The 576,716-nt window shown below is 40.1% G+C and overlaps 3 protein-coding genes across 11 annotated transcripts; 2 read left to right on the top strand and 1 right to left on the bottom strand.

Moving 5' to 3' along the window:
* The first annotated feature begins 59,074 nt into the window (after positions 1-59,074).
* LARP4B (La ribonucleoprotein 4B) lies at positions 59,075-96,748 on the top strand. Its single transcript, XM_062506602.1, has 16 exons — positions 59,075-59,166; positions 71,483-71,630; positions 71,823-71,984; positions 74,038-74,119; positions 74,518-74,654; positions 76,004-76,107; positions 77,768-77,878; positions 78,388-78,441; positions 78,790-78,999; positions 82,110-82,216; positions 82,699-82,953; positions 84,381-84,430; positions 87,450-87,610; positions 91,506-91,627; positions 92,245-92,356; positions 92,923-96,748. Exons 1-16 carry the CDS (start codon positions 59,086-59,088, stop codon positions 93,202-93,204), a joined length of 2,178 nt encoding a protein of 725 aa, XP_062362586.1. The 5' UTR covers positions 59,075-59,085; the 3' UTR covers positions 93,205-96,748.
* A 59,540-nt stretch (positions 96,749-156,288) lies between these two features.
* DIP2C (disco interacting protein 2 homolog C) lies at positions 156,289-461,268 on the top strand. The gene is made up of 39 exons (XM_062493877.1): positions 156,289-156,373; positions 319,620-319,691; positions 322,193-322,360; positions 331,448-331,558; positions 348,833-348,958; positions 349,797-350,006; positions 356,078-356,209; positions 357,683-357,802; positions 358,734-358,931; positions 368,779-368,870; positions 372,651-372,761; positions 382,870-382,993; positions 383,516-383,625; positions 384,966-385,068; positions 385,423-385,487; positions 387,297-387,390; positions 387,508-387,627; positions 388,479-388,593; positions 392,452-392,591; positions 394,228-394,364; positions 396,540-396,748; positions 397,560-397,674; positions 401,909-402,110; positions 404,097-404,206; positions 404,971-405,051; positions 408,796-408,919; positions 410,519-410,640; positions 413,392-413,503; positions 413,594-413,703; positions 416,455-416,585; positions 425,206-425,374; positions 426,311-426,481; positions 433,198-433,227; positions 434,925-434,986; positions 451,473-451,530; positions 452,490-452,564; positions 453,503-453,677; positions 455,465-455,588; positions 460,222-461,268. Exons 1-39 carry the CDS (start codon positions 156,289-156,291, stop codon positions 460,472-460,474), a joined length of 4,866 nt encoding a protein of 1,621 aa, XP_062349861.1. The 3' UTR covers positions 460,475-461,268.
* A 9,597-nt stretch (positions 461,269-470,865) lies between these two features.
* Positions 470,866-576,427, bottom strand: ZMYND11 (zinc finger MYND-type containing 11). 9 transcript variants are annotated; one of them, XM_062506543.1, is made up of 16 exons: positions 576,389-576,427; positions 532,536-532,670; positions 515,244-515,403; positions 502,118-502,162; positions 499,211-499,372; positions 490,230-490,307; positions 489,785-489,877; positions 488,235-488,322; positions 487,068-487,123; positions 486,198-486,275; positions 485,534-485,652; positions 483,498-483,705; positions 481,579-481,647; positions 479,531-479,803; positions 478,293-478,478; positions 470,866-473,667 (listed from the first exon to the last, which is right to left on the bottom strand). In XM_062506543.1, the coding sequence occupies exons 2-16, from the start codon at positions 532,649-532,651 to the stop codon at positions 473,545-473,547; spliced, it is 1,854 nt and encodes a 617-aa protein (XP_062362527.1). In that variant the 5' UTR covers positions 532,652-532,670; positions 576,389-576,427; the 3' UTR covers positions 470,866-473,544. The 9 variants fall into 9 exon arrangements, with proteins under 9 accessions (XP_062362527.1, XP_062362518.1, XP_062362533.1 ...); XM_062506534.1 differs by lacking the exon at positions 576,389-576,427 and having other exon boundaries at positions 532,536-532,972; XM_062506549.1 differs by lacking the exons at positions 502,118-502,162; positions 576,389-576,427 and having other exon boundaries at positions 532,536-532,972.
* Between the last annotated feature and the right edge of the window lie 289 nt (positions 576,428-576,716).

Genomic DNA, 576,716 nt, shown 5'->3' with positions numbered 1-576,716 from the left:
TTGCTCAAGGAGAATGTCTTTGGAGTATTTTTTCTTAGCCATTAAATCAGCAAAACTCCCTGAACCATAAATGTGACATGGTACTGAGCATTTTGGGCTTTCCCTTGCTGTCGCTTCTCCTGTATTTGCATATGACACACAAACACACCATACTGTGAAAAGATGCCCTTTGTATCACAGTGTGACAGAGGAAATTCAAGCCCTTTCCTTACAAGTTTCTGACTGGATCTTTATAAGGTCACCTTGTCTCTGAGCTGATAGAGAGCCTTTCAGCAGTACCTGTATGTCTATACAGTTCTTGAAATAATAGTGAGCTAAATCCAGGAGAGCCTTGATAGCATACTATGATGGTAACTGATTTAATGTGTATAATTTACTACATAATCTTGTATTTGCTATGAATCATTGATACTAAGGCAGTGTCAGAAACACAGATGTTGTGAACTTAAAGGGACCTACATGTTATTTCTCAGGGGTATATTATCACAGCATCATCTGTGAATAATTACTATTTATCATATAATAATTTATCATATTGTCCCTATGCTTGCATACATATATACTTACACACATGTATACCTGTTTCTAATATATACATCTATACATCTATACATCTATACATCTATACATCTATACATCTATACATCTATACATCTATACATCTATACATCTATACATCTATACATATATACATATATACATATATACATATATGATAATGTATATGTCTTATGTAACAAATTACATATTAAAATATACATAGTTTTATAATGAAAAAACATTTGTAGCCTTTAGAATTTATTTCTCACGTTTTGAGAATTACCATTTGATACATGATCTACTGAACTAGTATTGATAATTGAAACTTGTGTCATACCAAGATAGGAAGTTAAAGCTGCAAAGAAATACCTGTAAAAAAACTGAGGTTGTGAGCCATCATTCTATAATACATGATAATACTTAGGAACACTTACACAACACTTTTAATTAAGCACCTAATTAATTAACCTTTGCCACATACTAAATGCTCAAATAATTCTCAAATAATAGCACATATCCAGATAGCCCAACAGGAGATACAACAGAGGGCTCCAGAGACAAGGGGATTGTGGATGGAGCTGTAGGGGATGCAGTGCTCCTGTTTGCCTGTGGTCTGATCCAGAGCATGAGCTCCCACAGACAGCAGTGTGCAGACAGAACAGTAGCTGGTGTTGAGTTACTGCTGTTTTCATTGTGTTAACACCGAGGATCATGAAGGATCCTGTGCATGTGATGCAGAGAACTGATCCTGAGACATCCAGTCACTGGCATTTTGTTGGAAGTGAGACAAGTTACTGATGGAGAGGAGCTCTTCCATGTAGTCTGGAGATGGGTCCCACATACACTACACCATTATCTACATGCTTAATTTTCAGAGTTACACTGCAAAAAGCCACATCTGGCTGGCTAGGAACCAGCTGTACCTGTGGTCAGCATCTGCAAGGACCATGCTTGTACCCACAGCTTCTTTGGCAAGAAGATTTGCCAGCAGCAATATGAAGAAATAGCAGACACATAAAGTACAGACAGCTTTTTACAACTGGGAAGTGCTGTTTTGCATTAAAGATGTTGGAAGCTGTATGCAGCCATGGAAATTCAGAAACCAGCCCTTGGCTGCAGCCAGAAATGCCAGCTTTTGTGACAAACTGCACGTAGTACTTGGGAGACCTTGTTGATACCTCACATGGTCTGCAACCTTTTGCAGTTTGGGCTGCATGCAGCCATTTCCTAATGACAGACATCTGCCATTTCAGACTCTTCACTCACTACGGCAGCTGGAGAGAGAGGGGAGGGAAAGAGAGGACCAGGCAGGTCCTATCCTCCTCCTCCCCACCATCCTTAGAAGCAGACTTGGAAATACTGGCTAAGAGCACATGTCCAACTCATGGGGCAGAAGCACTGGGGTTGGGAGAGGACTCTAAAGCCATGCTTTGGGCCATCCATCAGAAATGATGTAGGTGCAGTCCCTGGGCATGTTCCCTGGCACTGTTCAGTGTACCAGCACAATGTGCCCAACATGTGCAACTCACAGGCCTCGGGAGCTCAGTGCCACAGCCAGGTCCACACATAGTCCAACACATGGTCTGGGCACTGCAGGGTACCTGTCAGTGTGGGCACAGCCAAGGGATTCCTCCTGTCAGCCCAGGCTTGGTGTAAGTGCACAGGTGGAAACCAGGAGACTGATTTGAACTCACAAAATCCTAATGGCTTTGGATATGGTTGCCTGTGACATGCCCTCCTCTGTGTAAGTGGAACTACTGTGCAAGGAAGGCACTGCTGATGGGCTGTGCTGTCCTATGAGCTGGGACACAATGGTGCACTGTACCCATCCCCTCAGAGTTACCAGAGTCCAACTGTGTCCTTCCAGATGCTTCAGTATTTCTTCCTTTACCCCTTCAAGCTAGGGAGCGGCTTTTTTGTGACAGCCAGCACAGAAAGTGCCCCTGAGAAAACCATGCTCTCTTGCTAACCCCAGAGTTCATTTATTTGTCTGCACTCTTCCCTTCCCTCCCCTCCTGGGAAGCTGCTGGGCAGGAATTTCTGTGCCAGCTGCTCCCAAGCTCAGCTTGGCTGGGTCTTGAGCTGCTGCAGGAGCAGGTAAACGCTGCTGGGATAAGAGCTCCTGGCTGTACCCAGGGTTAGGTGCTGGCTGCAGTGTCTGGGGACATAAATATAATAATACTGCCTTAGGAAATTGCAGGCAATCCACCCCCCTGGAGTTGGTGATGGATCAGAGTGCATTCCCAAGGTCTGCAGGGATGCCATCCATCACATGGGCAGCAGCAGTCCCCAAGGCAGCCAGTCATGGGCTGTCCCTAGGGATGATGAGCTCTGCTCTGTAACATGAAAGATGGGCTTTGGAGAGGTACTCTAGCAAACTGTATGTAATTTTATTTTCGTTTAAATGAAGGCCCTTCAGAATTGTGCAAGTGCAGAGGAAACATCTGATGTTAATTCTTTCTTTGTATCATCAAAATTGAGACAGGAAATTAAGCTTTGCTAGCAAATAACTGAAATACAGTCAAGATTATTGTATGTCAAATTACAACTTGCAGTAATCCTTCATCTCCACATTATGAATTCATAAAAGGAACTGCAGCATGTTTTAATTATTAACTACCACATAATGGATTGGGCAATACAATATCCTAGAAGTTGTTTTTTTTTTTTTCATATGGAAGATCACAATTTAAATTCTGCTTATGTCTACAAGTTAAAGCAAATTCTCAAATTTCAGTGTCACTTTTCACTATTCTCTCAACAAAAGCCCAATTAAAATGAATTCCTACAGGAACAATCATGACGGTGTTGATTTTTTCTGTTTTCAAGTGCAAATCAACATATTCCTGTGAAGGGATCTTGCACAATGGGTGCATATTAATGTCAGGAATACCACACCCCTCATCCAGAAAAAAAAAAAAAAGGAATTTTGATTACATCATTCATCTTCCCTGTCAAGTGACCTGCAATGCCTAAATAAATGGATATTTCATAACATGTGTTTGTAATTAGAAACACCTGGAGAAGGAGTACAATATTTTCCAGTCAACAACACTGGATTCTAGACACTTTTTACTTTAAATTCTGTATGTGTTGAATACGTCCCCAGCTCAATTACCTCTAAATGAGATGGACATTGGATGAGTGTGAATATCAGTTAAAGTAAAGTGTTTTTTATAACTTGGTTAGTCTAAAGGAATCTGGAAGTGAATAGAAATGAAGCTGTGCTCTGAGGAGGAGTTTCTGGGCTATAGGTGTGTGCAGATAGGATGAGATCAGCTGTATGGACCATGACACATAGAGTGGAATTCTCTGAACACATACAGCCTGTTCCAGAAGTTCATTTCTTCAACAGAAATTAAATAGTGACAAAACAATCTATGCTGATAACTAGATTAATCTTCAGAAATGTCACATCAGTTCTTCCACAGCAATCTGATGGACCCTTGGGGTTAACCAGCACCATTTGCTTTGTTTTTTGCCCAGTAGAAATAGGTTTTAGTAGGACACTTCCCAGAGCTTCCCTATCCCATGGCCCTGACAAAACCAGCATGGTTAGGTGCTAAATTCTTAAGATTTAGGTAAAACATATATCAAGAGGAACTAAGAGAGCAGTACAAATTATAGAGAAATCCTGGTTTTACTGTGATTTCTCTTCGTCATTTGTGAGGAAGGTGTCTGCATACACTAAACTCTGTATTAGGTCTTCTGAGAACTGACACATCTCAAGGGCACAGGTGTGAATCCCTCCAGTCATTTTCACTGTAGTTTACCAAGAAAGAGTTTTCCTTAATGAATTTTTGCTTGTGAACTTGTTCTGCTCTGATATAGTTAGGGAATTATCCCTCTTAATGCTAATTCCTGAGGTTAAGTTTTAAGAAATTAGAGATTATGCCCAGGATCAATTTTTTGAAAATTGCTTTGGTATTACAGTGTGTTGCCATCTCTTTATTCCTATTCTCTTGTATGTACTATGTTTTAGATGATTTCTGAAACATTAGGACATGCTGTACAGTTTTAAAACTGCTCAAAGGTGTGCTCTGGTGCATAGGCAAGCCACTGGGGCTTTTTATACAGAAAATGTATTTGTTACCTAAACAGTTGAAATCTTACCCCATGCTTTAGAATTTAGCTAGATGGGAAGAGAAACGTCTCTGTGCTCGACCTGAGCTCCTCAGACCTTCTTCAGTATGGTACTGTCATGCTGAGAAGAGCACCACAGTAGGACCTATGCCTGTGTACAATGGAAGATGTGGGATAACAGATTTCTTTCCCCTCCATGTGTCATGAAATCCACCCAGCACACTTTTAGTTCAAACTAGAAACACATCCCAGTCCTTTTCAGTATGTGGAATGTTTTATATTCCCCTTGAAGGGAGCAACAGGGTCTGCAGCTCCCATCACCAGGGTAGGGGTTAAAGGAGGAATGTAATTCCTTTAAAGGAATGTACTCCTTTAAAATATAGTGCTGTCAAAATTTAATAGTAGAACCTAACACTGGGACAAGAGAAAAAATGGCATTGTGGCACTCCTGTGCTCGCTCAGAAGGATTATCTGCTGGGAAGGGCAAAGGGAAAGGGAGGTTCCTTCATGGAACCTTTGCTTGGCATGAAAGTGGGGAACCAGTGGCTGCGTTCCCCTTTGTCCTTTTCCTATGTTACATGCTGCTTCTTTTGATGCTACAGAAGAAGGATAGAAACATTTCACTGCACCTCCACTTCTGTCAGAGAAAAGCCCATCCAGCCTGGCAGCCAGGAGCAATTTCTATAGGAAATACAAATTAGTGCTTTCCTGATAGAAAACATTCAAAGAAAGGAAGATATGCACAGTGCAGGGCTTATTGGTGAAGGCTGATGTGCTTCACAGCACCAGCCACTGCTGCCAAGCTCAGAGAGGAGCAGAATTAATTATAAAGAGTCTTCAGAGAGGTGAGATCCTTGGTAAAAAGAGAGTTTCTCCTCTTCAACCCGACTGAAGCAGCTGGGAGGTGCTTCTCACTGAGAGGAGACACCAGGTTCCCCTGCCCGCACTAAGACCTCTCCTGTCCCGGGTGGAGCTGGGTTCACCAGGAGGAGAGCTCGCTGCAAAGGGAGAGGACTGGGAAAGAACTTCGTTTGTGGGCTTTCACTTTCCCACCTGGGGAGTGAGAGGGGCATTCCATTTTCCCTGAGGTGGTGAAAACCAGAGATCAGAACAATCGGAGTTCCTTTGCTCTTAAATTAAGCATTGTTTTAACGTTAGAGGGAGTGAGAGGCTCTGCTGCATTGCTGCAGGGAGGGGAGGATCTCTGAGCAGAGGAGAAGTGGTGCTTGGTTTGGTCTTGCCGGGTGACCAGACTTTTTGTTAACTGCCTTGGTCTTCCTGTGATGGAAAAGGGTGTTTCTTCTGACAGTGCTCCACAACCTCTTGTCTCTACTTCTGTTTGTTCCACATCCCCCGTGCTGCAGCCCCTTCATGAAGGATGTGCTGATAGCTTGCCTGCCAGATGAGTCCAACAGGGAGTAGCTGCTACAAGGGGTTTTACACAGACAGAAGCGGTGATAACTTCACCAGTTGAATGGTGCAATGGTGCTTGCATGGACTGCTGTTGGCAGCCTGAGCCATACACCACAGACCCTAATACAAAACCTAAATATCTTCACTCTGAGCCCAGTCTGATGGAGTCTATAAAAGTATTTAATCTTTCCAGTTTAGTACAAAATTCAACTTACTTTGCCTTGGCTCCTGATTTATCTTGTAGGGTGATACTAAGAGTAGACAGAACAGCTGTACTTGAGAGAAGCACCATGGCTGAGCTCTGCTGTGTACAAGTGATGTTCCAGTGGTGTTGACAATCACACAAGTCACATCAGCAGCTGCATCCCTGTGTGCCTCCAAGGAACGTCACCTCTCGCATGCCTCAGCAGTAGGCTTCACCCTGCCCTCTGCAGACACTGCCATCAGAAAGGAGCTATTAAAACTCACAAGGTTGGTCAGCAGGAAGGCTCAAAAAGCAAGGCCAAACAATGTGACGTGAAACTTTTGCCATCAACGATTTGAGCAGCTGGATTCCCACAGTGGCTCTGAGTGTTGGAATACTGCAAAGTACTGCAGTTGGGCAAGTCTGTCTCAGTTTACACTCTCATTTCTTTCACTCACTGCCTAGACACAACTGTGACAGAGAAGAAAATTATATGCAGCATGAACCAAAAGTTAGGAGTGAGAAGTAATTACCCCATGGCAGACGGGCAGCCCTCTCTAAGGCTGATCTCCCTCCATTGACACTGTTAAATAAATCATTGCCTCAATTCCTCTCAGCTGTCCTTACCCTGTGGCACTCAGTGTTATGGCCAGAACTTCACCAAGCTGAAATGTTCCCCTAGTTTGAGGGGTTTTGTATTTAAAAGCTGGTTTTTCCATCTTGGTTTGGCACCCAGCAGTGATAAATTCAGAAATGCTTCTGGGAAGGCAGCCAGTACTGTCGAAACCCAAGAAAAATCAATCTTCAACAAAGAAATAAATTAATCTCTGTCACTATCTATCAATATTTGCCTCTGACTTCACACAACAATTATATGAAAAAGGACCATTTGCTTTAAATATGGAGAAGAAGGGAACTACACACAGATACATTTTGAAGAAAAAGAGACCTTTTACAGCACAGAACTATTCCCAACATACTGTATGATCTCCTCATAATGGGCACTGCAGGAACAAACATAAAGTCAGTCTTACAGAAATATAGTACTGTCACCTTCAAAGTCTTTCCACCTATAGAAATAATCTTCTCCTTTTTTTCCTGTGCTGCATTTTATACAAATTTCACACTGACTTTGTAGCCTAGATAAAGGGAAAATATAGCACATGCAACTTATCTAGGACAGCGTCACCAGTGGGGCATTGCTTAGTGAGCTGGCACAGCTGCACTCCCAGAACAGTGTGGATTCACGCTCTGGGAGAACAGATTCAGCCAGGTGTCCATCAGCAACTGCTCAATGTAAAGACACTACCTCTGGCTCAGGAAGTCCCTGAGCTGCACATTGCTGGAGGCTGGGCCACACTATATTCAATTCAGGAAGGCAAAACTGCACATTATCTTGTTCTCACAAGCTCTTCTGGAAATCTGCTATGAAAAGAAGCAGCGTGCAAGGCTGGAGAGAACTTTAGTCCAACCCAGGCTGCCCACGCTCATGTTTCTCACAGAGATGAGGTGTTCCTCACACCTGAAGAGGTGTTCACTCCTGTACCATTCATGGGATGCTGTGCTTTACATATTCCCCCAGCTCCTGAAGGCAACCCTCTTGCTGTTCATATTTGCATGTTTAAATTACATTTACCCCATTAAAATATATATCCAAATTATTTAAAACCTTCTTTCTTTTATGCTATTTGGTTTCATCCCTCACCTGATGGCCAGACTGAGAAAAATACAGGAGAAGATGTGTCACTACATCTATACATTCTTTTTTTTTTTTTATCTTTTTGCTTCACCTGGGCCTTTCTCTCATTTTTGATGGAAGAGGGGTGTCTTGTCTGGGGGTTTTTATTGCAGTTGTTGTTGTTTGGTTTTTTTTTACGTGCTGAAAACTCTGATGTCCTCTGACTTCTCTTGTGTCACTACGCTCCTGAGTTGTGTCTGTCCATGGAGGTGATGAAGTGTTCGGGGTCAAAGGTGCCCATGAATGGATGTTTATTGGGGCTTAACAGAACAGGGCCAACAGGTCTGAGGCCCAAATACGAACTGCATATGAGATGTGCTTCTATAACCCTTACACTGGAGCTACAGATGAACATACAGAGGAAATGGGGAGCACAGATCCTTTTGTTTAACTATAAACCAAATAACTTTTCCTATTCCTGAAACAAATATAAATGCACCACTGGGTGTTTATAAAATTTCTCCCTAGGAACCAGGTATTCCTTTGATACCATTCAACACTTCAGCTGTCAGGAAAGAGAGGGATGAAGAGGGAACTGGTAGAGGTCTCATATCTCACACCTGTAAAGGGTTCTGGCTTGTGTGAATTTCTTCCATACAGAACATCTGACAATACACAGGCTGAGGTAATCCTCATCCCCTTTCTGTATTTTGTGTCACCAGCATTTTCAGTATGATGGATTTCTGTAACACTAGTCAGCTTTACATCCAGGGCTGCTCCCTGTTGCATTGTACAGTCAGGGTGAGAGTGCAGAGCCAGGTACATTACTCCTGTTCCTCCCAGCCTCCTGTTTACTGTACTATCATGGTTAAGTGAGAAGTCTGTATATAAAAATAAATAATTCCTCACTGTCCAAAAATAGGTCAAGAAAACCACTGGGTGTGCATAAGAGAGGCAGCTTTAAAGCACTGACTAAAAGCGATGAGGCTCCAAGTTCATGCGGTTGTAATTCCTGATGCAAGTAATGGTGACAGTAATTATAACTACAGTCCTTCAAACACAGCCAGGTCTCCAGGCTAGCCTGCCAGCACGCTCACTCACTGGGCCTGTTTTCATGCAGAATATTCATTCAAATTTTGCCATGAAAGTGCAGTGTCCTCTGACCTGTCCACACCCCTCCTGAGGCAAACCTCCCCGGGGGGCAGACGCTGGTTCCTCTGTGCTGCAGAGGGGAATTGTTCCGTTCAAAAAATGAATGCTGGGTAGGCTTAGGGAACACAAGCTGGCTCAATTCCTAATCCAGCTGCTTTCCTTTTCTATTGGACTGTATGTGGTACCCCCTGCATCAGCGAGCTTTTCAGCTGTGTTACTGCAGTTCTCCTTCGGGAGGTGGATGCGCAGGGCTGAGTCCCAGCATCACAGACCAGGAGTGCCCCTTGAGAACCCAGCCCCACGCCAGGCACAGCCATCGTCCCGCGGTGCTGGGGGACACTGTGACCGCCGGCCCACGAGCAGCAGAGCCCTCAGGGGGACACGGACAGAGGGGCGCTGCTGATGGACACAGCCTAGGGCTGGGGGAGCCCCTAGCGGGGGGCTCGGAAAGAGAGGGGGGTTGGGGGGGGGGGGGGCACGGAGAGAGAAGGGGCACGAAGAGAGCACCCACTGCCCCGAGAGTCCATCCCCAGCAAACACCCCGAGCCCATCCCCAGCAAACACCCCCAGCCCACCCCCAGCAAACACCCCGAGCCCATCCCCAGCAAACACCCCGAGCCCACCCCCAGAAAACATCCCCAGCCCACCCCCAGCAAACATCCCGAGCCCACCCCCAGCAAACACCCCCAGCCCACCCCCAGCAAACATCCCGAGCCCACCCCCAGCAAACACCCCGAGCCCAACCCCAGCAAACACCCCCAGCCCACCCCCAGCAAACACCCCCAGCCCATCCCCAGCAAACACCCCGAGCCCACCCCCAGCAAACACCCCGAGCCCACCCCCAGCAAACACCCCCAGCCCATCCCCAGCAAACACCCCGAGCCCACCCCCAGCAAACACCCCCAGCCCACCCCCAGCAAACACCCCCAGCCCACCCCCAGCAAACACCCCGAGCCCACCCCCAGCCCATCCCCAGCCACGCGTGCCGAGCCCAGCAGGAGCAGCCGCCAGGCGGAGCCAGTGTGATTTATTTCCGGGCTAATTAAGGCATGAGCTTTCAGGCCACATAATTAGTGTGAAGGGGCTGTAGCAGGAGATGCTATCCCTCTTCTGCCTCCTTTTCCCCACGAGCACCTTGCAGACAGGTTTTGTTTTAGAGCCTGCATTCTCTGGGGCAGCGCTTCCCGAAGCCGGGTGCCTCAGTCCCCGGGACAGGCTCTGCCCGGGGCGCTCTGGAGTGTTTGGCACACGCGGTGATGACCGTGCACGGCCAGTTCAGAGCTAGCGCTGGGGCGTGAATCGAAGCCGCCTAAATGAAGGTGTCTCAGCCTTTTCCTTTTTGTACTCAGAGAAGAACTGCGTGCCTAAATCCAGGGCTTGGCTGAACATCTTTTCTTTCCTATACTCCCAAATAAAATTAGTTTGAATTGTAGTATGTAAGAACAGTATACTGGTTTTTTTGTTTGTTTGTTTGTTTGTTTTTTAACAATTTGAGCATTTTGGAGATGAGCCTTGTCATTTTAAGGGCTACCAAAAACCACCTGAGCAGCAGAATATTAACCACGGGGGCTTGCCTATTTGTAAATTCAGTCAACGGAGTGTTTGGGGTCCAGTCATTCCTCTGTGTCTCCTTTAAACTGGAGAGGGGAATAATGTGTAGCACCAGTGAAGACAATTTCCCTGCCTCCTGCTCATTGCTAGCTAGAATAAAAGTTTTTTCTTGGCTGCAGGAGGATTGTTACAGCAGGGATGGCTCTGGTCCCCCAGCAGTTTGCTCTGAGCCCCGTGCTGATGCACTGCTCCTCTGTTAGCACACATGAGACTTCCACCAGAGATCTCAGCTTTGGAGAATAATCAGCTTTTTAGCAGTTTAATTGTTTTCAGGTTTTGAGCTCATGTGGAAAAACAACTGTGAGTAAGAGCTTGATATAGGCTGAGTTGCATGCAAGTTGGTGGGGTGCCCACAGCTCTGGCCATATGTGGCCTCTGGGCACCAAGGAGTGGCCAGAACTTCCTCATCCTCATCACAGCCTTTAGCACTTCCTGAAACAACATGACTTAGGCATGTGCTTTACAGAGTGAGAGATTGTGTTTATTTTTAAGTATTTCCCTCTAGGAATTTTTTTTATACTTTTTGTTCTCAAAATGTGTTTTATGACACTGGAGTCAGCTGCAGTGATTAAAATGCTGAGGAACAAGAGAATGTATGACTCCATGGGATTATTTTTAGATGCTGTGTTACATTAATTTTTTTTTAAGACAAATATGCCACTTGTGGTTTAAGGAGGCCTAAACTTCAGACAGCTTTAAGCTGGGATACTGTGTTGTTGGGAAGCTCTTCCCCGAGTCTGTTACTGGAAAGTTCTCTTCTGTATGTCTGCTATTGGCTACTCTTAGGAAGGATACCAAAAACCACTAGTGACTATTTACGTGCATTTGTGTATCAAGGAAATAATCCTATAAGGAACCTCCTGAATGACTGGACAGGCTGCTCCCCTAAAGCCTATTTTTATTGCACCCCAGTTCTCTTTAATGACAGTTCTGCATTGGGAAATCACACAGAACCTAAATTCAAAACAGAAGTGACCAGCTACAGATCTCAAATGAGATGGCTTCCAGTAGCTGGAAACCTGGAATGGTCATAACCTGGCTCACCATAAAGGGTGGAGGGCTTGAAGAGCAGAGAAGTCTCTGACCAGAAATCTGCCTAAATCCAGCATTGAATCTTATACAGTTTTCCTGCGTCTTGATTTGTGAGGAGGTGGAAAAAGAAGTTCTGTGATTAAATGCAAGCAGAAGACAGATTTTGCAGAAATAGTGTATTCAGCTCTTGGCTCTGTGTGGTGCCTCAGAGCCCTGGGAGGAAGCAGGACTGGGAGAGAAGCAGGAACAGCCCCTGCCCTGGGCACTGGACACGTCCCTGGGGATGGGGTCAGACTGAGGCCAGACCAGGACATCAGCCCTAACACCTGCAGGCCCTCACTGCTGCTGCTGTGGCTCAGGCTGGCATCCCTCATCTTTTCATAGATGCTGGGATTTTATTAATAAAGTTGGTACATCTACTCTATTTCATAGTGGCAACTAACATTAATATATATGGGTACATGTATATAATTATTTGTATAAATGCAATTAGATGCCTTCTAAATCATAGAGCTGAGTTATCAATACCATATCCCTTAAAAATGCTACTCTGGGGACATGTAGGTAAAGAGCCAGAATCATTCTGTGCAGTGCAAGGCTTATACCCAAAGCTTCACCTTGCACAGTGCCCAGGAGGCAGGGAAACCTGGTGCCTGGAGCTCTATCCTGGCCCAGCCAAGGAGAACCAGCACTGCTGTCTTTGAACGAATGAACAAGATTCCCCTAACTCTCAGCTGGGAGAAACCCTTGCCCTACCCTAATCACACTATCTTAATCATATTGCCCTCTTCACCTTCTCCCATGCTGCAGAGGTTTTGATGAACTAAAGTGGTGTCAAGTGAATAGTAAATTAAATGTTTAGCTTGCTCAGGTTTAAAATATGTTAGTGCTTATTATTTGAAAGCTTTGTGCAGGAATAATCATTATTAAATGAAACATAGTGTGGATTTGGTCTATTGTGCTGAGTTGCAGAAGTAGGTTTGTCCCTCTACAAACAGTGCATCGCTCACTCAGGGTCACTTCCCTGTATTAAAGACACCCTTATGGTACACCTATAGGATAAGAGAGAAATCCTCCTGGCTTTACAGTGAATGGGGAAAGGAGTCTATTAAACTGAGTCATCTTTACAAGCCCTGCTGATGGCCCTGATAGGAATCTCCCCAGAGAAACAGGACAATGCACTTTGAGATGCAGTGACACCATTTGCCCCAGCACCAGGAATACTCCTCTGTGACTGTGGCTACATTGCACAGACTCACAATTTAGGAAGTCCGTGTTGCAGGCTGGTTCTAACACATATTCCCCTGGGAATGCAGGGTGCTCCAGCACAGCTGGCAGCTGGATGCCAGTTTTGGATATCTCTGGCAAACATTCTGGGTGTGGTGGTCTCTGGCCCAAAGCAGCCTATGGTGTGCAGCTGTCAGGATCAGTGCTGGGCTCCACACACTGTCCCAGCAGAGATTTCCAAGATCTGCTTCCTGATGTCTGTGATGTCCAGTCCTTGGCTGGGCTTTGTCAGGCAAAGGCTCAGCAGGTGTCTAGTGCTTGGCTGAGTTCTGCTTTACTCTCTGTTTTCTCTTAGACCACAACTTAAAAACAAAGGCCCTTATTTGGATAATATTTTATTTGTGACCCAAGAAGTTTTGGTGATTGAATATGACCATCAGGGTCTTCCTGATCCCAGCACAGAGGGGACAGCTGTGGGACAGCTGTGTCTTTGACCAAGACACCTCCTTCTATGCTGGTCCATCACTCAGATTCCCTCAGAATTCTCATATTTATGGATATTTTTGCCATTCATCTACCAGCTAATAGAGAAGCCTGGTCTGCCTGGTCTCAACACCCACTGCCTTTGAGAAAGTGATACACATCTTTGAGAGCTCTGCAGCAAAAGTTCTGATATTCTTAAAAGTAGAAAAAAGATGATATAATAATTAAAATACAATAATTTGAAATAGTCCTTTTCAACAAATTAACATTATTTTGCCAATGGAAGATAGTTATCTCAAGTAATTACCCTGCTATCCTAGTGACAGACTGCTGGTGACCTTTATACTGCAAGCGAATTATGCAAATTGGTATTTTCATTAAACATTAAATAACTCCCTTGGGAGGAAAAAATGTTACTTACTGTATATTGGCTATTAAAGTCTAATGATATGATTTACCACAACTTTGTTTTCTACCTCCAAGGGCTCCAGAGGAGAAGGGATTAAATCATGGTTTGGAATTTGAGGCTTAGACATGTGCAGGCAGGCAAATGAAGTAAAAACACAACAGCAAAACAAATACCAGTTACTTCATCCTGTGCTCCAAGTTTATCTTCTCTCTAGCAGAGCATCAATAGGACAGTACAATAAATGCCCCCAATCCCACACTTTGCAGCTCCCTGTGCACCTTGGAACCACCAAGTAGCCTTCCCATTAACACAGCCTACTTCTCCTCATCAATCCATGCTCCAAACCAACTCATTAGCATCCCTCAAACTCAAACCTTGCCTTGTTGTCATGCTTTCAGCCTTTCACGTGAACCACACATGTTCCCAAAGCCAGCCTTGTGTCACTTAGGCTGCATCAGGCCCAGGAACAACAAAATGTGGATAAGTAAAGACTGCAGGAAAATCAAATTCACCTGATGTGATCACAGAAGTGATGGGAATGTTGGAGAGCACAGTTCCTGCACAGTGGAAGTGACAAAAGTTTATTGCATTATGTCCAAAGTCATTAGGAATGAGGCCAGCAAGACAGGCTTTATGAATAAGAATGACTCTGTTTATTTTCAGTGATACAAAATGGCCCTTGGTAACAGCACAAGCTATGTAGAAAATGAAGCCCTTTGTTAGTGGCACAGTAGAAAGGTTTAGTCCTTAAGCATTCCTACTCCCACAGATTTCTACAGCTTAAACGTCTTCTTGGAAACTTCCACCATTGCCTTAAAAGTGATCTCAGTAGGAGTGCACTTTATTAAAGATAACTCAACATCCATTCTAAGAAAAGCAAGAATGTGCAGGCTTCTGGGGAGTGCTATGAACCACACACAGCAAGGGAGGTACATCTTGCAAGAGCTGGCTCACTCCTCTCAGCACCAATCTTGGAATGAGTGGGACTGTACTGCAGTGCTTCATGTGAAAAATCAAAATATTAGCTCCTTATTATTTGGTGTTTTGTGCTGAAGAGAAACCAATGAATACATTTATCTGAAATATCTCTGTTTATACAGTCATGGCCTCATCCAAAATGAGTGAATTGGGGTGCCCGTGTATGTGCAATGTACATTAACACTGGAAAGTTAATTTAAATTTTAAAAAATCATATATTATCAATATAATATTAATATTTAATATTATCATATCAAAGTGTTAACAGTCTGAACAGCAGGTGCCAATGCAACAGTTTTAGAAAGCCTATTCAACAGTTATGCATGTTTATTTTGAAACAGCAAAGTTTGCTGGTCCATTAAACTACAATTAATATGTCCTTTATAAATAAATAACCAAACACACCACGCATTATTTTAATGATTGAACACCTCTCTAGTGGGCTGTAGGAAAATGTAACTTTTAAAAATTCTGTGACAGTTACAGCAACCCACCAATAACAAAGTTTATTTTAAAGGTACCAGGCTGCCAGTCCAGAGGTGCTGTTACGTGCAGCCCCATGGGAAGACAGAGCAAAGCTGAATTCAAGGGAGAAGTACTAAAGCCTTGGTCACAAAGAAGAGTGTTTATATCACAGCAGGATCCAGTCTGCTTAATTTAGGGAAACTCTTGTCGACTGTACATCTCTGAATAATCATTAGCCATTAAGTTAATCTGCATTATCACTTGTTTTCCTTTTAGAGCAAAGGGAAAGGGATAATTGCTCAATGGTGATTAGGAAATTGTGTTAGGAGAAGAAGAAAATTTAATGTTCTGGTTTTTTTATTTCCCCAGGGCAGGTTTCCTCAGGTTTCCCTTAGTCTCACAGAGTGGTCCAGAGACAAGTCAATTGCAGGAGAACTCACCATCACCTTGACATTCAAGTGTCTGTTTGAAGACAAAAACTAATAGAGAAGACAGCATTTTCATTGGGTAATCTGTTGTGATCTCATCTGCATGTGTTGTTTAAATATTCATTGCTAATAAAGCATTAAATCTTATTTTTTTTCCTATGTTGTTCTTGTCTCTGTTAAACAGCTCTTAGTTTACAGTGTTTTGTTCCTCTGATAATGTTTATGTGCTGTAATCAAACTGACTCTCAAAACAAGGATAAATTAAACAGATCCCTGTAAATCTCAGTATATTGAAGTAGTTTGTAAGACAGGATCAAATGATGCATCAGAAACTTGTGTACCTGTCATAAAAAAAAGACAAAATGGAAAACTGAGTTTTTCCACATTTTCATTTTATTCAGAATTAAGTTCGATTTATTACTATTATTATTACTACCACTGTCACTGTTGTTGTTTTTCTTGTTCTTGCTCTTAAAGATACACAGTCAATTTTTTGATTGATTGTATCACTCAAACCTGCAAAAGCTCATTACAGAATAAATATATTCTGGAAAGTATTATTCAGTCTGGAAATGCTAAAAAGTCATTGTGAAATCAAAAAAAAAAAAGTAGTTTCTAGATAAATGTTAATTCATTATATTTTCACATAATGAAATAGTATTTCAAAGAAATAAGATTGCTGTTTCCTAAATAACCTCATTTAAATTCGCTTTCAAGCAAAGCTATATTAATCTTTTGTTGTTATTATGTGTCCAAAATTCTTACTGGAGACAGAAGGTTCCCATCAGTGCTTGGCACTTTGTCACAACACAGAGTTGGTGTAAATTTAAACAGGCAGAGAGGACCTTGGCAGTGGCTGCAGTGTTCTGATAGCACAGCCAAGTTTCAGGTGGTTTGATTTCCAGGGAAACAGGCTGGCTCTAGCTACAGTACTCTCTCCATCTCCAGTGTGTGGAGAACATCTCTATCCTTCCACATCATGTTGTGGGAAGCTGTCTTTGGAACTTTTATTCCAACATCAGGGCAATCGATTGCTCAGATTCAAAACAGAGAATTAATTTTGAATTTAAGTAATACTGACTTACACTTCTATAGCTCAAGCATCTCTCTGGAAACTTCTGACATTATATTAAAAGAAATGTTAATAGGAATATACTTTATTTAAGATATTCCACTGTCTGTACTGAGAAAAGCAAAGCTATTCAGGCTTCTGGGAAGTACTGCATGGAAGCTACAGCAATTGCACTTGTGTAACAATTGATTTAAGTAATTTTAACTTAAGACACCACCTTACTGTCCCTAGGGCTCATCCTTCTGTGCTTGGCCTTGTGACAGACACCCTTTCAGCACTGAGGTCCCTTTGGTGTCTGTGCTAAAACATCAGTGGGAGTGGGATGCAGGCTGTGTCACCCTGTCCTGCCACCGTGGGAACTGCTGAAGGGTGGCATTTCCCTGAAAAGCCGGCAGGTGCGGTACCTACGCCCAGCTCCACTTTGAGTGACAGTAGAAAGAATGAAGCAAAACCCAAACGTGTAAATGAGCTACCATGCCCATGAGCCTGACCTGTGGCCCTGGTTAGACAAGTACAGTTGTTGAACAAATGTAATCTGACAGTAAGGCTTTATCCCAGATCATCATTTGTGCACTGGAGTGCTTGGGTGTTTTTTTTGACCTGGTGCTGGGACTCTGCAAGCTAAAGCTACTACCAACCACAGCCTTGCAAAGAATGATTATTTAAGGTGAACAGGCCACTGAGGATATCCTGACACCTTCTGTGCTGCAGATGAAAAAGCAAAATTGCTTCTGTTCACCCCAGGAGACATCCAGGCCTTGATTCAGTTTCCTGAAGACAAGCATGTCCTGCCATTGGAGATGATCTCTGGACACATGAGATACTCAGAGAATCATAGAACGATAAAGGTTTGAAATGGACCTTAAGGACCATCTAGTCCCAAAGTCACTGCCATGGGCAGAGACACCTCCCACTAGAGCAGGTTGCTCAAGGCCTTATCCAACCCTGCCTTGAACACTGGGGCTGGGACATCCACATCCTACCTGGGCAACCCATTCATTCCATTGTCTAACCACATTTAATATCTAACCTAAATTTCTCCTCTTTCAATTTGTACCCAATACTCCTTGTCCTGTCACTGCAGTTTCTGGTCAAGAGTCCCTCTCCAGCTTCCCAGTAGATGCCCTTTAGATACTGGAAGGTGGCCATGAGGTCTCTACACAGCCTTCTCTTCCCCAGTCTGAACAGCCCCACCTTTGTCAGCCTGTCTTCACAGGGGAGGTGCTCCAATGCTCTTACCAACTCCATGACCCTCCTCTGGATTTATTCCAACAGTTCCATGTCCTTCTGATGTTGGGGACACCAGAACTGTTCACAGTACTCCAGGTGGGATCTCACAATAGCAGAGTAGAAGTGGCAGAATCACCCCCTTCAAAATGACACAGAATCTATAATAGACACAGGTCCTTCTGAAGTGACATCTGAAGAGCAGGTCAGATATGACAGATTATCCCAAAGGGTGTGGATTATATCCACCTGCTTGGCCGGTGGATTGTCAAACAGCCAGTTCACCTGCATCACTCTCTTTTAATTTTGCTGATGAGGGGGCACAATGCTGCTGCCATCATATAAATGTGTGAAGCCATTTAAGATGCTCTGGAATAGCTGCCTTGAGTTACTAATTCAGGTGAGTGTAGGCCTTCTACAGACTGCAGAAATGTTGATTGGAAGACATCTCAAGAGGTCACACAGTCCAGTCTGACCATCCCAAGCCACAACTCATGGCCACTGTCTCCTGTTTCATTAGCTGATACCAGTGAAGCTGAGAGGAAGAGCAATGCATCTCCTCCAGTACCACTTCTCTCTGGAACAATGACATGGCAGCACAACCCCCAGCAGACAGACTGTGAAGTGCTACCTCACTCTTTTGGAACAGAGAGCATTATATGTTGTCTAAACTTTTTTTTATGTGGTAACAGACATTTAGCTGAAGCATAACACATACAACTCTTTAACCTATGCTTAAAAACTGTACCTACAGTAACCATAAACATCATAAACTGCTGCCCTCCCTTCAGCTTTGCCAGAAAGTTTAAGGATTTATTCTGTAATATTTTCCTTCTGTACCTATTACTACCCCCAGGAGACCAATGACATGAACTCCCTATGCTGCTGGAAATCACATAGACTATCACAAAGTCAGTGCTGCACAGCCCTAAGAACATAAAACTGGACACAGAGACCAGGTCAAGATTCATCTGGTGCAGCATTTCACCTCTGATACGTGGCCAAAAGCGGATGCCTAGGGAAAAAATTTGCTGAATGCAGAAAAATAATAAATAGCAGTATTTTCTCAAAACAAACAGTCTGCCATCATCTGTGGCCTGGGCACTCCCTGAGCCAGAAAAGATAATTTTGGATTTCACACTAGCGCATTATTCTCTCTGGACAGTTTACACTTAAATCCATGCACATGTAAATATCTTTGATACAGGCTGGTCTGAGCTGAAGAGTGTGATCTTGCAACTCCCTGCCAAACCACTCCAAGTAATCTCTTGATCATTCCAGATGAACATTGAACCAGGGAGCACACACAGATGTTACAGTTCAAAGCTCTAGGAAAAATGCAATAAGTAGCACACTCTTTGAACCCTGCCTCATATCTACTCAATGTACATTTGCAGATATTGAGGCCAGAATGAATCTGTATATCTGGCTTGCACTACAAAAGATTATTCGATTATTGCCTCCATTATTTGAAGTGTGGAGTCAGCTTGCAGATTAGAACCCTTTAAAACAGATTTTTATATCTGAGCTCAGTACCTAAATGCGTGCCCTAGTAATTTCCAGTGTCACCAGTGCACACTGTCAGGAGTTTGGCAGCTCTTCTGGCTCACTTTGATGGAGAGACTGACCTTTGCGTGGATGACATTGCCACTGCCAGCAACAGGAACCTGGAAAACCAGCCCAATTTTTGGGGTCTTGACCTGCAGGGTGAACTCCGTGTGACTGATACAATCAGCTCCCAGAATGACATCTGAAACTCCCTGAAGTTCATGTGTTTTTATGACTGGGAATTACATCAGCCTGAAGTTTCAAACTCCATGGTTATTAACTTTTGAAAGACTGTTTTCAAAGGGTTAATGAGTCATATCACTAGCTGATAGAAATGCCAATTAACAGGGATCAGCTGTAGAATAATTAGATGCAGAATGTGAGCATAAGGTATGCACAGAAGTTAAAAAACCCAAGAGGATAGTGTAAAACTGCAGCTTCTAGGGAGCTGAATCTCTAGAAACCCTCAGTTAAACTTCCCAGATTTGGAACCCTTTCCTCCACTTACACAACAAATAACAGCTTTCAATATAATTCAGATTACATTATATATTTAAAAATATTTAGGTCCTTAATATGGCATTGAATTTCATTGTACCACAGAATCACTCAACAGAAAGTGATTTAAGTGATTTTAAGTGAATACATCTGGAAAATGCATGTATTTTAGGGGCTGATAACATCTGCAGTCACCTAGCAACATATTTGTGACAGTGACCTGGCAAACTGTTGAATGACATTTTAACTGCTTAGCTACTGTGCTTAATAGGTTTTTCTCATTTCAGTCAGATTTGGTATTAGATTGCACAAATGAGAAAAAAAAAGAATTGGGTATATAAATGTACTGAGAGTGAATATTAGAAAAGGCATTGTGATTTTGGAGAAGTATTCTTGTGGTTCCAAGAAAGCAATGCTGAGAAGTTTTTCACACTTTCCTTTGCCATGTTTGCTTAAACTGTGTTAGGTATGTAGATTATCTGACTTTAAATCTATCAAGAAGACAAGAAATCTATTAAAACATAGACTAGTTTTGAATCTATTTCCTGTGCCTTAGAGAGCAGTATTTATTGCTTGCATTTTAGCTAAATAATATTAGCATCAAGCATATTTGCATGTAACATAATCTGTTAATAGATAACTATTAATATATCTGGATAGAGAGTGTGGCTTTTTGCATGCCTTTATGCTGCATCTCTTTAACCTCTTCATATCACATAATTATAGAGTAAATTAAGTGATGCACTACTCCTGGAAATAGGCACATGAAAAACTCACAAGTTACCATTCCTTCTAAGAATTAGCTATAGCAAGTCTGTGACTTTCATCCCAAACACAGGCAAAAGACCTTTTACTTACATACAACATAATTTTCAGCTTTTCGTGGCCTGTGAGTTTGTTTCTTCATAGCCTCTCTACAGTGAGCTCAGCAGCAGCAGAGATAGAACTTCCATAAGCACATTGTTTCTCTGACCTGCTGACAATACACAGCTTCTAATGCACAGTTTCAGTTCAGCTCACAGGCAGCTGTATCACTGAACACGTATGTCTACCAGCTTACTGGGGAGGGGGGGATTCAGCTCCCCCAGACCAGACACCAGCACTGGTCAGCCAGCATGTGCTTTGAGGTCTACTGCCAGTAGTGATTGAACTTCCATTGACTAGAGTGAGTTCAGACATTTGTGCAGTCTTTAACAAAGGGAAAAGAATAATGAGTGCTGAATAATGCATGAATAATGAATTCGTATCCCTCCCTCGGTCTCTTTTAAGTTTTATCCAACATACAGAAGGCAAATGTCCCTTCCTAGTTAATGTCTTAAGGGATTATTAAACCACAAGTTCCAGGTTGGCTCAACGCACGTTTCAACCTACTGCCTTTTGTGCATGAACATTCCTTCCTTATTGGATAAAACCTCACCCTTGGCAAATTATGTATGGACATGGAGAGACTGCAAAGTGAAAAACTACTCACAGGACCTACTCACTGCTCAGCAGCAGTGAATGTAAAGCAGAGGTGAATAGTTGGATGTTCTAGAAACCATTGTGAGAAATTTGGATGGAAGGATTTGGATTTAAGACAAGTTAAATGAATAGGAGGTAATTCCAGTGGTTAGCATTCTCCTCTAGCAATATAATTGATTCTGTGCCTTTATTTTCTGGACCTAGAAACACCAAATTTTTGTTCACTTTTGTACTTCATGTAGAGAAGGTATAAATGGGGATAATTACACTGAACATGTGCACAGGAATCAGGGCCTTACTAAGGCACTAGGTGAGCATTGAATGGGAGATTACAGCACTCAAAACAGGCAGCACACATTTTGGGTATATTCCAATTAATTGCTGTTACTCTATACTTTATTTCAGAAACCTGCATTCGTGAGTGGAAAAAGGCTGTCCTGAAAGTAGTCACTGCTTAATACCCCTATCATTTCTCTTTATAGCCATCCTGTTGCTGTAATGCCCATAAAATGACCTGAACAATGGTTAGGCAGCTGCTGTCATCTGATTGATCCTCATTAGACTAATTCTAAGTGTCTCACCAGTGTCTTCTACTTCTCTGTCGTCAGCTGGGCAACAGTCTTCTTTTCTCTCTGGAACTTCTTCAGGGCAGGAACTAACTTCTGGGAAAAATACCCTGCCTTGCACAACAAGACCTTGACCTTTGACTAAAATCTCTGGATATTGCAGCTTATTGTCTGAGAACACAGCGAGCCTGGGTATGCCTGGACAAAACCTTCTGGTAAGAAAAGGTAGAAAAGAGGTCCTTCCTATGTGTTTGAAACCAGCCACGGTTAAAACAAACTGTTAAGGATATATGAACATGCTAGATTGTGCTGCTGCTGTTCACTGACATTTTTGGCTGAATTTATCAAAAATACAGGAAATCTTTACCCAATAAACTTAAAATTCACCTAGAAGATAGGCTTATTGTCCTTTTACAAAATGAAGAAATTGATGAGGAGGGTATTCTGGAGAACTCCTCTCCAATTTTGGTGTTTTCTATCCATATATCTTGATCTCTCTAGCAATACCCTTGTCTACTTCCCCCTCCATGCCACCCCCTCCTCCTCCAGCACTGCTCATACACTTTCAGGTGTATATTGACCACAGCAGCTTTCGCCCCTCCACGTACAGAAAACACCATAAGGATTCCTTGGCTTTCTCTTGCAACAACTCAATGGCTTCCAGCATTCCATCCCCTATGGGAGGCCTGGGCTGCAGCTCCTCAGGAGTGCAATATCCCAGTATGATCCTCAAAAGGATGCTGTGGTGTGCTGCTATGAGCAAGGGAATGTGGAGGAGCAGGCAGCTGCACACCAGGTTGTCCACAGGAGCACAACCTGCTTGCACATCAGAGGCTTTGCAGAGTGACAGGTGACATCCTGCAGAGCTGTGACTGGAAGGACACAGTACCAAACAACACCACGGCTAATAGGCACTAATAGTACCTGTAGCACCAGTAGTACTACCTGTAATTCCAGTCACACGTCCCAGCCAGCAGAGCTGAGTGTGGCTGCACTCTGAGCCACCGTGAAGGCATGGCTCCTCCCTCCTGCACTTCTCTGGGGGAACACACACTGCCCTTCCCTCCAATCCTTCCTGCTTCCTTACCAGCAGCATCCCTTCCTTTCTTTAACACACAGGAGGAATCAGAGGAGCCCAAAGTGGTTCTGAGTCAGGATGACTGACGGGTTTGAGTCCCCACATGAGGAAGTGGAGGGGGACAGATGGTGAGAAGTTCCTCCTGACCCCATGGCATCCTGTAGTGTGGCCTCCCATGGTGAAGCCTCCAAGAAATAAACTGTGTCTCAGCAATATGAGATTAGCTGATGAGTGCCAGGGTTTGGCACGGAGAGCTTTCCATCTATGCCCCCAGCCCCAAAAGCTTGCTAGCCTTCACTGTGATTAGTATCCCTATAGTTATAGATACATGAACTATACCTGCAATGGTAGCAGCAACTGTGTGGTGCTACCACATCCAACAAAAAGCAGGATGAGAACAGGCACAGTGACAGTGGAACGATGTCCTGGCTCTTCAGAGTTTGTGCATGACAACACAAAATACATGTACCTCAAATCTGTTCTTGGTTCTGTTCTGCAGAGGATTTTACACACCTGTCTAGGTCTGGAGCAAAATGTGAGCCAAAAATCCCCAAAGAACTAAACATTACCAAACTCTGAGTGTTGTAATCTGAGAGATCCAGATGAATTTGCCCAGCCCAGAAAAACACAAATCCAATCTTTTAAGAATTTTGGATCTGGAGATCGAGTCAGAGCTGTACTTCATGGCTTGGTCTCACCTTTAATATAGAGAAAAAGATTTCAGCCCTTAAAGAAATTCTTTTCTGTCTTGCATGACCGCCTTTCTGATTTCAGGTTTTAGTGATGACTAAAGACATGGTTGTTACTGACTTGACCTCTCCCAGCGGAGGCATCTTCTTACCTACGTGTTTCTTCGGGAGGCAATTATTTCCTTCCAGCTTCTGAGGTTTGCAGTTTTGGAACTAGTGCTTTCTTTCAAGCTCCCACAACCCTCTTAGGAACCTCTCCAGGTAAAAGCAAATATTATCTCAAAGGGGTACTGAGGTTTTTATTACATCCTGACTTCAGTTCTGTAATTCGTTATTTGCTGATCTGCCTGCCATTTCCCTGAGGCATCTGCAGCTCACGTTGAACTTCACTGTTGAAACCTGGATTTCTGAACATTTTGCTTATATCAGAGGAGAGAACTCCTCTGATTTCATCCTGGTAAAGTGGCAGTTTCAGGTTAAAATTAATTTTCTACTTGCCAGCTTTCATAATTTTATTTTCCTGTTACTTCATTTGCAGATTTGTCCCTTTGAGTTGATTTTCATCTCCTTCTGTCAGAGTCAGTTTCACCGGTGAACCTCCAAAATAGTGCCAAAGCCCCACACTCTGTGCAGGCCTCAGAGTGAAGTGCCCTCATCTTCCCGATCAGATCACCCGAAATGGGACTTTGTAAAGGGGAACTGATAAGGACTGGGTCCAGCCTCCCCTTCAATTCTTCTGACAGGTTCTTCTTGCTTTCCCGTCCTTTCCCTTTTTGTCTGTGATAGACACCTGTACAAAAGCCAAGTACAGGGTTTACTTGCCACATGGCTAGCAAGATAGGCAAATTCAGCTTCAATTGTCTCCAAAGACAAAGATACACATAATACACCATGAAAGATATAAATGCTAACTCCATTTAGCAACACCTGGAGAACCTAAGAAGGCTCACTTGAGAAGACAATATTTGCCTAAGGATAGCTCTGTGGCTGCACACAAAGATTTTCTACAGGCTAATGAGCAAAGTTTAAAAATCCCTTTAACACTGTAGGTTTCTGTGTAAGCTACATGCACAATAAGGTCAAACCCCGCTTCCAATTCCACCTCCTCCATACAGGTCCTCTCAAACTGCAAAAGGAAGAGTGTATATTTTGGCTGTTCTAGAAGAATAGTCAAGTGCCACAAAACTTGTATTGCTTGTCTCAGTCCTCATCCACACCAGGAAGGTGGATGCATTTGGTGGTGACCCTTGGCTGGGAGATCTTCCCAGTCAGCGACCAAGGCTGTTCTGAAACATCTTCTACTCTGCTACTATAAGTGAATGGTGATGGAAAATCAGCTGTACCCTACTTTTTTTGCTTGTTGAGTTCACAGCAGCAGTGCTCATGGATGATTTATCTTCTGGAAGTCATTCAAACAGTCCAGCTAGGTCTGCTATCACACGTCTTCACCTGAGAAGCAGAGTAACTCCTCTGGCTTGGAGCCACACTCATACTATTTCTGCTGAACAACCAGGGGCATATGGGATTGCCAGGGCAGCTCAGGGGGAGTGTTCCCAGACTGTGGCACCAGCACTGGGCACGTGTTCCAGAGTGCTGAGCATGCCACAAAACCTAGACTGAGGCAGTGGAAGGGAGCAGGAAATCCTGGGATGCCATTCCTTAAACAGGCATACCCACACCATTCTTCAAAGAGGCTTGAAGGGTTTGCAGCCGCTGCCCAGAAATGGGGCCCAGGGTAGTCAGACCTGCCATCTGCTCCAACTTGCTAGAATGCTATATATGAGCATTTGGAAACCACAAGAGTTTGCTTTTGACTCTACAGGCATCTGCTTCCCTAGAACAGATCAAAACCAGCGGGCATTGCCTGTGCCTCCTCAGAGCAGCCCCATCTGGCACCTGGCTGGGTTTGCTGTCACACCCATGCTCTCCCTCAGGACTGCTCCAGCAGCCACCTCTGCCTGCTTTGGTTTGCCTCCACCTCCTGATAAACCTTGCCTGCCTCTCCCTTGCAGAACCCCAGACATCTGATTTTGTTCCTCCTGTCTAGTCCTTGTCGCCAGCACTGCTGAGTTCTGCCTTTTCCCATACTTGCTGAACAAATAAAAGGGCAGCCTGTCCATGGAGACTATACTGAGCACAGACCTAAAGAATGGTGAGGACCATGGCACACCACAGACACCAACCCTGGCAGGCCCTGACAGACAAGAGAGAAGCTATGCAAGATAATCATTCTGCACCAGCAAGATTCCTTAGCTGCTTTTCCAGATTTTGTAACATTTGGTTGGTTTGGGGTAGACAGTGAAAGTCTGATTTCAAAAGCTGTCTGGATTTCACAGGAAAACACTTTTGACATAAGGTCTTTTGAACCGTGCTTTCACATTTCTATGGCTGCTGTATTGGTAGCAGCAGGAGTTAGCACCAAACTCTAGCCTTGGTTTCAATAAGCCAAATGCTTACTCATGAGTCTGCTTCCAGGCTGGACATGGAAGCAAAATATGACAATGAATGGTAAAAGGTATATATGAAAGCTCTGGAGGCTTCTGGGGGCCTGGATGACAGCAAACAGAGATTCCATTTTTATTAATATTTTTCATTTTTAGCACTTAGGCATAACCTTTTCAAAATGTATAGGTCAGGTCTGTGTCTCAAAGCCAGGAACAGCTTTTCTACTGCTTTTGATGGAATTCAATGCATTAACACTGGTGTATCAATATCTTACAATTTGTATCAGCCATTAGCATTGCTAATAATTTTACAGTGAATGTCATGATCTATAAGAGGATTTTACATTCAACTTACTAGCAGAACATAACACTTTTAAATGATACATGACACTTTCTAGCTGATAAGATCTGAAAAGTGTGAACCCTCAGTACTTTAATGCAGAATACAAATAACAGCCCAAGGGTAATATTTTTGCATTTAACTCCCTAACCCAGTTTTGGCTTATTCTGGAGTTATAAGGTACTGTTTTTCAAAGTTTGTATTTGGCAATACAGCTGATCTTTGTTTTCATCAGTTGTAATAATTATTCCAGCACCAGGAAGTCATCATTCATTAGCTTAGACTTCTTTAGCTTATTTCTACTTTTATTTCATAGATCCCTCATATAAATAGCATTGATGCCATACCAATAATACCCTGAATTTTAGGCATGTCTGCCATTCTCCCCAGAAAAGAAGTGGTTCAAGAAGTCCAGCAATCTTGTCCCCAGCTCCTCTTTTCCTTTTGCAGCTAGAGGCCACTTGCACAGCAGACATCTGCACTAGTTCTTACAGCACCAGGTCATCCTTGTGTACTCGGAGCAAGGCAAGACCCTGGAGGGGTCTGGTCCAGGCTTGGCTATCACAGAGCAGATTAATAATCCCTACTACCAACACTGAAAGAAGAAAGCAAACAAGAAATGCAGCCTGGCAAGGAAGCCCCTTGTGATGCTGCAGTTTTTACACCTATTTATGTACCATCTGTTGGTCAGGGCTGTGCCTGCAATACAGAATACATTTAATTGGAATGGGCCTGGAAAAGCAGTGCGAAGGGACAGTAAAGCAGTGGTGGAGACCGCAGGCATCATGTTTTGCAGGGTGATGCACCAGACACTTGATATCTTGTTGCATTTCTTCATTCATTCATTGCAAGTGGAATTTTTCAGATGCCTTCTCCTCTCTGCCTGCAGTGTGAACCACAGCACTGCTCTGCAGCCATCTACTGAGAGCAGATCTCACCATGGATACCCATTTAAATAGAGAAGTCACAGGACAGTTGCTATTTGTGTGCCTGAATGGAACTCTATTGTGCTTTTTTTTTTTCTCCAGTGAAGCAGAACAAACCCCTCTTCTTCTTTGTTTATATTAAGTGAAAAAACATACTGGTACTGACTTTCAGATAAAAAACTCTTAGTTGTAGTCAGTTCCTTCTCTCTTTAAGAACATCTGGGGATACAGAGACAGTCCATCTGTCCTGCTCCAACACTGACACAAAATACCTGTGATCTTAAATATCCTTCTCATTTCTTGTCTGATTACACCTCATGCTGTAGTCCCTTGCAGTCAAGAACTGTTTCTTTTCTCCATATGCCCATATCTAGAAACACCAATAACTTTCAGGCACCAGCCAAATAGAAGTTTTTGATATCGTGAATGGAAGTTATTTTTTTGTTGTTGAGGTATTGAGTCAAACCTCAAAAGACCTCAGATTTGTCTCAGAGGGCCACTGTAATCCTTGGCATAATAACCTCCCTCTCTGCACTCTGGCTTTCTGTCTCTATTTTTAATTTGTTTTGCCACAGCATCCTTGTCAGACACTAGGGGCTCCTTTTGCTTCTCTTGTACAAACTTGTAAGCAAACAGTAGTTATTGCTGCGGTGAATTCACATACTCAGAAGGAAATGATTTCTGAGGAAAAAAAATTATGGCAAAGGAAAGGGAAAAAAAAAGTGTAATACATTTTCATTAACATCTGAGATGTGTTCTCTGCCCAGCCTGGTGCACGAGCCAGTGGCTGTCCCCGTGAGCTCCCTCTGCCCAGCTGCCTGGTGCTCTGGCAGCACCACACACCCGTGGTGGGAGCCAGCTCGGGCTCCATGCCGTGTACTGGGGCTCTGCCCAGCTCTGCAGGGCCACCACGCTTGCTCAGAGCAAGGCTGAAGTTCACGTTCCCACATGCAACTCCAGCTCCACTTTAAGATCCCTTAAGAAGAGTTTTCACAATGAACTTTCACAATGCTAGCATCGATCAATTTGCAGTGTATTATCTTAAAGGGCACTAGGCAAAGTCTTGTCTTGGGGCACATCTTAAAGAACAATAATATTCCCCTTGCAGGTTAGGAGACTTAGGAGGTGTCCACATGTGGACTGGGTGTCCAGGCTTCTGTTACAGTCAGTGCAGCCCAGAGACCTGCTCACTTCACCCCACAGCAGACATCCTGGCACACCAAGTAGCTGGCTAAACTCAGATGTCTAGTGCCAGCTTTGCCTCTGGTATCCAAGATATTTACACAGAATTGCCAAATATTAAACGTGACCTTTCTCCCTCCCAAGTGGCAGCTGGAAGTCGGGGCCTATTACAGGATATCTCAAATGGTGCTGAATAAATAACTGTGGACAACTGAAGCAGTCAGCAGGATAGCTCTTCAGGTTTCCTGCCTGTGATAGGACTTTGGATCTATGTCATATAGAGACGTTTCATCCTTCCTGAATGTCACAAAAGAAGACAACTGACTTTTTTTTTTTCCTTCCTAAAAGATGGCAAGTATGACTCCAAGATCCAAATCAGCTCCTCCCCAAAGCATCTTTCCTCCCAGAGGACATAATGGGGCTCACCCAGCTCTTTATGACTTTCCATACCTCCCAGCAGCATCCAGCCTGCCTTTAGCTGATGCACTGACATAGTTTTGTGCACTGTTTGAATTAATTCCACTCTAATGTAAGCTGCTGAAAAGGAACAGTGTTTATCCAGGACTCAGCACCTCTCAGACTTTCTTATTACTTATATAGTATTTATACTGCTCAGTGGTGCCAATCAGGGTAAGTATTTATTGCTGCAGGCTGCTTACTGCTCCATATCTGAATACAGCTGCTGCCCTGAAGAACTCGCAATTTAATAATAAAACAAGATGCTGGGAGTTTAAAATGAGAGAAAATTGTTGAGCAGAACAGATAAGAGTGACAAAGTCAGGAAAAGCAATATATTTTTAATTCTACTCTATTTTTTACAGTTACATGCTTTTTGATTAAAATGTATTTTTTTCAGTTAAAAAAACCCCCAAACAACTAACCAAACTACACATGCTTCATTTCAAACTACACATTCTTTTCCCCTTCCTGTTTCTCATTGTAATTTGTATTTCTCAGTAGAAAGACTGGATTTTGCATAATTTGCTATTTCCATTTAATCCTATTTAAGATTGTCTTTCATGTTTATAACTTCCATCTGCTTATATACCATTGGTTCATGTGTCTCTCCCAAGCTTGGTGCTGGATTATCAGCACAGACATACAAGGCCTTTCTTTCCCTAATGGTCTATGAAGCAAGGCAGACCACATTCATCCATTCTGCCTCCACTCCTCTTGGTTGATTTGCCTCCAGGCTGCACCATGTGCCAGCAGGTAAGTTTCCCACTGCTTTCTTGGCAGGACCACCTCTGGATTTCCGGGGACCATCAGTTCTGCTGTGAGTCTCAGGACATTACCCACCATTATCCTATCCATATCATCCTAATGAATTCCAGCTCACCTCTGCCATCCTACTCACTTCACAGAATCCATGGACACACTTTCTCAGATACAAGTTCACTTCCACCATTCATTTAAAAAGACAATTTGTGATATCTCTGCAGGATACCCCCCCCCCCCTCATAACTCAATTTGATAAAAATCAGAAATATATGACTGCAACTTTTACCCACATTTCAGCAGACACCAAAAAGTGCTGCTGCTGTGCCACATGCGGGAGAAGAGGCACTAGAAGTGCAAAAGGCATCACAGGCATCATTAAGCTTTTTTAAACAATCATTGTGTATTGAAAATCAGGGTTTTGCATTAAAAATCAGTACAAACATTTGCACTGTTATCTCCTATTCCGACTCCACAGCTGTATTCTCAGAGTTCTCCTCTCTCTTAATGCAGAAGAGATACAGGAGGTTGGAGGGAAATAATCTTCTTCTGTTCCAAAAAGTGGTTGTTAAGAAAACATCTCTTGGATGCATAAGTCACGCTGCATTTGTCTTATCTGGGCTAAGCTTTGTGTCACCAGGCATTGGCCTGTCCCAGGCAGCCTGGCTGTGATGCAGAGAACTTCCCAATGTACTTGTCCAGTGAACACTGGGCCACCTGCACGTGTCACTGAAGCCACCAGACATGCTCCAGCCCCAGCTCAGAACTGACCTCGCTAGATTAAGGAGAGAAAAACTGTATAAACATGTATTTTTCACTACTGCGTAGTTCTCATGGCGATTATATCCATCTCTAGTAATACCAGAAGGATGAATATTAAGTTTATGTCCAAAACTTGTGTTAGCTGACCATGCCAGTAACAACCATGGCTGCCTGTCACCAGGAGAGAAAACTCTGTTATTTCCCTGACACTGTACTTTACATGCTGTACTTAGCTTAGTGAATCACTCAGCTGGAGCTTGCTATTCAGACTTCCTAATGTACAAACTGCATTCTTCTTTTCCATTTAAAACAGCTTTATATTTTATGTTACACCCAAGGGGAAGTTAGAACTGAGATTGCACAAAAACTCTGCATAAATGATACAGTTTTCATGTGTACCTTAAGGTGCACAGGGATTTCCCCATACTTAGGTAAGTAAGCTCAGTTTAGATGTCTAAAATATGTGTCAGTAGGTCACAATGAGACATCTCTAGTCACTGTTCATGTGGGTTTCCTCCACTCCCTTTACAGGTCATACCACTCCCAAAATCTGGCACACAAGATCCACTCGGTGTGGCCACAGCTCTCAGCTGTACACTCAGCTGTGCTTTCATCTTGTCCTTGTTTCATGGGCAGCAACAACTGTTGGGGCAGCTTGGGTACTCTGGTGCTTCAGCTCCAGACTTAATCCATCCCACCAAGTGCTTGACCTTGCTCAACCTGTGGATGACTTAAAAACCTGCATTTCTCCTTCTGGGTGATTCCATTAATTGGGCGGGAGCTACAAATACTAATCAAACAGCAAACACTCCTTTCTCCCTGATTGGACCCATGTATACAGACTTAGGAGAGAGAAGTAGGGCATGGACTAAAGATAAGACCCATCAATATGATGGAAAAAAACACACAACATCCTAAGAAGGGGAAAATGTCACTGGAAGAAAGATAGCAAGTTTTCAAGCAAACCAGCTGCCTGAAATTAAGTGTTACCATCATAATTTGAAAGTGGAGAGAGTTGGTGTTGATGTCAGCATCACAGGTGAGTCAAGGAAGCACTGGGAAGACAAGAGGAATAAACTCTAACCCCCCTGCCTTCTCAGAGATAGTTGCTTCAGCAGGAGCTCTCTTTGTGTTTTGAAGTAACCAGCAGCCTCAACAAAAGCTCTGTGGTAGATGAAGAAACAGATCAATCAGAAATTTTCATGAAAGCAACAGTAGTTTATACAGGAAAATGCTTCCCCTGAAAAACATCCTGAGGATCAAGGCCCTCTGGTACGGAATATGTTTGAGATGCCAGGATCAGTACTCAAAGCATGAAATGAGAAGAAAGCATTGTGACTACTTGAACAAGATCTAATTGCGTTACCATTCTGAGTATTAGAAAACAACAGGTGTGAAAACTGTCCCTCTTACTGGGATCGTGCTGGCTGAAAACCAGAAATGAATCCTCATGTATTGGAAGAAGTCTCTGCCAGAGGGAAGAGGATTCATAGGGCTGTATTACATAGATCATCTTGACAATTTCTAGGATTCAGCAGCACGGAGTAATTTTTTACAGGCCTCCAAAGACCAGTTGTCTTCTTTGACTGAGGGAAGGAGGTGCAAAGAACAAATCAGACATGACTTTACAGAATATCAGCACCTGATGGTCTTTTCTTGTGGAAATCTTGCTTTGCTCCCTGAGGGCCTGCCTGCTTTTGCAGAGCACAAGAGATACACCAAAAAACCTGATGAGAATGGGTATGTGTTACACTGTATCTGTAAATTATGGGCATAAAATAACTGGAGACAGGACAGCAGAGTTGCTTCAACACAGACAAACTCCCAGTAGCTATGATGCACAGCAATTCCCAAGTATTTACAAGTTCGCCCAGTGAAGACTCAAAGCCACTCTGTCCCTCCACCACAGGTTACAAGGGCAGGGGTCTCCTTAAAGCAGTTCAGAGACAACCAGCTCTTCTCTGTCTGTTTTTTACTCCTTTCCTTAGAATTACACGGAAACTTGGTGTCAGTTTATCAGAGAGCAGATAGAGGCTAGTGGGCATCTCCAAAATGCCCCAAAAAAATTTTATCTTGAGATATATGTGCAGGTATAGGTAAAATTCACCTTAAAATTATTTAATTATTTTAAAGTATTCAAGAATTATCTGAAATTCTCCAGACTGGATGTTATCAATACTCAGTGACTACAGACCTTGTTTTCATATGATTCTTATTTGTAATGCACAAGCTTTTAGTTATTTCATTTATATAGCAGAACACATGAGATCTACAAGAGAATTATCCTTTAAACACTGCAAAATGGGAAGAATGACACCCTTTTTTTGACTTATCTAATAATCACCTTGAGCCCTGCAGTTTCAGAAGCAGTAAGCCCATAATTCAAAAGGATATGTGAAAAGAAACATACCAAGAAGCCCTTCAGTCCTTATTGATGAATACAACAACCAGAGTTTTCCTGCAACCTTTGCTGCTATCCTCCCTAATCACACCCTCTAGGAAAAGTACTTTTTGCATCACTAAGAAAGATAGATGTAACCTCCTAATCCAGCCATAAAATGTAAAACTCTCAGAAGATCCCTTTGGTTTGGTAATGTTTCATTATAAACAGTAGCTTAGCTCAGTTCTCAAAGCTATGTAAAAAAAAAACCAACCAAGGCCAGGAATAGGCATCCTGGGGGACAGGGAAATGAAGAGTCAGGCACTGTATATCCAGTACTTGGGAAAAGGATACATCGTCTCCTTGCTTGCACTGAACAATTTGAAGAAGTGTTGCACCACTACCAGAGACAATTTGCAACTCCACTGTCTTGACATGGCCTGGGAAGTCCTCTCCCAGCTACACCAGCTGCTGGTGGTCTCAAAGGACTAGAGACCACCTGGGAACCACTAGCACTGGAAGGGTTTTTGGCTAGACTCTTTTCTATCCTGAGCCACAGTGACCCTAAAAAGCAATAAGTGTTAAATTACTGCAGCCAACTATACGCTTATCCAGTATTTTGACACAAAAGCATCTCTCAGACCCTACAACTAGACCATAGAAGTTCAAACTATTTTTAAAATAAATAATAGTCATTGTTTTATGGCATTTGAAACACTAAAATGGGCCTGAATTTCATCTATTTACCTGTCTCCATCAAGTTCTTTACTATAAATCTGAAACTTTAGCCACTTCCCTCAACATAACCTGTCTTGCATCCAATACACAGAAGAAATAGCAGCCTGCAGCAGTTTTCTTTTGTGGTGTCAGGATAAATTTATGCCCTCAGCATCCCACTGTTGAGCATATTTTATAGTGAAACAGAGGAAGGAGAAGCTGAGGCTTCCCAGTTGAAGCAACATCACTTGGACCATACAGGCTACACAAGAAATTTGGAGAGGATTTCTATGTCACAGAGAGGTATTTGATGTAGGTTTAAAGAGAAAAAAACATATTTCTTCAAGTAAATTAAAAATTCAGGAGAGTTCTGTGATTTATATTGTCTTCTATGTCAACGCCATTATATTTAGTGCTATGACTGATACTAGACTTAGGAAAAAGTGTTGCTTTAGAATCAATTCTTTGTAATTAATATTTCACTTGGCCTGAATATTAACTTTAAAGAATAGACATTTCTTGAATTCTATGTTTGGTCTTCTTGTGTATAACATTCTGCTATGATGGGAAGGTCATATTAAACAGTCTATCTGATGCTAAATTAACTAACGGACAAACAAAATGTTAATTGCAAGCAAGGAGTATGTTCTCCCTGAAAACTGGAAACAAATATGTTTCTGTAGAGGGTATATGCTTATTTTTCAAGTCTTGAGTATTTAAGTTACTACCTTTCAACATTTTATCCCAGTTCACTGTTATGCCCTATCCAATACATTCCTTCTATAACTCGAAACATTTGATATTCACAGCTTTGCAATTAATTAATAGGGGACATGACAATTTAATGTAATTTTCCTCAGAGGTGTCCAATATAATAGAGAATGAGAGAATTAAAATTGTATCCAAACACACACACATAGACATGATAGAGAAAAACTTAAAATCTTTGAGAATATGAGCAGGAAATACAATTAAAGATGCTCATGTTTGAAATTGAAAGCTTGGGGAATAAAAATTTATGTACATATGATCCCACAGAATCTTAGTATAGTGCTTAAGAGGACAGAAAACAAAATTATAATAGTTTTTCAGAGCATATAGAACTTTTGCACGGGACCTGTTACAACACAGAGCTCAAACCTGTTGCCACCTGTTGATAGGAGATAAATACACTCATACTTCACACAGGAGCTATAATGATATTTAAAAACTGTTGAGAAGCGTTCCGAAACAGTAGTGACAGAATGATGAAAATAGGTACAAAGGCAGAAAAATGCTAACATCCTTATTACTAAGAAAATCTTAGATTCCAAACACCTTAAAAAAATTTACTCAGACAGAAAATGTATAAATTATGTAACTTTTCATTAAGGTTTAATTAGCTTCTATAAAGGGGCCCAAGCTAAAGGAATAAATATGTCACAGATTAATAATAACTAAATCAAATACAGAATATTGCTCAAACCCAGAATGTGCAAGATCTGGTTTCATGTCCTGACTCTGCTACAGACCTGCTACCTGTAGACAGAGTAAGGCATGTGCACCAGTCAGTTTTATGGTAGTGCAAAGTCCATGAAACAGAATGGCCATTTTCAGATTTGTGATTATGCTCAAGTAACAGTAATTATTACTGTTAAACCACCTCCTGAAAGCTTGCAATCAGCTGCTGTTAATGACAATTTTAATATTTATGGGACCATCTACAGCTTAGACTTTTTTTACAGGGTGTTCATGAAACCCCACGTTTAACGATGGCTTGCAACCACACTACAGCCTTATTTTAAAATGGTCTCTCTTTCTTAGAGAAATCACTCACCTGCTGAGTGAGGGATAAGGCCAGAGGGAAAATCTGCTGAGTGTGGGGTTGTTTGAACTGGTTCTACAGCAGCACTTTAGAAGGCTTGATATCAAACAGCAGCTGAACCAAGAAAGACACAAAGTGCACGTGTTCATGTTGTCAACCACGTGTGGGCACTCAGTGATGCTGTCTGGGCATCAGGATTCCACTGCAGTCCAACTGGATTTTGGCACTGGATATAATTAAGAAATTGTCTCATGATAGCATCACCACAGTGTTAAAAACGATTGTTCAACTAGAAAAGAAACAGATCCAAAATTATAACCTGCTTTTATTAAGACTGAATACTCTATATTACACATCTGCACTTAGCTGAGAAAGTGAAGAGTCTGCCATTAAACATCAAACAAAAAATGTTATACTGGAACGTATCTCTGTTTACCTCATCTGAACCTGGATCATTCCGTCAGTTAGAGATGCATGGTGTAACAGGGATCATAAATCTATCTGATCAATAATGGACTTTCATCAGTTTACTTGATAACTAGTTTTCACTTAGCTACAAAGGAAGCCTGAGCATTTCACTAAACTATAGGATAGCACATATCCTATAGGAGCTGAAACTTAGATATGCCTATCTTGTCTAATCTTTTGGCAGGTCATTTTATCTCTCTTAGTTTCCCTTCCCTTTGGAAGGTTTATTTAGTTTCTCATCTCCTCCACGTTGACTGTTGACATGGTCTACTTGGAACAAGGATTGTCTTTGACACAGTCATATATTTCCTTGTGACTTATGAAACACAGTGATGTAGAAATAATACATATTTAAAATACCCCTCATCAAATCCATGCAATAGAGACTGGTTACAGGATTCTATTAAAGTTTTATGACAGGAATAGCCCACGGAGTACCATCATTTAGTACCTTAGGTTTCCAAATACCTCTCTTCCTGCAAAGCTGGGTAATAGCTTCAGGAATTGTAAAATATTACTTGGCTCATAAGGTCTCACAAAATTGCACAGTAGTAAGTGGTTTGTGACTTTTGGCAAGTCTTCCAGATCAGCAATTCTTAAATACTAGTGATTCATGAAGCTTTATCTCATAGATCTGAAGGGTAAAATATGAGAGTGTTTCAAAGGAGTAAAAGAAATAAACATAAAACAACAAAATCCAGAAATGCACAAACAAACAAACTCACAAACAAACAATTAAAAAAAATAAATAAAGGTAGTCCAAACCAGGAGCTTCCTCAAAAAGCAGAGATCTAGTTCTGTATTAGTGGAAGTTTTTATTATACCACCCAAGTGCTTCACAAACTTCAATGAATTAATCCTCTATGCCCTTGTGAGGAAGGAAATATCCATTCTATTATATTGAGAGGAAATCCTAAAGACTGTAAAGCACAAGTGTTTCAGTACATCTAGTGATTTTTGAGGGTTTGATTTTCTGACTGCTCAGTTTTAGGTTTAGCTTCCAGGAATACTGCATTATTTGTTGTTCCTATTTGTACAGAGTCATCTTCTAAAATATACCAAAGACTTTCCCCCTCCCCCCCCCCCCCCGAACTATGAATCCTAATTTAAAAACTTATAGAATCACAGAATGAAAGATTAATCAAGGTTGGAAGAGACCTTCAAGATCATCTAGTCCAGCCATCAACTCAGCACTTCCATAACCATCCCTAAACCATACCCCCAAGTGCCACATCCAAGCACCTCTTGAACACTTCCAAAGACTCCACTGCCTCTGTGGGCAGCTCATTCCAATGCCTGATTACTCTTACAGTGAACTGGTTTTTTTTTTTCTAATATCTCAGTTGAACTTCCCCTGGCACAACTAAAGGTCATTCACTCTCATCCTTTCACTTGAGTTTTGACAGAAGAGACTGACCCTGACCTGGCTACAGCCTTCTGTCAGGGAGTTTTAGACAGCAATGAGGTTCCCCCTGAGACTCCTCTAAAGAATAAAATATAATTTTAAGAATATATCACTAACATACTGAGAAGTAACTTACACAGTCCTTTCTATATCTAATTGACCACAGATCAAGAAAAACACAAGTAGTCTAATTTTGCTTGATTTTTCTGGACTAATGGTCCAGTTATTAATGGACATTGCTCCTTCAGAGGTGCACCCTCTCTCCTGACTGCTGAGTATGAGATGTAGAAGAAACAGGAGTAGTTCTGCTACCACACACAGCATCCATGGTCAATCCGTAACATTTCATTCTTATCTGGGTATACACTCTTCAGCTACCAGGACACCAAGGAAAACATAAAACCTCTTTGATCTCAGCACTGTGCCATTAAAAATTGGAAGAATTTTTAGAGATTAAGTTCTACATTCCCCACAGTGAGAATCAGAAACGGCCCAGTCAAGTAGAAAACACATATTACTTTCCAGAAAAAGTATTTCACCAACTGTTGCATGGGAATACAGGTTGAGGAGACATGAAGACTGCTTGCCTAAAGAGGTAAGGAATTTTGAGGCCCCTCAAGAACAAGGACATAATGGGACTTATGTTTGAGAGTTTAAAATCAGACCTTTCTTTTTTTTTTTTTGTTTTCCCTTTTCTTGACAAGTACTGCAGTCTGCTGAAAAATGGTCTGGCATGAAAAAGCAAAATTATATCGAACTCCTTTATAAAATAATTTAAAAAAAATAGGAATAGCAGTTATTTCCACAGTTTTAGACTCTTAAGCAATTATTTATACAGTGGCTATGGTGACCACCTAATGGATCAATAACACTCCCTGCACTGCTTGAGGCACTGTCTGTCCTTCTGATCACCCTCTCTCAAAGCTGGTTTATTCCTTTTCCTGACCAAGCTCCAGCCCATCCGTCTTACCCTGCTCAGGGCTTTTCCCTCATGACAATTCTGCAAAAGTTAAACAAGTTACTGTGGAAAATATCCCCTTGTTTGCCCAAGAGTGGCACTGAGATACACTTTCCTCAATGATCAGCAAAGTTCTGTGTCCAGTAGGGTCTGAGCTCATTCCAGGCACTGGGATGTTCTTTGTTGCCCCTACTAGCAGGGGATTTTGAAAAATACAGTAATATCAAGAACATTGAAACTGTCACAAAAAACGGTCCAGAGTGTGCTTGGGTGTCCTTAAAATAGGTCTTCTGGTTGCTGTATTGTCTCTGGGGAATTTCTAGCAGACACCTGGAAGGCAGGGATATGAATCTTATCAGTAAGGATTAAAAACTGGATTATCCTATCTGGATTAACTTCTGAGATGCAGATAGGCAGCAATGCATGGTACAGATAAGTATTGACAACTGGTTGTAATGTGATGTAGTTTTGCAACACCTGAAATAGAAGACAAGCTGAGGGCTGGGAGCAGTCCTGGAAGATGATCCTTTCTAGACATTTTTTTAAAGCCTTAAGTCCCAGGAGGAAAACAGAGTTTTTCCTTTTGCCTAATTAACTGTAGTTAAAAATAGATGATGATCTGTACTAAAAAACTAGAACTGTTTAACAAGACCTGCTTGTTCTTTGGTCAAAAAAATGAACTCTTGAATCTTGTGGAGCTCGCTGCAGTTTTATATAACTGAAGATTTACTCTATTCCCCATACGGGGAAGAGCAACAGCATTTGAGGCTGAGAAGTTGGGAGAGTCCTGCAGAGACTTTACATCTGGCAAAAGTCCCTCATGTTCCAAAGAGAACATCCTGTGCTCGCCCCTGGGTGCCTGCCTCTGCATTCCCTTTTCTTCCCATGCACGTTGTTCAATCCAGCCTGACAATCTCCAGCCTAGGAGGAAGCAAGCACCTTAAAACAACATGCACTTGTACTTCCCAGTAGCTTCTTTGCTTGTCAAGCCAAGGCTTGACAGTGGCAGAGATGAGCCATTCTTTGGTGACTGGAATTCACTGTTGGAGGGAAGCACTGTGTGAATCCTGCTTAACAAAACAATTCTGCCTTCCTGCTACAGCCCTTGTCCTCCCAGGATTGTTCCTCAGCCCTTTGCTTCCTCTGCTTCCTCCTCCTCCATGCAATGAATATGGTGAGGCTGGTGAGGCTGGTGAGGCACTGGAACATATTTCCTAGAGAAGCTGTGGATACTCTGTCCTGGAAGCGTTCAAGGCCATGCTAAATGGGGCTTGGAGCAACCTGGACTAGTGGGAGGCGATCAAGCCTATGGCAGGGGGGCTGGAACTCTATGATGTTTAAGGTGCCTTCCAAGCCAAACTATCTGTGATTCTATGAGACAACACTCTCCAGACTTTCATAACTCACATGAAACACAAGGCTCTGTCATTAAACACTTTTCTCCTAAAATTTCCCAATTTTAAGTTTATCACTTCGGTTTGAGCCACAACTGCTCAGTTTTGCTCCACAGGAGCTGCTGTACTAGGAGCTGGGGCACGCTGCGGTAATTTTGCACAAGCACCTGGTCCCTCCCGTTGCTGCCGCGGCAGCGTTCCAGAAGGCGACAACGTGCCCTGTGCCAACACACAGACCTGGACGTGCTCCCACCCCCGCAGCCCTCAGTGAGGCCCCGCTCCATCCCTCTGGCCCGAAGCACCGCCCGGCGCCGCCGCACTGCCCGGGGCCGGCTGGACATTGCCCCCGACACACGCGGAGACAGCGGGACATGAGACACCGCTTCCGAGACCGCAGACGTGACCCGCCCTTCCTTTCCCTTCCTTCCGCCTTCCTTTCCTTCTCCCTCCCCTTTCCTTTCTCTCCCTTCCCCCTACCCTTCCCTTTCCCGTCTCCTTTCCCGCCAGTTCCCGGCGGGGCTACGGCGACTGCGAAGGGACAAAGCGCCTCCGGGAGAAGGAGCGGAGGGGCGGGCGGTGCCGGCCCCACCCCCGCGAGCCCCTTCGCGGCGGGTGACGTCAGGCGCCTCACGCGCCGCTCCGCGCGTCACACGCCGCGCGCGCTCCGGGGCCCCCTCCCCCCTTCCCCGCTCCGCCAATCCACGCGCGGCGGCGCCCGGCCGAGCGGCGCTGGCCAATCCCTTCCGCCGGCGGGGGCGGGACTTCCGCCGGGAGCCGGAAGCGGGTCTCTCATGCGAGCGGGTGGTTGAGTCTCGGCTCGGAGACGTTTCGGGCCCGGAGCCGCCGCCGCCCCCCCGCGCCCCCCCCCGCCCCGCCCGTCCCCGGCGCTGCCGCCGCCCGCACCCCCTCGGCCCCGCCCCGCGCTCCGCTCTCCTCCTCACGGCATCCGGCGGCGAGGCCCCGGCGGCGGCGGCGGCGCGGCGAGAGGCCCCGGCGCCCGCGGGAACCTTACAGGAGTGAAAGGCCCTGCGCCGGCGGACTCCCCCCCCCCTCCCCCGTGCCCGCCCGTGTCCCCCGTGCCGAGCGACGGCCCGAGGGCGGCGGCGGCTGTTGGTGACAGGTGAGTGCGAGGGGCCGCCCGGCCCGCGCCCTCCGGGCGGCGGCGCCCGCCGGGGCCGTTCCGCACCCGCATCTCGGTGCGGGGGGGATGGCGGGGCCGAAGGGGGAGCGACACCCCCCGCTTCGCCGCCCCCTCTCACCGGGGAGGCGGCCGGAGCCGCCATTTTCCCACCCGAGGCGGTTCCCGGGGGAGAGACGGGAGAGAGGAGGAGGATCCCGGCTCGGGGCCGCGGTGGTGGCGGGGGTAGGGCGGGCGAGCCGCCGGGGCCGCTCCCGCACTGCGGCCTCTCCGCCCCGGGCACAGCGGGTGAGCTTTGCCCCCGCGCCGACGGGGCCTTGCGGGAGAGCCGCGTGTGCCGCGGGACGAGCGGGAAGGGGCGAGCGCGGGGGGGACCCTCCTGGAGCCTTCCCGGCTGCGCCGCCGGGGCGGATGGGCGGCTGGGACCCTCCGGAGTAGCAGGCGGTGCCAGCCCCCGGCCCATCGCTCCGCGCACGTCGCTGCCTTTCCACGCGAGCCGTGTTCTGAGCAGGTGAATTGCCGGCGGGCCGGGGGTGCGCCCAGGCTGTACCCGCGGGAGCACACGGGCGCTGCGTTGCCCCCAGGATTTAGTTGTTGGGCCTTCGGTAGCTGTTCCAGCGAAGTTGTTTTCACTCTCGGTTTCAGTTTGTCCAGGTGCTAAAAATTACTACGTAGCTTTGTCCACAGTTTAAACAGATGGTCACTTGCCAAACAGTGTTTGTTGAATGAGATTCCTATGTGGCAGATAAGTATAATTATTTTTATTCTGCAGGTAAAGGAATTGAGGCAAAGTGGTTAAGACTTGCCTGTGGCCACAGAGAGAGAGAGCTGGTTTCAAAACCACTGTTTAAACTTGAGTCACTGTTGGGGTAAAACCATGGGAATTCTGGCTTCCGATTCTGCGTCTTGTCTCTGGCCTAGTTTTGCTGGCCTCTGAATCCTTAGTAAAATTGGAGAAGGAATAAGGACTGCTATTGTAAGATCTGCCTTGTGGTTGAAGTTTCATGTCAAACTTACTGGATTTTACAGATTGGATAAATTCTCAAAAGTCAAAGCATGTTGTATTTTTTTTTTTCTTATAACTTGCTAGGACTTCATAACTCTTGAGTTTTGATTCTGGTCTGATTCAGTTAATTCAAGTTGATTCAACTTTTTATCAGTTGAACTTTCACTTCTCCCTGCTGATTTGTAACCATTTCTTCAAGTCAGTTCTCAAGATAGGAAGCTAATCAGCTTAATCACTCTATCTATTACAACAGCATTAATATTTTTATATTTTTAATTCTTTTGTGGGAAGTGAAAGGGAGGTGAAACCTAGGCTGAGGCCTGAAAATACACATATAAAAAGCAGTATATGTTCTATGTATAATGTCTACAGAAATTTTTTTTCTTCTAGGTGTGTTGTCATTTATGTGTGTATATTCTTTATCTGGAAATCACATTTGCTTCTATGTTTAATTGGTCTTCCATTTTGGGGGAAAAAATAATATTTATTCAAATGGAGGTACATTTGCTTAAATGAATTAACTGAAAACTTTTGATTTCTTGGATGTTCTTTAATAAACAATTGTGTGTAATTGAGTCCTTAAGAACACACAGTGTTCTGGGTTAGATTGAATTGTTTTCCTTGTATTTTTTTCTGGGCTTTTTTTACCCATTTATGCACAAAATCTGTAAGGAGATAAAGGTGTCAGCACAAGTATATGCTGCCTTGGTCACTTTTTGTGGCTTTAGTGCCAATATACACATAGAAAGTACTGATGACTGATACATATTTATAATATATATTGCTTAGATATGGGGCTGTATCTTAAATCTGTTTCGTTATAGAGCAAAGCAAGATCTGGAACTGGAGGCAGTTATGTGGGCTCGGGGATTTTGTTTGGGGGTTTTTGTTTCTTTGAGATGTACAGAAACCATGTAGGCAGTTTCTGATGATGTTTTATTTTGATTAGAGTGTAGTTAAATCTTTGGTTTATTTACTGAAATGCAAAGTCAATACAGTCAAGTTTGTCTAATCTACATGTTCTGTACTGTTCTGTTGCTGCATCTCTTATTAAGTCTCATATCTCACAGCAGCTTTGGCTTTAAATCAGTCGAGAGCTTAATTGGCATGGTAATATAAACTCTTTGTTAAATATTTATTACGTTACCTCACAAAATGCACATGCTAGACACGGAAAAGCCATGTTTGTGACCATAGTGCATGACAAATATAAAGTGACAGTTTAAAGGTAGCAAAAAAGGAGTTGGGAAAAGCAAAGTAATTAGGTGTAGATGTGTTCCATCAGTTAGATTTTTTTTTAAAACTAGGTGGCTTTTAGGACCTCCAGTGCTATTAATGTTTAATTCCATGGTGTCTATATATATTCATCAGGCATTCACATTCTTGTAAATTAACAGGTAAGGCACACAAATAAGCACGTAGAGCACTTGACTTGCCTTTTCTTGTGCTTGTGTTGGAAGGAGCAGGTTTTGCAAAGGCCGCAGCCTTATTGATCTTGAAGAAGAGCACTCCTGCCTTGGAGGTGTGAAGGTGGCTGTAGAGGTAGCTCACAAATGCAGTGTCAGGAGGGCTGTCGCTGGCAGAAAAAGATGAAGCAAGCAAGGAAATGTATTCTGGAATCTGGAGAGTATTAAGCTTTGGGAGTGTGATTTGTGTGTGCGTGTGTGCACACATGTGAGAAACTTACATGGTGTAAGATGTAATGAGTGTGGTTTACGAAGTTCTCTGTTCCTCTAAGCATTTACTAGCAAAATGACATTTTTAGACAGCAGGTTTATCCAACTCTTAAAACAGAACTGTAGAAAATAATCTCAGGCTGCATTTTTTTTCCTGCATGTAATCAGCTAGCAGGAGTGTTGGAAGTCTCGTGCATTTGCATTCAGAATGGGCACACAGGTATGAGTAGGAAGGGCAGGATGTTACAAAACAGGACGTTGTAAGGAAGAAAATTAACCCTCTCCCTGCAGTTTTGAAGGAGGCAGTGGTGTGTGGAGAGTTGTGTAGAAGATGAGAATAAAAGCTACTCTTGTAAAGTCCCTGGAAAGCTGTTTGAGTAATGGTGTTCTGAAAACAAGGCCTGCACATGCTGAAATCAATACCATGATTTTAGTCCATATACAAGATCTAGATGGGTGGATTTCACCATGGAAGCCAGTAATTGAATTAGGGAGGGGAAAGTGATGTAAAACTTAAAAGTAGCACTGTTTCAAAGTTTGTGATCCCTCAAAAAAGAGAAGACGCACATGTGCTCTTCCCCTGAACTTACACTGTGCTTTGTCAAAGGCACCAGTTCTAACTGTATTTGTATTTTCAGACTGATGTGTTGGGAAAGCTCTGTTTTCTTTTCCCGTTTAAGTCCTCTGTGCTAAACTCAAGGCAAGCTAGTGTATCATAAAAATGAAACACAAAAATAGCACTCTTAAGCAACTTCTCTGAATATAAAACTGAGTGATATTTCACCTGGTCGAAAAGTGTTTTGGTACTGTAAATACTGGATAAGTGAAGAAGACTCGTTGCTACTCCAGCAATCTCTTTCTCTTTAAGCATATGACTTTATCTGTCTAATGATAAAAAAGTGCCTACAACCAACAAGTCTGAGAAACTTGTTAGAAACAGGAGACCAGCAGTCGATTTCTGTTCCACCCATTCATCTACTCAAGTTCTCTAAAAGTATTACAAGATAGAAACAATTTCTGTTAATTAGTTCCCAGCTGGTGGTACTTAAATTTTGGTGATGTGATGGAGCCAAGGATTTATGAAAGCATTGGCCTTTCACATCTGTGTGTGTAGCTGTTCCATACCCTTTGTAAAGGGGGGTGCCCCCCCATTTGGAAGCAGGTGCTGCAGACAACAAAGGTACTTTGGAGTGCTTAAATTAGGTGTGACTATAATACAGCATAAATGTGCGATTAGGATAGCTGTGACAGTGTTCACTCTGTGATGTGTGCTGCTGCAGGTATTTTGTGTCTGGGTATGTGTTTCAGGAACAGCAATTAACTCCAAAATTGGAAGTCTGACAGAGGTTACTAATATGTGGCTAGCTGCTTGGCCTAGAACATTGCCGAGAATTGGGGAAGTGCTGCTTTGACACCCTGATGAATCACCAATTTCTTTGAATCTTAATCTTTTCAACGCTCTCGTTTACCATGGAGGGCTGGGCTATGCATATTCTGGATCCTGTCAGTCCAGCTCCTTAATGGGTAGTTGAATGATGTAATACAAAAGGAATCAGTTGTTCATAAGCTGAATGGATTGCCACCTCTGCACTTCCAGCAGCTCTGTTGTTATTCTCATAAGGCTGTTGGCATGTAAGGAGCCGGTCTCCCAGAGAGCATATCCTACAGTAAAGGTTTATTCTGGATTGCCTCTATGTTCACAGATGTATTGAGTTCAGTGTATGTGTATTTAAGGTTCTGGCAGGTATACACAACTTTGAGTTCTGGACTGTTGAACATTAGATGCCTATAGGAATGTACAGGCATCTGTCTGCTGTGGTAGCCTGTGATGAATTGGACACAATTGCTTTATCTGTTAGGGATTCTTCTCTAAAATGCCAATATCACTTTCATTATTGAAAACAGCAATACAGACTTCGGAAAGTACACCTTCAGGTGCTATCAGAATTTCACATGCAATCTGTTCAGGAGTACACTGAGTTTTCAGTGTGAAGAACATACAGTTACTTTATCTAAAGCTTGTGTTGGGCTTTATGGAAGTCTAAATACTGTATCACCTTATTTTGCTTTTAGATTTATTGTTTTTTGCACAAGTAGCTAAATAATATTTTAGGTAAATTCCTCCTCAGCCTCATATTGACCCTTCCCTCCTGACTTCTGGAAGTAAGCAGCAATAGTGAATACTTCATTGGTAATATTCATAAGGTGGACTTCCATCTATTTTGTTAGTGTAATTGCAAACTTGCTTAAAACACTGTAGATTTCTTATTCTTTTAAAAGTGTTTATCAGTGTTTTTCAGCAGATCTAACGTTCTGCAGTCTGTTTTCAAGTAAAGTATTTTACAGGATGCCAGTGATCTGACAGAGAAACCTGAGAAACAAAATATTAGTTAAATGGTAACTACATTGAGGAAAAAAAATAATTTCATAAATCTCATTTGGTAGAAACTTAATGAAAGGTTTGAAAGCTTTACAGTGATGTCTCTTGGCAGCTTTATGGTTTTGTTTTTGGTCACTGTTGGTATCCATATGCGTATTTTCACAGGTTGTGATGCTGTCACAGGTTGCCCCACAACAGAGTCTGACTCTGTTGTTCAAACAAGGAACTGATGAATCAACAGGCCAATGTCCAAAGTAGCTTGCTTTTCCATACCCTAGTGCTGAGGGTTTATGCTCAAATGTTTGGATGTATCCTCCTGGTTTCTGATTCTTGTTTTAGAAATTAAAAAGTAGAGCAAAAGTGAAGAATGTACTGGGGCACAGTTTAAGTACTGAGCTACCTGTATGTGCAGAATTTGCAGTCTTTTCTGGAGTTTCATGCCTATTCAATTTGTTGCTGCTGACGGACAGGGACAGAAAATGGTCATCATGCTGCTGTTTAAAGCAGCAAGGCAAACAATTTGGTCAGAATATCATTGTCTACATTGGCATGTCTCCCAGATCTTGGGTTTGTGTCCCTGCTCACATTTAAAGCTTCTTGTCCAATTCTTCATAATAAATGTCCAAAAAACTATCCTGTAAAGAAGAGAAGGGAAGTTCTTTTTAATGAACATATGTTGCATCTTAGCTTATAGTCTTATTTTTTATGATTGTAATTTTCTTAGTTAATATTGTGTGTTCTAACTGCCTGGATTCAAGCAATCAGTGGAATTTTTAGAAGGGTCTGTTCCCAATTATTTTGACTTGCAAGGAGGGATAATTGTCATTAAATCCAAGCTAAAATATTGTCAGTCCATCCTTTAACTGTGAGTCAAGACCTGAATTACCAGTAGTTTTGATTATGGTGATACTCTAGCAAGGTGGGGTGCCTTAACTATGAACAAATGTGCACCCAGGAGGTGATAGTCTTTCATACAGTGTTTTAAAACTAAACAAGAGTTGCTTCTGGTTTCGGTGAAGCTTGTAATGGAGGATAGTAGCCTTCTAATGAAAGAGGAAGTAATACTAAAGTGACTGGATTATTTGGGTTAAATTCCATTTTTGGCAAAGAGGTTAATGAAATATCATTGACAAATAAACTTTAGCTTCCTTTTCTTTTACAAAACCTTAAAGTTAAATGATGCTTCTTCTGTAAGTAGTTAAATAATTTCACTTATTTCAGTTTAGATGTAGTCCTGAGCATGTTTCAAAACTTAAACTAACATTTTAGGTCAATGAATGCTTTTCAAGTCATCTGAAAAAAAAAACAACAAACAAAACTAAACCCCAGAGCTTGAGGGGGATTCATCCCAGGCTATTTGTTTTACCGGATGACTGTTTATTGAAATAGTCTTTGCATTGTCAAGGTTTGCTGTATACATTCATGTTGGGCCAAAAATTGTCACTGTACCTTTTTGCTTATCACTGCCATTATCAGCATCTTACTTGGTTATATATGCCTCTCACTTGGACTTGATGTAAATATAGATCCTTTTGTCTCTTTGTTTTCTCAGGCCTGTTGTGAGGGAAGATACATTTCAGGAAGACTGTAATGGTTGTCCCATTGGTTTGCATCAAATCTTTTCCAGAATTCTAGTTCTGTGTGCATTTGAATTTGAGGTTCTTGGTGTTAGATTTCTGCTTCCCTGAATTAAGAGTTTATTGTAAGGTCCCAGAATGTCATGATAAAAAACTTGGCAAATTGGCTTTGAAGCTACATGTGTCTTAAATAATAATTCAAAGTACTGGAAATATTAAGGGTCCTGGAAATTCCAAATGCAGCTTTTGACCTCCTCTTGCTTAAGTGCACCACTGATTGCAGACTTGAAATGTCCAATCCAAGTAATAGCAATATTCTAAGATAAGACTATTAAGATCTGTTAAAGAAGGTCAGACTTCTAACTTCACCTTTAGAACTGCACTAAATATTAACCCTATAGCTTCAAGTGTTTTTTTTAATCTTGTCTTTCATCATAAAATACTGTATTTGCTTCTACCAACTTTGGAATTTTTCTGAGGAAGATGATGTTCAAAAAATCCTGCCCAGCAGAGCTGGGTTAGTTGTTTCCTTTACCTTTGCCAAGTGTCCCGCCTGGAGTCACAGGCAGGCTGTGAGTTCCTCAGCCCCCCTCTGGTTAGCAGTGTACTGAAGAATGCGGAAAACTTAGAGCTGGTATTGGTAAATCGTGAGGAGGAACATTCAGTAATTGAAACAAGGAAGTTCGTTGTTCCCAGCATTGCCAAACTGACACTCTTCATGCACAACACTTCACTTGTTCCCTCTAAGTGTTAAACCTCCTGGGACCTCGTCATGTGTTACAGCACTTGAAGATTTGGTGGCTCTTTGACAAACTGGGTAAAGCCAAATAGACCATCAGTTGCTGCCTCTTAGCTTTAAAAACTTGAAGCACCTAATAAAATACTGTAGAACTGGCAGTTGATTTGTTAAACAAACAGAATTTATGAAATGATAAGTCCACTTAGAGCGAGTCTGACATGCTGAGATGCTGGTGAGTGTGTTACCCAGCAAAGTTCTGTATCTTTCTAGCTCTCACTCCAAGTCAGGAGTCAGTTTGTCTTAGACTGAAACTGTCTCTCATAGTGAAAGTGCAACAGTCTCTGTGAACTTCACTGCTCTGTGTGAGCTCTTAGCATGCTTAATTGTTGCTTCCTTCAACAGAGTAATAGGAAAATTAATCTCATACTTCCTTTCAATAACTACTTTAAAGAAAAGCAAACGCCAAAAAAAACCCCTTACCTCATTGGTTATGTGAGAGCAAGCCAGTTATGTGGGGAAGGAAGGGAAACAAAGAAAATACATTCTTATGCAAGATAGTATCTTTGCATAATAATTCCTCATATGTGCATGAATTCAGAGAAGGTATGGTAGGATGAGACAGACTTGGTGTCCAGAGTGCCAGAGTTAACTTATCTGCTGGAAATAAGATGTCTGTCAAAATAAATAGTAGTTTGAATGAAATAGGTTGTAGATTTTCTGATAGTCATGTTAATCTCTTGGTTGGCTATGGGAAAGAGCAATACAGGCCTGTTTTAAGAGTTCAAGAGTTTAGGCTACCATGTAGTGTTCTGTATTGACTATTTAAAAGCAGTACAGGAATAAGCAATATTTTGTGAAATCCAGACATTAGTGCTAACAGGTATTTGTTTCTGCCCTGTCCACTCCAGGAAAAGCTTGAATTTTCTCACCAATTCAGTTTACTGTTGCTAATGGATTGCTCTTCTCCTTTCTGTGTGTAAAGAAGCATTGTGCAGTTTTTGACTCATGTCACTTTAGTGCAAACAAGCAACATGGATGATGATAGTTGATTTAGGTGAGGTTTTGTATTTGATGGTGCTAAAATTTAGAAACGTATTTTTGTGATGCTTTACATAATTTTTCCCCATCATTTAACATTTGCATGAAATTATAATTAATTTCTACATCAGTACATAGTATTTGATATTAAATATTGGTATTACATTAAAAGTCTGGAACAGTCTCCCAGCTAATTTGTTGGTATAAAGATCTCTGAAGTTATTGAGAAGCTTTGACTTTCAGAGAAAATGCAATTAGCTTATCAAAGATCACCCCAAAGCATCTGGAATTAATATTTGTGCAGAAAGTAAACAATTTTAGCAGTTAGATTTTATGCATATTTGTAAAAATACCAAGACTTTTCTTTGTATTGCCTCAGCTGTGACTACTGTTTGCAGATCAGAGTCCTACTGCACTGGACACTGCAAGCATAGGCTGTTGCCTTGTAGCTTAGGCAAGTGTAACAGGTGAATGCAGATGGGTAGGAGTGTTACAAGAAATTAATGTGAGCAGTGGGTTGCTATAATATGTGATGCCTATGCTCTAATGAGAACCTAATCAGTTATTAAAATATATTAATTTAAGAAAAAAATCTTGCAGAAGGAGGGAGCTTCCATCACATCATGCAGTTTCTTTTAACTCAGGCATAAATATAAGGGGGTTTATATACTTAGTCATTATTTAGGCTGGCTGGTTTTAGAAGATTATATGAAAAATTAGTCTGCCTCTGTGGTAAGGCTCATTTAACAAATGTATTCCAAATGTAGTTTGGAAGCAGAGGCAAATGTGAAGTGCTGTGCAGAGTGTGGGGTCCAACTCCAAGCTTGTCAGTCTGTACCTACTTTAAAGTGTTGTTTGCCCTGTATTTTGGCTTCATTAGTTTTCTGATTATTTTAGTGTAGAAGAGCAGTGGCTTGCACTGGCCTGTCCTTTCACTCTTTAGTTCAGTACAGGCAGTGTGCAATCTGCTGGGGTTTCTGTTGTGAAGGTCCTGCAGATATGGTACTGTAACCTTTCTTCTTTTTTTTTTTTTTTTTTTAATTTGTGTTAGGAACTACCTGTAATGCTTTGTAACAGCAACAGCAGAGTGATGTGGACTTAAGCTGTTCAGTTCCACTCAGAACTTAAGGACTTGGTTTGCAGTGCTCTGCTCCTCTGGGTTCCTAGAGCAGGACAGAAGGACTAATGCCACCAGGCATTCAGCCTGAGTCCGCTCTCTTCTGGTGGTCCCAGAAGTAAAATGCATGTGGGGCAACTACTACTGTTTAACTGGAGAAGGGGCTGTTCAAATTTATTCAAATTGTGTTCTTGATGGTGATGTTTTCTGTCCTGCAGAAGTAAAAAGTTGTGCCAGAGCTCAGAGGTGGAAAGTCAAAGGTTCACAAATACAAGGGAGAACAAGTGATGGAGCATTTTAGTGGAAAATCATTATACTTTGAGGTACTTGTCTAATCTACTTAAGTAACAAATGCCTGATCTCTTTCCTGAGAAAAGTTAAAAGACCCTTTTCATTCAATGTGAGATGTTTCCTGCTTTTTGTAGGCCTTGGTAATGAATGTAGAATGTGTGATTCTACATTCAGCATGCCAGGAGAGAAGAAGGTTGTGGAGAACTATGTTCATAATTAATTTAGATTAAGTTAGCATTCCACTTTTCAGAATTGTCATGATTTGGCTGAGCTGCTAGGCAATTTAACTCTGCCATTTGAGGGGTTTCTTCGAAAATGCACAAATCAGAGTCGAGAGATGAATTTTAATTAAGTGTGGTACTTTTGAAATCATCATCTGGTAAATATCTTATCTAACACAATAGTTATAATAAAAATTAAGTATATATATTATGAATAACCTGCAGGGTGTGTGCTGTTAGTCCACTTAGAGTGAGGAAAACAAGCTTGTGGCTTTGTGATGGATGTGCAACATGAAGCAACTCCTGTTAATTAATGAGTTGGGTTTCTTAATGTAATGTGCTTCAGCCTGCAGTCAGGAGAGTGCTGCTTCATACTTGGAAACTGAGAACAAGCCATAAGCAAACTGAAAACTGCTCATGACACAATCACTCTTGTCTTCAAGGCACATGACACTTACCAGGCCTAAAAATTTCCTCCCAGTGGCTTATTCCCGCTTGGTAGGCACGCCTAGTGTTCTTAAATTGTAAGATTTTTGTTAGTGTATATACCATTAAACATATGGTTTATTGTATTACTGAGGAGAATATGATCCACAGGCTTCTAAGTCCACCTCTGGAGTGATGTTTGAGTGCACATCAGATAGTAACTACATGTGAAGCTTCTTGGTGTGCAGGAGAGCTGCAGAAATTCTCTGCGACACCATTGAGTGTAGTGAAATTTTTTCATTTTTGTTAAGCACCTATATTTGAAATGCAGTGCATAAAAGGCTAGATACAAAAATGATAATCATAATTCTGTTTTGGTGGAGGCCATCCTGTTATCTTCTGTGCACTATTGACATCATCTTCTTGTTTGAGATGGTGAATAAGACTGTAACTTTTACCCTCTTCCCATTTTTCTTGCTTTTCACCAAAAGAGTTTTTCGTATGCCTCTGTACAGAGTGCTTATCATTTACCAGTATCAGGTTTCTTTGGTACTTTATCACCTTTGTTTAACTAACTTGTTGCTTGGCATCTTTTGGACAGCTAATTACTGTAATGATCTGGATTTCCAGACTTGCAGAGTAATCAGTTCTAGTGTGCTCTTCATTGCATAGGTTCCTGTGTGAGGGAGAATGCTCAGTAAGTGATGAGAGTTGTAAATTGCTTGGGAAGCCTCACACAGAAATGTTTCATAAATCTTTAAATAAAGAAATGCAGTGAGTGTTCCTCTTAAATAGCAAGATTTACTATTTCAGCTTTTCTTAAAGGGATAATTTTGAGGGATAATTAATAGAATTGCAGAACAATTTTGGAGGCTGTCAACCTTATAAACAACAGAGATTTAAAAAAAACCCCAAAACTTGTGAAGTAGATGCAGCAGCTGCTCTAAATGATTTGTGCTTGTGTTTTCTGTTGAAGGATGTTAAAAAATATACAGCTTTAAGTTTTAGGTTCTTCTGCTTGCTAACACCTGATTGCCTTGTGCATATTGAAGTGTCTGCCAAGTGTTCTGTTGCAGGTTTGCCCCGAGTGCTTATGTCCATGTTCCTCTTCAGGAACCCAGAAGTTGCATTATTCTGGAGAGCACTGGGGCATAAGTAATTTTCTTGGCAGGAAAGAAAACTGAAACGAATCCTATGCTACTTTTCGTGGGGTTTTTGTAATCTAACTTTCCAGCCACCATGCTGGCATGTACACTGGTTGCTTGTACATTTTGAAATCTTCATCTGACAGACTTGCATAAATCTCTGGATCTAAATGCTAAGCTCCAGAGGTGAATTTTCAACCTTTTCCCCAACTGTTCAGCAGTTAAACAAATTGAGAACCTTGTGATGATTTTTACTAGTGCATTCAAGACTTTTGTAGACACATGCTGTGATTAAATATTTATGTCGTGTCAGCTTTTTAATTGCTGTTGTGTAATAGAGATTTTACAACTGATGTAGGCACAGTGATGATTGCAGAGATCACCACAAACAGATAGGCTTTTGGTGTTGTTAGATTTCTCATTTGCAGCTATTTTATCTGCTGTGGTAATGGAACTTCTTCACTGTATATTTTATTTTAAATAATGCCATCCTTTGAAAGCTAGATTGCTTGTCAAAACTGCTCTGTAAAGAAACTGATTTCCTGCTTTGAAGGGAAAGATGGAAACCCCTGAGTTCTGTTACAAGTTTTCTCTGTGAGCATGATACAGTTTGGACGATGTTATTCATCTACAGAATGGTAACATGTGCCCCATGCAGCGGGGTGATAGGTCAGCTCTAACAGCTGAAATCTTCTTTTGAAAGTATTCTCAAACAACACGTGATGAAAATTGGAAGTTTGTATTAGTGCGTATGACTTTCAAGAGGTTAAATTCCAGCCTTTCAGGATTAGGGTTTTTCCAGTTTTTCCTGAAGATGCTGTGTAAGCTTAACCATATATCCTGTGTCTAAGTTGGCACCTTTACTGGGAATGAGCCCATGATTAACTCTTAACATATTACATGTGTTTTGGCTATTCACAACACTGGTAAAACTAATAAAGAAAAGCTAAACTTCGTTTAAACAGGAGCTTATGTATTAAAATTGGAGCGTCTTTCTGGAAAAGGCATCTCTTGTTTCTCGTATAAATGTCTATGTGATGTCTTCAGCAGGTGCTAAAACTTGTCAGAGCTGAGGTCAGTGGTAGCTCTGATTACGTCTGCTGTGGTGTCATGGTCCTCATGGGTACACAAGTGTGTGGTAAATGGTGAAAAACTATATTCTCTCTCATAGTAGAAAGAGGATTTCTGGCTTGCAGCTGGAAGTTTGTTATGAGGTTCAAGTTAAGAAATGCACCTCTGTTTGGAAAACATTTTAAGCTTTCTCATGTTACTGAAGTGTATTTCTGTATTAGCCTTGTGAAAACTTTATCTTAATCTGTGTTTAAAGTTTCTAAAATGCTTGCTAGGAAGAATTCTGCACAAAGCCAAACTCAAATCTATTTTTGTTTGTACTTGCTGGAAAAGCAGTGAAAAGTTCTTTTATTCTAGTGGGGTTTTTTTTTTTGTTGTTTTATGGTGTTTGCAGGGTGAAAGTTAGTTGTCAGCACTTGCATTTGTAAATCTCTTTTTAAGGGCTCATTACTCTGGGCTGAAAGTTGGCAGGCAAGATCTCAGCCCTAGAGCATTGTTTGGGGTTTTGCATGTTTTTAAATAACAGATCTGTGTGACTGATTTGATTGAGAGAACGCATGCTGCTACTCAGACTGTAGTAACTAGACAGTGAAACAGACTGCAGAAAAGCACACTTTGAATATGAATTAGAAAAATTAGAAATGTCTACTAATGAAAGCAGGAGAATTGGGGGCTACCCTCCAGGGAGTTTTTTCGGGAAGTCAGCAAGAGCCGTAGGGCTTTTGCTTGCTGTGTAACAATCAAGGAGATAGATGTCTTTTGCAGACTATTTACAAGGTTGTGGTGCTTGTGGATGCAGTGTTTATAAATACCTTCAGACAGTTGCACATTAATATGCCCATACTAAGATACCTAAACTGGCACTAAAATGCAGTGTAAAGGTTAGTCTGATGTGGGCACCACACTAACCCACACGTGTGGCTTTGGGACGAGAGCAGTCCCAGCTCTGCTTGGCTTGGCACCCAGGCAGAGTGATCATGTGGTTGCATGCACTTACCTGTATAGTCATCCTGTGGGCCGTTGCTGGTGTGTATCTGGCATCTTCTGAAATGGTGGGATTCTAATAACTAGATGGTTTTGAAAACACTCGACAGTAAACAACCATGCTGTCAGCTTTCAAAAACCTAAAACACTAAAACTGCCCAAAGGAACCTCAAACAACAACCAAAAAAACCTCCACCTTAAAAAAAATCAACTCCTCTTCCCCCCCCCCCCCCCGCCCCCAACCCCATATTTGTGAAGGTGGTTGTGGATGTTGCAGAGTGAAACCAATAGACTGAAATACCTTGGTGTTGCTTGACCAGGTGGTCTCAGTTCCTCCTGAAAATATTCTTGTAACTCCTCAGGTTAACCACTCACCAGGTGTCCATAGGGACAGATCTGTACAAGTGAAGGATGACTGCCCCTGTTGCCCTCAAACTAATGAGAAAATGAGTAATAAGGCACTCTTGCCCTTGCTGTTGCAATTACTGGTTTTGCAGATGGAGTAGTGTATTACAGTTTTGGGGAAAGCAAACATGGTTGAATGTTGTGCCATTTCTAAAGAAATCTGTTTTTCCTTTATTTTAAACTTCTCTGTCCTGGCTATTTACAAACCAAGTTTGGACTACTTTTGTTAAGTTCTCAGTAAAATCTAAGCAGTTTCTCTTGGAATAGGTGGTTGTTGAAATAAGTATTTGAATGTCTGTAGTAGAGTCAAGAAGAGAGTTAATTGCTGAACTTGACTTACTAGGATAACCAAAGGGCAAGCCAGAAGGATGCAATGATTTTACTATAAGCATTTGCAGAATTGAAATTATTGTGTGCTTCTAAATCAGTGAAACCTTGGCACAGGTTGCCCAGAGGGGTGGTGGATGCACCATCCCTGGAAACAGGTTGGACTGGACTCTGAGCAGTCTGATTTAGTTGAGGATGTCCCTGCTTCTTGCAGAGGAGTTGGATTAAATGACTTTCAAAAGGCCCTTTTCAACTAAAAAGCTGCTCTGTGATTCTGTGATGAAAACATTGTCATTTGATTATGATAGCTCAGTATTCTGCTGTAGGTAGTGATGTCTCTATCCCAGAAGGGATTGCCAGGTTGCATTTTTCTCTTCAATGTCTCCTGCTTATTGCTGCAACATTTATTTATGCAAAGTTACATTGAATTCCTGACTGGTAAACCATATCTTTTAAACTCATGGACAAATTAACTCTTCAGCTGGATGATAATTTTTATTGCTGCATTAAAATGCTCCATTTTACTTGTCACTAATTCAGCTGATAAACTTTTTCAAACCGTGAATCCATACCTGTGGTTTCTTCAATTACCAGCTATTGACTGTGGTTTGTGTAAATAAGCTTTTACATGAAGATATATATCAATACTAATGAAAAACATGCTAAAACATATCCTATGGAGAGCTTTTAACATTCCATGATTTTTATTGGTTTTCTTTTTCTGAAGTATCACTGCATTTTCTGCAGCCCTTGTATTCTCTGACATGATAGTCATGGGAGTTTGCAGTCATGTAGGTTTTGTTCTCTAGGAGTCCAATAAGTGGCAGCTCTACAGTAGAGAAGGTGGCATTAACTTTCCAGAACAGCCTTGTGTGTGAAGTAATTTTGAAATATCGCACAACCAATGGGATTTTGCAGCTGAGCACTTGACATCCTGCAGACCTGTAGCAGTGGGATGTATTAAGTGAAGAAAATTGCAACAGACGCTCACTCCTTCTGTGTTTGGGATCTTTTATGGCTTGCCCATTTGCAGAAAAACAAAGGCTGGTCATTGTTAAAATCATGGGGTTTGGAAAGCAGGTTTTATTCCCTTCAAACAAATTACTTTATCACTGTTGTTTGGAGTGCCATTTTGATCCTTAGTGATCAAAATTCAACTTAAATATATTTGTAACATATTTATATATAAATATATATTTTATATATTATTTTTATATTTATATCTGTGTTTGACATTGTAATTACTAACAAAAATGTGTTTGCAAGGTGAGTGTTGTCAGTATGGTGTGTATCACAGCAAATCCATGTATCTAATGAGAATGTGATTATTAGTCTGAGTCGTGCAAGCAAAGATACCTAGAGCTTCCATCTAGACTTGGTCTGTGATAAGCATCTTGTATAATCTCATCTGAGGGACTTCTGAAAAGCAGTAGAATGATATGCTGTTCTAATTGCTGGTGGCTTGCCCAATGGATTTGAAGTTGCAATGTGCACATTGTAGTTGTGTGTTGTCAGGTTGTCTGAAAACTTGTCTGTCCTCAGCTGGAATTAATGATTTAATTGAGTATTTTGTTCTTGATGGCCAGTCACTAAGACTTTAAAGGATATATACATAGTGGTACTTGAATTTTTGTTTGACAAGTTCACACGATCACAGCTGTTTCCCTTCCCTTCCTTTAGCCATAGACTTACAAAGTTCTGGTGCTAACACTATGTACCAGAGGATAGAGGGGATTGCAGCATGGCTCTGGACAGGCTGATTCTAGAAGGGAATGGGAATATGTGAGATAAGTAGGTGACAGAATGATGCAAAGAGGTACCTTAACATTGATTTGGGGATTAAAATGCAGAGTAGATAGCACCATTACTGACTGAAACATATTTGTCTTTCTGTAAAGTAGTCTTTAACTTGTGAATCTGAACTAAATTGTATGCCCAAGGTTAGTATGAAAAGCAGTGGAGGTTATATACAGCAAACTTGAAATGAGTAAGGAGTCTTAGGCTCTTTTTAGAAAAAAAAATACAAAATTTTGAAAGGCTAAACACAGTTTCTTTAAAAAACATGAACAGAAGTGGTCTCCAAGAAACTTAGACGCTTTACTCAGTGTTAATGTGCCCACATCTTTCCGTGCAAGGCTTTGAGCAACACAGAGTTTGGCTATTTCATGCTGCTTTTGAAAAATTGCTTTCATCCTGAGGATGATTTTTGGTTATTTTATGAAATACAAACATCCTGAATGAATTCCAGACTTCATTACATTAACCCGTGAGTATATTTGTGTGTATCATTATGTGATTGGTAATGTAATTTTTTAGTTTAATTTTTTTTTTTGTCTGTGCCATTTCTTCCTTAAGTAGTTTCTATTCCAAGCTGAGAGACAGAATGTTAGGAAAAGAAATGTCTGAAAATATGACAGGGACACAGTACATGTGTTTCTTTTGAAAACATATTTTTCATGCTGGCTTTACATCAATAGCACGAGGTGATAAGTAACTGTTCATGAAAAACTGAAATGTTCATCTTCTTGGGGATGTCAGTATATTTGTTTCCTCAACTATATGTAGAAAATATCTTTTGCATAATCCTGTAATACAGGTGCTTAAACCAGTTCATAGCTGAATGTAATAATTTTCTTTTCAAATTCTTTGAAAATTTTGGGATATATTCAGTCAGTTGTATTGGGCATTTGCATTTGTCTACTCCAAAATACAGTGTAAAGGAGATTCCATGGAAGGCCATAATGCCCTAGACTGAAAGAGACACTAATTAACTTTAGTCATAGAGTCAAGGTAGCCCAAAAAGAGCTTATGTTCCTAGAGAATGGGACAATACCATTAACTTCCATGTTCTGGAAATCTTTACATTTTCATTTTAAGGAGATTGCATGTTTGGTGTCACCAACTTCAAGGCAATAAATCTTTCTCATGCATTGTTATAGATGCAGTATGGAATTTCCATATGAATAAAAAGTTAGAAACATTTGACGTCTTTTTAGAAAATAAAAAATTTAAAAGCCTGATTTTCATACCTCACTATATACTTTGAGACTTCATGCTTTAAACTAGCTTTTATTGTTTTTTGAAAACTTTAAAAAAATAACAGTATTAAATAATGGTATCGAATTTCAAAGCAATGTCACTGTCAGATTTTCAACCATATTGAACTTTTTATTTGTTTAATGAAATAAAATAAGATTTTGGGATGATAGAGCAGAAGAACTGGTTGAGCATTGCTAGTCTAGCAGAACTGTCATAACATGCTTCTTAAATTTTGCAAAGATAAAGTGACCATCAGAGTAGTTATAGAAGGGTTAGTTTGTGACTAAATGCTTCTTAATGGGTGGAGTCTGCCGGGTGGTATGAAGAAGTTTGGTTTGAAATGCAGTCTGAATAATTAAGGTGAGAAGCAAACTTTCCCAATGGAATTTCCCTGCCCAGTGCTGCGGCAAGTGTTCATCTGTAATCCCAAGGCAGCCAGTGACTGGGAGCTGAGTGTATCTGCAAGGTGGCTTTATCCTCATTTTATGTTTTCTCTGGATGCATAATCCTGTATTGTGTGCAAGTTCTTTGGACCTTCGGTCTGAATCAGGGTGACGTGTCTGGAGTAGCTGTGGGTTCTCAGGAATTTCAACAACGACTTAGAGAATCTTTTGTCTTCTTATTTCTGCAGCTTACAAAGGTGACCAGTAAAGTTCTCTCTGAGCAGCCAAAAAGCAGACAGCTCATGACTTCTGATCAGGACACTAAAGTTGTGGCTGAACCGCAGGTGCAGCAAGTACAAGAAGTTAAAGACGGTTCCCATCTAGTGAGTATTATAATTGCATGTTCTGCTGGTGTGTTGTACGAAACATTGTGCTTTCACTATGTCTTCATCAAAATTGTAGGTCAGAACATTTTAGAAGACAGTTGGCTGACAGACAGCATTGCAACATTAAACAGCCAGAACAGAGCTGTTGGAGGTGGTTAATTCTCCAGACTGACTAGGAACCTCAACTTTGCTTCAGCCCTGTAGGGGGATTTGCATAAACTGCAAGATATGGCAGTTTGCAGTGTAAGGGACAGGGCTTTTTAGACTATGCAGGAATTGTATCACCAATCTTGAATTAGGTTCTTGTTCACACCTTACCATGTGAGGAGAATGCAGGGAATGCACATTGTATGTATGTGTAATCGGGAAAAAAAAGCACAAACCCATATAAGCAGGAATTGGCAATCTGTAACAGGAATTTTGCTCAGTCAGTTCTGCCAAGCGGCATGTGCTGCTGTTGGTGTGCTGCTGTGCAGGATCCAGTAAGTGGCTGGATGGGATACTTTTGGAAGATCATACATAGTTTGTACTGTATGGATACATGTTGCAGTAGGTGCTACATACACCTTCAAGAAGATTGAAGACTTGATTTTTATTCACATATATTCAAATTTTTGTCTGTGTTAACTGTGTATTGGGAGGAATGTTTCTTCTTGGGACATCTTGAAGAGTTTGGTTTCAGTGTCTGTTCTGCCAGGAACTTTGCTTGTGCTATGCTAAGGAGCAGATATTTCCTGCTTCCAACTTAGCTTGGAGCAAGCACTAAGTAGCATTCTGAAAAACTCATGCTTTTCTAAGGAAGTTGGTGCACTTTTTATTTGTTCCTCTCTGCCCTTTTTAATTCTGAGTTCTCTTCTCTGTTTTGCATCTCTCAGATGTGAATTTTTTACTTACATGACAGTAGAGGAAAAGATTCAGCCTGGTTTTCTGTCATACTTCTGGAAGTTGCACTTTTGAGATTTGCTGGTTCTTTTTTTTTTTTTTTTTTTTTTCCCCCTGTACCCAGGGCATTAGTGCCAGTAAACCAGTGTGTAAACTTGAGTAAGAGCACCTTGCAGATTTGCTTCAAGAGCTTGGAGCTGTCTGTGCATTTCAACAGGTGCATTAGCATTAAAGGCAATTTATTGGTCTTCATATGGATGCTAGTTCTTTTAACTTGGCATACTAGAATTTTTATTTTTTAAAAAAATTGTATTTAAATCTTAATTCCTGTTCTTCCCTACTTATTTGGAGAAAGAGAACATAACCATTTCTTTAAATTTCTGGAGGCCTTACTGTTCTTCTCACAAGAAGAGAAGGCTGATGTCAATTTAGGTATCTTGGAATATATCCCTAGTGCTGTAATGGTAGATTTCAAATAACATGTTCTATTGTGATTAAAGCTTTCCTTTGTCTGAATATTTTATCTGAAAAAGATGAGACCTGTAGCTTATTAGACTTTAAGTTATACCAGTATGATACTCTTACATGCACAGTATCAGAAGGTCATTCTGTTGTATGAGCATAATTACCAATATATTCTGTTAACAGTGGTGTCTTCAAAATGGTGCCTTCTGTAATCCCATGCTTACATGAGTCGATTTTTGCCAGTGCTTCAGGACTTCACTGGCAAGTTTTGGGAACAAGGTTATAGTTGGAGAAAAACTTCATAGAGTGCAGGAAGGAGTTAGCAAACTAAAATCATTAAGACGTATCCATATTTCCATATTATAGTTGGAGAAAAACTTCACGGACTGCAGGAAAGATTAGCAAACTAAAATCATTAAAGCACTTCCGTCTTTCCATAAATGTGATAGGAAGGAGAAAAACTTCTGGAATCCTGACTCTATTGCCTTTAGCAAGTACATACTAAAGGTGTGGAAATCTCCTGCTTTTTCTCGTGTCTTAATTATTTTGAGATCAGAGGGATAGACTGCAAAAAGATGTAAGTGCATGTTGTGCTGATCATTATTTCAGTGTGCATTTGATATGGGTGCCATACTGCCATGGCACCTAGTGAGCTCTCTAGGAGTCTGTTTTTAATAGACTTATAAGAAATGTGCTGAACTGCATACCCAGCTGATTTGGCTGTGCTGTTCCACTGGGATTTCTTAATATAAATAAAACCTTGTCCAAATGCTTTTGTTCAGGAAGAAAGTTATAAAATTTCTGCGGGGAATCTTGAGGCACTTCTGTACATCCTGTTGAAATAAGTATTCAGCTAGTTCTTAATCGGAAGTGGTTATATAAAGTATTTTTGTTTTGTCTTTGAACAATAACTAAATTTTTCTAATTGTAAACTTAGTCATTGTTATTTGGCAAGAACAAAACTGAAGACATTCTACTGTGAGTAATGTTGAATAGGTAATCAGCAGTGACTAAATTAAAGTGAAGATTTTGATGTTGTAATGGAACCCTCCAAAAATCATTTTTAAGGGTTACCGTTTAAAGATACACAGTCCAGTAACGTTTTTCCAAGCCTTCACCTCAGTGAGGGGGACAGACTTTTCTTCTGCATTGAAGTAGCTATGAAACTATGCTATTTAAAGCATAATGTAGATCAATCACAAGTGTAGTATGGTTGATTTCCAACACAACCAATCAGTTTGGCTGATTTTAGTGGTATTTAACAGCAGAATTTTGCACACAAGTAATTTGAAGGAAATTGGTATCTTGAGGATCTTCATGGATTTCTTGTCAGTAGTAGCTTAGACTTATACATTGGAGGTACACAGCTTAGAGAATACTAGCAGATTCTTAACTTCAATGGTTTTCTTAGCTTTGGGAGTTAAATGTGCTATTTTTTCAACTTCTTTAACCTAGAGGTGGGCAGATGTCACTTCAGGTGACATCTGCCAATAGACTATCCTGATAGACAATTGCTCTTTCTGAGAATGCCCTTGTTAGACTGGACTCGGGAAAGTCAGCATTTAAGAAGCAGTTCACTCCATTTTAACTCACTTCTGTGTTTCCTTTTCAATAGTAATTCTTTGCAGCTAGAAATTGGGTTACTCAGAGGGAAGAGGCCAAGGTGCAAATCTCATGGTGGAGGTAGTTTGTGTGTCCTGTCTCTGCCAGACAGGATTTAACTGACCTTTAGTGCTAAAGGTGTGCATAGTCTTTTCCCTTGTTGAGCCTGAACTCTTCCTCTGCCATGCTCGCATTTGAATGTGTGACCTATCAGAGCACTTGTCAAGGATAAAAGAATTTTTATTCTTTGATTAGTCAAATTGAAGACTTGATCTGGAAATTTGAAAGTATCTTTAGATGTGATTTTTGTCATCAAGTAACAATAAGTTCTGTAAATGTGTGTTCCAGTGCAGGATATTACAATGGAGTCATTTAAACTTGCTGTCTGATTGCAATATTAGCATCACCCATTCTTTCCCTAGCTGAATAATTACCAGGTGCTGTCATGGGTTTCTGTTAATGAGAATTCAGATCTGTGTGGTACACTGATTTTTATCAATCCTTACAGGTACTGTGAATACAAATTCAGTCATACTGTTGTTCTAAGCAGGGGCAAAATAACTAGAAATGAATGAAAGATAGCATTTAAATGTACTTTCCAAATTTTTTTTGTTAGTAAGTACTATAAAAGGGTGTCTCAGGCTTATTGCTGCTGGATTATGCTGTTCAGAAATCCTTTTGCAGCACATTCAAGAATAAACCTCAGAATAAAAAGGAACTGAGGAAATCAGGTTTACTAGTTCAATACAGGACCATGTGCCCAGTGAAATTCAGTATACCATATAATCCTCAGATCATTTGACAGTACATAGTATTACATGCAGTATATGCCAATTTGATGTTAAGCAGCAGTTTGTATAATGAGTAGGTGGTGTTTAATAATTCAAGGGATCACAACTAACTTGAAACAAGGAATGGGAGAATTAGACTTTAAACTGAACATGTACAGTATCAGCATCATGAAGGATCAATACTGGTCTGTGTTTGCTGTTTGTCATTGTATTCTAGATTTAGGCCATAAGAAAAGTGAATAGGCCATAAGAATAGCTTTATACAGGTAGATGACTTCTAATGCTCATGTTTAGTTATTTCAGTGTGTGGAACGTGTACTTAAACTCTTAGCAGTCCATTAACCATGATCTGTTGGAGGGACAGTTGGGCAGTTTGACCAGCTGTTTGCAGAAGCCTGAGTAGTGTATTGCAGTGTCTGTTGTGATGCTGCTCTTCTCTGTTCCCTTAACTGGTGATGGGCATGGCATCAGCTGTGGCCTGGGAGTGCAGCATAAGCACTGTTTCTTCACGACTTATTACAATTGCATGACTTTATTATACAAAAAGAATAAAGGAAGTTAGATTTCAGTATGTTGTAAGGACTGTTTTGACCTGTGTTACTGTAACTTTAAATCTAGATTATGTTTTTAAACTTAGGCCTATAAGGCTATATCTGGGATAAACCCTTACTCTTTGGCAAAGAATAGGTACGTGGAGAAATGAAAGATGGGTAAGTATACTCTAGTTAATAAGCATGTTGACTTCTTGCCTTCTGTGTAGGTGTGTGCAGAACATAGAACTAAATACCTATTAAAATAAAGTAATTGTTTAGGTTATGAAAGTGCTGCTTCAGAGCATTTTTGTTTCATGCAGACAGAAAACCTGTTTAGGCTTTGAGTAGATGAGAAATATACCAGAGCTAAAATATGCATGAATAAAGGGAAAAAAAAACAAAACCAAAACAAAATAACAAAATTTACTCTGAAGTCGAGTTGGGCTCTGAAGTAGCAGAGCATGAACTCTGTTAAGTGCTCTTCAAGTCAGTGGCAGTGTTAAGCTTAGCCAGAATGTGCCTTGGGTGATGTAGAATAACAGGAGTGGCATTTTCTGCTTAAATTCATGTTTGCTTTTTTTTTTTTTTTTAAAGTTGTGATCCCACAATAAATTGTATTGAGAAATTTGACTTAATGAATGTGCACTGTAGCTGCTTTAAAATAGAAATTATCCCTGGAACCCTAAGATAAAAAACAAAGGAACAAGTACAAAATGTGCCTGTGTACATGAGAAGGGTATGGGAAAGCTGGAATAAGTTTCTGTTTGCCTGAACTGCTTCACCCCTTTTCTTTCCATTAGTTAATTGGAGAAGTGGTTGTTGAGGCACTGGAAAAGTGGACTTTGCCCTGGTCTGTCTCTTAAAGACACTTAGCTCCTCTCTAGAAAGCACGAGTTAGTAATAGTTAAATCACAAAGGGAAAAATCTTGCTATTTGTTTACCTGATAAGGGAGTTTTCTGAATAGTTGTGAAGTTTTTAAGTAATTACTGTGACTTTAAGTTGACATTAAAAACAGTTAAATTGTTTGCTCATGGCATTTCTTCAAAAAAACTATTATAAGTAACTCCCTCCCCCTTTCCCTGTTCTCAGTTCCAGGGAATGCTGAAGAGAGGAGTGACTTGGCATAGTTTTCAGTCTGGATCTAAGCATGTTGAATAACTTTGTCCCAGGGGAGAATTAAAAAAAATGCAGCAGATGGCAGCAATGATGCATCAGGCTTCCTATCCTTAGGAACTGCAGGCACTTGGAGTCTTCCCGGGCTGGAGAAGGGGCAGGGGGAGGGTGGATTTCCTCTGAGCTTACTTTACAATTTCAAAGCAGACTTGCTGAAGAGGGGATGTACTTTTTACCAATTCAGCAGTCTTTTATGGTCAGAGTTAGTGGGATATTAGTTGCCATAAGGTGCACAAACAATGAATAAATAGCACCGAGTTCAATGTTTGTCTGAAAGACTATTTGAAATAGAGTTTAAGGGTCTGTCTTGTCTCATGCTCTTCCATATTTTCAGTATCTTTTAAGTAACAGAGTAGAGTGACACTGTAGTTGTACACTCTGTACAGCTTGGAAGTATGGGGTCCAAAGCTGAAATAATAGCAATGAATTTGGGAGAAAGTCTGAGTGATGTGAGGTAATGGAAAGGCAAAGAACAGCTCTGTTAGAGCAGAAAAAGATTGCTGGGTATTTTCAGCTTTTTTATTGGGCTTTTATATTTGAAGAAACAGAACCAGTTTATATTAGCAACTACAAGAACTTACGGTAATAGAAGTATTTCAGTATGTAAATGCATAAAAATGGCTTAGTTTTTACAAGGTCAGAAGGAGTTCTGTATATTTACAACAATGAAAACTATACTGAGGACAGACTTTTGGAAGGAATAATGTTCAGTCAAAGAATTTTTTTAATATTTCTGAGTTTTTAGTAAAAAGGATACACAGTTTTATTTCTGAGGGGTCAAGTATAATTAATCCTGTCACAGTACCATGAGGTAGGTAAATTATCTTGAGGCCCCCTTCAGTGCTGTAAGTCACTGAGGAATTATGTTTGGTTTTTTTTTTCATGCAGATAACAAATTTTAAAAAAGGCTTGGAACAGAATTAGCTTCTGATAACGCACAATGACTGCTCAATGGAATACATGAGGTCTTATCTATATTTAGCCTGTTTTTCCTAAAGAAGTAATTGTGGTGTAGGTTCAGCTCTGGGGGAAGGGAGGGGAAGGAGAAAATGGTCCAAAAATGTGTTTCATCTACACATCAGATTCAAACATGTAAAGCCAGAATGTACTTATCCTTATATAGAAGGTGGGAGTTGTACTAAATGTAAAAACAAGTAGTTTCTGGCACACATGGGTATTGTGAAAGATGTCATTTGAATATTTTAAAAATTTGGATGAACAAAACTTTTTAGGAAATTAGACAATAGAAGTTCATAAGACTCAGCAATACTCCTAAACAGACTGTAATCTCATTAGAAGGAGTATTTGGCTTGAATATTACTGAAACATTGCTCAGCAGCTGGGGCCTGGACTTTGAGTGGCAATGACATATGAACCCTTGCATGGTTTTAAAGTGTGCTATTTTTGGCAGTTGGGTGTTGGCTTGTCTCCTCAGTAGCCGTAGAAAGTTAGTGTAAAGAGGAAGGTGATTTGCAATGAGAAGACCCTCTGACACTACTTATTAAACATGGGTTGCTGCTTCAGTAAAGAATTGAGTAACAGCACGAGTGAGGAGAAAACCAGCTTGTTACAAAAATCTGTGGAAGAGGAAGCACCAAAGTCAAGGATAAGTAAAACTTTATCTTCAATTTTTGGAACTGTGGAAAGCCAGGACCTGCATACAGTGGGAAGGACAGTTAACGGGGCAGCTGCGACAGTCGGCATTGAACATGTTTGTAGTGATGATTGCGCGGCATCAGATTCTAAATCTGGCTTTTGGGGTAGAAAAGCAAAATATTCGTCATATAACAGCATGGGGAATACTCCCCATGTCAGCCCTAGGAGGACATATGGCAGACCTTTTAGCTTCTTTAATTCCTTTAGTCACCTTTTGAAAGTCTCTGGTATGTACAGAAATCTTCAGAGAAGTGAAGAAAAGAAAGATAAGATTATTAAAAAAAGAGCACCTAAACCTAATAGTAATGGTCAGCACATGAACAATATAGAAAGTAGTTATAGCAATATTAATAATGAAAGTGTAGCTGCACAAGAGCATTGCTTGTTTGAGCGTATTTCTAATTCACGTGTACCAGATATCATAGACAAAGGCTTACAGAGTGAAATTTCCTTAAATAGAAATTCTCTGGAGGATTATGCAGTTACATGTGACCATTCAAGGCAAAATGAAACAACAGTAAATGTTGAAGACAGCAAGAGTGACAGCTTACAGAAAGTTTCGAGTTCATATAGAGAGATGTCTCCAACATTTTCCTGTCTTGTTGTAGACAACAGTCAAAACGTGAAAGACAAGGAGTTTTACAGCATTTGTGTTGTAGATAGCGAAGATCTGAAAGGGGATGAAGAGGTGCCAGCTACTGTGCATAAAGAGACTGCAGCAAACATAGATAACTCAGCTGTTACTGATGAAGGAATGTGCACTGTGGCACGACCTCTAGACAGAAGGAAGGAATTTCCAATGCAGCAATTGGCACAAGTGGAAGCTAAGTTTAATTCGCAGAAAGAACCATTTGAGTGTAGAAAAGAGGCTAGATCAAACATGGAGAAAAAGGATACAAAGGAATATTGTAGCCTAGACATCCAGTGTTCTTTTGATAACTTACTGACTGACAGGTGTCAGGTGCACAGGTTAAATACTGACAGTACAGTAACAGATGTGTTAAGAGCAAAAGTGCCTGATGAAATCATCCCTGAGAATCAGCCAGAGGAGGTATATACCATGGGTAGTGCTGCCAGCTGGAATGAATCACTGCTTATGGCTTGTGATTCCATAGAGCCTGTGGATGCTGCTGGAGAGGACCAATACAGCCCTAACTCAGAAAAGGTGAAAAACAGTGATTATATTTCCAATATATTCTTAAACACTGGAGTATCTAATTCAGGAAAAACTGAGGGAAGTAATCATTCTGCTGTTGTACCACTTGTGCCACTAACTAGGCATCCCTCAAGTGCTGTGGAGCAAGTAAATACTAAACAGATGGTAGAGAACATGGGGGGTAACTTTAGCTTATCATTAGAGTTACATGAAATGGACAATGTAGAGAACTTTTATGAAGAAGCCTGCTTTCTAGAGCCAGAAAGTGAAGTTAACTCAAATGTGGAAAATAAAACACCTGAAAGGACATTTGTTGATAGCAAAACATTTTCACCAGACTATAGTGAACATCACAGCAGTTTAGAAGAGTCCTTGAAGGAGGGAGAGAAATGCACAGGTATAGTTTTGCAAAGCTGTGAAGCTTTGAACATGCCTGAAAAGCAGCTAAACCTGGTAGAAGGTTCCAAGTTTCAAACTCACATCAAGGGCTGCACTGAAATCAAGGCATCATCTGAAGCTGCAGTCCACAGTGGTGTGGAGGTAGATACCTGTGTAAGTGCAACTGAACTAAAAGGTGACGTGCTTGAGGAAGCTGGTAACTTGAGCAGAACTAGATCAGGAATAAGTGATGTCACTGTGACATCTCATGCACATAATCCAACCACAGATGAAATGTTCCTAAAGGAAAACAGCCTAGAGTGTCACATTTCACAAGAGTCACTAGAGAATGAAGGTAAAGTATGCAAACATTCAAATTCAGATAACAAAACCGGTGTCTCTTCTGTGTCTGTGGAATGTGAGCATATGCAAAAAATAGACATGAACAGCAGACAAGATGAACAACAGGAGGCATGTTCCTTCCACACAGGGGAAAATCAATGGAGTGCAGAGACTGAGTCAGCCAAAATAGCTGGGCACATAGTAGCATCTGTAGAACAGACAAAATTTGAAGGTCAATTAAATGAGTCCATTGATAACAAGGCAGAAAATGTAAAACAGAATCTGGATGCTAACATTGTTCGTTGTGATAAAGGAATCTTCAACTGCAGTAAAGGCTTGGCTGACAGTCAGAGTGCTCCCTCTGACTCCACTGTACCTGCAGCCATGGACAGTTGTGTGTCCAGGAGTATAAAGTTAAAAGATGCCACTAAAAATCTGGAAGATGCCAGTAAATTTTTAAATGAAGACTGTAACTTTTTGCCTTTATTGTGTGAAAATGCTTGTTGTCACGAGCATGACAAACCAGCAGAAGAGCCTGAGTTGTGTGCCGGTCCAGAGCCAGAAGTTGGGAACGCTCCAGTTTCTGTTGGGCCTTTTACTGAAGAAAGATCAGAAACTCATGAAAAAAGTATGTGTGATGTAAATGAATGTAATCTTCAGGATAGTGAAGTAAACCAGTGTGTCAGCATCCACACAAAGGAGAACCTCACTGGTTTGGGTTTATCAGCTGAGAACCTAGAACCTTTTACCAGGGAGGATTTGAAGCAACTGCAAGCCAAGACTACTGAACTGAAAAATACCAGTTACATATTAAATACTCAGATGAATGACTTGACCACCAGCTGGGAACAGATACAGCCAGATCACAAGATTTTCTCAAACAAAGACCTTAGAGTTTGTGTTGACCCAAAGCAGGTAGACAAATATGCTGCTACTCCTTCCTATGAAATACCCAGTGCCTCTCTTGGTGCAGCAGGATTTCAGCAAGGCAGAGAGCAGTGTGTGTTAGGTCTGATGGAAGATGGATCGAATGAGCACAAGGAGTCCTATGACCTGGACAGACAAAATCCCCACGCTGAAATGTGGTCACATTTCATCAATCTCCAGACTGGCAATGCTGATTGGACAAATCAGCTGCTTTCTGACACGGTTCCTTCTGGTAATGGTGAATATCTAGTGGGCTTTTTATGGAATAATGCAGATTCTAATACTGCCATGAAGAATGACAGACTGTGTATAGTTAATGAAAACTTCCAGAATAAACCTGAAAACTTAACACGTGCTCCATATGCAGTGGAAACATATCCATATCAGCTGCTAGCACCAGAATATGCTGGTATGTGGGGATGGCACAATAAAGACGAACTTGTAAGTATTCTGCAGAAGTGATTTGCTCTTAAAGCTGAAGGTAGAAGTTTGACCAAGCCAAGTCAGACTGTGGTTTCATTAGTTAAATAGGTGTTATTTTGTCCTGAACCTGATGACTCCCTTTCCTTTGGAAAACCAAATGCTGTACAGAGTGCAGAAGTCAAAAATTTTGCTGAATATTGATTTTTCTTTTTTTGTTCTGTTTACTTTGTGTGAAAGTTCAGTCATTGGCAAAGTAACTTGATTGCAGATTCTCAGTTCCAGCTGAACTTAAGATAAACAGCATGCAGAAAGGAAGCTTGCTACAAGCCATTCTTAGCGCTCTTTAACTTTGTATATGAAGAAATGTTTGTGGATTTCCTGAAATTCTTGTTTGGTAGCATTTAGGAAATCTTTTTCTCACTTCTGGAGGTGAGGAGTGGCTGCAGGAGAAGTGAGAGGAAAGAGCTAGGCTGGATCTTGACTAGCTGGGCTAAGAAACATGCAGGGCTGTACAGACACAGTCCCGAGGTGCTCTGTGCACCCTGCTCAGGCAGGGAGGTTGGACTGGATGACCTGCAGTGGTCCCCTCCAGCCTTCCCCACTCTGCAGAAGTCAACCTGTAGCAGCTGCTGCTCCTTTTCCTTCCCTGCTGAGCCTCCCTGAAATTGTTCCCCTCATGGGCTGTGTTGGAACAGCTGCTCTGACCTTGCCCAGCACTTGCGGTGTGGGCAGTGGATTGTACTCGAGGCTGTTTGCTGTCTCCCGGGGGAACTTCTTATATTAAAAATGGAAACTGATGGATCTTGCTGTCATCTTTGAATCCTTACTACAGTAGCAAGTAGTTATGTCAAACACTTCTAATTTTTGTAAGTCTTCCTGTCATTCAAGAGATGTGTTTAAGTGAAATTTTTAAAAGGTTTTTATTTATTTTCTGGATATATTTTCTATACACTGTGATAATCAAGTGTTTGAATACATATGTTTAAGAAGATTTAAAGCTTTGTGGGGTTTTGGAGAGCCTGTCTTTAGACACCGTAATGTTCCTAGCATCTGTAAATTCAGAAAGCAAGTTTTTAATAAGCTTTTTTAGTGTGTCTTATAATTAGCAATGTTCTTTCCTAGTGTAATTATATTAAAACACTCGACATATATTCTTGGTATGGAATATTTCAATGCATTTTGCTCAAACATTAGCAAAACAAGTCTCATCTCACTCAAAAAAAGTATCGTAGTAGATGTTTGCACTGCAGAGAGCAATCACTCTGAAACACAGATGTAACCATTTATGTGATGGTTGTATATAGCTATATGTAATCATTAAATGTGTCCATTTCCAATCCAGTTTAAATGAGATTATTTTGAGATGATTTAACTGGATCTGGTTGTTCATCCTTTCTGTCTTAATGCTCTGTTCCTCCTCTAGAAGTAATAGCTGAAGTTGTCATGCACATCTTACTGCTTTCAATTTTTCATAATGTTTCATTAAAACTTACATGTTTATAAAATTTCAGAAAAATCCCTGTATTTTTGTATTTTCTTGATTTTTTATTTTTTTATTTTTTTCTTAGTATTATTTTGCAGGAACAGATACAATAGCAATATAATCAACGTCAAGTAGACATGTACATTAGAGAAGTAGAACTTCCTGAAGTCTAGGCCAAAAACAGGCTAAGAAGTCTGTCAAAGGTGAAGAATGAAATGTTTGTTGTCATTTCCTCTGCTTGGATAGCCTTTTCTGGTGGTTCTTAATCAAGGGAATGAATATTGTGCACCACAGTTCAGTTGTGCTTGTACCTGAAATGACTGTGGAAAGTCAGTTAATATATTCGGGTGTGAAAAAACACGACGGCAAAATCTACATGACAGTAAAATCTGCATGACAGTAAAAATAGACAGTCTGATACTGTTACTTGAAACTGAATGAATTTGTGCGCCAGATGCCTGCTGTGCATACCCAAAATGCATAATTAATTTATTTTTGCAGGAGTCAACCAAGGTTTCTGAGTTAAACCCCAATGCAAAGGTGTGGGGAAATCATATGTTACACTTGGAAGCAAGTGGTGCCACTGATGGTAGCGTGAGCAAAACGTGGGAAGAAATACCTGACCAGCCTCCAGATTCTTGTAAAGAAGGTATGAATATGAGCTTCTGGCTGTTGCTCAAGGGGAAGAAAAGATTCAGTGCAGCACTGTCTCAATTTTAATTTTCTGTTAAAAAAATGTAAATCAAGTATGTAAGCACCTATATTTCAGGTGTAGTTTTAACTATGGTGTTACTGTGATTACAAAGAACTCTTTTGGAGGTGTTTGTGATGTGTGCTGCAGGACTGGATGCCAATGGTGATGGTGACAAAAAGCATCAGAATGCGGTGCTGACAGAGCTGCCGGAGCCATCCCCAGCTGTTCCTGGCTCAGAGCACACGGATATGAACCCTTTGACTCTCGATCATTCCGAGTATGAGTCTATGCATGAAACCACCCAGACAGGTAAGAGACAGCTAAGATGTGCTTGGACTTAGTGTAAAAACAAACTAAACATGTATTTTGAGTTGAACAGTGAGCATCTGAAAAACAAAAAAAGCCCTCCCAGCTATACCTGTTTTCTCATTCAATATATGCATTCTTTAAACAGACCCTAGGAATTCCTGTCTCTTTTGCAGTCGAATTGAGTCATGTTTTGAGACCAGTCTCCTCCTGGTTTAAATCTTACAAGGTGCTGTATAGAATCAAACAAATGTGTGTTTCTAGTTGGGTCAGGTACTGAGGTGAGATGCACATACAGTTTGTGTCTCAAGTACTAATGTTAATGTGGGGACTTTTGTACTTAAAATGCTGAAATAAGCAGCATTTCAGTCTTAACTTCTTCACGTTCTTATTTAATGAACTTCCAGGATTTCTTTTCAGTACAACTGTTGGTAGCTGTAGTCTATACCAGATGGTATGTTTTAAGAAGCTTCTGGAAACTAGCATAGAGATTCACCATGCTTATATTTCATTGAGTGGGACAGAAGGTCTGCAAGATGCATGTAGGATTACTACGTGAACTGAGATGAGGGATGAGAAGGAGAGGAAAATGTGCTGGGTGTTTCTTGAGATTCACAACAAGTCTGTTGTGCTTAGCTGATTTTGTATTTAAAATTACCAGTGTAGTATCCGTAATAGCTGAAATCAAGGCAACTGAAATCAAACATTGGGGCTTCATCTTTGCTTATATTTAAAAAGTGGAAGTTCTCACTGACTCTTCTACTTAAGGGTACTATTGGGGAATATTAAATAATAACTAGCTGGCAAACAGAAAGTTGTATCATTGGTGCTTCACACTCTAGAAGGGGAACAGTATTCTTCAGATTAATGCTGGAACTTGTCAGTGGTCCTTTATGTGCCCAAAATAGTTAACTTTTAACAAGAGTCCAGTAATGTTGTGAAGAGCTGAACAGCACGTCGGGTCTGTTCCACCTGACAAATGGTGACACATGATCCCAAGGCTGAAATCTAATTTTTCGTTTTCTAGTAATTATTTTTAAAAATGCTATAATTTTGATCCTCGCCAGGTTTTGGACAAGAAAGAGAAGTCAGGAAAAGGAAATGGTGGTTAGAGTATGATACATGCATTTCTCAGGGGTTGGCATTCTCTTCATCAGAATAGAACATGTGAAGGACAGCATGATGGGAGAAAATTAGAAGGCTAGGAAGAAGAAAGGCTAAGGGCAGCTGAATAAAAGGATGAAAGTTAGTAAAGGGAGGGATGTAGAGGACAGTAGTTGGTGTGAAATACTTCAAAAAGGCTAATTTACATACCTATATATTTACATGAACAATGTGCTACTGAATGTTTTATAAATATCTAAAGACCAAACAAATCTTCTAATCTTTAAACTCTTCTCCCTCTGACACAATGAGTTTGCCTCCACTGACACTAGTATATTATGTCTAAACTAAAACGAATGTGAAATTAATGTTGTCCACATGATAATTTTTAAACTAACAATTATAAGAAAGAAATTAATTTTACCATCTTAACCAAAAGGCTGTAAATTGATTACATGTCTGTTGTTAGCAGATTGGGTATCTGCTGGTATTCCATAACTATATTTTTGAAAACCTTCTCTGAATTAATGTGTTGGTAATTTAGAGTGAGACCAGAAATACGGAGTGCCTCCATTGCATTGTTCCCATTAGTCAGGGTTTTGTCAGCTAGAAATTGGATACTTTCCTGAGAATGGAGCACAGATCTACAAGCCAGATCACTTCAGTATTTACCTTGAGATGTGCCTGTAGCTGTTCTTCTAAAAGGGCTTCAGATTTTTATGTATTTGGAGAACAGAGGTTAGCAAGTAAAGTCAGACATAGTTTCTCTTTTCTGTCTTAAATAAAAAGCGTTGCTGTGCAGTTTTGTTGGTTGGTAACTAATATGCAATGAACATCTACTGGATTTGAAAATTTGTTTCTAGTTACGTAGTCAGACATATTGGTTTGTTCAAAATAAATATTGTGTAATACAGCAGAGCTACTTTTTAATCTGACGTACTTTAATTATTAGGTGGAAACGAACAGTTGCAGCCAGAAGGTCAGGAAGATTTACGAGAATTACTGAAAAAGACACTGGAATTCTGTTTATCTAGGTATGTATTTATCTAAATGTACCAAACTGGAGGATCACTAACGACTCAGGATGTATGTTAATACATTTCTGAGTGGAAAGGATGAGGATTTGGAAAAAAGTAACACACAAATTTTAGTGTTGTGTTGATAATGCATAAACTAGCAAATATATGGGTTTGAAATGAGAGTAGTTACAAGCAGTGTAGATCAGGAGAATTTTTGTGATCTTTACTGGTTATAATTAAAACTGAATAATTTAAGCCATTTAGCAAACTTTGTTTAAACCAGTGATTTTCATTAATTAGCAAAAATGCTGAAGGAATCTGCCTTCCACTATGTGATGAATTTTTGTCTCAAGTTTATTGGGCAAAGTTAATCTGTGACATTTCCCTATTTTTATTTTTTTTTCTCCCAACAGAGAAAATCTTGCCAGTGACATGTACCTTATATCACAGATGGACAGTGATCAGTATGTGCCAATAATGACAGTAGCAAACCTTGATCATGTCAAGAAACTCAGTACTGATATGGATTTGATTGTCGAAGTGCTGAGATGTAAGTAAAAGTTCCTCAGTGCTAGAAGGCATTTTGGTTATTGGTGTAGAACTATTCATCTGAATTTTTCATCTCTTCTTTCTTATTGTATTGCAGTAAAATGCCATTATTTTTCTGTATGGCATTAAGTAGCCCAAGCACCTTAGACCATCACAGTTATAGGAATGTAGTTTTATCATAGCTACTCTGTATTTCAGCTATTGAATAATGGTCTGCAAATAAGAATTAATGATTTTAAATGGTGGGATGTACATAACCTCACATGACTTAAGTATCATGATGGGTATCTCTAGACTGCTCTGTAAAGACAGGTGGGGAAAAAAGGATGGAGGAGTCTCACTCCGTTAAGGAGAGCCTTGAATGTACAGAAATCAACTGCATTAGTCATGGAAGCTCTACGTGATACCTGTGGGCCAAGACCCGGAGAGTTGTTTCCAAGGGGGAATCTTACAGTTGGCATCTGCTCCTGACCTAAACCAAGACAATAGAGTCAACAGAGCAATATTTGTGTGACTTAAGTGAGCTTCGGGTCAGCCAAACCTAGTTCTTACAGTTGATTTCAATGGCTTAGATATTTTTTGGAAGAACAATACAGCAGCTCATGTCACTCATCAAGTTTCTGGAATGTGCAGAGGACTGTTTCCCCATACGAGTGTTAGATGTGCCGACCAGGAATGAGGCACTGCTGGACTCACTACTCAGAAACTAAGAAAACCTGCTCTGTAATGTCTGTCAGTGCAAGCCTTGGCTGCAGCAGTCACACAGCTGTGGTGTTTGGGGTCGTGCTGAGCACACTGGCTGTTTCTAGAGTTTTAGATTTTGCAAGAGCAAACTTCAGCTTGCTCAGAACACAGCTGGGAGGGATTCTGTGGGAAGTTTCCACGGAGGATAAAGGCACTAACTACACTAGTGCTGGGAGTTCTCTCCTGAAAGCACAAAAACATTTCATCCCCTGTAAAGGTAAGGCAATTCAGTGGATCAAGAGATCCCCTTGGCTTAACTCTGTGCTTCTGAGTCTGCTCAAAACAAGAGAGAGGCCTACCAGAGATGGAGAAGTGGATGAATACCTGGTGAGAGCTAGAAGGGCATTGCCAGGGTGTACAGAGATGCTGTTATAAATGGAAAGGCTCAGCTCATATTGGATTTGGCCAGAGCTACAAGTTTTGTAAAAAACTAGAAGGGGTTCTTCAGGCTTGTGAATGATGAACAGAAACATTGTCTACTTGTTTCTTAATGCTCAAAAATATTTGAGGCTCTGCATTTTAAGTCTGTGTTCACAGCATCTTTCTGTGTGCAAAGCTGCTAGGTTTGCTGACAGTTAAAATGCATTCTTGTCTTTTCTCTCTTAGCGTTGCCTTTAGTTCAGGTGGATGAAAAGGGGGAAAAAGTTCGGCCAAATCAGAATCGCTGTATTGTGATTTTACGTGAAGTACCTGAATCTACTCCCATTGAAGTAAGTGTTTCCCTTGGTCAGTAAAGAACACTTTTCCCTTAGGAATTGGAAGTTAGATTTCAAAAAGCAATTCACATTTTTTACTACACTGTTAGTTTCTAACAGCACTATTTAAACTTAGTTTATTGTGTTTGTTTGGATAAGAAATATTTTTGATAGAAGCATGTTGCTCGTAGGAAGACGGGTAGAACCTGTAGTTCTGCAGAGGGCTGAGAAGTGTTGTCTTTGGTAGAGATAAATAATTTTATTGGACTTTGTCTTACCTATATGCACTTGGTGCTCAGATCCTTGGATAAATAGACAAAGGTGAAAGAAGATAAGTCTTAGACTAGAAAATGCCACTGTTGCACCTTGAAGCTTGTTCAAGTAAAGTAGTTAAAACTTTGTAAATGTTTCCATAATGCTGAGGTGAGAGGTGTCAATAAGTCACTAAGGATCTCCACTGGCTTGTGAAATGAGTGCAAGACTGGAGAACTTCATTCTTTGAAAGATACTCAATGCCACTCTGAAGAAGCAGGGACTACTGACTACTGGAAATACTAGAAAAAATTATGGGGTCATAATTAAACCATCTTGAATTTTCAAAACGGAGGAGAAGGTGCAGATTCTTGATGATGGGTACATATTTTAGTTTCTCGTCTATTTAATTTTGCAAGGAAGAATAAGATTCTGAAAGAGTTGCTCCTCTTAATAACCATCATATGAAAGTCAGAAGTACTTCAGTTTAGAAACTGATAACGAAGTACGTGGCCTTAATAAAAACAGGGACATGAAACAAAATGCTAAAAGGAATTGGAGGGAAGAAGTTGGATATATGCTTAAAAATAGTGGCTACTTCTGGCTTTCCAAATTAAATGTAGCATTTTAAAGACTGCCTAACTTTTAGTATTATAGATTTTTTTTTCTATTTATCTTTTTTGTGTCATCAGTTCATCAGGTTGGATATATTAGCACTGGGTGTTCAGTCTTAAATGCTTGACAACGACAAAGTTCTGTGAGTCTGTTTTCAGAAGAGTTGCTCTCCAGTGAAATGTTTTATACATCGTGTTTAAAATTGTCAGGCTGGAAAAATCTAGACTTAACTAACCAGATTTAATAGCCTATGTTTTCTGGCACAGCAGAGTCAGGTTTTATTTAAGCAGCAAAATTACAAGATGCTGTAAGGCCTCTGAAGTTGTGTTGCCTTTTGATGCTGGTCACCTCAAATCTGTGAAAAAGCAAAAAAAAAAAAAAAAAAGGTGACTGAATTAAAACAAATAAAAAATCTGGGGTCTGTTTTTTCTGTGGAAACTAGCCAGTTATGTTTGAGGTAATGTAAGCCCTGTTTTAGATACATGAATCTGTGGCTCCATGGGTTTGGGGACAGGGGAGAAATAGACCTCTCTCTGCACTTGATGCCAAGTTTAAATGTCTTCTGTGGCCTAAATAGCTCCCAGCTAAGCCTCTCTTGCAGTATGGCCTTAGACATTGATAGTTTGAATTCTTTCCAGAGTCAGAGAGAGCTGACACTACTGCAGGAGTTCTGAACTGCTCCATTGTTTTGTGCTTTCTGTCTTTCTTTCTTAGAGTTGCTAGAGTTTTGCATTTTACATTGATGTTTTCTTCTCTCCATCCTTCTCCCCTCACCTCCCCCACCTCCTTATCAAACCACTTTCCCCAGGAGGTTGAAGCACTTTTCAAAGGAGACAATTTGCCTAAGTTCATCAACTGTGAGTTTGCCTATAATGACAATTGGTTCATCACATTTGAATCGGAAGCTGATGCACAGCAGGTAACGCTGTTTTTTTGAAGCATATTAAAATGTAAAAGTAAATAAGGGTGATATGAGGGTGAACTGACAGGTTGTAAACTGTACTGCAAATGTATAACAACTTAAAAATATCTCAAATTGTAAAAACAATACTGCTTCCCCTTAGGTAGTATCCAGTTTTCAGTAACTATTAAACATAACACTTAAAAGGTTTTTTAATCTTGTTAACATATCCTGGCTTCCTGGCTAAAGCTGTGATTGTTTTTTTTTTTTTTTTTGTACTGAGTGTTGATATTTTGGGTGACAAATTGAAATGCTTCAATCATAACCATTAGAGTCTTGTTTTAATGCTACCGAAGCACTTAATGATAAGTTAAATGTTGCTAAATGCAGATGATGTATGAGAGTTTGCCATACTGGAACATTAGCAGATGCTCCAGAAATTATTGTTAGGCTTAGCTGTCAAAACTTTTAAGCTTCCTTTATTTAAACTATGTTGGACAAATCTAACTATTTTCTTTTTTTTAAAGGCTTACAGATACCTTAGAGAGGAAGTGAAGACTTTCCAAGGAAAACCAATTAAGGTAAATAGAGGTTTATGACACTAGGGATGGGCTGTGTGTGTATGTTCTGTGTTTTGTGGTGCTCACTGTGATTTCTAATATAAATCTAAGTGATCCAATCTAAGCAACTGTTTGACCTGGAAGTGGCTTTATAAATGTAGCACGTACCACTTCACTTTTCCTTTTTGTCATTTCTGGCAGCAGTATATCCAGCCCAGCATCAAGGGAAGCATTCAGCTGCTCCTGCTGTCCTTGAAGGACGAAGCAGTGACTGATAAGTGTCCAGTAAAAGTTGGAGAGCAGCTGGTTTGAACCATTTTGATTTAATTAGATTCTTTATTACAGCAGCCTTTCAAATCTCCTTTGCAGGCAAGGATAAAAGCAAAGGCAATAGCTATAAACACATTTTTGCCAAAGAATGGATATAGACCTCTGGATATGAACCTCTACACGCAGCAGCGCTACACCACATCCTTTTACATACCTCCAGTATACAGTCCCCAGCAGCACTTCCCACTGTACAGCTTAATTGGCCCACAGACCTGGTCAGCCACGCACAGCTACCTTGACCCTTCATTGGTAAGTCTCTTGATTGTGAAACAGCTGTATTCTTTTCAAAGCTGATACTCTTTTCTTATTGGGGTGTAGGAAACATACCTGTCCTGAAGAGGGGAGTTTAGGATTCCGGTTTTTCTTGAGAAATGGTCCTTCAAAATCCTTGTCGTGGAATACAAGACAGATTATTTGAAAATTGTATCTGATCTCAAACTGGAGTGTGATTCTCTTCCTAAACTTTTTAGGTTTTGAGGCAGTTCTTTAGTAAAGACTTGTCAAGATACCAAGTTATCTTGATATTCTAGCAGGAAGTTAGGTTGTAGGTTAACGTGCCGAATTGCCTTGTTTGGCATGTTCTTAAAGCAGAACATTTTCTGTGCAGTAGTAATACCTTTTTTGGTGATGAAAAGTAAAATTGATTTTGCTAATTACAAAAATAACTTCTAAATTGCTTTTTAAATTATTTTCTTAAAGGAGCTGTTGGTTAGGCTTGAAGCTAGGGTGGTAGCAATAAATCCTTAAATATTCTAATGAGACACCTAATGTATCCTGTAATGCTGCTTCCATCTTTGGCATTGTCCCCTTTTACTTTGCCTTTGTTGCCCTACAGATAGATAGACAGGTTTTTTTTTTTGTAATGACCGGGAGGCTCAGGTTTCCTAGCTGGAGCCTCTTTCTCCCCTCTGGAGATGCCTTTTTACTTGTGGCTCAAAGAAATGAGGGGAGCAGTGCTCAAAATTAGAAGTTCTTTTAGATTTTTTTTTTTTTTTTGTTTGGTTTTTTTTTTTTGTTTTTTTTTGGCAGAGGATTAAAGTGTCCTTGAACAAACTTGAGCAAATATCCTCTGTATTGAACCACAGCTAATTAAAAAAGTTGGTGTGCTAAACACTTCACACACGGGGAAGGGAAGAAGGGAACCAGAGTCCTTGCAGGGGGAGGCTTTCGGGGTGGGGGGGGGGGGGTGGGGGGGGGGGGAGAATGAAGAATGTGGAGGAGACAAGGTAACGCAGTGAGCAGTGTTATTCCAGGAGAAAGCTGTCTTGTTAAGCAGCAATGAATGTGAATCTGCCTGTAGATAAACTAAGGCTGACTACTGCACAGTCTTGCTCTGGGATGCTGAAGGATCTGGATGGGAATGGTGTAGATGACATAGATGAATGAGCCACACGTTCAAGCACAGCATACTGTGTATCTAACTTATGTTATCCTGTAACTTTTTGTATCCAAGAAAGCTTAATAGTCCTGTCCTTTGGGGAAGACATGATGAGTTTGCTAGCATTAAAGTTCTAATACTTTGCTTAGTCAAAGCAGGAAATCAACTGTTTGCACTTTGCTTTTCACTGTTTTGCAGTGTATTTTCATTGGTTAGCTGCATTTTATGTATATGACTGTAACGTGATGTTTCTTAATTCTTTTGTAGGAAGAGCTATATTTGAATAGAAATCACTTGAGGAGAACAGGGACCATGAGGAACCATGACACAGCAATTATTTTCATGAGACAGGGTCGCAGTTTGCATGTAGAGACTTGTGTGAAAATACAACAAAGTTTCTCTATTCTGCTTCAACATAAACGCTACTTTCTGTCATCTCTAATTCGAGATTGAATATCCCAGTAGTGTGGGCATATCATTTTAGCTCTGAAACTTGAATATGGCAACACATGTCCTCAGAATTCTAAAACTACCTCATTCTTCATAATGTACTTAATAGTATTTGAGAAAAGATCTAGTTCTCATGTTTAGGGAAGAGAAAAAGCAATTGAAAAGCAAGTATATTTGAACCAGTTCACTGCTGTGGAGATGCTTTTGATATTTTTGCAAAATGGGGGGAAAAAATTCTTTTCTTCCAAAAGGATCACATCATTATAAAGAAAGAAGAGTTGAATGTTGTTAGGGTCCCTAATATGTTCGGTGTCTTCTCATTTTTCAGGTTCTGTGGTTGCTTACTAGCTTTGATGGAATTTTGCAGCATTCATGTTAGAACTCTTAAACCAGAAAGCACTTCAAAGCATTATTTTGATGAAACTTTGTTCTTCAAGGAGCTTTGTTACAGGCCTTTTTTATTGGCCTTGTGGTTTTGGTGGTTTTTTTTTTGGGGGGGGGTGTTGTTTTTTTTTTTGTTTGTTTTTTTGGTTTTTTGTTTTTTTTTTTTGTGAAGCCTGAAGGTAGCATTTGCTGCTAGGTTAGGCCAGCAGTAGTTTGATATGACAGCTTTGGTATTAAATTTTGTTTTCCACTGATTAGTGATTAAACTTGCACAAGAATCCTTTTTCAAGTTTAAATGTACCTTTATAGCAAATGGTCTTAATCCCAGGTGTTTCTCATTGTTTAATAAAATGTAGAAAGAGTCTTGTTCCGCACTGTAGTTATTTTCAGGGAGAGAAGACAAGCAAGCATTTGCTGGTGCTAACACTAACATTTCTTAAATGAAACTCACACGTTTAAATAAAAAAGACAGAAGTGTGCTAGTGAGGTTGGAGAAATTACTTTGAACATGCTTCAGGTTTTAAGGCATCTTGTTACTACAAGACATTGATGCACCTGCCCGAGAAAACGTTTTGCTAATGTAGTTTCTTCAGACAAGAAGAACAGTATTTCACATGTAGAATAATGTGGTAAGATCTGAAAATCATCAGAGTTCCACTTAACATCCACTTATTCTTTAGGCTTTACTTAGATGTCACATGGAAGTAGAATGAGGAACTAAAAAGAAGTTGTTGGTGTTTTTTAGGGAGGAATTCACATACAATTATAAGAGAAATAATTACAGGCCATGTAAATTAGACACTCTGACCAAGAAGTATCTTGGTAACCCAAAGTCATGCGTAGTATGGTGTGAAATAGGAGGAGAGCTATTTACCTTGCAGCCAAGAATTTTGGCTTGATGTTTTTCAGGCCTCTAGAACTATCGTAAGTTGAATATGTGTAGTGACTGACTTCTCAGAAAAACAGAAGCTTGGGGTTTTTTTTTCAGAAATTTTGTAAGTCAGCTCCAAGGCACTAGACAGATGCTCTAGTGCTGTTTGAGACAGTCTTTTGAGTACTGTCCTGCACAGAATGACATAAAACATGGGGTTAAGAATAGTAATACACAGTTTGTTTATAATGATGAGCACGCAATACATTTTTTTAGGTAACACCATTTCCAAATACTGGATTTATCAATGGATTCACATCTCCAACCTTCAAGCCTGCTGCTTCTCCACTCACAACACTCAGACAATATCCTCCCAGGAACAGGCAAGTTCATCTGTCTTTTAACAATACTGTTGTATTATCTGGCACATGGGGTTTTTATCCGCTTCTTTTAGTAACACCAGCTAACTTGAGAGTACTTGTGAAACTGAACCTGGTGCCAAAACTGAGGCCAAAGGACAGATGGTGCTTCTGATGTTAATGGATGTAGTGTTTCAAAATGTAAGTGGTCAGTCTGAAAGCTGAGAACTTGTCTGTTCTATGATTTAGAGTATTCAGCTGAAGTATTCTGAAAGATGACATGTCATCAGCAGGATTATTCACACAATAGAAGTCTAGTTGAAAACAGGGAAAAGGTTAATTTTGATAATTGACATGACCTGTTACAATGAATGTTGATCATTCTTATAAATGAAATAAGTGATAAAGGAATGAAGATCTTGCTTCTTCTCAATTCTGTGAATAGGCTTAGGCCTCAGAAGATCTCTGATAGTGTGCGTATGTTGAAATGACTTTTGAATTTATAGGAATCCTAGCAAGTCACATATACGACATACAATACCCAGTGCAGAAAGGGGACCTGGGCTTCTAGACAGTCCTACAATATTCAACTTTTCTGCTGATCGTTTAATCAATGGCGTCAGGAGTCCACAGACACGGCAGCCGGGACAAAGCAGGACACGGGTGCAGAGCGCTGCCACCAGTTACACCAAGAGGGAAGTGGGAACTGGACGGATGGAACAGACCAGTGTTGACTCGTCCCCTGGATTAGGGAGAGGAAGGTGAGTGTGCTCCCTGGCTGTCCTCTGAACAGCCAAGTACTGCTGCTTCTAAACTACTCTGTTTAGTAGAGGTGTGGTATTGTTACTGTTCTCAATACTGCTTTAAACTCAGACTCTCCTCAAATCTAAAATCTAAAATCTAGGAAAGTACTTCACAGAAAGTGTTAAATACAGAACAAAGGCAAAGCGGACTTGCATGCTTTCTTACAAGATGAAAATCATTATTGGCAACTGATGAGCAGCTTAGATCTGTAAGATCTAATACTCTATCCTTTCTTCATTAGGTGCGAGAAAGTTTTTGTATATTATTTTTCTTAATTGAAGAATTCTTAACTGAGTTCTGTTCTGAATTCCATTGTTCAACATTGTAGATTGTACACGTGAATGTGTATTAGCAGTCCTTGTTCTTAACCTTTTCAGTCGAAGGATCAGAATTTTGACAAAACTGGGTGTAAACAACAGCAAAGATGATGGATTGGTATGGAGGGAGGAAAAACTGCTACAGGAAACGGTTATGTTATTTTAAAAGCAACCAAACAAAAGCCACAACCAACTACCTGGGGAGCTGAAAATTGGCGTATTTATCAATACAGTTGTGATAAGTGCTTCATAAAAGTATTGTGCAGCTTTGATAATGGCCGTATTTATGACTCCAAGTAAATCACATTCTGAGTGACTTACTGAATTGGAAGATAATTCAAATGTTTTGCAGATGATCCTATTTTAGACTTGTATCGTTGCAAAATTAAATGGGTATTTTGTGCAAGGGTTGTAATACTTTTCTAAATCTAATTTACCAAATTGTGTTATAACTAATGGATGAAAGTATGCGTAAGAACTCAGGAAACAAGATCACTTAAACTATAGACTACAAAAATGTATAGGAATAGTCAGTACTTAAAATTATATTTTGATGTTTCAGTGTTGAATGCATTTAGAATAATAAAAGTCAATCTTAGAAAATATATTGAAACTATATTAGAATGCACAGCACATATTACAGTGCTGCTTGGAGGTGCTCTACCTGAAGCAGGGCTGGGGGCAAAAGGCTGAAAATGTTTTGAAGGAGCCTTTCCTGGATTGAAAATAGTTAGTTGTATTTGAGAAGTTACATTGGTATACAAAAATTCCTAACCCTTTTATTTAGATACTGTAATGTTTTGTCTAATCCTTACATGTAATCTCTACTGAGATGCTTTTAACACAGGAATTACTAGTAACCAATGTATTCATGCACTGACTTGCATGAGATCTCTACCTTTATTTTAATGACAGCTTGCTAGGAATTTTTCCCTAAAACATTTCTTAATAACCTGTGTAGAATAAAGATGGACGAAATAGCAATTGGAATTAATTTGTGCTATTTTCATTAACTGCTTTCCATCCATTTATAGGCAAGGTTCTCATATCTGCATTCTTTCCCCTAGGAAAAACTCATATGGCTACCGAAAGAAAAGGGAGGACAAGTTCACAGTGAGTGTTCATGATCTTATTTGTCTCTAATAAAAGTAGGGTAACACGGCAATAGTGTGGATATTACATGGAGTAGGAGGTGATGTAAGTTACTGCAGAAGCAGTTGTACATCACAGTTGATTAAAGACAGCAGCTCATTAGTCACGTGAGTTTAATGCATTTGGGTATCAGAGAAGATTTTCTATTAATGCAGAAGTCAGGGAAAAGTTAAAATTACAGTAGCAAAAATTTTCCATCTCAGTTTGTGTCTGCATGCCAGTGTTCACAGTCAGGAATAGATAAACAGCTGCAGTTCAAAACATTTGGTACTTCATTATCAATCATGGTGACAGTGAAGAACATTTTGTAATTCCTTGTGGCATAATGTGTAGCCATACTTTTTATAAGATATTTGTTATGAAGTGGTCAGTTTATTTTCTTAAATGCCTCTTCAAGTGCCACTTGGTAAGGGTATGCTAACACTATTAAAATATTGTGGTTTTGGGAAACTGAAATTCAAGGTTAGTATCAAAGTAGACGTGATACTCGAAAAGGCTGCACTAGATACAGAGGAGAAAAACCATGTTTTTGTAGGATTTAAGATTTTATGTGATAAAACCAGTCATTTCTTTGCAACTCATTTTTGCCACTATGCCAATATGTGGCATATTCATGATGTTGAACCAGGTTATTTCCTTATTCATGTTACAATTATAAAGTAACACTACTGCATGAGCCATAACACTTGCTTAAAGGTCTGGAATCACTGCATTTATGTGTTTGTGGCTGTTAGGTGGCCTGAGTGAACTTAGATAAAGGAGCAGGAAAGTTTAGCAAGTGATTCCTTCCTTTTGATAGCTTTTAGTTCTCATCAGACTTCCCAGAGGCAGTGAGACTAGATTGCATGTAGGAGTCCCAGTACTTCTTCCTTTTGCCCTTTCACAGCTGCTTGAATTTTTAGAGTGAAGTTTTCCTATTAACTTTTTCCTGTATTTAAAAGAGCAAGGAAGTGGTACAGGTTAGGTATGAGTGACTGGAGTAAAAGGATTACCTTGGGCACCTACCTGAGCAGAGCAGCACTTCTGATGGAGCTGATTGCAAAGATTATTTGAGGTTTGAATGTAAAAGCTGGTAGATATGACTTCTGTGGAGACTGCAGTTCCCTTCTGTCAGCACGAGGCTGTGATTGCAGCCTGTGCAGCCATGTTCCTTCCAGGCTCCACTGGGCCAAGGATCTTTAGTCTGTAGTGTCCAGTGCTGCATCTTGAGCAGAGGTGAGAACTGCTGCACACCCACAACTACCAGGAAGCATACTTGGAAGCAAAAGATGAAAGTTTTACCCCTTCAGACTGTGGAAATAATTGAATCCAGTATCCTATTTCTTCTGTAATGCTGTAGCAGTTAGATAGTGTACACAGGACACCACTAAAACTGGTATATTTGAATGGAGTAATGACTTCTTTAGAAGATTTTTTTTTTAAAGGAGAAATTGTAGAGTTGTGTGCACGGTTGCATGAAAAAGAGCATGAAACTTTTTGATCAGATTGTTTGAGGCTACATACGTAAGCCAGGTGCTGAACCTACGAGAAGTTAACTTGAGAAATTGTATGCAGTTACCTTAAAATTGATTGAAGTTCTCCCTCATCCTGCTAATTTAAGATGTTAATGCCACTCTTAATATTTTGAGGATTTTAGGACTCAACTGTGTAACTTAAAATGTAACATAAAAGCATTTGCTGTTTCAGAACTTCAGTCCTCTTTAAGAAGAGCAAGTGCTATGATTTGAAGAATGACTTTTAAAAATTTGAATTGTTCCTCTTGCAGTTTGAGTTGGATAAGTATAGTCTCTCTCCCTGACCTCTGACAGGTCATCGGACTTCAGTTTTGGAGATTTGCAGTCTCAATTGCTGTGGCATTCTTCCAGGAGATAATGCTGGGTAGCAAATTCCAGTAGCAGTGCTGGGAGTTCCAATTGTTCTTGCCTCTGTATTTTTTCTTTCCCTGCTTCCCTCTTGACACACAGTTCCTTGGACATTACATATAGTTTGTGAAAAGACCTCAAAGGCAGTCTTGCATCTGTTGTTCTTTTTGTTCAGAAACATTGTTCTCACATTCACACCATCTTGACTATATACTTGTATTTTCCTTTTCAAAATAGGAACTGTTTCAAAGATGGCTTTGCATTTGGTATTTTGCAGCAGAGATCATCTCAGCACAGTCAAGAAACAGTTCTTTGAAGAAAAACTTCTTTGTTTACATGATGTAGGTGAAGTTAATTGGTAACTTCAGTTACAGCATATCACAAAGGAGTTTTATTTTTCCTGTGTAAATATAATAGACCTTACAAATCCTTACCAGCAGTTCTCACAAGTAATCTTAAACATTGGTACTTTTAACTCAACTGCTCTCTGTAGTGCAAAATAGTTGCATTTAGCACACAGGTGTTGTTTTTTGCTTAAGACATTGATTTTATTCTTAGATTTAGTTAGAAGGCCTCTGTTTCAAAAATAGTTTTGGCACTTACCTTTCTATTTTTACACAGTGACAATATAGATTAATACTAATTAGATACAAACTGTTATTGTCTGTGCTACATACAAGGCATGCTGTCTTGCCCTTTCTTCATATCTCTGAAAATAAGATTCTTGTTGACTCCTGTCTTTTTATTTAGGTTGTTTCTAACTGTACATAAATGGGCTTTATATTTTCACCATATCACGATACATAAGCCAGACTGTTTTCCTTCCTGAGTCAGTGTGTCTGTGCTCAAGGGAGAATCACAGAGGAAACTTCTTAATATGCCAGTATCCCTAAAGCTGATGCATATACTGTGACATTTAAATAATAATTAAATATTTTAGGGGCAACAGTAGAAAATGAAAGCATCTATTCCTTGGTACTCTGGGTTTTTTGGGAGGTGAGATAAGGGAGCTTTCTCCAGGGGTTTGCTGATACATATCAATTGCAAAATACAGTTTAGAGCTGCATATCTTTTCTGTCATTTAGTGCAGTAACCCCAATATGCTGTTTCTATTCCAGAGAGGCCAAACACAGTCTCCACCACCCCCAAAACCTCCATCTCCCAGCTTTGAATTGGGGTTATCTAGCTTTCCTCCATTACCTGGAGCTGCTGGCAATTTAAAGACTGAAGACCTGTTTGAAAACAGACTGTCCAGTGTGGTAATAGGAACGTCAAAAGAAAGAGTGAGTAGTGGATGCTCGTTTATGTTGGGAAAACAGAGAACTGCATACCTCTTGTTTTCTGATTTGGTGGTTTATATTGTAAAAAACTTGTGGGTTTACATTGTAAGAATGTTCTTTAAAAACAGCTGTCAAATGATGTGCTGCTGCCTTCTTCACTTATATCTTAGAATTTGTTGGGATTCTCTTTGAAATGGTGTGGAATATGGCCACCAGTATAATAAGTAGATGTTAATAGCAGAGATCAGAAAATATGCTCTTTGCTGTTCATAACTGTCTCAGGCTTTTTGATAGACTCAGGTGAAAAATATGTGATACCTTTTTTTCTTCTGCTTGAAAGTAAGACTTTTGAGTTGTACATAAAACACTTTAAAGTGACAGAGACAAACTTCTAAGCACCAAAATAAAGAAACTGCCTACATAATCTCAATACACTAGGCATCATAGCTGGAAGAAAAACTGCTACCAAAACCAGCTGGATCCCAGTGTGTTGTCTTGTCATATTGCTCAGGAAGATAAAAATACACCGGAATAACTTGGCAACCACTGCTTTATAGATGTAGTAGCGATGCTGTTGAAAATAATGTTCAGTAACTTTTCATAGATTTCATTCTTAGAACTGTCTCTGCCATGCCATCTGTGAGTGACAGTATGTTCTCCTCCAGCAAGACTCACATAACTCTCTGCACTGTGGAACACTCTGGGTTATGAAAGTCTGTATTGGCTTTTTTTGATAGCTCAACTTGTATTTTTCTGGCTGTACCACAACTGAAGAAGTTAAGCCCTGGATTAGCAGTACAAAGTGACATGGTGAACCACCACAGTCTCTCGTGTCCTCTCCTGCAATAGGCTGTGTTAGAATCTTTTCTTTGGTGCCCACATGTCAGGGATGGGTAGAGGGTGTTTGCTGATAAAGAAAGTTGGAGGGAGCAGGGCAGTCTGCATCCAAGGCAGCATTTCACTTGTACAGACAAGCCATCTACTCTGTCTCCTGCAAGTGGTGGGAGGGGCAGCTGTGTTCCAGGATTGCATTTAGTGGGGGGGATATACAGTTCAGAGCCATGGTGAGAGCAGTGTTTAACTTACTGTCAGCCAGTACTACAGATTGTAGGCTGTTCTTGGCTAAGATCTGTTAATCTTGAAGTATTTTACCTCTGTTACTTATGAAGTGGTTTTTGACTATTGTATTTCATGTTTTAAATACAATTCCAGCACTTGCTTTTAATGCTGCAGCAGAAAACCTTTTGTTCCCCAATTAGAGATCTGATACTTGCTTTGCACTGTACATATGGTAAAGAACTTAAACTTCTCTCCTCTAGAGGCAGTCTTCACATCAGTCAGGCACTGAGGCTTTAAGATACTTGCAGTGCACTGTCATTATAAAGCATCCTTCAGTTTACCAGTTTCATTTTCCAGGGTACAGGAGTTATTCTGTACCATTGTGTAGAAGAAAGGGGTTATGCTACATTTCCTTGTTGGCATTTAAATAAAGAGTGAGATAACAGCAGCTGGCTCCAAAGAGTGATTTTGTTCTGCTACAAAGCTGTTTGAGCTAACATCAGTCTTGCCAATGTATACAGGCTGCTTTTCACCTTGATCTCAATATTTATTTCATGTCACTTGACGTGGTGTTACAAAGCACTGAAGTAGAGTTACACAGTGCTTCCCTTGTTTTATATAAATGGGCAAGTCCAATGTACGGAAGCTGAGGGGATTAAAGGTCTATAATTTCCAGCAGTTGTTATGCAAGCGTTATATCTTTATGCTCTGCTTAGTGATGCTGTTCTAGATGTAGCTCTGAGGAATAGCAAGTAATAATCATCCCACATTTTGTAACTAGGAAGTGCAGCACTGTCAGATCAAGGCTTGAGTGTTTTGGCAAGGAAAAGCTCTTGCGTGTCTGCTTGACTTAACCATGTACCTGCATTTCTGATGCACTTGGGCCAGAATGCTCAGCAGCTTACAATTTCAAGCCTTTGCACACACTATTACAGTGAATAAAACTATAGAAGTTCTGTTATTTCTAAACATCCAGCTCTTGCAGTCTTTAACTTTAAATCAAACCAGGCTTAGATGTACTGCAGTAATCCATGCTGCCTGATTTTAAAACATCAAATACCATTTTACTTTATAACAGTGACTGTAAGAGTCTTAGGGTTTATGCCCTTTTGAATGGTGGCTTGGCTGGGGGAAAAAGAGGGTTATCTTCTTCCTTCTGAGCTTGTGTTCTCCCATTGCTTCCCCTTCTGCATGCCTGAGTCTCTTCAGGGTGGAGTTTTTAGGATGAGACAGGTCAGAAGCAATACAAGGAACATAGCACCCTTTATCACAAATTGGTTATAAATGGAAAAATACACGTTTTTCAGAATACAAAGTTTTTTGGTTTTTTTTTTATTTTGTGACAATTTAAATTAATGTATGCCCTTTGAACCTCTTTGGCATTTGTCTGGAAGCACAGTATCACTTGGCACTAACAGAATCTTTTGAGGGCTATGGAAAAAGCCTTTTGCTTGGTAGCAAATGATAGTATTGGGATGATGCAGAAGTAGAGCTTTGAAGAAGACAGTTCTTAGCACACAGCACTAGGAGACTTTAGTCTTCATGGGATGCCTGTGGTTATGTGAACGGTTCAAAGCCTACTTTGTCACCAGCATGTGCAGAATTTCCAGGTGGAGAGAAGTCCAGTCACTAGTGGTATTCCCCAGGGCTCAGGTGGCCAGTCTGGTTTAATAACCGCATTGGTCATCTGGACGAGGAGATCAGGGCCACCCTCAGTAAGTTCACAGCCAGCACTGAGTTGATATGGTGGAGGGTGGGAAGGGACAGGTCTGCAGAGGGGTCTGGACAGGCCGGATTGATGGGCTGAGGCCAGTTGTGTGAGGTTCAATGAGGCCAAGTGCCAGGTCACATTGTGACCTGCATTAGGGTCACAACAACTGTAGGCAGTCCTACAGGCTGGGGACAGAGTAGTTGGAAAGTGGCCCTGTAGGAAGGGACCTGGGGATGCTGGTCAACAGCAACTGAACACGAGCCATGTGTGCCCAGGTGGCCAGGAAGGCAAATGACATCCTGGCTTGGATCAGCAATAGTGTCGCCACCAGGGCGATTGTCCCTGTGTAATCAACGCTGGTGAGGCTGTACCTGGAATCCTGTGTCCAGCTCTGGGCCATCGCTACAGGAAGGACAGTGAGGGGCTGGAGCATGTCCAGAGAGAGCAGTAAAGGTGGTGAAGGATCTGGAGCACAAGTTGTGGGGAACAGCTGAGGGAACTGGGGTTGTGTAACCTGGGGAAAAGGAGGCTCAGGGGAGACCTTATCATTCCCTACAACTGTCTGCACAGAGATTGTATCCAGGTAGGGTTGGTCTCTTCTCCCAGGCAACCAGTGACGGGACAAGAGGGAATGGCCTCAAGCTGTGCCAGGGGACGTTTAGGTTGAAAGTCAGGAAAAATGTTTTTTTTTTACTGAAAGGCAAGTTAAGTGTTGGAACACACTGCCCAGAGAAGTGATGGAGTCACCACCTTAGGAAGTATTCAAGAAATGCCCAAACGTGGCACTTAGTGCTATGGTCTAGTTGACAGGGTGGCAATTGATTAAAGGTCTTCTCTAACCTTAATGATTCAAAGTGATTTTGTTACTCAGATATGTCCCAAAGGGACCTGAAGCTTATCACTTCTTTGGAATAACCACAGTGTGTTATTCGTCTTTGTTTCTAAATGAATGTAAAGGAAAAGATAGCATATTCATTACAATATATATATTGGCTCCTTCTGTACCTTCCTGTAGTCAATTTGACAGTATGAATCAAACTGAACTGTTTCCTGGTTGTGCTAATTTTCAGGCAAACCATATTAATTGGATATTTTGATTGTCCTTCTGTGCCTTTTTTCCTCCTTCAGAACATTAATGTGGATGCAAGTACAAACACTATTCCATCAGGAATTCCTCGAGAGCCGTTACCAGTTTCTTCTACATTGCCCAGGACCTTTGAAAGGTCTCCTTCACCACCCCAGCCTACTGAGTAAGCATTTAATTACATGGGTAGAATTATTCTGCTCTGAATCACATTTGCATTTTCTTACATCAGTCAGAACACTGTAAATAGCTATTAAAATCTTAATCAATGAAAGAAGTAATATTCTGTTGTAGTAAAGGCTTTATTTTAATTTCTGAACAATATCATAATAGTGATTCAATCGTAGTAGTCATTTAGCAGAAGAAAATGTAGTGTCGTGGTTTAGTTTCTGTGAGTAGAAGTTCAGTGAATACCTCACTGTTTTGTATTTAGACAGCTTTGAAACACAGCAAGTAAACCCATGGTTCTGTGGGCAGTACTTATGTCCATACCAGAAAAAAAGTGTTTTGGTAACACTTCATTTGGAACCTGCAAATCAAATAGCTGAGTAACTAAATGCTATTAGCACATGACAAAGTACAGGTAGTGTCACATTGCACAAGAATATATTTTTTCTGTTTCTAATAGCATTTTTGAATGCAGTGCTAGTCATAATGTGCTAGGCAAATTATAGGTGTAACTACTTGCAGTCATACTCAAACTTTTTAGACCTATTATTAAACTATTAATCTATCATGAAGTTTCACTTTTCATGAGCCTTGCTTCCTGCTGGATGCTTACAGGGACTCCAAAGTTGTGGAAAAACAGCAGAGAGAGACACAGAGTACAGAAAGACTTTCTTCTTCCACACTGAGTACTGCATGTAAATCGGTACAAGTCAATGGGGCTGCCATAGTAAGTGACCTTATTACTTCACTTTTTCTTAATGATCCAGTTTGCATTTAGCAGAATAATTATTGCTACCCAGTGGTGCCTAATCATGTGAGCCCAGCATCCTAGCATTTGTCCAGCAGCTTCAAATTTGCTTGTTGGGCTTAATGATTACTTGCATGATAGAATTATGCAATTAACAGTGCAAAAGAGATCTCCTTATCTGAATTCTTTTCTTGGTAGTATGCTTGAGGCAGAAGTATTAATAGATATGTTGATATTTAAACCCGAGTATTCATTTTAAACCCGAGTATTCATCGTGTTTCAGGTGGTTTAGAGTTTGAAGGGGAAGTATTTTTCCCTGTGCCAGTACCCCATTTTTCTGGCATACTATTTTGCATTTTACCATTTTACCTTTTCAGTTTTATTGTCTATACAGCTTCTTTAAACTTCATACTCAGGCCCTCATCTGCATATTTAAGTGCAACAGACTTTTGGGACAAGGACTTCAACATTTTTTGTTCATAAAAGTAATTTTCTTTCTCAGGATGCTTTGTTTAACTCTGTCCTGTTTGTTTCTGATTTCCCAGGAACTGCGAAAACCTAGTTATGCGGAAATTTGCCAGAGAACAACTAAGGATCCTCCTGCATTGCAACCCCAGAAAGAACAGAAGCCAAACACTGTAGCATGTGGGAAAGAAGAAAGAAAGCCCACAGAAACAATAGAGAAAAACAGAGAACCTCCTCCTGCAAAGTCACATCCTGGACAACCCAAAGACCAGAGGAGACAGTCAGGACGTAGATCATCCCCTCCAGCCGTTGGCAAACGCTTAAATAAAGAACAGAGTACCCCTCCAAAATCTCCTCAGTGAAAATAACACCTGGGAGGGATTTGAGAAGAGGTCTGTTTCCCACAAATTAAACCCATGTTCCCACTAAGATACCTGAGAATGAGTTGCTGGTTAGGAGCTTGCAGTGATACAAGGCATGTAACAATGCCTGCAAGTTATTTTTCTGTGAAATACTTTTTCCCCTCTTGAACAAACATTCTATTTTTCTGGGTATTTCTGGATAGTTGTTCTAAACCTTACATTTAGATTGGTGCTTTAATTGGAGGTGAAGCTTAGTGTGATTTTTTTTTTTTTTTTCAAGGTGTAAAATATTTGTCTTTAAAAAAATCAACTTTTTATTAAGCCTCTCTGTGGCTGTGTGAGTGCAAGCTCTGTATAGTGAGTTTTTTCTAAACTGTTAAGCAGAAACATGCTGCTGCAATATTTTTAATAAACTGGTCTGCAAGTACATATCTAAAGTGTCCAAAAGACTGATAATGGCAGCTAGTGTGTAGAGTGCAAGAAAGTAGATATACTTTACAAATTAGTATGTGACCTTGGAGATTTTTTTTTATTGGGCTACTGTACTAAGTGTCAGCAAATGAACTTGCACTTTTAGGTTAAATGAGTAGCTGTTTCTAGCATTTTAAAAAACTTAATCTTTTCTGATGTTTTGCACACTCAAAATTAATTCTACAGGGCACCATAGCAGTCCTTCTGAAATATTTCCTTTTTTGACTTACTGCAAGCAAGTAACCATCTTCTCACTCCAGAATAAAACTGATGTTATAATTTGCAAATACAAAGCACATTGTGAATAGAGAGAATCAAGTCTGTGAGCTTCTATGGTGGTGAAGCCTGTTAGTGGATGTTATCAGGAGAAAGCAGAGAAGCCTTCTTGTGATAACCTTAGCTTCCCTGTGCTTGTAAGGGAGTTAACTGAGTCAGCGCTGTATATTCTGGTTACCCCTGTGCTCTTTGTAGACTTTTTTTTTAAAACTCTGCCCCAAGTGCTCTTTGAAAGAGTTCATATCTTAGCCAGCCTTGTGTTGGCATCTTCCTGTAATTACAAGCATTGGCATACAGATTTAAATTTTTCAAGACATGAGATAATGGTGTTTGTTTTGTGTGGTGGAGGAAGAGATCCCTGATATTTACCTCTGGGATGAGGTTTCTCACACTTATTTACTTTAGAAGTGATGCGCTTTCTGAAGGACAAGGATGCACTAAATTAGCAAGTTTCTAATAAAGTTGAATATAAATTATTTTTGTTTTAAAATGCCTAAAACTTTTCTTTAAGTGTTTAAACTGCAGGAAATTCAGACAAAACTCATTCCTGCTGACTATGACAGTACAGTTTATTCCACAAAAATGTTTATTTAAACAACTGATTTTTTTAAAGAATTATTTCCATCCAATATTTAAAGACTTGAATTTTATTTAAACTTGAAAATGACTTTGCCTTAACTTTTGTACAAGACAGTTTAGAGTTAATGAGGTCTGACCCCGTGGAGGGTTAGCATGAATGGCATACAGAATTACTCAGTTACAGTATGTATCTATTGTCACTGGTCTTACTGGGTAAACATACTGTAGTACAGGAGCTAGCAGCAGTTTTTGTAATATACCTTAAAGATCTTAAACAGTTGATCTTTTTCAGATTGTTGAAAAACCTGTAAATGCAAATAGTCAATACTGTATTAAATATGTGCACTTGGAAGTGTGTGCTTTGCTTGTACAGTTGTAAATAATCAGAACATATAAAAAGGTACCCTAAAGAAAAAAATCTGATAAAAATTATTGATATTATAAATGTTGCTGTTGAGCTGGATGTAGATAAACTAAATGTTGTGGTTTGAATATTACTTTAATTTGTTGTTTTTCTTTTTCTTATTTTATTCTGGTGTGTTGAACTGACTCTGCCTCTTCACTGCAAAAGGGAAATGGAATGAAAGTCTTATTTGAAAACCCTCAAATGTTTTCCTAAAGTCCCTTTAAAACCAAACAGTTTAACCAATTAAAAAGTGTTCTGTGATGTAAATAATGAATTTCAGCAGTCAAACTGTAATTTTTAAGTCATTAATAAAAATCAAGTCTAATTGGGGAAAAACTTGACTGCTGCGAAAATATACACTGAAGCTTACTTGTCTGCTTTCAAGAGTATCAATGCATGGTTCATAGAACTGTAAAGTAACTATAGAAGTTGACTCCTGATAAATTTACAAGCATCAGTTGGTAACTAGTTGGCGTTGTAAATCCAGCGTATTGTATGCTGCAGAATTGGTCAAAATAGGGCATGTGGAGTCTGTTGATTTTTCTTGTTTAAAAAGCACACTTTGTGCATGCTGTGGGAGGAGATAGGACCCCAACACCATCACCCAAACTGCTCAATTCCTTCTGTCATTGGATTTTTGTATCCCCTTCTCCTTTCCCCAGCAGCAGTGAAAGCGGTAGCTAGATTTGTGTGTGGTTTAGGCCAGCTGTACGATTCATTTTGTTTGTCTGCTGCAAGTGAAAGGCTTTACCAGCTGCAAACAGTGGCAAGTGGTCCCTTCCAGCAGCTGTGAGTGGCTCGTCCTGGTGCTCAGCTGGTACCTGAGGTGATCTGTTGAGACCAGTGGGATGTGTTGTGCTGTTCTAATGTATTCTGCTGCCATTTGTGATAGGTCAATACACTGTAATTACTGCTTACCCAGCAACAGTCTGTTGCATCAAAAGTTTAAACCTTCCTCTGATGTGGTTTTACAGCTTTTTGTTTTTTTTAAAAGTGAAACGCCAAATTGCTGTGTAATATACAATACAACTTATCCTTACTGTATTTTCCTTTGAGATTTATTTTCCTTCCCCCCCCACACCCCCCACTCAGTGACAAAATGGAGTTTTCAGAGTAGAGTTGTGAAGTTGCATGCAGACTGTTGCTACGATACAGAGAGGAATTAAAACATGGCTTTTAAAATGAAAAACCTCCCAAAAGCAGTATCTGAGCTCAAGGTTCAGGGATACAGTAATTAAAATTGGCATTTTACCCTGTTAGAACTGTATGGTGATGCTTTTCATTTTGAAAACAAGTCAAAATGGGGTCTGAGATCCTTCCAGGAATTTAAAAAAAAAAAAAGGTTTCTTCAAAACGGAATGTAATTTCAGATCAGTCGTCCCCCCACACCCCTTGACACTGTCACTTAGAAATGTGAGCAGTGGCAAATTTTTTTATGTTGCTGCGTTATCCTTCAAAGCCTTGAGCCACTGGCATGGAAAGGCCCTTGTTGGAGCATGGTGCAGTGTATCAGGAGCAACAGCTGGCTGTAATGGTGCACACCTATCTCTGTATCTCCTCCAGCTGCAGGTAGGGGTTTTGTGCTTAGTAACCTATTACACTAATAGCAGCAGACAATCCAAGATTTCTGAGGAGACCTAACAGCTGCCAATTCATGAAATAGATGTGTAATATGGGAGCCTTTTTGAGGGTTTTTGTTTTTGTTCTTCTTCCATTAAGACTGGAATCAAGCTTACATGTAAACTATCAGTAATTTAAGTTTCCTTTTGTGTCATAAAATGTAAGACTGTCTTAATTTGAAAAAAAAAATATGTAGGTTATGAAAAATAAAGATTTAGGCACTGTTGAATTCCTGATTTTTTTAATTAAACATTTATTCAGCAGTATTTTTCATTACCTTTTGTCTTTTGCTCCCATTTTTGGAAATTGTGTATTTCTAATTTTGGGAAAAAAACACCTTTTGCTCTCCTCTTCAACACAGCTCTTGTAACCATCACCTAAGGCTCTGTATCAGCAGCAAGAACCCCTGTGATGTATCTCTGAAGGCTGCAGTATCTTTCTCTATTAGGTAATTATGACTGGTTAACTTTTTTAAAACAAACGCAAAAACTGATGTGTTGTATACTGAAGGTTCTATTCATTATTGGTTTCATCAATTTATTAGACAAGGTATTGGCTTCATCCTAAATATGGATTTTAATGTTTGGGTTGGTGTTTTGGTTGCATGGCACTTGAATCTGGAGATGTCCTGGGATTATTTTTGGTTTTAGAAGTTCTTCTCAAAGTTCTTGCATCTAGGAGAGAAGAGCTGCTGGGATGTTCTCTGTCTGCATAAAATAGTATTTTGGAAATAATTCAAACCCACTCCACCACCCCCCCTTTTTTTTTGTTTGTTTTGTTTTGTTGAGGTTTTTCTCTAATGCAGCTATATGTGACCAATTATAACAGTAGATGTAAACATGGAAATATTAACAATTGCTGTGGTTTATATGCATCTTGGGAAGTATTGCAATATTATTCCTCAGGCTTACAGCTGGTTCTGTAAGCTCCTGGACAGGTTAGGCTGTTAGTGCTCCTATTTCCTCACTACTGTCTGCTTAGCAAAGTAAGTCAAGACAGGAATTCCAGCCTACCCTGGGCCTGTGAGCATCTCCAGGCTGGAAAATTCACTTAACCACTGGGCTTTGGTGATGACCTGGGCTGCAAGTAGTTGAAGGCAACCCAGTTTTCATTTGACCATGGAGTATCCTGTTCTACCCTTGGGACAAAATCTTCTACCACTTAATGTGTAAAAATGCATGGAAATTTGTCAGTAATGTTGCCATAATTCTAATGTGGCTCCAGAGGACCACCCCAGCTCTGGCAGAAATTGGGGATCTATTTGTTTGCCCCAACAAAAGTGGGCAGTGCCCCTTTTGTGCTGATTTTCCTCATTAAAAAGTGATGTTCAGTGATGGCTGCAGCAATGTTCATGCTAAACACATGGTTTTGTGTCCTCTTGGGAATGATGAGAGAGAGTGAATGTAAAAAAAATTGTGCAATTTGAGCATCCCAACGTTATTTATTGTCACAGAAAATTATTAATTATGCTTTCATCCTAAGGCGTCTTTAGAAAATAAGATTTCATTAAGTTTCAAGTTTTCTAATATGCTTTTACTTCACAAACCTGTTGAAACCTCCTGTTCTGGTAGCTGATCTTTTGTGACTGCAACCATTTAAGTCAGGAAAGTGATTGACTTTCAAATTTTGGTGGTGTATAGATGAAAGCAATGTTATGCACTTCATCTCTGCTTTTGAGAGAATAAGCTCTGTAAACAGCCTGGTGCCATCTGGTTATGGTAGCTCGGTTACGGCAGCCTCCACTCATCATGGATGTACATCTTGGGATATATTTTAGTGCCCAATGTAAATTGATAGGTGGGAATTTTCGTTCCTATGGAAGTGGCACATGTAATACAGTTCCTAAGCTGTTGTGCCAAATAAGCACAGAAATGCTGCAAAGAAGCTGGCTGGTCTCAGCCGTGCCATTCATCCTGTTTGTGTGCTCCCTCACATCTGCACACTGGCTGCTCTGAAAAGTACCCAAGAAAGAGGAGGGCTTGGAATAGGTCAGCAGCTTTTGTAGTACCAGCAGTACAGTGGAGGAAGGAACAGGAGTAGAGTTGATGCCCAGAGAAGAGTGGCATGGTGATGGTCCTGGCAGGAACACTGTATTACAATTAGCCAAAGTAAACTGAGTGTTGGTACAATTGGCTTATGAAAAATGGAAGGTAGAAATTTTGGCTTAAATGTTGCCTTGCTCCCTCCAGTGTTCGTGGCTCCAGTCATCAAGCTTGGTCGTTTTTGAGCCTGTTTTCTCAGAATGGAGAGGAGAAAGGGTCTGATTTCTGCTCTAGTGTTTTTGGTTATTATGTACAAGATTTAATTGTGCTAAATCTTAAACCTCTCTTATGATAGACTATTAAAGGTCTTTGTGCACATTGTCACAACTAGTTTGGGAGCAGTTCAGTGTTTTGCAAAATGGAGGGCAAAAGGGGTGGGTATATGCTGGGGAAGGGAGTCAAAAGGTAAAATCACTGCCTAATTTCTCTAAATTCTTGTCAGTTTGACGAGCAAATTGCTCTGTGTGCTTGTGTTACCCACGTAGGGTGTGGAAGCCATCCTGCAGCCTGCTGGCTTCACATCCCATTTGCTGAAGGCAGGCGACATCTGCAGAGCAGTAAATCTACTGTGGCTAAGGGTGCTCTGAAGAAGGAGGGATAAATGGAGGAATTTAGAGTTGTAAAACATGCCAAAGCTGAGCAGACCTAAGAAATCTGCATGGGTGGAATTACTGATGCACAATGAAATGTGTCTAATGCCTTCCAAAAGAAAGTCAATGCACACTTTCCTTGCGGCTTGAGATGTCGGCCCAGGTAGAAGAATGAGTGAGATTCAGCAGGTCCAGCCTCTCACCTCCAAGGCTGGGGTGTTTTCCAGGAACCCACGGTTCATAAATTGTGACTCACACAATAAATCTTTGTTGCTTTTGCTCTTTTGTCTCTGACTGCAGTGTACTTAGCTCAGGTTTAGGGTGTCAGCACAGAATGGAGCCAGCTCTGCATGGCAGTGGCTCACAGCCCCCACAAGCCAGCCCTGTTTGGGGTGGGGGGCAGCTGGTGCCTCTCCTGCAGGAGGGCAGCAGGATGCACTTTGTGATAGGAACAAAGGTGGACAGTTAAATAGGTTCTGTGGGGAGAAGACCTTTTTCCTAAACTGAGCTTCTTGGGATCCATGGTGTATGTGGCTGGCCTGACCTACACAGTTTCTTACTCAAGGATTTTGTTCTTTAGAAATGGGATGTGTAAAATTCATAATTTCCCTCTCTTGTTATATTCTCCTTTTCATCTCTAGTGATTCAGTGCTTTCTATTCTTGGGAGCTGCATTGCTTGTGGTAGATGACAGCTCCCTGCTCCTAAGAATTGCACCTGTTTTCAGAAATACAATAGGCTCATTTTGAACACTTCAGTTTGCTGTAGTTTTATGTTTTGTCTCAGTAAAGCAAATTTGGTACTCAAAGGAGGATTATCTAGGTATGTGTTCAAAACTACAGTGTATATAATAAAGTCAAAAAAGTATGGTCTGTGTTTTAATATTTACAGTTGTTTCTGGGTTTATGGTGTTTGTGTGATATTTCCTCAATTTCTGTGTTTGCTAGAGTCTGTGTCCTTCCTGCATACTGGCAATGTGTCCATCTCCTCTGGGATGACTCGTGCTGGTGCTGAGGGAGGATTCCTGCCTTGAAGCTGTGGCAAATAAGCGTTGGAGAGACTTGTTGATTCAGACAGTGGATGCTGAAGTCACAGATTTGCCGGAGTGATTTTCCTAGTGGATTTTACTGCTTGAACTGCCAAACAAATGCCTTCTTGGTGGCAAAGTCTGTTTCAGATAAACCTTTTTGTTTTACTTTTCATTTGAGCTAGTGATTCCCATGGAGAAACTCAGCCATGCTGGCTGCCATCCTGAATGCTGATCCATGCTTTCATCCCAGCCTAGGAAATCCAAAGGCGGCCACACTGGGTCAGACACATGAAAGTTATGTGCCAGGTTTAATATACATTGAGCTTGAAAATTTTTTTAAAAAGGCAAGATACACTCTGTGGAACTCTTATTTCGTTCTGACACAGAAAAGGAGAGTTCTGGAATGGGAAGGCAAGGAAGTACAGCAGAGCTGGACTTGGCAACACACCTCGTGCAAACAGCACACCTCGTGTTTCACTGTTCAGCCTTAGGTGCTGCTGTCTCTGTGGTTCTGACAGCCAAGGATGCAGCAGACATTAGCATTGATTTGCTGTGAAAAGTCACTGCTTTGTTTCTGCATCAAATTATGTAGAATTGCCTGAAATCAGGTGTACAATCCCCTTTTCCTATAGCTTCAAGTAGTAATTTCTGTTGAGAGTTGCTCTTTAACTGTAAGGGGGTGAGTTGCTGGTTGTCTACCATATTTCTGGCCATGATTTATCAAAGATTGGCTTTATTAGATGTTGTAGAGTTTGTAACCTTCACAAGGCTGGAAAAATGGGCATCAACAGAAATCTTATGAAGTCCAACAGAGGAAAATGCCAAATCTTGCACCTCCTGCTGCAGGAACAACCCCATGCACCATCTTGGGTGCTGAAAACAGCTGGAAAAACAGCTTTGTAAAAAAGGACCTGGGGCCCTGGGTGAGCAACAAGTTGGACATGAGACAGCAATGCCCTTAGTACAGAAGGCCAGTGGCATCCTGGGCAGCCCTCAGAGCATTTCCAGCAGGTCTGGGGGCAATGATCCTTCTCTGCTCAGCACTGGTGAGACCACACCTGGGCTGCTGGATCTAGTACTGGGCTTCCCCTGTCCAAAAAAGTCATGGAAACATTGGAGTGAGTGCAGTGAAGGGCTTTGAAGATGATGATGGGGTTTGGAGCATCTGTCAGACAAGGAGAGTGTGAGAGATGGGACTGTTCATCCTGGAGAAGAGACAGCTCAGAGAGATCTTGTCTGCTTGTAAAAATCCTGAGGGGAGAAGAAAAGGTATTGGACACATATTCTTCTTCTTGACTTGTAAGCATTTAAATGTTGGGTTGTGTTAGGCTGTTGTCTGCTATTACAACATAAAGAGGAAGGGATGTGTATAAAATACCTAGAAATCAAGTTACAGACCACTAGGCAGTGGTTGGGACTCAGCTTACAGATGTACATAAATTGAATTGTCTACTTGGTCCATGGAGATTGGATCAATAGCCAATGGAGCCTGGAGAGCTGTTCATCTGCATCTTGAACAGCTGAATTTTGATTCTCTGTCTTGGATATGCTTGAGTAGCTCTTCAGCTCTGTTGAAATATGAAGGCACACGTTTACACAGCTTGTATAGATACCTGTAGCTCAAAGGTTTGACCTGTGAACTTGATTTCCTATGTGCAAATGGCCAAGTGATGCAATTCTTTATTAATATAAACACGAGTAACATGCTTTTATGACAGTCTTTGTTAGGAAGTGGCTGCCATTCATGGAATGGTTTTCTATTTGCTATTAAATGTTTTCCCATTCAACACAAACCATAGAAACAGAGAGGAGTTCTGGTCTGAAGGGATCTTATGAGGTACAGGGTGCTAATAATGCCAAAGAAGTGGGTTTAATCCCCACTTCAATGGGTCTTTCACTGAGAGTTTGACTTGATGATCCTTGTGGTCCCCTTCCAACCCAGAATATTCCATGATTCTGAGGTCTTTGGTTCAACATCTTGCCCAAAGGAGGATCAGAACTGGTTTCTTAGGGCATTATCCATTTGGGCTTTGAAAGCTTCCAAGGGTGGAGACTGTACAACCTCTCTGGGCAATCTGCTCCAAAGTTTGATTGCCCTTTTGGGGAAGGACTTCCTCCTTACACCCTTTTGCCTCCTCCCTCTTGTTCTCCCTCTGCCCTGCTATAGATCCATGCTCTGTTCCCTAAATGGCTCCCCATAGGTAAGGAGGGTGCTGGAGGTAAGTTTCCCCAAAATAATCCCACCTCAGTGCTGATCAGCAACAGCTCTCTCAGCCTCCCTGCCCAGTGCTCCAGCCCCACACCTTGGTGATCTCCTCTGGACTGGCTCCAATTTGCTGGCTTTATTGGCCCTAAATCGGAGCCAATACTCAAGCTGCAGTCTGTCTTCCAGCAGTTTTCCACACAAAGGAGAATTATTCTAGTTGTCTTCCACCTCTGCATAACTAGAGAATTGAAAAATTTATTAACTCCGCTTCTCCTGAGAGTTTGTGTAACACCTGACAAAGTCTGAAGTAAGACGAAGAGGCTGCTTTTAACCCTGATTACTGCTTCTCTGGGTTGAGTACTTGTTTGTGTTTTTTCTAGTACCCAGTGGCTGCTATTGTGAGACAGTAAATTTTTGAAAGCATGGATTGCTCAGTATAATAGGGAATAAAGCTCTAGAAAAGCCTTCAGAAAATGAATCTGTTGCCTTCCTTTTGTCCCGTAATGCCAGACAGATTATTTGTTGCATTCATTTTGTTTCCACAATGGAAACTACCTTCCCAAGCAGTCTAGTCCAGTGTTGTCATGACCTTATTACTCTTTTCCCTGCCTCTTCCCTTGTCCAACTTCAGCCAACCATCCTGGCTCTTCTCCCTGCTCCTCTGGGGCATGGCGGGGAGACTGAACTAGGAATGAGCAGGGGTAAAAAAAGACACAGTCAAGGAAAAGTTGAATAAAACTGCAGTTCCTCAGAATGAGGAGGGTGAGGTGGGGTTCGGTGCTCTCTACAGTCCTGTGTGCCAGCAGGGCCATGGCCAGCGATGGAGGGAGGCTGCACAGCCTGGCTGGTTGCTCTGGCCAATATAGTGCATTTATTTGGAATGTCTCTCCCAGACAGTGCTGGCTCAAGTGTAATGCTTTTCTGGCATTCAAGTAAGAGGATCATTCCCTGTTGGAATTTTACAATCCACTTTATAAAAATAGCGTTGTAGTTCTGGTTTGCATTGCAGCTGCTATTTAATCTGCTCAAAGAGAAGAAGCAGAGAACTTGTACAACATGATTTATGATGTTGTCAGTGTTTTGGCACTTATTTCAGCTGTATGAGTTATAAAATCAAAGGCCATGTCTCTGCAACCTGAAGAGTGACCCTTGGCCGAAGCTGTATCATAGTAAACTAATGCTTGGAGTGCCTTTTTGACTGTGTCCAAGAATACTTTGTTAGATGGAACAGTTGCTCCCCCAGTGTGTTTCCCAATGCGTTCTTTTTCAAGGACTAGGAAATTGTCCCTGTCTTATAAATACACTTCTAGTGCATTAAACCATTGACAAATGCAGGGTAGCCATTTGTCGTGGTTTAACCCCAGTGATCAACCCAGCCCCATGGAGCCGCTCACTCAGTTCCACAGCAGTGGGATTGAGGAGTGAATCAGGAGGGTAAAGGCTGGAAAACTCTTGGGTCGAGATAAGGACAATATAATAGGGAAAGCAAAAGCTGCACACACAACCAAAGCAAACCAAGGAATTAGTTCAGTGCTTGCCATTGCAGGCAGGTGTTCAGCCATTCCCAGGAGGGCAGGGCTCCATCACTTGCAGTGGTGACCTATGAAGACAAACCCCATCACTCCAAACTTGCTCCCTTTCTCCTTCTACACTTTATATACTGACATGATGTCTCATGGGCTGGAATATCCCTTTGTTCAGTTTGGGTCACCTGTCCTGGCTGTGTTGCCTCCCACCCTCCCAGGCACCCCCAGCCTCCTGCCCACTGTGTCCCTATGAAAAGCAGAGAAGGCCTTGGCTCAGTGTGAGCCCTGCTCTGCAATAACAAAAACATCTCTGTGCTATCAACCCGTGTTCAGCACAAATCCAAAGCACAGCCCAACACTAGCAACTGTGAAGAAAATTAACTCTACCCCAGTTGAAACCAGCACACCATTCTAAACTTACTTGTCTTAAGTGGTTGTCTGATGGCTCAGTTTATCTGAACTTAGATAACTGGATATGGCTCAGCTTCTCTGTTTGAAGCAAATCATCTGGATGCATCTGCTGTTCTGTGCTCCCAGCACTGATCTAGGACTGTGTGAAAGAGGGCTGAGCTACCTCAGTTACAGCATCATGGAATGGATTTTGATTGGGAGGGACTTTAAAGATCATCTTGTTCCAAACCCTTGCCATGGGTAGGAACACCTTTTTCCAGCCCAGGCTGCCCAAAGCCCCATCCAGCCTGATCTTGAACACTTCCAGGGATGGAGCAGACACAACTTCTCTGGGCAGCCTGTTCCAGTAACTCATTACTGCCACAGTAGATGTATGTCCCAGTAACTCCTTACACTCACATTACCCTTCCTAAAGTCTAACCTAGATCTACCCTCTTACAGTTTAAGACTGTTACCCTTATCCTATCACTACACTCCCTGATAAAGAATCCCTCCCCATGTTTCCTGTAGACCCCTTTTAGGTAGTGGAAGGTGCTCTAAGGTCTCCCTAGAGCCTTCTCCAGGTTGAACAGCCCCATCTCTCTCAGCCTGTCTTCACACAGGATGTTGTGTGGGACAGTGTCAAATGCTCTGCATAATCCCAGGCAGATGACATTAGTTGCTCTCCCATTACCCAGCAATACTGTGGGGATATCCACCCACTCCATTTTAGAAGATAATCACATTTTTCAGGCACAATCTGTGCTTAGTGAAGCCCTGTTGACTTACCAGACACCTTATTATTTTCTATGTGCCTTAGCACAATTTCCAGAAGAATCTGCTCCATGATCTTGCCAAGTGAGACTCATTTTCAGTTTTTCCTTTTTAAAAATGGGGTTTTGTTTCCCCTTTTGTGCTCAGTCAGAACTTCCATAGACTGCCATGACTTCTCCAATATGATGAGAGTGGCTCACCCACTTTAACCAACAGTTCCCTCAGGTCCTGTACATGCAGCTCATCCTGTCCGATGGACTTGTGCACCTTCAGGAACCTCCTGGATTTCTTGTACCCTGCTGTGTGGTCCCTCCAGCAAGTGCTGGAGTGGTTGAAGACCCCCATGAGGAGCAGGCTGGTGAGGCTGCTCCTGTCTGTCTGTAGAGGGCCTCATCTGCTTGGTCTTCCTGGTGGAGCAGCCTGTAGCAAGCCTCCCCTATAATGTCACCTGTCCTTCCTTCTCATTAACCCCAAACTACGAGCTCCCCTCCATCCCCAGGCAAAGCTCCAGGCACTCCAACATTGATATTGATAGCAAACACCCCCTCCTCATCTCCCCTGCCTCTCCTTCCTAAAGAGCCTCTATCCTTCCACTTGAACACTGTGGTCACAGGAGCCATCCCTCCACATCTCCATGATGCTGATAACAGCACAGCCCTGCTGGCCTGGGCACATCTTTAACTTGTGATAAGCTTGTATATGACAGAGACAAAGAGCACACATGGGGTTGATTACTGCACGTTGCATTCTGATGACTGAGAGTCTCAGCCCAGAAGTGTGGAGAGAAAGCAGCATCCTTTTAGAGGAGTGTCTTTCAAAATAATTAATACTCAGTGTTGCTAAATCAACTAAGTGTCTCTTACCCATTCTGCTTGTACTTAAATCCATCATTGGAAAAAAGGGGTTTGTCACAGATAGCAGATTGCTGCGCTATTTAGAGTATGTTGGTTCTTAAAATTACTAAAATGTGGTATTAAATACTGAATTATCAGTGTCAATTCACTTTGACCATGAGTAATGTGGTTTTTACTAAGCAAGAAATCTGCAGATAAAGATTTGTAGGATCCTCTTTCTATTTTGCAGTACTTAAGAGGCTGTCCAATTTCACAGATATTCTTGGACAGAAATTTCCCAGCAGCCTGGCACACCAGCCTTCTTCCCATCAGCTTGCAGTAGAGAACTTTACAGGTTGGTTTTTTGTGTTCCTGTCCCTGGGAGGCCCAAGTGAACCACCCACATGATGCTGGTTCCACACAGGGAGATGCTGGAGCTGTTTGTGAAACACTCCACAAAATGACATTTGTCTCACAGAGGTGCCTGCAGTATGTTCTCGTGTGTAGATACCTAAATGAACACCATGAATCACACTGTCTTTTGCTAGAGACTTAGCCTGTGCTGGGGAAGCTTTAGTGATGTTTTAAAAACAAAGCACCAATTCCTTGATTGTTTCAACAAAAACAAAGAAAATAAATACTGCCATGCACATTTTTAATGAGTTTTCATGCCTTAGATTCTCTTGCCCCTTATTCAGTGAGATAACAGGTGGATTAAATCACGCCCCTCAAATCCCACCTTTGGCTCTGTGGTCAAGGTTATACCTGTGCTGCTGGGCTGCAACTTTGGATATTTTCTCCCAGCAGGAGGGAATTCTCCAGGCTAATGTTATTGTTGGTGTTCAGGGCTATAATTAAGCTACAGAGAAGACTTGCGGGGAGATCTGTCTTGAGCCAGTCAGAGCAAGTTGGCAGAGCCAAATAAGAGTCTACTGGTTATGGTGGGAAGAGGAGGCTTCAGTCCTCCCTGCATCTGGCAGTGTTCCTGGAAAGTGGAATTAAAATGGAGATTTGTAGGACACCACACAGAGCTAGGATTGGGCAAATACCCCTCTGTTGTTGTGTACCCCTTGTATGGGAATAGAACATAGCAGGCTTTCACCTAGGTTAAGGTTTTTTAAGTTCTTCAGTCACCTGAGGCTGAGGAATGGTGGCAATGTTTGCAGGCCAGGTGAAATGACAGCTCTTTTGGTGGCAGGGAGAAAGCTGGATCTGTGCTTATGGAGGCTACCCAGGATAGAGTGTCTTTGGGGTAACCTGAGTCAGGGACTGGATGGCCAGGTTGAATCTGCTCCTCCTGTCTTGGTGCTCTTATGGCTTCGCCCAACAGTGTTTGGGCTGACATCAGTGAGAGGTTCCCATCACACAGCTTTGGGTTCATGCCAGGGATGAGTTTCAGCACAGCTCCTGGGTATTTTAGTGCTCCCTGAGGAGACAGGTGTCGATACTCACTGAAAAAAAAAAATATTTAGGAATGTCAACATATTTTATGGGATGGAATTATTTTCTAATTAAACTGTGCAAGCTTAAAGCACTGTGTCTGTGTGTACTTGTGCCTGAATTACTGCTGCTCTCACAGGACTGCAGTCTTCACAAGTCTGGTCATTAAGATTTCCAAACCTTGGCCGCCCTCTCCCTGTGTAGTTATATATTTTCATAGTACAAAAAATAGTTTATTTAGTGTCATTCAAAAAAAAAAAAAAAAGGTGGGAAGGCTGGTTAGGAATAGAGCACAGAATGATGGAGGACTTGCTGTGGGACCTGCTGCCTGGTTGTCTGTGGTATTTATTATGCCACAGATATAGATCATGCTGATTCTTTCTGGCCTTCAGTCTACAAATCTCTGCAGAAACTCCCCTGCCCCATGCTTTCTCAGGCAGATGGTGAGGCAGATGAAGAGCAGAGAGACACCACCTCAGCAGGTGCCTTGTTGGTGCCAGAAATTTCAAAAAGCAAGTTGGAGGAAGGAAAATGTGCAACAGCATGGGCTGAAACTTCCCATTGAGAAGCTGTCTGCTGGAATGACACACAGGAGGGTGACTGGGCAGGAGTGGGGCCTGTGGATCAGTGAATTGACTCTAACTGGAGGAAAATGAGGAAAGGAGGGAGAAGCGTGACCCTGGGATGCAAAGGGCTGGAATGGCCTTTTCCACCTTGAGCACCCTGCTCATCTTGCACTGGCATGGGGAATGGGGAGTTTGCACTTCTTCCCTGTGTTAGATGAAGATAACAAGATCCCTTGAGAATCCCTGTAAACACCGGCACAAAGGACACAAATATCTCAGACAAGAAGGCATCTGAGAACAGCGTTGGTATCTGGGATCCCAGTGATTTTAACAATATCTAACTGAGAAGAAAGGATACTGACAGGTCAGGGAAGAATCAAGGGTACAGGGAGTAGCTTATCAGCTGAGACAGAGGAAAGCCCTCTGTAAATGCTGTAGATCTGGTTTTTCCATGAGTTTGTGAGGCTGGTGGCTTAGAGCTGGTTCTTGAGGTCTGCACAGCAGGAGAGATGATGTCTTGCTCAAGACACCTCCAGCACTTTAAACCCAAGTCCATTAATAAATACCACAGCACTGTACATATTCTGCTGTTTATTGGGGTGAGGAGAGGAGCGACCTTTTTGTGTTCTTTCCCTCTCCCTGGGAGCCTGATGGGCTGTGATAACCCACTCAGTGGGTGCGTGGGCAGCGGGCGATGGCGTCAGAGTGACGAGATGGAAGCGGCTCATTCCACATCCTCAGTGCTAGGACACTAAAAATAAACACGTCTCCCATCGGGAATCTCTGGCTGTGCCTCGGCTCCTCTCGGCTGTTCCTCTCCCTGGCGTGTCTGTCAGTGCTGCTCTGCAGCAGCTGATGCACTGTGATGCCTCTGAAGCATCTGAGTCACCAGGGACCAGGCTGCGGGATGGTTTTGCATGGCAGGGAGCACAGAGGAGCCTTGGAGCTCATGTCATGAGCTCCATGTCATGGGCCTCAGTCATCAGGCCCCACTGCTGGAATTTCAGGGACCAGTGCACCCGCAGCAAATAGCTCCTCTGGGTGCCAAGTTGTGAAGCAGAGATTTGGCTTCATCCCAAATCTCAGCAGGAACCAGGACGGTAGAGTGGGTTCAATTCAACACACCTGGCACAGGTGGGCAGAACTGTGCTGGATGAAGGGAGCAGCAGCTGCTGCAGAGCAGAAGCAGGCAGGCAGCAGAGCTGGCTCGGCTAGGAGGAGGTCACAGGCTGGACCTGACCAAGGATGGTACCAGAGGTGGTGGAATCAGTGGAAGAGGGGAGGCAAATTTAGTGCCACGGGTCATGTCAGGACCCTGCAGTAGTCACCACTCATGGTGTGAGCAAACACAGGCTGTGGCAGCCTGGTCCTGTGGTGCAGCTCAGACTCACAGTGCACTCAAACACCTCACCATGAGCTGTAGCAGCAGAGGGCAGGACATGGGGCTCAGGCACGTCTGGCACACAGCTTGAGACAGAAAGGCTTGTCTGGAGAAGCAACACTTTGACGGGTGACATATTTACACATAGCAAATGTAGGATGGTTCCTGCAAACACAAACATGAGAAGTGAAAGAGAACAAAACATAAAATAAAACCCTGGAGGACCCTGTTGCTGTAAGAAAAACATATCCACCATTATCTCCCTTCCTTTCCTTGCATTTCAAATATGGGTTCAGTGCCTATGGGCACCCACTGGAGCAGACTGGGCTGGGCTGAGCTGGGCTGGGAAGAGGCTGTGCTTGGGCTGTGATGTTTGTGCCACCACTGAGACCAGAAGCTGCTTATAAGTCTGCTCTTGATGAGGTCCTCACCACCCTGCCTGAGGAGTTGTCACTGGCTCTTTATCCATCACCTACACTGTTCCTGCTGCATTTTTCCTCCAGTCCCGAGCTGCAACTCTCCAGCCTGGAGAAGAGAAACCACAGAGGGATCTTCTCTGTGTGTAAAATACATGCTGAGGGAAGTAATGAGACAAGACAGAGCCAGGATCTCCTCAGGGTATCCAGAGAATGATGAAAGGCAATGGACATGAACCAAGACATAGGAAAGTACATTGAAACACAAGAAAAGGCTGGTGAGGAAGGTCAAGCACTGGATCAGGTTCCCTAGAGGTTGTGGAGGCTCCAATCTTGGAGCTCCATCCATCAAAGCTGATAATATGCAGCAATGAGAATCTGCTCTGGCTGATCCTACTTGCACAGAGGGTTGGACTGGATGGCCTCAAGGGGTCCCTGATATTTCCAGCCAGTGTGTGGTTGTGTGGTCCTGCTCCTTCATCCCTTCCCCAGCTCCTGCTGGCCGTGTGACCCGAGGCACAGCTATGCGCTGTTTTCAACAAGCTGTTTCTGGTGCTGTCTTCCTCCCCATGAAGTCTCTGGGACCTTCCCTTATTGAGCAGTGTCAGGAGAGAGGGATGCCTTATCTTCACTAAAGCACAATAAAGTGGCATATTATCTCTGGACTGAGGGAGATTGAGTGGTAGATGAGGGAGAAGGGAGCTTCTCTTCTCGGTTTTAATTGCCTGTGTGACATGAAGGCAAAGCCTGTGGCTTCCATCACTGCTCTCCTGAGCTGCTCTAAGACAGTAACCAGAAGAGTCCTGGATTATTTCTTAAATAAAATGAAAAGGCTTTAACTAGTAGCAGGTCAGAGATTCTAGCATCATTTCAGGCTGAGATGGCATTAGAATATAGCAGCTTAGTGAAGAGAAGGGCATCAGTCTCAGGCTGCTGTGGCACTCCTTTGGCCAGGCAGATTAGTGATGATGGGAACAGGCAGAGCAGGGCTGGGAGCAGTGTGGTCAGCTGTCCTGACTGTGAACCTGGCACAGCCCTGATGGAGATGGAACTCCATCTCATAGGGAAGGAACAGAACACTGACTTATCCCTCAGCATCCTCTAGTGTACTCCTGTAGCTGTTCCTGTTGAAAGCAGCAGCCTGAACCACTTGTGGAATGTTCTTGGGCAGGTGTGAGTGTAAGGAGCCCACACAAGAGTGTGTGAGTGTGTGTGTGGGTGTCTGTGTGTGTCTCTGTGTGTATTGCTCTTTATGGGACTTGGGAATTGTCCAACCATACTGAGAACTATTTCCATAAAGAGGAAAAATTATGTTGGAAAGCTAATTTTCTGTGATCCTACCCTGTTTATTGACATAGGATAAGCATATATGGTGTTACTGCATCACAGGAGTGACTGAAGTAAAGTTAAGTTTCAACCTCTGATAGCCAAAAATGAACCTCAGAAGTTCTCTCCCTCAGCTTTTCTATCCAGGCTTGCCTGTACAAGATGCCTTTTCTACGTCCTCTCTAAGTTTTTTAACCCCTGTGTCACTGCCTTCAGAGAACACCCCCAGTACCTTGTTTGTGCTGTGTTTTCAAGCGATTCTGTGAAATTATGATTTTCACAACCTGAAACTGTAAAAGAAGGCTGGGGCTTCCCACCACTATCTGGAAATGGGAGCAGTGAGCATGTACTGTGCTTACAGCACGCTTTGTGGGGGTTGTAACTTCCCTGAAATGCCCTCCTCTACCAGCCTGCAGCAGCTGCTGCCATGAGACGTTTCCATTTTCCATGATTTCTTCCTACGGAGTCTACTATGTCAGATTTTTCCCTACTGGGAACAGTAGGGAGCAGAAGAAAAAGGAAAGAAAACTAATGTTCTCCTGAAGTCCTGATTTTGATTTTGGAGGAAAGACCACAGCAAACCCTGATTAAGGTGTGGGGTTTGTCCTCTTATATTTTCTCCAGCAGCAATATCATATCCTTGCCTCTTATCTGAAGCTGCATTGCTGTCCTCTTCTGCATCTCTTCAGCTTCAGTTCCTCCTGGATCCTGTTTTTGGCAGGGTACCCTAAAACGGCAGTGGCTTTCCTGGAAAGGTTTCCTTGCAATGCTTGTGCCCTGTATGAGCAGGAATCCTGCTTGTATACAGATGCAAGAAGCTAACTGAACAGACAAACAATCTGAGAGAAGCAGAAATTCAAACCAGTTCTTCTTTCTCTGTGACACTTAGGAGCTCATCACCTTGCAGTGCTTGGAGTTGAGAGGGTAACACTGAAAAATTAATATCAAAGTTTTGAAACATCTTGATTTCAAGGCACAAGATAAATAGATCAGAAACAAGAATAAGCATTTTGAAATTGAAGTTGAGTAGTTAGGCAAAGTGTACATAATCACAACTTGCTTTCTCAAAGGGAGGATGTGGCTTAAAACTTCATTTTGTCAGGCAACAAAACAAGAGGGAAGACTTATTTCTGATTACTTTTCTTAATTGCTTCCTCTGTGACTGTGCAAAGCAGGAAAAGAAGGGGGGGACAACTGCGGGTAATACAGCATTTTCAGGATGTTGTTGGTGCCCCTGGCAACTCCAAGGGAGCCGAAGGCAGTGTCTTTTTGGAGGGGTGAGCAGCTGGTCAGGAACCCCCATCCAGTGTGTTGCCTCAAGGAAGGACATTAGACCTTCTAAACTGCAGTCTGATGGGAGTGTGACACTGCTCCATGGCTCAGAGAGCTCTGCCCGTCCTCCTGTGCACCTCCTGCCATTTGGTGGCCAAGTTGCTCATCCCTGTTAGTCCTCATAAGGCTGGCTTGGCACTGGTCACCTCGGGGCAGCTGATTCCCAGCCTTGCACTCTGGCTTACCAGGATCTCAGCATCATCCTAGGGCTGCATCAGTCAGCCCTGTTGAGCCTGAACAAGTCATTCATCTCCCTTTCACATCATCTCCCATTCCTGTTTGTACCTGGGGTGTCCTGGAGTTCTCCCCTACAGCTGGCAGCTAAAAAAACAGGTGATAGCTCCCCTGTTTTACAGAAGCTGCTGAAATTAAGGCCACTCAAGTGGCCTTAAGTGAATTAAGGCTTTCTCCTTTGTTGAGCAAAATGCTGTCAAGCACAGATGTACACAAAAGCCAGCACTGCCACTGGGAGTGCTCCCCAGCTCAGCTGCCTTTCCCACCACATTTTTGGGAGAGAGCTGCCAGGGTAACAGGTCTGACTCAGCCTGATGAGGTGGTGTTCAGAGGCAGAGATTAAGAGCAAGTGTGAATTAAATGAGGCCTGAAGTGTTCAACAGCAGGCACTTTGTCAGTGTAAACATTTTGTCTCAAAGCTTTGTCAGGTTTTAATCTGACGGAAGCAGCAGCGAGACTGGAGAAGACACACCTGACCTGTCACAACCTGTGGCATGAAGCCATGAGTTCCTGCCTTACCTGTGCATCTGCACTGCTTTTGGCACACCTGGCCCAGTTCAACAGCAGAAGCAATGCCACCATGTCCTATCCCCAGCTCGCCCTCTGCAGTGTCACTTCTGGCTCCTAAAAGGCACCTTAAACCCTGCTGACAGTGGCTCTTGTGGCATCACCTTTCCTGGCATGCTCTACCCAAACCGGCATCAAAGCATAGAGATACAAATAGTGTTTTCTGCCTCCTCTTCTATTCATCCTGTGCATTTCCGGAACGAAATTGCAGGCTCCCTTCCTTACACTAATTTTTTTCTCTCTGGCACTAGAGGGCAGAAGGAAGGATGGTGGAGCCGTGCAACCCTGACGTGTCTCAGCAGCTATCCAAGGGTGCAGAAATAAATCTGGCTTGAAAGGCTTTTTTCTTTGCCCATTACGAGCTTGCTCATCAATAGCTTCATGTTCCAGCCTCTTTACTGCTATTAAAGTTTAATGCTTCGATATTGCCTTTCAGAGGTAACACAAGGCGAGCCCGGCGCGCTCCGGGGCAGGCACCGCGCCGAAGCGGCACCCTGGTCCGCTCCGGACATAAAGCGGGCAGCTGTGGTTTCTGCAATTTGGGAAGCGACTTCGTGTGATGGAGAACTTGCTTCTTCCCTCGTGGCAAGGCTGCCTGCTCGCCCTCAGCATCCCTTGCAAGCCTTGTCCCCCCGCCCAGTGCCTGCTTCTCGGCTCCCCGGCGGGGCAGCGGGGAGGACAGCGGGACGCGCTGGGGGTGGGATGGAGCCACTTTACATTTATATGTGTTGGAAATATAGCCAGGAAACACAGCTCTTAAGAGGCTGGGAGGATTTCTCATTAACCCCCTGAAGACAGGGGGTGCACAGCCCGTGTCCCACGGCTCGCTGCTCCTCTCTGCCGGGGAAGCGCTGTCGGGAAACAGCAGGACCGAGGATCACACCCCGGGGTGTCCCGGCTCCCAGAGAGCCTTTGCCGGGAGCAGAAAGGAGCGTGTGAGCCGGAGGGAGCGGGATGTTCGCTCCTGTCCCTGGGGAAGGAGGAGTCCCCGTGGGAAAGGCACGCTGGGTTTAACGCCGGGTTTGTTTTGGGTGAGGAAAAGCAGAAACCAAGAGGCAGCTCCTCCCGCACCCCCGGCTGCTGCTGTTTGATGGCCGAAGGGTGTGAGGCAGATGGCAGCCGATAGCAACTCCTGTTGAACTATTTCATTTTATTCTTCGCCGGATTTTTGTAACGTCTGTAATTAGCACGCATGATATAAGTAGTTACTCAATCGATAAATAGGACTAAAAATATTCTTCCTTTTTATTTTTCATTCAGTTCATCTCCTTAGCATATCCCTTACCAGGATGAAATTATCTGACATTTGTGGCTAATGGAGAGAAACTAAATTTCTTACGTTCAAATGAAACTGTGCTGAAAAGGGTTTTCACAGTCTGCCACACTTTTTGAGATTAAGAATTTTATTTTGTTTTCTACCCAGGAAAAGGAATCCCTCACATGTTGGCAGTAAAAAGGACACCAAAAGAGCTTGTGGATACTCCACTGGGCAGGACACTTAATTTGTGAAAGACCTGATGCTGAGTTTGTTATCTTCTCATTTTCATCTCCTCTGCACAGTTTTTCAAGAAAAGCTCTGTTTTTTCAAGCAAAATTTTGGTTCAGCATGTCAGCATTTCCTGAATGGAGAGAACAAGTGTCAAATCTCCTGACCACATCCTACCACAGGAGCTCTGAATGCTGAGGGAAGCTGGGACCAAACCCAGCATTGTCTCAGCTCATGCTTCAGCAGCACCTGGGAAGGAGTGATGTCCTGGGTCCCAGCTGTGCTGAAGCTCTGTGCAGACCCACCAAAACATTGGTCATTTCCTGCACTGTATTGCAATATCAGGATGCTGATATTTGCATCCTGGAGCTAATTTAGCAGCTTACTTTTGTTCATGGTCTAATGCATGGTTTTTCATTCCTGGCCTGTACAGGCCATGCTGCTGAGCCTCAGGAGCCACTGCAAAGTTCAGCTCCCTCTCCTGGCCCCAGGGGAGATGAATGGAAGGACAGTACCAAGGAAGAGGTGACTGTTGGACCCAAACTCTTCTTTATATTTGGACAGTTGACACTTCTGCAGCAAGGCCTGATGGCTGAATTGGATTTTGGTTAACTCATGGACTATTGCCTTTCTGAAACAAACCTCAGAAACTGGTTAACAGATGATACACACTCATACACAGGTTTTTGGGCGAACAAGTAATCCCTGGCTCAGATGGGTTTGTAGGGGTTGTTCAGCAAGTAACACACACCTTGATGGCAATTAGGTTTATTTCCCAAATAACATGCAAACCCAAAAATGTTATAAACAGTGAATAAAGAGCAATTGAACAAAGCAGAGCAAAATGTGTGCAAGGTGCACCCAGGCTGCTGTTTCCATGTAATGTCAGCAAACTTTCAGGAGGCTGAACAAATCGTTGAGTGTTTTACCCAGGATAACATTTGTAATGTGTCAGGAATATATGAGCAGGCACAGGAAATGGTCCTTACTCAGGGGGAATGAGACTTAGCACTTCTTCAGTGGAAACAACCAGTTTTAGGCAAGAGGTGTTTGTGTTCAGTGCTGTTGGCCTTAAAGAGCTGCTGAGCACTCTGCTTTGTTCCTTAACAAATGTCTAAAGCTCTCATGGATAGGAAATTTCAGTTTTACCTCGGATACTATTTCTGTATAGAATAAGAGGCACCAACCACTTCAAAATCCCCACAGGGGAACAACTGACAGCATATCTGTCTCATGAGATCATTCTGTGGGAGAAGTGCCCATCCTTCCTAAAATTTCTGGAGTCCAAGCACCACCAGGTCCTCTTAACGCTTGTTAGAATAAACCAAGGTTTGGCTGGCCATAGAATGCTCCATAAAATATTTTAGTTAACAGAACATTTGCACATTTCTGCCCTATCCTTTTCCTTCAGCTGGAAGCTCTTTAGGGCAGAGACTTAATTGCTTCACCCTCACCTGAGGGAACTAATAAAGTGGAAACATGAAGGAGGATGGCACAGGATGCTTTGGTTTGTACTGCCTATGGAACTGGTAACTCCCCAAATTGTTTTGTAGTACAGTCCAAGTGTTTTCCAGGCACCATGCTAAAGGATGAACATAGTCCTGGATAATCAAGGCTTTCTCCAGCCCTGTGTGTTAGCCTAGGGCTCCATCCTAACACAGCTGTGGCATCTCTAGCACAAAAAAGACATCACTGTGGTTTGTAGTGAAGATGTGCACTCAAAACAGCTAGAGGAATGCAACCTGAATAAATAGTATAGGTTTGATGAGGAAAGGGAATAAAAGGAAGCAAAGAGGGTTTCTGTGAACTACCCTCTCACAGGGTGTGATACCACAGCCCTGTTGCTCTGGCCGTTTTTTTTGGAATTGAGGGGAGCTCTTCCAGCATAATTCACAGTGGCACCTGAGGGCACAGAGTGGCTGTTGGCTTGGTAGCAGCTCCCCAGGGCACAGGACATTCCCAACCTGTCCCTCCATCTCTTGCACACCATTGCAGCAGACGGTCACCTCCACGGAGTGGTACTTGCTGCTGCTCCACTTGCCCACTTGGCTCCCAAAGCCTACCTGTTAAAGCCCCTGCTGAAAATACTCAAGTGAAAAAGTGTTTAACCTAAATGAATGGATGAGAGTTTGGGGTGAGCTGCAATCCATGCCATGCCAGCAGTCCCAGTGGTGGCATTGTGCAGAGAGGGGAGGAACTCTCAGCAGCCCAGCCCAGCTTGACCCTGCCACGTCTGACAGCTCGGTCACACTGGCCTTGGGGGTCACTGAGAAACTTTTCCATGTGTGTGTCACCTTCATGGTTACAGAGGCCTAGGGGAATGTTAGGAGAGCAAGGGGGTGCTGGTGGCCCAAAAGGGCTTCTCTGCTCTGTGTGCTTCAGCACCCTTACGTTGGGAGCTCCTTCTGTGCAAGATGGAAAGGGAGGAATATCTGTATCTCTGAGCAACCGTCACTGTTTCTTCTTTTTAAAGCCTAAATATAGACTCCATATGGGCTGTATGCAGTGCAGTCTGACCATACATATGGTGGAGCTTTTCTCTTGGCATTTTTTCAGGCAGCAGTAGACCAATGGTGAGAGGCATCCCAGTGGTGGAGCCTACTCCTGCAACAGTCTTGACAATGAGTGTGTTGGAGAATGGCCTTTCTGTCAGGTCAGGATAATAAAATACACTTTTATTTTATCAACTAGACCTTGCTAATATGACAAATATGACATGATACTTCATTATGCTCTCAGCAGTCTAGAGAGGAGAGGTGCACACAGGAAGGGAAAGCAGGAAGGATTTGTTTCCTGCAGCACCTGGGATAGGTGCAGGGGAGAATATCAAAGCTGGTCCTGCTGCCCAGCAGGACATGTCCAGGCTCACTCAGACAGCCCCAGCCCCTTGCACAACCCAGCAGCACAGCCAGTCCCTTTCCTCTTCTTCTTCACAAGGAGAGAGACAAAGCTGAGGGAGGTCTGGAGCTCAAGGGAGGGGAAGGAGACCCCAAGGTCTGGTTGCAGTGTCTCCTACATGGAGATAAACAAAGGTGATGCTGGTGCTCAGCACCTTTGCCCTGCCCATGCTGCAGTACCACAGCCCTCCAGGCAGCTCCACCCCTTGGATTTGTCCTGTGGAGACTTGTGGCACACAACATCCCTACCTGGCAGAGGGACCACGCTGCTGCTGAGGGCTGTGAAACCCAGTGGGCTGGCCTGTGTCTGGCATGTTTGTCAGTCACAGCCCCTTCTCACCCATTTCTGGGGGTACTCACCCAAAAAAACAGTCATGGTGTGATAGAAGTGCAGGGCTTCCAATGTGGGGAGGTGGAAGTGGGGATTGCAGAGTAACACTCATCTCAGTTTAAAAAGCCAAAAGAGATTTAAAAAGAGATCACTTTAATGTGTTTTTGCTAATGTGGTACTGTTACCAGGGCCTGTATCATTGGTTCTGTCTGGTTACTGAAAATAAACAATTCCCAGCTGGCTGTTACCATTCCCACAACAGTTTTTTTCAACAGCCTTTGGCATCTTCAGACCTGCCGAAATGACTTCTGCAGTGATGGAGAGAAGAAAATTGTTCCGGGGAATCATGGACACCAGACCAGAAGATTTACTTCTGCTTGACTTCTTTTACCTTTTGTTTCTGTGCCTCAGATGTGCAGCCACCACACAGACCTCTGGAAGGGTCCTCTCCAGCCACCACCAAGAATCCAACACCCTAGAGCTTTTCGCGTGTTCCAGGCATGAAAATTGGAGCAAACACTGGGACTGAAGCAGGAAGCTTAGCCTGCAAGCAGTGTTTGCAGGGCTGGTTCTCCCACTGCCATAGTTTGGTTTCTGTTCATTGCACTCCCTGCTCAGCAGGCACAGGGCAGGAGGGGAAAGCTGGTCCTATGGAAAAACCAAGGGCAAACAGGCAAACCACTGGAAAAATGCAAAAATACAAAACACAACCATGGGAGCTTCCTCCTCTGATTATGCATAGCATGGTATGGCATTTTTTAGGGAAATAACCTATTGTGGTTTACATGCACCTGAGACACAACAGCTCCAAGACATAACTTTGCTTTTCCCTGTGTATCTGTAGTAGCTCCCTGTGGTTTTGGATCTCAAAGAGCCTCTTCCAGTGGCAACCACTACCCAGTAAAGAGGAGTTTCTCAGTGGTGGCAGTGTACAAGCAGGATGTTTCCTCGTGTCGCATTTTTGATGTGCATATAAAGGTGCCTGTTCTGGGGACAGCTACCTGCACTCAGCCATTTTCCACTGCTCATTTTCTTTTCCCCTACCTACTGAGCTGTGAATTCCCTCATGCACCAGTGGAGCTACTGCTCATTAAAACTAATCAGCTGAGCAGATGCTGAAGAAAATAATGGGCCAGGAATAAAGGGAACATTGGTCATACACCGCCAAAAATCTCTGCAACAGGCTTTTGTAGTTCACTGAGTTTTCATTCCATTCCAAATCAACATGCAAACCAGCTCCATCAGGAGGAGAACAGTTCAATGAGGAAAGAGAACTTCAAATTATGAAGGATTGATTGCCAAACCCTACAGAGGGGACCCATTACATGAACTATTCCGCACCGAACCAAACTTGCAAGGCAGTAATGGATGTAAGTGCAAGTTGATCTCATCCAACTGCCACAACAGCCATAATTGGCAAAATGAAAGCTCCCTGCCCATGCCCTGAGCATCTCCCTGCGATACGGGAAGCTAAGAAGGATGGTCTCACTTTCAGTAAGTTGATACACGCTGCAGAGAGGAACCAAGCTCAGAAAACGTCCTACATTGAGTTAATATTCGGATATACAAATAACTCAGGGCCAAAATTAGCCTTCAGTTGCATTAGTGCAAATGCAGCACAACATCCCTGGGTGGATGGGATTTTCTGGACTGTAAATGGAGGGAGGATTTGGCTCATGGAAGGCTGTAACAGGAAGAAGGGAGAGTGCATCCCATTATCTGGCTTTGCAGGGGAATTGATAGTGGTTTGTGTATAAATGTGATGCTCCAGATTGGTGAGAGCCCTGCCAGCAGCACAGGTACAGCCTGCAACACGGGAGCCCACTGGGGAGACTGCACAAACACAGCAACAAAAGGTGGGGAGGCAAAGCCATGTTTGCCCAGGATTTGTTCTAAGGATTCCAATTAAAAGTCAACATAAGCACATTTTTAGCATGTCAAACATACCTGCTGTTTTCCTGGCAGGGATGCATGAGGAGCTTCATATTTCATCTGTTTACCTTGGTGACGCTGCCTGGTGCTCTCTCGCATCAGATGCCCAGACAAACACATGTTCACACCTAACATAATTTTCTCTTTTTGCTTTATAATTTTAATTTGCAGTTAAAAAAAAAAAAAGCCAGTGAATTGCTTTAGCATGTGATTCACATTAACAACTTTTTTGAAATGTTGTATTTATGATTAGTATTCGATTTAGATGCAGATCAGGATAAATGTTTGGTAAGGTTTTATTTGAATACAAATATTTTTGGTTACATTTTTATCAAACTAGCTCAAACATCTTCAGGAATTCCTTTCCTCTTTCTCTTTTTTTTTTTTTTTTTTTTTTTTCTTTGCCACTGATTTTTTATTCCTCCTCGATTTTGCTTGCATACTTTTGAAATCATGTTTATAACCAAGAGCACAAATGATTTACCATTAGAGCTCTACAAATGGCAAATTTTCCAGTTTAGGGGCCAAGCTAGAAAATGAAGGGCCTGTGAACTACGTTCATTTGGAGCTGATTTGAAATACAGTATTTCTTCAGGGGGTAATTTTTACCCCCTTTAAGGAGTCAGCTCAGCATCAAATATGAGCACACATTGCATTTTGCAAGGTCATGAATTCATGTCTCCTGATTTTTTTTTTTTTGTTTTGTTTTCTGATACCCCTTCCTGGGCTTTGTTCTCCAAACCTGCACTCCATAGAGGTGAATGCAAGAATGCCTGGAGGGGAGAGGTAACAGCACAGGATAAGGAGGAGTAACTTTCTTGGAAATAGGTTTCCTGGGGGTGTAAATTGGGAGTGAAGCCAGGCTGAGGGATTAAGGTCTGAGTGTCCTCATGCACTTTCTGAGTTCATCCAGATTTCCACACTGGGGATATGTCCTTCTGTAATTAATGGGCCTTAAGCTCAAGTGTGAATAGGAAGCCTGTGAACAACCCTTCCTTGGAGCCAGAATTTTGTAGCCTTGGGACTCAACTCTACTCGGTCTCAGTGTTGCTAAAAGCAAGTTGTTCCTTTTGTGGAACTGCCAAGAGGAAGCACTGGGGACTGTTGGGAGAATTGAGTTCCCAATGCAATCTTAGAGCAAAGAATATAAATACCCAAATTCCCAAAATTTCGCATGCCCTCTCTTTTCTCCTTCTCACTTCTCTCCACATATTCCTCTCTCTGGCTCTTTTGGTTTCCTTCTTTAGCCCATGAGAGCCTTGGTTTACTCCCTCAAGCTCTGTGTCGATGGGGCAGCTCCTTCCCTCCTGTGCAGCCAGCAGAGGGGGTGGTGTGGGCCCCTTTGCTTTTTATATGAGAGGTACAAAGGTCACATAGGAACATCTGTTTCCCAAATAATTATTATTCCCAATGAGGGCTGAATGCACAAGGCCTTTCTGCACATGTGCTGCAGCTCTTAGTGGCCTCCTGGTGGCTTGTGAGGCAGATCACAGCAAGGTCAGATGGCCAGCACATGGGTGGCTGGAAGAAGACAGGATCTCATTCTGATATCCTACAGAAATCATGGGTTGATCCATTTTCTCATCCACAATACCTTGCCCAGGCTTTTCTTCACCGCCCCATTCACTGTCACACTGTCATATCCCACATCGACAGCATTTTTGTTTCTCCTATCTCCTTTTTTCTTTTCTATAAGCCTATTTCTTTCTGTTTACTTCACTTCATCACCCTTACTTGCCTTTACAATTTTTTTTAATGTTTTGCCACCTTTTCTCTGTTTATGTTTTCAGTAGCCTCAATCCTGTGATGGAGGAGAAGGTATAAAAATAACAACAAAATCCCTTATTCTTTTCATTTTTTAGATCAAAGATGACTGAGCAATCAAGGGGGAGAATTCAGGGCAGCCTTTGATGCACATTATTGATGTTGGCTTAGCATGAAAATCTCCTTGTGCTATATTTGGGCCAATTATCAGAGGTCCACACAATTAACCTGAGACACACTAGTCCCATGTGAAGCAATGAAATTTAAGGACTAGGGAGGTTAATTCAAATCTTAGATGTTTCTGTGATTGGAGATTACTTATCCTGTTCTTTTGTATTTGCTGGGAATCTTGTGCTGAAGGTTTTGGTATTGCATTGAAGCTGTGCTTGGCAGCCTGGCTTTCCTGACATCCCTGCCTGCTCCACTGGACTCTGAGCCCTGCAGCTCTGCTGGTTCTGCTTTAGAGGTGCTTTGGCTCTCACACCTTCCAGCTTCCCATGGGAAACATTTCACTGGCATCGAGCTTCTGCAGCAGCCTTCACAGCACCAGATCACCACCTCACCTCCACAGCCTCCTGCTTATGTTGTTTGTGGGGTTGTTTTCTGCCCTTTTTCCTCCTTGTGCACAGTTTCTGATGACCAAGTTTGGGTCAAGTCAAGATGTCACTCTGAGACAGAAAGAGACAGAAGTCTTGGGGACCCACAGTTCTGTCTTCAGTGTGTGCTGAGGTTTTCTGTCTCCAGCCACTCAGAAGCCTCAGTATGATCTGTAGCTATGAATGTAATCCTTCTTCTCCAAGCAGGACTTGAGAAACTGCACCAGTGTCCCATCTGGGGCTCCCCAGGACAAGACAGGGGCAGACTGGAATGGAAAGCTACCAAAAACAGTCAGGGAGACCTCTCTCTCTCTTTTTAATTTTCAGGTCTCAGTGTGTAATTTCATTCAGTAAAGATATCATGGCTCAGATCCACAAAATGATGTATCCAGCTGCCTGGGTCTCTTTGGGATCATCCATTCAGAGCTGCTATGAAAAAAGACCCCTCTGGGACTTGCTTCCTTGGAGCTGGCTGGTGTTTCTACAAGATCAGGTATGTGAACATCTGGAAGATGGCTCCCCCCTCCCTCACATCATCCTTTCCCAGTGCTTCCTTCTCCACAGCTGTGCTCAGAGGCAGGACAGCCAACCTCTTGCCTCTTCCTCACTTTTTCCTTGAGAGCAGAGCTGGTCCCATTCATCCACACTATGGCAGTGGTTCAGGGCTAAAAGCCAGCCTGAGGTGCACCAGCCAGTCTCCAGAGGAATGGTTAGGAGTTACAGCCCAGCAAGAAGGTTTGTCTTGCAGGTGTCCCAAAACTTCTGAAAGAGCACAGACAAGGTCTGGATTGCATCAGAACCAGACCCTCTACACATTCCCTCTCCAGGAACTGCAGAAACTTCTTTTATTGTAGTCTGGCATGGAGCCTGCTGGCACACACAGCCCTTCTCCCTTTTGTGGCCTCTGACAGAGGCAACTGGCAGAGCTTCTACCTACACCTGACAGGTCTACGCTCAGACAGCACTGGGCAGCTGATGTGGTTTCCTATGAGCACCTTCTTGGGAGGTGAAGATTGTTCCTGTAATCAGGTTTCTTCTGATGAAGAAGGAGACATTCCTCTTGCACCCCTGGGCATAATCCCATTTATCAGTTATGGACACACCTTTTGTGGACTGGGAACTCCTTATCTCTTACTCCTTTTTTACAGCCCTAAGTTATGATGAGAGTTTTGTCAGCACTTCTAAGTTTTCTCCTTCTTCCTTATTTGTACAGTCTGTTTTTAACCAGCTGGTGTGATCTTACTCCAGCCTGAAGAGAGCAATTTTTGTTTTAGATGGACTCAGATCACTTTTGAAATGTCAGATATTTGCAGCAATGAATTACATCATGGTGAGTGGCTGCAGTTCAGATTTTAGCTGCACTTGTGGTAATTAATTCACCTCAAACTGAACAGGTTTGCCCTCTGTCTTGGAACAAAAATGCATAAAGAGAAATTTTACCTGTTTGTGCCCTGGCATACGGCAGCCATGGGTTTCCTTAGCCCTTTTTTGTTCATTATATATATTTTTTGTTATATGTTTGACTATATGGACAGACATCCATCAGTTTATTAATCTGCAAAGCACTTTCCATTCACGCTGCGTGGGCTCAACTCTGGAGTGTTTCAGAAGACTGGATGGCTCATTACTTACAGGATCATCAAAGTGGGAGAGAGATAAGGACAAATAGTCCATCCAGCCCCACCTCTGTCAAGAAGTGATTTTCTTTTTCACTTATCACTGGACTGTTGAACCAGTTCAAACCCACCTGCCAGCAGAACTTGTGAAGGGTGAGCAAACAGCAGCCCAGCCAGATGAGGGAGAGCTCAGTCTCTGCCTGGTCTCACACTCTGTGTCAACTCCCTGGCACGTCCAAGCAGGAACATCCAGGGCTGCAGGGAACAGTGGCAAAGCAAACCTGTCCCCCTTGGGGCCATGAGCTCCAGGCCAGGACTCAGACAGTCACAGGAGCTGCCTGAAACATGAGCTTGGTAAATTTGTCACTTCTTATTCTAAGGCAGTTTTGCAGATGAAAAGAAGGCTTGAGTCCCCAAGGCTCTCCATCTGGCACCTTTCATGAGCGCTAAATAATTTAGTAAAGAAAGTCTTCACATGTTCAGTGCTCCCTTCCTATATCTGACACAGCTCAGTCAAAGCCCTGTTGAAAATAGAAATGCCAGAAAATAATGCTTTCTAAACATAGTCTGAACACCAAATATAGTTAGAGTTAACTTCATCTAACCTTTGGTCACTGTTTTTTGTTAATGCCAAATCTACATAGCCTTAAAACCAGACTTACACCTGTTGTAATTGCTTTGTCTTTGTTAATTGCCTATGTTGCACTTTGGATATCTTAGCAGGTACTGTGGAAATGCCTTTCTTTGTGCAAAGTCCTTTATTCTTTGTAAATTCTGCAGTTTTCTTAAGCATGGTTGTTAACTGCTGTTTTCATATGCCAAACAGTTCCATTCCCCCCCACCCCCCCTTGTGTTCTTTCAGTTTTATATAGAGAAAGAACAGCCTCCCTGAGTTTCACATCCTAAATGCTCCAAAACATGGTTGTTTTGTCTGGACAACCAGCATGAGAAGTGTTCAGAGAAACTTGATTTGAAAGCTAGGGGTGCTAAATGCTTGCTGAAAAGAACCCTGAAAACCAGAGAACAAAACATGCCACTGCCCAGGTATTTCAAGCAGGGGATCTATTGCCACCAATGTTTATGAAAGCTTTTATTCTCCTTTTTCTTTGTCTTCTCCAGGCAGAAAGGATCAAAGGAAAAATTATATGACTACTACTTTAAAATACTCCTCAACTTTCCAGTGTGCCTATAACAGTGGTGTCTGGGAACCACTGATGGGATGCCTGATTTTAGGGCCTGCCAAGAGGTGTGAGGCTGCTCTTCCTGGAAGCCAGAGGAGGCTCCATGCTGTGGGAAGAGAGATTACTGAAATGGAAGGATGTGAAGCGGTGCTGAGAGAGGCCCTCCCTGGTGAAGAGGACCTTCTTCCAGATAAAAATGCATTTATATTCAAGGAAAGGATTTGGACAGATTGTATCGTGTGGGAGAAAAGGACACCATTGACTGCAGATGTTCAGAGGAGCCTTGAGGAAAACCATTCTTAATGAGCCACAAGGTGCACTTTTTGAACTTGGAAGAGTTTGTTATTCAAAGTTATCCAAGCTTAATCTGAGTATATTTTCTCCAATCAGAAGCCCTATTCAGCAGGTCCTAACAGCCTGTTGCAGTCCATAGGAGTTGAACACATGCTTCAATGCTTTCAAAGCCATAGATTTCAACTCTTTTTTCCCCCAGTTTCTGTGCTCCTCACAAACTGGTGTGTGCATGCAGTAAAGCAACACCAACCAGTCAGTAGAGCTGTCCTCAGATCACAGCACTCCATGCCCTGCAGCCTCTGCCAACTCAAACCTCACCAAAAGCCACAAGGAAATATTAGGCGACGGATTTTGCTGTGAAAGGCACAGAAAATGGGTCTTCAAAGGCCTGGTGGTGTGTTCAGTCAGCAGCCACTCACTCCCATGTGTCTGGGGAGGGTTCTGGGCTGGGAGAGCCCAGCAGACAGAGAGTGATGGGAGCAGTGGCATCGGCTGAGCTGCATGGGAAAGGCTTCCCGGAGAGGTGACTGACCCAGGGCTGGTGGGAGCAGTCAGCTGGCATCTCATCTGGCCCCACATCCAAATTCTGGCCTTGCCAGCTGCCCTTCTCACAAGTACTATCTTCTCTACAGGAACTGTTCCCATCCACAAGGCAGAAATTTTAAGGAGGTGTCATTTTGTCCCTCTGTCCGTGTATGCATTTCATGGTAGAACTGGTTTATTTACAGCCTGTAGATTTAGCTCTCTAAGAAACCGTTTGTCCAGACCCTTTGATAGGAATGTACTGCATAAGTCCTGCCATGTCCTAGTCGGGGTTAGAAAATTGTATTGTAACCTTGGAGCAGGAGCTGCCTCTTGATTGATCTCACTATCCCACCAGGAGGAGTTGCATTTAGAAACCAAGATCCACATTTGATGCTCTGGCCATCAGAACATGATGTGGGTGAATCAGGCTGCACAGGGAATTAGAGATGTATTTATACAGCTCACAGCTCCACAGGTCAAATTCCCTCTTGGAAGGAGGGAATCCAGCTTTCTGGCACACAGACCATTTCAGAGACATTGCTAGTAATATTGTAGGCTTCCTGGGAGACATGATGTTTTCAGCCCTTCAGAGCTCATCAGAGGACAAGTGGAAAATGATAACTTCTGGAAATGCACCTTTTGGGAGCTAGGAGCAGCAGAGCAGAGAGGTGAAACCCAAGAGCTTATCAGAGCCTTTAGGGAGCCCAGGTAAAAGCTATGGTGTTGAAAGGCTGCTGGAAAGAGAAAGTTCTTGTATATTAGCATAACTGGACATAATTACATCTTTGATCTTGTCCATATTTATGAAATAGTGAATGAGAAACCCTGAAGGAATTCAAGGAAGAAATTGCCTTATTGAACCTTCCCTGTGATCTGAAGACAACTGTAAATCACATTCCTCTGCTGCCAGTACCTCACCAGAAGGGCTGAACTGCCCTCAGTGCTCCCAGCCCCACTAATGTCAGCTCTGCTGGGCCAGTGCTCACCAGGCTACTTTTTGAAAATGACAGGAAAAGCAGAATAATCTGACTACTTGGACTGCATAGGTCTAGTGACACGGGCTAATTTTTTCTTGTTTCTGCATCCCATAATACTAATCCTTGACTGTGATTTACCTAGGGTAACAGACATAGTTCCACTAGCTGTTCTTGCAATTATAGTTGTGACAATTAAGAAAAAACCCCATATCATTCAATTTTTTAAAAATAAGGCCTTTTAATTTTATGCTTATTTTCCTGGGGAGCGGGAAGGGTATGGGCATCTGCTCAGATAACTCTCAATGCAACACAAAATGTTTGTAATCCTGGTGTGTGTTTTGAGAACAGCAGGGGTAGTTTTACTACACAAATAAACAAACAGAGGGATGAATGGAAATTCTATTCAATTGAGAGTCCCTCATTGATAAAATACCTGTCATATACTTCTGCCTGAAGCACACAGCCACACTTGTATAGCAACGTGGCAAGTGGTCCACTAATCATATTCCAAGTAAGCCCTAAAAAGGAAAATTCCTACAATCTTCAGATCTGTAGAGGAGCAGATGGGTGATGGCAAACTCTAAGTGCTTTACTGGCTGTCTGCCTGCCATCCTCTGAACAAGGGCTAATAATAATAATAATGCCACTTAAAAGAGCCGCTGAAAGATTAGATTAGTTTCACTGCTGCAATTTGCAAATAATCCAATATGTGAGTTTACTACATCCTTTGCTATGACCATGGTCAACAAATTCCTGGGTGCAGTATGTTTACCCACTGATAAGGGCTTGTGCTTACCTTTCAGCACGAAGAAATCAATAGAATGGATCTGGGTCCCCGTGAACTCACTGGCAAAATACAAAGGAAGTTTCACCAACACTTTCTTTTTACAACTCCCAGTTTATTCAATCAGGGAGCAGGGAGGAAAGCCTGTCTCCACTCACCTTCTGGCTTTTTCTGAAGCTTTTTAAGCCTTTCTTGACAGGAGTTTGGAGCCTTTCAGAGTTGCACGTGAACTGAGGGAAGCATTGTCTCATCTTGAATTCCTGGGCAGGCATGAGGTAAATCCTGGAGTGACTTGCACAGCTCTGCCCTATCATGCCCAGGGACTATGGGGACCTTCCCTGCAATCATGCTCCAGCCAAGGGGCTTGGGGCTTCATGCTGCCCCTGGCCTGGCCAAAATATTGCAGCCATTCTCATCCCCAACAAAACATCCTGCTCTGAAGGAGGCCAGTGTGGGGCCAGTAAATGCAGCAAATGCAATGAACTCTCTCTTGTCAGACACCAAAGAGGGACAGGGCTACCAAAATTATGTAGCTGGCAAGTAACTCTGGATTTATGGGCTTCAAAATGAGCAAGTTTTATTTCTCTCTTTTCTGTCCTCCTTCATTTCCTACAGGATGAGGTCTGTGAACCTTTATGTCCAGAGCCATGAACAATCACTGCCCACCCTCTCTCTGAGTGTTAATAACCTCAGATTTGGATTTTAGTACTATACAGGGAAGGCCATGTTTTTACATGGAACCATCACCACAGGAGCTACATAAGGAAACAAAATGACCTTGGAATGATATAATATTATGGATTAACCCCAGCTGGCAGTTATTTCCCACACATAACACTCACCAACCCCAGTGGGATGGGGGAGAGAAACAGAGGTGTAAAAGTGAGAAAGCTCCTAAGTTGAGATAAAGGCAGTTTAGCAGGTAAAGCAAAAGTTGCACACACAAGGCAAACAAACCAAGGAATTCACTCATCACTCCCCCTTGCCAGGTAGTTGCTCAGCCATCTCCAGGACAGCAGGGCTCCATCACCTGTAGTGGTGCCTTGGGAAGGCCAACACAGTCACTCCAAGCATCCCCCCTTTTCTCCATCTTCCCTCAGCTGTTACTGCTGAGCATGGTCTCCTACGGTGTGGGACAGCCTGGGGTCAGCTGTCCTGGCTGTGTCTCCTCCCAGACTGTGGGCACCCCCGGACTCCTCACTGGTGGGGCAGTGCAAGAAGCAGAAATGGCCTTGGCTCTACATAAGCCTTGGTCAGCAGTAACTAAAACATCCCGGTGTTGTCAGACTGCTCCCAGCACAAATCCAAAACATAGCCCCACCTTGCTTACTTCCAGGAAAACTTTCTCCAACCCAGCCAAACCCAGCCCTTTTTAATTCCAAATAGGTTCATAAAACATCTGAAGATAAGGAAGATGATGATTGGCATGCAGAAAAATGACCATGGTCCTTGGATCTGTTGGAATCAATCAGTGTGTACACTTGCTCTGTTCCCTGAACCTCCAGGAGTCTAAACAGCCCATCCTGCTCAGTCTGTTAATTTCTTCACTTGTTTTCTTCTCTCCAATCAGCTTTTTAGAAATTATTTCTTCCATTTTAATTGTGAGTAAGCAGGAGCCTTCTCAGCTGCACCCTTACCAGTTCGTGCTCAGACCATTGACTTTCTTGGTGAAAAGACCAGGTTTCCCCATTTGACAGGAGTTAGGTTTCCATATGACTCCTACAATCTCTTGGGCAAGACAGGCAGGCTGTGATGCTCTTGCCACTAGATGATGTTACTAGCAGGCTTTCAATCCTCCTGGTCACCTTACTTTTTGATACTGATGAGATATCTCTGCCAAGCAATCCAAACAACACAGGAAGGATAGATATTTGCTGTACAAGAAACTTCTTATACTAAATGGAAACAAAATAAATCACAAAACCCACCCATAACACTACACTGACCCACATTTTGCAGAGACAGTGGATATTTTTCCCCTGCAGCAAGGACTGCCAGCCCTCCCTAGGGAAGCACATCAGGGCAACACACCTCGCTGCACTCTGGTTTCCACAGCAGACCAGGCTGATGCAGAGGGGACACACACAGCAGCACACAGACACCCAGTGACACCCATACACAAAGCCCAAGGAACCACAGCAATCCCCTGCTGAGCTGGGAACTGATCCCAGCATCACCAAACAGACTGGTGCAGGACTGTGCTATTGTCACTGCTGTCAGTACTAACCCAACTGTTTGGACCATTTAATACTTTGTGTCTCACTGAGAGGTTCTGCACTGCTGGTGTTTGCAGCCAGCCTTTGAAATGTTACAGAAGGAATCCCTGGAGCTATGGAAATGCATTTTCTTTTTCCACAAGATTTCACCTAGATTTTGCTGAGTTATGAATTTTGAAAACAGCAATTTCTCTTCTGTCCTTTCATGTTTCTGCTAAAAAAATTAAGTCGTGTATTTTCAGACTAATTGATCCTGACTGTTTCTGTGCCCCAAAGCAAGTCTACAGAGCAGAGCTGGGGGTGCTGGGAAGGGCAGCTCCAGACCCATGGGTGGGACCTGCTCATCCAGCTAGAGCATGGCTGGAGCCTCAGAGCTGGGAGAGTGAGGGTGAGTTGGGGTGGCCTCAGCTGCCCTGTGTGCCCCTTCCAGGTCTGATAACCAGATCTGGCTGGACAGGCTGTTGTAGAAACATGGGAAGAGACGCTTGGGTTCCTCAGTCCTGCCCTCTCCTCCTGTCTCTGGGTGTGTGACCCCTCGCCCCATCAGCAGCTTTGCACAAGAGCCCCATGGTGTGACCAGACCCAGGCAGAGGTGGTGGCAATGCCCAGCAGTCAGTGTGCCCTCACTAGGAACACTGTATAAATGCACACACAAAAAGACAAGAGCAGACATAAAATAATTCAGTTTTTACCTCTTTTATTTTTTTTTATTACGCAGAAAGTGACACTTAGCAATATATTAAAAGAATTCTATTTAAGCTTCAAAGTCATGCATCAGAAATGAAAGAAGGGGGTGATTAGTGTGCAACCTTAATTCTGTTCCTTATCTGCATTATGCTACAGAATTTAATTGTGGAATCACTTGTGCCTCAGGGACAGTCCAAAATGGGAGTTCAAGAGGCAGAATCAAGACAATTTTAATGCAGCATTAATTTCTCAACATTGCAGTACACAGGTTTTGCATCCTGAGTAGCTTTTTCGAATGTAATTTTAAAATTAAGGAAAAAAGTCTGCGGGAAAAGAAGTACAATTATTTATGAATGGGAAACTGAGATGTGGAAATAAGAAAGCTGTTCACCATCACATAAAAAATGGCAGTGGAGAGGAAAGTAAACCCAGTTTCCCAGTAGAGTTTTCTATTGCAGGAAGCTGACCCATGGTAGAATACTTCTGTGCAACTCTTGTTTAAAATAAGATGATTTATGATTTTTATAAAAAAAAATTATCTATAATGTCTGTTTTTTAAAGTGTTGGAGTATCTTCTGTATTTTAAAAGAAAAAAATATCCATCTCCTAAAGCATGTGTAACAATAACTTGAATAATTAGGAATGTCCTTTCTATATTTTGTATTATCCAGCTTATTGCATTCATTGTCTTTACTGCAAGATGAGTTAAGAAAATGATGGCACTGGGACAAGCTTTTCCTGAAGGCCAACCTTCCCTCCACACTGCCCTCCTGGTCATGGGGGCCCTGTGGGATGTGGAAGGTTTTCTGTGATTCTAGTAAGTGATGCCCAACACCATTTCCCAGAAAAAGTAATTGTTCATTAGTTTTCCATCTCTGCATGTGTGCTTACAGCAAGGAGCCTTGCAGGCATCATCTGACCCTGCTGAGGAAAGAACAAGGTGCTGCAGTGCAGCCCACACCAGGACCCCACAGGTCCCCTGTCTGACCTGGAGATCAAGGGAACAGTGTCCTGAAAGCAGTTGTGGGGTCTGCTTGTCTCAAAAGTCATTCTCAATAGACAAAGGCTTTTGTGGTGGGCTGGGTGACCTTTCTGTGACTAAGGGGCTGCTGTGAAGCTGCTCTGACAGCTGAGCTTTCTTCTTGGCCTCACTCGTGAGGAAGCTTAGTGGTGGAGTCTCAGGTGCTTCAGCAGAAATGTCCTTGTGGCTACATCCCTCTTTGGTCCTTCCTCTGCTCATTCCCAGAATGAAGGCCCCATCCAGGTGCCCTGTGGCCACCACAGCACCTGCAGCCTCCAGGGAAGGACAGCATAGGAAGGCAAAAGAAATGTGCATTTTCATTGTGCCACTACGGAAGGGATCCTAAGAGGCACATTGCCCCCATCACTCTTTCCCCAGCTGTTTCCAGCTCACAGGGGGAGCACAGCTGCTTTTCCCTGCGGCCCTCAGGAGCTTCCCCTCCTTCCCTCCTCCTGCCAAGTGCCCAGTCCTGGTCCCTGTGCACAGCAGCACCCAGGTAACCCTGCCCAGGCCCCACATACCTGTGCACCCTTTGGTGATGACACAGAGCTGGGAGCCAGGACAGGGCTGCCTAAAGGACCTCCCTGTCATTAATCCAACCTCCTCCAGGACCACAGCCCTGTAAATGCATCCAGCTTTCTCTAGGAAATGACTGTGAGCTTTGAGGATTTTGTCCCATCCTGGGATACAGTTATGCAGGCCCTGTTTGTTTGCACAGATTTGTCTGCCATTAGCTTTGTGCTTTGTGCAAAAAGCCAGGAAGCACAGCTGATGGCAGGCGCTGAGGTTCCTGGGCTCCCAGAGAGCCACTGCTCTGTGTTTATGTGAGCTAACGCTGGAAGGGTTAAGACGTGTGTCTGAGCCAGCAGGGATAAATCGAAAAAATCTTTTCTCTTCAGCTTCTCTTCATCTACATATATGGCCTTCAGCTCAGCCTCCCACCAGATTACAAATGCATCCCTGCAGCTCCCTGTGAAAGAGCCAGGGCTTGACTGAATCTCTCAGAATACTTTAGGTACAAGATCATCCTCCCCTGAGCTGGAACTCTGAATAAAACCATCCTGATGACAGGAAAGCATTGCTTAACCAGTGCTTCTTTTTTTTTTATGCATGCCCCAGTTCTGCCATCGGGACACCTGGTGCACACAAAAGCTTTTGTTTACTATGAGGGATTTATGGCACAGCCAGAAATGGAAGGGAATGCCACTTGATGCCTTGAGATCACTTCGCAGCTCCCGTCCCACGCAACCGCCTTGGAAACTGCTTTGTGAAACACTACTTTGTGGCCCCCTTTTGCAGAAAAAAATCCATCTTTCCGAGACTTTCCAGGTCACCCTTGCTTTCTCAGCCTCCTCGACACTGCAGCTGCATTTCCCTCACAGGCACCATTGAGTAACTGCAGAAAACTGGAGACCCTGGTCAGTACTGGTGGATAAAGAAGAGGTGAGGAAGTGTGGAAAGCTGGGAGATCATTCTGTGGAGGTCTCTACAGTGGCTCAGATGTTTTCCTGAAGTCCAGGACAAGCTTACTGAAGTGACTGGGATGTTGGCAGAGGAAGATCAATCCTTTTATTTCCCCCTAAAGTATCTGTGTCTCAATCTTGGAGAGGTCCTGACCATGGCCTTTTCTCCATGGCAGACAATGAGCTAGAGGACTGATGCAACCCCAGTGGGAATAGACACAGACCTCTGAAGTGACCTATATCCATAAAAACTGAATTTTATTTTGCAGCTCATCCCAAAGGGAGTCAAGGGCTTCTTTGCATGGTGAGGATCTGCCATGGGCTCATATCCAGAACAACAAGCTGGACTCACGTACCTCATCACTCCTCATTCCATTGGGATGGATGGATGGATGGATGGATGGATGGATGGATGGATGGATGGATGGATCCCAGCAGTATATCTAACAGGCACATGACAAAGATGAAGGTTCCATGTCACTCTGTTTGACACTGTGGATGAAGTTCTGAGTGTCTCCCTAATAAAGCAGTACCAAAGGCACAGCTAGACTTCCTCATGTCTCTTATGTTGCTCTCTTTCCATGACCAAATGAAAGTCGGCCACTTTGGTCATAAACTCCTGGGAATCTGTGGAAGTCAGCAACAAACTCCAGCCAGTTTGTAGCATTATTAATGAACAGTTAATTATCTTGGATGGGAGAGCATCCCTACAGGACTGCAGCATGGAGACACACCATGCTCTGTAAAAACACACACACAAAAAAAGATAAAACTGTGATATTAAAAAAGAGCTTGTTGTCAGTGAAACAGATGCTAAAATATTACAAATACTCTGACAGACTAAGAAAAGCTACAAGCTGAAAAGGAATCCTGTTTGTTAGAAACAAACTTTGACACATCTTTCTGAGCTGCTTCTTCACCAACTGTCTTGCCCCATCAGTAGGATGTCCAAGTTGGGCTATGGTCTCTTCAAGGATACAGAGCCACCTGTGACACAGACAAAATAATTCCTGCCCAGCACTGAGTCCAGACAGGTACTTTTGCTTTTGCTACAGTGTCCCACACTGACTGCAGCAGGGCATCAGCTCAGCACCAGCCTGGAAACCACCACCTGCACTCATGCTCACCCAGGAGACTGGTGATGCTCCATCTCCAAGACCAAGCCAGGGACATCTCTGCCCTCATCCAGGGGCTGAATCCAACCCTGGGCTATGTCACCCTGTGGCTTATAGTGCAGTGTCTGGGCTGGGGGCTTGAGGTCAGAGGGGATACCCTGAAGCTCAGGAGTATCTTCTTCTGGCCATTTTTACTCGATCCACTGTTTATATTTTCATTATCTCCACGCAGGGTCTGCTGTGGTTTGTATGTGTGAAGCAGCTGTTGAAACATGGTTTGGTCACTTTGCCTATCTTCTGGGCCTGCCTTAAGGCTGGATGTTGTGATGTTTCCATGTTATCTAAATTAGACCCATCCTCATCAGATCCCTACTGCTTCCAAGACAGTACAATGTCATGCCTGCTCCATGCAATCTCCCAGGCATGTGCCACCAGAGAAGTTTTTTTTACTATAGCTTACAAGATCTGGTTCTCACTGCAGTTTACTCCAGGCATGTTTACTATTCTATTTTGTCCCTACCTTGCAGTCTGTATTTAGGACTGGCTTGCAGGACTGATTTCTGGGTGTACCATTGTACATCTGCCTCGACTCTGAGATGCAGGTGTCTGCATTCTTCCCATTGTTCCATTGATAAATCACTAATTCGTTTTACATCAAAATGCCAGGCTGGATTTTGAAAGCCTTACTCACAAACATGACCATCTACTCATATTAATAGGTTTTCTTATGTTATAGGTGTGCTTCCATACCTATTCAATGAATAAAAGAGTATGACCTCTCAGTTGCACTCTTAGGAGGCAGATCTAGCTCTAATTTTGGTTTTACCCATTCCTGATTCTCTCAAGACTTCCAGAAAGTCGCATCTATACTTGATTCTTTCTGACCCTGACTGGAGGCATGTAGAAACACAGGCAAAGAGCTCAGTGCCAAGGTACATTCTTGCCAGTCCACACATAAGGAAAGAGGGAATGTGGCAGGTTGTTGGGCCAATTTGTCCTTTACCTCAGCTACAGGACAGATTTAACCCTTCAGAGTACCATGAAAAGCACAAGATATGCAGCTTGACTCTAATTTGAAGAGAGAACATATTATTTTCTTAGGACTTTCTCAAAGTCTGATCAAGCTGAGAATAACTACAAGGTTAAAAACAGGGGGCAAGGCAATTATGGCTAAATTGCAGTCTCATATTTCTATGGAAGATCAAAGTAACCTATGTACTACAGGAAATACTAATTTCCAGTGCTAAGAAACTAATGTTTCTTAGCATTTCTGCAAATGTTACTCCCTGAGTTTAAACTAGATTTTTCTACAGAAATTATTCTTCCAATATCTTATATTAACATACATATCCATCTCCCATATATACATATTTATAGATATATCTTTACATATATATGTACATTCCAGCTGTATCTGTCTTATCTCCTCTTTTAATATCAATCTTGGTTTATGACCTCAAGTAATTTGTAAGAGGAATACAACTGGTCATTCTGAGCTTCTCAATTTAGTTTTAAGGCCACAAAACAAAATCTTAATACAACTTCTTTAAAGGATTGTAGGATTGTCCAATCATTAAAAAGATGTTACCTTTTTCCAAGGCACATTTTGCTAGCCATGAGAGTCACATGTTGTACCAACATGTATCTCATATTCAGATTTATTAGTGATGGATGTTAAATACATTTGTTCTAGGAATTAAGTTGGAAAGTGGATAGACCAACCTTATTGCATTTCAATTCATAACTCTGACACTGCCTCTCTTTTCTATGTTTGAGCAACATGAACAACTTTGCTTTAATACTTTGTATACAAAACACGTACTGGCATGTCATCATTTTAACAGCAGGGTGGTACAGTGAATGAGGTGAGACAAAAGAAAGAGTCCTTGGTTAGGCTCTAAATAACTGACTAATGCTCAGATTTTATGTCCCCATTTAACTTTCACTGGCTTGAAGTAACTGAGTGGGTCAATTAATCCTCATAACAGAAAGCAATTGCATTGCTGCTCTAATCCAGGCTGCAGAGAAAAAAACATAGTGTTGTTTTCAAAGAAAGCAACTGCTGTACCAAGCCAGGGTCCCGGACAATTTATTTAGTGTCAATTTGTGACAGCCCCCAAGATCTGTGCTGTCATGTCTGTGCATTTAATGTCATGGACCTAGACATAATTGCTTGTCATGAATGCTGCAAAGTCCATTTAAGAATTTATTCCCTTCAGGGGAGAACCAGAGCTGCACCTGTGATCCGTGTGGTAATGGCTGTGTCTGCAGAGACCTAATGCAGGACTTCCTCATCCTGTTTTCCAAGGCCCATCAGATATCAGATATGATATATTCCTATCAACTTAAGCAGCTGATAGATTTGCTCTGATGGCTTGTTGAGGAGAGTGCTCATGTGGTGGACAGGTATTTTATAGTTCATCATCTCTACTGCAAGAATGGTCACATGCATTGTGCACTGAAAACTGTTTATAATCTGCTCTAAAAAAAGATTATTATATACAAATTATTAGATAGCAATTTTCCTCATTAGGCTTCCCACTGTGTTCACTACCATAATATCTGATATCTACATCTAAAACAGGAGGTATGAACACACTGAGTGTAGTGGTGCCTGACTTTTGACAACGAACAGTTTGAGAATGTTTCCTACTCACAGGTAGGAGCTGGGTGACTCTTGGGTACCTAGCGAAGGAAGTAAGGTGAGCTAAAGGTGTTATTTTAATTTGTTTAATAAGGTTATTTTGTGTTTTAGTCCTAGGACCCCTTCAGGAAAAAGTGAGGACCATGTACTACAAAGAGAAGATTGTTATATATGCTTTTTTCTTTTCAAAGAGGAGGTAGTTCTCATTATAGCCAGTAATACAATGAATGGAGCATTCACCCAGGATGTAGGTGATAGGTTAAATTCCTTTCTATTACTGTGGAAATGTCTCACTGATTTCATATATATTACCAGTTCTTCTTTGATCCAGTGAATGTGCACAGTGATCAGATTCTGTGCTCTTTGCAGACTGTCCATTTTCACTGGCTTTTAGGTCTTTCTTCCCATGTAGACTGCATCATATCTTGTCTTTGAAAGTATTAATAATTTCTTTGCCACTACCTTGGCACTGGGAAGTGGCATTAGACTTCAAAATTAATCTGTTCAGGATTAATTTAGACATTGGCTTGTTTCATTTGTGGGTTTTTGTTGTTGTTTTTTAAAATTATTTTTTAAATAAGCCTTTTTTAAACATATATAAGTTTCTCTGTATGAACCTTCATATATGTGGGCCTGTGAATAATACCTCAGCACCATGTAAGTCCCTGAGGTTTGTTTCCCAGCATCTGTCCCTGTTACAGGCAAGAGGAGGTGGCCACCGAACAGCATTAGAGAAAAGAGAGACCAATTCCCATGGCAGCTGCCTGGAGATAGGAAAGGCAGGGCCTGTGGCTGGTGTTTTATCGATTGCAATGCAGACATACACTTTCCTGTGATGCAGTGCCACTCTAGACTGACATGGGAGAGGTTTCCTGACAGCCTCTGAAGGTTTGATGGCCTTGTACCTGCTGAACATCAGCTATCTTACTTTAGTGAGTTTGTAACTGGGTGCAAAACTTAGGGGACTACTTTAGAGGTGAGGATGTAGAAAGCTCATGAAAATAAAAGCAACAACATGGAGGTGAAGGTAGATTTGTTATGAATTCATATCTTTTTCAGAGGCGTCAGACTGACAGTCTCCATGCATGACTGCAGTGTAGCTCCTACACAGGACACAGAACCACTGCAGGTTAAGCACAGGAAACAACATTCCTGCAGGTTAGGCACAGGAAACCATTCCTGCAGGTTAGGCACAGGGAAACATTCCTGCAGGTTAGGCACAGGAATGAGCATTCCTGCAGGTTAGGCACAGGCCCCCTGCCACAGATTCAACACTTTCATTCACATTTCACCTGTGCAGAGTCTTACATCCCATGGCAGGGTCAAGGACTTTTGATTGTTGTGTGAAGCAGCAGGAAACAAAGCTGCTCAGGATTTGCCTTTATAAAATTACCTTTTTTTTTTTTTTCTGTAATTTCAATTGCTTGCTGTCTAATTAGCTAGCACACTTACCAGTGCTCATTCAGATAAAACTCATCTAGAGGAAAGCTGGTGCTTCCAATTCATCATTTGCAACTGTATGAGATTGCAACTGTATCAGATGTCCCCTTATGAATACGACTGACAAAGTTTAATAATTAATGTTTCAAAAAGAAGGAGCTGATGAGGCAAGCAATAGTCATTCCCTTCAGTGAAAAATCAGCCTTTCTGGTATGAGTTAATTCATAATCATCTGCCTTGAATTACAACACAACAAATATTATTTCTTCCAGTCTTCTATGTAGAAATAGGAAAAGAAATAATTAGCCTGTGATGATGAAACTGCAAAGGGTGTCTTTAGTTTTACCATGTAGTCTGCTACACTAGCCACATGTGGAATTCAATATTTTGATTTCAAATGAGAGCACTTACTATATTCCTCATTGTATAAATGATTTTGCAGCCATTGGCAAATAGGATTACATAAAGGCCTGACTCATGGGATGCTGTATTATAAAGGAGAAATTGATGGGAAGCATCCCATGAAAGGCCTCAACATTTCTGCAGATTGAATAAAATTTTCAAGCAATTGCAATCACAAGTTTTGCTAGAATATTTTCCTATGAATAGTGCATAACATACTCCCTTAAAGTAGCATGAAAGGAAAAAAATAGTCTTTTATCCTAAATTGACCCTTAAGCAATGTTTAGCAAAAAAATATTAGGTGGAAGGAAAAATCCAAAATTCTAGGGAAAAAATCTTATCAAACTCCTGAAAAGAAATTATGTGAAGTGTGGTAGACCATAATCTCTGAGACTAGCTCTTTAAAACTATGTATCCCATTCTCATCAGGAGTGGCTCAGAAGAAAAACTTTATGCAAAGCTGATACTGCTATTTGTCAAATCCAAGGTTTCAATGGGAAACATCATTGCTTTTTGAGTACTGTGAAATGAAGAAGAAATGCTATTGTTGGTATTCCTGCTTTGTCTATTATCTTTTATAATGAAGGAATGATATCCTACTCAAATACACTTTAGTTAATCACTGATGAATCAGGAATCCCTCCCATACTCCATCAAAGATTCTTGAACATCTGCAGAATCTAAGCTTCATTTTTAAACAAAATGGTTTCTAATCTCTGTGTCTGAAGAGGAAAAAACTTCAACTTTCAAGTATGAACTGAGTGCAGACTGATGCTATTCTCTGTTATGAGCTGAGATAGTAAATCAATAGCAATATGAAAGATGAAATCCCTCCCCATCTCCCACCTTTCATTTCAGTAGGCTGAAGACACTGAAGATTGTCTCTGAAAGGTGATTTTAGTGTCAATATTGTTATAAATTTATTTTTCTGACAAAGGCTGTGAGGAATGTGGATATAGTACTGAGAGATCCTTCTGGGTCACAGAATTGACCTTCTTGCCATGGCAGCACTACAACATACAGCTGTCTGCAAAAATGAATAGTGCTATTTTTTAATTTAACTTTGTTTTTTGATTAAGGGCTTCGCTGCTTCAGGGTAGCAGGTACTTTCTTCTAAAACCAAGGCCAAGTATATTCAAGACCAGTTTATACCCAATTGAGAGTGTGTCAGCATCACTCTTAAGTGTAAATTGCTCTTCCCCTTTCTTGATGTTAACCTCCCAATGAATTTAGCAGTGATCACACCCCGCTCTCAGCCTTCACTCGCCAGACTAAACAAGTGAAGGTCTGTTAATCTCCATGAAGCTGGCCACCACTACCCTGATCCAGATGGAATTGTGTAGGCTAGTTCAAATAAGATTCACCAGTAATGTTATGTAAGTGGCAATGTTACCCTGGTTTTGTTGGGGAAAGTCTCCTGAGAATCTTTCCTTCTTTTAAAATTCTGGCATGTCTGAGAAGAAGAAACCAATAAGAATTATCCAGACTGATGGGGTTATTTAAAATATGCCTGTAGGCACCCCGTTAACAGAGTGCCAGCTCTGACTGCTGAGACAGAACTGGTGAGGCTGAGGTCCCCAGGCATCTCAGAGCATGCACAGTCTGAAAAGAAAAAGAGGAACAAGGAGCATTAGTTATTATTTCTTAAGTAATTGTTTTTGTAATACATTTTTAAAAGCCTGAATTCTCTTACCATATTAATTTTTCCTGCCCTGGTGGTGGCACTCTTTGCTTCACAAGAGAAACCAGTAAGAAAAGTCACTAGCTGCACAGAGCAAGAAGGAGGCTGGTGCATGAAAGGATCTGGAAAGTTTGGCAGAGGGGAGAGGGAACTGGCAGCAAGAAATCCATCCTGAGTACACCCCTTGTCACAACAGTGCCACTGCAAGGTGCTCCTGTCAGCCCAGCACTCTATATCATCTATCTGAATGGTTGCCTTATGACATGACAATGTCCCCACCATGATAGGAATTTTCAGAAAAGATACATTATAATAAAATGCAAATAGTATATTGTGTCTGAAAATGCCCATAGCTGAGTAGGCAGCATAATGACATTAATTCAAGCTTCTAAACAGTATCACTGCTGCTGGTATTGATCTGACACCCATAGTTGATATTAATGGGCTGTATGCACAGTTTAGTTACTCCCTTCTAAAATATCACCTTGAAATTTTCCACTGCTGATAGCACACAGGGGTGGGTCTCTTTCCAGAACAGGTAATTGAAATGTGGTCAAAGACAAAGAAACGGAAAGCAGCAGAGATGGAGACAGAACATCTATGCAAGAGTGTCTGTAATAAAAGGGGAGAAGAAAGACAGAGGATAAAATGGTACTAAAAGGGCCTGTACTATGGACTGGCTATTTTGTATAGAATGGTCATGTCTCTTGCTGGCCGTCACAGTCACACAGATATTGGAAAATAATTGCCTTTGCTATCAGCTTGGCCAAAGAGAAGTGTGCTGGCCCTCTCACGAAGGTGAGGCTCCAGCAGCAGGGTGTGCTGGCCCTCTCACGAAGGTGAGGCTCCAGCAGCAGGAAAAGAGCCGAGCAGAATTTGTGCCTTGACCCACACAGACCCAAAACTACCAAACGAGATTTTGTTGGTGGGCAGAACCATCACTGAGGGAAGCAAACCCCAGCTGCATTGCTTGGAGCACCCAGCCACCACTAGAGAGAGCACTTCGGATCTTGTCTCAGGCAACACAGAGCTTGCACTCAAGTACCGAGGTGAGAACTTCTACTTGTGATCCAAGCAGAGCTGCTCTGCTAGCGAAGGGTTTCACTCTAACCCACGTGTAAAGCATGGCTTCTGCTGGGCTGGGCTGGGCTGGTGGAGATGCAATTTGACTTCCATTGTGGCCAAGTCCATAAAGACAACTTAGGCTGGATTTAAAAGCACTTCAACAAATCTTCCATCCTTATGAATTCTAGATTAGGCTGAAAACACAAGTTGTGAGGTCTGATCACCAAGTGAGCACTCAGAACCTCTTTCCCAGTGTTTCATATTAGTCCAGGGACAGATAGAAACACCAAGCCTTGATCCTGGGGAAATGAGTGCTGTAAGTCAAGCTTAAGTAAAGAAATATTTCCATTGCAGTATCTTTCCCAGCCTTATGATGAAGTTAATTCACATGCTTGCTTCCCCAGATTTTCCACAGTTACTTTTTCCATACCTTTTTTTTCTGAAAGGATATCTATTTTCCCCAGCTGTGCTAGCTTGAAACTATAATTGCAAAGCTCGTCTTCCAGTGTCTTCCATTCTTCAAGCACCTGCATTCCATAACTATCAATCCTATTGAGGATGACATGGGAAACCAAGGGTTTGCCGTTCCCATAAACCTCCCAGAATGTCTCATAGATACATAGCACTCTGGAAAATTTCCTGATAGCTTGTAATCTTCAAGAATCCCATAGCAAAAAATAATTCATATAACTAGAAATCAGAAAGAACAATGCACCTTATCTGAATGTAATTCCAGTGTCCTCAGGACTAATTGCTTGAAACGTTTGAAAGAAATCTGATGGGGTATAAGAATTGTAGAGTTTTCTCACTGCCCAGGAAACACAGTGCTGCTTTTACTGGGCTTTGCATGTTAATTCTGTGCAATATCACCGACAATACTCAGACACTTCTTGCTGTGTGGGTCTTGCAAGATGGAACCAATGCAAATATAGCTTTGCTGAAAGTGAGCTGGAAAATTGTTTCACATGTTCACTAAGCTACACCCCATGAGGAACATATCAAAATGCATTCAGAAGTGGATGTTATTTCTGTGCATTAAGAACATAAATTACAGTCCAGGTTTCATAAAGACTGAAAAAGATGTATCTACCAGAATGGATAGAGCATAGGTTAAAGACAAGCAATTGACTTTCCCCAGTTTAATGAGTTATCACAGATTACCTGAGCTAGTGACCCTAACCATGTACATGTCCTTCCACTCTGAAAAATGTGAAGTAAAACACTAAGCAGGGCTGATGTACAAGCTGGCAGGATTGATCTTGTTCTCCCTTACCACTGGCCCAGCTGATGCCCACTAGTGTGTCCAACCAGGAGTCACATCCTTCTCTGCAAGGTGGACACACACAGTTTTTCTTGTTCAGGCTCAGGAACACCAGGCACTACCAGCACTCTCAAGTTCCAGCTTTGGGAGACCAAGGAGCACCTGACACTGTTCAGTGAGAGGCTGCCACCCCTGTGCTGGTAGCTCAGTTGCTTTGTTGAGTGGATCTCCAAAGGACTTTAAATGTTGCTTAGATCTGTAGTGGTGCTGAATATAGAATCTTAGTTTGGATTTAGTGGGATCCAGAAGAGCTCAGCATTCATGGAAAACAGTCTGTTAAATCTGTTGGCATTAAAGTTACTCAAAGGTTTTGTTCTTGTACTGATTACCTAAGGTGTTCAGTGAGCATCTTAATGTCAGGGGTAGTAGAAAGTAAAATATTTCTACCTCTGCTTGCACTGAACCAGTCAACCTTTTCATGAAGTGTTAAGGCAAAAGATAATCACAGTCAGGGTACACTGTTCCCAAGTTACACACGCAGCACTGGGTGTCTCATGAACTGTCATCACCTTTTCACTGGACAATACAGTGATTTTTATACTCCAAAGAAAGGTGTGCAACTTGCTAGCTGAATGCTCTTGTGCATTTAGAAATAATCTGGAGTAGCAGCAAGCCCTGATACTGAAGAACACTCCAATTTCAGGGCTTCTTCCCTGACCTTTTTCATATTGCTGAGCATGGTTTGATTTTGTATGAAAAAGTCATATTTAATTACCATTTACATCCACTTTTTGCAAGAAGCATGGCTGAGTACCGAGGAAACTCTGTGTTAAGGTTTATGGTGAGCTCCATTCCATGTTCTCATTTTAACCATTGTGGCATCTCCATTTCCTGACCCTGCACCTCCTATGCTATATCCCAACATGAGCTGCACCGGATATGATTCCATTTACACTCATTAAAGACAGAAATTATCTCACTACCTATCTTAAAGATACTTCTGCATTAAAAATTACATTCTGTCTTTCTGAAGTAAATTCTATTTGAGGCATCTAAGTCTTGAATAATGTACAAATTTATTGGATGCAAAAACAGTGTCAAGTATTATTCTCTGTAGCCTTTTACAACAGGTTTTCACTACAAAATATCTTTGAATATTCATATGAGTACTAGAAAGCCTATTAATGGCTGCAGTTTGTGAACATTTAAAACCAATGAGATGAAAGTCAGATTTGATGGGGATTTGAATACCTGGACTAGTGGAAGGTGTCCCTGCCCATGTGCTAGATCATCTTTAAAGTCTCTTCCAACAACAACAAAAAAAAAAGATACAGGATTTTTCCACACAGCTTTGACTCATGTATCAACCTTTTTTGGCACTGAATATAATCTTCCAACTTTTTTACTAACTTTTTGTAAGTGACCTACAAAGAGAAAAAAACAACCTTAAGCTCCTTTTTTTTCAGTTCAATTTTGTTGGTTTTTTTTAAAATAAACATGACTTCTTGCCTTTATCCCTTTCTGCTCATTTGGCAGAGAAGAAAAAGACACTGGATTGCTGAAGACTTTGTGGAAATGGATGGTGGGCAGAAGAAGGAGACCCCAGTTGCTGTCCCAGAAGGAAGGGCTGTGGGTCAAGTCTGGGTGCACTGAGGTGTAAGGTCTTGCAATGGGCACTGAGGAGGAGCAGGGTTGAACCCCCACTCCTTCAGTAGAGTTCAAAGGAAGTGAAAAGGTGTCTCTTTCTCTTGCCCTCAGGGAAAGCCAAATGTGACAATTCTGATACATATTTACCACAGAAAGACAAAGTAAAAAATCATTGTACATTTTTAATCTTGTATTTGAACAAAAAGGATACAAATCCAAACCAAGCAAAATTCCCAGTAATTGTCTAGTACATCTCTCCACAGCAATGTAACTCCAGTTGAAAGCAGGAGGTATGTATTCTGTCTCCTAAGAAAAACTCAGGCTCTTAATATACTACCAAGTAGAGTTAGAGTTACATATGGATTGTTTTAATGGTTTATTGACATGCTAGTGAACTAAATACTTTGCTTTATTAGTATCATTTAAGTCTGCATTAGAAAAGCCATTATAGAATTTCATTCCTAACAGCAATAATAATAACAATCTAGAATTTTGAAGGAAAGGCAAAACTATCTATCTGTCTATTCCACAATACAACCACATAACCAGTAATGATCCTAAAAGCATACGAAATCCTGAGCTGATCATAGAACTGATAGCAGACTAACTCAAAAGTTTCTAAATGCCACTTTGTTCACAGTGGTAATTTAACCTCTATGTGATATCACTAAAGCAATCAATCATATCTGCATTACATAGATCATTTTTTTCTGATGTAGGCCTTTCCATGAACTTACCCACCACAATTGTATCCCAGCATTATCCCTTTCACAAAAGTGCAAGTAGTTTCCAATAAAAAAAAAAAAAAGTTCAAGAGTGGTTACACTGTAACATAAAAAAGGCTATTTTGTTGAAAAGTATCCATTAAATACAGAAACAGTGACTGATTTTGCAACATCTCTTTTATGCCTTCAAGCATAAAATACATGAAAAGAACTCTTTTTCCTGTGGCATTTAAAAACAAGACAACACACGAGGGTTTTCACTCCCCTTTCTGTAATAGAAATAATCACGAAGGGACACAATTTTGGCTCATCCTTTTAGGTACCTGGAGAAAGCTGAAATAATAGGGCAAGTGGTGAGCCATTCAGATGTCACTGGAAAAGCCAGTCAGGTGTCACTAGCAAAGAATGAGTACCTGCCACTAGGTCTTGGCATTAATGTTATCTGGGAAGGTGAGTAAACAGCAGCTCCTAGGAGCAGAACGGGAGCATTTCACATCCCTTGCTTGCTCTAAGCCCAAGAGGCAGCAGCTCTCTCCTCACCCACCTGTAGCACCTCCTTCAACACCAGTTCTGAGGGACCATCCCTGCAGGCTCTCTCCTGCTTGTCACTTCAGGTTCCTAGAGTATCCAGTTGTCACAGCCCAGGCTGATCCCTCATCCAGGCTGAGCAGAAGGCTTAAAAAAGCACCTGCAGGGACTGATGTGCCCAAAGCTTTGGGTCAGAAAGGAGATTTTCAGAAGCAAAGTCACAAGGAGCATGAAGTCCCCAATTTGGTGGCTGGGGTCCCAGGGCACAAGGCAATGTGAGGAGTGTGGATTGTGAGAGGCAGCAAAGACAGGGACCTCTGACATCAGAACTGAAGGATGAAGCTGGAGATCTGGGAGGTTTGTCCCCAGTGTGTTCAGATACCAAGGTCTTAGCCAAATGAAAACATGATATGAAAGTTATATTAAATTCATGTAAACTGCATTTTCATCCTGAAAATTCATGCAAGCAAGATATCAACTGGCTACTCTAGCTAAAGACATAATAATGTTCTCTTCCCTCCTGTGTGGGAAAAAGTCATATCGGGAGTTTTTTTCCAATGAAATCACAGAAAACATTATATGAAGATCTGGAGTTAGCTCACCTGTGCTGAATCAGCATCACAGCTCAGAGAGGGGTAAAGTCTTGAAAAAACTGTGAATCAAAATCTTTCCTGCAATACAAATGCCTTAATTATTTTTTTTTCTACAGGAACTACATATAAGAAAACCAAGGACAGAAGTTAACTCAATGGGAAGAAGTCTTTCTTACCAATAACAAAAAGTGACAAAGCATCAGTACATTTTACAAACTTTCTATACAAAGAAGATTGAGGAAAAGGAAGTAATTACTTGAAATCTTCCCCTGGGCAGAATTTAATCTGAATAAATTATTTCCATACTGCATGATACTAAGCCTTCCCTATTACAGTCACACCAATTTAACTGGTGTAACCATTCTGACTTTGGATTAATGGCACTTTCACTTCAGCTTGGTTTTGTTTTGTTCCCAACTAATGCAAGCTAACTGATACCAGTTTAATTTGAAACAAAAGTGGTTTAGATAATTTTAAACTAAAACTGCTTAGAAGCAATCTGTAATCTATTCCCATGTGATCTGGAGGCTTCACATCCAAATAAAGATGTTCATACACAGGATTGTACCAAAAATATACAAAGGTTTGAATTTCATCCCATCTATTTTTTCCCCTGCTCATTAGCACCCAGACAAACCCAAGGTCAGGTATTCACTTGCTTCCAGTGGTTTAGAACTTCATACATCTGATAACATTGCAAGGCAAGGCAAGACTCTTCCTCTTGTCTCTGAAGTGATGTAAGAGAGGTTTTAAAGGTCAGTAAACAGATCAGCTAAAAATCAGACCAAGAAACATTAGAAAAAGAGCAAGAAAAGAAAAGGAAGCAAGATCAAGGTGTGTGATTTTAACCTGTTCTTGGGATGCAGGGTTGCCCTGTTTAGGGAATACTAAGCTCTCCTGCTTTCTTCAAAAGGCAAGATTTAAATCCCAGAAAGTGAAAACCTATCCCTCTTAATTGTGGTGAAAGAGCATTTTTGTAAAATCTCAAGGACACTCTTAGAACCAGAAGGAAATACTGGAGATATTTTAATGCATAAGAATTGTCTCAGTTCTTAAGTAAAATTACTTCCCTGCATCACTAAAAAAATCTTCAATGTTAGATAAACATGGTGTCTGTGGAATTCATGGTATTCCCTGGAGAAACACACAAGTGCTATTAAATAAATGGTCCTCACAACACCTGATGATGTAAGTAAATATTATTCTGTTTCTACACAGCTAGATGTTACCCCATTCTCTGGATGAAAAACCCACAAATTAAATTATTTCACTGTTAGCTCCAATGCCTCTGGAGGCCAACAGGCCTTATACAAGTGTCTGTACTTAAAAACATTAAGAAGATGAAGAAAGAAGCAATTTTAAACTTTGGAACTGAAGTTCTTAGCTGTCAGTCCTGACCTGAATTTCCTGGACTATTAAAAACACAAATGTAAAAGGGTGTCACGGAAAGTTGAACAGTATAAAGATGATTAATCTGAGCTGCTGACATGGGGTTGCAGGCCAATGATGCCATGTTTGTGGACTTTCAGTATTTCCTGGTAAGAATAGCTCCCAGGGCCAGAGAGAAGAGGGGGCAGGAAGCATTGTCTACTGTTATTAAAAATGGTCCACTGAGCTCATGCCTTTAAGGAGGCTCAGACAAACAAATAGTCAAACATTAACCTTTTTAACTTACAAAGGAAAGAAAAAAGTCCATGCACGATGAAAATCAGTACTGTGGTGAGCCATGCCCTGTCTGCAGCCCTGGCCCTGCCCAGATGTTTAGTCCCCATCTGCTGCCAGATGTGGCTGCTCACAGTGGTGCTCACCATGGGGTGCATTTGTTCACACATCAAGGACACCAAGCCTTGATTTCTCATCTGAGAACTACATATTAATTAATAGAATCAGAGTAATTTAGCCTAGAAAACCTCTTTGAGTTCACCAAGTCCAACCATAATTCATTAATCTGCTGCGTAAGCAAGGTGAAGACTAAATCAATGACCTAAACATTTGCAGAGAGCACACAGAAATGAAAATAACTGCTGGTTAATCTTGCTTCCAGAACTGAACTCGACTTCCATTTAATTATTTAACAAAATTAACATATATTCACAAGTAAGAAATTCCTCTTCTTTGCCTCCCTGAGGCAGTGATAGATCATGCACCTTAAATAACAAGTGGGGGTGTGATTGGAGTTTTTGCCTGCAGAGCCAGGTTAGTGCAGAATCCTGGGTTTTGCACTCATGAATCACATAAAGAAACGTCATGCAGAGGAGAGAACTTTTGGCCTGTTTCATTAATGGTCATGTAAACAGCAAACATCATTTAAATACTGGCAGGATTTATTTTGCAAATGGACAGTATGAATTTTTTTTCAGGGTAAAGTTTTGAAAGACAATAGGAAAACAGATTTTCCAGAAAAAGTATTTCAATGAAGAAACTTGAATACAGTTCTCTTTTAATATTCTCCAAGTCTCAGCAAGTCCTAAAAGAATTCAGCTCATACAGAAGCTGGAACTGCAAACTTCAGTATAGAGAAATGTTGAAGACATCTGTCAGAACCTCATGGTAATGTTAGAAGGAAGAAGAGATTCCTTTCAAGAGAAAAATAGATGTGAGAGTTTCAGGACAGGATCAAATTAGGCAATTTTCTCAAAAAAAAAAAAAAAAAAAAAAAAAAGAGAAAAATTGGCTTGCCTATGGCAATTACTCAGAGGTGAAGAGCCTGGCCAGAAGGAAACAAAGATCTCTGGGCAGCTGTAAGGAATGAGGGTTGACTTCCCAGAGGGCATCCCTGAGGTTGCACTATGTTTGATGATCAAAATGTGTACTTGCTTTTTAGAAACAAATATCCAGAGCCTGTTGAACCAGCACTGAGGTGCACAGAATAAAAGGTGACAAAGAGCTAAGACTGAGTACTAGTTACTTGGATTTAGCTGAGTTACATTCTTACATGGATTATGATGGTGAAAGTGATGATGATACCAACATTTTCTCAAATGTAAAGTTACTGCCTCAGAAATGCAAAAGCTTTCTAATTCCAGAAAGACAGAAGGAATCAGTTGATGCAGGTAAGTAGTGAAATCAGTAATTGTCATACTGTTAGTGCCATTTGTGCAAAATTGCTAATGATAGATGTCAGACGTAAGGCAGTATGTAATTGGAGCAGATTGTAAAGATAATTATAGCACACTTCTCAGACTACAATTCAAGCTTTCTCTTTTTTTTTTTTTTTTTTTTGTTGCTAAGTAAGAAAAAAATCAAAATAAAAAGGTGATGCCAAGGACATTGTGAAAGCATATGAGAATATTTCCACTGTTGTTTAGAGGGGCAGTATTTTTGCTTCCAAATGTCTCTGATAATTCAGGTTCTACATCTTGTTGACAAGTAAGAAAAAATAAACTCCTCTCAGAGTGTATTTTTTCTGTGACCACTTAATATTTAAGTTACAGAATTACCAAAATTTGGATGTACATCTGCTACTCTGCTGTAGCAAAGAGTAACTTATCATCCTGATTATTATCAAGAAAACATGAAACTCTCTTAGGACTACCCCAAAATATAAAAAATATCCAAAAGTGTTTCACTATTTTTCACTGCAAATGATAGCCTTAATCCTAACTTTGTATGATAATGATCAAACTGAAATGAATTTAATCTATCTCAGGTAGTAGAAATTGGGCAAAATTGTCAATGGTTAAAATATGCTTTTATTTTTGAGAGAGAAATAAGTCTTTTTCCTAATTTTCTGAATAATTTCACATTTCTAAGGATACTTATTGTTGACTGCTGTGAATGCATGAAAATATTAAGGCATGTTCAAATAGGAATTTGTCCATGTCAGTAGAAAGAATATTAAGATGTTTTCCAGTTATTAAAAGTTATATTTATATATTAATTGAACATTAACCTGTTTTAATTTTCATGTTCTTTAGGTAAGGTAAAGATGGTTAGCACTGACAGACATATTAGACAACAGAATATTTTTTATATTGGTTTTACAATGCGCCAACTGTTTTGTATGTCATCTTAAAGCATCAATCTGCCTTTCTGTTGCTAAAAAACATGATATAATGAATTAACTGTAGGGCAAGCTATTAAAAATTGCTACTTCCTTTTTCATCCATGAATGTTTTCCTTAAGAAACTTTATAGAAAAAAAAAAACAAACAAACAGAAAATTGTCCAGGAAATTTGCTCTCCTATACTCAACTTCACATTTCTACTTCAGTAGATTGAAAAATTAACTAAAAAGTTAAAAAAAATTGTTGAAGAAAAGCTGATGACTTTTTAAGAAAACTAGTATCACTGATGCTTCAAACCTTGATGAGAGGGTGAGCAGCTATTATTCCTGTAAGGCCCCAGGTAGGGTGAGAGACCAGTTGTGCATGTGTGTGTTTGGATCTTTTACTGCAATACAGAATATTCTTAGAGAAAATTGGGACATTTCCTATCTCCAGATTCCACTACACTCAACTCCTCTGATCTTGTGAAATATGTTATCAATTCCAACCTCAAACAGAGCTGTGGGGAGGAACTTTATTTTGTGTAAACAGGCTTTGCCAGACTGCAGGAGCCTAATAAACACATCTTATGTGGGACTAACTTTCAAACCAAAGTTAATTTAAACTGTGCCAAGAAAAGCTTTTTATTAGATTTTTGCTTTTAATAAAAAGAACAATGTATTAAAATTATTAAGATGCACAAAATACCATTGTAAAAAATACCTTAAATGTATAGTAATCAAATAGTTCCTTTAAGAACAACAAAAATGCAACACAGAGAGAGAACTATCTAATATATTAAGGGAAAAAAATATTTCCCAAGTTTTCCTTTTCCTTCATTTTTCTGTGCAGCACCTCACATTTAGCCAAGTTCCCTTTTATGCGTCTTAGTTCAAATCCAGTTTCATCAGCATGTGAGCTAATATGCCAAACTATGTGCAGAAAGAGCTCAGGCATGAATTCATGTTCCCTGCTGCCAGCTGCGCTATGAGGCCAGTAAGATCTGGCACAGGGACAGGAGGAGAAAGGAACTTTGCAGTTCCCCCACTACCAGAGTTCATCTGCAGCGTTGTAAAGGAAGAAAATGACTGAGGGTTATGAAGTTTCCCCTCAGCTGTCCAGGATTTGCTGCACACTTTCCTTTACACTGAGGTAGATTGCTCTACCCACAGTATTCATTTGGCTTTCCTGGGATTCGCTTTCATAACCACAGTGAATTAAGAGAGGAATATCTGAATTATTTTGAAGTATTAAGGCAGAGAATCAAATGCCCAAATATGCAGCAATTGACATCTGCCATGTGCCCACAGTAATTAAAGGGATCTCAGGTGTCTAAAAAGCTTGGAGAAATGGAATATGGTACTTGCTTAGGTGGCACAACAGGGAATGGAAATCATGTGTGAGAAAAGCTGAATGGCTTCCCTTCCCCTCCCCTTTCCTTTTCTCTTTGCCTTCCCTTCCCTTCCACATCCCTTCTCCATCCCCTTCCCCAGGACAAAAATTAGAAGGCATGAATGGGATTTAATTTTTAAGCTTGACATTAAATTGGGAGACAACTTGGAAATAATTATAGGACCCTTTGCATGCCATTCATGGGAAACTTGATTCGTTTATCTAATTAATAAATTACTTTTCTGTTTACAGTTGGCATCAGGTAGTTATCCAGACACATCTGTGGTAGATACAGCAAAATAATAATACATTTCATAGTCTGTTTGTGAGACACAAGCAGACAGATGCAAATAGATGGAATGGAAGTGGAGAGGAGAAGTGGAAAGAATAAATTGACTTCAACAGGAAAAAAGAAAAGCAGTACATCTTTGTGTAAGCAATGCCAGACAAGCATGTTCATTCCATCCCACAGTAGGATTATTTCCTACAGCATATTCATGATTGCTTTGTCTACTCTGGTTTTAATGTTTCAAATTATGGGGATTCCACCATTTCCTTTGAGAGCCTCCTCTGCAGTCTAATGCTGCTCATCCCCTGGAAGCTTTCCCTGATACATGTTTCAGCTGCCTTTCTTACTTCCATTACATTATTCAGTTATATCCTTTTCACCCTGCTTTTATCCCCACTTCAACTTCCCTGGTGCTTCCACCTTTCAAATCATCACAGACAGATGTTTGGGCCATCTCTTGCTGTTGATTCACAAACTGAGTAAGCACTTCTGTAATCTCTTCTTTTAACCCAGTCCCTCCAGGCAGCTGATTATTTTGGTTATTTTTCTGTGAATGCCTCCTGCTTTTGACACTCTTTTCTACACTGGCCAAATCCCCTCTCCCCCCCTCTCTCAGACACCAGAGAAGTTGACCTGTTCATTTACAGACACAGCCCTCTTTCTTTTGCTATGGTGTGTAGGAGACGCACACATAATTTTAGGTGCTTTATCAGTGTCTCTATGCAAGAGCTTTTTCCTTTCCCTAAATATTTTTAGTGCCTTGTCCCCTTCCTAAAGTTGAGATGCTGTGAATGTTTTCTAGTATAGACCTGGCTTTGGGCTAAATCCCTGCAAATGGGGATACATCTTTTGCTGTGAGATAGCTAGGAAAAATATTTTTTTACCCAAACAAGCTCAATTCTATGTGGTCCTTCAGAGGTTTCACATGGTCACCAATACCGTAAGATGACCCTCAGTCACCAGTAGGATTTGGCTGCTACACAGGTGCTGTTAAGTAAAAATGCACTTCTTTCTGACCATGCTAATTAATCACTGCATCCAAAATGCAAACAGTATCCTGCTCTTCTTGGTGTCTGGAACTTTCCCTCCTCACAGCCTCTTATCTATAAACCTAAAAGTACCTATGAATAAGGACCAGCTATGTCAAAAGTCCTGACTTGCTTCTTTCCATTGCAATTTCAGTGTTTCATCAAAACTATTGTGCAAATTTGCATGCTAGAGATTTCCTTCCTGGAGTTTGGGCTCTGATACTTTGCGTAAGTAAGAAATGTCTCCTCTTGGGATCAGCCCAGGAGGAACAAATGGCTTTCCAAAGGAGGCTGCCATGGCCCCATGCACATCCCCGTGCTGGGCTCAGCTGTCAGAGCCCCACGTCAAGGCTCCCACAGCACTCACCTCTGCCTGCACCTCACCCCAGCTGATGGGATGGCCCTGCCTGCCCACGGGGACTCTGTAGTCCCCAAGGACCCTCCACAGGAGCCAAGATGCAGGACATCACCCTTTCTGAGTGTTTGCTGAATTCAGCCATTTCCACTTCTGCTGGATGACATCCAACCCCAAGTGATTGCTCTTCCTTCCAAAGCACCCAACAGCTGAAACCCCGGGCTTGTCAGGGAAGAGCCAAGAAAATTCAGTCATGATGATATGAGTGCTCAACCATTTCTCTTTAGGTCCCGTTATATAATTTCATGAACGGAAAAATTTGGAAAATTGTGTAAATACCAGCAGTACAGACTCTGTAATGATCAGGTAACAAGTCAAATAATCATATTGTATCAGCACTGGGGAAATAAAGTTGCAACTCAGAGTTACACATGGGTGAAGGCAGCTGGACCACCACAAAGCCTTCCTTTGCCTCCCTCCATCATACTTGAAAAAGCCACTTCTGCAGAAGGCTGATACTTCCAGCCTATTAAATCCTATATAACAAACAAACAAAAAAAACCCCAATTCTCAGGTAGCCACCCTGGAATATAATTGGATTTAATTGCTTTTCTTTGTTTAGATCTGGACATAATGAACAAGAAAGATCTGGATAATTTTTTGAATGTCTGTATTTGAAAGATGCAATGCTCAACAAAAGGTAAAACTTCTTACTCCTGTGTAGCACAGTGCTGGAGGAGAGGCATTTGTATAGCCCTAAATAATGTGTGTCACCATGCTGCTGAAAACAATGGCCCATCTCGAAGGAGGCTGACCAGGTGGACTTCCTCCTCACTGCATTGAAGAGAAATCCATGAGAGGTTACTAGAAAACAACGTATATGACAATAAAACAAACAGCGGCACCATAAAATTAAGGGACACTTTATGTGCTCAACCCTTGTTTACAGCAGGCAAACTCACCAAAGTATCCCAACCAGTTCTGCTGCTGGTCTGGCTGGAGTGATGCTGGCATGGGCCACGGTTGGGTGTAAACAGCTCTCCAGTCTGGGTCTGGTAACCAGCAAAAAGACGAGAAACCACCAGCCCTGCACACGCTGCAGGAATCACTCCAGTGCTAATGCCTGTGCAGCACAGCTGGTAACATGATGTAATTTGGTTTCCTTCCACAGCGTAATAAAAACCTACTTTGTTTAGTATAGTTGCAGCCTAAGCTTTATCTTTTCAAGAAACTCCTACATAATTTTCTTTCACTGACTAGAACAGTAAGCTGGTAAGTCAAGGCTGGCCTGGCGATTATTATGACTTATCCTTTCTACTAACACTGTCTCCCACAAAAATCTGTTCTACTTTTGGGACTCACAAGGATTTTTGAAACCATAGGTGGTGTGGTGTCTTGCTCCTTTCTTCTTGTGAGAGTTTTAAAAAACCCACTAAATCCAAGCCAAACTACTAACCCCCCAGCAAAAACAAAAAAAAAAAAACAAAACAAAAAAACAAACAAACAAAAGAAAATATGTACAGAGAAAATAAAAATAAAAAGGGAAGATGCTCCTTGTGGAATATATTTGTTGATTTGAAAGGTAGTTTTTATTAAATGTTTCCAAAACATTTCTTCTTTTGTTGGAATGGTGTAAATTAAGAGTTCCCAGTCCTTTTTACCATGTTCCCCAGATACTGGTTCAGGGTCAGTTGGTACATGTGTCAACTTGGTTCTTTTTTGTCATATTAAAATTGCTACCCTTTAATGGCAATGGCACCCATGGTTTAGTGATACACACACACACACCAGAACTGCCATGGCTTGTTTAGGACAGGATAGGATAGGACTGGATGGAATAGAGTAGAGTAGAGTAGAATAGAATAGAGTAGAATAGAATAGAATAGAATAGAATAGAATAGAATAGAATAGAATAGAATAGAATAGAATAGAATAGAATAGCTTTCTCTTGGGAAATACCCCTAAGATCATCGAGTCCTGCTGTTAACCTGACACTGTGCAGTCCTCCATCGGCTGTGTGCAGAGAATAGGAGTAAAATAGGGGTAGTGTGGAAGTTGTTCGGCGGGTGAGGAAGGCAAGGAGGGCACAAGGTGTTGGAGTCGAATCTCTGCCTGCCTCGAGCACATCACTCCTTCCTCGGCAAAACGGGGACCTGCAGCCCCACTCTTGGGAGCTGGCATGACTGAAGGCCAGTGCAGCCCTGCCCGCGCACACCTCGCGGGAGCCTCGCACCCGCATATCCCGCACATCCCCTGGTTCCCGCACACCCCCCCCGTCCCCTCACACTCCCCCCGTCCCCTCACACTCCCCCCGTCCCCTCACACCCCTCACACTCCCCCTGTCCCCTCACACTCCCCCCGTCCCCTCACACCCCCCGTCCCCTCACACTCCCCCCGTCCCCTCACACTCCCCCCGTCCCCTCACACTCCCCCCGTCCCCTCACACCCCTCACACTCCCCCCGTCCCCTCACACTCCCCCCGTCCCCTCACACTCCCCCCGTCCCCTCACACCCCTCACACTCCCCCTGTCCCCTCACACTCCCCCTGTCCCCTCACACCCTCCCCGTCCCCTCACACTCCTCCCGCAGCTCTGGCCCCGGACGCGCGGGGCGGGCGGGGCGGCCCGAGCAGCGCAGGGCGCCCCCTGCGGGCGGCGCTGGCGCGGCGCGGTCACGTGGATGTGACAGCGGCAGTGCCCGGCCAGCCCCAGTCGCGGCAGCGGCACCGCAGCGCCAGCGCCGCCGCCAGCCCGAGCCGGGCGGGGACAGCGGGGCCGCGGCCGGGGCCGGGGCGAGGCCGGGGGGAGCCGCGGGCGGCGGCGGTGCGGGGGGGCGGGCCGGGCGGCGGCGAGGAGCCGACGCCGAGCGATCGCGGGCGGGCGGCGGGAGCGGCCATGGCGGGGCCCCGCTGAAGGAGGCGGCGAAGGAGGAGGAGGAGGAGGAGAGGGGAGGAGAGGAGAAACCTCCGCATTCCCTCCCTCCGCGCCCCGTCCCCCCGCGCGGACCGCCCGCCCGCCTCCCCCTGCATGCCCGGCTGAGACCGCGGGGAGGACTCAGCCACCCGCCGCGGCCCCGCCGCCTTCCCGCGCCCCGCCAGCCGCGGACAAAGGGGGAGAGCGGGCAGCCAGACGAGGGGAGAGCCCGTCCCCGCCGCGCGAGCATGGCGGACCGCAGCCTGGAGAGCGTGTCCCTGCCGCTGGAGGTGCGGGCCCGGCTGGCCGAGCTGGAGCTGGAGCTCTCCGAAGGTAAAGGCGCGGCGGGGCGGGCGGCGCTGGGCGCGGGCGGCGCGGCAGCGGCACGGCACCCCCGGCCCGCTCCCCCATCGCACACCCTCCGCCCTGCGGTGCCGGCCCCGGCCCGATGGCGCCCGGGGGGCTCCCCTGACGGCCCCTGCCGCTGGCGGGGGACCCCGGCTCGGGGGTTTTGTTCTACCTGCGAGCCCCCCGCGCTCCGCCGCGGCGCGGGCGGGGGCGGCAGGGGGGCTCTGGCGGCGGGGCTTGGCCGCGCACGCGGTGGTGCGGGAGCTGGAAAAATCCGTGGGGATGGCTTGGAGGGGGCTCCTGCCCTGCCAGGGAAACGCGGCCGCACGAAAACGTGCCGTGTACCTGCGTGCCAGACCCCGCTGTGGCCGCATCGAGAGACTCCCACGGAGTCCGCGCAGCGTGTGTGTGTCGGCTGCAACAAAACACCCCCCGATAAGGTCGTTGTGGACAATACCAGTCCGGCCACTCAGACGAAACGATATATATTTTTTTTAATTGCGGTATTTTTTTTTTTTTAATGTATAATTGAAAGCTTGCGGTGGCTTCTTGGCGCGGTCGGTTGTGATGCTCTGCCGGTCCCCGGGCTGGGAAGGCGCGCATGCAGCCCCCGAGCTGTTGCCGTGGCAGGGAGGATGAGCAGGAGCCCCAGCCCGCCCTCGGCTCCTCAGCCCGGCTCCCGCTTCCATGTGTGTCAGCGCCGGGGTAGGAGCGACAGGCAGGCGGCGAGGAGTGCCTGTCAGTGTCCTCGCTGATGGGTACTGGGCGACCAGAGTCGCGGAGACGGTTTTAGTGTATCAGATGTAATCGATGTCTCCCGGAGGAAGAGAGTGGGCAGTATTCACATGTACTGATGCTAGCGTTGGCTCTTTCCTGAAACGCAAATCTGCTATTAGGTGCCTCCTCTTCTTCTTTTTTTTTTTTTCTTAAATGCCCCCCAAATACCAGGGTCCACCACCAAGAGGCTACAGTACTTAATAGAAAGGACAAATGACCCATGTGTCCCAAATTAGTTATTGGAAGTGGTCGATATATTGAGCTGTCTGTCTGTCTGTCTTCTTTTTGTAACGGTTTGTAAGGGCTCCAAGCCAGAAAGTAAAATGCGCTGGAGCCGGTTTCATCAGCAGGGAGGAGCTGATGTTGACATTGTATTTTCCTTTTAACGCTTTGAGGGTGAAGAGAATGAGCTACTGAGATTGCTTGTGGCTCTCATTTCTGTGTCTCCCCCTCCCTAATGGTGCCCTGAAAACTTGAAGTAAGAGGAGTTAAATACAGTATTGCCTTTCTGTGATGCACTGCCAATCCATTGGCCCTTGTCGGTGCTAGTGAGGGTGGGAAGAGCTGTTTGTATCATGGTACATGTAACGTTGCTTTGTGCAGAAAATGCTTCTTGGTGTGTGTCACATCATTGTCTACACACCAATGAGATACTAATTAAAACATCTGTTAGTAATGCTTACAAAAAACCTGAAATCAAACTGGCATAGACCTTCAATAAATATGCTAATGCAGTGTTACCAAAGTTGTGATACAGTTTTACGGTGTAGTTTCTGTTGCTGTAAACATAATCCAAGAAAGCTCTGAGGAAGTGGGACACGGTTTGAAATTGGGCATCTGTGTCTGCACTGCCATAACTTCCCTGCAGCTAGATCTGGAATGAGTTTAGGCCACTGACAATATCTTTCTTTATGTGCCACTGGTGTTACACCCAACAGACAGGGTGGCTCGTATGTTCTAACTGTGGCAGCTGAAATGAGGATAAGTTGGAATTGTGAGGCAGGTAAAGAACAGGCAATATCACATTTTCAGTGTCTTCCCCCAGGCTGCTCTTGGTGTGTTCTTAATCAAGTACATGACACTGTTCAGTGCTGGAGTAAATGAAATAATTTACTGCTTAAAGCTCCTACCTTTAGGCATGTTGCAACTCCTGGACTGTTCCCAAAAGTAGTCCCTTACAGAGAGTGGAATCAGTAATTTGTATGGTTTTATTGTACTGTAGAAGTCTGCTTGTACTCTGGCCATGCTACTCCTGAGTGAAATGGTTTTCAAGGCAACTCTGTCTCTTTACATCCTGAACGTGCAGTACCTTATGCTCATGCTTTGCTTGGCCATAATGAGCCGGTCCACTGCCTTTATTCACTGAGATATACTTAATGCAAGTGCATAAATGTTCATGTGATCGAGGTTTTAACATGTGTTCTGCTCATGATATGTTAGGGTGTCTCTGCTGCCTTTGTGAGGCAGGAGACTTTTGCAGGCAATAGGCAGCTGCATACCTTTATGTGTTTGGGTCTCATTGATAACATTGGGAGCAGTGGGACTGCAGTAGTTTTTGCCCCTTTTGAAATTGCTTTCCCAAGTCAGACTTGCTAGGAAGGTGTTTTCTTTTTTCAAGTGCTGCATTTCTGAAACATTGTATTTGTTGTATTGTTTCAGTGTGAGTTTTTATTTCTGAGCTCTGTCTTATAGCTGCTCCCTGTACCCAAGCCACATGGTTCTCTGTGCCAAAACCTGCTATGGCCAGAGCAGCTTTAGGAACAGTTTCTGAAAGAGAGCTGCTGCTTTGTGGGAAAGAGAGGAGCCACCAGCAGGGTTACTGCGTGGTTATTCCTCAGCTGTGAGCTAAAGCTGTCTCCATCCTAGCTCTTGGAAGTGTGATAGCGTGGGTCCTACGCACGCAGTGCATCTCGAAACTGAGCAGGACACAGCTGGTGTCCCTGTGCCCAGACCTGGTTACTGTGCCACTGGCACAGCGGGCACTGTGCAGGTGCTGTCATCAAGTCCTCACTAGTAGTCGTCATTGCAGATTTCAGTCTGGCCGTGGTATTTTCCCCACCCCGGGTAGCCAAATCCTGAGTTCCTTGTTGAGCTGTGCACTCATAGCCTCACTGGCAGCAGAGACGTGGCAGGAGAGCCTCAGGAAGTGTCTGCTGGGCAGATAGCACGTGCTTTATAGACCATAGAACAAAGTGCCTTTTTTTTCTTTCTTTTCTTTTCTTTCCTTTTTTTTTTTTTTTTAGCACTGTGCACTGCTCATTTGTTGAAAGGGAGGAGAAAGGTCGGAAGGCATTTAATGATGTTCAGTGAAGTTTGCCTCTGTTCTTTGTGACAATCATAGCATGTTGATTACCGTGGGCAAGCCGCATGCCTTCTCCTCCCCTCTGCTGTGGTCTGAATGGGCTTTTTTGGTTTAAACATAGCTATTTGAAAGGTACTATGGATGCAAATGGGAATAGCCATTTTAGATTTAGTTAGTTTTGTTAGTTTGACTTGGAAGGTGAAGATCAGCCAGACTCAGAAATGCCCAGCAGGTGCCTCTGGTTGCCTGCCCCTCACAGTGCCAGATGTAGCCTGGCACTCTGAAGTGTTGAGAGTGACATTCACGGTGATGTGGTGGCATGTAGTGCCATAGTCAGCCTAAGGCATCAACAGCACCTTCTTGCTGGTGTTTTCATTTTGGGAAGGGGATATTGCTTCTGTGTTTCTCCAAACACAATGGCTCAACAGCACTTTGAACTTTTTAAATATTGGAAGTTGCGGAATCATCCTTGATTCCAGATATTCTGGAGACATTTGTTATGCTGTGTTTGAGTGAACATGCTTGATGCTGGTATGTTAACACTTGTTCTTTGATGCTCTGGTAGTTTCCCTGAGCTGCTAAGGCTTGCACTGCTCAGAAGTAGCCCTTCTAGGCTGATGCAATCAACATGTCACTCTGCAGTAGCTGTTCTTCAGGGCTGCTTGGGATTTTACAAGGTTTTAGTTTTCTAAGGATGTATAAAATTGTACTGGGTGGAAATAGATGAATCATCCTGTTTTTTAGAATAGCTTGGGGGTTGTTAAATGAAGAACTGATTTAATAAAACCAGGAGTCCTGAAATGTGCTGTCTTATTAAAAAAAAGGGCATTCTACAACCCCTTCATTCCTAAAAATACTTAAAAATTTAAAAAATGCCCCCTCCCCCTTTTCTCATTTTGCCCTTGATTTAAGGTTATACAAGGTTAAATTGCCCTTACAATTATTTAATGAACCAAAATTAATTGGGCAAAGATGCTCTGTATTTCTTCCAGTATTTTATCCAAGTGTCAGATAATATAGCAGAAACACTTCAAGAACCACAGATACCACATGGAAAATGTGAAAACCACCCTGTTCAGGAACTATTTTCCCTGTATTCCATACTATACTTCCAGTCCTCTTCCATTTTAAACATGTGAGGCATAGCAGGTTTCTTTTTTTTGAAAGTCTCAACTTTTCTCCAAAGAGCACTTTCAAGAAAAGTCTCAGCAGATCTTTAATAAGTCATTACTTATTCCCAAAGGCACTGGATGTGCAGTCACCTAATTAATTTGGTCATCTGATTTCGTTGTATTGACTGGCTCAATTATATTTGGTAATATTGCTTGGGTTGATTGAGTCACTTTCTGGCCAGGTTTATTATTTTATTAGGTATAAGTTATGTCTTTTGTTGTCACTTGCTGGGTTGAGACCAGAGATGTGCAGTTAACTCCTCTTGTTATTTTCCCCTAACATTTGCCAGCTGACTTCACTCGCAGAGAGGTTTTAAAGTGTGAAAATTTCAATAACTAGCACACCTCTGTGATTTGGGACACCGAATCATCCTTTTAATTCACTCCTTGAGAGATAGTGCTCTGCCTAGAAAGTGAGTATCACCTGTGCAATGACAGAGTGTTAATACTTTCTGAGTTTAGGTGAGAAATGTACTAAGAAATTCAACACTCACATTTGCTTCTTCTTTTTTGAGCTGTTAGGATGGAGTTGCCTCATGTTTTCAGGTATTTTTTTCTGGTGGAGAAAGGAGTAATTTACTCAAAATACATAAAGCTTAAATTTTCATGTAAGCTACATGGAAAACTAGGGCTTTAAGAAAATATAGTGGATATCATGGAAATTATGGTAAAATCAAGAGCACTGCCAACAAAAGCCTTTCTTTGTAAGATGAAGCTCCTCTCATTAGCTGTTTTGTTTCTCTGATGGTGCTCAAGCTGGAGAGGGACAATAACTTGTTTATTTTAAAAACAAGTTCAATTCATTCATGAGTTAACCATTCATATTTTAAGGCACTGGAATTTAAAGGATTTATTTTTTATTTTCCTCCTTCACTGTGGTATTTGGACTTAAGGGCTTTTAATGGGTGTCAAAAGAATTCTCTGCCACTCCTTCAGCAGAAGTACATGGTAATGCCTTGTAAAACAGACTATGCAAATCTCCGGGATGTTCCCAGAACAGCTGTCCTGAAGGCATGCTGTAAATATACCTTTATTGCCAGCTGATGTCGAGCAGCACTGATGCCCAAGGGTTACACTTAATAGATCATTCAGATGATCTTTACTGTATTACACAACTGGCATACTCCAAACACTTTTCCCAAGGATGTGTGAAAGTTGCCGAGGGGGTGTCAGTTTTATAGGCAAAGCAGGGGCTAAGCAGTGTATTTCTAAGGAGAACACACAGCTGCAAGGAGCTGCCCCATGCAGCTTCAGGGCACTCTGCATGGCTGTGCTGCAGAGAGCAGGAGCCAGCCCTGCTTCCCCTTGCCAGACCTGTGTGCACCCATGGCTGTGAGTCAACCTGCTGCCTTTCCCTGGAAGGGTGTTGACCTGCCTTTGTTAATCCATCAGAAGGGGAATGCAGTCATCCTGATTCCAGCAAACCAAATATCCTTTGGTATTGGAGGAATTCAGGTTTAGCGCACCTCTTTCCTTTGTGGTTAAATTTTCTCGGGGGAAAGTGTTTCCGTGCTGTCTAAAACTAATTTTTGATGTGTGATTTGGATTGGGAATGGCAAGATCACTGTTTCTTTGAAGGGATATCAGCAGATTCCTTGAGGTCTTCCTAGCTCGGAATGAATGCTTGTGGTATGGTACGCAGAATCCTAAATGTGCCATAGCTCTTCTATACTTAAAAATGCATTGACTGCATTTTAATTTTTTAAGAGGCTATTTGTATAACGCGTCAAGCAGGACATATAATTTTTTAAAAATAACTGCTTTAATTCCCCAGCAACTGTCAGACAAGATGAGTCACTGCAGTATAAGAATTCACCACAGCGCATCACAGATTTGACACAAACTCTTAATCCATGTAAAATTATGCATGTATATTCCCCTATCTTCCCAGTGGGTGAGCTTCATTTTTGCCAAACTCATGATGATCCCATTCTGCCTTCTTTCCTCCCCCGCCTCCTTTTTTCCCCCCTTTTCTTCTTGAGAACCTCCTTGCAGTCAGTAGCCCCAGTGAGGGGTCTGGGTGCAGCAGTCTTTTCCTGGCTTGTGAAGAGCCTTCCTTGATTGTTAACCACAGCTCCTGGTTCTCTCCTTCACTGTGGTGGTGCGAGGGCATCTCCAAAACATCATTGCTCTCTGCAGAATTCTGGGCTTTCCTTGTATTACTAGGGTAAACATACGCTAAAAGATGGGAACTGCACTTGGTGCAACACATTGGGGAATTGCTCATTTTAGACCTGTGTAAATAAATTTTTTTTTGTTGTTGTTGTCTTTCCCCCAATAGCCTTAGCTAGGGGCTTCTAGTTGCTAGCCAGTATGATTTATCATTAGGATTAAGTATGACTTCAAAACAGTGTAAAACATACTGGGGACATCATCATATTCTGCAATAAAACAGCAAATATAGGAGTAGAAATACTTGAAGGAATACAGCTTGAGACAGATGCTAAGACAGGGGCCATGGCTTTAGCTGGAGCCTCTTGCCACAGAAGAGGAGGTTTCTGCTTTAAAGCCATGTGAAATCCTTCTGGGGCACCCTGTGCATGGCTCTCAGGGGATGGAGGGAGGTGTGCCCCAGTGCTTCTTGCAGTCCCTTTTTGGAGAACAGAGTTACTTGCTGGTGTCTGGCAGTTTGGTAGGCGCAGTCTATTTCACACATAACCTGCAGTGCTTAGAGCAGCATCAAGCGCCAGGCTGTGGTTAATTGCCACATTATTTTACAACAGAAGTTAATGTTGAAAAGATGTTTAAGTGATTTCTTTTTAAGACTATTGTGTTAAGTGGTTGGATAACTAGAGAAAGGACTTCATGAAGGATCATGGTAACTTGGGAGAGAAGGTGTTTCCTCTGGCTTTTGAAGGAACTGTTTGATTTCCAAAGACTGAACCATACATATGCTGTAATTTAGGATGCTTGAGGAGGTTTTTGCTTTTATGTGTATGGCTGAGTCTGCAGAATGATGGCAGTGGAGGGGACAGGGATTCTTCAGGTGTTGTCTGTGTATGTAAGTAGAAATGGATGTTAGGACTTGTTTGGTCCTGTATCTCTGGATCCAGAGTCCATATCTCCAAACTGTGACATCTGCAGTTTCTTCATTTAAATCTTAGCTTGATCTGTATTTAAGATTAAAATATTAAAAGAAAGATCTTGTAAGTCTGGTCTGGTAAGAGCTGCTCAGAAGCCAGGGAAATTGTTTCTTAATGAATTCTGTGACAAATACTGAAGTATAAGTAATATTTTTTTCCTGGTAGGCTGGTGGTTGACAGTTTGCCTCGACCAGCAAAAATTGAGAGCCTTTTGGCTGGCATAGAGACCCAAACAGTGTTCTGACACTCTTTTTCCTACTGTGTGCATGTCCATGTGTCCGTAAACAGCTTGGCAAAATAGAGAGACCCTGGCAAGTGTCATCAAAGGAAGCAGCCATGGATGATTCCATCTGTGTTGACTCTTCAGGAAGAGTTAAATGGTATTAGCAGGATGGCTGCAGGGGTATTGCATCTATTGGTGCCATTTAGTGAGAAAATAAACCAATCTGCTCTTTGGACTTTTCATATCACATTACAGAGCAGCTCTGGAATTGTATGGAAAATTTCTTTCTGGCAATAGCAAATAATGAAACTTCACCCTTTTTCTTTAGAGGGGATATCCTTAGTCATATTAACTCGTATTTTTCGTTGTTATAATTGCAAGGAGAATGAGCAAAACTTAGAATTTTGTGTGCCATGCCTCTTATCCTTATTGAAAGAAATAGTTAAATCAAGTATTTTTTGATGAATGTGTGAACAAATAAAATTTGACATTGTGGTGCCATGCAAGCAGTTCAAATTTAGTGAAGAATCTTGAAACAAAAATCGTTTGAAATGCTGGACTTCTTTAGCAGATGCCTGAGGATGAACAAAAACCAGTCACCTAGTGAAACAGGAAAATGTAGAAATATCCCTGCTCCTTCCTGAATGATTATAATGGCAAACCCCTTTGTGAATTTGCTGGAAGAGCTCAGTTTCATTTGCCACATCTTTTTAGTCTGAAAAATAAAGAATACTTTCTTTAGTAGATGCTGTAAGTTTTCTGAGTGTTGTGAAATGAAGGGTTAACCTTTTTTAGGAAAAAGTACTGTTGGACTGTGGAGTGATGTTTGTTTCTGAGAGGGAGAACAGGCAGTACTTTTAATTTGCTCTGTGTTGTAATAGAAAAGGTTGATTTGTTATGTTGAGCAACAACAGTGGGACTATCAGCAGATAATTTTTTTATGATGATGAAAAAAAAAATCTTGTGTTTTATGTTTATGAATTTTATGCTGTTAAATTTTGACATATTCCAGTCACAAGGTTCTATCTGTGTCTCTTACAAATGCTGACTTCAGTCTTCTGTGTATCCATGCCACAGGCTTGGGAGAACTGGACAAGCATTTCAGAGATCTGGAAGGGTGACCAAGAGTAGAGGCATGGACACTGGGGATTAAAGCAGTCTTAATAAACATTATTTACCAGGAGAAAGATTGGAGTTTATTTTGGTTATTTTTGTGTTGGGGATGGAGGAATACTTTCCTGTACTGCAAAGCATTAACAGTCAAAAACATGAGAAGATTGAACTCCTAGGAATGGAAATTAGACAAATGGAGGTTGAAGATAAGATGGATAATAGTAATAAAGCTAGATAAACACTGAAGCACTTGCATAGAAGAGAAGACTCTACAGCTTTCTAAAAAAATCTACTCACAAGTATAACTGATGAACGGCTCCTTTCTAAGACACAATAAGAAATTTGTGTGTGTACATAGGTATGTAAACCACTGAAGCCACCCTTGGCCAGAAATATACTGGTTTAAGTGTTTTTGTAGTGGCATTTTAAAAAATGTCTAGTCAAGTATTATTATATATGTTTTCCTGGTAACTCCAAGAGGGACTGCAGCATCTTGGAATTTCAGCTTTAGTATGTTTTCAGTATTTTACTAGAGATGACTTGACATTTACTTGCAGCAGTAATTTGTTTTAAGTCAATATTGAACACTATAAGGATGTGCATACATTACAGTTTGAGAGGGTATCAAAGGCAGCTGCTCTGATAATACTTGCTTAAATACTGGCTACTCATATATTTGCCTGTAGTTCAGGGGACTTCTGTATAAGCAAGAAGTGGCCGAAAATAACATTTTTAAAAGCTTCCTTAATGTTTATTGTACTTCATTTAATCATTGGTTTTTACGTAAAAATGTTGTCCATTGTAATGATTTGGCTAAAAAAGAAGAAAGTGCTTACTTCCTCTGAAGATTAATCCTTCCTGCATCCTATGCCTAAGGCAGCTCTTTGCTCTGATGTTTTTGCTTCAGCCTCAGTGGCTGACTGCAGTAACTTGTGTTTGCTCTTCATTGTGGTAATCGGTGAAAGGTGTGGGAGCAGCAAAAGTGACTCTGTGCCTTTGTGCTGCCATCTGAACATCTGTGAAAACTGTTTTGTTTATTGGGAGTTTCATAAAGCTGGTGTCTTTGACCTCCAGCAGTCACTTCTGGAGCAAGGTGAAACAGAGAACATATTCCTTTGTTTGCAGTGAGAGAATATATTTGTTGTTGCTTAACCCAGACAATGTTTTTCTTCCTGAGCACAAGAATGCTGTGACTAGTGGTAATTCTGAGGAAGATGAGGGCTCCTGGCAAGTCTGAGATTTCTTCCTTGGCTTTGAAGGTCAGCCTCCTGTCTGTATTTTGTTCTGCCGAAGATGATGTGTGGCCGAGCAAGGTGATTTGGGTTACCTTGTAAAAAGTGAGGAAGCTGTGTGTGGGATGCATTCAGCCAGAAATACCCACAGCAGTGTTAAATTTAATTTTTGACTGCTGGACCTTTCAGAGACATTTGGAAACTTGTGGTAACCTAGTCCATAAGAGTTTTCTCTCCATAGGATAGCTTTCAAACAAGTATAGGAAGCCCGGACCCTTTCTCATCAGTGCCAGTTTCTCTCTCCTGAGAGGAATCCCAGCTGGTTCCTAGAACTCTTTGTACTATTGAAGAAATACTCTGGGCTCTTTTCTGTCCTGAAGATCATGCAAAAAACACAGCATCTCTGAAACATGAAGTCCTCTTACTTTGTGATGCTGTTTGTCATTCCTAGGTGGTGATCTGGTTTTGGCTGACCTGCTAAGTGCTTTTCTGTGTATTTTGAGAAGATAATATCACCTGCATACACCTGTCTGCCATACATCATCCAAAATGTGAAGTTGTGCATGTTTCTTCAAATGCACATTGGCTCTTAAGTATTGTGACTGGTTGCTTCAGGTAAATATCAAACAGAATTTCAGATTTGACTTTCTTTGTGAGCCATTCTGGTGCAGGATATATAGAAACACCATCAGGCCTCATCTGCCAGCTTGATCCTTTGTGCCTTCTTCAGACCGAAGCAAATTGAGCATCTAGGACTAGATAAGACTGAAATTGGAAAGAAGAAGCTAACTCTTCTTTAAAGTGAGCTTTTTAACCATGAACATCTTTCTGGTCTGAATTTCACAGGTTTTTTTTTACTGTGTCATAAATCTGCTCTAACTCAGACACCCGAAGAAGTCTCCCCTGAATTTCCCTAGAGTAAAATGTTCTTTTGCTAATGGGGGTCTTATAAAAAGTGATAGTTTGAAAATGGTAGCCAGTAGATGCTATGTAAATGTCTTACTAAATTCTGTATTCATTCTAAATAACCTAAAGGTCTTAATACTTTCACTAAATATATTAGTGAAACAAACTATGTGTCCTTCTTCCTCAAAAATTGGTCACATAGTTGTGTTAGAGTTAAGAGAGGATAAAGCATCTAAGTGGCCACATCTTTCTGAAATACCATGGCACCTGTTCTTCTCCAGGCTCCTTTTCAGAATATTGTAGGACTATTGTCATGGACGGGGTTACCCCCTCCACTGGTTTCTGCATTCCACCCCTGAGCCCAGCAGAGACAATAAAGGAGCCACACCTCATGGAGTACAGTAGGAATTACAATAGAATTGCAATAGGAATTACAGTTGAAAGGTAATTGAAGTCTCCCCAAAATAGCAGTGTGGAAGTACTTTCAATCTAAAAGCTGAAGCTTCATTTTCAGGGGCTTAAATAAGGAGGGAGTATAAATTTTTCCAGAATAAATTCTTGTATTTATTTTTTTCACTCAGAAATGGAGTCCAGTTCACATAAAAATAAATGGCGAAAGTTATACTGGCATCAGGACTGAACTAGGACTGACTGGGTATACTTCCCTTAAAGCTAGATCTGTGAATAGTCAGAAACAGTCTGTGATATTTAAGGGTCTGTGCTAGGGTGTATGACAGAAAGGAACAGATACTTTTTCTTCACTTTGTGTGTAGTTGTTGGTGGTATGAAGAGTATGTTTTGCTTTTGAGACAAAGCATTTATTATATGGAACAATGGGCCATGATGTATTCCTGGTGGAAAGATGGGGACCTCATTCAGGACTGGGAAACCAGTCCATATTTAGAGAAGTTGTTACCCATTTGTTGGAAGGAACTCATTACCAGAAAAGCTCATAAGTGTTTCTGCTCCTTTAATACATGGTTGGTATCACCTGTTTCTGTGTGACAGAAAGCCTTTTACTTTACTTTACTTTTGCTTATATTGCCTTTTACTTTCGTTTTTAGCTTTTCTCACCTGTTTCCTCCCCACTGTTTAATTTCTGACTTCTCTCTAAGGCCATCTGGCCATGGTGTGGCCTGTCACGGTCATTCCACCATCCTTCCTCACCTTCCTTGGTCATCTCTCTTTCTACCTCTACTTAAATAGTAGACTTGGTGCGGGATCATCATGTGGATAATTCATGTGATGCCTTCTTTTGCAATTGCTTCTTTTTTTCACATGTGGAAGATTGCTCTTGAAGCGTGTCAGGGTCAACATGTTGCAAATTGAAATCTTTTATTCTTGAGTTGATTTCAAACAATTTTTTGTCTTGGAGTAACAAACTTGTTAACTGCTGAAACTTAAGTCTGCAGAGACACTAGCTGAGTTTTGTATTCTGTTAGCTATGCTAGATGTTTGCTTTTTTGGTTATTGTTGTTTAGTTCTAGTTTGTCATGTTTGCTTAGAGCTAGATTAGGGTATCCTCCATGTCGTGCGAGGCATTTATGGAAAATGTGCATCTTAAATTTCTTGAAATCTGATCTGAGCTAAATAATGAAATCTATTTCCCATCTAAAAATGCATTTCTCTTAATTATATCCCCATTCAGTGTGGGTGGGGTTTTTTTTCTCTCAATTCACGTGAAACCCACACTAAACAAAAATACAGTTAATAGAACCTAAAATTATAAAGGAACTACTCGCAAAGAGCTGGCAATGCTGTCTACATGATGAAAGTCATTTAAATTGTTCAGGCATAAAGCATGGATTAGAAACTGTATCTTCATCTTTGCATATTTATGAGTACACCTGTTATATAAGCAGTGGAAAGTGCTGAGATTCCTTCAGCCCTCTGCCACTGTATGCAGGGTGAAGAAACACCAAGATCGTTTGTCAGTTTAAGTCTTTTAAATCCAAAGTGGAGCCTTATCTGCCTAATAGCCTAATACCAGAGAAGGATACTGTTTGTGTTCAGCAGGGCTGCATTCATGTGACTGTCAGGGGCTGAATTACTGCTCTCAGTGCTATATAAAGATTCCTGCTCCCACCCTGCCCCTCCCCAGCACTGTCATTTAGCACAATGTGCAGCATGGCTGTAAAATGTTCCTGACATACTGAAGCATGCCTTCTTTCATACTTGTATATGGAAAAGAGGAAATAAAATAAAGGGCCTTCTTCTTGGCTTCTGTTAACTTCCTGGCTGTGGAGAGTTCAGTGCCAGCTGGGACAGAGTCATGTTACTTACACCTATTTTCCAGCACCAGGCCTCTATTGAGGAGAAGAGTTGGATTGTGTGGTTGCTGTATCCTGCACCTCTTCTCTGCTCAGTGCAAGTGCTATGCCCAGTTTAGCCTCTGGTGTTAGCCCACAAAATGCAGCTTCCTGGGGAGCCAAACTTTGAACAACAGGGCTCAGGGTTATACACGATGTGCCATGAAGCTGGATTTTAAAAGTCCTTTTTGTTGTCACCACTGCCTTGTTGCTGTTTGCAGCAAGGTGGGTTTACAAACAAAGAAACAAGAAAACGAAGAAAATCTCGTAGAGTTTGTTTTTTTTTTTCCTTCCCCTGAGTACGTTTCTTTTTGTAGCACTTGGATCAGTTCAACAGTGCTATAAAGTGCAACTTCAGAAATAACTGCATCCTGCTGAGAACAGGGCTCTGAACAGTATGCATGGAGAAAAACATGGGTGCATTGGGAAGGGGTACATGTATAGAAACATCTTATAGAAACATTCAGTTTTTCTGCTGGATAAAATAATTTATATAACTACACTGAGTGTAAGGAAAACATTTTGTTACTGTGAGGCACTATTGCGGCTTGCACAGGGTGATTGTGGACTCCTCAGAAGCTGTCTGGATGTGGTTTTGGAACCTGTTCTGGGTGACCCTGCTTGAGAGGGGGAGTTGGGCAAGGTGATCTCTAGAGGCTCCTTTCATCCTCAACCATTTTGTGATACCCCCCCTAAATTTCCACCCTTTCACTGATCAGTAATTCTGTGCACACTTCCAGCACATTTCTTGTGAATCCCACACTGTATGTGGTTCTTGGAATGGCATGCTTGGCCTCTCATGCAGTGGTTTCATACCTGAGATCTGCTGTAATGCCAAGGTTTAAAATTTTGGATCTAATTATGCCTTGTACACTTTAACGACAGTCAGCAAAAACATGCCATGTGAGAGGTGAAGCACAGTGCATTTACCAGGTATTTGGTTTTGAAACAGTTTCCCTTAAAGTTACTGGTTTTTGTATGCAACACTTGATAATGGCAGTAAATTTGCATCTTATGTAGATGAACTAGAATCCAGGCATGGGTAAGGGTGCTTGTGATGATTTTAATACTGTCATTATGATCATCACTCAGGTATATGACTGTCAATTAAACAATTCCTGTTTTTTTTCTGTATGATGGAAGTATATGCTTGTTTATATCTGTGGCAGAGTATTTCCTTTGGTTCTCTCAGGAGCAGGGAAATGAGCAGAACTGAATGGTTTTGAAAATATTTTTTTTCAATTAACACCGATTTTAGGTATGAAAATACCTTGAATGTTGATGAGATCTTTTATTATTTTTATTGAAATCTGTTTTGAAAGCAGTATGCAGCTGTAATTACACAGTTAAATAGTGCATATTTTTCAAAGTTTCACGTCAGTAATGCAATAACCAGGCCCCCTGGCAGAGCTAGAATTCAGTCACCAATACTTGGGCATTGTAGAACAACCCACAGTAAGCCTTCTTATGAAAGTTATTTGGTGGCTGTGGTCCTCAGATGAATGTTTGGCCTCACCTATTAATACTTTCTCAGCCACCAGGCTTTCTTTTCATCTCTGTATAATGTGAAACTGGACTGTATTTTCTGGGCTATGAGCACAGCTCTCAAATATGGAAGAACTCCCATATCCACATTGTCTTCTGACTGTTCAGTGAGCAGCTGGACATAGCTTTTGTGAGAGAAAGTTATGTAGAGTATGGTCCCAGTTCAGCAAGGCATTTTAGGCATGTGCTTCAATCTCACTGATACTGCCGGTTTAACTTAAACCAAATTGTCACACATGGAGTGAGCATATTTGTCTCCTGCATGGAAAAAAATTGTTGGCATCTTCATTGCTTGCTTAAAAAAGAGAGTCAGTGTTAAATCAGGGGATCAACAGTCTTTCTTTTGGATTACTGAGTAAATGGAAACGGATCTTCAAGCATTTTTTGTTTAAATGATGCTTTAATATAAGTTTAAGATCAGGTCATTAGACGAAGAACAGAACTGACCATACCTGTGTCTCATTTTCTGTGCTTACACAGTGCTTTATTGAATTTGCAACAAAAAGAGAGCAACTCCATGAGAGTGTGTGTCAGCTGAAGAATTCCATCATACAATACACATGGTGGTGAAGGATACATTCAGTAGCTTGCCAGAGGACAGATGTCAATGGACAGCATCCTCCTGTCTGCAGCCAAAAGTGTGCAGTCACCTTAAAATCCCAAGGCAGGTCCTTGCTTTCAAGACAGTAAGGAAACAAGGGAATACAGTGATTGCCCTTCCTCCTGAATACAAGTTGATCTAAGCAGCCCTCTTCTGGAAAATGTTTTGAAGCTGTTTCCCTTTACCTTTTGCTGCAAGGCAAGAATCATGAGGAAGCAAGGAAGAATTGCTCCAGCCTTGCACTTTCTGCTTTTTCTAGCAGAAATTGCCTTTAAAAAGTGGTTCATAGACCAATTAGTGTAATCACCAGCCAAAGACAAAAAAGCTTATTTTCTGCTTTTCAGGGCTTGGTTTGCAGCTCAGGGGTATGAAAAATCTGGATCCAACAGGGTAATTTCCTGAAGACTGTATTCAAGCCATTCTCTTATTGGAAAAAGAGGCAGTTGAGGGATGGGTGAGAAGATACTTTTAATTTCTTCACAGGAGTTTCAAAATATCAAAAGAATGGGAGAGGCAAAGTGATTGATGTCTCTGTCCTTCGGTATTGTATGTCAAAGGCATAAAGTGTTTCTGTTTTAGGAATTTGAGAGTATATTGCTGTGTTCAACACATGAGATAAAAGATTCTGTTCAGGACCATGCAATGCATTTATGACCAGTTTTTTATTTTCATCTTCCTTTTACTATTCATCATGATGTTCTCCTGGTGTACTTGGAATCTGCTGAACTTGGTCTGAAGCCTCATGGTTTTCCCAATGAGTTAGTTTTGCTACATTAAACCATATGAAAATATAGTTGATTCGAAGAGCTTGTTTTTTTTTGTGATGCCAAGCATTTATGGTGGTTTAGTCCTCTGTTACTGTGTTTCATAAGATCTGGGTAACAGAAACTTTTGATTGTTTGTGTAGTAAAAGGAATGGTCTGCAAAGTGAAGTACACAGTTGTTTCTACCCAGTGCTATGGGGTGAGGAGGGTAAGAAGTTACTCTCACTGATAGAATAACTAAAATTTAGACAAAAATGTGGACAAGGACTATATATTCCATTAAAGACTAAATGTGACACATTAAGGAACTTAAGAATTTAGCTGTGGAAACATCTCTTTCGGCAATGATTTATTTTCAGTGATATTTAAGGAAGTAGCTTTTGAAATGTAAAAATCTGTACACAGACGTCATTTTTGCAAGCAGTGTGTGCGTGTATGTAGGCATATTTAAAGATATAAAGGAATATACATTTGTAGAAGGAGGGGAAGGAAAAACCTCACACACTGACTCTTCAAATGAACAAATCTTCCCACTTAAGGGAATGTTATGGGAGGCAGCAGCTCCCTTAGGGATAGGCATGCGCAAGTTACTCGTTCTGAGTCACAGATTTTTCCACAGCTTTGTGGCTCAAATGTGCAAGCCCCTTCCCCACCATGCTCCCAACTCTTTAAATAGCAGCTGAGGTCAAGAAGGACAAGGGACAGATCACTGTCAGTAGGAGGCCTTCTAAATCACACCAGGGTATGTGGGGTTTCTTGATGCTCAGCCTCAGCTGTCTGGTGCAAGAAGATAATTTTAATCCTGTTATATTTATTGCTTCTCAGTAGTGTTTTGGATTTTATACTGACTCACACCCTTTCAAAGGAGTCACCCATTTTTTTGTTAAACAGACTTAGAAGACGTCTTTATTACAGTTGGTTTTGTGTGTGTTTCTGTTCACAGGAAATGAATTACGTGATGCTCTTGCTGATCAATATCTTTTGGCTTGGCACAATTAACCGTTATGACCTTTGGTACCTCAAAATACGCAGCCAATAAAGTAAAACTGTTGTACATATCTTGAGGTTTACTTTAACATGTTGTGCCTTTCCATTTGCAGTGGCTGGCGATCTGTAGGAGCTCTGGCTCTCACTGAACCAAACTGAAGACTGGAGCAGATTCAGACCCTTGCCCAGCCACTTGAGGCAGAGGTGGAGTGGATGCTGCTTCTGAGCCGCTCTTTCCTCTGTCCTGGTGACTGGAAGTGTGTGCTGACCTCCCATCGTGGCAGAAGCAGTGTTGTGCTCTTCTGAGAGCCTCAGCAGGGCAGGCAGCAAAGCTGCAGTGGGTTCCTATCCAACAGCAGCTTTGTTTGCTGATGCCCATGACCTGTTCTCCTGAAACATCTCTAGATGAATACATGCCCTTAAAGTTAAATCTCCAACTAACAAATCAATAAGCACTTTAGAATATAAATAATATATACCAGGAGCTCAAGACATTCAGCAGTGATTATCCCCCATGCCCCCCCCCCTTTTTTTTTCCTGTGATATCTCAAAGATTCATAAGTTGATAGCTATTTTGTTTGAGTTTTTCTTTCAGGTAATTAAGAAATTCAAATGTCTGCTGATTGCACAAACATGAAAAAGTTCTCCTTGTATTTCCTACTTTGGATCTAATGTCTCATGGATGAACTGCAGTTCTTAGATGCCATTCTTTCCTGTGCTAGAGGAAAAACTTTGTTTCCAGATGATAGTTCTCCAGTGGTGATTCATCTTTAGGTTTAGAACAATCTCTTATGTTTGAGAAACTAATACTGTATATGGGTTCTTAAAGAAGTATTAGATTCAGACATGAAGTTATGCATTATTGACAAACCTAGATTGATGCAACATAATATATGGAGGTTGGACGCCATTAGACTTTAGGAAATGGAATTGCTACTCTGGGAGCACTCTGCTAGCACTTAAAGCCAAGAACAAGTGTTACACCTTTCTTTAGAGTCTAATATAAAAAAACCATGGGGCATTTTATTGTGGAGTGTCGTGGGAAAGACTGACTGGCCTGGAAATTGCAGTGTAACATTCAAATAGAAGAAATTTTTATCAGAATAGTGTTATAAAGCTGCACAACTGTGTATTTATTTGCTTATGGAAATGTGTAGGCACAAACATAGTTGCATGGGACATAGTGCTTTTATTATGGGCTTACATCATTGAAACCAATTAGAGCTGAAACACGTGATTTTAGGTGGGCATATACTTGGGGCTTGCATGGTTAAGGATTCTGCTGTCCAGGGATGGACTGCACAACTAGAGCTAGAAGAAGAAAACATCCAAAAAGGCATATAAAAAAATGATGCCTAGATAATCCTAGAAGAGTTCATCTAGTGATATAAGACTACAGGAGACATCTCAGCCATTTCAGGAGACTATACTGTGTTCAGCATTTTTTGTTCCAGTGGAAGTGAAATGAACAAAAAACCTCCTTCTGCTGCTATTTTCAATCTCCACAATCTTTGCAGTATTGATGTGTTATTGAGCTCTTTAGCCTCAAAGACTTTCACATCTGGAATAAATTTGTTCATTTCTTAAAATCATTTAGACAATACTTGATTACAATGCTGTCATTGTACTGTACAGTGCAAGAGGAAGGAATAAGCTTGATGGTCCTTTAAATTATTTTCTTCTACTGGACTACATGTTTCCACTTTTAAAGCTGGATAAATAGTATTCTGTATGTAGCTACAACTTTTTAAAAATGTTCTTTTAATAGGCAGGAACTGCAGTCTTGGAAACACATGTTTCTTCATATTCCCTCCTGCCCTTTTTTTATATCTGGCACAGGCAATGAAGGAAACACAGTAATAGTGTCCAGTGGACAATGGGAAAAAATTCAATGTTGGAACATTTCATCAGTGAAGCAGCAAGCATCTGTTCTTCAGCACCAAGGCTTTGTTTGCCTTCAGACAGGCTGTGTTGTTCAGTGGGATTCCCTCAGGTGGCATTGCCCCAGCCTCTGCACTGTCCCTGTGCTTGTGGTTGGAGCTGAGGATGTGCCTGGTACCCAACTGTGCCAGTGCTTAGCTCTGTACATTGGTTAAAATCGTGATTGACATGCTGGACTGTGAGTGGAAGGACCTGCTAGCACACATTCACTCCTGCCACGTTTGCTGTGGCTTTCGTGGCTGCAGTCAGGGGGAAACAGTGGCAGCTGGATCCCAGCAAGAATGACAGCATGTTTCTGCAATTGAACTTTACCAAAAAAAGATGCAGCAGGGTTGGAAATGTTTGGGTTGGTGCTCCAGGATACTTATTTGACTTTCCCACTCTGTTTCTTGGGGATTTTAAAGCCTGCCTCTAGTGTAAAAATAATTTTTTTCATGTTGGGTATATAATATTGGAAAAAAAAAGGTTGATTTTCAAGGTTTAATTATGGTATTTTATCACATGGTTTTTTCATGGCTCAGAAACATGTAGTGTTTGTAGCTTTTAAATTTTTTTCTGTTAATTAAAAAAAAACAAACTCATCGGAGTTTTGAGCATATTGAACAGGATGATGAAGGACTTGAAGGTAGCCAATGAGATGTCCACATTAGCTAGCTATGAAAAATTAGTATTTGAAAATCACGGATCAGTTTACATAAACAGCATTTGATTTCTGTTGCAGAGCTCAGGCTGGCATTATATGTGCAATATACACCTAAGCAATTCTTTAGACCACTTTCTCCACAATTTCTCACAGTTTCGATTTAATATGATATTTGTTGAGTTCAATCAATCTGTTGCCTTTCCTACACAGAATTAGTGTGCTGTAAAAGTAGCACCTGAAACCCTAAGCTCTCATTTCTCTGGACTGCTCTCAATTTTTCTGATTGAAAATCTCCCAAGGCCAGGGATAGGTCTCAGGTGCTGTGGTTGGGTGGCCCAGCCTGGCTCACATGTGGGTGTCTGAGTCTTCTCTGAGCATTTGGTCATACCCAGCCTGCCTGTGTGAACAGACTGTAATGTGTGCCTGGCATTATCTGGAGCAGTGCTGGCTGTCCTGGCCCAAAATTGTGTCAGTGGGAGCACCAGCTGCCAAACAGAAACGTGGGGCTCTGCCCTGTGCTCTGCCCTGGCCCAGTTCTATTTCTTGGGTATCAGCCACAAAGGAAAACTTTTGGTTCTGGGCAGACAAGTGACAACAGCCTCAAAACTCTTTGCAAAGAAATGCAAGTCAGTGGAAGAATGCAAGCCAGCCTGTGCAATGTCCTACAGCAGCCCCACTTGCCTTGCTCTTTTCCCAAGGAGCAATTAAATAGAGCACTCACATTTCCTAGAAATTACCTATTTAACAGATGGATAAGACACCATAAAATAACCTTGCCTTGAGATATGGAGGTTTCAGGTGTTGACATTCGCACTTCTTTTGAAATAAGAAGAGGGAGCATCACACAAAGGATTGCTGCAGCCTCTGCTGAGTACTGTGTGGTGCCAGTGCAGGCTTTAGGAGCCTGTGGTTGGTGACCTGGCTTGAAGGTGACTGCTTGGCTTCCTTATGAGAAGAGGTTATTAGTGAGAAGCAGGAAGAAGAAAATAGAACTGACAGAAAAATAGTTTCTGAATTGAAAGCATCTGGTTTTAATCAGAGATACTAATAAATACTTTTTCTTAGTTTTAACATCCTGTATTCTGATCAGCTTTTTTTTCCCCATTTTTTTCCCTTGAGCTGATGTCATCACTGGATCCACACCATGCAGTTTCAGAACGATTGCTTTTGATTGCATCATAGTGTTAAAACTTTTCAGTTTTGACCCAGGATGTCTTTCTTAGAACTGTATGCGGATGACCGATTTGAATAAAATCTTGTACAATTTAAGCAATGTAGATTGTAGAGCCAGAAGCAAGTTGGATCAAGCTGTTTGTGACTTCAGTCCTTTTTTAGAATTTCACACTTGTATTGCATGTATTTCCAAAGTCATGGGAATACGGGGGGCATGAGTAGGTATGGAAAAACGCTGATTATAAAGGCTATCTCTTTGTTTAGATTTTTATTTCCTGTTTCCTGTCTTTTCACATCTTTGAAAATACTTGAAATAAGTCCCTTCAGACCATATTGTTGTATACTTACCTCTCAGAGGGTAAAGTTATGGTCAGGGGGAAGGAATTGACTCAGATATGTGACTAAAAAGGTAAGTTTACTATCAAGAAGATATGAAGTCTTATATACAACTGTTTAAAGCAAAATAATAACTAGACTTATCAGTAAATGGCAGTAATGACTGTCATAAAAAGGTACAGTAATTCTGTATTTAAGAATTTTTTTGTTAAAGTATTTTAATCTAAGAAGTAATAATGCTAACATTTGTGGGTATTTAAAATATTTCTTGTCTCATTACACTGATGCATTTCTCAGTCTTAGTGTGTATCCCATCTTAAATGAAGCAATCTCGACCCTCGCTGTGCTTCAGAGTAGCTGGACTCCAGCTACTCGTGTCAAGGAGAATTTTTAGTATCTGAAACTGCTCAGGTTAGCATTTTAATTTTTGCTGTATTTTCACTAAGACTGAAAAGGGACAGGGCAAAGGCAACATTGGAACTCCGGTTATGTCAGGAAATTTGTGAAAGAGGGTATCGGTACTGCTGCATACCATTTCTTCTGTCCCTTGACTGTGACATGATTTAAGGAAATGCTCCATTACGAACGTATGTTAATGTGTAAGAAGGGCAGTATGGCAGTATTTGTAATAAAGGTTGTCCTAAATATGGATGCTTTTTTCTTAATCAAACATTTTAGCAAACATAGTATTTTCTGTCACAGCAAAGTGAAAAACATGCCTGATGTCTATTCTTGTCTTGAATTTCTATGAATTTGCTGTATTAATCTAGCTCCATTTTCTCATGTTGGATCTCTGTGTAGACGACTGGTTTTTTTGGCTCTGTTGCTTCTTCTAAATGGGTGCCACTTAGTGCAACAATGAGCCTAATGGAGTCTAATTCTGTGATCTGCAGTTTTGGGGTTTTATTATTATTAATGTGTGGTTTCAATGTTCTGGATGTTTGTTTTTATGAATTGTTACAGTTTACTTTGTAAGATGATAAATAAAGTTAATCATTAGCCGTGTTCTGGCAAGAATTTGCTTGTGTTTTGGTTTTGCTTGAATGACAGACTAAGCAGCCCCTAAGTACATCCCTGATTTTTTTTTTTTTTTTTTTTTTTTTTTTTTGCTGTTCTAGCTCTAGATGGGTTGGGCTGCCTCTTGTGCATTTTTCTGGTATCATGCCACACCAGTGAATATCCTTGTGCCACATCTACTTGCATGAAATGGCAAAAATTTCTTCCATGTACAAAAATAATGCAACGTTAAAAAATACCTTTGAAGCAGTGGCACTGTTAAGAACAGTGTGTATCCTGATAGTTGTTCAGTGTTTCTCATTAATTCTTAGCTCATCCTGTGTGGATATCATCCTGGAATGAAAATTGTAGGTCTGGCTGTGATGATGGAAATGTAAGTTAGTTAATTTGCCATAAAGACCGTAGAAACAATATGGTCAGATGACACAACCCCAGATCTCATTATTAAATCACTTACATCTTCCAAAGGAATGTTCTTACCACATATTAATTTTCAGTGGACAGCATTCCTTTTTGTGTTTGGAAAAGTGCATTGTGTTGCAGAAAACAGTGTCACACAGTGTCAGGCCAGAAATAGAGATGTATATAAAAAAAAAAATCTTATTCATGTTTTCTGCACTGGTTCTGGACAATATTTTCTTCCTTTGGGTTCTCTGTAAAGATCTGGTGTCACATTTCATATCATCCTTCCTATTTCATTAAATCTTCAAAATCATAATGGTGTTAGAGATGCACCTTCTATGTTGGTATTTTCCCTTCCTGTATAGATTACTGCTTAGGGCATATCCACAGAGTAAATTTAGCTGTGTCCTCTGCTCACAGCCACAGGATTAAATGTTGGTGTTCTAACTGGCATTGTTTTGAGGCAGAAAATATCAAAGATATTCCTGAATTCATTGGAAGAGCATCCTGCCTGCACCCCCAGCACCAATGGGAGAATTTCAGTATCTTCTGCATCTGCTCACTCATGTTTTAACTGCAAAGTTGAAAGGAATGATCCCTAAAATTTGGGATTAGCTGGCATTCTTTGGTGTTTCCTCCAAGTCCTTTTTAGTCAAAGATGATTGACTTGTGGAAAGCGTGAATCTGCTTGTTTATATATATAAAAAAATCATGTTATTAAAAATTTTAACAGCACACACGCCCATTTTATCAGTTTCATCTACAAAAAACAGCCTAGAAGCTTAATGTGATTTGAACAATTTTGGACATAGTGTGGGCTCTGCAAACTGAATATAAAAGGTGCCTAAGGGTTTTGGAGTCACCTGGCTGAGACCAGTCAGGAGGGTCTGATCCCTTGGATGCATGACTGCACCTGTAAGCATGAGCAGGGCTTTGCTGAAGGCATGAGGGTGTCCTGACATCACACCTGGGCCATTTGTCGTGGATTTCACATGGCTGTCCTTGTGAAAACCTGCTGCTGCTGCAGCAGCACTATTGGCCATCCATGGAGGGCAGTTGGATAGAGAGAGCTTGGGACACCTATGGCCATTTGCCATTTTATGTGGAGTGTCAATAAGGTCTTTGGAAATGGTTGGCTGGGGAGTCAGGGATTTTTTTGGGGGTTTTTTTTTATTTTTTTTTTTTTAATTTATTTTTATTTTTAGTTGGAGCTGGGATTGAATGCATGAGAGATGGAATTTCATGCTCGGACTTAGATGTTTATTAATTTGTATCTATGTTACAGTGAATGCTTCAGCACTTCTAGCTAACGAGCTAAAAATGGTGAAATGGTGATGTATCTTTCCTGTTACAAGGTCTTTTAAGGCTTGTCTAATTAAGAACTAACACTTAAATTATTTTTACTTTTGACCGAATGACCAAACACTCATGACCCACAGTGCAGCATTTTCTGTCCAATCACAAAAGTGCCACTTATACCTGTGATGAAGGTGGTGAAGAAGAAAGAAAACCTCCGCCTTAAAACCTCCATCTTGCCCTTTATATATTGCTATATTTTAAAACCCTAAATTCCAAATTATTCACCATGTGACACTACACACTTCTATTCAAACTACACACCAGTGATTCTAGTTCTATCATTCAATTTTGGAAGCCTTCTCCAAGGTCTCAGGTCAAAAGCAGTGTTCTTTTGGGGGTCAGTGCCTGACAGCACAGAAAGTTTAAAACTCCCAGGTTCCAGGTTTCCAACATCTCCCCTTTCCATTAAGTTATTTTGCCCTGCATCCTTTTTCCTCTGAGACAAATCATCCCACCCTCAAAGCAAAGGCTCGTGGCGAGGGGTGACCCATGTGTGACTCCGTGCCTTAGCTACAAAGAGCTGCTACTCTTGGTCCTGCACTGTGCTTTGTGGAGTTGCCTGCTCCCTAAATAACCACTGCAGTTACTCGCAGTCTAGAGATGCAAAAAACCTCTTCACAGTGCAAAGGTAAACTGGCCTACATTGCCAGGAAATTGCTTACAGTGTGAAATGCTATATTTGTGTCACCCAGGCTAGAAGATTTGATGCTTTTTATAAGGTTGCAATCAGTTTTATATGTGTTATTGATTTTAGAAGCCTTCTGTTACTCTGTTGGCTTAAAAAGCTGTTTGACCTTCAGATATTATATCTAGTTCACATTTGTGGGTTTTGTTAGAAGAATTGAGAGGCATGGGGAAATTTTAATTGTATTTTCAAATTATATCTTATTTATACTTTTAATCCAGGTCTGTTGGACACAAATTAACGTTGTACACAAATGGTGGCTTATTGCAAACCACTTCAAAGCAGGTGGAACATCAATGCCTGTTTTCAGTCTTATTCCAAATGTATTATGATCTGATGACTTGAGAGATGGAGACTAAAGGTGATCCAATATTGCAAATACCTTATATCAACAGGAAGCTTAAGAAGATGCTGATTTTGTCCAGTGTGAAACAAAATCAGATGTCAAATTGTCATATTCCTAGATATTATCTCTGGATATGTGAGGAAATGATGTGGTTGCTCTTTTCTTACTCTTTGTATGATAGCTCAATGTGAAGCTTTCAAAATTTGTGCAGTGGAGCCTGACCTATTTTTCTTTCATTATTCTTGTTGGGAGCATCCTTGGTTTTGATAAGTGCAAGGTTCAGTCACAAATAACTTGGAATGATGTAAATATATCCTGTATCCCTTCAGGACAAGATTAATAGACCACATTTTCCCCAGCTGAAACTTCTGAGTGAGTCTTAGCTCAGAAAAAGTCAAGGCAAAGGTTTGATCCTGGGTTTAGTCCCAGTGGTGAGGTGGGTGTCAGCAGAAGGATGGGTGTGATTCCATCCTTGCAGGTTTACTGCTGCTTGCACAGACATTTCTCCCTAGCAGCCTGGGAGCCATATAGGGCTCTGAGTGCACTATAATGTGTACAACACCAGTCTTGCATTTGAACACTAAAGTATGAGTATTCTGAATAGAATATGAGAATTACTAGAATAATGAGTAGAATATGAATGTATTACTGAGTAGAGTATGAGCATTAGAATATGAGTATTACTGAATTGTAACTGAATATTCTGGACAAATGAGTGTTCATTTAACAAAATGTCAATTTCTTTGACACTCGGACACTCAGAGAAAATGCTTACTTGTTTGACTATCAATTTTTAATCAACTAAAACCATCAAAATCACACAAGCATATCAATGTGAGAATATCACTGAGTGGATTATTATTCTAGAGATGCTTTTCATGCTGCCTTATCATACAGACAGAATTATAATGCATTTGTTTGTGATCATGAATACGTTAATAGCACTGGTATGTCTCTCTCTGGTTGCTGATTCTGTATTTTCACTCCAGGTTGAGACTGCAGAGGAGACTTCAGTATTATGAACATTTTACAGATTTCAGTCTCCAAACATCAGTTACACTAAATGTCTGCTACTGAGCATGAAGACAAGGACTTGAATATTTCTATTTCTGTTTTTGTTTGTTTTTTTTTTTCCTTAAAATTAGTAGATCTATAAAAAACTGTCCTTCCCTGGACTGGCTGCCTGTTTGCTGGCATGGCCTTCTCTGTAAGTAGGACTGGATCTGTGTCAGTGGGTAGCTGGTGCCTTGGCTCATAAGTAGCTTAACAACTCCTGAAGAGTGGCTGTTAGTAGGCAGATTGAATGTTGTGAATAAAATAATTCTGAAAGGTACAATAACAGCACTTGCAATATGCAATAGAAGCAGTTAAGCAATATGCCTTTGATATAACTGATGATGTTATTAGTCTTAAAAAGTCTTGATAAGATGATTTTGGAAAGTGCTAAATACATATATAGAAAAATAAAAGCAGAGCAGAACTCTGTAGTACAAGTTCCAGCTGTTCCTTTTTGTTATGACATGCTTTTTGGCCAGATGGAGATTGTGACCTTAATGTTTGTTAGGTAGTACATAACTCCTCTTTTTTTTATGTAAAGTGTGACTAGTTTTTTTAATACCATGGATTTTTAGCAGTAATCATTGAAGTGGTGGTGGGTATGATGTGTGTACATGCTGCATAAATACATATGGTCAATTAATTATGAGTGCAGAATCATTTGTATGGAGAAAGGATATGTTAAGTAAAATAAAAGTAAATTTATAATTAATGTGCTATAAACTTCTGCCTGTTACATGGTCTGTGCAAGGAGGTGTGCAGCTTCTGAATAGTGCTGTAGCTTGGCAGTATTAGCTGTCCACAATTGCAAAAGAAAATGGAAATCCTGTGTTGTTTAGAGTAGTATTTCACATACTGTGTGCCCCAGAAGCATGTGAACAGCACAGCACAATATTGTACAATAAATATGAACAATAAAAATATAATTGGAGCAGAGACCTAATAAAAGAAAACTTGTAAAATAGGCTCTACAGCAGTCTGAAACTGTATCCATATTCAAAAAGGGGGGGGGGGGTGGAGGGTGTGGAAAACTTATTACTGTTGCACAGTGCCGGGCTTAGCTGACCCTGAAGTTGATGTAGGAAGCTCAAGATCTGTTTATAGGGTAGTTTATAGCTTGTACTGCTTTTAAGAGCTTCAGGGGAGAAAAGAGTTAATGTCCTGAACAATTATTTATGGCCTTGCCTTTGTTACTTTCTCATTTCCAGGAAACAAAGCTTTAAACAAAGACAAGCTGTTGAAGGGATGCTCTAGATCCTTGGTAGTAACAAGGCCCTTGCTATTGCTACTTAATGGATTACCTAATTCTAATATTAGAGCATTCTCACTCTCTTCACTTCATTATGGTATGTTGAACTTGACAGAGAGTAATTCATCATTGCTGCAGTGAGGTGTGGAGGGCACCTACAGTCAGAGTGCTGCTGTGCAAGGGCTGCACAAGTACCAGCTCCTGTGCTGGAGGGTCCAGAGCAAACAGGCAGCAGAGGGAACAGAAACTAAAATCAAAGACTGATTTCCTTGCTGAGCTGGTACCCTGTGAGTGCTTGTTGGTTGCCAGATTCTCTGCTGTCCCATCAGCTTGGAGGCTGTCCTCCAGGAGCCACAGATTTGCTCTGCACGATGTGCCTGGCTCTTCCCATCATAGCCTTTTTCACAGGGTTTGGCCAGTGCCGGTAGTGAGCTGACATCCCTCCTTTTCCCATGTTCCTCTTATTTTATGGCCTGCACAGAGCCACTCTGGTGCTGGGAGGGCTCTTCTCAGGAGCAGACCCAGACCACCACTGGGAAGAATGGAGGAACTGCTTAGAAATCTCTCTGGGCATCATCTGGTAAGAAAGCAAATGCTACTTTATATTTACTGCCAGGCTTTAACCTGAAGGGTACTTCTTTCCTACTTCTGACAGTCAAGGTAAGTTTTACCCTTTTCTCCTCACTGATTTTCCCCACTGAAGTTAGATCCTACATGTCTTTCACACGAGCTATTCTGCTTTTGTGTGGTGTTAATTGGAGATCTCCCCCGGGAGATCTGGAAGTATTCTGTGTGAGGCTGGCACATGGAAAATGTGGGCAAACCACTTCCACTTCCATGGCACATGTACATGGTCACTCATCAAAAGGAGGATTCTGCAGTATTGCTTATACTAAAGGATTTTCAGCTTAAAGAACTTAAATGTAATTTTGCTGAGAAAATTGTTCATCACTTTCACAAATAGCTTTTATTGATACAGCTGTTTTTCTTTAAAGAAAGCACTCTCTGTGCCCTTATTTCCATATTAATGGGATCTAAGAATGCCCTTTGTAGCTCTTGGATGCTGCAGGAATGCTGACGTTCTGATAGCAAATAGTCAGACTTGCAGTCATCTTTCCATTTAAGAAGGTGAAAATATCAGGAAATGGTTCCAAAGAAAAATCTCTTCAAGAAAAGAGTTTTTGCCTTCAGGGTTAGACTGTAGTCTTGTGGTGTGCTCTAACTCCAGCTCATTTGTTTCCTCTCCTGTTTTGGATATTTTCCAAAATGAGCTTGATTAGAAGAGATCATGGAAATGCCACACTTGGTTATATTTAAGCCATATAAATACATACAAATACTGTGAGGAAACTTGCTTGGTGTTCAGTCCAATTCTCAGATGCTGGCAGGACTAATGAAGGACTTACCATGAAATCCTTTTCAGTCCTACTTCCTGCTCTCCTAATGCTTGTAATTCTGCAAGCTGCAAGTCTGGGACTGTGGGTGAGACCTTATCCTGTTCCCAAAGCCACATGCAAATCTGTTGATTCTTACGATGTGCTTTGAAGCAGTATCATGTCCTGTCTAGAAGATCTGTTTGTTTTTCAAAAGGTACCCATTCTGTACAAGGAGAGTTTTACCCAGTATTCAGGCAAAGTAAAAGGCCTGTTGGGAAATGTATAGAAATTGTTTTTAACACAGCCCAACTTCTTTTTTCTAATCAGAGCCTGAATTCTTAGAGTGATGCTTTAGGTTAAATCACAATTATTATTATTATTATTACGACAAGAGGAAAATATAGTAGTGATCGCGCTATGTGAAAATGCTGTTAACGGTGTCTTCTTTTCACTTTAAGAGTGATGAAATGTATTTAGTAAATCCCAGCTCCCTTGCTGGAAAGTGACAGCATGACATTCTGGAGACTGTGTTCAGGTATTCTGAGGTCATTTAGCTTCATTTTGTGGGTTGGTTTCAAAATGGGCAAGCACCCTGAAAAAACTGTGTATTGGATATGTGGCTTCATAGTGGGATGTGCTTTTAGAAAGTGGCAATGTGCCTTTTTTTTCATTCTTTTGCTGTAGATGGCAAACAGTGGCTTACTGTTTAGAAACCCATGATACTGTAACTTCAAGTGTGCAGAGGGAATGTAATCTTTTAAAGACTGGAAGTTTTTTTGAACATTTAATGGATTTTTTAAGAGAGAGACCATGGGCTGTGCCTGAAATGTGTTGCTGGAAAATTCTCTCTCTTGAAAACTTTTCCCCACCTTAGCTCCCTGCTCTCCAGAGACATCAGTAGCAAAGCCCCCTGAGGCTCTGCACAGCAACTAAATTTATATTTTCATTTGTTCTCCTTCAGAGTGTCCTTGGGGCTTCAGAAACTTACAGGATGAGAGAAGAGAGATGCATCTGATCCGAAGCGATAATTTGCGTTACATTTTGGGATATAGTTCTGCAAGGTTCCAGCAGAAAAAATCTGCCCAAAGTGGATCTATACTATCGCATCATCCTTATTGAGTGGTAGAGATTAAAATCGAAGATAATATTTGGTTAACACATTTTAAATTTAAACTCAGGTGTGCTAAAAAAAAAAAAAAGAATATAAATCCACCAAAGACAAATTATTAAACTCTAGAGAAAACAAAATTTTTCTCTGTGTTAAAGCACATACAGAATGGCACACTATTTAAGTGCAATGCATTTAGTTTCCATGACGTCTTATCCTAGCAACACATTTCCATGTTTTGTTCTTTTCTATTCTGCCTGCCTTTTGCTGCAGAAGATACAAAATGCAGCGTGTCAGTTGAGGTCTCTGGGTGATACTACTGTAGGAGGATTAGATAATTTTAACAACAAAATATGTAGTTAGGATGGTACTTTCCACTTTGATGTGTAGACTTCTTTAAAGTGAGAGTGCAACAATATTAAATATATTAAATCTTTAAATATTGCAATTTATCCATAGACACGATTTAATTCTAATTTATTTTGAGTATCCACAGAATTTTCACGTGTTTTATTGATTTAGGTGTAAGGTTTCCTGTGGTCTGATGTTGTCAGTCATCTGTGACTTTAGAGAGACATGAGATTTGCACAGCTTCTGAGGGAGGTGAATTTTGGAAGTGGAATTAGAGTTGTATGGTGGCAGCTATGAATTTTTCTGTGTTTTGACATTGTGTGTGCCCACAGGACTTGAAATGAGATGGCATTACCCTTCCAGTCCTTAGTAATTCCAAGTAAGGACTGCAGAAATACATAACTCTACAACAAAAAAGAGGTCAAATACTTGGTGTTTCATAGCCTGGCTGACGAGTTGCTGGGCACTGAAGCCATGCTGTATAACTGGAGTCCTCTGTAGTCCCTTCTTTCTGCTTTTCTGCTGCTGAGACTGCTGATGGTAATGAGTAGGCTCACATGGGATCTGGCATTCCATGAGCTCAATCCAAAGCCTTTGGAAGTCTTTCTGAATCTTTCCACTGATTTCAATGGCACTTGAAACCAGGACCTGTGTTATTACCTGTAATTTGAAAGCAAACTTACTGCCTTGAGGGACATGTTTAATTTAAACAAATAATTTAAATTACCTTGTAGGACAGGGGCCTACTATGTTCAGGCTGTTGAATCAGTAAGTCATGCATTTTCTGTGTAAATAACTGCTCCACACTATGATTCATGGCCCAAGCAATGCTTAGCATTGCAGTTTTGTCTTTAAGCATCATGAATGAGACTGGAGAGGGTATAAAAGCAGCCTCCATACACTGCAGCAAGATATATGAAACCACCAATTTAAAGACTGTCAGCTTCCCCTCTCTTGCAGACACCTTGCTGGGTCGCCTCCATTTCAGTTGAAATTATGTTTGTGGATAAATAAGAGTTGTAATGATTGTAAAGATGATGTGAGGTGAAGCTCAACCCAGTGGAGTTCTCTCTCCCTCTGTTTTGAATCCAGTTTGAATTATTTCATATAACTTCCTCAGGATAAAGCAAATAAAATGAGCTTTTGAAATTCCCACCCAGGTTTGATTGGTCCCATTGCCTGTATGTTGTGGCACAGCAGTGTTCTGTAGCTGCTTTGTATTTAGGATGTGAATGTAACCAGTGAAATTTTAGTTCAGGTTCTGGTCATCCCAGCTCAACCAGAGGGTCCTGGGCTTTGCTTTTTACATCTGGGAACTCTCCAAGTTCAAAGATATGCAGCATCCCAAGTAAAATTCCAACTCTGACATCATATTGTAGTGCCTTAGAGGTGACAGTGTTTTATGTATAAAACAAAACCTGCTAAATTTTATTTACCTTATAAAATGCTCTGTAATGTATTTTGAGATTGCTGTGTAGATTGTGCTATGCAGCAAAGAAGGTTTGTTGACAGTTTGATTAACCTGTACCACTAGATTTCTAGTTCCTTCATTTTCTGTAAGTACATAATACCATACCAGCTAGTTTTAGCTCCAAGAAATACCATTAAATCAATATAGATCAAAATTGAGTTAGAGTATGTAATGGCTTAGTAAGCTGTGAATTTTTCACTAATTCATTTTTTAATAGGAATTCTTTAAAAAAAGACTTTTCATCTCATCCATCATCATATGCACAGAAATAAATGGTTATGTGTTAGTATGAAAAACATGAGTGTGCCTATAGATGATTACAGGCAACCTCACCCCGATACGTCACAGCTGCACTATTACCAAAGAAGAGGAACAGCCTTGCCCTTAATGGTTGCAGCTGTGGCTAATAAAAATAAGTGTGATAAAAGGGGTGGGTTGGTCAGTCAGGGGGCTCTTGGAGGCGGAGGGCCTGGAGAGAGGGGAACCCTGGGGAAGAGGGTGAATGATCCAGAGAGACCCAAAGAAGAATGAAACAAGGAAAAGAGTTGTTACGGTAAAAGATCTGCTGTGGGGTCAGTCTGGATCTGATGGAGTCAGGGCCTGTTGGAGCCTGCAGTCACAGCTGAGCCTGGTGAAAGACTGTTCAGGGTCTGCAGACCAGTACTTGCAGTCCTAGTCCAGCAGGAACTAGCCAGTAGTCACAGTTGGACCCTACAGTAGGAGTTTGCGTGTAGTCAGAGCCAGGATTGCTAAGCTGTGAAGAAGAACAAACTGGGACCCTTGTCATGTTGTTGAATGAGTGTGTGTCTCTTGGCTTGTTCCTGCCCCTAATGAGAGGTCTGCTGCAATATCTCCCTATCCAGATTTCATCTATTTTCATTTTAATAAACAAAATGTGTAAGTTGTCAGGCTTTAAAATCTGGTGTTGAACCATGGCATTTTAATGTAAGTTGTTGGGATAGAGATTTGAGCTCTACATGTCACTGCTAGCAAAGTGCTGAGTGAAACTTGGATGATGAGGAATTCCAGGTGAGAGTGGCCAGTGCTGCCAGATGGAGAATGGTGGTCATGGAAAGAGCCCTGGGAGAGTGGGAGTAGGGAGAGTCCAGCTTTGGGTTGCAGTTTAGTGGTAGACCAGGTTTCTGTAGGGATTCCTGCTGCTTTCTTTTCCCAGGCACTTGCTGGTGTGCCATCCCTGCCTCTCTATGCCAGGGGATTGGTCTGCCTTGAAAACTACAGAGTTGTTGTGTGGCTGGGTCAGTTTTTGATCCAGTCAGCACTGTGGCTTTACAGAATGTGTCAGTGCAGTACTGGTAGAGCAGTGCTGCCTTGGGGAAAATTATACCTTGGGTTTTAGTTTTTATATTTTTCCAGAATCTCTGCTGCTTAGTGTGTGACTCTGAAACTTCATGTTAGGTGTTAGTAAGTTCTCTTCACAGGGAGTCAGACAAAACAATCCCTTCCTACCTAGAGAAACAAGGACAACTGGTACCCAAAAAGCATAAACAATGGTGAGGGAAAGGGGGGGCAAGCCAGGGGGCTGAGACTTCATAGCCTGGGGCTGTGGTTGGATAATTGACCCAAATATGTAGATGAACCAAAACTTATAAAAGAGTGAAGACTTGTGACCAGAATCCATCTTGGATTTTATTTGGGTGTAGCCCTGGCCAAGCTCTTGCACTGCCCAAAGTGTATCCTTTCAAGAAATACTTATTTTATTCCTTGTGCTCTGTCAAGTCTGTTCCAGTTCAGCCTTTCCAGGCATTCGGAGCTGTAGGGATGGGAAAGGTGGGAAGCCTTTGTTAAACCATGGCATGTACAAAGCCAGAAGCTGCTGGTGAAACAGGAGACATGCTAACAGCAAGAGGAAGAAGAAGGGAGGAGAAAATGGGAGTGTGTGAGGAATGCAAGAGAGATGTGAGAAGAGTAGTTGGCATCTGGAGGAGGTAAATGGGCTTGTAGGCTCAGTGTGAGGTTAATACTTGTGGTCAGTTGATAAGTGGTTAATGAAAGACTTTGCTTCATCTCCCATCATGTACTTGTCTGTGTCCTACCTCTAATTGAAATGGAAGTCTGAGAAACACAGAGACATGTTTTGTAGGTGTGAAAGTACCCACAGGAGGTGCAAAGGCATTTTACCTCGCTTTCAGGATGCTTTGTTTTGCTCCTGGAATTAAGAAAAACCCCTACAGCACACAAGTGGACATCGTGGGTTTGGCCTTCAATGGAGTACACATACATTGGTCTGATCTTTACCTTCCAACATGCAGAGGTCTTCTAAAGTAAATATCATCTGTTTCTGAATGCTGTTCCCCTTCTCGTTCGGACCACAGTCTTTTAAAAGGCTGTTTTATTTATCTATCTTTATTTAATATTATTTACAGAAATGTTTATTGATGTAATTTGCAATCTCCAGTTCTGTGTTCTGTTGAATTTTTGCAATATCTTATTACTCCATGGAAGAGCAGAAGGTGAAATAGGCTATGCATTATTTAATGTTCTATGTATCTTAGTGGTTAAGAGTTGTTGAAGTGAACGAGTTAACTCCTGAGACACATTTAGCAGTTGCTTTGTAAGATGGGTGTCACTGAGCACAAGTGCTGATTTCTCCATCCCTTTTTCTACATCCCAAAAGCTGTATTGGGCTTTTGTTTCTCTGGAGATGCATTTCAGTGGGTGTGGAGAGATTTGAATTCATGCACATGCACTTTGTACCACATTCCTGCCTTAATTTAGAACCTCTTGGAGACCAGCTGCAGCCTTACTTTAAAAGAGGAGAGGGTGGGTGGTTAGGGATGGAAGTGTCCTGCAGAGTAGGAACAGTCAGTTACAGTTGTGAATGGAGGTGCTTTTTGTCTTGTCTTGAAACTGTATGGTATGCATCTTAATTTTTTGAATTCAACACTGTTTTGGAAAACTAAAGCTACTGTTTCTATGAAGTTATAGCAAGCAAGAAACCTATAATGAGATAAAATAGTGATATGGGTGCCAATCACAGGATGTATTAGAATTTTACAGCTGTCTTTTAAATTGTTCAGTAGACTTAGAGATGGTTATTAAAATGGCAGATATTAAGTGCAATGTTTGGCTACTGTTTCTTTTAGAACTGGCCTGCCAATATTTAATACAAAGAAACTATTTCTGTAGTGTAGTTATTACAAAGAAACAGAACTTGTAGGATGCACCATTGGTGCACTTTATTTCAGGAAGACAGCAGAGAGTTAAGTGAGATGGGAACTTGCTCATCTTTTGATAACAACCTTTTAGTCAAAACACAGTAAGCATGTAAGGGCAGGGCAGATAGGTCCCTGTATTTGCCATTCTGTTTCTAAACAAGCTTGTCAATTGAGGTAAACCTGAGCCTCATGATTTCACCTCCTGCTTTTACCCTTAGACTTCTCTCCCTGGCTGCCAGCACTGTGTGAAACCATCCTAATTTGTTTAGAACATTGTTGCTGTAGTTTATTTTTTTTTAACCTTCTCCAGTGTTATCTCCTCTCCTGGTGTGACTAACCAGTTCTAAGAAAACAGTGCAAAAATACTTCTCCCAGCAAGAAGGAAATAGAATCAGCTTTAAGTACCAAATTTAAGATTTAGTCCCACAGTGTTGGAATTGATTTTATTGGACAAATCTTCAGGGGCTTTAAACTTCTCCATAGGTGCAGTCTCCTATGGAGCTGGGGAGGCCTCTCCCTCCCTGGGCAGAGCTGTTCTCTGCAGGGGCTGCTGGCTGACCCAGCCAGGGGCTGGAGCTCCTTTTGCCCTCTCTGCTTCCAAAACTCTGCAGTTGTCAACCAGGATCCTGCAACCTTGCCATCTGAAACAGTTGGGTGTCACTGAACACTGCCCTAGTGCCAAGCATATCTTCAGGAAGAGATCAAAATTACAGGTCTCTGCATTTCTCCAGCTAAGGCTGTAATCTGGTAATTAAAAGTGATTTTCCTTTCTTAAGTAATGAGCTTACTTTGCACCTGTCCTCATCCTCAGGCTTGTGGCTTGGGAGAGGGTCCTTGCATGAATAAGGGAAGGTGAAGGCTTCTGAAAATGCAGGAGATAGTTGTGACATGTTTGAGGAAGCCGATTAGCTGTAGTAAGAAGTGACAAGTAGGTTAAAATTACAGGATTTCAGATACACTTGTCAGGTTCCATACTGTGCTTCAGCTGTAAGCTGCAGCAGTGCCTTACCATAACTCAAGAAACTTAATTTGGGTGCCTAAAAACAATGGTGTAGTGTGTCTGCTGTGTAGTATTTAAGTCTGATGCTTCAGAATTGGTGTTCTTGTGAGCATGGCATATGTAAAGCAGTATTTGTTTCTTCTGAAGTAAGATGCCATGAAATGTAATTTTGAAGCTGCCACTTCCCATAAAAATTGATTGGCATTTTGCAGTAGTCAGACTTGAAGGGCCAGATTGTGGCTTCCGTGTGTTAAAGGAGGTGGGGCAGGAGATTAATCCTCTCTGGGTGCCCTACAGAGAGCTAGGCACATTCAGACTGTAATAATGCATTTTTGTTAACCTGGGATTTCATTCACTAGTAAACTCCAATCAGCTCCTGTGGCCAAGATCTTATACCTTGTCTTTCATTTTCTCAGCTTTTCTTTTGACCCTGCCAAGCTTATTTTAAATTCCATCTTTCCTTTATTCCTTTGGTTCCTTTTTAGATAACTTTGGTTTAAGTGATAACTTGGTTATTTGATCTGCTTATTCTTAAATTGTCTTTTGGGCCACTCTTGCCAGGCTTTGTTTTTTTCCTTTGTGGCTCATTGTTCTTTAATTAGAACCACATTTAATTCTTAAGGCTGATGAGTAAATAGGTGCTTTTTTTTCAAGACAAGACCAAGAACAGTATTTGCATTCATGTAACAATTTCCATCCTAATTCCCAAGCTGCAAGCCCTGTGGCTTTGCTGAATTGCAGCCACCTCAGAGGACTGTAGCAGCCAAGTAAAATGAGGCAGGAATCTGTTTTTTTTCCAAAAAGCCCCAAGCTATCTTCTTTGTCCAAGGCAGGCACAGAGGGTATGGATATTTACGGTCTCATCTGAAGGATGCAAATGAGCAGACTGCTATGAGTTAGAGGTAATTAAAACCACATATTGAGATAATCGGCCAATTCAATTCTTGCTTTATCGCAGTCTGTTTTCTAATCTGAGGGATTTGTTTTTCAGTGTTAAATTTTCTATACACTGACCAATACACAGAAAAGGTAGCTGCAGGTAGTCTGTTTGTGCCAGCAGAAAAGAAATGGGTTTGTGAGCATGAATGATTGACATATCAGTGTTTGCAGGGTGCATTTTTGTGGAGCCATGTATGGACAAATGGGGAACACGTGAAAATCTGCTCTCAGATATTTTGTTCCTTGTGGTACACAGAGCAGAGTTGAGCCTGTAGAGTTTTTGGTCACTTGGAAATGCTCAGGGAGAGGATTTTTTGTACCAAAAATTGTAATACCATCTTGTCTTTCTTATGGCCAAGCAAGTAATTTTCAGTGGCTGGTAGTGTTAAGTGTGGTTAAATCCTTGGGAGGTGGGATGGTAGCAACCACCTTTTCCAACAATGGGGCTGTACACAACAGTTCCAGTAATGTGCACATGGCTGTGTCTGTTGTAGTTTAAAACCAATGTTTCTCATGGTTCTTGAGAATATTTTCATAGGCAGTGTAGGGTGGACTGATAATGATTTTCATTGCTGGGAAACTTAGCCGTTTTCCTTTCATTTTTTTCTGAGTTTGTGATGGTGACTGTCCCATCCTTCTGCGCTGTACAAATGTAATGGACTGTGAACTCCTCTTGCTGAAGAAGGGCTTTTGAAGGAGTAGCTCCAGCTTAGGGCTCCCTCTCTAGCCCAAGTCTGGGACCAGGGCTTGGCCACACACTGTCTCCTCTGCAATGGAGCTGCCCCAGCTACCTCTGAGCTGGAGGGGACTTTTTCCATCATGGACAGCAACTGCTGCCAGGATGAGTCCTTAACAGGTTTTTATTGCACTCCTATTTTTGAAGCTCCTTTTATTTCATTTACCCAAATACTGGTCTAAGCTTCATGAATGAAGCCCCTTTTGCTTTATCTGAACTTTAATGAATAGCTGCTTTTAGGAAAGCTGAACCTTAGGTCTGAGAGGAATTAACCCAGAAGCAAGAACAGGAGCAATAATTGATGCCACTGTTAAAGGCTCAGCCTGATGTGGATAGCACTTCAGTATACCTTCTTACCCTCTTCCAGGACTGGGGAAATGAAGTGAGCTAGAACAGTATGATTTCAGTCGTCTGAAAAATGAAAGAATGTGATGGCCACACACAAAGGATTAATCTTTGCTCAGGAAATTTATGAATAACTTGAAAGTAAATTTCTGCCTTCAGTCAAATGGATGAAGGACAGAAGATCAATTTTCCAACTGTATGTGGTTTCTGTCAGATTTAGGACTTCAGGGGTCCTTTATCTTCTCAGTGCTCACTACATTTGGAGGCCCTTCCTTCTACATAGATGTTTGAACCAGAACAGGGCAACAGATGGAACTGATTTTGTTAAATCTTATCTCTATTCATTAATCTCAAATAGTACCATGCCAAAATGTCTGTATAAAAGCAATTATCATAACCTGCCTTTCTAAATCTGTATTCCACAGCTAATATTTTGGCTTCCTTCCCTCTGATGCTGTCACACTCTGGTGCATCCTGTGTTTTTGCCTTGTAAAACTTCATCCCAGAAGAAAACTCTGGAGGGTATTTTGGGTTTTTTTTACACCTTGTAGCAACTTCCCACTCCAATAATGGATTGAATCTATTTAACTGGGTTAATTGGTGTCAGTGAGAAAAGAAATCTGTTCTGGTAAGGGGTTGAGTTACAAACTGAAGTGACCTGTGTTACCTAGAGATTTTAACCTTCAGGTAACATGATACAATATTATTGTATTATTGTAACAGGTCTCCTTAACAAGGAGGGATTTTCTGTGCCTAGGAGGTAGAAAGCCTCAGCTGAGTTTCTGCTGCATGCAGCTCTGGCACCAGCTCCTGGTGTGCAGAATGGGAGTGATACCCATGGAGGAGGGACCTCCCTGGCCTCAGCAGCATTGCCAGGTGTTTGCAATATTGGTGTGATTTGTGCATTGATAAGAGAGGAAGTTTTTTTTATATGAGGATGTTGAATAGGAAATGGGTCAGTGGCTCATTGAATGCATGGGATTATTTTCTCTGAATTGTAGAGCTTAGCTTTCTTCCTAACTCTTCACAAATCTCAGCTTTGATACTTCTTTGTACTGTAAGGAGAAGCCAGACATTTGAATTACTTGTCTTTCTATGATTCCTCTTCTTATTTTTGGACTGAAATTGAATTGCTATTTATTCTTTAGTATTTCCTACAGAGATAACTGATAATATTTAATATTGATTTATTGTCTGACAGGATGAAAGCTCTGGGAGTTGCATTGTAATGCTTAAAAGTATTATTACTAGTGAAGTTGTCCTCAGGGTTGAGTTCCATTTTCCCACCTTGATGCTTTCAAAAAACAAGCAAAGGACACAATGACTTCCATAAAAAGGCTGTTCTCCACACTAAGATGAGTGAGACTGGCACTCTTTTAGCTTCTTGGAAGCTTTCTGTAAGAATTCTCTGCCTTGAGTTTAGGAAGCCCATTGCAATTCACCATTGCCTCATCTTGGTGGCCTTGGGTTTGTGTGTGGTGTCGTGGTGGGTTGTTAATGAAACTTCACATCTTCAGTAAGTTTAAATTACAGAGACTAAGACCTTGGAGGTACTGCCCTGTAGCTTGTTTGGTTATTTCTGATGACTGTGAAAGCATACTGAGTTCATTTAGGCACAGTACCTTTTGTGACTAAACTAAGAGATCAATCATTAAGTAAAAGGTAGATTCCTTAATTATTTCCTCTGTACATTGCATAGTGATGAATTAGCTTACTGTGCCATTCCTTATTGTGTGAGGTGTAGTAGTTAGGAAAATCTAAGTTCATTATTAATGAACAGGCATTGAGGTCATTACCAACTGCTTGTGGGTTCCTGGTTACAGGCTTTCTAAAAGGATAATACAGTTCTGTAAAGGTTACAAGTAAAACTTTCAGGGCTTATTCTGCAAAAAGTCCTTAGCTCAATGAGGTATGAAAATTCCTTCAGTTTGTTATTTTAATTAGTCATTAGTCATTATTTGTCATTAAGTGCATGATACTTTTTCTTGATTTCTTTTGCTGTGGAAAATGCACATGATTTCTACTTAAAAATAACTTGAGTAACAAAATGTTCTGTGTCTTAGGAACTCTCAGCAGATCAAAACAGGCAGAATAAGCTCTTGAATTTCTCTTGAGGTGTTTTGCTGAAACTGCCGTTTCTTTTTGAATATGACATCCTCATGGAATATAGAGCACAAATAGGAATTGCATATTTCATAAAATAATTGTGTTCCTAGAAAGGTTATGTGGATAGAGAGTCTTCATAAACATGTTCTCATTTCTTGCCTGAGCCATAGAATTCCTATAGGAGCAGGGCTTGTTCTGTTTGTAGTTTGTTTCTATTTGCTAGCTCAGTGTTATACTGGAAGTAGCTACTGTTGGCTACTGTTTTCAGATACTGTGGAGGTGTACATTAGGTAATGATTTCATTGGTAAGGTATTAATGATGCTTTCTTAGATAGTAGTGAAATGCTCTAAGAAATGTTTATTCAGGATCACGGTGCAGTAAGAAACTCATTATGGGAATTTTAAATTGAAGCTTTGCCTGTCAGGGTGGGAGGTTTTCTGTCCATAGGTGCTCTCATGTTCATGTCCAGTTGTTCTAAGTGAAGGCAAAGTGCTTCAAGTAATTATGGGCAGTATCAACAGCGTATTTCTTTGTCAAGTTATTAGGAACTGTATCATGAGGGTTACTGTCATGAATCTTTTCGGCTAGCAGAAATCAAAAGCCTGAAAAAGCAGTTTCTGGATCTTATAATCTGAGTGTCTGGATTGGGTGGAACCAAGATGCTTAATTCAGTTGTTGATTTGCCTTCTCTGCAGTGTGGTATGATACTTTCAGTTACTCTAAATCGAACACCAGTCACAAACATTTAAGTACTATTCATTAGTGCTCTTAGAAAACTGATAGTACTAGTCCAAAAATGTGTTGAAATTGTTAGCAGCTATGCTTGCTGCTTGGTAGCAGAAGAGGAATCCCAGACTGCCACTTTGTAGTAAAAACACCCTGATGGAGGCATGGTCATTTCCACTGCTGAAAGAACTGTTGTGGTTCAGGTTCAGATTCCTCTTGCAGTGGCAAGGGCACGCTCACACTCAAATCAGGTTTCTGAGGGATTGGAAGCTCCCTCCTTCAGGCTTCCCTGAGACATCACTTGTTGATGTTATATATGGCTTCTTCCATAAAGTGTAGTAAGGGGATAGTGTTTCATTCTCCTCCCCATTTTATTAGTGTTAGGAGCCAGAACTGGTAGCAGTTCTGAAGGCAAATGGGAAGAGGAAACCTGGCAGTCTTCTTTTTTTTTTTTTTTTTTTGAGTAATATTGATTTTTGTGGAGAATGGGTATTAATGTCTTCACTTTTTTTTTATGAGCCTGGTGATTAATTATATTTCACTGTTTAAGTAATATTTTCCCTGTTCCATGTTTTCTTTCTTTTCAAAAATAAAAAGGCTATATTTTTCTCTTCCTACACCCACATTTGAAGTACATTTTGGCAGGCTATATGAATTTGAAATGTGAAGCAAGTTTTATGAACGGTGTGGCTAGCTAATATCTAAATTGGTTACCTAATGAGGAAAAGCATCAGAAGGCTTTCGTTGAAGGGTCTACTAAAAGAATAGCATCATCCTAAATCTCAGCAATGTCAGCCTAAATTCATCGTACGGTATGTCTGTTCTATGCACTGTCTTGGATTATTTAACTTAACAGATCAGAGGGAAATGTTTTGAGTTTTTGTTTTCATCTCATTTGTTTTCTGTGTGTACTTTACACCGTATTTGGTTTAATTTTATGAATGGCTTGGAAGGGCAGGCCTCATTGATTTCCTGTGGTAATGGAGCTCACAGAGCATCAGGCCCTTGTGGAGCTGTTCCCTGTTGCTGGGGTATCTGTAGTGCTTCCCCAGTGTGGCTCTGCCTCCGTGGGGAACTTTTGGCTGCCTCGTGCTGGGAGGGGAGAAGTTCTGTTCTGGTTCGTGCCCTCCAAGGCATGGCAGGGGACCAGGCTGCAGCGCTGGCAGCTTGCTGTGCTGGGTTCTGCCTTTCCAATGGTGCTGTGCTCTCTGCTGAGATGCCCCGCACACAGTGAAGGGATTAACATGGTGATAATTATGTAGGCTTGTGTCTCAGTGTTTCTCTTGGCTGAGAAGCCTCATCAGTTGCTCCTTCGGAACCAGCTTTATGGTGATTCCTAATATAACACGGAATTTTTTCCTCTGTTAAGTGACAAACTGTACTCACACCAAAATGCTGCCTTCTCACCTCCAAGACTTGAGTACAAGTTCTTGGGAAGCCCAGCACAGGGCTGGAGTCACAGCTTGTTCTTCTCCCCGCTTCATCTTGCATGTGGCAGGGAGAAGACAGCTTCTGCCTTTTGCCACAGAAAGCAAGCAGCTTCCCAAATTTATGGGAATCCAGTACCTTCCCAACTTAGGTGCTATTCTGTAGACTGAATTGCATTATTTCTTTTTAGTATCTTACTTTCTTGTGTAAGTGTGGTGCTTGTGTCTTGAAAGTGATGTTGATTTATCTGTCTGTAGCAAATCCTCTTGTCTCTCCTTCCTCTAGAGTGGTGAACACAGGTTCTAATCTTGTCTAGGAATCTGCTCCTAGAACAGATTCAATCTCCATTTGTTCCTTAAGTACAAACAAATAATTATTTATGTATTTCTCTAAAGCTGGTGGATTCAAGATATTTCCATCCATTGGCTAACATAAAACCTGTTATGAACTTATGATAAATTGTGATGAACAATCTGAAATGTGAGCTCTTCCAAACTATAAGTCTGAATATTGAATATTTCATCTCGTGTTTACCATTAAAAACTTATTTGTAAAAACTCTGGTTGAGACACTTTTAGGCATTTCTAATAGCTGTTCATGTCAGCACTAACATATGCATGTACACTAAATATAGAATGTAAATTACCTGTTCCATGCTGCAATAATTTTTCTAGTTATTGTATTCTTAGAGCTTCTTTTATCCTGGTTTCTAGGCAATCAAGCAGAGCAAAATGGGAATGAGGACCTGGAAGAAAACGTGGCTTTCAATGCTACTTTTTGATACATATATATTTGCTTGTTATTTTTCTGTCTGCAAAGAATCCTACCCTTTTTAGTTCTGTGCCTTTGCATTTCTGGTTCCTGTTTGATCTGAGGAAAAGGGAACAGCCATTTAACAGCAGAGCAGGTTTTAATGGATGACTCAAGCAAAGTGTGTGAGCCCAGAGAAGCCAGTTGCTTCTAAGAAATGCAAATTCCATGTAAAATGGGAAGGAATAGAAATGCACCATTGGAAATGTGCTGTTTTAAAATTAAAATGTGATTAGAGATGGTGTGAAATTGTGTTAACGTTGGCAACTGTGGGTCTGTTCTCAGGAACAGTCACTGCAGCTTGGAGGGCTGAGCGTTTTCAGATGCTGGGTTCCTTGCTCAGGGCTCATTGCTGCACATGGCTGTGGCTTTTGTAGCCAAGTGACTCTTCCAATACTTGTTTCTCCTGCCTTGTATCCTGCACAATCCATTCTTCCTTCACAGTTGTACCCATATGGCTTGCACTGTTGTACCTAACTGGCTCCATACATGGAATTTCTTACGGATGTCCTTGGATTGGTAATGCACTCTAGCAAGTGTGATGGTGTTTGAGGTGTAGGGCTTGGGCAAGACTGCCCTTTTCTGAGTTCTGAGCTGCTTTTCTCTGACCCTGCACTATAGGAGTCTTGTGCTTTTAGCAAATTGGAAGGAGTCCCACTGGAATCAGTGTGGCTGGACGAGCCTGGGACATTGGGGACCATCCACACTTGGATCAAAGGATGTGCGTAGCCAGGTAAACAAAAATCAGCTGTGGTTTAAGTAGAGACAAATACCAGTTTATATCAAGGGTTGGGGTTGCCTACCTGGTTTACTGCTTTTGTTTTCAGGTAGAGATGGAAAATGTTGCAGTGTGCAGTAATCCAACCCCTTGATTCATATGTGTCAAGCAGTTATCAGTTTGATTTTGCTTGTGATGGACTGAATGCCTTTTGCTGAGTGAGTTGCTGATAAGAAACATGTGCTTCTCTCCTGTTCAATATCCTTTAAGTAACCTCTATGCTTGAAGGATATTAGTTTATACTTACTTTTTTCCCTGATCTGAATAAAGGAGAATCTAACTAACATTAGTGTTTCCTTACTGCTCTAATTGTGACCTTCTTTTTGGCACCATATCATAAAATGAATACGTACCCTTTTGTAATGTGTAAACAGCAAGGTTTGTGGCTTTAGTCTTGAAATAAAGATGTCATCTTTGATTCGTGGTGGGTTTTTGTATCTTTTTCATTTTGCATAATTATCCAAGCCTTATAATTAACCTTTTAATTTAGGTGAAATAAGTCACTTAAGTAGGCATATTGTTGCAATCATCTAATGTGTTTATTATATGTAATAATTAAATATTGAAGTTACGAAGTGTCTTTAAATTCTTCTCACTATTTTCTTTTCCTCTGGTGTAAATTATTCTTCTGTTTGCAGGCTGAAAATGTTTGTACTTAATAGCAATGACAAGAAAAACTAAAAATTTTCTCTCTTTATTTCTAACTACTTTTTTCCACTTTTGCAATTTATAGTGGCAGTGGGTATTTTACTAAGTGTAAAAAGTGTTCTGGAAGAGATAATGACTTAGTTCCATAAGAACATTCACACTGTTTCTAATGCTCAGTTTTATGAGTTTGATTTTTTTTTGTTTTTTTGGTGATGAATGGATATGTTTATACAAGGCAACCAAACCTTAATTTGTTGGTAGCATTTGTGTTGTTGCTTCTTGAAGAGCATTCCTTTTAGCTAAAACTTTTCTTATCCACTGTGGCTGTTAATTTCTTAAGTTTTCTTTTCTTGTGTACTTCTAACACTGTTAATGGGGGGGAAAAAAATTAAAAAAACCCCCAGGCACTCCCTGCTACTATCCACTGTACTGGAGGCAGGTAGAAGACAGATGGAGGTTACTGGGGAGTCCCAGTATGCAGCCATTTACTTCCATACAGCTCCAACAGAACACAAGCCTTGCTTATAAATGCTGTTGAACCCTAGTATCTTTAAAACAGTCAAAAAAGCTCTTGCCTGGCCCTTGAGTTGCTGAAAGAGTGCATTGTAAGGTAATTTGCTATAAAGATCTCTTGAAATGATTTCAGTGTATTCACTGTTTGGTCTTTCTAAACCAATCCTATTATCAGGTTGCAAATTTGATGTATGGACAAGGTTATTAGGTTATATAACCTAAATTAGGTTCAGGACTGAATTTTTGTCTTTTCACTGTGTGCTTTAGATGTTCAATCAGTGCTTTATCAATCAAGGTTTTATGAAAATCAAAATTATTGCTTTATTGTTTTCTTTAAAGGTATTAGTTTCAGCACACTACCTGACCAGTCCTCAGCTTGCCACATGACCCCTTAATACTAATTTCCCTTTTAGATGTATCCAGGCAAGTTACCATTCTATATTAACAAATAGCTTTGTTAATTTCTGCTGAATCTGCTGAATAATCTTGTGGAATACAATGGTATTGATCACTAAGAAGGTTAAGTAGTTATTTGTTTCAGACACTTTGAAAAATTATTTGGTCAAGTTAGTGAGACTGAAACTGTAGTACAATTTGTCATCTGAAATGGCAAAAAATCATTCAGAGTTAAAGATGTCACATCCCTGGATGTGTTTTAGGAGATTCTTTTAATCAGTGTCTTCCTGTGGGTCAGCAATGATTTTATTTAACGACAGACTTTAGCTCTTTAAAAAAAATAAAAAAGGTTGCCAATCTGCATTATCCTTTTTGCTTAAAAAAAAGGTGATTCATATTATCCACTCCTAAGATACCTCTTAAGATTTTCTGTGGCTGTGAGAGGAGTTCAGCTGAGAGGAGTCCTTCAGACCGAAACTGCCAAAGCTTGCTCCTTTAATCATATTTCTAGTGCAAGCTACAGACTTAAGCCTATTATTAGCTTGCATATACCCCCCCCCATATATAATTTGGCAACCAACTCCTACAAATTACCCATTATCCATTTCTTTGAAAACTGTGAGCAGTTCTGTATTCAGGCCAGTTTCATGCTTGCTCTTAGTCACTGTCATGGGGCTCCGTGTTAATTTGACTGGAGCTGGCAGATGCAGGGTGTGCTGCTTAATGTGCTCACCAGAACCTCATCAGAGGTTAGTTTGCAAAGAAATAATTCAGGATTTGTTTTCAGAAAAGCAGACTATGGGTTCATGTGTTTTCCTTTCCTTGCATTCATCCAATGGCCAGCTGTACAAGTGTCTCTCCAATTTTAGGGCTGTACTTCTGTTTGGATCTCCAGGTTTAAACCTGAGCCTCCAAGTGGAAATGTCTGACTGAGATTTCAAAACCCACTAAAGAACAGGAGTAAGTTTTTTTTTGTTTTTCCATTATTATGTGCAGCCTATTCTGTCAGAAGTTCGTGTGTGGCATGGGGTGGCTGTTTTATTCAGAAAGTCCTTATCTGACAGAACTGAATGGAGTCTGGGGACAAAGAGTTACTTTCCTCTGTCCAAGGAAAGTGAAGGAGTACTTTCAAGTGTTTCTTCTTTTGTTTTCCTGAATAATGGTATAAAGGTTTCTTTTACAACCCATGGATTGAGTTCAAGGCTGCTCAATAGCATGTCTGGCTCTGGCCTTTCATGTTTTTGAACACAGATCCACAAAGGAAATGGGAAGGGACTAAGGGATGCTTCCTTCTGCAAGTTAGTCCAAACCCAGGAGCTGGATGCTCAGAATTGAGCAGGCTGATGTGAGTGAATCCAGGTCATGAGGCTGGGACAGTGTCATGCTGGGGCAGGTCACAGTGGAAGGGGCTGTAATCGGTGATATTGAAGGGCTACGTCTCCTTCCATGTAAAGCTCTCCTAGAAGATCCCCTCTGGGGTCATGGCTATTCTCTATCAGCAGAGGCTGGCTAACTGTCTGACACCTGAATGACAGCATGGTTCAGACCCTGAGCTACATTATTCTACACAGGGAGCACAAGGTGGGAGCCACTGGATGAGCTTCCTGTTTACACAGCAGACACCAGCTAGAGAATAAGTGGTAAAAAAAGCAGTGAATAGTTCAGTGTGCCAGGGAAGGTTCATTTCTTCAGTTCCCCATGTTGGAGGAAGTATAGGTGTGAACCAAGCTGACTCTACTGGAAGTAGCTGCCCAGTGTGATTGAGCTGCTCAGAGGTAAGAAAAGAGAGTTCAAGGGGATGGCCATCCTTTAGTGAGGGTTGAAAGGTATAAAAGGTCCTGGTAGCCCTTACTCACTGGAAAGGCAAGGATGAAGTCCTGACATTGACATTGGCTGGATCATTGGAAACACTGAACATGTTTTGAGAGTGCTGATGCCACCTGCTTTAAGAGGGAACTTCTGTGTTCCATTCTAAGACAGTGTTGCCATTTATTTCAAGTGCTTGACTGTAATGGCTGAGAAAGCCATTGAAAATTTGTGCCTAACAGAGCAAATAATTGCATAAGGATCAAGCCTGTAATCATTCTGAATAAAAACTGGAACATTTGAACTTGAGAACAGACTTCTGCTTGTAAAATCTCTCCTTACTTAATGATCATTGACATTACCATTGTATTATAAAGACTGTAACATTTCTCTGATAATTTTTCTTCTCTTCCCTGCTGCAGAGGTAATGGGTAGAATCACATAATGTGAAGGAGCAAGAACTGACCAGCAAAAGTCCCTTTTCAACATGGAAAATAATGGTGTCCAGAGGCAGGCTAGGATGATTTCTAGAGATCAGCTTCATTTTTCTGTGGATTTGAGCCAAATCAAGAAAAAGGCTCATTCTGGGTGTCACCATTAGGATTGTAAAGGGAGAATTCTACTGTTTAACCATGAGAATGAATGAAAATTTTATCTTCCCTGATTAAAAGGCTCTGAGCTTCTGATTTTGGTGTTGACTTTTTTTTTTTAAGAAGAACAGCTAGAGTAGATTGGAAGGAAAATTGAAATGTGAAATCATGGCTGATGCATACTCCAGTCTCCACCCCAGGCTTTGCTAAGTAGCAGTTGCTTGCTCACTCTGTAGCAGCTATTATAGTTAGACAGTGCCTTTGGAAATAGCAACATGTTAGATGTAGACTTGCAAAACCTTTGAATGTATTTAGTTGGAGCACAGTAATGAGGTGAGAAAGGATAAACAGTAGTGCAGAGGTACTGCCTGTTTGTTCCAAATATTTGAAGTGTCATAATGAGAAGTCAGCTGGTCTCTTGCAGAGTACTTAACATCCAGTGCACTGTGCTGGTTCCTTTCCCATGCAGCCCCAAACTGTTGTCTTTAGTCCTGGCCTTTGTGTGGGAAGCTGTATCTGTTGAAGCAATTTTGTAAAAAAAAAATCTGTTAAACTGGGTCAGAATTATAATGAAATTTTTATAGTCCATTTACTCCTGATTTATTACTTTGTGAAGCAGAAAGCAACCCAACACATCATGTCCTCGAGAGCTTTGTCATTAAAACCTGAATAAAATGTTAAATTTTGAAGCACTTGAGAATTCTTTCCCCAATTAAATTACTGATCCTAATAGAAGAAATAAAAGCTGTAATAATAACATTAAGGCATTTTGTTGAAGAGGAATCAGTCTATTTTGTTGCGAAATGAACTGCTGGTGCTTTACATTGTGTTTGGGGAGGAGCTGGAGTTGGAATATAGCTTTAAACTGAGTAATGGAATCTTGGCTTCTCTTGGAATGGCTGTCACCAACTATGACACTTGTGTCCCATTTTCATTTTATTGTAAAACTGGCTGTGGATGTAAGATGAATTGTTCAGTTTGACCTCTTTTTTGATCTTTGTCTTTGGGACACTTGGAGAAAACCTGAAAGTAAGACTATAAATTAGAGCGAATCTTGCTAATGAGACCTGGTTAATTACATTCATTTGCATGTCTTCGCTGGTGAGGTGACATTTACTTAAACTCTGAGTTCTCTGCCTGTGTGAAGGCCTTTCATTTTATCTTTTGCATCCAAGGTCACAGCATGGATCACGGGTTGATATTTTTAATAGTTTGTAAAATACTGTATTTTAATTTCTGGTATTATCCTAATTTGTTTTCACTGGCTTTTAAAGGCTTAGTTGACATGCAAAGTAGGGTGACAGTCTCTAGAAATTATTACTGTGTTTTGTTTAATGCAAAGAAGCTCCAGTGTTAGTTTCAGAGTTAGTGAAAATACTTTCTTTTTGGTGCCTTGTTTCTACTGTGTACAAGTCAGCAAATATGCTTTGGACACTTCAAATCAGGTGGAAAGAACACCCCTAGTCTGGAAGAGTGGTGTATCTTATTCAGAAAACCCTATGCCATTAAAGGATCACACTCAATATTGTTGACTCATATGACTTACATGTCATCAATTGTTTTGCAGCCTCAAGGCCATTTTCCACATGGTTGGACAGTCAAATGTTTAAAATGATTTTGGGAAGGGCCAGGAGCTATAAGAGTCATTGGATTCCTTACTATTGTGTTTGAAGTGTTACAAGCAGCAGTTGTCCTGCGCATCTGAGGAATACGGGTAGGTCAGATAATCCAGCTAAGGGCAGGGGCAGTTTTGCAGTTCCTCTGTGACAAGACCTCATTAGCCATACACAGTTCAGCCTTGGTTTAGCCTGCTGGCAAATGTGCCATCTGCTTGCAGAGAGTCTTGGATCCTGCCAGAGCTGTGTTCAAAGACATCCCTTAGATCTGTCCGAGCAGCCGAGCTCCGAGAAGGCGCTCATGGAGGTGGCAGTTGTGATCACAGGGGGCATCACACGGGGATCACCCAGGTGGGAATAAACTCAACAAAAAAGGAAGCAAAACCCACACATAATTGACCTACTCTTGAGTTCTGTGAAGTTATTCCAAGAAAACATATGTACAACATAGTAGCACTCAGGTGAAGTAAGAAAAAAGAGGCTTCAGTTATAGCAAGCACAGTGACTGGCAGAGATTATGGATATGTACACTCATGCCTGGGAGCTGAGACTAGTTGACAATAAATTAGTTTTATGGAGAAATTTCTCCAAGAGCAGATTGTGTAGTGGTTTCCTGAATCTTCACTACAACTTTACAAGTCCCTTTTGTCGGGGTAGAATATTGAACCAAATAGCTGACTAGTCCAATCTGATATTCCAGATCTGACTGAGCCGGATACTGTAGTGTAAATCGTGGTAGCAGAACATTGTGTTTAATGAAAAAGTTTAGGATTCATTTAGGAAGGACATGGAATGAAGCATTTTTATTGCAGATAAGAAAATGCATAAAGCAAAAAAAGTATCATTTAACTGTGTGGAAGAATGAAGTTGAGCATTTGAGATTTTAATGAGTCAGGAGTATGGAGCACAAATACACTGATATTTCTGTTTAGAAATATTTTGCTGCTTTCTTTCTTTGGCTGAAATGCTTTGCCGTATGTGAATTCTAAAAATACCACTCCCGAGTCCTGTTGTCAAAATAGTTTTCCTTTAAAACAGCACATAACAAACTGGCATTTTCACTATCTGAGATTACATGTGTAATTATGTGTTTTAACTATGCAATCTTAATTTATGTTAAGAACTATGACAGGTAGGTTTGCACAGTGCAGTCAGTCTGTCTGCAGAGCTTTCCTTGGCCCTGCTCATCTGCTTTGCCAGTTAATAGAGGCTGCTCCCTATGTGATGGCGCTTCACTTTGAGTAGAGGCGCTCTGTGTAATGTTAGAGACAGAACTAGGAGTGAAGTTGGTAAATTTAGAGCTAGTGATATTATAGGGTGAGGTCATTTTTTGGTTTACTTAGTCATTTCATGTGTGGAAACTTTAGAAACTTTGTGGTGTTGTTGATGGTGGTGGTTTGGGGTGTGTTTGTGGAAGCTTGGTTAACTTCCATCCTCCTATTTGATGCAGAACTGTGGCTCTGTGTTTGTCTTTGGTTTTCCCAACTGCTGACTGATGCCTTGTATACGCTGGAGGGATCAGTGCTGTATTCTGGGTTTGTAGGAGTGAGCTTTGTGACAGCAAGTTATGACCAGAGAGAGAATATTTCGCCCAGTAATTCTCCAGCAGTGAATTTCCTGTAAAAATATCACAGGGATAATTTGTTCTTTACCCATGTGTAAAGAAAAATCTGTCTATATTAAAATATGTATTTATAAGGAAAAAAAGTCCCTCTCTGCTTATGAAAAATTTTTGGTGAGAGACTGTAACCCCCTTTTTATGTTTCAGGTCCAGTTATTTCTTCCTTTCTTTTAGAATTGAGTAATCTGTACTGTCACTCGTAATTCTGCACAACAATGCAGGTCCTGTTTCAATCCTGTTTAGAACAATAAGATATCCAATTTGCTGCTAAATGGCTTGACAGGCTGTTTAGTTCTCCATGAGCTCCGAGTGAGTGTCAGACCTTCCAAGGTTGTATTTGTATGTCAGCTGCAATTTTATAGATACTCTTTACCCCTTTAAGTATATAAAGACATTAGATGGCAAAGAGAAAGTGTTTGTTGGTATTGTCTTCTGGAAAGAAAGGCAATTCAATGTTTACAAAACTTGCATGTCAATAAGACACAATTATTAATGTTTTATTTTTGTGAAGAGAGACTTGAAATTGTTTCAGCTTCAGAATAGAAGAATTGCATCATAAAATCCTGACACTAAATTAGGAAAGGATTATTATGCTGAAGAGAAAGCCCCATTCATTGCTTGGAAATCCTGTCATAGACAGAGGGAGAAAATCTTTACCGTTTGCTGAACGGACTGGAGATTTTGTGCATGATGTATTGCACCATTTTGTGACAGATGCTCATTGTTTAGTGACTTTTATACCTCAGCTAAATTCATACAGCTTGCTTTGTTAACAAAGAGTAATTATTAGAGTTAATATGCCATCAGCCATGCACATTATAGGCTTACTGGATTTGAGAGCTTATTGAACATTTTTAGGAAAACCAAAACCTTTTATTCAAATAGGTGTATTTTCCTTTTTTTTCCACCTACAAAATAAGCAAACAAATGTGAGAATGCAGAAAGCAAAATTGGCAAACTCATTCTTTGAAAAGAAATCAGATTGTTTGTGACTTGTACAACTACTGTCTAACGTTGTGCCTGATGATCATAATTGGTCTTTCAAACAATATATCCAAATTAATTGACATTTCTATCTGGCATTCATCTAAGATGTAAATATGGGCTTTGATTGCAATTCAGATTAGTCTGAAATTTAATATCTGGTTATAATCAGAATTGCTAAAGATGTCTAGCTAATTTAATTGACATAATTGTTATAACATCTCTAATTTTATGTTGATGTCTGAGGTAATGACTGCTGAGTCACCTCTGCTTTGGAAGGCTATTAAAATAAAAATGATCTTGCACAGGACTCAGTTGAAAACATGTAGAAAAAGAGAATTTATATCAGTTTTTCTCTCTTTCAGTAGGTTGCTGGAGGGGAATGAATGAAATCTGGAGGTGTACAGTGGTATACCAGCCCTATCATTCTCTAGTAGAGATCAGCTTGAAAAAGCAAATGGCTCATTTATTGGACTGAATCATTGTTACTTATTTACAGGACCGAAATAGTTTCCTTCACATAAAACAGCCTTCAGCAAGTTCTCTTCAGATAGGAGGATTTATTTATGAAGTCTCTCTGGGATAATGTGGGATGATTCACTGTTTTTGCTACTTGCAAAATGACTCCAGCAGATTAGGAGAATTTAAGCTATTGTAAGTACTGGATAACTTGTTAAAGTAAGCCAAGGACCTAATTCTGCTGGAAGTGCCAAAGGACAGTTAAAAATCTACCTGATGGAGACAACTTGCTGCTGGAGGGTTGTGCTGGTTGGCTGCTGACATCCCTGTGTTGCCACAACCAGTCCAAGCTGCTTGGGTGGGAGTGACTTTCCAGTCCAGAAATTAGGGCACTGCCATTCCTCAGCCTTCTGTCTGATGCAAAAGCTTAAAAATTTTCTTAAGTCGGCTGGAGTAGAGCTGAACATCGGTTTATGAGCTAAAATTATCTTGATTACTTGACCATAGAGATCAGTCTCCTGACTTTGACTTCACCCCATGTCTCCAGCTGAGGACAAATGCGTGATTGTGTGTGGAAGATGAGAAACCAAACAGACTGCTTAATTGAGGATGTGCTGACAGACAGACCCTGCTCCTGATTTGGGGAGGGGAGTGGGGGGGAAGTAGGGGAAGCAATAGGAAGAGAGGAGCTGTTGGTAGGGGCTGTGGCACTGCAGGCTGTGCCTGAGTGCACAAACCAGTGCTCAGGAGGCAGCTATCTGTCTGACAAAAACCTGGGGTATTATTGCTTTCAGTTCTGGGAATGTTTTATGTTTTAACCCTCGAAAGGTGAAGATTCGGTACAAAGGTAGTGATTGCCAAGATTTATTTTATCCATGTTCTGTGTCTGTCTGGATTCCATTTGCAGAAGGTTTTTCATTTCTAGTGGACTACTTGAGTTTAGGCTTTATATGCTGTTCTCAAAATTCAGGTGTTCTCCATCAACATAATGGTTGTCCAACAAACTATCCATCCTGCTACTCTTGGATTTTCAACAAGCTTTTCAAATGTCTGAGAAGATAAAGTTTTTCTTAGAACAGAAATTCTCTCTCTCACTCTATTCGGGTGCCTCTTTTTTTCTCTTCTGATTTTGCAAGTGCCAGCAGATGCTCTCAGATGTGACAAGATCCATTCGCTACCTTGTCAAAGATGTAGCACAAAGGCTGTGCTGCAACAGTGGCTTGGGTCACCTCTGGCCTTGTCAGAGGGGATGGCCACAATGTTTGTGGGCAAACCATGCCACCTTCACGCTTTTGTAGGTGCTATGGAGGGGCAGTATGTCATGTATTATTTGAATATTGTTTTAAAATGGGGAGAATGGATTAATATTCCCCAGGGAACAGCAGTGGTGTCTTCTGATGTCTTCATCTGCTCAGGTCCCTCCCTGAGAGATGAATCTTGTCGTGCTCAGGAGCAGTGTTTTCACAGAGGTAACCATCACTGCTCTGACATCAGATGTCTAATAATAACTGCCTGGCAACTCATCCTCTCTTCTGCTTCACCCACTCTTAGTCACTATACTAGTTTCTGTAGGCTACAAGTAGTAGGCTATTTATCAAAAGTAGTAACTAGTGAAAAATGGTTTTCTTAATCAAGTTTCTCTTGCCAAGAATGTAAAATCAGACCAATTGTAGGAGCTTTGAATCTTGTCCAAGTTATATTACTTGGCAACTCGTGTTACCTCAGCTGCTTCCGTACCTTCCATTCACATTCCAGGTGCTGAGGAGCACTCTTTGAAAATTTGTGGTTATTAAAACTAATGCCTCAAAATTCTCTGTAGGGGAATAAAGGTATTTGGATAGCATCCTCCCCGTGTCCCATCCACATCTGACACTGCATTGCATGGTAGAGTGTCTTAATTTACTCTGAAGGAGAGGGTCAAGGTTATCTCAGAAGAAATCACTCTTTCATACCCCTCTCACCTCAGCATTGCCCGTGGGGTCATGCCTGGAAATGCCAAGGGCAAGCATGAGACTGCTGAAAGCCTTTCTGTAGGCTCAGGGCTTTGTGGTTTTTCTGACCTTGTTGACTTAACAGGTCAGTAGCTGTGCTTATCCCGGTTTTCTAGGTAGGCTCCCTTGTCCCCAGGTTTTTGCAGGTATGTGACATTTCATTTCCTTTTTATAACTTGTCACTGATTGACAAACCCTTTGTATGGTGAAGCTATTCTGTGACAGCAGGGGAGCAGCAAAGCCAAGCACCATTTGCTTCCCACACAGGCTGGAGCTTGTCTGCCTTCAGGGAAGGATGGGGAACTGGGAATGCCCTGGAGAACTGCCTTGAATAGGATCCAGAAATATGAGTTTGTAGCAAAAAAATACCTTACTAATTTATTTTGTTCAATTTGTAGGTCAATATCCTGCTAACAAAAAAAGAAAAAGAATTGTATAGATTGGGAGTTTCCCAGTGGAAGGTTATTTGTGAATAGAAAAGCTTATGCTGCTGTAACTCATTGCTCAGAAGCAAAGACAGTTTTTGATACCACATTGCAACTTTAAGTGGAAGCTGTCTAATGCCCTGGAGATCCCACTATCTTATCTACATAGGTTTGTCAGTGTGCTAATTTATGGGAATGTTCCTCTAACTTTTGCACCATCCTTTTCCTGTATTCATTTTTCTATTTTTGGTATGAGCTCATGTTTTTATGGACTATAACAGGAAAGGGAGTACAAATGGCAAATGTTAAATTTTAGAGTTTTTTCCCCACCAAGTTGGTTTATGCTCTGTGTTTCTGGGCAAACTCCTCAGTTCCTTGTGTGTTTAAACTGAACAGTAGACTTGCTGTTTCCATGAGGATCATAATTTTACTGGTCTTTCTGTTAGGTACATGACATTTTAAAAATAATTGTATTATCAGAGTTATTTCTGGAGTATTTCTCTTTCTGTCAGGGCATTTTGTGCCTTAGTGCAGAGTTATATTTTTTTCTTCCAACTTACCCTTTTTTTCTTCATTCCAGCTGTATTGCTAAAGTGTTTCTGCTCACAAATGAAAAGGAAGATGTTTGATTAAGTAGTCCTAAGAAGATGCCAGTGTTGAGCTTTGAAACAATCTTATACTACTGGAAAAATGCAGATACTTGGCTGAAGCAGGGGAAGAGCAGGGTTGGAGCTAAGGGTTCAGATTAGCCTTTTTTTTTGCCACCTGCCTTCTTTCAGCCACCTTTTGTAGCTCTGAGATTCAGGGCTGGTGTTTGGTGTGGAATGGGTGTGTTTGAGTTCACTGGTTAAGGGAGTGTGGTTTTAAGAAGTGTCTGCACTGAAACAGCTGGAAAACATCTTTCTCAGTCCAGTTTCAAGAAAGAGTAATAGATGTATTTGACAGCATTGATATTTCACCACCACTTGCTGTAAATCATTAAAATTTATGCAAAAAACAGTGCAGGGAAGCACCAGGACATAAATGGGACTTTGAGTATCCATGGAAGAGACAGATGAGAGAAGGGGATGTGCTTGTGGCTGTGTGAACATGCTTGGATAAAGAACCATGATGGAGAATCTGGGTCTGCTGGTCTGAGTGTGTGGAGGGTGCTGAGTTGGTTTATATTTTATTTAATTACTTTTGTGAATGGGGCGGTGTATTTTCATATTGTGTGGCATTGTGGGGCTGAATTATAAATATTTTATTGGAGGAGTAACATACCATGTAGCAGTAATTTCATCTTTGTGTTGAACAGTCTGTCTTCTGGGGGATATTAAAAGTTGTTGCTGGTGTTTGATTATTTTACTTTAATAGATTGTCTGGAGTTTTAAAAATCTTATGAGACCTGCTGTAAGTTTTCTGCCAGAGAGTTTGCTGCTCCCTTCCTCCCCTATAGCCCCAATGCTTTGCAGCTGCTCAGTCTCAGTGGTGAGATGGCAATACAAACTGCAGGGATCAGACAGCTGAGACAGGCACCTAGGACCACTGTCTTTAGTCCAGGATCAGGCAGTGAAGCTTTATTTGTACTTTCTTTGAAGTTTTCTGAATCTTGACTTGTGTCTGTGGCATGAGGAAGGTGGGGCTGACCTGATAGGGAGAATAAAGGAGCTGGAGCCAGGCTCTTCTCATGGTATCCAGTGGTAGGACAAGAGGCAATGGGCACAAACTGAAATATAGGAAATTCTTCTAAAGGACAATAAACAGAGACATCTCCATCCTTAGGGCTATTCAAAACCCAGCTTGTCATAGTCCTGTGCAATTTGCTCTGCTTTGGGTAGAGGATTGTGCTAGGTGGTCCCCAAAACCCCTGCTGACCCCAGTCCTTTGTGATTCAGTGAATTGATAGAAAGAGCAGATGTGGGAGCTAGCAGATGCTGGTACATGTGAATGCAGCATTCACTTAGATCTCTGAGCAAAACAGTTGTAGGTATGTTAGTGTTGGCAGCATAGCTTGGTTACAGGCTATTTATATGGACATCCCTAAAAGTATTCTAATTACTGTCCATTACTTTGAGAGGTGTTCATACAAGCTGGAGAAACTCATCTTAAGTAGGTGTAGGGAAAATTCTTTCCTGTGTTTCAGGATGTGAATCGTCTTGCACTGCCCAAAATTAGGAAGACTCTCCACCCATAGAAATATTCTTGAATCTTTAGCCTTTCTCACCCCTTTGGTTGCCCACATATCACCACACAGGTAAATGTTAACTATTGACAACACAGAGGGGAAAATCGTGCACTGGGACAGCATAAAGTGAAAGTTTTCAGTCCTTTGAGCTGCGGACTCCTTGTTGCTGTTTTCAGTCACAGGAAGAGATGTATTGGATCTGACAAGCCCAGCATGTTCCTGGCCAACACAGATACTGTTAGGAAGGGGTAAGCACAGGGCAGTGCTTCCCTGGTGAATCCCCTGAACTTCCTGCAGTTAGCCAAGCCAGAGGCTTTTGGAGCTGTTAACTTGGTCATCTTGGTCAATAGCAGTGTTGAACTTGCTTCCCCTGAATTTTTTCCATAAAACCATTTATATTTTGACCTCTGCAGTGTAGAGTTTCACAATTTAATGATTTTGTTTGTGTGGAAAGGTCATTCCTTTTGTTTTAGTTTGATTCTTTTTTAACCCACTGAACAGTAATTTCTGTGAATTCCCATGAGTTTTTTGTGTTTACAAGAGAGAGAATAATGATTCCAAAAGTTAGATAAAATATGAAACTGCTAGAGAAAGCATCCTCAGATGGTCCTTTGGCTTCATCCTGTGTAACAGTTCATTCATTCCTGCAAATAATTAGGTGCAATTCCTGTAAAGTCCTGTACGTAGTTCTTAAGGAAAGTGATATTCCAGACAACTGGGCAGCTCCAGCTTTTGCACTGACTTCCTCTCTCTGAAAGTACATTAATATTTGTTGGGTTTTTGCCTTTTAACCACTCTTCAACATTTAGTTGAAGTATCTCAGTCAGTGACAGCATCCAAGAACTAGCACACAGAACGAGTTGTACAGTTTGAGAAACTCAGTACATCTATATCTGAAGGATTCAAGCTTTGTTTGAACAATAGGGGATTAAACTGTTCCCAAATTTCTATGTATTGTTTCTCTCAAGCTTTTTACAGTGACTTTGAGATGTGAGGAGGTGGAGTGAGAAATAAAGGCAGTTACAAAATATCTCAAAGGTTAAAAATTGAAATGTGTATTCGTGGCTATTTCTGTTCTGACTCCAAAATGACTGAAGAAAAAGAGAACAAGTGATGAGGAAATGGCATTTAAGAGCAGACTCATCCAAAAAAGAGTTGAAAATTTTGCAGTTTGCTTTCACTTCTCTGGGATGTGTTTTAATAGAGAATATGGATTCCTGTTCCCTATGCTTTTAACAGTTATTGTATCACTGCACTTTTTACAGAGGTCTTACAAATTTAAGAAGAAAATTGCTGTGTGAAAACTGATGAGATATTTTAGTGTGTCACACCCAGCATATGCTTTAATAGCCAGATACCAGGTGGAGTTCAGCAGCAATGGCAGCAGAAAGGGAATTCATCAGAGTCCTACTGCAACTAGTTTTCAGGCAGATTTTTTTTCTTATATTATAAATATCCGGGGGTTTTTATCATTAAAAAATATCCAGGCTTATATCGAGAAGGGTATTTTGTTGATGAGGGTTTGAGAAAGTTGGAAATCTATTAATGATCTTGACAAAACAAAGAAACCTCATACTTGATGAAATAGCTCTTATACAAAAAGCATCCTAGTTTGTGGTTATCTGATCATAAGCAAATATAACTGTCCTGGTTTTTGGTTTTTGACTTGGGATGGAAAAACTGATGGAAGTCCATGAGAAGAAAGAGCTCTCCCCTTTTCCAGCCTCTTATCATCCTCCCAACCAGAGCCCCCCAAGTATGATTTTGTTTGGGTTAGCTGAGTTTTATTGTTATGTGCTGTTATTGTTATGTTTATCTTACTGGGGAATAGTGGGAAAAAGAAATAGACAGTATTCAAACTGGTTCTTTTGTCTTTTCAAATTCAATTCTACTGTGTAATTTCTTTCAGCTAGCCAGTTTGTTAATGAAGGCTTCAAGTGAGGTTATTTGCAGCTGTGATACAGAGGGGTGTTTAGGGTAGTGTTTTCCTGCATTGATTTGTCTTGAGCTGAGCTTCATATGGTTTGGCTGTTGCACTGTTGCAATGTGCACAGCTTTAGAGATGTTTATGTTGTAATAGGTTCATTATCTGTTGCCACTGGATCTTATTTTTTTAATTTAACACTGCTGCTGCTTTCTCCTAAGGAATAGCCAGTGTTTGTTGCAACTTCTTCCTGTGTAATTAATTGTAGGGTTTTTGTATTGACTCCAGGGAGTCTAAATAGCAAAACAGAAGACTAAAAGGAAAAACATGCTTCATGAGGTGGTTGCCAGATGTGGAATCACACTATTGGGTAATTGTTATTAGGGTAAAAATAGTATAAAAAATGTTGCATCATGTCAGTGTATGCCCAGTCAGGAGTACTCTTATTTGTGGGATAGCTTTGGTTCCTGCTGGTGTATACTATGGAAATATAATAGCTAAATAGTGGAGTTATGTTTTCAATATTGTTTTGAAGCATGGGATTAAGCAGTAAGATTAATTCTGTGTAGGATCAGTTCACAAGATCAACATGAACCAACTGGGTTTTCTAAACCTGATGTTTTTATACATAAGATGGACTTTCAGGATTGTGTATTTTCACAGGCCCTTTGTGATTAGATGTTTAGCTCCTAATTGCACTGCTTTTCCATACAGCTTGCCACTGATACTCTAAAATGTGTCATGAGAAAAGATTTGAGCTAAATATAGTATGTCCCCTTCATTTAAAAATGAAGGCATAGGGACATAAATGTGTAAATGACTACTGTGGTGCAGAGCAGGAGAGTTACTGAATGGCTGCTCTGCCTCCCTCCTCGCTCCCTTTCTGAGCTGTCTTGCTGCCTCTTTGGCTTGTGCACTGTGAGTCACACTGATGTCATTCCCCACGCTGGCAAAGCAAAATTTGGCAGATTTGTGACTCTTTCTATTTTGGGATTTACAGATTTGGGGTTTGGTAGCATTGTGTACATCTGAATACGGGAGTAGCAGTTTTACTGTCGTGTTACGCCCCTTCATATGTCCCACAAGTGATGCCTTTCCCATCAGTAACACCTGAATGATAACATTTTCCTGAAGTTTTCTCTTCCCTTGCCTACTACTCATTAATGTTTTTCATTAGCGGTGATAGAGCTTTATCAGTTAAAAATTGTCCATACAGTGGAGCAGTCCAAAGCCTGGAGGTTGCTGTTCTGGAGGCTCCTGTGTAGTGTGAGAGCCCCAAGCCCTGCTGTGTTTCTCCCTGCAAGGATAATTTCTTTATTGAAATGGTGATGATCCCAATGGAACTGGAGATTTGTTTCAAATACCTTTTCTGCGGAGGTTTGTCATACTATGCTGCTTTTGAAAAGTGAAATTGGACATATTACTAGCTCTGTTGAAAGTGAGAATGCAAGTTGCTGAAGCCTAAAATTACTCACCATGATGAAAAAGACTTTTTATTAAAGGAAAACAGTGCTGTTTCTTTTGTGGTGTGCAAGTTTTAATGACTGATGCATCAGCTCTGAAAAATTCAGTTTCCAGGTCTGCTGGAAAAACTGGCATATTAAAGTTGGCAGAAATGATCCTTGTAGGTCCCTTCCCAATTAACTATCTCATCTCATCCTGTCCTATTCCTCCTCTTTTGTAGTTATAACTAAAGATATTTCAAACTAATTTTTACATTGGACTAACCACATTTTCAACTATCAGTGAGTTGCCATAGTTGTAATTTTTTTTTCCCCCAGAGTGGTAGCAATGTAGTCCATACATGCATGCAAATTCAGTGTAACATTCCTGAAGGAGGAATGTCTCTTCTTTTTCCATCTTGGATTTTATTAAGGTGCTGGGTGTCTGTCAAACTCACTTTTGCTCAAAGTCTAAAATTCCTTGAGCCCTTTGCTTTGCCTTGTGTAAGCCCAACGATAACAGGATCCCTCAGGGTTTAGTGTAGTCACAGCACACAATAAAGTAGACTGTGACTACACCTGAATGTTAATGGCAGCTGTAATAAAACATAGGCATTTCATACTTAATAAAGACCTCTCAATAGTTTGGGTATGTAAATAATTTTGTATATCTGCTATACTAAAATATTGCTGCCTTCTACTTTTTGATCATGTCATAGAAGTCATGAAACAGAAGTAAGAAGCTGCAACCACACGTAATATAACTAAGTAGTTCTTGTATTTTAAAGTCATAACTTTTGGAGGCATAAACAGTTTAGTTTTTTTAATATTCCTTCTTACACACTGGAAATGGAAAAATTCACTGAAGATAATGTGGCTAAAATTATCTAAAGCATGTGGCATGTACTGCAAGAGAAGAGGAGTTAATTAACCAAAATACTTCAACAGGGTCTACATACAGCCTTTAAACTTTCATAATCTCTGAATTTTGGATGCTGTTTGGTGTGTGCCTAATGAATTTTCATTCAGTGGAGGTAAAATTCACTGTGGAAAAGTTTATTGCAGTAATCTTGTAACAAGAACATAACTACAGACAGAACTGATCAGTATTTAAGGAATATGCTCTTGATTCACTGTGTAGGTTGAAAGAATGAGGCTGGATTGGAATGTTAGTCAACAGCTCAGGTAGCAAAATGTATTGATTGCTGCCTCCTTTTTTGGTCTCAGAATTTTGAAATCATGTCTGTTGTAACTCAGATCAATTACAGGAAAATCAGGTAAGATCCCTTGTGATGATTTTAAATCAACCTTGGTATTGCCCCTCAAGTGTCCTATCACTGCTGCACTCTGATGGGGGAACTTGGTCTTGCAAAATTGTGGCCGTTCTTTGTTTGGTTACATTGGTACAGGACCACACATTTACTTGAGATTATTCAAGTGTAGGTGGCTGCAATGAGAATTGAATTCTGTCTTTTGCCAAGTAAAATGCTTGTGTGCGTTGAGATGTAACAGTGTCAAAAGTCTCCTTGTTATCCAAAGTAAATGAAACAGATTTTCTTGTTAAGACCATAAAAGTCAGCATTAGAACCAACATGTTTACTGTGTGATTAAGAAGTTTCTCAACAAAAGTTTTGTTTGTGCTTAATGAAAGGAATTTCACAATGGATTAATAGCATTAAAACTAAGGCTGTGGAAAACAGTTTTAATACCAAAATAATTGTTTAAATAGAGTCTTAATTACAGTGATTAGTGTAGTTCTTATTGAGTGATAATACATTCCAACTCAAAATTTTAACTAGGTTTAAAGTATTACTGTGTAACTACACACAGTAAGGGTTACTTTACTTGAAAACCATGTTTTGTGGTAAGAAAGTAAAAGACTAATTCGATTCATATGTATCTGGTGTTTTTGTTTCATATAAGCTACTTTGAGAATGGGATGCCCAATGAAGTTCAGAGGGGTGTTTCCCTGGCAGTCCAGAACTGAATGAAGAATGACTTTCACTTAACTTTACTTCTGTTTATGACTACTGCTCAGTGTTTCCTGGGTGATCTTGCAGTTTTTATTTCTTCAGGGCAGGATGTTCTCCAGAATAGGAGGCTTTTAGGTGCTTCTTAAAGGGTCAGGTTTTGCATATTTCATGGCAATGGATTAGAGTTTGAGCAACTCTTTCCTTCCATATGCTGCAGACCTGTTGTTAATAAATACTGTGGTAGCTGTGATAAAGACCGAGGTGTCCATTCAGTCACAAGTGCCAGTATGTTCCCAGTGGGGTAACTTGTTGCACTTCATCCTTGCCAGCTTTAAACACTTCTTAAATTTCTTGGCCAGTTGCTCCTGACCTCTATTTTTGTTCTATAATTGCATTTTTTAACGGAGTGGGCCCCATGTAATAAGCATTAAGAATATGTTCACTAGAGTTTAAATAACAATGTTTGGGAGGAAGAACATTGCCTTTTTTCCATGCAACTCATTGGAATAATTTTGTGCATCAGAAAAAAGCCTTGGGCCTAAAAGTGATGGTGTCTTGTGTGGGTTGAGTTCAAGGTTGTAACCAGCAGGCTACAATGATGGCCAGTTTTGGCAGAAATAAGAGATTTAACAGGATTTTTTTTAAGTGTGGTTTGATTTATGTTCTGACTGTAACATGAGAACAGCTATGCAATGATTCTGCTTAAATTTAAACTTGCAAGTATTCCCACTGGCTGAAATGAGACTGCTGATGCTTAAGTGAAATGTAGGCATTGATGCTACATTCCAGAGCTGGAAAACAGTGGAAGATGCTCTCCTGCATTTGCTGTTTCATGCTGGAAAGAGGAGGATGGTCTCAAAAACGTAACCAGAGCACTAACAGCTGCAGTATATTTAATTTTAGAATGAACATAACCATCTTACTCAAGTAATAATATATATTTAAGTTGATTGCAAGAATTTATGACACCAGTGATAACCATTGGACACATCAGATTAAATGCTGCATTTTAGAATGGTGTTTTTGATAATTATTTGTTGTCCTTTGTTTGTAAATATTAATGACATTTCTAGTTATATATATTTAATTCAGAAGTATATATACTTAATCTCTTGTTTTTTTACTTTATGCTGGGCATAAATTGTTTTGGACTCTAGATGTCAGGAGGTAAGCTTGTCCTGCTTCAGTTTCACACCATTTAAAGAAAGAGAATTGGCTTATTGTATTTTGATAAGCTTTTAGAATAATTCAGAATTTGGGAATAACACTTCACACAATGGTTTCAAAAGAAAGCTTGGAAAACCTTGGTTGAGTAAAGTTCAAACATGAAAAAAAGCAGGAGATCTGAAAAGTTATTGATCTTGGCAATACTTTCTCTAAGAACTGAGCTAAACATAATTTGTGATCTGGCAATTAAAAATGGTCAGAGCTCCTCCAGCAGAGGCATGAAAATTGATATTCAGCAGTTCAGTCAGATGGGATGGGAACATGGCTTGGGTGGCTACTCCTTTTCCTGGATAATGCCTGAAGGGAACAGATGAGGCAGCATGGCTCACAGCTTCATGTGCAGCTTTAGGCTGGGTTTCATTAGCTTTCCTTTCTTAGAAAGAATGTCTACAGGCAAGTCAGAAAATACACCCTGAGATATAAGGGTTGCTTTATCCTGATAGATAATTTTAGTAGCAGGACCTAGATATGTCTTTCTCATGGATGTTGTGGTTGTGAGATGAAGAAACACTTAATAACATAAATAGTGATAAAAGCTCTTCATAGAATCCCCAGTATACAGTTGTATTTTATTTAAACACACACAGGAATTGTCATTGTGTATGTTTTTAAGAAAACCTATTTTAATAAGAACTGTATTTGAGAATATTAACACCAAAATTAACCTCCAAATAACCTGGTTGTCATGTAAGACAAATGGCAGCTTATGCCCTAATGTTATTTTTTCAGACCTTTCAACTGTGGGAAAAAGTATCTCCAAAGCCTAATATATATAGTTGCTGATGTGCCTAAAGACTTGCAGTGCATACTGCCTTAGTGTATTAATGTATCTAGTTCAAATTCTCTTTGTGAACTTGCCAAAATGTCAACATTTCTAAATCATTAACAACGGGACAGTCGATTTGCATATTGGCACAGGGTTATGGTCTTGGGCCAGACTGTAGAGCTGAGAAAGCTGGTCTGGTCTCTGTGGCATTGGTAATTGAGATGTTCGAGTTTCACAGATAAGAGCTGTCTGGATCCACACAGTGGAACCTGGAACATTTTTTTGTAAAGAGCAATTTTTACCTCTTTGACTGGAGCAATTAAATCCCTGATTTCACAGTTACAGATAGTTAGCTGTGCCATTTTTGACATCTGTGTTATGTCCATTGTTGCAAGGGGCCCTTGTGTAAGCTTGACTACATCCTTGCTGTGAAATAGGATGGCTTTTTAAAATATTTTTTATTTAAATATAAAGGCAGCTGAGCAGTAGGCCCTGATGCAAGTGATGCAGCCTATTCTCCCTTCCCCTGGACCACCCAAAAAAACCTGCTTTGCCTTGCCAAAGTATCTTCTCCATGGTAGGAAGTTTTAGGATTTCATAGCCGTGCAGGAGAAAATGGTCTGAGTTCTGTCTACTCCTCTTTATATCAGGCTGAGGGCCTGCAAGAGCAGAGGAGATTTGATTCTTCATGTGCTGTTTGCATCCCAGTCATCAGGGATGATGAGGATGGAGGATGTCCTTGCCCAGGGTGAGCCCTCTGTCCCAAAGTCATGTTTCCTCAACCTGCCCTTCCTCCAGGCTGATTCAGTGTTGTTTGTCATGGCACTCAAATCTTGGGTGTTTATAAAGGTTTACTAAACACTTGAAATCTATTTACTATGTGGTAAGACACATTTTTCTTCTTGCCTGGCTTTTACTGCATAGATTAGTGTTTTGCCAGGGGTATTGCAACACTTCATTATTTAAGTGGAGTGTTACTTTATAATGTATTCAAGCCAGTACAAGACCTGTTGTTTCAATGCTGTCAAATCCTGGTGCGCTGTGATGGATGCATTCCTACCCAACAGTAAGAAATATTCCCATTTCCTGAAGCTTTATGTGCAGTCTGGGAATACAAATTTTAAGAAAATGGTCTGCCAGGCCCTTTGAAGCAGAGTAGTATTTGCCACCACCAGTATCAGTGCTTTCCTTAGAGACTTCCAGTTTTACTGGCTACTCCATTGTCATCTTCATTCTCTCCCCCTGGTGTTCTTAGTACATCTTTTATGGTTTTATCTAAACTGTTTGGTAGGAGCATACTGCCATAGATGTGTAGGAGATCTAGTCTTGCTAAGCTACCCTGGGCTTTTTCCTGATCTGGAGATAATAAATGGTGTAGATCCTTTAATTACAGTAGAGTGTAGTTCAAACCACTGCTGTGGAGTGTTGTGGAAGGTAAGAGGCAGGGGCAGTTGTAAGAGTTAGGGGCAGTTGTAAGAGTTTACAATATAAATAGACACAAGAAATGAAAAGCGATACATGAGATGCATTGTTATCTCCCCCAGATACACATAGGTAGGGTCAAAAATAAAATTATATATGTAGTGTGAGCTGCCTTGGTGACATTTGAGGTGAGACAGAAGGAGCCCTGTCATTATACGAATGGTTCTAATTAATTTCTCCTGATGGAGCAGTATAGATGTGCAGGGCTAATTTTAATTTTTGTTTAATACAGGCAGTGTCTGGCCCAATCACTTCAGTTTGTTATACAAAGGTATAGAGAGAAGCAATTTTTTACCCCAAGGATGTTACATTCCAGGGTCAAACAAGTCCTAGTGAGCAGACATTGCAGAGTTGGGAGGCAGTGTAAGGAGTGTGTGTGTATTGTAGTGTTGACAGATCTCATGGCTACACAAGAGTCACTCTCAAACCACAGGAAGCACTTGGCATCTTGCAGGATAAGGCCTCTCCAGGTCATCACTCAAATAATATCCTCTTTATTGTACCCTTGATAAATGTCTTTTGAGTGCAGAAGAAGCACTCAAGAAGCAGCTCTGCTGCTGTTGGTTAGAAATGCAGGTGCTCGGCATCTTTGAATTATTAATTTAGAAGGAATGAAATGCAGAATACCTGTGGTTTTTGTTGAACTGTTCAATTTATCTAACCTGTGTGCATTCTTTCATCTGTTTCTTGAAAATACAAGTGAATATGCTGTATAATGAGTGTCCTGTTGGCTGTTGGAACATTGCAGAAGCATAACTGTGCAAGCTTGTGGAGGGAGTAGTCTCCATATAGGTACACCCAGAAGCACTGCCTGGTGATAGCTAGGGCCTTTATATGAAGCTGTCTCTGTGAGAGCAAGCTGTATCAAGCTTTGGAGGTTACCTGCTTCTTGCTATAGGATCAGCTAGATCACACAGCAATGAAGGCACCACAGTGTGGTTGGTCATGAGCTGGGATTTTCATGCATTCCTGCTACTCGAACAGAAATTTTCAGTCTGACATATTAGAGCTTGTATTGCATGTAGGATTTAATAAAAAGGTGGTATTAAAACAAGATGTTTGTTTTGGCATCTCTTTTCTGTCTGTTTCACTTTTTGAAATGTGAATATAGAACACAAAAGAGATTTCCCATAGAACTGGTTGAGATAACAGCCCTGTGTAGAGCTGAAGGGCTATGCTGACCCTGATGGGTCCTGGCAACTGAGTGGAGAATACTGGTTTATTTTGGTTAATGGCTGCACAGAGGTCTTGGGTGGAATCTCTCTGAGCTGCTGAAGCTGTGAATCATCTTGTGTGAGGTTAGATAACAGTTTGGGTGACTGCCTCTGATCAAATCTTTATAGGGTCCCTACGTAACCAAAGGAAAAGAACGTTTTTTTTCTTGGACAATTCACCTGATCCTTTTTTTTAGTCCTCTGAGGGTCACTTGAATTGTAGCCCAGCAGTATCTGTCTCTAAGCTTTGTCCAGGAGTGGAAACCAGATTAATGAGATGGATTCATTTGACAAAACTGAGACATCAGAGCCAGAGAATCTCACCCTGATATTTGCAGGGTTTCTGATCAGGCCCCAAATGGATTGATTCAGTGACTTTCTATTGCCAAACAATGGAAAAAATGGGACAGGAATTCTGACTAGAACTTCTATTTATTCTACAAACCCAAGTAACCTGATAGGTAGATTTTAGTAAGTTATTTTAAGTACTGTGTATATAACCAGCAAGGTAGAAAAGAAGGATTAAAAAAAACCCCCAAAACATGGCTTTTTGTGCAGGAAAGAATGGATTCCTTTGCTACAGCTGGAGTAGGATTTGTGTGTTATAATCAGAAAAAGTCCTTTTAGTTTGGACTTCAGGGGCATTTAAAAGTTGCTTTATATGTTTTAGCTATGCAACTCCAGTCTGATAGTCTGTGGATAGGTGCATCACAGACACCACCCTGATCCAGGGAGGTACCATAGCTGATTCTCTTGCAAGACCTGCTTAGTAGAAGGGAAAACAAGAAAAGTCAGAGCTTTTTTTCATGGCTGGATTGATCATTTCCAGGTATGCTCTTCTATTCCCAGCTTCTTAACATGTCTAGAAAAGAAATGGAAGGAACTAGCTCATTCCCTGTTCCAAAATTGCTGGGAGATGTTTTGGTCCACATACTTGGAAACGCCCATCCCTCTGGGATACCACTCCAGGAGGGCTATGTTGGATCCTCCCTGCAGGGGTTGATGGCATGAGTGCCATGGATGGGACAGGGACAGCATCACGGTCACCTGGGGAACCTTTCCTGTCACCTCCATTTCAGTCTGCACCCAAAGGTCTGTGACTGGTTACTGATGTTCAGAGGACAGTGTTGGCTTCAGTGCAATTAAAGTTCATTTCACAGCCCTTTCAGTATGCAGGGTTGTATTTTCTTGTAGGAACAGAAGTTTTTTATAAGGTATTTCCATCCTTATATTATGGAAATGTTTTGCGTGTTTCTCAGAAATATATGAAACTTTAAGCACCAAGTTAAGCATCCCAATAGATGCTTGTAAGGATATTCCTGAACACTGCTGAAGCATCTTCACTGCCTGCAGTATCTTGAAGTACCAGTTGCTCTCTAGGTAAGTCATACTGGTACTTTGGTATCATATTTTCTCAAATCTACAGAAGGCATCCTAGTTTCCTGGCATTCAGAATTAAATCTGCCTTGGTTGTCTTCATTTAAACTACATGGCAGGCACCAGCCCACTGCTTAATTTACATTTTCATGTGATATTTAAAAAAGAAACATTTTTCCCTGGATCAAGTTTTCTGTTAGCGTAGAGCTGAATTATTATTTCATTACAGAAATATTTTTATTGACTTGATTGGGACAATTTAGTATCAGTGAAGCACACAGGGTTTGGCTTGTAAGCAGCAGATTTTAGCATGCAATGGAACTTATAAATGCAGATTTATAGATTTTTTTTTTGTCCTTTTGAGCTTTTGACTATGCTAATTTAACTAATGTTGCATCTTGTATTGGTTATAGTGCCTTCAGATTTAATGAACATTTGCATCCTTGGCATTTCAGCTTTGGGAAGCTAAATGCATTTAACTATTGGCAAACTAATTCATTTAAGGGTTATTGGTGTATTTGTTTATCAAGATGTTTTTAAGCCAGTCTTTCAACCATTCACAATTGTTCTCTGAGCTGGCATCCCTTGAGCACAAGAAATCACTGAAGGCCATCTGTATCTCTTCCTGGCTTGAACAGGACTGTTGTACAGTAACTAGATCCTTTTGAAGAGCTTCTGGCCCATCTCCTAAAAAATGGCAAGGACTGAAACAGGGGAAATCAAAACGCCTGAGATGATAATTGGAGCTTTATGAGCACTTGTGAGATTTATGTAAACTCTAGCTGCAGACGGCTGGGCATGGTCAGGTGGGAAAGGAGTAGAATAATATGTTTTGGATGAAGGAATGTTACATAATTCCCTGCAAAAAAAAAAGGGGGGGGGTTGGAATTAGAGATGCTGCAGCACAGTGGATTGTTTATGCCTGAATTGTAGTGGTTGTACACAGTGAAGATATTTTGGACTTGAGCTTGTATTTGTCTTTGTATCTTTGAACTTTCCAACCATGATGTTGATATATCAGTAAAAATGCTAGGCTCAGGATGCTTTTTAAGTTCCAAATTACACTACATTTGCTCTAGATTTGCCCTAGATAAGTCAAACTAAACTATTATAACCAGAGAAGCTTAGGGGGTTGCCTTCAGAAATGAAATAATTGTGACAGCTGATTTTTTTCAAATCAATACTAATTCTGACCAGTTGGAAAAAACCTGTATCGAATGCAACTTAATTATGCAAATTATTCACATATTCAAAAACACATTAAGGGCTTGGTTGAGGAAAAGGTGTATGGGAAATTATAATGTGCTAGCCTGTGGCTTTTAGTGGTTGAAATAATTCATTTTAGGGTTTGTGCTGGTCCTGTTCTGGTTTGAAGGTACTTCTGAGGTCTGGGCTGTTATCAAGAGGAAAGGGACTTGGTGGTTGTGGAATATGTTCTCCTACTGGAAATGATTTTGTCCTTTTGAGTATCTGTGGGAGTTTACCTGTTGTCCGCCCTTTTGGATTTTTGTCAGCTGCAGGAATAGGTGAAAGAAGTGTGTGGGACCTTTATCTGTATCTGTCTTCAGAGAAGAGACTGTGTTGTGTGTCTGCCTTGGCAGTCAATTGGAGACCAGAAACAGGTGGTATTTTTTTCAGCTGGCAAAGACTGGGAATGTGTCATTGAGCTTAGCTGCTGGAGGAGAGAAACACCTTCAGGAACCTGTTCTCTACCTCTCTGCCTTTTGACCCAAATTAGTTTTTTTTGGCCTCAGAGGGAGTTGTGTTTATTTGGCCAGAACAGGGGCCAGACAAGTGCGTCTTGGTCTCAGTAAAAGCAGGAAAGCTGTCACTTCTCAGAATGAACCTGGTCCCAATGGTGTAGGTGCAGGTGATGGGAATGGAGAACACAGTAACCTTTTCAGACAGGTTCTCCAAGCTTTATCTGCTGGAGTGTGATGGTAGGCAGCCTCTTATGAAGAACATTTTTGTTGGTTGTGGTCAAAGGTACTTTTCTTGCATCCCACTGCTGTGACTCATTGGTTGGAATGCTGTTTTAGCCTGTTCTGACTATTTAAAAGGAGCTAATAAAAACTTCTCTAAAACCCCTAGGTTGTCATTTCAGTAGCATAGGTCTTATTTGTTTGATTAATTGAATATATGAAGTAAATGCAAAGCCTGAACAAGTCCAGGAGAGGGGTTTGTTGGTAACAGAGCTGGCAGAGTTTCCCTCAGAGTAAAGTTCTGAGCAGCACTCACGTATCAATGTTTGTTATTTTGTGCTGCTTTGCTCTTGTTTAGACACAGAAGGTCTTGTATCTTGGGACAGGACATGTGCTGATTCTGGCTTGCCATTGCAAAACTCTCGAAATGGCAGTGAACTTGTGGTTTCTGCACCTGTCTTCATGGATTAGTGCCCAGAACCTGTAATTAATGTGAGTCCTTGTGTGTCTAATTTGCCTTGAAAAATTAGACTTTCACCCTGGAATGCACTTGGTGCAACATTCTTTGCCCATGCAGGCCGCAGCACTTGATGGGGTGGGATCAATACACAATGTGAGCTGGTGGCACTGACTCCACACTCAGGTGGAACAGCAGCTCTGGCTCCCTGGGTGCCTTTTTGGTCTGCTTTTGCCTGTGTGTCCTGCACTGGTGGCCTGTCCATTGGGAAATCCCAGGTAGTTGTGTTTGCTCTGTGGTAGGTCTTCATCTCCAGCCATCCCATGTGGCCTTGTGGTGACAGCATGAGGCACAAACAATGTACGGAGTGTGCTTTGGCAGCTGTCCTGAAATCCTTCCTAGAAAGAATGTGAAATTGCTTGTCAAGGAGACAGATGGGATTTGCAGGCTGCTGGGCACAGGTAGTCTGTGGTCTCTCCCTGAGCCAGGTCTGGGCAGTGTCCTGGAGCTGGGGCAGCTCCCCAAAGCTGGCTGGTACTTTGTGGGTATGATCCATGTGCTGTTTCCTGAGAGGCATATTTTAAGCTGGTGTGTCCTAAAAGGCTTCTGAAAAGCACATGCATAGCAGTGTCACTCTGAGTTGCAGTAACCAGCTTTGTCAGCTTCTCCTTGCAGGTGGCTTTGGCTCACATGAGAGGTGATGAATGTGGGAATGGACAGGGAAGGGTTAAGGGATATTGGAGATGTTAAAGAGTTAGAGCCTGACTTCCCAGTGGGTTGCTATCATTGATTACACTGTATAATTGGTATGAATTTATGAATTACTGTGAACTTACTTACCAAATTAAGAAATAATAGGAAGTATGATGCACACAAACCAGAACAAGTTGTCAGGAGAGATGATTGAAAAATACCATATTAGAAAATGCCTAGTTTCAGTCTTGTTCTCTAGTTTTAAACATGGGATTTTCTTTTAGAGCTAAGCAGCAATAGCTATGGAATATTTGACCAGCATCTTTGTCTCTGTGGAGCTAAATGACACTAAATGCCAGCTGAACTCTGATTGTGATTTTATGCTTTCTGGGAAGAGTTGTACTGGGAGACTGCCAGCCCCCAGAGATGGTAGGATTTGTTTTCCAGAACCAGTTTCTGGAAATATTGGTCAAAAAATATATGGCAGGTTGTATGTACTCACAATAATGTTGCAATAGGGGACTCTGTTTTAACAGGATTTTTGCAGTCTTTTTAGGAGAGTTATAGGTCACCATGGCCTCAAGGTAATGAGGTTTTGCTATTGGTTTCTTTTCTAACTACCCTGTACTTATTACAGTCATGTTTTATTTTAACCAGTGATAATTTCAATGCTTGGGTAACTCTGCCAAATCCATTAAGTCCTTGCCCAAAGTGGATCATGAGACTATGTTCATGAAATCACTGAAGTGGAACTACTTCAAAATAGTATACAAGGTGTTTTTCCTGATTTTTCCCAACATATTTTTCTTCATCTCTGTGCTGTGATGTAGACTGCAAAAGTGATATGAATTTAGGCTTTTCTTATATCACCTGGAGCTGCAAAGTAGAGCTTATGTAACAGAGGCGGAATAATTGAAGGAGCAGTACAACTGCTGAGATACGCAGTGCTTGATGTCGTTTGTGATAAATGTGGCTAATTATTTTGTTTTTAGTGGTGAAATTAATATCATCTGTCTGCAGTGTTGATCTAGACAAATGCAGTTATAATGTTTTGTTCAACTCAGACCTTACCATTAGCAGATTTCTTTTACATATTGTTGAAGAGGAAAACCAGCTGCCCTGGTCTGAGATGTAATGGATTCATATTGCAAGTCTAGGTTGGTCACTGATCTGCTCAAGAGTATCTAAATAACCTTAAATTTTTCCTGATCTATTCACACAAATAGTATATTAGATTGCAGAGACGGTGTTGTCACTGAAGTTAAAAAGTTGGCTGAGTGTTAGGATTGTTGGCATGCACCTAATGCCATTCTTATTTAAATTTTCTAATCCAGGGTGATGCACACATGTCCAGACCCCATAGCAGTGACAGAAATGTGCTGCTGTGGGTTGGCAGATCCCTCTTAGGAGGAGGGCTCCGGCAGTGCTTTGGCAGCAGGCTGGGCGTTGTGCGCTCCTCCGCGGCTCCGGGTTGTCATGGGGATGTGTTTTCAGCTGGTGAGCTGAAGCAGAAGGGAGTTGCACTTCAACCACTGAATCACATCTTACAAATGCTGCAACAATATCATATACAGGTTTGGAGACTTCGTAATTTTAGGCAGCTCTTAAGAATAATTTTTTAATTGGGCATGTTGTCTTAATATGAAACCTCAGGATCGCATTTTCCTTCTGGAAGAGGTTGATTACTAGGAAAAATATTGCCTCCACTAGCTCAAATACTTCCAGTTTTGCAGTGCTGATCAATCTTACTCGAACATGCTTTTATTTTCATGATCAAGATGCAAGGTCTTCTGCCTCTCCCTGCTGCTCGTTCCAGCTCAGAAGCTGAAGCTAATCAACAGTGTAGGGACAAAAGACTTAACTCTAAATGGATTCAAAGTGTATCAGCAGTAAACCATCAGAAAGGAAATCTCAAATCCATGAAACCATTGCAGAAGGTGGCCCCCCAGTTCTCGGCTAATTTCCTTTCTTCAGTCTCACTGAAATAATTTCTTCAGTGTTAACTGAATATTCAGTCAAACTGAAAATAAATCTCATTACTGTTTTATTGGAGCAGAAATATTGCTTTCATTTTTTCTATTAGAAGGAGAAACAGGCTTCAAATTTTCCAAAACTAAGGCCAGAACAGTTTCTTGCATATTATGTGTATATCATAACATCCACTTTAATTCCAAATTAAATCAAGAAGACAACTATTTAAAAATGAAACAGTGAAATTTTTATTTTGAATAACTTAAGCCTTTTTGATGACTTCGGAAAGCATCAGAAAATCCATTTAGAAAATAACTCTTGATTACTCTCTGTCAAGTCATCTTTTCCTGTCAGAGAAACAATCTTAACTTGATTTTGCTTTTGTTCTTGTGACCACTAAGCTGATTTCATCTTGCTAACAATATGCCATGTTATTACTGTACCATAAACCAAATTCCTTAAGTATTGATACAGTAACAATATTCAGCTTCCAAGGATTGTCAGAATTTATTTTTATGTTGGATATAGGTATTTGGTAATACAACAAGGTCATTGTTGAAACCATCTAAGACCTACTCCTGAAAAATGCAGTCAGTTAATTTAGCTCTCCATGCCAAGGAAATGTTAGAACAACAACACATGTAAATAATTGCTATAACCCAATCTCTTCTGTTATCTAAGGCAGATTAAATACTTCTTACTAATCTATGTAACAATCCCTTGAAAACGGTATGAAGAATTTTAACAAAATATCAACAGCTTGAGCTCAGATTTAATGACTCCACTGGCATTTGGACTAAAACTGCTGTCTATTGCATTTTAGCTTTGTAGCTGCATTTCAAATCCCCCAGGCAGATGAAGAGTGCGGGGTGTTGAGAATGCTGTGGAGATTCACTTTGCCCCAAACTCCATGAGATGAGAGGTGAGGAGCAGAACCCTGGAGTCGCCTGTGTCATCTTCCCCATCCTTCTGGTGCTGAGGCCACGATTAAGTTGTATTTTTAAACAAGTTTCTTTTCAAAACAAACACAGCTGGAATGGTTCTTTATGACCCTTTTCTGTGTTTGTAAAATTTGTATTTCTGGCTGTTCAAATGTTATAGGAAAAAGGCCAAAATTCCTGTAACTTGTTTTCTGGCAGTATCTTTGTGCTGCTTAGGAACTCTTGTGTTTTCTTGTCACTGCAGAAACCATTAAACACTGGGTTTGGAATAATTCAGTTTACTGTCCTTCTGAAGTAGATACAGGTTTCATGGAGTGGGATTAGAAATCTTAAGAGTAGATGCAATAACTGAAGGTCATATTTGATCTCTCCCTTTTTTCTGGAAATGGATCTGTTCTGGCCCAAATCATCTGAATGCATGGATGCATTGATTGCTCTTGCTGCTTTCTTTTGTGGAGGTTTTAATTTCCTTTGCAAAGTCAGTTTTGCTTGTGTGATACATATAGACAGCTTTTGGACTCTGAGATGAACTGATTAGAAATACATGTTGAAAGTACAGTAGTTTATATGGATTCTGATGATTAAGATGAAGTCACTAGTGTATCAGCCAAGGAGCCAGAATGCAGGAGGAAACTTTGTATGTACTTGAATGTGGAGTAGGGGAACCATTTTTAATTGACAAATTTGCTGCATTCTTGACCAGAGTACTGAATACTGGTGTCGTCACCTGAGATGGAGCACAGAATGTAAGTAGCTTGGAGAAATGTAAAATACATTTTCTTTTCATTCCACAACAATAATACATTCATTGATTTCCATAAGTATAACTTTGCATAAAACTGAAGTGAAATAATAATTTTCTCTTTTGCTTCCTATAATTGCTCATGTTTAACCAAAACTTGGGTATTTGCAAAATGGTGATTTAATGCAGGGAGGAAGTACAGTAGAGATAGTGTTGATAATTTGTAGAAAACTGCTTTGAAATCTACTTTTTCTATGTTGATGGAATGATACTTTTTTACTCCTTTCTCAGTGAACTAAGCAGTGATTGGAAGGAAGTGGGAGAACTGTTCTTTACTACAGATTTTCCCCCTTTTCTCTGGTCTTGTTTTCTGGCCAATTGAAACAAGGTTTTATCAGTGCATGGTACCAATTGGAAACTGCTGAAGCTTTTTATGTCTTGCAAATGTCCTCCCACATCTTTCTTCCCCCGCAAGCATAGAGGAGAATGAGAAAAAAGTGAGCTACGCATTTAGGTAGAGGATGGTTTAACAGCCTTTTTTTTTCTGAATAAAAGCAACATTTATTTCACAGCAAATGGCTTTAGTATCATTTTTGGTCATATTAATAAAACTGTAAAATAATGTGCTCATCATTGAAGCTAGAAGAACCCTACCAGCAGACTGGTTAACAGATCAAGGCAGTCAGCTGACAAGCCACATATGGCAGAAGCTGCTGCATATGAATTGTTAATGCTCTTCACTGAGGAAAATAACCTTCTTCCTGTTGGTATGGAGCCCAACTGGAGTGTGGAAAAATCCATTAACTATATGAAGATTGCAGCGAGTCAGACTTCATATCCTCTCTCAATAGGCTGCTGTGTGAAACAGTGATTTAGAAATATTTTCTACTTTCTATAATATTCCTTGGTATAATTTTGACCCTGATACACCACTAGTTGAAACACCATACTGAAGGCTGGATGCTTATCTGCGTGAGGCAGAACCCGTACCCTGGGTTGTGTCAAGAAAAGTCTTTGCATGACAGCATTTAACTTGCTGTTGCCAGTGCTGAGCAAAGGGGACTTGATCTCTCTTGGCCAAACCCTTTTCCACCTGCTGGCACAATCCAGAAGGGTTTGGGCATCCCTGTCACCATTTAGGGTAGGTCACGGAGAGCAGCCTGGAAGTTCTGTCTTGCAGGCAAGCAAATAATGGTGGCTTAACAATGCTGTTGTTTTAAGATTCTCTGGGGACAGAATTAGAACTGTTTTTAGAGTTGTGATGTGGAGCACCACCCCCCCCCCCCCCCCCCCCCCCCCCTTTAGTAAAATCTGTGGCTTTGCAGGGAAATGTGAATGTGGCCAGCAAGCCTTGTGGATCCCTACAGAGCTTGAAGGAGCAGGGTCTTGAATCTCATGCCTTGCAGAAGCTTTGCTGTAATGAGCTCTTGCCTGGGTGTTTACCCTGGCCCTCTACTGTCTGGAGCAAGAAGTAAAAAGGAAAGATAACAATGGGGAGTCTTCAGTCTGTCTTCCTCTGGCTTTTGAGGCTCTTTCCATGTGTGCCATTGAATGTGTGCATACTGGTGGGAAGCTGTGGGTGAGAAAAATTTCCCTATGCTCTGAGAAAAATGAATTTTACTGTGGGATTGCTAACTTTCTACTGCTGTTAATTTTCTAACTTTCATATTCTGCTACTATCGTTGTCATCATAGTAAAGGGATTGCAGCATGCTTGGCTGTAGGCCTAAAAGCAAGGGGTGTCTTCATTTAAGAGTAAAATGGGGTATGCAAGAACAACTTGCTCTTTGACTGTCAATGCCACTGACTTTACTGTGCCTGAATGTGGAATAAATCAGGAGTTTCTTTTAGCAACCTGTGGAGCTGGGTGTGTGGGATCTGGACAGGCAGGCAGCAGGATGGGCAGCTGGCTGAAATGCCTGACCCAGATCATCTCTCTCTCATGTCACTGGTTCACTAATCTATTATACTTGCCAAAATATTTCAAGTATTGTGAATCTTCTCAGTGAAATTAAATGACAGTGATAAAAGTTTTCCAGGGAGGTTTAAATTCATCATCCTTGAGGACTGCTTCAGTTAAATCTGCCCTTCTGTGATTTTTGGTTGCATTTACAGCAGAACTGTTTTTGGACGAGGGAGGAAAGACTGGCATAAAGGGGCCACAAGTGCCAGCTTTCATTCCAGCTCATCATCATCAGGTACTGGAGGTTTGTTTGAAGAGAAAAACATCACTTGCAAGTTTATCAGTTTAAGAAACTGAGAAAAAAAGTGGAATGCATGAAAATGGTAGACGTTATTTCTAGAGCTGTAGCATCAGCCCCATTTAGTGCATTTCTGAAAACCTTTCTTACATAACACCACTGGGTAAATTCAGCTCTGCAGAATTTGGCCTTCAGTAAATATTTTTAGGTCTATTTATAGTCTGTTAATATGACAGGGTAAAATTTTTACAACAGAAATGCTTTTTTTCCACAGCTTCAAGTATTGTCTGTTTATTTTGGGCAGCAAAGGATTATTTAGCTTGACTTTTGCATCAATTAGGATCTCAGTGCTAATGTGGTGTCAGCAATGGGGGTAATGGTGCTGTGTAAACCAGAAAGATTGAAGCTTTGATGGAGGCTTCAGCCCTGGCAGTCAAAATAAATGATAGTTTTATTTTTATCACTGAGGAGCAATAAACATATCCCTACAACATGGCTGTGAAGTTAATTTTCAGAGGAGATCTGCACTTGCATTAAAGTCTACGGTTATCTGGCAGTAATTGTTTTCCCTGCATGGCTTCTTTTTAGAAGGCCTACGGGCTATTTATGATAAATCTGTTGAAATTTTGTATCCTCCTGCTTTACAGATTGCTCTTGGCCAGGATATATTTTAAGTCCTGCCTGTGGCTGTTACGTAGTTGTGCAGCCTCAGGTGAAAATCAGGGGAGGAACCATGATGCAGAGGTGGAGAGCAGGATTCATCTGCCTTCACTCAGATGCCCAGCTTTGAGTTGTCTTGGTCAGATCTGGTCCCTCTGGCTCTGTTTATAGCCACTGAAGGGAACTAGGCTCCTGCCAAGGGGGACTCACCTGGGGCTTTGAGGGGACACTGACACAGCCCCCAGCACAGTGGGGTTGGCAGCTCCAGTGGGGATGGCCAGCAGCAGCCAGGGTGACCTCGTGGGTACACCAGGACTCCTCTTATTTACATGGGGGATTGCAGAAACAAATTATCATCTGCACCATGTCAGAGGACACTCTTGGCACTGGTGTCTGAGGTTCACATGTTGCCTCTGCCCACCTGTTGGCAGCTCAAGCCTGCCATGATCTTTAATCCCCATTTCCTAGCTTGGATTTGAGAAGGTTGGGAAGGGAACCATGCAAGCATGTATCTGCTTGGACTGCATGCCCCTTTAAGATTGCATGCCCCTTTAGAGCTATGAAAATCATACTTTTGATCTTCTACAGAAGAGGGACCATGTATTTTATCCTTGATCCTTTTACATGCTACAGAGCATGTAAGATAGAATGAACTAGTGAACGCATTGGACCTTTGAAATATTTCTCTGGTTTTATTTTTGTTATGTGGTAACACAGGTATGTGCAATCAAGCTTCCAAGTGTATAATCTCCATAACAGATTGATTTGAGTTGGTCTGCCAAGTTGGAAATTGTTGGAAATTTGTATTAATCATCAAAACTTCAGTGGTTCTCCATGATATTTTTAAATATTTTTGTTTCTTATGTGTCTGATATGACTACTGTTTGTAATGCACCTTCATTGCCTACATAATGCTGAAAACGAGGGGGTTTTGGTGTCAGGATGGAAATTTATGGCTAGTTCAGATAAAATAAAAATCTGTTGCTCACAACTCGTTTTATTCTTTTTGGTGACAGTACTGAAATGTATTTTATAGGGTTTCTGTCTCTAAGGCTTTAATAGAACATCACAAGTTTTTACACTAAATCCTTGATTCTGCAAATAATGGTTAGTACAGGAGTTACTCTAACAGAGCTATGCAAATGGTTTGCTTTGCTTTATTCTTTCTCTACGTGGGGTTCAATTTTTGCAGTGTTACAAGAATCCCCAAAAAAATTTTTTGTTATGTGTATTACAGCATTTCTCCAAATTAGGCGTTTTCTTGTGAATTATTGCCTGAGCCATTAACACAAGACTTGAGGTGAAAGACTGTGCTGAAGCTGATAAAACTGCACAATAACTTGCATATTAGATATTTAAGAAATCTGAATACTGTTCTTCACTGTGGTCCATTTAAGGACACCTTTGACACCAATGTCACCCCAAGTGTGCACAGGACTCCTGAAAGTTTCAGCCCTGAAACTCAGATCTGGAGCAGTGTGAAGTTCTGCATTGCCCTGTGGCAGATCTGTTAGCTTAAGGCTGGTTGAAGGAAGCCACCAAAATTATGTTTTATGTAAATAATGTTAATTAACAAAGATGTGTGGTTCGTTCTTGGTACAGTGGTGTGAATGCAATTTTCTTCACTTATGAGTGTGTTGGGTTGTTACTCTGAGGAGAACTTTTCCACTGTGGCATTTTTGTGTTGAGAGGAGGGATAAAAATCCTGCCCTGTGATCCAAGTAAAACTCGGAGCAGCCATGACATTGTGGATCAGAGCACTACAATACAAGTTTTAGGGCAATGTTTTTCACTAGGTACTCATCTGTTCAGAGGGAAATTCTGTGCGCACTGTCACAGGTCCCTGGTGATGTGTGTCTTGGGCTGAAAAGCAGAGAGGGTTTTGATTTAGGCTTTGCTCTTGAGGCTAATTATTTTCTGTCTTCTGGGTGTTTGTGCTCTGTATTCCACTGTTCCCCTCCAGGCTCTTCACTCCTGCCTATTTTCATGGGATACTGACTCTGTGCCAGGGTGTGTCCAGATCCAAGACATCCTTATTTCTGCTGGACTGTGTGTTGCATACACACACTTGAGGGAAGTATCCCTGGTCCCACTGGAGCTGGTGCAGGGCTGGCACCCAGGCTGTTGGTCTCAGTGAGTCCTGGCTGTGTGAGCTCAGGGATGCCCTCCATGCAAGGTGCAACGTGTTTAATTAACAGCTGTGCTTCGTTATAAAGTTGACTGATTTTTTTTAAACTCACTATAGGACATATGTGGTAACTGTTAATTGCTACACTGACAACTGAAAATACAGGAAACACAGCAGTTGGCTATAATGCTGCTCAGGCATGTTCTTTGCATCCTATTTTAACAGTTATATCTGTTGAAAATAAACATCTATTTGAATGATTAATTTTCTTCAGGCTACATAAAGTGATGTATTTTTGGCTTTTTGTTAAAATGTAATTACTGGTGTTTGAGGAGAAAAGAGTCAGCCACGTCAGACCTATGGCTAAATAATACCTTAAAACTTCCTTTACATGTATAATCTTCTGGCATTGTCATCTCAAGTATGCACTAATTAACCATTGCAGCATCTTAGGGAGTTAAGTTTCTACTTAACATGGTTCTGTAAAATTGTTTTAGTTCCAAACTTTGCTAGTAACAACATCTAGGATCATTAAACGGGAACTATGGGTGAACTTTGAAGTCCATGGAGTGTCTTTGGGATGTTTTTGGATTTGTGTGGGTTTCTTTCACTCTCTAATATTCTTTGCAAGTAGAATTAGATCTGTAACTAAAATGTACTGGTTTTGAGCTTTTGTCATCTTGAGCTGGTGGGCAGCACTGTTGTATCTGGTATCTGCTTAGGTGACAGAAGTATGGTTTGTGAAACCAGGGGAGCTGAGGAGGCTGTCAGGGAGAGGGCTGGGAGAAGTCATTTGCTGCTGTAGAGAGAGCGATTTCTATATTCTGTGCAGAAACAACGTAATGGATCTAAATTTGGGTTCTGTTTTTCCTGTTTTGGAGACTAAAACCCTTTCCTCTCCGTTCCTACTGCTTATCTGGACTCTCAGGGCAGATTCTACAACTGAAGGTGCTGGCTGTCTCATTTGTGTTTATTTGCTGTGGAAGTTTAGTGGAGCGAGTGGGTGCTCCTTGTTTTCCTCAGTGCCAGCTCCTCCTGGTGAGATTAAGTGGGGGAGAATGGGCTGGGCAGAGATTTCCATCAGCAGGGCCCTGGATTTCCTGGTTATTCTGTGACCCACATATGTTGGGCCCCTGTTGTGACATGTGATTTTTCTGCTCTTCGGTGGAAACCGATTGTGCACAAAGCCCCCTTTGAGATGTGAATAGATGAAAGGAGATGAAACAGCTGGTTTGGTTTTATCCTGTTCAGGTCAGATTTTTTGTAGTCATGGCGCAGCATTAATAGTAATAAAACCAGCTGTTGTATACCAGAAAACTTGCCATAAAAGGGACATAATTACAGAGGGGGCCAGTACTGTCATTAACCTGTTATCACTTCAAAGCAGAGATCTTAAGTTTTAAGAAATTATGAATGGCTATGACATTACTATTAAAGTATTTGCATCGATTGCTTTTGTACTTGAAAGGGGGAAGCAGAGATCATCCTTTATCCTGGAGCATCATACAGACATACTTGAATGCATACATAAAAAACCACCTCATGTCACAGGGATAAAGAGTTAATAACTAACATCTAGCTCTCGAGGTTTTAGTAGAAAAAGCAGTCTAGAGCAGTCAAGGATCAGCAAAACCAGGAGGGTGTGAAGTCCATAGTGGAGAGAGAGAAACAGATACCAGGTGAGTGGAAGGAGAAGGGTGTAGGCTGTGGAGTAAAATTAAAACTCCAAGCCAGTGCATTGGCCAGGCCCTTCTGCAGCTCTCCAGCTTGTACCCTTTGGCACCTAGTAGCAAAACCATGAAGGGTCACTGGTACCAATTGTGCTGGGGTCATTTTTTTAATGGAAAGCATAATAAATTCAGCACTTGAGTACAGCACTTACACTGCACACAGGAATCTGGATTCATATGAGCCAATTAGTGGAGACTGATGCAAATCAAGATTTGATTGTAGATATGTTTTAAAGCAATATTAGCTATATTTAGTCTAATCCTCTCCTGCGTTATGTCTGTTCTTCTTTTCTTCTGGGATATGAATAGATGTCCTTCTGGGCAGGGTATTTAGGATAAGGCCTTCAAGTGAAGCCTGGGAATTTTGTATTAAGAGTTACAAAAAGCATATCACTGGTTCTGTGTATTAGATTCATAACCATCTGATTCTTTCAAATATGTCTACCAGTTCTTTGGCTTCACTCTTCCTTGGGAATTCAGTAAGTATCTAAGAGCTCAGGAAGGGATGAATTATACCTGATCTTGTTTATAAATGCACACTGAGATCACCTATAAAGTTTTCTAAGATAGTTGCCCATCTATACATCTCCCAGATAAATTCCTAGTTAAGGAATTAACTTCATTGGACTTTGACTTATTTTCTTTGAAGACCTGAATATGACTTTTAATGTCTTATTTTTCTAGAATTTCTTAGCAATTTTAATTTGCGTCACCAAACATGGAGACAAATCTCTACTTTTAGGTTGGATGAGAAATAAGGTCAGCCAGAAATATGAAGTGATTTTGAGATCCAGCTCTGCTTTCTTTTTTTTTTTTTTTTTTTTTCTGCTTTAGGGGAATTTTGAACTCTGGTTCATATTGTCTGTAATCCCCACCTGCCTTGTGCCAGGTGGTGGCAGAGCTCCTCTAAGAAAGCTGTTGAGCTGCTGTTCCAGTCTGATGTTAGTCAAGTGGAATTGAAAACAATACAATGATTTTAAAAAGGATTTAATCTGTTATCACCTGAAGAACTCCAGAGAAGTATTTGATGTAGTCTTTAAACTTAATGTGCTTGGCCTTGCCAGAGTTTAGTTGGTATTTTAGGTCACAGGGTAGAGCGTCTATTGCAAGAGGTTTTAAGAGTTTTTTTCATATGCAACAAACAAAAAGAAACATAACGACTATTTATTTTATTATTTGTCTGTAATGCATGTGATGATTGCTGTCAAAAACAAGTGCAACATTATTATTTGTAACTTACATCTGTTACCTGACTCATGTGTTAGCTGAATTGATGTTTCCTGGCGATCGTGATTCTTCTGTGATCAGTCCTGCAGCAGCACTGATGCAACCCCCAGGGCCCTGGGGTGTGTGCCTTGGACAGGAGGAACCTGCTGGGCTCAGGCGGGGAACAAAGTGCACAGGGCCAAGGGGCCTTTTCTGCCAAAATGTGGGAAGTGCCTTCCCCGTATTGATCAAGCAGACTTGAGATTGTTAATTATCTGTAAATGATGCAAAGCAGGATATTAGCTGAAGGTATGGCTGTTTTAAAGGTAGCTGCAGTGCCAGCTGCTGTTTCAGGTTATTGGCTTCCTACATCTGCTCATAGACATCTCAAGTTATAACTGGAAAAACTTCTTTACTTGTAGGTGGGTAATATGAGCTGTGTAGCTACATAATGGTCACAGGGGTGTGTGTGGGAAGGTGTACGTGTGTTTATGGATATAAAGTAAATATTTATGCTAGCAACACCAACTCAGTTTCCAGTAGAACAGAGAAAGCTCACTGGCATTTTGTATTGACTGTGAAACTGCTATGGAAAGATTTTAATTTATTGCATATGACCTATTAGCCCTAAATGCAAACTGGCCAACTTATGACATACCTAGGGAGGGAAAAGGGAAGGGCAAGCACAGATAAGTTTCTTGGACTCCAGGAGTGAAGAAACAGGATCTTTCACCAGCTGGGGCAGGGCTGTGTTACAAAATTGGATGCAAGGAGTCCCAACAATGGTCAGGAGTGAAAGTGTAGAAGTTAATCTACACTGTTCAATTTGCTACTCTGAAAATTTAAGTCATGTTTTCAATCTTTTTTTTTTTTTTTTTCCTGAGGCTTTCCCCTATTTACTTGTTTTTATCTCCCTCTTCCATTAATCCTTGCTGAGTCTAAATTCTTTTAATTCTTTTAATATCAGGACAACAAAAAAGTAAACTTAGCTGTCCCTGAATGTATTCTTTTTTTAAATCATATTATTTCTTCCTCCTGCACAACCATTAATGTGTATCCCTTTTGGTGAGTGAATGTTTTATTCAATCCATAGTGCTAAAGAGCTGGTCTACCCTCTAGAGGGATTTAAACAAAGTGATTTAAATACTTTTTTCTTTTTTAAGAAGACAGTCTTCAAAGAAAACAACGGCAGTGACATAGAGCAAGATTAAAACCCCATGAGGCTATTCTTGTCAACTTTAATATTCAAAAGTCAGAATATTTAATGTTTTCTGCTCCGTGGGAATTCTTTTCTGCTAGATAGCTTTCTGCCAAATTTTTCAGGGTGTCCTGGTTTCAGCTGTGATAGAGTTAATTTTTTTCCTAGTAGCTAGTACAGTGCTGTGTTTGGGATGTAGGATGAGAATAATGTTGATAATACAGTGATGTTTTAGTTGTTGCTGAGCAGTGTTTACACAGTGCCAAGGTCTTCTCTGCCTCTCACCCCACCAGCCAGGAGTCTGGGAATGTTCAAGAGGCTGAGAGGGGACACAGCTGGGACAGCTGACTCCAACTGACCATTTGGAGTCATGTTCAGTGTAAAAATTAGGGAGAAAGTCAGCCAAGGTCTGCACTTGGCACCTGGCTGGGCATCAGTCAGTGGATGGTGAACAATTGCATTTTGCATCTCCTGTTTTGTGTATTTGGTGATTATTAGTACTACTACTTCAATTCCTGACCTTTTAAACTGTCTTTATCTCAACCCACAGATTTTCCTTTTTTTTTTTCCTAGCTCCTTCCCCTGTCCCACTGGAAGGAGGAGCAAATCATAGAGGCTTGGTGATGCTTAGGTACCTGCCTGGTAAAAACCACAGCAGTCTATCCAAAATACTAAACATTTAAACTGCCATTAGAAGAGTGATCTGTGAGGACACATTGGTAATGCTGCGGGATCAGTGGCCTGTATCCACTCTCATTAATAAAAATCCTTCAAAGTTTGCACATTTTTACTTTCATCAGACAATGACTTCACTTTCTTTGTTTTACGGGATCATCAGCAAGGCACACAAGCAAGACCTTGTTCATCTGGTCTTTTATTCCATTGCATATCTGAATCTTTGAATGTTTGCAACTGAGCGGTGATTTGAAGTCTGGTTTGATGGAGAAGATAGTGTAGCTTTCAAGAGGTCAGGCTGCAGAAAGCAGGAAAACTGTTTATTAGCTTCTTGGGAGAATGCACACAATGGGCATCTGATCTGATGAAAGCAAAGCTACGTGAGTGTTACCCTAAAGAAAGCAATGGCAGTATTTTGTGTCCTTAGATCTGACCACATTTGCTGGGCACTGCTACATTAAACAGAAGGCTCGTCCCTTAGAGTTCACTGTTCTTCTGCAATCTGTTGATTCTTCTAACTAATGGTGGAAAGTTGGATGGGTAACACCAGTAAAGACTTTTTTTTTTTTAAGCATCAACCACATTCTTGGTTTTCTTGGATCCCTAACACAGAGAAAAGACTGATCTCCACCTTAGCAACAATTACCTATATCCCTTTGTGGCTTAATTGCAAAAGGGAAGCAGGAAGACTTGTGTTCTTGGGCACCAAGTGTGTGCTGCACATTCCTGCTGACGTCTCTGTTGTCTGGGGTGATCATGTTACCTTGACAACCAAGAACATCCCTGTTTTCGGGGCTGGTCCCTGAATCTCTTTGTGTTGTACAAACATCACTATTTTTTGTTAGAGGTGCATCAATTTTTCTTCCACACTCTGCAAGTTGGACATCTACAAACTATCCCAGCAGAACAAGAAAGAGATCTCCTTCTAGGAAGATTGATGACAGAGTGCCTCACCAAATGTGTATCCCATTTGCTTGCCAGATCCTGACTCCTTTGTACTTTCCTCCAAAGCAGTTTCCTATATTGCAGCCTTCCTTTAGTTCTGCAGAATGTAGTGATCCCAATTAAAGTCAGTTCCTGTTTTCTTTCTTCCATGTTAAATCTTTTGTGTTTTGTTAATTTTGGTCAGTCTTATGGTGTCACATGGCTGAAGCAATGAGCAGAGTGAGCTGTTTATTCTCTTGAAGCAGTCAAAAATAATAGAAACTAGAACCAGGGGGGAAATAATTTAACATTTCAAATCCTTAAGGAAATCACAGGCCTTTCTAAATGTAATAAGTACGTAAATTTTCTACAGGAACTATGCATTTGAAAACATCCCTGCAGACATCAGTCCAGATTTGATTTTTTCCTGAATCTTTTTTCCTAGTGCAGAATAAGAAGTTTAATTACCTAGTAAAGTATTTCTTTCATGTAACAGATCACTTTAGTTTTTGAGAAAGCTATACTGCAGGCCAGTGTCTCAAGAGCCATGCATTCAGTTTCCTACTTTAACAGCTATTGATTTATTATCAAAATAGAGCATTTTGATCAATGTGATTTCTTGGTTGCTCATTTCTACAAATTAAACATAAGATTGTGAAAGTTTGTGAGTTAAAGAAATGCCCAATATGTGACAAAAATCTGAATACTGCTTCTTTGAACATGGCATTCCTTACTCAGGGCCGTTTAAATACTTCTAGCTGAAATGTGCATCATCTATGAAAAATTTGTCCTGTCTCCAGATGCCCAAGTGCCAACCCTATAAATTGAATGTCAGGCCATGTTTTTTGTGGCTCACACATTCCAGCCAGGAATAGCAGCTTTGCAACTGGCATTTAACTAACCAGTCTAATGGTGTATGACCCAGAAACAATCTAGTTCCTGCATTCAGTTTCTGTTGGATTTTGCATTGCAAAGAGCTGCAAATGAGGAGAAAAGTAATTTTAATTTCTAAAGCAGCCAGAGCTGATCTGTGTGTCACATGTAGAGCATGTCTATTAAGAAAAGGTGGTTTTCTCATGTCTGCTTTGCTGAGCATCAGCACACTGTTTAGACCATGAGACTGGTTTTCTGTGGCTAACCTTCATGAATAAAGTGTGACTTTGCTAACTGTGAATTTAAAAATAGTTCAGTTTTCCTTCCCCCCAGAATATGTTAAAATGATTCCTTCTATTTTTCTTACATGTAACTGCTAGTCAGAAGATGTTCAGATGTCAGCAGTCATCTCACTTCTTACATGGATCTAAAATGTCACCAGAGCTGCCACCATTTGTCTTTGAAGTTCTCTATCTTATGCACGATGTGGTAACTCCTCATTTTGAGAATCAGGCCTTTGGCTACTACTTGCTGTGCAACTAGGGCTTGTGTTGCTGAGATCCTTGGGTTGGTACACTGCAATGGATGCAGAACTGATGGTAATAAATAATAGTAATAGAAAGTGGGGTTTGTTGAGGTTTCTGGTCCTTAGGTCGAAGCCTTTTCACTTGGGATTGCAGAAAGGAACTTGACTGCTGATGTTCTTAGGAAATGGGGTTTGGATTGACATAGAGAGATTGTCCAGCCTGTTCCCTACTCTTCGTCTGGAATCAGCTGCACAATATCTCATTTAGGTGATTTACAAAACTATTACCTGGGCACTAAATGGGGCACAGATGAAACATTCTGGACCTCTGTCATTCCTTAAGTAACTCCAGACTGCTTTAGGAGGTACTGAGATAATGTGTAGTGCCCTGAGCTGATTGCCAGGTTTCACCTGAGGTCTAGCAAAGCTGAGCAGTGTGGAAGGAGTATTCAATAGTTTTCAGGCTAAACACCTGCTTGTATTTCCAAAATGTGGTAATTGGCTGTTGTGCAGTTGCATGGAGTTACTGTGTGTCCTGCAGTTTTTTGTGTCTGTGGTGTTGTTCCTTCTCACACTGAACCATTGAGAAAACAAATAGGCTAGTATTGGCTAAAATATCACAAAATTTAGGTAAGCTCTTTAAGTCCATTGAATTTCCTGTTTGCTGTAAACAGATTATTGGAGATGTCATTCAGAATATTTTTTTTTCCAGCAGAAACACCTTGCTTTAAGAAGTTTTCATGTGGGGTCAGGTACATTGATTTTTTTTTTTCACTGGTCATGAAAACCTAGAAAAAATGGAATATAAATCTGAATTTGAACTTTATGGATATTTATCATATTTTTCTGCTATTACTCCTTTGTCTTCCCCCCTTTCCTCCCCTTCATTTTGTCTGTGAAACATGTAATATTAAGTAATTTTTTCTTATATGACAGAGGCACTTAAGTCCCAGTAAATTTGCTGGGCTTTGCACAGGGCTGTTTATTCTTATTGACATGAACAGGAAATGCACTTGTGTGTTTTAGGAGATTAGATCTGTCTTTTTTTTATGACAGCTCTCCATCATGTTTTATTCATCATAAATAAATGAGACTACTGCTGTTAGTTATAATTATTTTAAGATTTACTTGTGCATTTCAATAGATGGAGTAGTCAACAACATGGGGAAGATTTTTTTCCTTTTCAACAGAAAGAACATGGAAATATGGTACTTTTTTTTTATTCAGGATGACATATCACACCAAAGCTAGTGACAGGTGGGCAGAAATTAAATACAGCTTGGCCTCAGAACTGTCTACTTCCTTGAATTTGCAATTATATGATAATGTTAGTTCCTAGCTTTATAGGTTTTAATGCCTTAATGATTTTAAATCTAGAACTGAAGGGGAAAAAAAACCCTTTATATTATTTTATTTCAGAGTTATGTGAAGTCTGATGTGGTCTGGATCTTACTGTGGTTATTGCAGACTAACAGTACCCTACCAGGTCACTATGCTGAGTGTCCTGGAGCTTTGGTCATCACGCTTCAAATATGAAACTGAAGTTATGGTTGCCTCATCTTTGTTCCACCACGTGAAATACTAAAAAAATAGCCTGAATGCAATGTGATTTATGAGTTCTGTGGGTGCTGGAGGCAGTAAAGGAATGGAGATCAAGATATAAGGCCAATTGTTTGTGAACAGAACTTTTATTTCAGTACAGATGCTAGAGAGTCAAGGCTTCTTTCTTGACTTCACCCCGTTTTACTGTACAAAAATTTACATTAGCAATTCAGAAATTGCTGCTTTCTTTTCTTGGGAGCTGGTGTGCTGTGTGATGGTGGGTGATCTGGGAAGAAGAAAAGAGGAGAGTGATAGCTTTAAAATCTCCAGTGACACCAAATGCTAAATTTGAAATCTCTGTTTCTAAGTACAGTCCTTCTGCTAAAGGCTAGGAAATACAGGAAGGTGGTTTCATTTTTTCCCCCAGCCTTAAAAGCATCAAGTTTTACTTTGATAATTGAACCTCCCTGCATTCCTTTACAAGGAAACAATTGTGCTATTATTAGCACGATTAGCTGAAAAAGGCAAATATGTGGGAGTTCGGTTCCTGGTTCTGTTCCGTTTTCTTTTTTTTCCTATGACTGTACCTTCACCAGCCGCAGGCTTTTGCATATATTCATCTGTGTAGGCACAGCATAGGCAGGCTTCTGTGGAAACTAGTTCTTAAATGCTCTACAGTGAACTGTGCAGCAATAATATTAAAGATTCAATTTATTAAAGTAGTGTGACAGTTTCGTTGTGCATTTTTGGCAATTTCTGAAGTAGTGCATTTGCTACTTATTTTGGATAGGCTATGGCAAATCTTACACCCAGAGACTTGTACTTTGTTGTAGGAAATCAGCAGGACCCTTGGGGAGGAGGAATTGGTACTTGAGATTTCCTGGTGGAGGTGGGTTACTCAGAGGGAATCAGGGCTCTTGGATGTAAACAGTTGTGTTTTCCTATCAGTGCAGTTGTACTGTGCAAATTGACTTAGGCACAGCCTTTGCTGTGCATTTCATCAGGATTCAGGGGCAGCTTCAGTCTGAGCCCTACAGCAGCAGGTTTTCTGGAGGATGGAGCACACTCTCCTGAAAGCCTGATGCCTCACTGTACCAAAACAATGACAATGTGGTTGTCATCAAAGCCAGCAGCAATACAGCTTTGTAAGCATTGCTTTGCATGCAGTATTTCTTTTTAACTTCTGGGATAAATTTGCTCCTAATGTGTGATAAAAGTACTGAGTTGAAGGTATCCAGCAGTAACAGTTCGTACTTGTGTTGCAGTTTTTGTGTCCAAACTGTCCAGAAAAGCTTCCAGTGATCCTTTCTGCTTGATGGAGCACAACAAAGCTGATTGCTGCTGACCATGATTTTTTTTAGGAATCTTGGGCTATATTTTGTCTTTGTGACGGTTTCTCTACATGTTTCTTTGTTTATTGAGAAGTGCTGGCTACCCAGTCCGTTCCAGCTGTCCCCAAATCCCAAGGGAGTGTCCAGCAGCTGTGAGCAGCTGGAACAACTTGTTCTTGGGCCAGCCCTTTGCTTGGCGGTGCCTCGCTCTTGCACATCCTGGCCATGGTGGAGCGGGGCTGAGGTGGCTGAGGCAGGTACCCCTGTAATCCAAGGAATTGCTGGGCTGTGGCCTTGCTGTCTGTGCTATTGGGCAGGGCTGAAGACCAACCATATCTGAGGATTTTCCTATTTTCCCGAATTTATTGGCACCTGGGAAGCAGTTCCCTTGGGACCCACTGTATCCTTTTGTGTTGTTTTTTTTTTTCCTGCCAAATTGTACATTAAATACGTAAGTACTGATGTGGGTAGTAGAGAACAGAGCATGTAGATGCATATGTCAGACATATTTTCTTACTATTTTTGGCAGTATGTTTTCTCTGCCTGAAATAACATTTTGTATAGCTATGTCTCCATTGCTGCCAATCAAGCTTCTTTTCTATTCATAGAGTCTTAGATTTTAAAGCTGGAAAGCAACCTTAGATCCTCTAGTCTGTTCTCTTGTGTGAGACTGGTCATGGTATTTCATCCAGTTATTTCTAATTTAGTTAAAATGTAACTATTCAAAATGCCTCTGGTTCCGTTTAAAGAATTTTAGGTAGTCTTTCTGCTTCCCTCTTTATTGCTTTCTTCTCTTTCACATTCCAAAGGGTTTGTCTTCTGGTTGATATTTTTGCTTTTTTATGTCACATCCTTTTTGTCTCATTGTGGTTTCTCATTTAATATTAATGTCCTTCTCATTTTGTATACACTCTCCAATGAGGTTTTTTATGGATCAGGAGAAAGGTTTTATCTTTGTTCCCTGAAAAAACTCCCAACTGCTAATGTTGCTGCTCCCAGTAGTTAATAGCTGCTTGGCTGAAATACATGACTGTATCTCTGCTTGATCACCTAATTGTGCTAGAAGTATACTAAGGAGTTGGTATTTAGGGCACGTAGTAAATGTTACCTCGAGATCCCAGGTACAAAAAAAAAAAAAACCCTAAATGGGCAGTTCACTTGTCCAAGCCCTGTTATGAGACTCTGCAGACAGGGACTGCTGAGTTAGTCATTCTGCCCTCCTGGAAAAACAAATACACACAAAAACAGCTGCCAGGTGGGGTTGTGCATGTGAATGCTGCTTGTGGTCCTGTCCCCAGACATGCTGCATGATGATTCTGTGGGGTACCAATGTTCAGACACAATTTTTTGAGCTGTATATGCTATACGTATGTTATTGCAGGAATTCAGTGTCAGGTATCAGGTATTTTCTGTGTGTGGTACTTCCATCTGCCTCTGAGGGTAATGAGATACTGCTATGGGATAAGATTTCTCCCGATTTTTGTTGTAAGCACAGCACTGACAGACACTTGTGGGCTGTACTCCTACTTAGCTGGGTGTGTTCAGATGCTTTTCAACCGCTCTCAGAAACACCAGTCTTTGAATAAAGTGTATTTCCCATTCCCTGCTTTGTGTAAGATGACCCAGCACTTAGGAACGTTCCTTGGTAGTTGGGCTTTGGCTGGAAATGCCTTGGAGCCATTTTCACTGGTGTGATGGTCCAGGCAGGCACGGGATCAGCTGGCAGCCAAGAGGAGCCTCTGGAGAGCCAGGTCAGTCAGTGTCAGCAGCCTGACATTTGGGTGTTCAGTTTTATAAAGACTTTCCCCCAGAAGGAGTCTGTGGGACTCGACACATATGTCTGCCTGTAGATGAATGCACTCTGTTGTTGGCTGTGTGCTCTGGACCCTCGTGATCAGTATCATGTGAAAATACAGATTATAACTGATAGGAGGAGGCAGCCCAGAGCTGCAGTCTGGATGTTGCTGGAGTTCAGCAGCATCTGCTATAAAATTGGGGTAATTTGGCAAGAAACACATCTTGGTTGTCCTTCTTCAAGACAGGAGACCTTAGGCATGTGAATAACCCTGTCTGGACTGAAATGTTAGAAATTTTGGCCAAGGTTTTGTTTCAATGCCACATTTTGTATAGAGATTGTACAAATAGTTTTCTGTTACCAGGGAGTATAATAAGTACTACTGAACAGCTGCTGGAAACTTTGGGCTGTTTTAGTGGCTGTTCTCTCTCTCTTTCTAAACATGGACTATCAGTTTCAGTCTGGACTGGAACCTGTGACCAGGTGGTGGAATGCTCTGTGTCTGATAAACTGCTCCCCTGCATCATTCAATCACCTGTGGAAGTGTCCTTCAGTGTGACAAACATTTGCAGCTTAGAAAACAGAACATTCAACTTCAGTTATTTTCCGAGTTTTGCTAGGAATGGGAGTGGGATACCCAGGAAACTAATCCAAATGGATATTAAGGGCACTGACTTCTTATTCTAATATTACCCAAGTGGGTACAAAAAGCATGTCAGTACATTGCTGTGTCTGTAATTATGTAACACTATTTAGCTGATGTGCCTTTTTTTTTAAGTACTGGTCTTTTGACAACTGTTTCATTCTCCATTTTCAGCTTGGGGTGTTGGTAACTACAGTGGTAAAGCTGAAGTTCTTGCTTCTTGTAAATTTGTTATACAGGCTTAAAAATTATATATTAAGTTGTTTTAGAAGTACATTTTTTCTGTGTAATCAACCATTGCGTGGCTTATTTCACTTAGGACGTATTGAAAAGTTTAATTCCCATATTGTTCTTTTGTCCTGATTCTCAGCTTCAAACCTGGTGCTGAATCTCACAAATTTCCTTGCACTGGGTCACAGCTGTCACAAGCTGCTGTGCCCCTTTGGAATGACTGACTGGCATCTGCAGTGTGCAGCCAGGACTTTACTCTCTCAGACAATGTGAGACTCCAGATCCAGGACTAAGTTTAGTCTTAGTGGCCATAATGGTCAAAATAGCGCTGTCTCAATAAGGTTGTCAGGGGTCAACACAGTTTTTGAATATAGCTAAATTCCACACTAAGCTTTCAAGAATAGTTAACTGTGAAGTTTTGGAAGATTTTTCCTAATACCCAGCCAGCCTGGTAAATGGTGAGATTGCATCTGAGTCCATTATAACCAGAATAAAATTACTTTTACATTAAAACTTCTGAAAATGTGACTCACATATATAGCTAACAGTTCAAAACCACAAGAGAAATAATCCAATTTGATTTTTTTAAAACCTTCATAATTTGGTGAGCTAAATTTAAGATTTTGGGTGCTAACTTGTTATTTCTAGATTCTAAAAATGTCAAACCCTCAGGCTGATAATTTTACTGTTCCTCTGTGTGAGCTCATTCAAGAACAAACGTGTTTCTAGTGTATGCTGAAAGATACTTGAGCTATTTTAATACTGAATGCAGCTCAATATCAATGAAATGTCATAATGTTTTAATAAGGTTATTTTAGTTTAGTTTATGGTGAATTTTCATAGGAAATTTATTGTGTGAAAGGCAGCAAGAGATAGCTCCAATCCCTCAGTTGTTTCATACCAAATTTGTCTGTGAGTTTGCTTTAAATAAGTTGAATCTCTGTGTATCAGTGGTGTCTGTGTTTCAAATACTCTATCATTTACATTTCCAGGTTTTTAAACTTTGGACTTCTTAATCCAAACCTTTCTTCTTAAAGCCTGTTCTGCAAAGGCTTTAAGCCTAATAGAAAAATTTGTTTTAGCTATCATTTATCACTTCAAAGCCTTTGGGGGGAAAAAATGTCACACTGCTTCCTTGCCAAGTACAGTAGTTTCATTGACGAGGAAAAACTCCCTTGGGATGGTTATGAAATATATTTATTACTCTTAGAATGAACTTTTAAATGTTTCAGAGAGCTGCTGACAGGATTAAGTGTATTTCTTAGATACCTTGCCATCGCCTGAAAAATACAGCATTCTCTGAGACCTTCCCAAATGATAAAGATCTGTCAGATCTTGAGAGATCCATCACAGCAGAGGACTGGGCTTTTTTGCATCCCCAGTTTGTGGTCATACACGAGGGAAGAGTTGGTGGCTGCGTTCTTATGGGTGGTCACCAGTCTTATGTGATCATTGTTGGTAGTCACTGAAATCTGCAGCACCAGCTTTCCACTGATGCATGAGTGAGAGAGGGAGTAGGGAGGTGTACCTTGCCCCGCATAGCTAATACACATCTCAGCACTGGGGTTATAAATAAAATAATAGAAATTGATGTGCAGCATCAGGCTTGTCTTTGCTCTAACATCCATTCTGCCCTATCAGGTAGGCAGTGTTTGGCATGGCAGCACTGCTGGGATTGCTTCCACAAGGGAGCATCTTTCAGCTCCCTATTTTCAGGGTGGGTTTAAATTAATTTTGCATGCTTCCACATTCATAATGCATCTGTTTCCTTGTAAAATTGAGCTTCAGCTTTAGTCTCAGGCAGGGAACTCTACTGCAGTTTGCCATTTCTTTTAACTACGCCTGCCCTGAGATGCAGCCCAGCCAGGGAGACCAAGAAGTTCTTGCTGTATTAAAAAAAAAAAAAAATCTTAATTTCTTCTGGTCATGTGCTAAATGGTCTCTGTTTTGGCGCAGCTCAGGCCCCTGTGTTGGAGTGATACCATGCTCTCTGTGGTCTGAGCCATAGCTCAATGGAGGGCAATAAAAAATGAGGGTTTTCTTCTTTCTAAGAAAGGCAGATGAATTTGTTTAACCCAAGGCATCATTGGCAGTGTGGCACAAACTTACAGGACACACTGTGTTAATCTATCTTTTCCTTAGGTATTTGTCTTCTGCTTCTAGTAGCCACAGCATACAGTGGCTGGAGATTTCCACTGAACCCTTTTGCAGTTGAGTCTGTCTCCTGAGGATCCACACGTTGGTAGTAGAGAAGGGTATTCCATGGCACTGCTGCTCTCCTTGCTGCGCTGCATTTCATCTGCCATCACACTCACATCTCCCTGGGCATTGATGCTGGGGAGAAGTACAGAACAGTCATCTGCAGCTCCCTTTGTGCGCTTCCTTTTCTTGAAAGGGCTCTGTGAAACCTAGCTGAAAGGCATCTATCAAAGAAAATAAATACTTCTAAGTGACTTCTGAGCATATAATTAACCTATGTAATATTATGACTGTATTAACGATGCCTGCTCCTTTCAATTATTTGTGGTAATCACTGGTTTCTTTCATTTTTTTAAAAATATGTTTCCTAGAATAACTCTCAACCTGACTGGAATCTCTGATGGTTGTTGCATTGCAAATAACCCTAAAATACTGGGTAGGTCTGATCTAACAGAGGGCATTGGAGAGCAGGCACATGGCTGTGTCTCTGCTGTGAGAGTTTTCAAAGGATTTGTGGTTCCTCCAGACTTTTCAAGTGATTATACTGTCCCACTCTTATGAATGGGGTGCAAAGGCTTCTGGCAGGGAGGAGGGGTTTGCTTCCTCAATTAAGTACGTTTTCAAAGAAAAATTATATTTCCTTGTCATATGAAAGAAAGTAATGTGTACACAAATGCTAGCCATTAGCTGGGAAATGGCTCAGGCTCAAAAGTTCTGGCTGGAAACCATTAGGAAGAAAAACGTTCTCCACCATCAATTAATGCATTGTTTTTCTTTTCCTTTCATGTTACTAAGCAGGCCAAGAGATAAGGGACCAGCTGTAATCCATCTTGTCAGATGCTTTAAGTCACTCCGTGTTATACTGGTCATCTGGGAAAAAACCCTCAATTTCCCTGTTTGGTTTTTAAATCACATTTTTCAAATTATTGTTGCTTTTCCCTAATGTTCTTGTATTCTGCATGTACTGATTGAGTGTTCTGATCCAAAAGTATATAACACTGTGCTGCCTTTTGTTAATGTGTTTTTGGTTTGATACTTAAAACCAACAATGTAGATTCTGGTAATTAATTGTCCTCTGTTTTGAGAGCTGCATCTTCATCACTGGCTGTAATTGCAGAGGATGGGATTCACAGGGACAATTTGATTCACAGGGGCACACACCGTGTTGCTTTTGCTGCCTCCAGCAGAAGGGCTGAACAAAGGCTTTGGGAAACAATAAGACTTGGCAGTAGCACCTTCAAGTTTTGCATCCCATCTGTCATAGCCCAGAATACCTCGGTGCCTGTCCTGCAGCCTGAGTCTGCCCAGGTATACCACTGGCAATACTGAGCTGGCCAGCTGAAGTGCTGGTTGTTTCCTGACTGTCTGTAGTACCACTGGTGGTGCTCAGGTCCAAAGGAAGGGCTGAATGTGGACTGTGCAGCTTTATCAGCTCTACCAGAGATTCCTGTGTGTGTGTGGCTTCCTCCTCTGTCCTTCACTCCAGCTGCTAAGGAATGTGATGGCAGAAGTTAGTGTTAAAACTAGTCTTAGTGGAAGCTTCCCTGTTGTCAGCTTTTGCAGACACCTCTGACCAAAGGGGATGTGTGACAGACCAAGGAGTGAAACAGGGTTGAATCCTCTGAGCTCCAGTAATGTGAAGTATTGGCTGGTGAGGATAATAATGCCCTCAGATCACTTGTTCTACCCTCTTAGCATTTCTGTTCTATTGAAGCTATGGAATCAAATGCAATAGCTCTTGTCTGATATCTCCCATGTATGGAAAAGTTATTTTTGGGTGCCAGACGAGATCTGGGTTTGTCAGTTTAAGAGTTACAGTATAGGCAGTTTTGAATGCCTTTGCTGAAGTGCTGTCCCCAGCTTAGTGCAGCTGTAGAAGCCACTAGTATCTAGAGCTTGTGTTCTGAACTCAAAGTCCATTTAAAATAATGGTTTATTTCAATGTCACTCAGATTTGTATGCTAACTAACACAAATAGAGCACGTTCCCCAGACTTAAACTCCCTGGGTTTTTTATGCCACCCAGCTGATGACAGATGTTTCTGCCTGGACCACATGAGATCCCTCACCAGTGTTACAGTGCATTGTCTGTGGCAATGCTGACAGCATCCACAGGCAGATGAGAACTAACTTTGTGGGGACCACGTACCACAGAGCTGGTTGTGCTGTCCAAGGGCTGCACATGGGACTAGTGAAGCAGCTGGAGCTCCAAGGCTGCACACCCTGCTTGGTGCTGAGATTTGTCTGTACATGGAAAGGCTGTGGCTGCCCTGGCAGTGGGGCCAGCCTCAGGCAGCACTGCTGAGCCTCACGTCCAGCCTTGGTCACATCCCAGCTGATAGATAGATGGCCAGAGACTGGCCTGGGAGAACCCTGCTTGGTCTGGGGCCAGGGGCCATCTCCCACCGTGGGAGCGCAGATCGTCAGATTCCCTCTCCCAGGAACATTGCCTGGCACTGCTTAATGTGCTGGGATAGATGGAGCCTGTGATCCTCCAAGAGTGATTTTATTAATATGAATCTTATGTAGGAGGACAGCTCTCATTTATGAAATAGGTTCAGTCTTGTGTGGGAAGCTGAGGAGAGGAGGAAGATGAGAAGAGTGATTTAACCCCTTGATTGCTGACAAGCTTTCTTGATTTAAAGCGGAGGTTGAATAAGCTATTGCTATGTAACATCAGGGGAAGTTTGCATAGGTAATGCATTGGCTGGGACACGAAGCTCTGTTCTGCCTCTGTAGCAGGTGTTCAGCAGTTTGTCTGCTATTTTGTAGTGTGGAAATAAATGCACTTTGTCCTTCTGTCTGACCATAGTTTTTCAACCAAAATTTTAATTTTTCAAGTTGAAAATAATTCTTCTGCATCAAAGGCGCTTTTATTTTTATTTGTTTGACTTTATTTTCCACAGATGTAGGGTGGGTGCAGAACACAACCTGTTGTTGTGTTGTGGTTTAGACAAAGATACCTCCGTGTTTCTCCAGCACTGAAATTGTCATGTATAACTCTGAAAGTGGAAAAATATTATAGACTTTTTATGTGATTGATAGTTGAAAAAGATTGAGACAAACTCTACCTAGCACCACTGCCTGGCAACTTGGGATCAGATTCATGATCCACTTGCTTTAGTTGGATTTTATGCTCTCAATTTTTAAGAATAAGTTTAATAAAAAACCTGTTCTGTTTGCTTTTGGACACATGGTTGGGTATCTAAGAACAAACAAAGAATCAAGAGCACACTTAATAGTCTTGTTCCCATCTGCAAAGTATTTTAGCTATTGCCGTGTTGCATTTCAGTCTAAACAATTACATAACTTTATTAATAATCTACAGACTTGCTTGACAGTTCTGACACTATAAAATAATGGAATAATGCTGTTTATTGTTGGGCTTTGAAGGGGTGAGCTGTGTCTCATATTTATTTGTGTGTGTGTTTATATATGTAGTTTGCTGAATGCCTTCATTCCTCTTCCTATCCCTCTTCACTGACTGTACAAATTATATCTAAGGTTGTATAATCCTCTTCTTGTGGTGAACCCATTTTAGTATGTTCCTCTCTGTCTTCTATCACCTTCAATTGTCTGAAACAGGAGACCACAGCCAGTGTGTGTTTCTATCCCACACACTCCAGGGATGAGATGTGGGCAAGGAATCTTCCTCATTCTGTACAGAAGTGGGATGACTTCTTAGCAGATGCAGTTAATACTGCTATTCATTTTAATTCTGTTTCAGAACAAATATAGTGAGTTTTAATCTGTGGCTGGCAGGTTTCTTCTTTTGTAAAACACATCTTCTGAGGCTATTTACATGAGATTTTTTTCTTTTTTTTTTTTTTCCCCTCTCATCATCTATTTTTGGCTACAATCTGGAGGAAAAAAAAATCCCCATCAAATAGATAATACCTCCCACAACAGCTTTCCAGGGCTAAATTAAAGAAGAGAAAAATAGAAAGCTCTACAGAGCTGAAAACCATCAAAACAAGACAGTCCTGGAAGTTTAGTTTCCTGCCTTGGAGGATACTTTCTTTGCATTTTGCAGTTGTGCCTTTCTTGTACTACTCCTTTGCAGTGTTTGCTAAAGATTTCTTAATATGTGACTGTGGGGCTAGAAGGAGTACTTGATAGTACCTCCAAACAACTTTGTTAAGCTGGCAATGTTAAATGGATTTGTGGGTGTAGGTTTTTGTGGTTTTCTGTTTTTGTTTTAAACTAGAAAAGGGAAAAAATTTAAACAGATATTTAATTCAGAAAATAATATATATCTAGGAGAGATTGTAGTTAAATTACTTTTCATATGGTAGAGAAGAATGTGCCAGATTATTTTATATTTCACAGAAAACATTGATGTAACAATGTTATGTATTTTATCTCAAATTTCTGCCAGATAGGTGCCAAAATATTATATAAAAACAACTTAAGAAGTATCCTTCCAGTATTAAAAAGCAAAAGCTACCTTCGATGTTTTCATGTGAATGTTCCAAAACATATTTAGTGCTGTTAATTTATGCTCTGAGAAAAATAAAGTCTTTTTGTTCAGTTTACATGTGTGAAGGCTAACAATAATCCTTACCAATTCATGACATTGGCCATTTTGAGGGGAAGTTGCAGATCCTGAGCAATACATTAGTAATCAGTGTAAAGAAAATTTCTGTTCTTGTCCGATATGTCAGTGAAAAGATTTCCCAGTTTTGCAGACCTTGCAAATTTGGTGTGTTTTAACTGGGAGAATGCCAACCCACCTGTCTCTTGGGCATCCCCACATCACAGATTCTGAACAGGGTGATTTTGAGATTGATTATCCATTTTTGAAGTGAGTTAGAAAAAAAGTGTGCAAGTTAGAAATATGAGCAAAGCATTCCTCTGAAAATCAGAGGAATAAAAGGAATTACTTTGCCAGAATTAGCTCTTTCCAAATTCATCTTGAAACCACTGGGTTGAGCCTGAAATGTTTTCTCCTGAGAAGACAAAGTCATTTTGTTTGTCTCATCTGTAGTGTTAAAAATCAGTTTTAGGCATTAGCGTGGAGCAAATTTCCGTGGAGAGATTTCTGTGGAGAAGAGGAAATCACTGTGGTTGATTGTGGTGGTGCTGGCACAGGCTGACTCTGGAGCAGCCAGTGGATGTGGAAGGTTTTCTGCTGGCATGTGAAGCTGCTCTGCAGCAGCCTTAGGCCCCACAGTAATGACTTTCACAAGTAATGGTAAGAGCACGTTTTGTGATCCAGTTTCTTTCATGGATGTGTTATGAAATAGTCTCCAAGTAGTAGCACTGCATTTTTGGCATACTGGCATCATTTTGAAGTGGTATGGTAGGTACATTACCCATAACAGAACAGTCTGTAAAGCCTATATGTGAATCTGTTAAGCAGAGTGGGATTCTCTTGAAAATCTTACTTACAAACCTGAGATAAAATAGAGAACTTCATTTGAGATAAACAGCAATGTTAGTATTTTCTGCTGTTCACATAGATGCTAAATGGAGGCTGTTGGATTCAGAGTTACTTCAAGGAGTAATTTTTTAAAAAAAGGATGGTTTAAAAAAAGTTATTGGATGAGGTCAGAAAACAAGCAAGTTCTTGCTAATGATTTACAGTGGAAGGAACCATGAGAGATCCAAGTAATTTCTTTCAAATCAGCTTTCAGTGGAGAGATAATGGTGATAAGAGTGTGATATAATGAGTGTTACAGTATGATGGGAGAGTTTGTCTGGCCACGGGAATGGAGTGGTGCTGCCTTTATATTTGGGAGCATTATTTGCTGCAGGATGCTGGGGCAGGTCAGGCGGCACTGCAAAGTGCAAAAACATGAAAAAGAGCTTCAGGAACATGATGAAAATATTCCACTTGAATCTTTCAATGTTGTTTGAGTAAAGGTAACTCCTGTATGAGAGCTGAAGCCTTTCAGGCTGACCAACTGCTCTGTGCCTGCAACAAAAAGTCCTGGATGTTTATTCCAAGGCAGTGGGGTGGTTATTAAATTTGTACTGCTCAGTAGGGCAATTCCATGCTTTTGGTAGTTTTGTGATACTGTTTTTTCTGAATTCAGGTATTTTCAGATGGGAAGTTACATTTTTTTTTTTTAGATTCATGTGTACTGCATGGGTCAGGGTTGGTGGAGAGGCTGATTTTTGTATTTTTATTTTTTTTTCTCTCCCAAATAGAAGAAATACAGAATGATATTATTAAAAAGAAAAAAAAAAAGGTATTCACTTACTCTTAAAGCCTAAGGGGAAAAAGAAAATCAAATGTTTTGGGAACTGGCAAGACTCATTTCAACAATAGCTCCCTTTGTCTTGCTTTCATATATGATGTTTGTGCTTTTTTTTTCCCCCCCCTCCGTGGAGCATAGTTCCCTTTCCTCCTTTGTATACGGATTTCTCTGGTAATTACGAGAGCTTGTCTGTTTGAATTTGTCACATTTTTGGCAGCCAGTGTTCATGTGCAGGCACTGTTTCTGTAAAGGAATGGTGCACATGAAGCACAGGGAGGGAACTAGGACTCTTGCTTCTGAGGAAGCTTCTAATCCCAAATAGAGCAGGACAGGCATCCCCATCAGCTTGTGGACACTGCTCCTGTATCCATGAATTGCTGTGTTACTCTTGTATTTCCTCTTGAATGTAAATGAGACTGTATACAAATAACAGATGCTTACTGTTCCAGCTATCAAACCCCATTCTTCAAAAGCATCCTCCTGCAAACCTTTCCCATCACTTCACCCCAGGCTTTGTTCATGTGTTAAAACTGATTTATAACAGAAGCAAAACACACATACACAGACATGCACACCCCACATTAAAAATATAAAGGGGAAATAGCAACTGCTCAGGCTGCCAAGAGAGCCCTTTGCAGAGATGTGCTGCAGTGGGTGCCTGTCTGCTCTCTGACTGCTGGGCATCACCAGGGAGAGAGGGAGGGGGAGACTCCTTGCTCTCCCACAGGTACCTCATTAGAGCTTCAATCTCCAGCCCAGGGCAGAGCATTCACATCTCTGTGTGAAGTCTGGACAGACTTCTCCTAGTGAGGCATCCCAGGATGCAGTGTGTGAAGGGCAGGGGTACCTCTGCTATAGCTCACTTAATCTTTCTCCTCCTTCAGTTTCAATTCAGTTTTGGAATTAATTAAAAAAAAAAAGTCATCCTGCATTTCCCAGCAGCTTTCTGTCAGGGTGAGAGGAATGAGCTGAATTACAAGTGTAGTAGCTTGTTGTTCAGACTATATAACCCTTCGTTCTGCTCTGGTTATGAAGCAAATAGCCCTGCAGGTATGGGAGCAGTTTGGGATAGTTTGATTATTTTTTCTTTTTCAAAAGCCATTTTCCTCCATGTCTTACTATGATCTGATATGCCAAACTACTCTCGGTCTCCTTAGAAAAAGAGTTGGAGCTATACTTAAAAAAAAAGTTACTTTTCAATTTAGTGTTATTTATTAATTTCATACAAAATTCTGCTGTCTCAGGATATTGGTTGTATTGTTTTTGCCAATTGGAATACATGCCTAGACAACAGGAATTTCTAAAAAGGTAGGAGAACAAAATTATATACCACGGGTTTTGAGCGAATTGCATTTCATTTTTGAACTACCTGCTACTGCATTCATCCTGTTAATTTTTGTCACATGAAGGTTTGCAAACTGTTTCTTTCCCAGGGAAATGTTGTTCAGTGAAGCTGAGTTTGGCTGCCCATTAAGCGAAACCAATCTGCTGACAACTGCTAATGGCTACAAACAGCTCAGGCAGTAGTTATTAAGGTTGGAGTGATCTGAAACTTGTCTTCTGATAATAATTTAGAAACAGATAGTAGCTTTTATTTTTTTGTTCTTAGCATTTCTAATTGCTAACTGTTCAGAAAGCAGAGTGAGTTGGGCTTAGAAAATGTAAACATGGGTTATGTGCAGCCACATTTTGTTACATGAAGTTAGAAACGTAGAAGGTGTTGATTTCAAAGCAAACTAAGTGGTTGTCAAATTATAATGAGATGTCCAAAGTGTCATTGTAGTTAAAGAAATTGGTTTGGTAAATGTTGTGTTCTTCCTTAGGGAAGGAAAAAGAGGCATTTTATGGCTTTTAATAATTTTTAAGGGTGTTGTGTTAAGTAGAGATAGGGGGAATAAAATTAATGGAAATACCAGTTGTGGCAGAGCTTTCTTTCATTTTGGCTACACCAAGATTTCCATTGTAACAGCTTCCAGGGTGAAATCTGCCTCCAGAGCTCTTCAGGCTGTTTCTGAAATAACAAGGTGGAATTTCTTCTTACCCATTAAAACCCTGCTTTTTACACATATAAGTAACCTGTAACAGGGTCTTACCTTTTAAAAAACTTTCTGTAAAAGCATACCCTAATTTCTGTGACATTTTTTAAGCCTCTCAAGAGGTACCTTTCTGGGAGGGAGTACTCAGGCTGCTCAAAGCAGCTGTTGGGATGGTGTGGAGGAAGAAGGAGGTGAGGATGAGAGGGAAAGGACAGTTGGAATCTGCCAGGAGAAAAGGACTCGGACAAGACACAGGACTGTGCCTGCTACCAGGTCTCAACTTTGCTTCGGCTCATGGGAAGCTGTGGATGAATATAAGGAGTTAAACCTGGGAAAAATCCCAGCGTGAAGTTTCCTGGCCCCTTTCCTTCAGCTCTCTGTAAGACACAGCCTTGCTGAGTTGCTTTTCTGGCCCCTGAATGAGCCAAGGGGAGCTGGCACCCTGTCAAGCTCCAGTCCCTTCCTCTGCTTGGCAGAAGTCACCTTCGTGCCTGGATTATGAAAATGCATCTTTAGTGCAACAGTTAGAGGGGGGAAATTCCAGGCGAGGTTTGGGACAGTGCTGCTAGCTGTAATATCAATCAGCTTACATTGGGAAACCATTCATGAGAATGGTGCTAGTTTTTTGGGAAATACTGCAAAGCAGCTGCACACCTTCTAGTGAAAATAGGTGCCATGAGTCTTTTTTTAACCCTGCCTCCATTAGGGTTTCAGTGCAGGAGAGTTTTCTGCATCAGATGAGCACAAGCACTGAATCTGGGGGTAAAGCATCGATCCTGTATCAAATTAATGTGGGGAACTTTTAGAAACAGCATACTGCAGTCAACTCTTGACTTTCCTAGCTGGCCTTGCAGACATGAAATGCTTTGTATCAAATTAAAAACAACGCTCCCTTGAAGAGCATGGGTAACATCTGATTCCTTACATACCTTGTTTCCCTGGGCTGGAGCCTGTCAGAGCTCCAAGGTCACACGGCCATCTTCCCTCTTAGAAATCCCTGCTAACTATTTAACCTTGATCTTCACTTTGCAGTGTTCTGTGAGCGTGTGACTGGTGATGGAATAACTTAGCATGCTGTATCTGTAGTCATCACTGCAACTGGCAACGAGGGGATGTGGTTATTTATAAAGCCCTAGGCCATCACACAGTTTTAATAGACATTCACTTCCACATTTGTTTCCATTCAGATACTAAAAATATTAATCTCAGCTGCAATATAAACTGATTTTTTTTGATGGCGATAAGAAAAGTTGACACTCAGAAATGCTTTTAATTATTTAGGAGATTGAATTGTGTTTTCTGCATAGGTGCAAGCTCTAATTAGTTTCCTCTTACTATTTATTTTATGGTACTTTTTCCCTAAAATGATAAAAGATCATTAGACTAAAATGTTGCCATTGTGAGGAGGAAAGCATACAAATTTTTATTACTTTTCCAAGTTGATTTCTGTGCACAGTATAGTGAAAGCCACGTGAGGCATATCCTTAATTTGCTGATTTTTTAGTGTTTGCAACATTAGGCTTGAATTACACTGCATTGTATCACTTTGAGTGTTTTTTTGTTTACTTTATGAAGGGGGTTTAAATTGTACTCAGAGTGTGTTTTGTGAAGTTCTGCCTTCCTAGAATGTCGGCTCCTTTGGCTTTATTATCTCCATTTTCTTTCTATGTCTCCAGGAGTAATTTCATGTAAAATAAATTTGTTGTATAAAATGTGTGTGCTGCAGTGCACTATAGCTGAGCTTCTTTTCCTCTGAGTGTAGGAGGCAGGTGCTGAAGGAAGCAGGAGTGATGCAGTGAACTTCAGACAGGTGCTCTGTAGGAAACCTGAAACGTTGGAAAAGTGCTGGAAGCAGGTGACACATGCCTGTGTGCCTTTGCAGTAGTCAAGGTACACTGATAGCTCTTGGGGGGGAAAATGAGGGAAAATTTACAGTGACAGTAGTACTCCAGTAGTGTGGAATGCATGACATGCTGCCCTTTGGATAACTTCTTACACATTGTTCTAGTTTATAGGCTCTCCCTTTGCTAAGTAGTTTGTTTTTGAGATGTAACTGAGCATCTGCAGCCCTCCTTCAGGAGGAGGTCTGTGTCTGTGTATGGACACAATAATTAAAATAATAAAAATCAGACCTTTGCTATTTAGATGGAAAGGGTCAAATGCAGCAAATGGTTCTGAATGGATATTCAGTGAATTGACATTTTTAATTGAAGTTTTTAACCTAGTTTCAGCTAGTCTTCTGAAGAGGCTGGAATGCCAGAGGGACTTTAGACTTGCAGGTGAAGCCCTAGTTTTACTGCATTTTTCCTATAGGACCGAGGATGCCACCATTTCTGGAAACAGCAGTTGATTAAATATCCAGATGATTTTTTTCCTGTGATTTTATGTCTCTTTGTACCATATGGTGGAAACATTTCTTGAAAGAATGACAGAGTTGGTGGAGTAAAAAGAAATGCTCCAACATATCCATCCAAAATCCATGTCTGCCTTGGCACTGCATGACAGAAATAGGATGTTCAAATTCTTCTTTCTTTCCAAGAAGCTATTAATGTTGAACATCCTAGCCAGAGAGGCTCACCTGGTGTTTCACATCCTGCTGGGCTTTCATCTTTGCTGCTCATTCCTAATCTCCAATTTATATGAAGGAAGACACTGGAAGAGGCTGAAGCTGAACAGTGCATCTGAGTGTTGCTCCTGCATCATCCTCACTTTATCCTCAGCAAATCTGCAGTAGACTAAACCTGGACAAAATGAATCTATCCAGAGGAGTACCAGTATAAAAGGATAAAATGTGACCAGTGAAGAGCTCACTAGAGCCCCTTACTAGCCAAAATCCCTTTTTAAATGTAGTATTTTCCAGTCTATCCACCCACTGTGCATCTTTGTATGTGTACATAATGGAAAGCAATTAATTATCAGTGGAAATCCAAATAGCTCTTTAGTGACTGAAATTTCAAGTACATCTTGTGGCAGACATGAGCCATGGGTCTGTTGAGAAAGACTGAACTTGGCCATCCTCTTTGTAATGGATTGTGGTGCAATAGAAATAGTTGATGCAGCTTCCCAGTCCTGGAGACTACCCTGCTGGTGTGCTGTTCATAACTGAAATTAAAGATTGTGTGTCTGGGACAGAAAGGAAGTTCATTCCATCTTTTCAGATCATGAGGAGGTTCAAGGGAACAGCTGACCTGGTATATTTTCATTTTTGCAGGGCTGCAAAGTAAGTTTAAACTATTAAAATTTTTCTTTACTGGTGGTTACTAAGGCAGAAAGAGAATCTCATTCAGCTTTCAGTGGCTATTGCTTCAGGAACCTGTGATTGGAAGAAGGAGGTTTTTTCCAGCAGTTAGCATTTGAGTGGTTGGCATGACAGGTGAATTTAGCTATCTAGTGCTAGATGAACCTTGAAATACTTTTTGGTGCTGTGACCTGTGTGAATGTGGTATTTGTGTGTGGACACCCTCTATGTCAATATTCTCTTGGTTTTGGCTATGTGTCACAAGGATGAGCTGGATGCATTACAGAAATGCATCTGTCCAGGTTTTGTTAAAATGAAGGATTGCTGAGCTGTTTCTATGCCATGTGCCTTTCATTTACTCAGTAGTTCATCTTCCTTTCTCTTATTCTAAAGCTTTCAACCCTTGCTCAGGTCCTGCCAGCTTCTATTTAGAAAAAAGGAGGAAGTTTGTAGTACGTGGGTTATTTTCAATGTTAACCTAGCCCAAACACAAGCCAGGAATTCTAACTGGGCACTGAGGACTTCCTCAGAGGTAGCTGGGAATATTGAATGGCCATAACATGCAGCTTGATGTTCATAAGGGTGGCAAGAGAGGAAGAAGAGTAAAACTCACAAGCCAGACATTTTTCTAGGAAGGAAGTGATAGAAAGTGGCCCCATGGCCCAGCAGACCCAGTCTCATCATTCCTCACTGACACCAGGATGGCTCTGCCTCTCCATCCATTCCCATCTGGCCCAGCTGCCAAGGCTGGATGTTTATCCATTGCACCCAGGACAGAGAAGGGACTTCATTTCTGTGCCACGAGCATGGCAACGAAGGACTAGACAGCAGATCCAGTGTTTTCAGACCAAACCCTTTCAAGCAAATCAAAACTGGGTGCAGGAGAAGAATGGGAGGGGTTGAAGGTCTGGTGGAAGTCCTCCAGCAGCCAGCCAGTGTCCCAGCTGGAGACCTTATTTTATTTCTCCCTCCTCCATGGGAAGACCATTGAAAGGGTCCTCCTTAAAACTCTGCTGGTTCACCTGTGCTCTGCAATATCACACTATAAATACATGGTTTAACAAGTAAACAGAATTTTAAGCAGATTATACAGACAGTTGGAAAACACACAAAAAAGCTCAAAGCCTCAAAATAGCTGTTTTCAATTTTCACTGCTTGAATAGAGTTTCAGAAGGATTTAACCTTTGTTCTTTGATCATGGCACAAAAGAATATATACATGCAAACGAGGTGGCTGAGGTAATGATTATATGCAAAGATGCTGCTAAGTATATAATTAAAAACTGCCCTGTAAGACACCCCCAAATTTTATATCCTAATTTTATTTTAGACTGCCATTTAGAGGAGGGATGAATTCACCTCTCCCACGCACTCTTTGCACCTGTTTCATATAATGGGCAGATTCAAAATTCATCTTTTTAAGAAGTCTGATCTATATTATTCAGATGAATATTATGCAGTATTTGTTAACCTAAATTTTGCCCCCATCAAATACTTCAGTCTAGACTAATTGGCTGCAGTACTTAGCATTTAAGTTATCAAGGAATAGGGTCTGTGAAAATTGATCTCCCAATGTTTGATACTAATTCTTTGTTTTCTGTTTCTTCACTGAGAAAATTGCAGCAATTGTTCTGCAAAGCTTGAAGGAAATAAGTGTAGACTTACAGCCACATGAATGTCAGGAAGAGATTTCTGTTTTAGAACACGGTTATTTTATGTGATGGGATGCTGAAATCAGGAATTCTGTAACCTTGGAATCATACAGTATCACATTGTAATGCACACAACATAAAATTATAATGTGATGAAGAATGTAAAGGTAATATTGATGAACCAAGGCGATTCTACACTAGTCATTGTAGTTTGTCCTGTCACTAATATTTTCGTACTCCTACTTGTAACTTCTCTGGGTTTTCTTCCCAAACATGACTTGATGTCTCTTCACATTTATATGAATGTGAATATACAGAATAGGGCCTTGATACCAGCAGAAACGGCTGCAGCAGTGCAAAGACTAATAGTAGAGATGAGCTGCAGCAGCCAGGTTTTCTACTGTGATAGGTGGGAAATTTACATTTGCTGGGTTTTTCTTAATTCACAAGTTGCTGCATTGTTTTGAAATAACTTTCCCTATGAAACATCTTTTTCTTACAGAATCTGACCAACAGAAAGCACTTCAGTGTCTAAGATCCTGCAGAAATCCATTGTAGCTCTTCCCAGGCAGGAGCATTTTTCAGAGCTGTTAGCAATAGCACTTGCAGCTTGTGTGTTCCTGTCTTCTCCATCTCATATACCCATTTTAAGGAAAGGGAGATAGGGTTGAGGAGCACCAGATACATGTATTGATCCTCAGTGTCTAAGATTGTCTAGATACCAGTGTGCTTCTGTGACCCTTGCCGTAGTTGCATAGGTTGCAGTGATGAATGCATCTAAACAAAATGGGTATTTCCACTGATAAACTCAGAGAGAGGAACAAAACAACCTTGTAGATGTGGTGTTTAACAGGTACTCTACATGCTGTAGTTAGAGCAGATTTCCAGTGAGGTCAGATCTGAGCAATGAACTTGTATTTGAGAAGGGGATACCTCCGAAGATTTTGGAAACTTTATCAGAAAAGCAAAGGGGCCAGCCCATGACCTAGGAGTTGCAGAAGAGGAAGAGAAGCTGTTGCACTGTGTGCAGTTGCCCGATATGTGATGTCAATTATTGCTCTTCACGTGGAAATACCATCAAGCAGCTGTGCTTCTGCACTAGGAACTGTTTGCTATAAATCCCAGTTTTATTTGTAGCCCTTTATGGCTGTGGAAATGCTTCCCTTTCTCAGTTCAATACTTCTAGTGCTCTGTGCCATAAGTTATGTACTTGCATTTCATTAATGCTGCTGGCAGTTCATCTCATTGGAAGGGCTGCAGTCCATCATCAGATTCTGGTCATGAAGCTTTCATGCTCCTTGCTTGCTCTATTCTCATCTGGCACAAGGTGCTGTGCCTGCAGTGCAATGTTGGCATTGGGCTGCCCCATAATAATGAATTATTTGTCACTGGGTCACTTGAAGTAACAGGCTGCCTTCCTGCCTGGCACTGCCTTTGAAGGAGCATGGTCTCTGCAAGGAGCCAGCTCTGTGCTGTCCCATGGCTTTTGAAGACAGTGGGGAGACAGTGGGGGGGGTATGAGGACCAGCCAGGCACTGGACAAGGAGGCTGGAGCCCAAGTGGGGCATCTCAGCACGGGGCCCCCGAGGCTCTGGTGCCCTGTCACGTACACGGCGTGTGGCTCAGCCTTTGTGGGCTCTGAAGGAGCAGCCAGCTGCAGGAGAAGCTTTACTGTGTGAATACAGAAAATAGAAGGCAAAGGAGTGTGGGTGTTTCATGCACTGGGTAGCTGTAATTACAGATTTGGATTTCTGGCAGCATTGAATGCACTGGAGGAGCCAGGGCCAGATGGGCAGAGCCTCCTGGTGCCTACCAGGAGCTGTTTAAATGCATTTTCCTAGTATCAATCACCAGTTTGTGCAGCTTGATTGTGGTTTGTTTTTTTGTTTTGTGGGTTTTTTTGGTTTTTTTTATGTGTGTTTTGGTTTTTTGTTTTTAATTCTAAATAACAGCAAACAAACAGCAACCTCACATGCCTCACAGAGTATCTCTTTATTGCTGTTAAAACTGTGGCACATGAACAGAAATTGGAATGACTCTCTAATTTATCTGAAAGGACCTCTGTGTATTTCTTGGAGTAAGACAAGGTGTCTTCCTTTATAAACTTCTCAGCTGTCTCCTTAGATGAACTACTTTTCTGTACCATGTCAGAGTCTTGCAAATAATAATGTAATTACTGTTATAATGAAGTTCAGGTAACAGGTGATGGAGAAATGCTGTTCTTCACAGCTAGAAAGCAAGATTGAAAGGGCAGGTGATGTGATTGCTTAAGATTGTGCAGGATGTTCATACAGGAGGAGAGTTTTGAACTAACTGATGATAGTACCAGCCATTTCAAAATGAGGTGCAAGAATAAGGCTTAATCCCACCCATTCTCAAGGAAAACTTTGTCTTCAGTTTCAGATGCACTAAGAATGGCCTTCATTTAATTAGATTTGCTTGTTGCAGCTAAGCTTTGGGCATGTGCTATGGAAGGTAAACCAAGGTCATATAGACCACCAACCACTATATTCTGCTTTCTGCCACACCACACCATGTCCTCAAGTGTGGCTGAACTCATGAATTCAATGCAACAAATCCTGTACTCATGTATGGGTATTTATGTACACAGAAATACAGCTTTAATCACATTTTTTAACTAGAGCAGAAAAAGTAATTTTTAGAACATGTTATTTGTAGGGTTTATGGAAGACAGTATTGCTCTTTTTTGTCATTACTGAAGACCATTTGTTTTTTTACACATCAATGACTATAACAGGACTGACTGATGTTTTTGGCAAAATTCTCAATGAGCCCCAAGCAAATTAGTTATTTCCTCTTCTTGACTATTACAAACTGTTGCTCACTGCCATTGAACAGTTACTGTGGATCAGTGGGTAACAGAAGAATCAAGCTGGTCTGGATGGAGTATCTTCCTTGATGGAGGCTGTCTCTTTATTTACCTGTTATGTTGGCAGCCTTCCTAATCTTGCCTGGAGTGCAACCTTATGGCAGAGGATCAGCAGCTTCAGCAGGTGGAGGCTGGGCCCTGTGCCTTTTCCTTCTTTGGTTTGCTTCCTGTTCTCCAGTGATGGTGTGATAATATCACGTCTCTCTCTTCCCTATCTCCCCTCTCCTTTTATATCAATAATCTTTAAGGGGTGGAGAAAACTTTGAAGTTCTGGCTTTGGCATACACAAGAAGTTAAAAAACACAGGAGGAGGAACATGAGCATGGTACATCAATCTCATAACCTGGAGGCTGAAGCCAAGATCATTAATGCTGATGATAGCAGTATTGCAGCACATAAAGTAACTGATGATTTAGGCAAATTGAAAAAATTAAGTTTCTCAATAAAAGTGTGTAAATCCTCATTCAGCTTTGGCCTTACTGCCTGTGCTTCTGCTCCTGACGGGGTGGCCAAGATAAACAGAGCTATGCTGTTATGAGAATGACCCGTTTGTGGCTGGAAGATTTGGCAACAGCATTATGATTCAATTTGCATCTAGGAATTACTGTGAACATCTAATTAATAGATTTCAGGCCAATTTAGTGTTCAGAAATAGTATATGAACAAATTATTGCTATTGTTTTCCTTTGCTGCCTGCCACTTGTAATTCTTTTCTGCATGTTTTCATACATGGTGGAAATCCTGAGAATAACTCAGGAATAAATCATTACACCAACAGCGTTCCATAGGATGATTAATCATTATGGTTCAGAGAGACTGGCTGTATGGTCATTACCATAAATGGCAGGTTTTATTTCTCTTTTCTTGATCTGATGGTTGTTCTGCAACATCTTATGGTCCATGGTTAGATAAAACTTAGCCATCAGTTGAACTGCTTTGCTCAGATATTTGAATAGAGTACTTTTTGATGCAAACAGACTGAAGAATCAAAAGAGAAATTTCTGTGTTCTGTGAAAGATTTTACTTTGTAATATCTTGAGCAATCAGTATCAAACTCACTGTTTTCTGAATGTTCATAGAGGTGCCTTCTTACCTGATGGAGATGTGTAGTCTGAAATATCATTAATTGATGTAGTGAAGCTGACAGCATTAAAACATCAGGACTCCATTTAACCTTCTGTGGCATTCCCACTATAGTCTTGTTTGAGACTGGCACAATATTCTGAAAATGTTTTCAAAAATGCCGTAGAGAGGGAAATAATTTCCATAAGCCTGCTGTCTACACTTTGATACAGCTGCGTGCAGCCATCCCTCCCTGCCACAGGGGCATACAGCTGACTTGTGTTCCCCACTTTGGTTCAACAGAACCCTCAGGGTTTTTTTGGCAAAGCTGCTTCCTCACCAGTCTGTCCCCACTCCAGATATTTCTGTAGGGTTATTCTGTACAGGATGCAGGACTTTATACTTTCACGCTGAGCTTCAGGAGGCTCCTGACAGACCATCCCTCAAGCATATTGACCAGCTACATGGTCCCACCCACAGCCCTGCCGAGACACTGTCTGTCCCACTGTTCAGGTGATTGATGAAGACATCCAGCAGTGTTGTCCCCATTGTCAGTCCTTCACACACTGCCAGGAACTGGTCACTAGTTGGATTTTACCACTGGCCACCATCCTTTGATGGTGAATGCAGTCAGTTTTCTACCCACAATGGTCATTTCTCTACTTGCTGTCTCACCAGTTCGGCCATGTGACTTAAAGAAGTCCATGTCTCAAATACAGGAGTCTCAATTCTCTGCCCTTCTCCTACACCACAATCTCCTCCAAACAGTAAGAAAGGTTCATGAGAAAGAGAACTCTAGAGAAATAGTTATTTTTCTAGTCCTGCTATGTGCTTGATGAGGATAGATGCTGTCTGCTTGAGAGTCAGGTCTAGGGTCTTCATCACCTCTGCAGCTCAGACATTTGGACACACACCTTCCCAGTTTGCTTTCCTTCTTGGGTGGATTCTGATATACATGTTCTCTAGCAAATAGAGATTATTTTGGCAGTAATTTAATCAGCAGACCTGATTTGTCACCAATTCCTCTTTGAGTTTATGGGTCCCTCCTATTAAATACAAGGACAGGGCTCCTGTTGCCATTGCTCCTTCCTTTTAGCAGCTGTTCCCAGGGCTGAGGCTCAGCACTAGTCTCCTTTGCCAAAATCAATGGGCAGTGTCTAAAAGGAGGTGTGATTGCCTAACTCCGGGCGGGGAAGAGCTTTGAGACCAACACCTTCGTCAGCACGTTTAACATTTTGTGCTGGGGTGATGATCATATGACTATTTTGTGCAGCATATATGAATTGCAGGTACTGAAAAAGAAGTTTTGGCTGGAGAGAATTTAAGAAAAAAAGTAATGCAAATGTTTGGTTAGTTATCCCTTTACATTTTATTTCTTCTAGTCACTTTGGCTGTTCTCCGCTTTCTTTCCATTTTTCTCTCCGTTACTTCTGCCATCAGGTTGTACTCCTGATGTTAGGAACTGGGAGTGTGTTTTTAAATGCAGATTATTCTGTTAATGTCTGGGTGAAAGGGTTGCAGCATGGTATGTGAACTATGGAGATAGTCCAAGGACAGGTATTTGCATTTCTTGTTAATAGTCTCCTCAAAACCTAATTTGGGATATAACGAAAACTGATGGAGTCATGTTAGACTGCAGATAAGGGCTTCCTGCAGCCATTCCAGTCAGTTCTAGCAAAATGAAAATGATGTTGCAGTTAATGATATCAAATAGTTTTTGCTTACTATGGTAGCTAGGAGCTCTGTGGCACAGCTCAAGTTTATAATAGAGCAAGAAGCTCTATGGAATGTTAACAGTCAGAAACAGATTCCTCTGGACACTTGGACATGCCTGCATTTACCCTAATTGTGTTTCATGCCTCAAGTAACTCACTCCCTGGGTGTGTCACTTGGGCATTTAACTGAAAAGTTCAAGGAGAGACACCTGATACTTTTTTTTAAGATATAAAATGAAGTATGTTAAACTTAAGCATCAAATGCTGAAATAGTGAAAATCCTTTAATGCATACATTTAGATTGTCAACTTAACAGCAAATAATTTACAGGAAAATTAAAGCTGAATTGGCATGAAGAGCTTTTAGTTTCACATTCCATTTACAAAGTGTTTACTTGAAGGAAAAGGAAAGAATGAGGGGGAAGAAGGTGTATTTTTTAAAAGACAACATATTTGAATGCAGAGGAATGTAGACAACTGCAGAGCAGGCTGTAAATTAGACTGATGTGGCTGCTTTTCCCTCAGATGGACCTGGAACACTTGTCCATGTAGCTGAGGTGGTTTCCCCATAAGAGTACACAAGTGATAGCTCAAGCACATGATTTAGGGTGAAAGAAGCTCTGTTTGGGAGGACTGTCATAAATAATTTTCATTAGTACCTATACACTTGGGCCATTTCTATATGTATTGTAGGACACACAAGTATGTTAAGCATTTAAAAAAAATACTTTTGACATCGAATATCTGGGTTTAGATACGCTCCCATTTCAATGCAAACAAGCAAAGCTCATGAAAAATCCCATGCATGCTTTGTCCTTAAATCTAAGCACTGTTCTTGAGTCAAATAAGTACAGTTTCCTTGGTGATCATCCTGTGTCAAGCACTGAAAATTTAACTTTTTGTTAATCCTTTTCTATTTTAAAGAAGATATCCTTAGCAAGAATCAACAGAGCTTGCCAAAGGCATGTTATTAAATAATGGGTGGTCCAAGTGTAGGTTTCTGGGTTAGGGTATCCAAAATTTTTGCTTAAGCAGGCACTTTTTGTACTTATTAAATTTGCTTACAGATATTATAAATTACTAGAAATTACATGTTCCCATTTTATTATGAAAAAAGGAAAATTTCCATATACTGGTCTGTGATGCTGTATCTGATTTTTAAAGTTAGGAATGTGCAGATATTTGCATATACATAAAAAGTGAAAATGGAGGAGCAAACAATTCATATATCTATATGTAATTTCTAAAAATCATGTCTTTAGTGATTAGGAAGCTTTACTCCTTATATAATTGCTACTTAAGGATTCTGAATTCTGTTTTATATGCAAGTAAACTTGAGTCCTCAGCTATTCATGTGTGAATTTATTCTCTTTATACTCCAGGACCACCATAGTAAAATTAATAAAAACTCTTAGTGCTGTGTATATGCTCCAGTGAAACTGGATGGATGCTCTAGGCAAGTTCTTGATCTAAGACAGAGAGTACCAAGTTGAGTTTAGATCCAGGCAGAGGCCAAGGTATTGGTTGTTGGGTGAAAATATATTTTATTTTGCCAAGGAAGTGACTGTGACACTGTGGTGTCTGAAATCCTTCAGTATAAATCCAATAATGTTAGTCTTATAAGGTACTACTTTAGTGCAGATACTCTTTACTCCTTTCACTGTATTGTTTCTTCTTCTCCCTTGCAAAAATAATTTGCCAGAAATGGAGTTAATGAGGCTGTTGCTAGTGACATGTACATGGAGACCACAACGAGCAAGAAAGGTACATGAAAATGGGAAGTGGGATAGAAGTAAGTTTTTTCCCAGATGTGACAAGACATGCTATGTGGACTGAAGGGTTCACACTCTACAGGGAGGTGATGAGAAGCAGCAGAGAAGAGGAAAAGATGCAAAATTCATGTTGTATGTTCATCCACATAAGCACAAATTCACACCTTCATGGGGTGACTCAAGGTGTGGACTCTGAAGATCAGGTGCAATCAGAATTTGTTTTTAAAATACTTTCCCTTAAGAACAAGAAATGTGGAGTGAGATTTAGTCAGAGAAGAACAGGTGGAAAGTCCAAGGACCAGAGGTAGTAGAGCTGATGGCAAAGGCTGGGACAGGTTGTCTCTGTTGTCTCCAGGGAAGCTGGAGCTCCCTGCTAGAGTGCCAGGGAGGGGGCAGAGCTGGGGTCAGTTTTGCTGTGCAGACAAGCCTGGAGAGCTGAGCAGGCCAGGAGAGCCTTTCCTTGTGCTCTGTCCACAGAATTTCTTATCTTCATCATCTTCACAACTGGGGAACCCATCTGAAACAGTGATTGAAATATGGGGCCGCCTTATATCAATGTCACATCAAAACACAGTATCAGGAGGAATCAGAGCTGATCTGATTTTGTCATCACACCAGTACTGGGATGCTTGCCAAACTGGAGTAGAAATGCAGTCATGTTCATGTTCTGATATGCTAAAAACAGATATATTTTCAATGGACTTGAGGAATCTGCAGGATAGTCTTCTTAGCCCAAAGAAATGTGATTCCATAAATTTAGTCTGAAGGTGGGTGACTGTGTTGTATTGTGGTCCTGTTGGATTGTGGAGGGGGAATATGCAGAGATCAGGTCTTCTGATTTTTTTTCCTCTTTCTCTGCCATGCTGGACATGTGGCTGCTGTGTCCCAAAGTAACACAGTTTAAATTTTGTGAAACTCCTACTAGGATATGACATGTAATTAAGTCACTGTCTTTACATAAGCTCTGTCAGTCATTAACGGAAACATACTTAAGTGTAACAGGATTTCTTTTGTTAAGTATTCTTTTTATATATGTGGTATCGCAAAGATGGTAAAAACTGCTGGAGATTTTCCCCATCCTGCTCTTTTAGTCATCTCCCTCAGATTGCCTGTAGCACAGAACTTCTTTTGCGCTTTCTTTTTTCTATCAGCCAAACATAATTCAGCTTTTAACAGTCTTGGAGTCAGAGTAGCTCCTCTTCCCTATTTCCTGTCTGTTTACCAAGTCATCACATGGCAGCAACTCTGGCATCAATTGTCAGATTTGGAGGAGCAAGTTTATTTTAATGTTTCTTTGAAGCTCACCAGTGGAGGTGAGAGCAGCCCTGAGGTCAGAGCCAGCTCTCTGCACACATGGTTGGATGTCTGTGTAGCTCTTGGCTGTAGAAGGGAGGCTGGTGGCTCCCACCTTGCTAGCAGATTCCTTTGGAAGTGCTCCCTGTGAGGATACTTTCCTAGGAACTCCTGGCAGAAAGGTGATCTGTGTGTGTGGCACAGGGGACGTGTGGTGCTTTGCACACCCTGCTGTAGGTAAAGCTCTTCTGTAATCACCTCTTAATTATATTACTTTTAGCTCCTGGCATGTTTTCTTGGAGCCTCTAGCCAGAATTTGATGCTCACTTTCCTATACCCATCTGATAAATGGAGACATAGATTTTTTTGTTAGAGAGATTGGCTGATTTCCTTCAGTCATCTCCTGCTGCAATTACCCATTTCTTAATGATAAGAAATGCTTCACTGGTTGGCAATCTGATACAAGGCTGTACTTATGAACTAGCAAAAATGTGCTTCCTTAATATTCATGATCTTTAAAAAAAAATCTTCTCCTAGTTAAAAAAAAAAGTGAAATATTGGCAGGATTGAGCAAAAGTTGTTCCAAAAAGCATTGCCCTGGGGAATCTGAAGGAGCTCTGTACGGAGAGCTACTTTCCTTCTTCTGTCTCCAGTGGTGGCATTCAGAAGTGCATAATTTAGGACATGAATATTTTCCTTAGATGTATATGTCATAAAATGATGGTGGCTCTAGCTGAATTCTTAACTTTCTGCCATGGCTTCCAAGATCAGAATACAACACCTCATATAATTTGAGACTTTACAAGTTCCCATATATCATGGTGGTGTGTCCGGATAAAATGTGCAGATGGACATGCAAGCAAATAGAGCAGTAGATTAATTGCTCGGGGTTTTCTTTATGGTGTCATCCACAATTCCTTAAGGCTGTTGTGCATTTACCACAGCTCTTGCCAAAAGTGCTCTCCACCTGCACTGATGGAGCACCAGTTCCTGTTGGCCAAAGGGAAGTGGTGACCTTGCTGCCTTTCCCAGGCAGAGCCCTCCTGACTGCAGGTCTCACAGGCTTTGTGCAACAGAGCTGCCTGAAGATGATTACAGGTCACCTCACCAGTATTAACCCTGCACTTTTCACACCTCCAGCAGCATGGATAATGCATGCCACCATAAATTTGCATCTCCAAGTCATATCTTTAAGGAATACTCTAGCTGAGGCCAAGAGAATGAATCTACCTCTATGGCCAGGGACTGTGACAGCCAGGAAAGCCTCCTTGTCATAATGGGCAAAATTTAGTTCCTTTCATCACTGGAAAACCACCTATGTTCTGTTTTTCTCAAGTCATATGTCCCCAAATTTATAATGCAGATCAAGAACGCAGCCTCAGCCTGTCCTTGCAATACCTGGTTATTCTGTGGAGCTTGCAAAAAACAGACAAACTTGGGTTGTGGGGCTGACTTATTTTTTTGTGGACACACTGATCACAACCCCCATTCCCTGTTGCAGGGGAGACCATGGAGAATTCAGGAGAGAAATTAGGCATGGGAAGAAGGGAGGGATGTAGGGAAGGTGTTTCAAAGTTTGGTTTGATCACTTATTGCCCTGCTCTCACTTGGGTATAAATTGAACTAATTTGTCCAAGGCAAGTCTGTTTTGCCTGTGGTAGTAACTGGTGAGTGATCTCTCCCAGTCCTTATCTTCACCCATGAGCTTTTCTTTGTATTATCTGAGGAGGGGAGAGGTCAAGAGAGGCTTTGATGGGCACCTGACATTCAGCCATGGTTAACCCATCATTATAAAATCCCCCAGCACTTATTTTTATTTATATATATATATATATTCCCTGTGAAGTAGGAACTAAATATTGCAGTTCTGTAGAAACACTGAAATGAAAAATTGATCTTTGTTTACTAGTTTTTTAATTTAATGTTTCCCTGGAATAAAATAATCTTTCCAGTTTTAGAAACAGATAAGAAAAGTGGTGCTCACCTTTCTGTGTTGGTATTGCTGATGGTCAATCTGAATTTTGCTATGAAAGTGTTTGATTTCTTATCTGAACAGCATCTGCAGTGACACACCTCAATTCAGAATATTAAATTTCCCTGGGCTGGAGACAGGTTGAGTTATTACTCTGAAAAATGCTTTAAAGGAAAATAAACCACTTTGGAAGCACTCTGCCTCTTTCTAGTAAGGAGCTGCCAATGGACTTGGAAGGGGCTTTGCACCCTCAGTGCAGTCAGGGAGCTGGGATGGGGTGAATGGGAGATCATTGCTCAGCTTTCCTTTTCAGCACCATTGCATTCCCAGGGAGAACAGATGGCATAAAGTGTTTCTTCAGTGGTGCTGTGATGCAGGAATATGAAAAAATACCTCTTCTAAAACATGGTGCAAGAGAGCAGGGAACTTCAGACTGTTAACCTTCATCCCATCTTGCTTAACTTAGAGATGTGGATTTATTCATAAGCATGTTAAATATAACTAAAATCATGTGCAGTGTTGTGAAAACCCGAACAGAGTATAGTAATACAAAAAAAGGTAATATATTTGTGCATGTTAAAAAAAAATGGATCAGTACACAATTAAGAACAAATACTGTGCCACAAAAATATTTGTTTTAACCAGATGGTCTTAAGTAATGCAGTCAGAGCTGTGGTCACAGTACATTAGTTTTGTTTCCATAGTAACACTAGTTTGGCAGACTGAGTTATTTAGATCTGCACTGCAGTGTTCATAGCAGTCTAATCCTCATATACATGCTTTTATTGAAATTGAAAATGATACTTAGGTGATCATGAACACTTAAATGGGTGCAGACATCATGAGGAGTCAAATTTCCTCAAAGCAAGAATGTCCACATGTAGAAATGGTGTTTATTGTGTAATGCTGGTGTTAATTTTGTACTACATATAGTATGACTAGAAACATACAACTGTAAATTTAAATATAAGCACTGGGCTGCCTTTTGGGCTGGTGAGTGTGCTGGAGTTAGCTCTTGAGTGGTAAGGGACAAAGCTTAGCTCCAACTTTTCTGTTCCTGTTGAGGAGCTGAATTGTGCAGTCACTTCCAAGATTTTTCTGTGGAAGGAATCTAATTCAGATAGAGTAAATTAAATTATTTGATATGATAATTTGTATGCTTACAGAATATGCCTCAAATAATTAAGAACAACGGGGATTTGTGAGATTTGGACTCAAACAGTTTTGCCAGATGGCAACAGCCAGAATTGTAACACACTGTTTATTGGAGAAACAGGAACAGGTACCACAGGACTTTGGGACACAGAGTGGACATCCAGGTCCACCTGCAGTTGGCAATACCAACCTATAGCACAACAGGACTACTTAACTGTATCTTTTCTGAGCTGGTCAAAGTTTGCACATTTTCAGACATCTAGGAAAATGTTATTTCCTTGAAGCATAGATAGCAAGATGATGGATTTTCTCTACACTGCCACCAAAAGTGACCTTGGCTGTCCAAGATGCTCCAAACCAGCAATTTTCCTTTTGTCCCTTGGCACTCCAGCAGCACCCTAATTACAGAAGGCCTTGAGGCATTCAGAAGTAGGAAAGGATTCAGAATTGGTTTAACAAGTTTTGATAAAGGCAAATAATCTAGTTAAAAACAAATGTGCTCTCCTTTTCAACCACAAGTAAAGAAATTAAACAACTTTATCTGAGTTCTTACTGATCATTAAAAATAAGAGAAAGATGTTATCTTGGGGCAATTTTGCTGTGTTTGAAGTACACAAACAGCAAAATTCTTATTTATAGCATTAGTGTGTTGAGAAGTTATAAAAATGAGAATGTATTTTACTACATAAAATTGTGTGCCTGTGGTACTTTCTTCAGGGTCACTGGCTTGCTTTTCATGGAAATTATTAATGTCGTATTCATTCATATTATTGGTGTTAATTATAAGTTTTTTTAAAAGTTGTTTAAGGAAAAAGAAGGGTTGTACACACTTGATGTGTAATTTCCCCTGCCAGAGCAGAGATGCTGGGCACATTTCAAGTTGAGACCCCTGGACTGGGTGTCATGGGCCCCGTGGAAGGAGAGTCACCTGGTTTGTATGAACCGAGTTTTCCATTAATCTTTGGGAATGCCTCTAACACTGAGATTCTGGACAGACAAAGGACTTGTGTGAGGAAGGGTCAGGAGTGTTTATTTCTGTCAGGTCAAATCTGTTGTAAACAGAAAAATGTTTGTTTTTTTTTTTCCATCCATTTTCATTGTTTTCCATAAAATTAGTGTTGTCTTGTAAACTTCAGCCTGGTGGCTGACCTTTCATTTTGCGTTTTGAAAGCTGATTCTTGGACTTGGTATTGCAAAAATATGTAGCTGTGTTATATCTGTGAACAGCATCCCGTAATATAAAAAGTACTTTTAAGTAAAAGGAAGTAAAGATGCAATAAAAGAAAGCATATATAACAATTTTAATACTGTTAATACCCACACGATGCTTGCATGTTGCAGCATGCACAGAAAATACCATGACACTTTGGAGTCACATTGAGTATGTAAGGAGTGATGAGTTTAAATCATGAACATCCTTGGAAATGACACAAATAAAAATATTTTTATTTCCATTAGAAGAAACACCTGAGAATTCAGTGACTGAAGGAGGTTAGGGGAAATTATTTTGAACTGCTTGTTATGGGCTTTTTGCTTTGCTTTTGATGTAACATTCAGTAGAGTTTACAGAAATAGCTTGGCTCACAAATAATTTATGTCCCATTGATCTTCTAGATCATCCTGAACTAAGAAAAAATGTTTGTGGTCAATTTTTCTGCTCCCCATATGGTTTCATTGTTGGGTGGGGTGGTGTTTGGTTTTTTGTTTGTTTGGATTTATTTGTTTGGGGTTTTTTTGTTTGTTAGTTAGTTTTGGTTTTTTTTTTTTTTTTTTTTTTTTTTTGTTTGGTTGTTTTTTTGCTAAAAAAATTGTGTAGCAGTGGAAGAGAAGAAATTTGGTTTTCATTTCTGAGTGGGAAGTATAAGCTAAGGAATGCCTTTTCAGGGCACTAATTATTAGTAACAGATTTTGAAGGAGAACTGCTTTAAGGGGGTGTGTTGGGGCTCTGCTGGCTGTACACCCTCCCTGCCAGGCAGCTGCAGGTGTTCTGTGACACACAGCAGTGAAGTGGCTACCCTGCACTCAGGTACACTTGCCTGACATTTGACCAGCTCAGGGCAGCAGACTCAGCCAGCCCACCTCCATCTTCAAAAGATCTTGGTAGAAGTGCACCAAGTGTTTTGCAATTTTGAGCCCTTAAGCAGATTTCATATTTATTCTGGGTAAAAAGCAATGTAAGAAGTTTCCACATTCTGAAGGATTGCTTTAGAAACTTGATTAGTGCTGGGAGAAGGTGTGATTATATTTTATTGGTGTAGTGTTTGAAAGTATGACAGCAAAATAAAATCTTAATGAACAATTTGAAGTAGAATTTTTTGCTTCAATAGGATCTTTCATTGAAAAATAATTCAGTAAAATGTATTAAATGAAAATACATAATAACAAAGCCAAAACCAGTTTCCTATAAAGTGAGTACATACCTGACTATGCTATTTTCTCCTAAATTGCTAAATCCTATTACAAACTTTCATTTATGTGCTCCAAGTTAGGAAAAAAGCAAAACAAAAAAACCCAAACAACAAACAAACAAACTTTTATGGGATTTAGAAAGCACAAAATGACCTGAAAATAGGTATGCACAACCTGATAGCACACAGCCATTACACAACCAGCTCCCCAGTGTGCTCTGATCCAATTTTACCCACATTCCAGTTGCACTGAGGTGTTGATATCACCTTTAAATCTTGGTGTTTAGTTTCAGTGTGTTCTGGTGAAATATGTTTTAATCAGGGAAGTGAAGACCGTGTGAATTTTGATTTGTTGCCTGCTCAGGAAGGAAAGGACTGGATCCTACAGGAGGTTAAGCTGGAATCACGCGGGTTTTGTGATTGATGGCATTTCATTCCTGATCCAGTGCTAGAGCAGCAATCATGAGCTCTGATTTAGACTGTACTTACCTCCTCCACCAACAGACATCTGTGTCTTTTGAACTTGCGGGAATAAATTTACACAGGAATGAACAGGATCTACAGGAGTTTAGGCCGTGCCAAGGTGAAAAGCAGAACTTTAAACTGAGCTGTTTCTTAGGCAAGATGGATTCACCACAGCTAAGCCAGCCAAAGAATGAGACCGCCACGTGATGTTTGGCACATGCATTAGCTTCCAACACCTTTAAATATACTGACTTACCCTGTCGAACCATGTGAGGTGTCACAGTGCCACACGTACATACCAGCCATAGCATCATGCAGTGCAGGAGCATTTTCTGTGGGGTCTTGATATCTGCTATCTTTTTGGCTGGCAGATACACTCAGACTCACTTGACAGCAATTAGCTGAAACAGTGAGAACTGGTAAATGCATCAAAATAGTTCATAACATTTTGTCATTTTAAAGCATCTTCCTGCTATATTTTTAGGAAGAGAGGAGCAAGTTGTGACAGTCATTTAAGCCTTCCTTGTTGCTCAGAAATACCAATGACCCGAGTAACGTGATGGTTTAATTAAACAATGAGATGGGAGGTGGAGCCAATACCTCGAAGCATTTGAGCACGACTAATTTTAAGCATGTGAATGTTGTGCTTGTGCCTGGCTGTTGTTGAATTGGAATGGCAGGCTGTCAAACTGATAACTGCAGCTACCAGGGTCAGCTGAGGGCTTAAGCCTGAGCTTAAGCATCTTCCCCTGCTGGTGCCAGTGGTGGAGCAGGAATACTGTCCTGGAGCATTATGGCCTCTGTCAGGGTGGCTCTCTTGCAGTTCATGTGTGCTTTTCTAAAGCACTGCAGATTTAACTCTTCACTTGGTCGTCTTCAGCACTTAGTGTTTTTCTGGTATTGTTATTTTAAGCTGCAGCCGATTTCCTGTTCATGGAATGTAAGCACATCCCATTTTGCAGATATATTAGAAAACCTTGAAAATCTGTCTTATTTTTAATTCCAAATATCTTTTTTTTCTTTTTTTAGCTGAACTCTGTACAGAGATTTGTCTTTTTTTTTAGCTAATTATTAGTAGTATTAAGTTGCTTCCAGGAGGAAAAGGTGCACTCTTAAGTGGGTCAGGGGAGCAACTGAATGATGGTGTTTTTGTACAGAAATGAGGAGAGTTAAGGCTGGGAGTGCTCTGAAGGAAGGCAGGTGTTTCCTGGGGTGGACAGATGTGTGCTGCCTGCAGAGGTTGCTCACCATGATGATCTGCTCACTTAATTTACTGCACACATCCAGCTGAGAAATTGACTCAGCTCAGGTTGTCTTTCCTAAAGAGTAGAGGTCTTTTTCTACATTTAAATGTACAAAACCTGTTAATGTGCAATAGTGGAACATAATTATCTATGAGAATGAGTCTCTTCCCACCCAAGAGAGCCTCAGTCACTTCTGTAAATTAGTTGTGAGAGTGGAGATAACTCACTTGAATGCACAAAGTGTAACTGCTGGAGGTTTCTGGAAGATGGGAGTGTATAAAAGATAATTGCTGTAATATGACTTTGGCTGATTTTATTTTCTTTCAGAACTCAGGTTACAACTTAGAGCTTTGTTTTCAAAGTCATTGGCCAAGTGTTGTGTTCTTGATATATTTGGTATTTGTAGTAATGTAATTTTTGCTTGAATTATTTAAAATCTGTCTGCTCAATGAATATACAATGACTAAAAAATCGTACAAACTCAAGTTATGATGATGCTGGACAAAGTTTTCTCTTAAGTTTTCTTAAATTTTTCTACCTTGTTGCCCTACTTAGAAAAAGAGTCACTTTTTTCCTAAAAAAAAAAATTAAAAATCTCCTAAGTTATTGATGTTATCTTGGTGATGCAAGAATGGAAAAATAGAATGATACTTAGACAAAATCTGTGTACTTTAAAAAGCATAGAAAACATGGCAAATTCTTAAGGCAAGTTTCTCTCTCAAGGAAGTTTTTGAACTTTATTTCTATGCTCTATACCAGTTAGGACTATCATCTGTGTTTGTGGAATGGGAGAAATCTGAACTACAGACAATATCTGCAAAATAGAGCTTTGCAGTTGGCTTAGTTAATGTGTTTTTTAAGTAGAGACTGCAGATGGAAGAATACAGTATTGCAGGCCAGATGTGGCTGAATCTGTATGTATGACTGACTGTCAGTGGATCACTTACATGGATTTCAGTATATTGATAATTAAGCAAGAGTGTTTAGACCATTCCTGTTATGGGAGAGGTTTCTCCAGCTATGCCGAGAAGTTAAAATGCACCACAGCTGAAGAAATGCAGAAGTTTTCACTTGGAATCTCCTTGGCTGGAAGTCCATGGTGTGCAAATTTGTGCCAAGCCTTTCTGAAGTGGGCTGGGCTGGCTGCTGGACCCAGAGAGATGAGCAGTGGGGGTTTGAAAATCATACCATATTTTGGGAATCTCTTTACCTGGTGTTATGAAAAATAATACTCCATAAAGAGCCTGTGGAGAAGTGGTCCTTTTTAATTATCCCATTTTTAATGTTTTATATGAAAATTTTAAATACATTTAACTTTTCAACGTTTCATGTCAGATTTTTAAATAATTACTACATTGAGCTAAAGATGAATTTTTAACCTCTTTTCTTCAGAAGCAAAGAACATGCAAATTTACATTTACTTTCTGGCCCAGTGCCGACATATCTCTTTTGTTTCCATGAAGGAAAATAGAAAGGTTTGATTAAAACCTTGCTAAATAATTAAATGTCTGTATTTTTTTTTCTTGTAGACATTGTTCCATTTTGGTGGTATTCGTTGTAAGGCAGTGTAAAATTTTAATAAATCTCTCAAATGAACCCCCAGACAGTTTTCATGATTTTTATACTACATTAGCAATTATGGAAATGCACTGCAAAAAAATAAATGGGTGTTATTTGCAAGCATTTAATTGTGTAGATTAATAATTTAGCATGAAGGGCAAATAAGGGTCTATATTCTTTCTGCTGGAGAAGTCTGGCACATATTTTTTATTATTTATTTTTCTATCAGTGATTTCATTTGGAGTAATGAATGATGTGTCTTCTACTTGGATCTTAAACTGAGCACTTTCTGAACAAATTTATTAATACACAGCCCTGCTTAGCACTACTACTCAACATCTTTAAAAATCCAGGTCTGAGCACTCTGCAGTAAACTCTCATGAGTTTAAGGACATTTTAAGCTACGTGATGTGTAAAGCTTGTAGAATAACTTGTATTTAATGGGGCATTCAGGAAGCATGGGGGATTAAGGCTACTTTCATGCAGAGGGAACTGGAAAAAAAATGTGAAAACCATGAGGGAAAGGGTTGTGGAGCATTGTGTAATTGCTTGGGGTGGAAGTTGACTCTCCTGAGCTAAAATTAACTAGATCTTTTTTAATGTTTGCTTTACACATGGTTACCCCATTGAATAGCTGTAGGATGGTTTTTGCTGGTGAAAAAGCCACAACCAATATAGTTGTGTTTCCTGTGTTTAGCGCTTGCAGGCAGCAGTGCTTCAGGCTCAGTTTTTAATTTCCATCACTACATGGTGCTGGGGGTCATTTCAGGGCCCCCTCTCCTGCTTCTGCCTTCACTGGCACAGAATCGTGATTGTATTTGTTTGGGTTTTTTTTCCTCTCTTCTACCTTTTTTCCACCTCATACAAAGCTGCTGAAGGACTACGTAATTTCTGTAGGTTTGTGTGCAGTGTGTCAGATCCTTCACCCCTTTTGCTGCAGACACGAGCCTTGTGAGGAGCCTCTAGGTTTTATATATATGGATTTAACTGGGTCTGAAGTGGAGAAAAACCCTTTTAACTTCCCAGTCCCCTTTTAAGGGAACAGCTCAAAACTGACTTACCTTAAGTGAAAATGAAGCCCAGGCATGCATCCTGTGACTTTGAAGGAAGCTGGGAAACTATTCACTCAGGAGAGAGCAAATGCTGATGCTCCTCAGGGTGAGCTCTTGCAAGGGCAGTGGCTAACATATGGAAACAAAGTGTGAGTGAACAGCTACAGAAAATGTATTGATCTGTCAATGCATACAAATCTCTCCTCTATATTGACTTCTGGGGCGTTGTGCAAAAATACCTGAGCATGATTATGTAATCACCAAGGGTATCCAGGTATGGTTAGCTGATGCAGGTAGATAGAACAAGCTGTTCTTCATGGTACAAAAGAATTTGTGCACAGACAAAACAATGATTTGATAATGCGGGAGCAAGTGCTTGCTAAATCAAAGTAGTTTTATTTTATGTAGAAATGCTTCCATGCTAACATTAAAGCATGATTTCCATTTCTAGTTACAACATTTCTGTTTTAAAATACATTAGTATGATAGAATCCTTCAATTTGAGGTTTAGTTTTGTTTTTATGGGTTTTGGGTGTTTGTTTTGTTTTTTTTTTTGTTTTTTTTTAAGAAAATTGTTGAATTTTCTATCAGTTAATTTAAACTTATTGGTAGGGGGGGAGGGTTGGGAGATATCTTCTGGGGTAATGTAATGGCATATACTAAGCCAAAATATTTGCAGGGATCCAAGAAGATTTTTCACCTGGAGGTCTTTCATTAGAAAAGTATTGTTTTGAGGATTTCTGCCTTTAAATGCCACTGCTCTTTGACACTTTTTCTTCCTTTTTTTTCTTCCTTTTTTCTTTTTTTTTTTTTTATTTTTGATGGTGCTGGTAAGAAAAGCAGGACTGTGCTGCCTTTTAAACTTCCCTTTCATCTGTGCCTGCTGTCTCCTACGTCACACGGGAGTTCTTTGTGTGGCTGGGTTGGACGTGGCAGGAGCACGCACTGTGCCAGAATTGGGGACAGGCAGGTGGGTGTGAAGGCTCCTCTGGTAGCCTCCAGACTGTCATACACTCCTCCAAACAAATCAGGCCATCACCTGATGCAAAACAGCTCCTATAATTTATCTAAAAATCGACATTTAAGGCTTTGGTGGGGGGCATGGGGGGGGTTGTAGTGTTTATTATCCCACTGGGAAGGATTGTACTTGACAATTGGCTGGGAAGTCCTTGGTGGTCAGCAAAGCTGTGGGGAAAGGGTTTGATTTTTTTGCAGCTTTTTTTGCAGCTTGGGTAGTGTATAGTGACTGTGAGAAAGCCTCCAGAGGCTGCCTGGTGTGGCTGCTCTGCTATTTATGGACAGGCAAGCTGCAAGTGGGAGCTGCAGCTCTAATTCAGCTGAATGCTGCCAGTCCTTCTCAACGTTATTGGGGTTTTCTGGTTGATTTGTTTGTTTTCCTTGTTGTTTTTTTCCCCCAAGCTTTAGCCCTTAGCTATCCATTTAATTTTTTGTTGTTGTTGTTTTTTTGGTTTTTTTTTTCCTCACACATCATGCTGTTGACTGCAGCAGTGTCAGTATAGCCCTGGTGAGGCCAGAGCAGCACCAGCCTGTTGAAGCAGAGGAGGAATGTAAAACTCCTGGTAATAAAAATAGCCTGCTTTGTATTTTACATGTAAACTAAACTTTGCTATTGGTATGGGACTTTGCCAGGTATGCATTCTTTCTGCTTTGTGACCTCTGTAGGACTAATGCAAATAGCAGTTGACTTGAGATAATTTCATGTTATTTAGCTTGTTAATTTATGTCAGTCAAAAGACAGGAGGACTTTTCTGACAGCAATGAATTTGTTTCTGGTATTGATTTACTGGTAGTGACATGGAAGAATGAGGAATGACATCTAGTATGGCTGTGTCAAAAATTATTATCTTAATATCACAGGGGTCAAATTTTAATAGCAGCTGCCATACTGCTTCCCTGAATAGGGAATACTCTCCAAAGTGTGGAAAAAATACATGGTATTACAGAATGATAACTGCTGGGAAAGGCCTTTTTTTATACTCCAGCAGGCCTGCTTCTCCCTGGATCAGTTGAGGTCACTATGTACCACTCAGAAGAGGGCATTTTCTGGTTCCAGCAGAATTGCTGGATTCTAGACATGCCTTCAAGCCATCTGGCCACATCTCATTGCATTTGAAGAATGCTGCTGGGCACATTTAACTCAGTCCCCATGCCAGGCTGGGGGATGTCCATCCCTCCTGGGCATGGACACTGCCCTACTGCAGGATTCAGTGTTTCCTCAGAAGGATGTAACTGGCTTCCAGTTTATATACATATTTTGCTGCCTGTAATCCTTTTATTGGAAATTGTTTTTCATTTCTTATGTATACCTGGCTTTCTTTTTGAAGATAGTGAATTTTCAGCATTGGTTGATAGCATTTTGAAGAAATATGGCTATGGTGTATTCTGTAAAACTTTTTGCATATATTTAAAGAAAAACCCCATGAAAGTCTTCTCTGCCACAGATTTTATTATACAATGGGAACTTTGCATGTGTACTTGCTTGTGGAATGAAGATCCTTGCAGCTGAGAGGTCTGTGCAAGGCCCATTAGCAGGTCCCAGGAGTTCTTTTATTATTATATGGTAGATGTTTACCATTGCTAGTATTGGATGAAACAACTTCTCACTTCACAATATTGTCGTTGATTGTTTCTTTTCTTTTGTCTTAACGCTTCCTTTTATTTTGCTTAATCTTTTAATCCTTCGGCCTCCTTCCATTTCAGAAAATACACTGTTGTATGTAAAACTGTTGTGGTTTTTTAGGAAAAAAATGCACAAATAAAAAAAAAAAGTCTTTCTGACCTAAAGTTACATAAAGAAAAATGAAGAGTTTTGTGTTGCTTTGCATGTATATGTGACTTTTGCATGGACATCTGTAGAGAAGCAGCTTCCTGAAATTAGAGTCTGTTACATTCTTCAGTATATATGTTTTAGTTGCATAAAAGTTATGCATTCCTACAAGCTTTTTGGCTTTCTTTATATTCTGTAGCTCTAGAAATTAAAAATATATGTTTCACTGTGAGTGATCTGATTGTGTTACTTTTTTTTGGCTTTCGTATGACCTTTTACATAAATGGTGTGATTAAAAAGTTAAAATTATTGGTACTTGGATATAGCATTCTTTTAGTAATGCATTTTAATATTTTTGTGTTTTCTTTAGGTCTGTTAATTCTGCCACTGTAGTTTGTCAGAAGTTGCACTAGTGGACTTAAGCAGACACCTTTACATTTATGCATTGCATTCCATTAGGAAGAGTGAGTGCATGAGAGGGTTTTTTTTTCAAGGTTTTCCAAGGAAATGGGGATTTACTACCAGTAGAGGAGCACAACAAACACTTGCCAGATAAGACCAAATTGGGGAGGAAAGTTTGGTGCATAATATAATGCCACTAGAAACTGTTTACATTTTGAGAAAGAAAACTATATATATAGATGATTTTACAGAATGAAATCACATGGTATTTCTACATGCAATGTAGCAGCATGAATCCAAAAATCCTAACTATTAGATGATGAAGCATGCCCAAAATTATGGCATTTTTGGCTATAACTCCTTTCCTCAACTTTATTTCTCATTCTATGTTTGGCAGATATTCCTGTGCTATGATTGGTAAATTCAAACAATTTATTTCATTTAACTTCAGCTGCTAAGTTCACTCCTAGTCAGTGGATGTGGATGGAATTATCCCTGGAGATTCCTGTTTTATAAACCTATTTTAGGATTCAGTGAATCACCAGCTGAAAGTGCCTGTCTCTTCTTGCTGATTCTAGAGGAAGCATCAATCATTACTGCAGAACAAATGTCAAGCATATATATGGCTAAAATTAAGTGTCATGAATCCAATGTCAGGACCCAATTAAAAAACTCCACATCTTCATTTCTAAACTGCCCAGAGCACCTCCCCCAGCTCCTTCCATCAGTGGAGCTCTGCCTTTTTTCCCTTTTCATGGACACCTCACCAGGCATTTATACTCATTCTTTAGAGTGTTTGTGGTCCACATAACCATAAAATGATACTAACATGGCATTGCTTACTGCTTTCTATGTTGCTTTCATGTTTATAGGCAAACTTTACCTTCCGGAGTTCCATAAAAGAATTTGCTTGGTTCATTCACATTTAATATAACTACTTGCTTTCAATGGCAAGGTATTTATTTTGGTAAGATTTTAGTTTTTGTGGTACCATGTCATCTAATTTTTGACATTGTAAAGGACTGAAAGGAACTCTTGAAAGGAGTTGCTATGACTTACAAAGACTTTCCCTTTTTTTTTTTTTTTTTTGTTAGATGACTGCTTAAATGCATTTAATAGTTTTGTGAGCACTACATCTTTTTCTTCTTCTCTGTTGGCTGCTTTTCATTTCCAACACAGATATTTCTCATTCTGCCAGATACCAAAGGTCTAATTGCCCACAGTGGATTGCAGCAAGAGCTTGCAAAGAAAGGATCATGCAGACAAACCAATATTAAAGTTCAACCATTTACTACCACTGGGCAAATATCTTCTGTTTGGTCCCTGCTGCTGTACTGCATTAAATAAAAAGTAATAGGCTACAGAATAGCCTTCAAGTCTTGCTGCTGTCCAGACAATGCATCATAGTTTGGGGCCCTAACCATATAAAACCCAATTTTGCTCTCTGATTGCATATTCTGAAACCATTAAATGAAACGTGTGTAAAGAAAACAAGATCCTTTTAATCTTAATCACAATTTATTTATTTTAATTTTCTACTTATATATTGTACCAGATTATCATGATTGAAAAAAACACAGAATTTAAAAAATGACCAAGTCTTGTTAGAATTGCATCTCTGACACCTCCCTCCTGAGAAATGCAGTTATTTGATTGCTTTGTGCTTGACTGCAGCTTTCTGCATCTCCCACAGCAGAACTCTTTACAGAATAAATAATGTAAGAGAGAAAAACAAAGTGGCACACTAGGACATATAATTCTAGGCAGTGATGTTGCGAAGCAGCATTGGGGTTGAATCAAAATGATTATTTGTATTTTCAAAGTACCTGCTGGTTTCCTCTGCCAGGAGTGTGACAGGGGCAGGCAGGGCTGGGGTGGCTCTGTCCCTGTACTGAGCATTCAGCAGTGAAACCCCCAGTGTTCCCTGAGCTGTAAAGTGCCCAGCACGGGGCTTTCAGGCAGCAGCTGCCTGCAGGAGCCTGACTGGGTACCAGGAAAGCTAAAAGCTCTCTGAGGTGGGAGTGAAGACTTTGGACATGCATAAAATAGCTTGATTCAGGTTTAAAATATACAATTTCATAATGGGCTGTGAATGACTTTGATACCAGATCTATAAAGAGTTTGAGACACATTTGAAATTTTGTTTTTCTGAAATAACCCCAGGGTAAGCCAGAATGGATTGGGTTTTATTGCTGCGCTGTGATGGGAGGTGTTGTGAGTGAGGACTGGTACAGGGTGGCTGGGAGTAGTCCCTTGAGGTGACTGGGAATGGTCTGATCACATGTGTGGCAGTGGACAGGTTAAATCCCTTTGGCTGCTACCAGCATCTGCTGGCAAGGAAAGGAGTTTTCCAAAGTTTTGCATAACGGGGCCATTGAACAAGTATGTTCTGAAGTTGTCCATGCAGAAAAGCTTTCTGCTTTAGCATGTCTGTCTTTTCAAAGAGAAAATGAAAGTAGGGTGAAGCCTGCAAGGTTAAACACCTACATGGTGAAGTGAATCATTAGCATTTCAATTTAAAACTGAATGTTTCTGCTTTCCAGAGATTGTGGGGTTTATTGTACCAACATCTGGCTTTTGTCTGTATGTCCAAAATAATGATGTGTTTATTTTCACTGCTTAATGCTTTCATCTCCCAGCTGATAACCTCTTTATCCTCATCCTCTTGGGTCATTAGGTATTGCTGGGTTACTCTTTTTGCTGGACTTTTTTTTTTAGTACTAAGAGAAGCTTGTATTTTACTTTTTTTTTTTAATCAGACTTCACAAATAGTTGAAGTGTAATTGTTGCATATTAGCAGATGACTGCCTTTAAATGTGTAAGCCTACAACAACATGGTTAGGTTGAATTAAAGAAATCCACCAGATAAAATATAGGACTGGCCATGGCCTGGCTGCTACTGGGACATGGTTTTTCTTCCCTCTGCAGGCATGTGCATCATCTCTTCGGAGAATACAGAATCAATCCATTGATGAGGACACCAGCCTGCCTTGCCAACCCCTCAGCCTTTGTGGAAACTTACTGGAAAGAAGGGTCTTACTTTAATGTCCCACATAAAAGAGTCTGGGGTATTCCTGCTGCTTGTCCTGTGCCTGCATCTGTAACTGCCCTGTAGCCAGCTGGCTCTAGTCCCATCAGATCATCCTGGCCATGGTGGCTCCTGACTCTTCTGGCTTTCTAATTCCAAACAGGCAAAGAAAAATTTAACAGAAGTAAATATTTAACGTTTTTGATGGTACTGTGCTATTTTGCATCAGCTACAAGTTATATGTAGAGGTACCAATGCCAGGACTGACTGAAAAATAGAAAAGGGTTAAATGAATTTGGAAAACCTATGTTACATAGACATTTGGGAAAAAAAAAGCTAAGAATATTACTATTATTGGCCATATAATGTCTATAATAAGAGAATAATATCAATAGAAAATGCATGATGGAAAGAAACTGTTTTCAAAAGGAGACAGAGTGAACAATATTAGCTTTTTCAGGAAAAAATACCATGCTGTCCCAGCAGATAAAGCCACCCTCCAGGAAATAGCAATGGAAAGAATGCGAGGGATGGTTTTTGGCATTTCAGAGTCCAGTATCTAAAGGCTACAGCGTGACAGGGAGACCTGTCTGATGACTGCTGGGTTTCTGCCACTAGAAGGGGTATTATGTGTTTCAGGCAGGCATAGCTGATAATTTACCAACATGAAAATGTAGCAATGTATCCAGTGTTTAATGCTAGAAGAGCCCAGGCACTATTCTGCATTAACAGTGATGAAATGGGACTTAGCTGTAATATTTTGCTTGTATTTCTTTCACTGAGCTGTGGAAGCTATTTCTGTAGCTTTAGTTATTGATGTCACTTTTCAGCTGCTGTAATGGCTTTCACGGTGGGGTGATGGCACAAAGGATGCACTCTTTGCATAAGTGCAGAGGCCATGGAGGGAATGTGGCAGGGACAGGGAGCAGGGAGAGCTCTCATTGATTTCCTCTCACAGGCTGCATGCAGCACTGAGCCCCTGGAGAAACCTGTAAAGCTGCATCTACATAATATATATCATATATATATATATATATATATATATATATATATATATATCAATCATATACTGGCTTTGGTGTCCCAGTGTGGGGCAGACACAATCCAGGAGTGCTTGCAAAAGGGAAAGTGTTTGTTGCTCCTCCTCCTCCTCTTCCTCCCTTCCCACTTGCAGGCAACCCTGCTGCCCACTCTCCTGTTAAATTGCAGCAATGAAAAGACAAATATGAAAAATAAAAGCCCTTTGCAAATGGCTTTGTACTTTTCAAAATTGTGTGTGCTAGGGGAGAAAAAAAGTGTTTAAAAGTGAGTGTTAAGCTTTAAATGGAGGCTGGTGGTGGAAAGTTTGGAGCTTGAGCAGCAGCAGGGAGATGCCTCCTGTGTGTCTGCCTTCTCTGGACCCTGCTCCAAACCTCCCACCCTCATCCCTCCTGTGTGTCTGCCTTCTCTGGACCCTGCTCCAGAGCCCCCACCATCATCCAGGAGAGCTCCAGTGGCCAGGTAGACATTCCCTGTCTGGAGGATGAGGCCCCCACTGGAGTATATTCACACCAGTCTGAGGGAGGAAGAACAAATCTCCAGCTGAACTCCTGCAGGCTTCTCTGCCTATTAAATCTTAGGGAATGCAGCCTGATGGCTTTTAAATGTGAAGGTCTTTCCTTTGGAGTTGCCAGAGGCAGTCATTGCATACCTCATACTTCCATGGAGCACCTTTGTGATGGCTGGGAACCAGCTGAGCTTGTCTCCACATGGGGAAATGTGACAGCCTCACACCCTGGTGTGGGTCAGAGCATGGCCCTGCTGAAATATCAAGCTGTATAAGATTTTTTAAAAAGTGGGGATTTCTTTTTTTTTTTTTCCCTCCCAAATAAACATTTCTTAGGTTTTCTGGTTTTAACTGAAAATAAAGGGTTTTGTTTTTGCTTTCCCCAGCTTGCAGAACACTCTGACCAGCTCTAGAATTTACACTAGATTGAGTAACACCAGAGTCTTGCTGAATTGGACCAAAACAAAAGTGGCAGCTGTGAAGCACTGCTTGGTGTGAATTTGAAGCATAAGGATAAGCATAAAGGGTTCTTCAGTGACACCTATACTATATTTAAAGAGTTTCCTGTGCAAGTTTGCTGCTTTTAAAACTGCTTTAAAACACGAAGGGCTCCAATTTTAAATACCAGTGTACCAGTCATACATGGTGCTACGTGAAAATTTATTTTTATTTTCAAGTTTGGTTGGAAACTGGGTGGTGAAAGCAATGTGTGATGTATAATAAGCCTGTAGTTTTTCAAGTAAGCAAAGAGCTTGAAGTGGGATTGACTTTGGGGGGATATAGGGCAGGAGACTCCCTAAGCACAACCTGTGTGCAGAAATCCTCAGCCTGCAAGTGTTTGCTTTGGCTGTGGAGAGTTGTCACAGCCTCTGGATCTACCCCCAGTTAACATTACCAGCTTTCAACAAGGAGCACGTGGTGCTTCTCTCCATGTTACCTTCCATAAAACATGTTTCCTAGCCTTGAGGAAGGTGCTTTTTCTTGCTTTCAAACCTCCTGAATGAGGGGCAGCCTTTTAATTACACATACACTCCCTTTTATATTCACCCTAATGCCTTTAGTAATAACATGTACTTTTTAATAGCTGTGTTTTAATGGATTTTCTACTGTTGTAACCCCCATCTCTTCTGTGAGGGAAGGTATCTGTGCTGTGCCAAAGCTGGTGCAGGTGCTGGAGTAGCACAGGGAAAAAAGTGTGAAGAGTCCCTTCACCCATCTGACTTCCTTCCTAAGAGGACATTTCCTCTAAAACACATATTAAGAATGGTTACTTTGTTTGTACTATGTGAGGTGTAGGAGGAGACAGGGTAGTGTCACAGAGGTAATGAGGCCAAGATCTGCTTTGACTTAGTGTTCCTCATTCCTGAAGTTTCTGTAGGATTTTTTTGAATTAGACTTGAAGGAGAAAGTTTTAAACAGACCAAAAAGGTTAAAAAGCTTCCAGGAAAGTGATGAACAAGGGAGTAGAATAAGTATTTTGTAGACTTCTCTTATGATCTATCTGTTGCATGGATACTTCTGGCTGTGGAGTACTGCCATGATGGCCTCTGTGGTTCTTTCAGCCCTGTGTTTTTTCCTTTCTTATAAAAAGGAAGACTTAATATAGTAACTACATTGTAATTTCTTATAATTAATGTATTTTTGAATGGGCACAGAATTTGGAGCACAGCTATCTTTGTGGTCAGTAGGAAGAGAAATGTTGAATTTCACAAGCTGTGCTTGGTAGCAGAAAGAATAAATTCAATCATTATGTTACCGTAAATAGAAATTTTAAGAATACACTCCTTTGCTTATTTACAGACCTAGGCAGACATAAATTGAGCAGTGCTGTGCAACACACAAAGTCAATATAATAAACATGCACACAAAAAGTGGTCTGAAAAGAAGAATAGAAAATTGAAAAAAAGTGATACATGTGCAAATACAAGAGCATTGTCCTGCTGCAATGAAGTATTGTCATACACAGTGAAGAAATATATTGCAACCACTTTCCCAACGATCTTCTTTCCTAACCAATCTAAAGACATATATGCAGCTGCCAACTTGATGAAATAAAAATTTGTAATGCTTTTATATTGTTACTCCAAGGAAAAGCTTTTTACTGCTGTTTGGGGAAGAGAGGGCAATAAGTTCTGAGCCACCATTTTAATAATTTTATTTTTCAGTTTAGAAAGCTGTAGATAAATTTTACAGTGTTGCTATCTAAAAAATGCAGACTTGAGCTTTTGACTGTCACTGGTAAAGCAGTAGAGTGAAAAGAACAAAGAAGATCAAAGAGAAATGAGAGAGTTTATTTCAAAGACATCCATAAAAATAGTGGGGTTTTAAAATTTTATTAACAATGACCTGAATTAAGCGTTACTAATTTGGGTCCCAATCTTGAAAATAATTTCATGCATGTTTAACCTCAATCATGTTTGTTGTCAGCTAATTACCTCTGTTTACAAACTAAGCGGAGAATGTTTGCAAAATGAGCACAATAGAAAAATTGATAAAAACCATAGATATGTTAATGTGAAAAATCAGGCAGCCATACAAAGTATGAATATTATTTCACCTTTTAGCACTTGGAAATTCAAGAGATGTTAATTCAATTTTCAGCTACTGTTGAGTTTGATGAAACCTCTTTTTCACCTGAAGGAATAAACTAAAAATAACCAAACAACACAACTGAAAGTTGATGGAAGAATACTGAACTTAAATGAACATTGCAGTAAATGACTGAGATGAAGTAGATTTTTGGCTTAAGATCAAATATTGTTTGGTTTGGCAAGAGTTTTACTGGTGCTTGGCTTATTACTGGCTATTTGAATATGTATTATGTTAAAGTATTGAAAATAAATGAAGTACTACACACAAAAAGATTAACTATCACCATGACAATTAACTGCTATAAAGAATACTTAGGAATGTCCACTAAATCACAGCAATATCATTTAAAATCCAAGGCAGAAATCTTAAGCTGTGACCTATATGATAATATTTCGTTAAATCACTTACACAAGTAAAATTTTAAAACTGCAACACTAGATAACCCAGGTGAAAGATAAGACCAAAGATGGTGATTCTCTTCCATGCATTACCTTCTTGGTAATGGAGAACAGATTTTTTTCTGGGGTGGGGTGTGTACTGTGTGTAAATGCTATAAAGCAAAACAACAAGTGAAGAACAGAGGCGCTGTACTTTTTGCCTTTGAATGATTGACTTCTGTGGAAGTTATGCATGTTAAACTGGAGATGCAAGCACATAATATGTGTCAAGGTCACTGCTTGGTGGCACTGCTGGCACTGCTACATGCCTGTGACAAATGCCTGCCTGGGTTTGTATTCTTTCCAAATTCCTAACCTGCAAGTTAACTTATTTTCTATTGGTTTACTTGGTGGGCAAGAGCTGTATTGATGGGAGGATCTTTCACCTGGAAGCAAGTTGGAGATGCTGTTTTAGGTAGACTGTGGTGCAGGTTGTGTCACATACCAGGTGGTTCACAAGGACTTCTGAGCAGAGCCAGCTGAAGAGGTGAACAGCCTTTACCTGGTAATTAAGCTTTTCCAATGCATATATGCTCATCTACTTTGTTTCTTCCTGGAACGAAATAAACACAAATTTAAGTTCTCTCAAATTTGAAGTTTTTGTGTTATTTCAGCACAGAATCCAGACATAGCAAAGTTTGAATAAATCAGGTTTGGGCTTATCAGAAAAGAACCAAAAACCCTTGGTTAGCCTCAGCTCAGTTTTGAGTCCATTAGTGTCAATCCAAATGATGTAAGAGAGGTTTTGGTTGTTGTTGATAAGAATTCCCATGAGTTTTAATTCTGCTGAATTAACGTCTGGTGTATGTGTGAGCAGAATCAAAGCAATCACCTGTTCTTGCTGCATTGCCCCTTCTTTGATGGACTTGTCCCTTAGGTCTCGGACTTTTCCCTGCCTCTGTTACCTCTCAAATGGGGAAAGCAAATCCAGCTCTTCCAGGAGAAATATAAACAAATACAAGATATGCAAATATAATTTATTTGGTGTACAAATGGCAGTCTTGGAGTGTTCTTTCTAGTGAAAAGAACAGGGAAAAGCCAAGCGGCAGAAAAGTCAGAAATTGTGTGTTGATTCCCTAGGTCCTCTTTTAGCTCCTGAAGAAGCTGGGACTTCTCCAACATGACCTTGGGTTTGGGTTATTGGGTTTCAGTGCCCACGGTGTTCTTTATCATCTCCTTTTCCAATGAGCATGGCATTTCTGAAAGTGGGGGATTTTTTCTGAGGACGATTTTGGAGGAGAAGATGCTGCTAAGTTTTTCCTACTCTTCTCCTCGCCTGGGCTCTGAACAACACCGCAGGGAGGCAGCTGCGATCCTCATTCACTTCACTGTGCAACTCCTTCCATGCTTGTGTCTGCACTTTTATTCCATGGTGCAACTCCCAAAAGCTGCAGCTGGGAGGGACCAGCGCTGGCCAAATCCCACCAGTGACATCAGACACCCACGGTGTGACTGGGAGCTGGCGTTTGCCTTGTTTTCCCCATGCCCTCAGCAAGGGCAGCCGACCTGGACACCAAGCGAGTTGACTGGGCTTCTGTTTGGGAAAGGTCGTGTTAACAATGGGCGCACTGGGGCTCTGCCTCATGTGACAGCCTGGGAGAAACCTGTGCTGGGTCACAGGGAGCCTCAGTTTTGGGGCAATGAAGGAGGCTTTGTTTCCAAGCAGAAGCTGTTGTTTGTTCAGCCTGTGGCTCGGGGTTGCTCCTTGTGTGTGATGGAGGGAGCTTTGTGCTCCTGCTGGGCTCTTTGCATTCCCTGGCAGTCATGCCTTCAGCTACACATGGGCTCTGGAGAAAGGACCATCCTTCCTGGTCGCAAAAACTTCAAATTACACCTCGCCTTTGCTGAAGAGGGGCCATTGTGTTCCGAGCTGGCAAATCACCCAATTCAAATAAGCTTTAATTTCTCATAGGACCCTATTGTTACCCCGTGGTAAAAGTTTCGGTGGGAAATTTCCATAATAATGGTGCAAATTTATACTAAATTCTTTCTGGGACTGCCTCTTGCTGTAGCTGTCTGGCCATCTCCTGCTGTGTGGTGCTTGGGCTCCTTTGGTCCTCCCTGGCCTGATGGTGGGATTATTTTGTGTTATATCTGTGTTGGTGTGTGCTGGTCTTCCCCCAGTTCATGGGGTAGAAGTGGGAGGGCTGCACTGGAGGATGGGGAGCAAATTTTGTGTACATGTTCAATACCCTGGCACAAAACAGGTATACCCTGAGCCTTGGGTAGTGCTGAGCAGAACCTGGTGCCTTGTCCCAGGTGCCTGGTGCAAGTGAGCCGTGTCATCCCAGCCATCCCTGCCACTGTGCCAGAGCTGTCAGCTGGCACTGACAGCCCCGTGCTGCAGCCTGTGCCCCAGTCTCACCCTGGAATCTGCTGTTCCACAGCCACTGCCCTCTGCAGCACAGGCAGCGCGCTAAACTTCTTATTTAATTTAAATTATTCCCGGCGGAACAGGCACATGGGCACGCTCCAGCAGGTGGCACAGGCAGGTGGCAGGGTTTGCCTGGCTACTGGGAGACCACTGGGGCAGGACCTCGGTGGTCGCTGTGGGGAAGGGGACCCAGAGATGCTCCCAGCTCAGTGCTTCAGGGGGGGAAAGTAAAATTGTACTTTTGAACATCCGTTGAGGCAAACTTCACCCCTTAGGTATGTAAACGCATGCACACCATGCAGGCTTATTTTTTCATTTCAGTGTGCACTGGTTGAATCTTTCTCGCTGCAAAAAATTTCTGGCCTTCGTTTTGATTCCATGGTCCTCTCTGTCTGCAAAAGGTGCCGGCAGGGATACAGTTCTTCACCATGTAAAATTGCATCAGGTGTTGCCATTTTAACACTTTATGGCAGTGACTTGTAAGAAGGGTTAATGACTATCTGAAATATTTTTGCAGGTTTTTCCTGTTGTATTTTTTTGATTTAGGTTACAATCTTATATTTCTCTTTGATTATTGTTGTTAGATACTTTTCTGTCTAATAGATAAAGGATCATTTTTATTGCATTGCAATGGAAAGGCAGAAATTCCATGGGCAAAATAATGTTTCTGAGACAACTCTAATCTGTAAGCTTCTGTTTTAGTCTTGCACAGGAATGAGGGAGGTCAGTTTCTGAAGTGTCACGTAGCTTCATGTTTCTGAAACCATTGACTCAAGAAAGTTTATTTAAAACATTTATTTTTATTACTTAACCAAATGTCTTTCAATGATAACTTCCCATTCTTTTTGATTCAGAGATGCAGAGAAAGGGTGTGAAACCTTTACGTGGCTTCACCTTTTGTTTCTTGGTAGATGTTAGTTGTGAGACATTTTGGAAATACTTTACTGTTTTGTTTCTGAAGTGCAGGCTGGAAATCATGCTTCAATGTCTGAAAAACTCAGGCTCTCCTTTTTAAACATTCTAGAAAAATCTTTTGTAATGTTTTATAGATTTATTTTGCCTGCATAAAAATTTAAATGCTCCTGGCTATAACCTTGTTCCTGCTTTCTGGCATATTTTCGTTAAAATCTTAAATCCGGCGCAGCCTGGAAAATCACTAATTTCTTTACCAGGAAAACCCAGGACTGTGCTTTTAGGTTTCTGTCTTTATTTTACAAAATCAAAATCTCTGTAACTTGGCCATAGTTGTAGTTTTCATTTCACTTTAGTTGTCCTCCCCCTCTGTGATTTGTATTTTATGATTTCAAGTAAAACGTAGAAGAGGTTGGCAAACAGAATCAAACAAAGCTGTATATTCTAAAAATATTAGAAATCCTCTTTTTTAATAGTTCTACCCTCAGCAGCTCAGAGAGTGGGCACTGGCACAGGCAGCCAGATGCAGAGATACTTGAACTCCTGCTCCATAAGCAGGAATAGAGTACATTTGCATGGGGATGTGAAGGCTTGTGGATCTCCTGGAGATGAAAAAGCCATGCCAGTGGATTGTGTAAAGCAGCAAGGGGAGAATTCATGTCAAAGCTGTATTCCTTGCAGATTTCCAAATGCTTGCTTGAGATAATAGTATCTTCCTCAGCATTGCCTGTTCAACCCCCATTATAAATTCTTACCAATTTTCTGAATTACTTGGTTTTAGCAGCATGCTTGCCTTCATTATACATGGGACTACCCTTGCCAGCCATCCTGTGTGTGAGCATTTCAAAGGCAGTGTGGGACCTATCCTGAGCCCTCCTGCAGCCCAGCATGGAGGAGAGAGTTAACTGTATTTAGTTACCTTTATTCCTTCTTTATGTTCCAATCTTCTGACAAGTCCCTTGGGGTATTTCCCTTCAGAGTGGTCATTCTCCCTGTCCCACAGGTGTGCTTTCAGAGGCACTGCCTGGGATGGAAACTGCTTCTGCAGACTTCAAAGGGTCTTTTAGAAGTCTCTTGAAAGTTAACCACTTGGTCTCTTTTACAATAGACTTAAAATTCTTTATGATACGCTCACATGGTTTTGGTTTTTATTTTTATTTTAGTGGTAGGAGACACAGGCATGGACAAGTAAACATCTAATGGTAGTAAAACCTGCAGATAATTAAACTTCTATTATTGTCCTATCAGTCTATTTATGCAGAGGTGATTAAAGTGTTAAAAACTCCCATTACATTAAAGCCTTTGATTGTCCTCACAGCTTTGGTCATGCATGAAGAATGCAATCGCCTCCATTTCATGCTGATGAAGTCTTCACATCAGCCTGTGTTTTATGTATATGCAAATCCCTACAATCAAGCCAATTATAGATGAGCTGCACATTCCACATCCTTTGAGGGGGGGTGACCTGTCACAGCCACCACACTGATACAGGCTGAAGCTGTCATGTGCTTTAGTGACTGGGAGAGTCACATGGGAAATGTTGTTTTTTAATTGAAAACTCATTTCTCTGAATTAGAACTGCAGTTCAAAAGGTTTCTCGTGCTTACTGGTGCATGTGTCTCACCTTCACAAGTCTTTGTTTCGTGGATTAAATTGACTTCTTTCGGTTGATGATTGCATAGAAAATATTTTTTCCTGGAATATCTATTTTTTAATTGAAAACTTAAAATAAGTAGGTCACACACAGCTTAGTGTTTAGAATGCTTTTATATATATATATATATATATATATATATATATATATATATATTTAAAAATACACTAAATAATTTAGTTGTGAGGTAAGATGAAACACAAGATGTCAGGGGGAAAAAAATCTCATTACCTGCAGTGTCATCTGTGGAAGCTTTGAATTGCTTGTCTTTTAAATTACTATCTTGCATCTTCAAGAATATGTTCATATACAGAATGAAAATACCTGCTAGTTTAGATTGCAGATAGTGTGTGATTAATACATACTTTAGTTTATATTCTCCTTCATTTGCTAGAGATACCCATGCTAGTGCTTTGCATGCATAAACAAAAATCACACAAATGGAGCAGGAATTCCTGTGCCCAACTCGTATGATTTGTCTACTTGCTTAATGAACCAACTGGTCCCAAAATGACATGTATAGCAAATGTCCCTTCAACTCTCCACTTCTTGGATGACTGAAAGTTTGTATTACATTATCTCCAAGGCGAAGGGAGAAATTATTTGTTCATGGAGAAAACAGACTGCTGTTTGTTCCTGCTCCTTAAACTGTCCGGGCAGTTTGACACCAGTGTCCTCATAGCCACCTGACTTTCTTCTCACCATTGACCTCACACATGCTGACTGATAAGGAGACATGATGGAAGAGGCCTGAGGTGACAACCTTCTTTTGCATTCCAGGCAGTAGCTGAGATGGAATTAGCAGTGATTCAGCTGGGATCTGCTGGGGGCTGCAGGCTTCTTGATGAGACTCTCTGGTCCATGGCAGTTGATCTTTATCCATTGCAAGGAGAATAGGAGCCAGTGCTGACAGCAGCTTCTGCACTGTGCCCATGGCTGGGAGCAGATTTGGTAGAGGAGAGAAGCCAGGAGATCTGAGGATTCTACCACAAGAGCTGTAGTGCCTTGCTGAAATCATCTCAGCAGCACACCTGTGGATGGATGATGAGGGAAAAAAACAGCACAAGCTGGGTATAAGGTTCTTCTGCCCTTCATAGAGCCTTCTAATTTTTGCAAGTGAGAGGCATAAGTTGTTTCATGTTTGAACCTCCTTTTTCTGTGATTCCTTACTGTTGCCCTGCAGAGCGTGATGGAGCAGTCATTTCCATATGGGAGTGATGTGCCATGTAGAAAAGTACTACTTTATTCAGTTTCTTTTAAATCTGCTGCTTAATAGGTATCTTGGGGTATCTATTTCTTCTGTTTTATTAAATGGGAAACCATTGTATCACTATGTATCTGCTATTTATGATTATATGGAAATCTATTCTGTCTCCTGGAGGGAATGTGTTTTCATAGACTTTCAATATACAGATTTGTTCACCCTCACTGTCTGCCTGATACATCTTCTTTAAGGTGAGGCGACTCACACTAAGTGTACTGCAGGATGGGGTTCACCATGAATTTAAATGATGATGTAGGTTTGAGGTTCTCCAATCTCTACTAATGATTGCTGCTATCTGTTTGCTTTTGGCCTCTGGTTATTTTCAATTATATTTCACAGGCTTAATCCCAATAACTCACACATTTTTTATCTCCTTGAATTGCTGTAAGTATGTTATTGCATAAAAGAGATGAGCAAGGATGATTTTTCCTGTTATTTTAATATTCTGTTGTCTGACTGTGTTGTTTACCACAGCTCAGTATTTAACATTACTCTCTATGGAGGAGATGATTGAATGCAACCTCTTGGGACAGGTCCTTTCTTCTTCTCTTCAGAGAAGATGTGAATATCGCAAATGTATTTGCTCCTATGGATTTTCCTGGACAAAAACATGAGTGAGCTGGTAATGATATGCAACTAACCTTGCCAGGACTACAGAAAAGCATTTTCAGATATTAATCAAAATTATTATATAGATCATAAAGGTAATCAGAGAGCTGGAGGAATTGTCAGCCTTTGTACTTAAAAGAAATGTGCAGTCTCATTCCAGCCAAAGTGAACAGGTGTTTTTGAGCTGCCTTTTTCACACATAGAGAATAAGCTGTTTGTGTAGCCTGCTGACCTATGAAAGCAAGAAAAAGAGAATGCAGAATCTATTTAATAATCAGAAGGGAAGAAAAACATAATGTTCTTAAAGATTTTCTACTTTTTAAAGAGGATAGCTTGATATTATGGATAATACACAGCCTGGAGATCTGCATTCAGTTCTCACTGCTGCCATGGAGTGCCTACCTGACTTCTGGCAAGTCGCACTTATTTTATTTCCCCATGTACTAAAATAAGTATAACAAGAGGATATGGTGCCATGATGCTGTTGGTAATTGCTATATTACATAAAAACATTTGCATTGAGATATTGCTATTGTCTTACACAGGATAACAATGCAAATGATCCTGCACAGTGGCTTCAAACTGAAGGAGACAAGGGCTACTGCATATCTTATCTGAATTAGATGTGGGTAGATGGATGTGTGGAACCTGTAAATTCCATGGCTCTTGCAATATTGGGTGGTATGTGATTTGAGAAACCGTTTTATCTAAGTTGCATCCCCATGCCAAATAGCAGGACTTATATATACATGCAGATGGAAAACAGGTGAAATACTTTCTGTGTTAGTTGCTTTAGGAAGTCAAAATCTCAGATGCTGTTACTTTGTAAAGTTGTCCTTCTGTAGTATTGCTTTCTGAAATTAATCTTTATCTATAATTACTTGTAGTGTAGTTCTCTCCTTTAAGGAATCATGTATTTTGGTTTTTTTGTTGTTGTTGTTGTTTTTGTTTGTTTTGTTTTGTTTTGTTTTTTGTTTACTTTTCCTCTTCTTTCTTTGGAGCACAAAAATGAAAGATACATATAAAGCCATTTAGTTGACCTGCCATCAACTTGCCTGTGGCTGGGTGCTAGAGAGGTGAGTTTGGGGATAAATCTCCTTCCTTGATTTTCTTATTATGAGATAAAGTTGTGATGAGTAACATGTCAAAGTCCTCTGCACCAATGACCAAGGATTTCTTATATGGGTTTGTGAAATACGTGGAAATGTCTGTTCACTATTCAGTGTTTCATTTACTTTATTTTATGACTAGTAAATGCATCCATCTTAAATCCTGACTGTAACGTGAACAAAACACTTCTATTGTTAGTAAATGTGGGAAGGGAGGTTAGAGCAGTTCCCTTGTGTCATATTGTGGTAAAACTCAGAGTATAAATCTCAATATTCACTCTAGAACTGCAACTAGAATGCAGTAGTAATTTCTGTTTTTTAGAAAGAATAACATAAAATTCTATAGAGAGATTTACACAGGAAAACTCATTCACATCACAAAATTAAGTCAAATTTTCCAAGCATATTAGCATTTATTTCTGTGAGAGCAAATTACAGATGCAAGTAACTACACAACAGTACTCAGAAAGCTGAGCTTTTAAAGGCTTTTTTTTTTTTTTTTGAGTCCATACTGGGATTGCTGCTTGCAAGAAACAGAGGCAGTGGCTGAAAGAGGAAGTGTAATACTAAATTAGGTTTGTATAAATGAGAACACAGGCAGCCTGTGTGTTGTCTGATGTAGCCCTGCTTTGCAACCTTGAATTTTCATGAACAATAGAGGAAAAGTGTTGTTTGCTGAGGTTCACAGATCTGCAATCCATCTCCTCCACTCTTCTGAGCTCTCTACCCATGGAGCTCTTTTTTTCTCAGCCACAACCAAAGACTTCATCCTGCGTCTTGATCCTTGTGTTGTGTGCTTAAGAAGGGAGCAGCAGCGGAGTTGTGCTCTTAATGTCTTTTAGAGACCTTGTTGCTGTCTACAACTTGTGGTGTGGGGAAGAGGAGGAGCAGGCACTGATCTCAGCTCTGTGAGGACAGTGACAGGACTTCAAGGGAATGGCCTGAAGCTGAGTCAGGAGAGGTTTATTTTGGATATCAGGAAAAGGTTCTTCCCCCAGGGAGGGGCTGGGAACAAGATCAGGCTGCCCAGGGCAGTGGTCACAGCACCAACCTGACAGAGTTAACAAGTTAGGACAATGCTCTCAGGCACAGGGTGTGACTCCTGGGATTTCCTGTGCAGGGCTGTGAGTTGGATTTCATGATCCTTGTGGGTCCTTTCCCATTTAGGGAACTCTGTGATTCTGTGGTTGCCTCTCTCAGCAGGGCCTAGGGTACAGCAGGAGTAGGCTGAAGGTTGTCTGTCTGTAGCTGAAAGAGGACAAGTTGAGGCCAAAAGGAGGAGCTGTAGATAGCCCAAGTGCCATTTGGGTGCCAAGGTTATATCTGTGTTCTCCATGTCTCTCTTCCCTCCCTGTTCTAGAATACAAGGTAATTTTGTTCGATTTTTAAGTTTACTATGGCTCTATATTTTAGGCTTGCTCAATGTCTTGACAATTGTACCAGAGACTTCCCATTATTGTTTTACTTATTTCCAGTTATTATAAGTATTGTATTAATTGATTATGTATTCATATACTTATTTCTTATTTAAAATAAATATATAATGGATATATGTTCTATTATTCTGTTATTTTCTACTCATTTCAGCTAGCTAGTGCATCCCATAGCTTTGTAGGAGTCTGCATCCCAAGCTTTACCAGAATCTGTTAGTCCTGTGTTGGTAGCCAGATAAGTAGCTTGCTTACCTGAGAATCTCTCTAGATTTACCGGTGAGGTTTGCTGGAGACTGTGTAAACACTCTTGGTGGGAGCAGTACCTGCTGAGTCCATTGCTGAAGATCCACCAGTGTGTTAGCAATGTCCTGCATTTACTGTGTGAGGAGAGAGAACTGTCAGGGTTCCTGCTTCAGGAGGGAGATCAAGGTGTGAAAATGTCACAAGGCGCTTGGGTTGCTGAGGTGCAGCCTCGTGTGGAAACCTTGTGGTTGAAATAAGTGCCTGCCTGCAGGTTTGGGAGTGGAAATCCTCTGTAAACCATAGTAATAACATCTCTGGGACCCATGGAGGCTCCATCAGTAACATACCACACTCTTAAATGAAAGCAAGCAGTGCCATTTTCTATAGGACAAAGAGATAAGGTCAAGAAGAGAGGACTCTCGAGTTGTGGGTGGTATAGTCTTGAAAAAAGTACATTGAATTGACCCTGATGGGAAAGAGAATTCATAAAATGATAATGTTTTGGAGGAGGAAAGGCAGTAGTGAGCTTCAGACAGATCTGTGATACTCTTTGGCAAACAAAATTGCTGAAGTGAATTTCAGGGATGCACCTGTGGGTTTTACATAAGTAAGTCAAGGCCTGTGTCCCACTCTGTAATCTTCAGTTGTACTGTTAAATACTTTGGCTACATTTGAGCAGTGATTTCCCTTGGGAAATAAAGGATACTTTGTGTATCTCCTTCTGGTCATGAATAGCAAGCATCCTTAATATCTTACATCTTTTCCTGGCTGGTGTCCTCCTGGTCTCCTATGAAAGAAAATAAATAAGCCCCTTGATATGTTGTGAGAAAGGAAAGAGAGCAAGCACTGCTGCAGCACATCTGATATTCACTACATGTGTGAGCAGAAGGGAACTGTGGCCCTGGTGTACCTGGACAAAACATGGGCTTGTTTTCTCTGAGGCCATGGCAAAGGTCATTCATCTGTCACATAGAAAAACAGTTGTGATTGCTCTCCAGTGACTTCATTGATACGGTTAAAATGAATCCAACCACCTTTTTGATTAGGTGAGCAAAAGACAAATAAGCAGATCTGCTTTTTCTCCCTGTAATTTCTTCATACATATGTATGCAGAGTGTAACTTCTGAAATAAGCCATTATGCAGTGCCTGACTTTGCAAAAACTTGTGATTTTTAAAGGAGCTGTTTGACATAGAGCTTGCAGAGGTTAAAGAGTAAAAATATATACACAGCCTGATGTATACATCTCGGGGCAAGTGTTTTTTTCATGGTGGAGATATAAATGCTTGTTATTACACATTATTTATATACTTACTTAGAAGCTGCAGAGAAAAGTGCTTTATTTTTTAAAAGATTTGGAACAGAATCCTCACAAGAAACAAGTAGACAGGGGATTCTTTCTTTTATTAGTCTTCTTTCTAACCTGGAGGAAGCAAAAATATGTCTTTGTCTTCATAATCCCTTCAACCCTTTTACTCTCCTGGGTTTAATATTCTCAAACGAGGTAGGCTTAGATTGATGTAGATGTTCAAACCTTTCTGCTTCAATCCAGAGAGCATTCTGGGGTAGCATAATTGTGATTGGAAAGAACCAGAGAAGCTGTGCTATCCTGAAAAATTGTGGTTTTTTTTTTTTACATCAGTAAGTAACTAGGCAGCCAAGTAAAAAAGAGTGGAAATACAAAGTAGAAAAAAAAAATTCCAACAGAAAAACTCAGTCCTAATGATGACATAATGATTGATGGTACTGAAATTGCAAGCATTATAGGAAAGCTTTTAGCAATATAGAAATAAATGATGCATACAATTTTTTTGTTACTGTTTTGATGTATGAAGTCCTCCAAACATGTTCTGTGTGTGATATATGGGTTTTTATTTTCCTTTTAAACCTCTGACCTTGGACCACCTTACTATAAAAGCCGATCTGTCAATTTTCCTCAGTTTAACATAGCTAATCTCCATGTTTGGAGCTGATAAGAGGTTGTAAAACTGGCTATGGGTTAAAGGTGTGTATTCAGAGTTTTCAGGATAGAAACAGCTGGGTTAGAAGAGCAGTGTGAACATGGGTGTCAGTTGCTGGGGTACGTGGGCAGCGCTGCACAGGATTGGCAACCCCCAGGCTGGAGCATGGTCCAAGTGTTTCTTCCTTGACTACCCACTGCCTTGCCTTACCCACAGGAGAACTAGCCTGTGACTGTGGTAGTGGAGTGAGAATGATGAACAGCATGGAAAAAAAAAGGGTATCTAAAAAGTCTTGAAAATCTGGAATTAATTATCTTGCAAGGAGGAACTGACTAAAGTGTGTCAAATAATGAATGCTGCAGAGAAGGTATGTCATGTACTTTTCGTGGCAGAGGGTAGGGGGATATTTAAATAACTTAAAACTTGGCAAATTCACACTAAGTGTAATTACATTGTGGAATTAATTCCTCATTGAAACTCGCTGAGGCCAAGACTTCAGCAATATTCAAAACAGGGTTCCAGTTTTCCTAGGGAGGCAAAAGGTGCTCTGAGCTGTGGCAGTGGTGTTTGCAATGTTGTGCTCTGAGGTTGAGGTGAATCTCTAATAGCTTTTGATATAATAACACTGTGAAGAGAAAGAAGGTAGATTCTTGACATCTTCTCTTTGAAACTTTTTGCCTCACTATGCCCTCTAAGTAGCTGTATGGGCAGAGACACATGAAAGACCATTGGAAGGGAGCCAGTGTGACTGTTCCTCCATTTTTGACACTGGATGGGATCCAGTGTGATCATTCCTGTGTTGCTTACACTTTTCCATCCATGAAGATTAATGTCTTCAGACATTCAAAGCATGACATTATTAGAGAAGTGGCAGAAGCCTTAGTTTCCTTCAGGAAGACACAGAGATAGTGCATCTTTCCACCTTAAATGTACAGGTTTTCAGATACCACTCACTATTTTGATTATATAACTGTGGTGGGGATCATCTTTTAGTTAAAGAAAGCATCTGATTCTGGTTATGCTGTCCTTGTTTGAATTGTAAAAATGAAGATTGCAGTGAAAACTGAGATGTTCAGATGGGGAGGTTGTCTTTGCAGTACTACCATGATAAGAAGTCATACAGTAGTGATTACATCAAATGGAAATAGTGATGAGTTCCTGTGGGCAGATAGTAAAACTTCCAAACTGTGTGCAGTGGGGAGCAGCTGCAAGGTCTGGTGTCAGCCTGGGCCTTGGAATGCTTTAGCTGGACTCAGCTGATCCAGGAGGATGTTAGGATGAGGAACACCTGAGATTGAGGATTATTAATAAATATAAATTTAGAAGACTTTATAAACCTTGTGAACATTAAACAGTGAGGGGGTGATTAAACAAGTTTGCAATGCAGCTTCAAGATTTGCAAGTCTGAGTGAGGCTGGCCAGTGCTCAGGTAGTGTGTGGACACCTCTGAAGCAGAGCTGAGCAGCTGATTATTTGCAAGGCAGAAAAGAATGTAGATAAGAATGAAGATCAATGAAAATGGGATTCTTGCAGCATCAGAGTCCACTGAAAAGAAGAGAGGAATGAGGAAAATATCAAGTCTGGGTAAGAAATAAGCAGAAGAAAATTAAGGTGTGGTTTGTGCCTAGTGTTTCAGGTTTATCAAATCACCTGCTCCAGCAGCTGCTCTGAACGATGCATTGCTCTGCCCATGTGGATTACAGTCAGAGGTCTGTTTGGATGTGTGGATCTGCTTGTGTAGGACAGCGAGCAGTGGTGTACCTTCAGCAGATACTTCACCTGTGGTTTTGTCAGGCTTTAGTGGACAGTTGTCCACCCATGTGGGGCACTCAGGTCAGCAGCATCTGTGGGTCAAACAGGTGCCTGAGGACACAACTGCAGGACTGAGGATCTTGGATCCTCAAGGCCAAAGGCTGGTAGCTGGTGTTTCTGATCACGTGCATTTCTGTCCAAAGCAATCTAGGTGGATGTGCTATCTGAATTATGCTGAAAATGCAGTGTTTTCTGTATATTTGTGTAAATCCTACCTTAATTCTTGATTTCTTAGTTTCTTAAAAGATGACTATCTTCCCAGGCTCTGCTAGTGCTATTTCCCAGCTAGGACTTAATAACAGATTATTAAATCAAGTCTCTTGTTGGTTTTCTGCATGCTAAGTAATTTTTATTGGCACTTCTAAAGTATAGCTGTATTATATGTGCAAAAGCGCATGGAGTGCTGGTTTTTGTAAGGTGTGTTATTGGTGTTCCTCAGGCTGGCATGTTTGCCAGTTTACCTATGGATCCACAAAATAAATAAGCCACGAGGGGAATTCCTGCAAACCAGTGAATTAACAAACATCTGTGATAATAATGAGCTACTTTTCACCGTGTTACAATTGGAGAACAAGAGCAGAAGAGCATATTTTGACACATTGATACAAGCGTGCATTCATGGGCTTTCTCAAAAACTTCTAAACCACCAACCCCTTCTGTGAAAGCCAAACTCAAGTGATGAAACTTGTCATCATGGGAAATAGCCTTTGCAAACTCCTGCTGTTAGAAAAGCACTGCTGGTTTTGGCTTCTAGCACAGGTGAAAATGAGCTCTCCTCAGTAAAATTTTGCTTGCTTTTATTTTTGTAAGTACAGCTATGATTTAATTCCAACTTCTTTTGAAAAGAAGTTCTTGAAAAGAACTCTATATTGCAGGAAAGAATGTAACAACGATATGAAATTAGTGGCTTCTTTTGGGTTGAAATACTTTATTATTTTTTGAAATCTGAAGGAAAAGGCTACAGAAATCACAGAATAACCTCATTAACGTATGAAAGAGATCATGAAATCAGAACTGAGGCAAAAGGAAAATGTTTGCACATCTGGCTTACCACAGCAAATTTCCATATCTTGATCAGGAGAAGTTGTAAGCTGAAAATGGATAAAAAGAAGGATGGGAGTATGAAGATCTGATTTTCCAGCTGCATGGAAGTGTATGCCCTGGACCTAGCAGAGGCTTGCAGATTTCCAAGTATTTCACAGGCTCTAGAGGGTAATAATTCCGGGGAGAACAGCTGCTTTGTGCCAACATCAGTATGAGCTGTCACATTAGGTCTGTAATAATGTTACAGACCTTTAGGAGCCTTCAGAGGTGAACAACAGCAGGGAAAAAAATGGAATTGTCAAGTGTTGTGAAACCTGTGGGGAACAGGGGCATCGATTGTGTCTTGAGGTAATTGAAGGTATGCAACTGTTTTTCCTTTCAAGTTGTTTTGGAGGCTTAAGAGAGTAGGATCTGAGTCAGCCTTTGGGTAATGGGAGTCCTTGAGTCAAAGAATGCATATTTCCAGGGCTTCATAAACACTTAGCCCACATAACAGGAGAACAGTGAGGTGCTTTTGGGCTTTTCTGTTCCTTTAGTAACATGCTAGGAATTGCGTTGAGTAATCAAATGATGTTAATTCATCTTGCTGTTTGAGGTCCTTGTGGAACAGAGTGGGAAAATGACATGAATGCATTTTAGGTTATTTCTTTTAAAAGTGGAATTTCAGTACTCTGGTTCGTGCAGAAATTACCCTAGTGACAGTTTACAAATGTAGGGTTTTTTTGCATAGAAAAGATGAAGTGATCTGGGTGCTTTATTAACATGAATTGCAGTTCATGTATTGCAAAAGGCCTTAAAGTAGCTGCATGTTTTGTCATATCTGGCTGTTGGATCAAATAGACTGTCAACAAAATGTATTTTAACATATCAGCCTAAATTGCATTTGCAGGCTATAAAATAAGGATTAATTCTTCCGATTTCTTGAGACCACAGACAGATTTCATTTTTTCTACATCACCAGGGTAGGTAGATCATTTTGCTCTGCATACATTTTCCTTAGTTTTCAGGCCCAGATTTGCTTAAAAATCTGAGCTGGGTTTTCTTTGAACTGCATATTAATAGAAATGAGTGTTTATTTTTTTCATGTTAGCAGAAAAATAAATATTTCCAGGAACTGTACAGTTTGGGAAACCTTTGTCTTTTAAGAAACAGTTTGTGTAGTGGTTATTATATATTAATAACAGTGGAAGAAAAATTTGCTGAAATAGGCAACTAGATAATATCAGCCCTGGAATGCTAAAAGCAAAAATTAAAGACAGGGAGGTAAATTTAAACTTGATAAAACACAACCTGAGTTATCTTTGATAAGATAGGTTTTACAAAACTGGGTGATCTCTTCCTTTTTTGTGGTAGTTCACTTTTATTAGACAAATAAATCTACCAAGGAGCCAGGAAAGCCAGTGGTATAGGATTAAATGGAAAATAATTATTTCAACTTGAAAAGATCGAGATCAGTGAAAAAATTCCCCCAGAATGGTGAAGAGGATGCCCTAGCAGTTAGGATTTTTTTCAAAAAAATGAGTGCAGCTGAATTTAGTTCCAGATGAGACTCAATTCTTTCTGAGAGCGTTTGACAAAGTCTTCTGCAGTACATGGGACTCAGCAACCAGAAGTTGCCATGTAGTTGTCTGACACCTTTTATGACCTCCTGATGGATAAGGTTGGTAAAATGGGAGGTCAGTTTTTCCTCAAGTGAAAGTGAACAATGAGGTTTGTGAATAAAACCATAGTCCTCCTCTCCATGCTGCTTCTTCAGGGAAGGCATTGCTTCCAGGTTGCTCTGTTCACCCCCCAAGCAGCCCCTGTGGTCTGTGTCACCAGTCAGCAGCTCACCACTGGCCTTCAGTGGGACAGACTAAAATGCAGATGGTCTGCTTTGGGGCTGGTGCTTCACATGCTAAACTGAAGGACTGAGGCACAAAATTATGAACAAATTTTCTTAGAAAGATGGTGCCAGTATTTATGTACTATGGTATTACAGCTCAGAAATTCCCGAGTGTGGTATTTTCTGTGTCCAGCAGTAATATCAGAGTTACTTTTCAACTGTGTGAGAGGTAAAACAAGAGCAACACAATTTTGCACCTGCTTAGCATTATTTGGACTGTGGAATGTGCATCAGAGGATGTTGATTAGATTAATAAAATGTACCTGAATGCAACCTCTGCTGTGTCTAAGTTGTAAGTGCTCTTCTGCTTATTGAAACTGTGTTCCCAGGTGAAATAACACAAGGGTCCATTGCAACCATCATAGCAAGAACCTAACTGAAAATGTAGAAAGAAGTGTGGGCTTTTCTAAATTTATGTGACTTACTCCATGCTTTGGACCATGTCCAGCCTGTCTCACAAAAATAAAACTGGAGAAGATGCCTTCATGTATAAGGGCATGTGTAAAAGCACATAAAACTCCTTTTGTCTTCCAGATTTGAAAGAACATTTTGCCTCTTAGGTAAATCCATCAATGGCCATCTTTCAGTTCTAAGAGGGGAACTCTAAATGAGGTAGTTTTATTTTGCACAGAATAGTTAAAAATCTGCTGAGACAGAGAGGATTTGAGTAACTATTCAATGTTATTGCTAGAGTGCTCACCACTCAGAGCAAAGGTGTTCACTGTGATCTGCTATTCTTGCTTAGCAGGATGTTTGATTATGTGTCTGAGGAGGTTGTTCCCTTTTGGACGCTTTTAATGTGATTGTGTTTCTATACTTGTGGGGGCCTTTTTGGAAGGAAGCAATTTATTCTACTCTTGTTGGAAAGCTTGAAAAAAGCTGGAGTTACTGGGGACTAGAATGAAGGCAGCAGGGGTATGGGTTAGGTTGTTTAGAGAATTGCTTATCAGAACATGGAAATGTTCTGAGGTTTCCTTAAGCATTGCATTGTTCACATGAATTACCCTTAGAGTGTAGGAGAGGATTGGTTCTCAACTCTTGGGAGTAGAATAGCAGATGATGGATTTATCAGGCTTTTATGAACAGCATTTGTGATCCTTGACTGCTTGCAACGAGTTTGTGATAGTACAGGAAAGAACTTATTTACTGAATTTAGTAAATGAAACACCATAATTTCAGGAATAGGAATGTGAATATTGCCATGGAAAGATGTTTATATTATCTTCATAAATATTTTTTTTAAATTCAAAGCCGTGTGTATCACGTAGTGAAACATGGTGCACAAAAATTGTAGACCAGATTAGTGAGCTCAGTGATCTCCCAAGTGATACATTCTTAAAGACATTATGGTCACTCAGCATAGTTGTCATGGTAATTCCAGTCACTGTTCACAACTACTTAAAACTCCTCAATATTCTTCCACAACCATTAGTGGTCTTCAAATGGTTTAAAATGGGAGTAATCCTGCTTCAGCTTTCCCATGGTAGTTAAGATATCTGTGCTTTTTTCTTTTTGCATCCAGCTGTCAAAGTACGTGGAAATTTACATTTGCATGAAGAGGTTTTTTTGGTTTTTTTTCCCCAGAAGAGGTTCTATTTTTGCAAAAACTGTGGGAAGAGATTTGGACATTTTGGCATTCTAATACTACTAAAATATCTATTTTTAAAATCAACATAATGTCTTTAACCCACATTAGGGTAAAATAACATTATTTTAGATATTGTAGATAGAATCAGTTCTATTATTGACTAGCATAACTAATACCAACTACAAAAGCTTCATGGTGAACCCAAGTCAATAGGGAGAATGCTGCAATACATCAGGTAAAAGCAGTTATTTTATTTTATTTGCAGCTCATGAAAACAGGAGTTACAGATTTCTGTTCTGAATTGGAATTTGGGATGAGATCTGCATACTGTGATGCATCAATGTACTGGGAGCAAAATTATGAATGAAGTATTTAGAAATCTGTTCATTTTTGGACGATTTATATTCCCTACCAAGAAGATTGACCCATTTGAACTTTTTTTGGTTCAGCTTAGTAATGCCAAAAGTACTGAAAAAATGGTTAAAAGCACAAGGTTGCAAGCAAGAGAATTATTTTCATAGGCTACTTCCTAGAGAAGTGGCAAAAATCAGAAATTTCACTATTAATGAATTTTACCATTCTACTTAGATATTGCAGGTTTTTCCTTGTGGAAAGCCTTGAACATTTTTTTTCTACCCAGAGGAGCAAATATGCACACAGACTTGTTTGGATATGTATTCTCAATTTTATTTCATACATCTATTATATGTTCCTCCTTTAGGATTCCTCCTCCTCCTTCTCCTGCTGTATTTTTTTTTCCAAGGCGTTTTCAGGGCTGTGACAAAATCAGGACACAAATTTGCAGTAGGCAGCGCAGCATTTATGGAAATGTCTGATTTGCTCAGAACTGTAAATTCTAAATAATGATAAGTGGAATTACTGCTGTAATTATCTTTCTGTGGGGAACATTTCTAACTTGAAATATAAAGCCTGCCTATTAAATAACATTTATCAGGAATGTTTCCTTAGGCATAGATTTCAGAATTGTATTTTATTTTTATCTTGAGCAAGATCTGACTCTGCACCGTTTGCTAGATACAGGGAGAATAACTAGTACAGGCAAATGCTTCATAGGCAACAGGAAAGCCAGTAGAGAGATGAAAGATGAGCTTCCAGCAGCTGCAAAAAGGATATACACTTCAAGGGTGCCCTATAAGCCTTATAAAGCAATAAAGGAAGGAAAACAACATTATGAAGGGTCCTAACAGTCATAAAATTCCAAAAATGGCAAGGATTGCTTTCATTATATAAAGTGTTCGTTAAAGCTTTAAATAATGAAATAAACCCTTGACACTGAGAATGGAAACCTTCACTGTTCCACCAGCCTCTGTTTACTTTACAATAATCCAGGCCATAAAAGTAGTGCCACACAAATTCCCTGTTCTGGGGGAGCTCCAGGATGCCCGAGGACCACACAGTTCCCTGGCTTCCGAGGCGCGGGGTCTCAGCAGCTTGCCCAGCTCCTGGCCCGGTGCCACCCCCCTGGCAGACACAACTGCTCCCCAGCCCAGCCAGCCCCAAGAAAGTCTGAGTCACAAAATCCCTGGGATTGTTTTAATTGGCTTCAATTAGGTGTTTTGGGGTTCCTTTCAGGGGGGTTTCCCGCTTTCCTATCCCCCCCAGCTTTTTTTTTTTTTTTCCTTTCTTTTGAAGTCCAGGAGTATTTCAGGTATTGGAAAAATGTGCTGAAGATTTTGGGATCACAAAGTAAGTGGGGAAACTCATTAAGGAGTCCTCTGGGATTCAAGGAGAAGATAGTAAAAAATGGCTTCCATACAAAAATATTTGCTGCTCACATACTTCTTTAAAACAGTTGAATTTGAATTAAAACTAAGAGCTTAGCAGGTTATTCAGCAGATACTTAATTTCTCTGTCTAAAGAATGGGAAGGAAGTATTTATTTTGCATAGGAATACTTTCCAAAGTCAGAAGACCTCGAATCTCTTATTTCAACCCTGTTAAAATACTTTACCTTCTCTGTTAATAACATAATCTATTTAAATATTTTCTCCTGAATTAGAACCCTCTTTAGGAAACATTATAAGCTTCACATTGTAAGTATACATGGAGGACTTTTCCTAATCTTTTACTGAAATTCAGCCATTTTCTGCTTTGCTTGCAATAAACAGGAACAAAATGTACTCTTGGGGGAAAAAGGCAATTCAGATATAGGTGGTAAAATTGTCACCTTAAAAAAAAAAAAAATGAAACATTTAAGCTACAGCATAATCTCCTTAAAGGCACTTGAGCAGTTCTGTAATTTATGGCACTGGTTGCAGTAGAAGTGTGGGATCCCATTAATTTTTCTGCCCACTGCCATCGTTTGCCATTTGTTTCTTCATCCTAGTTCTGAGCAGTTTTCTAAAAGCTGCTGTGGTTAAACGTCACATTTAAAAGACATTGGAAAAGAAAATTACTCCTGATATATATTTTTGTGTTCTTGCACATGCTACGTGATATATTTGTGGAGTTCTGGTATCTCTGTACTTGCCCCCTCCAAAATGAAATCTTTTGTCTCTTAGCATATTTTTGGGAGACCAGACAGGGAGACTGTCTGCATCATGAGTGGGAGAAGTAAATGACTCACAGTTCTCTTTATGAAGAGCTTTGTTTCATTCAAATCCCTCTTGCCAAGATGCTGACACTGAATTTGAGTCATCAGCAATAAACAAGTCGTACAGAAAATTGAATCTTTAGAGGGCAGAAAATCATGGGCAAAGGAAAGACACTCACCGGCAAGCTCTCTGTTAGTCTGTGCTTGAGAGGAATTATTGATTGCATTATTTCCAGTGGTAGATTTTTCCATAAGTGCCTTAAATTTCCAGCCTGAAATTGCATTTTGAAAACATGTATGTGTAGTGAAAACAGCAGCATTGGTTAGGCTTCGAGATCACAGGGTATAAAATTGAGTTTTTACTGCACTAAACAAGGTGATTTTGGTCCCTGGTTTTGTCATGAGTTTTTTACCGATGCTGTGTCATGAAAGGCTGAGATCAGTAAGAATTTTTGGCATCTTCCAGGAAAAAAGAAGTATGTGGTGAAATTTGGCTTGTATTGGATTTTGCTATTTCTTTTTTACAATAATTTTGAATAAATGTACTTCATATATCATGGTAGAAGTTCTTCAGGACTGCACATGTTTGTTTTCAGAAGTGATAACAGATCAGCTAATAGGTATTTCAGTTGAAAATGCAACTTTTGTACTAGATCAACTCTAAGAATTTTACTTCAGTGAAAGCAGCACAGCTCCTTACTTTTCTGTAGTACCACTGTTTCTAACCACTCTCAGCTTTGAAAGTGTAAATGCTTTGAAGAAGGGTGGAAATGCACAGATATTTTCATGTGGAACTATTTTCACATTTAATAACCTTCCCTTCAACAAAGCACTTAGAAGTCAATAATTTGCTGATTACATAATGTGCCTTTTCATTTTTTGGTTTAAGGTGTGATTCAGTGTAGGACATGACATACAAATGGATGGAACTGACTCATGGAGAGGCCCAGAAAGGAGATAGGATAATGGGAATGACTTCAACATTTGCAGGCATTTCTTGCTCCTCAAAGTGTCTTGCCCAAGGTGGAGCATCCCCAGGTACTCTCTACTACCTGGAGTTCCTTTCTTGCTCGTGAAGGGTTTGTGCTGTAGTTACGTTGCTCTGACCCATCTGTCCCATCTTTAGACAATTGTCTCTGTAAGGAGGTAGAAATCCAGCACTTTGGAAGGAAGGAGGAAAACACAGTAAATTTTCAAAGAAAACACAGGGTCTAATGCAAACAGTAACAGTTGTGATGAGCATAGTCGAATGAACTTACACTCCGGCGCGGCTTTGCTAAATATAGCTACAGAAGGCTCGTTGTCTGCGGGCGCTGGTGTCGGAGAGCATTGCCATCTGCAGCTGGGGAAGTGGCAGAAACAGGGACACAAATCACAAATAAAAGAGATGGCAGTGGGATTACAGACTGCCAGAGCCCTGGTCCTGTACTCAGCTCAACTGGGCAACCTTCCTCCTTGGAGGGGTGGATGGTCTTTTGTTCATGCTGTCATCTTCATTGCAAACATGGTATTTTCACTCTTGTGCCTGGAGAGACTCTCTGAGATTTATTTCAATAGAAATGAACTTGTTTTGGTGAAAGAGGGTCAGTGTGCTGCATGCCTGTTGTTCAGCAGCCCTTGGACAGCAATTTTAAACATGGAAAAAAGCAGGGTAGCATTTGCTCACTGTTGGTGCATTCATGTCTCTCAGGCTTGTGCTTTGCTCTCCCCTGCTGACCTCAGGCACAGGACACCCCAGGGAATGCACCTGTGGCTCCCATGGTGGACACCTGTCAGATCACCAGTGGTGGTGAGGAAGAAAAGAGCAGCGTGTCCAGGGGATAAAAGCCTGGAGAGTGCTGTTCAAACCGGAGGCTGAGATCCTTGGGTGCAGTGAAGTGAATGCAGCCTGGGAGGCAGAGAGTGAGAAAGAGAGCAGGGGCTGGGGACCAACTGAGGGATGAAGCTGAGAAGTAGCAGAGCTGAACAGAGTGCTTGGGAGCAGAGCCAAGGCCAGGGGATGGGGTGAGAGCCACATCAGAAGACAAGCAGGCAGAGCAGAGGCCTGCAGGGAGCTGCTAAATGGAGATGCCACCTTTCAGCTGCGTGGCATTATGTGATGGTGTCTTGTCCCACAGACACCCATCCTCAGAGTGCCCTGCAGCCATGCGCTCCTTCTGCTCCTGCACGTCCTCGGTGCTGGAATCTTATCATCTGTTCATCCAGGGCCTGGCCTTTTCCTTAAACCCAATTCCAGCCTTGTGCCTTGTGTAAGGAGATCTAAATTTACAGAGGCTTTGGAGAGTGGTTAGAAAACCCAACACATTCTGTCTGCTCAAAGAACTTTGTGGGTGGGACCCTTTCCCTCCTTGAGTCTTTTCAAGAAGAAGAGTTAGTTAAAAACAGAAAGGTACCATAAATCCTTTCTTCCCAGGGCAAGAAAGTATAGATCCTGTTATCCTGTTGATACTCTCAAAAAGCTAAGACTAAATGCAGCATTGTACTGCGGAAGAACATGAGCTAGGTGGACCTAACTGGAAAGGGATGCTCCTCAGATGATAGATGTAAAATGATCACATTTATTTGCAAAGGAAGGAAGGACATAATCCAGAGGTCTTAGTATTGTGTTGAGAAAACTGAGTGAATGGTGATTTATGATAAGAACAGAGTTTTAGCTCACCTAACCTTTGGTGAGCTGTGCTTAGTACATCTTTAGAGCTTATGCAATGGGTTCAACTTAGCTTTGAAATGTACATATGTTGTACAGTTTTACATATGTTGTAATAATATTTTAATTGTTAATGAGCTATTGTTTATAATCTAATGCCAATCTACCTGAAAAAACACAAATGAATATAGATAGTATTAATCCTGATAAATAAAGCATTGTACTTCCCCGGAGTATGTGATACACTTGACTTCCTTCCACCTCAAAATGGTGAGAGAGATACTACAATGAAAATTATAGTTTTATAATATAAAAATTTATATTTTGCTTTTGCATGTGTTTTACAATTGGTGACTTTGGAAATGATGGACATGATTATAGAAATTTTGGTGATAATTCCAAAATTAATTTGCTGTTTGCTCCTGGAAACGGAAATATTTTCATAATAAATTGTCTCAAAAATTTATTTTATTGATTTTTTTGGTGGAGTCAGTGGTCTGGGGAAGAAGTCACTATTATTTCTGCTCAGAGTAATTCTTTAATGGTGAACTTCAAAAGAGTCTGTATACCAGTTTGAAGAAAAGATTATTACTGGCAAGAGATAACACTTGTTTTCTATCTTTCCCACTTTGGTATCAAAGAAATAACTGGTTCCTGTAATTTTGTTCCATTAAGACAATATAGGTTTATAAACTAGTGGAAGAAATGTTAAGGCAAGAATGGGTGCAGGTTGCATGAGCCATGTCTGGAATGTATAGCTTGAGGTATTGATTTGCATGTGTTTGTACTACCATGTGAGTGGAAGAGTAATCAATAGTCAAGCACCTGTTGTTAATAGTTTCATATCTAAAATGGCATTGCCAGCTTGCACATACCACAGAGGAGCTGTGGTTTTCCATAGGGTACCTCTGTTCTTCTAAAAGAGCAATAGTAAAATAAGAAAGCAAAATTTTTGCTCAGGCTGCGTCTGGAATGTATGAGACTTTGGTGTTGTTGAGCACAGGAAGTCAATAGTAATTGGTTTAGGAACAGTTTGAAAGAAAAATTTGTTCACATTTTATAATTTTCAAATAAAAAACCCCACATTTTTTCATTAAAACATTTTAATGAAGTGGTATCTATTGTTACTGTCTGGTTTGTGAGAAGCCAATGATTCCTGTGGAGAGGGAGCTTGTTTCACTAGCTTGAACATATGCCAGAAGTGTTCAAAATGAGAAGAAATGTGCTTGAAAAGTCAGTGAGTTTGAACTTTAAAGGCTTAGGACCTCTTGCCAAGTCTGCCACTTCTTCCCTCCGTAAATATGGGAATGTTATCATTTGAAGTGCTCCAGTCTCACTCTCCTCATTTAAAAAGGGAGATATTTTAGCTGACTTCTTTTGTAGAGCAGTTTGAGATATGGTAGTGAAGAGTATAGGTGTTATTTTAGGGACTGTTTTTGAAGCAGGGATGAGAGGTTGGCTCAGGACACTGGCAGAGAGGTTTGGAGAATTTTGCCTCCTTATTGCTTATTGGAACCATTCCCAAGGAAAGGTATTTCAGCAAGGCGCAGCAATTAAAGATGTTTTTATGTAGTTATTGATTTCAGACCAGCAGACACTGGTGCTAATTTAGCAACCATTTGCCAGAGCAGCTGGGATTGAAATCAGTGTGTTGTTCCCTTGGCAAACCTTAGCAACCTTAGGTAAAGGTTGAGCACAGGGATGGAAGAGCACAACCAGGCTCACGTTGCCATGTCCAGCTGGACACTACAATCAAATCTCTTCTTTTTGTGGTTTATACCTTCCTAAGCCCTCAACCTTTACCAATACAGAAGTCCAATGTTGCAAGTGAGCTTTAGCTGCATGATGAGTCTCACAAGAACAGATATAACACTATATCACTATTCCCTGCCCTACAGAAAGGGCAGGGAATATGGTGTTACTTGAAAAAATCATTGAATTGTAAAAGGCAGCCCTCCTTTTAGTTTCTGGAGTAGCTTATATTTAACACAAGCATATATGCATGTATTAAATTCAATATTTATCTCCAGAGTCAGAACTGTATCTCTGTTTTGGCACCAAACTTCTCCCAAAATGGAAGAAGACTAAACATATATGTTTTGTTCTACATAACTAATTATGAACCATTTTTTGTTGGAAAACTTTTACAGAGAAGTGTTCTTTAATCTTTATATTAGAATAATGTAGTTTACCTGGGGAAACTTGAAATGCAGAGAAGTGTCACTTTATTAAATTTAGGAAATGCAGACAGTTGTCTCCAATTTTTTTTTTAATACTTTAGTGGAAAGCCAGTCAAAGTCTTGATGGTACTGTTTTCTAGTGGATCTGTTGTAGATCTGTTTTGTTTTGGCTTTGTTCCTCAGTACTGCTCAGAAATTAGCTAAAACATTTATATTGCAGAAATGATATAGCAGCAGTTTCAAGTCTTTTGTGCCTTACATGCTCGATTAGAAAAATCCCATTAATGATAGAAAATACTAATCAGTGATGTGTTTAGTCAGCCACTACTAGCCCACGCATTCGATATATATATAATCCATTGTTTATTAGCCTAATGAAGGTCATTGCAGCTCTTCAAAGCTTGTGTGCAGCTCATCAAAATGGTCTTAAAACTCTGTGCTGCTGGACTTTGGTGCTGAAATAAGTCAAGGTTGGGTATTTTCTTGCCAGAATGGCTCTGGCCTAAACTGAGTTTTTTTTCTGGGTAGAATGATCGTTCTGTGCTTTTCATTTGTTCTTTCTAATTGTCAGGACAGATGAACAGTGCAGTGGTGGCTGAGCTGATGGTCTTGCCATTAAGCAGCTAGACGCTGTCTTTATCCACATTTTATTGATTTTCCTTTTCTTTTCTTGGCAGGTGACATCACACAGAAGGGATATGAAAAGAAGAGATCAAAATTAATTGGGGCTTACCTGCCACAGCCTCCCGGTATGTGTATCTGTGCTTGTGATATATGAAGATGTCAAGTGTACTGAGAGTTGCCACTGTAGAAATCTGCATCTCTGAAGAAATGTATGTGGCAGAAAGAAAGCTATTGTTATGCAGAATCAGTTTATTCCATCCATTTAATGTGTATTTTTATATATATGTCTGCTTTGATGTGTGTGTACATTTCTTAAATACATTGGTGTGGGTTTGGCAGTCATGTCTGGAAAATTAAATCAGCCTAGGCTTGTTAGAGAGGCATTGTTTGTTGGAAGGAATGCAAGAATCCAAAGGAAAACCTGATGTCCTAACTCATTATCATCTCAGCCATGTGAAGTTTTTGGAACGGAAGTATGCAAGAGTGGAAGAGAACCTTGGATCTTTGTAACTTCCTCCATTTCTGGGTTTCCTTTCCAAGTCTTACTTTTGAAAATACTCGAGAGACCATCCATATCTTTAGAGTTCACCTTGTCCTAAGGCATTTGGGCAGCTGACCTTTAACACCAGGTTTTAGTATTAGTAAATGGTCTGCATGCACTTGCCCAAAATTTAATAATGTATTGCTTCATTGAATTTATTTAATATATATGTATAAGAATTTTCCAGAGTTACTTTTATGAGGTACTGGATCATGGAGCTCAATGTGTCATTTTAGGTATTGGTGTAGACTTCTCTTCTGTCTTGGTCCCAGAGGAGTGTGCCTGTGCATTCCTGGTCTTACTGACCTTACAGAGGCTCCACTTAGGCTTGGCTGTTCTCTGAGCCTTGTTTTTGTTGCAGGCCTTGGCACTAGTTTCTCCTTTTGCAAAATCCTTCATTTTTAGTGGAATTGATGGGGGTTTATTTAAACTGCTCTTGAGTGAAGGCACTGCCTCGTTCTCTCTTGGTCATGTTTATATATCTATTGTATAGCTCCATAGCAGAATGCTGATTTTGTGCCTTTGGATTTCACTTGGTCTGCTCCACTGGTGGGAACTCCTCAACAGAGATCAGTGTTACAGAGACCTCTGTTTTCTGAAGTGATACAGCCTGGTTTGAGGGTGTCTGCAACATTCCCGAACCATTGGGAGCCGTTAGAGAGCAAAGCAAATCAAATTAACAGAATTGCAGTACCAGAGGTGCAGTATATTAGATTTCTAGGTATTTATTGGTCCAACCCGACTATCAGACATACATTAGTCTTCACACCTGGCTCTCATGAGACCTGCTTAGATTTGCTGGGATATGGAGAGCTTCACAGCAACCCTCAATGCAGTGGCACAGTTGGTACCAGAATCTGTTTATTTTTTGTAGTTGTTACTCTCCTTTCTCCAAACAAGCAAATAGAGCTGTTTCTCCAGAAAGCTCAGTCTTCTGGTCAAACTATATCCATGGCTGAAACTGCTGGGGATTCATATGTGTGTAATGATGAAAGAGAGAACATGGAGAACCCTCACATATTTGCCTTTGCAGGTCTCTCCTGTGATACTTAAGTTTCGCAGTGTAAGGAGAAGCAGAGGGATCTCTGTAAGCCAGTCCTATGGTGAGGTCCATTCAATAATTTGAGATGGTCATGATTGAGAATGTAGCTGACTTAGAGCTGTTTAAAGATGGGACAAAACAGAATGAACATTTTCTGCTCACCCAGTTGCTGGAAAACCCCTCACAAGGAATGTGGAATATAGATATGAAATATTGTCTACTGTTTTCTTGTAAATACATTAAGCTCAATCATTTAGCTGATGGCTAAATGGATTATTTTATTATAGTGGAAGATAGTTCTTCTGCTGTATTAAAGTATTTTCCTCCATAAATGGTTACTATTTGTACTTGGATCTTTTGCTGTCTTTGTACTTTTTGTTTGTTTTGTTGTGTTATCTTTTGGACAAAACTTGAAAATATTTGATTTGATATAATCCTTTTAAGAACTAATTCATCTGAATGGCTTTAAATCCCTGCTCACCAGGAAAGGGGAGATGAATCCTTTCCAAGAAGAAGTAGGGATGACAAAACAGATGCTTTTGTAAGCCTTTGTTAACATCTCAACAATCACATGCATGACCAATTAGCCTTTTATAAAAAAAAATAAAATAATAACTTGTTTCGGGGAATGCAATAATTTACAAGCTTTGACGGACTTGGATCTTGGTGTCATAAGGGAATAGAGGTTTTAGAGATATTTTAAACCAGTATGGAAATGGACATGACTTTTGCTGGGATGGGAGGCATTGGGAAAGGGTAGGAATTTGCATTCTGTTACTGCATTCAACAAACTAAAGGAAAGCCAAAGGCATTTCCCCACTGCTGGAACATCCAGTCCTCCTGCTGCACCTTTGCTAACATTCCTAACGCCCATGTTGGCAGAGTGGAACATCGACCCGCGTTGGCTCCGTGGGTGTCCCGTGGTGTCTGTGCGTGCGTGTGCGTGTGTGCTCTACTGCATGGGGGCAGCAGCTCCACTCGTTGCTGTAACAAATGTAAAAAAACTAAACGTGAATTAATTAGTTTTTTTCAACTTGTTACAGCAGCGAATGGAGCTGCCGCGGTACGGTGTAGACTGCAACACAGTGAAGGAGCTGCCAGAAGAATGCTCCGCACTGCCAACATTGGTGTCTGTGACATCCGGGAAGCGGCCGCTAGAGAGAGAGCAGCCAGCACAGCAGGAAACCGGCCTCTCTTTTATTTTCGTTTTGGTGAGCACGATGAATGTATCTTTTCCAGTCCGTATCTGTATATAACTGTGCCTCATCTGGAAGCCTCTGGTAAATGCCTGCATCAGTAGGATGGACATGGGGCTGCCAGTTGCAAGGCAGGACAACCAAAGGATGAAATCCGGAAGGCCGTTGCTGACTTTGTCTGCCTAAGAGTGAAGTGATGGGAAGGGAGGAGGAATAGCTCTTCTTAGTAACATTTGAACATATTAACAGTTCTTTAGCTTCCATACCATGGATACTTTAATAAGCTGGTGAAACACAGGAGTGTGTTTCTAATTCTCTTTTTGGCACTGCCTTTTCACAGAGCTCTAAACAGACCCAAGCTCACCAGAATCCAGAGGAAGCTGTAAAAGCCTAAGCACCTTTAGTTCTATGCTATTTTCAAGTAGAGATTTCTGCCTGAGCTGTGCTCACATCCAAGCCATTCAGAAGCAGACTGACTTCCAGGAACAGGCATCAGGCTGGTAGAGCAGGCTGAAGGAAGAACATTCCGCAGGGTTACATCTCTGCAAGGCAAAACATGACTCCAGCCATGCCTGTGGAAGTCTGGCCTTCCCAGATACCCATCCCTCTGGCAGGACCTGTGGCTGGTGGCAGGCATTCTGCTTTATCTCCCTGCATTCGTAGCAAGGCTGCAGAGGATCCACAGCCCCTCAAGACCCCAGATTTTCTCTTGCCAACCATGTGGGCACATGGAGGACATCACACTCTAGCCGGCGTGCTTGTCCACAGTCATGCAGGCTGTCCAGACATGTTGTGAGATGGCTGGAGGGAAGATAAGATTTGCAGTTCTGTCAGAACAAGACATACCTGTAAAAATATTATCTATTTCAGAAACCCTTCTCCACTCATTTTCAAACCAATTTGCTATAATTGTATGGAGGAGACCTATATTGGGCTCTGACTGTGTTTGTATTTCTTCTCTTACACAGGGCTGCTCTAGGTCAGGTTCCCTCAGTCTGACATGGTTAACTTCCTCTGCCTGAGATTTTTGCAAAGTGGGAATGATTTAATGTAAATAAAAATTTCAGGTTTAACAGTATTACAGATGTTAAACCATGTAAACCATTTACCATAAATAAAAGGGCTGTAGACATGTATTAACAGTCATACATATCTTTTTGGCATGCTTCTTGGGATGCTGTCATTTTAGAAAGGGAGAGCTAGCTGTTACTTTTCAAGAGTGGGATTAATGAAAGGTAAAGGCAGGCAACCATGTGGTTGATACTCCTCCAGGTGATGTAGGAGCAGGCTCTTAGGCTCCCTGTTTCTGACAGGACAATCCCAGAGAGGGTATTGTCACAAGCTGTACAGCAAACATGCAGTTACACACAGGGGATGTGCCAGATCCACTACACATCTGCAGACTGACTCTGCAGTGCATGCACAGCGGATCTGACACATCCAGATGCTTCACAGACTGCACATATGCAAAGGACATTTGTACTGTTCCAGCCAGGCTGTCCAACATCCAGAAATCCGGAACGGATATGCTGCATTTGGCAGTGTTAATGGGAGAAGGGATGAGGGAGTCCCCTTTTACTTTCCCATTGAATCTCCACCTGCTTTAAGTCAGGGAGACAAAAGTACAGCTTTGTTTCCTCAAGATGCTTTCTCAGGATATGAGTTTGTAGCTGGAGATGTTCTGTGTGCAGAGCAGTTTTTCTTTTCTGAGCATGCCCGTGTGTCAGACATCTAAAAATAATAGTGAATCCAGACCTTTATATCTGTACATATATCCCAGTCCCTCTTGCATGGTGACCTTTCTCTTAGTGCCTCTGTAGGGAAGCCCTGACAGCCAAGAGCTGAAGTAACCACTTACACAGGGATTTATTTCAGAGTAACTTTCTGAATTTTATCTTGATTTGATCATTCAGTTCTGGGTAAGATAATGTGGACAACTGCATGCACACTATAAAGAGAAACCCTCCCTACAAGAAAAAAAAACACTAAATTACCTGTATTCCCCATAAGCTGTGGTTTTACCCAATTTGCTTCCAGTGTTTCGCCAGGAAATTTGATTATTCGTTCACAGAACAGAGACAATGTTGTTATCAATTAAGCATTGCTTCTAACAGCTTAGACATGGGTGGTTCATTCTCTCTTAATCAAGTGCTGTATCTCCACTAGATTGCTTTCTGTAATTTCCCATCATTGGTACCACCAGTGTAGCTCTATTTGTAGTGTAACCATGTGGACCAGTCATCAGTGCTTTATTTATTATGACTAATAAATCTGTGAGATGTGGTGCTTAAAAGGCACCTGCTGCTCCTTTCACATGCCTAGAGACAGATCCCTGCACCTCCTGCTGCTGGAGCCCCAACAGCACCAGCTTGGGAACATTTCAAGCTTTGCAGGGCAGAGGAGATAATACATTTATGCAGAAGATCCCTTTGCCTTACAAAAAAAGCAATTTTCTGTAGAATTAATAGATCTGTTCTCTGTGCATATATTTGCATATTTTCTATGTGTATGTGTGCATGCCTTTGCTTTCAGCTATTCCTGCTGCTAAGTCATAAGGCACTCCAAGTAAACTTGGTGATTACGATTTCATTTTTTGTTCCACAGACATTATTTGTATTGCAACATTATTTGGATTTCCTTGCAAAGATTGCAAGGAAATATTTAAACAAAACTTGATTCTCATGTATCCATTTTATTAATACTAACAAGTAATCCTATCACATCTTCCTTCCTAATTCTCAAAGATCTTACCAAGGGATAACCATGATGGGGCATTTCAGAGAGTATATGTGTGTTGAGAACATGGACCTGATTGAAAGGCATGTGCATTGCACAGCATGTGGGCACATCCCTGAAACAGTGCGACAGATGTTTCACAGATGAGAAAATATAGCAAGCAGACAAATGCCTAGTAAGTCTTGGCCTTAAAAAAGAGTTTGCTTTTGAATTGGTGGATGCTTGCAGAGCTTAGTTTGAATAAAAAAGGTACTGAAAGCCTCTGAGAAGTACTCCTTGAGGCCATCACTTAAATATGATGGTTACTGGTTTTGCTGCCATGAATGAGAGTCCAGTTACCATTTTATAATTCTTTGTTTTTTGATGGCATCTCTGTTTTCTATCCTGTACCAAGACCTCATAATATTAAACCTTGTTCAAACACAGAGCAAAAATACCTTCCTTCACTTTTCACTAATGAGTACATGATGAAATCAGTTAGTAATGCAGGCAGTGGTTTCAGCACTTGGTGTGATGTTTTTTGGGGGGAGGATATTTTTAGTACACATCAGAGTTGGTGTGTTTTTAAAAGAATTTGTAGATTTCCACGCAAATACCTGTTTATATTCCTGGCAGCCATCTGCAGAACATAAGAGCATAGGAGGAAACATGCAAGTGTTGGTCTAAAATCTGACAAATGGATGAGGAAAGATGTCTCAGCCAGAGGTGAACTATAGAGGGTAGAAAGGAAAAACACCATTGAGGGCCTTAAAGCTTGACCAGTGCTGGAGTAGAGGAGGTGGAGCCTGTGGAGGTGTTTGAAGAGCTGGGTGCCACTGTCAAAATGAGAAACTGCTGGAATTCACAGTGCTGCCTGAATTTGTCTGCAGTGTGATTTGACCAGCCCATTGGTGAATATGTTTGCTTTTTGAATAGGTAGTCTTCTTTTACATATTCTCCAAAAAGAATCTTCAAATGGGATACTGAAACTGTCTAAAGGAAAATGGAAATCAAACATCACATATTCTCTGGAGCTGTAATATGATGTCCACCATCACTGGGATAAAGGAGAGAAAAAAAGAAGCCCATGTTAGAATTGAAAGCTAAACCTTTCAAGGAAATGTTGGAAGGCAAAATTGAGATGGTAATAAAGAAGGGAAATTTGAAGTATGTGCATTGCTTTAAATTCAGACCAAGAGTAAGATCACCTGTGAAGGAAAACTTTTAATTAAACAAATCAAATTAATCAGAAATTACATTTTTCCAGAGTTATCTAGCAGAACGTGGCTCCACTTTCCTGCATGTCTTTGGTTAGAAGTACTGTATTTTGAATCTCCCTTGGCTTATCCAGGGAATTCATTACTTAGTTGCACATTTGATGCAAAGAGTGAAATGCCGCGCTAAGTAACGAGTTCCATGGGGATGGTGTGACATTTAGCATGTTTACAAAATACAGTGTGTGTTCATACCTGGCTTTACTTTAAAAGCTGAGCTATCACCCATTGAATAGTAGCTCAGGAAATACTGTGAAGGGAAAGTAAATATTGTTTCTTAAAACTGCACTGCAAGCACTATGTGCCTTCCTTTGCACTGGCCCTGGAGTTGTTTGGTTTATCCTACAGCTCTCTCTCCTGGGGGGCACACATTGTAAGTTAGTTTTAGAACAATAAATGAATGCCTTCTAGTTCTTGTCACTTAGACATTTCAGCTTTTAAATGTTTTTAGATTCAAAAATTAGGCACAGACGTAGAATAAGAGATACATCAAAGCAGCTTGTCAGCTGTCATTAAGGAAACCATTGTCCTCTGTTGGAAAGGGCAGTGCAGCTATTGCCATGTTATCAGTGCATAGTGTTGCAATTTAGCTACAAAAAGAAGTAATAAAGAAAGGAGAAACAAAGAGGTGAAGGGGGAAAAAAAGTTTAAAAGGAGGTGAAATGTGCTTTGAGCAGTTTTGTGCCTTCCATTCACTTAAAAATAAACCTACCCAGCTTGCAGTGGTATTATTTAAATAGCTTTACAGGCTCTTGCATTTTTACCTAAATGCAGTCAAGACAGGATCCATCTTGCAGATTAGGATTTGCAGATTGATATATCTGCATTAAGTTGTCTGCTTATGAACTTTATGTTTCCATTCTTATGTGAAGAGATATAGTTAATTCAGTTGATGAAACCCAAAGAGCTTTTCAGTTTATTCCAAAGCAGATACCTCCACTGACCACTTGCACAGCTCTCAAGGCTTCACAGGGCTTACAGAGCTGCCTGAAGATGGGGTCTGATACTGTTCAGGATTTCCTGCAGTGCTGGAGATATCTGCACAGCATGAGCACACATAAAACAGGACTTCAAGGGGACAATGCCATTCTGGTCAAGCCAGGTATCACAGTCCACAACATCTGCAAAGAAATTTGGCACCTTTGTTTAGAATCCTAGGTCTAGGAATTCTGGTCTAGGTCTCTGATTTTCATAATGCGAGCTTATCTTAAGCATCTTCTTGTAGACACCTAAATATTGGTGTCTTAGGAGCTTTAGCTTGTATTAGGAACATGTCTGTTTGCTCCAGTGCACCTGCTGATGCCTGTGTGTATTGTGATGACCATGAAGCACGGATTTCTAAGCCTCTCATATAAAATACCTGTGTCCCAGGCATATATATTTTCCTGAAATTCTTCATGGCTTGCAAAGAGTCAGTCACTAGTGCTAATTACACTTGGTAAAGTCCTGCTTCAGCTGCAAGGCTGGAGTAGACCATGGCACTGTTAAGAATTATGCTGCTTTGGCAGTGGCTGTGAATGTGTCTGTGCACAGGGCACTGGCATGACACTGTCCTTTCTCTTAGGAAAGGCAGTCATTGCTTTCCCACCTCCTTAAATTTAGGAATCGATCCAAGTATGGATTCTCAAGCCATTACGCCACCGATTCCCAAACGCATCTGGGCGAAGCTGCACTTGAACAAGCATTAGCACTTAACTCACAGACCCTTGTGCTGGCTGTGAAAGCTATCAATTTTTTGGGTTTAGTTATGTTCAGAAGTGGAAGTGAAAAAAATATATTCTTTTTACTGCACTATACTGCTAGAGCCTTCATGGAGATGAACAATTCAGCTCTTAACACTGCTTTGTTATTTGTGGCAACACTTCACTGGTTTCATGGTGCTCATTATTCTGCATGGCTTTTACTCCCACCCATCGCTCAGGAATGGCAGTGTGTAGGTTCTTGCTATTGTGTCCTTTGTCTCACACCATTGCTGGTGCTGTGGGAACCAGTGGGTGCACAGGAAGCCAAGATGTGAGTCCAGGCAATCCAGCTGTTCCTTGCTGTCTCTCCAAAGTGGGGCAGTATTTTCTGTTTTTTCACCCTAGAGGAACTAGTACAAAGAGGTGTCCCCACAACTGGCTGATGCAGAGCTTCTCCTTGTATTTTAGCACACAACTTCCTTATCTTAGTGATATTAATGAGCCAAGTTCACATGTCCTGCTCCACTCTTGGGTAGAGATTTATTCACTTTTTATATGTATAGGTAAGTGGGAAGTAAAGTTATCAAATGATCCCCCAGATCTTGTAAGATATTTTGATATTCTGATTGAGTTTTCTATAGCCTTAAATGACTACTGGTGCAGGATGATGAGTTTGGGCTCCCTCTTTCCTGACCATATGAAGAAATTTCATGTTCCCATTGGGTCAGAACTGACTTACTTAAAAGAACAAACACACTTATACAAAGTAGAAGGAAATAAAACTTGCTATATTGTCTCAGTTTTAAGATTAGATGAGACACTTAATATATCTGTAGTAAAAACAGTGAACTGGAGGAAGGAAGAGCCCTTGGCAGTGTTAGGTAGCACTGTGGGCAGCAGTGCTGCCTGGCCAGCTGGGTGTTCTGCTGTCTTCTGACATGGCAGGGTCAGTGTTTAATGTTACTGTGTGTGCACTCTTTATTTTACGCCTGGAAAAAATGTTTGTGTACTGCCCACAGGTGCAGAAAAGGAACTGAGATACTTGGGGTGTCTCACAGTCACTAAGCCAGGAGAAGGATGTATTTTGCCCCATGGCCTTCAGGTCTACCTGGAAGATCTCCCTCCTATAGCAGTTGCGCACCTCTGAAAGCGATGCTTTTCCTCACAATTTAATTTCCCCTACATGTTTCTAAAACCTATTGCATGTGCTTTTGTTGTTTGGAAGATGCAGTTAATCCCCTTTTCCTGTATTGTAATGATGTTGTACTACAGAGGCAACATCTCAATTATCTTTGTTTATTTTTCTCCACATGTTGTTGCACTACACAAGTCACTTGTCATGGGAAATGTGGCACTGTTTTCTTAGCAAAACCTCTGTCACACAGCATCAGTGTTAGCTGTAGAATTTTTGGTGTGTTTTTTTAGGATTTTTGTGAATATATGTGATTTCCAGAAATTATTTCATTCCTGATGATGCAAATAAGGACTGAGATGAGTAACAGTGCTTAGCATCTCACACAGACTGAAATATAACTTTTTGGAAAAATTAAGTTGAAATTAGTTTTATTATTAACTGTGTATTACTCATATTCAGGATGACCAAACAAAGAAGGAAAAAATCTGAATATAAAATGGAGGAGAAAGTATTTATTTTGATATATAAAAGTGAGGAGAAAGTACTTCTTTTGATTATTTAAGTGATTTAGAAGTCAGGTTCACCTGACTGAAAGAATATTAAGGGAAGTGAGAGCAAGTGAAATTATGCAGTACTATAGTGTGGAGGCAGAGGAGTTAAATGTAGACATTTGATTTGATTTAAGAGAGTGAATTATTAATTGCAATCTGAGTAGAGGAAAATTTATGGATTCATTCTGTCTTTTAGGCGCCTATGAGATTTTACTCCAAGCATGTTTTTTAGCCAACCACCCATTCCTCCACAAAATCAAAGCAGACTTGACATCACTGATAATCCAAAGATTTAAGAGAGCGGCTGGATTTTGAGTGCAGTTTATTTTCACAAAGAAATAAGGATACAATGCCAATTTTTTCAAAAGATGCTTTTTAAACAGTCCATTGAAACCCAACAGAGATTGATTGAAGTAATCACAGGATTTTTGGTTGGTCTGTAGTCTATTTAAAAATTCTTGTTTCCACAAATGTAAACTCTTATCCCTCTCTAATAAGCTGCCATTGAAGCGTTGAGAAATAGTAGTGGAGAGTTTTTACATTATGTTTTAATTGAAAAATATGAGTATATTTCCAAGTATTGTTTTGTTGAATCCAATTGCGAGTTATTAGTCCTACATTTGAGCCTAAGTGCAAGAGGACAGTTTTATTTCTGTTGTTACAATTACACATAGTGTGTAATTACTTCTTAAAGGAAAAAAATCATAGGGAAGGATCAATTTAATTTTGTCTGGTGCTCCTGTTCTTTACCCCTGTGCATCACACCCAAGGCTCTGCACTTTGTTAGCTCCAATCTGAATGCATCAGCTAGGCTTGTCTGCTCAGGTTCTTCTCTGGAAGAGAGCAGGGCACCACATTGTGCCACTATTACAGATGCAAGTTTGCTTTCTTTTCCTATTGTTTTGTATGAATTTTCATGCTTAAGTCAATGCCTTCACTCTTCTCTGGAAGTTGTCAAAGAACATCAATTTTTAGAAGTGTTTATCATGCTGCTGTTACATTATTACTGTAGTTTAACAAGGTTTCAAGAAAATACTATTTTAAAAAAGCAAGTTCACTGTGGGAAAGGGATTAATAAAAGGTTTGAATCTTAAAATATTGGCTGTTTAGGCTCAGCATACTCAAATGCTGGTGGTTTACAAGACTGTTTTTGTTGTTTTGCTGGAACAGGTTACTATTTTCAGCCTGGCTTGGTGCAGTTATTGTTTACTTTCTGAGCATTGGTAGCTAAAAATGACTATAGATATTACTATAGTTCCCTTCCTACAGGAACTAGTTTCCACAGGTTAGTATTGTGTTGTCACCAGCTGACACCATCCAACCAGATGAGGTTTTAGATGATATACATTAAGTTTTCCTAGGAACCAATTTGCGGAAAGGTTTCAATATCCATTGCAATGGTGTCTACCTTTATCAACTCATTAAAATATTTCCTAAATGCTACTTTATGAAAAGTCATATGTTTGTGGAAATAAAAAATGCCAAGCTTACTATCTGTTTGCCCTTTCTATGTTGTCCATGACCCTGGAAAAAAAGGTTTTTTAGAGACAATCAGGAAAATAAGCACATCAGAAAAGCTGACCAGAGGCAAGTAGTGTATAACCAATTGACATGACGCACTTTAGGCACTGAATGTTAATTTTCTACTCCTAGTGTATGCTGAACTCCTCCTCACTATAAATCTTCCAAAATTCAATCAGAATGAGCTGTTTGTTTGTTTTTGTTTTCTTTTTCCATTAATGCAGGGGTGGACCAGGCATTACCACAAGAACGTCGAACTCCTGTCACTCCATCCTCTTCGTCTCGGTACCACCGTCGCAGGTCCTCAGGGTCACGGGATGAGCGCTACAGATCGGGTGAGTGGGACTGAAGACCCTGGAACTGGAATGAAAACTTGAAATGTCTTGTTCTGTTCCTCACTTTTTTGAAAAGAAGTTTGTTGTAAATTCGTGTAGCTATACATGGGGAACATTTATTGTGCAAATAGAGAGACACTGTCCATGTGTGCAGGGGTGGAGTCACAAAGCCAAGCTACATCTGGAACTGGATCTGGCAGTGAGCATGAAGGGCTGCAAAAAGTCTTCTACAGGCACATCAGTAGAAAAGGGGAGGAGTAGGGGAAGCATGGTACCACTGCTGAATGGGGCAGGAGACCAGCTGACAAAGGGTATGGAGAAGGCCAAGATAATTAATGTATCCTTTGCCTTGGTCTGTGCTGATGATATTTGGGTTCTGGAAACTGGGGCATCTGAGAACAATGGGAAAGTCTGGGGCAATGACAACCTACCCTCTGTGAAGGAGAATCATGACAGAGAATATTTGAACAAACTGAGCAAGTAGAAGTCTGTGGGACATAATGGGGATGCATCACTGACCAATGTGAGTCCACTTTCAACTCCTCAAAAAGTTGTGTCAGTCAGGAGAGGTTTCTGTAGACTGAGAGAAAGCAAGGTTTGTTACTGTCTTTAGGAACAGCAAGAAATAGGATCTGGGAAACTACAGGCCAGCCAGACTGGCTGGAAGTTTTTTTTAAATATATGAAGGACAAGGCAGTGATTGGGAGTATACAGCATGGATTTACAAATTTCTCTTGGTAGTTTGGTCAGTTTGTGCTTGATCAGCCTAATGACCTTTTACAATTAGATGACTTCCCTGGAGGTTGAAGGAAGAGAAGTGGAAGTTGGATGCCTTTAGTGACACTTTTGATAGTATCTCTCCTAACATCCTCCTTGACAAACTGGTGAAATGTGGATTAGATAAACTGAAATTGGATTAGATAGGCTGAAATTGAGTTCAGAGAGTTGTGATCGATCAGTGGCACAAAGTCCAGCTACACACCAGTCTCTGATGGGTACTGTAGGGAATGAATACTGGCTCCAGTACCCCTTAATAGCTTCATTAGTGACTGCAGGTGAGACAGTGTCCTCTTCACACACTGGCAGATGATACCAAATTGGAAGGAGCAGTTGATTTATCACACATGTGCAATGCCATTCAGAGGGATCTCGGCAGCTTGGAAACTTCTTTACTCTTACCTTTGAAGGTGTAAACTGCATGTACTACACCTTACCACAAAGAAGGGTAGGCCTGCTCAGCAGTTGTTTGAGCTGCTTCAGGGGCTGCTGCAGTATGAGTGTCCTTCTCAGACAGCAGCCTGAGACCACAGACTGCTTCACCTGGTGCTGCCTCTGTTGCAGCTGCAGAATTAGGGAGCCATTGACAGCAGCACCCACCAACCTTTGTGGCAGAGAGACCCTGATGAGCTGAGTCAGAAGCCAGGGCCTGATAGTTATGGAGAGTCTTGAGGAGAGTAAATTTGACTGTGGAAGCTCTGGCTTGTGTTTGAGAGATGCCTCTTGCTGGATGCAGTGAGATTTATTCAAACATGAAAAATTTGATTTGACCATAAGAAAAAGCTGCTTTTTTTTCTGTGAGAGGTCGAGCACTGACACAGGTTGCTAAGAGAAGTTGTAGTGTCCATTCTTGGAGCTGTTCAAAACCTCACTGGATGTGGCCCCAAGGAGTGTGCTGTAGATGACCCTGTCTAGAGCAGGGAGTTGGACTGGATGGTCTCCAGAGGTTCCTGCTGACCTACTCCGGTCTGTGGTTCTGTGGCACAGGTGAAATTTTCTGTGCTAATTCTAGTTTGGTAATACTATAAGAAAAATGTTTAATTTGCAGTATAGCAAGTTGGGAACATCATTATGCTCTAAATAGAAGCACTGATTAAAGGAAGATAAAATTAATTTCAGAGTTGAACAGAAGGGTAATAACTCATTTCCAAGTGAATGGGATCCAACTTTCTTCGTGATACTGCTCCAGATATAACACAAAGTGAAGGAAGTGATTGGTTTAAAACTGGTTTATAATGTCTTCTCACAACAAGAAAGAGATCAAGGTGCTGGGGCATGTCCAGGGAAGGGCAGTGAAACTGGCAAAGGGTCTGGAGCACAAGTCTTATGAGATGCAGCTGAGGCAGCTGGAGGTGTTTATCCCAGAGAAAAGGAGGCTCTGGGGAGTCCTTATCACTCTGTACAAACTTCCTGAGAGAAAACTGGAGACAGGTGGGCTTCAGCCTCTCTTCACAAGCAACAAGAGATAGGACAAGAGAAAATGGCCTCAAGTTGTGCCAGGGGAGGTTTAGGTTGGATATTAGGAAAAAAATTCTTCACCAAAAGAGTTGTCAACCATTGGAACAGGCTGCCCAGGGAAGAGGTGGAATAACCATCCCTGAAAGTGTTCAAAAGGCATGTGGATGTGACACTTGGGGATGTGGTTGAGCAGTGAACATGGTGCTGCTGGGTTAATGGTTGGTCTCAATAATATTATCTTTTCCAACCTTAACAATTCTGTGACTCCATAAAGGAAAAGTGAGCTTGGAAACTTCTTTACTCTTACCTTTGAAGGTGTAAACTGCATGTATTACACCTTACCACAAAGAAGAGTAGGTCTGCTCAGCTGTTGTTTGAGCTGCTTCAGGGGCTGCTGCAGTATGAGTGTCCTTCTCAGACAGCAGTCTGAGACCAAAGACTGCTTCATCTGGTGCTGCCTCTGTTGCAGCTGCAGAATTAGGGAGCCATTGACAGCAGCACCCACCAACCTTTGTGGCAGAGAGACCCTGATGAGCTGAGTCAGAAGCCAGGGCCTGATAGTTATGGAGAGTCTTGAGGAGAGTAAATTTGACTGTGGAAGCTTTGGCTTGTGTTTGAGAGATTCCTCTTGTTGGAGGCAGCCAGACTCATTGTGCTGACACAACTGGAAAATTGTGGAGAACTTTTGTAATGTATCTCTGGTTCATTCAATTACTCAAAGAGCTTGCCATTCCCATTTACAGAAAATTAAATTATAAACGTGGCAGAGAAAGTTCATGTGTGTCCAGACTATTCTGATAAATTTTTAAAACTCCCTCCTCCACTCAGAAACCCTGGGTTCATACTGTAGATGTTGCCAATTTTTTGTTGAATAATGGTTGTGGTATCTGCATAATAATTCCTTGATATATGAGGTCCTAGAAGCTTCTCCAACATTGCACTATAAATGGTCTGATTTCTACCCAGTGTTTTTAAATAGGTAAAAAAATACTATTCCTGAACTTGTCTAATTTGTGGGCGTTCAACACATGGTCCTCAAATCTCCAAGCTGTGACTCGCCAGAGCAGTTCTGTTAAAAACATGTGCATTTGACTGTGAGTCGAAAGTCGTCTGCTTGAGCTGTGTTTGCCATTTGCAAACGAAGATGTTGAGTCAGTTTGGGGAAAGGCAAAAGGAAACATCCTGCATATCTTCATTGGATGCCTCTTCTGAGACCCCAAGAGTGCTCTGAGTTGATGTTGCTGCCTCTTGGTTTCAGTTGCAGCCTGCTGCCTTAAAAGGAAGGCATTTGTTCAGTGAAATGGTACATGAGGTCCTGTCTTAGGGATGGGGCAAGTTGTAGTTATATATATATAAATAATAAAGACACACACTTTGTTGCTGAGAAGAAAAGTAAGGAATTCAGTGTAAAGGGCTGTTATTAGTGCAGGAGTCTCACTTTAGGACATTCAAGACTATACTGTAAATTCAGATCTTGCTGCTCTGAAAATGTCCTCAGTGTTAAAACTGAAAAGCCTGACAGTGCTTTGGGGACTTCTGGCAAGGCTTTTAATTCCTAGCTTGGTTGTTGTGTAGCATGACTCCTCATCAAGGCACCAAGCTCACCAGCAAACTGGTTTGAACTCCTGCATCTTCACTCACTCAGAAGAAAACCAAATGTAGAAAATGTCCATGAAAGTAAATGTAAGTATACATTTCAATTTTTAAAAGTTATCAGATCATCTTCAAATTTACTTTCAGAGGAGCTTTGCTAAGATACAGTGCAGTGTTCCACCCTGAAAAAAACAAACCAACCCTGAACTATGTCTTCCCCTTCTATATATTGCCCCTGTGAGATCAGAAGTCATTACTGAATTATTACTGTACATTGTAAATTTACATGTCAGATTTCATTCTGGTTATCACATTTTCAAATCCAGTTTTGCTTCAGGTAGAAGTCTCTGGCTTGTTGTTTTGCTGTGCTTAATACTTCAGCATCTCTGCTCTGATCACATTGATTGTTAGATCCTAGCTGTTATCCAGATTGAGTGTTTGTTATCATATTTGGCACATCTACTTGGAAAAAGCCCAAAACAAAATGAATACACACTCTTTAACCAATAAGGAATTCACATCTAGGAAAACATTTCCCTTCCTTAGTGAATTGCGCAGTTTATTTCAATTAACATATGCAAAAAAATCTCCCATTCCAAATCTGATCAAAGTCCTTTTCTGTCTCTTCTTGGTAAGGTCTTCCTAATTGGAAGTCTAAGATTCTGAAAGTCATCCAGTTCTCCTTCCATGTCTTTGCTTTTTATGTGGATTTAGATGTCAGCAAAGATTGTTTAATGAACTCTCTTTGGAGACTCAAAATCATTGCTGCCACTAATATCACCTTCAATTTATTCTCTTGTATTATGCAAAATGTCAAACTGTGACATTTTTAATCCCTACCTGTTTTCTTACTTCAGTCTTTATTATTATTATTATTATTATTATTATTATTATTATTATTATTTCATTAATGTAAGCAAAATTTTCAGCACTATAATTTTGAAAACCTGCTTTCTCTGATTTTATGCACTAAATAAAATTGGCACTTCAGTTTGTGGACACTATTTTTTCTTCTCTAAATGTTCCTGGGATACTTTTTGTTTCAAGATAATTGGATTTTAGAATGCAGCCTACACTGGAAATTTAGTCTAATTCTTTAAAACCAAAAAGGTTTAAAATTTCCTGGCTGCTTCTTTTAATACAGGAAGGGAGCCTGAAACCACTATGTTTCAAAATGTCAGCTTTGATAATTTTTCAGATATTTAAAGAAATAGAAAATGCTATACAGTATAGTAACTGAATTAGCGCAGGGTTAAGCAATATTATTTACTTTCTAAAAATGTGGCAAATAGTTTAGCTGATATTAATCCAAAAGCATTCCTTGATTTGTTTACTACTGATTTTATAAAGTCTCTTAGTATTTACTCATTTAGAAACAGTATTTGGAAAGGTTTGCTAAGTGTAGATCATGGCAATGTTTTTCTCTTAGCAACTGCCATTCCTTATCCAGTGCTTGTACTATAACATTATCTGGGGGCTCAAGATGACACTGAAGCCAAACGGTGCTGTAGGCTGGATCAGTAACTTTTGCCAAGAGGCTTTTCTGGCCTAGTGGATTTTCAGGCAGGAAAGCTGAGGCAGAGGAATGCTGGCTGGCACCGCACTTGTGGCTCCGTGTGCAGAATAGATGTCAGCACGGGGCTCGGTCTGCTGATGGGACTGCAAAGCCAGACACACACCGGAGTGCGGGTTAACAATGGTCCTGTAGACGTAGCTGCAGTTGGCCATACAGCTTTTGTTTCCTTGGTGTCATTTAGAAACTAGGTTTCTCTTGGAAGCTGCAGATCCATGGATTTGGGGTGGTGTGTTGAGGTAAGGAGATGGGAATTACGTGGTGGAGTAGGCAAGGGGGTAGCTTGGATAGCCTAGCGTTCACACTCCTGCCGTGCTGTCTTGAAGGAGCTAACTCAGCCGAAGACTGAGGTTTCCAGAGGCTCTTGTCCCTCCATGCAGTCACTAGGGCCGTGTCTGCAGTGCTGCATTCTGCTCTTGCTAACATTGAAAACCCCTCACAGGAGCACCTGGAGTTTCTGCCACCACTATTTAAAATGCCGCCATACCGGCTGTCTTGCTTTTGGAAGAAGGGTGCGGTGCTGGTGTGGTGCTCAGAAGCCCCAGCGCACTCCGGGCCTGCGGCGCCGGTGCTGCCGGAGCTTGGCCCCCGCCTGCGGCTGCCGTGGTGGATGGAGGCCGGAGCTGAGCCGGGCTCTGCTGCCACGTAAAGGATGCAGAGCAGTACAGCAGCAGCTGCCGGGGCCCTGCCCGGAGGCAGAGCCCGCGGGCAACCGGGCAGGTCCTTGGGATCAGAAATTGTTTTCTTGGTCACCATAAATCTCCCCCGGTTCTTTGTTTCTCTGACGGTCGTGTTCTCTGGGATTCAGAGAGCAGCTCTCCCTCAGAGACCTTCAGCACCTTTCTGGAGAAAAACTGTGTATGCTCCCTCAGCTGGGTGATCCACACACAAGCAAATGAAACATCAGGTCCTTTCTAACTTCGTTTTTCCAAAAGGACATCCTGTGGCCTTTAAATTAGGCCGAAGCAAAGAGCTTGAGTTCTCCATTCCAATGCTGAAAACCAGAGTATCTCATCATGTGCCAGGACCTGGCTTTTAGTGTTTCCACACTTGTGAGTAGGAAAAACACAACTAAAACCAGAATGGATGACACAAAAATGTGCACCAATACAATTTAACTACCAAAAAAAGAGCAACATTAATTGCTAGGGAATGTGGTGTAATGTATTCAAAGGCACATGGATGTGTTAGGAATGAGATAGTGTCTCTACTATTTCTACTGCACCAGAATTCTCTGATGAGATAAGGATGGGACAAATGGGTTGGGCCGAGGTTATTAAGTCTCTTGTTTCTCATGAGCTTTGTAAGAGGCCTTGAAGATGACCAGAGCACTGCCTGGAGCAGTGTAATCCTTAAGAAAACTGTGACCAATGAACTCTAAAAACTGAGTTTTTCAGGTGTCAGGAACGATGTGGGAAGGAGCAGCGTAAGTGGATTTGTGCTGCCTCTGTGTCTGGGGGTTCATGGTGTCCTAGAAGTAAGACCAGCATATGAGAGCACATGCACTGCATGGACTCAGTGGAAAGGTTTTAAAAGGCACAGCAGCAGGTGAGCACAGAGCTGGGAGCTGAGAAATTGAGTGTTTTGAGAAGTGCCATTTGTAGAATCAACACCTCTCAGCTGGTTTCTCGGCATGGAGAAAGAGTATGGCCTGTGGGGTGGTTGTGGTGCCTGCACTCCTAGCTAGGAGAGTACCTTTCTTCTAACACTCTTCTGGTGATTTTTTTTTCCCCATAATTTGGGTGGTGGAGGTGAGAAAGAAAAAACTGGTCTGATACACCATCCTTGGAGAGCTGCCAGCCCCTGCCCCAGAGATCCCACCACTGCAGGGAACAGCCCTGTTTCCAAGTGCACTCAGCACTTCTATTAAAAGACATCTTAATATAGGAGGTACTTGGAGGTACTGCTGAAACAAATGCACCTCTCGCAGCTCAAGCTCCTGAGCCACCTTTCCCACACTGGTGTTCAAAAGGGAAAGGACAGAATAATTTATACTGAACATGAAATTGTTAAACTTTAGAATGAGTCATCCCAGGCCAGGTTTGAGGGTCATTTGAAATATGGTAGTTAGGAATGAAAGAACATTCCCTGCAGACCCAAGTCCTAGAAATGCTGGCACTAGACCTTTCTTAGCTGAGCTGCTCTGCTCTAGGAGCTTCAGTACCTGCCTCACCATTTATTTGTTCTCATTTACTATGAGGCAGGTATGTACATGATCCCTAACAAAGGTTGGTGACATTTTGTGTCTTTATAGCTTACCTCATAGTGATTTGAAGATGTAGAGGTAATTTATATTTTTTGATTTTGAGAGGACAGTCAAGATCTTGCTCTGCAATCCTGCCAGAGCTGATAAAATACAATTACACTATGACACTATGAGAGTTCTGCTAAAGGATGGAATGGGAAGATTTGAGCAATCATTTTTACTGAACCCTCATCATTTAGCATTTCTCCAAAGAAGAAGGATAAAGGAAAATATGTTCAATGTGCTATGCATTAGAATGGGATAGTAATGCATATAAATGCTCATGTGACTGATCATAAAACAAATAATATTTTAACTGAAAATATGAGAATGTAGAAGTTAATTTGAAATAATTAACCTGGCTGTAAACAGAGTTATTCAGAAATTAATTCATCTCCTATCTGATTTAGCTTGCTTATAAGTTTCAAGCTACAACTCAATCAGGACAAAAAAGAACTTGAAGAAAAACACTGGCAAATATGTAATTTTTATGACCACATCCTTACTTTTGACCCAGCAGGAAAAAATTGTGAGGATAAGTATAGAACTCTTGAGAAAAAAAATAGGATCTCAAGAGAGAAACAAATATAAAGTTACTTTAGTTCAGATTGCATAGTAAGGGGGCCTGAGATGAGATCACTGTGTGAAGCTGACTTCCAGATTGGGATAATGGGATAATAAATAAATGGAAGGATGGAAATTATTAGTGGGAAACCTGCATGTTGGGGTTTTATTTCACTTATGAGGAGAATTAATGTGATTTTAAAACTCATAGTTTTGAGAAAAACATTTTAGAATTAATTTTATTATAATACCTGAGGAATTCAAATTAAAGCAAAAACTATGCCTTTCAGCAAAACCAGCAGTGGAGTCAAAGAGAGTTCAATTTGTTTTGGTGTCCTCTGTTTCCAGCACGTGAGCTCTGTTTCCAGAGCTGCCCATACAGCTTTCCCAGCCACATGTCACCTTCTCTCTTCCTTCTACCCAGAATTATGGATTAGTACTATGCCAGCCAAAGTGGGAGATGACACCCATGCTTCTCTTCCTTGGAGTTTATCTTTCTGACCACATGAGAACCTCCCAAGCATCTGGTTTGTGCACGTGTGCAGCAGATGGGGACAGAAGATGCTCAGGAGGTGCTTGACATTGGCTGAAGGATGGCACAGCCCTTTGTGGAGTGCAGGGAGCAGCCTCCTGCACCAGTGGGGCTTGTTGGCTGCAGCATCCTTGAGCTGCAAGCCTTATCCAGTGGCACAGTCATGGGAGTGCTCATCTTTTCTAAACCACTGACTTTTAACTTCCAAAAATGATACAGAACAACAACATTCAGCCCCAAATTCACAAAAAGATAGCAGAAGTTTCCCTTGCATATCCATGTATCCCCAGTTCCCAGTAAAGCTAGATGCCTAGTATATATAGCTTAAATATCCCAAAGACTGAAACTTGCACACATAAGTTGTTTTTTGAAAGGTAAGCAACAGTTTATTTCTGTTAGTAACCTCCACAGCCCTCCTATAAATGAGAGTTATCTTAGAGCAGCTGTTCTTGCATTCTATCATGTGTTGACTGTTATGAATGCCATATTTCAGAACTAATAGTACACCTGCTTCCAGATGGAGAGAAATTAGGTGTTGCACTGTTTGGGCCATGTGCTTTCCTATCTTAATACCCAGAGAGATTGGGAAAGTGTTCTGAGACTGCTTCATTACAGCATCACCCCCAGCAAAGATCTGTTATTATATGGACTCACTTTCACATTCCCTGGGACTGATCTGTGTTGGATGAGCACCGCAATTTTTATGAAATCACTTGCCCTGTGTCTGCCTGAAAATAACTCAGTGCTGTCAGCCCAGGACAACCAAAAGAGAAAACCCAACTGTAATGTGTTCTGATGATAGCACATTTACCATGTTTCATCCTATTTACTATGTCCTGATTGCATTTCCAATAAATGTAGCTACCAAGTCATCTCTATTCAGAGTATTTACAGGCCGCTTATTAGGAAATGAATTCTCAGTGTATCCTTTGTTTCCATGGCAGCTCTAACAAAGGTCTGATTAAACTCAGAAGCAACTTTTGTGCTTTCAACTACTGGTTTCCTGTAAGGCAGCAATTACCAACCTTCTCTCTGTATAATTACTTGGCATACAATTGCTATACTTACCATTGTCTTATCCAGAATTTTCAGCCAAAATTCACCTTTGATAATGCTGTTTTCCTATAGTATCAGCTGTTTCCCTGTAATAACTAGAAGTTGTTTTGATTATTCTGTTGCACTCTGTGTTGATGCAGTAGAAAATGCCCTTGCTTCCATTACCTCCTCTGTTCTTCCAGCTGTTTTCCTTGATGCCATCCCAGATGCTTGCTTCCCTATGACAGAGATTTATTTGCGGTTTTACTTTTTTGTTAAATGTTTGACTTCAGGGCTGATCCTCTACTGCAATATAAACAAGACGTAACTATGTATTATATGTACCTAAATAGCCTCTAATTAAAAATGCTTTGGCATTCTCAGCTCATTAGAGCAGAGCATCAGCCTTCTTGATCTTAATAATCTGCTATTCTTTGAGTGAGTTAGCTGTGTTTGAGGGCTGTCCTGTAACAAGCAAGGAGTCTAAACCTTCTCAGTCCTTAGGCCAGTCTTGTCTCCCAGTTGTCATCCATCATGTTACCAGGAATTGGCTACTAATGTAAAGGAATAAAGATTGTTTCCAATGGCTAGCTTAAAAAAAAAAAAGGACAAAGAGAGCTCAGGGGAGAGGAATGAGAGGAATTATATGAGCCAAAAGGAAGAGACAGAAGAGATGGATGAATTCAGATCACAGCTAGGTTTGTCTCCAGGCAGTTTTATTCTTGCAGGCGTATGTCCCCTGAAAGGAGGGATGGAAGTAGTATCATTACCTTACAACAGGCAAACCAGGCTGCTGAAGATGGTAGGGACTCTGTTAGGTAATTCTCCATCTGTACAGAAAAAATTAGGCAATAGTTTGTTTTTTCATATTTGTGTTTCTTAAACAGCTGGTGATTGTATATGAAGGCTTTATAATTCCTGGGAAACTGAAAACATGAACAAAATGAGGGGAAGGAATATATTTTATCTGAAACAGAGGCAGAAACAGATTTTAAAATCTTGATTCTAGTAATCCACAACTCCTGTCTACAGCCAGTATAATTTCTTGTCTTAAAAAGAGACAGGGCTGCGTGGTAAATGAGATGCAGGAGAACTGCTTGACACACAACTGCAAGACCTGATTTAAGTACAAAAGAAGATAATGTTTTTCTTTTGTGTGCTGAGGCATTTTATGCAAGGGCCGTGAGGAACAGTTTTATAATGTGGGATTTTTTTAATGTAGCTGCTGCTTGCCGTGGGAGGAGCACCCTGTTCTGTGATCCATACAAAACTCGTACCCAGATGCTTGATCTCTGAGGAGGTACTGCTTTGCTTACAGTATTTTGAGAGTTTGACATGCCCATGGAGCAAATGCAGCTAATACTGAATAGAGGAAGCTGCTGAGGCAAGTTAAGCTTATGTAGGTAAAAAAAACCCCACCCTAATAAGCCCTCTACCTTAAAGAGAAATGCAACTGTAATTTGTTGCATAGGCTTTCGTTCTTTTAAAAAAGAAGAGCTGAAGAAAAAGGAGCAAGTTCATTCTGCTAAAAGCTGCAAAAGTCTTTAGGAGGACTAGGAATTTGCAGCATATTTCAAATGTCTCAGTTGCAGTTCAGAGCTTTAAAGGACACTCTCTCTGGCCCAAGTAAGGAATGGGGCATCCCTGATCATGGGGTGTAAGGGGTGGGGTGAGTCAGGATACTGCTCCATGCCAAATGAGAATGCAGTCTTTGGAAGAGTGCTCTTCTAGCAGCTGTAGAGAAACACAAGATGCTGCAGCAGGGCTCCATATGTGGAGCAGGAAATGGCTGGCCTTGTTCATCACACAACAATTGTTTTTTGCTTCAGGAAAAGAAGACTGATTTGCTTGTGGAGACAGCTGAGACTAGAAGGATCATACATAATGTCTTCACCAAAGGAAATGACTAGGAGAGGGCAGCTTGTCATGGAGGGAAGTCTCTACTTGTTCTAAGTATGCATGGGTTAGTGCAAGGAGGAGAGAAAGTATGTTCCCCAGAAAAAGGCTTTATGAAAAGTTCCAAAGAGACTTATCTCAGAGCCCAGATGGTTAAAACCATCCGGCTCAATTTCTGCCAAAAAAAATAAATATAAAATTGTAGTGTTCCCCCTGAAAAATATTTCAGTTCATTGACAGGATATGGAATAAATGGTTAAATCACACTGTGAAAAAGGAGTCAAAAGCATCAGAAGTCTGCAATTAACAGTGTTTATTTCGGTATTTCTGGGCATTACTATTTGACCTTTGACCACCTAGCAGTTAATACAGCTATCTCCCTAACATCTTCTGTCACCGACTCACCCCATTTGAGAAAGGTGTCCATATCAAGCTGTTTCTGTGCAGTAATGTCTGTTTTAAAGGCTTCCTAAACCCTTCCAGTTAAGCCAGGAGCACACTGTTGTGCCAAGTTATGAGATAAACCAGATGAAAAGAGAGACTGCACCAAGCAGAGCATCTCCCAGGAAAGCTGGGCAATTCCTCCTACTGATTGCATGAGGAATTTGCAACAGTTGAGAGTTTCTGGTTATGGAGCTCACTGGCCAAAGCCATAGGTCATACTCTGGAAATCTGAACTTGAAGATCCTCATTCTCTGTGCCAGTTTTAATTTCTCTGCCGTTTGTTTTGAGATCTCATCTCTTATGTAATAACAGATCATTAGCTCTTTGAAAGGAATCTCTCTCTCTACCACCCTCTTGTTTTTACAGTTCCTTTCTATTTAACTTACTGCCTTTATTCCCAAAAGTATGCTTGCCCTTTCTATCCTCTCATAGAAAGTAAAGGAAGAGAATAAAAAGGTAAAAAAGATTGAATGCAACAGAGAAAAGACTGGGGACAGAGCTGTTTTGTCTGCAGTTTGCAGCCCATAAGAAATATGTCAGGTTGAATGCTGAACACCAGGTTGATTGGTGTTAAGCAATGAGCAAAAGTTTAAAAGTGAGCTTTCCCAAGCTTGTTGCTTTGCTCTTCCCCATTTATTGATTCTTTGAGTACAAACACACAAATTGGATTCAATGTGTGGTTGGCCAAGCTAAAACAGTGGAGGACAATAGCAGATAAGTCACCGTGCCTTAGTTCCTACTACTGTAGACAGAGGTAATGATATTTTGCTCTATGATTTAGATTTTCAGTTAAGACATTACTGTAGAAAAGCCAGGTGGGAAGAATGAAATGATTCTTTTACTTACAGGAGAGCTTTGAAGGGTCAGGATCTGGAGTAATTTTTATCAGCTATAACAGTGTAATTAGAATGTCACATGAAAGAACATTTTGCCAAAAGGCATGATTTTTCCACTTAGACACAGGACTTTCTCAGAAGGCTTGAGGGCAATTACATGAAGGTATATTTCTGTTTGAAACTGTGTCAGAAGTTTTTACTAGGTGAGAAATTGCAGCAAGCAAGCAACACTATAAGGAAAGACAGAAGAAAGTGTTCTTTTCATGTTTTTTTTTTTTCTTAATGCAGGCATTTCTGTGTATTGCTTCTGGACCAAGTTTTTTGTACTTGAACAACTTTTTTCAGGAAAAATTAATGGTAAATCTGTGTTTTATAGCAATACTCAATCATAGTATGATGAATTCAATTATTCTGAGCATGCCAGGGTAGACTGAGAAGGAATTCAGGCACTTCTGTCAGACCTGCAAGACTGGGGCATCACCCTACCAGAGATGGTTTAAAATTCTAATGTGATGTTCCTGCTGATGCTGTGTGTGATGTGTGGAGAATACAAACTGCTTTGTGGTGATGGGATTTGGGGGATAGCAGTTTCCTGTCCCAAAGGAACTTGGATGTGTCTTCGCACCTTGTCCCAATGTGCGTCGCAAATGTGGTTCCCTTTCTTTAGAGAACAAGGAGTGTCCAGTTCCTATTGTATAAATTCCTGCTGCAAGTCTCCTTGTATATTTTCAGTAGCTGAGAGGGACTGCTTTGAGGAAGCAGTGAGTTACATACAATATTGTATATTTTCAGTAGCTGAGAGGGACTGCTTTGAGGAAGCAGTGAGTTACATACAATATGATGGACACCACAGTCCATCATTGACCGAGGTAAAGGGAAAGAGCTGTCGCACTCTTCCTCAAATTCATGAGAAGCAGATTACCAGGGATACTAATGATGAATGTATATTTCAACTTGGATTTAAATGCATGCTTCATGAAAGTACAATAAGAAATTATTAGTTGCATTTTGGTTAAAATTCCCTGTGGTACATAAGCAAATTTGGTTTGTAGATCAGAAAAGCAAAGTTAAAACCTAGAGAAAAGCAAAGTATGTGTATGCAAAATGCATATCTGAAGCTCATATTTTCTGAGAACAAACCTCCTTGCTGTTTCTGTCTTGCTGTGGTTACAGGATAGATATTGTGACCCATGAGTTGCTCTCAAGTGTAATTCTGAAGTATCAGTCTGGCTTTCCCTCACCTCTCTGATTTCTCAATACTTGTCTAGAGACATGAAGGGCTTGAAGGCTGTTAATTAGCTTAACCAAGTCCCACTCTGTACAAGATTGTCCAGACAGGTTAAGAGCATCTTAAGAACCCACCAATAGGCTTTAATTCAAAAGGAAGACCATACAATCTATATAGACTGTTATTCATTCTTTACGTAATCCTTAGCTGTTCTTTATATGCCTAGAGAAACTTTGGTTAGCCAAGAGTTTTATTCCTGAGAGAGAACATTGTGAAAAGATTTTTTACCCAAACTGGACTGTTTATGCTGCATTTTATTACTGTCACCTTAGAATCCTGTAAATCCTTGTTGATGGTCCCTGAACCATTTCTGGATTATCTGTCCTCAGTACTTTTCTAGACGTGTCCTGAGGTTTTTTTGGAGCCTCCTTTGTCTGAGTAATGACTTCTAAATATTTGAGCTAGCAGGCTGGGCTGAGAGCAGGTGTGTGTGTTCCTTCTTCCCAGCTTGCCTCTTGCTTATTCAGAGTTTCTTGTCTTTCACATTGTTTTGCTTTCCTGTGAGTTTTTTTCTTTTTGTTTTGGGTTTTTTTTTTTTTGGTTTTTTTTTTTTTGTTTGTTTTTTTAGCAATCTATAGTGTGTCTTATTCCATGGTAGCCCATTACAAATAAACATATCAAGAATGTGCCTTATTAAGAAAACAATTCAGTTCCTGGACTCCTGTGGACTCATTTGAAAATTAAAACCCTGCAGAGTGTTTTTCATTAAGCTGATGAGTCTACCTTGTTATATCAAAACAGCATCAAAAAAGAAATCAAAGAATTCGCAAGTTCTGATTCAGTGTCCAGCTGTCACTAAGCATTTTAATGCTTTTCTGTCAGCTGTCCTCCTTTAAAAAAAAAACTGGCAGAATTTCTTCTCCCTCTTGACACAGTTAAAAAACGTTCCTATGTACAATAATATACAAATAGTCCCTCCTGTGTTGATCAGCAAAATTTATTTTCTTCAAAAGAATTAGATTTTTTTCAAAAAATTGCTGTAGTGTTGGTTTGTTGAGCTTTTTTAAAGAGAAGGCGCTTTTTTTTTTTTCTTCTTGATATCTAATTGCTATCCTTTGAAGGAAAACCAAGAATTTTTCCACTTTAGCCTATAAGAAACTATTAGGGAGCATGTTCAGTCCTGTGTACCTTATTGACATTGGTGTGAAGCATGTAGGTAAGAATTTATCTTGGGGTCATGCTGTTAGGTAAGACTTACATTGTGTATTTTCATAGTCTGATACTTTTCACATAAATTTTCTTATATTTTTCACATAAACTTTTCATCAGCTTTTAATTATAAGAAAGACCTTAAACATTCTGCTTAAAAAAAATTACTCGACAGGAGAGAAAATGCTCTCTAGGTTGATGATGACATTGGTCTTCCTTCATTTTGGTCCATCAGCTGCACAGCTCTTCTATCTTTTGAGAATGGTTTTCCAGCTTTGCTGTTTGCTTTTCTTTGCTGATATTCTCATCCTCTTCATTATTTAAAACACAAGAAAAGAAAGCAATTCATAGAAGCAGCTGGTAATGTTCTTTTTCTTACTCTTCCCTGTTGTACTTCTACTGAGAGCTGCTTAAACCCTGGTAGAAGACAGGAAGCACCATTATTGGAAATGAGAAGCTGCAGCTTATCAGCAACTTATCATCTAATGCTTCTAGTCATCCTTCCAGGTTGTTTTCCACAATTACTTACATAAATGTGATTCAACCAATGCTTCTTTAAATAAGTGTGTGTGTGTATATATATATATATATATATATATATATATATATATATAATACATGCATCCACACACTCTTCTCTTTCCTGTTGCTTTTCCTGGGGCATGTTTCCTGTTCAGAGTTGCCATCGCATCCATACAGGAGTAGGTTAATGACAGCGTGCTGCCAACCCAGACTGTGAGGGCAGCAGCAGCAGAAGTGGGATCACTCTGGATTAGAGCTGATTCACTCTGCTCCTAACCCACAAATGGGAACAACTAAACTATGCACATAAATTGCTGTATTTTCTATAGCTGACCAGTGGCTACTGGTTAAAAGGCAGGATGTCAGATGGTCAATATATGTGGTAACTTCTTTACACACAAGGAACTCCCATTGGCTGCCATGTCTTTTGCATACATTCACCTCATGTGAGTATTGTCCCAAATCCATAGAAATATGCAGACAGTGCAAGATAGTAAACTAAAGGCAGACTTATTTCAATATGTATTTATGGAAGTAATTAAAAAATGGTGCTTAAAACAGAGTCATTATCAAAAAATAACTCACATCTTTTTTAGACATGATGAATGGTCTTTTTCAGACTTTGGGAGGTAGGCAGCTATAAATACATGGGAAAGGTAGAGAAGCTGTTCATCACTCCAAGGAGAAGGGATCTGTTGGGTACTGCGGAGTGGGCTGGTGTGAGCTGTGTGCAACACCTGCCTGCAAGGAACCAGATTTGTGCTTAGGGTGTTTTTTTTTTCCTCATTCCACCTCAGGCCAGCCCTACACAGTACTTATTTTTCTGTGAATAATGCCAAGTGACAGTGGCAGGAGAAGGATGTGGGAATGAGGGACCTGTTGCCATTTCTTTTGTGGCATTTTGCATACCTTTTACCCTTCAAGCAAATGTTCTTGTTCACTTACTCTATGTGACTTTTGTGTAAATTGGAAACCTTATCTATTTAAAAAATGCTCAGTGTTAATATACCACACTGCCACTGAAAATAGCAATGGTCACCGAAGTAGCAGCTCCTGGTCAAACAGAGGTTTGCTTTGGGGAGGTGATGTTCCTGCTCTTCAAATACTGCAGCACTGTTCTGGGAATATCATACAGCTCAAAGGGCTTGCTTGCTAGTACAATACTTTTCACTGTAGCTGCTCTTTCTGCAGTGAGAAGAACTCCTCCAGTGCCTCCAAGATCCCATGTGTTCCTGGCCTCCCATCACAGGATGTGCCTTGTCAGCCCAAATGGCACACGCACGAATCTGTGCCAGGTGTGCTGGATGCACAAAGAACATCTCCTTTCTGTCTAACTCTGGCTTCAAACCTCTTTCCTTCCAGATGTCCACACAGAAGCAGTGCAGGCAGCCCTTGCTAAACATAAAGAAAGGAAAATGGCAGTCCCCATGCCCTCAAAACGACGTTCATTGGTGGTGCAAACATCAATGGATGCCTACACACCTCCAGGTGAGTATCTCTCCATTTTTATGAGAATTAAAAAAATGGTTCTTTGTGCTGCTGTGAACTGCCAATCTGTCAGCATAGATAGTAATGGAAATGTCATTTGATGCACACTGAGCTTAACTGAGGTATGTTTGAAGAGAAAGTGAACTGAGTAGTGGAAAAGTCAATAGGGACAGTTCACATGATTGCTTTGCCCTTGGTGATACCTTAGCTTCTGCTGGTCCTTTTGGGTTTACAGGGACCTAACTATGTCCAGCTTGTCATATTTTGTGATAATCTAAGTTCCTTTCACTTTTCTGGTTTATTCCCTAACAATGTAATGTAGCATTGACTTAGCAATTAGTTGTGCCTTTCCTCTTCAAGTTTATCTGCTCTTTTATCTACTATACTGTGAAAATACTCCATATCTCATACTTCTGGTACTCACTGAATCCAGCTGAGACTCCCAATTCACTGAGGGTTGGACTTTGTACAATTGGAAAAGTGTCTCACAGACTTTGTGAAATGAGCTTGGGAAAGTTTTTTTTATATTCTTTTCTGGCTGGAGATTTTCAGAAGATTCTATGTTTAACATTATAAAGGAAGACTTTAATATGTTGGTGTTTTGTTGGGTTTTTTGGTACAATAATCCATATGCCATGACCTTAGAGCAAAAGAAATGCATAGTTAGCAACTGACTTAGTTTCAGGGCTTTCAGTACTGCAGTTTTCTCATTATGTTTGCCTATCTTCCTGAGATTTTCTTAATGGCACTTTCATGAGATTTTTGATACTAATATGAGTTATTTCTATTAAGAAAATCCCTAATCACTGCAAGTTAACAACCTGTTTTTAATTACTAGATACTTCTTCTGGTTCAGAAGACGAAGGCTCCGTACAGGGTGACTCCCAGGGAACTCCTACATCAAGCCAGGGGAGTATAAACATGGAACATTGGATCAGTCAAGCGATCCACGGCTCTACCACATCAACCACTTCCTCCTCCTCGACACAAAGTGGAGGCAGTGGTGCTGCACACAGACTAGCTGATGTTATGGCTCAAACACATATAGGTCAGTATACAGATGTGTTGAGTGTGTCCAGTTTAACATGAATTTTGACTCTTATTATATAGCTGATGCTGCTATATGAAGTCTTACAAAAGTCTTTCCTGTGCTTCTTCTTTTCTTTTTCATATTTATATATATTATATGGAGAGATAGTCCTACATTCCTGTTTCAGGAGCAAAAAAAAATTAGCAGTTTAGAATTGGGGTTAAGCTTATGTAGTGGCAAATAGAGTCTATGTATTGGTTACCAAATACCTTAGAATGTACAGTTGCATGACTGCCATTACTTAGCACTATAAAGGTCTCTGTAGGATTCATCAGTAAGGAAAATCAATGCATGCATCATTAGGGATTGCTTGCATGTGATCTTCCCCCCACTGCTGGACCACTTTAATTACATAGCTTGAGTGATTTTTGATAATTCTGTTAACAGTAGTCCTCTTAAACATATTTTTTTCTGCCCTTAATTGAATTTAGAATACTTGAACTGGGATATCTAGCGATTATACTCTGTGGGAGAGACCATTATATAGCTTCAGAGAAGGGAGCTGTTATTATTAATAGCTTGTTTATTTCCTTTGGAAAGATCCTAGGAAGTCAAAGCTTTCTTTCCATTAGGGCTAAGCTTCACAGAGATTATTTCTGAATATTGTGCCCTTGACACTGGTCTTTATTAACATGAGGCAGATATTTGATTGGATATATGGAAAGCAAGGCTTGGTTTCTATTCACTCTTTGGCTGCTTATCATACAAGGCCTTTGCTTTGGGTATGTTCTTCCTGGAGTGTGTATTTTGGGCTGTCACTAAAAATCTGTTGCAGTCTTTGTTGAAACAGATAAAGCAATCTTACTGCTATCTTACTACAGTTTTGTGTGACTATTCTTCAACTGACATTTCCTTTCCAAGTATATGTAATGAGATACGTGAAAGCATCTTCAGTGTTCCTGATTTTATGTGCTGGAATGGGAGTACATATCCCTTGGTTTTTGCTATGAGTATAGCTTGATGGAGCACCTGTATTTTCAGTAATCCTCTCATCATGATCTGGAACTGCTGAATTGCAGTCAGGGGAAAAATTTGCATTGTATTCATCAATCCATGCTAAATGAATGCTTAGAACCTTGTTTTAGAAACACATACATTGGGAACATATTAATCATTGCATTTGATTATTTTCTGTGGCTTCATCTTGAAATGCTACAGGAAATTATAGCATAGAGAATTAAATTTATCCAAACTCTGAAAGGTTGCATTACTCACACACAAAGTCTTAATGTGTCTTTAAATATAGCTTCTTTGTAATTTGACATTTTAGTAATTTTAAATCTGGCACAGTACCTCTTCTTTTATAATCACTGAGTTTGTGGTAAATAATACAGCATTTATAGAGCTAAATTAAGATGACACTATTCTGCAGAAGAGGGAAACTACTAATTCTTGCACGTTTTATTGTGCCTTGTTGACTAGAAAGATCTTGCCCTTGAAGGAAGCAATTGAGCTTACCTCAGTGTATGCATATTTTCATTGATTCTGACAATAAGATGCCTTAAATTGCATCTCTTCTTGGACACTAGTTGAGGTGTAGTAATATAAAGGTCATTTGGGCACAAAATATGAGTGATGAGACTGGGATCTTATGGTTGTCATCAGTTATTGCTAAAATCACTAGAAATGTAAGAGAAGCTGTACAGTTGATGACTGTAATATGTATTTCTTCTTGGGTGAGATGCATTCTTAAAGAATTTGAAATGAAATTAATATTTTGTTTCTTTCCCATCCAAGAAAGTAGATTTTGTGTTTAAATGTATTCTAAGATGTAGTAGATTTGAAGTACCCCTTCAGAAAGCCTGGCTCTTTCCAAGGCAGTGGGCTAGTGATGGAAGACAAATAATAATCGTTGGTAGGAGAGAAGAATAATCCTGTTCCTTAAGGCTCCTCAGCTATCAGAGACAATTTATTCTTGGTCATATGTTACCATGGCTTGATGTTTGTTTGGTCCAGGGAATTATTCTCCAGAGACAGACCAGCCTGCAAGAGAGAAATCAACTGTGTATACGTAAGGCCATACTCTGAAGGTGCCAATTTTGATAAATACAAATTCAAGGTGCAATGGGGAAGACCTTAATGATAACTCAAAAAAGCCTTCCATTCTGATATCCATTAGGATTTTACCTCCAGAGCGCATCACAGAATGAAAGGGAAATTTTTTTTCCAGTTTAAGAGTATTAATGCAGTCCTGAAAAGGGATTTGATAAAAAACTTTGGCTATAGTATAATCAGATAATCAGAGTTACCTTTGTGAACCATTAGGATAATTTGCATAAGCTATTATATGCTTTTAATGTTATACTTTTCATTCAATTTGACTGCTGCTGCTTTATTGTGGACAAAGTTCTAGTTTGGGATCAATGTAATTTAAATATTTACTCTCAGCTTTAAGATGCTGAGGGGTCTGCATTAAGCTACAGGCAAAATCTTCAGTTTGGCATAGGTATCACAGCTGTGTTCAGTAATTCTTGAATTTAGAGGTCAAACCTGTAATATCTGTAAAAAATATCTTATGCTCTGAGCCTTCTTTGGGTCAGTACTGTGCACATCTCTAAGACCTTCAAGCTTTCATTTGTTGGTATTACATGATTTGGATTTCTATGTATATAAAAATCAGGGACAGAAAGCACACCCCAAAGCTCACAAAGGTCATGCAATGAAAATTACACAATGCTTGGCTCTCATTGTAAATCTATATAATCATCTCACTTCAAAATTTTGATCCCATAGGTGCACTTAATGTTTCTTTTATAAGCTTCAAATATGTTTCTGTTTGAAAATCAAAGGCTTCTATCCACATTAAAGGCTACATAGATTGCTAATCAAATAAATATAAAACTATGTGCCATAAGCACAGCTGATAGTTTTCAGACAACTTGGAAATTCTTGTGTTCTGAGGGGAAATGTTAACTTATACAAGAGACTAGTTTAAAATACAATGTCACATCAGTACAAGAAAAACCCAGTTAATGGAAAGAGCTGCACCTCTGGCTCTGGATTTCCCTTCCCTGACAACCAGAAGAACCTGCATATTTGGGAATAAAAGCTGTGTTTTCTTCAAGTACAATGTTGCAGGAATGCTTTTTGAGTTCCTCGAGACTTTTAAAATACTTGATGCTTATGTGAGTTTCCAAACCTCCAGTGAAAGTATTCCTCCACTTCTTGGCTTCTCCTCAGACATGGGGCTTTGTCAGTGCATGTGCTCTATCCCTACATGAATGGGCTCTGCTTTTTTGGGCCTTTTTGATCTTCATGAAATGTGGTAAATGATGTTGCTCCAATGGCAGAAATGAAGAAAGCCTTAACTGGAAACAGCTGTTCTGTCTGTGATCTCCTAATGCAAGGATATTGGAAGAGATGGGAATAGGAGGTGATGCAAATACGCATGTTTGAGGGAGGAAGTGCTTTGAAGTCATGCAGCTGTCAGTTTCTACATTTTAGTGAACAGATGTGTCAGGATCATGATTCTTATTGAAACCTCAAACAATTCTTCAAGTTACCTACATAAGACAAAGCAGCTCTCTGCAGATTGTGTCTGTAGCCAAAGCTTGGATTGACTGTTCTATACAGAAAAAGGTGTACATTTCACGTAACACAACAATTACCTTTTTCTTTGGAAGTCTTTTGGACCAAATTTTTTTCTGTATGATTTTCATTTCTCCAAGCCTGACTCTGAAACTCTAACTGACCGAAGAGTTGTAAATCTAATGGATGAAACTTAATGCTGTAGATACTGCCATGATAAGACATCTGTTAAGCAGATATTGTAAAGGAGCACATCAAGACAAACCTTAGTATTCCTCTTCTTCTGAATAAAAGTAAATAGCAGCTGGGCAGCCAGGGCACTAGAACTGCTTGACTCAGTTGTGGTGGCTACCTTGGGAAGACAGTTTCTTTTAGGCAACTTCAAGTGAAAGTGCTGTTTGTTCAAAAGGAAAGCCTTTTACAAAAGAGCAGGACTTTGTTATGCTCTTTCCCCCTGCTCAGCACCATGTGTAACAAAGAAGAATTTGGTTTTAAGCACAGACTTCTGAAGGGAGAGCATCCCTGCTCATGTATCTTCTGCCCCATCCATTAAAAGAAAAAGATCTTTTACTCCTCTTCACTTTGCCTTGCAAAGTCTGAAAGATGTAAGCAAATACAGCTCAATTTAAAAATACTTTCTCATGTTACTAATAGCTGACTAAGTACAATTATCTTCTTAGTCATGATCTCCTATATGCATAGCAAAACTGCATTATAAGTAAAGAGAAAAAGATAAACATCAGCATTTTAAATTGACTTAGTTGTTGAGTAATACAATCACAATCTATAAAAAGCTCTTGCCACTTAATAGGAAAGGGCAAAAAATTGTGCTGAGTCTAAAATAGTTGAGAATGACAAGAAATTTAAAATGAAGACATCATTCAAGCAATTACTAGCATAAGCTTCATTGTTCAATCTATTGTACTTCAGTTGGTCACTTATAGCACAATATAAGGTGTTTGTTTCAGTAACATTGTAACAATGGATGTGATCAGAAGCAAAAGCTCCAACTTTTGACGCTTGTAGAATGCAAGACATTTTTGAGTTGCTCAATAAAAGAAATTTCATGATTTCCTCAACTAGATAATATGATTGGGTGATAGGATTGAGCCCTTATGATGTTCATGAATATAAATATTAAGTAACAGCTGCAGATATTAATGTCATGTCTTAAATCTGCATGATGATTGTCTGTCAAATGCTACCTTTAAATGAGAGGTATGCAAAATAAGCATCTCTTAGCATCCTTTTCCTGTATGTATAGCCAAAAAAAATTAGTTTTCTGTGATGTTGGCACATAAATTTGGGATTGAATGCACAAGAATTACAGTGTTTCAAAGTTCAAAACTCATAAAAATGAAAGTGCTTTAAAATTATGTTTGAGATCAAATTTTCTGTAGAAGTTAGTGTTCTAGTACTTACAGCATCATAATGCTTAAAGATAAGGTTTAGTGACAAGCACATCTTGAAAACAATATTGGAACACGATGATGTTTTTCCAGAATTTTTGCATTTTGAAAGGCTCGTACCCTATTGTTAAATAGAATGCAATTCTCTTCACTTCCATGGCAGCAGAATGAAGACCTGCCTTCTTTTGTAGCTTAGAGGCTGCTGGGGATCTTTTATGTCAATTGAAAGAAAAGTTGTTATTTGCTTGTGACGTTTATCTCCATCTAATCTAATGAGGATAAAAACCTACAAAAAATTCATGGCACAAGCTATAAAAATAATACAAATGTATAGGAAATACAGACTCAGACTTAAAAACATGGGAAGATGAACTGTGGTAGCATGCTGAGTTATCAGGCCATGAAAGAGAAAGATTATCTCTGTGGAATTGTTCAGCAGTGCTGGCATGAGTCAGACCAAATCGTGTTTGCCTTCTGGAAGGCAAGGCTTTGTTATGCGGAAGAATTGAAATATCTCTGTCTAAAAATAGTAGACAAGCAAGTGTCCATGAGGAATGCAAAGTTCATGTTTCTTTACATTTTATTTCTTGCCTCTCATTTCCAAACCTGCTATGATTGACTTTTTTCCTTTCTTAACTAAAACTGACACACTCAAAATACAGAGGTTATAAAAGTGATATGCATTGGCACTTGCCAGTGATTGACAACATGCTGTGTTCTTTTGACTTAGAAAAACTAACACAATAATCCATGAGAAGTGTATTTGTCTGGGTCTTTGCTATTTGCTGATGTCCACAAGCTTTAAGTAAAATCAGATGTCAGTGGAGAACCTACAACCTAACTGTACAATTCTTTTAGCCCATTGCCTATGTGCTTGCAGATATATAGCCCTGTTTTAATCAGTGCAAGCTTTATTAAAATTGTACTGCACATTCTAGTTCAGTATAATCATTTTGTGCATTAACTTTAACACTTGTTCATACATTGGGGAAAAAAACCCCCTCAAATGGTCTCCTTTCCTCTCTGCCTTTTGCTTTTCTGCCCTTTGACATTAGAGGTACACAGTTAAACCTTTTAACTTACTTTTCACAGAAAACCATTCTGCCCCTCCAGATGTTACCACTTACACTTCAGAGCACTCAATACAAGTAGAAAGACCACAAGGATCAACGGCACGGGTGGCACCAAAGTATGGCAATGCTGAGCTTATGGAGACTGGTGATGGTACGTCACAAAGCAGAACCGGGGTTTTTTGGAGTATCCTGACCTTTTTGGTGGTGGCTGTATGCATCTGCTCTTGTTTTTTGGGTCTGCTTCAGTGTTTTTTGTTTTTTTTTCCCAGGCACTTTTCACTTGTGAACACAAAGTTGCAGCACCTTTACAGTTCTAAAACAATCTGATTTCAGTGAAGATAACATAGAGAAGTGTTTCTTAATCTGCAGACCTGACTGCCCAGAGAAAATATTCAGCAAAAACCCCCAGGGAATCTCTTTAGAATTGCCATTAGTATGCTGTCTGGTGACAGCTAGTCTGGTTTTTTTAAATGGCAAATAATGTGACATGCTAGGATGGCCACATCTTGAAAATTGACATGTTTAAAGTTTTATTATTCTCTGAGTTTGTGTTTTATTTTTAGTTTTTTGTTTTGGTGGAGGTTTTTTTGGGTTTTTTGTGGTTTTTTTTGTTTGTTTGTTTTTGTGGGTTTTTTTTGTTTTGTTTTTGTTTTTGTTTGGTTTTTTTTGAAAAACAGTTATTTGTAAACCCTTCCTTATATATACCACTCCTCTTTTCTAAACCTTACCAAACAATATTTCAGCACAGCATGAAATTGTTGACCAAGTGTACTGCATCTAAACTTAAGTAGCTTCAGCTCTAAACACCACTTGGTAAAAGTTCTGGAGCCAACCTTATAGAAGGGTAAGAAGTTGAAATTCCTGCAATGCAGTGACAGAAAGCTATGAGTTCAGGAAACCTGACATGCACATTAGAGAGGTTTTGCCCTCAACTAGAGAAAAGGAATGGGGAGGTGATTGATGGGACTATATTATATAAATGCCCCTTGCCCCAGTCTGCTGCTCAGAGCTATGTTTTCCAAAGTGCTGTATGAGCAAGCATGCTCCCTTTGGAGATTGCTGGCTGGTGGGATTGGCTGTAGGGATGTTCAGAGAATACAGGGGTGTGCTAAAGTAATACAGATATGTGAACCATGCTTATGATGGGTACTGGTACAGATGTCCCCTGCAGTATAAAAATAATCAGGAATAAATGATGGGGCAGAGCCTGTGACCCACACTGCTCACCAGGCTGCAGTCTAGTCAGACAATATTGGTATGGCCAATGATCATGGGGAGGGCCAGTGTCAGATTTCTCACTGACCATTGCTGAGGCAATTCTCTCAGGGCATTGACATTTGCTGTAGAGACATTTTTTCCACTGTGCTTCTCTCCCTCAGTCTGTGTGCTGTTTCCTCTCTAATTTTGCAACCTCACTCTGACATTATTGTGTTGGTTTTATTTACATTGGGCATCACTGTTCCTTTTTGCTTACATGTTTTGATGTTAAATACTTGACTCACGGTATGGCATGAAACTGTAGTTGTGATGGCCTTGCAGTCCTAGACTTTTTCTTACCCCACTTGATGTCTGGCGGGTGCAGCGTAGCCATCGACTGATGTCTCCATTGATCCCTGTCCTGCAGGAGTACCAGTGAGCAGCAGAGTGTCAGCAAAGATTCAGCAGCTGGTCAATACACTAAAACGGCCCAAACGACCACCATTACGAGAGTTCTTTGTAGATGACTTTGAGGAATTGTTAGAAGGTAAAATGACTGTTTTTCAAAAGGTTTGGGGATCGCTTATTAAAACTCTGTAAAATGTTTGTCTCCTACATTGACTTTCTAGGAAGCCAAGTAAGCCCTCCCTGTACTGACAAGTACAAAAACCCCATTGTTCAGTGGAAACTGCTGGTAGTAAGCTTGGACATAGTGCTGTGCAGTCAAAATTGTCTTTTGTTTGCTCAGCTCCTGGCTCTGGTTGCAAAGAAATGACGGAAGAGAGTGCAGGGAAGCTTTGCTTGAGAACATTCAGCTGTGGCTTTCAGCCATTGCTTTGGAACACCAATTAAAGAAAATATGTTGGGGAAGGAGCATGTTTTACAACATCCTTTGTGTAACAGTGAAATATGAAAAATGAACTAAATGTAGAGATAGAAACAAAAATAAAGTCAATAAATGGATCTTTTTAAAAAAAAGACCAGTGCTTTGAGAATTAAGATTTGCCAGAATGTGAAAATTTAAATAGTCTTCACAGGAATTTATAAGAAAACATGTAACAGAACATGACTTAAATCAATCTGTTACTTGTTAAAGTACATTTTTGTCAGTAGTTCTACAGTTCATGTCATTACCGCATTTTTTCCAGGAAAAAGTATTCTCCATCTCTCTTTAGGAATAAAGAAAGGTTTACTATTTTGAAGATAAATGTATGCATGCTGCCTCAGCAGTTTCTTTCTCTTCTTGTAGAACTAGTATAAGAACAAGGACTTTTCATTCCTGAGGTGCATCAGTTGCTTGATGTGTGCTAAAGTTAAAAGTAAATTATTCTGTTACATTTCTCTGTTGCTTTTCAATACCTTCTTATATGTTACTGTTTTCAGAACATTTTGCAAAGGTAATTTATTCTCTTGATTACACAGGTGTACACAGGGTATAGAATTTACATGGTAACTGTGTATCTTTTCATAATCATAAGTTCAACAGCCAGATCCAAACCAGCCAAAGCCAGAAGGAGCTCAGATGTTGGCTATGCGTGGGGAGCAGTTAGGTGTGGTTACAAACTGGCCACCTTCCCTGGAAGCAGCCTTGCAGCGATGGGGGACCATCTCACCAAAAGCTCCTTGCCTAACCACTATGGATACCAATGGAAAACCACTGTATATTCTCACTTATGGTGAGCACTCTTCAAACTATTTGTGCTTTTATGTATTCTGTACAGTGTGTGTGTAGTAAATGCATAAATATAAAGTGGGAAAAGCCTTGTAAGGATGCACCTGTTCCATTTGTGAGCAGGGTAAGACAACTCTGTAGCTGTTGATGTCTGAGTATGGGTTGCTGAGATGTTATAGTATGATTTATTTCAGACAGAGGAAAAGAGCCCAGTAGATATACTCATGCAATAACAGATTGTAAATTAAAACCACCTTTTAATAGAAATGCATCCTAGGTCAGATTTTCCTGAAGATTACTGTCCAAATCCATTGCCCTTGGATATCACCCAGGCTTTGTTCTGCAAAAGCCTAAACTGGTCTAAAAATTAATCAGCTTCCTGAAGAAGTTAATAGGATTTTTTCCCTTGTTTTACTGACATTGTAGTAAGTGTGATTTGAATTATTTCTCCTGATGGGTTAGTTGTACAACTAGCAAATGTACCTCCTTGAAATAGATTTGCCAGGATATATTTTAGTGTGGCCTTTGGCATGTTCATGTAGTTCAATGTGTACTGCCTGACAATGTATTGCAACCAAGAAAGGCCAAACAAAAATAAGCATAAGGATATCTCTGACAAATAACTCCCATATTGCTTACAATTTTGAGATGTTCAGGACACATTTGGGAGATGTTCAGAGGAATTATTATGAATAACTGTCAGACTTTGAAAGCGAGTTGGAACATTTCCATATGCTATTGATATGGAGATAAAAATTATTTTGCTTTTTTTATTTCTACCTTCTCAGGGACTTGGAGTTCTGTGCAGAGAATGTTGTTATATGCTGTGATATAGAGGTCTGTCTCTTTTGTTCAGCGCTGAACACTCATTTCTATTCAGGAGTCAGATTCAGTGATGGTCTCTGGCCAAAAAGTTGTCTGCTGCAAGTTTGGCACTGCAGATATAGGTAAAGGCTTTTAAAGCATAAGAGAACTGAGGGTCATGAATGAAAAATTTTCCCTTCAGGTACTTCAGAGTTAAGAAATGACTTAATTTCAGGGGCAAACATACGATTCACCATTGATGAATGTTTTCCTTCCTTAAGGACATCTTCTTGAAACTAGGGAAGAGTTTTAAAATTTGCAATTACATTTTTACAGAAGTCATGTCATCTACTGAATGCCCTAAATAAATTGGACAGGAAAGGAAATTAAGCTGTTACTGAGGTTCAGACCATTTTTCTGAATTTGGGATTCTGTCCAGAGTCTGAACATATGTCCTGCTTTGCCTGAGGCTGTAGGGTAAGGAAATCAACCCGAAGAGCATATCTGCATGGCTCATGGAGCCACCTAGCCTGCTTCTCTGATCTAAAATAACTCTTCTTCTGCATTGTCTGAATCTTGAGAAAAGTAGGACTAAAATTCATGTTTTCACACCTTTCATTTGGCAGCACTTTGGAATGTGGTTTTCCTGTTGACTTTCAGTAGTTTCCTGAGGTCAGAAAAAAATCAGGTTTGCTTTTTTTTCCTTTTTTTTGGTCTTCTTTTTATAGATAAAAGAAATTACAAACCAAAACATTTCATAGATTTGCTGAATTCTTCTCTGCTAGGTGCATTTCATGCTGATATTTCTTTTCATGGGAAATGTTCATTCACTATGCCGTAGTAGTTTCCTTAAATGAAAACTGCTTTGGAAATGTCATTAACAATACAGCCACCTGCCATTTCACTGGTGACTTTATGAATGGTTTTGCTGTAGCTATTCTACCTTCTGTGCCTGCAATATTTTCTAGCAATTGCAGGCTTGGCAGTTTTTAACTTGAAAGTTAATAGCTATTTAGCCTTGAAATCATTAAAGACAATCCTACTCATGACTTTTTATCCTTGTGCATAGTTCCACTGGCCCTGGTAGTAATAAACTTTTGAAAGATGAGCTTAGCCACAATCCTACCACATGGTATTAATATGACACTGAATTTCATCATATGCTTTCTATCATTGGGTGACTAAAATTTTAACTATTAACCCTGAATTATTTTCAGTAGCCTCTAGTTTGTACTCCACTGTTATTTTCAAGTTTTTTGTCAATTTAAAGCAATACCATTTCCAGGAATTTTTGTATATTTCACAAATATTCATGAATTCTAAGAATAATTCTAATTTTCCAGAGTTTGGTTTTTGAGATGGTGTCATCACTTGCACCTCCACTTGAATATTTTACCTCTATTTACTGTTTTTGCTTCAGTCTCTTCTCACACCCCCTTGTCTTCATGGAAATCCTCTTCCTTTATTCTCTAACTTTCTGGTTAAGAGGAGGCTTCTCTTTGATGTCTTTTGATTTGATTCTCAGTATCTCCTCCAGTTTTTTGTCCCTGCATGGGTGAATTGCAGGTTCACCTGCTTACGGCACACTTTTTTCCTACCTTTCCAAGATAATTTCTAGGAGTGTCCCTGTAGCTATCAGCTAGATCAAGGCTCATCTTGAGCAGGAGTTATGACACCCTTAACACCAAGTATATTTACCTCCTCTTTTGTGGATTGTTGTAGACAATATTGTCTCCCCATCCATCTCTTGGCCTCTAACTGGAGTTACACAGCCCAGACATTTGTTTCTTTCTTCATTTTACAGCCATTCTGTGTCCAAACCTTGCAGATTATTTTAGGAGGAAATATTTTCAAATTGAGACCTTTTGCTGCATCTACATGGTGAAACCTCATCCTATCTGTGACCTTGGTCTCAATTCTTACATCAGGCTCTCTTCTGGTCCTGAAAAACATAGTGCTGGCCTCTTGCATCTCTCCAGGATGCTTTTCTATTTGCCCTTTGTGGCCTTGTGTGCTGAAAAGGATCTCTGAGAGTCCACAGAATTCTGCTTCCCCAAAGTCTTCCTCACAACTCCTTTGCTGTTCCTTCCAGAGACACCTCTGAGGGCTGGACCAGAGGCCAAGCTATGATCTGCCTTGGCAGACAGTGGTAGATCAGTGTTGCAGGGACCTTGTGTGATATTCTGGAATGGATTTCTCCCTCTAAGGGTGCTGATGAGGAGATGTGTGGCTTTGGGTGGTGAGTGCTCTAGATTGTGAAGGGCTTCTTGGCTAGAAGGGAAACCAGTTTAAAAAAGTTGCACTTCCAGTTGTTGCTTAAAACCATTGCTGCCCTCCCATTTCTCTGCAGGAGTTCATCAAATTTGTAATGTCTTGTATCTCCTGTGTCTTTTTCAGCATGTTCTTTGAACTCCTTGTCTTCATAACATGTCAGAACTGTTTTTTTTCACGTGTCTCAGATTACTTTAGATAGAATAAATGTATAACTGCACTTGCAGTTTTGATCCTTTTTTTCAAGCAAATGTTTGAAGCAGTTTTCCTCAGTTCTTGAAGTTCTTCTCAGTGCCCCTGTTGTAATCTTTGTTTAATGTATTCAAAATTCTTAAATTCTTTCTCATGAATGAAACACTATGATTATTACTTATTTCTCAAACATTTTGTTTCTCTGGGAACTTGTTTAAGTGGAGAACATCTTAGTTAAGTTATTCTCAATCCCTTTATAAATCAAATCATTGCATATGCATAAATTGAAATGTCTGAGATATGGGAAAGAAATATGTCTTTATCAGGTTTTTATGAGAGTCTGAACTCTGACTAGAAAAGTAATGTGGTCTTTGAGGAAAAGGAAGACAATTTCTGGCTCAGACAAAGTTAATCAGAGTAGTAAGGCATCTGGTTTTGGTATTAATAATGAAGCACTTAGTGATTTCTTAGAGGAGAAATATGAATAAAGGACAATTAAATCCTATATAATTCTTATGATATCAGAGCTTCTTTTCTTACCTAAAATGATTATTCTGGGGAAAATAGGCTGGGGAAAAAGTAATGAGTTGAAAGTAATTATCAATAAACAAGTTTTGAGCCTTCTTTTTGTAACCATTGTTAAAAACAACAAAATTAGTACCAGTTACATTTGTCTGATTCAAAGAATCTCATTTCTTTTATCTAACACTATCTGTAATCAGGTTTTTAAAAACCATTTTCAGTAGCTCTTATGTAGTGTTTCCCACATCAGAGGCCCACTAGAGACAGAAAGGACAATAAAAAAGAGCAGATGTGACTCTGGGCAGAGGACTGTTTCTTTCATTTGGATTCTGTGGAGAAGGAAATGCTTGGCAAATGGCATTTGTTTGGAAATGAATTGCTGATTTTAAAAATAACTTAAAAGCAACTGTAAACATTTTGGGGCCAAAGTGATTCTGCCTCAGCAGAGGTGATGTTGCCCATACTGGAGATATCCTGGCACACCTTTAAGGTAACAACAGGCCAAAAATAGCCAACTCCAAGCCATTCTGCAACTGGTGTGCAACGTGCACCCTTTCCTGACCTTTCTGTGAGAATCTCTTAGACCAGGAATTTCACAATTCTCAGCAGGAGAGAGACAGATTCAAGATGCTTCTGACCAAGTAGCTGCATAACCAAACTGTCCTTGCCTCTGAAATAACTCAGGACACACAGAAGTATGGTTTAAATCATGTTTTTAAACATGATTAAACTGGTTTTTAAACCAGTCATGGTTTAAATCCCCAGACAGATATTAATCTTATGATTGTTCAATACTTTAAACCTTAATTTCTTTAATAAAAAGACTGAAAATTGCTGTATTATATGATTCAGACTTCAATATCAAGCTCTGTAATAGCATGGTTGCCTCTATTCTCAGTATGTCTGGAGTCCTTCATTCTCTGCAACAGAACATTTTTGTTCTTCTTCTTTGGACTTTTAATCCCAAAAAACCAACAACTTCATTTTCTGTTTAGGCTGGATCTAAAGAGTTCATGAAGAAAGGATTACCAGAGCAGTAAAACTGCAACTATTATCTTGCAAAGCAAAAAAATAGCCCCTTTACCTGCATAGCATTAGGAAGTTCACCATTTGCACTAGATTTAATAAATGCCCTGGTTTCTATTTAATACAAGGAATGTCTTACTGTGGTATTGAGAAAATGAATATATGACAAAATTATTTGCAGTTCAACTTTGGCAGTCTCACAGTTGCTGTACACGGAGATTGGTAAGCAACCACTGGTTTGGCTTTGTTGAGTTACTGTGTGGTTCTGAAAAGTGTCCTGAAGGCAATCAGGAAATTCGTTGTGGTTTGTTTTTCTGAGTTTTCTTCCTGATGCAGCTTTTCTATTAAAACCTTCTTTACATTCAACGCATTAGTCCTTTTACAGATTTGGAAAGGAAGAGGAAGGGATAAGAAGGGGATTTACTTCAGGGTCATGTGGAAAACACATAATTTTTGTTAACAGATCCCTTTTTGTGTGGCTTTTAAGACCTTTTGGTTTACCTTCATAATGTGTTGCTTAACCAGATGGGACTGGGTATTAACTACCTTCAATTGCTAAATTTTATTGCCATCTGAGTAGACTAAAAAAAAGAAGATGACTGAACAGAAAATATATCGTTGCTGATATAGAGTTTATACTGCTCAACTAAATCAAAACCCCAGTGGCAGGACAAAAAGGACTAGCTCCACATGGGTGCTAACAGTGTTTGTCACAGCTGCCAGAAGGCGAGATGCCGTTTTCCATCCTGTCCTGCTGAGCATTTCTGCACATGTGATGTCTGCCGGATACAGCTCAGATTCAGAGGCAGAGTGGCAGAGTTGCTGTTACTCACTGGACAGTGGGGACTCTCTGCTCAGTTTGAAAGTGTGTGAAGAACCTGAAAGGCCTCCCTGCAGAAGCATGCTGCTAGGGCATGAGAGTCTGGCAGCAGCACTCTGGCAAAGTGACAAAAGTGGCTAAGTGAAAATCTTTAGAACGAGATTTATTTCAGTAAGTAAACAATTGTAACTTAGGCAATGATATATGGACAGAAAAACTCCGTTTCTTACCATCTTGTGGAGTTATACAGGATTTTGGAAAGCAGCACCACAATTAGCAGCTCAATGGGAGGTAGGAACAAGGTAATAAAGCATAGTAGTAGCAAGGTGTGCATCAGCTGCTTGTTGCTGGGGTTTTGTTTCCCAAAATTAGCTAGGGAACCTCTACCAGTCTGCTTTGTATGGGAAATAGTTCTGTGATTTGAAAATTGAGGGGTAATTCATGTTCTTAAACATCTAGTACCTACATCTAAATTACCCACAATATTTGTGTGTGACTGGAAGCCCCAACGCTGGGTCTGCAGAGCCTGGGCCCCTTCCAGAAGAGACCCTTGTGCTTTAAACAGCACTGGACACTTCTGTAAATGACATAACTATCCTTCATTTTCTAAACGCAGGAAAGTAGCTGTTAACGTTTGTCTAGTGAGACCAGGGCCTGACAGGCATTGTTCCTGCGCTGGTGTGGTGGGTAGGAATGTTGTTTGGAAGGACCCTGCTGCAGGGGATGAGGACGAGAGTGTCAGGAGCAGGAGGGCTCATGGGGTCTGGTGTTTACAGCGGGGAAGCAGCAGTGCAGCTGCAGGCTCTGACACCTGTGCTCTGCTGCAGAAATGGCTGAGGGCAGCTCCCTGTGGCAGTGGCATGGCTGGGAAAGAGCAGCTCTGGCACTGAGCTGGGACACGGGCTGCTCCCCTCACTACCAAATGAAGCTGTTGCTTGAGTTTCCTACATCCTCCCCCTGTCTCCAGGCCAGCTCAGAAGATTAATGGCAGTGTGTTTATCCAAGGAGGGCTGGTGCTTCAGTGAACTTGGGCTGAGGACAATGGAACATATCCCCAGTGGCCGCAAACAGATTTCCTCTGGGGCCCGTGTAACGAAACGATTTATCCCGCACGAGGATGGGCCCTAAGCCCCATTTCGGAGCTAAAGCCTTGGATGGAGCACAGCTGGCCTTCTCACCAGGCCTCCCACTCCCACAGCACAGATGTGGCACTGCGTGCAGGTCGCAGCAAGGTCGCAGCATCAGGATTTGTGGGAGAGGTTTTAGCAATCGGCTTTTTTCCCAGCAGCGTTTAATCTCTCAAGTTTGCAAAGGAAGAATTGCTCTGAATTGCAGCCTAGGCAGAACCAAGGAAGGAAACACTTCAAAGATTTCCTTCTTTATAACATCCTCTGTTTCTCAGAGCTGTTATCCTGCAGACATGGAGTCCTTTGTGTTTCTCAGTGGTGTCAGGTCAGAGAGGGCAAACAGCCAAGGTGACAAAACAAACCCATTGTTCAGTCCACGTCTGGTCAGACATTTGTGTCCCATCCAGAAGCCGCTGATCTGGCCTGGATCATCCATGTATTCCTAGCTCCAGCTTCTGGGTTACTGCCCCTTTTGTGGTCCTTTTTAAATTTACTTTTTTGGAACACAGCTATATACCCTGCTAGAGAAATAACAGTCTTCCTGTTGAATGATTGAGTTCAAGATCTGTGTGGACTTTGCTCTAGTTGCTCACAAGGGTGCCTGGGGAGCCCCTGCCTGCCCCTGGCAGCCCGCACTGCAGCAGAGTTGTCAGCAGCTGAGCAGGCAGATCCTGCAAGAGTTGGAGTGGCAGTGTAGAGCTTGTAAGGTCTTTGTGTTCCAGCCCCTTCTCAGCTGAATTCAAGCAAGGTGCTTCACTCCAGTTTTCCACAGTTTCATACTCAGGGGCACATCTGCCTCAGATACTTAACACAAGTTAAGTATTTAGTGGTATCACACCAGTAAACAGAGAAGGAAAGGGCTATGGTAACAGAAAATTAGGGGCTTTTCTGGCCACTAGAAAATATTATTGCCACGCTCGTGCCATTCAAAATGTATTCAAATTGAAAGGTGAGGAATTAGGATGGCAGCCTTATATTATCTGTGTCTTAGAAGATTAAATAAAATTTTGGCAATAAAAGAGCATAATGACAAAATGTGTTTAAACTTATTTAAAACTTTACTAGAAAGTACTCCTATAATTTTCTAAGTCTTTGTGAAAACTTAATTTCAACATTTATCCAGGATTCTTAGGTGGATATGATTGTACTCCATGCCTGGGCACATCTGAAGGAATGCATCTAAATACTGTGATATGAATAGCCCTTAGATTTTAAAGAACGTATTTGATGGCACATTTGATAGAGGAAAAATTAGTGTGAATATGTCACAAATGTAAATTTAACATTTGTAACAGATTTAATCTTTAGAGCTCAGACATAGATTTTCATAGCAATTCCTTCAATGTTCATTTCAAGTTTAAAAGTGTTTTGTGTAAAGATGGTTCTCTTTTGTAAGTCAGAATTTTTGCCAGGCTTTTGATTTCCAATCTCCAATATTCTGTATCATTACTAATTGCTCTTTTAAGTTTGTTGCCACTGAAGCTTTAATGTTGAAAAACTTCAGTAAAAAGACTATTTGCTTTCATAAGGTATCCTTTTTTTAATCCTACTCTCTTGTCAAATTGAAGTATTAACTGTAGCAACAGGGAGGATTTCAAAGACTTTCTCTCCATCAAATGCAGGTACTTCTGTCATTGTTCTGTGAGAGTTAATCCTGCAGATATACTCCTGTATCTGAGCTGAGTTTCCAGTGAAACCGAATTGGGTTCCTTTCTGAGCAGCAAGACAATCCAGTGTGCAAATACTGGAGTAATTTTAATAAATTAAAAACTTTGCAAAGCATAGTTCAATTATACTATATCACTGTTTTCATAAGAAGTAATTGCATTTAGTAAGTTCTCCATAACAAGCAGCAGTGACCCTTCCAATTTTCCTCAAGTGGGAAAATAAGAAAATCTGGCCTTCTCATCTTTATATTTACATCAGATTTGCACTTAAAATTATTCAGTAGTATTGCAGTTTATAACTAGCATGTGTGGGATCTTCTTATAGCAACTTCTTGGGTTAGTTATAAATAGCAATAGTGCATGTGTGGGGGCCTGAACCACTGAACTCTATAGGTAATCTGTTGTCAGAACCTATTATTGTTTCAGTGATTGGTGGGCATGAATTAAAGATTTGTTACTGTCAGACTGAATAGTGCTTAAAGACAGTACCTGGGGACCAGCCAAGCACAAGGGCTGTTAAACTTGGTGTCGTTCACATGGAAGTAACAAGGTCTCTAAACAAAGGGCATCTGGAAGAGCAAAGATACCGACCACTTGAAGGATTAATGAAAAGCCTGTAATGTGGGCAAAGAGGTCTTAGTGAGAGAGTTTCTCTTTATAATATTGGGGTGGGGACTTGGTAAGGATTAGCTAAGAGTGGTGCTGGAAAGGTGAAGCAAGGGAGAAGAGAGAGAGAGAGTAAGGAGGGGTACCTGGGGCAAATGAAATGAATCAGAGGAGGGAGGGTATGGGAGCAGGTGAGAAGGAGAAGCCAGGTTAAATGGAAGAAGGCCCAGGATTAGAAGTGAAACAGCCGTATGAATGTGCTAAGGTTCAGAGGGTCCCTGCTGCTTCAGTGTGCCCCTTTGGCTGTGGGGTGTTTTCTGTTTGTTGGGGTTTTCTTTTCTTTGCCTCTGCTTCTTGGGACTACTTTTCTTTTTCCCTGGTGAGAAAATTGCTGTGGTGAAACCTGAACATCACCCTCTATGTCAGTCTGTGCTGAAATGCACTGTGTCCAACTTGCTACAGCTAAGGTGTTAGGGTGATGTCTGGACTTGATGATGTACCAGCTCCTTCTAACAGTTATTTTCAGAGTCAAGATCCAGTTTCCTCCAAAGTAAGAAACTTCTGCCATAAAGAAGACTATTCTCACTTTTCTTTTTGTTTTTAAAGTGCTGCTGTCTTGAAAAAAGAAGTTCAAAGAAAACTTCTGATAAGTATTTAAGTATTTCCACTAGTCCCAGTAGTGGTGTCATATTTAGTTGGAAAAACTAATACAAGTGTTCCTACTGTGTGTTTTTGGCTTCTCAGGTATTCTTTCGCTTTCATATTCTTGTAAAACATAAAAATTTTATATTAATTTCAAAAATTTTGTGTTAATAGGCAAACTCTGGACCAGAAGTATGAAGGTTGCTTACAATATACTACATAAATTAGGCACAAAACAAGAACCAATGGTACGACCTGGAGACAGGGTGAGTATCTCAACGATTATTTGTAATAGTTCAAATCCAATGTTGACAAAGAGAGAATGAGGTATTTGAAGTGCTTAGAGGAAATTAGTGAGGTGAAATAATGGGGTGTGGGACAGGGTGCTGAAATCTGCTGTTTCCTCCCTAAGAATGATCATTCAGACAGATGTTTTGAAGTGCATAATGAGTAACCTGAGCTGGTACTCCCTGGACTTGAAGTTGTGGCAACATCAACAATAAACATTCCCATGGAAAGTGATTTTTGGACATTGAACAACTGTCTGTTTAGCAAAAGCTTGCTTATGGAGCCTGGAGGTGTCATGTGGATAAAAAACTTATTTACTAATGACTTTGTAGTTGTTGAGATGGTAGAAACAAGAGAAGCATTGTGGAGGACAAAAACAAGCCAAGTCAGCACATTTTGGTGGACAGTTGAATAAATAAATGATGCTAACTGGTAACAGAGAATATATCATTCCTGGTACTGACTCTGATGCAGCTACTGCTAGAGGCTGACCCTAAGTAGATGGATAAGGCTCACAGAGAGCAAGAGTTGCAGAGATAGCACTTGAAAACATTAAATGAAGACAGGAACATCCTATAGTTTTGCTAACAATGTACTTACAAACCTACCTCTTTGACTGCCAAGGCTGGCTGAGCCTGCTGCTCATTTTCTCTGCCAGAGTGTGTATAGAAGGTTCCACAGGTCCCATTCCAGTTTGGATCGAAGCCATGGAATGGATATTCCAGAAAAATTTTGTCAGAAATGCAAATTTTAGTCCTGCCCTAGTGCTTCGAGTTGTGTGTGTGGGATTAAGTTTCCCCCTTCCAGTGTCTGATAGCAATTCTCAAACTGTTGGTTCACTTGATCCTCTTGTGCCACATGTGAGAAACATGTCTGTTTGCATTACGCATGTCTTAGGGCTTCAAAAATGAGAGCATACATTAATGCTTTCCAGAAGGAAAAAAGGAAAAAACCCAAAAGTGACACTTCTTCCTGTGTTTCTTGTTGAAATAAATCATAAAGGAATTAACTAAAGGATCTCTCGATCCTTAATCTAAATTGCTTCCTACAATGGCATACGGCCAGGACTAGGCTCTGAAGACTCTCTTTTACTTAACTTACAAGTGTGTCTCTAAGCAACAGCAAAAGCAGCAAGTTATTTAAGTGTACACATCAAAACAGTCCACACAGAAAGCTCCAAAAGAATAAAGTTCACATATAGGCAATGTACATATCTTCTTATTTACTGTATGTTGCCTGCCCATCTTCATAGTCATTTTCTACAGCAGTCACTAGCACCTCCTAACATTAAGAAAGGATTCATGGATAGTTCAGGCTGAAAACTGGAAGTTTAGTAAGAAACAAATTGCAGGTCATCTAAAATAAGTCAGCCTAGATTAGAGTGAAACAAACGTTTGTAGCTGAGTGCTGAAAGCATATGCTTTATGTTGTAAAAACATCCTGCCTGGCATCCCTCTGTAATAGGACCGTGATCATTTGAGGCAACTTCACACTGAAGATGACGTGTTACAGCACTTCTGATGCTCTAGGCTGTGATTCTGGCTGTTGCACCCTGTTATAATAACAAAAAAACTTTCTGATCTCTTTGAAGGTGATTTTATTCTATGTAATGTGTGTTGTGTGGCAACACTTAAAGGGAGTTTTAAATACTAAATGAAATACGGGTACATATTTCTGGTCTTTTCCAAATGAGAATGCATTTGTTTCCTTATTTTGATAATTATAAAATAGTTAATATTTTCCCTTTAAAAAATCTTCTGTCAATACAATCTCTGTTTTTCATGACTACCATTACCTCACCTTTTAGGTTCTTTGTCTGAGCCAAAAAATAAATTAACATACCTGCATCTTCTTCCCTGTTTCTGGTATTATTTGTGGCAAAGTGTGTTTGCCTTCTATAGTAACTTCAGAAATTTAATCTTGCATCACCTCAGACAGTTGCCTGGAAATTAATCTTGCTTTCTGAAATATCTACTAGCTAACCAGATTCTCATCTGCTAATATACACTGTATGATTTTGTTCCTTCTGTGTTATCCCTTTTTGCTTTTATATGCATTATTTATTTATTTGATACAAGTCTGTTAGTGATTAATGTTTTTTTGGAGAGGAAGTTAATGCTTTATTTGCACTGGACTTCAGTGAGATTCTTTTCACCTCTGTCAGCTCCTTTTCAAAGATTCCCAGCCAAACCTTCACTGCCTTTATGTAAGCAAAGACCAGTGCAAAACCCAAGAATCCTCAAAGTATATTTTGGGATCTTTCAGATGTTTGCTGGGCTCAGCAATCTCTACCATCCCCTCCATGCACCTGGCAAAATCCCTATATTTCCATTTGCATATAGTAAGCTCTGCACAGCCATCTCCAGCACTTGGACTGTTTAATGTGCAAGTGTGCAGATAAAGTGGTCGTGTATTTGCTCTGACTCTAAAGATTTATGAGGTTAAAGTCTTCAGCCTAAAAACCAGAGATATTTTGGACCCACTTGGACAAAGCTGGTGAGATTCCTTCTAGTTTGAAGAAATCAAGTGGGTGTATGGAAGGTGACTATCTTTGAAGCCATGTGAAAATTCTGGAAACACAGTCTCCAGTAACTGAATCTTAGATCATATGTGGAAACATCATGATTTTACTTCAACAAAACTCCAATGGATATTGAAGCAGTCAAAACTCAAGAGCTGCTAAGTAGTTTCAGCAAATTGCAAGGTGCTGTGATAATACACTCTTGTCCTGTGCGTGAGCCCAGAGGAAAGAGATTTGGAATCATTTGCTATGCCTTTGCATGCCACAGCAGTTGACTGTGCAGGAGTTACCAGCTGTGTTACAGCTGTTTAGGACATGACCTGAGAATGCCCATCTGACTGAACTGAAACAAAACTGCTGAGAGGATCCAGCCACTAAGGTCACTGACCTTGCAAGGAGAGCTGTGGGCTCTCAGAAGTGGCTGGATCCTCAGCAAGGCTGTGAGCTCTCCCTTCTCCTTTCACTTTGCTTGTGGAGGATCTCAGCCATTGTCCTGCTTCACACAGGGCCTGCAGGAGTTAAGCTGCACAGCTCAACACCTGCTGAGCATTCTGGTGATCTGTGATTGGTTTTGGCATTCTTTTATCTAAATAATTCCCCTGCCCTAGCCCTGAAGCTGCTAAATTCAACAAGTCCACACCTAGGTTGGCATGTCATACGGCCAGTTCTGGATGTGATGTTCACTTCTAGATACCAGTTTTTTGTGTGCACACAGCACACAGAAACTTTACACTGGGACAACAGAACAGTCCTAAAACAAAACAATTGTATGAGGCAAAGTGTTGTGAAACAAAACAGTGTGTTAATGATTGGCATAATGGCATCCCAATCTAGATAATTTGATTTGGTCACATGTATGCTACAGGTCCAGTAATTTCAAGTATTAGAAGCACTCATATTACATTACAATCTAAAATCCTTCTAATTCCATTTACCTAGGTTATTTAACACTGGTAAAGCAATCAGTTAATTCAGAACCAGCTGAAAGGTGTTGTCAATGTAGGAAACAATGCAGCATGAAAATATTAAACTACATCCCAAGTGAAAATACTCATAAAAAGAATATTTATCAGAATAAATTTCTTCTGATTCCTCATTGGTCTGTCATTAGGCATTTGCATAGCTGTCTTAGAAGCGCTCTGGTATCATCTCCATCCAAAAGGAAGCATAGAAACTCCGATTATCATTATCTGACACCTAGGATAAAACATTTCTAACATACATCTCTCTCTTTCAGGTAACACTTGTGTTTCCTAACAATGATCCTGCTGCTTTCATGGTGGCATTTTATGGCTGCCTGCTTGCGGAAGTTGTCCCCGTCCCTATTGAAGTGCCACTTACAAGAAAGGTGGGGAACTGAGTTTTTCTTTATACTCCATTTTATCACTTACATTAGAATAAATCACAACTGAACATAGCTTTTGAGTACATTTTTGTGGCTATCTAGCTCTGAATCTGCAGATATCAAGACACTGCTGTGTGGTGAATTATATATAGTTCTTTTTTGTGATGGAAAACCTGAAGATGTGCTTGCAGTTTCAGCAAATGCAGGTCTGCATGGAAAATGAGAGGAAAATTTTTCAAGAGAACAGCTCTACCAGTTGTAGATGGATTATCTTTGTTGCCTTTTAAAGCCTTCTGGTGTTGGCCACTGACAAAGAATCATTGGCAACAACTGCTGATTTTCCACCTGTCCCCACAACCCAAGCTATATTATAATACCACTGGTGTTGTGTGTGCTACTTCAAAGCTGTTATGGAAATGCCTTCTCCTGTGTCTGTACGTGCATATATATCCCAAAGCTTCTGTCACCATGGTCACCTCTGCCAAGGGTGGCGCTTGAACAAATTCAGTTCAGGAGTTCTTGCCATAGAACATACATTCATAGAGAAAACTGACCGCTGCTAATCAAAAGCATTTCATGTCCAGTGCTGGTTCAAAGATTGAACCACATATCCCAGAGAAGGGTTAGGAGACAGAGCAGTTCCAGCTGGAAGGAGTGTCTGGGGGAGGTGAGTTGAGTTGGAGCAATGGTGGAGGTGAACCACAGCTTGGTCCCTTACACAGATTCTGCAGATCCTGCATTTTTTTCTGAGGATGTATGCCTTGAAGGATGTAGATACAGCAAAATGAATTTATTAATTACAGGGTTGTCTTGGTCATATCCCCTTAATTTATGATGTCTGGCTGCTCCCACATACCCCTTGTATAATTGCTCTTTTATTAGCTAGTGCTAATAAAGCCTTACTTTAATTATTTGGTCTGGACTTGTCCACATAAAGAGTGTTCTTTAATCTTTACAAGCTTTCTTTCTGAAGTAAGAAGTTTTGGAAGATGTTGACTAAAGCCATGAGATGCCAAGGAAAGGGCTGAGCAAATGTATTGCTATGGTCACATTTTCAGTATTTCAATTGTCAAGGGCTTTAGTTTGAAATGTTCCAGTGTTATAGTAGTCTGGGGCAGAAGCTCAAATCTTTGTTTCATGGACAGAAACCCTGGCTTTCAAATGAAAGCCATGAAAGCAAGATTGTTAGCCCTCATAAAACCTTTGCAGTTTGGACATCTCACACAAACTACAGCTCAAAATATCTGGAGATTCCTTCCTAAATGAAACTGCTTGAGCCTTTCTCACCTCTGGGAAGGTGAATTGACCTCTACATTTCTCCACTGCAATCACACATGTCCTGGACAGCATCTGTCGTGGGCTCCTGCCTTGGTGAAACCAGAAGGTGGCAGGGAGAGGAGGGGTGGGAGCAGGAGGAAGGGGCAGTTGATAAACTGGTGAAGGAGGAGAGAGAGATGAAGGGAGGGAGTGGATCAGACAACAAGAGACCATGATCCAACTGAGCAGACTTGAGAGCCATTGGGCAGAAGGAAGGACTAAGGGAAAGAGGAGGCAGGATGTGCCCAAGTTAAACTGTCTGAGACTGGAGGAAGGATGCAGGTGAGCTGGAAAGGCTGTGCAAGGGAAAAGGATGGGTCCTCAGCCACCATAGCTGCTTTGGGGAGTAGGGTTATGCTGCTTCACTTGTAAAATGTTGGATTTGAGAGCACTGAGAGGTGGACATGGCTGGAGAATGATGGTGATTTCAGTAGAAAGTTTTGCATTGGGCTCTCATTGTGCCTTCACATCCAAGGGCACACATTTAGTCTAAGGCAGTTGCATAACAAGGTGCACTATTCTGATAAAGACCAGAGATTTTATATGCATCAACAAAATAAGGCCAGAAGAATATGTACATTTTAAGGTCTTACAGAGTGCTCAGATGGGTAAATCTGCATTCATTCAATGAAAAAAATTAAGAAGCAACATGGTTTTGAGGGTTAAAAAATCTAATATGTTTTTGCCTGTTACTATTTTCTGAGGTTTAATGACATTTTAGAGCACATAGATAGGTGTAAATTTGATTTATTTTGGAACATCTGATACCACATCCATCCAGTAAACTATAAAATACAGCTGTCCAAGTAAATACTCTGTGTCAAATGAATAACTTACCCTAATTTGGCTGCATGTCTTGGGTGTTTGTTTTTTTAAATATATCTGTCTATATATGGATATATAAATATACAGTTAGACATGTATATATATATGTATTTATATAAAGAAATATCTAAAGACTCAGACTGTTTATCTTTTGCTACAATGTTTAAATATCAAATTATTAACACAATAACAGAGATGTCAGTTAAAAAAGCAACATGATCTATACTCTATAAATAAAGCTATGCCGTCTCGCAGCATATACTATTGCAAATATCTTTGCATTTGTTTATATGGAAAGGCAACTGGAGTGGAAACAATGAGATGAAAATCATGTTCTGAGTTGTCCCAGAAGGAATACCTCTGCCTGGTCAAATGGCAGTGGATTGCTTCTGGCATCCATGGGAAGATGTCATTCCTGTCATCACACAATGGCCTAGACTGTTCTTTCGTGCTTTCCCATTATTTGTTCTCTTTTCTGCATGCTTCAGTACATTCTGGCAGTGGACATCTTTTGGGTTGCTTTCTGGAAAACAGAGATGTGAACTAGCAAATAAACCAGCAATTATATTTTATATTATTTTATATTATAGGCTTACAGAGTAATAAGCTGATACAGGATGAGCTATTTCTGGTAGCTGTATTAGCAGCCATTTTTAATAATTAAAGTTTGTATTAGCAGCTTTAATACTGTTCTACATTTTCATAAAGAAGATTTTTTCACAGCTCTGTGCAGAATTTTGTCCCTGACATTTTAAAACTGAGCAGTAATTTCTGGTACTGGTGGTAGACTTTTTGGTACAGCCAGGTAGACCTTTGCTTCACAGATTACTCTGCAGACATCTGTACTCCCATGGAAGCAGAGGCTTTTGCTTTACCAGCACATAGGTCTTGTGTGTATTCCCTTTTCTTCATAGGATAGCTGTAATTTTTGTAAGATTTTGACAGGATTTTTTTTTTCCAGTTCATTATTAGGTGAAGCTCCATCTTGCCTTGATGTTTTTCTTCTGTATCCCACCTTTATGTTGATGGAATACCTAGAATCTTGCCCATACCCCAGGGCATGTGTGACCTGGGATCTGAGGTGGATTGTCTGAAAATCCATCAGCCATGCAGCATTCTCCAGTTTTATTACCAGAATGCTTCCTAGTGTTTGGGAAAGAAAAATTGGAAATTGGAATTCATACAGCATGGTTTTGGCTCTTTAGACTTGGGACATCCAATCTAAAATTAAGAGCTGAAATCCCAAACCAACTCTTATTTCTAAAAGCAGCAGTCAGGGGTTCTTCAGTCATTGTAACAATAGAACAAACATAATTTTTATTTCTCCTCCTTTCCCTGCATTTAATACCATTGCAATGCCTTTTTCATCAACACTCTCCAAAATTGTTAGAGCTAATCCTCATTCCTTTGTTTATAGGCTGTGTTCTCTCAGAGTGGTGTCCCTCTCTCAGAATTTGCTTGTGTTTCCCAAATATTAGCAAAAAATGTGTCCTATACACCATTTATTGCTTCAAAACTGCCACTTATGTTAATCTTGTCTGAAGCTGGAGCATTACAAACTCTTTCATTGCATGTGTGATATTATGTGAATTCCAAACTGTCAGAGAATGTCAAAGTAGATGAGATGGGAGTTTCAACATGTTGAGTTCTAGTTCAAACAGTGATTTATTATGTCCCTCATGAAAAGATTTTAAAATAAGGTTTTGATTTCTTTTTCTTTATATTTTTTAGGTCAATTTTTTTTTCCATTTGATTGGCGCCATGAAAAATACTATTATTCTGCTCTGACACAGTCAGGGGTGCTAATCACTTTTAATCTAAAAATAACATTTTTGTCCTCCAAGCACATTCAGAGTTATGCTCAGTCACATGCTGTGAACATAGGAAGAAATCTATCCCTCACAGATCTTCATGGCCTCCTTATCATAAGCAGAATTTGTAGCAGGGTGTGTGTGACATGACAGCATGTAAAAATTAATTTCTCACTCAAAATGCTATTTCCCAGCCTATTATATTTAATGTTATGTGTGCTTCCAGCAGGCATTTCTGTACTCTTCCAGATGCTGGCTCTCACAGTATGATTGGAAGAATTGTGTATTGTCATAGGAAATCTGGAGATACTCAGATACTCCAGGACACTTGAGATTTTTTTAAAAAAGGATGCTTTATACAGGGTAAAAACTGTTTTTCAGGAGCTCTTTTTATTAAATACTAAAATGTTATTAAAGCTTTAAGAGTTGCCAGGGAGGTATATCTCTTCCAAGACAGTGAAATTGTCCCAGTCATATCTTTCTTTCAAAGAAGAATTCTAGTCCAAAGGAAATACACCTTGACATCTTTCCTAGTGTTTCAGGGCTTGGGATAATTGAGCTTTGCTTTCTCTCAGCGTTACTCATCATAGGGGTGTAGTGTGCCAGAAATACAGGTGCTCTACATGTTTTTGAACATCTTTTGACAATGCATATCTTTCTCCCCTGGATTTAAAATGTGTATAACATTTTTTATATATTCTTTTCAATGACGTAGTCTTCCAGTCCCTCCAAAGAATGTAAGTTCTTCCCTGAGCCCCAGCTGAGCCCCTGGTGCAAACTGGGCCCTGGAAGCCCTGTATCTGTCCATCCCTCTTAATCCTCTTCAGCAGTGGAGTGCTCAGAAGTCCTTGAGTCCTTGCTCAGTTTGCCACAGTGAATCTTGGATCCTTTAAAGTCTATGTTTCTTTATTATATTTTCAAGTTTAGGAAATGGTAATTTCCTAAAGAGAATATCATATTTCATGCAGTGTCCACTGCCAAAAAAACCTATTGTCTTGCTTTTATTAAGATTTTTGGACATTAAGGTGCTCATAGTTGCAGATTTCACATGCAAATTGCAGGCACATAGCAAAGCTCTTGTCTGAGGAAACAGATAATTTCTTCATCTTAAAGCTGGTTATGAAGATTGTGCCTGCACTGTGTTTAATTTTCCCTAAGGTCTTTGTGTTTTTAACAAAAGAACTTTTCCTTGATGCTTTTTCAGTTTTGCCTCAAAACAGGTGATGCTTGGCTTTTACATCTGATTATTGCCCTATTTGTTCTTTACTGGAAAATTTTTGTTAGGGTAAGGGCACTGGAGCTTAAATAAGCATTGTAACAGAAAACAAGATTACTTTAGTCTGTGATCCTCCACCACATATTCTCATTTTGAAGGCAGTCTGGGATTTGCAAGTGAACAGAAGTAACCTTTATCAGGTCAACCTTTGCACAGGCTGTCTCTTCCTTCCTTCCTTATTAGATAAGGACATGCACTCTCACTCACGGAGACAGGATCATAATTGTTTTCCTTCACACAGATACTCTTACAAAGCATTGTAGAAATGACATTAACAGCATGCTGAAATGCAACCACACGTGGGATTTATTTTTTTATCCTGACAATGAATTATCACTCTGCAGCAGGAAGAAGACAATTTGCCTCCAGGTACTGGTGAAAACCTTTAGGGAACCTTTAATAAAAGTCTTTAGAGGACTTTGAATGGCTGCCTACAGCAGAGAGGATTTCCAGCTCGCTTCATCTGAAAGATTGATCTCTCTAGGTGTGTGCCGACATAGTCTAAAGCTATGCACACCTCATTTTTCATACCCCAGCAAATACTGTGCCTTCAAGAAATGTAAAATGATAGTTCCAGAGTCAGCAATTGGTCTCAAACCTCAAGCTACAATACCTCCTCTCTGTGTTTTGCCTTCCACCTGCATTACGTGTTATTTCAAAGTGGGAATTGTGAAGGATTTGACAATGAGCATCTCTGGCAAGTCTCCCCCTGTCTGCAGTTGGGACTGCCTTGAGTTGTTTCACCTGGTCCCTGCTGGCTCCCTGAGGTTTCTCCTACGCCCACAACATTCATCAAAATAAAGCGTTTATGGTAAGAGGGGGGTTGCCAAGTAGCAGATAACCAAAATAGCAAGTAACACTTCTGATAAACCAGTGTGCCCTGAAAATCTATTCCCTTCACAGATAGGAGATTCATTTTACTTAGAGGGGAAGAGTATTTGGGGGGTTGTTGGAAGAAGATTATTTGGTTGTGTCTCTTTGCTACTTACAAAGTAGTTTTCACCATTGCAACCATTTGTTTCACATTACTCAAAAGGCATGCCAATAGTTTTCTGTAAAATCTGCAATAATCATTCCCCTAAAGTCAGTAGCCTTTTTTGTTCTTTGACAGCCTCAGGCAAAGGACTGCACTTCTAGCTCAAACTTCATTTTCCAAACACAAGTTTTGCCCAAGGTCCTCACTGTTCTGGGCCTGTTATGTTTAGGTATGAGGAGCAGCAAAGACTGTTGTGTCTACATGTTTGAGTGTGTAAGTAACATTGTGGTATGTCTGTAGGATATATAAAAGTTTCAGGTCTTCCACCTCCTGACTGTCAGTCCAGTATCTCAACACCACTTGAGTAATTAGAAACAAGTTTGTCTGTGGGGCACCAGTTATCACAGAAGCACCTACATGGGGCAGGGGATGTCAACCCCTTCTCTGCAGTAGTTTTAGATTCTGGGACAGGATGGAGCCACCAGAAGCAGGCAGAAGGTGAGGATAACTAGTTATGAGGTGTGAGAGACTGAGACTGAAGGTGGAATTGATGGACACCGAGTAGGAGACTTCCAGAAAGCTTCATTGGGTTCATACTGCAAAATCCTCAACTGGAACTCCTAAGAACAGTGTCTTTCACAGCACCTCTGCTTCAGCACCTTGATTTGCCTTCATCTTGCAAGGCAGGATTTAGTGTGGCCACCAAAGCATGGTGTGGGATTTGGAAGTCTGAAACACAGTGCCCATGCCTGGTGAAATTCTTCCAGTCTCCGGTGGCAGTGTTACATCCCATGGTCAGTCATGTTTTCCTTACAACTGAAAGAATATCTGTACAGAAAAGAAAAGGGTGAAGATTTTAATGCTGTTTGAGCTGGGTTGTCCTGATGTAAATCAATCTGCTATTACAAACTGTTACATGTGCATAGATTGTATTAAGAAATCTATGTATGTGTGTGAACTGCTACAAATGAATGATTAATACTTATGTGGACATCCTCTCAGACAGTCGATATGGCACTGAGGGAAAGTATAGTCATTCTTTCTTGTGCTATCTAATAAACTCTACATGTTAATACAAGTTCCTTTTTTCCTGTTGTTTTGTTTTGCTATGAGATGAGTTTGACAGGTGGTTTCTTAGCTGACATATCCCCTAGGGCCATGGTATGCTGATGCTTAAGGGTCCACACTTTCTACTGGTTTCCTTATGTTAGATTTCTTAATGGAATTTGTTAGCTTAATTTCTGTTTACAAGGTTCTGCATTAAATGGAATTTCATTGCTTGAGAATTGGCATTTTCTTGATATAGTGGTGAAACAGTTTGTAGCAGTCTTTTATAGGATATACAGTTGCAACATTGTAATTTAAAATTGAGATCAATGCCATCACTGCATTCAATTATAAAATTTATATGCCCTTTTTAATTGGTAGTTAGAAAGTCATACGTATATTAGTAAGCATTTATTAGATAGAATTTAATGGGAAATTTTGAGCAATGGTAGTGTGAATCTGATATTTTAATGACATCCCTTTATAGATGATAGAGTAGCAGGTCTCAGAAACTGTCTTGACCAAGGGGTGGTGTTCTCTGTGGAGTGCTCCAGCCTTCTTCTTCTTCCTTCCATTCCTTCTGAGGGAACATCAGGAGAGCCATCCCTCCTGCACCGTTCAGGCATCCTCGTTTCCTTCCTCTGAGCAGAGTCCAAGACTGGAGGCAGGTCTCGTTCTCATGTAGAACCAGGATTAGATATGGCTAAGTGCTTGTCCCATAGGTTTGGCAACAGAGATGTGGAGACCAGCTGACATAAGAGTTAGTGAGGACAGTAATTAATGCTTGACAAAACCTGTTATGTCCTGAAGGCCCCACTGGTGCAGGTGTGGTGGGGCCAACAACATGCTCCCCAAAGTGTTGTTCATGGAGACACCAGTATCATTCTCTGCTGTTCAAAGAATACTCTCATTGGTTTTATATGGGCAAAGATAATACACAAGCCTAAGTTTAAAAAGCCTTGATGAAAAAATACCTTTTCATTTTTTGTAAGCATTTTGGCTATAGTAAACAAAAGCAAATACAGTAATTGTGGATTGAAGGAGTTATATAGCATAGACTTTGACAGATCAGTTAATTGTCTCACACTGCTTGCTCGGCTATCAGAGTTCTAATAATTGCTGCCATATACATATTTTGAGGTGGTATGGAAAAGTAAGCTTTTGCTTTTCCTCTGTTCTCATTGCTTCTCCATTTTAGATGGTTTTATTTGCCTTCATAAAAATTGCATTAAGAATTATTCAGGCTCTGGGGCTTTCTTTCCATCATACAATTTTGCTTTGAATAAATCAATAGATTAAGGCAACTGTTCCATATTTCTGGTTGTTTCCATGGTTGAGTGTGCTCTGTGATTGATTTGAAAGATATTTTAATTTGATTTTTTGAGTCTCTTTAGGTGATTTTCAGTAGAATAATTCTGTGAAGAAAGGGTTAATATTTCTATGTGCATTTACATGTAGGGCTTTGCTCTGTTTAAGAGCCTGGTGGACAGATGTAAAGTTCATAAAAGAGTAATGGCAAGACACTGCATAAAGCAGACGTAATGCTGTAGAAACACTGCATCTCTAAAGAACAGCTATAGCCTAGAATGGGAAAATTATTACATGACTTAATCTCACTGCTTCTATTCCCTTGATGAAAGTAAAATGTAATGAGCTTACTCTAATGGACACTTGACTGTATGTAGTGCTCCTAAAACGTGCCTGTAACTATGCAATGAAATGGTTATTGACAAATCACATGAGATCAGCATAAATAGGGAAATTCTCACCACTGTACACGCATCATAACATCTTAGTGGTTGAAAGCTTTCTCCAGGTGGAAGCATCTGTAATCCATATTATTTCCTAGAATTGTCACAAAATTACAGAATGGTTGAGGTTGGCAGAGATGTGTGAAGATGACTTAGTCCAGCTTCCCTGCTCAAACAGGGTGCCCAGGACTATATCCATGGTAGCTTTTGGATATCTCCAAGTATGGAAACTCTACAGCCTCTATTGGCGCTGTGTGCCTGTCACCCTCCCAATAAAAACGTGTTTGCTGATTTGTCAGAGGGAACCTGCTCTGCTTTGGTTTGTGTCCATTGCCTCTGGTTCTGTCGCTGGGCAAAGTAAGGAAAGAACATGGCTTAATCTTCTTCACACCCTCCCTTCAGGTGTTTATACACATTGATTAGATCCCTCCCTAAGCATTCTCTTCTCAAGGCTGACCAGTCCCAGCTCTCTCTCTTTCTTCATAGGAGAGATGTTCCAGTCCCTTAATTATCATTGTGGCCCTTTGCTGACTGTCTCCAGTAGCTCTGTGTCTTCTACTTGGAAGCCCAGAACTAGTCCCAGTACTGAAGATGTGCCTGACTGGTGCTGAGAGCTCATTGCTCATGCCAGGGCTCATTGCTGGTTCACACTCAACTTGCTGTCCACCAGGACCCCCAGGTTCTTTACCTGCTCTCTGGACCAATCTGGTACAGGGGTTTGTTCCTCCACGGGTACAGGACTTTGAATTTGCCTTTGATGAACTTTATGAGGGTGCTGTGTGGCCATTTCTCCAGGGATCCCACTGGATGGAACAACCTTCTGTCAGATCAGGCATTCCTCCCAGCCACTTGTCATTTCTGAAGAGATTCAAGAGCAGATGCCATCTGATGGCTTCCACCGTCTTTATGATTTATGCTGCTACAGACAAGAGGATATCTAGCTTGTGGAATTCCTTTGTCAATGTACAGATGAGTTTTGATAGTTACCTAAAAGGAAATCAACTTAAAAGGAGACTTGTTTTCCTCTCAAGATAATGTGCCCAAGGACAAAAATGCTTTCAGTCTGTAATCACTTCTAATCAATTCTGTGCATTTTGTCATCTCTTAGGATGCAGGAAGTCAACAAATAGGCTTTTTGCTTGGAAGCTGTGGAGTTACTGTGGCCTTGACCAGTGATGCATGCCATAAAGGACTGCCTAAAAGCCCCACAGGGGAGATACCACAGTTTAAAGGTAATCTAACCCAAGTTTATTGTGGCTCTCATTGGTCATTTACTATAACAAACTGCACTTCTTTAGTGGCCATGAGTGAGCGTCAGATCTTTGATGAAACACTTGCCACAGGAGCAGCTGGGCTGCTGGGACACTGCTGTCCTGCTGTGTCACTGCTGGCAGTGATGGCTGTGCCAGCCTCATGCTTGGAGAGCAGCACCAGTGCTCCCAATGCTCCGTTCACTCCTTTAGTGAAGTGTAGGGACAGTAACTTCCTACACGACTTGGGACTGTTAATGAAACTCCTTGGGTCAATAAGGGCTTAAACTGCCCAGCCATTCCCTCAGGGACTGCCTAAAAAGACCTCAGTAGTTGTATTAAGAAACCAGTTCTGCAAAATCTTCTTCCCCATACTACACTGAGGTTCGAAGGAAGCAATATTAAGGTAATGGTGACTTTTCAAGAATAAAGCTCTGGCAGGGAAGGCTTCTGTCTTGTCTTATCTAGCAGAAACTCAAAAGCTGGCTTTTGTTTGTACCTCAGGCTGGCCAAAGCTGCTGTGGTTTGTCACAGAATCTAAGCACCTCTCCAAGCCACCTCGTGACTGGTTCCCACACATCAAGGATGCCAACAATGACACAGCTTACATTGAGGTGAGTTAATGAAGATGCATCTTCTCGTTGAATCAATACATATGGCACTTCTGGATTAAGTAAACATCATTATTCATTCAGTAGTCACAGAAGCAAAGAACATCCTGGTTTAGTTTGTTAATAAGTAATGCTTTCTAATAAATTCAACCAATACTGATTTCAAAAAAGTCAATGGGATGTTAAATTGTATTTTGGGTGTTTCTAACATTAACTTTTTTATGTGGCTGCTGCAGTATTATATTTCATTTGCCTTGAGCAATCTTGGTTCTATTCAGTGTGGGCTTGCCCAGTGGCCTTGGGATGGATAGATCCAAGGTTCACAGTGAAGCTTCAGTTCCCATATCACAACCTTCAGACCCTTTGAACGAGAAGGGATTTCTTGTTCAAATGCTTGCCTGTCATTTACTGCTTTATGAGTCACACTCCCTACAACAGAACAGCATCAGGAAGGGAAAGTTAGCAATGCTGTTGAATTTCATTTTTCTCCCTCTTTTTCCCCCATCATTTTCTCCCCCTACTACATAAACTCAAATGTTTTGAATTCAGTGATGTTAATATTGAATTTCAATGATTCTTCAAAGGGATTAAGTGAAGTGAATGGATGAAAAGTGTTTCCTGTCTTTCAGTGCAGTCAGGACACTGGGCTAGAGAAGCACAGCTATCTTCACTCTCTTGCTGATTATATTCATCACGGAGAAAGATAAATGTTTAATTTATTATCTGCCACTGATAGTTCTCAGACACTTACATAAAGTTACAACAATCATTTCAATAATCACTAATGGCCTTCCACCTCTTCTCTGCTGCTTTTTCATGAGTCTCATATTCTTCTGATCAAAGGGCTTGTGTCTTTCAGACTGTATACATATAGATTATTATCACAGCACCCAGCAAGCATCCTGCAGTCAGCTCTTACCACATGCCTTATAACATGCAGAAGGGAGAAGCTGGAGTTTAGTGGTTGGCCTATAAAATCTAACATGTAAACACTGAACAGACTGAACTAGATTATTTTCTGCTAAATCTAGCCAGTCCATTAGTCACTGACATGATCAGAATTGTTGGAATTATGTTTCCATATTGCCTGTTTTCAAACAACACGTGGATTTCAGATACTGAACCTGGGAATCTTCAGTCAAAAGAGAAAACCTATTTGTAAAAACAATTGCCTTTTAACAAAGAAATGCTTCCAAAACTCCCCAGTACTGCTGTCTTCTTAAAATAGAGTAATTAGATGTGTCCATCATTCACCTGCAGAGGAAACATTTTAAACATAGATATTAAATAATGGAAATAGGGCAATTATTTCACATTGACTTTCCCTCCTTGTCTCTTTTTAGTACAAAACTTGTAAAGATGGAAGTGTGCTTGGGGTCACTGTAACAAGGATTGCATTGCTGACACACTGCCAAGCTCTGACCCAGGCATGTGGCTACACAGAAGGTATGGAGTGCACTCCCCTTGCACCACCCTTAAAATCAAGTGGGGATTGTAATTATTTCTCATCAGTCTCCGATATTATGTTTACTCAGTTCGGTGCCAAAGGCTTCTAGATTTTAGATCTTTTTCTTTTTTTTTTTCATTTGTTTCAGGAAATATGTTAATGTTTAAAATATCTATAGGAGAGGTACAAATAATGTCTTAACCAATATAAATCCTGCAGTGGAGATTTGCTTTGAAAGTTAACCTTTGAGGTCATCAGTCATGTTATACTGAGGCTTCCTTCCTTTGAGTGGGTTTGCCTTGGGTCAATGCCATGTTCTAAAAAATAAATTCTGCTTTGTTTTTGTTGGACAGCTGAAACAATTGTGAATGTACTAGATTTCAAAAAGGATGTTGGTTTATGGCATGGAATTCTTACAGTAAGTATATGTTTTTTATTCTCTCTGAGTATTTGAAAATAAACTAACCTAATATGCTTAGTGCTGTCACAAACTGGGATGTCCTACAGTTTCTTCTAATACAATTTTTTTCTGCTTTGAAAGCAAAATAAATGTAATTTAAACCCATGATATTCTCCTAGTGCACTTACCCATAATGGGCATGGTAAAGATGTCAGTGTATTTTTGTATATCATGTCAAGTACAGTGATCCCATTCTTATCATGTTATCTCATCAATATGTGATTTTGAGATCAAACTTCATAGCAGAAACAAATCAAATTAGAACTTGCCTCTGTAGGGATATGATCCAATGGCATAGTTCTATTACCCCTGACTAGCTTTCCTGTCAAAACTCCCACCAACACATGTTTTTGCTAGCACTAAGTATTCCCAATACTTTAAAAAGCATTAATTTTCTACTTGATGTTGGAATGTCTTTCTCAATTAACATGGGAGACAACTGACATATTTTTAAGGATTGCTTCTTAAGGTACTGTTGCAATCACTGACTGACAAAACGTTTACTATTCACTGATCATTGTAAGAACAGATTTTAAATCTTGAAGGGTCATTATTTACAGATCCCATGATTTTGGGGGTCCCCAGGATTCCCAGGGATCTGGTTTTTTTTTTCCCATACAGTGTTATCCTGTTCTTACTATCAAAGTGCAGTAGTAACATTTCTGAAGCTGAAATGATTAGGCTTAACACCCATAACTATCTCGTGTTAAAAAAACATCTTTATTACTGGTTGAAAGCAAGTGTCTAGTAGAGCTTTTCTGTGCCTTCCTTTGCTATTTATCTTACTCTGAACTTTTTTTTCAGTACTTGCCTGTTTTCCTGTAGCTATGCTTGTGCCTGACTGAAAGGAGAACTATCTTTTGCAGTTCTCCAAGTGTTTAGATGACTAATCCACTGGGACACTTAACCTTTCTTAAATCTAGGTTTTCCAAAACAAATACTGTATTTAACCAGAGCTGCTATGAGGGGAGGCATGTTGCCCTCAGGAGATATTTCTAAATGCTAACAGAAGTAAAGCAGCAGCTCATTTAGGGGCTGTTTGTTTAACACTGAGAAATCACTGATGCAGTTGATGGGATCAGACTGAGAGACCAGCTTTGGATTTGTCATTGGTTTCACTCAGCTGCTTTTTCTAAATTTCCTAGAACTTTTCATGACCTTGTTGAAAATAACCAGAATTAGCTCACTTGGAGAGGGACTAAAAGCACCTTCATTTATTTTCAGTTAAAATAAATTGGTTTCTGCTTAGTCTAGGATTTCAATTTCTCTGTCTCCTCTCTTTAAAATAATTTGTGCCCCACTACCATTGGTAGCTTTTAGTCTTCTCAAAGATGGATTTCCATAGACAGATATCTTGCTGCTTCTGTCCTTTTTAGCACAGTGTTCATATATATGGCAGTTTATCAGGCTTAGGGATAATATTTAGCTACATAGCAGACAAGGAGATATTCTTTACCCAAATGTTTTTGAACATTTTTTCTGTTTAGAGTGAACCTCTTCAAGTATGAATTGAAAGAAAATGTTTCTTTTCAGTACTGCGTAAAAGTTACGATCTGATTCCAAGTCTAAATCCTTAATCCTTAATTAAAGCATTGGAAATGGGTGTCTGTTTCATCTTAATGTAGGTAGCTAGATAGGAAAAGATAAATGCCAGCACTGAAAATAAAATAAGCACAGAGTGATTTACATAGATGCCCCTGCCCATAACACAATAAAGAGTAGTTGCCTCAATTTTTGTATTAAACCATTTTATCTTTTTGATTTCAGAGTGTCATGAACATGATGCATGTTATAAGTATTCCATACTCCTTAATGAAAGTGAATCCACTGTCATGGATACAGAAAGTCTGTCAATACAAAGGTAAGGAACATGAATGTATGAAAGTCTGCTTGCTAGTCAAAATCAAAAGTGCAAATTGATAACACAGCTGTCTAACTTTTATATGGTGTGTTAGTAATTTTCTCATTGCTGTTGCAGCAAAAGTTGCCTGTGTGAAGTCCAGGGACATGCACTGGGCATTGGTGGCACATCGAGATCAGAGGGACATCAACCTGTCCTCCCTGAGGATGCTGATAGTGGCTGATGGTGCAAATCCATGTAAGCTCTGCTGCTCCAGTGCAGGAGAGAACAGAAAAGAGTTTCTCTCTTGCATTTAAACTTCAATCTTCAGCTATCTTTGCTAAAGTATTTGCAAAATATGCAGTTTATCTACTGAAAACTGTGTGACATTCATGGAAACAGTAATCAGTTTGGGATTTTTTTTTAAAGTATATTTTTCTTAAGCTCATCCTGAAACAAACTTGATATTCCATATAAGTTGCAGTAAATCCAGTTTTGTTTAACATCACAGTCATGTATAAAGACTGTATCTATAAAAGTTGAAGCAATGAAGACCTTAAGCTATAGAAAAGATCAGAACATTTCCTCTGAATTATGGTTTTCAGATGCAGAAGTAACTGAGAATTTCAAGGGAATACTTAGGCTTCTCTAGAGAAACACATCTGAGTCACTTCATGACAATTGACAGCCTGAGCTGTTTCTCTGTATTATTTAAGATACCAGCGTACAGGTTGTACAGGTGTTCTGCTCATTTGTGGTAGTTTGTTTAGAATTTCTGAATTAAATTCTTAATTTCCCTTATCCTAATAAAAGAACATTGCAATGAAATTGATACTGTAAATCTAGCAGTAATGGCTTTTTCTATGTAAGCATAATGAAAAGATTTCATGTTCGAAAATTAATCTTTATTCCCTGCATTCATATACACAACTCTGTGTGTGTATATATATAGTTGTAGTAGCTATGATGTATTTCCCAGTGGACATGGATATTTTTAAATTGATTTTTCCTGAAAAGCCTATATTTTAAACAGTAAATTTGCAGTTTGAATAGCATCACTTCAGAAATCAAATTATTTTTCTCCTCTGATTTTTTTACCTTTACCCCAGGGTCCATTTCTTCCTGTGATGCATTTCTCAATGTCTTCCAAAGTAAAGGTCTAAGGCAGGAGGTAATTTGTCCCTGTGCCAGTTCACCAGAAGCTCTCACTGTGGCTATTCGAAGGTACGTGTTACACCAGGGAAAACAGACCCACTGAATGTGAATATGTGGTAGTTTGAAAAGGGAAAAGAAGAAAAATAATGAAAATAATGAATCTGCATTACCCTTTAGCTTCTTTATGATATATATAGCTTGCAATTTGTTTATGTCCAAGAAAGACATACAGGAAGAATTTTTAGGGTAATGATTTAACTTCAGAATGCTTTATGGCTCCCATTGCTGTAATTTTATGTAATTTTAAATTAAATAAGTTGAAAAGCAAAAGTAAATTCTGTAAATAAAAATGTAAAAATGCCACTGTAAACATAAAATTAATTAAAATGAGAGAATTAAGTGGAATTGCCATTGAGGAAAATCATATTCTTAAGTACTCTGTTTAGAGAGAATTATGACATTCTGGACGTTGTTTTTGGCTGACAGGTACTTTTTAACCATTCACAGACTCTCAGTAATCATCTGGAAATGCTCTTTGAGTCTGAGGGATTTGTGACTGGAAATAAAATAGATAAATTCTGCTAAAACTGCTAAATGCTACTAAAACTGTTAAGCTGTTATGTATATACAATCACAGGGTTGTTCAGGTTGGAAAGGATCTTTAAGATCATCAAATCCAACCCAGCACTGCAAAGCCTTCACTAAAGTGTGTCCCTGAGTGCCACTTCCACACGTCTTTTAAATACCCAAGGATAGTGTCTCAGCCTCTTCCCTGGGCAGCCTCTTCCATTGCTTCATGACCCTTTGGATGAAGATTTTTTCCCTAATATCCAATCTAAACCTCCCCTGGCACAGCTTGAGGCCATTTCTTGTCCTGTTACTTGGGAGGAGACCCGCCTGGCTGCAGCCTCCTTTCAAGGAGTGATAGGGAGTGATAAGTCCCCTCTGAGCCTCTTTTTCTCCAGGCTGCCCCCCAGCACCCTCAGCCTCTCTCAGACTTTACTCTAGCAGCAATATCCTGTCAGGAGTGCTATAGCACACAGTAAATGGTTTAAGTATTGTCTGTTTTGGCAGAGTTTTCCAAAAATTGCACACTGAACAGTAAGCACTTTGTTTTAAAGTTCATGTTTCTGCAGCCAATTATAATTATTTCACATGTTAGAACATGCAGTATAAACGTGTAAAGCACTAAAATAGCATTAAGTAAAATACTTCCTGCAACTAATTCCTAAATACACCGTCCAAGTGAAATTTAACTAGATTTTCAATTAGCTTTCCAACAGAACATTTACAGGAAGAAGGACATGAGGCCAAGACTGTGGTTGATTTTCAGCCACCTCATTATTAGTTTAGAACATCTGAAAGCAGTCCATCAGGGACTTAGCCTGTCCAGGTTAGTTGAGTTTCTGTGAACTACAGGATTCCAGAGAGCCCTTCATTCAGCTCCACCAGCCTGTTCTCAGCTTTATACAAGCAGTACCAAGTATCTTTCCCTTAGATGGGTTTCCCTGCCACTGGCTGTGCAGGCCTTTGCTCTCTTGGAATGAACTCTAGCCTGTAAGTTCAGAGAGGAAGTGAATGGGCCACTGACGTTGCTTAGCTGAGCACTGAGCAGGTTTTTCACTTCCTAGGCCAACCCTGGAAAATTCGGTCCAAATCACAGGTTATGAAGTGGGAGAACTTCATAATGGCATGAGACTGGTATGCCCTTTCTAGACATAAGCTCTGTGCCTGTAGCTCTCTGAAGCACTAAAATTTCATTTTTGAATTAACTATCATTGAGACCTTACCAAAAAAAAAATTGTTAGCACATAGCATTGTGGATAATAAAAATAAAAAAAAATAGGCATTTTTATCTTCAGTACATTGCTGTGTAATTACAGAGCAGTTCTCACTGTACTGAATGTTACTGAACACGTTTCCTTTTTTTGAACTCTGTTTAATGGTAGGATAATGCTAGATGAACTCGGGAGATGTAGTATTTTTCATTTTGTTTAAGCCATCTCCACTGACAGTAAAGTCATTATCATACAATTTCCAAAGAGTTACTGCTGAAGTATGCATTAAAATTACTCCCAGCAGAGCAGAGATCCAGAGAGCTCCCTGTTAATGCTCCCTTTCAAAATCTATGGTGTATTTTTACTGAACTTCCTGCAAGTAAGAGTAACAAAACCAGTTCTTAGTTGAAATAAACTTATAGTTTAGAAAAAGACAGTAATAGACTAGAGATACTTCAGCCTTAGAGCTGAATCACAAAGCCTAATATTCAAAGGGATGTGCCGTGCAAATAATTCATGTTATTCCCCTTTGGTTTATTGCATATTAGTCTGAACCCACTTGCTTAAGGGAATGTAAAAGTTTTAGGACAGGTTTTTTTTTCCCATTTAAATGGCTGGCAAAAAGCCATGGTCAAATAGATTGTATCTGTAAGTGGTAGTAGGAACTGCTCTCAAAATGCTTTGTGTGATTAGTTGTGCAAGAAAATGGATGTGATGAAAGTCCAGATGGCCTCTACTTCTGGAAGTTTGTGAGAAGTCTGCAGGAGACCTTTATTCTCATGAGCACAAAATGTGTGTTTTGGGAAGCAGGGATGAGAGAAAGTTGATCAATAATGTCACTGAAAGTTCCCTTTACATGATGGGAGTGTTATTTATCACAGGTGCTTGTTTACTAGCACCATTTGTTATGCTCTAATGCATTTTCAAGCGTGCTCACATCCTTCTTTGTTGACAATGTCACTTGAGAAATACAGCTCGTAAAACCTATTAATTGAAATTTATAGAGCTCATCAGGCTTACATGAGCCGGACTGGCTGAGGCCCATCTACTACTTCAAGCACAGTAGAGGAGAAATTTCACATCAAAGGACATTATCTGTTAAAAAATAGTTGTGCTATGATGGAGTATTTGGGAAAAAATGCAGAAATGTGAGCTAAAAATTGACTGTTTTATCCATCCTGAAAAGAGCTGGACTCTGCTCTTCATGGATGCATAATCTGAACTCATATCGGCACCACGTCACCTTCCAGTTTTGTGTTTTAAAATGCAGGACAGTGCAAGAGTCCTTCCAGACATGAAAAGCTCTGACACATTCCCCTGACTTGGAAACTTGCACACATCAACACTCATTTACTCAAGGCACACTCTCCATAGGTATAATTGTATCCACTGGTGCAGCAGGTGGTTTTATACTGAAACAAGCTGGCAGGCATCTGGTGCTGATGCTGTGGGATTTTACAGCATGCAGGTGATGAATCTGAGCAAACTGAGGAGTTACCAGGAGGCTGCATCCACAACATTTTGACCATGACTGATGAAGGTGTAATTTGTTTTAATAAATTAGAATAAATTAAAATTTAGATAAATTAGTAAATTAGATAAATTGGTAAAATAGAATAGGAAGAATTCAATTTATATGCACTAAAATGAAGATGGTAAAGTCCCTGTGTCTTCCACAGATACTTGACAGTAAATCTATGCCAGGTTGCCTCAAAATAGATTACATATAGAATTTATCAATTTATTTACTGATCACTTCCAAGTATTTGTAGTGCTGTTTCCTTCCACATTGTCTGCACCATCTTTCAGTATTTTAAAAATGAGGTAAAAGCTCTTTACTTGGGTGGTAAGGCAATCTTTATATAAAGTTTTCTGAAAATTAAATACAGGCTGTTTTGGGTAAATATTAAGGATTACTTGCATCTCAGCAGCCCCACATATGTGGGTAGGTACTGAATGAGAGAGATAAAAGATGTGATTACTCAGACATGACTGAAAAACAGGATTTTATCTGGCCTAATAGGGGAGGGAGAAAAAGGAAGTTTTAAACTCTTGAAACAGAGGAGTGTTTGCAATAGTAGTCCATTAAGCACAAGTAAATGTTTACACCTGCCTGATGGTGCCCTGGTGCTCTAACCCATGTTTGTAGGCCAACAGATGACAGCAACCAGCCACCAGGAAGAGGGGTTCTCTCCATGCATGGTCTCACTTATGGAGTGATTCGAGTGGACTCTGAAGAAAAGCTGTCCGTCCTGACTGTCCAGGATGTTGGCTTAGTGATGCCAGGAGGTGAGAAACTTCCTTTGAAACTTATTAAGATTCATCAATTTAAGAAATTGGCAGTAGAAAGTTGCTGGTGAGCATACTTTGTTGCTGGACTACAAGCTCCTTGAAAACATTTTAGTCCAAAAACATTACTTTACAAAACTTCATGGTTTGGAAATCCTGACATTTCTTGTCTTCATTTACCTCAGCGTCTGTCTGTGCTTGCATTAGCAGCACGTATTAAACAACCTGCCACCACATCAGAACATCTGTTCCTTAGCTGTGAGGTGTTGGTAGAGAAAATAAGGAAGTTAAAGTATTGTGGCTATAAATATCCATAAGTCCAACCAAGACAAAAGGATTCAGTAGGGAAAGTTTTCATAGCCTATGCTAAGGATCAATAAAACTGCTATCTGAAAGCTTGCAGAATGTTTTAGCAAAGGTCTTGTGCTATCACCCAGTTACTAGATAGATAGAGGAGGTATGACTGAAAAGTTTGTGTTGATAAATACAAACTGAAACCAGTGCATCTGAAGAGGAAGATAACACTTTTCATAAGACAGCTACATTTTAAATAAGATGGTATGGATGCTAGAAAAGGCCAATACTGTATTTTTTCATAAGAGAATGCTTGTTATGGACCCCAGCAATAAAACATAATGATGTGCCTCACAAAATTTCAGTTGAACAACTTAAAATAAAGGAAGATACAATTGGTTGTTGTTGAATAGTTATCATACAAGGTATTATAATAGATGTGCCATCTTGCACTTCATATTATGTTCTGATAAATTTAATCAAGTGCACACTCCTGTTTATCCTCTGAGTGAAAGGTCATTCAAGATTTTGTACGCTTGTAGTTAAAAGATGTGTTGATTCCTTTCTACTTTCCCTTGATCATTATATCCCCTTTGCAACTACAAAATCTGCCAATGCTGTACTCCAACTCCAGAGATTATAGCTAAAGCAGCATTCCTGATTCTTGTTCAAATGGTTGACATAAAACAGTGCTTCTTTCTCAGACCAGTGCTTTCTAATCCCTCCTGTTTAGCTCCTGCTGTCTCTGCAGGCCTGTAAGACCAGACAGAGGGAGTCTGAGCTCTGATAGATTCTCAGTAAAACAACCATATTAGTCTGCTGGAATATCTTGATCTTTCATATGGTGTTACTTGCTACTTTCTGGGAGGTGGATTTCCTGGTTGCCTGCCTCCCTGACTGAATAATAATTATCAACAGCTCCATTAGGGTATTTCATTTTGCATTGACTGAGGCAAATCTGATTCTCTGTATGCAAAGCTGGGAACACAATCACATTTCACAGCAGTATTACAGCTGAACTGCAGTTTCAGAGAGCAAGACAAATTGGTATTGTTATCAATGTAGAGACTGAGTTTACCTGAAGATCCTTGCATTCTTTATATATATATAAAATTATATATTCTATTCTATTCTGCTCTGTTCTATTCTATATATAATTTATAATAGAAAACCACTTGATAATGACAAACACAGTAATGTTCAAGAAACTGATTATTAGACATTAGTCTACATATCATTCGCTTGTTTATGTCATCTCCACCAGGATGTTTTTCCCACAGCATTTATGTTATTCTGTGGATCATTTTATAATATCTTTTGAATTCCTTTCTTCTCCCTCTAGCTATAATGTGTTCAGTGAAGCCAGATGGAATCCCTCAGCTCTGTAAAACAGATGAAATAGGAGAACTCTGTGTATGTGCTATTGCAACGGGTACATCATATTATGGACTCTCGGGCATGACCAAAAATACTTTTGAGGTAAGTTGACAAAAAGTGCTATATAAAATCCTTCCTTTTGAACTTTTTCTGTTTCAAGGTACTATTTGACATGAAGTATTGATATTAAGAGTATAAGAAAAGCAATATTAATCAATGCTTGTGGCTTGGGACCTGTATCCGTGCCAGATAATCTGAAGCCTATTTCATTAAGTGCAATTGTAGATCTTTATATGAGTTTATTTTTGGCTCTGAAGAGCTTTTACCTCAATATTCAAATAAGAACTGAAAAAATCAGAAGGAAGGGAGTAAGAAAGACCAAGTTCAAAGGGTAATATTGTATAAGTCTGTGTGCAGAATTTGATTATTGCAATCAGTAAGAAAGCTGCTTGGTATCTCTAGAAAGCAGTTTTCAACATTTCCACAGCACTGCCAGCATTAAGGCTTGTATTTTGACAGAATCCTAACAGATGTAGTCTTCAAGAGAGGTATCTGAACAGCAGAGAAACTTTTTCCTGATTAGTCCGCACCTGGTTTTGTTTGAATTAGGTGAAAGCCTTTTGGTTTTGTGGAATCTGTTTTCTGACTCCAGTGCACACAACAGTATTGATAGCTCTGTACTACCTGCTCACTTGTTATCATTAACTTCTGCTGAAGACAGTGTGAAAGGCTGAACAAATTAGAGAAAAAGTGAAAAAAAAATATTTTTAAGCTACAATTCTTTTCTTGTTTAATATTTATGGCAGAAATTACCACAAATACATTTAGGTTTCCCTTAAAATTTCTTTGTTATTACCACTTTTAATAGACTAATGTGCCTAATATCTCCTGCAAAATGCATAGCTGAATGTTGTAAATGCTGCATATTATTTAATTAATGGAGACAAGTGGATGGGATTGTACATCCTACTGTTGAAGTCAGGAATCCTACTAGGCTACTGTGATCTGAAATTTGTTGATAACTGATTTTTATGCTGCAAGTACAATTGGCAATACCCAGTGTAAGTGATAATACTGGATTTTACATACTTCAGGGTAGAAAGGTACTTATGTTCATTTTGTAGTACTTGCTGTAGTTGTGATATCATTCATAATTCATAACTGTCAGCAGTTTAACAGCATATTTAGACTTATTCCTAATGCTAAGCAAATAAACTGCCATTGAGTGATCAGGAGCACTCTATAAGTTAAGCATGTTCTTAAGTGTCCTCTCCAAGTGGATCTCCATTCTGTTTTACTGCGTAATTCATGTTGCAGGTATTAGAGTGTCAAAGAGTTTTAGAGTATTACAGTGTCAAAGTGTTCCTGAAATGAATTATGGGCATGGATGTATAAGGATTAAATTTGTTAAATAAGAGTCACCCATCTGGCAGCAGAATTTACCCTTTATTTTTAAGATGAGCCTTCAAGAACACTATATAGGCATGGTCTTCTACTTGCCATTGTCTTTTTGCCTTTAGACTATTTCAGTTTAAAGAAATGACTGCAGGAAAGTGTGGTTGTGTCAGAATACAGCTCAGAGTAGCTCTCATGCCAAAAGGATAACACTGTGCTAATTAGGATAGAAAAAGCCATAAGAATCTGCCTGTGGAAGTCATGTATGTCTGGTGTTCAGACATTTTTAAAAGTGCTCTGTAGGGCTGTGTTTTCGCTTCCAGGAGTGCTACAGAAGACATTATCACCAGTATTCTGAGAACTTAATTTACCTTAAATAAAAATGTAGTCAGAGGAAAGAGTCATTAATCTGCTGTACCTTAAAATAGTTTTACTTCTAGCCTGCCTATTTATTATACTGTGCTGGAAATGGGTATGAGATACTGAAAAATACCTCTACTGAAATGTTCATGAGTTAAGCTCTCAGTTGACTTATACACAGCACCTTGGGTTAGCAGTCTGCTCATCATGGGTTTTTATTTAATACTGTTGATGTTGATTTGTTTATTTTTTTTAAGGTCATAAATTATTTACAGACTCACAGGTACAGAAAATGTGTATGGTAAACAAAGTGGGATTGAATTTGCTGGAACTCAGGTAAACAGGTGAAATGTAGGCATTTCCTGACATGCCCTTTATGGTCAGTGAAGGATAAAGAGCATCACCAGTGACCTATTTACTTTGTTTCAGAATAGCCATCTGAGGAAAAATGCCTGAAATACTTCGCAGCCTGATCTCTGTGCACTGAGCTGTGAACTGAAGACCCATGTTTCTGTTTTTCAGGTGTTCCCTATGACCAGTTCTGGTGGCCCTATCACCGAATATCCTTTTATAAGAACTGGACTTCTAGGCTTTATAGGACCAGGTGGACTTGTCTTCGTTATTGGCAAAATGGATGGTTTGATGGTTGTCAGTGGAAGAAGACATAATGCTGATGACATTGTAGCAACAGCACTGGCTGTGGAACCCATGAAATTTGTCTACCGGGGGAGGTTTGATCCTTTATTTTCTTATATTGTGTAGAAATCTTTATTTTGCTTAGAGGAAGTGTAGATGATCCAGATGCTTTCAGAAAGCAGTGCCTAATCTACATTGTAGTTTCCCTCCAGTTCTGTTCATGTTGCCTGAACCAGGAGGCAGTTGAGGGAAACCCAAGGCAATGTTGAGGCAGAATTAGGATACCAAGGTATTGAAACTGTGATTACTGAAATTTCCAGTTTAACAACTGGTTAATTCTGAGGGTGTTGGCTCAACAGTAGCCTTTCTGTGTGAACTGAACATTTCCAATATGCCTTACACTGAAGTTTTTGAATGTGAAAGTGGTTCTTTGTGTGACCTTCCTCATGTGCTGAAACTGAGCAGGAGACATCTAAAACTTCTGAAGGGCCTCATGCAATAGCATGTGCTCACATTCCATCACGTCAGACCTCTCACAAAATGACGCTGCAATTGCCATCTTCTAGGAGGGGCCAAGGAAGGTGCTTGTGCAGGTTATTATATAATATTTTAGCAACAACCTTGGTGTGTCCCAAATGTAGTGCTTTTCTTATTCCAAGAATGTTCACTTCTCAGTCCTGCTCTGACATTATGCTTGTATATACATGACTGTAGAACAAAGCCTGCTGTTTCGACTCCAGAACTTATCAAAAACTGTTCTTGTAGCTTTTCCCCCATAAATATATTAGTAATTGAGATACCAGGAGCCTAACTAATAGATAAAGAAGTCAGAGTTGTAGAAGATTAATGCAGAAGACAGGTTTTTCCCTCTATCCTGGCACTAAATACTCTTCTCTCCTCCTATAGAATAGCAGTGTTTTCCGTGAGCGTGCTGCATGATGAAAGGATAGTTATTGTTGCTGAGCAAAGGCCAGATTCCACAGAAGAAGACAGTTTCCAGTGGATGAGTAGAGTTCTCCAGGTAATGCTCTATATGTACCTTTGGAAGCTCTTTTTTTTTCTTGCTTTATATTCTGTTATTGATCTTTCAGACCCCTAAGGTAACTGACGTTTGAGTAATTGTGAATCCACCTTCAGTTGCACTTGGTTTTAATGAGCACAAAATGAGATTCTTCTGAGTGCCAGTTCCTATCTGAAACAGACCCGGAGAGTGATCCTTTTCCTAATCAAAATGCTAAAAGAAAGCAGGAATGATTTGAAGTAAATAATAGCAATGCGAGAGTAGCATATGGTTTATAAGGATATAGTCATTCATTACTTTGAAAGGGGAATGAATGAGTGAATGAATTAATGCATTTTATACTTTTACTGTCAAAAGCTACCAGAATCTCTTACTAAACAGTTAAAAGCATAGATGCAGAGTTGGCCTCATCCAGATTTATTATTTTTAATGAGTGAGAGAAAATGATGTGTTTATAGTGTACCATGTCGATAGCTAAAATAATCTGAATGAAACTCAGCCTAAAAATCCTCATTTCCTCCACTGAAATAAAGGAAAGTGGTTGATTAGCTCAGATCTAGGTATCTATAGTAAGGTTATCTTCTCAGAGGGACACCTATTGCAAAGAATCCCATTCCAGCAGTCTGGCAATATCAGTACTACACTCAGGTTTTTTTTTCAACTCTAATGTCCACACACAAAAATATTAGAAACTTTACATAGGGTCATCTTCCATCTCTGTGGTTAAACCAGTTCAGACTCGAAAGCAATAGATTTAATGGAGATGTAGTCAGATTAAGTCTGACTAATATTGCTACCTTGTGGTCTCAACTCTGTCTACAGTTGGTCTCCTGTTGCTTCTACTTCCCTTTCCTATCTTCCTTTTTGTCCTTCTGCAAGAACTCTTCTCTGTAAATATATTGCAGACATATTTTTTGCTTTACTTAAGAGCCAGAGAGAAAGATCCCACACAATTTATAGATGTGTTTATTCATCATTGCATTTTACTAAATAAGAAAGGGAATCTATCTACTGTATCCTTCAAGAAACTGAACAACTAAGCTTTCATCCATCTCAAGAGAGGCTTATCTGCTCTCGATTCAAAAGACAGCTACATTTCATAAAGTTAGAGGCATCTCATATTCACAGTAGATCTAAATTAATGCCAAGAAAAGATAGAAACTGTAGCTTGCCATCCCATAGAAAGCCTTTGAAACACCTAGTAGCATCTGTGGCAACTATTGTAGAGAAAGAGGCTTTGGATTGCCCACACTTTTGTCAAGGAGCAGGCTCCTGAAAGGGTTGGAACTCTGGACTTAACACTTGTCCTGTTTTGTGAGCCGAGCATCTTTGTGACTTTTACAGAACTGATGTCTTACACAATTATAGCCAGTGGAGTTCTGCACTGAAAACTGCAGGAATCCTGTGTCCCAGTACTCCTGCCAAGAGTAACCAGCTCTGTTATTTCAAGTCTGATCAAGTCCTAGCAGTGTCTGAAAATAGTAGGCCATGTATCAAAGTATACATGTGTGTGGCTACTTTCATCACTCACATGTGAAGCCTGCAACTCTGGCATGCACCACTATGTGAACAAGAAGTTTCTGTTTCCACCACAGCTGAGAGCAGAGATGAAGGACAGAAGCCAGGAACATGTGGGATGTTTTGTGCCTCTTCCCAGTCAGAGTTTTAATGACAGATATCAGGAAGTGGTAACCAGCTGTATCTGAATCATCTGCTAGTGAGGCACAACATAACAATATTGCAGTCTGTGTCATGACTCTCAGTGAAGTCAATGATAACAAACTCTAACAAATTGCTACTTGATTTTAATGCTATTTGTCTGACACCCTGTGAGTGCTGCCCTGTGCCAGACCTGCCCTGCTCTGCCTGCTTCTGCTGTGTCTGGCTGTCTCTTCTCTGCAGTTGAGCTGTCTCAATTTGCCAAACCAGTTTTTCCAGTGGTTTGCACATATTCTGACTCTCCTGACCCATCCTGCTCCTTGGCAGAGAGCTGAAGGATAGTAGAGCTGCTATACCTGTGGGACTGTGCTGGACTGCATCTATGGGCTTTAGCAGAGGGATGGTTGGGAGGGAGTGGTCAGGCGGGGGATGGAGTTTCTTGAGAGTAGAAGGGTGAAGATCCCAGATGGCCCAGCAGTTCAGTCAGATAGATCCTAGATACTCATCTGCTGCAGACTGATCTGACCCTTCGGGCAGGGCTGTGGTCCCTGTATGGCAAACTGGATGTTAGTTTTACCAGTGCCAGGCCTTGACAGGACTAGGTAAAGCCATGAGATCTACTGAAGCACTGGAGAGTGTTTACCCAGAGAATTGTGTCAGAATGAGATGTTTTCTCAGCTCAAACAACACTGCACTTGTGGACTCTCCACAAGTTTGGTTATATCTTGTATATTTTCACAATGAAAGAGAGGGACAGAGATTTCAGATACTGTTTGATTCTGGCTGGGCAGAGTAATATCAGAAACCAACCCATCTCATAAAGAGGAATAAATGTCAGCAGTAATAAAATTGACTAGTACTCTTGTCCCTCAAAATTTCAAGGTTCAGTTCACCAGTTGTCATCCTTGTGACAAAGTCATTCCCTGCTTCAGAAATGTGCCAAACTCAAAGGTGTGAAAGGTGGCAGATTTGAATGACCCATGATATTTATGTGGCATTGTGTAGCAGGTGTATCTCTCAGAGACAGTTCAGAAGTTACTGGGGAATCATTGCATACACACCTCATCCTATCACAGCTGGGTATTGTTTTCCATTCACCACCTGTAGGAGCCACAGAGTTTTATGTTTGAGTAAAAGTGGTTACTTGTCATGTGATGGTTTTCCTTCAAGCTGATGTCAGGTGAGGATCCTATGATTTAGCACTGTTTTTCAGAACCTACAAATGACATTATGATGAGTAGGTTATGGTGGTTTCTGCCAGAAACATGAGACGTTGTGTGTTGGCTGCCATAAATATTTCACTGTTGCTGATCTTTTGGGTGGTGTCTGTAGACCAGCAGCGATGTCTTCCAATTCTGCTGTGAGAGCTACTACTGCTAAAATCCCAATGTTTTTAAATGAGTTACCATTTTATTATTCTTTCTTATGAGATTTTGCAGTCAAATCAATAAGAAATGGAGCAAACAGAAGCCAAAAGCAAAGCATTGCTTAGTCTGTAGAAGTAATCAGTAATGTATTGGTCTACACTTTAGTACATACATAACTGTAAGTGATTATTTGATTCTCAGAGTATAGATTGTATCTTCAAGGCAGCACATATATCAATTAAATTTTCTCACAGTTTAAAATTTAAAATCAAGATAAGTAAATTATATTTTTGAACATTTAACTACTCATTAGAGATGCTATTTGTAATTTGTTTCTCAGTTTGCGTAAATGCCTGAAGTTTGTTTTCTAACACACTGAAGTTGGTTTTCTAACATGCTTCAATTTTTTTTTTACCATTGTCAGGAAAATAAATCATTTAAATCTGTGGGGAATTAAAATCCATGTGTATGGATATTCATGTTTAGCTGAATAAATTACATAGATACTGTATGCTACAGTTTTCTTGAAAGTGATGCAGTTTAATTAACCTATCAGGCAGTGAACATGGTTGCTATACCACTCGAAGATACTTCTCTTTCAGGTTTTTGTCCAACAGATTTTTTTTCAAGTGGATGGTTTCATAGTTTTCCCTTATATATTTTCCATTTCTGCCTGAAAATCTTTTCCACTGTCAGGGAATGAAACAGTTAATACCTTATAAAAAATTAAAAATATTCACAAGATACATGCATCATTAGTTAGAGGGGTTACTTGAAATTTTGCCTTGCTCAGAAAGATGAACTGCATATTAAGTTGATAGGATTCCTTTGAACTTTAGCTTTGAGAAGTGCACAACTTAAAAGCAATTTCATGTGATCTGACAGCCCATCTTTGTAAAAAATCTCCAGAGTATCTGCTACTAATGTGTGCTTAAGAGTGATAACAAGGTAGAATTTCCTAATAGATTTGTGTGCATTTATCACCAGGTTTTTGGTTGCTTTTTTATCTGCTGGAATGAGTGTAACAACATTTCCGTCCACGTGTTCCCAGTGAAAAGAACCTCCTTATCACTGACATAGCTGAAGTGTCTTTCCATTGCCAGTTAATTATTAGGGCTGTTTTATGCAGTAATTCAGAACAACACGTGCTTATTAGAATGATGAAAAATTAGCCTTTCAGTAAAATTGACTTCCTTTGTGTTTTTTAGGCAATTGACAGCATTCATCAAGTGGGAGTCTACTGCCTAGCACTTGTCCCAGCAAACACGCTTCCCAAGACACCGCTGGGAGGGATTCACCTGTCAGAAACCAAACAGCTCTTCCTGGAAGGATCTCTGCATCCTTGTAACGTGCTGATGTGTCCCCATACCTGTGTAACAAACCTGCCTAAACCAAGGCAAAAGCAACCAGGTAAGAGGAATGAAGGGCAAGGTGCTATGACTTCCTGCTGTCTGCTTATGGTACTGTAAGGGAGCAAAATCAAGTAATTGCTGATATAGGTGAGAATCAGCTTCATCAGCTTTCCTCTTCAATGTTCTTTGTGTGTGTCAAGGACATCACTGGTATTGCCAGAACCTAGAAGCACCTTCACAGAGAGTGCAAGGAAAGATGCTAATTCAATAAAGATGACATTTTTATTACTCTACGAGGCACTGCTGAGACCACACCTGGAATTCTTAGTAAATTCCTCTTCAGTTATGTTTAAAGAGGATGGAGATGAAACCAGAGAAAATCTTGGCTTATTTTGAAGGCTGAGTTTGTAAACTGGAAGCAGAGAAGAAGGGGACTGTTGACACCAAATAACAGGGTTGGAAGAGCAAATACTTAAAAACTGGTCATGAATAAGTTAAACCAAAGAATGAGTGGTTTAATCCCCCACCTGCATGGGAAGATTCTGTATTACTCTTACAGCAGGTATATTAGAGGGAAAACCCCAATTAGTTTTAAGATGGTTCTTCATGGAGAATGTTGGATAAAATGGTACAGCAAGGCACTGTCTCAAGAGACCAAGAAAGCCTTTGTAGCCTGCTGTAGTCCAGTCACTGGTTATTTGTGCCCAATGTACAAGTAAATTTTAATAAATTTTTGCCTTTGAATCCAATTGCAGGTTTTAGTACTTAGATTAATTTTAAGGAGATGTGGATGTGTAGCCTCAGACTTAAGACTTGAGCTCAACTACATTAGACTAAGTGCTGGTTATTTTCCACTTTGAAAAACACCTTGGAATTAGAAGTGGGTTTGCCGTCTGGATCTCAAATATGGAGACTGTCCCTCATGAATTCAGTGCAAGTTTGCTTAAACCATCATCTTTTTTCAAAACCTTTGCACGAATGTTTCAGAATCGAAACCATAATCTCAGCTTGTAGATAACTGGGACTGTCAGAGGTTAACAATGACTTGCACTAATTTAGTGCAAGCAGTGAGGCCTTTTACTGCAGTGCTCACACTGGTATTTCCTTGTTGCTGCACTGCAAAATAATTGCTGAATTGGAATCAATGAAGATCATTACAGATATGTTATGTGTACACTAAATATTACTAAGGTAAAAGTAATGCCAGGAACACAGGAACAAAACTGATAGTATCACATTCTCCCATTTTGTGTTGTTGTGACATATCCAGAGGTATTGCTTTTATAATTTTGAAGCAGAGTAGTCTGTAGGTGCTTTTGATTGTACATTATCTAGTTACTTACACCACAATCACTTGGACATCATAGGCTAGAAGTAGAGCCTGGTATAAATGACAGTTGATCAGTAATCCATGCTGGAGAAGCAGAAAACAAATGCCAACATGAGCTTATATGGTATCTGTGAGACAGGTATTGTCCCATAATGGCAGCAACATCAGTGAAATCCTCCTCATGGAGAAGTGTCTGCCACGACATCTTCTCTTCTTCTGGAGTTACTTAACTTCACTCTCAATCTTATTCTAGAGGGCTTGCATGTATTTTATCATATGCACCATCTGTCTTCCTAATCCATGTCACTTTGTGTTTATAGCATTACAGAAATCCTAATACAGATGTAACTTAGCCCAGGCAACAGAAGAGGAAAATAGGAATGTTGTCACTCTGGACTGAGGCACTTGAGTGGATATGCCTACAGTAGGAGCTAAATTTTCCAGATTCATCATATCAAAGCAGGCAAGATATCTCTCTGGTTGTGGAGAGCCCATGCTAAATTAGAGCTGTTTTGAGAGGATGAATCCAGTCCTATGTATCTTCCAGCCACTTCTGGTCCATAACCAAAGTTTGTGTCAACAGAAATGTGCTCAAGCTTTGGTTTTGTGGACAGCAATGAGGAAAACATCATGTAATGCAAAAGAAATCACAGGAATTTCCATCCATAAGCAAAGGATTTTTATTGTGCTTAGTGTATTTCTGTTTTATTCTAGAAATTGGCCCTGCCTCTGTGATGGTGGGGAACTTGGTCTCTGGAAAAAGAATTGCACAGGCCAGCGGTAGAGATTTGGGGCAGATAGAAGATAATGACCAGGCCAGAAAGGTAAGCTAAATTTTTCTGTCACAGCTTGTATTTAACATCATGTAGTTAACTTCATCCATGTATAGAGTTAACATCATAGAGTTGACATCAGGACACTTAGAAGTTCAAAGATATGATGGATGATGATTATTGTTGTTATTATTAGTCCCATCAAATTTGTTGATGGCTTCTTTTTAATTAATGCATATATTTAATACTTCAGAATCTCCTTTACAGATAAATATTAAATAGATGTGAATAGAAGTCACTGCATTTCATTTTAATGAATATTTTGATATGAGTTTACATGGGACAGCAGAAAAAATGGGCCAGAAAGCATTCATGGGGCTTCTACCAGAAATCACCCTCTACTACATAATTTTTACCATCTCAAGTGGAATCAGAGAATTTTGTTTACATAAAAGATCCTGACCTTATTTGTTGTTGTTTTAATCCTGGAAAATTAAGTTGAAATTCAGTTCTTTTGGGTGTTTATGTGAGCAATTAAATTAATAAGTTCTAAGCTGTATTAGTACTTATGTATTTATAGTAAGAAAAAGAGAGGAAGCTAAAGAATTGACTAGTGCTTAAATTCAGAGGAATCAGTAAGAACTTTTATTGCTTTGCAAGTATATGCAGTAATATATCATACCACACAAAAGCACCTTGCTATAAATGTATGACAACAAGAGAATTAATTCCTGTTTAGTGCTTCTGGGTCTTGTGACCTGGATTTTAAAGCCAAGAAGTTGTTTGGTGTCCTGACTGTCACTGTTTGATTGCAGTTCCTGTTCCTGTCGGAAGTGTTGCAGTGGAGAGCTCAGACCACACCTGACCACGTGCTCTACACCCTGCTCAACTGCAGGGTAAGAAGCTCAGGCCATGCCTCTGACAGACTTGGAAAAGGAACACTGGGATTTCAGCAGCACCTCCTTGTGCTTTGGCTGGATGTGACCTTTCTCTTCCTATTTCCACTAATACTCAGCTGTTATATTTAATATTCACTAAGGCAGAAAGGAAAAGAGAATACTCATTGTCAGTTGTCAAGATACAGATTTTTTTTTTTGTATCAGACAATGTGCCTTGCACGTTTATCGTTTCTTTTTCCACCACATACATGTTGTGTGTGAGCTGACTCTACAAATCTGTTTCAATACTGTTGAATCTGTTTCAAATCTGTCCCTGTGTTGAATAACGGTGTTTAATGCTGCTCACCATCCTGATTTCCAGTTTGAAAAGCACAGGCTTGGCAAAGCCAAAGCATTTTCCCTAAATAAAGCAATGGCTGTTTGTGAGATTGGACCATCTGGGTGAGGTGTGAGAATGAGGAAAGGAGGTGAAGAGAAGAGAATGTATGTCCAGAAAATAGTCAAGTCTGCAGAGGATCACTAATAAATCTCTGCATAACCTACATGAGGTGCCAACCTGACACAGCATTTCACTGCTTACTAAAAATGAGTTAATTAATGTGATGGGTACAGAACTTCGCTTTGCTAAGAGTAAAACTTCCTTGCTTTCTGTAGTGGACCTTCTTTACTTCCTGGATGATTACAGATTACAGATGACAAACCAATAATTCTCAAGATCACAGAGAGAATTAAAGTCTGATTTCAAGCCATTCCATCACAGTACATCTACACATATCTGTCAGATCTGGGAAACATACATAGTGTGTGAAGGTCTTCTGGAGAGGGGAGGCCTGGAATAGTGCTGTTCCCCTGGAGTAGTAGCTGTTGTGTTGTCTCAGCCTATGTAGTCTTTATGCAACTAGAATGGGGTCTTAAACCTCCAGTAATTTTTGAACCTCTGTGGAATCACCATTTACAGTATTTATAGAATGTCCTTCTCCATTTTACAGTGCTGGTACAAAGTTCAGTTTGAAGCTACCAGTAAATAACTAAATATTTTTTTTAAATTCAATTTAATACCTCCTTTTTGGGAATATGTGAAACCTGACAGATAAATAGTGAAGTAATAATGCATTTTTTATGGCAAAGTAGAAATCTTGAGAGGCAATGCTGTTTATAAGTTCAGTATTATACCATTAAAGTACTGCATTGCTCTGTCCTGTAAGTTAGGAACAAAGATGCTGTGAGAAAGAGTTGATGTGTACTATCCCATCTCTTCCACACAAGGCTGTTGCTTTTGAGTTTTAAATAAAGCCAAACTTCCCATGCTAGCAGAAGGGTTCAAACAGTGGGAAGTAAGAACACAATGTGTAAAATAAGGATTAACAAAACAAATTCCCATTTCATGGAAGTGAAAAGTAGTTGGATTTTAAAATACAGTTTCTGTTACTCTCAGTGAAGAGTATCTCATAATATGATATTTGTTTGAGAGATATAATGCTTTTTGGAGAAAATTAATATTTTATGGAAAGGGATGACAGATTTGGTGGTGTTTGCCCTAGGCAAGTTTCATTGCCCATCTTGAATTTTAGTTCTGATTCGTAACTTTTCCTATTTTCTCTGCCTTGGACATTGTCTGTACACTTTGTTCTAAAACACTCTGGCATCCTGCAGTGGATGACTAATGAAAGTCCACTGAGATTAGTATTTTCCTGTATCCCAAGCTTTGAGAATTTGAAATATTTCAAAATTAGTGCAGTACATAGTTTTTCGTGTGTGTCATGAAGGATTGCAACACCTTTACATTTCAGGATAGCTCATTAAAGGCCCAAAGGGAGTAGTTGCTTGATGCTTGCAGTGATTCTTTTCCAACAACAGGATTTTCCTTCCCTCCACTTCATATAAACAATGACTTCCCACTGGTTCACAGGCAGCAAATGCCAGAAGTCTTAAATGTAAACAAGCTTTGCACAGATTCACTTGATTCAGAGCAATTCCCTATCTGTCAGTAGGACCTATGCTTCTAATGTGTGTGGGGAGAGAAAGGGTCCTTCTCATAACCATAGAAACAGGCAATTTCTTGAAAGAAGAAAGGGAGAGTTTAAGTACATTCTCCTGACAGGTCTGCAGTGGCAGGACAGCCAGACCTCATGTTGCTTTGGCATACTCAGGGCTGGACAGATGGAAGTCATCTCTGGTCCAGCATCCACAGAGTTGCATATCTCTTTAGAGGAAGCTTTCTCAGTGAAATGGTCTCCACATGGATCAGAATAATGATTAAAGCTGTCTGAAGTGCAATTTAGTAAGTGTGGTTGCTGAGGATGATGAAGAGGAATGCTGAGCTCTGGCTTTGTCCACTTTATTTCCAGTTGGGTTGTGCTCTTTGTTGACAGTTTGTAATGAAGTCTGTGAATGGCAGGTGATCCTGGTAGCATGGCACTGCTTGCAGTGCTTGCCCTTTGGCTCCCTCCTCTCTGAAGCCTGGTCAGTAAATACTTCAGTGGTGTGTGGGGTGGTGGTGGATAGAAACGAGCATCAGAACAAATGCTTATTAATCCTTGCCATGTTAAAATAGAGTGTAAATAACATTTTTTTAAAAACAGTAGACCTTCTTGCTTTTTTCTTAATGAGGATAGTGATGCAATATTTTTTATTGCATTACATTGCATTTTTTGTTATACTGTTCTATTTTAGTGTGTGTGTTTATGTGTTCTTTAGTATATGTGTATTTACTTATTCTTACATATTCTTACCTTTTTCCCCCCAATTTTTTTCAGAAACACTTTTTTTTTTAAAGTGAACTTAGTGCCTGTGATAGGTGCCAGGTGTGTCACAGCTGTACTGGTGACTGAATTCCTCTTTTTCCACAGAACGAATACACAAGCCAAGATGCAGCCCTTCCCATACTGCCCTGTCCCTTTCTCCCAGCCCAGACCTGGCCTGATCAGCTCCAGGTGTAACCAGTCTGTCCTGTACATTCATTTTCAGACTTCTGAGTTGTCTGCCTGCAGTGGTAGTGAACTTTGTGATACAGATATATATATTTTTCTAAAAGTGTACGTGTGTGTGTGCATATATGCACGCATATATATATTTAGGAAGTGCAAGAACTGTAACACTCATTCAATTTAAAACACTGTGACTGATAATTTTGGGTTTGCACTATTTGAAATGCTTCAAAAATGCCAAGCTCATGCTGACAGTTATTCAGATTTAACAAATTCCTTTCTTCTCTCTTTCATTTATACGCAATATAAGTGCTTATCTTCTGTTCCAGACTAATTCTTTTTTCCATCACAACGTATTGCTTTCTCCTGTGTCTTTTGTCTTTAAAGTATTTCTGCTGGGCTGTTTGGCTCCACTCCAGCATGCAGACAACAAAATGCAATTTTCAGAATTGCTCTCCACAGATGCTGCAGTTTGCTACAGAGACCTTAAAGGCACTTCCCTGGCTGCAGCAGGAATGCTGCCTGTGTAGCAAGGGAAGTACAGGTTACATGGGCAGGATATTAGCACAATGCTGTACTGCCATGTTGGGGGCAGAAACACTGTTGAGTGCAGAAGGCACAGAGAAAGGAACAGAGAACATTACTTTAGAAACATTTATTTTCCTTCCGACTACAGTTTGGTCTAAGGCTGAAGGTTTCCATATTTTAAGTTGATTGCATGGCATATTGTGGCTGCCCCTCATCCTGCAACTTCTAAGGTGGAGAGGAAAACAGAGTTTCAGCACATCACATTTTCGCCTCTCTTCCCTTGCAGGGAACAATAGCCAACTCACTGACATGTGTCCAGCTACATAAAAGAGCTGAGAAGATAGCTGTCATGCTGACGGAGAGGGGACATTTACAGGATGGAGACCATGTGGCTTTGGTTTACCCACCAGGTAAAGAATTGCTGTAGCAGTACCCTGTGACTCCTGGAAGTTCATCAAGATCCTCCTGAACAGTGCTGCATCCAGGGTGCTACCATGTACACCATGTTAATTGTCAGAACACAAGACATCCCTTATGCACATTCCTTTGAATTTAGTCAAATGTATTTAGAAGACTCTTTATGCATACACACGGATTTTATTTCTTTGGGTTCAGATTCAGACTAACCTGTGTTTTTAAAACCTGTCTCCTATGACAGTCAAATTTAATTACATTTTTTTTAAAAAAAAATGCTGGATACAGACAATTTTATGAGCTGCTACGTGTTCTTAGATTAACCTGTTCAATTCCCACTTGGAAGTGCTGCATTTCTTGAGGGTAAAGCAACAATAACCAGGAAGTAATACATGGGGTTTTTTTAGAGTAAAAATTTGACTGATAAGTAGCAAATTATTAAGAAATACAAAATAGTCATTACAATCTTCTCTATAGATTTGTAATCTAGATAGCTCTCTTGGTTTAGATTTTCATCCTTTGGCATCAGGGCTTTTAAGTTGGTGTTACCAGTTAACACATTTGTCATGTGCTTGACATTATTTCTGATCTAGTGCTAGTCTTTTATTTTTAACATTTATTGTATGTTGGTGAAACAAATAGTCTGATTTGAGGTCTGTAATGTGATACTTGGTTTGTAAGGACTGAAAGACACTGGTTATATCTTTGTAGTTATAGAAGCAGTTTCATAATGGTTGATATGGGAAAACCTTTTCCACAAAAGAAGACTAATACTTTAAATTTAAATGTTTGTTTTCTGAATTTCTCTTCCCATGAATGAAGCATTTTATTGAAGGAATAATAACCTACCCATACTGCAGATTCTTTTCCACTAAAAGAATAAACTAGCCCCCACTGTCATCACAGCCTGTATACAGCACCAGGGAGGTAACAGTCAGCAGTATTCAAGGGATCTTTGAACTGTTGTCTGTTCAGGGTCCTTAGGTAGCCTGAAGGGTGCTGTCCATTGTCCATCACCTGTAGTCAATATCTATATGGCACAGCACCTAATTTTATGTTAGAAGCAGGTTTTAAAAATCATTCCTCCCTTTTTACTGTAAAATTTCAGGTAGGTAAGTCAAGGCTGCCTATGTGATGTTAAAAATGGCAAGAGAAAGACAGTATTTTATGGAACCTCCAGATGTTCTTTCTGTAGCTGATAGGACCAAGCATCACCCTACCTTGTCCTTTTGCTGGGACATCCCTCTTTTTGTACACTCTATAAATGTACGTTTAGGAAGATAATTAATCTATAGAAATCAGTCTTTTTAGCAGGCTACTTCCTGAACAACAAACTGGAGTTCTCCTAAACGTTGATATCTGGCTGCAGTTTTGTGTGTCACCCGTGGTTTTTCATGCTCAGAATGGTGCGGTTGAGAGGAATCAGTGAAGCTGAACAAATACTGACAAGGGGCTGAAAACAAAGTCTGTTAAAGGGCTTAGTCACTCATTTAACCTTCTGGGTTCAATTCCAAGTAATGTTTATGCTGACATAGGAGTCTGTGATTAAACAATTTGATTTTCAGGGGAGGCTTTCTGCTTTGTTCTCCATGCAGGGATAGACCTGATTGCGGCGTTTTACGGCTGCCTGTACGCAGGCTGTGTGCCAATAACAGTGCGACCTCCACACCCCCAGAACATTGCCACCACGTTACCCACAGTGAAGATGATTGTGGAGGTGAGCAGACACCTCAGATTGCACGAGTGGATGACATGGGTGCTGGATTTGTGTCTTTAGGAGTAGTAACTTGAGTGAGGGGTGGTTGGGTTCAAGAGTTGTGCTCCTTCCCAGGACTCAGGGCTTCAGTGTGTTGCAAAACCATCACTGCTTGGCAACATACAACCTGCTCACTTGAGCCACCACATTGTGCCCCTGTTAAGTGACTCCTTTCAAGAAATATATTTAAAAGTGCTTCTTTATATTTAGCTATATGTCAAGAGGGGTAGGATTCGTCACAGGCAGAGCCACTCTGAGGGTTGAGAAAAACCTCAGTGAGAAGTTTGTCCTCACCCAATGGCATGCTCACCTCTGAATATTCAACTGTTCTGCATTTAAAACAATTTCAGAGTTTTGTTGTGAGGATGTTGATCGGTCTTCTGTTTCATCCAGGAAAGTGTTACTCAGACTTCTTCATTCAGTCCTTTCTTTTGGTATTTTGGCTTTATCTAACAATGCTTAACCTTTGTTGCACATAAATAACTGCAATGTGCTTGTTACCGATGGAGATAAAAATAGTTGAAATTAGATAACCCTTTACATCTGGCAGTTTCTAATTTATTGATTGGAATTCTGAAGAAACAAGTTTAAACAAGTGTATTTTTACCATTGTTAATTTATTTTGATATTTTCAATTAACAAGCAGTATTTCAATTATTTTCAATTAATTGATATTTTCAATTAAAAAGCAGTAGCAATAGTTGTAAATATTGGCTTTCCTTATGGCACGGCATCAGAAGCCACAAAGTATTAGAAGAGGTATGAGAAATTGTCCCAATAATTTTAGGATTCTCATTATTTAATATTTTGGCACTTGGTGTTTTTAAAAATCAATTTTTAACATACAGAAGTGGTGTAAAATGTATTTTTTTTCTTTTTCTTTTGAAGTTGAAACTAGATGTTTGATTTCATGATAAAAAACTGACAGGTCTAAGCTGACTTATATTCCTTGTCCCTTCAATAGACTAACTTTAGATAAAATGTTAACATTTATTAGCCGTATTAATGCCAGTTTGACTTGTAAACCTCTCAGCTCTGTTTTACACAAGAATTCCTCTCAATTTTGAGATTAATGGCCGTGTAGAAATTAAAATATTGTGGCTGTTCTTTCATTGCCAGTGCAGTCACAGAAATTTTCTGATGTGATGGGTTCAACACCTGCTGTAAAATGGTGTATGTCTGCACAGCACCTTTTGAAGTCAGTAAGAATGATTTCTGAGTAAAGTTTGGCCTGCATAATTGTGTTTTTGTGATGAGCTGGTAGATGTAAAATATAACTGAATTGAGCCCCATCTTGAGCAGTTGCTAACCTGTAGCTAAGCTATGTTCTTTCTCCTCCCCACCATCCCTGTGCGTTTACCTCTGATGTGGAATTCTCCAGGCATGGATATTCTGTATTTTAATGAACCTTCTGAACGTCCAGATTATGTAATTCCTGAGGGGGCTAGGAAGCACCAGCTCTTGAAATTCCTTTTGTTTATGGTTTAGTGTCCCAAATCAAACTTTTAATGGATTAAAATTAGTGATGTAAGAATTAATTTGCCTTGCCATGACAATGAAAATGGATTAAAGGGTGCTGCAGTGGCTTTGTTTGTATTCAGCTTTTAGCTTGAAGTATTTAAACAGTCAATCCAGGGCAGTCCTGGGATTAGACTTTCAAGAGATTAGAGTGATGTTTGCTCCAAATTTCAAAATGTCCAGATTTCTGGTGCTCTAAAAAGTTGACTTCCATGCGATCTTTGTCAATAGAAGCTGTCCTCTTCTGCTCAGAGGTAAAATTTAGTGTCCATATGATTATATGTCCATATTGATTATATTAGTTTAAACGCAGGAAATTTAATGTGCAATGAAATGTTTCATTTCCCTTAAAGAAAAAAAAGTACTCTTAGCAGCATTTGTACAGATTTTCAAAGTTTTGGGGAAAGAAGAAAAATGTTGCCTTTCCAGTATTTCCTGTGTTTTATATTCAGTGATTTCAGTACTCATATGCATGTTTGTCTGAATTCCTTAAGTATACTAATGTTTATTATAAGAATAAGAAGTATTAATATCTTATTAAGATATAAATATTCTTGTAGTTGATACCTATGAACTTTTAAAAATAACAAATCTAAAAGGAGAATTCAGCGTGTATCATCTAAAGTTTGGTGCAGATGGTATTTACTGTAAGATCACCATTTCATTTTTTAGTGCCACTTGCACAATTTCTGTTCTAGAGCTACTTTTGCCAGTAGAAGAACTCCCAGTGGTTTATCAGTAGCACACGAATTGGAAATACATGGCTAATATAAAATTGACTTAAGATAGTAAAATTATTTATATAAAACGTCAGACTAGGTTTTGGTTTATCTGAAAATAAAGTTTATGAACCAAAATACGTTATTGTCACTTAGGAAATCTTTTGGACACAGTCTTCTTTATTGGCACTTTGGGGTTAGAGCTGATACAATTTGTTGGGAAGGTCATATTCTCGCTGTTAAGGTGCCTTTAATTTCATTACAATGCTCTTCTCAGAATAGTTGTAAGACTCACATGACTTTGTCTTCTTTGTGAGCTGCATTTTTTGAGCATCTTCCCACCTGCCAATCAGAAAACATAAAGTTGATAAACCCGTGTCCTCTTCTGGCAGAAAATAAGTCATGGTCTTGCCCATTTTCATGAGACAGTTGATTAGTGTCCCATGATGGTTTTATTTATTCTTTTAATTTCTAGGTGAGCCGCTCTGCCTGCTTAATGACTACGCAGTTAATATGTAAATTGCTACGGTCGCGAGAGGCGGCAGCAGCAGTGGATATCAGGACATGGCCTCCAGTCCTAGATACAGGTGAGTGCTGGGGTCAGGGCACCTCTGTCTCTTTGGTCACTGTGCCTCTGTCAGTGACATACACACGTTTTCTGTCTCTGTCTCCACCAGATGATTTGCCAAAGAAGCGGCCTGCACAGATCTACAAACCTTCTAACCCTGAAACACTTGCTTACCTTGACTTCAGTGTCTCCACCACTGGCATGCTGGCAGGGGTAAAGGTAGGGACTTCTTGTTAAAGCTGCCCTTCTTGCTGTCCTGCCTGGCTGTCAGGTGGTTGCTCCTACTTTGTGACACCTCGTGATTTTTGGAAGCAGGAATTGAAGTACTTCCTTCCTTGCAGATATTGTTTGAATCCATTGACATTAAATTGGTTCTTCTCTACTTGCTAGAGCACTGTGTGTGGTGGGTTAAGCCCATCTCCTCCTCCTCTGACTGAAAATTTCATTCCATTACTCCTGTGCATAAATGACTAGTTTGTCTGTCTGAAGCATTTCTCAGCTTAGGCATCTGATATTTCCATTTCATGAAGGAAATGAGACTGTCATCTTTTTCCTGCTTGTTCCAGTGCCCATTCATTGCTCCCTTCTCATTGCAACTCAGCTACTGGCCATTGGTTTTCAGTGTTCTCTTCTCGCAATTAAGGGACCTGATGATTTCTCTGGTATATTTACCCAGTACAGTACTAGAGTAAGCTGCAAAAATTAATTGATAGATTTGTTTGCTAAGATCAGGCATCTTGAGTTCTTGAAATCTATTCTGCCGTTTTCTCCAACCCTCTAGCCACAATTCATCAAATCTGTTTTACTTCACTTGTGTATCCCACGACTGGTCTCACTAAGACACAGTAAAATCACTCTGTTATTCTTACCTGTTTCTTCCTTACTCCTACTTGTTGCATATCCAAGGATTATCATTACTTTAGCAATCTATGCTGATTTATCACACTCAGAGCCTATGCTGAATTCCTCATACTCTTTAGTGTCATCCATCTATTTGCAGAAACTGTCAGCATAATTTATAAACAAAGAAAACATCATTTCCCCAGTTTTTGGATGAAGAATGGAAGCAGAGAGCTGTTGAAGTGACCAGCCTGAGGCTAACTGATGGTTAAATGGTTGACCTGGCTGATGGTCACATATTGGACACAACTGTAACATTCATTTCATCTAACTTTGAATAGCTACTGTGCATACAGATGTGGAGTAGTCATTGGCCTCCTCAGTAGCCAACAGAGAAAAGCAGGGACTTTTAGGGTATAATTTATCTCACTTACCCATTTTTTTAAAGGAATGAATGTCACATAAGTCTTCATTTCCTCTAGACAAAGTTTCAAGTGACTGTTTCAGAGGCAGTTATCTGTATTAAATCAGGTCTGAATTACGCTTTATCAGACTTGCAGAAATGACTACTAACTATGCAAATTGAGTATTTAGGAAACTTCAAAGATAGTCAAAGGCAGGACAAGTTGATGAGCCTTTCTTACTGTGGCTAGAGGGAAATACAGATAAATCTATCAAGGAATTAACTTCTAATATCTGGGTCACAGAGCCTGAAGGTCACTGAGTCAGCAGGTTTATGTAAATAGTTACCATCTACTACATCATCACTAGTGATTAATTAATTATAAAATTATCAAAAGAGGCCATTCATAATGCAGTGGTACTAAATTTAAAGAAATGGCTGAATAACTCCTGTGGCACCTGAAAAGTTGATAAATGTTTGTAATCACTTTGAAAGTAGTAGATTCCACTTGAAATTACCTCAACATTTTCAATAGCTTGCATGCAGTATGGTGTAAAAATTCACAGAATAACAGCAATTCTATGTCAGTAGAGTTCAGTTTAATCCCATGTGAAAAAGTGGTCTTGATTCATCTGGAGTAGAATTAATCTGCAGACTGCAGGTGATCACCACAGAGACACCATTCAGAGCTGGTCCTTTTGCATCACTTGGAACACATCCAGCCTCAATTATGGCTGTCATTGGAATGGAGAAAAAGTCACTTCTGGAGCTTCAGTCTCCTGTTTACTTTAAGATCAAGTAAATTTTACCTTCCAAGTGACCATTTTCCTCCACTGACTCTCAGTGAGAAGTATATAAAGCAACCAGTTCCCTATGTGGCAGAGATCAAAGGTTTGGTAAGTTAACTCTTATCCAGACTGTATTTCTAACAAAGGTGTCTTTCTGGTTACTAATGGGGAGGACAAACATTAAAAGATATTTTCTTGTTTCCATTGTCATTAGAACTTGTAAGTAAGGATGGGTGAGTGTGGAAGGCATCCTAAAACTAGGAAAGAAATCAGACTAATTTACTTTGGATCAGATTTTTTATTTCTACTTTCTGCATGTATTATGTTTGAAAGCTTCCTTCCCAAGATTTTAAGAGCCCATTTCTCAACCAGGAGCTGGATAACATGAAGATATTTTACAGATATTTATTTAGAGAAACTTTACTAAGTTTATTGGGGATTTTTATGGCTAAATTATTAGGTCTTTAGTACATCTTTGCTGACAAAATCCCTTTCAATTTAAAAAGTGCTTTGGCATTTTTAATTTATTTTGTTAAGAAATGCATAGTTTAAAATATGTTACTGATGATCAACAAAGTGTTTCATTCAGTCATTCATTCCTTTATTCTTCCAGAAAGTGTAGCAGGTTATCAGTAGCTTTGCATACAGCTTGGAGTACATCTTTAAACCACTCACAGCTTTCTTCCTAAAGCACTTCAAACTTACCATTCATTCTGTCTCCTCTCCCCTTTCACAATTATTTGGATGCCCTCTTGAAGGAAAATTATGTTTTCTGAGATAAAAATTACCTGAGTGCATAAAGTCAATTGCATTGAGCATAAAGTCAGTATTTATTTGGTGTTTTTATCCTGTAATTGATGTAAGCATTTGGTGCAGTCTGGGAGTGAGCCTTCCGATGACACAGTTGATCATTTTAATTGCTTTGCTGTTGTCTTTCAGATGTCTCATGCAGCCACTAGTGCCTTTTGTCGTTCTATTAAGCTGCAGTGTGAGCTTTATCCCTCCCGGGAAGTCGCGATCTGCTTGGACCCCTACTGTGGACTTGGGTTTGTCCTCTGGTGCCTCTGCAGGTGAGGCTTCTCCTCAGCCTTTTCTGAAACACGGTTTCCATTGTGCTGTGGCACAACAGAATGGATGATGTGAGTGATGAAAGGATGGGAGGAACAGCCAGTGCCTCTGGGAGTGCCACAGGCAGCTGGAATTGCTGGAAGCTGTGTGGAAAGTGCTGTGTGGAGGATGTGGTTTCTTTGAGCAGGGCATGGCCATGGGTATCTAGACTTGGAAGTACAGAGCATCAGCAGCACGGCTGCTCATTGACCTCCTGCTGCTTTACTGCTGTCTCTGCAGCAGAGTCTGGCTTGTTTTATTTGATGAAAGCAGTGCTTTACCAATATTACCTTAAGGAAGTGGTTTCCTCTTTCTCTAATTTGAAAGCAGGAGTAGATATCAGGGGACTCTCTCATTTGCAAGACTTCCAGGATGTGATTTTTGCAGAGACACAGAAGTGTGTTTTCTTGCAAGGGCTTGTATGGCAGTAGCAAAGTTATCAGAAAACAAAACATTTCTAGTGAAATGTGAATCAGCTTTTTTGGTTAATAAATTTAGAAATAGAACATTTCTGTCAATATCTACACTCCAGGGAAGTTACAGTTCAACACTGAAAGCAGGTCTATTGATTTTTTTTTAAATTAGCTGTGTTGATACAAAGACAAAGGAAAAGAGCTACCGGAGTGTTAATGAAGCCCATTTTGATGAAGGCATCTCAGAATCACAGTAGTCTGACATCTTTGCTTTTTCCACAGAAAGTTCTTTGGTTTTATCCGTACTGGCTATCTTTAGTTACTAAAATGAAGATAATCCACAGCATTAAAAATATTTTGGATAAACTTTGTACCAATTTACTGAATACCTGAAGGAAATATAATTTGATAACAACTGCAACAATTTCTTTTCAGCAATTATTTTTTATTTAAAAGTAGGCTATTGTTATGATTTATTGCCTTTTAAAATATCTGTTATTATATTAAATAGGCTAAAGATTAACAGCATTATCTTATTCATTCTTGATCAGTTTCTCTTGATTTAAGATATACTTGCCTAATACTGTTTTGGATTTTACATAGGGATTAGAGTTGCCTTTGCTTTGAAAAACCTCTGGGTTTTCAGTGTTTTATTTACCCAACATAAAAGTAAAACTATTGAGGCTGCAAAAAACCCCGCAACCTTCAGAAATATTGGGATTTTAATTAAAACACTCTGTTTTAAGTTTAATTTTTTAAATGATGCTTTTTTAAAGTCAGTTGACTATTCCTGATTAAGACTTGAGTGTTCCAGCATATGCTGATGTCAGCACTGTTAGGCCAGGGAAGGTCTGTACAGTGCCATAGGAGAGTTCAGCTAAGGAATGTATTGTTCTATAGGACAGTGCTGGAAAACAGAGCATCCAGGAATAACTTCTATGCAACATCATGACAGAGCCATAAAACACAGATAAATGTTGACCTGTCCAAAACACAAGTAATTTGTGGTGCCCAAGACTCTCCTGAATGCAAATTTTTTTTCTTCCAGAACCATTTTTCCAACAAATACCCATTTGCTGCCCTTAGGTCCTTCCCAAGGCTGATAGTATTCAGCCTTTCAGAAGGAGAAGATTGTTTATGACTGGCAAGTGAATTAAGGCAGCAAGCCTCTGGGAGAAAGCAATCAGAGTCTGTGCTCATTTGTAGCTTACAGAAGGAATAGAAAATTTTATATACCATTTCCAAAGAAGAGAGAGGAAACAAGGGAGTTGAACAAACTGAGATCAGGCCAGCAACACTCTAGTCTTATGAATCTTCTCATCAATCTTTTCTTTGCCACTGATCCCCTGTTCCTATTAAATCAGAAAAACTTCAGGCTGCTAGAATTGCAATTGTCATTTAGAGAAAGCTGGCATCAGATATAGGCTAATTAATTCCACTTATAAACCTAATTTCCATTTCATTACTGTTTTAGAAATGAATATTGTTTGATGTGATAGGAAAAAATACATCCTGGAGTTTACAAGGCTCTTACTCATAACTTAAAATTTTGTGGCTTTGCATTTTATCCTTTGAGGTTCAGCATAACTGGATCCTATCCAACATTTCCACCCAGGTTTCTAACTCAGAGAATTCCACTCTAAACTTATGATTGTCTGTCACCACTGCCATTTACTAAATTAATATTTCTCATGGCATATGGAAATGAAGTTCGATCTTCATTTTTTTTATAAATTAGGGGCTTTTGAGTGTTAAATAGGAACTCTTTGTTTTAGGAGCCCAGCAGGAAGAAAGAGCAACCTCCTGTGCTGGGTGCAGTTAAAAGTACATTTGAATTCCTTTATTAACTAGACCAAAGGAAGCATTGACTAAGGAATTGAAAGAAAAACTAACCTTTTATCCCCATTGTAGGTGCTTAGATGTTGTGCTGGCCTGCTCCACTGCGGTGCCCCAGAATGCCCCATTCTGTGAGGTCAAAGCTACTTAGGAAAGCTGCTGGAGCATGGAGCCAGCCCTTTGGTAAGTTTGTAATATATTGCATAGTTTTGCAAAGTTTTTTATTTTTTGAAATTTTATTATTTTATGGCCTAAAGGTTATAAAATAATAAAGAAAAGAAACCTTGCAAAGCAGAGCAATACATTAAAAAGGACTATTTCCTCTAAACTGGCTGCATGCTCCAGCAGGGTTTCCTTGGAACCTATGTGATTGGACAGCAAGTCCTGGGTGTGGCAGCAGACGGCAGCCCCATGTGAGTTCACAAACCCCTAACTTCCTAATTTTAACGAGTTCTTACTCATGATTCAATAAAAGAATACATTATCTTTGTGGTTTTGTCTCTAATAATCTCGTTTATCCATTCTCAGAAGGTATCCTAGTATTCTGACTTGCATTGCATTATATTTTAAAATGTATTACGTTCTTTCAAAGGAAAAAAAATCCTCAAATGTAAAAAAAAAAAAAAAAAAATGTATTCTCAATCCCATTGTTCAGAAATGCTTCCTGAAATTAAGATGTCCCTGTCTTAATGCTTCTCATTGTGGGGCAGAATAGAGAATTCTGCAGTTCATTAGTGAGGATTCACTTAACTGATAGCTGCTGAGTAATGCAATAGAATAAGAATTTTCCCTCTACTTTAGTCCAGCTAAACCAACTCAAATTGCAGTTCTACTTTTACTGCTGGAAGACAGAGTTGTCCTTGCACAAATTAAAATTAAGTACATTAATAATTTTTAATAAACTTTATATATATTCTCAGAAATATTATATTCTCTGAGCCTGTGGTAGTGTAAGTTGGTGAGACTCAGACTGGACCAGCAGAACAGAATTTTCTGGTCTGCAGTGGCCATGCAATAAATAACATGACTTCTATGAAATGGTCCAGGCTTTCCAGGAAAGGTGATTTCTCCTATCCTACTCCTGCTGTCCCTGTTCCATAGCATTAAGCCAAAATCTGCAGTGGTGCTGCCAGGTGGCTTCTGCTGCAAAAGACTGCAAGGTTTCTTAGTAACCAGACAGGTGGAATTGTGCCATAAGTAAGCAAGGAATTGCAATACCAACAGAAGAACTGCATTTTAGGAAAGTTTATTGTGCTAGGAATCACTAATTATTGTTAGGTTTTATAGGCTAACTTGAAGATAACGGGCAGGCATGAGCATTTCACCCGATTTCTAGCCCATGTGCAGCAAATTAAAGGCGAGACTGCACAAAGAAGCCTAAATGCCACATCAGAACCAGATAACTCTGACCTGGGAAGTGAAGGATATGAACATAAACATCTGTTATGTATTTTGCAAAGTGCATATCTGGCACAAGAGGAATTGAAGGTGTATTCTCTCCCCACACACTGGTGTGTGTCAGTTTCCTGGAGAGTCGGTAGCCAATGGCAATTTGTGGAAGAGGCAATTGCTTTCCTTCCACATTGTATCAGTACTGTTAAACCTGCCTGAATCCTGGAAGGTTCAAGGGCAGCTGAGTCACCTTGATACTTGAGTTCTGAGATGAGTTGGCAGACTTACCTCATCACCTCTGGAGACATGCCCATACATGGGGTATAAGTGGGACAGGTGAGATGGTGGTAAGGAACCAGAATGATGCTCAAGGCTGAGCAATGGCCTTTTGCTGTCTCTGGTACTGATGGGCTAACTGCTTGCCATGTGCAGTCCTGCTCTTAGAGCACTGTGTGCCTGCTGTCATCTTTGGGCTCTGCAGGTGGGGTGAGGTCCTTTCTTTTCTCTTCAGAAGTCCCTGGTTTTTGTACATGGTGGATCTCCAGAACTGAAGATTTAATTTTGGCTCAAGTCCTTTGAAGCCTAAGAGAGATACATGCTCAAACTCTGTTGTCTATAGGCTGTACTGTTCTTCCTACAAGCTCATGTACAAGTCCAGGTGATTGTGAAGACTTTGTTCTACCAAACACACAGTTCCCATACCTGTCCCTCATCACCAAATGCCAAATATCATCTGTAGAAATGCAGAAACCAAATGCATACACTTAAAGGATTCAGCAGTATCCACCTGCCTCCTCCAGTTAAGTGGGGAAGCGGTTCATGTCACCTGACAAGGACACAGGAGTAAGGGCAGTGATGGGTCAGTAACTGCCAGAATGCAATTGCAGATTGCACTTGCCATTGTCAGCATTTATTGACCTGCTGAATTTTTTTTGAACTATAATAAAACCTCAGCTTTTACTGCTAATCTGCCTCAGCATAATGTGGGCTAAAGTTCCAATTCAGTGGAACAGTTAAGTGCCAAGAGGTCCTTCCAGGAATCTCCATATGCTGCCAGAGCAGCCTGCTAGCAGAGGAGCCAGTGTTGTGATCATATGGTGCCATTGTACCAAAATAGATCCTGGTGCTTTTACCTGGAGTATGCCTGTCCTTGGGCAGCCCTTGCTTGGTTCAGGCAGACAGGTTCATTTACTGCCAAAATCCATGGCTTTGTCCACCACATTAATATGTTTTTTTCCCCCTGGATTGCTCTGCAGTCCCCTAAAGGAAGACAGCATTTCTAAAAGGTGATCTTGCACCTCCGCCACCCCTGCGTTTCACCTTGCATCTGCATCCCAAAAGTCACTGTGACATGGTGATGCAGGGATGCTCTGCACTGTGTCCACTCCTGTTGTTAAGACTTGCATCAGGAGGTGGATACTTTTGTGAAAAATTTCTGCAGCAATGGAAGAAACAATCTTGGTTCAGTTCCTCCCCAGTATTTACATAAGCAAAATCTTGCACCTAATCCATCGTATTATATATTGTTGCAATCTCGTTTCTGAGATTTCAGAAAGTTCAACAGTTTTTATTTAAACTCACAAGTTTTTCCTAATATCCCATTCATCCCCCTGCTGCCACAATGTTCACTGTGATTTTGTTGGTTCGTGTATGAGAACAGCCAATCTGACAGCTTAGCCATTTTAACTATCACTGTTTAAAGGTGAGGTGGAACTGCCTCACCTTGTTCAATGCCTCAGTTTTGGGATTAACTCAGCCAAATCTAGAATTCCATACCTGGGTGAACCTACCAAACTTCTCTGCCATTCTTAGAATAACATGGAAGCAGCATTGACAGAACTTCCTATAGGTTTAGAACCATATCAAGCTTCATCCAGCACCTCCAAAGCAGCCTTGCACAACTGCAGCTTGTTCAAGCACAGGGTCCTCTGTGTGGTGTTTGGCATTCATGCTAAGTAAACACCCTCTAAAATCTCTCAGTGATTTCAAACCACTGGAATGGTATGAAATGTTTCAACCAGCTGTACCAGCTGTAGCTTCTCTCTACCAAAACAGTGGTGATAGACAGCTTCTTAGGGGAATATAAATCTTTGAATTGTCATGGATATGTAGAATTTTGTGGCTTGGACTGATACAGAAATTCTGCGTAATGTTTCAGAGATTGATTCAGGGAGCTGAGCCAAGTTGTGGCCAACGTCATGGTGACCAGGTGCTGCATAAACCACTTCAGCTGTGGAACTGGCACATTCACCCCACAATTATGCCTTTGTAATTCTTCTTGTAGCTCCACCAACTGCTCTTGCAAATCAGAGGATATGCATGGATTATTAAACCACAGCTCAGTAAGCAAAGCCTGTATTGGGCATGAAGTTTTCAGGCATGGTATCAACTGGCTGTAGGTTTGTGGATTGCAGTCAAGAGCAGTACATGTGAGGCTCTCCACCACTGAAAGTTTTCTTCCTGCTAGATATTTCCCTCTGCTGTGCAGCTTGATCCTGAACTCCACAGTGTTTTTGAGGCATTTGATAACTCAGAAAACATACTAGTAGCATGTTAATTTGTTTCAGTATAATTGGAGTAGTTTTTTTAGTCTAAGCCTGATCATAAGAGTATTTGTTTCCCTCAGTCTGAAGAAGATGGGTTATTTTGCATCCAGATCCTCATACTTTGCTGCAGGAGTGTTGGTGGGAGCAAAACAACTTTCTTGTACCTAAGTTGATCAAGAGAGTTTAACAGCTCACCCTCACACATTAGTGTTGCTGAGGGGGGAATACATCTGTCTTTGGTGTAAACTCTGCTATTTGGAATTATTACCTGGTAAAACGCATTTGGAATCAATTTCCTATTTTCCTACCCAAGCAATGCAGCTTTTTTCTCCAATATTACTGTGGAGTTTGTGCAAACACTTTCCAGTACAGGGATAAAGTTTGTTATTTTGATTGGTTTTGATTTTGGTATGTCTGCCCAGTTGAATAAGTGATACCTGAGGAATCTTAATGTGGTTGTGAGTAATAATTCTCCCATATTTGACACCCTGGCAGATGATTTTTTTCAGCTGATACAGGGCCAGGGGGAAGGGTCTGAAGGTGAATCTTTGCAAACCATATCTGTACATATTAGAGCCCGTCCCAGATTTTTACTTGAGTGGTTACAGCTTCCTGTTTGTAAGAATTACGTGTTTACCAGACAGATTGCACACCTTGATTGTTTGTGGAGCCCTAAGCTTAACGATCTTTTGGTCTTACTTCTCTGTAAAACAATAGAATTTGCTAAGAATGAAAGAGTGAAGTAATATTTATAGTAAAAATTGTTACCACCCTCTGGCTGGTTTGATCTTTCACTTGATCTTGGGGCATTCCCCTTTCAGGTGTGGGTAATGCTGCCAAGATCTATTTTCACATGTTTATGCAGCACCTGCTCGAGGTTCAGTGATACTTTATTCTGATTCCATGAAGGGGTAAAGGTTTATTTGCCTGCTCCATGCTGTGGCCATCGTGTCAGCCCCATCCCAGAACACATCACTCCATGGCAAGCCACTGGTCATCAGTCACCCAGAGTGGCATAAATGGGGACAAACAGTCAAAGATAAAATTTCTCCTCTGTGATAAATGGCATTGCTTGAACTGTAGTTCATACATATTCCATTACATACTCAGGCTCATACTCCAGCAGAGACCTAAACAATTTGGATATTAACTGCTGTTGTGACTGGAGTGTAATTCACCTTTCCTTTTTTGCCTTTAGCATAAAGACACCCAGGTCACACAAACCTCATTCTACATGGCACAGCTTTTGAAAGCACTCTCATCTGGGTTAGAGGGAAGTGGGGACACTCACTCACCCGGGAGGGAATATGTGTGTGTGTGCGCGCGCGCGTGCCCGCAGCCCGTCTGCAAGGGTGCCTGATGTCCAGTGTTACAGAGATGCTCATATTCCTGAAAATAAAGTTCCATTTCGTATCTTATCTCAGACACTTGGATTTGAAAACATCAACTTTACCAAGCTGGCATTTCAGGTTTTCAAGTCACAAATGAAATTTTTTTATACGTCATAAATCTTTGGGACTTTTATGGTCCTTTCTCAGAACTTCTATGATTTGAAGGCTTTACGCAGTCACCATTCCAATTTGAAATATCTACAGATCACAAATTTACATGTGAGGGGACTGTAAAATTGATGGTAAATATTCCTGTGTGAGATGAGTGAACAACACAGAACCCATGGGAAATAAAGTCATCAAATTGGGAATATTTTTCCCTTGGGGAGAATCTTAGGTACCAGAGAAATTAGCTCTGACATAATTGTTTCCCTCAGGGACCCTGATAAGTGTATTTTTGCAATATTTATGCTCAATGGGTATCCAGTATGCAAGAGATGCAGTATATTTGAGTTTCAAAAGTTCATAAAACTTTCACAGAAGAAATTTAAAGCTACAAGGGACGTTAAATTAGGGCCAAATTTACTCTCTTGGAAATGGTTGCTAACCTCTTGCTTGCTTTTAGCAGGAGACAGGTTGCTTCCATATTAATTAATAAAGTATTCTTTTAGTCAAGGTCTCCTAAAATGCTAATTACCCAATCCAAAGTATTTGTCAGCAGCACTTAATTTTTCTTAATTTTATTATACTGCTTATTCACACTATTAATAACTGAGGTATTTTGCTCTTTTTGGTACAGTCCTAGCAGCAAAGTCCACTGGAATTTTGAGTAAATTAGTAGTTTTGGAGCACATTCTGCCCGCAGTCCTCATGGTTCATCATAGATTCTGGAAGTGCAGTGAAAATCCAGGGTTAAACATTATGTTAAACTTCTGGAGCTGTGGAACACTTGTAAGGCTTTACATGATTCAACCTGTGCTGTGATAAACTGTATGTTCAAGTACCCCATAGCTTGTCTGTGGACACTGGTGTTTAGTGTGTGTTAATGAATCTTGTGTCTTGCAGCGTTTATTCAGGACACCAGTCTATTCTGATTCCTCCCTCAGAACTGGAGACCAATCCTGCCCTTTGGCTTCTTGCCGTGAGTCAGTACAAAGTGAGAGACACTTTTTGTTCCTATTCAGTCATGGAGCTCTGTACTAAGGGACTCGGTTCGCAAACAGAGTCGCTGAAGGTGAGTGGTTCTGCTGTCCTGCACGCCCTGCCGCCTGCACGGTGGGGTTTGGGAGCCTTGAGCACTCTGCTGAATGTCTGCTGGGAACAAAAAAATCATCAGAGGGCACAGGCAACTTCCACAGAACCAGTGTTACTCCTTGCCAAAGGCCGTGTATCAACACCAGTCATTCTTCAGATCACAAGGCTATTAAACATCAAGAAAAGGCTTTTATTTACCGAAGCTTTCTGATGTGTGTTGCAGCCTGTGTTGATAGGCACGTGTTGGAAAACAGAGGTGTAAATGTCCAAGGGGTTCAAGGATATTACATTGTATACAGTGTTTTATGAGTACGCTGGCTATATGAAGTACTAGCTTGGTTTGACCCCTATAGTTAAATAATCACATGTTTAAAAGTAGTGTTGTTTTAACTAGATGGTCCTCGTTGTATGGAGAGGAGGATGTATCTCCCTTTTCCCCCTCAGAATTAAAGGCCAGGTAGCCAGTTAAATATCTGAAATCATCTGGAATTTCCCACGTGCTACTGAAATAAATTGAAACTTGAAATACTGATATTTATGATGTCTCCAGCCTTTACCATCCTCACTTAATGATTTCCTAATCAGTTTTTCCAAGTCTAGACGTTGCTTCCTGTTTGCTGTTATTCACTGTCGTCTGAATTAATTTGGGGAAATAGCATTCCCTCCCTTCAGAATTAGCATGCCCATCATTTCCTATGTGCTAATGTTGAGATGACAAGCAAGTATGTGCTTCTTCAGTTATTAGAGTGTCATCTGGCCATCCGGCCTCCAGGATAAATGGAAACTGTGCTGATACCTTGGCCTCTGTTCTGCTGTTCCTCTTGAATCATATTACCTGAATAATACACTTAAGAACTTCTGTTTTGCATTAAATCTGTCCATTTGTGGCCTTTGTTACATTCTGACTTCTTTCTAGGCAAGGGGACTGGACCTTTCACGTGTACGGACATGTGTAGTAGTGGCTGAAGAACGACCTCGGATAGCTCTTACTCAGTCATTTTCAAAGTTATTTAAAGACCTGGGTCTCCATCCACGGGCTGTCAGCACATCACTTGGCTGTAGAGTTAACCTGGCAATATGTTTGCAGGTAAGATTTTTCACTCCTTAAGCTCAACGTTGTTTAAGGAAATGGTTTTCAGTAAGAAGCGTTCATTGTATTTCCTTTGGCTGGTTGCTCATAGACATACTAAGAAAATGCATGTGGTACTTAATGTTCTTGCATACACAGGTAGTAAATTTCTGTTACTTTGTCAACAACTCATCCCTCTCATGTTGCAATCATAGCATTTACTCTGCCCATTAATACAGTAATTCAGAAAAGCACCTGACAGTGACAGAGTGTGTATTTTGTACTCCATAGTTAGTATGTAATCATGTCATGTAAATGACAGTTTCCAAATGTTTATTTCAGTATGTTACAAAATGGATTCCTTCTCTTTGTAAAATACTTCCAACCATTACTTGGAAAATTATTTTGTTATATCTCTTCTGTTTTGATCCTCTAATCAGAAGAAAAGTCCCAAGGATAATATAGGATGTAATGTGAATTCTCCAGGAACCTTTACTGAGTTGTTTTTTTTAGTGACTGATGGAGCACTTTAACTATCTGGTCTGAATTTCTGAGTAGCATCTAGTTTTTCAACGAGTGATAACTACAACAAGCAAATAGTTTTAGGTTGATCTAGAGTATTTTATCTTTGAGGACCTCATGTGATGAAAGTTAACTTGCCTTTTTTAGGATGTTCCATTTTGAGTTAATTTCTACTTATTTCCAGTTTAAATTCATCTGGCATTAGATCCAGACTTTTTTTATTCTAGAATAAGAATCTCATTTCTGTCATGAATGTAATACACATCTTAATTTTGATAAATAGATAAAGACTCTTAATACATAGTTTCCTAATCTCTGTCTCATTTTTGTGACTCTTGATATCTTTCTGTCCTTCCAAATCTGGTTTCACAGTTGCACATACTATTCCTGTAATAATACCAAGGGTGTCCTACTCAGGTGTAATATGTTTTCTAATTTAATAACCTTTTAAATACTAAAAGAATCGTCTTCTGCATTTGCAGCTGCTCTGGCTGGGAAGTTCCATATTCATTTGATCATGTGCCATGTCTCTAACCTCTTCAAAGTCACTGTGTCCTTGATAGGACTTGCCTGTACTCTGTGTGGTCCATCCTGCATTTCAAATCTACCAGATACCCCTGGTTTATGTGAAGGATTTCTCATGAAGGTCACATGGGTCCCTGCTACAGTGTGGAAGTCAGAACAACTGTTCTCAGTGACACTACAAATAAGAATCTGCTATTCCTTTTCTGATTGTAAATATAAATATTTTTAATCAAAACAACTGACAAATTGAGGTTATGGGTTCAGCACAGAACAGTATTTCTGTGCCTGTTTTAGCCTCTTGCCCTTTTCAGTGTTACCAGGATATGAGTACAAGGAGGTGTGCCACACCTCCAGTACTGCTTGCTTTTTCTCTGACTGCAGCAGAGTATCCCTACAGCCCAGGGTGTCTTTAATTCTTACTGTCAAGCATATGACAAGGCACAGCTGAGCAGGGTTAAAAAGTCATTCTGTTGCCCAGAGGTAGAATTGTTTGGTTTGCCATTCTGTAATTGCTGCCACAAATATTCTCCAGGAATAAAAATGTTTTAGAAAGGAGGGGAAGCAGGGAAGTGAAGACATACCTTCATTGGAAACAGATCAGGATGGGGCCTGTCAGCTTTCCCCTGCAGCTATGGTGGAGCTGCTTCTGAAAGACAACTCAACTTCTCTGGCTTCTGGCCCTTGGAGGGACCAGACATGAAGGATGCTTTAAATTACAAGGGCAAAATTTTAGCTGCAGAAGTTTGCTTGCCACTAATGAAAATCTTTATTTTAGACATGCATTGATCTCTGGACGGTTGCTTCACTTTTAAGTCCTTAATTCAGGACAAATAATAAAATCAGGAGATAACACTAAGCAGCAGTAATGCAGTTGCAGCACCAAAGTGTGGCCTGTTGGAAGTAACGTTGTGCTTGTTCTGCCTGGGATTTAATGTTTTTCATAGCAGCCTGTGTGGAGGTGAGTTTTTGATTTGTGACTGAACAGTGTTGGGAGCACACCAGTGGCTGGGCTCTTGCTGACCAGTCCTGCACAGCATCAGGGCTGTCCCCACTTCTCTTTTTGCCCCCTGCACCATTATCCCACTGCCCTCTAGCAAGCAGCCTGGAGGAGAAAGAAGCTGGGAAGGGACACAGCCAGGAAATCTGTCCCCAGCTGACCTGGGATATCCCATACTAGATCATGTCATGCTCAGCATTTAAGCAAAAGGGTGATTGGTTTTCCAAAGTAGCCATTGCTTAGACTGTCTGGGTGTTGTTCTGCTCAAGTGATTGCTTTTATGTAACTTGGGTTTTTCTCTTTCCTTCACTCATTAAACTGTCTTCATCCTGGCCTGTGGATTTTCTCACTTTTGCTCTTCCTATGTTTTCCCTGTCCCACAGGGAGCTGGGTGGGTCCTGAGCTGCTGACTGGGTCAACCCACTGCAAACATGCAAGAAAGCTGACTACACTCAGAGAAACTGGAAGTCCTAGTCAGCATGGAGTTAGGCTGGATTATGGCTTGATTATGTATATCTGCCTTTTGATTGTGTTACCTCCTTAACTGAAGAATGATTCAACAACTCTTTCTAGAATTTCTATAAAGAACCATCTAAGAAGCAAACTATAAAAGTGGCTAAATCTCTGAAGGAATATTGTTAATGATAGTGCCTCTGGATATAGGAACAGCACAGAATGAGAGCCTTGAGTGAGATTGTTAAACAGCCTGGCTGATTGTATAGCTTAATGTCAGGCTTCATTGAGCTCTACTGAGATGTGGCATCTCAGTCCATAGGACAAACTAAAAGCCAAACACTGTCTAAAGAGTGGTGTGGCTGGAATGGAGGAAAGCCACTTCAGGACATGCATCATTATCCTTCCAAGCGGAATTGTTTTTGAAGTATTTGAGCTGAGGCTTGTTTGGCAAGTTTTAAAGGTGTTTGAAAAATTACTGAAGGTTTTACTTGCAAGCATCACCACAAAACATGTCATTTTGTGGAGAATATAAAGACAGAGACTTCTGTGTTTTGAAGCATCTGGCAGTAGACATTGCCAGGGATTGGATACTAAAATAGATTCAATGCTCTTTCCGAAGTTTATAGCTAGTGGTATGCCAGAATACCTTGTAGGGTATTCTGTTTTCTCATCTGAGGAACAAATTAAATTTTAATCCCTTATCTACAATATTCCTGCAATTAGTATTGTCTCCAGTATATTCCAGAAATGGGTTATGATTTCTGGATTCTTCACACTGCATAAAACTACTTCTCAGGATATCTGAGTCAATAGCATCTGCCTTTGCATTTTTTCTTCCAAGTTATGTCATCTATGAGATCAGCACGTGGTTCCTGGAACCCCATCTTCCACAGGGATAATGGTGATCCAGCCTGTTCTGCAGTGTTTCTAAAATATGTATCTACTTATCACCTTAGTAAACATATCTCAGTATTCAGCTACTGACCCTTACCAGCAATAAAACCTATCCAGGTTTCTTCTCTGTGTGCTGCCTCTAATACAACTTGGATATTATATTTGACACCTTCTTGATTTGCAATTTTGTGGACAAATCCAAGACTCAAATGTTTAAAGGGAAAGGCATCCTGATTTTTCCAGAAAGCTTTTACAGTTCACCTCTCCAAAGAGAAGCAGAGGAAGGTGTATATGTACATATATGTGTGTGTCTGTGTGTGTGTGCATACAGCAAAGTTTAACTTTTTATTAAAGATTACCTTGAAAAGGAAATCATTGTGATAATCTCTCTGGTACAAAAGAGTCTTAGTCTACCAAATTATCTTAATTTCTGGGTTGTGATCATTGACAGACTAATGCATTGTCATTTGTATTCATTTCCTTTCAAACTGAGAGCAAATTTAGTATGTTTCCTTTGATGTAGTCATTTTGGATTAGGTTTCTAGAGATGTACTTTTGAAAATAAATAATTCCCTCCATCTTTAGGCACTTAAATACTATTCATATTTGACCTTTTATAGCTGTATAGTCACAGACAATGGTCCAGGGATTAGTGAGATTAAAAGATTGCATCTAGCATAGTTTAATTCTCATTAACTAGCATCTTAGCATTCAAGAGAGAAAAACAGATATGAAAAGTAGCTGTTTTCTTACAACAGCACAGATGGTTCTCTAGGATTTTAGTTGATTTCCATTTAAACACTTGGAATAAATATTTTCATTTTATTCAACCTGCTAACGATTTCAGTTGAGGGAAAATTTCTAGAAGTTGTTAATTTTCCTTATTTAACCCTGAAAATGTACTAACAAATCTGTCCAATCTAAGGAGAGCAGGATTCATCTTGCTTCTTTTCTATCTCCTCTAACTGAGACTTTAAGGTTAAGTGAGTTATCCCATACCCATCAATAGTCAGTGGAAATGCAGAAATACTTCAAGAGACATCTCAGGCACCCATTTGGGGATGGCATCCGTCATCATCAGGAGATCCTTCCTACCTTATACTGCACACTTTCTTCTTTAATGGCTGAAATTACATGAAATGTACCCTTTCCTCACTGTCTAGCAAAGGCATCTTTGTTACTCAGTTTAGAGCATAAAGTTAATATTTCTTTTTACTTAGTGATAGATCACACTCTCTGAGGATCTTCCATATTAAAAGTAATAAAGGGTAGGTGTGCAAAGAGTGCCACAGGAGACCATGCACTGTCAGAGGTATGATTCACACTTACCAATGCACTACAGCCCTGGGTGAGCTCCCTCAGATTGTGTTTTCACACCTTTTCCATGAGTCATGCCATGAAATTATTTTCACAGCTCCAGCTGCTGTGCTAGCATAGGTGACATTACCAAGTGCACACCAAAAATTCCTTTTCTGAGCATCGCTGGAACAGAAGCAGACTTGGAGTAAATCCTTAGGTTAAATAAAACACCAGAACGCCAGTTATTTCTAAATTCTTAGTATTTCTGGTAGCCTGGTTCCTGGCTTTTAACTCTGGAGTGGGAAGTAGGGGAGAGCATGCAGCTTGGCCTTTGACTTGATTGGAAATTCAGTATGCACTGAGTCCTGGCATGTGGTCAGCCCTATAGCTGACTTGATGGGGTGGTCCTTCAAGCAGTTTTGACCTGCAGTGTTTTTCCAAAGAATAAAAGCCTGGCATATTGCTGAGATTTGCTCGGATAGGGATGGTTCACCAGTGGCAGCCTGTGAATGGGCAGAGATTTATTTTAGTCCAAGAGATGTGACTTATGATATACCCATTTTCAGACAGAAAATTCTGTATGTCCCAATTTGTTTCCTTGAACATTAACAGCCATGTCCTAAGTAAGTATCAGATACTCCAGAAGTTACATTGTTTTTTCCCTGTTACCAGCATGACAGATGCTCTCTGTCTCTCAAAATAGATGTGCACACATAAATTGAGTCAGTCGTTCTGGTCTTGGCTTAGGCTCTGCTTCCTTTGAAATACTTTTCAGAGTATTCCAGCTGCAACTGGCTACAGGGACATTCCTGATAATCCAGCTGTTGTTTCTCAAGCTATTTTGTAGTTAAAAGCCATATGAGGCTCTGGTACTCTCAAAGTCCTTTCTGCACCTGCAGTATAGTCACAGGCAATGAATTATATAACTTTATATAACTGCTGGATTTCAGTAATTCTTCTGCTTTCTTGCAGTTACACTGCAGTGTTCAGCCTGGATTATTAGTAGTACCATTTTGGGGCATCAGTGCAATAAGCAGATTTCATCTTCCTTGCATCCAAAATAAACATGTCTTAAAGTGCTGCTGTGACAGCTTCCTGCAGTCTTTAACTCTGTTGGCATTCAGAAGTCTGGTGAGAGGAATGTGGGATGCCAGGGCTTTCAGAGCTGTTTATTTTCACAAGTTGTAGGGCAACTCCCACAGCAGCCATCTGGTGTTAGGTACTCCACGTGATAGTAGCGCCTTAGGACTAGTCACCACTGAGGATGTTTTGTTGTTTGAGTTATCAGTCATGGTGGAGAGCTGATGGGTTTTTATCAGCTTTTAATTTTACTGTTCTTTATATGTATTACACTGTTTACCATAACAAATAGGAATGAAGACTTATTGGGCTCTGAAGTTGCTCCATTTATTTACCATCTTCCAGTAGTTAGACTATGCACCAAGCCTTGATTTTATTTCACTTTAGGATCAGGTTAATCTGTATGCAAGAAGGTGTAAGTATCTTTCTCTGTTGTATGCTAATTTTATTTTTTTTTTCCAAAAAGAGAGCTTACTTTTGATTTCCAGAGGACATCACTTAGAAAATTCTGTTACTAGTAAAATGGCAAACCTGGAATTCTCAAGGGAATAAAGTGTATTAAAATAGAAGGGCCATAATGTTTAATGACTTCAAAACTAAAAACAACAACAACAAAAAAATCAGTATGCTAGACACGTGTTTTCCACTAACAACATTGTCTGTAGTGTCCTAAAACCATTTAAGTCTGTTTGTCCAAGGTTAGCAGTCTACAGCTGTCTCTTCTGTTGCTCTACTAAAATGTTGACACCTCATTTTTTACTTTTTTAACCTTTAATGGTATAATGGTTAATTTGTAAAATTCCTGTATTTGACATTGTTTTTCTTTTTATTTTACTCCCTGCTTTTTGCATTCTCCTCTTTTTTTTCTCCCACCCTTCATTCCCATTTTTTTGTTATTATTTTTGTCTTGTGTTACCTTCTTTCCTTCTCTCCCTTATCCCTGCTATTCCTGCTGCTATAGCCTCACAGGCTGGGGAAGCTGGCCGAGCAGGTAGGGGATTTTCATGTTCCCTCAATACCCACCTATCAGCTTCCAACAGTGGGACAGACTAGAAATTGAGTCTGGAGATTTGGGGATTTTCAGATCCTTCTATAAAATTATAAATAAGTCCAGTATAGCTTTATCTGGATGCAGGTTTCATCAAATATTAGATGTTCATGGTAACTATTTCATTCATGCTGAAAATAATAAATACCATAGTGATTGTCTTTGATTTTCAAACTTGACTGTTTCCATTATTTTACAAATCAAATCAGCTTTAGTTTTATTTTTAAGACAACCAATTTTTCCTTGGTTTTGTTTTTTTCTTTTCAACACTGCATATATTTCAAGTAAGTTCTCCACTCAGCACTAGTCTGTTACACTGCTGAGTTTACCAGTAGACTGAAAATCGTGTTGTTAATAGCTAGAGAGGATATTGTATCTTGTATTGTGCATAACAAGCTAAAGAGGCTAACATGCATGTGCAGCTCTATTACTCCTGTTCTCCTCTGCTGGTGGGTGATAATCGGTACCTGTTCAGTAAGAATCAATTGGTAGTGGTAACACTATTGCCCCGTAGGTACAAAAGTTAGCTATTTGTGGGTCTGGGTAGCAACTTCTAGTGCTCAAAAAATTGTGGAAGAATCAGCCAGCATTGGAGAAATGTAAAAATTAGCTCTAGACATTCCTAATGTGAAGAATTATGCTCTACAGTGTGTCCCAAATGGGACAGAAATCACTAGGAGCTTGTGTTGCCTGCTGGTTTAAGTAGTAGGTGTCTAATAACTGGTAAAGGAGTTTGTGCATCTGGAGTTTACCAGGTTTAGGAGAATTTCTCTGCTGAAAAGAAAATTCCCAAAATGCCAGTGTTCCAGAACGAAGTTTTGCTTTTCTTCTAGCTTTGTGCTTAGCTGTAGCATGAGGTCTGCAGCAGAGAAGAGAACCCTAGCCTGGAGCATTGAGAATTCACATGATGTTCAGTGGTGATGAGTTTGAAGTTTTGGATAAGGGCAGATCATAGCAGGCTGCAAAATTGCAGAAAAACCGTGGGTGGAAAGGCCCAAAGACTGCATCATCTCTGCATGAAAGGAAACTAAAATTAGTCTGCCTCTTTTCGAGTAACTAAATATTGTGACATAAAGCAAGGGTTTAAATTATGCAGTGGAAGACTGAAAAGGATCAGAATAATTGCTTAACAGACCTTCAGTCCAGATTGGTTCATGTCATGCGTGCTACCTTTACTATCTTTAGCTTCAAGTATATTCTCTGTTGCATGTATGGAAGACTCTCAGTAAACCATGCTTCACATTCCTGACCATGTGCTTCTGCCATTAAACTGTGTCTCCTCAGCAATTTCAGCCTTCCTTTATATGGCAAAATGTGTTTAACATTTTTTGTATGTATCCATGTGCTGATTACTTGGCCTTTTGTAGCAAATAAAGCCTCTGTTGACATGTGTGGGTTAAGTAGTCTGACTGCTTGATGTTTTTCTGAACTCCAAGGCAACAAGTGCCTGATGGTAGGTATGTTTCCAGTGCTTGTTCTGATTCTGTAAAGCTGAGCTTTGATTGATGAATACCTTAAATATAACTTGTCATTTGATTAGCATAATTAGCACTGAAATGAATGTTTGGTTATTTGGGGGGTAAAACTCTTTTTTGTCTCTCAGCCCTCAGGTTCTGATTAGCTGATGTTGTTGTTTACAGGGAACATCTGGACCAGATCCCACCACAGTGTATGTTGATATGAGGGCACTGAGGCATGACAGGTCGGAACCACCTTTTTCTTTTTCTCTAATACGCACAATTAACAGAGTTTGTAGCAAGAAAGCTGCTTACAGCACACCTCACGGACCCTGGAAACCTCATAAATAATTTGTATTGACTCCTACCGGCGAGCAGACACAGACATTTATATTGGTTAATTCATTTTACCACTGATAAAACTGAGGCATATGACATCACTACTGCAATGACTAACAAGATTCCTTGCCTTTATTGCCATCAGGATTTCATGACTTTGTATTCAGGTGGTGCAGCCTAGCCAGTCCCCAAGGACTGGAGTCCTGTTGGGCCTTTTGGCTTCACAGAGGTGTTTCTCCTGGCTTGGCAGCTGTTTGCCTGTCAGGAGATCTGGTGGGATTTGCTGCAGTTCTTAATGCTGCAGGACTATGAGGGGATGGATTATTTGCTTCAACAGCTGTGAGCAACCACACTCTGTAATTGTGGGTATTTTTCAGTTCCATCTTGAGTGTTAGATATGTATACAAGGAGTGAGAAAGAAAATTTATCACTTGGTCATTGGAGGCAGTCTTGAGATCTCAGGTGGGATTTTAAAAAATACCCATGCACATATATTTCAGTTTTCCAATACTCTGGTCATGAGTCTCTTTACAGAACTGTAACAAACCAAGAAATTTTTTACGAACTCTGGAAAAAATGAACATTTAATTACCAGTCCTGGTTCCCTTAAAAAATCATTACCCAAAGAAGGAGTTTCTTTGTTCTTTTTCTTTCATCCTTCTTAAAAGCTTAACAGAGAATTTGTCCCCCAGCTTTGGCTCTATCAAAGTGACCAGTTCGGCTTGCCAGAGTGCAAACCTCAGGGCACTGCAGTCCCAAATTACCCACTCAGTAGTTGGGTCAGATAGAAATGTAGGTATTTTCTTGTCACACATGGAGTTTGGCAGGTAGAAGAAAGAAGCTGCAAGATGTTTGACTCATGATTTCTCTTTATTCCTTTTGCACACAATTATTCCAGTAATAACACTTATGTTTGATCTGTGCTTTGGGACACTACTGGGTCTGCATAACCCAACCACAGAAATTTGGTGTTCCTGGCCCAGCAACAGCAGTAGTATGGAGATAGAGTCCACAGTCATACTCAACCCAGAAAAGAAAAAAGCCTTTTCTATAGAAAGAGAATGTAACATTCACAGACAGTAAAAAAAAAAAAAAAATCTGTTTAGGGAGAGGAATTAAGATTTACTGTTCATAAAAGTTGCATAAACAATGGGTATACTATTTCCCTGCCATAGCATGTCATTGAGAAGTAAGCATCATTATCCAGATCAGGCTTTGCAGTGATCACACTGCAAATAAATTTATATTTAGTGACTAGTTCTCTAGAACATGAAATATGATCTTTAAAGCTGGTTCTTATATTGTGGTAATGTAGATTTTAATTTGATGGTTTAAAGCTGTGCTTCATTTACCCAATCTTGCAGAATTTAGAATTACATTAGTGGGTCATAAATTAAGGGAGAAAACAACTCTATTGACATATTCTCTTCACACTTGCTGTTTCTAACAATTTTAGTGGAACTGAATGTCCCTATCACTTAGCAGTATCTGAAAGATCCCTGTAAATATCTGTGAGACCCTAGAGTAGCAACCTACAGTCTTTGCAGGCCAGCCAGTCCCCTAACAATACAAACATTTTACACTGTCCACTTAATGTGAGAAAATGTTTTTCATAATTTGTATTTTAGAAGATATTTTTCAGGGTCTGAAACAGACTGAACTTTTTTTTTTTTTCCCAGTGATAAAAAAATGGCATGACAACACTCTCTAGTTGCTTCAAAAAACAGCTGTAGTTCATCTCTGAGATTATTCAAATCCTGCTCACATCCATAAAAATTAATAATCAGTTTCAGTACAACTATTTCAAGCTTATCCAGTAATTATGTGCATGCACACTTTACAGTTTATGAAATTGTCATTTTCTTGTAGGCACTTAGGTCAAAATACCTGTGCTGGGTACTATCTGTGTGGAGATCTAGGGGTGGCTGTTCGACCAAACTTGATGTTTCTTTCCTCCCAGCTCTCCCTGGATTTGGATAGTTTGCTTTTTAGGTCAGGGTGGAGGTTTTCAAACACATTTTTGTGTGTGTCCCTGTGTGGTTTTGAGCTAACAGCCCATTGGTTTAGCTGCTGGGACTCTGGCCATAGTACATAGAACCTTCTCATCTGGAGGTTCAGGAAACTTGTACCAAGGGGTGCAGCCACTTGGTCAGTGACTGGGGTCAGTTCTGAGACTGGAAAAAGGTTTGACTGCCTGGTTGTGAGCATCTAGTGTAGTTCTAGGTGCTCCAGCTTCTCAAGCAGCACCTCACATGGAGTCACGTTGTACTTGTTAGCCCTGAGGAGTGTCCCAGGCACCCCGAGCTGTCTCCAATGGCATTCGACACCTGTTTTTGGAATCTGAGTAGCACAAAAAGTAAGAATATACAGCTCTGGCTTGCTGTTGGTGACAGGATATCAGTATCATTTTACTGGGCATTTTACTGATTTTCTAGAGATCAGGGTCCTCAGGATGGCCTGAGGAAAGAGTGAGCAAAGACAAGCAAGTGCCACACAGGCTTTTAATAAAAAACAGAAGACTCCTGAGCTGTCTACCAGGTGGATGATGTGCCCCTGCAGTGCAGAGCAATGCAGTTTACAGAGATTACAGAGGTTAACTCAGGTCCAAAGGACAGAGTAGGTGGATTAATGTTTCCCAGCATAGCACAGAGGCTCCTGGCTGCTGCCTCCTTGTGCAGCTCAGGCCATGGCCATGTGCCCACAGGCATCCTCAGGGGGGAATGGGCAGCAGAGCCCTGGGCAGGAGCACCTAGTCAGGTCATTGCTGCATTTCTCTGCCTCTGGGAAAGCAATTTTATTCCCCTTCTGCTGCAAAAGAAGAAAGTAAATTGAAGAAATATATACGTACTCTTGTCCTGCTTCTGAAGGTCTGGTTGTTAGATTGTTCCATGGTATTTTTGACCAGTCATGCTCTCCTCAGAAGGCTTTTTGGGTGGTTAAGCACAAGATGCCTAAATATGCTAAAAGCTGAGAAGTGTTTAGAAGGTAAAAAAGGGAGCGAGTGACAGAGAGAGCCTTTTCTCATCATGCCAAAACACAATATACTTGAAAGATGGCGGCTTTTACAACATTTGCAGCCTTTTGTACCAGTAAAGATGTAAATTTGAAGCCCAAGCATCTGGATTGTTCTAAAACAATATTTACATGTGTTTATAAAATGTCCAGCAAAAAACATGTTTCATATATTAAAATAAAAATTTCACAGCTTCTTCGTCCTTAGGAGCAGCTTAGTTTCTGGTAGAAAAACTATGCACGGGCAAAACAGACCAATGCATCAAATTGAGAATAAACCAAAATAAATCTTTCTTTCCCATCAACAGGGCAAAATATTTTCAAGTATTCTGCTGCAGGTCAGGCTGCAGATTCTCAAATGTTTCAGTATATTTGTAAACATCCTGAACCATATTTTTTTTTACTCATTCAAAATTGTTTCAAAAATCTTATTCTTTTAATCTGATAATACATACTTTGAAATGACCTTGAATTTGAAACTAACAGGTATGAATTAGAAATAAAATTACATTAAAAATATTGAAATATTTTGACTGCTTTGAATTGTTTCCTGTATTTTTAACACAAGACATCTGGGTATCTGTACCTTTCATATTCTAAATGTTTTATAGAGAATTTCCTCAGAAATTTTAAATAGTGAGCTAAAGAATCCATCTGGTGATGGCCGAGGGAGATCACTGATCTTCTCCTAAAGTTGAAAGTTCATGCAATTCCTGTAAAGATAAACATCCCCTTGCATCCTAATGTTCTTTTCTATATCAAAACCTTATCCATTAAAAAAATATGGAGACCACTGTTCTTCCCTAAGTGGAGCAAGGAAAGATCTATTTTGATATTAAAGTTTATTTTTTATTTTTTATTAATTGCAATTTGTCTGCCCCCAAAAGCAGATACAAATGTCATCAGTCTTCTTGTTTAGTAGCAGCTAGTGACAGCTTACGAGTTTTGATGTAGTGGAGGCTTAGACTCCCAGAGGGAGAGAGCCACTAACCTAGTAACAAATGTCTTGATGAAGATTTAGATACCATTTTGCACGCATCTGTCACAGACAGTTCCCCCGTATTTTGACTACAAATTGCATTTAAACTTTTTATTGAACTGCATTGGCATTTTGTATCAAACTGGGCAAGAATGAAGACTTTCAGCCAGCTCTGGTAACCAGTGTTTTCTATTTTATTGATGGCATATCTATTTTCACACATGCAGACATCTTTTCCCATCATGTCATTCTTATCCTGTCCTCAAACTTCAGTATACCCCTTGGTGAAATAATAGGTGCATTAAACAATCTTTTAAATTATTCTGTTTAATCTAATTAAGTCTTTAGGGTAATAAAGATGGAAAAATTAATTTATTAAACACTTTTGTGATTTACTAGAGTTCTTTTGAGCTACATGTAATGGTGAGCTGCTGGGATAGACAGACATGGTGAGGCAGCTGGCACCAAAGAGAGACTCAAATCCAGGTGTTGGATATTGCCAAACAGACCAGAAGCACAAAGATGTATTTGGGTTCAAGTTACTAATTTTTTTAGTCTGGGTATTATTCAATTTGTGGCTTGTAATATCCACAGTCTTTCATTGAAATGCACCCACTCCATCATTAGGACAATTATTTTACTCTGATTACCCTCTTTATTAAACAAGCTGTCTGTGGAGCTGTACAAAATAGGTGTCTTTTCCCATGTGGCCACTGACATCTTCTTGGAGTGGTGCAAATTAATGTAGCTCTTAAAACAAAATTACCTTGTATATACTTAGTCTGTCATTAGCGGACTCGACTTCTTAGGGGAGGTCATTTGTGTGATGTAGTAATAATAATAAGCAGGTCTAACTTTTTGTTTTGGATTCCAAGAGTATTCAGAGATCTCTTCAGACTTGCTCAGATATTGTCTCCCTGACAAAGGTGTTTTCAGAGGGTGGAAATGCTGAATCTCATTCCTCAGGAAAAGAAGGGAACACTTGTAGAGTTTCAAAGAAATGAGAAAACAGTTACTTAGGATTTATTTTTATAGATTGCTTGTACAATGAGCCCAGTCTCAAATCCAGGCTCTGTCAAAAGGAATCAGTAAAGGCTTTGGCTTAATTTTAATATATTCCAGCATTTCAGACTTCATGCAGGAGCAGAAAAATAGCCTTTTATCATGGCTGTCAATTGTTTATCCTTCTCCTCTGCATTTTACTGAAACTTTCATGTTATGTATACATATGAGGTAATACCAAACAGCAAAGCCACAGGAGCTTTCTTCTGTTGTTCTCAAACTGTTCTCCTCCCTCTACCTTGAGCAATATTTTTATTAAAGGGTTACCATAGAAAAGAACTCCTTAGCTGAGTTTTTAGCTGAGCTGTAGCCACAGCTCTGTAGCACAGTCATGGTGTGGAGGGGAGCCATTTCATATTCACACAGAAGGTAGAAGAGACAGAGGGAGGTCTGTCAGAAGGAGACTTGCTAATAATAAGTGACAGTGAAACAGTTAGCTTTTGTGAAAATTTAATTGACTAATCCTATTTGAAAGCCATGTGCCAATGGTAGCAAAAGAGAAACTTTGAGGAGTGCTCTCTTGATGCTGGGGGGAGCAGGACTTTTCCAGCTCCTGCCATCAGTTACAGTGTACAGAGCCCAGTCACAGGTAAGAGAAAATCACAGTCCTCAGTTGTTCAGTGTGTGGGGTCCAAAGGGGTGGTTAAAACCCATCACTACCCTCTGTGACACCCAGCCAGCATTTCCCTTGCAGTGAGATGCTGTAAGCAGAGGGTAAGGGTTGTTTTGAGGTGTAAAGTTCCATGTACCTGATGAACTGTTCAAAACATAGACCTCCCATGTCATTGTCCTCAGAGTCCTTTAGACACAATGAGATTATTTTGCAAATGGATTTGTCAAGCGCCATCTCCAGCAGTGCCATTCCTGTCACCCTGAGCTTCAGGGATATTCTCATATGAGTGGCTCCAATTCCAAGTTCCACACAACACCCATACTTTTTTTGTAATTGTCTCTTCCTTTAGCTGTTTGTTGTTTTTTTTTTTTCTTCTGTTACCACAGAAAGTTTTTTCATGAAAGTGAAAACATTTGCACCCCTATGGAGTTGGTAGAAGTAACTCGGCTGAAAGAAGGGCCTGAGGTCTTAAAAATAAAACCTGAGTCCCTCAAAGATTTAAGTACAAAAAGAAATGATGCAGTTTGGTTTTGAGGAGTCTTTGTAGAACTGCCTGGCTTTTAGGGATTTTGCCTATTAGCTTTCAAAAGCTTATTTGTGAATATAAGCTGTTTGTCATGGTACTGGCAAAACCTGCCTTCTTCTTCATGTTTTTCCTCAGGAGAAGATATAGCCTTGGCCTTTTAGCAGTATTGTGCTTTCTTTCTGTCATGCAAGCACTGCTGTCTCAAAAATCCCCTTGGCGTTGTTTCTGATCTATGGGAAACAAATCTCCCGGAAAGAAAAGTTAATTTGGGCTGATAAGCATCATGTAAACACTTTCAGTTCTGGCTTAGAGAACTCCCAGTCTGTCTAGAGAGGAGGAAAGGTTCTCTCTTGCTGTTCTGGCTGCATCAAGGGACCAACTTGTTTAATCACAGTACACTGAATAGTCAGTGATTAGGAATAAAGCTGATGGCCTGGGAAACTGAAGAGGAGCAAATATTGTTGAAGAAATTGTACTATTTACCCATGAGGATCCAGAGTTGCAACCAAATTTATAAATGTACCTTTTAAAGAGCTTTGAAAGATGCCTTGTGTTTCCAGGCATAGCTCAACTTCTGTGCAGGGCAGAAGAAAGGGAGAAATGTCCAAGAACTAGGGGAGAGGGAGCCCTACAAAGTGATCTTTGTGCTATCTAAGGCAAGATTACTTGTCACTGAAGTATTTCCTCCCTTGACACAAGCCCATTTCTTCCTTGATGAAGTTATCTTCAAGAGAAAAGCATATCAAGATTTTAGTGGAACAGGACAATGAGAGTTGGCTCCAAATATGGTTTTTGAGAGAGGATGTGGTTTAGCATAGTTTAACTACAAATCAAGAAATTCCAATTATATTTCCCTGGAGGGCTTAAGGGAAAGAGAATACTGTCCTGTGTACAAAGTAAGAGAAAGACAAAAGGAAAATAAAAAGCTGTAGCTTTCCAGGAAGGTGGGTGTATTGCAGTTGTACAGTTACTGTGTTATTGTTTGCAAGTAACATTGGCATGTCATTCTTCAATATGAGTAAAATAACTAGATGGAAAATGGTTCCATTTTTGTTTTTACAAACCAGTTTTGAGTGTAACAATAATTTTGATGAAATTACAAAATTTTAGTAAAATTATTGGGATTTTTTTGCTGCTTATTAGAATTCCAACCTATTAAAATATACCAACATAGTTACTCCTGAAGAGTGTCTGACACTTAAAAGGATTTTCCATTTCCAGGTATTCTGAGTTTCTTGAGTGTTACAGGTCCTTCTCTTTCAATCATGCTTCCTATGGAAGCTGGGAATAGATAAAACAATCTGGCTGCTCAGATTTCTGAGGAAGATTTACTTAAAATTCTTCCTTTTTTTGTTATCTACAAGCCATACTTCTTTCTTTCTCTCTCCCAGAGAGTCTAGCTGTACAGTCTAGCTTTGCCATGTCTAGCTGTATAGTTCCAGCAATGTCTTAATAAAATGGGATGTTGATTCTTCAAATTTTTTTGTGCAAATAAGGTGTATTATGTATTTCATTTTTACAGATAATGTCTTCTGAAGCAATTTGCTTTCCTTCATTTTGGTAAATACTCTTAATGGAATGCTAAACACTGATTCCTTAAAACTGCCAAGTGATCAGCATAGGGTACGTTTGCTGTTTCAGTAGTGAAGGAAAAAGTGCTGCTTTCCTGCACTGCTGCCTTAGAGGGCATTTCACAAGGCATCTGCTTTGGAAGGGGAAATACTTAATGAATATATGTACGATTTGGAGCCAGGCTTTGTTGCTTCTGCAGCCCTAGCCACAGACTGCTGTGCTGTAAGAGATGGAGCTTCCTACGTGCTCTCCATCCCTCTTTCCATTGCCCTTTTCTCTTGCCAACCTTTGCAGGAGGACAGGGCCTTTGCCATGCCACACACTTGTCACCTTTTTGTGACGTGTAATTCAGCACAGGGTGCTGTGCTGCCAATTACCCCTGGGAAATGGGCTCTGTCACCTTTGGGACCCACTCCAGCTTGCCAGCCTCAGGCACTCACGTGGTCAGTGAAATTTCTGGCTGAAAGAAAACTGAAGGAACGGTTAAGCTTGGAAGGAGAGCTCTGACTGGTAAAAGCATCCTTTATTTATGTAAGGGTACAACATCTCTAATTTGGTTAGAGGTGTAATATCCTCTTAAATGGCTCCTTTCAATGGATCGTAATATGTTGCTTCAAGCCTAACTTGTCCTTTTTATTATGGCATATAATGGAAGTGTCTGTGAGCAGAAGATGAACTTGTGTAAGCAAAGAGTCTCAAGAAGCTCAGCCACAGTTCCCAGTGAGTTTCCTGTGACAGGACAGTCCCTTTTCAATGCCTGCAGGTGTACAAGGCACTGCTGCTCATGGCACTGCTGACCTTTCCTTCTGACTGCTCATCTGCAGTTTTCATTGAACTGAGAAAATAGCTTCATGTGCTGGTGTTCCATGCTCCCTGGTTGCTGTTAAGGAGAACTTTCTGCAGATTCTTTCCCAAAAATGCAGGGTTAGTCAGCTAATGGTGGGAAATTTGGAGGTTATAGCAAGAGAAGGGGAACAGATTAAAGAAAATTACTTGATTTCAAAAATTCCACCTTTGATTACATTGTGGGAATGTAGAATGTGAATATTTCATTAGCAATGCTAAAATAATTTCCATCATTTGTTAACAACAAATAAGCTAATTCCATTAGCTGAGGATGTTTTTAGATCCCAAGTTCATTATAATTAAATTTTTCCCTGTATGTGAAGTCTCTTTAGAGATTAGGACTAGGAAGACAAAGGGTTACAAAATAAAAAAAGCATATTGCACTAAAAAGAATTTTCATATCTCAACTGTGATTATGAAAAGTGCTGTAAAAACAATTAGTGATAAGCACCATGTCCTGGGAGGTTTGTAATCTGAGTAAAAATATAACAGCTGTGAGCAGCTTTATGCCTGGCTTTGCAAAGCTGAACCTGAAGCACAGAAAAGGGTGATGCTGTAGCTGATGATGCTCGAGGTGCAAGGTGGGATACCAAATTCTCCAGAGTCCTGGTCCACTACATTCTCTTTAGGTAGTTGCATAATGTGCTTTAAAGAATATGCAAAGTTAATTTAAACAAATTTAATGTGTGATAACGGCTGAACATTTTAAAGTAATTCAAAGCTAAAAGCAAACATAAACATGACTTACCTTTTTAACATATTCTCATAATCTTTTGTGATAAAATTGCTATTGCTTTTTTTTTAAATCTGCGTAGCTTTGAGTGTTCCCTTCCTGAACCAGGCTTCTTGCCCTATTTTGATTTGTTTGCAGTTTTCTGAACTCTTTTAAATTATTGTATAACTTTTTCTGCTTCTTTGTCCAGCCATCTGAAGGATTGGAAGCTCTTAGCTTTTGACCACAGGGAATTTGGCACACGAAGCATAATTTAGGTTTATAGTGAAGGATTTCTTTACAGTAAAGGAAATTATTTAGTGCTAATTCTTGTTGATTATCAAAATAGCAGGATTGAAATATGTCTTAGGCATACAGAAAGTTTAATGGTTGTTCATTTGGTTGGTTAAAATTTGCCTAAATCCCAAAGTCTCTTTTTCAGTCTCAGTTGTATTTATCCATTACCTGAACATATCATGTGATAGGAGAAAATCTGCACTGAGGGAACTAGGACAATGCAGGGAAACTTCTTAATTATCTACATTTTCCCTTCAACCTAAGTGCTCAGCTGTGCAGTTTTCTGTTTAGCTATTTGAACCCTACATTTTGGAAGGCGGAGCTCATGTTCTTTGATCCATATTTGCTTTTTTTTTTTTTGGTAGAATGATCTCATTGCCTTGTCAATTCTGGAATCGTTTATGAAGAAACATTTTATTATTTGAATAAGGAGAAAATGCACTGATAGTCTTGAGTATCAAAGAGCCCTGACCCAGTCCAGCACCCCGCTGTTACCTACAGTGCCTATCCTTCTTCTAACTATAGAAAATGAGAAGAGTTTGCATCAGCCCTTTCCTACCAAAAGTCTTACCCAGGCACCATCTCAGACTGGACACTGATATATATCTGAAAGGTGGTGTTGATGGCAGTAGTTCTTATTGATTTGAGTCAGAACCAGGAAGTCTCTGTGCTCTGAATGTAGCCACATAAAAGGTCTCTGACACTAAATGCCTTGCCATTAGATTTTGGTTACTGTTGCTAATGAATTAGGTAGTTGGCCATTTTTCACTGTAAAAGACCATGGTTTTGAATTAAGAAGGGTCAATTTGGGCAGATTCTTTTCAGCTTAAGGAAAAAGAGTCTTCAAAGTGGTCAAAACACATTAAGTTTTTAATTTTTGCTCATGAGGTGGGTTAATGTTTTTAGTTTTTTCCAAATTTTCAGTTTGGAGAGTTAATTTAATTTCACAACAAAATGCCCTGAAGTATTAAACATAAATAACCTCTTTTTCTGACCTGCTACATGGAGTTTTTTTAGATTCTGTTTACAACGTGTGTACATCTTTATCTTCTTTGCTCCAGTTTAATACAGAAAAATCTGCAATACATCAGTATCTTACAGGATAAGAAAATATCCATGTTTCCCCCACAAGCTTAACTTTTAATCTAGGATGATGGTCAGTAGGTAAACTTAAGAAATAGGGCTGGAATGAAACCAGAGACCACTGGCTGTTGCTTTCTGCCACAGAAAGACTGTGGGCAAGGAAAGGCCTTAAATACGTTGGATTATATGTTCTTCACATCCTATTTCTTTCCTCTAGGCTTTGTTGCTGAAGGTTTTCAAGAGTGGCAGCATCCAAGAACAGATGCTGAAAGACATCAGAGTGCAAAATAACTGGTATTAAAGAAACCAAAGAGTTGGGCTTCCAAGCTGGCATGCCTGTGAAGTGAGATTGTGTGAGAGCTGCTCCAGACAGGAGGAAGGGTTGGTGGGATGAACAGGGAAATCAGAGCTGGAGGTGATATGTGTGAGAAAGTGCAGTGCCCAAGCCTGACTGACAGAAGATGCTGGCACACAGGCAAGGAGGAAGAGGGCAATTACCGTGGCTCAGCTTGAGGGAATGGCTATAAAGAAAAGACAGAAGTTCAAGATGTGGGGCTTGGCCAAGTGGTAGGGGAAAAGGCAACTTCAGCTGAGTTATGGTGAAGGAGAATGGGGCCACTGGGGAAAAGCTCCTTGGAGTTGGACATGGAGAGGTAGAAATAACAAGAAGAAGCTGAGACTGGTTCATGCCAAGCATTGCAAGAGTGAAAAAGGTTCCTGAATTTGAAATAAGTTCAGCTGAGAAATAAGTCCTGAAAGGAAGTGGAAGAAGCCCCATCATTTGAAATACTCTAACAGAAGCAGGCAAAGCACTCAAAAGTGCACTGCAGGGAGCAGTCTTTTTTTTTTTTTTTTTTTTTTGGCAGAGAGCAAGACTCGGATGACCTCATAGGTTCTTTCCATCTCTATTAGAATCACAGAATCCACACTCTTTCTCCAAGCAGCAGCAGCACAGCTGTCTCTGAAGTCTACCCAGTTTTGGCACTGTAGTCTTGCTTAGTACCTCTGTGCATGTGCCAGCCCGTGCAGATTCCCAAAGCAAGAGTGAATAGCACTGCTGACAAACTCTCTGATTAGTGTGAAGCACTAGCAAGCTGTGCAGTGTATTCTGGAGAGTTTTCAAACCATATCTAAAGTGGAGCATAAACAAAATTTTCGGTTTCATGTAAGATAGCTGGGCAGAAAGACATTGTTGCTGCATTTTGATACTCCTTTTCTTCACAGTGATTGCAGTGCCTGATTAGTTATAGCTGCCCAGTTCCTGTTCTTAAGTCAGATTTCAAGTCTTACTTTTCTATAGTAAGTGTTTGATTTAAAGATGAAATATGTTCAGTATATTAAATTGTAACAAGAAAATAAGTTGGCACATACTGGGGGTGTAGCTGCATTCCCCATTAAATCCCAGGAACCAGACTTTGAAACAGTTTTCTCAACTGTACAGCTCCAGTGAGAAGTTTAAAAGAAAAGGTTCCTAGGAACAGTGGAAAAAAGTTATGAAAAATATACTCTTCTGTACTGTTCTGTGTAAATATTTCAGTTTCATTGCCTATCATCCCTTGTTATAGCTTTGCAACAGTGAAACAATTCTTAGACATCTTATGTCTCCCCTCTCCAGTGAGACCTTGCAGTGGGGGAGAAACCCTATGTCTGCCTACTTCAGGTCTCTCATTTATTTTTTCCCTCTCAGCTTGGCTACAAACCACCAGAAGGTGCAAAAGCAGCTTTCACACTCAAGGACAGCATGTTTTCTCCCATCCACTTGATTTTCATGCTCTTTGCCCAGTCTGGCTCTACTGCCATGTTCTCCTTTGCCCTTCCCAGCAAGACTCGGCAGCAGAAGTAAACAGCAGGAAGCTCTGAACTCACTTTTGTAAGAGATTGTTTTCATTCCCAACAAAGAACTCTGGAGCACTGCTGAGAAACAGGACATGCCTTTCCTGGACCTGCGCTGCCTGGGAGTGGGTTATGATTATTTGTGAATTTGGAGAGGGTTTGCTGTCATTGTCCTAGGGAGCCTGCAAGGAGCCAGCATCACCTGGGTAATTCAGAGGTCTTGTTCTTAATGGTCTGGTGGGCCCTGTGCTCTGCATTTTTATTTTTGCCTACCAGAGCAGCCTTGATAGTGATGCTGTTTGCTCAAGAGGGAAGTAAAGTTTTAAATTGTGTCTACATTTCTCAGTGGAAAAAGGGGAATCTCTTGAGGAAGAGTGGGAACAATTGAATTATTTTATGCTGAGGCACAGTAAAACTAATTTTAAAAATTATTGCCTAATGCTCATAATTTATTCACAGTATCTAGTCCCAGTAGAGTTAATGAGACAATTAAGCACTTAAAATTAAGAATGTGCATGAGAGTTGCTAACATCAGAATCTCATGTTTTACTTGTACTTTTTTGAAATATCTTTGTGGCAAAAAAAAAAAATCTTATTTTTGGATTTGTTAGAGGTTTCACAGTGTGTTTCCCAAGGGATTATGAGCTTAGCAGAAACTTTTTAAAAAGGGATCCAAGGTTTGGGGTGCTAAGAGGCCCTCACAGAAAACCTTCAGGAAATGCCTTTACTATTTCTATTTATGCCTAAACTTTGTTTAGTGCACTTCTGTGAAAACTCTGTAGGGATGTGAGGAGGGAAGCACAGAGTGGGAGAAGTTTAACAGAGCAGGAAAGTGAGAAATTGCACCTTCTATGGATCATCGTGTGCTAAAAAATCAGGCAAGGTTAAATGAAACAGGTGGGAAAGGGAACTAGAAGAATATGCCCATGATAATAAGAACAAGATGGAAAGCACAGATGCTGAAAGCAAAGAGGGGATTGTCAGATTTATGACTCTTGATTTGTTTCCAGCAGTCACGCCATTGACTGTCAAATGTGTTGCTTTATTATTTGTGATTTTTGCTAGGCCTGGAGTTTAGCAACACTTTATGGAGGCATGTCTTAATGACAGGAAGGGACCAAAGGCCACCAGTATCTCTGGGCAGCTGGACAGTTCTGACATGCACTTTTCCTGCCCTGGAGGTTTTTTCTACTGTTAATTCAAGTAGAACTCTCTTTAAACCTATCTTAAATTACACAAAGTGCTTCCTGACCTTTGTTGCGCCATCATTCTGAACAGTGCTTGTGGCTGAGGTTTTCTAAATTGTCTTTTTTTAAAGATTTTATCAATTTCACAAATGCTTGTGAATAATAGGTAAAATAACTCTTTTAAAGGAGGTACCAAGTGGATGAGATGATGACCATTTCTTCCAAGAGTAGCTACCTGTCTGCAAATACCTGTTGGAGATGTCAGTTTTTTGGAAGAACTCAGTTAAGGGCATTTTTTATTTCTAGGCTAATATGGATTTTACAGAACAAAGAGGAGATAGAGATAGAGATAGAGATGGTATAGATATAGATAGGTATAGGTATAGATATAGGTATAGATATGGGTATAGATATAGGTATAGATATAGATAGATATAGATGATATAGATATAGATATAGATATAGATATAGATATAGATATAGATATAGATATAGATATAGATATAGATATAGATATAGATATAGATATAGATACAAAGGCAGAAATATATAGGCATTAGTAGCAACTGGTTTTTGCAATATTTGATTTAATTTCAATATATATGAAGTTATTTTTAAAACCCTTTCCAAATACTCCTAAATACTTATGATTTGGCTGCCATTTGTGTGGTTGTGTGCCATTTGGTTGCCATTTGCAGCCACACAAGTGTGGCTGATGTAGATGTACTCTTTATAGGGCAGCATTAAGTTAGTCTTGCACACATGCATTCTATAGAGAAGCTCCCATGTCCTGACTTTCTGCTGCACTGTGTCTGTGTGCCTGGATGAACAAATGGATGCTGCATCATCGCTTTTCCCTTCTGCCATCAATTCAGTGCTGGCTCTACTGCTTTTCAGCAGGAAATGCAGAAACACAGACATGTTACATGTGTAACACAACAGTAAAAAAAGGGCAGTACAGCAGTAAAGGTAACACACAGAGGTAATTAGTGCTTCAGGCTCATTCTGGGAGTTTAGTGGCAGTTGAATGAGTGTTGAAAAGTGATTCCTGTAACACACCTTGTAGGTCTGGCTGTGGCTGCCCAACTGTGCCTGCTCCAGGCAGTACCCTTTGTAGGGCACTTTGCATCCTTTTTCTCTCAACACAACTTGGAAAAAGGTCTGAAATTCCTGGGTGTTGGGGTTGTATCTTTCTGTTAGTGAGAGGAGCTGTTCACACTGATGTGCAATATCTTAGGGTTTAGCCCTGCCCCATTCATCAAGGTTGAGAGACTTCCCAGAACTGCAGATAAAACACTATTCACTATTCCTGCCTTGACCTCAGCAGTCTCACCTTCTATAGAAGACACTTGGAGCAAAGAAATAGGGGAAAAAAAAGGAAAAAGATCTTTTTCCATCTCCTTTCTGCGTAGGGTCTGAACTTGCCAAAGCTTTGTTCTCCAAAGGGACCTCTAGCTGAGGTGTCTCTGTCTCATCCCTCCTTTCCCAAACTGAGCACTGTGATGCTCTGCAAAAAGACCTCAAAACAGTCTGAAAAAGATCTATTGTGACTACTCCTAATAGACTCAGTTTTACGCTTGGCTTAATGGGATCCAGGTCTCCACCCATCTGCTCCTGTCTATTTTCTTGTCTTTTGATATTTCGTCTTTACCTTTTACATGGTTGGCTTTTAGGCATCTTGTGTTGTAGGATTTTGTCTTTCTGATGCCTGGAGCTGAGGGGAGGAAAGAGGTAACAGCAGCTTTTTGGGCACAAGTCCAGATTTAGCTTGGCTAAGTGGATTATGGATATTGTTCAGGAGTGGGAAATTTAAGTTTTTCATGGTAATCATAACTTCTAAGCTACTTAAGATAGAGGAATAAGTAGATGTTACCAAGTTTTCTTTGCCATGTACTGGCTGAAATCATCATGTATTTTAGAACTTGGAAGTCCCTTTCATTCTAACCTGCTGCGTACTTTTCTAAGGTTAAATGAGAAATTACTTTCCAGACCATTATACCACTGAAGGAGAGATGACATTCCAGTTGACTTAGTGTGGAAATAAGTTATCTAAAAAAAGAGAGACAACCAGAAGGTCACACTCTGAGAACGGATCTGATCTCAGCAGTAATAATATTTTTTCATTAATTTTTTTTTTAATATTGAAATGTTTATCAGCCACTGTCCATTGAAAATAATTAAAAGATTGCAAATGCAGATTTGAAGCTGAGGCCAGGTTATAAGTTGTTTTGATATGATTTTGATTTTAGCTGTCAGCTACTTGTGGAATGTGGTTGCTCACTCAGCTCACATGCTTTTGTATCTGTGCCCTGGCTTTTATGATGTTCTTGTGGGAAATCAATATTTTAGATCCCTCTTGTCAGGAATAAATTTGTGCATGAAATTCCTGTTGCAAAAGTCTATCAAAAACAAATAAAAGGCACCAACTACATTTGAAGAACTTATTATTTAAGAAAGCATTCACATACATCTTTTTTTCATTATTTTCCCATCCATAAGTTTTGACTAATATTGCATATTGGGTCTGATTATGTTCCCCAAAACAGGATATAAACTTTATTTCTTCCAAAAATAACATTAAACTCTGCAACCATTAACCATTCCTTTTAGAAATAAATGTTAATGAAAAGCAACTAAATGCAACTATGTATTATACATATTATTTTGCAGAGTTCGTTTGGTTGAAAGAGGATCTCCACATAGTTTGCCTCTTATGGAGTCTGGAAAAGTAAGTACTGAAAGAAGATTTAATCCTAACTTTTATGGTCAATATTTTCAGTAAATATTCTGTTCATTTTTACATTAATGTAGTACTAGGGAGGGGGCTATTAGCTGTGCAGATTGATGTCCTTCCTTTACTGTTAAGGTTACAGCATGATGGCAGTGACTGATGCATTACTGCTCTCTCAGAACCTGTACCTCACTCTTTTATGCATAAATAATTCCTTCTTTTATTCAAGAATAAGGTATTTCATCCCCTGTGTGTCATTCTTGAAGCAGTTGACAAAGTTGGCGCTGGTGCCAGCAGTTCCATTGATGTAGAGCCCACCTCCAGTGGGAGCTGGTCTGAGATGCCCACGGGCTACTGATCACCTGCAGAGGGCTGTCCCTGCTGGAGCATGGCTGTGGGGACAGGGGGAGGGCATAGGGGCAGACTCTGATGCCTGTGGGTGCTCATCTAAAGCTTTCTGTCCATGGCTTTGAAGACATTTGTGGTCAGAGGATGCTCCCTTTTCTATTCTAGAGTTCAACATCCACCTCTGCAGCTGTTGAATGTCCATTACATGAGGTCTTTGGCAGGTCATTACTCTGGGAGATTGCATGATGCCTCTGGCTTTCTCCTTGTTTAAGGCCAAAAGTTCATTGGGGTTTTTCCTATCCTATTCTTATAGAGACAGGGGCCATTTGGTCAGACTTTCGTTCTGTGGGTGAACATTTGATTTCTGAGGAGGTTTATTGATGGAACAGTGTTTTCGAAGCAGTTTTGTCACGTTTCCCAATTGCCTCAGAATTTATCGTATCCATGGACTTTTTTTTTTTTTTTCACTGTAAGTCTACTTCAACTTTTTAAGGATTTTTAAGGATTTCTCTTAGTTTGTAATGAAGGTTCTTTGGGGACAAAGCGTCAGCATGCAATTGCATGAGGTGGTACCTGCTTTCTTACTGCTTCATGTTTTTTTTTAATAGATCCTCCCAGGAGTACGTATCATTATTGCTAATCCAGAAACAAAGGGACCCCTAGGAGATTCTCATCTTGGTGAGGTGAGTCATGAGAACCTGAACTTTGTATACCCTGAACTAAATTGCAGAGACAAAGTTATTGTTGTGCATGCTGATGATTTCCTATGATACATCTTATCAAATGCCCAGTTAAGAAAACAGTAAATTCTACTGATCTTTATAAAGTGTGGATCATTATATTTGTGTCATTATTAAAATTGTTAGTAAATTGTTTCTAAATAGTAATAGCTCAAGTTAAAAATAAAAAAGAAAAATAATCTGCTTTTGCTAACTGTATTTGATACTTGGTGCTTTGCTAATTCTGATGGATGCTTACATGAAAAGTAAGTTTATAGATTAGTCTAATTTCAGCTAGAAGGTTTTCTTGTGCTGTTCTCCATAATCATTGTGCTTCATTACACTGAAGTACTCTCATTAGCTCAGCTGAGCAAGACTATATGTTTTTTTAATATATTTTATGTTTCTAGACTGATAAAAAATTATGTTATTTTCAAGCAATTAAAAATCTAGTTAAGAAAATGAAGAACATGTTTGATCATAATTAAAACCATAGTCTAATTTGTGATTTTCTCTAAGAGTTCATTAATTTAAAATTGTAAAAAATTCTGTGATGCTTTGAATTCGATGGAATGAATCCTTCTCCAAAGGTGAAGGTCCCTGGCCTCACCCTTTAAAATAACCCATCTGTCTGGTGTTCATGGAGGATGCTCTGCTGGGGTAAATACACTGAACCAGGTGTGAGGAACTTGGCATGGCTCAGAGCTGCCCTGCAACTTCAACAGAACTAGACTGGGTTCTCTGTGCTAGAACTGGGTCAGTCATGGGTTTAGAAACAGTGTTAAAAGACATTTTTAGTATTATCTAGCTATGACTAAAAATATTTGCATCGAGAATTTTCAATAATGCTTCCTTCTTGAAAGCTACTTTAATTAATACCAGTATAATTGCTTTTAACTTAGATATGGGTTCACAGCACTCACAACGCCAGTGGGTATTTTACCATCTATGGAGATGAATCTTTGCAATCAGATCATTTTAACTCAAGACTCAGCTTTGGAGATACACAGACTATTTGGGCAAGAACTGGTTATCTGGGGTTCCTGAGAAGAACAGAACTCACAGATGCAAATGGAGGTAAGAGGTTTCTCATCATCTAAGTCTATGCAAATAATTTGAATTATTTGGAAGGTGGCACTGCCTTTCTGGCCCTGTGGTACCTAACATGCTTCATCTATGAAACCTATAAAACTGCAAAAAAAAAATCCCCATAGTTAAAATAATCACAAAATAAATCAGAGGACAAGATTTCCCTGCTGAAATAGTTGTTTTTCCTTTGCTGTACCTCATGTACTATAAAACCCCTCCACCACTGACCTTTTGACGCTGTTAATATACCCGATGCTTCAGCTTGAAAAATATGAAATACAGCTGAAACTGCCATCATTTGCTCTGGCAGTTGTGTCCCCAGGAATGCATTTGTGCAGGTATAAAAAGCCTGGTGGGAGTCTGAGCCCTCTCTCTCCTGGGACCACCACCTCTGTTATAAACCTAATCACAGGAGCTGCCCATTCCTCAGATTTTCCTGGCTTTAACCCCAGAAGGCTGGTTACTGAAATGTAACACAAGCAGAGGCCTTCAAGAGAAGCTATAGGGTGTTTGGGTTTCTGTCAGGAAGGTACAGGATTCCCTTACTTGTTTTAATGAGGTTTCTTGTCTCTTGTACACATGCAAGTGGACCAGTGCTTCCAGGCACACAAAGTCTGTGCTTGGGAAAATGGTTTTTTTCCATGATTTTTGAGGAGCACAGTGCCACAAGTGGCTGTGGCTGAGCTCTCCAGGGGAAGCTTTGGGCCAAGTAGGGTTTCCAGCAATGCTGTGAACACCTCCTGGAGAGATCCCAGGGCCACTAGAATAGCTGCAATTCAGCCAAAGAAAGAATTCCTCAAATCTGAAAACATTTTATTAATCCCTGTGGATTAGGTCTGCTGCCATGTCCTTATATTGGCACCTAATTGCACAAGCTTTTTTCATTTCATAATGATAGCCTGACCCTGAGTAAACAGGATTCTCTAAGGATATTGCAACTTAAGCAGATCAATATCTTAGGTACTCTCCTAGCAGAGAGTTACTCCATTCTCCTACTTTTAGCTTCCAGAGCAGAAAGTTCTCAGCCCTTTATTAGGTAGACCTCATATTGTCATTACAATACTACCACACAACTATCTGAATTCATGCAAAAGAGTCAGTTATCTGCATTTAAGTCTATTAGCAAATATCATTTTATGGCTAGTGTGTAATTGTTTATTTTTAGCTTACTATCTTTTAAGAAGTGTAATTTCAACCTAATTTATTTCTTCCGTAGGTAAAAAATATGGCCTATAAAAGTGTTAAGCTTAAGTTACCTGAATAAGCAATTTGCTGTCTACCCATAGCACATATTTAGTTTATTGATAAACACCTTTGTAATAGTTCAAAAGCATCTGTAGTGATCATCTCAAAGCAATTGGAAGAACATCAGCCACACTGTTAGGATCAAATCTATTCTCTCTCTTTGAAAAAACAGGGAGAAACAAGGAACCTACTCTCTATTCAGAGTACCTTAAAAAAAAAATAATGTGTTCTGCATTCACCTGAGAGAAAAGCATGAATTACACCACTGTCTTTGGACAAAGATTCCTGCCTTTGTCTATATCAATTGGCAGTAGTGTTTTCTGCCTTTCTTTCTTCTGTTTTTCACTCTTCCTGGCACTTCAATAATGGAAAATGTTCATTAGTTCAGAAATCACTTTGGGGTTTCAGGAATTCAAAGATAACTTATGTTGTACTTATTTTACTTAATTCTTAATGTGAACATTTCTATAATTTAATGCACTGGATAATAGAATATGTCTTTTTTTTTTTTTTAAATCCCTTACCACCAGAACGTCATGATGCACTTTATGTGGTGGGTGCATTAGATGAAGCCATGGAATTGCGAGGGATGAGGTACCATCCAATCGATATTGAAACCTCTGTAATTAGAGCACACAAGAGCATCACAGAATGGTAAGGATTATATAACACTAGGGCCCTTATAAAAAGCTGAAATACCTATAATGTCTGGGTTTTTTCCTTGGATATTGCAATTGATTCAGAAAATGGCCTGTTGGGATGGTCACAGGATTTATAACCCAAGCTGCAAATAAGTCCTTAGGATGAAACTTTTCACAAACTGATTTAATCAGAAAGGACTGACGTCTGATAAGTTCATTGAGTATGTTTCTTTTTTTTTTTCTGAAGGAGTAAGCAAGCCAACATTTCAAATAAATGAACACACTAATAAATTTTATTACTGAACACACGGTTATTTTTGAATTGGTTATTAATAAATGAAGCAGTGATCAAATCAAGGTCACAATGGAAATTGAAGCAGTAAATCAATGAGTTAATAATGATGTTGTCTTAATCAATGTATCATCCTCAGATGTACACAGCAGGAAATCATTTCTTGAGGCCTACATGAGCACAAATTGCTTTTCATTATTTTTGCATCAGAAGACTCAGTCAGGTAGTTGTTTTGTTTTGATACAACCTCAGCTCAGTATACACCTATCAACCAAAATGAATCTGCCGCAGTAGCCAGAGCAGTTTAGTGCATTTTTCTTTTCAATCCTGGCTGCCGAGGTGTGGCCTGAAGCAGGAAGCTTAATAATGAATGAAGCACAGCAGCTGAACTAATTTCTTTAGTAAAAGACTTAGCTTTTTCCTTAAATATAAGTTAAAATGAATGCAATTAGTTGCTTGGCTGACTGTAACTGAGGTTTTGCCTTGTTGCCTCCTCCATTGAGCATCATTGCTGCTGATATGGTCTTGTGCCAGACAGGCATTACACAGGGAGCTGGGTTCTGTGCCTTCCTATAGACCAGTATGAATACTTTAAGAATGTCATTAAATTCCCCTTGAAAATGTGTCAGGCAAGTACCAGCAGTGGATGGAAGGTTTTCAGATCAAACTGTTTAAGGACTGTTCTATTATAAGATGGCCACAGATTAATAAATTGCTGTGTTCAGCAGTATCTGTTTGTCAGAGATTCATGTCCCCTCAAATTATGAGCTCATAGGCAGTGAATAAAGTAGCCATATCACACTGCAGAAATGGGTTTCAGTATCAAAAAATGCTTAAATTATGTTCCTGCTTTCAAGATTGCTGAGAGCACTTTGAGGGTCCTTTTTTTTGTTCTACAACCATGGAAATCCTGAGTGAGAAAGTGGCAACTGGAAAAGGGTTGGGGGTGAACGACCAGAGGAAAATGCCACTGAATTTCTGCAAGAAGTACATGCAGATAATTCTCAGTGCCTTAACTCTTCCCAGTAGTTGGGTGATAGTGTACAAGGCACAGGAGTGACAATTTGGAAAACACTCTGCACTGTTGCTACCTTTTGCCCAAAGGCCAATATTTAAGGCCAGTATTTCAGGGTTGTTTTTCCCTCATAAAGAGAGATTGCTGATGATTTAGATGTGTCTTGGATGTGGTCCCTGCAGTAAAGGACACACAGTTATTCAGAGTGACAGCGTCTGGTTTGCTCACAGTTCCCAGCCTTTTCCTTACCAATGATCTGCCAAATAACCATCATAGAGTTTTCACTCATAATCCTTGTCCTGACTGTCCTCAACTTCCCTCACATAACTTATTTTTCAGCTCTTCTTAGAGACCCTCCTTTTGTCATTGTGAAATGCTACTTGACAAAGTAATAGACAGCTCTTTTTATTTTTTTTTTTAATATATAATTTGTGTATCCATTTCTGTGGACAGGGACATCAGCCTCTTTTCTTTTTTTGATTACAAGGCCCCATTAGGGATTTAACTGCATCAATTCCTGGTGCACACAGAAGGTGCTGGGTATGTCCAGTTGATAGATTGCAAAAACAGCCTCCGAGAATTGCAGCTCGTTTTGTAACACTGGACACCATCAAGGGACTCAGGGGTTTGTTGACTGATATGTGATCCTGCTGGGCAGCTTCTGTCATTGAGGATCAGATCTGAAAGGTCATTTTAAATTATTCTTGTCTCTTAAGAAATTTTAGCACAAAATCAACAACCTCTGACTCTGGACCTCCTGTGTCTCAATACATAACAAGTGAAAGAGTGGCGCAGTCTGGTTTCCTTGTGATGTAAACCCACACTGTGCATTTTGAAAGTGTTTCTAATACCATGAAATGTGGTGTGTGTTTTAATGTATGTGTTTTAATTAAAGCACATGGTTGACTCATTTAAATGTCAGTCTCAAAAGAGGAATGGAACAGAGCTTCCTGGAATTTGCTTAGAAGTGGCTTATACACAAAGCTAGGTATACACAACTACACAAGGTATTTGGAGAAGAAAACAATTAGGAGCTTCTTTCCCTGGAGGTGTTTTGACAACTTCCTTGTTTTTCCTGTAGCATTTGGTGACATGGAAGCAGCAGGAGGGACCATTCCCAGCTCAGTGCATTGACTGTTTTGCATCTATTGGGTGTGTCTTGATTATTGTGACTCAATTATTTCTTAAGCAAAGGTCAACCTTCCTTGTCCCTAGCTTTTCAGTTTGAGTTTTTTATTCATCAGGGCTAGGAAGTTGATGTACGCATAAGAGATTCACACTGGCTGACATACCTTCATCTCAACCAGTAAGAACACAAAGAGCAATATTTCCTTTTACTTCCAGTGGTCACCAGTGAGTTAGAACCATGACATATGAAATGAGTTTTAAATTAAATTGAAGCCACTTGGGAGTGTCACTGACAGTAGAACTTAATAGAAGCTTCATTAAAGTTTTGGGAATCAGTTTCCTGAATTCGGACAAACTAATTTATTCTGTGCCATGTTTATGGACCTGCTCCTGAATCTTGCTATTAATTGCTTTCCCAAGTAACAAGCTAACAGTAGTTTCCAGGTGAGGTTTTAAATGCTAATTTACATTTCAATGAAACCTCCTTTTTTTTTTTTTAATATATAATACTAATTTAGATGCTTGTACAGCAATCGATAAAAATTCCAGGGCCTCTCTGGAGATGGTCACCTGTGCAGATTGATACTTCCTTTTGTTAATATTCAGCATTAATCAAAACTTACTAGAATGTCTATGAAAACATAATTACAAATGAAAGTTCATTTCACAGCAGTACTAAGTCAAAAGGGGCCTTCTTTTCCTTGGTTTGGCTGCTCATTAGTTTTCCAGATCAATAAGCACATAAGAATTCAATCAAATAGTACTCTGGCAGGATCTGAAATTTTTTATTTTTTTTTAAGAGTTAAGTACTTTTCTCCTAAAATCCATCCTGTCAAGCATCAACATAGAGCACATTTTCATAGCTAATTTTTTGGGCAAAGTAAGATATGTTTCCACAGTACATGGATTTTCAGAGCTATCTTAAGAGGCTAAATCAGTGCACTTCTCTCTCAATCAAGCATTGACCTTAGGGTAAGAAGCTCTTTTTGAAGATGGCTTATGTACATAATATATTCTGACTTTCAGATGCTTATGCTCAAGATATTCTGCAAAGTTATCCCCTGATTTTATGAGGTAAAGGCGAGAAAATACAGGGCTTGATGTATGGGTTATATGTGTAGAATATTATTATTTATTCTGTGGAATAAGCTAGAGGAAGAAGTGTCTTAAACACCTGCAAGGAAGAATGAGATTGCTCTTTGTGGCTTAGCTGTGCTGACCTCCCATGAGATGTAAGAGTGTTTGGAGACTCTGGACATGTGAGGAAGATGGAGGGAAGCTGTAAAACTACTCTAGGTGGAAGCATACACCAGACTTTGATACCCTCCCAGCCTCAATATTTGAAAAGATAAATGCATTATCCTTAGCCATAAATGATCGCAAAACTTACCTGCTTTGGCTCAAGGGCTTAACTAAAACGTTGGAGTCTTACAAAATTCTTTTAGCAAAGAGGAGGTTCAGGGGATAATAGTGTTCCCTTAATTGGGAATGTTAAAATTCCAGTCCCCTTAAATCCAACAGAAATAAAACAGCTGAAATAAAACAGATGGATACACAGCCTTATTTCTGGGGAAGCCAATTGGTTCAGAAGAATTGCAGCTTTTTTGTGCTGAGCTCTGACTTGCCTGGGCAGCAGCCAGCCCATCCCCAACAGCGCATAGCCGTGTTTGCTGAGTAGGCACAGGAGGATGCTCCCTCCCTGGGCACTCCTGTCAGCCTGCACTGTGCCATGTGCCTTCCCAGGGCTCCACACCCCTTCACTAGCAGGGATTGTCCCACAGATTTTCAGATCAGACTATGCTCCTGCTGTTCTTCTTGGTGCCTCCTCTCTTAACCTCCTTGGTTTTCTGGGCTTTTATTCAAAAAGCCCTGGAGAAGACACCTCCACAGACACATCACTCCATGAACACAGCAGAGCTGTGCCACTTCCCTGGCTTCAGAAGGAACCACATGCTGTCTTACTGCCTCCTCCCATGACAGGCAAGTTTCTGTAAAGTTCAGCCTAATGCTTAAAATTGCAGCAGTATCAAAGAGAGAGCTCATGGGGCTGTTCTGCAGCATGTTCTCTCTTGCTGTTTACACTTTGTCCTGAGCACATGGAAAGAGCCCAAGGAGCTCCAACAGAAGGTAACCAAGGTGCAAGAAAAGGGATAAAAAATGAAATAGGTGAAAAAAACCCACAGCTAACATTATTTTTTTCTTTTGTTCCAGTGCGGTGTTTACCTGGACAAATTTATTGGTCGTTGTAGTTGAGCTGGATGGATCTGAGCAAGAAGCTTTGGACCTTGTTCCTTTGGTCACCAACGTGGTCCTGGAGGAACACTATCTTATTGTAGGGGTGGTGGTGGTTGTGGACATTGGTGTAATTCCTATCAACTCCCGTGGAGAGAAACAACGTATGCACCTACGAGATGGATTTTTGGCAGACCAGCTAGATCCCATCTATGTGGCCTACAACATGTAGTCTTGTACTTTAAAGCTTCCATGGACTTTATTATAGATGTATAAAATTTTTTTGTGTCCACTAAAAAAGTGTGCAGATAAGATGCTGACACTCATCAGAATGGAACTGTTTCTATTATGACTTTTCAAAGCAGTCACGATTGGCAGGAAATATAATGTGAAATGTTTTCTTTTACCACTAAATTTTAGAAAAGAAGGACTATGGGGTAAAGCCCTTCAGTGTGTTGGAAAAGCCCATTTTAAACTTTTTTTTTTTTTTTTTTTTTTGCTTATTGGACAATACTGCTTTTTGAGTAAATGTGGCTTTGTATTTTACATTAAGTAAGCTGAAGTAGATTTTTTTTTTTATTCTGCCCTCCAAATGGATTCTTTTTAAAAATTTGCATACTAGTACAAATAGTTGTTTCCTTCATTTTAATACATCATAAAAAGCTGATGAATACAGATCCATTACTAACTTAAGCCATTTTAGATCCCACATCCTAGGAAAATATGTAGTGGTACGAGGAGAAAACCCAAAGTAGCACCTTTCAATTAGAAATCTTGCAGCTTTCTGTCAGAGATGCTGAAAGCCCAAAGGCCAAAGAGCCTTTGATGTTAGTGTTAGAATGGAATAAATTTATAAATAAGGTGTATTTCGGCAATGAGCTTGCAAATATCTTTGTACTAAACTAAAAAGATAAAATAAGTTAACTACTTCTTCTGTAATTATGTACAAAACGTTTAATTTATTTTGATCTCTTTAGAAGTATAAAAGAGAAGAAACATTCAAGAATATTAAACTCTTGAAATGTTTGCTAATATAAAAACAAAGTGTTGTATTATCTTGAGTGGATAGTATCACATCAAATATATATATATGAAATATAAATTCACTAATGACAAAAGATTTTAAAGTTTAAAATGCAGTACTTGTCACTTGCATGGTGTCTCCCACTGTAGATAATCAAATGTTACTCACAAATTTTTTGGAAAAAGAAAAAAAAGCAATCCTGGATTGCTAAGTATCCCTGTCAAAAAGAATCCTCTAGATACCAGCAAGTGGAATTATTGCTGCCTTTAAGGCAGTGAATGAATTTAAGACTAAAAATGCACTACAATAATTTCCTTTTCTTTGCCATGGAGGCAACAATAAATATTCGTGCTGGCATGTGCATACACTTGTTAGACTTAGAAAAGGCAGGTTGAGGAATAGCACTGTTGTCTAGCTGCAGAACTTCGTTGCACAATTTTTTCATTGTTTTAGTTGGTGTTTTTACTGCTATAAGGAAAAGTTTTGGGGTTTTTTGCACAGAGTTATCAATTTGCCTCTCAGCTAGGACACGTAGCTCGGTGGCCAACGCTTCCAGTTTACATTTACAGGAAACGATTGTTTCGATGGTCTTTAATTTATTCGTTAATGGAGAGGAACGTGCAGTCACTACCACCCTTTGGCATGGATCGTGCATCTGCTAACTAGTCCCTAAATGCATTAGAACATCTGAGGAACCCATCTGCCTGGTTAAGGAACGGAAGAGTCCCGTGGTCTCCAGCCTGAGGCCGTCACGGGAGAAGAGTAGGAAAACATGCATCACAGCTGCCTTCATTTTGCTACCTTTGGAGAAAAGAGGGGTTTGATTCCCCAGTTCTGTTGTCTTCCCTGCCCTCCATGCCCCCTTTTTTAAAACCTTCCCCTTCCTTCATGTGGTTGTAACTGAATTGACCTGTCTGTGATCAAGAGTGGGATTTACCAGCTGCAGTCCAAGAATGCTTTTCTTATTTGTCCCAAATGACGTTCATGTGCTGGCTCTCATTACCGGATATGCATGACTAAGATTGTTGCAGGGCAAATGTTACCATGTTTATATCACGTATAAGGGAGTCTCGATGCTGGGTGTTAAAAGTCTTTTTAAAAGGTAGGGACATTTTAGTCTGCATGTACAGTACGGAGCATCTCACCACATCAGACGCGTTTTCTTTCAGGCCATCTTTTCCGCCCTCACTGTCCTGTGAATAGCCCTATTCATGCTCCCATACTTTGTCAAATTCATTTTCTGCTCCCTAAAAAGAATAAAATCTGTTCTTAATGGCAAGTTATTGTAAGGTTTCAGACAAGATGTTGATTGATTACAAACATAATTGCAGTGTGTGAACTAACTTGTGAAGTCCTGCTATCGCTGATCTCAGTACTGCAAAACAAATCTCGCTGTCGTTCAAAGCATCACTTTAACCTTCATGAAGTCAACTTTGCATTTGTAGAGAATAAAAGAACTGCAATGCAGTTGTGAAACGCAGTTAATAACAGCTCTCTTCTGCAACCTGTCATCTGTGGTTGTTAAATCCTGAGTTAAGAGAAAAGATAAACTGAGTTTCTGGTTTTGTTGTGCAAGCAAAAGGAAGGAAACATTTAAGCACCATCAGACTGAGCAATAAAGAAGGATTGTTCTGTATTAGAAACTGTACTGTAGATAAACCATTCATGAGAATGTATAAAATGTTTGTCTTGTGACCTTGTGCTTTTGGAGTCAAACAAAACCATGTAATCAACTCGATGCACATGCACAAAAAAGAGAGGGTACACAATGAACATTTAAACACAAAACTAATCAAACAGGAGCAGATTCCTCATGGTGCTTGTTTATTATATATATTTAATCCTGCTTGACACTTTACCCAAGGGAAGACTGTCCCTTTTATCAGTTGAATGTTAGCAGCGTTATTTCATAGAGTGTGGTGACTGGTTAGAGAAATTCATGTAACTCAGCCAATCACAGATTCAAACAAAAATTTTTATGTGCAAAGGACAGCAACCTTCTTGTATGTTAAACCACCAGTACGCTTTGTACATCTGTGATAACGCCTGTTTTATATTCAAATGAACAAATAAAAGCTTTTATTTTTGTTGCTCTGAAAATATCGGTTTCTTAATTAGTCATCTAAAATGGAGCATCCGAGAGCTGCAGATGCTCGGTGGAGGAACATGGAGAGCTATACTGTAATTTTATTTTGTTTACCTCTCTTGTTGCATAATTTATTAGTACAAATCATTATACTTTTAACAATGTTTAAATACTGGTGTGGGCATTTATTGCTGAAAGACTTTCATATGGCAACAAATGTTTTTTGTGAAATGTTTTTTTAATTCTTTTTAATATATTCAAATATACTGTTCACATTTTTGCTGAAAGTGTAAAGATTATTGTAAGCTTGGTAACATTTTGTGAGAAGCAATAACAAGCATTAGTACTGTAAAACTCCTCAAATTTGTCACTTATCACTTTTGTTGCAAGGTCTTGCTACTGACATGCTGCTGATCAGTCACCGAAGGAAGTTGCTGATCCAGGTTTTACAGCTCTGATGGAGCTTTCGGCCAGTGGAAGTTTGTGGGTTACAGCTTGGTCACTCACATGTGGGGCTAGAACCTCCCATCTATTCAGTAGCCTTGGGCAGCCAGATGATTGCTCTTGGAAATATGATCTGCCTATTTCCATTGGCTTTTTCCAAAAAGACCTTGATTTTAGAGCTGGCTCCCAGCTGCTGAGTAGCAGCATTCCAGAGAAGAGGTTTGGCCCCAGCTCTCATTTTCCAAATGTGATTGTGAAGGGTGAAATTCTCAGTCCTTGTGTCTTTGGAGTCCTGTCTCAGAAATTCAGGGAATAAAATCCCACCTCTGATGGTTCAGATTCCAGATTGCTTATCACAGGAAGTAGATGCAGTTTTGTGGACCCACAATTAACCTGAGCAGAGAGAGAGATCCAAAAATTGTGGGAAAGAGAAAGCAAGTTAGAGATAGAAGGAAGAGGATGGCAGAACAGCAAGTAGTTCCTGATTCAATTTTACAGTTTCATTAAAGCAAAACGGAGATTGATTTTTATGTTGATGGAGTTAAAATTTTTAAAAGGTTAAAATATTTCAATTCCACTTTTTAAAAATAATTTTGGTAAAAGGTGGCCATAATGCTGCAAAGCTGGTGGGAAATCTCAGGAAAAAAAAAAAAAAAAGGTGGAGGGTTAGAAGAATCATGCATGATAAGAACAGCATAATTTCTTCATTATCACATTGATACTAAGAATGCAAGAATTGGAAAAAAAGTCTGATAAAAGATCACACAGCTTTCCTTTTCAGGTTTTCAACACAAAGATTGGCTTTATGCAACTGTTACTATCGAGGGTGGGGCGTGCACAGAGATCAAAACAAATTCTCACCAGTTGCTTTGTGAGCCAAGCTGAGTTTGGGGGAGTTTTGAGTTCTCTCCAGCACAGCTTCTCACAGTCCCCTGCTGGGCCACAGAACCCTCTGCACCCCTGGAGAGGCAAATGCAGCTGTGGCTCTTGCCAGGGCACACTCGTGGCTTGAGGGGGCTGGGCTGGGCTCTGGCTGGGCAGTGGGGGAGAGGTGCAGCCTACAAGAGTCATCCCAAGGGGGATGGACCCCTCTGTCCCGAGGGTAAGAGCCAACCCTGATTTTTAATTGGTTTGGTTTTGGTTTTGTTTTTTTATTGCAAGAAGGTTTTGTTGTAAAACTGAGATTTGAAGAGGAAAAAGAAAAAAAGTAGCCAGATTCTACATTGTGAAAGTAGAAATCAGTAATTCTGGGGGGAAGACAAAATAATATATTGTTAACTTGTTTCTTAAACATACATATACGTTATTTTGTTTAACATCTGGAATGCTCCATTTGGCAGCACCTTCCCAAAAGCTCTCACCCACCCTTACCATGATTTAGGGTTCTCCTTTTCATGGTTTTTCTGTCCTCTTTTGAGGGGTATCACCTTAAAGCTGGTACCAAAATCCTCTCAACCTTTGCCTCATTTGTGCTGCACCTGGCTGAGATCAGCATCTCTGAAACAGCAGCTCCCCCTTTCTTACACAGCAGACCAGGATGAGGCCATCTCTGCACCTTCTGGCACCATTCCTGCTTCTGGGAACTGCATGGCATTTCAGATTCACTCAGGTTCACTAGGCAGGTCATGCTGCATCATGCCAGTCGAAGTGCTCTTCTTTCTGATCTGCACAAACAAGATTTCTCCAAAGGCACTTGTATTCTCTATGATCCACATGGCAAAAAGAAAGTATTTTTCCCAGGGATCCCACAACATATCTAATAATAATTTTTAAAAAATTATTGCAAAATATTCTACAGCAGTGACCAGTTAATGGTGGATCCTAAAGGCACAAAGCTGATCTTTGTGCTTTTAAAATATTGTGCTTTGGTCAATTGATACTGCAGGCATGTGGAGAGTGGCTGGAGGAGGGGACAAAGCTGATGGAATCTCCACAGGGAGTGGTTCCAAGTGTGACTGGCAGCACGTGGTTTTGGAGATGCCAAAGAGGCACCAAGACAAGAGCTGTACTGAGCTATCAGGATAAAGACTCCAGAGGAGGAAGCCATAAATGAAGGGCAGTTTTAGGAAGAGTGTTTGGTGTAGAAGGGGAGGCCGAGAAAAAGAAGATAGTGCATATGGAAGTAAAGATCAAGCAGCTGAGACTATCTAACCCTGTGGCATCAGGCACCCAATTTTAGGGGCCTACATTCTAATTTTCTCACCTAGGGGAGTGCATTTCCCAGATGCTGGGATAGATGCTGGGACACACCTTGCTGCTCTTAGCCCTGGGTTCTGACTGGAGGCTTGGATGAGCTACCCCAGCTGAATTCAGCCAAGGGCTCTGCAGTAAGACTCAAGAGAGGAAGCATATGGAGGTGGGAGGACAGACATGAGCAAGGCATGGACAGAGTTTATCCCAACACAAATGGTTTGGGATACTAAAGAAACAACCAGGTCTGTATCAGGTGAGTGGCAGGACTGAAGAACAGAAACCCTGGGAGAAGATAAGAGTAGGAAAAGCAACTGCAGACAAGAAAATAACATTCCCATGAAGCCAAGCTGGGAGGTGAGTATGGCAGGGGCAGTATTCACAGAGCAGCAGGAGATGAGAACTGGAGCCAACCTCTGCCCAAAGGAAATTAGTGGCTGGGGAGGTACAAATGAACTAAACTTTCCATTGCAGACACAGGTGCTCATTAGCATCTCTAAGGTGCCTCTCTTAAACATTTGGGTTTGGATACTTTCCTGAAATCCACAGGAGGATTTTTTTGCATACCCCCCTCTCTGCTAACCACAAGTAGCTGTGAGCTGGGGGGGGTTACACCCCTCGTGTGGCTTTGCAGGGTCTGTGTGGCTCAGTCCTGTCTGGCTGCTGTGGGGCAGGGATGGAATTGCACAGCCTGAAAATGCCTCTGTTTGCCAGGTCAGACATCGGGCATCCACCGTGGAAACCCACAGCCTATCCTGCCAGTCCAGGGTGTAGGGCCACGAAAACTGGATAGAAATGTTTAAGTTTTTCTCTCACAGCTCTTTGGTTAGCAAAGAGAAAGAAGTGTGGTCTCAGCTATAATTGTTTTTTTTCTCCTTCAGAGGAAAAAGTATTTTTTCATCTTGGAGTAAAGCCTTTTTACAGTACAAGAGCAAAGCCTTTTTAACTACTGTTTTAAGCCAAAATAGAATGACTGCTAGAGATCACTTAGTTATGAAAATTTTCTAGCAAACCCCATGTTTTCTTAAATGAAAACTCCCATTAAAATCTCCCATTTCTGGTTGAGCACCTAGCAGGTCCATAGCATTGCTGCCAAACTGGTGTGACTGTGTCATGCCATGCCTGCATAAACCACATGTGCTGTCATTGCACTTTACTTACAACTACCAGCATAATTTATTTCTCCATCATGATAAATGCATCTGCAGGAGAGACACAAAGTCAGGATGAAACCTGTCATTTTGGGATGTGGCAAAGTCCCATTTTGATTTGGAAATGCTGAGCCACAGGAAGAATAATAATTGGGTCTATAATGGGACAGGCAACTCCAGACATTGTTTTCGGCACCAAATGGTGATAGCTGTAGTTGGGAGAGGTGGAAAAACTCCCTCTGCCCAGGGAGGTTCAGAGCAGGATCACAATTGGGAGAAAGAAAGGGAAATTCTGAACAAGCTGTAAAGAGAAGTCCCTAAGTAGGTTCTGTCTCTGCAGATGATTCTGTGCAGGGAATGTACTTTCATGAGCCTTGGGCTGAAGAGAAGGGCTCTGGGGACGGATGGAGTACCAGGGGCAGAGGTTGACAGTCTGGGCTGTGCCAGGCTACGGAAGAGCTTGGGAAGCCTCTGGCTTTTAGACTTGAACTCTCACTGCTCTCTCGTTGCAGGGCCCCTCTCTGTGGCAATTGTCCATAGCTTTCCAAGGGAGGCTCCTGCATCAGGAGAAATCCAAGGTGGCTCAGATCTTCTCAGTGTCTGTGGCACTTCAGGACAAATCCAGTCCCTGCAGCAGGGACCTGCTGTGTGTTCCCGAAATCCCAGTGTCACCCCACTGACTGGAGGGAAAGAAACTCCAGGACTCCAGGGCTTTCCTTGCAAGTGCAGCATTGCCCCCACCCAAATTTGTCAGAGAGAGGCAGCAGGAGCCCCTGCGCTGGGAAGGGCTGGGCAGTGCTGGGCTCTGGCTCAGCATCCAGCGCTGATTCCCAGCATCTCAGCCAGCACTGGGCAGCTCCTGCTGGGGCAGCCACTGGCACTGGGGAGCCCAGGGTTAAAATGCTGCTGGCTCCAGTGTCAGTGGGAAAACACAACAAGCCATTGCATGACTGAGCTGCCCATCTTGCATTTCTTTGGGGCAAAACTAAAAGGCTTTCCAGCCCTTGTGGTCTTTATGGACTTGTGAAAAGACAGGAAAAGGCTCTGTCACTCAGTCAAGTGTTGTGTCAGCCAAAGAAATTCTCTCTCCAGCACATAAGCCATGCATGGCAGACTTTCTGGCCATGCTTCTCCTTTGGGAAGGAGCCAGTGTTGCTGCTCCTTGGCTGGCAGCAGGGGATGACCCTGCCTGTGCCCTGGGGGTCTGGAGGCCTCCTGTGCTCCCTCCCCAGTCACAGCAGACCTCACAGCTCCTACAGCCCCAGCGAGGACACTGAGCAGGATGATGGGGTGGCCCATGCTGGACAAAATCCCCTTTCCTGGTGACAGGGACTCCAAGAGTTGCTGTGTGCAAGGCACGGAGTTCCTTTTCACTTTTAATGAAGCCATTTTTCACCCTAAGGCTCTGTTACAAGGGACTAAAGCACATTGCTGTGGCCAAGCACGGTGGGATCATGGCTGAAAACTGGCCCGGAGTGCAGAGCTGGATCCCACAGCTCCCATGGGAGTGAGAGCAGGAGAGAGGCAGAGCTGGAATGTGGCAGCAAGTGGGGCCCCAACCATCTACTGTGGCTGAAAGTAAAAGCTACATTTCCTGTTAATGAAGTAGTTAAAAATGAAAGTGCTCTGGCTTTATTAATAAACATTGTTTTCTTCTGCAGAAGTGCTTTTCCAAACACTAGTAAAGCAATTTGTGTAGCCAGATTCACAGCGTCTTCTAATGCAGAACTCAGTTTATTTTTAGATACCTCTCTAGGGTAAATCCTATTTCCATTGAAGCTTCATGCCAGCTTAGTTTTCACTCAGGGAGTCTGGCCGGTGGCTTTGTAAACAAACACATCTCTCTGCCTTTTAGCATGGAGTGTTCTGGCTCTCCTGGCATTTCTTCTGAATAATCTTCAATTATCAGTCCCCTTCTATGACAAATTATCTACAAAGTAGATGCTGCACTTAATTTCAGCCTCTTCATTGCTGTTTGCCACCCCTGAAGGGATGAAACATCCCTTCTTATACCTCATTAGTGGCTCCAGGGTCATGGGGTGGGAGAGGTCCTGGGGGAGGCATGGCCATGGGGAGCAGGAGGGACAATTCAGAGTTAATTTCATCTTGGTTCTCTTTCTTTTTCTGATTTTACAGTTTTGAACCTCTAGTAACCAGCATTTCCTTTTCAAAGAGCATTCCTCAGAGTCTATCATACTGTTGAGGCTTTTGACATCTGGAAATAGGTTTTATTACAGTAAAATATGTGGTTTGGAAGGTCCAAAAGATTTTATTCCTTTTACATTACCTATAATCATCTCCCACTTAACCCCAAAAATATTCTAGTATTCTCATAAATGGATGGACCTTTCTACTTGCAATTGCATTTCCTTAACATGAAACAACACAAGAAGGGCCTGTCTGGTTTAGATACCTCCCTTCTCAATTTGATTTATGAAAGCATTTGAGAGGCATATGCACAGATCACATATGTACTCTCACTCAGGGAGGCTAAAATTGACAGGGTGGCCCCTAACTACCAGCAACAAATCCCAAATATATTTCACGTAATTGGTTGTTTAAGATTGTGAAAGACAAACAAGCCATGAGCTGGGCAGCTCACTCCACCTAAAGGAAGCAGGAGGCAGAAACCATATCCTCCTTATTAAAAAAAAAGAAATAGCCAGAGTTTAAAAAATAATAAAAATTAGTTAATTAATGACAACAACAACCACAATAATGATAATAATAGGAAAAACCATCAATAAAATGTTTAGGCCTTTAAGAGTGATGCTCTAGGACCACTGCCTGAAGTGGTGATGCTGCAGGAACTCAGAGGAGCCCCCACCCACCCTCAGATTCCTGATGGAAGGAAACTTGCAGAGTTGGGGCAGTGCAAGGACAGCTCTGCTCCTGTGCTCTGCCAGTGACAGGGCCCAGTGTGGGACAGGGATGGAGAATGGCAGGTCACAGACCATCTGTGTCACACAATGCAGGTGAGAAGCTGCCTTGGCACATCCAAAGATCTGTTTGATCCCCATTCTGGCCCCACTGCCATCACCTGAACTGGCAAAAGCACACGGGGAGGAGAGTGGAGGAACATTTTCACTGGGGATTTCTTCCATTGGAGTGCTGGTGAGCAGTGTTCAGCTTGAAGAGTGACTGCAATCATCAAAAAAGGAAAATGCCCTGGGACAGGAGCTGAAAGGAGATGTTGCTTATTCCTGATCCTGCTTTGCCAGCTTATGTGTTAACTAGGCTGGCTGCTGACATTAATTGAATTTCATCAAGATGAAGGAATAAAATTTGGCTCAGGTAAGAACAGAACTGTTTGGATAGTGAAATAATACAAGAGACTTTGAGGGATCCCTTGGGACTTGCAGGTCATGCCTGGTCTTAATTTCCATAGGGAAATTCTGAATTGCCACACTGAAACCAATTCCCAGAGTGTCCCTGCTGCAGCCCCGAAGTCCTGGTGGAGCTCCAGGATGACCCACCCTACCCTTGGCTTGTCCCCACGTGGCCCTTTCTCTTGGGTGGCTGCAGGATGTGCTCCATGAGCCCTTGGACACCTCACTGGCACCACAGGGGCGTTCACAAGCCAGTGGGACTGTGCTGCTCAGGGCTTGGCAGGAAAAACCTGCTGATCTTGGGGGAAGCTGCCTCATGCAGTCCCTCCACAGGGAATTACTTCATCCATAAAACACATGGCACAGGCTCAGGGCTGGTGACTGGGTGAGGGAGGAGAAAGTGGGAAGCACAGGGCAAGGCAGGGCTGAGCCCCAGCCTGGCTGCTGCCGCTGCAGGATCTGGCTCTAAAACCAGGACTTGATGGGTGCAGCCCCTGGAGCCTGCAGGAGCTGAAAGGATTCACTGTCAGTGCTGAGAGCCACGTTAAACCCTGAAACCCTTCCATGGCCCTGCCGGCTCCCCTCCAGTCAGGAACAATGTCCCTGGGAGCTCAGCTCCCCATGCACAGCCCCAGTGTCCCTCGGTGAGGACAAGTCCTAACAGCAGCCTCGTGCCTGCCCACCCCAGGATGTGAGGGTAACTGGCCAAAATCAACACAGACACATTCAGTGAGGTTTTGTTGTTTTTTTTTTTTTTAAATACATTTATTAACCAATGTTAACACATTAAATGACTCTATATATTGCTAGTCAGAGCAGCTTACAAAATGCCAGAATGCATCATAAACTGGACAGCCACAATGAATAATTACAATGTGCATAGTGGCTAAGCTCAACACTTTAATATAGCTTTATGATTTGCAGAAAAATTAATTTCAAATCATGGTTCCTAAAACAATCAATTGTAATTTTACCTAAAACTTATACAAAACCAGGCCACAATCTTTTTTTTTTTGTTTTGTTTTGTTTTTTTCTTTAAAACACACAGTTTTCACGCTGTAGTAACTTGGAAATGTGCAACCGTGTCAACAGAGACAAAAAAGCCAAAGTAACACGAATCTTACTTTCATGCAGCTATCAGTTAAATATTACATATTCTGGAATGATTTTACACCAAAAATATTTCCACAATACTTGCTTTCATAGGGGTGGATCGAAGTTTTGGAACTTGTAAAGTAATCAAACAAGATTGATTTTTAGTTGTGAAGTGTTTTACAGTCACAACACAGAGGCGACAAAAGTTAATTACACATTTATCAGGCAATAATGTAGCTGTGGTAATACAAGTTACCATCTACTTACTATTTTTTCCAATCAACTTACCACTTAATTTCTGCAACATATTGGGCATTATTTGGCGGTATCTAGTCAATTAACTTATATCACCACTGTAAGCAAAATAGGTCAGGATTTCAGTGGTAGTTCACAGAAGTCTTAGTTATATTTTTGTCTTTACAATGACCCTGACAAATCCTAGAGAAAACTTTTAAAAAGGCTTTCCTCCTGGTTCTTCAGCTTCCATTGTTCCATCATGTAATTGCTTTCAATAAATATCAAAGATCTAAATAAATATTTACAAATTATTCCTCTAACTTCTCAAAAAATAGCTGGATGATTAATGGGCATATGACTCAGTCTAAGACCAATTTTTGAAAGAAACTAAAATGTGGAGACACTTTAAAAGAAAAGCTATTCAAGTAAGCTTTACATCTATTTAAAAAATTGTCTCTGAACATGGATGCAATTCATATATCTATATATAAAACAAACAAAAAAAAATCATTTTTTCAACTATCGATCCATTCCTATTGGCAATGCTTCTTAATCCAGACATTCCGCAAAATACAGACTTTTTACAAATCACGGCATCTTTAATACAAGAAAATTAACATGCATTATTCTTCATTCTGAGTACAGTGATGGAGCTCATTATTAGGCAATGACCCATTACTACAAACATAACGGCTTCTGTGAAACTTAAGTGCTTTTTCTCCTTTTGTTATCAGTTACAATGGACCAGGTGACACCAGATCAGAGGAGGTCAAATGACATTGAATTGGGAAGGCTGAAGGGGGACGCAATAAAGTAATTTGTATGCCTCAAAATTCCGAGTATGAATAAAGGTGGTTGGGTATTTTTGTTTGTATGGGTTCGTTTTTGTTTTTTGTGTTTTTGGTTTTTTTTGGCTTTTCTTATTCTTGTTATAAGCACTCATGTTAGAACAAAGACGAAATGTGCAAACTTCAAAATTTAAATATTCATTTTTCTCTAAGATCCAGCTCAGTAAAAGATTACCCCAGTTCCCTGTGATTTTAAACTACAAGATCAAAGCTAATATTTTGTTATAAAAGTTATATATTGAAAAGAAATAATGAAAATAAAACACAGTTGGGAAATATTTAAGAAAAAATACGCAGGACTAGCACCTGCTGTGTCAACCCTGTTCCCTAAATTCAATCATGTACCCACTGGTATAACCAATAGATAATGCCTTTAAACAGTAAAATTAAGCTGAACAAAACCAGCTCAACAAGGTTAAGAAATAAATGTTACATCAAGGTAGTATGCTTCATTTTTCTGAAACAGTTCTGTATTTCTAACATTCAGAACTAGTTTTTAAATGTTCCTTTTGTTAAACTTGCATCATTTTTTGTTTTTAGATCTGCTGTTTTTAAAGATTAAAATCCCTGTAAAACCTAAAAATGTCTTAAAATTTGCTGAAAATGCAACAAATCCTCCAGTTTAAAATTATTTGAAGTAACCTGCTCCCACAGATGTTCAATTCATTTTGCCGACAAAGTTTTGGAGGAGCATTTTTAACAGAAGACTGAAATAACTGTGCAAAACTTCTTTTACGAAAAGTGTTTAAAGGCTGGTGCAAAATGGGAAGCAAAATTCTAAACAATTTTGGCTTGTTTGTTTTTTTTGTTTTTTTGTTTTTTTTTTTTTGGAAACAAAAACCGCTCTGTCTGAGAATAGCAATCATTGGGGTGGTGCTCTAGGGGAGGAGTAACTCTTTCATCTTTTCCTGCGGCAGGTACGTTTGTGTTCAGCATGCCAGTGCTCCTGCTGACACTTGATGGAGCAGTAGGAAGTGTTCCAGCAGCAGTGGTACATGGCCTCCTCTTCACAGTTGTAGCACTGGGGGGAAAAAAGGAGATGGGATTATCCCCCTGACAGGATCCCTCCTCACCAGTGATCCCCCACCCCTGCACGCACCCAAAGCTCCTCTTATTTTCTTATTTGTCATTTTTCACACGTGCTGAGCGAAGCAGCAATCTTCAGCAAATCTGCACAATGCTTTCTTATTTTTCCAGACTCTGGATTACTGCTTTTCAAAAAATCATCTCTCACTTAAGAAAACTCATCTTTTTCAGACGTTTTTCAGCCACACAGCACAGGAACCATCTTTTGTCCTACATTTGTGTAATAGCACTCTGATCTATGTCTTAAAAGCTATAATAAATCAACAGGCACTGCTGGCATGAGCAGGCTGTGCACAGGCTTGAAAATCAGTGTTTCTGAGATTTCTTTATAAGCCTGAACTGCCCAGAGTTGGTTGGGCAAGATCCTTTAGGTCTAAAAAAATCTCAAAACTCACGACAAGAACATCCCAGCAGACAAGAATTATTGGTTTGTTAGAGCCCATCTGGGGTCAGCCTGCAAGGATGCTGCTGTCACTGGGGGTTGCTGACTGCCAGCCAGCACTGCCACCTCCTGAAGGGAAAGCCTTGTGCTCCATCACTGCTACTGAGCAGATGAAAAAAGGGGTTTTCCCTGCAAGTCTTAGATGAGCCCAAGAAGGCCTGTCGTACACAGGTTGGTTACCTGGGCTCTTGCCCTTTGTCGTGCCTGCCAGAACTGCACAAAACTCCTGAAAGAAAAGTGCTGTGACAAAGCCCATGATTTATGCAGAATTATTTGGTTCTGGGGAAAGCTGCAGCAAAGATGATTTCTACCTCGGAACACAGAGAATTCCCGCAGCTTTCTGATAGCTGGAAGAGCTACTTGGAAAATAACCCTGTGGCCTCTGAGCAACTAAGAAAGGGAATGCAACCTGCTGGTCAGAACTACAGGTGGCCATCAAGGAGGTACAGTACCCACACAGGCAGTGAGCCCTGTCTTCAGGTGGGTTTATGCCCCTTAAGGGAGTGCTACAAAAGCATTACCCATCATTTTGACAAAACTCCATGAAGTAAGGTGGCATTGCAGCTAAAGGTCCCATTTATACTTGTGCATCCTGGGGACCCAGCATCTAACAACCTCAAATTTGTCTTTCTGAATTTGGTCTGCTCAAAGTCAGGAAGCATCTTTAGGAATCCAGTCTGAAATGCTTATGGTGTGATAAGGAACCAGGAGAAGGGATATCACACAGTCTGGGCAGGCTGCTATCAAACCACAGAATAACACACAATTTACTTTTTATGTCCTGTTTAGCTACGACTTTGCTAATAAAACAGGGAATTACAAAGAAAATAAACCCAACTGCCTCAAAAGAAAAGCCACAACAACCCACACTACTGAAAGACATTTCCAAGAAAGTCAGCGTTTACTTACATTGGCTAAACTGATAACCATTTATTTACATCAGCAATAAAGGGACTGCCCTAGCTGTGTGAGAAGGGAACCTCTCCATTTTCCTTTCACAATTTAGCTCCTGGGAAGTTTATTTGTAAAAATGTCTGCAAACAAGTGTCCTCTCGAGAGCTGTTTTCCTGGTTTTTCATGTTGCTGGCTGCCCACAAGCCTGTGGGAGCCATTAGGATCATCTGCTGGAAAGGTGCAGGGAACAGCTGTGTCTCTCTATTATGTACAGCATGGGCCTCAGCCCAGAGACTAAATTCACATCTGCTGGCTTGGAGAGATCAAAAAATGCTACAACAGAAGAGGACAACTGATCTGTGGGTCCTGCACTTCCCTTTACATATGCTGGCCATAAGTGTGGGATGTAAATCTCCACTCACAAAAGGAAAATAGTGTCATCTGTGCTGGTACCAGCACATGTGGCACTGGAGGCAAAATGCCAGCTGGCCTCAGGCCTCCTCTTTTTTTTGTTCTTTCCTCTTTCTAAACGTTATCAATCACTTGGGGTTTTGTTTCATACAGTACACATCACAGACAATGTCCATTCACTTGAAGACCACCTGTTGCAATTTAAAATAAATATATGTGTAAATAAATTTGAAAGAGGAAGAAGTTAAAAGTTAAAAGCTGTCTATGGAAATGACCTATGCGCCAATTTAAATGAGGCTTATAGACAAACAAAAGAACTTGGAGAAACTAAAACAGAAACATTGTCAAGACCAGCACTCCAGCCTGCACCCTGGAGGCCATTGTGCTGCATAATCTCATTATTGTTATTCCTGCCTTTACATTTCTTCATTTTGTTTGGTATTTACTTGAGACATCTGTATTAAACATAAATTTTCTGAAGGTATAAAAATGAAATTGGGCTAAGCCAAGGGAATTGTGACCAGCTAGAGAAAGAGGAACTGTTGTTCTTTAAATATGCATTAGTCTCCTGAGGGCTGGAAGCACATCCTATGTCCCTGAACACCACCAGCAAAATGATCCCTTCATCCCAACTGGACTTTTGTTGAGAAAAAGACAAATACAGTGTGAATAATAGCAGCTGTATTCCCAAGCCTAGACATCAGCATTACACAAATCCAGAGGTCTCTGCTCCTAATTAAAAAGCAAAGCCACCAAAACTCATTTAGTATGTGTGTTAATTAAATGAGATTTTGGTAAGGAGGTATCATTATAATAGCAGCATACAAGTGCAGTACTACACACCAGGGGCTGTCATTAGTACCACTGAAGGAAGAATCACTGGGGAGTTGTGTAATTGGACCAAGTCCAGCTGCCTGGGGCTGTGTGTTGGCAGGCAGATCCATCAGCTTGAATGCAGAGGTGTTTATCCTGACCCTCCCTCTCCTGCCACATGCAAACCAGCTGCCTGCATGATGCCTTCATTTAGGGTGGTGACTGACAGATAGTTCGAGGCCACAGAAAGAGGCAAGATTGTCAAATACTCTATCTTTTGATTGTTTTGCTCAGTAGACAGGCTTTATGCCCTCATTAATAAATTCAGTGAAGTGGTACCAGGGCACTTTCTGATTAATCTGAAGGATATGATAAAGACACATTGGAACAGATAAAATTAAGCCCAGTCAGTTTCTTCTAAAATTCTGTCTTCAAAACAACCAAAAAGCAGCTAGAGCTAAGAGTGCAGCCTCACAATCAACTCATTGTGCCCAAGTTACTGCATGTCAGCTGAATGGTGACAGTGGTTCACATGTGTGCTCTTCACTTCTGACAGAACTGAGGTAATTTGACGTATTCTACAGTGGGCAAAGGCAATTCCATTTCCCTCTCCAGTGCCACAGGTGAGCACATGCACAGGCAGCTGGTGACACACTGAACACAGTAACTTGATCAAGTCGGTCATAAGTAACTTCTCTGGTCTGCAGAGACAAGGCAGACAGGGAGGAATTCTCTTATTGACAGAGACCCAAGCACTGCACCACCATAACACCCACAGTAAAATCTCTGTGGGGAACAGAAATAAAGACTCTACAGGAGCTCTGGCATTTGAAGTAATTCTTCTCTTTCCAAAAACCAAACTCTTAACTGTGATAGTCAGTGACTGACTGTTGCTGGAGTACTTTTTCCACCCTTCTCCAGAGCAGAATTTTCCTTGCAGGGACCCTTGTTTCATGTAAACCCAGGGACTAATGAGTCTGAGCAGCCTCAAAACAGCCCCTTATAGCAGAAGGTAAATGGGGTTGCAGGGGTGTGGCAGGACTGGCTGTCCCTTGGCTTGTGCCATCTCCTGGAGGCTCTGGCTCCTTTCCAGCCCCACCAGTGCTACCAACCCTGTGCCCACCCCTCTGTGTGCTACAGACAACTGCCACAGTGCTGTGTGACTTCCTGAACGATGGCTTTGCTCCCCTGTTCTGTGAAAATTAGCAGAGAAATAGCAGAGTCTGTGTGTGTGCCAGGTCCCAGCTCCTGAGCAGAGCAGTTTCCACATGCACTCTGCTCCCGGCAAGCAGCACAGTTTCTGGTACTTGCAGTGTTTGGCTAGGTGCTGCACAGCCATGGGGGAAAACACACTTCAGCCTGAGAAAACACAGGCCACAGTCCAAATAAAACCAGGGAAAAGTTTGTGGTGTATAACAACACTAAGTTACATGTCTATTTTCATGTTTCTAAGGGTCACACCAACACGGTTCTTGTAGCTGGTGCTGCAGATTTACACTGAAGGACCAAACAGGAGAGGAATAAATTTCAGAATGTCATGTCTTAAATATAAAGGAATATAAAAAAGCTGTAGAAAAAGCAAGGAGAGGAAAAGGCCAAAACGATATCACTAATAGCCTTATTAGCAGGGGAATCCAAATTGATGCAGCCAGATACTGTACCCTCTGAGGTCTCAAGATCAAAGGAGTGTGAACATAATGCAAAGTATTTCTTATATGGAGTAAAACTCCATTTAGAAAAAAATATTTTTGATACTAAGATCTGATGAGACTAGAGAAGATGTTGCTGTTATCACTAACAAATTAAGATGGAAAGTAGTCAAAAACACCAAGTTGAAATTTGAAGATTTGAAACAATAATATCAAGGAGAAAGACTTAATGCTGAAAGACCAGTGAAAGAGCAGTGCAGTTAAAAGCAAGGAAGAAATCCCCTTCAACTGGCCTGCAGGATGCACTACGTATTTTCACTTACTTTCTTGTGATAAATTTTTGACACTTACCCACTGCTTCTTCTTGGTCTGGGAAATCAGTTGCTTGTGCTGACCTGCTAGTTTCTTAATTTCTTCTAAAAATTCTTCTTTGCACTTCTCCTTTACCTGCTTACATTTTCTGTCCATCTCTCCTTGTGCGTTGGCCACAGCTTTATTTACAGCCTGCCTTTTCTCTTCTTCCATCTCTGTACGCAGCTGCCAAAGACAGTCAGCAAAATGAGTCAAGGGGCAGCTATTGGAATTAAAAGTGTCTTATTTAAACCTCTGTTCTTTAAACCCCTATTACTGATGCGGGTGCACATCACCTAATTAGAGATTTCTCCTATTTGGGAAATAAAAATTACTCAATTAGAGATATATAACAGAATCAGATTTAATCAAAATAAAAACGTCACCGTATTTCTTCTCTTTTAGGCATCTACAATAACAGCTAAATAAGTTCTGTGCACATCTGATCAATGACCAGTTTATAAATTTATTAATTTCTCTTTAATTTTTTTTTCCAAATCTATAAATCTACAGCAAGTGCACAATGGAAAATACAAAACAGAACAGCCCTGAGTTCATTAAGAGGTACCTTTTAGTATTCATTGTCAGTGAGGCTCCTTTGCCCTTGCTTAGGTATCGAAATGTTTGGTGTCTTGATCCTACAGGATTAACACTTAAACTCCTAGGTTCATTTCACAGTCCTTTATCCAGAAAGAAATTCATCTTATCTTAAGACACATACTTAAGAGAGGTCAGACAAATCATCCTCCAAATTGCCCTGCTCTCTCCAGCCAAAGGTGACCAGGTCAAGCTTACACATTGAATTTTTAAGAGGTTAGTATTAGATAAGAAAATTCAAACAAATTTCAGTGACCCTATTTGATCTTTAGGTCAGAAGATGTAAAAAAGAAGAATTATTTATGACTAGCAGTTAAACAATTATTGTTTAGAAACACACTTAACAATGGAGAACAAGACTTTGGAAACAGATGCTCGTGAGTAGACAATTAGTTTCAGTTTTGGATCACAAACTGGTTTCACTGGACAAGGATCAAAAACGCCAGGAGTTTTCTGTTTAAAGTAGGTTTGTTGGTGTAGAAATAGTCTTTAAAAGCCATATTTTTATGTGGACTCTTTGGAAAATGTTTTTTATTCATTTTGGTAAGAGTGGTTGTGACAAAAATAGAAAAGAATGTGAAAAAAAATCCCCAAAATCACCTCTCCTCAACACAGTGTAGGTGGTGTTCAACCAATGTTACCTTTTCCACTGCCTCTCGCACAACTCTCTCAGTTTCTCTTTTGTGATCAGCTTTCATCCTGTCCTTGAAATCATTAAAGATTTTGGTGTATTTGTCATGGCACATGTTCTGACACACTCCATCATTACTGGTCTGGGTGCTCCGATGCAGCATTTTTGGAGAAGAGGCACTTAACTTCTTGGTCTGAGTTGAGACTGAAACTTTTTCAATGGGCTGAGGCATTGTGGGAATTTCCTGGCTTGAACTTACTGCTTCAGTTTCAGGTTCTGGCTCCTGCAGAAAAAGAACAAACTTGTAAATCAGATATCAAAGCAGAACAGGCCAACCTGTTAACTTTTCAGTTCTCCCTGAAGAAAAAATGTTATGCGACTAATATCAGTGTAATTAATGTGAAAGGTGTCTGCTGAAGACCTGTAGTGCTAATGGGATGTGAGATCCCTGTGGAAAACCAACTTGAAAGTGGGTAGGCTCTTGGGTCAGGCTTTTCTGACTTCAGCCAGCCTCACCTCCCCAAAAGTATGAAAAACCTCAGAGGCTGTGCTGGCTCCTTGGGATTATTAAAGGTTTGCTAGAGATATCTTCCCCCCACAATATTCTGCCTAAAGAGACTGTAGTTGCACGCCCAAGGCTCCTGAATAGTTTTGGCAAACTCTGGGCTTACTCTGACCCAACAGGCTGCACTGAAGTCTGTGATATTCCACAGATTCCATAGAACTGCTGCAAAGATTGATTAGTACTTCAAAGGTCCTTTGAAGATGAAAGGCTAATAAGAGTCTACGTCTTGCTTCCAATAACATAGAACTAGACTTGGATGACCACAGAATCTCTGTATAATTACACAATTATCAAGAAAGAAGTCACTGTTACCGTAATGTACTGTGCTGAGTGCAGCTGCCCGTGTTATTGCAATGTAGCACCAATTGCTCCTGCTCTTTAGAAAAGATCGAAGCTATACTCCTGGAAATGCTTACTGCTATTTGAAGTGTCTAAAGACACAAACAGTATTTTTTTTTTTTAAAGTTAGATGTTTTAATGCTCCTTTAGCAGCGTAGAGACAAAGCCTTGCTCATGACTGGACTTTGTGCCTATCTGTGTGATGAGGCATTGCTCACACCATTCAAAAGGCTGACTGTGTATTCCCTTTTGCAAACAATTACTCCCTAAGAGGTCACTGTGATTGACTTCTGGATCACTGATCAGAGCTAAGAAGGCAAATGTTAAGACACAAATATATGAAGCAAATTACAGCATTCACTTGGCAAAAACATAGTAAGAATGATGAGACATCCTCCTGTAATCTCCCTGTCTTGCACTCAAATACAGTTTGTGCCCCAGGGAGCACAGACTGTGTCACTGTCTCCATCCATGACACTGCCTCCTGCAGCATCAGGTGCAGTGGGGAGGCAGGTACCCAGGAACTAGGAGTGGCCATGTCCCTATTCCAGCCACCACAGAGAGCTCTGCTGCTACAGTACCTGCACCTTCCTCTGCAGGGGCATCCCGAGTTCTCTTGCAAGGAACGGGCATATGCACAAATTTTTTTCAGCGTTCCTCAGGCAGCTGGAACAAGGGCAGGAAAAGTCCTTGGTGGCTCGGGAGTAGATTTACGGCTCTCCCTGTAAGTGCCCCCTTGTGTACACGAGCAATAACGCAGCCCTTGATTCCCTGATCCTGCAGGCGGGATACACAGGGAAACCCCACAGACGAAGTGGATAAGGTAGTTCATAAACTTAATAGTCTCGATTGCACTTCCTGATTTCTGCTGTTTATGGATTTACTGATATCCTGACTTTGCTATTAAAACAGAAATGTTGTAAGCTGACTTGTCTTATTCACGATACAGAATATTCCCATGATGACACACATTATTTGCATGTGGGAGGCACAATTATATTTGTTAGCAAGGTGTACCAAGCTGTGGGGCTGGAACTTCCAAGACTAATACTGTACCATCACTAAAAGGTGAGTGAAATCGAAGGAGTGTCTGTTAAAATGTCAGACTTTTTGTACTTTGCTATCTCACAAACACAGTAATTGAGGTTACTCACTTCTTTCTTGAGTTCCATACTCTGATTACGTCGTCCTTTCTTTGCTCTTGGTTCCTGAGTAACCTTCAGCTGTGAACATTAAGAAAAGCATATTGAATCAAATAACCCAAAAACCAGTTAATGTAAGTGGCTTTCATTGTAACATGATGTGCCTTTCATTGCGATTATTTGCAATTATTTAGGGTATCAAATAGAAATGTTAATTAAATATTCTTAAATGAGAAGTGCACACAATAAACTTTCTACATTATCACTGATGACTATGGCTACACATATGAACAAAATTAATGAACAAGTTCTACAATTCAATATGCACTTGCTAAAATACTCTTAACCATTCATTTCTTCATTGCACACACAAGTTCAAACACTTGTTTTCCAAGATAATCAGATGTGAGTGACCCATACTTAGAAATCAGGTCTTGTTGGATGCCAGAAAACAGCAGCGATTATAAAGATAATGTAAGTGTGTAAATATGATAAGATCATCCAGACTGGGTTATAACTGGAGGAGTATGGAACTTTATGCTTTAGAATGAAAGTCAATCACAGGAGAGAAAAAAGGATGAGATCTAAGTGGATGGTAGTTATCTTACAGTGCTTGAAGAGAAGTTTTTATGCCTGCTTTTGAAGCATGCAGTACTAGCTAGTATCCTGTTACTACTAGTAGTTAGTAATAGGGTATTGCAGACTACAGCAGAACAGTGAGTTTGATGGCTACTCCTGTGTTCCTGTTATCTGGGAAAGCAGTAAAACAGGTATAAGCTTTAGCCAAGTCAAGGATGAACAACTGGCATCGAAAAGAAAATATGTAAACGGACACTTCAGACCCTGTGACTGATACTTCTGAAAAAAATGGGAAAATACCAGTTATCTTTTGTGACTATTTTCCTGTTTTACCACAGGCTGTTGTATGACTGCACACAAGACTTTAAATGAAGGGGCTACAAGGGCTAGCTAAGCAAACCAGGCTAAAATACCCTAAAACCACTTTGATAAGGAACAACCTTCCATCACAACATAGAGTTTTATAAACTTTTAAGTTTTTAGTTCCAAATTGGGTGATAGACTTGTTTGACAAAAGGACAGAGGGTCAAAATACACTGATTTTTTTTTAATACAGACTTAGAGAAAGGATAGTGGTTTTAAATGAGGAAAGACATTGCCAGGGAAAGGGCTGCCAAAAATACAGAGAAGCATCCTGCAAACTATGAAAATCTTACTGCCAAGTCACTAGTAATGAATATATAACACTCCCTTGGACAATGAATGATTAGTAAAGATCAGTTATGATAAGGGAATTTCCATGTGGAAATGCAAAGTTTTGGATCTTGGCCATTTGTGCTCATTGTTTAAACAATGTAATTTTTCTTGTTTTGCAAAATGATTTTTAATTTCTTTAATCAGTTGCTGGTCATGTGGTCCTCAAGTGCAACGTTTGCACCTAACTTTTGTTGGGCCTGATGAAAATGTCACAGCTGATGTTACTTGTGGATCTGAGGGCAGAATAGAGCTCAAAGTGAACATACTCCAGCTGTGAAAAGGCTGAGCAGCTACAGGGCTGTCCCTTGATAGGGCTCCAAGAAGGCAGTGCTGCAGTCCATCTGATATCTATGACATTTGACTTGAACATTCCTATTTAACTTTAGAGATCTTGATCTGTCTCATCAAGGTGCTGTACGTGACAAATGCTTTGAAACTTCACAAAGGTCATCCAAGAAACTGAGGAAAGAGGAAAATCTATATTCTTGCTATTACTGAGCTATGAAACATAGGGACAATAAGTCTTTGAAACCTCTTGTCATCACAAACCTGCAGACAGAGCACAAGGCTAATTTAATAGCACATTAATCAAAACCACATCGTCTTTGTACTTTTTAATGAATTGCCCTGATTGCTAATATTGTAGCAGCACTCACTTGCTCATTGCTAGTGGAAGAGATACTTGACTCTGCCTCCTCTTCCCCTTTGTCCTCATTCTTTGATTTCCAGAATCTCCCCTCACGAAGAAAACGCTGGTGCAGTTCCAGTTCATCACAGGCCTTCTTCCATCCCATACTGCGTTTCACGTGCAGCCGGTGGATGTTAACTGTGATGTCTTGAATGTTTTCAGAGGGGATCCAGGCCCTTTTCAACACAGAGTGCAGACAGGTTCAGAAACATTAAATACAGGTGGGAGGATCTCGACCTGAGAAACTGACTTCAAAAGCAGTTTTTCACAACGGCCGATCACTGACAATTCCTTTTTACTTTGATTTTTTTTAAAACTCAACACATTTGAAAAAAGAATGGACTCCACACTGTTAGACATTTTTGTTATTATAAAATACTTGTGAGCTGTTGGTGCTATGGCTAAAAGTCTCTCTCATTTTTGATGAGCCACAAACCTTCCCCACCACCATCTCTTACCCGCTCTCTTGCTAAATGCCCCGACTCAGACACAGAAACATTTTTTCACTAGAGATATATATACTAATCCAATTTAGTTCTTGACCTCTTTCCTAAAATTGTCAAGGAATGTACCAACTCATCATCTTGAATGGAGACATTTTGTGTCCTGGGCCCCTGTCTGTCAGGACTGAACTTCCATGGGGACTGTCATGCTTCTTTGGACTGAATTCATGCCAGTGACATGGTTCCATAGTTACTTTGTCCTCTTAAATGTGTTCAGAGAATCCTCAGAGAGTTAGATGGGCAGGTCTTGACATTTTGAAAGGTTGTACCAAGTACCAGGCAACATTGGACATGGAAGAGATAGTCACTGCCATGCACATCTGCCTAACAGGTTAAATACTCAACAAATTACATGTTTGTGAAAAGATTCTTGATTCTTGCCATATAGGTTTAATTTGAGTAAGGACAAAGAAAAAATGCAAATTTACACCAGCCAGGAGTTTGGTCTTTTGTCCAAGTCTAGCACAGTAACTAAGCAATGGCTCTCTAATTAAACATCCTTTGCCCTTTGTATCAGCATGCATTTAAGAAGTTGCAAGCACTTCATCCCACAGGTGTCTGGTAACTTTATTAAGTAATTTTACACTGTGTGAACTTAAAGCCAAAGATTACTAACAAAATAAACTGTATTCATAAGCAGATTCAAGGTAAAAAACATTCTGTGACTGAGGCACCAGTAAAGATCCTTTACTCACTTTATGACTATTAGAAAGTCTTGGTAGTTCATATAAAAAGTGGAAAGATGTTATAGACTGTGCAAGTTACATGAAAGCAATTTAAATAAATTGTTACTGAATTGTCTAGGCCCCCAAAATATACCATCTCCCAACAACCATGAATTACTTTGGAAATGTCTCCTCTCACATTATAGGCATATAAATAAAATAGAAAAAAAAAATCCAAACCAGGACATCCACTGTCACACTGCTACAAACCTCCCCAAATGCTGAACAACCAACTGGAGAGAGAGACAAAAACTCATCTCTGAGAGTCAAGTTTCCAGTGTAAAGAGGGATTCTCTGAAATTGCAGACTGGCTCCCAGCATGAGGCCTGTCAATGTTCTAGCAGTGAGACACAAACATTTGTGATATATATCATGGTACTAAACCACAAAACTGTAGTGCCTCAGCTCAAATGAGAAACTGTCTGAAGTCATTACTGATGGTAGAAGGAGAACATTTCTGTCTGATTTTCACCTTGGTCTGGATTACCAGACTGCTACATATTTGAAGAAACAGCTGAAGTTCACTTGCTGTCTTTAATTAAAACAGCATTAAGGAACATGCTTCTGGCAACTGTGGAAAGAGAATCTCTGAGCCACTGAATTTGGATACTTCAGATGTGCTAGACTGAACTTTAAATTTTCTGAAACAATTATGGCAGAAGTATTCAGTATTTCTAATGTTGGCAACAAGCTGAGCCTGGATTTACAGCATGACAGATGAGATAAATTCTTTTAATATTGTTTGTAAAAAGCAGCACATGGAATTAATAAATTACCTTTGGTGGTGATGGCCAAAAAAGCGAACATCAACTTGATTGTCCTCTTTCTGCATGACTTTGGCTGGCCAAAACCCAAAGCCTTTCATTTTGGCCCAAACCAACTCATGATTAGGTATCTGGAAAAAACAGTTGTATTTATTAGTGAATATGAAATATTATATTGCTGTCTCCACAAATATTCTGCTGTAATACTATGCTAGTACCTTAAGAGTTACTGTTTGTGTCTAGTGCTATTTTAATTTTTATCTTCTTACAATATATTTCCTTGTTAGATAGATTGCTTGGATCAATGTAAAAAAAACCCCAAAACTACAAAGTTTGAGAAGAGTATAACTGTCTATTGAAAAGAGAGATCTTGAGCAGCCTAAAAATTAACTTGTCTTTCTAGCTTCATTCAGGAGCAAAGTTTTAGTTCTGTAAGCTCCTTATTTTCTTGTGAAAATGTTGTAACTGGCTGATACCCAAATTTTATAACCTATATTGTTACAACTTTGAACTTCAGTCAACACTTCACTTGTGTAAAATATCCTGGCTTAAAAGGCTTTAACCATGCTTTTGAAACAAGCCTACTGAAATGGAATACTCAATGCATTAATGACACCAAAACTGCGGGCTTTCATACAGAAAAGCAAACAAATAAAAATCTGTGTCAGCAACATACACAAGGATAGCAGAACCAATTGTCAGGTCGCGCGTTTGACAAATAGAAGCAGTTCTTGCAAAGCTGCAGTTCATCCAGCTGAAAAACAAAAAAAGGTAAATAAGCAAGAAAAATCCTATTTATGTGGTTTCAGTAGCATCCCTCTCCCCTAAGTGGTAAATTTTTTCAGCCCTGCTTGCTAATTTGGTGAAGTTACTCCCATCCATGCAAACTAAAGGTGTGAAATTGAGGAGGGCAGTGAGAGGCTGAAAGACAACCTGAAAAAACATTATGCATGTTTCAGAAAACCCAGGCAGAGAGAGAAGACTAGCTGACATATTAATGATCTATTATAGATGAAATGCAAAGAACAGTTCTTAAAATTCATCAAATATTTAAAGTACATTGTGAAGGAAGCAATTCGACTGTAAAAAAGGAGAAAGTGTGCCAGCTCCTCAGCTGTATTTTTTGGTCTCCTCTGAATGTGGAGAAGCATTTTGATGACAATTACAGAATGTAGTAGGAATCTTACCTCAGATTCAATTTATATTAGTAAGTACAATTATTTCTAGTCCAAATCTGTATTACTCAATTATTTTCAAAACTAAAATTTGAATATCAGTGTTTTAAAAATTATAATCTAGTTGCAAAAAAAAACCCCAAAAACACAAAACCCCAACAACACCAAAAAAAAAAAAAACCCAACCAACCAACAATGAAAACCTAAAGAAAAAGAAAAAAGAATTCTGAATCATCTGCTAGACTGTCTGGAGGAAATTTATAACTCAATTTCACATTCTTTTTATTTTGTAATATGAAGAATAATTTCTTATATTTTGAAATGAAAAATCAAGCATCTTGACTACATCTTGGTTACTTCGTAGTACTTACTTCATGGCAGGTGTCTTTATAAAGCATCCTTGCTATATCAGCTTGTTCACTGTCCGCTATAAATTAAAAATAGATGGTATAAACAATCACAGTATGATCACAGTGCTCACAAAGATTTGTAGCTGTCATTGCTGTGACTTTCATGCTGTAATTGTTGTGCTTAAGAAGACAAAACATAATTTAATCACTTGGACAGCCCTTCCATTTAAAATTTTCTACCAATCGGTTCAATATTTGTTTTCTGTGCCATGTTTATATGCCACAATACTGCTTTTACACTGAACAATGCAAGTACATATCTGAGGAATAGCTCCAGGGACATACAGTTGCTCTTAATATGGATTCAGTTCCTTTCTCTGCTTGTGTCTTAATGGCACACTGCAGTTGTCCTAAAACATCTCCTCTCTGCTCTGGGCTCTGAGTGATGCTTCACAGACTGTTTATCACTGAGTCTCCCTTCACTCACATGCATTCCTCTCTTGGCACATTCACATCTCCCCCCAGCAGCCACAGGGACTGCAAACAGACTGGTGCCACCTTCCTCCCAGTTTCCCTGATGGGGGCCACGTCTGCAGGGGAGAACCACATCCTCCCTGAAACAGTGGCTCTGGAAAACAGGACCTGGTTACAGCTTCTGGACATGGTGGTGGTGTTTTTTGACTTCCAGTCAGTCACTCATTACCTTCCCAGTGCCTGGCAGGTTCTCTCATGTTTGTACCTCCGCAGTGCACCAGCAGCACATTCCTGGTGTGGATGTTGCTACATTTGCTGTCACAATATGGCAGATATTGCCCAAAAGTAAAATAACTATGTCTATAGTACATGCTTCTGCTGACAAAGCACAGAAAACCCTACCCTACCCTAGGAAAACGTAAGTATATTGGCAAAAATATGCAGTATAGACTGTCTTAGGACTCTGCTGAAGAAGAAGCAAGGTGGCAAAAGGGTAATTTTTACTTGAGGTTTAGCCAGGGAGGTTGCAAATTGTCCTGTAGAAGGTGGGTCGGAAAAGACTCTAAAAAGTCCTTATGCACTTTGATTTTTAAGGGCTTTCAAATTACCTCGTTCACACTTAAGACTACTTAATACCAAATTCATCCTGGACTAGTGAGCTTCCAATAAATAAACACAAATCAAACAAGGCATGCAGTAAATGTAGTATTTTACCTCCATAGAAAATCACTGTGTTGTGTAGAAGCAGCTGAGCATCTGCTTTGAATTCCTCATAACTCCTGTACTTCCCTTCATTTACTTTCTACACAAAAGAAAACACAAGACTGTGAGAAAACTCTTCAAAGTGCACTACCTGCTTTATGCAGAGAAGCTTTCACAGAAATCTGCATTATGCAACACACATCAGACACTGCTTTTCCTGCATACAAAATTAATACTTACAACTCTTTGACATGGTTTGTTAGTACCTGAGCATTGGCTGCCCTTTTTGCAATGCCCAGAAGTAAAATAGATTCTTTAATACTTGACCAAGTTTAAAAAAAATATTTTCCTGGTTGTAACAAGGTGAATCTGGAATAGCTGCAGCATAATGTGTGGCCCAGAACATTTGTTCAAACTGAAATATGATCCCTGAGGTGAACATTTTGTACCTTAAAATATCAGCTAGTTTCAAATCAGTGTTGACTGACTTTCAGGACTGAACTTCCAGGATCTTCACTTGACAGTCTGTGTTATCTGATGAAAGGTGATTGTCCCAGTCTTCCAAATTCATAACAAATGCCTACATGGAGCCATGCAATTCATTTTCTTAGTATGGGTTTGTCCAATAGGGAATGCAGAGTTTTCAGTTGTGCTCTCTCAAGAACATCTATGACAATTCCAATCATCAAACAAAACAACATCAGCTTATAGAATGCTATCAAGGCCAAAAGACCTTCTATGGAAGCACGAGAAGTCGACAGAGTGAAAGGAAGGCCTGAACTATTTTCAGGCTTAACCAGTGTTGCCAGCACTTTTAGACAGGCAGCAGTGCTGGTCTCCAAAACTGTCAGTGAAGCTATTGTTTATCCATGCATTTTAATAATAAAACAAAGGCTCTTCACATCTGTGCTTGTAAAGGTTAAAATATACCACAGCATTGCATAGCAATCCAGTTGGAGGAATGAGTAAAGACGAATATGCTGCTCATTATGGTCATGTGCAGCTGATTTATATGAGTAATGATCAGACCTTTGATTCAGAAAAAAAGGGACCATATATTTATTAGTACTTTATTTTCGGAATAATTAATGCAAAACAGATGTTTTGGGTGAGTCTGTTTTTTCACTATCAACAAAGTGATTGTTTCTTTATGAATCGTTTAGATATTTATAAAGCTGACACCCACACAAGGGCACAATGACTGAAATCAAACTATGGTCAAAAAAGATTGGGCCAGAGGAGCACACATAGGCACTTGAATCTATATTCATTCACTCAGTTAAGCAGTACTTTCTCTGAAGATTTTAGCTACCTGCAGATCCTAGTATAACAAAAGGAGTTGAGGATACTCTGTGTCTGAAAACTAGGCACCACTCAAAATGGTTTTACTTGACTACCTATTTATGAGGAAAAGTGTGACATGTTAAGCTTCCGTATCTAATGCTGGACACAATACTGAAATACTGATCATAAAGAGAATTAAATAGGATTAGGACTTTTTAGACTTTCACTATTAAAAGACACCAAAACCAGTGTAGAAGTTAGAAAGCAAGTCAGTCTACCTCCTGTATAGTGGGAACATCAACGGCTGAGTGCACCAGCCTTCGATACATTGGGTGTTTGTTGTCCTTCCCTTTCTTGTTTAGATCTATAGCCTGCAAGGACCACAAGACAGTGTTTGTTATTGCAATTAGAATCTGCTTAAAACACATAAAAGAGGATTAGAAAATGCAATAGTTTGGAATATTTTAGGTGGGGACTACACAAGGGCAACCTGAGGATCCACAACCATGAGATTACGTGCACCTCAAACCTGAGAGATGTTTATGGCTGGTGATACTGACCCAAACCACAGGGCCTGGTAAGTGTGTGTGAAAACACACGCAGTGCTTATGACAGGACAAATAAAAACCACCCTCTTGTAGCCCTCCTCCCTGCACAGTCACACGTGGGCAGCCATAATGATGCTCAACACTGAACAAACAAAGCTCCCTGTCCCAGACTCACCCGCTCCTTCATACGAGACACTATGAATCGCAGGTATGTGCTCATCTCTTGTTTACTTGTGTTTTTCTTCTTGATACTCTGCCAAAGAAAAATGGGATCATATCACTATTTTAAATCTGACTTCAAAGTCCAGCCAATAAACATTTTCTCTGCATTAACACCTGATTTGAAAAGGTAACTTTGAATGACATAAAACACTATTTCTTAGGGAAAATCTTTTCTGGGAAATTAGTAACATTAACTTGTCACAACGACTATTTATGTTGCTTTGAATTATGTCTGGGCTGAGAACTTCAGCAACAGAAAAATTGCAGGTTTTATTTCCACTTGTATCCATAATAGTTTGTCAAAACCTCTCATAAAAAATGTGTCTAATTAGAATACAGCAAAGAAGAAAGTCATTTTAGGGAGCAGCTAAAAATTTATTTAATGGTCTTTTTATTAGCAAGGCATTAATAATTTTAGTAAAATAAGAAATAATTTAAAAAATAATATCCTGTGCCATCTACAAATTATGTGCTTACTAAGCAAAATGACACCATCTGGGGGGAAGACAAATTGGCTTTAGCCAGTAGAAACTCAAAGCACTTTTTACTGCTCAAGAAACATAGCAGTCTGGGATTTTTGTGGTTCTTCCTTAACAAAATTTAATTGAGATTCTGGAACACAGATCACTACTTTTCAGCAGTTCAAGATCCAGAGTTTTCCCCTCTCATGTTAGACTATTATAGAGACTTATCCCCACCCTTCAAAGTATAACCAGGCTAGTGGGGAGCCCTGCATACCAAAAATGTGCTGCTAAAGAGAAGGTGTCTCTCTGCAAATGCCTGACATGCTCTTACAAAGCAGTCTTTCCAATCGCAGCTCACAGCAGCTGTGCACAGCTCTGCATGGCCCTACAACAAACAGCTGGCTGGAAAGTGCTACCTGCTCCCTGCTTTTACCTACAGCAGCTCTCCAAAACAAAAGCACAGTGAAACAACAGCATGGGTTCCAGGTCTATTACCCTGAAATGTTTCTAACTGCTCAAATCTGCAAAGCATTCACTCCTCCTTACACCTCCTTGTGCACTGACTGCCAGGCTGAGTTCTCCCTTCTTATGCCTCTTTTCACCACTTGTGTGCAAACTATGTGGACCAAACTCAGTTACACCTGCATCCTCAAAATTTGATGGTCTTTAGCAATATCCACATAATTGTGCAGATGATGGCTGCTTAGCAAACATGAGAAAAAAACTAATCTATGTTCTAATAGGTAAACAAAAGAGGCTTAAAAATTATCAGTCACTAGAAGTGTGGTATTTTTCATTTAATTACTTGTATATGACTCTGGACATAGGGAGCACACACACTGAGCACAGAGCATCTGCTTTCACAAATTTACTTGGCAAGAATAAAATTACACATTAGCACAAAAAAGCTGACAGAATTTGACTGTGTCTCCCCTGCTTATATTCCCTCCTGCAAGACACTAAGGACACTGGAAACCACAGGCTGTTTCCCTGTGCTACAGCAAACTTGCAACCTATACATCTCAGGATTGTACTTACTACCTTTCTGGAAGTACAAAACTACAAAACTGTACACAGCACTACCTGCAAAGCTGCTCATTTGATTGCTTAACAGCAATTAGAATAATTACAAACTGTGCTGAAATACCAGTTCAGTCACAAACCTACTCAGATACTGCATTGTGTATAACAACACTATAGCTTCCCCCGACTGGGAAAAACTCTCTGTTGTGAAAAGGGCCAGCCCCAGGTATTTCTAATACCTACAGTTCCTTTAAGCATTATTTTCATAATATTAATGGTTGCCTGACCTTCCTTCCAAACTCTGGACTGACAGAGAATTTATCCTGCACCATATATCTGAGTCACATTCTCTGTATTCATATTTCACTCTGACTGCTGTGAGAACGTGCATTCTGCTGGAATTCCAATCACCTACTCAGTTTCTCATAAACCAACATTGCCACTGCAAATGAAAACCCAAATGTGCATTAAATTATCTGCATTATGAAACACTGCTGTCATTTTGTCATTTCAGGCACTGAAGTGCTGTGTGCTTGCTAATGACACAGCATTTTGAAAGACTGAAACTTATAAGGACACAATAAAACTCACATGCACTGACTAGTCCTACACCTCTTTTTCTGACATGGCTCTGAATTTATCATCCTTTGAAAGTGTTTCAGAATTCATGTGAACCATTTTTCATGCCCTGCTGGGCAAGACAGTTTGAAAGAGATTGTTGAGATAGATGGTTTACAGTCCTATCCTTCAGATCATAAGAAAAGATAGATAGCTGGCTTTGTATAGTTATTGATGTCAGCAATTAATATCATCGTAAGCACCAATGAAAATTATATAATTAACTTGCCAATTCTGGCAAACTTTAATTTTTCCACTTTTCCTTCAATTCCCTACACTGATTTATTTTAAGAAAAACTTGATCTCCATGTTCCTCTAGTAAATTTTGAAAGGTAATAAATTTAGGGAATTGGAGTCTATGAGCCAACAAAATGTCTTTTTATGGCAAGGTTGCTCACACTTTGTAGATAGAAAGCTACATTTGAGGCACTTCATTCACTTTTCAACAACAATTAGCCATTTAGGAGGTAGCATTCACACAGTCTTTGAGAGTTACAATGGAAAATGTGTAAGTTTTTCATTAAAAAACCCTCCTTTGTATTTTGAAGACTTGTAGTGTTCTCAGAGAAGTCAACCTAGAGCCACTTAAAGCAAGAAAATAGATAATACTAGATGGAGACTATGATTTGCATAAAATCTATTTATATTTCTCTGACACAAGATAATATATCCACTTCCAGGTCCCCTTTATAGGCAGAGTGATATAGAAGCAAATATAAATGAAAATTAGGTCTTCTAATTTCCTTCTTTCAGGAAACCAAAACAATGATAGTGGCGAGATCTACTATCTTTTCCCTGTCAGATCTACTAAGATACTCTACTGGAAACCTTGTTCAAGTTCAAGTTTGTTTCAAGGAGACTGCTGAGATTCAATCCAGCCCCCATAATGTCAGGATCCTTATACTTTTAGATAGTCCTTTTGTGGGATAAATTATCTTCATGTACGACTGTACCGGGTCTGGCTGGGATGAAAGCAATTGTCTTCGCAGCAGCTCATATGGTGATGTGGTTTAGATTTGTGACCAAATTTGTGACCATGTGGTAACACATGGATGTTTTAGCTCTTGCTAAGCAGGGCTTGCACAGCCTAAAGGCCTTGGCAATTTCTCACTGTCCCCACAGTGAATAGACTGGGGAGTACACAAGAGGTTGGGAGAAGACACAACAAGGCAGACAACCCGAACTAATCAAAGAGCTGTTCCATGCCACATAACCTCGTGCTCAGCAGCAGAAAAAAGGAGGGGGCCTAGGGGGAATTTAGCCATCTTCAACTTGGGAACTGCCTGGGCATTGATCTGTCCGTGAGGGTGGGGAGTGATTGTCTCTGCACCACCTTTGTTTTGCTTTCTCGCTCAGCTGGGAGTTGAGGAGACATGAGAGGGAAGCCATGTGGTGCTTAGCTGTCTGCTAGGGTTAACCTGCAACATGGACAATTGCTAGGTCACAGCACTGCTTTAGAGAAAGCTGCAAACCTTCTGCTTTGAATCAAGGTAAACTGAAAGACTTGGTCATGCCTATGTGTTTACACAGGGAATGAAGGAGTGAAGCAATAACCTTCACAATAGCAATCCTCATGTAGAAGATTAATGAGATTTGGTAGGTGAAAGGCCAAGCCTGCAGCCTAACTCTTTTCTTGTGAGTGCAGGAAATACCTTATATGAACCTTATTCTCTGCAGCACATCTGCTGGTACCTGAAGGTTACATTGCTCTTTATATTCAATATTCCAGATTAATTATTCTGCCTAGCTGTTCAAGAGGGTAACACTATATTGCACTGTGCAGGTGTGACTCATTTAGAAATTCTGACATGCTTATAGCACAGGATTTCACTGCAAGACCTTACAAACTACATGAGGCTAGAGAAGCCAGGGGCACTTCCAAGAAACACTCCATCTGCAGTAGCACCAGGGATGATGGAAGTGACAAATCTCTGCGCTCTGAGTTAGCTCTCAACTCCCAAGATGGCAGTGGCCACTGTGCTGCAGTTGCTGCAGTCTTTCATTTGAAAAGAAAAAAATAGGAGAAAATTCTAAGAAATGCAAGGTTTCAGTGCCAGAATTCTCTCTAGCTATAAGCATTTAAATTACATTTACACTATTTATAGAGGTTTCTGTCTTCCTACAATCTCCCATTAATGAGTATTTTTCCCTTCCTCTCTCACCTGTCCTGTGTACACACACATCAAAGAGCTGCATTTCAGTTCAGTGATGGATTATGTGAAGGCTGCTCAATGACAGATACATGTTTCTAAGGCATCAGTTGCATTTTCAGAAGCAATTCAGGTATCCAGGGGTCTATTTGCAGAGGGGAACAATGAGAGGGAGTCTAACATGCACTCACCACTGCTCTTTAGAAACTTCTTGCTTTACACACTGGCCTTTGGACTATTTTAGGGCTTAAATTGCCAGAGGAATTTGGTGCTACATATGGAAAGCTTTACCACTCTGCCGCCCTCTCAAACTTCCAGCCCTCGGGTCCTCAGGTTTCCTGTACCATTAAGAAAGGTATGCAGGCACATGGAATGGGTCTCAGAGCATTCAGTGCACTGTGTGCCCTAAGTATCACACAGAAAAAGCTTTTGCAGGAGCAAAATATGCCCCAAGACTTGCCTCTTTCATGATCAGATGCAGTAAAATTTGACTTTTTAAAGCATCACGTGCTTTTGGGAATGTTACAGCTGAATCCACAAATTGATTTCTACTTGTATAGTGCATTAAGCACTTTCTGAATATGAAGCATCATATGAATTAAATATGCTTTTATCTGCAGAAAGAAGGTGGCAGGAGGCTCTAAGTGGAGGTTTCCCAGTTTTCTCACTGCTGTGGACAAATTCCTTTATCCTTAATTCAGTATGTCCTGTGCAGTGCCCAGTTCTGCCAGCTCCCTGATTTACTCCAGGGGGGGAGTGGTGAGGACTGACACCTCACTGTGCACTGAGCCATGTGCTGCTAAAACTGGTCCTGCACTACCACCAATCCAGGACTATTATTTGTGTGATCACACCAAATACTGTTTCAATAATATGTTTCCCCATACAGATCTCAAACTCCTACCATAATCCTATTAAATAAGTCAATAAAGCCATATTCTTTCCTCCTTCCTTGTATTTTACATTAATCACCTTGACTGACAGCTGGTACCTAAACCCCCCTGATCTAAGCACTTGAGTTACTTCACTTAAGTAACTTCCATCTTCCTGTGCTTCTAACTTTCTACTGCTTGTCATTCTCACTTGTCAAATTTTTTCTGAAGTTGATTGTGAACTGCATAATGGTTTATTTTTATGTACTCTAGGAAATGCTCAGTACAGTATCAGAACTCAGAAAAAGCCTATTTATAGCATATTTATCAGCACAGTATTCAATATCTTAAGATCTACAGATTACTTTGGTCTCCTATGTATAAACCTCAGGAATTCTGAAATAGCCACTATGATAGGTAAATTGGCTATTAAGTCCTTGCAAAGAACATGCATGGAAGATCCACTCTCAGACCAGATGATTGTGAAAAAAAAAAATTAGGAGTCAAGTGAAACCACATGACTAATTCTTTCCTCCTGTTTCGTGAGTCAAAATCTATTTCTCTGTGGCAAATAATATATCAAAATGCTTAATTTTGCCTTATTGTATTTTTTTTAAATGTGGATTTTTAGACAAGAAATAACAATAGTTTTACCAACATGATTGATATTCTCTTATTCATAATTTCATACATATCTATTTCCCCTCCAAAAAATTAGTATTTTGTCAGTACTTTTTGTAGTCTTTAGGTACTAAATTAACAGCTGAAGAAAATTAATTCCCTTTTTTTTTTCTAACTGAAGAGTGGTAGTAAATGTACAAGTCTCCTAGATCCTTCGGAGACCAAGTTGACTAACCCTGTCTGGAATGGACTGCTCCAGAAGTGAAAATTGTAATCTCTAAACTCATTCAATATTAAGTTTTTCTCTTGTGAACTGTCTACCAGGAATTTTGCTGATAATGCCAATTTATTTCACTTAAGACAATGATTAGTCAACAGTCAGGGAAAAATTTCAATCAGTGCAATGTGGTTTGAATTGAACTTTGTTTGACTTTTGATTCCTGGTGAGAGTTATATAGAGTACAAAAATATTCAGAGTGGTACCATCAATTTAAAAAAAAAAGAAAAAAAACAAATTAGGAACTGGACATTGCCGTTTATGGATGCAATGGAGAAAAACCATGGGCAGGCAAACAGAGTTCAGAGCAAGGTTTAAATGGGATTCTTATACATGATATGGGAGAAAAAAAAAATCAAGCTATGAACAAATCTTTAGCAACGGCCTTTATAAAATATTTCTGAGTAGTCAAGCATGCAAGATAAAGCTGCACAGGTTGATCAATCTAATACAACCAGCAATTGTGAAATGAAAAATCCAAAGGCTTGCTGACCTTGGCAGCATTACAGAAGCAATCTTTACATAAGAATGAAGTGTTCTTAGGTTATTTCTCCCATATATTATGTTTTAAACATACTTTTCTTCACCTTTGTAAAGAGCTTTGAAATCTTCAAGAAAAGTGCCATGTCCAGCTTTGGAATTAAATATGAAAATATATGTATCTCTTTGTCCCAGCTATCACTTTCCTTGAAGATACATATTTACTGCTGATAACGCAATGTAAATCCCTCATTGCCCTTATGCAAGATGGTTAAGCTCTGTTATGCCCTCTGGACATCAGCCAGGGCTCTCTCCACATTATTAGTTTTTTGAATATAGGCCACTTTCTTGCTTTTAAAATGAAATTAGAACAGTCATTTCCTAGGAGGGTGGGGAAAAAGTAGCAGAATACTGAAGGATGAATACTGACACAAGGATGCTGACTCCCACACTTACTGGGACTATGCAAACCTCCTTAGTCCAAGTTTGCAGAACTAAGGCTTGAAGGGATTTGAATTAATGACAAGAAAAATAGGAGCTGCTGACACAGGGGGAGAAAGGATGCCACGGCATTCACAATGGCAATATCCACAAAAATAGGTTTATCATCACCTGAGGCACTAAGCAAGCCAAAGGCCTCTAGGGCAGGAAGCATTTAAGAGCCCCCAAAACCTCTCCTTAATATTTGTAGAACAAGAAAGGAACCAATATGCAGAAAGATAAGCAGAGAGCACATGGCTCAAGTTTCACAGGATTTTTTAAAGGTAAACATTTATTTAATATAATTGCCATAAAGGACTTCAAGGCTTCATGATGAAAGTCAAACTGTTCTCAAGGCTGACTACCAGAGAACATTTCTAGCAATGATTCAGCATTTCCACTCTGAGGATATCCATGGTACAAGGTTGATGTTATGAAATCATCTCATACACAAGGTGGCATAAACCATCCACATTCTCTACTTTCACCAGGTGTCATCTAAAATTCCTGGCAAACTGGAGTGCAGACTGGATTCGGTTTACCTAATTTTAACTATTTATAGGAATTATCAATACTTTTCATAAGCCCCAACAATTATTAAAGAGATTTATTTAAAAATCTGAAAGCAATTCATCTGTATATGGTCATACTTTGTGTTGTTTAACAGAGTATTATTTTGACTATTATTATTTTAAGTATTGAGTAGCTAAATTGAATGCTAGCAATTCAGTATGGAGAGATACAGTATATATCTTTATTCTTAGCAGTTTTTTTCCCTGCCACTACTTATTGTTCATTACTCACAGCTTCCTTGAGGCATGCCTGGTTTTCTTGCTATTTACCTAAGCCCTGAGAGCTCCCAATCTGAGGCAAGAGCAACAGGTTTTTTGGAACTCATTCTAAGGTAACAGCAGTCAAAAAGTGCTGTTTTGAAAAAAAAACAATCCACGTGTTTTCAACAACTGCTTTCTCATCCCACAAAGTGCCTGAAACCTTACATTCTTTGCAGAACAGATCGTCTTAAGGTAAGTCTTCTGGCTCTACAGCTAATCCAAGCTTTTAGCAAAGGAATTGCCTCTCTCTCCAATGATCCTGGGCAGAGTGGCACTGGCAGTTTTATGCCTCTCTGTAGCAACAATTTTATCTGAAACACTCATATGCATTATTCTTTCCACAGGAAGGGAGCCTAGCTCTGTAGGAAGCCTAGTGAAGTGCTCCATTTGGGGAGGTGACACAGAGATGACGACAGCAACAGGTATTTGGCTGACTCAAGGCTAGGTACCGGTGAGGACCATCCTGACCAGAACATTAAATCTTCAATGACATGTAGACAATATATCTGCCCATTCTTAGAAAGTATAGAAAAAATGCTTTTTGCTGTCTCCCAGCCATACTCATAAAAATAGAATTTTTAAAGAAAAAGCAACATAGATATGGATGCCATGAGTGAAATCCAGATTGCCCTTTTTGTGCCAATAGAATCCACATCAGTAAATGAAAAACAGGCTTTAACTCCATATTTTTGATACTAGCCTCATCAGTAATATGATTGTGGCCTTATAAGACAAAATACCATTCCAATAAAATATTAAGAATACAAGTCATCAAAATACAAAAATGGTTCATTAAAACAACATTAAGTAAAAACAGCAGCATCTTATACAGCAATTCGTTTACTCTTATTGAAGGTTCCCACACTCTGCTGCACTCAGGTGCACACACTCTGGCACAGGGTACTGTGCAAGTAAAACTTGCTGGAGTCTTCAAAAATGGACATCTGCTGCATGCACCACATTTTGGTACCTCTGTACAGACACTCTAGGTATGTACCATCATTTCAATACTCAATTCTTTACCCATTAACCTGGCCAGACCATCTGGACACCATAATAAATCTACTATTGAATATCAATCCTCTAATCATCACATGAAATCTCATAGGTACTCACCCTGCAAACTGGGCACTGCCAGTGACTACTGCTGTCTCTAAGCCTGAACTCATCAGACAAACACTTGGAATGATACACACGAAAACACAGGTCACATATCAACACCTCTCCAGGCAAATGGCATTCAAAACAATACCAGTCATGATTTTCTGTTTCCCAGTCCTACAAAAAATACAAAATATTTTGGTATGACATTCTGTCAAAATCTGCAGGAACTAAGAACAAAATTGATATGTCTTGAAATCCAGCAGCAATTAGACATTAGAAACATTTTAAAGAAGTCTATTATGTTTAAAAAAAACAGGGGAAAACTACGTGCTAAAAAAGATCTTAATCAATTTAATACACACTAACTCCAAGAGAATATGAATGCCAAGTTTTAATTTTTTCAAGTGTCTGATTAGTTACAATTTCAAATATGAGCTCTGTCCACAATGAAAAGGGGGTTTGTTTTCTACCTTGGTGTAAAACATTTGTTGACCTCTCTGTATAAGACTCAAAACAAAAGTTTGTGCACCTCAACAGACCATACCTATTTTCTTGGACTACTTCCCTTAGTTTGATTGTTACATTATATTTTCAACTGTAATTTTCTGAAGGGTGGTCCCTTCCAGTCTTTACACTCTTAAAACTGACAACTTTTCAGCATCGAAGTGTTGAGTTACAAGAAATAAATGAAATCATGAACCAATTACTGCAAGAAGTGTTTCTGCTAAGCAATCCCAATGCAATTCAAAAAATACAAAATGTTTCACTTGCCGTGCTCAATAGCACTGGGCTCATTCCTGAAATGCTCTACAGAGGACAAGGATATGGTTCTGCTGATGCACAGATGTCTTTAATATACTCTTCCTTGAAAATTCACCCCCAACGGCCAAATTCTGACCTTTGAAACATGTGCACAAGCTTTGCTGAAATAAATGAGAGCAGCATGCATATAATTTGGAGGCAGAATTTTGCTCTAGGAATCTATAGTTCTAAAACCAAGCAGAATTGCCAGTGGCCACTGTTAAATGTTTATGTTTGTTATCTGAAATGCCACAGTTTTCTCTACACTTAGAAGACAAAATAGCTGTCATATCTCAGATAAGACTCCCAATGCCTTTTCATGTCAAATGTCACTTTTCAATGGGTTCAGATCCCTGAAAAAACTACTCCTATTCTTCAATAAATTATCTTGATAAAAATCTGATCGAGCTATTTTTAATGTCATGTTGTAAAGGTGGAGTTAGCAATTCCCACCGACTGCCAGAACTGGCATTTGTCTGATTTTCATTATTCTGTGCCTGGGAACTGCAGTCCTTGTGTGAAAGGTCTCCTCCAGCAGAGCAGCGTGAGAAGTGCCACACTCAAGGGGCGCTGTACAGAACCGTGTTGTGTGCAGAATTCACTTGACCAGAGGCCCCATGAACACAAGAGATTTTGGGACAGCCTCACCCCAGACTGCCTGCGCTAAAGTTGATGTACCATGAATGTTTGCAGGATTGCAGGGCGAGCAAGTTTAGAGGGGGAAAAAACGCCCTATGTAATCTTAGCCAGTGATTTTTGAACTCAGAACTTTGCACTCCTTTGTTGTGCAGATTAACAGTGTAACTTGACCTTTTGTCATTTCTCCTCATTTCATTTTATTGGCAAATTCTGAGTATCTCAAAACGGCATAAACCACCAAATTTGGCTATAAAAACCAGTATATTTTTCACCAAATCTTTCCCCTTCCAAAGTCCAGCAGCTATGTATTTTGGGAACCATTTCTTTAGGATATTTTGTTATTTCATATTTAGGAAACAACTAAAGATACTGCATTGTTGGTGTACTTGATTTGCCTGCAGACTGAGAAAAATCAGGAAAAAGTAGTGTTTTGTATTTAATTTATATTAACTGTATGTATGAAATTAAAAAAAAAAAAAAACAAAAACAACCAGCAGCAGTAAAAGGCCAATTAAGCAAGAAAAATAATCAGTTTTGTTGGAATGTATTTTTAGATAAAAATTAAACTGAGAAGACCCCAAGAGGTCCTGCAATTTCACCACAGAATCAGGATTCTTAGTTTTTATTTGTGCTAGGTAGATATTTGTATCTCCCAGATATTCCATTGTTAAGAAATATGCGCAAAGAGATGTGGAATTTCATAAACACACGGAAATACATTTGCTGGCAAGAAAAATCATGCACTCAAGCCAAAAAACCATGACGTTAAATAAAACACCAGAAGAGGCTTCCTAAAGTATTTACACTGTAAAGATCTGAAAACCTCGTTATTTCTAAACACAAGGTTTTTCACAGAGAAAAAAGTTTTGTTTAATGCAGTATATTTAGTGCATAAGCTTACATAAAACATTCATTTGTGCAATATATATTTGAAAAGCTAGTTTAAAAAAAAAATAAAAAAAAAAAACATTGTAAAAAGGTGCACAACCCTTGCGGACAACTGCCCCATTGACTTCAACGGCGAGGTCAGAGGCATTAATTTTCCTCCAACAGCAATGAAATGCCGGTTATTGCTTCTCTCGGTTTACCTAAGCGTGAATGGGAGGGGAATGCGCTGCCAGCCCTTTGTTTGTTGGTGGTTTGCCGGTTTTCACGCAGGCAATGGGGTGAGTTCGGCTGTGCCCAGCGCGCTCGGGGCCGGGCAGGTCCCGGTACGCGGGGCTGCGGTTCCCGCTCGCACCGCCAGGTGTCGCCGGGAGCTCCCGAGAGCAGCTGCCCAAGGGAGCGGCGACATCGGAGCGGCGACATCGGAGCGGCCCCCGGAGCCCGCCCGAACTCGGGGTGCGCACCCACCGCGGGACCGGGTGACATGGATGATGGTGCTGGCTAAGAGGGTAAACTAAGCTATCCTAATGGAAGACAGAAACGGAATAGAAAATATGACAGAATTCAAAACCACATAGTGCAAAAATTGTTCACCTTGTTTTTTGCTGCTGTCTGGGAAAAAGGCTGCGTACCGTAGGCCTTTCAAAATAAAAACAAAACAAACTTTGTATCTATACTGTAAGCCATCTGATTATCAGGATATACACAAGGCTAGAAAGAATTCATGCACAGTGACCAGGAAATCAATCTGTTAGCTCTAACTTCTGGTTGCATAAATTTCCTCCTGCATTCCTGGAATGCTACCTGACACTTTCACCACATTTTATTTCTTTAAAATATCCCATGTACTTAGATGATTAAAAGGACCCAACACCCATCATTCTTATCCATATGCACACCCACCACCAGGCCAATTTAAAAATCATCCCGAATATTAATGATTGTTAATTAATGCACTCTCTTTGATACGTAAACCTTCTCCAGGCATCTAAAAAAGATCCTTCTAATATTATTTACTGCATAGGGAGTTGCCCCACCAGAAGCAAAGCAACACTTTTGCTGCATATTATCAAAGGTTAGGCCATCGCTTTATCGACAAAACTCACAGTCCTTTTTTGTGTATAACAGGTGAGACATTTTCCCAGGGCCATGCGGACTGAAGGAAGGATCTCTGCCACAGGGACTCGGATTCCTGGCGCAGGGCAGGGGAGCCCTCCTGGCTCACGGTGCTGGCACACAAAGGGAATCCTCTGCCCAAGTCCTGGGCTCAGCAGCACCAGTGACTGGCCCCGAGAGGAGCGGGTTTGGCAGCAAAGCTGAGGAACTCGGATCCGACAGGACACCTTCCCCTGCGTTCTGCCCAGCTGCCCGCTGCACTGGTGGATCTATGTGTCAGCAGGGCAGCGAGTGAGTTCGGGGGACTGCGTGTAATAGCCAAAGAGCTATTTCTGTATGCTCTGTTAAGCAGAGCAGGATCTTGCAATCATATGGGTAACACGTGGTCACTTGTTCTTTATATTCAAATCTGTCAAACATTATATCATAAAGGTCACTTTGCACTGACATAAATAGCTGAGATTCACTCAGCAACGTGAGTGAAGTACTGCAAAAATTTCAAAAATACATCTTAATTTACGACTGGCATGTAAGCTTACTTTTCTTCATCATTTGTCTTAAGTAGGTTGTCTTAAAGAAAATACATACATTTATTCTGGAAGTACAGAAAAGTAACATGGGATAGAAAATGTCAGGCTATCCAGAACATTTGACAATTTAAATACAGATAAACCCAACAGAAAGGAATGAATCATCATGTCGTAGCCTTTACTGTAAAATAAAATACATAGTTGTTGTCAAGGAAAGAATAATTTTAGTGCACAAAGAAAATGTCCATTATAATGCAAATGTACATGGAAAAGAAATGCTTACTCATTAGTAATGGAGATTTACTTAGCTGTAATTGAAATAGGGAATCTGTATGTTGGAGAATGTGACATCCTGCTGTACAATTAGCATACCATTAAGTAGGAGATGTGAAGCACATACTGACAGTAAAATTAACAATAACTTAGAGGTCACAATTTTAACTATTAGGTCACTTCCATAGCACAGCAAGCCCGTAATTATTGTTAAAAAAAAAAAGATGTTAAAACAAGTAATAAATTTTCATTTTCATAAAATTACATGTAGGCATAGCACATGAAAACAGTATAACCTCCTTTCTTGGACTTTGTCTAAAAGGACCACTTTGCCTTTTTATAATGCACATTCCATTAACATAGCTCATTTCTTACCTGTTAATCTGTTTTCTCCAAGTCCCTTAATGGTAGCCCAGATACTCGGTATTAAGTCACTCTACTATCAGGTGGAGAGAGGAAAAGGGAGGGGGGAAAAAAGCAAAACTCTATTCATGAAACTCCCCCTTACGGGGATTTGCTGGTTTCACACTGTTGAACTAGATTTCCCAAACAATCCAAATTATGGATATCCTTTGGACCCAATCAGTAAGCTAAAAAATAAAAAGGGTCACATAGATGGGAAAGACAGTTATAAGTCAGTTACCCCTTTGGCACAATCATGTTTTTTTATGAATAGTATACATACAGTCCTGTTGTCCTAAATTTAATATGAAGTAAATGAACGAAATAATTTCTCATGGAGTTCATGGTTCCCAGCATTTCCTGTGTGGCACTTGTCCCATAGCACTCTTTGCACCTTTTTTTCCCGCCAGGTGCTCTGTTTTAAGTGCTTGTCTGGTGTTTCTTGTACGTTTGTGCTGCTGTAGTGTTCCTCTCTCTCTCCCCTACCCTCATGCACACACAGCTCCTTCCAGATCACCAGATTTTCATTCAGACCCCCCTGTGCAAAAACTCACTGTCAACCCTGCATGGTGTCCACGCTTTAACAGTCCCTAGAGCTCCAGCTACCCAGTGGATAAGAAACTTAGAGTGGTTTTTCAGTCTAAAGGAAGAGTATTAGCAGATACTCAGCCGATTTCACCCACCGTGTATTGTAACACTTTTGGTCTGTCACACTGGTGGAATCTAGAATGGCAACAAGCTCCATGCCAACAGAAAGAAGTAATTCAAAAAAATATAAATTATTCAGAAATAATAGTATTTGCATGCTACATTTATTTCAAGACATTTTCAAATCACCAGCCCAAGACTTCAGTGTAATCTTTCCATGACTATTTCAAAACCCTTTAAAGAATATCAATAAATGAGTTCCTGCTGTTTCTCAGATTCCCATTTCTTTAACATGTAAAGAGATAGGCCATGCTCAATTTAAAGATATAATTTCTGAAGCAAATGTTCTGGATTCTGATATTTTAGGATTTGGGAACAGCCATAAGGAACACTTCCAACTTTTCTCACCTCTATCAGCTTCAACATCAGAGTTCTTTAAATTCACCACCACCATCACCCCCCCCCCCCCCCCCCCCCCATCAACTAAGAGAGAAGCTTTTAAAATCTTGGGTTCTGATGTCAAGGTTTCTTTGCTGTCCTTCAGTAACTCTTCACTGGAACCCAGCAAAGTTTCCTACCAGTCCATACCAAGTAGAAAGATAAATTGAAATAAATGCCTTACAAGAATGATGTGCTTTTTTAAAAATATCTTTGATTTTTGCTTAGGTTTTGCTACATGCATCCAACATTGTCTGCTGTTGGGAAGTTATTCTATCTTCTCTACTTAATTTTTCATATTTCAAACTTCCTGCTGTAAATTAAAAGCCTTTATTATAGAAGAAGTGGTGACACTGCATTCTAGCATGGATGTATCTACCATTTCATTACTCTCCTCCGGTATCTGGGTCCTCTCCTTAAAAGGACTCAGAGTATGCTGCAGGAACCTCTGCCCCCCCTCACATTAAACAAAGCAGCATCTATTTCTGCCTAAACACATTTTCCATTCTTAATAAATCAGTTTCTTTCTGTCTTTTTCAGGCAGCATCTGCTCCATCAAAGCTTTCTCAATTAGACATGAGCTTTACTAGAGGTAATTGCTAAAACCTTGCAGTACATCTTTATGACTCACAAACGTCAGGAACCATAGTGGGGGTGCACTACCTATGAGACTTCTGTCCTCTAGTACAAAACCTGGAGAAATGCTTCTTACTTCTACATTTGCTGCAAATAGCTACTGCCCACTTCATTTATCTGTTTTATACTTCTCTCAAGGTGTAAATACTGGAATCCTTGTCCCACACAAAAGGCAACCTGAATCAGGCTTGGACAGGAGCAGTTGTTAACAGTCCTGACAAGCTGCAGAAATGCTAAACCAGCATTTAGCTCAGCTTTGAAATGGCTCCCTTTGCCCATCTATCCACTGCTTTTGCAATTCTGTACAACTTCCAAGTAACTGATCTGTAGTAAGAGGAGTTCTACAAAGTGTGGCTGATTATCTGTAGAGCTGCACAGATGGGAGCCTTACTCCAATTTTTTTTTTTTTCCAGAGAGTGCAAGTGGATGTGGCACGTGCACACTGGCCTCTGTTTTAAACAGGCTCTATCTCACTGGGTACAGTAGCCAGTAAGAAATCTCTGACTTATCAGGGGTCTCTGGCAGATGTACCTGTTTCCACTCAGACACCGGCATGCACCAAATAATACCTGGGTTGAACAAACACTATGCGTCATGGAACATCATTCCCAGTATTTTTTCAAGTGCAGAGGGGACACTGTGTTTGTTTTTCACCAGAGGCCTTAGCATGCTGTGAGGACAGTCTCCCTACTGCCCTTTGGGTCAGCCTTCTCTTCGTGCCACGTTCCTGGCTCCATCTATTCCTTAGCAAGCATGAATCCTCCTGTAAACATTCTTTCAGTAGCCTACAGGATCTGCTTTTATCTTTTCATCAGAACAATGATGAAAAGGCTAGGCTTCAAACTGAGGAAGGTGTGATTAATTCCTTGATGGCTCAGAGGACTTATTCCATATTTGCAGCAGGTAAACGGTGAGTTAGCTGTTTAATAAAGTATTTCCCTTTCATCATTGCTGTAAAGGATCCATATTTGATCAGGACGATTGCTTTCCAATGATAAAAGTTTCTTAGATCATCTCATGTTTTACATTTAATGCTAGAGCAATGCTTTGGGGTAAATTCAGCACCAAAATAAGCTTATTTTCTCCCCTGCAGTTTTCCTGTATCCATGTGTTTACTAGATATATTTCTTCCTGTTTTGCATCTATGTTTTTCCTACTGCTTTCGCTCATCCAAAGGGCTCAGCAAGTAAACAAGCATCCATCTCTCTTTCAAAGCCAAAAAGACTTCAGCAGCTAGAATCCCTTTGTGAATTTTTTTTTTTCATTTTATCTTTTCCTTCTTTTTCTGGAAAACTACCACAGCAGGTAGCTGCAGTGTGTGTTTTAACAGAAAGGACAATCTATCCATTCAGATCAGTTGCTTTTATAGATTCTTTCCTTTGCTGACCTGGGTTTTATCTTTAAAATGGATTCCCATAAATTGACTCTGTAGGACACTTTGAAGGTATTCATTATTCATATTTTATCACAAAGAAATCCTAAGTAATTATGAATTCATATGTCTTCACAACTACCAAAGCATCTTGCTTTATTTCAAGTACATTTATTTATTTATTTGCTAATTATGTCCAAGGTTTTAGCATCTCAGCAATTAAATGGAGTTTCTTGTTTTACATGATTTTAAAATTCTCTTATTTTAGAACCCCTTCTATTCTAAAAAGAACCAACAATCAGTCAGGGGAGAGACCAAAATCTCCTTCTCCATAGTGCATGTATTTATAGACTTGTAACAATCCATTTTCTTCACTGGTAACTGCTTCCTCTTCTGATGCACTGATGCAGGAAGACTCAGGCTCTGCAGAGAATTCCACATCCTCACAGAACACTTTTGGCTTTCTTTTACTGAATTTGATCTGCAAGCCTAATTTTGTCTAATTAATTTATTGCCAGTTTGTCCTAGAAATCTTCAGTTTCTGGTAGAAACCACCCAGGTCTTCTCTGGATTCCTGCCAGGACAGGTAGATTTTTATTCACCTTCCCACCCTGCAGCCGTGTTCTGGACAATTTGAGGTGATAGGCCCCAAAGTAAAGAGCCAGGGTCTAGCTCCAAATGATAAACAAGTGAGTTTTTTCTTCAAGAAGTGAAGTAGCATGTCAGCAGCCAAACTGACTGCTTAAATCCTTGTCACACTTATCTGCTCAGCCTATGAGCTGTGCTCCTGAAGTAATGAATGAATCTCAATTTCCTTCCCAAGAAGATCTTGTTTTGGTAGTAGCAGTGTACGTTATTTAAAGTGAGACAATACAAGTATTCTCCTCCAGGATATTAGAAATAGAAAATAATTTCAAGTGAAAATGTTTTCTTCTTTCTTCACATTCCAAGCAAGTTCAAGGTTAATAGAAACTTTCAATTTATCTCCTCAGAAACTGGATTCACTCTGCTATTAATATCTCAGTTTTTGACTTAGGTTGAGCCAAGAGGAGGTTATTTTCATTAGGGAGATAAATCAGTGATGAAGTGAAGTATTTATCAGGTGCAATGCCTTTTGTGTCCACATTATGGTTTTGCTCCCCTAGAAAGAAGATATATCCAGACCAGAAATAAACCATCTCTTTGCTTGTAACTCCAAGTCTTCTTTCAAGAACTGTGCAGAAAAATGGTCTTCCCTTTTCTTGCTTAAAATACATTTATTTTGCTTCTCTGGTCTTATTTTGTAGTGTTTCTTTAGCTTGATGTTTCAGCACACACAGAAATATTTTATCTGAACAAACAGCACACAGAGAAATATTTTATCTGAACCAACAGCAGAACCTCTTACACAGGTTCCTTAAATCTCTTGTCCTTGTGTCCTGTGCTGTAGGTGTGGCTGATATTGCTTCAGCTGTCAGCATTTATTGTGAATGAAGCATGAATATTATTAATAAGCCCATCAGCTTCAATGAAGTTTCATTCAGTGACACAATAATAAAAGATTCAAAACAATTGCCAGAGATACAGAGCTTTTTGAACCCACAAAGTTAATAAAAACAACACTACTAGGTCAGGGTGGGCACAAAAGGGGTAGAAAAACCCAAGATGCATATTTTCAAAACAAACTCAAGACAGAGAGATCTATGTCATTATTCTATTAACATAATTTAAATCCCATGACAGAATCTTTCTACAGACTAGTTTGACTAGTAGAACTCAAAGATACATTCTTATTCTTAGAAACACCCTTTCAATCAGAAAATAATGTTTTGTGAAATCTCTGAACATTATCAGTATCTCAACTCCAGAACAGAGTGAAAGACTCAAAGAAGAATACAGCATTACATCAACTGAATTTTTAAAAGTCAAGTTGGCAAAGCTGAGAGAGTCAAGTGAAGATGCTGACAAGGTTGTTTTACCAGTTTAAAAGGAGTAACATCTCTCTGCAGTCAGATGGAGTCTTACTAGTGTCACCTTCAGTAATGTGAAGATCCTGCAAGCATTGTGAACTCCCTTTCCAGAGAACAAAAAATAAGGCTGAGCAGAGGAGAGGGAATAAATACCCCTGAACAGAAGGGAAGTGTAGAACAAGACTGGAAAAGGAATGCAGAGAATTGCTCGCTATTCTTAACCCATCTAGAGGCAGGAAGAACCACTGGAATGGCTGCGAGCCCATTCTCATGAGCTGGCTGCACATTAACAGCCTTAATGCAAAGACAGAAGAGGGTCTTGGCTTTAATGCAGAAAGAATTTCTCATCCATAAGTTGGGAATTCAGAATTCTAATTTGCTTCTGTAGGACAAAATAGTCTATGCTTTGATTTGATGATTTGAATATATTTGCTTTTCTGAACTTTCACAAATCCACTTCTTTTTAGTTTAATAAGCAGAATCAAATCTGTGTTTTTTGACAATAATTTGGAACAAAAAATCATTGCATTTAGCACGTGAAGGATTGATTTCATGGCAGACTTTTGGAAAATTAAGCCCCGGGTGACGGGAACTTAAAGGATGGAAAGACAGACAGAAAAGATGAAAAGAGTTTCAGGAGCTCATCTTCCTTGAGAGTTCTTGTGTGACCAGGCTGGTATGTGACCTGACCTCAAAGCCTCCTCATACTCTCCCCTGATGTGGGGTAATAAGGGATGGAAGCCAGTTTGAATTTTTTCTCTCACGGGATCAATCATTAACTCTTTGCATCAGTGAATCAGCAGCTGTAAAGAACTCTGGCACTTTCACAATAATTAGGAATCTGTCTGGAACATTACAGCCTGGAAAATTCTCAATTTGTTCAATAAGTGAAAAATACTAACTAATATGGCTTGGGATGTGTTTGGTTTTGGATCAGTGAATTCACACAGGACTTTAAATTAAAGGCAATACAGATGGATAAGGGAAACTGAGATTTTTTTTAAACTCTGAAGGAGATTTTTCTTCATTTGGTGTGACACGTTCTTCCTCTTTGTGCTCTCCAGTTGTAAGAGTTTTCATGATGAAGGCACTGGCTGTCACTATTGCTGTTTCATATTATCCTTCTGCCCTGAACTGAAAAGAATGGGATGCACATTAAAACCATTCCTCAGCCCAGTTATTTGGAAGCCCCTGGCTTGCTAGCTGGTAGCTATTCAGGCTGGTTTTGGATTGAGGTTTGGTTTTGTCTGTTGTTGTTTGGGGTTTTTTATTATTTAAAATGTATTTTACGTACAGAAAAGGTTCAAACCCTCACAGTGACAGTTCTTAAGTTTTTTACAATGATCTTCACATTTATGGAGACCCAAGATGACATAGACAGTTCAAAAAACAGCTTCTGGCTACCAGTACTGACCTAGCATGGAAAAATCAATAAAATTACAAAAGCAATTAAGCATGGCAACCAAGGAATCAAACCTTTGCTCAATCTAAAGTAATTTAGATTAACACAAACATAACAGCCAAAAATACTCCTTTCTCATAGACTGATCCTAGTAAAATTGAACCTGCAACACATCAAATCACAAGAATAACTGGGTGTGCACCCCAGGTCACTTGAATTAACAAAATCACCTTCAAGACTCACAGTGCTGACAGTGAGTTACAACAAACGTTAAAATGATGGGAATACAGACAGAGTGGAGAGATGGATTATTCAGGCAGCCTTGTGACTTGAAAGTATGTGGAGTCACTTTAAGCAAGCACCAGTACTTTCTCAATTTAAAATACCACAAAAATCCCCAGTAATGAATTAGCACATTGAGAATACATGTGTGTGTTGGGGAAGAGCACATTTTAGCTCTAATGTTTTCTGAAAGCAGGAAAACACAAGGAAACTTCCCCTCCAAACAGTAAGCTCCCCACTAAACTAAAACATCTTTAGAGGCAAGAACTGGAAATGCAATAATTTAGATACAGAGAGGATCAAATACACAGGAGAATTGCTGTAACTGACCCCCAAAGTCAGACTTAACTAGCCAGAAGAATTGCTGGCTCTTTCTATAGGCAATCATTTAAATGATCAGAAAACACAACTCTGTAAAAGAATTACTTATTGAAAATATAATCACCTTTTACACATTGTTCAGTGAAGAAATAGCTCAGAGTGCCTTAAGTAAGTGTGAAGCTTCCCATCTCAGTAGAGAATTTGGCCACTATGAACCATTTTTAAACCACAGCAGTGCTGTGGGATATGTTGCAATCAGATGCAAACAATGAACCCATGTTATGAACACATCTCCATTTTAGAAGAGCACAATATTGTCTGGCTTTATGAACACAGGAAAATTGAAATTATACATTCATAAAGCCTCTCTCTGGGTCAGAGCAGTTTTATGACTTTAATCATGAGGAGAAGAATTAGCACATTAAATGCTCAAAATAGCTCAGTGCACACTGTCTGTAGAAAAATGTAAACGAGTAAGACAAACTAACTCTAAAAACTGTGTCTAACCCCCCCATAAAGCCATAGGACATTGGTACTTAAATTCAATTTCTTTCCCTGGGATTTGACACACTACTATGCTACACAGAGAAAAGTACATAAAAATCATGGCAGAACAGAAAATAGTAATTAATAGGTAAGAAGATTCATCCTTTTTTTCTTGAAGAACTATGTTTCCTTCCTATTTTATCAACTATGTTCAAAACATAGTTAGCAACACTGTTTTGCAAATTTTTTTCTAAACCCAAAGAGCAAGGAGATTGTTTTTATCCTGATAATAAATAGCAAGTCCAAATTCCAGAAGTTCTGTGAGAAATAGAAATAAAGCATTTAGAAAAAAACAAAAAAGGTAAACTCTTATTACCAGACTTCAGGACTGACATTTCACTTGCAAGGCAAGAAGCTGAAGAGATTTTGTTTAATTGTATAATAATGCATCAGCAAACAGAAAAATGCAAAATTCCTATCTAAAATCCTGAATTAAAATGGAATTTATTCATTATCTCATTTATTTTGTGCAAATGCATTAATCATCTGCAAGATAAGAAAGCCTGTAAGATGAGAACACATTTTGAAAATGTGCAAAACATCTGGAGACAGGGCAAATGAGCAAACAAAATGAATACCTGCACAAGCCCAGGAGGTATAATATTTGCAGCAAAGTTCTTGTTTAGGTAGCAATCCTTAAATATCAGTTGGAATACAGTACATTTTGCTACCGACTCCACATCTTAAATTTAGTAGCATATATAAAAATATTTCTCCCACATGTATCTGACAGAATAATTTTATACTCTTAAATCTGATCTTTTTTTTTTCCCCCAGTTTTTCTGAACATTAATTTTCACGAGCTGTCCCTTTTGGAAGAGCCTCTTGATGCCCTCAAACTATTTTGTCTTTGCACCTCAGCTTGTCTTTTGTATATGACTAAATATACAAGTTTAGGTTTTCAGGTTTTGCTAGGTATTTTTTTACCACAGCTTCAACATACTGCTACGACAATGAGAGCAAAGTAGTATAATTTTTCTGAAGGCTAAGAGTAGCCCTATCAGAGATCATGTCCTTATAGCATAGATGTATCATTATGTCAAGCCGTTGGATAGGGCAGATGTTCGGAAACCCCTAAGCAAGCACCACAGATTATCAAATTAATCTTTTCCAAATAGAGCTGTGTTTTCATAATCTCTATTCTATACTTTCAATTTTTGTCACTATTTAGCCATCAGTCTGTAGTCACCATCCCAACCAGTACTTTCAGGTCGTGTGGCATCCTCTACTCAGGCACCTCTTACTGTAAGAGACATGGGTGCTCAGCAGTCTTGTGGACAAGGCCAGTAATCTTTTTACTTGCTAAAATTCAGATCCAAAACTTCAAAAGTGTAAAAAATGACCAAGCAAATACTCAAATAAAAAGTGGGGGGAGGGATGATAAGAATGTGTCCCTTTTGCTATCTCCTTGGAGCAGCCTGTGTTTGCTGACCCACTGTGGTGCCAGGAAAGAAGATAAAATCCAAAAGCATTCCTGTACTGGTGTCAGTGGGTGATGAATTGGTTCTTAAGTCTTCTCTTTCCCATTATGAGCTTTCCAAGTTCCAGTAGGACCAGTCAAACCAAATTTGACAATTAGGTCAAGAGTCTGTAAGTGCTAAAGTTTGAGCCTTAAATCCCTATTTCAACATTAATAACCCCACTTTGAACAGTTCCATCTCCTCCAAGCGCACCTCCAAAAAAGAATTCTGTGTATTTGTCCTCACTGAAATGTAACTCGAGCTCATGGTTCAACAGTCATTAATACCAGATTTGAGCAGTGCTGAATTACAAAGAACTACAAACTGCCTCTTGATCAAGTGCAGACAAAACATCTGTAAAACTATCCCGTGTGTCCAAAGGAGAGAACATACCAAACTTCATGGGTTTGCACCCACTGTCGGAGAATGGAAAATACTTGATCTGATGTTGAGTGATGACAATGACACTTTGTTACCCATTAAAACTTTCTGAATAAAAGAACAAAGAGAATGACTTTATACCAAGTCAATGTGTTTTGCTTCATCTGTCTGCAGCATTTTGATTCACTATTAGGATCAAAAAGTTTGGGTTTGGGTATTATTGAAACATGGCCTGGATCAGAAGCTGATTCTTATTTTTGCATAAAACTGTTAAGTCAAGTGTGGTGTTCTGAAATACTGAGATGGCCACCACACATATGGTCACAGCCCAAATATCAGTGCTTAGCAGTCACGCTGAAAATGCACTCAATGCTCCTGACTAAAGAGTTATTCATTATGTGACTTGAACAGCATCTTCGGTCAAGTCAAAGACAATTTTTTTTGCTCAGACATAAAATAATTGTGTAATTCTAATGACTCACTGGGAATTTACAAGATGGTTATCTTTCAAGTTTTGTTAAACAAATGTTGCTAATAAGTAGCAGGAACATTATTTGAATGACTATATTAGAAATGGCTATTGTGAGGCATTTTGATAATTTTTTTCTTTTTTTCCTTTCTCTTAGCAATAGAGGAGACAAACATAAAGAATACTTGAGATAATCACAGATCTCAGGCTTTACGTCTAGTTGAGCCTACACAGTTAATATCACTTCTAAACAGGTAAAAGTGATGTAAGAAATACCTAAAAGAGCTAAGCTGGAGTTCTGAAATGTTTCCTCACAGAGAGAATAGTAACATACCCTTTAAAGGTTCCCTTGAGGGTTTCTAATGAAATTAGAATTAAAATCTTAACAGTAACATAATGTACATTAAATACAATGCATTAAGGTATTTAAATTTATGTGAGATAATTTTGATGATAATATTTTGTTACGCATATTGCTTGTTTCCACAAAACCAAAACCAATACATTGTTTCACTTTTGGGATCTTATTGGTAACTGCAATATTGCAATGAGCATCTTGGTGGTTTTTAGAGTTTTCTTGGATTTCCTCAAAATTTAATGTATTAGCTATGTCTGAGACAATGCTGATCCTTTTATCAGCATTGAATGCAATTTATATTCCAAAGCAATAGTTCATAGTTCAGGTATTTTAAAGCTTTGGAAAACTCTTTTTAGTTAAGAATATATTGTCTTGTAAATATAGAGATGGGGCTTCTGAACAAGGCAAAGCAACTGTACAAGCTTTTTCCTGGTCTATGTGACTATTCTCACATTGTGAGTGTGTTTCACCTCAGCTATGGAGTGATATCAAAAGCATGTTTTTTTCCCCCTTAACTTTCAACCTATTTAAATGGATTTTAATATTTATGTTACACATCCAATGGAACAGTATTTGGATGCCTGTAGCTTGTAGCTGATTTACTAAGAAAATCCTTTCTAACTGAATGCTCTGGTGTTCATGAATATCAGTAAAACACATATTCTCATGTGTGTTTGCATATAATTTTATAATTTCATGCTGCATTTCTGAAAGGGTGTTCTTTGTTCTTCAGATACAGATTAAAGCAAGATTAAAAAGTTTGTGACTTCTTTTTTTTTTCCCTTTTAAATACACCATCTTTAGGATTTGAGAACATCTGAGGATTTCAAGTAATACCAATAATATTTACTGCCTTCCTATACAACTGTAGAAGACAATACTGCATAAAAGTGAGGCATAACCAAGCAAAGGACTTTGCCAGTTTTTCATAGCAGAAAACTCAGAATTCAAGAGGAAATAGAATTGAATACGGAATATATGGAATAGAAAAAGTTAAAAAAAATTTAAGAGTGCATTACTTCCCTGTTCATAAGCACCAACACAAAATCTATAAATAGCTTTAAATATAAATTAAAATAAGTTTCATGCTAAGATATCAGAAATCGTGGTTTATTTTCTCAAGGACTTTATACTCACAATCTCATCTCCTGGCAACCAATATCCTTCTTGTTCAATACCAGCTTTTGACCCTTTACAACCCACTGTCAGGGTTTCCACAATGAGACCATCCTTGACTGCTAAACTCAGCTGACGTGTGGTTTCTTTTGGATGCATACCATGGACTCGAGACATATACCTGCACACAAAGAACAAAAGTCTTTAGGTGTTAGTTTTATATTATAAAATGTGTCAGCAAAATACACACATTTGCAAACGAGTTAAAATAATACACAGTCTAAGTTTTAGATTGTTTTTAAACAGTCAGAAATTATATAACTTCCCCCTTGACTTCAAATCAGATTTTTTTCCTCTTGCAGCTGTCATGTACACATTTAGACAAGTAGTAGCACAGTAAATTTCTATAAAAATAATAAAAAAAAAATCCTACAATGAACACATATGGTGCTTGGGCTTGTCTCTGCCACATCCATTTGTCCCTTTAAATTACTTTAAACTTGCATTTCTCTAACACTTCCTATAGCATACATACTACAGAATATACCAACGAATCTTTGTGGTGCTTGTGTGTAAAAATGCAAAATTTATGTATAACATATGAAAACCCAACAGCTCAAGTTAGTGTGCTAAGTGGTTTTTCCTCCTTCTCCTGAGTTAACCACAATGATCACACTGCAACAAACTGCCTTGGTGAGAAAAAAAACCCAAACATGTAGCCTTAATTGTGTATATACATGAAATTCAGCTGTGTAATGTTGACCTTTATCCAGTATAATATGCTTCTAGGCCAACACCAAGTATTAACTTGGAGTAAACAACATAAAATTATCTTCTCTCAAATAAAGATGACCTCTCTGCCTTAAGATCATTACAATTCAGGATTTTTTAACAGAATTCTGAGAACATATCTAGGAGTTGCTGCACACGGCCGGCTGCAATCGCACACAATCAGCAGCCCAAGTGAATTGACTTGGAACCAATTAAGTTGTGGACAGCATTTTCCTAGTTATGGATCTCTTAAAGTTACAGAGCTAACTGAATTTCTCTCCAGTTTTGTTTCTCCAGGTAATCTGTCTTTACTATTCATAAGAGAGAAGTCTGCAATTTGCCTGCTTTAAGACAAAGCTGTCAGCTATGGTATCCTTGCCTTCCTGCTTCATAATGAATGCCAGCAACCACTATTCCTTGGTGACTGTCATCACAAATACCTTCACAAAAAATGTAATTATGATCATGAGCAAACTCAAGAAAGATTTATTTTAAAGTAGTAGTATTTCACAAAAAAGAGAATTAAATCAGTTCAGATTTTTTTAATAACATGGCTGACAGGAATTTTTAATACCTTAGAAGTTACAAATTTACAATAAGGAGTGAAGACCACCCCAACGGTTAAGTCTTTAATCAACCCCTCTCTTTGAAGACATTTGCCTTTTGAAATTCTTACTGCTTTGTATGAATAAAGGTATTTTCCTTTCCTACTTTCTCTCTCAAACTTTTGCTGGAACTGGTTTATACTAATTTGATATTTTGTTTTGCTCTAAACTGTATATAAAATTGTATAGTAGATTTCTGAGTGAGTGGAAGTACATATTTGTACAGAAAAATATACAATAATCAGAGCAGCACAGGACATTTATAAATTTCTGCTTGGTGTCAGAGGCATTTACATAAATGTTTACAGGATCTTGGGTTGTATTTTTGGGGGATAAAACCTCTTAGAGACAGATGCTGCCATTTACCATATTTTACAATGTCTACCACGACATGATCCAAGCCTAATAGTGTGTGCATGCTAGCACTGTACAAAAGGTAAGCAATTGACACAGAAATAACAATAATCTGTTCAAGTCTGTGTTCCAAGCTAATATATAAAAATCTTCTGGGGGTTTGCACATAGGGTCAAGGGCCAAAATCACTTCAGGTCTGGATCACCTTGGCTAGATGCTCACCTGCCCAACCTGATCCCTCTATACTTCTACAGGAAACAAAACTCAACGTGAGCAACTGTTCAAGTGAGATTAAACATCGCGAGTAAGTTTTCAAAGTTATCCAAATTCCAAGGTCTGAACCAGGTAGACACTCAAGTCTATCTACTCCACTTTCAAAGAGAGTGCAAGTGAACTCCACTGGTCTGTAGAAGCATGAAGTTTTGAAGCTTTAAAGCCACATGAAATCAGCTCATTTGCTTATTTAATCATGTTACATGTATTTCATGTATGTGCACATATGCACATATTTATGCAAACACAACTAGCTTTATAAGTGCAAATTATCTTTCTCAACATTTGCTAATGTTACTCTTTTCTTCACCAGATTTCCATTTTTAACTCATTATTAACAACCTTCCTGACAGAGCCCTAGCATTCATGTGTCTGTAATCAATTCAAGTCCTTAACAAGTCTCAAAATACAGAGAATAGGCTAACTATCATTCTTCCCATTTTACTGACAGAAAATATCAGACTCTGAGCAAGGAAGTGATTTCCCTACACTTATATGGCAGGCTGCTATAGGTCTGAGAACAGAAAGCAGTTATTAACCCAGTGCCATAATCCTCAGGGTATCCTGCTGGAGAATCCATGTATTTTGCACTGCATCATCACGAGCTGCAGAAACACAGCCCAACGAAATTTTTAAATACAAGCTACAGGTTTCATGATTTCTCACTCATATCTCTGAACAGAACAGATTTCTCATACAAACCAAAAAGCCTTAAACCAACTCTAATCACCTAAGAAGTTTAATCTGCCTATTTCCAAGGCAAGGAAGGTTGTGCACTAGTGAAAAGGAGCACAAGGCTCAGAATTGCCCATTTCTCAAATCCAATCTGTGTTCTCAACCAGAGTGAAAGTACTGCTACTAACTAAACTATCTCTCCATCTTCTCCAGCTGTAAATCAGGAGTAGTAAATTCCCAGTGGCTTTTTGAAGAATACTTTAGTCAATGTTCAGACTGTGCCACTGGGGAACCACAACGGCTATGTTTTCTATTTTTAAAATAAAATGCCATCAGCTTTCATAGGAAAGAACACACATGTAAAGAGAATGGTTTTACTTCAAAGAGTAGAACTTATATTAGAAAAATGCACCCTCCCCCAAATTTTTACTTTATTAAAACCTGTAGAGTGTATATGACTCGATATTCACAAAGACTAGAAAACAACACTCTAGGGTTTGGATGAAAATTTCTTTCTTTTCAGCCAGAAGGACAGCAAAGGTTAGCAAAGACATGGCTAAGGCACAGGACTCCAATCAGAAAACACAGTTAAAGTTCTTGAACAATGAAAAGTGAAAAACTGTCACGATGTGAAAAATGCTGAAAACACAGAATAAGTTAAAATCCAGCTCAGAGACAGAAAGCATGATGTTTGGAGTCCCAGCTACTACGTCAGCCTCATTACTAGATGAGGGAAAAACAATATTGAAATGCCTTTGTGCAGAAGTGACACCACTAATCCACGGAGTGCAAATCTTTTGCTGGCACTGCAGGCATTGAAGCATCTGGCACAAAGAGTTTTTTAAAAAAGTGTATAGGAGATAAAGCAATCCCTGACTGCTGTTTTCAATAAAGCTGAGTAGCCTTACCTTGGAGACAGGGAGCTGAAGGAATACTGGTTTGTTACACTCTTGCCCAGTCCTTCATATCAACAAATTTGTGAGTGCAATACAACTCAGCCATAAGAAGCAAAGCAAATACACTCAAATGAGTGAGAATAAGGCACAGAGACAAAGTAAAATCCTCTAAATCAGCAAACCAGCCCCCTAATCAGATAGGGGGCTGAAGAAACCATTTCAAAATACAATTTAAATGTGTTAATCCCTACTATATAAAATGAGGGTCTGTCTGATGAAAAGTGGAGGTTAGGCCTGATAATCTGCATGTTAAATTCAAAATCTCAGCAAATGAGGCTGCTTGTGTGCAGAATACAGAAGCAACTGAACTGCTGCTGAAAATTAGAGTGTTTATAGGTCACTATTTTCTCCATTTATGAACTGGCAGTGCAGACCTCCTTAACATTAGCACAGAAGAATCTAGCAAATCTAGCAAAATTACCGTTTTTGTAATCAACTTCTAAGGGCCTAGTAATGCATGCTTTCAATTATTGCAACACTACTTGGAAAGCAAAGGATAAGGATCTTTTGCATGGAGTTTGTTCATTACCACCCTTAAGCAAACCTCACTGCCATACCACCAAATGTATATTTAAATATGGTGACCTTCAGAAACAAGATCCTACCAACAGAAGCAGGTAGATGCACATGTGCATATACCTAATACATGTGTGCATCTGTCTGATGGCAAAAGAAAACCTGTAGAGGAGACTCACAGAGGATAATCATGAATAGATTCGTAGATTGTATATGGATGTGATGTTCATCTGTATTGTCACAAAATACCAATCAGAGAAAAGTGAAACAGCAATTTCAGACCTCTTCAGGACTGCAGATGTACAGTAGTCAGGTGTAAATGACAATAAAATATGGTCATATTCTTCAGTTTCTATTATTATATTATTAGTGTTACCCATCCTGAAGTCTTAACCACCTCCCAGACACCACAGGGACAGCCCCAGGGGTCAGCACATGTGGAGGGGGGACCTCCAGCAGTTCTCAGAGGGACCACACAGCCACCTGCTGCACACCCCACCTGAGCCACACTGAATGCTGGGGAGAAAAGAACTCAGGGAAACCTGGTACGGGTCTTTCCAGGCTCTCTTTCCTTCACAGCAACAAAATCTCCTCTAACTCATGCCCTACCAATTGACAACTGGATCTTGCCACCTCCCTTAGCCAAACAAACTGGACCACAGGAATACCTGATCCACATCTAAATCACCTGTCTGCCCAATATATAGGACATTGCAGGAACACCAAAGTCTGTCAGCATATCACCAATTCACTCCTAAAACTTCAAATTTTCTCAGATTAGCCAGTGTCCATAATGTCTTTCTATAAAAACCTACATCTAATTTATGTGCTTTATAACACACCTTAAAACTAAAGGAAGTTTGGTTCGATCTTATGGGTGTGGAGGAAGCAGACTCTAAGGTTGGGATCACCATGGGAGCAAAACAGACACAGAAGTAGCCAGAACTTGCAGGGGATCAGCTGATGAACTTTTCACCTACAGCTGTCACACAGCTCACAGCTCCTGCCTGGTGCTCTGCAAGACACAGCAAGAAGATAAACCCTGTTCCAAAGAGTCAAATCTATACGGCTTCAAAACAGAGCATGGAAAAATAGCTGGCTACTCCCAAAGAGTCCGGTTGAAGGTATCTATGGTCTACTGAGAGGCAGAAAATGGTTTACATGGGCACTGATGTACTGTAGCCCAAATAAGAAAGTTGGGGGGAAGGAAGGAAGGAAGGAAGGAAGGAAGGAAGGAAGGAAGGAAGGAAGGAAGGAAGGAAGGAAGGAAGGAAGGAAGGTTATTTAAGGTAGGAAGGTGACACAGGCATTTAAAAAAAAATCTCCGTTTTTCTGAACTCATAAAGAATTGCATTTTCAATCATCTGAACTCAATGAAAAGAAAATAATTGGAAAAATGTTACAGCAAGCTTATCTGTACAAGACTGAAGTAAAATACATATCTCAAACAGCTGCAAAAGTACAACAGTGTGCCAAGTGTAGGTAGATGTTAATTTCCATGGCAAACTCTGTAATCTTGGTCTGATCAATTATCTCTTTCTGTGCTGGATGCCTCCATCCTTCCCAGTGCAAAGGGAAGTAGCAGCCTGCTGCTGCCAGCAGACTCTGCTAAGCAACTCATCCAGGGATGAGTTGAGAACTGATAAATTTGAGGTCTGATAAACTGAGATCTGATAAAATTGAGATCTGAGAAAATACAGCAGATCCCATTAAACTCAACTGAAAGTCTGCCATTAATTTTAAATGCTACCTACAGGTACATAAAAATGTCCTAGATTCAGGGACAGACCTTAAGGAATAATACATAAAATAGAAGGAAAGCAGCCAAAAATCTGTTCTGAGTTTTATATTGTCTTCCTACCTCTACTGAGAAATTATGCCTTTTGCCTCAGTTTCAGGGCATGACAGCTATTTTATAAAGGCCCACACATTTCTTTTAAGAGTTTTTAAAAAATAATTTGCAAAGAATAGGCCAGTTGGTCATACTGAAAGAAAAAGTAGAAGAGATGGCTGTGATAATTTTTTTTTTAAAGAAATACAGCTCCATGAGACAAGAACTTGAAATACACAGGGTCAAATCTCAGGAATCCATCAGCTCTCCTTGTGGAAAGCCAGATGAAGATCTGTGCTCACAGCTGTATCTCAAGGTCTCAGCTCTGAAGCTCAGGCTTCCACCATGTAAACACCCTGGTACTAATCAACTCCCACAAAACACAGGATAAACACTATGGGTATTTGACACACATATTCCCTGCTTGCCAGAAACTGAGAGCTGGTCTGAGAGCTGAAGTCAGCACAGACACACACAGGAACTGGAACTGGCTACACTGGGGATGTAGCAGCTCACTTTTGTTTTCTAGGATACTTTTGATGCGCTTACACTTTCTGAAGTTTCAATTATGGATTATATTCACTAAGATAAACACAACCAAGGTACAATGTTCTTCCTGGGTATTTATACTCCACAATGAGATGCAGTTATATGAACAGGCTGCATTTGATTTCCACTGTAATTAATCCACATACCAACAGCACATGCACAGACCACGCAGGCACTGACAGTGCTGCTGCCTCTGCAATAAAATACTTCTTACATGATCTACATTTTATGCAGTCCAAAATTCCAAGAATTACAGAGAAAATATGCATTTACTTTTCCCTCTGACATCAGTATCTACAACATTTGTTTTGAAGACACATATACTATCCAAGCAGGAAATGTTTTTAAAATTAGTTTAATTTCTCCTCTGTAGTCTAGAATGTCAGAATTTACATGAATGTGGAAACTAATTTTGTGCGGTGTTTTTATAAAACAAAAAGAATGCAAAAACTTGATAGTACAACAGTGAAATCCAGCAGATCAGCTAAATTCAGATCTGCCTGATGTTTGTGCTGCTGCTGCTAAAAGGAAGCTTAGGAGTTATCTTGTTTGTGCTTGCTTTAGCTATCCCAGGCACCATGCATGCACCTATAATGGTAATCACCTGGGTCATTTCTGTAAAAAGCACAGTAATGTTAACCCAGGTAATTCCCTGATCCAGTAATTTAAACTCCCACTCATACAACTTCACTATACACTTTAGAATGTGTAACCCACCAGCATGACCATGAAAAGCAAGTAATTTAGGTACCAAGCCCTTCAACCCGTATCCAGAAAAATCTCACCACCACCTTCTTATGGAGGAACTTATCTAAAAGAGGCTCTATTTCCATTTTTCCAACCTAAAAGCTCATATGTGACACTGCTGGTAATGCACACGTGTGTGCCCTGGTCACGACTGGCAAACAAGCACTTATCATTTTGGCCCTGCATGTACAGGTACCAATGCTCGTGTGCAGTTCCACTGTTCCACCCAGCTCTTTTCTTTGGATGTACTGAGAGACAAGCAAGTATTACATGACTCAGAATGTAATATCCTAGCTAATACCTTGCAAATGAAGTATTTAGTCAGTTCATATCGAGCATCTCAATTGAAAACACGTTAAAAAAATGAAGAGTTGAATGCTTTCATGGTTCAGTTTCTCAGAGCTTTCTATCCAATTTAATTTCCATTCTTATCTGGGTCAAAACCTTTCTGGTTTTGGGGTTTGTTTTTTGTATGTGCATTTTTAAATTTTTCTGTTAGATTACTTTTAGTCTAGCTGAGTTTCAGAATCATCACTCTATCACACAACTGTTCACCTTATTACCATCTAGGGAACAGCACAACGGCTGGAAAAGCCATCAGGGCAGGGCTGCTGCTCTTGGTGATGATATTGTTTATATGAATGGGAATATGAAACCACAGCCTAAAATAGATGGTATGAGTAGTGCTTTGGAGATCATTCTCTCTCCACTGATTACAGAGAAAGCCTTGATGAGCACTTCAGGTCAGATAACAAGCTGTTAAATGGCCATGTCCCTCTCATTTTTATCTCTTAATTCTAATAGAAAGTCACATTTATTTACAGCAAATAAACCAAACAAAGGCTAGAAGCTCCCCTTTCAAATATTACAAAGATATTATGATTTGAGCAAAAACCTGAATTGTTGTGACACAAAAATTGGTTTGCTTTTAATAATTAGAAATAAAGTTAGCCTTTTCTGCATTTTTTCTGTGTAAGCTTACACAATTTCAAGATGAATATTAATAGTAGTATGGAGTACATCAAAATGGGGACAGTGATTTCCAAATCAGTTCTATCCCTTTCCTTCTTAATATTCCTACTGGGGCTCATAGCTTGGATGTATTTTATTAAACATTGAATATTCCAGATTTTATAGGAACAGTCAATAAGGGGAATTTAAACGAATATGCACTTATTAACAAACATCAGAAAAGGAGTATGGCTGTGGTTAATAACAATGCATTCGTGCTGTTAGTGTGAATCATTTTATTTACCATACTCATGTTCAGCCCAGAGATGACTTCACCTACTGAATCAATGAAGAACATTGACCTCTGAGACAGAAAAAGAAAAATGCCACACTGGCAATACCATGTAAGAGCTTTCCTAAGAGAAGAATTACTAGATAAGGAAAATTGATCAAGCAAAATTCATCAGAACATCTGAGCACCTATTTATTTTTTGCAGAATGAACTGTAGGAACAAGATGTGCCTGCAGTAATATCTCTGATCAAAGCAAATACACAAAAAACTCCACCTCAAGCTCTAGTCCTCAACAAAATAGCCATTTATGCTAAAGCCTTACAGGTATAATGTTTGCACAGCCAGCTACAGCATCCTTTCTCTTGCCTGTACTCTGCATAAAGCAGGAAAAAAAGGCAGCAAGGCTGGAGCAATCTGTCAGTCCCCTGGTGAAGAGCTTACCACACCAGGCACTGAACCAGTCTTTGACAGCCAGCACTGGAAAACAGACCCAGCAATTCAGGAAGAAACAGGAGACAATGTCTCAGTACCAAGTTGAGGGAAAAGTCATCCCTAAGGAATTACAAATAACACTGTTTAATCCATGTGGACTTCTTTTTATGGGGGTATTCCTTTAACCAGTTTAATTAACGTGATTAAATAGAATTGTTATACAAATTGAAGAAATAAGCTGTATCAATAAAGGAGCTCAATAGGAAAAAGAGTAATTATTAATATACATTATAAACTCAAGATAATACTTCAACCAAAACTACCAATTTAGCAGCTTTAATTCCACTACTACTCAGAGCAAATGCAGATAGGTTCTTTAAAGCCTTTTTGCAAGAAAAGTTAACATTTTTTTCCTGACATCCATGTTTCCCCTCTCTTTAGTCAATTATGTCTAAAGGCAGCACTTAAAATGGACCATTAATATGTGCAATATTAAAACTAAATAATATCCTAACCAAAAATCATTCTAAAATCTTAAACAAAATTGAGAAATAAACAGATATGTAAAAGTAGGATGGTGAATGCATCTACAGGGAACACAGGTAAAATTTAATGAACCTTTGCCATTGTGAACACCCCTTGCAATTAAATCATAATCTTTCATTCCTTCTTAAGACTTTTATAAAAAGAGTTAGCTTAGTTTCTCACTTTTCCTTCAACTTCTTTTTAACCTGGGTATTAAAAATCGTTATTAGCTTGGTGAGTACTACCTCATGGGTCAGTCCCAGTAAAAATTTACCAGCAAAAATGTGTATCAGTTATGATGCAATAGCAGGTGAGAACCCTTGTACATTCCTGCAGGTATGCAGCTCTCAGTGGGCTTTTGGAAACAATTTTTTTTTTTTATAAAACAAGTTTAATCTGAATCCATTATTTGACCTCACTGCAAAACCATCAGCATAAAAAAATTAATGTGTCAAACAGGTCAAGCATTTCAATGTCCAGCATAGTTCTCTGCAATGTACTGCTATGCTTGTAACTGCTATTTATGCACCTATAATACAATTTTTATGTATGACTAAAGTAGTACTTGTCCTAAAAATAATGTTATTAGGGAATCAAATTATAAGTTTTAGACTGTTTTTTGTTTTATTAACATAATGACTTTTAACTAAATTGGTCAAAAATTGCTGAAAAAGCAGAAAAGTTTTGTTTTCTGCAGTATGACCTCTGACTAAGGATTTACAAGACTTAAAACTCCAAACTCAGTTCATTCTCTTGATTCAACATAAAAATAGTGTTTTGAAAACAGAAAAACAAACTGGTTTGGAGCTTAAAGAAGTAGCTGAAGTTTATCATGAGAAAGAGAGAAGGGAAGTAAAAGAAATTACAAAGGACATTGACATAGTGCAGTCAGACAGAAAAAAGTGCCCTGTCTTTACCTGTGGCAGAAAATGCATGAGGAGGTATTGAAAACTAAGAGTTTTCTACCCTGTCACCACCCAGTGATGTAGTCTGAAATGTGTATTATCTATAATTTTGCCAATCCAATACAAAATGAAGTCAGTTTTCTCACAGGTGAACACTGAACAGACAGGCTGCCTCCAGAAGCAGCTCTGTGGACTGCTGAGGAAGTATCATGCTTTTTATTGGCAGACCTCACACTCCACACTTTTGCTTACCCCTGCATGACTAGGAATTGCTATTGCACTCCATAGCACAATAAAAAAACCTTCAGTGTACTGGCCAGGGTTTCAATAACACTGCTTGCTTCAAATAATCACATTTAAAACGTACAGGAGAATGATGCACAGATATGGAAAAGGAGCCAATAACTCTGGTAAGAAGTGAACTCGAGTGATCACTGCATTCTCCTGAATAACAGGAAGATGTTCTACTTCAAACAGTTGCCTTCAGATAAGCCTGCTCTCCAGCAACAAAAAGACAGATATTTTAGGGGAATGCCTTGACAAAGGTCAAGACACCAACAAAGCAAAAAAAAAAATCCCATTTCTAAGCTTGTATTTCAACCAAAGAACTATCAGGTGGTACAATATTTCTTCTGTTCATACAAAGTTTAACAACAGGATTATCTAGTTATAAATCCAGAGTCATCTGCTCTTCTAATCTTTCCTGTGGCATACTATTTTTGTTTATGTATGACTATTTAGTTGCAACATGCAGAATACTTGGAAGACTTAAATTTTCATCACGAGTACCATGAATAGTAACAGATATTTTTTGTATTAAGTATCTAAGCTTCAAATAACCAGTTCTGTAAGAATCTTGTTCTTCCAATTCTTTTTCTTGCCATTTCATCACATATTCTTATTTATATAATTGTCCAATTATTCCCCATCCATTCAAATTGCTCGTGTTCTTACTTATACTCTGTTGTATTTATTCTGCACCTGAGAATAAATTGCTTATTCTCAACTTTACTTCAATCGCTGCTTCTATGAATTGTTTTCTATTAAAGTCAGCCTAGAATGGGAACAGCAAAAGAACTAAGGCAACCACATATAAGAACTTCAACTTTTCTCAGACACTGACTAGAGAAATTCCAAAGACTGGTATTTGGAGAAGAAATCCCCCTCCTAGGTCCAAACATCAAACTGAGAGGGTCACATATTCAATCTACAACTGTTACTGACTCCATCTCAACTGTGGGACCAGAAAATCTCATTATTTTACAGTAATCTTTCATAGTGAGTAATTCCTTTCTGCCATGCTATCCCATCGATGCTGATTAATGTCTGCCTGCACAGAGCTAACAGGGTCTACTCTTCACTGGCTTGGGATCTGCTCCTTTCTGTTTGATGTTCTGACTTAGCTGCACCTACATTAAATTACTATATACCAGAATGAGTCCACAGAACAAATAGGGGAAAAAAGCTATGATCATTTAGGGACCTAGTACTGGACCATCCTATCTGAAAGCTAACTAAAGAAGATTATTAAAGTCTTTGTATCTATTAATGAAAAAACGATATTTTCATGAATCACCAATGGGGTAAAACAGCTTTCTGACTGATTAAATGGATGGTTTCAATATCACTTTATTTGAAAATAATATGAAGTGTCCAATTATAGCACATACTAGCTAATGGTCTATCCATCAGCTTCATTCCCCCCCAAAGCTGTGATACCTCTCCTCTGTGATCTACAGCCACTCTTGGTTTAATTCCCAAACCAACTGATTCTCATGCTCCATTCTGGAGAAACACAAGTTCTTCCTCCAGTGAAAAAGCAAAGCATGGCCCAGGGGTTGGTTTGCTCGTGATAGAGAACCCAAATGTGAACCCTGCCAAGACTGGCTCCTTCTGCCAAGGGCACCCAAGCCTGTTGCAGCACGCTGTGTGTCCTCAGATGCCTGCACATCGTGCCCAACAGCGAACTATTGCGTCTCTATCTCCAGGTTGCAAGAAGAGCTTTGCTGTGGGCTGTTATTTTTGGCGCTTAGAACTGAGGAACCACACACACATATAAAACAAACAAAGAATATGTCAGGGCCAAAGAAACACTCTGGGAGCCAAAGGCAACGAGGTGTAGCCCCAGCATAACTGCTCCAGAGAGTGCCAGGGCGGTCCCTGTGATGGCACATGAAGATGGTATAGAGACAGCCTATATAAGGGACAGAGAGAGAAGGTAATCAACTTAATTAATCATGAAATGCAACAAAGGGAGAGAGAAAACACATAATGAGGAAGGATGTGCAGAAGAAAAGAATTATGCTTTGGTTCTTTACATTAGTCTTCATGGAATAGTTTAGAAACCAGATAATTATCTGTTTACAATGGAAAAAATCTTGAAAGCTGCCAATAATAGTTAAAAAATACCAGATTTGCCAACTGTGTATGTTAATAGCATTAACTTAATAGCTAATAAACTATGAACTAATCATAAAGATTATGAAATGTTCATAAATTGCTACTGAGGAAACCAAATATTTTGTGAGAAAAGGGGTATATGTTTAATTAAGAGTTAATTAAATCTTAGGAGTCCAATTACCTGTAAGGGAATTATGGAGAAAACAACTATAAAAGGAACTGGAAAATTATAATAGCAAAAAGAAGAGAACTTTAAAAACATGTCTGTACATAAATACTTTCCAACCTGCTATGCAACTGAATGTCAATAATTTGTCCTACTTATCTAAAAATATGCATGACTTTTTCCCAGTGTATTTTAAGGCATTTTATTCCATAGAATCAATTCTTGAGGTTACCCCAAAACCAGAACAGATGGAAAACAATGAGGAAAAAAGAGGAAGTAAAAGCATTAGTTACAATTTTTAACACAATTGAGGGATGAACAATTTGTCAGGCTGTATTCTTGACAGAGAATTCACAGGATATGGAAAGCCATTTCTTCACTAGTGCCTACAGCATAAATAATACCAATAATGCTCATCTAAATAACTGATACACTAGGGTCAAATTATCCCAATATTAAGTCTAGACAGAAAAATAAGTAATATTTTTTGATAAATACCTCTTAGAAATGCAATTTTGTTATTAAGAAATGTGGTGATTTAGAAATATTACCTAGTTCTTGTAGTAAAATTTTAAACTATTGCAATTCATTGAAGATACCCTGTCTCAATATAAGCCAGGTGAGAATATTTATTTTCTGTACCTTTACAGAAATGCTACCACTGCCTTCAAGTGAGCTCTATCATTAAACAAAAATGCATCAAATATACTGAAGCTTATGTACAAAGGTAGGAACTTAAACATATATTTTCAAGTTCTCTTCCAAAGGCAGTTGGCATTCAAAGTACTAATTCCTTTGAATTCACGTCACCCTTGCTTCTTGTTAGCATTGGCTTTCAGTCCTTCATTCAGTTTTCAAGTTACTGAAGAATGTTTCTCTCCAACCCATGAAAAGTGCATTTCCAACTATAATGTACCTCACAGGAAGTCAGTAAAACTGCAGAATCCCTTTCATATGATGATTTGTTGAGGTATTTTCTTCCGAGACATTGAGTCTGCGCAGTGTGGTCTCTTCCCTACCAATGCCTTAAGTACTTATATAATACTCCAATTAACTCTGTCATATTCTTGCCATTTTTACAACTGTTTTTTTAATTCTTTACAAAACAGACACCTTTCTTGTGTTTCTTATTAATTCTCTGCATGCAACGACTTTTCTAAAAAAATTGCTAGAAGTTCAAAAAGCTTACTAATTAATTTCTTAAAGGCTCTAACTTGCATATTCAAGTTTTCCAAGTGACTCTTCCCTTGATGTAAGACAGTTTTCAATCACTTCTAATCACGTATTTTTCTGTTCTTGCCTTTCCCCCTCATCAATTTAAAAAGCAAAGCATACTTGATCTCATCTACTTTTAATTAAAAGGCCTCTCTCCTTATAGGTTTTTCCTGATAATATCAGAAGTACTTTCTAGTGCTCTAGGCTCCTCCTACACTGTCCTCCTACTCTAATGTTCTCTACAGAAAATTCGTGCCTAGTTCTGTAGATTTTTTCTTGTCTACTCTCCATTGACAGTACCTTCTGGAAGTCTTCCTTTACCCAAGTAATCTTCTATCAATTATACTTAAAGTGCACAGGTAACAATTTGCATATTTGCATTCATTATATAAATTTGTCGGGTTTGCATATTGAGTTGGAACAGTTCATAAGCTACAAACAATGAATCCTCTTTTTATATTACGAACATTTATTCCCAGGTCATCAAAAGCAAATGTTCCTTGAGATGTAGTGTCTTCTACTCAGCACCAGAAGACTAAGAAAAGTAAGAATTAAATAAAATAAACAAGAATATATAAAGAAGAGGGAGACAACCATGCTGAATGCACATTAGGAGAAAAGCCAACAAACAGATTTGCTTAAAAGTAACAAACCATCTAACAAAGAAAGCAACAGTTCTTCATAGTAATTTGCTATAAGGTTGTTTAGACTAACAGGTCACAAAATACACAGAACAACTTGTCTCTAGCAGCAAATGAATGCTTAAATCAGGAGAAAAGCAAATCCATTCAAAAACCAAATCATGAATCATCTTTTTAACATATGAAGTTATCTCAAAGTACCCATTTGTCATCCACTATATTACACATAGGAAGACTGTTACTTACCTTAAACATGGATTTATTAAAAAAATATTCTCTTACTGTTTTTATGCACTGGCTTTTTTATTCATCAATATGAGTAATGCTTCCATAATGTCACTGTAGTTATTACTTTCTGTCAATCCCAAGAAGTATTGACACTTCTGAAAAATGTTACTCGTACAAATATTAAAACCTTCCATTTAGCTCCAACTATGTACACATGCTCATAATTTTCAATTTTGACCACTGGTCCTGAAAATTCTTAGTATTCATATGTTTGCCTATATGCCAAGACACTGATTGATCTTTTAAGGAATTGCAGTTGACCTGTCCAAATGATTTTGAGCCTGGAAGAATGTATTAGCTGCTCAGTTTTCATCAGAAGAGATATTCTGATGCCATGGTAATTTTGGAACTTCATTTTGAATATTATGTATTATGCATACTTGTTTACTATGTCATCTGTGTTTCTTCATCAACCACTAGTACCATACAGCAATTCAAAGGTTTTGATCATTTCCTTGTCAAAAGTTATCTCTTTAAGAATGTCACATAATAGAAATTAGATCAGTGTTCATCATTCTTGTCATTGATGTGCATGCAGAGAATTTACAATGCCCAAGCACTTTTTAGATTACTCCTCACTGCTAACACCTTGCTCATCTTTCTCGAAGTACTAAGGCTTCTTGCATTTCTGTTTAGTCACTTGTTTTCCTTCTGACTGAAAATGAGTCATACAATCTGGATCTACGCTCTTTAAAAAAAATCAAACTACCCATCAGTTACCAAGAGCAGTACTTTTTCTAGTATCTGATTATTTGTTTTCTCAACCTTGTTTGTAATCATTTCTCTGACCTAACTTTACCCGGCCAAATGTTATTCCCACTATCTTAAACTAGGCACCTCTCATAAGAGTGGGATGAATTCCAGCTAGACATGCCTGTCTTCCTTTATTACATCTAAAAGGAGCACAAACAGCTAACAAACTCGGCTAATATGTAGCCTAGAGCAAGTAATTTGAAATGTTAAAATGGAAAGAGTATAGCATTAGTTTACCCACTTGTCTCCTTGGAGACATGATGAAAATACATATATGCTTTAATGTATTCTAAAACTCCATCGTGACCTCAGAAGTGAAATTTCCTAAAATATAATCTCCTTTCAAACCCTCTTGGAATTCCCTATCTCTGGAAAGGTACTTTTCAGTTTGATGGTCCATTTTTCTTCTTCTAGAAGCCAGGTACGCATTAATTCATTTGCGACATCGTCTTTCTACTCTTCACTGTTGATAATGCTTGGAGAACCTGAACCATTATATTTCTTCCACTTAAGAAGCTGGTTTTGCCTGTCACTCCCACCCCACAACTTCCAAACTCTGTCAGTGGACCCTTGTCATGGACCATGTTATAATGATTTTCACTTTGTTAGTCACCTGCACTGTTTATAATTCTCCCCGTTAGTGGTCTCTGGCTTCATTATCAGTTCACATTGGTTCTGGCAACTGAAGAGTTGCCAACTGGTTACTTTAGTTCTTTTAAATTATTCATATTGATTACTTTGACAAGTGTGACGTACATGTCAGCCTGCAAATGCAGACAAAGCAGAGAGCCACAAAGCTCTCTGTTTTTATTACAGTGGCTGCTACAAGTAATATTGTAGACCTTTCCAAACAGTTCAAGCTCCACAGAATAAAGAATATATATTTCTTTGTGTATCCAGCACCTAATACACCTTAATGAATATTTTAACAGTATTAATCAAAGGTGGTAATCATCTCACGTCTTCTTTAATAGCATCTTATGCACATCTTGGCAAATATGGCTTCTTATCTATTCGAGCAATCTAACACTTCAGATTTCTCTTTGCCTTCTGGAAAAGTCTTACATTAACCTCTCACATTTTGCTAAAGAAACAGACTATTTACAGATTTTATTGTCCTTTTCTCCTTAACTGTTATATCTACTTCTTGTATTTTGACCAAGCTATCAACTCCAAAATGCCAAATTCAATAAAAGTACCTGAAATGTTGCATATTTCCTAAAGATGCTCATGCAAAAACAAAGATATGGTAAGATCTCAATTCAATGAATTAAACCTCACTTTCGATTCTTCAGGCGCTCAGTTTGGTAATTTTTAAAATAATTAATTAATTAATTAATTAGTAACACAGAATTGCACTTAACTGTTTCACAGTCTGTCACAACGTTTACTATCTTTGTCTCTAAGGGCTTTTAATAGTATCAATCTTCCCCCTCACCAAGACTTTTTTTGGAGCAGGTCACTTACTTTGTAATACGGTCAATGTTAGCAATTTGCTTCTGGTTCCGGATTATTTCTATAGCTGCCCAAAGATGCTGGATAGCCTTTGTATCTGCCTGTCGTCTCTTCGTTAGGCGTGCCATGACCTGTTTACCTGGTCAGCTGCAGCCAATAAATAAAAAAAAAAAAATACACCAAAAAAGTTAACCAATAATTATAAAATAAATTACATGAAATATGATTACAAGGAAAAAATGCATTGTCACATAACTGTTCAATTTGTATATAACAACATGTTTTCATGTGCTTAAAGAGCACTAAAAAGTGGAAAAAATAAGTTTACAACAACCCCTTTCACATCATGTAATCTAAACAGAAGATAAAAGACAACCAGTAAAATATATTAAATCAGTAGCAAATTTAGTTCATATCCCAGTTCCCTATTCTTGGTAAAAGTGCAAAATTACCCCAGCCTGAAGCTGCCACAGCCTCCTGCATTGTCTGAAACTCTTAAAAAGGGCAAGTGCTTCATACAGTGTATGCACAAATTATGACACAGAGAAAAAGCTGGAAACACAGTTTAACATAAACCACAGTTCTTGGAGTATTACCTTCATGTTCTTATCATTTACAGCTATTTTTAAGAAATCCATTCTATGAAGAGAAACTAGGAGTATATTTTCACGGATGATAAGTATTAAAAAAAAAATATTTTGGAGCAGTTCCATTTTCTATAACATGCTAAAATCCAACCAAAGTTCATGTGATGGCATTTGCCCATCTAACCAACCCTGAACAGGAACATAATGAGCATCTGGCTTTGTTTACAAATTTTCCAAAAGCTGAAGGCAATGAGTACAGATAAGCCATAAATCGCCTACAGCTCCACTACAGGCACCGAATCCCTTTTTAAAAGCTTAACGATGCATTTTGATCACTAAATAACTTTCTTCCATTTCACCACTTTCTCAATGAAGAAATGACTGATTTATGAGTGCTACCAAGGTCTATAATTTATTTTAGAGCTCTGTCCTCAGAATGAACCCTGTGGTATGCACGTGGATATTTGTAGCTAGCAGAATATTAACTTCAGTAACCCAAAATAATATAAAAAATGCAAAAACATTTCACCATCTGTGCAATGTTAAAGATGGGAATTTAAGCACTAAAAGTGTCCCTGCTCTCAAATTCAGAAAAATGAAATGGATTTGAGTATTCTATCAGTTGCAGCAATGTAATTTTCAAGTCTATGGGACCTACAGGTACTTATCAAAGAGGGCTCTCAAGTTTTAGATCTGATATAAGCACGGCAAGACTCAGTAACTTTACAGGTGCAATGAAATGAACAGCAACATTCCATTTATTAAGGATAAGAAATTATTTAACAGCATTATACTTTATGTTATGTAGCCCATTTAAAGGAAAAAAAATAAAGAAAAGGTGACGTGAAGCGGTATGTACACGCCCAGGTCCGTGAGGCATTCCTGGCTGCAGGAGATATCAGGAAGGGCAGAACAGAGCAGTGCATGAGAAGATATGGTGTGGTCACACACTGATCCCACATTTCAGCTTAAGAAATCTTCTCCCTCTGGGGTTTAGAGCAAGGGCAACTAGAGGGATCCCCCAGAAAAAAAAGGCCAAGAATACAGTTTTGAAGGAAGAATAAGAGGGAATGTGACAGACATACTAAGAGTGACAGCAGTAGATAGCATCGCCTGACAATGATTCAGAGAAAGAAAGTCTCCATTGGGAACAGCAGGAAAAGACACTTCATTCCTGAGAGCTCCTCTGCATTCATTTCACAGAACATGAGGCAATTGCAAGTCAAAAAAAAAGAAAACCCTGCTAATTTGTAAGAGAAACATATAACTATTTGTAGAATTTAATTTTCAAGAGAAGTAGAGTAAAGCACAAAAAAAAGGTTAGATCTTAACACAAAAAGTGACTATCTTTACAGACCTATTGTTTTCGCATAAAACTTCTTTCCTAGCACAGACGTGACTGAAAGATTGTTCTTATTCCAGCTCTCTACAAACTCTCAGCTACAAAAGCTGTCAGATGATGTGGCAGCCAGCAAGCCGGACACGGGGTCTCTTGCACAGCACCACATCCCTGTGTGAGGAGCAAGCACTCATCCTTCTTGACCCTGATAGCAGTGTGAAACAACAGACCAGTTCTCAGTTTATTTAGTAATCCCAACTCCTTTAAAAATAGCCAGTATTCCTGGCAGCCCAGCATATGGCTGCCGTGTGAGCGTCACTCCCAGCACAGGGGACGCGGGGTTTTCTCTCACATCCCTGCAATGCCTGTGCCCAAGGGTCCCAGCACAGCACAGGAACTGGGGAAGCCACCTGCCACCTCTGATAAGGAATTCCCACTTCTCCAGGTGGGAGAAGCAGCCCACGCTGGAAGCAGGGAGAGTGAAGGAGCACTGTAACCAGGAGTTCTTGAAGCCCTGTGGCTGTGGAGCCAAAGGCCCTATGGGATCACTGCTGCCTTTGGAGTGTGCTTTCAGAACAAACTGACCAGCCCCTCGCCCCATCCTTATCGTGCTGTGCTGGCTTGAAGCACGTCCAGGCTGTGCCCTGGGCTATGGCTAACTCAGCCCTCAGGACAGGCATGCACTTCCCATTCCTGAATGCTGCAGGAACGTCACCTCGCTGCCCCAGAAGTTACCCCCAAAAACACAACCCATGAGGATGGCCCCCTAAACAGCTCCCTGCTGGCTGGGCCCTGCTCCCACTGCTGCACACAGGGGCATGGCCATGGCTCTTCACCTCTGTCTGGAAATAACAGCAATAGGGACACGCATGGGACACAGTAATCACATCTAGCTCTGTTTCCTTTTTTTTTTTTTTATCGTCAAGATACAATAATTTTAGCACGTGTTCTCCCTAAAAAGAATATACATTTCACTTTATTTCACTTTCATAACTTTCGTTCACTATTTAAGGGCACTTTCGTTAAACTCAAGAGATGACACTCTACTACTGAAATAGCAGTTCTTACACACCGTACTGCCAAAAATACAAAAATAGCTTTATTTTTTGGGGTTTTTTTTGGGGTTTTTTGTTGTTTTTTTCCCCCAGAAGTCCAGAATACTTCAGTGTTATTTCAATCTTTTAATTGCATGGTGTAGAAAAAGTATAGAGTCTTTTTACAGTACAGAAAAAGGTTAAAAGATTGTGGCATATTTCTTGCTGTTCATTGCAGTCACTCTTCCTCTACGGTAAAACTAATCACAACAGTCTACTGCCTGCACTACTGCAAAAATATAAGCAGTTTTATATATTACTAAAATATTTTAAAGGGAACTTGTATCCAGCTGTTAATAGTTCACACAATGCCTTCGAGTGCTACTTCCAAGCAAAATAAAATCCTCCCAGCATCTACACAGGAACAATTTATTCATGCGAATAGTAGTTTACATTTTAACAGGAGACATGTTAGAGTCTTAAATCCGTATTTATCACTCCTGATTATGTATATATTATACTCCACACACACACAGAAGAGAACAAGACTAAACATGCATTGCGTGTGAGCATGCATAAAAATCTATGGCTCAGAGAGGTTAAGTATCCAAAAAGGCTGATTCACCCATGCAGTCTTCTAAAGAAGTTTGAAGTCCAGAGACTCTTTAAAACCACAATACTGGATTGTACATTTACAGATAAATGCTTGAAAATGTTAGTCATCCTCCTCTTTTGTTATAGCACTCATTTAAAAATCCTGGTACAAAAAAAGTAAAAGCTGAAGTAAACTTTAATTTCCTTTTTATGATTTGCTGGGCACTATGCTCGTTTAGCTATGGTACCCCCTGTCCATACAAAATTATTTGCTCCATGCCACTTCTGTCATGTTTTGTTAGGAAGTTTATGGTAGGATACAGCTTCTGAGAGAAAGGCTGACAAACACAGATGACTGAAAATCTGGGAATTTATGTCAGCAGGATCTGTCTTAGGTTTTGTAGGCATCCATGAGACCTGCAGAGTATAAGAAATACCCTAATAGAGAAAGTTTTGTGTGGCTGAGGCACCAGCTCATACACTTCATCACACCCTCACTCACACAGGGCCCAAAGCAAACTGTGTTCTCAGTTTTCAACTCTCTAATTTTTCCTCATGCACTCTGAGCATGGTTTTACCGTACTTTGTATTTTGAATCCGTCTTTAATGTTCTAAACACATTTTGAAAAGTATACCAATTTACTCTGTGCAGCTTTCCTCAAGAGCCAAATGTTACCCACATTTCTCATAGGCAGGCTCAACAACCTGTGCTTTATCTTGTGAATACACAAGATAACACACACAGAGCATGGCTTATCTTCCCCAGGCCCCCCAGCACAGCCTCACTGCCACGTGGCAGCAGTGGCACAGCAGTGGCAAGGCAGACACTGTCAAAACAACAAGGCTACCAGTCATTAGCACACACTTGGCTGAACCCAACACTGCACAGATGTCTGCTGCAACAGTGGTGGATATGGAAATCTGAACTGCAAGTCAAAATAAACAAAATTCACCTTGCAGCACATCAAGGAATTTAGCCCTAGGAACCTCCTGACCTGATGCTCGCATCCAATTTAGCAGATATTATCAAGTACTAAATTTAGCTAGAAACTCTCCCTACACCCAGAAAAAACTCAAAGGTAGTCAAAACTTGCCACGTGTTAGCTGTTAAACACCATCATCCAAGCAAAATAATGCTTCTGAAAACTTAACTAATAATTTGGACTTTGCACTGAAGCAGAAGGTATTGCAGTTGGGTGCTGCTGCTCTGATGGGAGCTGCTAATTAAGAGCTGACAAGCAGTAGCTTGTTAAATCTTGTGGTTGTACCTCACTGTAAGTGAGGCTACCTGTGGTGCTTGGCCCTTCCAGTGCAAAGTCAAACAGGTTAAATTCCATCCTTGCTATCAGCCACCATTTGGCTGAGACTCCGTGTACACTTCATTGAAATGGAAAGAAGGTTTAAGGAGTTGATCCTTGCCACTGCTCGGCTACTAGTTGCTGCCTTTTGGCCTCACAGCCAATTGTTTCTTCCACAATGCATAGTGAAAGATTTTAGGCTCAACAGCAGGAAGAAGCTAGGCTCAGTTCTGGCTTTTGTGGTTTTCATGCTGAGTTTGGGTGGTTCGGGAACTTAAACACAGTTTCAATTTCATATTTATAAGTACTTTATAATATGGGGTCTAGCGTTTCTTGAAGTGTAACTTTTTATAGTAGGCATAAAACTGTATATATCAGCAGAAAAAAAGAGTTCCACACATCTAGCTTTATCCTGGTACTAAATAGGAGCCTATCGTTAAAATCCAGATTTGCAAATTGATGCAGAGTTTGTGTCCCTGGACTTTATACAGATCTTCATTGTACTGTGAAATTCTGCAAGCTTAAAATTTAGTTTACAATTTAAACTGCTCTTAAATCATATCTTTCATCACTGGTGTAGTGGGAGTGTGAACTCATAGCCTTCCCCTCCTACAACAATTGTGATTAAAAGTGGCAATTATTCTATTTTTACCTTGGAAAGGTACAGGTGAAAATGTCTTGACTGAGCAGCAGCAGAGGTATGCATGGGGCAAAAACAAGAGAAGGTTTAATTTCATGTCTGCCTTCCATAGCTGGTGATCCAAAAATGTGGGGAGAAGCTGCTAGGGTGAGGACAAAGCTTTTGGTAGGAGAAATTCCATATTTTACTTACCATTTATTTATCTTCATGAGTGTGCAAGATTATAGACATAACCAAAGATTTTCTGGTCACCTGGTAGCAGGAGCTCTTTTGCAAGACTGAAGGTTATCAGAGATAAAGATTTTGCATACCAAGTAATTTTCAAATGTTGACAAATGAGCAAGTGGTTTGGTATATTAGATATTTATTTTGGACTTAATCCCAATACACTACAATCAACAAATGCCTTTCTGCTGACTTTCCAGGGTTTTGGAGTAAACTTTCAACTGCTGTCTGATTGCCACATCCTCACAATGAAAACCTTACAGATGTTTTGAATGATGTTAGTGAAACTGAAAGATGTAAAAGAAGGTTTGTGGCTGAAATAGGCAACAATTATTTGTTAATTAAACTAAACTCCAAAAATTAGACTATAAATTAATAAAAGTTATGGAATTCTTCAGTGTGTTTTTTGTTTATTGTTGGGTTTTTGGTTTTTTTGTTTTTTTGGTTAGATTAATTCAGGCTGTAATGCTGTCATTCTGGAAGCTATTACAATACAGATTTTTGGACGTTGAATGTATGTCATTCCTAATGAAAATCTTTTTGTTTCACTGTTAGCTTAAGGTCTACACAGTCTATTCAAAAGAGGAAAGTTTATTAGCATAATTATCCTAAATATTTCCCATGTGCAAGTGCAATACCCCTGCTGAGCTGCGCAGCTCCACCTTTTGCATTTCCTAGCCACAAGGTTTGTAACCTTGATGTCATGCAACTTTTTGAGTGAGATTTTGCATAGCCCCCTGAAGTGCAGTACAGACACAAAACAGGACTGCATGAATATAAAACTGTAATGTTTTGCTTCATTCTCTCTGCAATTTAATTTTTTTCCCAACTCCTGTACACAGAATACATGAAAGCTTTTGCTTTTACCTTGTGCCATTTCAAGATGGCAGTGAGCCACTGTAGAAATCAGAGCCAAGGACATTACAGAATTAAAGGCCCCAAGAATACTTTTACTACACATATGTTCAAGGTCTATTTTAATCTCTGATACTGCATTTATTTCATTTGTATTGTATTCCATTCATAATGATTAAGTAAGTGTCCTTCACTGGGGCTAAGGCACACAGCACTTGAATGTTAAGCTCAGATATTTTGAATCATCAGTATACAAATGATAGAACTCTTTTCTTTTGGAGCCAAACTTGGACTTTCCTGTATAATTAACTCACACTGTTAGAGAGAACTTGACACAAATGTTGGGGTGCCATCCCAAATAAGAATTTCTAAAATTGTAACTGCAAACAAAGTATAACAAAATCTGATACAAAGCATCAACACAAGATGCTGAGAAAGACTGGATAATAGCCATATATTCCAAACAAAGGCTGTCAGAGTGGTCTTGATGGATATCAAACAAATGTATGTAAAGGACTAAAATGCATTCTGCTGCCTCTCCAGCCAATCCCAGTCTGGAATTTCATAGACAACAGCAAATGCCATCCTAATATTGAAAGAAACCATGATTTGTTCCTGTCTGGCAGAAATCGGTGAATAAAACTTTATCTAGCAATGCAAGTTTGGAGAAGAGCACAGCTTCTAGAGAAAGTGATGTAGTTGAAAGAGCTGAAAGCAAAGAGCCAAAGCTGTATCCAGCAAGGTAGCTACACCAGTTTCTTTCAAATTACTTTTCTGCTAATGGTCATCATGTTTCACTCTCGGTACTGTGCCTAGGTAAGCTGAAGCTCATAATGTATTTTTTGCTATAGATCTGTTAAGACAAGGTTCCACACTGATCTTGGAAAATAAGCAGAATTCAACTTTTAATTGGTATTCAATGCACAGAGAGTTAGTTTTTATAGTCAGTTAGAAAATCAGCAGTTACATAGGAAACTTCAAGAGCCACACAAGTTTCTGTTTTACTAAGAAAATATTGTTTCCAAGAAGTTCTGGGGAGGTTTAGACTGGACATTTAGAGACATTTCTTTACCTGCAGGGTGGTCAAACACTGGAACAGGCTTCCTAGAGAGGTGGTTTATGCCCTAAGCCTCTAAGTGTTTAAGAGGCATTTGGCATTTTCCTTTAATAATATGCTTTAACTTTTGGTCGGTCCTGAAGTGGTCAGGCAGTTGGATTAAATTATTACTGTAGGACTCTTACAACTGAAAAATTCTTTTCTATTTTACTCCTTTTTTATAGGACCACTGAAAATACATACACTGTTAATACATTTATCAAACTTCTGAGCATAATTCCAGTTAAAAAAACAATTTAGTTTGGTTTGGTTAAGGCTTAATTAACGAAATTCAGTTATGCTAAATAGTTTCCACAATGGAGCTTGCATTATAAGTTGCTTTAAAAACACAGTTCTTGCAAAATGATGCAAGTTTCTCATTAAGACGAACTTCAGCTTCCATAGTAACAAAGTCTCTTATTTTCAGGATGATCATGTATTAGACTAATATTAAATACAATTTAAGCTGTTCATCTCTGAAGACTACTCATCTTGGGGCGAAGAAAATTTCTATACCAAAGATGGTCCAACACGAGTAACCTCAACACCATTACATAATACATGGCTCATACAAGGAGTAAAAACATCATCCTATATAGTTCTTGTCCTCTGTCATGAAAAATAATGAGTTCTCATCAGATTTGTTTGTTTGGGGAGTTATCAAAAATAATGCTTGCACCCAAGTTGCCGTCAGCAGCACTGTGGGGTCCCCTATGCAAATGCACAGGCACAGGGACATAAGCAAGCCACACACACCTGCCTTGATGAGAGAGGCTTCAGCTAATATGTTTTACCTTCCATTTGCCACAGACTAAGAGCATAAAAAGGGTCAGTTACAGAAGATTAAATGACACGTGGAGACAGGATCATGTTCTGAACTCACACTGCACACAAACACAGGCTTTCTGTGGTTTAACTCCACCCACAACCAAATCCTGTATTTTCCAAAGCAGCCGGAAGCTAAAACACTGAAAGATGCTTCAGGGGAATCCATGGAAGGAGTTAACTCCTAATGAGCAGCCTGGGCTGCTCTCCCATGTAGACAAGCCCTTAGTAAATAGATGCTTCCTGTCCTCTCACTGGCTGTAGTGAGCAGAGATGATTAATGCAGCTATGAGTCCTGACAGGCTCCAATGCTCACTTGATCGTAAAACGGGAAAAATCATGGCCAGAGAAGGCTGATGGTGAGGGCTGGAATTTCGGTTTGGATGATAAATAGACGTCACTTTGATTCTGCAACTCCCTCTAATAAAAAGTGATAGCTGGAAGACATCTTAGAAAATGCTAAGAAATATAAATGAGAAGAGTAGCTCCTTCCCTGAAAGCAAGCTTTTGATCATCATCTTCCTTTCTGCTCTGAAAGCTAAGGAGCTTGGTTGTTTTGTAAGCCTCAACTTAACTGATGCAGTAAATTTCTCTGTCACTAAGGTACAATAAATAAGGTATGATGACACAAATAAATACATGCTTTTTCATGGTATATTAGCAGGGAATGTAATTCTGCATAAGGTCAGTTTCACACTAAACTATGAGAAAGAGAGATACATTTTCCAGGGCAAAGAATTATGAATGTATGGAAAAGTACTAAATCATGAAAAAGGTAAATTCATTGCAGATTATGTAAGCTATATGGTATAACACAGAGCTGATGTTGACTTTTTTTCAATTCAGTGTGAGATTCCAAATTGCTGGGGCTTTTTCTCTTTCTCACAACTACACACAACTGACACTTGTCTTCAAAGTACAAATTGTAATTCTGGTGGTAGCAACAGGACCCAAACCTTAGATGTTTGTAACAACTATTCCTCTACCAGGCTGCATTTTTATTGACTAAAGGCAGCTGAATCAATTTTTGTTTCTCCTTAACAAAAACAAAGTCTGCCTGAACTTGTTGCTTTCAAAGCTCTTCTTTTTGGTCTCTCCCTCTCTATAAATAAAAGCACAGCTACAGAACTACTAAAACTGCTCAGATATTGAATTATTTTAAAAGTGAGCATGTTATGCAGGCATGACCACTTTTCTCCAGCAATAAGGTCACAAGCAACATTAGCTCAGAGGAGACTTCCTATTGTCAACAGTTATCTCCAGGAAAGCTGATACTATATAAAGAAAACAAGCACAATTCTGAACCAACTAAGGTTTCTAAATTAAAGCTCCTTCAAGACCAATATGCCTGGGCTTACCCTTGGAAACTTTCAGAAACACATTCAGAACTTAAGAGCATTAAAACACATTGATCTGTAACACAGGTAAGATGAGCCTAAGAAAAACACTGCCAAAGCTTACAGGCTTCTACAGCATTAATCAAAAGAAACTTTCAGGCAGGGAGAAGATCAAATTTTAAAATCTGAGCTTTAGATCTTGCTTCTGAAAGTCAAGGTGAATATCAGAAATAATGGACCTGAAACTTTCATGCAATGATCTCCCAGATGAGGGACAGTTCATCAAGAGAAAGAACAATGCATTGAGGAAATGGAAACCTTTCCCTTAGTGTTCACCTTGCTTAGCTTTCTCTTCCATGTTTTTTAGACAATGTATTTCTCAGGCTGGGAACAGACATCTGGCTTAAAAGTACAATCTGAAGTATATTTGGAGCATATGTTCTCTCCTTCATAGGCAGTACCCAAACTTACTAATTACACGCATTCCTACATAGCTTTCCTCTCGTCCTGCCCCAAACCTACTCCATCATCACTTCCTAGTGAAGCCTTAATCCCTATCCATATCTGAGATCCCTTTTTTTTATTTAATACCTCAGAAGCAGGTAATTTATTAAGTTTGCATTCTCTTACTTCAGATTGCCCTCAGCTCTCCCCCCAAAACCTTCACGTCTGGACAAGGACAAAGCTTGCCTAGAGGACAATTTACAGACATGTAAGAACAGCAGTTTTCATGAAAACCAATGTATGGTGAAAAACAACTGCATTCATAACTAAACAAATCCTGAACTGGAAAACAGCTGAGCATAATCATGACCCTTTTCTTTTTATCTTTGCTGAAAAAGTTAATAAATGGAAAAAAATTAAGAAAATAAGTTTAAAAACCATAAACTTTATAAAGAGAAACCTTGAAAGTCGTAACATTACTCAAACAAACAAAGATCTTCCAAAGATCACAGCAGATAATAGAAGTATGTTGCTATTACTTCAGATAACATCAGTTTCTGAGCAAACTTGGTAATAGCTGATATCAAAAAAACCTCACCCTACCATTTCAGGTTGGTATGTCCTTCCTATAAGCTCTTTAAAAGAGGCAGGGGTGGAATATACCACTTGACTTTATAACCAGCTCTTGGTGTGGCTCATTGGGTGGCAGAGGTTGGGAAACGGATTTTTCTGGCACAGAATTTTTCCCAACATTGTAATCTAGGACTGCACTCTCAAATATGTTGAGCTGTTTCAAAGACCTTGGTCGAAGTTCTAGTGTGATCTTCTTTTTCTATTTTTTCTATTACCTACAGCTTTCAAATGCTTCTAACTCATATTTCTCATCTTCTCTTACCTGAAGTAAATTTACATGTCTTTATTTCTTAATGCAGAGAATTCTTTTCAAAGTTTATTGAGGACCAGTTGCAGGTGAACGGAATTAGGTCTTTTTCCCCTGCAAATCCGTTTCACATCAGCCTGATTCTTGCATGTTATATCTGTTCTGCACCACTTCCTTGGTAAAATTAATACTTTGACTAGTGACTTGCTATTATATTCATATGCATGTCGATGGCATATGCTGGAGCTACACAGAGCCCTGCACTGCTCTGGGACTTCAGCACTTTCCACATCCACAGAGAGATGTTCTGTGTCTCCTCTGATGGGTGCATCTGAAACCTATTTCTTTGAGCACTGATGACAGTGATGTCAATGACATAGAGCAGATTACAAAGGCCCTTTGGGGAGGACATTACTTCCTGAACACTCAAGAGCTCTTCCTGCTCTATCATTATCTAGGGCTGAGGTTTATTAAAGGCAACAGGATCATCCTGTTCTGTTCTCATCCATTTCCTTTGGACACCAAAACATGGGATTAATAAATTTGTCAGCAAAACTAGGACTTCATTTTTCAGATTATTTCAGCTTTCACTACTGCCAACATTTGGCTGGGGTCTTATTTTATTCCTTTACCCTGAATGCAGATGAATGATAGGGAGCTCTGACACCAAGACTTAGCCCTACAGGGTGGGGGAAATTCCTAGATGTACAGGACAGAACTGAATAGTGTTCCATCCCTGCGGCTACCAGCTGAAGTAAAAGCCCAGAAAAATTAACTAATCCTACAATCAGCTCCTCCTAAATTTTAGAAAATGTCATTCACGAAATACAACCTCCTGTTGTGATTTCTGAAAAAAACCTTTGCATTCTGCGAAATGCAAAGAAAATGAACTGCAAGAATATCATAACATTATGGTGTCATCACGAAGGCCAAATCTGTTGATTTGGAATTTGGATTTACAGTACACTATTCCGCAGGAAATAAAATACTGGAATTCTGGCAATCTGCCCAATCAACATCTTATTTCATCATGTGGGGTTCTTTCAACCTAGGCAGAAGACCTGGAGTCCAGTGTGCTGCTGGAGCACCTGCCTAGAACGACTCCAGTTGTGATGCCTGATGTTGAATGAGTCATTTAACTTGGGGCTACTTCACCAAGCACTAGAAACCACCTGAAACACAGTCCAGCACTTCATCATCCTCTTAAGCTGCTCCCTGTCCTACAGGACTGAATGCAAAGTGGAAGCGGAGAGGGTCATTTGCTCCTGGCAGTTTTTGAAGCTGGATTACCAGATTGCTTGATTTCAGACAGCTACTCCTTAGGAAAGTGTTTTTTTTTTTCCCAGGGGTGTAACTTTTCTTCTCATGTAAGTTAAATACATTAATGAAGAACACCAAGTCTAAATCTGGAAGGACATCATAATAGTAGTAATTTCCTTACAGGCGTATATGGCTGCTTCTCTTTGGCACACTTACATGCTAAAATTCCTTCTAAAAGGGTTTCTAGAGTGTGCTCAGCCTCTATTTTCCATTTGTTCATGCCTGTTTTCTAGAGATTTAATTTTTCATTTTGCTCTTTTAAGTACAAGATAAAAAGCGAGACTATGATAGCTTCTTCTACAGTGAGGAGTGAGGTTTCTTTGTTTCACTAAAAAAACTGAAGCCCAGGTGGATGACCACAAAGTGACCAATGCCTTATTCTGCCCTATACCATGAAATCTAAGATGTTTTTCACTGTTTTCACCTTCATTAATAGAAACAGAATGTGTTCATCCAAGTGATGACACGCTGAGGGAAAACCTACGGGATACTGAATGGGTCATTTTAAACTGAAGAAAGAAAAAAAGGTATGTTTTTTTAAAGCTTCGCATCTGTTCCCCCAGTACTGAGAGATTCTGACTTTTACTACCTTTTTTCTCTTGCAAATAGTCTGTTTATTTTTAGACATGAAATTTCCTACTGAAATCAACTGTGGGTTTACAATCTTTGCTGAGTTTCAACAACAGAAAAAAAAAAAAACTCCTTTTGAGCAGTATTTTCAGGTATTGTTTGTTGGAGACTGCTGCCACCACAGTGGTCAAACTAATTTAAAGTATTACATTAATCCAACTGCAAGAAATTTTACCATCCAGTCTAGCAGCATGGTAGTTAAACCAGACACTGTCTTCATTTGTGCTCTTACTGCAGCCTTCGAGCCATAATGGTTTTGGTGTGCTAAAGAAGACACTGACATTCATGTCAGTCTCTGGATTGCAACTTCTGAGTTTATGACAGATGGGAAACCAACAGAGGAGTTAAAATCCTGTGAATCCATGCACAGCTTATAGCCAGTAGCCATCTGGCTGGGGATCTACATAATACCACAAAAGGATGACAAAAAGGGAAAGAAAAAAAAAAAAAAAGAGGCAGTTTCATTTGCACTTCCATTTCTCATCCCCTTCTTTGTCCAATCTGGTTTGAATATACTATCTTACTTATACTTATTACAAATAGTCACCCAGATATTTCATACAGGTTTAACAACTACAATATTTTCTTACTAGAACTTTCCACAAAGAAAAATAAATTCATTTTTAGGCAAAAAGTGCCACACATGACAACATATAACGTTTTCTATGGTGACAAATAGGCAGCATTTAAGTGAAATGCAAACATCTGAGGGAAGAACAGAGAAGGAAAAGCACCAAGCAACCCCGTTCACCAGGGCTTCCAGTTGCTCTAAAAGCAATTTCAGGCAGAAAAAAATGTAAAATAGGGCCCCTACAGTATAATTACTTGAGAAAAAACTGTGGCCAACAAAAGTTACCTAACCTGTTCAGAGAAGAAAGAAGCTCTTTACCCCTAAAATGTGCTAGAAAGGCTGAAAATCTGGTTTTCAAAGAAAAAAAAAAAGTAAAAGCTTTAGTAAAAACCCCTTTTGCACAGCACTGAGTTCAGCTGGCTTGAGACAGGAAACATGCAAACCTTCCTTACAGACAAAAACCCTTTCTTGCCTCAACCTGCTGAAATATTTAGCTAGGCACTTTCAGACCCTGCATGTTTGTTGGGGTTTTAGCTTTCTTAAAAGAGCAGATTTCTGATGTAAAGAACGAGAAGAACCACTACACCAAGAACTCTTTTCCCTATGAGCTGTGTTGCAAAAATGAGAGCATATTAAGCAACTCAAGAACAGGAAATAACACTGACAAACAAAACTGATATTCTTTCCATAACGTGGTCACTCAGAGGAGGACATTTGAAACTTCATCTCCCCAAATCAAGAAATGTTTATTCTACTTTTGGCAAGGCTGCTGAATGCCTGTGTGCTCCCTCCTTCTAGTCCAAGTGTTTTATGATCCTTTCAGTGAAGTAGATAGTCACACTAGAGTAGAAACGAACACTGAGCTGCACAGTTTTCTCATAAAGCTCTCTCCTTCAAAAAATGCTGTTTTATTGGTCCCAAGATGGTTTGTGGAAACACAGTAGTAGACATGTGGGAATGTATCTAAAATCCCAAGCTCACCTGGAGCATCTGGCACTGCAGGTGATGGGTGCTGAAGCCCCAGCTCCACAGCCAGAGTCCTCCTGCAGCTCTGTCCTTTTGTTACCGCAGCCTCCAACGTGAGAGGCTGCAAAAACGGATTGAATGCAGACGTCTTTTCCTGAGCTAATCACTCCATGCTCCCTTCACACTTGACATGATCTACTCAAGGCTACAATTCATCTTGTTGTGAAGCCGACATCACAAATAGGTCAGATGAATTAAGCCCTAAAATTAACCATTTCTCTCCAGGGACGATAAAGTGAGATTAGGATGAGAAGTTCATGTGGCTGGATTGAAATCACACACACTGCACTCAGGCTGCCTGTTTTAACCAGTGCCTGCACTTGCCTGGTATAGGTCATGCTTACATCTGAATTTCTTGCATCTCAGCTAAGAGCTCTAACCAGCATATTACTGATTTTTCTGCTACTTTGCCTTTTTTGGATGAAAAATTTCATCAATATGTTTTAATTTTCCATATGGACATCTTTGAATAACTGAAGATGTCTTACTTTCCCCATCTGCCTAAAGAAAAAAAGTGCAGTTGTGTTTTTCATTGAGAAAGGCCTAAATAACTGCATTTTTTCCTAAAAAAAACCCAAAGCAAGCCAGAGGTATTTCCTTTATAACCCAAGTAATATCACTGCAATTCTAGTAGAAGATTAATGACAATGTCTGACATGTGCTATAATTTTCAATGGGAATAATGTGTATTTTAAACTTTTTTCCTTGTCAGATTGAGTTTTTAATTAAGAAAAAGTGCAATGTAAGACACTTTTAAATTTTTTTTGTAAGAAGTGTGATTTTAATAAATGTGGCTATCTACCCAGACAAAATGAAACTGCAAAAGCATAAATGCAGAATTTTCTTTAGTTTTTTACAACAATACTTTGATCAAGTAGAAACTGAGCTAGAAAAGAAAATTAATATCCTTAGTTATTTCAAGAGGCAAACTTTCTCTAACTTTGACTCCTAGGTCACAAGGCTGCAGATGAGTGGTACCTTCATATAAAGTAAAGTACAAATTTTTCATCCCTTTTTATAACGTTGTGGCCTTTGCCCTCTGTATCATATCACTGCTGGAATGGTCATCTCATCCCCTTGTCTTTATCAGCACTCAGTTAATCAAATTTATTTGGTTGGTCTGAGCTTGATTTCTACATGCATTTTCTGATTACCTCCAGTTTAACAAGGTCAATAAAAAGAAGCTGCAAACTTATAAGCAGTAAAAATTTGCATACTGATGTCTTTGTCTCCAATAAATTAAAATAAACACCTTCCTTTACTCCTTCAGTTTGACCTTGACTTTTATGGACTCAATGGAAAGTTATAAAATGGAATGTAAAATAAATTTTAAAATGCTGAAACCCAGGCTTCAAGCTCTGTTCCTAGAGAAGCTGCATATGGAATTACATCCCATGGGCCAGCGTGCCTGCTCATAGGCCATGCCCCAGTCCCTTCCAGGACTTCACTTTGGAGGAGTCATCCAGGACTTCACAGTTAGGAGCCATCAGACACTATAATTCCAGCCTTCAGCCTCAGAAGCCATTTTTATCTCTTCCTTTGATTTGTTAAGTGTTAATACAATGTTCTTTTACCTGCTGAAACATGTTACTCTTTCCTAATTTCCTGACTAAGAGGAAACTGCATCTAAATTCATTTCTATAGGTCTTACTTACAAAGGAGGACCTCACATAGGATTTTATTCTGTATATACTCCTCATATTGCACTTCAAACAAAATATTTTAACTAGCAGTTGTTATTTACAGCAAACCACACAAGTAAAAAGCTAAAGCAAAAATCAGATATAAGATACACTTCCATTTTTATGTCAAAAGAAATTGCCTACTTCATGCATTCAATTGTCCAACTGCTGCTTATAAGAGATGGGGGATTTTTGCATGAACTGTATCAACTGATTTTTACAAAGAGTTGAATTAATTCTCAAAGTAATATGCAAAAACTGTTCAAGTTCACTTCTATTTGATGTTGGCTCAGGCAATTATGTACTTTCTCAGCGTCGCATTGCCAGGATCTTTTGTTTCAGACCATGCCAGGTTCATTCAACACAGCAGCAGCACAGGGAAGCAGGGCACTGTTCTGTGAGAGCATTTGATAAGATAAGATATGATATGATACCATCACATGCAGAAGATTGTATCCCACCCCTAACAACTGCTAGGAGCAATGCTTCAAAGAAATTAGGTACTACAAATAACTAGAATGAACCTTACTAATTGCAAAAAGCTTTGCAGGTGACAGACAGGAACAAGGCCCTTCCAGATGCTACAGGTAATGCACTTATGTCTTAAATCATGAGATTTGATTACCCTTCTCTAGGCATGCTTTGCTGCCACTGTTACTAGACTTTATATCATCGAGCCCTTTTTGAAAATTGAACCACTATATTTAACTATATGACCTCCATAGTATTTATACCTTATAAAATTACAAGTTATATAAATATCTGATTTATTGATCTTGTTTTATGAAGTTGAAAAAGAAGAAACAAACACCGCCTCATCATTTTACCTCTTATTTCATATTACTAGTTATCTCAAAACTGATTTTTTTTTACTATTTCATTTCCAAAGCAAAGAGAATACATGTCCATCCCACCCCATCACCTCACAGACAGCACCTGTTACTCCTCTTTACATTATTTATATTTCTAGACTTCATAGGACTTTGAAAATACAAAATTTTAATGTTAGGACTGAAAACCTTAAGTCTTTATCTCTTCTTTGTTTTTTGGTCTCTCTCTTATGGTTACCAACTACAGCAAGATGACTTCCTGATACAATCCTTTAATCCAAACCCCTCCGGCAGGGCCACAGAGGAATGAAAAGGAGTTCCAGAGACATTTTTTCCCCTTCAGCTATTCTCTTTAAGAGTTATGGATTTTTCTTTACTCTTTGAAGACATCTGTATTAAATTAAGTACACAACAGTAATCCTAACAAACCCAAAATTTATTAAAACAAAGAGAAAATGGAATAAAACCAAAATAAACTGTTTGCTTAACGTAGCTGAATTTACAGTTCTCATACATTAAACTAGATAAGGCATAAACTAGATAAGCTTGACTTCAGATTAAAAAAAAAAAAAAAAAGGAAGAGTACTGTGGTCTATCCATTGAAATTAAATATCCTTTCTGACCACACCAGTCAGCCTGTCAGTGCCGCTTGCTGCTTGGAGACCAATAATTCTGGTTTTGTCTCCCACAGATATGCTTAATAAACCCTAGTTAAGGTTTCTTAAACACTCCTCTGAACACACAAAAAAAAATGGGCTCTGGTAAACAATTTCAGTCTCCATTCTCTGAAGAGTTACACCATTGAGGAAACAAAAAACCTTAATCATGATTTATGACTGCCTTTTCAAGGTTTATGACCCAGCTCAAATATTGCCGTTTGCTAACCATCCTGGCTTAGTCTCCAGGTTTTGGCCAGACCCATGGGCAAATCTCATGTAAAGTACACGTCCTCCTTCTTCCACTTGTCACATGTGATGAGTTATAGACAAGGAATAAGGGTCACTCTTAAAATCAGCTACACTTCAAAACAAAGTCCAATGGACATTTTGAAAAAGTCAGTCTTGATTAATGTCTCAAATGACAGATTGTTCTTTGTTTCCCCCTTTATGGGTTTTAGGACTCACATACACAGTTTTTGCATGAGTACCCTATGTCATTTAGCAGGAGATATTTCCCTGATATAAGCAGAGTGACTCCTGTACAGATATAATAAAAACTGATCTGTAATGGAAACTTTTGCCACTTTGGAAGTATAATGAAAATGGCAGGCTTGCTGCTCATATGCAGCCAAAACCAGGATCAAACATGCCAGCAAAAATGGCTTAGATAGGCAGAACTTCTTTTTGTTAAGCAAATAAAGACAAACTGCAAACTGCAGAAAAGGCTCCACACTGGGACACCAACACCGAGGTACCAGAAGAATGAGGAGAGCAGTGGTGAACAGATCCCAAAGGTATCCTGTGTGCAACTATTAAGTGTAACTATTCTCATCTTACAGCATGGTCTAAGCCATTCTCAACCCTTTATTCTCCAGCCTCTCCAGTAAATTTGAAATGAGAAAAAAACCTCAGCATCCCAGACAGGAAACACTGAAGCCTTAGAAGTAATGGAGGTATTACAGAGGTACCTAACACTATGCACACAGTTTTGTCTGATGTGATACGACCCCAAAGCTAAACCAGGGCTGCTGTAATCAGCCATGAAAAAGAAGTAATCACGACCCAAAAGCAGATTCCTACAGGAGAAGGTTAGCCAGTGACTCCCAGAGCTGTAACTATGTCACATACCATTTTTGGTGTAACTGGAGGCTTGGAAGAAGCCTTTCACCAGCACGAATTCAGGGTGCGGCTGCACTTGGGTTCCCTAAAGCCAAAAGCAAATGAACTATGATCTCAGATCTGTTCAATACAACATGGTATTAATTGAACTATTCTTTAAATTATGAAATCATACATAGGACAGTCTTTCCAAGCTCCAGATAAGTTAATTTCAGTCATTACAGAAGCAAGCAGAGTTACTCAAACATTCAATTAAAATAACCTTACAGAACTGTATTTAAATTGTATCATCACTCTGATGATATCCAAAGCAAAACATAAAACAAAGGTCAAACTAGAGAACACTATGGAGCAAGTTAATACCCATGAAAAATGAGCACAAGGAAAACAAAACTATTCCCCAGTGAAAAATGGTAGCAGAGGATGTGAGAAGGGATGTTATTCCTCTTCTTTATTGCTGCTCATCTAACAGAGAAAATGAAAAGGAACTTCAAAATTTCTAATGGCAAAAAGACAACCCTGCCTTACCACATAACAAGAAGAGAAAGAGTTAGAAAAGAAGGTGCATAACCAAAATACGACCTCACTGCCTGCACATTTCCCTCTCAAGCTTCAGGACACACAGACCCTGCCATAGGTGATCTAATTTTTACAGTTTGCTCTACAGTTTCTTACAAGGAAATAATTTTGTAATTGACTTAAGGCAAGGATTCCTTCTTAAAAACAACCAGAAAAAAGTCCTAATGCTTTGGTAATCTCTCTCTTAATCCTCTATATACATTATCACTGGAAAAGACTTCAAAACTGATTAATCCAAAGATAATTATACTCAACTGTTTACCAATGAGAAATAAGAAAGTATTGGAAGGCAGCTAATACACATCTTCCTTAAAGAAATAAATTAAATATTCTTTCAAAATGCTTTCAGATGTATATATTGATAATAACAAGTTTCTGCACATATTTGAGATGAGTCCAAGAATCTACCAATGCATTTAATTATTTCTACTGCAGAAATGTTTAGATAGCATGCCTACATCTGTGAGAAGTGAAAGGCCTCCTTGTTTTTACAGGAAAAATATGTAATATGTTAGCCATAAATTAGCATGCTACATTGAGTAGTTACCATGAAAAATCAACCTTGATACAAAATTCAAATTAGTCAGAAATACATTAATTTTAGATCCTGACCTTCTGGCTACCACTGCAGTGGAATACAATTAACACTTTTCTGAGGCTCTCACAATGTATATTCAGAGGGTTTATAACTAAGTGATATATGAAATGATACAAGGGACTCTTTGAAGTACTGCAGACAAAAAAGAACATTGAAAAACAGTATCTGCCATGTTTACCCACAAATATTCTGTACAAGCAAAGCCAAGCTAAACACATCAACAGGATAGTTTCTTTACAGGTGGTGAATTCAGACAAGTATTACTGGCCTTACATTAAAAATATGACAGAATGGCAGAAGTCTGCTAACAAGCTAATGTTTAAAAACAAGAAAGTGAGGACAGAGTGTATTTTAAGGACTCATTTAAACTGAAGTGTCAGAAAGGTCAGCAGAGTTTTCATAATTATCCACACTGGGGAAGGATGCTGGAAAAGTGGGAGTTGAGGCCCCATTTCAGGGGTAAGTAGGTGTGTACCAATGCTGCTAAACATGCTGACATTTTTTTATAAAAAAACCTTCAAGTACTTTTAGTTTTAATAACTGAATTATCCTATTCCCAAAACCCTACAAAAAGTGATTAACAATTGTGACTGTGCACCCATCTTCTGTGCAATCATTTATGGGCCTCTGTTGGTTAATTAACAGATGTACAACCCAAAACAAATATTTGTGACATCTCTGCATTAGTATTTGCAGTCATTTATGGAAGTTAAGGTAGGATCTTTTAATACTTGGGTTATAAAGGTGTGATTCACCAAGGCTCTTGACTACAGCATGGTTTACCTGGGATTCAGGAATGCTCAGCACGACCCTCCACACCAAAGCTGGAGCAGCTGATGTACAGCCCAGGCTGGAAGTGCTCAGCTGCCCTGCTGGAGTGCTGCCACTTGCACAAATAAATAAGTATTTATTCTAACATGGCACAAACAGTCAAATCCTAGATAGCTGCACACTCCCTAAGGTTAGAGACCAAACGTCCACGTGCCTCACTTACCCACTAAATGTAAAAGCTTAAGATCATACTAGGCAGGAGAAACTAACTCTCATATACACTATAAAAACCTCCAGTGAATAAACCACCATGGTGATACTGACCAATAGTTTGTACCTGGAATTTAATTTTTTCACATCCCTATTTTCTTTTTTTAATTGTACTTTTAATTGTACTGACTATTGAAAGCAAAAGTCTTACAAAAAGCAGGTATTTTTAAAAATCCATACCTATTTCAATTTCCACAAAGGAATCTGGAGAAAGGAAATTATGTGCTACATTTTCTTAATACATTATGCCTCCAGTGACCTTCAGCTCTGATGAAAACTGCCACTACTCTATTTTTTTTTTTTAATTACTAACACAAAGCTCTGGTTTAGTTAAAGAGCTTATGAACTCTTCAATACTTCAAATACATTGTTAAAGGCAAAAATGTAAATGGCCTTCATTCATAACATTTAAAACACAGGTGATAATTCTGACAATGGCACTGTAAGACAGCAGAGGAAATCTAAATGGTTTTGAATGACCCCAGGACAGAAGCTGGCACGTCCAGACCAGTGTGAGAGTGGAGATGATAGTGAGATGCCCACCACCACCACACAGGAGCATAAAGACAAACAGAAAAGCCCTTTTTCACACGTGCCTGGGGAAGAAGAGGCCCCACAAGGTCAGGGCCTGAGAGGTAGAGAGCTCCTCAGATCCCCACGAGAGCAGGACTGGGAAATACTTGCACTGGAGATAGCCTGGCACCACCGTGTTCAGAAAACCAGGGTGATGATGGGATCACAGCAGGAGCTGTATAGAGATAGAAACTGGCAACAGAAAAATTCTGTGGGATGATTCAGTCTAATTCTGAAGGAGAAAACATTATCCTCCACTGGGTCACATCCACAAGGTGATTCCACGGCAAAATCCCACAGCTCAAACCATAAATGGATGTATTTGGCCAGTATCCTCAATACTGGACATGTCATAGGGTATAGAACTCCAGGCTACTAAACATTATCCAAACTCCAGAAAAAATATTTAATTTCCAAAGCTCACAGATAACTCTTCAGGAAGATACTAAGACCAGGTAACTGGGTAACTAATTTTCTCTAGCGTAACCCTAGCATCCTACAGGAGTTGACTTTTTTGTAAGATCTTCCAAAGAACTTCAAATGCCTGCCCACAATCTAAAACTGTGGGAGTTGAGTCTTTGAAAGGTTAAAGGGCTTGTCCAAGATCTGCAAATAGCAAAGACAAATCTCCAAGCTCCATCTCTCCTCCCTTACTCCACCATCATGAGTCAGAAATAATCCTGCACCAGAGCTTTATCCCAGGGATTACAGAAATTATTTTGAAAGACTGCATATGGGAAAAATACATAGATCTAAGGTTCTGACATGAATTCTAAATAATTAGATTTTAAGAGAAGTAGAGTTTCAGTTCAATTCTCTGCTCCAGTTATAGTCTCTCTTCTAAAAATCAACTAAAAGAAACTCATTTCAAAATAACCAAGATGAATAAACAATCTTTTCAGCACAGCAGCAAATCAGGTAGATGGATGTTTTAAAGATATGAGTTCCAAGTTTCACATCTCATTACTGCCTACAGCCCTCCGGTCTCAATCCTGACAACAGCCAATAGCTTTTATGAACAAGCGTGGTCTGGAAGAGACGCTGGACTACATGGCTGATAAACAGACAGATAAGATGGAACAGAAATACAAAACGTCAAACATCCATTTACCACAGGTACCAGCCCGGGAGCCTGCAGTAATGTTTATGCAGATAAGAAAACAAGGATCAAAAGGAAAGCTATGCAAATAGTTTGGTTCTATTATTGATTATAAGATTTTGGCTTTGTAAATATAAATCAAATACATATGTACAGCACTGCCAAGGAAATAAATTATATTAGATATCTGTACATTAATAACAGTAAACTAGTCTAAGGAAAAAATCTAGCCATAATTCAGTCAAGAATCTGTACAGAACCATACTATTAAATTTCTATGGTATGTGAAGAATAAAACAAGTTTAAGCAATACAGTTCTTCGAATCTTATCAAAAGCAAAAATGACTGCAAACTCCTAAAGCAATGCTACTAATTTATCATTGTTACAGCTTCAGAATGTAGCCACGTCACATAAATTGCTTCTCCCTCATGTAGTATCTTTGAATCGCTCAATTGAAAAAAAAAAAAATCCAAACTGTATTACAGAGAGACTGCACTTTTATAGCACAGGAGGTAGCAGACAGTGAAACAAGAAATAATATAATGGCATCAAGAATTATATGCATTTTGCATTGGACTTATCATTTATATGATAAATAACAAGTGCACAAAAATTTGAGACACTCAATTGTTTTTCTTGAAGAAAGAGATCTGTTTGGTATAGGGCAGCTCTAAAATACACAGAAGATACACAGAATTTTCAGTAATTCTAAAATGAAAGTAGTCAGTAACAGCTAAAATGTATCTCTTACTACAAAATGCCTTCCTAACCATTTTGGGATGTTACAACCTTGCAAGTCTACTTCAATTAAAAACAGAATAAAGATACCAGGAATCCTAAACAACAGCTTTGCCTTCCCTGAATCTCATCCAAGAAGGAGCAGTAGACTTCATCATTTTCTCTCTCATCAATTAAAAAAATTGCTGGATTTCTCTTATCTTCTCTTCTGTAAATCCTTATTTTCAAAAAATAAGAAGACAAAGAACAAAGGAAACATTGGGGCACTTATTTCCTTCAGGTAATTCATCACACTGATATAATTTCAGTACCCTAAATTCTATTTCTCCCTCATTTATGACCGGCTCTCTGCTCTTCTCCTTAGCCATAGTATCTGCATACTTCTGTGCTGATTTCAGTTTATTTTAGTCATTTTCCCACACCAAGAGCCTTCTCAGTTGTCCAACTGATTTGCTATAAATTTTCATGGATTATAGGCCACCTCCCTGACATCCTCCCCTCTCCTTCTTATATCTTGTTTCCTGCAGTCGTGGGAAAGAGATTCGAGATGTTTCATCTGTGCTCTGCCTGATTTTCTTGAAGGTCCTTATTGCCTTTTATTTCCCATTTGCCAGCATCTCAAAAAGCCCAAAGATTTTGTAAAAAGCAGTACCAATCAATAAATTACAAATATTCTCTGAAATCACCCCAAAACTGCTTTGAAAGTTTAGTGCATAGAGTGAACATGAAAATGCTAATTAGAAGGAATAAAAAATAATCTGACTTACGTTTTTAATTGGTCACATCTAACAGTTAGAAGAAAGCAAGCAACAGAAGTACATATCAGAAAGCAAATCTCAGTATTTAAAAATGCAGTAGTTCTTTTATTTGGAGTGTTTTAGCTGCTGTTTCAAGTAAGCAACATGAGGAAATGTGAGAAGTAATTATATTGTCTCCATGTATTCCATTTCTAAAAAATCAGTATTTTTAATAATTTATGATCCTAGACAAGAAAATTTTCTTAGTCTACTTTCTCTTGTTTTTCTTTAGAAAAAGAAAAGCTTGTGTAAAATCTGTGCAACTATTTTTTTGAGAAAGAATTAAAACAGACTGACTTCCTGACCTGATAAGCCCTCTGGAAGACTCAGCTAAAAGTCTAAGAAATAGAAAAGCTGAGCTGCAGGAAGATTGCACTGACTGTTCTGGTACTAAGTCTCCTGTCACAAGTACCACTCCCATTTTTTTTAAGCAGAAATGACAATGCATGGCCAGTCACTGACAGCCTGCTTCAACAGTATAGCAGATAAATTTGTTTAAGAAGGTCTGTCCTGCAGGTATGTCCAAGTTCACTTCCTGGCAGTGCTACAGGCTTGCTGTGACACCAGGCATGTTTCTTAACCAGTTAAAAAAATTCTATATCCTCGAGATTTCATAAATAGTCCTCTTTTTTTGTAAAATGGAAAGAACACAAACATATACATGCTGATTACTGAACTCTCCAGTCGCTCTTGAATGATGGACATTCAGATTCCATGAGTGAACAACTCAGATTCAATGAGTGAACCTTCCTGCTTAATTATACTAAGAAATCCAAGAGGGTGTTTCCAATTGTAGGACTCATGTTCAACAGCACAAGCATCCTCTGATCTGAAGCCTGAAACCAAACAATTTCTGTAACAATATTCAGTTCTCTCAAAAGCTCTGAGGGCAGCTACAGATTGTATCACAGTGAATGCCTCAGCTTTTTGATGACAACAGAACTTCTGATGTCACAGCAAAAAAGTAAAAAAAGAGCTATGAGCAAATGTAAATTGAAACACATTTCACTCTTCCCAGAGTTGAGACATTCACTCTGAATGAAAAAAATATCAGTACAGCATTGGTACGAGAATTGCTAGCAAGATTAGTTGTCTCTGGGTGAAGATTATAAAGGAAAATACTTCTCTGGAGGAAAATGATGCAACTTCTTATGACATTCCTTCCCAAGTTATAAGCAGTTTCTCAATTTCACAATAACATTAATTTAGTTACTAAGTTTTTATTGTAGCACTGTCTTTAAAACTAATCTGAATATCACAGTAGCAAGTGTTTTTCACTATTTCTAGAACCTAAACATAATTCCATTTCCTGCTACTATGGCGGTACCAGCAACTTGAAGTTCCAGCCATTTTTACTGAGCCATTAAACAATTTAGCCTATTAAATCTGCTTGCCTTTTGCTTTTGCACTTGCCTTAATGTTATCAATACCACATCCTCTCCATCTTGTCTATTCTAATTTTCTATTCTTCCAGTGCTAAAACTATTGGCATATTATTTTTATCTCTTTCTGCCTTAGAAGCAGACCTGTTCACAGAATGAAATGGAATTGTATGCCTTAACAACTATTCCCCCTCTAATTTATACTCCAAATGCCTCATAATGCAGCAAAGTGCTGATGCTGCTACTTTACAGAGAAGAGACCATGCCATAGAGAAGTATATTCAGAATCTGTTACAAGCACAAAAATGAGATTTGTAAATCAGTGAAGAAACTGGATGAGTTACTCTCACCAGCCCAAGGTGAGCAGCCACAGCTCCTGGCTCACAATATTTCAGGTACAGCTCTTCTGAAGCTGCCAGTCATGTACCTGGCAGCAGGGACATGCTGGTGCCACGAGGACTGAATAAACTCAGATCACTGGATTTGGAAGAAACCAGTCAACAAGGGTTGCTGAAGCAAACACCAGCCTAGCATTCAACGCTGAGACAAGTCTCAACCTCCATTTTGGGAGCTCTCAGCTATCCAAAGTACAGGGTATAGGAGTCTTGGCTCATATCCACATAGAAATTTTAGTGTCCAAGCCCCACAGGGTTTGCCAGTATGGCCATATTTGCCCTACCCAGTAAACACTTAAAAGCAGTCACAACAAACATGTGTGATACAGAATCAAGTCAGATTCCTCCATCTGAAATGCTCACGTTTAGATCCCACAGCCTGGCTTCCAATCCACACTTACCCAGACTGGCTGTGTGCTGTCATCCTCACACTAATACTGTGGCTTAAGTGGCTTTTTACTCTCTTCCACAATCACCTCCCTCTAGACATATTTGTAGAGATCATAAGAACCACAGGGAAAAGACACATTTACTGAATTCCTGGTGCATGACATGAAGCTACTCAAATATACAGGATACTCTAGGGCCAAACATGGAGAAGGTAACATCATAGTTTCAGCCACTCCGTTGGAACACCAGTGTCAACATCTAATTCACAACAATTCTAAATCCTAGCTTATTAATATCAGCAGGCTGTAAATAACAGTAATAAAGATTAGGTATTTTTACTGACTTAGCAAACAGACCTGCATGTTTCAACCAGATGTCTTCCCATCTAAGATACCTGTAAGGCCCACAAATACCAGTTCTTTCTCTAAATCAAGCTCTGGCTAGAAGAACTGACTCTGCTACAAGGAATCTGGAGAATCTTTTAATTTGAAGAAAACATTAAGTATTCTGACCCTTTCTGTTGTGCTGTAGAGAAGGAGTCCTAAAGAGAAATCTGTCCTTAGCTTAGGGCCGCTAAAGTAGTGTTGGCTTGGAGGCAAGGGTCTCTAGCCTTTGGGATCAGGAACAAACCTCAGCTGAGCAAGTTACAGGAATTAATTTAAGGAAAACTGACCACATGTCTGTTCCCCTGCCTGAAAAGTTTGCTCTAATCCACTTCAGTCGATGGGGTAGAGAAAAGCAAACAAACTGGGCTGTGAGCTCTCACAGTACCTACAGCAGATATGCCTCTACAGTCAATTTAGTGAAAGCAAGGCAAGAGGGTGGTAAGTACTCCATGGTAAGTAGAAGCTGGATAAGGTTATTAGTGCTTTTCCACAAACCATCTTGGCAGAGGATCTTGTAGCCTTGAACGTTTTTATGCCCACAGCACTTTGTAAGATTTATTTTTTCTTTTCTTTTCTTTTCTTTTCTTTTCTTTTCTTTTCTTTTCTTTTCTTTTCTTTTCTTTTCTTTTCTTTTCTCTTTTTCTTTCCTTTTATTTCCTTTTTTTTTTCCTTCTTTTTTTTTTTAAATTTTTCTGTCAGAGAACCATTACACAAAAAGCTGAGTCTGGAAGGTACCCAACTTCAGCACCACAATTAACAGGGTGTGCAATTTAGGAAGTCTGATAAGTAGTTTTTATGCTTTGCTCTCCATGAGATCAAAATAATTACACTCAATAACTAGCACTGTCCAGGCAATTCTGCTGTAAATAGTCTCCTGGGCACCTCCTGCTAGCTTACAGTCAATGCACTATTTTGGTGACTTCATGCAAAACAGAAACAGCCCCCATCACAAATTTCTACTATAGACAAAAATAACATGAGCACATTAAGCTGCTTTCCCCTGTCACCCCTGATGAACTTCATATGGTAACCAGACCAAAAGCCCCCGCTGAGCCCCCGAAGCTGAATGTGAAACGGAAATATCACAAAAAAACACTGCCAGCATCCCAGAACATGACTCACACTGCGTAAGTAACAAATCACTCCGTTTAGAAGATCCTCATCTGGTTATTTTGTGGGGATAGATCAAGCACTCTGAAACTCCATTTGCTGAAGAAAGCAGACTGGGAGCCAGGGCTCCTAACCTGGTAGTCACCTCCTGGGCTAGTTAACTTCAGGCAAGTCACTGCATATCTCTACACTACCATTCCCAAATGCAAAACTAAACACACTAATCCCTTCTCTGCAGCACTTAAACATCTATGGATGAAAAGAATTATCCTAAGAACTATTTATGTTATTAGAGCAAAGAAGTAAAATACTGCATGGAAAGCCAGGGCCAAGTCTCTTCTGTCAATCTGTCCCTCCTGACAAGTATAAACTCTTAGATGCAGAAATTACTACAAAATGCTGTTTAAAATTGATGGAGCTTCCTGAGCAGAGTAAAATGGGGAACTGCTAAGGGAAATCATTGAAACAAGAGTAGGAAAGAAGTAATCTGTCCTAAGGGCCAGATTTTCAAAGATGTCTGAAAACAGATATGATGTCCATACGTGATGAGATTTCCAGAACCAACATTTATTCAAAGTCCTGCTAACATGAATTGCAGCTAATTAGTGCTGCCTTTGCAGACAACTGCAACTTTAATCATTCTGATCATTGAAAATCTGACCCCAAGTAAACAAACTAAAACAACACTGTTTAATTTTGCTTGCATGACTATTGTGGAAAACTTCTTAAGACGGAAATGTGACTTTTAAACTGCAGTTTAGCAATCCATAAATGCTAATGAGATCATGTGCTGTTTTGTCTTGTGATAATTTTTTCCTATTAAAATCTTGTTCTTTTTTTAACCTAATAAGCACATCACTAGTCTAAGCACGTTCATTGTTCAAAGTTTAAATTTACAGCTAAAATAGAGGCTGCTTACCAATAACCAGAATTTTTTTGAGACATGAATTCTCCATGTTTATTCAAACTACTGGGCAACATATATGTCCTTTCACTTAAGACCAGTCTTTTATCTTTGCAATGAATAAGTATATAAGGTACTGGCTGTGCTACGTTTGGTTTCCTCCCAGCCAGAGAAAGAAAACTCAGATAAATTTTAAAAATTCTGAGGGAAAACAAAGTAATCAAAATAGAAAACATTTATGTGAATTAAACATATTATAAAAAAAGTTGCCTATTGGTAAATCAACTATTTTCTATTTTGAGGACACTAGTACAGTTTATCATAGTGACTTCAACAGCTACACCTGGCCACTGAGCACCTGAGGGTATGGAGTCTTTTATAGAAACCATTCTAAGAGCACTTAAGAGCACATGTGAAGCTACTGATGGAGCTACAGATACGACCACCTTCAGTACTTCAACTGTTTCTTAACAATGTTTTGTGCTCTGGAGAAGTACTCTGTAGTGACAGTGGGAGATTCATCTTAGCAGTCTGATAGGAAATTTTGACAGTCTCCAACTGACTTCGACAGTCTGTGTGGAAATGGCTGAACTGTTAAATCCCCCAGAAAACACACAGTGAATAGCCTGAAGCATTTAAATGTGTGAATATAGAAGTAGACAACCCACAACATAAAAGTATAAAATAAAAAAATCTGCTTTAGAGGTAGAACACCAGCAATAAAATTTTGAGTTTAAAGAAAACCTGCTGATTATAAAGTAAAATTCTACCATGATTTGAGACAGAAAATGAAGAATGCTATTCATAAGAACATATGTGTCTCCTGCAAAAGCCTCTGAGGAAGTGGCCTTGATGAAAGCACAAGTACTAAACACCAAGCCCAAGACCTTAATGAGGCTAAGTGAGAATTCCAACTCTTTTAGCCCTAAGCAGATATTTCATAACAGCTTTAATAAATGATACAGAAGGAGGGGAAAAAAATTAAAAAAGGTAAAAAGGCACATGGGTCTTATTCCCATAATGTGCAGCATGTGGATGCTGGATGGCTTCCCTTATTCCTGATTTCTTTTTTTTATATGAAAAGTCCACTGATGACAAAAACTAGACAGACACTAAAGTAGGTAAGATACTTGTCTGTCTCAGAGCACTGACAGATGGGGCTTCAACCCTTTCACACCCAACAGGTTGGCTGCTGTCACAGGGGCTTGTGATGGCATTTTCACATTTTGATACAGAAGAAACAGGTAAAATTATTTAAGTTGGGTGACACGGAAAATTCTTTCCAAAAATAAGGACAAGCCATTGAACAGACCAAAATTAAAAGGACAGCAGTTTTCAGAAACCCATACATTGTCCTAATTTTTTCTGTTGTGTAAGTACATAGTATAGTATTTTCTATTTTAACTAGAAATGAAGTTATGCAAAAAGAACTAGTAACAATAAGAAACACCAGTGTTAATATGAAAAGTCTAAGATATCTTCAAAATATTTCTTCCCATTTCTAGAAAACCAAAGAAACCCCAAACCTCTTTTTGTGAACAATCTATTCGAGCTAGGTATGATTTCACTCACAAGTACTAGTCAAAAGCATTTTTCTTGAAATATTTTTTAAAATGAAAGTTGTTTTCCCATCTACTTCTAATTTCTTTGTCTAATGGGGTACATATGCACTGTGGATGAAGTATCTCTAAACAGAGAAGTTATTTTTGGAAGAACACTACAACAATTATTGTCAATATTAGACTCCTTTGGATTTGTAGTATGGTCTAATACTGGATTATTTTGATCTCCTCTGGAAACCCATTCCAGGTTAATATTGACTATTGATATCGATCAGTTTTAACAGCAAGCTTGCAGCTTTAAAGTTTGTATTTCTGCAAAATATCTCTCCACAACAGGATGTGGCTTGGGTTCTTTTTCACCTACCTCTAACTCTACAGTAACAAACAGCAAGTGCTTTCCACTGCAATTTAAGCAGGATTCTGAGAGACTGAGTGGTAAATGATAAAATGTGCCTTTTTATGTAAAAGAGAAATGTTTGTGTGCCGGTGGATGATTGCCACGTGAAGATCTGTGATTGCCTAAGTCCTTTTGACATCACCACATAAATCGCCTCCCACTCCCCTGCTGACACACATGTAAAATCCATGCCTGATAACCTTGTAAAAATATATACAGTTTAACTACAATACAAACAAGCATTATTTCTCCTACTGGTGAATTATATCCATTCCTGCTGCACAATACATCATATGTTCAACAGTGCACACTACTCACCAACTTAACCTATTTCATAAACTCTGAAAACTTACTTCTTCTATGAATGCTATTACTGAATATGCCATTTCATATTTTTTCTGTACTGCATCATGCCACACTATACTTATTCATGCACAAATACCAAATGTAATTTGGAGCAGGGATTTTCTTAACTTTTTTTATCCTGTGCTGCGCTGTGATTTTATAAGTTTCCAAGTACATATGCATTACTATTTAAATAAACAACAGTAACAAAATCCAGATGAAACTTCACAGAAATGTAGGTACTCAGAATGTATTTAGCCAAACTGGAATTCAGCCAGGGCAACATCCATACTCTTGTGGAAAACATCAGGTTGTACAAATGGCTTGAAAGGGTCAAAATTATAAGTACCTAAATATACACTTTAAATGAAACTTCCAAACACAATACCGCATCATCTATCACTTTCTGATTATCTAGCACAGCTATCAAAGGTGCTAGAGCCTCATTAGCAAACACCTTCTCAAGGCTACCTCCCCAGCAGCCTGCTGTAGTCTGAGACGCAGGAAGTGAAGGTCATCATTTAAATTCAAGAGAAAGGGACAGTAAATCAGCACTTCTGCCCGATGTGGGCTTCTTGCGACAGCGGCTCACCAGCAGCTCTCCAGCGGCTCCGGCAGCTCAGTTAATTTCATTAATTCAGTGGAACTCGGAAGAAACGTGGGAAAACAGGGCTGTAATTTCAAGCTGTCAAGAGCCCTTTTTGTTTCTTAAATTTAGCAATTTACACGTGAAAAGGTTTGATACCCGCTACAATATTGCACTTCACGTATTGTTTGATAATCATCTGGTCACCACACCTAGCAGAATGGGCTGAGCTCAAGGGATGCTTGTTTGCCCTGCTGCCAGGACTTCAGCCTTCTGTAACACCTTGTCCTTCGACAGCTCCTAAACTGCAATTCAGCCACCCAAACCTGCTTTTAAGAGGCATCTTCAGCTCTTCAAAACCTGAAAGTATGTTGCATTAACACTGACACTTTGCTTTTATTGTCACTGAATTCTCATTTTCCTTTGACATGCTGCTGATTTCAGCACCTTTCTTTCTTTAACCTCACCGAGTTGCCTTCCATGACTGAATTCCCTATTTACTGCTAAAGAAATACACAGTGAGGACACAGCACATTCGTCTGAGTTTGCAGCCCTTTCAATGTTCTTCCAAAAGAAAGAGAGCAAAAGTATCAGATCCCTATTAAAACTGCCTCACTGAGGTCTAACTCAGCAGTGGGATGGCATTTGTTAAACCTTTAGTCAAATCCCTCCTCTACTGTCAAACTCCTCATGTACATGTATCATGACATTACTTCAAAAAAGGAATGACATCCCAGAATGCCCAGATGAAAGTATAACAAGAAGTTGCACCAAAATTGTAATAATTAACACAATAAAGCAGAGGAGCTATTAGAAGTCAGAGAGTGAAACCACTGAAAAATTCTCAAATTATGAAAACAACAAATAAGATGAACAATTGACCCTCTCCTCTGTTTAGAGTCTCTCTGCTGAAGGTACAGAGAGACACTTAACATGATCATAACTTCTCATCTGATGAAGCTTTCAGCATAGATCAGGAAAGCACAAGGAAACAGGCCAAGGGATCCAGACATAAACAGATGGAACTGGCATGTCTGGATTCTGACATGGAACAAGAAGGAAATACAGTTCCCATCTTCATATGAAACACGACTTTCTTGTTCCACCTGCACTCAGACAGACAACAGTACTCACAAGAGCATGAACTTCTCTTTTCATCTCTGCAGGGAAATAACTGAAAAGCACATGGGTGACCCTTTAAAAACCATTGGTGCCAAGTCCATCACTGCCAAAGAAATTACCATCTCTCTCTGGACATGCCTATTGCATACCAAGAAGAGATTTATTTGATTGTGAGTAGCTCCTCTCAGAAAATACAGGCCACTTAAAAGCATCACAACATTTTCCTCTGCTTTTCACGGCCACTTATTAGCTGCTGCTACACTTCCTTCCTTTTTTATGTATTTAGATTATTTGGTTTCTGTAGTTGCAGCATTTGAGTCTAAGGTATTAAGTTTTCAATGTAGTAGATGTTGACATAAAATACAAACTTCTCCCAGTTTCTTTCACATTATTATACTTACAGAATAAGCCATTTTCAGAGTAATATTTAAATTCAGAAAGTTATTTGGGGTTATAATTTTAAAATGTGGCTTTCATTTCCATGCTCACAAACTATGTCTGTTATGAAAATATTTCATACAAGCTGCTCCCTAATTAGATGACTTAATGTTGCAAAACTCTGTATTTAAAAGAACTGCCAAACAATATCAAAATCAGATTTTTCCTTTGTTTGCTATGATCTGGTTTTTTTCTATTTATATTAGGTACAAAACAAAAAAAAGAATTGAGTGATAAGACCATGAATTCACATTGTGTTTTCCCTCATAATGTTCATCAGTTAACTGGGGTGCTCATAGTTCGTTTGCTTTTTGGTTTTTCTTTTTTTTTCAGAAGTGACATTTAGAAGCCAACAACCCAAAGTGTATTACTGAACACTTTAACAGCATCCAATAGGCAGACAAACTAGCTGCACAGTGATTAAATGGTTTAACTGCTGGATCAATGAATGCAGCATGAATTAAAATGGCTGCAATCTTTTCCAGACATAAGATGAGACCTTAAAGGAAAAAAAAAAGATACCTTACTTTTTATTTCACATTTCAAAGAAAATGTAACCATTTCTTTTAAATGGTTTTCTTAAAAAGAAAAAAAAAACCCAAGTTTTCCTGACAGAAATAACACAGCTTTATTTCAACATATAGTGACTAAAGCATGTATTTTAATTGTCAAAGATCTGACTGCATTTTGCCATTCTCATACTGAATAACCTCACTCAAGGAAAAAAGCAGTCTCTGCTCAGGAAACATAATGGTGTTAGGATCTGGTCCAAAGTGAACTGTTATCTCACGCGTGAAGATAATGAATGTTAATTTAAAATAATGTTCTTTCAACTCCAGGGTGTTTTTTCATACGATCAATCAGGCCTGAAAGTGTGTGCGTGCATGCTCTCTCTCGCATGCACTCTCTCTGTCACTCACCCATAAACACTTCATTTTATATTCTCATTCCCAGAGATTCAGGAGAAAAATTTCTGCAGGTGTAAACTAATATTGCTCCACTAAAGTCAACAGAGCTGCACCAAATGACATTAGCAAAGTCAGTGGCCCTGTCTCCTGTGACAAGGGTGTACCTTGACTTCCACTTAATGTGCATTTCACAACAAACTCTCCCTTTCTTCTTTTCATATGTGCATTCCCCAGCTCTTACTTGTACTAAGCAGACAACCACTACAGCCTTTCACTAACTCACCCCTCAAGGTCTCTTATCTCCATCAAATCCCTCAGGGAAGCAGGTGTAACATGGCTCTTTCCTGCTACCTAGGAAGAAGCTCTTGAAAAATGCGCAAAGAGAAAGAGCACTGCAGTGGGAGGCTGCAAGGCATGTGGAGAGGACAGAACAGGCTTGACCTAAAAAGCAGCAGGTTTCAACATTGCAGCTAAAATATTCAGTTATTACAGGAAAGAGAAATTAAAACATTCAAAAAATGGAACAAATAAAACTTCCTCGTGTAAAAACAGGAGCCATAATCTAAATTGCTATTGTCTGTAATAGTACAGAAAACAAGTTATCTGTAGCTTTCCACCACAGAAAATTGCTTGATTTTTGACACCTTTTTTAGGAGACATCTGATGGCTGGAAACAAGACTCTGGATTACATGACATGCTAGTTTGATCAAGAAAGGCAGTTCTACTGGAAGAAGAGTCAAGCAGAAATTTGGATACCATTCCTTCCCACTGGCCCAGGAAACCCTGTAACTACTTATTCACTAACTTGGCAGAGCAAACCATATTCAGCTCCTCACTCCTTGGTGCACCTGTACTCCAAGAATCTGCGCCACCACACAGCTTCAGCTGATATTTATTGGCATTTCCTGTGCCTGTGTGAAGAACAAAATCCTTCCATTTTATTGAAAGAGCCATGTTTTCAGGAATTAGTGCTACGACTTAAGTTAATACTTGGTTGACTGGGAAATGGGTTATTTTTATACTAATTTTTAAAATTATTGAGAAAAAGAGTATCAGCATGAATTAAAAAAAACAAACAAACAAAAAACCCCAAACCAAACTGGCTTGTGGAGATGATTGACTTGTGATCTGTATTTCCTAAAAGGTGCAAGTTCAATAACAAGGGGAAATTTCATGTCTGGAACCAGAGAGAAGTTAGGAGTATGTTTCCAATTAGGAGATTTACAAAGAAGCCTTCTGGGAGCCAGCAGAGTAGAAAGTGTGCAGGAAATGGGAAGAATCTCTTTCTTACAACAAATATTTCCTGTAAGTCTATTTATTTCAGGTCAGTCTAAGTAGAAGATGAACACAAAGCTACAAAACTGAAAGACACAATTACAGACTGGGAGTGTCCATGTTTCTCACTTTCCAACACTGTCAGTCTGAAATCTCCCAGGTATGCATCAGCTCTCTCCTTCAAAAAGTTGTGTCGGTGAAACAAAACATCTTCTTTTAACACAAAAAATCCCAAACAAACAAACAATATTTTAATATGGCAGCTTTTAAACAGCCTGATATTCCACTCTAGGCAGAGGTCAGATAAACCTGAGTTATCTGTTAGCAAAATGTACATTCCTTCTCACTGTTCCTCACATTTAACTATGACCAAGAAGTTTCAAGAAAGCTATTTTTATTTGGGAACAAAAAATCAAATTTTTGATGTTTGAGCCAATGCCAAATTATTCAATGTGCCATACCGTATTCAAATATCAGCTTGCATGTGATGACTGACACTGAAGTTTCCTGAGAGAAGTCCATGCAACCAGTTCTTAGGAATGTCCTAAATTCTCAACTATAGTTATGTGAAGCTAAAAATGGCGTCAGTCTGGTTCCTGGGAAAACGACTAATAAGTATTCTTTGCTTTTAATTAAAAAGAAATAAAGTTTCCTGCAATTTTAAATGCTTAACAAAGGACAAGAAGCACAAGGTGAGGAGAACATTCCTCACTGCAAACAATTTGTTTGCCTGTTGTTTGCAGGTAAGTGATAAGAATAGGATGAATCAATATAACTTTCAGAATTCAGGTCTTTAATTTATGTTCTATGATTAAAAAAAAAAAATTGATTACTTAGCCTGCTTGCATAGTCACAGTTTCCATTGTTTTGAAACTGTGTTAAAATACACAGTTTCCTAACATATCTGTTTTCTAGTTTTCCTGATGTAAGAATAAACCTTTATTCTCATAATGGTATTGGTTATTCCAGCAGGAATTTTTTCTTTTACCATTTTCTTTGTCTATAACTAAGGTCTACTATAACACACAGAATTTAAGATATACAGAAAATGGCAGAAATAACTAACAGAAAAATACTATCCATGTTTTCTCTGTTCTTTTCACAAGCACTGTAAATTCCTTCAAAGACTAATGTACATGTAAGAAAAGTCTCTTAACTTCAATAGAAACAACCATGAATTTAAAATTTAGCATGTGCAAAAAAACTAAGTCATACTGTTGATATTGAAAACTCATTAAAAATGCCCATGTAACATTGGTATGTAACTCCATAGGAGAATCAAAAGTACAGCATTACATAAAATTAGACCGGCACAATTAATTTTGACTGTGTTCCTCCTTGAATATTAGTCATATGTAAAGTTATAATTTTTAAAACTATTTTGTGGAACTAAACTTATTCATCAGTATGCTCCAATGCCTATGCATTTTCATGCCTGTGGGAAACAAGTGCTTATATGATCAAGGTCTCCATCATTATATTAATATTAATCTATGGGTAACAATGAATTTTCTGCAGTGAATATCAATTTTCATCAGTGAACAATCAGTGACTGTGTGGCCTGTGATTACATTTTATGAAATAGCAATTCTTTTGTTTTGATTTTGTACAATTTTGAACCTAGATCCTAGTAATTGCTTGGGGGTAGGAGATTATGCACAAACTCTGGGTTTCAGCTTGTCTCTGAAGTCAATGACAGCTCACAAGACACTGATCACAAAATTAACATCTGACCAGAAGGAAAACTGGAGAAACCCCCACCATTCTGAGGCAGAATTTCCACTTTAATTTGTGCATGTGAATGCACACACTGCAGTGTTATGCAAGGTACAGACTTTGTCTTCTTCTGAAGTTTTCTTTTACAAGCAATGACACCAAGAAAATAGCAATAAGGCACAAGCAGCCAGTGCAGACTTGGCTGGTGCTTGGTTTCTGACTGGAGAAGCATCTGTAATTGCAAACAGGTATCTGTAGTGTGAGATCCTCTCTTACTGAATGCATAAATGCTGTGTGAGACTTAATAGAAAATGATAGCATGCTAAGAAAGATAAAGCTCTCAGATCAGTCTCTCAGATCTCTTATTTGTTGAGCAATAAACATAGCTTACATACTTTTAATTTCTTTTTCACTGTGTACTATATTTAGCTACTTTGGGATTCTGCTAATAATTTTCTCTCAACTCCATTTTGTTTCGCTTCATCGCTTTTCCAGAAGGTTCAAATAAAACCTAAGGCTGACAGACAAGAATCGCTCTGCTAAAATTAGTAAACTAAGTGCCATGTCCCGTGAGTCACAGCACGCAACTCCCATCCAGCTCTCTTTAAAAGACCAGATAACAATGCCATGCCCTAAGTGCATGGGATCAAAGTACAAATACCCTCTTGCCAAAACACTGCTTTAGAGTACTACACCTACTAGCAGAGTCCTATACTCTGTAGCCAAAACATTGTTAAGTCAGCTGCATTAAAACCATAGATTTGAATACAACACAAGTTGATTTATACTGAACATAGTAACAAACATAGGAGAAATGAGAGGTAAGAAGGAATATGTTTAACTCTTCCTTTTTAAAATTACTAGACCTCAAATCAATAGTATCCTATTATGGATAAAAAATTAAGACAGTGAGCCCAGTTCTTTGTATCCAAAAAATGCAATTTCCACAAAAAGGGTGAATAGGATATTACTGGTATTTTTCTCGGCATGTTTAAATTAATTTTTTAATGAATAAGAGGATTTTAGTACTTTAAATTTCACTGTGTCTGGTGTTAAAATTATTTGTTAAGAATTAGTTTTATATGATAGTGTAAGCGAGAGTTGTATGAAGACTCATAATCATGAATTCAAAATGTTTTTTTCTGCAATTATTTATTCCTGGAATTTAAAACTAAATACAGTATAAAGATACATGCAAAGATTCTGATTTTTAGTAAGTACACTAAGAAACCATATTTTTTCTTATATTTTTAATACACTTCTACTTTTGAAATTAAAAATTTTTACTGCCTTTTTAACCAGTAACATACTTGAAACTCAAATCACATTTCTCTGTATTTTTGTAACAAGACACCTTTTGCATTCTAGTGAAGTGTAAAATGAGAGATTGGAAGAAAATTAAAACCAGGCTTTTTGTACACAAAACTCTCAATTTATCTACATGGTACAGCCACAGGATCAGGCTCTGATGGGATATTACCAAAGCTGGCTAAAATTAGACACCATGAGCTTTAACTTGGTTTCATGGACATGTCATTATGTATCACCACAGTGCCTGCTCTTGCCTACCCACAGGACTAAAAGGCCCTGGTCATTTCAGGGAAAAAAAAAAGAGATTATTAATGAAATATTACTAAAATGCTAGGTTTACCCCAGTTTATTTTTTTTCCATATAATTCAATATTCACAGCATGATAGAAATAAATAAAAGGACAGAGTTGAGGCTTTCACAATTTACTTGATGGAAGATATTGGTTTAAAGAGATGATAAAATTATGTTTAAGTACTACAACTGAAAATATAGTGATAAAAATGGCCTCAATCCTGTCCTGGGGTTTCTGGGAGCTGCATGTGGAGAGACCTTGGAAACCAGATGGCCCCATGTGCCACAGGAGTTCACCTGTGCAGGCTTGAGGCCACAGTGTCTATTGTACTGTACACAGCCTCTCTGGTGTCCATCAATCACCTCCACTACACCCAGGAATGAAGGGGTTTGTGGAGGTTTCCACATTTGTTTTGCATTTCATATGGTCTCAGCAATAAAAAAATTAAAAATTCCTGAAAATTTGAGCCATTACGTCATCTTATAAACTACCTATTTTGCAGGCTGTACTCCCGCGACTGGAAGATTAAACCTTAGAACAATAACCCAATTATGAGATAAATTTACATTCAACTGATGAAAAATGATCCTGAACCTGACAAGAACAATTTTTGTTCACAATGTTTGGCACCAGCAACACTGACAGCCTAAAATGTATGAGTTATATAAAAGATGACATACACTGCACTGCCCAGCCACTAAGGGCACCATGCTCCAGGTACTACACATGTACTGTGGGAGTGTTCACCACATCCTGAGACTATCAAACCCAACAAAAACCAATCTGCGCAAAACCCTCTGCAGATAAAGAACATGATCCTACATTGCCTCCAAAACAATCAGGAAAAGAAGGATGGCTAAGCAAAGTCCTATTATATATACCAGGAAAACCACTGCAACTAATAAAGTCAGGGTCAGGAACTGAAACAAATTTATATATTTGCTGGATAAACATGAGAAAAGGAATTGCTCCAACAACTCTGACTTAAGTTTTTAAAAAAACTTCCAAACTCTACTTCATTCAGGAAAGTAAAATCTTGCGTGCATTTCGCCAGTAATTTCAAACAATTCCACATTTTACGAACCAAGTTCATCACTGGAGTGAGGCACATATATCTTTCAAAGATTAATTTTGTTTGTAGTTCTAGTTAGCATTTGTAACAACCTGCACTATGGGTAAAATATATCTTTTACTGATATGCTAATCTGGATCTAGCTAAAAAGTAATTTAAGAAGCAAATCAGAAATTTCCTTCATCTTCATCATCACCTTGTGCCTCTTTCAGAACTTTTAGCCTGATCTGATTCACACTGCCTGAAGTCTTCACACACTTCCAGAGATAAATGCTCTGAAAGACCGTGGAAGGCAGTCACTATGAAAATTAGTTACAGGTATGTCCAAAATTTGTGAACTTTAGCTGACTGAAATTGGGTCTTCAATTTCAAAGCATTTCTCCTAACCTTAAAATTTCCCCTCATTGTCAAACTGTGTGAAATGAGACAATTTGCTAACTAACTAGACAATGCAGGCATCTATGGAGACATTTAGATGCCTAAAATTAAGGAAACATCTTCAATGTTATCTTTTATCTATTTCCTTTTGAGGTATTTTATTCTAACCCAGAGAGACTGCAGATGGCAGAGTTCAGTGGTCACCAAGATGTGGTGCATTGGTAGAAATCCACAATGGTCTAGATGAAGCCTGAGCCACTTCAAGGTGAGTTTGAGGCCAAATTCATAGTCCATCTGCTCAGGGAGCACCATGTCACTAACAGCACCCAGTATATTTTATTTACTTGCAGGCAGAAATACCAAACACACTTCACAGCCTTTCACCGTCTCACTTCATTTTGAGATGACCTTAGGCCAAAAACACGACCCAGGCTCTTCTGCTGCAGAAGCCTCAGGTCATCCTGAACAGTCCCTTTTCCCCTCTGCTCCAAGGCAGGGGAAACCCAGGACACCTGAACAGTAGATGCCCACAGAATGCCTGCAAACAGTATGGACACACAGCACATGAACTACCAGTCACACACATTGTGTGCACAGCAATTCCAGTCATGAAATTCTTGTCACTTCAAGAGTGTTTGCTATTTTCCTGAAAAGTTATGAAACATTGCTCTGGCTCATACTACAGAAGGACTATGTCAAACGATTAAGAATTTTCATTTCTGGTGAACAAGCTGAATTTGGCATTTTTTACATTTATATTTAATAGCTGCCAAGTGCTTGCTTAGATTTAAAAAACAAAACACCTTCGGAGGTGAACTGCCCCGTAAATTTTTTTCTACAAAGTTTCAAACTGTTGAAGAGTATCTTCTAGCACTTCCCCAAAGTTTTAAGACCCCTCCCAACATTCACAGACTCACAACTCCCCTTATAAAATTGGGGTCAACACAAGACAATTTCCATCCCATTATCCAGTTCATGAGATGGAAAGGAAGAGACATTTTTCTCACTCAGACCTTTGCTACTAAACTCAATACCAAGTATTAGTTGCAGATGCAGAGACCACAGCACAAGCAACAGAGCCATCAACATAGTTACCTTTCTCCCCACTCAGTAAAACCAAATCCACAATCAGCAAGATAAAGTGCTCTCTGTTGAACTACCTACTCCATGAACCATTCCCTTCCCTCCCTTCCCCATGCACCTATCTGGTCAAAGCAGAGAGGGTTTGTTTAGGCATGGAAAAACTGGCATTTTAAGGCCATAAATCCACAGTCGGAATTAATTAATGCCATAAATCCCATAAAATTGGAAATTATTCTGTGGGCACTTCCACTTTTATACAAAACATTAGTCAGCAAACAGCCGACTTCCCTAAAGACTTTCTGTAGCACACTCAAGAATGGTTGATAATTAAAAAAAAAAAAAATGTGGAGAGATGCCAGGTCCTTCATACTGAATGATGAGGAACTAGAAAAACCCAATGGAGTGCAACCTGAACCACAAACTGGCATTTCCCCTCCCATTTTCCCCCCTCCTCACACCTGTCTCAGCATTCACCCCTAAAATATTAAACAAGTTCCTACAAAAGCAAGACAAATGAAAAAATATCAGTGTTAAGTAGGACAAGAAAACATTTCCACTCTTTTTCTTTTCTACTGCAATAAGACCTTAAAACTACAATAAACAGAATTACTCCTACAATACAGAGACCATGACAGATGATCCCAGGTTAAATTATAAAAGCAAACAGCACCCATGTGAAGTTTTTTCACTCTTTTACCTTTTCTCAAACCACACCATCTCTAGGATCTGTGAAGTTCACAAAAGACCAAAAACAAATTCCCAAAGTCTGCTGGTTTCAGGATAAACCCCAAAAGACACACAAAGTTTCCCAAATCCTTAACATTAGCATTTTTACAGGGGGGCTGTTGTCTGGAACACACGGAAGGTCAGGAAAGCGCACCGAAGCTCCCCATCATCCTTACCGCGGGCACTCCCACACCTACACTTCCATCCTTTCCCCGAAAAAAAAAGGAGACAGGCCTCTGAGCAGCCCCGAGGGAAGGGCTGAAGGGGAACACCCCTCAACGTGCACCGAGGGCAGTTATCTGCAGACACGGCTTCGGGGGTGCACACACACAAAGATCCCCAGAACGCGAACAAAAGCGAGCCCGCCGCCAGTTCGCATTCCCCGAACCGCCGAGTCCGGCACAGCCCCGGGAGGGCCGTTCCCGGTCTGCCCCGGAGGGCGCGGGGAGTCGGGGGCGGAGAGCGGAGAAATCGCCCCTTTTACCCCCCGGGCCCTGCCCCAGAGCACACGGGGGGAGCGAGGAAGCCCCCGGGGCTGTGCCGGGGGGGGGGGGGGGCAAGGCGATGCCGCGGCCCCTGTGCCCCGCCGGACGGCGAGGCCGTCCCGGCCGCAGGGGTGGCACCGCCCGCAGCCGCCGGAGGAGGAGGGTTGGGGCTCTGAATTCACCCTTTCCCCGTCCCCTCCCCTGCCCCCTGCGGGCACGGCGGCCGTGGCCCCTCGCCCGGCCTGCGGGGGCCCCGCCGTCTCTCTCCTGTGGAGCCTCGGCGCTGTCGAGCAGCTGCCATTACTCGGGCCAAGACCCGTCCTCCAAGCAGGCATCCCCCTCCCCAGCGAGGAAATGCGGCGGCGGCGAGGGAGTGTGAGCGAAAGGAAAGCGGGGAAGACTGGGGAGCAAAGCGGTGGCCCCGCGTGTGGGAGAGAGCGGTGCCGGGGGGTGACGGGGCTGAGGCCGGGCTGCACCACACCCTGCCCGGCCTCGCCTCTCACGCGAGTCCCCGGCTCCCCCGCGCCTTGCAGGCCCGCGCGGAGCGCTGGAAGCGGCGATTCTCTCCGGAGCGCCCCTCTCCCCACCCCACCTCCTCCCGCCCCGGCCTCGGGGCTGGCTGTACTCGGCACTGGGGGCACGGGGGACCCGCCGCCGCCTCCCAGCCGAAATTCGACCGGGGAAGGTGTGGGGACAAAAATAATCGCCGTTAATAATCACACGCGCTCCGCCGCCGTCCCCTTCTTCTCCTCGCTTTCCAAGCGGGCTGCCAGATAATCCTGCCCACTCCGAAAAATGAAATAATAATAATAATAAAAAAATCCCGCCTTCCATCTCCCCCCCGCAGCCCCACACATTTTATTATTAAGTATAATTGCTCCCCCCTCCTCATGCGGCACCCCGCGGGGAAGGATTGCCCCCTCCCCTGGTGCCCAGCCCTTCCCCTGTCCCCTCTCCCCCATCTCCTTGGAACAGTGTGTACATGATTTTGTAGTTTTTTTTAAGGCGCCATGTTTATAATCCTCCATCATATTAAAAAAAAAAAAAAATCCACCCAGCATGAGACACGGCGTCTCTCGCACCCCAAAGCCAGGGAGGTAGACGCAGAAATATCCACAGGGCTGTAAATTCACCCCCCCTCCCGCACACACACCCCTCCTCCCCAGACTTAAAAGTCTCTCACCTTGTGCTGCTGGCGCTGCTTCTGCTGCTGCAGGGGGGGAGAAGTTAAGCCAGGGGAAACTTTTCAATCCCTTCCCCAGGCCGCTGCTGCCTCCTCCTTCCACATATTTTTCCCCTCAGAGTTTTATTGTGTCTGAATTTTCTCTCTCTCTCTCCTCTTCTGTCTGTCCACAGTTCAGGTTTCTGGGGTAAACAGGGTTTAGGATGGTGCTAGGGATATTTGGGAAAAGGAGAACTCTAGTGGTCTCTGCTGGAGTTGCTGTTTGTTTCTTTTATTATTTTTTTTTAATAATACATTTGAAACGGATCTTTAACTATTTATTATATAT

This window comes from Cinclus cinclus, chromosome 1, assembly GCF_963662255.1.
Source record: "Cinclus cinclus chromosome 1, bCinCin1.1, whole genome shotgun sequence".
In the NCBI taxonomy this organism is placed as follows: Eukaryota; Metazoa; Chordata; class Aves; order Passeriformes; family Cinclidae; genus Cinclus; species Cinclus cinclus.
This window is presented reverse-complemented; position numbering and strand designations above follow the sequence as displayed.

Coding starts and splice junctions, on each gene's coding strand:
- LARP4B (XM_062506602.1), top strand. CDS start 59,086: ATGACTTCTGATCAGGACACTAAAGTTGTGGCTGAACCGCAGGTGCAG. Junction 76,108..77,767: donor CTGAATCTACTCCCATTGAA/GTAAGTGTTTCC, acceptor CACTTTCCCCAG/GAGGTTGAAGCACTTTTCAA. Junction 87,611..91,505: donor TAGGAACGTCAAAAGAAAGA/GTGAGTAGTGGA, acceptor TTCCTCCTTCAG/AACATTAATGTGGATGCAAG.
- DIP2C (XM_062493877.1), top strand. CDS start 156,289: ATGGCGGACCGCAGCCTGGAGAGCGTGTCCCTGCCGCTGGAGGTGCGG. Junction 368,871..372,650: donor TGGTACGACCTGGAGACAGG/GTGAGTATCTCA, acceptor TCTCTCTTTCAG/GTAACACTTGTGTTTCCTAA. Junction 413,704..416,454: donor GCATGCTGGCAGGGGTAAAG/GTAGGGACTTCT, acceptor GTTGTCTTTCAG/ATGTCTCATGCAGCCACTAG.
- ZMYND11 (XM_062506543.1), bottom strand. CDS start 532,651: ATGGCACGCCTAACGAAGAGACGACAGGCAGATACAAAGGCTATCCAG. Junction 489,878..490,229: donor TGTCTCGTATGAAGGAGCGG/GTGAGTCTGGGA, acceptor TGGTCCTTGCAG/GCTATAGATCTAAACAAGAA. Junction 481,648..483,497: donor CTTCCACTAGCAATGAGCAA/GTGAGTGCTGCT, acceptor TAATGTTCACAG/CTGAAGGTTACTCAGGAACC.